The sequence below is a fragment of the Lithobates pipiens genome, unplaced genomic scaffold (assembly GCF_037356315.1).
Source record: "Lithobates pipiens isolate NorthernLeopardFrog02 unplaced genomic scaffold, aLitPip1_a1.2 Scaffold_3, whole genome shotgun sequence".
Classification (NCBI taxonomy): domain Eukaryota; kingdom Metazoa; phylum Chordata; class Amphibia; order Anura; family Ranidae; genus Lithobates; species Lithobates pipiens.
Window position 1 is genome coordinate 189,279,983 of NW_027507790.1, and position 576,716 is coordinate 189,856,698.

General features: G+C 42.0%; 1 protein-coding gene across 1 annotated transcript; it reads right to left on the reverse strand.

Annotated features, from left to right (window-relative positions):
* Window positions 1–17,643: 17,643 nt before the first annotated feature.
* Window positions 17,644–458,770, reverse strand: ADAMTS6 (ADAM metallopeptidase with thrombospondin type 1 motif 6). Its single transcript, XM_077462633.1, has 25 exons — window positions 458,424–458,770; window positions 393,961–394,406; window positions 392,847–393,211; window positions 356,685–356,853; window positions 354,147–354,361; window positions 334,668–334,751; window positions 331,738–331,883; window positions 248,822–248,865; window positions 237,257–237,362; window positions 193,862–194,008; window positions 183,464–183,605; window positions 164,424–164,531; window positions 137,824–137,969; window positions 127,232–127,295; window positions 113,344–113,446; window positions 102,799–102,932; window positions 98,799–98,922; window positions 94,323–94,403; window positions 91,936–92,099; window positions 89,120–89,258; window positions 75,285–75,414; window positions 67,442–67,646; window positions 42,751–42,927; window positions 40,063–40,219; window positions 17,644–26,283 (listed from the first exon to the last, which is right to left on the reverse strand). The coding sequence occupies exons 2-25, from the start codon at window positions 394,055–394,057 to the stop codon at window positions 26,174–26,176; spliced, it is 3,357 nt and encodes a 1,118-aa protein (XP_077318759.1). The 5' UTR covers window positions 394,058–394,406; window positions 458,424–458,770; the 3' UTR covers window positions 17,644–26,173.
* Between the last annotated feature and the right edge of the window lie 117,946 nt (window positions 458,771–576,716).

The window sequence follows — 576,716 nt, forward strand, 5'->3', positions numbered from 1 at the left end:
AATTAAATTTACAACATTTTCTAACAGAAACTAAGAAAAAAATATTTTTTTTCTGAATTTTCAGGCTTTTTTAATTTGTTTAGCAAAAAAATAAAAATCCTAGTGGTGATTAACAACTTCAGCCCTGGAAGATTTGGCTGCTCAATGACCGGGCCATTTTTTGCAATACGGCACTGCCTCGCTTTAACTGACAATTGTGCGACGTTGTACCCACACAAAATTGATGTTCTTTTTATCCCACAAATAGAGCTTTCTTTTGATGCTGTTTGATCATCTCTGCAGTTTTTATTTTTTTGCGCTATAAACAACAAAAGAGCAATCATTTTGAAAAAAACGCAGTGGGGGGTTATTTACTAAAGGAAAATCCACTTTGCACTGAAAGTGCACTTGAAAGTAAAGTCGCTGTAGATCCGAGGGGGACATGCAAGGAAAATAAAAAAACTGTATTTTAGCTTGCACATGATTGGATGATAAAATCAGCAGAGCTTCCCCTCATTTCAGATCTACCCCTCAGATTTAGAGTGACTGAACTTCCAAGTGCACGTGCAGTGCAAAGTGGATTTGTCTTTTTCGTAAATAACCCCCAATGACCTATTAAAAATTAGAATGCCTTTTAAAACATATGTATAATGTTTGTTACTAAAGCACGTCAACATATTACTACATACACACATACGTGTCAGCCCTAAGGCCTAGAACCTGCCAAATGCTATTCCCCTCTTCCAAAATCTGGCCATCAGCTACAAGGTGAAACTATTTTTGGAAATGCACATGAGGGTTTTTTGGCTAACAAAGGCAAACAATAGCATCTTGTTTTTGTGTGGTGTCTTAAAGCAGAACGCAACTGTATCTGAGCACCACAAACTAAAACGCTATTAAGCTCATGTTTAATATTTAACTGTTTCCCGACCACCTCACGCAGATATACTGCGGCAGAAGGGCACGTACAGACAGAATCACATACGTGTATGTTGCCCTTTAAGAGACGGGTTGCGGGCGCACGCTCCCGTGAGCTTCGTTTCACGGGTCCCGCAGACTCGATGTCCGTGGGGATACCTGCGATCGTCTCACAGTGAAGAAGAACAGGGAAATGCTGATGTACACGAGCATCTCCCTGTTCTGCCTAGTGACCCTGTCACTGATCAAAGCTCCCTGTAATCGGGAGCGGTGATCAGTGATGTGTCACACATAGCCCCCCCCCACAGTTAGAATCACTCCCTAGGACACACTTAACCCCTACAGTGCCACTTTAGTTAGAATCACTCCCTAGGACACACTTAACCCCTACAGCGCCACCTTAGTTAGAATCACTCCCTAGGACACACTTAACCCCTACAGCGCCACCTTAGTTAGACACACTTAACCCCTACAGCGCCACCTAGTGGTTAAGCCCTTCACTGCCAGTCACATTTACATAGTAATCAATGCAATTTTAATGGCACTGATCACTGTATAAATGTGAATGGTCCCAAAATCACGCCAAATGTGTCCGATCTGTCCACCATAATGTCTCAGTCATGATAAAAATCACTGATCGCCGCCATTACTAATTAAAAAAAATACATTAATAAAAATGCCATAAAACTATCCCCTATTTTGTCAATGCTATAATTTTTGCGCAAACCAATCAATAAACGCCTATTGCGTTTTTCTTTTTACCAAAAATATGTAGAAGAATACGTTCTGCCCTAAACTGAGGAAAAAAAGGAAAAAAAAGTTTTTATATACTTTTTTGGGGGGATATTTATTATTGCAAAAAGTAAAAAATAATGTGTTTTTTTCAAAATTGTCTCTATTTTTTTGTTTATAACATAAAAAATAAAAACAGCAGAGGTGATCAAATACCATCAAAAGAAAGCTTTATTCGTGGGAAAAAAAGGACGTCAATCTTGTTTGGGAGCCACGTTGCACGACTGTGCAATTGTCACTTAAAGCGACGCAGTGCCAAAACGCAAAAAGTTCTCTGGTCCAGGGCTTAAGTGGTTAAAGCAAATTCACTCGACCATCCATATCGCTCCATGCTTTATTTGTTGAGAAATCACTTTGAAAAACATTGCTAGCATTTCTAGTTGTGGCCATTTTAAGTAAGGGCAGATGATTCGTGTAATATTTACTTCCTGGAATCCATCTGCCCTTAACTCAGGCATGCAGGCAGGAGGGTGTGCTTAGCTGAGAAAATCCCTCCTCCCCATCAAGACTCTGGTAATTTAGGACATTATTTTGGCCTAGGCCAGAAAGCAGGAAGCAACTGAAGAAATGTAAAAAAAAATCACTAATGCTAGCAGCATAAAAATTCAAAATAATTAATGTTACATAGTTTGTAAGACTGAAAAAAGACAATAGTCCAGTGTTTCTCAACATTTTTACAGTTGGGGAACCCCTGGCAAAAAAAACGGAGATCTCGGGGAACCCCTTAAATAATGTTCAGATCTATAGCTAACGGAACATTGGTGTGATCACCGAGCTGTGATATAACAACAATTATTTTAATAAATAGTATTAAATAATAGAAAAAAGTATTACAACTTACCTATTTTAAGTGAAACTTGTACTGTTTTTTGTTTTTTTTCTGCACAGATGCTCAATTTTAGGTTTAACTGGAGATAAGCAGTGTACAGGGGGCAGCAGGGCAGAGCACAGGAGGTCAGGAGGACACAATACAGGGGGGACAGCAGGGCACATTATGGGACACATTACATGGGGGCAGCAGGGCACATTATGGGACACACATTAGAACATGGGGCACATCAAGTGGCACACAGCAGAACATATGGCGCATCATGAGGCATACAACAGAACATGGGGCACAAGGGGCATACAGCAGTGTACAGGGAACATTATAGGACTCACAGCAGAGCAGTGGGCACACCAAGGGGCACATAGCAGAACATGGGACACATAATAAGGGCACACAGCAGAACATGGGGTACACAGCAGAAAATGGGGAACATCATAGGGCACACAGCAGAAAATGGAGCACATCCATGGCGTACACAGCATAACATGGGTCACACAGCAGAACATGGGGCACATCAGGGGACACACAGCTGGACACATTACAGGGCTCATAGCAGGGCATGGGTAACATTAAAGGGCACATGGCACATTACAGGGCTCACAGCAGGGTATGGGGAACATTAAGGGACACACAGCAGGGTATGGGGCATACAGCAGAATGCATCAAGGGACACACAGCAGAACATGGGGCACATCAAAGGGCACTCAACAGGACATGGGGCACATCATGGGGCATACGGAATAACATGGAGCACAAGGGCCATACAGCAGGGCACACAGCAGAACATGGGGCACACAGTAGAATATTGGGCACATCAAAGGGCACACAGCAGGACATGGGGCACATCATGGGGCATTCAGCAGGACACGTGCCACATTACAGAGCCGACAGCAGGGCATTGGACACATTAGAGGGGAACACAGCAGGACCCAGGGCACATGATGGGACTCACAGCTGTACATGAGGCACACAACAGAACACGGGGCACATAACAGAAAATGGGACACATCATGGGGTATACTGCAGAAAATGGGGCACATCATGGAGCACACAGCAGAACATGGGGCACAAGCAGAAAATGGGGAACATCATGGGCCAAACAGCAGAAAATGGGGCGCATTGTGGGGCACACTCCAGAAAATGGGGCATATTATGGAGCACACAGCAGAACATGGGGCACACACAACAGGACACAGGGCACATTACGGGGCTCACAGCAGGACACAGGCCACTTTACAGGGCTCACAGCAAGGCACAGGGCATATTATGGGGCTCAAAGCAGGACACAGGGCACATCATGGGGCACACAGCAGGGCACATGACACATTACGGGCACACAGCAGGACACGGAGCACATTAACGGGACTCATAGCAGGAGATGGGGCACATTACAGGGCTCATAGCAGGACATGGGGCACATAATGGGGCTTTTAGCAGGGCATGGGGCACACCACACGCACACGGCAGAGCACATCACAGGCACATGGCAGGGCATAGGGCACATCACATGGCACATGACAGAGCATGAAGCACATCGCAGGGCACATCAAAGGGAATGGGGAGCAGGGCATGGGGCACATCACAGGGCATGGGGCGCATGACAAGGCATGGGGCTAATCACAGGGCACATGGCAGGGAATGGGGCACATCACAGGGCACATGACAGGGCATGGGGCACATCACAGGGCACATGGCAGGGAATGGGGCACATCACAGGGCACATGACAGGGCATGGGACACATCACAGGGTAGGGCATGGGGCACATGGCAGGGCACATGGCAGGGTATGGGGCACATCACAGGGCATGCGACAAATCGCAGGGCACATCACAGGGAATGGGGCGCAGGGCATGGGGCACATCACAGGACATGGGGCAGATGACAGGGCATGGGGATAATCACAGGGCACAGGGAAGGGCATGGGGCACATCACAGGGCACATGGCAGGGAATGGGGCACATCGCAGGGCACATGACAGGGCATGGAGCACATCACCCCGGTTGAAAAATACTGCACCAGTCCATCCAGTTCAACCTGTGTGGGTGTGTGTGTGAATGTGTTTATTTCCATAGTAAAACGTATATCCATGTATGTTGTAATCATTAAGATGCCCATCTAATAGCTTTTTTGAAACTATCAATGCTCCATGCTGATACCACTGCTTATGGAAAAGAATTCCACATCCTTACTGCTCTAACAGTAAAGAACCCCCTACGGTGATTATGGGTAAAGCGCTTTTCTTCCAATGTTGATCGGAAGAGTTTAATTCTGCTTTATTTCCAAACATTTACAAACAGTTGACAGGTTCACTTTAGAAAGCTATGTGTGGTCACTTTATGGATCTTACAGAGGCAGGAATGTATTTTTTATTTCATTTTTAGCTATAGTTTTATATCGCCCCAGTGTATTTATAGGTATTCTACATCCCTTGCAGCATAGCCAATAAATAGGTGCCTGTAAAAACAAAGAAACAACTTTAATAGGCACATTTAGGTGCTTTTTCCCTTTAAGGCGTGTCAGAGAAGAGATTTTATCCTCTGGTTGACAAGTCTACAGTAGAATGAGTTATGCTTTATCCAGCACTACATAACAACAAACCAGACCAAGACTATACAAAAAACCCACAAGCACCTCATTAAACTTTCTGCAGAGAAACATGTTTATGCCATAATACAAAGCATGATCCAAATTTTGCCATTTCTATATCAAATTACTTATTTAAGGCATTCTTCTCCTCCAGCGTTGATCACAGTGTTATAGAATAGGTGGTCAAGTAATGAAGCAGAATGTGCTGAGCTGTTACTGCCATCAATAAACCAAACCAGGGCTGACACTATTTTATCTTAGTGTGCTGCATATGAAAACAACACGTAACTAGCTAAAAACTATTATTCAGATCCAGTAAATCAAAGAATGAACCAGACAAGAACAGAGAGTCAGATAAAGCAGCTCACTCTATCAAGTTTGCATTTGCGTGGTTACACAAGTCAGCTATTTTGCTGTCTTTGATCATGTTCAGTCATATGCCGCCTTAAAGGCATTGTACACTTCTAAATGTTTTTGTTGTTTTATTTAGGTATTTGTAGGGCTTTTCTCTCTCGAAGAATAGGAGCAGGTATTCCCCCTTCTGAGTCACCCCTTGTCTCTGCCCTCTACCCACCTCTGAGCAGTGTCCCTTGGTTCCACCCTCTCCGAGTACTGCCCCTTTTAGAGAATACAAAACCAAGTATAATTTTGTGGTACTAAGCAGGGACGGCCGCTCCATTAGGGGAGCAGGGGTGCCGCCCCCCTAATCCATGCCTACATGCAGGGCGCCGGACACATGGAGTTTAATGAGTTTTTTTTTAAAGCACATGATTAGAGCCTGATGCTCTAATTGGCTTTAAAAAGGATGGGCTCAGGGCTCAGAGCACTGCGCCCAGAGCCCACCCAGATGTGTGAAGATAGTGAATTAATATTCGCTGTCTTCCTTCTTCACCTCCTGGCCAATCAGGAAGCGGGTCTTAAGACCCGATTGGCCGAGAGGAGAAGCGACTATATTGGGCACCAAGGAGGAGACGCAGGGGGAAGCCACCAAGGAGGAGATGCAGGGAGAAGCCGCTGAAGCTACCCGCGACCTAGATGGGGTAAGTGCTGAGCTGGTGGGTGGAGAAGCGAGCAAGGGGGTGGAGGTGTTGGGTGGTTTGCTTATCGGCCGAGCGACGGGGGGGTTTGACTGATGGACTGACCGACCAAATGGGGGGGTCGGTGGGGGATTTTGACTGACTGACAGGCCATCCGACTGAAAAGGGGGGTGGGTGGTGTGTGGTTTGTTTGCTACAAACCACAAACAATTTGAGCATCAGCCGCCACTGGTGCTCAACAATTTGTACATCATTTGTTATTGATAACAAAAAAAGCAGTAAAATAGATCCCTTGCAGCCAGCAACACTAGACCACCCAACAACAATAGATCCCCCAGAAACAACAGACCCCCACAACAAAATACTCATCCAGCAACAATAGGCCCCTGCCAGCAGATCACCCAGCAACCATCATCAATAAACCGTCCAGCAGCTATCAAGAAAAGACCCCTCCCTCAACAGTAGATCTCCCCAGCAACATAAGATCCACAGCAACAATAGACCTCCAGCAGCAACACAAGATCTTGAACAGCGAGCATCAATAGACCCTCCAGAACACCCCAGAACCTTTTGCTATTACACACATTCAGTGCTGGAGGTGCTAGAATTCTCAGGAAGCCCCATGTAGCACAGTTTCTCACAATTGAAAAAATTTGGAGGTAGACTTTGAAGGGTTTGATAAGAAAATGTGGCCAACTGGCCACCAGGCACGGTGGGGCATGGTCAATAAAGTGGACTTCAAATAAAATAGCTTAAAGCATCAAACGTTTCCCCTTTATGCTTTGCTGATTTTGGGGATAAAACTGAAGAGAATGTATCAGTGGTTGTAAAAGAAGTCTACTACCTCCACTGTAAGTGATGCTCGTCCACAGCAGCATTGCAACTGGAGGGGAAGTCAAAAAGATCATGGTTCCTCTATGGTTTTCTGGGTCACTGGGGAACCTGATTAGATGCTGCCACCCCTGTGACTCTGACAGCCATCTAGGGTCAAGCAGAGACTATTTAAGGCCCTGGCTCCCAGGCTTGGCGTGCATTTTGCGTGTGGGTAGTTTAGGACCAAGTCACCAGTCTGACAGGGACAGTGACTAGTGGCAGGGTTAGTAGGGAAAGGACAGGGACATACCATTTTTCCTGGACACCTGCTCATTTGGGTACAGACCAGCCAGGCTGCATTCTTCCCCTCAAGACAGAAGCTGTCGGTATGATGAGACCTGTTTTGCAACACCATGCTACTGCATTCTGTGAGTTTCCAGGTGGGCGCCTTCCTGCTGGGCTTGTTGTAAACTTTTGAAACTTTACATTAAGTTAAGTTCTGTTCTCTGCAACTAGACTCTGGGTGTTTACTGCTGCCACAACTCACTGCACCTTGGTATACTTGGCAGCAGTCGGCACGATATGTCCCTTCTTGCAGTGGGTGCAGAAGGAGTAGCAGAAAACAAGAAGGAGAGACTTGAAAGTGCTGTTCGCCTGTAACAGGTTCCCGCCCAGCTGATCACGGAGCTGGTTAATAACTCCTTGGAGGATGACACCTGCTGAGCGGGACCGGGCCACCTTGGAACAAATCATGAAATGCCTAGAGGGCCTGTTTGGAGAGAATGTAGCAGTCCCAGAGTTGAGGTGCAGATTCTTTGTTTGAAAGCAACAGTTGGATGAGAGCCTCACTTACTTTGCAGTAGCACTCCAGAACCTCTGGAAATGCCCAGAGAAGAGGGATGCACATGGCTGTGCCGATATGACCAACTTGGATCTCCTATTGAGGGACCAGTTTATGGTAGGATTGAAAGCTGGTCCAGTCAGGAGGGCCCTAAAGGAGCGAATCAGAACGCAACCCACCATCTTTTTTCATGATGTGGTGGTGAACGCAGTTGCATGGGAGCAGGAAGACGTGGAAGCAACTGTACCAGAAACAAAAAGATAAGATCTACCGCACATGAAAGAGGAGGCTCTAGCCCCCTCACCGCTGTCAGCTTTAAATACAGCATTATGTATATGGCTTTTCTGAAGCAAGAACTGTCCTCTCTCAAATAAATGATATTTCGGCCCCTTCACCTAAGGGTGAGAATCCATTATGAGGGACCCAGCGATGGACCAGAAGTAGTGGCAGTGTGGCTGCTTTGGATATGTGAGCAAGAACTGTGGCCAACCGGAATTCAAAAGCTCACACAGGCCACTGTTAAACTAGTGTCTCCTGGGGAAGAGGGACAACCTCCAGTACAGTCAACATGAGGTCCCAGCAAACCGAAATCTATGGTCGCACCAAGTCCAGTGGTGGCCGCCCTCATTAATGGACAATTGGTCTTGTGCCTGATTGACACAGGTTAAGAGGTCACTGTCAAGGAGTAGTTGTAGTACTGAGCTTAAGCATGAAGGTGGTTAAAGCCCAACTAAAGCCAAAAGATTTGTTTCTAGTTTGGGTGAGTTATTCACCACTTGACCTCAGTCAACATTTTTTTCACACATATAGAGCTTTCTTTTGGTGTTATTTGATCACCACTTTGTTTTTTATTTGTTATTATATAAATGAAAAAAAGACTGACAATTTTGAAAAAAAAAACAAAAAACAATATTTTCTACTTTGTTATAAAACATATCCAATAACATCTAATTTCTTCATGAATTTAGGCCAAAATGTTTTCTCCAAATAAGTGTATATTAATTAGTTTGTGTGATAGTTATAGCGTCTACAAACTATGGTATATGTATTTGAAAATTGATCAACCCTGATGTACTGATGGCTCATTTCCCTAGGCCCTTAAAATGCTAGGATAGTACAAATACCGCCCAAATTACCCCTTTTTGGAAAGTAGACAGTTCAAGGTATGGCATGTATACTGGGATTTACGCAGCTATAAACCCTATACTAGTAATGGCAGTGATCAGCGACTTATGTGGCTGGGATACTGTGGCAGGCAATCCAGTGCTAACAGACACTGACTGTGAGGAACACTAACTGACACAAACATCGCTAGTGACACTAATATAGTACAGTGGGAGGCTGGGAGGGGTTAACATCAAGGGGCAATCAAAGGAGTTAATTGTGTGCCTAACAAATTTAATGAGTGCTACTTTTATTCATAGATCTGGCTGCTTTTTCTCCCTGAACTCAGAGTTTATTTCAGGGAGAAAAAGCAGCCAGATCGCTGTCTGTGTACAGATTTCTGTATGTTTGTAAACAGCCAATCAGCAGGTATAGAGCCAAAACCATTGGCTGAAACCTAGTGAAAAACTCGTGCTGTGCCCATTTACAACACAGGTCAGCAGGGGACACACACATGCATGTCTGAGAACCTGGAAATAGGCAGAAACTTACAGGTACATTGCCTAGCTTGTAGCTGCTGCCCATCCTAAGTCAATGTACTGTGGGTGGGTGGCAAGTGGTTAATGCCCTCTGTGGCTCCACACGATTTTCTCCTCATATTGTGAGAGATCAGGGGTCACTGGGGCAGGAAGGTACAGGCGACAAAACCTTTCAGAGCTCATTTACTCCACTTGCTCTGTTCCTAGACAAACATATGGCTGGTCTGCAAGCTAGAAAGTCTGTCTTCCCCCCTCTTTGCAGCTGCCTTCTCTAGGCTGCATGTCACTGCAGTGCTTTCTCATGAGTGGCTGATACATAGATAGTGAAAGAATTTAAGGATTCAAATTTCTGATCTGTAAAAAAAATGAAAAAATGAAGATTGAACTGGTCACTGCATTTGAGGAAGCAAATACCTTCCTCAAACTTCACTCTTGTCAATAAATGCAAGATGGAACATCCTGTACCACACGAACATAACATTTAATGAACTGAAGAGATTTTTCATATATATATATATATATATATATATATATATATATATATATATATATAGTATATACTATATTACCAAAAGGGATGTCTGCCTTTACACACACACATGAACTTTAATGGCATCCCAGTGTTCATCCATACTCAATAATTAAGTTTGCATCTATAACAGCTTCAACTCTTCTGGGAAGGCTGTCCACAAGGATTAGGAGTGTGTCTATGGGAATATTTGACCATTCTTCCATAAGTGCATTTGTGAGGTCGGGCACTGATGTGGACGAGAAGAATGGTCAAACATTTCCATAGACACTCTCTTAAACCTTGTGGACAGCCTTTGCAGAAGAGTTGCAGCTGTTATAGATGCAAAGAGTGGGCCAACTAAATATTGAACCCTACGGACAAAGACGCCATTAAAGTTCATGTGCGTGTAAAGGCAGACGGCCAAATATTTTTGGTCATATAGTGTGTGTGTGTGTATATATATATAAGAAGGCCAGTATGGTGGCCTGAATTTATAGGAGGAGTCCGGGGGGGTATTTAAGTAATCCACTCATCTGTGGTCTTTGTCGGTTCCTGTGCGTGATTCGATACGTCACTAGGCCGACTCTTTCAACTCATTCGGTGTTCGTGAGTTGCGTGTCTGAACTTCCAGATTGAGTCTTGGTCAACTGTTGCAGGAAGGATTTGTATATCATTTCTTCATTTTATGCATTGTTGTTTGCCAGGTACCATGTATCACAAAAACCCAGCTATGGAACTTACGACTCATTCGTTAAGTCTCCATATGCAGCCTTATTTAGCCTTGTGCAAAACCACAAACCCGTGGCTGAGTTTGTGAGCACAAACACTGAGCCGTTTTTCATCGTTTGCATTCGTACATTCTCAACGAACAGGCCATAGACCAGCTGTTACAGGCCAGACTTCACCGAGGCATCATTATCAGCCCCTGCGCTCAGCCCCCTTTCAACATCTGGAGAGTTAACCCTATTGGGCTTGTCAAGGGCAAGTTTTCGAATAAAATTTGCTCGTGTATGACCTGTCTGCGCTCATTCTTCCCACTTCCTGAGTTTGAAGGGATCGTGGAGCAGCAGCTTATACAGATTGTACAGCTGACAGATTATTCCTAGTGCTGAGACATGACACCATAATTTGCGAGCGACAATTTTTACGTTTTTTAAATTGATTTTAATAAACGCTATTGTACTATGTCCGTTTTGTGATTGCTTCTCTTCTATGATCTGGACCTCATGAGAGGAACCCCATGTCATCGGGTGGATACACATTCATGTAAGCCTTGCTGACCCACCTCGGCATAACCCCATGGGGTTCATGTCTGTGGGTAAGTACGCACTTTGGTAGGAGTCTGCACTTTGGTCTTGCAGTGATTTTGTACAAGTATAGAGCATTTTTAGTTTTGATACTTGATGAACTCCTTATGCACCGTTTCTAATGAACTTATTTACCACTTTCATTGGCTACTTACTTAATTTTGCATTTATGGACTGGATTTCGTTTTTTATTTATATATACTGATGCATTTTGCATATGTTATATGAACTGATGCACATGTTGATATATGCACAATTGTTTAACTACGGCACATCAGCACTTCACTGTATACAATAGATATTTATTAGGAAGCACAGCAAACACCAGAAGAGTTTGACACCGGGGTAAATTTTACCATTAATGCTGCAGCATCCTAGCAGTGGGTAATTATTTCTGTTTTTTCCTTTCACCCACACACATATTTTGTTTTTGTTTGACACTTTGCGCGAGTGACACTTTTATCACATTTTTTAAACTATGCTTGTTCACCACCTGCTATGCCCTTTTCCCCATCCTTTTTCTGATATTGCATGTCGACTGTGTATGATTCTCTAGCTGTATTTCTGGTCAGCTGTCAACTGCATAGGTGTGTGTGAGGGCAGCACTATGGTATACCCACTGGTAAGTCATTCCTTGCAAGGTGCTCTTTGAAAGATCTGATGTATGTGCATGGACTTGGACATTTTAAGGCTTCACACTCTCTCCAACTTTTTTTAAATGTTTGCATAGGGGCTAGGTGGTGTCTAGGCATTGGACTTCCTTTTTATAAAGGCAGAACCCAGTTTGCATTACCATTCCTGTCCATGCTTGCTTGACCAAGGCAGTCATAGCCTTACAAGGAAAAAAAAAATAATAATAATAAAAAAAATACAAAATAAAATAAAAAAGAGGATATGACATATATATTTTGTTTTTAAATTAAATCTGTACATACTGTTAAAAAATTAATAAAATTAAAAATAAATACAAATAAAAAGGAACCTCTGTTTGCAGAACATATGCCTTTCAGGACTGCCTGTCCCTTTTTAATACATGTATAGCACCCTTGTCTTAAACAGGGATACTAGTAATTTTACCTATGCTAGGTAGTAACTAGCCTGGCTGATTTGTAGTTTTTGTGATCATTTTGGGTTTCTCCTAAGCCTGGTTTAGCTATGGTTCCTCCCTTCTGTCAATAGGTGGCACTGTTGCCTTTGACATAGTATAATGAGCTGCAGTAAAGCTGAGTTATGAATATGCACATTGCTCTCAGCCAATCAGTAGGAGTTTCATGACCACTGAGCATGATGGGAAAGTGTATATTTTTGGGGTCACGTGATCTAGGTCCTCCCACCCAGACCTTGGACTGGTGTAGATGTGTGAGGAACAGCTGTGTTGGAGCCTGAGGCCTGGCCATGTGCTCAAGGCTCTGCCAGAGAGAGCCTGTTTGTTGTCTGGAGGCATGAAGAAAGAAATGGAGTTGTGAGATAAAGTACCAGAGGTTACTCAGTGGCAGACACATTGGTGTAGTGGTTAGAACATTCACCTAGCAGCAATAGGGTAGCTGGATCAAAACCTGACCCGACGCTACCTGCCTTAATTTTGCATGTTCTCTCTGTGCCTGTGGGTTTCCTCCCACACTCCAAAGACATGCTGGTAGGTTAATTATATCCTGTCTAAAAAACTGGCCCTAGTATGTGTTTGTAAGTGTGTCGTGACCCTATGGGGTAAAGGGCCGTGCTATACCGCAGATCACACTGGTGATGCCCTGAGGTGATTTTGCATAGGTAGCACTATACATAAAATGAATGAGTGACTTGTATTCATTCATAAAATGAATGAGTGACTTGTATTCATTCCTTCATTTGCTCTTTCATAAGCCGGGCACTGTCGAGAGGCTGGGGAAGCATCAAGAGGGACTCATTCAAGGAAACCCTGCACAGTGCTGTGAGCTTTTGGTTGCTATTGGAGACAGCTGTTGCTATGTAAATGCAGAACCCCGGGTGCAGGCCTAAGGCCCTTGTTCTTTGTTGCTGTCTACCTGGCTGTTTTTTTTTGTATTTGGAGTCTGTGGGTCTGTTTGTCTACTGTCCTAGAGTGTTCTGTGCCCTTACCTTCTCACCCCTCATTTGTTGTTGTGAGCTATAAACTCACGTTTATTTATCCTAAAAGTGACTGGCGCCAGTTTTCCTGCAACTTTCCACACCCGCCATGTTTAGGAACCAGCACCCTGAGGTGAAACATCAGCCCTGCCTGATGCTGGGGATCAAGGGGCCACTACACATGTAATGCCAATAGGTGGAATAAATAAGAAATACTTTAGTGCCCACAAATTTACTGCACAAATATGCATTGATGTGCTACAAATAAGGGGTGGCTTTGCCCGCCTCAGCACTAAATACACTGCCAAAGCCATGAAAAGAATAAAAGGCTTTGGTAAAATAAAATATATTCCACAAAATGGAAAGCCTAATTTGAGAGGTGGTGGGTAGCCTTTGTACACTTACACCGCCCCAGATCACATCTTCAAAATGGAGCATGTTTGGCTCCCCCTTGTATGGTGGTAGGGGTACAACATCCTATTTGGAGTCTCCCATGAATTTCCTCATCACCAGAGCCCCCACAACATATCTCCTGCCAGCACCCCAACCCTCTGCTCACCCTCTCCTCACATAACCAGCACCCCAAGCCTTGTTTACCTTTACTCTTCCATGTAAACTAACATTGGCTGGCATATGGCCTTTTAAGCAAAGTACAAAGCCATGAAAAGAATAAAAGGCTTTGGTAAAATAAAATATATTCCACAAAATGGAAAGCCTAATTTGAGAGGCGGTGGGTAGCCTTTGTACACTTATTTTTTGGTGTTGCGTGTCCATGTGTTATGGAAGGTTGGGCAGCTTACCACCAAAATCCCCCCCATCCCAGCTATGTCTCTAGTGCAGGGGATCTTTACACCATCAAGAATTGTGGAAAAAAAGAGACCACCCCAGATCACATCTTCAAAATGGGGCATGTTTAGCTCCCCCTTGGATGGTGGTAAGGGTACAACATCCTATTTGGAGTCTCCCATAAATTGCCTCCTCCTCATCACCAGAGTCCCCACAACATCTCTCCTGCCAGCACCCCAACCCTCTCCTCACATAACCAGCACCCCAAGCCTTTCCCGTTCACCTTTACTATTCCATGTAAACTAACAGTGGCTGACATATGGCCTTTTAAGCAAAGTACAGGTTCAATACCTCACACTGTGGCGTAGCACAGCTTACAAAAAAAGTGGTAAAAGGAGTGTTTGTTAAAGCTGGCATGAAGATGCTGGCATGGAGGTGATTTGGAGAAATGTTTTCTTCTGCTTCAGCAGCAGCACCACAGAGATCTGAGAACTGGCCCTGGAGATAGCATGCAAAAAATGTTTGCTAATTCTTCATAGCGAATTGGAAGGACTATGTCTAGATTCGCTAAAGCATATGAGCACCACTGTCAAAGAAAAACTTCAAGGTCCCTCTTGAGCATTAATTGATTTGTTGAGATTCACTGCTTGTAACATGGCCTGTGACTAGGGGCGAGAAACCTGTTATTGGTCAGAATCTCCCCATTCACAGATCATGCAGTGTAATTAATGAAAGAACCTCTCTCAATAGAGTGGGAGGAATGAGGGCATGTGTCCCCATTGAACCATCTTTGTGCTGTTCTGCCAGAAGACCTGAAGCTGTTAACCACTGCAGTGCTGGATGTTCAGAAACAGGAAGAGGACAGGCATCCCTGCACAAAGGATATCTCAAGGAGGATGTAGCTGCTTGTACATCATGTTTTTTTTTGTTTTTTAGCTTATATTCTGCTTTAGGAGGAAAATCACAAAAAGGAAGTCAAAGTTAAAAAAAAAAAGGAATGTTTTAAAACCAAACCAAAGATATGCCAGTTTTTAGGAGATACAGAAGGAGAAAATGGGCACTATAGCAGGCCCAAAAATGCCCAATGAGATCATTGACAAGATTCTCTCCCATGTAAATCTGGGCTGATTCCTCATCGTTCTCATGATCATTGAAACTCCACAAGGTGAGATCTTTCATGGAGCCCCAGATCGAGGGAGAGTGACAGTTATTTTGTGTTTCTTCCATTTGTCAATAATCGCACCAACTGTTGTCACCCTCTCATAAAGCTGCTTGGCGATGGTCTTGTAGCCCATTCCAGCCTTGTGTAGGTCTACATTCCTGTCCCTGACATCCTTGTGGACTTTTCCATGGTGGAGAGATTGGAATCTGATTAATTTCTTCTGTGGACAGGTGTCTTTTATACAGGTAACAAGCTGTGATTAGGAGCACTCCCTTTAAGAGAGTGCTCCTAATCTGTGCTCGTTACCTGTATAGAAGAAAATGAAAAAGGTGGCTTATCAGCATTCTAAAAAAAAGGGGGCTGCTTTCAGATCTGTTGTGGCTGCTACTTCCACAGCTCAATTCAAATTAGGTGTCACTGCCAAAGCTTAAAAAAATTTTTTTTTCTTTTGCATTTAGATGCTAATGCAGTAACGTAACAGTAAAGAAAATCAGTTACACATGCAAAATATGCGATGCCAGAATACAGTGTCACTGAGACTGGCTGTAACAGTCATACAGTTTTGTAAAACCATATACAGCATAAGGCAACGCCAAAGCATATAATAAAGACTTGTGTTTTCCTATGTTGTCCATTAAGTTGCATTTAAAAAAGAGGACCCTTTCCCCACTGCATGGTCTTTTTACTTTTTTTTGGGCATTTGTAAATGTCCCTCTGTGGTAATGCCCAGCTTCCCCTGCTCTTGTGGGACAATGCCTTGCAGATTAGCCTTGAAAATGACCAGAGTTTATTTTTAGGATTCACCTCAATAAATATAATCTTTAAAATATAACTAAGTGTAAGTATCTGGAATGTACTTGACATCAACCTCTTGCAATTCCCTGTACAGCAGCACCCAGACTGGAAAACATCAGGTGTGCTGCATGCAAAGGAATATAGTGATAGGAGAGAAAGCAATTTGAGCAGAGAGAGAACTTTATCAGCCTACTGCTGTTTCGTTTACTGTGCATCAACAGGCTGGGGGTGGAAAGAGGGAACCACTGTATTCCTTCTACAGCCTGTGACAGAGAAAAATGCATCACCCAATAGGCTCTGCTGTGTGGCAGGGCTGTGTAAAATTCAGGACTGGATTTACAAAAATTCTAATTATTTGGAAGGTAAGGCAGCTTGTTATATATAGCACGTATTTCATTTGTATATTTAGCTTTTGTGTGGTGTTCGCCTTGAAAGTGATAGCTTAGGACCCACCTAACTATGAACATGCATAATATGACAGTTTAGAGCAGGGGTCTCAACCTGGTGGCCCTCCAGCTGTTGCGGAACTACAAGTCCCATTGTGGCTCTGCCTGAGGGAGTCATGCTTGTAACTGTCCGTCTTGCAATGCCTCATGGGACTTGTAGTTTTTCAATAGCTGGAGGGCCACCAGTTTGAGACTCCTGGTTTAGAGGAAGCCTGTAATGATAGAGGAACATATTGTAGGCTGACACCGCTGACCCTCTTGCCTTTATCCCAATCCTTTGATGTAAATTCCTTCTGAGTCACTGACCCAAAACAAGTATGCAAATCAAGCCTGACTCCACCTTGACTACACAATTTGATGTGCTTAATGATTTTTCAAGGTCACTGGCACTGACACAGATCATTTTGATCACCCTTCCCCACCCCTGCACATTTTGGCAGGATCAGACTGGTAACCCTTAAAGTGTAACTAAAAACAAAACTTTTTGGATAGAGTGGAGAGGGATTAAAAGACTTGTCATGTTTTATTGCCCCCGCCCCGGTTAGGGAGATTCGCCCTCTATATTTGTCCTGTTTACCCTTCATTCACATTGAAGGTGAAAGTAAAAGAAAATCCCAAATTCTGGGTTGACATGAGAAGTAACAGAGTGGAAATCTTCCAATAGGGACACTAGTACCAGTGACCCTGGCAAAACCTCAGGAATCTCTCACTTTGGAAGGATTTCCTCTTACTTCCTGTGTTAGCTATGGAACAGGAAGTGAAAGAAAATCTCTCCTATGGGACACAGATGTAAAAAAAAAACTGACAGGGGTTATAACCCCATCTAAAATGAAAATACAAAAAATGTTTTGCATGTAGTTGTACTTGAAAGCAATCTGCAAGATCAAGGGTCCATTCACACCTACAGTCAGTTGTCGTGAGCTTCATTGAAAAAAATAAAATAAAATGTTCTGTTGTGGTGCATTGGCAGCCCATTCAAATGAGAAAGAGTGAGCTGCCATTTTGAAACACACCTCAATAGACTTGATACATGTGAATGGACCCTCAATCATCCACCTGAACACAAAACATACTCTCATATTGGCTAAGCATATGGATAGTTTGGCCATACAACAATTCTCAAAAGTTCCTGCCTTTATTTTACAAATATATCTAGTTTTCTTTTCCTTCTTTAAAGGTGTTGGCTGCAGAGTGTAACTGAGTAACAGCTATAATTAAACACAACAAATGGAGAACAGGTGTTAGGAAACAAGGTAATAAATTAGAATATAATTTACAAAAAAGCCAAACATTTTAGTAACAGTGTACCAAAGTAATACTGAATACAACATAAAAAGCAACTACTCACACTAATACATGGGTATTTCCATTCTGCAAAGGTAATAGGTATACGACTTTCACTCGATTAATAAAGATGATAATGAAATCGACCATTTTTTTTTAACGATGTATGCACCAGTAAGAGTTCAACATTTGCCAAACATGGAAGTCTTAGCACCAAAATATGTTTTTGTTCTCTGCATAATACTTCCATTTTCTAAAACTATTTGGCCCATTAAACCCAACAAAATTTGTAACGTAATTTGAATCTGTTTGGAAGTATGATGAAAAACTATAGCTTTTGTACCATTATAATATTCTGTAGCAGCAGCATTATTTTATTATGTATTACAATACAATGTTGGATAACATCTAATCTATTCATTTATGAAAGTTGATTTTGTTGACATATTATTTTAAAGCTGAACTCCAGGCAAATATAAAAGATGCAAATAATGCAGCTATGTATTCAAAATGCATTATTAAATGTATTTTTAAGTCCAAGTAGTGTAAGTAACTTAATTTGACTTGGTATCAGTTCTGTGCAGTCCCTTGTACAGCAATCAGTTGTGTTGCTCAGTAAGAAGCATGATTTTGGGGGATGAGATCAGAGTTATAGAGAGATGAGCTCATCAATGTGCCGCTTCTCCTTTCACTGTCCATTCACAGGCTGGGGGGAGGGACAGACCTGTGTTAGTAAACTGCAGAGGAGAAAAATCAGGTCTCTTGCCGTGCCAGACAGGTCTGGGTGGTGTGTCAGAGCTGTGTAAGTCACAGAACTGGGTAGACAGAAATAAAATCCTGGACAAATAAAACAGCTCTCGTATATGTATTTCATCTGTGTATTTAGCTGCTTGCTTGGAGTTCAGCTTTAATTAGTAATCTTTTTTTATCTTATTTTTTTTATTTGTATTTCCAAAAACATCTCTAAATGTCTAAATTTGGTGCAGCTTTATTGGATTATAAACATATTGATCTATTACGTAGCACCAAGGAAATAGCAAAATATAATGGTATAAACAATTCATATCCCTTTCATTTGAGGTAAAAATATTTTTCCAACTTTAAACATGTTATTACCTAAAAAAAAAAAAAAATACAATAATTATATTATTAAACTCCAATAAATGCAAGCATTCCCTCATGTCACAAATGATATTCCTTTACATCAAGGCTGGATACATCTACAGCATCAAACCATGAAATACTGTAAGCAACCTTATTAAACCTATTTGAGACATTGTGCCAAGAGGTAGCATTGTAGAATTTCAGATTGTCACAAATTGTGTATGTGCATGGAACTACTGTAATTTATTTGCTATATCCTCTCTGCTAATTCACATTAGTTAATACATATAGTGAACATAAAACATTTAGTAGCTCATTTTAATAGTTACAAACAAAAATCTGTAAGATGTGTTTCTGGTGGCTGGTATGGTTAGTGCAGACTCTGTAATACTGTAGTGCCATAAAATAACTTAATTTTCAGAACAGAATGATCTTCTTAGTGTCAAATATAGGATTCCACAACGTGCATACAGTGGATTAGGCTGGAAAACCTGAACTTTAAAGGGTGTGTCCATCCAAGACCACAATTTCAGATGCTAAAGACTTGAATCACCTAAAAAATGTTTATATCTATGTAGGTCTAAAGCGATATCTCTGAAGTTGTATAGGCAGGCCCATATGGCCATTACAAGAGGATTTCCCTCTTCTGCTAAGATTTGAAACTCAAAATCATATTAATCCCTAGGGTTTTTTGATAAAATTAATTTCCCTGTGGTGAAAATTTACAGATAATGAATCTCTGAATTTCACTCATTGAGATGCATAGGCACAATTATCTTGGATTTTAAATTTTTTTTTGGAGGGGGGTTGGGATAAATTAAGGCTTGCCTAATTTAATTTAGTGTTATAGGGTGGGCTGTTTATTGGCACAGGGGTGGGTTCCGCAAAAGTTGAAAAACGCTTTTGCCTTACCATGCCCAGTTTTGTATTGTCTGTGTGGAGGCATTCATCTTGGCCGAGGCAAGACTTTGTTTTCCTATGTCAGAGCCTCCAGGGAGGAGAACAGTGAGCAGCACTGTTGTGATATCACTAAATATCACTGCATATCGCCTGAAATTGGTAGTCACACTACAGATATACAGCTATAGACTGTGGGCACAGAAGTGCCTTGGCATCTTCAGGGTCGGTTCACACTGGGACGACTTGTCAGGCGACTTAGCCACCTGACAAGTAGCGTCCCGTTCTGTACAATGGAACCTTTCTAATCGGAGAGACACAAGTCACTCCGACTTAGTAAAAGGTTCCTGTATGACTTTGGGGGCGACTTGAGGTGAGTTGCATTGACTTCTATACAGAAGTCGTTTTGCAAGTCGCCGCAGCGGTCGCGTCCAAGTCCCCTGAGGCAGTCGCACTGTAAGTCGTGCTGCCTCAGTGTGAACCGGACCTCACATAACCGGAAGCCCTCTGCTAATTTTCAGGAGTCATACCAGACAAAAAGTAAATTTTCTAAGTACTGCAACAAATATTTCTAGATGTTTCCTGGAAAATAGCAGATCTTCAGTTTTTGAGTTCAGTTCCACTTTAAAGCCCCTCAAACGCTTACATTTTTTATTTAAATTTTGCCTCGATCATTCACTGCAATGCATTTTGCAGAAATATCACCAAAATCACCTAATTTTCATGTATTTTTGGGGAAAATTAACACTCCCAATGTCACCCATCCCTAATCACCACAATTGGGGGCTCGAAGAGATGTCATTGACCCAATGCTAAATTATAAACTTTGGGTGGACTGACCCTTTAAGTAATCTAAGGCTGTAGGTACTGCTTTATTTTCCACCGCAGTTTTAAGTATCAAATTTTTAGGAAACTGGCCATGATGGGTACTGCTGATATTCTGTGAAATGTCTCATTTCATATTAGCATTTGTTTCGATCTAGCATTTTATGTTTATTTTGTTCTGTCCACCCTGCTTAATTTTGAATAACACTAATATCCCATATGACTACCTCATAGCACTGCCATGGCATTAAACATAAATAGGATTGCTCTTAAAAGTAGGCAGGGCTTAACATCACACTTTCAAAACACATAGGAATCAGCAGCAGTGCCAACTATCCCCAACCTCCTCTGTTGCAGCATGATGGCTTTAAACAAAAGAGAGAGATCTGCCATTTGTAAAAAAAAAAGTTAGCCCATCATATATATGTGCCTAAGTGTATAGTGTAAAATAAAAAATAAATAAACTAAGGTGTCCATTTTCAAAGATCAATGAAATAATTATTATTTTATTGGGCCTCAATTTACCCTACTCTTTAGCGAAATGCTAAACTCTAAACTGTGAAATCAACAATGAATTAAAAATATCAAAAAGAAAAAAAAATGCATTAACAAAAGTCTCTCTAGCTTTCCTTCAATTAAAAATAATGGATCTGATATAATTTACTGGCGACTATATAGGCAAAGGACATTTCAGGATATTGCTCAATATGTGCAACAAAGAATTAGCGAGATAATTTCTACATTAATTAAAACAGGTAAAAAGTCAATGCATTTCCCTAATCAAAAGGCAAAATGTGTTGAAAGCACTGAGGATGAAAAGAGTTTAGTTGCCAGAGTGAATGGTCACCTAAAGCGATGTTAACCACTTCCTAATCCATATTCCCTTCCTGACCAGAGCACTTTTTACAATTTGGCACTGCGCTGATTCAACTGGTAATTGCGTGGTCATGTAATGTTGTACCCAAACTAAATTTGTGTATTTTTTTACCAAAATTAGAGCTTTCTTTTGGTGCTATTTGATTACCTCTGTGGTTTTTTAATTTTTTGGGCTATAAACAAAAAAAAGCATAAATTTTGAAAAAAAACAAACAACATTTTTTACATTTTGCTATAATAAATATCCCCAAAAAATGTTTTTAAAAATGTCTTCACCGGTTTAGACCAATATATATTCTTCGACGTATTTTTGGTAAAATAAATCTCAATAAGCGTATATTGATTGGTTTGTGCAAAAGTTATAGCATCTACAAACTATGGGAAAGATTTATGGCATTTTTCTGTCATTTTTTTTTTGTTACTAGTAATAGCGGTGATCTGTGATTTTTAGCGGTACTGCGACATTGCAACGGACAGATCGGATACTTTTGACACATTTTTGGGATCACTGACATTTATATAGCAATTAGTGCTATAAATATGCGCTGATTACTGTGTAAATGTCACTGGTAGGGAAGGGGTTAACACTAGGGGGCAATCGAGGGGTCAAATGTGTGTTCCCTCAGTGTGTTCTAACTGTATGAGTATAGGACTGACTAGGGGAGGAAACATATCGTTGTTCCTACTTACTAGGAACAAACGATATGTCTCCTCACCCCTGGCAGGACAGGGATTTGTGTGTATACACACACAAATCCCCGTGCTGGCTCTCGGGCAGCACGCACACCAGGCCCCCCCCCCCCATGCAGCGGGTGTGCGCGCCTCTGGTGGTTCTTAAAGGGAACCCTGTAGTATATATATATATCTATATATCTATATATATATATATAGGGAGTTTCGTGCAAGGGTGCCATTCTGCCTCTGTAAAAAGATGTGAGCCGGTGGGGAACCGGTTAAAGTCTTGCTTTAAAAAAAATAAAAAACATGTCATACTTACCTGCTCTGTGCAGTGGTTTTCTACAGAGCAGAATGGATCTCCCTCTGCTCGGGTCCCACGCCAGCACTCCTGGCCCCTCCCTCCTGTCGAGTGCCCCCACAGCAAGCAGCTTGTACCCCCTCTGTCTCCTGATTGGCTCACTAGCTGTGATTGGCAGCAGTGGGAGCCAATGGCTCTTGCTGTTGGCAATAGCCAATCAGGAGTGCGAGTCCTCGGAGAGCCAAGACTCTCGTGGACATTGCTGGATTGAGGGGGATCTCAGGAAAGTATTGGGGGGGGCAGGGGGGGGGGGGGCTGCTGCACACAGAAGTTTTTTTACCTTCATGCACAGAATGCAAGAAGGTAAAAAACTTTGTGAATTTACAGCTACTTTAATGTTCAGCCAGTGGGCTAAAAGAAAAAAAAAAGATGGATTTCTCTATTCACACAAGCGAGGTGGATAGAGGAATCCTCCCTGCTGGGACATTGTATTCTGACAGCTGGACTCTCCACTGTTTAAATTAAATGATCATTATTGAAATTTGATAATTGACTTACTTCTAGCAGGCATGGCCACACGTGGATTGAAATTTGGCTGGTCCCTGCTGAACAGGCCGAATATTGATCTATCTATGGCCAGCTTAAGTAATCATTCACTCTTTAAAGTGAATACACACTAAGCTAAGTAAACAGTCTCCATCCTTTTAGTAAATCAACCATACTATGATTTAAAAAAATAATAATAATAAAAAGTTAATTTAGTCCTTTACAAGGAGGCCCCTAGCACTCTCTATGCTCTCTCCAATCATTCCTGTGTGACTTCTTATGTAAAATAACTGGGATAGACTAACAATGTGGAAGATAAAATACAGATTTGTCTCCTTGAAATAATTATCTCTTCCTTAATACAGTACATAATATATATATATATATATATTTTTTTTTTTAAGGGAATCAATTACTGACATTTCACATGGTACCCTTTAGTGAAAAAACAACTTTAAGAAAGACATTTCACTTTATAATTTTAAAGTTTAAAAGAAACAATGTATTTTTTTTTTTAAATATATTTTCTACTTGTCAAAAGTAGCCTCTGCAATGGTGCCTTAGTGTCTTGCTGCATGCAGCACGAATGAGAATGTAAAATTTGTGTGTAAGACGTATGCAACATGTGCCATTCTAAAACATCTTATATGGGATAGAGACTGCAGTACAGAAATCTAAGAACATTTTATATACATTTTAACATTAACTACATAACTAAATATTGTGCAAGACAGGTGCAAAAATCAGATTGCAACAGGTGCACCAGGAAAAAAAAAACTATAACTACCTCAAACTGATCCACACGGAGCGCAAATGAAATAAAGTGCGTTAAGACAAACATACATTTTCCTTGCAGCAAGTTTGCTATCATAACGTACTATGGTGTATTCTAGTAAATATCTTCTCCAATATTTCGAAGACAAGTAAAGATTTTGTTCTATTGAATATGGTCTTCTACAACCTGTTTTAGAAATAGGACTGAACAGTATATATGTTGTAGAAAGTGAGGTGTTGGCGTGTCATATTTTGATATAGTTTGTGCACTATAGCGGAATCTCGGAAACGTTCTAGTGGAAAGGGTTAGCTGAACATCCTCCTAAAAGTTTATACCTAGGTTCTGTACTAAATGCATGAAAATAATAGGCTGATGTATTTCACATTTTGCATTTCTAAAAAGCCTAATTGAACTTTTACCTTAATAAAGTGTTACTAAACCCACAACCAACTTAGGTTCCACAGTGAGTATAACAAGTATACTTTACTGCATATACAGACAGGTATATGCAGTAAAGTATACTTGTTATACTCACTGTGGAACCTAAGTTGGTAATCCTGTGCATTGTGTAAAAAGGCTGTTTGATCCTGTCTTCTCTGATTCTCCACTTATTTTACTGTTCCCAATCCATCGCCTAATAGTACAGAGTCCTAGGAGTCAGGCTGCACATGCTCAGTTTGGTGTGTATTGCTAGAGACTTTTTTTGGGGGGGGGGTGCATGTGACAGTACAGGGCCAATTAGCACTGTTCATCCAGACAGAGGATCAGGGGACCTGCAGCCTCATAGGACAGGAATGAAAACTCCTCCTACAAGCTTTAACCAGTGCTCAAACAGATAGCAGCCACAATACTGCTATAAACTGCTGATGAGAAAAGGTATTTAGCAGTTTATATTTACGAACATTATTGCATTTCCATGTTCTGTGTACTGTGGGAGACCAGATATAGTGAATGGAGGGTACTGGGTTTAGTAACACTGTAAATCAGATAAACACATTCCAGGTGCTCTCTGTGTTGAATTCGTGGTCTCTCCGCAGAGGTCCAAGGCACCTGCTGTGTCAGAGCTCCTCAATCAACAGGAAATATAAGCACCTCTGACTGGAGAGCACCAGCTCTGTTAGTAGGAGGCGTGTCGGATCTCTGCAGAGAGACAGCTGTTCTCATATGCACAGATTTTCCTTCTCTACAGCATGCTGGTTAAGGGACAGGCTTTTCTATAAAGGCTGTGGCTGCTTTCTAAAGAAAATGAATTGTAAGACCTTGCCTTGCCATCTTTTATTTTGATGCACATGGAATGTATTTAGCTGGTGTAAACTGAAAGTTCAGGTGGGCTGTAAAGATTTTTGTAAACGTGAGAATAGTTTTCTAAATGAATGATTCAGCATCTGGCAGAGGACATTGGAAGGGCCAACATAAAAACTGTATCGAAAAAAAAACTGTTAAACAATCTCATTAAACTATGTAGTGGACAGACGTTAAAAGGACACAAAAATATACAACATCTTGTAATCTTTAAAACCTGTTTTAAATATATTTATATTAACTAATAAGAAAAATAGCACCAATGACAACTGCTCTTTTTTTTCACATTAGTAAAATGGCGGATTGCAGGCGATCTGTTTTTCCTTTTTTTTTGTCATGATATTGGAAGTTGTGTTGATACTAACTTTGACTGAAGAAGTAGACCTGTATGCATGTGTCACTGACGCAGCTCTGAATACTGACAACTGTATACCTTTTATATATGTTATTTGCTTCACAGCAGTATTACAGGAAAAAAAAATGCTGAAGAATTTAGGCAGAATAACAAAATACACTTACTTTAGTTTTGATTTATAATTGCTTTTTAAATAACATTTCAAAGCCCATTTTTATAAGTTAAACTTCTGGTGCTGTAAAACTGAGATAAAATATTTATAATTTTTTTAGGTATGAAGAATTTCTCTATTTTTTTTTTTTAAAACCAAGTCATATCAGCATTTGAAAAAAAAAAAAAAAAAAGTTTTAAATACAAATCGATTCAGTGTCATTTTGCAAGTCCATAACAAAAATCGAACAAGGAGGTAAGATTGGTGATTGCTGTAGTCGTGACAGCACAGCCGTTCTAAAGTCTGCTGCGCTTTAGTAGTGTGCTGCGAGCGTTCCACAATCCGCCTCTCCTCCTTGCTGGTGTGTCCAGTACTTTGGATAATAAATTCACTTCACAGAAGTTAAATAAAATGGGGATCCTGTCAGTTTGGGCTGACGAAGTGGTTATGTTTTACACAGGATTCAAGGATGCTTCAAGAACATGTCCCTCCTCTCTCTGTCTGTCTGGGTAGTGGGCCATCCACAGATAAAACACTGCCATGCTGTGGGGTGGGTCAGTGTCCTTGGCACGTTTTACAACACATCTGTCTGAAGTACGCTCGGCTACAGAATTTGAACTTGAGCACCAACGGGCAGTAAGCCACTTTGTTCACATCTTTGCACTCTGGTCAGGGAAGAAAACAAAAGCCATATTAAATACACATAATAATGAATACAGCGTGTACATTCAAATGGAATTTTTTTATACGGAAACGCTCTATATTAATAATATTGTTAAAATTGTACAAAAAAATGTATTGTACACACATTTAAAAGTTTGGAGCTCGCTTTTTAAGGATTCATCCACACTGGACATTTTTACAGCTGCTGTTTTTGGCTTTGGGCATTTTTCCCCCAGCATGTTATCCCATGTGTCCATGCACAAATAGGCTTTTATCAGCATTTTTTGGCAGGGCCATTTTCTGTCTGGAAACCCCGGAACCCCCCCCCCCCCCCCCAAATTAGTGGGTTTGAAGAGGAGTCTTTCAGCTGTAAAAGAGTTCTAACTCTTAAAAAGGCTGAAAATGTGGCTTTCCAGCGTTCATGAGTGTTTTGAGCCATAAGCTTTTGAGGGAGTATAGTTTTGCTAAAAAAAAAAGCTAAAAATTGCAAACGCTAAAACGCAAATAAAAATGCTGCAAAACTCATTCTACAGCTACAGCTTTCTACAGTTAACGCTACTGGCATTTTTATAACGTCCAACGTGCATGAAGCCTAAAAGCTTAGAAGAGTAATTATCTTATACAGGCATACCCCACTTTTAAGTACACAATGGGGTTTATTTACTAAAGCTGGAAAATGCAAAATCAGGCTCACTTCTTCATAGACACCAATGAGCTTCTAACCTCAGCTTGTTCAATTAAGCTTTGGTAATAAAACTTGGAAGCTCATTGGTTTCTATGCAGAAGTGAGCCTGATTTTGCACTTTCCAGCTTTAGTAATTAAACCCCATTGTGTACTTAAAAGTGGGGTATGCCTGTAGTTAAGAAACCCCTTGTAAGGTCACAATCTGGCACAGTGACTTTGGGTAAAATAAGCTGTATAGAAAGGAGAAGAAAATCTAGTTAAACTTTTTATCAGGTGTTTACATGGAGGGGTTCTAATCCTTTCCTGCTCTATGCAAAATGGGAAAAAATAGCTTTGGCCTGGGCTACGCTTTATGTTTTAATATGTGTACTTCATGCTGCAACTGTTTTCTTTTGTGCATCAATGACACACCTAATTTCATCCAAGAAAAGATAAAATCCAGGAAGCAAGTGAAATTAACACGTGAACTTCTAATGCTATTTGGGAAACACCGAAAGTGTACTGAAATCAGATAGTCACTTAATTCAACTTAATTTGAGTTCTCTGCAATTTACTACAGACGGATTTCATACAGCTTCTCACATGTTCAGTTGAAGCTTGTGCGGTGTAACCTACTGTATCATCATTCAGATTCAGACTTTCAAATTTATAGACAGGCCTGGAGTAGAAATGCGCACTATAGCAATGTTTGGATGAAAAAACAAGCCCTTAGCAGGTAAGCTGAGCTACCTAGATTTATTTTTAAGATGTTATCTTCGATTTTGAGTGTACCTTAAGGCTGTGTTCCCACTATATGTGGAGCGGCTCGCAGCAGGGGTCCTGTGCTTCCCTGTTCACCATTTCAGGACCGAATCAGGTCTGCATTTTTGCCTGAATTTGGACCTGAAACAGAGCCAAAGATGCACAGGACCCTTCTGCGGTGCACACCGTGGCTGCCCCAGGGATGTGTGAACCACTTCTATTGAGAGCTGGTCACACCTTCCTGTCATGCGAATTGAATGCAGAGAAACCCACATCCAATTTGCATAAGTGTGAACCCAGCCTCAAGCAAATATCAGGGATGCTTTAAGAATTTGACATTTTAGTAAAAATAGATTGTATTTTTGGGAAACAGAGTGTAGAATTGAGCATGCAAACTACGCATATGTTGTATGTTATTTTAAAAGAATCTGGAACCAGGCATTGGGCATTTAATCATTTATAATTGCTAATCTCTGTAGCTGCAGGCACTGAGGAGCAATCAGTCTTCTAATTTCACAGCAGAAGCACTAACTTTGTTTTCTCAGCAGCTCAGCTCCTCAGGGATTCAGCAGTCAAAAGTTTTCTAATCTCTAATGTAAACACATAACAGGGACTCTAAGAGAAGGAGCAGCATAAACGGAGCTGCTAAGACAATGGGGTTGATTTACTAAGACTGTGCAGAAGACAGTCAGCTTCCAAGTTTTTTTGTCCAGCTTAATTGAACAAGCTGAAGTTAGAAGCTGATTGTCTACCATGTACAGCTGCACCATATTTTGCACTTTTCAGTTTTAGGAAATCAACCCCAATGACTTTATTTGTCAGTAATTATTTCAGTGCTTCTGCATGTAAATTGTGAGGATGAATTGCTTCACAGTGTCTGCAGCTGCAAAGATTAGAGAGGTCTTGTTTGAAAATGTATTTATTTCTATTTAAGAGTTGTAACTACCGGTACCTTCTTGACAAGCAACAAATTCACTTTATGACAATTTACCAAGTAAGACTTTTATTAAAAGAGTTTATTTTTTATTATGGCCTATATTTTGTGTATTTATTAAAATGTGCTGTGTTTTCTTTCTTTGGACAATAGCATCTACATAAAGGGTATCTTTGAACCATGACTAGTCTGTGCTTCACTGAAAATATTTATATATAACATATATATAAATATATATAATATATATTTATAATTTTTGCAACAAGCGGTAGTGCAGTTTGGAAATAGTCTATATCTAATCATGCCATATGGTTTTCACATATAAATAAAAAGTCTAATTCACCCCTGACTATCGCCAAATGTATGATCTATAGCTCCATAACAAGTTACAATTTGGTAGGGTTGGGTTAATTTGCCCATATCTATGAGACAAGACACAGCGTTAGATTTACTAAAACGGGTGCACTCAGAATCTGGTGCAGTTGTGCATGGTAGCCAATCAGCTTATAACCTCAGCTTGTCCAGTTAAGCTTTGGCAATAAAACCTGGAAGCTGACTGGTTTCAATGCAGAAGTGAGCCGGATTTTGCACTCTCCAGCTTTGGTAAATAAACCCCATAATCAGCAGAACTGTAAATTTTTATGTGAATTAACCCCCCTAGCGGTAATCCTGAGTCTGGCTCGGGTTAGGAATTCACTGATAAAAGCGGTAATCCCGAGCCAGACTCGGGATCGCATCGCTGGATGCAGGGGAGGACACAGGGAGACTTACTTACCTTGTCCCCTGGATCCAGCGATGTCCACCGCGCTGTGTGAGCGAGCTGTCCTCCGCTCGATTCACAGTGCCGAATGCCGCCGAGCTCCGTTCCCTGTGACGTTACGCCGCACGGTAGCGGAGAACGGCGGCAAATTCAAAAAAGTAAAAACACACAAAACACACACAGCACTGCAATCTTACAGATTACAGTGCTGTATTAAAAAATACACAACCCCTTTGTCCCTAGTGGTCTGTGCAATGCCCTGCATGCACTTTTATATTATAAATACAGTTTTTTCTGCCTGGAATTTGGAGATTGTCCATAGCAACCAAAACGTGTCCCTTTTTCAGTGTTTTAGGATTTGATTACATTATTGAATAATTTTTATTATTCTTTATTATATTATAAACTTTATCATACCCGGGATGTCTGCTAGACTCTGGTTTGAAGAGATTTAAGAGCGTTATTCCTAAGAATTACAGGACTACAAAATAAAACGCCAGATTTCCATGCAAAATAATTGTACCGCTTTCAGCACCTAATTCCAGACTGAATCATACCGCCAGGGAGGTTAAGATGCTAATTTTGCAATACATGACACATGTAGTTGCTGTTTTATTATTCTGCATGTACCACCAAATCAAGACTCGGCTGTGCAAGTACAGTGAGAGATCACTAATGGAATCCAAGGATGAAAAAAATAAAGTGTCATATAACATGGGTAACAGTATAAACCACTTACATACTGTCCTCCCAATATATAATAATAATGCGATGGATGATAACTATATTACTATAACTCTATCCTTAAATAACCCATCATGCCTCTACAGCAACTGAGGACTCAACACTCTGGATTCAAACATTTGTTTGACTTTAAATTGATTGGAACAAAGGGAGTTATTCCATTTGCACCAACATTTCTAGATGTCAGTTTCTCTGGAAAGGCTTAAAATTTGTAGATTTATAGTGAGTAAAATGATCTAAATAACTCTGCAAGATCCATTGCCATTGGACAACATTGTGCCATAAAAATGTCATCTGGAGAAGATGTGAAGGACAGAGATATGCTTTTGCAATTGCCAAGCACAATAGCATCTGCTACATTCGGGGTGTTACAACTGGCTAAAAATTACAGCTGTAACAAAGCTGCTTATCACGCCATATAGATTGCTGATTTTCCTATCCTTGGGAGCAAGTCAATATCCTGCATTTTATAGAGCGTTGAATGTGACAAAGGAATCATGAATGCAGCATAACAAAGCTACAATACAATGACCCTGCCAGGGAAGGAAATATCAACTCTCCACATTTGTGCTCTTTTCATCTCAATCTAGACATTTTCAGGTCTTATGAGGCTTTTTATAGCAAGCCTGTTTGATAGCATCCAAGATATTTCCAATGAAACAGTTATAGGAGGACGGAAGTGGTTGAAATTCTAAGATAAGAATAGAAATAAAAGGGCTTAAAATGCAAAGAATCATAGAAACAGCTTAGATTGCTACTTAAAAAAAAAAAAGAAAAAAAAAATGAATGAACAGAAAGTGATGAAGTGAAATGTGGACCTATATTCTGATAATGATGGTAATGTACAAGCAACATTGCCTTCACTTCCAAAATTCATAAGCGAATAACTTTTTTCTCAGAGCAATATTTCCCCAATAAACAACTGCAAATGCAAAACTCTGAAATAATAGAATTGCTGTGAGGATGCACATATACAGAAGGTTGCTAGGTTTCCTTGAACAGTGGAAGACTGATTTGCTACCAGACACTGCCTTCATAGGTCCAACACCAGTACTTGGCAGATCCAGCCAGTGAAGCCTCTCTTCTGCTTTCTCTAGTGCATAATCAATGACAGCAACGTTTAACTGTCTGTAAGAGCCCCAACTGACCACAAATTTAATAAGGATCTTTCCTATTGACCCCTAATGTAATGAGGCACCTCTCCCACAGACCATCAATGTAAGGTAGCCACACATTAACATTATGGGTCATTCGTATTATTCATTTTAGAATTATGACTGAAAACTGTTTTGTCAAATAAAATAGGAGGATGTTAAAAAATAAATTTAAAAAAATTAAGTAAGCAGCATTCCTTATGCTTTTATTTTATCTTCAATTAACTGATAATGATAATATACCATTAGATGTAGAAGTTTTTAGCAGCAGTTCCAGAAGACCTGACAATTATTTTGAGGATTCCTTCCTGGTAGAAGGGTTAAAAAAGAGTGGTATAAAGTGCCTTGTTCCCTAGCTACACTTTAACATCAGAGTTTGTAATCAGAACAGCATAAAGCACATTTATGCTTCTCAGTCTGCATCTTAAATTAAAGGTATAAGGTAATTGATGCCCAGTAGGTATAATTTTAGTAAGGTCAAGAAATAATTTCCTTGACATGTAAGGGAAACATCACAAGTACTACTAGCACATGCCAATTATTATTCTCAGGGAAATAAATGATTGTCTTGTTATAGTTTCTCAGCCCATAGCTATCCCCAAACAAAAGGCCAGCATCTGATTCCTCTCCTTCATTCCAGGTCTCTGACGCATTTTTAGCTAGAAGGAAACCCGTGCATGTGCCATCGGAATTGAAACATTTATGTATTCTTAAGAAGGAGTACATGAGCTTAAAAACTAGCTCTCACTGACCTCTGTAGCTGCAGGTACTATAGACTAATTTATCCCCAGTTCACAAGAGAAACATTGAAATCATGCATGTTGGGCCTTGGCAATCTGCTCTCTCCCCTCTTCATGTGACCTGCTCTGTGGTGTATTAGGGAACAGAATGTTGAAATGCTTCTAAGTTACTGCTTGGGAGGAGGGTAGGAGAGAGGATGATCTAAACTGAGATGCTGGAAGTAAAACTGCAAGTGCTTCTGCTGTAAAAATGTTTTAACCGGTAAACGTTTATTGAATAATGCACAGGTTAAGTTCTGCTATAAAATGTAAGGATACATTACTTCACAGGGCCTGTAGCTACAGAGGTCAGTAAAGACTCATTTTTAAAATTCATCAACAGCTTGTTAAGAATATGTAACTATTTGACTGTGCATAGGCCAGCCACGGGTTCACTTTAAGGATAGATTCCCATGCATGTTAAAGTGAATATAATTTGAAGAAACTATTGTTTAGTGGTCCAAATGACCAGTGGTGTATCAATAGTCATAGCAACTATTGGGGAAGGAAGTTATGACAGATATGGTGGAATCCATGCAGATAATTCCACAAGAATTGGATCAATGACACCTAAATGAGGAGTGTAAGGGCTTGATGGAGATTTGCTAATCTGTAGGGTGATACAGGAAATTTGGCCCCCACAGGAGTAGGTAGGGAATGAAACTCTAGTTTGTAGCAAGTCAATGCAAATTGTCTAAGCACCCCACCCCAGAAAGTAGAGACACATGTGCATACTGAGGAATGCTTGGCCGAGGATTTGTGGACATTAATATGGGTCTCTGTCACAATTGCACTAATATGGCTACAATCACATCAAGTATGGACATTAATAGAGAGACTTTTCAGGCAGACGGGGAACCAGGTCAGGAGGGTCTTGAGAGGATTTTGAAAAAACAAAACAAAAGTATGTTTCCAGCCAGAGAGAGGGAAAATAGTAGTTTATTCCTTAGACATCTTCTGCTAGGAAAGATGGATACCCTTGCAATGGTAAGGATTTCTAGATAAATGGTATCTAGAATTGATCTGAAGAGACCCGTAACTACCATATAGAAAAAACACTGCTACAAGCTACAAAAAATCTGCAGTACAGCACCTTACCCGAGTGGCCCATGCATGAGTACTGACAAAAGAACCATGCAATGGCAGCACAGCTGAAATAAAAAATGAACAGCTTTTTTTTCCAGGTTCTATAAGCAAGGGACTAACCACAGTAGTGGAGAGATCTATTTAATAGGCATTTAACCAACTAGTCATGGTTTGACAAGGCACGATCACAAGCAGGAGCCATCAATTCCACTAATCCAATGGTAGAGCTTACTACGGTAACTACGGTAAGGAAAAAACTACGGTAAGGAAAAAACTACGGTAAGGAAAAAAAAATTCTCAAATTTGGGCAGAATAAATGCCAAAATAGGTCTGAAAGATTCTTCCTTCAGGTAGGGTATAGAGTCCAAAGCTAAAAATGGATCTACAGAGGGATCTCGACTAAACCAGAGAAGTCAAATGGGGTCCCCAGCAAAGAGCTGAACCAGACCATAAGGAACCAGCTTCACACAAAGTGGTTCCCAGCAGACAGCTGACCCTGAGGCCACTTCACACAAGCGCTAGGTGGAACTAACTTCTGTTGTCCAAAAATAAAAGAGAAGGCCAAACAAACAAATCTAAAGCAAAAAGGAGTCATAGAGTACAATCTGACTGTGATCTGTTACTCAGCATAAGCCTTCATTGACACAGAACATGTATGTTTGTAGAGAAAGTATCATGTCTACACTAATTTAGGATCCTGCCCACTTCCAGCGTAATCCCACACTGAGAACTAGGTGTAAAACAAATGTACTGCTTAGACTTTTTCTTAGACTTTTTCACTGCTAACCCCATCATTTGCTCAGCCTGTTAAAATTAACTCTTTCCTGTGCTCCTACATGTTCTCATGCAAACCCCCTGCTGAATTATTGGTGATAGCAAGAGGGTGGGAAAATGAAAAACTGAAATAGCTGCCTCTGTACAGCCCAAAGAAAAACAAAGGGGAGAGCTCCCCCATGTGGCCAACTTGCAAGAAAGTATGCAAGAAATGAGATGTTTAACTCCCCACATACTTGCCAGTCATCTACAGTTGCTTCTGTACCAAATACCTCAGCCTCAATACCAGAAGAAATCAATCAAGCATAAAGCCACTAGGCACTCACAATAGTGAGCACAAAAGAACAAGTGAGGGTGCACAATTTATATAGAGACACAATTGTTTTGGAGTTTAAAGGTGATACACTCACAAACAATGCAGAGCATGAAGCCCATCCCAAGTTTCCAACAGAGTAGCATAGCAGATAGCACTCCTTCTGTCAGACCAAGCAAATGTCCCAGAATTCTGCAGATGCTTACGCATTTTGAGGGTGTTCTCTCTTCTTTAGAGCAATGCATTGCACAGCTCAATTTACATTTTAAAGAAGATGAGCACTGGCAGGTAAGTTTGTTTTAATGAAGAATAGACATAGCATGTTTCTTCTGCAAAAAAGGGCTTCCCTGCTCACAATTTTTCTGCTTTAACATTTACAGCATGAATCTACCAGCAGCTGTTGACAGTAGAAACAGAGTACAGCAGAACTGAAGTAAACATGTCCACTCTCCACACTAGCAAAGGCCTGAGGCATGATGGTTATGGGTGGGGTTATCCTCTGTTGGCCAATGTATTTATTTTTTTGTGCCAATGTCCATTCCTCCTGTAGGTGGCAGTATAACCTGACAGTCTAAGAATTCCTGTGTCCCTCAATGGACAAGAAGAAATGGCATTTTAATAATAGAAGAAAACACAATAACTGCTTCATAAATATACAATTTTTATCAGGAGTGGAGGTAGACTTCAACAACAAAAGAAAGCTGAAAAGTTGACTTATAATCTGGGCACACATTACTCACTATGCAGCTCTCAAGAGGCAGCACAAAGATTGTGGTTGTAGTGGTTATGTGTATTCCACTAATGTTTATGAGTAGCATAAAACTCCTGTGGTAGTCGCTGTCTGCACTCTACACTCAACAGAAAAATGTAATGTAATCTTTGCGCGTGAAAGTGTTGGATTATGGTCTTCATGTTACTACCACCAGAATGTTTTGTGTGCCTTTTTATTCTCCAAAAGGTAACATATTGCTAAACATATGTAATTATGATTCTCTGCTTACTTCTGCTCTTGGAACCCTTTGTTTGCCAGAGAAATTTTTACACTTCTGCTGTGAGCCTGTTTGTTCAGACATAACTTTGTTAAGATAGCAAAGTTGATTTACTAAAGACAAAAGATTGTGCACTTTGCAAAGTACAGTTGCTCCAGAGCTTAGTAAATGAGCATTGGTTATTCTTTTCAAAGTAAAGCTTTACCTCATTTACTAAGCTCTGGAGTAACTACACTTGCGGATTGCACAGTCTATTTGCTTTTAGTAAATCAACCCCATTGTTTTTTCTGGGTGGGAGACAAACTAGGCTTTTAGTAATATTGTCTTGCAATTATTATATTTTCTACGAAATCTCAAAACAAAAAAGTCAAGAAAGAAAAAAAAAATTTGGCAATTGTTATTAATCAAATTAAATTATCAGTTGTTGTGACTCTTTAGAATTTCGTCAGGCCTCCACACTGAAATTGTTGGTTCTTGCACCAGATTTGTGAATCTGCCATGGGCTGACATTGAGGTCAGAGTGTCTATACTGGACACTACTTTCTAAGTGCGCTCACTCCTTGGCCATTGCATCAGTTACACAGGCAGGCACATGGCCCAGGAGTTTTTTAGTGGAGTGGGTAGAGCTTGATAGGAAACTAAGAGACTAGTTTCATTAAAAGGGTTGTAAACCCTCAAGGTTTTTTGCCCTAATGCATTCTATGCAGCTGCCCCCCCCCCACCCCCCGAGTGCCCCTTTTTCTTACCTGAGCAGCTCCAGCCACTGTCTCTGGTCCTCATTGGATAGACTGATAGCAGCAGAAGCCATTGGCACGGGAGCCGGGGCGGGGCCAAGTTCTGCTGTCTGTGTCAATGGATGCAGCCGCAGGACCCGGGAGCAGGCCCGCATGAGTGCCCCCATGGAAAGCGGCTCTCTGTGGGGGCACTTGAGAAGAGGAGGTGTCAGACGCACTGCTGGGGGACCCCAGAAGTGGAGGATCGGGCCCCTCTGTGCAAAACCCTTGCACAAAGGAGGTAAGTATGACATATTTGTTACTTAAAAAAAACACTTTTACAACCCCTTTTAATGTCTGCCTTGCTTTTGATTGACAGTGCACAAGAGAGTTCCATATTCGCTATTCACTCCAATAGCAGCTTTTGAATCTGTCCACTGCTTTCTGCTTTCAATCAAAAGCAAGGTGGACCTGCCAGGGGAACTAGTCTCTCATTTCTCCATCAGGCTCCTTCCACCCAAAAGCCATTGTGGCTGCATAGACTCATCATTTCCCAAATATGGATATTACCATATTTGGGTAATGACATCATCAGTAGCCCCAGCCTCTTTGTTAACATTCAAATTTCAACTGGGGAAGCTCCCAGTCAACTGCTAAATGGGGCTGGGGATAGAACCCTGTGTGTGACTATCACATTCATGACAGCTACCCAGCAAAGACATGTCCCACTCTGAGCACTGCCTTACTTCTGAGTCCCAGCTCAGAGTTGGTTTTAATTCCCACCAGTCTCCTAATCTTTGAACTGGTAGTAAGTCTTTACGAATCTGTTGCTGCCACATCAATGGGTTCCTTTAGCGGTGGAAGTAAGAACTACCTGAGTTTTTTTGCATGTGTCGGTACTTGTACCAAAGTACAGGAAGTTTTAAAAAGGACCTACTACCAGAAAACTGTTGTGAATGCTTTACTGAATTCCCTAGACTATGTTTTTCTATGAGGGTGGATCTTGGCAGGCTGTCAGACCTCTAATGTAAACAATCAGCAGGTGTTTCAAGCTGTTAAAATGGACTAAAACCCAACTTTGGAGTATTTGCTGTGATCTATAACGATCATGGAGAATGAATGACTTCACATTGAAATCAGCTAGGTAGGAGATTACGAGCTTACTTTGAAGTTCTTTTACTGCTTGTTAATAATAGTGTGGGGCACCAACTAAAAAGATTGTGGATGGTGTATGCCACCTAGGTTTTAAATCTACACATAGTGAGCAGCTCCAGGATATGTGACTGTAATAGAGAAAAATGTTTCTGAATAAGTTCTGGTTTCAGTCCTGAAGCCCACAGGCTTTGTATAGCTTTGGGTTGTATAAAACCCCCAGTCCTACTTCTATGTTTTACCTGTTAGTCAGACCTCACTCATTGTTCGGCTGTCCACATGCCCTTTTATATTTGAGATAACTCATACTACTAGAGATTCTCTCTCTGCTATGATAAGATGCTGCTGGGTGAAATTGCTGACTGTTGACAGAAAACTAAAATGTTACCCGTGTTGTTTGTTTTAGGGAACCCATAAAGGGGTACTCTGTAATTCGGGAGCTAGCATACATTTAGTTAGTGGTGAACAGATGTTTTGTTTTATGCTATGGACTTGCTGCGCAAAGCCATACTTTGTTTCTTTATTGTCTTGCTGAATAAAAGTGCAGGACAAACCTGCTTGGACTGTTCCTGGGTATCCCTGTCTCCTGTATGAATTACAGGCTGCTATTACCACTTGAGTCTGTTTGTCCCCACTTGCAACCTGTAAGTAATTGAATGTCGATATTCTGGGTCAATGTGCTCTCTAGGTTGTTTTATTTTTTTTTCAATTCAGGTCTAATAACCTTTTTTTAAGCCAATTTTAAGTCAGTTCAAAAGCATTATGCTGGAAATAGCCCCTCTTTGTTTAATGATCAACAGCCAGGGTACAGACCTTAAACTACTAAGGGTTGAAAAACATATATTAACAACATAAAACAGAAACACCATTTCATAAATGTGCAGTCTCTATAGTGTAAAAATACATTTACAGATAAATAACTCTTCCTTTTCTAAATTGGTTCATATAATTATGAATACTGTGGTTTTCATTGTATTATACATGCAGCAAGTTTAGAAGTTAAATGATAACATTAATGTCTAGCTTACAATAACGGTGCATAGGCACTTTCAATTCATTTAGCCCTTATTTATTATAATGTGCACAGATGTTTAGTAACAAAGTGGAATCTAATAAGACAAGATGTTTCTTTCACTGCTGTTAATAGCTGTGTATACTGCTAGTTTCCCAATTTGGAAGCAGTCGAGCTTTAATCCCTCCAATCCACCCTTGCACTACCACTGCAGGTAGTGTTCCCAGTAAGTATGTTTTAAAAATAAATAAATGCAACAACAGACTCCCCATTAGTGGCACCTTTTACCTTTTAAGGTCCAAATACCTGACATTACAGCCAAATTCTCACAAGAGCACTGTGTTCAAAAAGAACTAGTACGGTGCTCTGGTTGATGCACCATTTCACATTACTGCCTCCCTATCAGATCACTAAGGGGAGCTGGATGTGTTTCAGTAGTGATCCTTGCCTGGTCCAACACACTACAAGTAGGACACCGACAGTGGTGCATCCCTCTGCAATTCCACAGTTCTACCCCAAGATTATAAAGCTCCACTTTGGAAGTACAGTCATACTTAAGCCAAAAACCATGCCATGTAAGAAAACAGCAGAACTCCTCTGCCTTTACCCATTTGCAGAATGTAAAAACTCAGTTACAAAGCCCCTGCATCTGTTGGTGTATGCAGCCCCTCAACTATTTTTATTCATTCCCAAAAAGTTAGATATTTTGGCAGCTCTACTGAGCAAAAAGCATTGTAAATTATTTGCAAAGTTGATTATATGTATGTCCTTCTGAGTTGTGTTGGCAGCCCAGTCATTACGTCAATGGGAGTGATAGACAACTGCAAAGGCATATAATTCATCATAGCTGTATGCATAACCCCTCTTCCAGCTTTCCTGGAATGCTTCTGATTCTTGGAGCCTATTTGCTGAGCTAAATATGTGCATCATTGCTTTTCAAAACATTGGCATGTTTGGGCAAAAGTGGATGTAAATCGGGTAGATCAGGGTAAGGCCTAAAGTACTCTCATTAAAATCGGAACGTGCTAAGATACAATTTTTGTATTTATTTATGTAAAATTGTCCTTTTAAAATATATGGTTTTACTTTGTACTGTAAAATGCCTCTACCCTACCCAATACATTGTTCTTATAAATCTCTGGCTTGTGGCTACAGTAGTATTTGAACTATTTGATGAAGAATTGCTCTAGCCATAAAATAGTTTAGTCTACACCAGGCCCCTCTTGACTCACCATTTTGAAGGAAATGAAAACCAGTAATATATGTGTTTGTGTGTGTTATTCATTGTCTCATGTCTGCTTTGTTAGGCAAATGACTTCTACCTGCCCTGGCGTAACATTTGAGTGTTTTTTTTTTTACTAAAAGGAACACGCCAGTCAATCAGAAACATATGCCTTTTGGACCAAGACTACAACTTTAATCCCGGTTTTCATCTTCTGCATCTGGATGCATTACAAGGCAGACTCCAATGGATTCCAAGATCCTCATCTACAGAATAAGGATATGAATGTGAGTCAATGGGCTTGATTTACTAAAGGCACATAGACTGTGCACTTTGCAAGGGAAATTGCTTCAGAGCGTAGTAAATGAGGGAATCTCTGCTGACTTCCATCATCCAATCTTGTGCAAGCGAAAAATGCTGTGTTTTTGTTTTTTTTCCTTGCATGTGATAAGGTGTTCTTTGCAAAGTCAAGTTTCACCTTATTTACTAAGCTAAGGAACAAATGCCCTCGCAGAGTTCCAGAGCCTGCCTTTAGTAGATCAACGTCAAAGTGTTCCATGGCTTTAGCACCAAGCTCTTGGGTTTTAAACAGCTCACATTGGACTATGTTTCCTGTATAGCATCAGCAATTCACTGTTAGTTTTACTTATTGTTTGGTTTGTAAGTATTTTGCATGACAATTCTGGCATGGATGCCAGCTCATGAGCACAGCCACATACTCACCCTCTGTGTTGGAAATAGGGCTACTGTCACATTTGCTTTCACACTGTTGCATTGAAGGTGGGCGAAGAGTTTCTGGACAATCGTTTGATGCCTGCCCCGTGTATGATAGACACTGCACTGTTCTCATCTGCTGTCCCAGACCGCAGTGTGCTGAGCACTAATGAACACAGTAAAGAGGAGGATATTCTGTTATGTACAATTAACATTGACTTACTCTGAAGTCTACGGCCTTTGAATCTACAAACAAATTAATCTGCTTAACAAGAAACAGGAGCTCAGTTCTAGGACTGTGCAGTAAAAAAAAAAAAGAAAAGATAACCACATAGATTTTAAGGCTTTTCATTTTGAGTGAATGCAGGCATGCTAAACTCTTTATACTTGTTAACCCAATGTGATGCTTTACATACAATTAAAAATAGCTAAACAGTAATCCCTTTATTCTGTTAAAATGTATAGCTGAGCTGACATTTAATTTTAAGAGTCACTGTTTCTTTTCCCATTCAGGGCAAAGCGAGTGTCTGTGCAAAAAGACATTTCCTGATCCACTCATACTCATTTCTCCAGTAATTCCCCTCTGCTTCCTCCTCTATCACAGCCAATGTCAAATACTCAGTGTCAGCTGTGTCTGAGCCTAAAGGGAGTGGTGACATCACTTCTTCCATTATGTGAGATTTTTGGGCATTGCGATTGATCACCAGGTCTGAGCATTGGATCATGGGAGAATGCCAAATGCTCCCCAATAGTCAAAACACTGGGGACGTTTTTGTAGCAGTTGTGGAGAAGGAAGTAGCGGAGGAGAACAGCTGAAGATATATGAAATGACAGTGTCTCTTTAAACAGAGCTTGTGCTCAAATATTAACTTAAAGCAATGTTAACAGTCGTGCAGAGATGTAAAGAATAATACCTGAGCTGAAATTGTCTAAGGCAGGAGTCCCAAACTGGCGGTCCTCCAGCTGTTGCAAAACTACAGGTCCCATCATGCCTGTGGGAGTCATGCTTGTAACTGTCAGCCTTGCAATGTCTCATGGGACTTGTAGTTTTGCAACAGCTGGAGGGCCACCAGTTTGAGACCGCTGATCAAAGGGGTCTATTTATTAATGTTCTCACACTTGGCTCACACAACCTTTACCCAAGAGTAATGCATTTTTCCTATTGAATCCAATTGAAAGAAAATGTGTAATTCTTATGCGTGCACATGATCGTAGTTTTCGTTGGATGGTATTTCCGACGGAATTTCGCTCAAGCTTGACTTGCATACACACCGTCACCCAAACGTTCTCTGAACTTTCGACCGCCAAGAACGCGGTGTCATACAACGCTATGACGAGCCGAGAAAATTAAGTTCAATGCTTCCGAGCAAGCATCGAATTGTTTCCGAGCATGCATAGGAATTTTGTGCTTCGGAATTGCTACAGATGATTGGAATTTCCATTCCAAACATTTTCCATCAGAAAAATAGAGAACCTGCTCTCAATCTTTTGCAGCAAAAGTCCGATAGAGCATACACATGGTCAGAATTTCCAACCAAAATCTCTCATGGGACTTTTGCTGGCGGGATTTCCGATCGTGTGTATGGGGCTTTAGATGAAAGTTGTGTGAACCTAGGGTGAAATTTCTGATAAAAAAAGTCCCCTAACAGTCTTACATTTATGTACATTTAAAATATACCTGTATATAAGGTGAGCCTATAATCAAATGTTAACTTAAAGTGTATTTCCACTTCTGCAGTCAAGTTTGAGAAAACCGCACTATATGTTTGTTTTGCGTTCGCATTCACAAAACATATCTAAAAAATTTACTAAAAACTTCTTACCTACTAAATGTTTAACATAAGGTGTTATGGCAGACTTCCAGCATTTGTGAACAAGTTCAGAGGGTGTCTGTCCCAATAGAAAGAACTAGGACAGACTGGGTTTCCCCTCATTAACACACATTGGGGAAGCCCATGTTCTAAAGCTTTAACCCTTTGTTAGGACAGTGTTCAAATTTAAATTACAATTGATAATGCAATCTGCCAGCATAGTATAGACAGGGGTATTTTTGGAAAACTCCCCAGTCCCCTCATAAAGAAAGATAATGACATTGAATTTTCCAGTGCTGGAGTTTTCAGAAAAGAGCATCTAAAATACAAAGAAATATTGGTAGGTAAATTGGTTCCTATCCAAATTAGGCCTAGTATGGGTATGTATGAAGGTGAGATAGGAACCTTAGAGTGTAAGCTCCTTAAGGGCAGGGACTGATGTAAATGCACAATATATATATTAAGCACTGTGTAAATAGTCACGCTATAAAAAATACCTGTAATAAATAAATAAAATGGTAAGCAGCAATATTTGTATTTATTTTTATAAGTTATACTATTTGAATGAGAACATGTAACAAATATAATGTTGGTATCATCCCAATTTGGCTGCAAACATGGAAATACATTTGAAAGCAACACTATCAGACTTTTTCAGGGATGTACACTCACATTTACAAATGGCTAAGCATTTGATCTCTGCTGCAGAGGTGGATTAGCCTCAATTATGACCCTACATCAGATCATAGCACCAAATGCCAAGGCTATATGGAACAGCATTGTAAGGAACCTAAAGCAGCACTTAGGTATTTCAGTCCCTTTGTTTTTCAGAAAGTCTTTAGTAACAAAAATTCACAATATATTTAAGATAACATTTGTCACCCACCTGTCCCCACTCTCCGCTAACCCATTTGGGAGGTGGACAGCGTCCCAGACTGCAACGTATGCGGACTGGTGGCTTGCTCTCTTCTGGGCAATTTGTAGAGGGAAAAGTCTTTGAAAGGTCACTGCTTTTACACTGGACAATTCGATGCTTGAAGCCAGGGCCACATTTGGGAGTACACTAGAAATAGAAATAAATCACATTGGAGATATTAAACATTTGATTTCATATGCTTTATGTTAATATATGGTATTTAAAGATATATATATATATATATATATATATATATATATATATATATATATATATATATATATATATATATATATATATACACATACATACAACTCAATTCTTAACTCTATGTTTTAATGGAACATCCTTAATTTGCAGATTCCATACATTTAAGGTTTACAGAGTGTGTAAGTAGTGGAAGGTTGAGGTTCAGTCAGTCTTAAGTTGAGATGTAAAAATGCCCAAAAGTAATTATCAGATACCAGAATTAATAGGTATTCAGGAGAAAGTCATTGAGCAAAATAGAGATTGCATGAGTGGAAGTATTTAGAGCACAATGATACATATACGTGGATATCTGAGTATTTGAAAAAAAATAAAAAATCTTTAATGTGAATGGAGTCATTATCAGACATGGTGGTTACCCTTTAATGTGGGGTATGGCATTGTATATTTTTACTTAGGGTTGATATTACAGACTACACCACCATAAGTCAGCAGTTTCTAGGACTAACCGAACATGTAAAAATTAAAAACTGCTGCTAACATACAACTCTTAAAAGGTTTCCACTATACTGTTGGTTCACATCCCTGCTTCTAAGGCTTCCCCCCAACTTCTCAGTTGCTTTCAAGAATGAAATCCACCTATATACATAAGATGATCTGCACTTGTTGCAGATGGTTTTAGCAATTCTCATGACTGAGTGACAGCAGATAATCCCAACCAATCGTTTCTTGAAGAACTAAGGATAGGATTGGCTTTACAGTGAGTGCCAGGCACTGCACCTGACACTATAAAATCATAATAGAGAAAAAAAAATGCTTTGTGGTCGACTGATATCTTTGGCAAACATAAATTCACCCTAGTGGTGCTTGTAACTAAACCTGGTGAAATAAAATAAAAAAATAAAAAACATTCAAAGGGAACCACTCCATGTGCTGACATAGGGGACCTCAGGAAAATATGTCAACAAGATGTGAGGGAGTAATCCATGGCTCAAGATGAAATGTTCCAACCTTGGTGGAATGCTGAAGAAGCCCTTTGGCCACTTGACTACCCTGAGCACCAATACATATAAGGAACTCACTGCACTTTCACCACACTCCATTTTAATAAACCAAATCCATAGGTCGGTAACGTATTTGATCTTCTAGAAAAAGCTTTTTGACTTTCTGAATTAGCCAATTTATAATGCTCAGAGATTGTACTTTGCTGCATGCTACCTGTCCAAAATGACACTGCAACATAGGTCTCCTTTGCCCCTTGACTACCCTGAGCACCATTATATTTGAAAAAACCCTCTGTACTTTTGCTACACTCGCTACAAAGGCCCAAATCTATAGTCTGGCCATGTGTTTGGTCTTCCAGAGAAGATTTTTGAAATTCTGAATTACCCAATTATAATGCTCAGAATCTGTATTGGGCTACCTGCTCCCTGTGCAAAATGACACTGCAGTAAAAAGACTACTTTATAATGCAATGTATGGAGATCTATTTTATCAGTGATTTCACATATAACATCAATATTTCTGTAAAATAAGTGGATTTTAGGACCCCTTTAGCCCCCTTCACACAAGCTGCCTGTTTCGTGGCTTCACCTTTAAAAAATAGATGAGACATCATTCCTTTGCCAGTTACATTAGTCATTCTACAAATGGATTACTGTGTTTCATGCTTGTTAAAATTAAAAGCTGAGATGTGTTTTATGAGGAAGATTACTCTGCACGACATGACCAGTAATGGAAGACAGACTAACGGGACTAATTTTCCTTGGCTGCACCCAGGAGTCAGGGGGAGGAGTCTCTTATCGTAATCCCACAGGAAAACCAACATAGCAGCAACAGCCAAATGATTAAAGTGCCTTGCTCTTTGATAATTACTTACAGATAATGGCAAGATTCTATCTCATTATTGTAACAAACAAATAATGTTTTGCTTTTATTTTTCAATATCAATAAGAAATAATCATTATAAAAGATTCTAAAAACTGAATGAGAATGCAAAATGTGCATCAGGATTCCATAATTTCTTCTCATTATTAAACACATCTACAATGTCTCACACCATACAAAAACTGTGAGCATGAAGGCTTCTAATAGCTAATAATTGTGTTGATGCTTCCACAGATAAATTGAGGAAAGGGGGAAAAAAATTCTTGAGGGAGTGCTTGGTTTGCTTGGTGATTTCATTATGCATAAAAGTTGAACCAAAATCTTTCATTTTTGGTCCATTTGTGACATATTACCAATAAAGTACTTGATTAAACACCTACTGAGGGGTCACATAAAAATTAAGAAATAAATGTTGATAGGCATTAACATCTCCTTGCTGGAGAGCAAGCTGCGCCTGAAGACCTGCAGTGCAAAGGTCTCCCTGCTTCTGCTTAATTTATTCTGCAGATCTGTGCTTTCTCCTCCTTTCCTGCTGATTCTCAATCTTTACATATTCATGTGCAGAACAGAAAAAATAGTTTAGTTTAGTTTTTTTCGGATAGATTTGTTATTTTACTAATTTTGTTTTGTTATGGAATTAATTTAGTTTGGTTTTGTTTAGCTTCTTTTAGTTTTCATTAAAATTTGTATCATTTATACATTTTCTAACGATTTTCAACTTTTCAGAATGTTTAGAATTCAGATCAGTCGAAAAACGATCGACTGATTCAAATTCTGTGTGAAGAAATAGATGGTTGTGAAGCAGCAGGCTTGAAAGCCGGCCGCCCATGTCCTTAACATGCATGAGTTATCAGCATGCTTCCCCACTGACAGATAAATATAAAGATAAAGAATGATGGCAATTACCGGCAATAGAAAAATGTTTAAAAAAATGGTGTAGGGTCCCTTCCAATCCATACCAGGTCCTTTGGGTCTGGTATGAATTTTAATGGGAACCCCAGGCCATAATCAGAAAAAAACGGCGTGGGGACACCCCCAAAATCCATACCAGACACTTATCCGAGAATGGAGCCTGGCAAGTCAGTAAAGGGGGGGGGGGGGGGGGGCGAGCAAGCGCCCCCCCCTCCTGAACATACCAGACCACGTGCCCTTAACATGGGGGGGGTGGTTGCTTTGCTCTGCACACCCCACCCCAAGGCACCTTGTCCCCATGTTGATGGGGACAAAGGCCTCTTCCTGAAAACCCTGTCCTTTGGTTGTCAGGGTTTGTGGGTGGGGGTATTGTCGGAATCTGTAAGCCAAACCAGATCCTCACACCCCCCCAAAAAAAAGTGTCAACAAGTAAGAAACACAGGAAACAGTTTTTGAGAAAAATTTACATAAAAAAAAAAAAAAAATCCTTTGATGGTGAAAGGGTGAAAGGGGCGGTGCCAGTGGGTGGCGTAACTGGGTGGCCCTGCCCCTTGCCTATATAAGAACTGTCAAAGCCGAGGAGAGGGCAGGCAGGGGGTAGTCTCTTAGAAGGCGAAGCATTTTTGGCCATTTTTCTAATTTTTGGATCGGCAGGCATCATGATGGACATCGAGGGACACTACAGTATCCCCTCACATTTTTGTAAATATTTTATTATATCTTTTCATGTGACAACACTGAAGAAATTACACTTTGCTACAATGTAATGTAGCGAGTGTACAGCTTACACTCAAGTGAAAATTTTGGCACAATTAGCCATTTTCCCTCCACAGGGTCATGTGACTCCTTAGTGTTACAAGGTCGCAGGTGTGAATTGGGAGCAAGTGTGTTAAATTTGGTGTTATCATTCTCACTCTCTCATGCTGGTCACTGGAAGCTCAACATGACACCTCATGGCAAAGAACTCTCTGAGGAGCTAAAAAACATAGTTGCTCTGCATAAAGATGGCCTAGACCATCAGAAGATTGCCAAGACCCTGAAACTGAGCTGCAGCATGGTGGCCAAGACCATACAGCAGATTAATAGGCAGGTTTCCTTTAGAAAAGGCCTCGCCATGGTCAACCAAAGAAGTTGAGTGCATGTACTTAGCATATCTTAGCATATCTTAGCATATCCAGAGGTTGTCTTTGGGAAATAGACGTATGAGTGCTGCCAGCATTGCTGCAGAGGTTGAAGGGTTGGGGAGGGTCAGCCAGTCAGTGCTCAGACCATACGCCGCACACTGCATCAAATTGGTTTGCATGACTGTCATCCCAGAAGGAAGCCTCTTCTAAAGATGATGCACAAGAAAGCCCACAAACAGTTTGATGAAGACAAGCAGACTAAGGACATGGATTACTGGAACCATGTCCTGTGGTCTGATGAGACCAAGATACACTTATTTGGTTCAGATGGTGTCAAGTGTATGTGGCGGCAACCAGGTGAGGAGTACAAAGACAAGTGTGTCTTGCCTACAGTCAAACATGGTGGTGGGAGTCTCATGGTCTGGGGGAGGGAACCATGAATGCCAACATGTACGGTGACATACTGAAGCAGAGCATGAGCCCCTCCCTTCGGAGACTGGGCCACAGGGCAGTATTCTAACATGATAACTGAGAAGTCCAGTGGCAACCTGTGTATCTCTGGTGAATTAAATGCCCAAGAGGTATGCCCAAGAGGGTTTAGGCAGTCAAAATATTGACACTTTGGGCCCAATGTGGACATTTTCCTTAGGGGTGTACTCACTTTTGTTGCCAGGGGTTTAGACATTAATGGCTGTTTGTTGAGTTATTTTGAGGTGACAGCACATTGGTCCTAGCACAGAGCCCTGGGGGACCCCACTACCCACCCCGACCATTCCGAGTACTCCCCAGTTATCCCCACCCTCGGAACTCACCCTCGTAGCCAGTTTTCAATCCATGTACTCAACCTATGGTCCATGCCAATGGACCTTATTTTGTACAGTAAACGTTTATGGGGAACTGTTTTGCAAAATCCAGATACACCACGTCTACAGGCCTTCCTTTATCTAGCTGGCAACTCACCTCCTCATAGAAGGGTAGTAGATTGGTTTGGCAGGAACGATTCTTTATGAATCCATGCTGATTACTGCTAATGATACCGTTCTCAGAGTTTACATAGTATTGATGTTAGGCTAACTGGTCTGTAATTCCCAGGGATGTATTTTGGGCCCTTTTTAAATATTGGTGCTACATTGGCTTTTCTCCAATCAGCTGGTACCATTCCAATCAGTAGACTGTCAGTAAAAATTAGGAACAATGGTCTGGCAATTACTTGACTGAGTTCCCAAAGTACCCTTGGGTGCAAGCCATCTGGTCCCAGTGATTTATTAATGTTAAGTTTCCCAAGTCTAATTTTAATTCTGTCCTCTGTTAGCCATGGAGGTGCTTCCTGTGATGTGTCTTGAGGATAAACACTGCAGTTTTGATTACTGTAGCCTCCCGATTCCCTTGTGAAGACTGAGAAGAAGAATAAATTCAATACCTTTGCCATCTCCCCATCCTTTGTAGCCAGATGTCCTTCCTCATTCTTTATGGGGCCAATATGGTCTGTCCTCCCTTTTTTACTAATATGGTCTGTCCTCCTTTTTTACTATTTACACACTTAAAGAATTTCTTGGGATTTTTTTGCTCTCTTCCGCTATGTGTCTTTGATGTTCTATCTTAGCCATCCTTTGTGCACCCTTACATTACTTGTTGCATTCTTTATAAAGTCTGAATGCTGATGATGATCCCTCAACCTTGTATTTTTTTAAGGCCTTCTCCTTTGCTTTTATATGCATTTTTACATTGGAGATAAGCCATCCAGGACTTTTGTTGGCTCTTTTAAATGTATTACCCAATGGGATGCATTGGCTAATTCCCTTATTTAATATGCTCTTAAAGCAAATCCATCTCTCCTCCACGTTCTTAGTTCCTAAGATTTTATCCCAATTTATGCCTTCTAGTAAGGTTCGTAGTTTAGGGAAGTTGGCTCTTTTGAAATTCTGCCTTTGTATTCCCCTTATGTTTCCTATTTGTGTGATTTATACAGAAGCCAATTGACCTGTGGTCGTTGTTTCCTAAATTGCCCTGTATTTCCACATCCATGATCAGGTCTGTATTGTTGGTAATCAGTAGATCCAGTAACGCTTTATTTCTAGTTGGTGCATCTACCATCTGACCCATAAAATTGTCTTGCAAGACATTTAGGAACTCTCGAGCCTTAGATGAATGCATGGTTCCCTCCTCCCAGTCTATGTCTGGATGATTAAAATCCCTCATTATGATAACACTTCCCATCCTTGCTACTAATTTTGATAGCAGATCAGTCTCCCCTTCCTCCCTCAGGTTAGGGGGCCTATAGCATACTCACAGTATTATTTTACCCAAGCTCTACCCATAAGGATTCCACCTCCACCCTAGCTCCCTTATTGATGTCATCTCTCACCATCACTCGTACATTATTCTTGATATATAGGCATACTCCTCCCCTTTTTGTCCCTCTCTATCCTTGCGATAAAGGACATGGTAACATGGTAAGTTGGTAATAGGAAAAGGATCAACTGCAGTGTTGCCTACTGGCAAGTGGCAACACTTTGGCATCTGCCTGCCTTTCCTGGGCACAGTTTCAACAGAATAGGTCATCTTTATCAGACAGGCTGCATAATTCAACATTTCTGAAAAAATTATCAGTCATACTAAAGGATGAATCCTTTCAATAAGAATGTAATAAAACATGAAAAAATTAAAGTGAATAAAAAAAAAATCATGTCAGTTTTGGGTGCATACAGATTGTGATTTAGAAGAAATCAATGCAAGATCTGCCTGTTTAAGTATGGGGTAGAAAAAAAACTATGCATGGCAAAGCCTAATAAAACAGCATTTTTAAAAAAAAAGATTGTCCATGTAAACGAAATACATTTAGCAATCGTACAGGGAATACCGAAGCAATTGATGTAAAATGTTGAAATTGATGACCCATACACACCAGATGCAGTGTGGTTGAGTTGGCAGCTATTTCCAGTACAGCAGCAATGCATAGACAAGGCAAATAGCCTTTTCTCCAGTCGTGTCAGTTCAAACCACTGCTGTTCTGTGTTATGGAAAAAAAAATTACATTGCCAACATGGTGAATGGAAATTCTATTTAAATGACAAAAACTGCACACAAGCAGACCGACATTCAGTGCGACTTTCTGGTGTAAACAGGTTATGTGGGAGAATCTGCCTTACCATAATCACATGATTAGTGTCCCCAGAATTCCTTTAGATCTATACTGTGAACATACAGCACTTTGTGAAGGTATCTTACCAAAGATGACTCTCTTACTGCTGTAAACCTGAGAACATTGCCAAAGATGCCAAATTGAATGCAACAGACAGTGAGCAAACTAAAACAAACAATTATTTTACTGCAATATCAATGCATAGAAAAGAAAGGGGGCACTCTTTATGTCTGGAGAAAAAGAGATTTAACCCTCATTTACTGAAAGACCTCTTCACAGTAAGAGCTGTAAACATGTGGAACTGACACCTTTAAGACCTAGTTTTTGCCAGCCAAATGGACTGTTTTAAAAAGAGCTGGATGCATTCCTAAATGCACAAAATATAACTGCATACTAACATTTACAGGTAATAACACCAGATTATCCAGGGAAGCCAATTTCCTCCTGGGGGATAGGGAAGGATTTTTTTTCCCCTGCTGGACAAACTGGATTATGCTTTATTGGGGTTTTTTGCCTTCCTCCAGAACAACTGTGGGTATACGATTGTATAGGATTCTATTTGTTTGTTCTTTTTATTTATTTTTATTGGTTGAACTACATGGACTTGTGTCTTTTTTAAACCTGACTAACTATGGGGGTTATTTACTAAAAATGGAGAGTGCAAAATCGTGTGCAGCGCTGCATAGAAACTAATCAGCTTCCACATTTTATTGCCAAAGCTTAACAGGTTGTAAAGGTAGGAGTTTTTTTTTTATCTAAATGCATCCTATGCATTAAGAAAAAAAGCCTTCTGTGTGCAGCAGCCCCACTCAGCACACCTAATACTTACCTGAGGTCCCTCTCTGTCCAGCAATGTCAACGGGTGTCTCAGTCATCCAAGATTTTCCTTAGTGATTGACTAAGACACAGCAGTGGGAGCCAATCTAAGTAAGCTAGCCAATAAGGGGAGAGAGGGGGTGGGGCCCGGCCAGGGGTCTGTGTCTAAATGGACACAGGGAGCTGTTACTCGGATGCCCCCCATAGCAAGCTGCTTGCTGTGTGGGCACTAAAGAGGAGGGAGAGGCCTGGAGCACAGAAGCAGGACCAGAGAAGAGGAGGATTCGGGCTGCTTTGTGCAAATCCACTGCAACAGAGAAGGTAAGTATAACATTATTTTTATAGGGAAAAAATATTGATACTTTACAATCACTTTAACTGAACAAGCTGAAGTTAGAAGCTGATTGGATACCAAGCACATCTGCATCAGATCCTGAGTGCACAAGTTTTAGTAAATTCCCCCTTAACTAACTAACTGTTACTAAGTCAAGTTCAATTATACAATCATGGCTCCCCATGAAAATTTGAAAGTCGTTTTTAACAGATTGATATCACCCAGCTTGTATAACAAATATACTGCACTACTATATCCAGTATCCCTTTAACCACTTCCCGACCGGCGCACAACGATGTACATCGGCAGAATGGCACGGGCAGGCAAATTGGCATACAGGCACGTCCATTTAAAATTGCCGCCGTGCCATTGCGTGTGCGCTGCTGGCGGCACATGCGCATGTTGGTTGGGACCCCCGTGAGTCCAGTCACGGGTCCCGCAGACTCGATCGCCATGGGAATACCTGCGATCGTCTCGCAGGGAGGCTGAACGGGGAGATGCGGAAGTAAACAGCATCTCCCCGTTCTGCCTAGCAACAAGTGACACTGATCTCTGCTCCCTGTGATTGGAGCAGAGATCAGTGTTCACTAACACACATCCACGCCCCCCACAGTTAGTAACACGCCCCTAGGACACACTTAATCCCTACACTGCCACCCCCTGGTTTACCCCATTCACTGCCAGTGTCATTTACACAGGAATCAGTGCAGTTTTATAGCACTGATTGCTGTATAAATGACAATGGTCCCAAAAATGTGTCAAAAATGTCCGATGTGTCCGGCATAATGTCGCAATAAAAATTGCTGATCGCTGCCATTACTAGTAAAAAAAAAATATTAATAAAAATGCCATAAAACTATCCCCTATTTTGTAAACGCTATAAATTTTGCGCAAACCAATCAATAATTGCTTATTGCGGCCTAAACTGAGGAAAAAAAATGTTTTTATATATTTTTGGGGGATATTTACTATAGCAAAAAGTAAAAAATAATGCTTTTTTTTTCAAAATTTACGCTCTTTTTTTGTTTATTCAGCAAAAAATAAAAACCGCAGGGGTGATCAAATACCACCAAAAGAAAGCTCTATTTGTGGGAAAAAAAGTACGTCAATTTTGTTTGAGAGCCATGTCGCACGACCGCGCAATTGTCAGTTAACCTCCCTGGCGGTACGATTATTTCGGATTTTAGGTGCTAAAAGCGGTACCATTATTTTGCATGAAAATTTGGCGTTTTATATTGTAGTCCTGCAATTCTTAGGAATAACTCTCTTAAATCTGTCCAAACCAGAGTCTAGCAGACATCCCGGGTATGATAAAGTTTGAAAAATTAAATCATAAATTATAATATAATAAATAATTATAAATAATTGTACCAAATAATAATATAACAATAATAAAAATTATTCAATAATGTAATCAAATCAAAAACACTGAAATTTGCTCAGTTGCAGAATTGTCACTGTCATTACTTTTCAGTATTTGATGACGGATCTCCCCACAAATCGCTATCGCTCAATTCTGCGAGTGATTCTAATTTATTATCGCTGTTTTCTAGCTGGTCTAAAATCATTTTTGATGTAAAATTACAGTTTTGGTTGCTATGGGCAATCTCCAGTTTCCAGGCATAAAGAACAGTTTTTATTATATAAAACTGCATGCAGGACACTGGGCAGACCACTAGGGACAACGGGGATGTGAAATATTTACATACAGCAATGTAATCTGTAAGATTACATTATACTGTATGTTTACTGTGTTTTTCACTTTTTGAATTTGCCGCCGATCTCCGTGCCCGTGCGTCGCAACGCTCGCAGGGCACGGAGATCGGCGATGTAATGCATCGAGCGAGACACGGCTCGCTCGTACAGCGGGGAGACAACGCTGGATCCGAGGGAGAAGGTAAGTAATCCTCCTCCTGGATCCAGCGATGCAGTCCCGAGTCTGACTCGGGGATACCGCTCTTGGTATAAAAAATCCACCCCGAGTCAGACTCGGGAATACCGTCAGGGGGGTTAAAGCGACGCAGTGGCGAATCGCAAAAAGTGGTCTGGTCTTAAGCCAGCAAAATGGCCCGGTCTGAAAGTGGTTAAGAGTTTCCAAATATACAGAAATCTGCAGACATAATTCTCAGCAGAGGGTAATTTCTGACTACAGAAAGGAAGTCCACATTCTGCGCCTTACATTCTGCAAATGTGATGTCTCCAGCGCTCACCACTCTGCACCTTTAAGCAAGTAACCCTATGACACCGTGTCCCAGTCATACAAATGTTCCAGACTAGAAAAACCTTATATATTTATCTAACGATGAAAAACAAATGTGATCCCCCCAGTTCTGGTATGCATGGATGTTTTTACTGTGCTGTGCCAATACGCTGGCATTCTCAAAACTGCTTTCATGTGGCACCCACTTACCACATTTTTTAGATAACAATGTTTTATTTAAATTCTTTTTTACAGTTCAATCACTCTCCATCGTGTTTTGGTAACCCAAGCATAGTGAAAAGACCAACAAAAAAAAAAAAAAAAAGAAAAAGAGCAAGAACTTGAACTGAAACGTCTTTTATGTGTGCTCGGAATAGTGTTGTATTATTGTAAGAGTGTATACTGTAATAGAATGAATTACTTATTATGAAATGACAGCTATGTTTCACAGTGCGCACGCTGAAAAGAAACACTTCAATCTGCTCTTTCTCACAGGCGTGGATCTTAGCAATACTTGCAGTTATCTTCACTGAACGCGGCTGTCAAATTGTTACATTAAGAGCAATCTTTGTTTTCTAAGAAATATAAACCTATCAACGTTTCTAGGAAATGCGCTCGTGGCTCTCCTACTGTTTTCCTCGAGCCCCAATGCAAAGCTAGTCTGAGAACCTGCAGGCAATGCCAAAATTTATTTGGGGATTTGAACCAAGCTGTAGAATTATGTTAAGAGCACCATGGTGTGCGCAATAAACCATGGCTGGTGGTGGAATAAGGATTAATGGCATGACTGTTTTGTTTTCTGAAATCACTATTAATTCCATGGATGAAGTTCCGACCTTCCAAGTGAACTGACAGGATGAGTGCTGGTTATCTGTCTCCTGTGCGTAGGAGACAAGTTCATTTCAGCCATGAGCACTGTAATTTATGATTTGTTCACTAATTGTATTAGTAAAAATAAATATTTTTAAATGCCAAAAGGCATTTGGCTCAAAGCTCTTGATTCGTCCACTCTGTTCCACAGTTGAGTATTACTATAAACATCGATCATCCGCACATGGTCGTGGCAGTCACTTTTGCCCTTGTGTATAAAAGCGGAGCGCCGTTCAACCCAGACATTTACTATGGAGAGTGTCTGCTGGCACACAACCAGGGTGGAGTGTAAAGCTTCATACATGATTAGAGTTTATTTTGAAAAAAGTTATTCAATTTTCTAATAGTTAAGGGGGTACAATTTAACAATCCTTTTCTTGTTCAGTTCTCTTTATTCGTTTAAACAAGAATAATAACAAGCACTGTGCAGGGGCCAAGACATCTGAAACAATGTGCACGTTTACAGGATAGGAACTAGAAAATACAGTAAACATTTTCAGCCTCCCAGGCCAGTAACCCTCTCAAAGTTGCATTAAAAAAAATACAACTGTCTAAATCAGGTGAGCCAATTCGAGAGGTGGTCAACTCAAATAGGGAGATTGGGGTGTGGGGAAAGGGAAAACCAGGAGAAAGAACCAGGTAGGGGGAGAGGAGGGACAGAGTGTGTATTCCCCACAGACTAGGGCCAAGGGTCAAAAATCAAGGAGTATTTGAGCCACTTCTGATATTTTGAGGAATTTAGGTTGAGTCATTAAATATTTTGAGGAATTTAGGTCATTAAGAATTCTAAACAATTTTTCATTGATTAACATTAGATTCATACGGTCCTTGAAAACTTGAAAAGGAACAGTGGATTTCTTCCAGGCTTTGAATGCGAAAAAAGGCCTAGGACTGATTAGTCACATCCCTGGGGATTAAGAGGTGAAAGAGGGTCTGGAGAAGTCCAAATATTCTAGACCAAAATATAATCAGTTTTAGGCAAGACCATCAAGTGTGGAGAGCATCACCACATCGATCACAACCCCTGAAACACCTATCACTGTTGTTTGAATTCAAGGATCCTCTTTAATCATAGAGGTTGATTTACTAAAACCAGAGAGTGCAAAATCTGGTGCAGCTCTGCATGGTAGCCAATCAGCTTGTAACTTCAGCTTGTTTAAAATCTTCAATTAAGATTTGACAAAAAAAAAACTGGAAGGTTTCTATGCAGAGCTGCACCAGATTTTGCACTCAAAAAAATTTTGAAAAATTGAAGGCCAACAATGGACAATTTTCCTCATTTCTCAGTGAAGGAACTATATTCTAGCTGTGAATGTGGTTTTCATTCAGAAAATATTGTTCTTATTGCATGTGCATGTGCTAAGTATAGTTAGATCCAGGAGTAGAATTGTTGTTGTCTGTCAGGAACATTTGTTCGTTTTACATATGGTATGTGGTAGGGTCACAAGCATAATCATGACATCACTACAATGCATCCCAAAATCGAACATGAAAATTCGAACCATTGGCATGAAAATTGAGCTACATTTTTAAGGGTTTTCTAGCTAAACTCGTTGAGTCATTGATGGTATATTCACATGCTCTGGCCAATGATTTTTCAGAATTTCCCTAGGAACATTTAAACAAAATCCTATCCTTTTACGGCTAGCCTTAAGAACAAACTTCAATACTGTCAGTGCCTCTGCTTTTTCTGACAGCTGCTATAGAAGAACACTAAAGTGTACACGTGGCATCAAGCCTGACATTTCATACTTGTGCCAGTTATAAAGCTGAAGTATACTATAGCTTTAGAATGAAAGGTTGCTGGCAGACAAACAGGCTTGGCAGGCTTGTCAGCAATGTTTCTTTTGAATGTACGCAGAGCTGCGTATTCTATTGGGAGACAGGTATATTTGCTCATTACATGGGCATCAAAACAAGACAAAAGGATGGGTTTACTAGAAGGTTGTCCACTATAATGTAATAAGGACTCATAGATCCCTCACCACGTCAGGCGTTGTTACCATAACCAAAACATATAATGCAGGGAAAAAAACCATATAGAGCACCAGGGAAACAAGGGGTTATTAAATAAGGTGTTACATAGGCACTCTGCAGTGATAAACTATCATTTTTGATGGCTCCTTCTTGCAATGCATTTCTAGGAGTTGCAGATTTATTAAAAACAACATAGTCCTTATATGCTTGGTATTTTAATATCTTCAGGCTGGTTTATCTGATATCTTCAACAACCGCTAAATAAAAAGGTTTATTATCTTCACAAATTGTGTGAATATTTACTTCAATTATCCAATGAAATGAATAAACAGGAATTTGCTTTTCACATGATTGGACAATTGACATGAATATACAAACACATGTATTGTGTGGAGAGTCTTGATTTCTTTAGTAAATCAGCCCAGTATTTCCAACAGCTGTTGTAGAACAAAATCACCAAAATCAGGCAAAATAATTTTTTCTAGTTTTGAACAAAGAGGGGAAAGGTTAGAAGCTCTCTCAGGTGTTTATTACTGTGGTATGTGTCATGTAGATTATTGTCACTGGGACAGAAAATAAGGAGAAATTCGAAATTTGCAACCTGTCACCATAGAGGAGACATTATTAACCTCCCTGGCGGTACTCCAGAGTCTGGCTCGGGCTGGGATTTCAGCACCACAAGCGGTAACCCCGATCCAGACTCGGGATCGCATCGCTGGATACAGGGAGGACACAGGAAGAGATTACTTACCTTGTCCCCTGGATCCAGCGATGTCCTCCGCGCTGTGTGATCGAGCTGTCCTCCGCTCGATTCACACAGTGCCCGAATGCCGCCGAGCTCCGTTCCCCGCAACGTTACGGCGCACGGGAGCGGAGATCGGCACCAAGTTCAAAAAAGTAAAAACACACAAAACACACACAGTACTGTAATCTTACAGATTACAGTACTGTATAAAAACATTACACACCCCCTTTGTCCCTAGTGGTCTGTCCAGTGCCCTGCATGCACTTTTATATTATAAATACTGTTTTTTCTGCCTGGAATTTGGAGATTGTCCATAGCAACCAAAAAGTGTCCCTTTATGTCAAAAGTGATTTTAGACCAACTAGAAAACAGCGATAATAAATTATAATCACTTGCAGAATTGAGCGATAGCGATTTGTGGGGAAATTCATCATCAAACACTAAATCTAATAACAGCGACAATTCTGCAAATGAGCACATTTCAGTGTTTTTGGATTTGATTACATTATTGAATAATTTTTATTATTATTTATTATATTATAAACTTTATCAAATATGGTATCTATTCTCACATTTGTAAAATTTGCACTCACTTTCTGCCTTGTCTCTGTCTCAGGAAGTAAAAGCTCTGGTTCTGAGGTGCTTCCCCTGCTTCCAGGGAGAATGTTTTGCAAGAGGGGCAGGGCCTGGAACTGGCTGTGTGGCAGGCAGCTCATGTGGGTGCCCTGACCAATCCTCAGCTCCTATATAGGCTGAAGTAACATGCCACTGGGGAGAGATGTCGGCTGAGTGAAGTGAAGGATGAAATACTAGGCAGCACCCGGAGGGCACCCCATTTGTGGGGGGGGGGGGTGCCGATATCACAGGAGGAGGCCCAGGGAGAGCTGTGAAGGAACTTTGCCCCTACACAGTCATTGGAATTGTCTTTATCATCACACCGTGGCTTATAAAGAACTCCTGGAGTAGAGGGGCAGGTGAAGCTGTCGGAATGTATGGTTCGGTCAGGTTCTTTATCAAGGACTCAGGGCAGTAAAAGGTTGGTGATGTACCACAGTGGAGGGCTGGATGTGCCAGGAAGTCTGTGAGGTAACTTTCCTTCTACACGGTCATTAGCAAAGTCTTCATCATTTACACGGTGAATGATGGGGAGTCCTGGATCAGAGGAAGAGACTGCGGGGATTTGTGTCAAATCGATGTGGCCTGAGGGCACAGGATTTGCAAGCTGGGCTGGTTGGGAACAGTAGTCCACCATTCAAAGAAATGCTTCTAAACTACTAGGCCTCCGAGGAGAGGTGCTTCAGGCCTCAGGCTTAATAGCAGAGAAGCAAATAGAGCCTGCTTGGGGACTTATTCAGAGTGGGTCCCTCTTGCACAATATAAGAGGATGTGACATGAATTCAGTCCAGGATAAGTTTGTGCAGGAAGGGAACTACAGGAGAAGCTTTATGCAGGAGGAAAGAAGTTTCTGGGAACATCTTTTCTACACGGCCAGGAGTGAGGTCCTCATTCTCTACACGATATTGAATGAGGAATTCTTGGAAGAAAATGGTCTGTGGGAGTTGAGCATTGAAGGAGCAACAGTCTGCATGAAGATGCAGGAGGAGAAACATAACAGTTACAGATGCACTTCATATCTTCTGGCTCTGAATATATGCTAGTGTGTATAATCTCTAAAATATGATGCCAATTGAAACATCCTATGGGCATCCCATATACCCTTTTCCCCAATCAAGTTTCACCCCCTAATAAAACACAAACAAAACCAGCAAAAGACTGTTCATTGTCTCTGCAAGTGATGTATGGAGTCTGGCAGCGGGGTGAATGGGTGGATTGTCTGTTACTAGTGGCAACTACACGGCTACACTAATATGTCCACATTCTATCCAAATCTAAAAAAATAATTGGGCAGAGTTCTAAATGAAGAGGTGGAGAGAGCTCCCTCTAGTCACATCACATCAAACTAAAAGTATACACTGAAAAGATTACTAAAAATATGTTCACTAAAAATACACTATACTTTCTCTTTAAATATCCCATTGCTTAGTAAAACACACTTAAGGGTCTATTTATAAAAAAAAATAAAAAATCGCTGAATGAATGCCACAAGAATTTGCCTACCATTACAAATTTTAACTGTATTTTGCTTAAAGTGGTTGATAAGCCACTCTAACCTGTTTGCACCATCAGCACTGCCTCCTATTATAGTATCCCCCTCTGTGTATGATTTATAAAAATAAATGCTGCAAATACCTAATTTCAGAGCCGAGATCGCGATCACATGACCGGCCTGATCTGTCCTTTCCTCCTCAGAGGTCCAGAGGGCGGGGCCGAGATTCCCCCGCTGATGTCAGTTCAGAAGGGAGGCGGACTGAAGGAGCAGAGGGGAGGAGGAGAGATCCGGCTGGTCATGTGATTGCAATCTCCACTCTGAATTGAGGTATTTACAGTATTTACTTTTATAAGTCACACACAGAGGGGTACACTACAATAGGAGGCAGCATGGATGGTGCATACAGGTTAGTGTTATTCAAGCAGCAGGAGTGGGAGGCGGCACTGTCACAAGCTGACAGGAAGGGAGGGAGGAGGGAGAGAGCACAGAGGAGAGCAGAGAGCAGGCTGCGGGTGACAGAGGCCCTAAACTGACCACGGTGTCAGGGCTCAGCAGCCATGATACACTGTGTTTAGTTTACACAGGGGAGGGTAGAACCAGGCAGTATCAGCCAGGTTTTTTAGGTGTTACAGGGGGCCAAATGACACAGCACTTGTTCATATAACATGCTTTAAAGGAGCAGGATGAATTCTTTTATTTTTTTGGGGATAACAAATGCTTTAATAGGTTTATTTCCAATGACTGCCAGCTCCATCTAGTGGCTGTAATATGGAATTTTTCCTGAACAATCAGAAAAATGCTACATCTTGGCCACTATATGAAGATGATGTTCATAGGAAAACAATGTAGAATACAAGCAGAATACAGTCAGAATTTGCAGATGGGTGAGTGCTTGTGATATTTCTCCAACAATTTTTTTATAAACAGACCCCTTGGTTTAAGGTAGAAAAAGAAGGCCTATGTATGGCAGAACTGAGCATTATATTATATTTTGGGTTGCACTGGAGACACTGCAGACTGATAGCGTTTAGATTGCTAGCCACAAGCCACTTAGACAAAGTAAACATGCCTATTATTTATTACCTTGTCTAAACGAATTGATGATTTTAAATCGGTCTATGATTTGTCCTGTAAAAAGTCAGACACAGGGGGGCCCAATCTTCCTATAATTTCCATAGCAGTTAAAGCCCCGGCCACAGACATAAATATTTAGTCAGACAGACATTGTACATATAACAGCCTTACCTCTACTTCCTCGTATACCCATTGCACAAAAATTGTCCAAAAATGACTGTACACTCCAATAGGTAGCAGAGATTGACCACACTGCCCAGAGCACGCTAATCTACCTGGTTGAACACAACTCTTCTTTTTCTTCAAAGTATAAATGTATGTAAGGACACTTGTGATGGAGTGTGGTTTTTACTAATCTATGCTAGAATAGGGTATTGGACAGTGGCGGCCTAGATGGGGTAAGTGTGGGTGACCAGATTGACTGATGGGGGGTGGGGGGATTGGGGTTGGGGTTGGGTAGGGTGCCACTGGCTTACCGGTAGGGAGGGGTGGTTGCTGCCCCTCTGCCCAAAAAAAAAAAACACCAGTCACCACTGGTACTGAAGTCTGATTTTTAGAAAGAGGTCAGCAATGGCAGCCTCCATATTTCTCTTAATTAACCATGCAAAGCAAGGCAACTGCTTTGCTTTAACCCTTCTCCTCATCATCCTCAACATCGTGTACCTATTCTTTCCTCATCTCCGCTTCATTAAGTAACAGGAGCCCAAGGAAATACCTGGTACTTTTGGGTATGGAAGAACATGGTACATAGTTACATAGTTACAAAAAACACAGTCAGTTGCAGTGCTAATAGTCAATTACCCCTGAAATGTTAGTATACAGTTATACTTTGTACATTCAAGAATGCATCCAGCTCTTTTTCAAAACATTATACTGAATTTGCCAGAGCTAATTCTTGAGGGAGTCTATTCCACATTTTCATAACTCTTACTGTGTATAAGCCTTTCTGTATTTGGAAGTTCAATCTTTTTTCTTCCAGACTTAAAGCGTGCCCCCTTGTCCTCTGTAATGACTGAAAGTAAATAACTCAACACCAAGTTCACTATATGGACCACTTATATATTTATACATGGTGATCATTTCCCCCCTTAATCTCCTCTTCTCAAGAGAGAATAAATTAAGTTCCTCTAACCTTTCTTCATAGCTGAGCTCCTCCATGCCTCTTATCAGTTTGGTTGCCCTTTTCTCCAGTTCTACGATATCATTTTTGTGAACTGGTGCCCAAAGCTGTCTTAAGTCTTAAAAATGATTTTTACAGGGCAAAATTATGTCTCTCTCCCTGGAGTCTAAAACTCTTTTACAGCAGTAGTAAACTCATCTTTGTGATTTTTACCTACAGGTAAGCTTATAATAAAGCTTACCTGCAGGAAAAATGTATATCTATTCACTTGTTTGGCAGCCGGTGACGCATGCTCTGAATAAACGGTATGCCCGTGCCCATCATCGTGGCTTGGCCATTCAAGCAGCCGCAGCCCGTGAACCTGGAAGGAAGATCGGGTGAAGATGGAAGCCTCTGCAGCTGCGACAGTGAGCCGCTGGAGGGCTTTGTTTCTAGGTAAGTCTTTCATAATGTGTTAGTATGTGATGCATACTAGCACATTATGACATTACCTTGCAGGAAGAAATTGGCATTGCATGCTATTATTAAGTCTATGATCTACCAGAATACCCAGATCCTTCCCCACCAGATGAAATAGTATGTATCATGCATGTATGTTTTAAGCCCCCAATGGCCACATAGTTGCCCAATTAAATAGTCCATTGAGATCGGCTTGTAAATTGGAGACATCCTGTAAAAATATTATTCCATTGTATAGCTTGATGTCATCTACAAATGCATAGATGGTACTTTTAATCCCAGACCCTAAATAATTTATAAATATATTAAAAAGTAAGGGTCGTTTTTATTATATATACTGTTCTTTCTGTCTGGAAACTTGAGGTTGTCCATGACAACCAAAAAGTGTCCCTTTCTGTCTAAAGCGGTTTTAGACCATCTAGAAAACAGTGATAGTAAATTAGAACACTTGCAGAATTGAGCAATAGTGAATCGTGGGGAAATTCATTTTATTATTATTATATTATTTTTTTTTAATACTTATTTACAGTTATTTATTATATTATAATTGATGATTTTGTGTTTCAAACTTTATCATAACCAGGATGTCTACTAGACTTTTGCTTGGACAGATTTAAGTGTGTTATTAAGAATTATAGGCCTACGATATAAAACGCCAAATTTCTATGCAAAACAATGTACCGCTTCGAGACACAGAAATCTGACATAATCATACCGCCAGGGAGGGTACTAAGCTTAGACCATTCAGAGTATGAATCATCAACTACTACTCCCTTAATATGGTCTTTTAGCCAGTTTTCTATATATTTCCAAGCCTGTAGACTTTACCTTACACATTAGCTGTGCGTGGGGAGCTGTGTCAAATGCTTTTGAAAAATACAAGTATACCACGCTCACAGCCACTCCTTTATCTAAGGTTTTCCTTACCTCCTTCCTTATAAAAAGAAATCAGATTTGTTTGACGCTAGTCTTTCACAAATCCATGCTTAATATTTCTTAAGATATTGCTTTCTAGCAAAAACTCTTCTGTTTATTCTTTCATTAGACTATAAAATATCTTTTGACTAAAGGAAGATAGGAAGGTAAGCTAACAGGTCTGTAGTTACTTGGTAAAGACTTATGCCAATCATGTGGTACTATTCCAGTAATTATAAAGTCTCATAAAATTAGAAACAATGGCTTTGAAATAACACAGCTCAATTCTTTGAGGACACACGGGTGACCATCTGATCCAGGAGCCTCACTTTTATTTTTATTTTGCCTAAATGTTCATGGACATAAATTTTGAGGATTATTTGGGCCTAGGCCAGTATCAACCCCATTATAGACATGAGCTCCCCCATGCTCCTTTGTATGCACAGAGCCCGAAGATGGTATTTAATAAATTTGCCTACTCTTTTTCCCCAATTACCCACTCTATTTATTATTTTGTAAACAGTCTACATTCTCACAACTGACCTTTTTACTATTACTATATTTGAAGAATTTTGGGGGGTTTGTCCTACTTTCTTTTGCAAGCGCTAGTTAATTTTGAGTTTCTGCAGTCTTGATTTCCTTTTTACATATTCTGTTATATATTGTGTAACTTGTATATGATGACAGTGTTCCTTTATATTTATGTGACTCACTCCATTTCACAGCACCGGCCCAATAAGCACTATTGCAGGAAAGTTCCTAATCCTTGGTAAGTTATGGTGACGGCGGAGTGGGGGAGGAAGCCTTAAGAAAGCTAAAAATGATTCCCTTGGATTTGGACTGCCAACACACTGCAAGTGTTAACCGCATGTTTAGTCTAGGGCATGGATGTCCAACCTGTGACCCTCCAGCTGTTGCGGAACTACAGGACCCATGAGGCATTGCAAGGAAAAGCCCATAAGGCATTGCAAGGCTGACAAGTGCAAGCATGACTCCCAAAGGCAGAGGTATGATGGAACTTGTAATTCTGCAACAGCTCGAGGGCCGCATGTTGGACATCCATGGTCTAGGGGGATGGGAAAAGCACTTTTACTGATCTGATCCTCCAGTCCCCCAACAAACAGCGCTCTCTTCCACTTCAGTGGTGGACTCTCCATCAAAGTACTCTTCTCTTGTCCAGTGCAGATTGATGGGCCCTGTATTGGTCTTGATGATATCAGAGGACCTTAGACAGCTGGAACGCATAGGAAAAGAAGCTTCAGGAACCAGTCTAGCAGCAGGAAGTACCCTGCAGAAGCTGAGGATCAGGTATGTAAAACTTCTTTACTCTGTCCCCTAGGCATGAACGAGGAAGCTATTTTCATTCTCTGGAGTTCAGCTTTAAGTTCCTAACTCTACAGCTTATAAAGATGAATATTAAACATACGCTACAGCTATTTTGCTGCTTAAAGGCAAACATTCATAAGACACCTGATCCTCTCATTTTACACAAGGGTCAATATCAGACTTTCATTACACCACAGACTGAGAACTGAGCTCACATTGTTATTTCAGCTCCAAAGCATAGCTGTCAGCAGGGCTGAAAAAATTAAGGAAAAGGGCTGAAGTTGTTTTCTGCTTGTACATTACCCTTCAGGAAACAAATACTGAAAGGAGGGTGGAAAAACATGTAAAAGTTTCAGATAGGATGCATAAAAACGGATGGTAACTTGTTTCACCTCTGTCATAAAGCTTTCCTAGCCTGGGGCATCCTAAGATGTCATTTTCAGGAATGTGTGTTTATCTGTAAGTTAAGTACATTTCAGAATCCATAAAGACAAGAGCACATAGGTTTATTGCTTAGTGTGTGTTTTAAAGCAGACCTCCCTGTAAATAAAAAATGGAACCTATATATTCCTATTTTATTAAGATACCCAAGTGAAATTGCATAGCATAATAAAGCAATATTTTTAAAATTACATTTGTACTGTTTTACTCTGACTTATTTAAAAAAATCTTACTTTATTCCATACTCCAGCTATTTTTTTTCTTAGCTGGCCCCTGCATCACAGTGCCATGCACCATGGTTGGTTTGACACTTTAGGGCCTCATCGACATGGTCTTACCTATCCATACACCCGTACAAAGGGCCATCTTTGCCTGCACAGAAGTTCCATGCATCTACATGCAGGCAGTCCCATTCATGTCAATTGGGATGTAGCGGATGCATGAACACAGCCACCGGTCCCAATTTGACAGCTGTAATTGTGCGTTTTCCTGAATGCAGACAGTGTGTGTTTGGGAACAAGAACCCACACTTGCACAGCTGTCAAATTGGGACTAGTGGCTGTTTTTTGTGCAGTTGCTACATCCCAATTGACATGAATGGGTTTGCCTAACCATTGATGCAACAGACACAGCCCTTCCCACAGGTCTATGGATAGGTATGCCTGTATCAATTAGGACTTAAGGCCTGTGTAGATGGCAGCAGTTTGAGATACTTCAGAAATCATGTAGAATTAATTTGACCTCCTTCTGACCTGCTTAAAGTGGGTTGTATAGACTTGTAAGGGAGTGAAAAACTCACTTGAAGTAGACAAAAGCCCGCAATAACAGACCCTAAGGCTTGGTTTCCACTATTGTGATCTCAAAGTCGCGTGATTTACAGAGCGACTTTGCAATGCAATTTTTGATGCTATGTCATGCGACTGGTTAGAACAAGTTGCACCAAAGTTGAAACAAAGTAGTTCAAAAACCTTTTTTGGAGTCGCTGCGACTCGAGTCGCACCAATTAGAACAGGGACCATTGAAATACATGAATTTTTACATGTGTCAAGTCGCACAACAACTCAAAGTAGTGGAAACAGAGCCTAACTCTCACAAGAGAAGCGGGTAAAGCTGGCCATACACCTATAGATTATCTGCAGATTTTCTATGGTTAGATGGAAAAAGTGCAACAGATTTCTCCATGTACGCTAAACTGTGTGGATGGAGGAATCTCCCACTGGGCCAAGCTTCATTATCTTGCTAGTCGTCCCCGCTGGCTCTCAACCTAAACAATGCCTGCACCCAATCAGAATTTTCAGGTATTGTGAGAGCCAGCGGGGCCGACTAGGAAGATATGGAAGCTTGGGCCAGTGGGAGATTCTTCCATCCACACAGTTCAGCGTAGATGGAGGAATCTGTTCCACTTTATCCATCTGACCATAGAAAATCTGCAGATAATCTATAGGTGTATGGCCAGTCTAAGCCCTTGTACACACGGTCAGAGATTCTGACGGAATGTGTCCAATCAGAGCGTTTTGTCGGATATTCCGACTGTGTGTGGTCTGCATCGGACTGTTTCCGTCGGAATATCCGTCGGACCAAATTTTACAACTTGCCGGAAATATTTTCCGACAAAATGCTCCGATCGGACATACTCCAATCATGTGTAGAGAATTCTGATCGGATAAAGTGCCACGCATGCTCAGATCAAATTCCCACATCAAAGCTATTGGCTACTAGCCTGAACATACTCCTGTTGTAACGAAATAACGTCATCACGTTCTGAACGATCGGATTTTCCGACAATTTCGTGTGTATGCAACAGTTTCAGACAAGATCCGTCAGACAAAATCCGACGGACAGAATCCGACGGATTTGGTTGTCGGAATCTCCGACCGTGTATACAAGGGCTAAGACTGCAGGTGTCACTGCTGCTATAACAAACTGATTAGCCATTCAACAACAAATAACAAAACAACCTATCAAATGTATTTTATAGGCTTATATCATAGAGTAATTCTAGTTTCGCACTGCGACACTAGAGTAGCTCCAGTTTTGCATTTTCTTTTTTCATGTTACTATTACTCATCATTTTTTCAAAATGTGAATGTTTTCTTTTCAATGAATGAAAAATTAGGAAGTGCTTAAAAAAATATGTGGAAATAACATGTCAGTACATTCATATGTTTGGGAGTTGGTGTTTGTTTTAGCAACTCAAACAAAAAGTAGAATTCACTTGGACAGCGTGTACATTGAAATCAATGCTCATTATTACTAGTAACAAACTGGAAAGTCTTAACAAATTTAGACTTTGGCTAAAGGCCACTGACAAGCATTGTAACAAAATAAAGTATAGTGTTATATCATTGCACAGGAGTGGTGATATATGAGCAGATTACTATTATTCTAATCAATTATAGTGCCTGTAGAGCTTTTAATAAAATGCATTTATTGGCATTTGGGGAAGGACATTTCAGGCCTTGATAAACATTTGAACAATGGTCCATAGCAATACACTAGTGCTAACCTCACACTATGCTAGTATGAGGTTGGCATTAGTGTATTGCAATGCTGGGGTCCTAGGTATACTTCCCATCGTGGACACTAAAGCTGGCTGTAGATGAGTTCAGCAGTGACCACCTGAAATTGTATCCATGTGTGGCCGTGCCTGGTCAACAGAAGTCAATGTTAGATCGACCTTGCTTGTGTAGATACAGGTATCCAGGTATACAGGTATCCATTGTTTTTTTTTTGTTCAGTCCATTGGCTGAACGAAAAAAAAAAAAGAAAATCACTTTGGGCCAACTTAACTGAATGATGTTGATATCTTCGTCCTGTGCTTGCATGGGTTATCTCTAAATACTCTGTTTTCTTGTTTGAACTCTGACTACTTGTGTGTATATCTTTACCTGTATAAGTGCAGATGATATGTTCTTTTCTGATTGGAATACCTCTACATACTAACTCATGTTATAAAGTACTGCACAATGTCAATGAAACATGGAAATTACATAAAGTCTCACCTCTGACCAATCTAAAGCAATCCACTGAGGAGGACAAGACTGATTATTGCAAGCTTCTTTTTCAATTGGCCGGTGTGTCAAACAGCTGATGTCATCCAGAGTCTCTTCTTCTGAAGGTCCTATCCTCCGAATACAAAGCACTGTGCGTGTGCGCATTCCCCCATCACAGGTCTTACTGCATTCGGACCAGTCACCTATGAACCACCTGTTGACATAAGAACATACAGCAGGATACATCAGACTAGCTAGATAAGCAGTGCAAGTCTCTAAAAACGGGACACTTGGATAGTTTCTCCTCGCAAGTTTGGGGGAAGAACTCATCAGCCTTTTCCCAGCCAATGATTGTTTTCAGCCATGGCTGGGGCCTGCCATGTTCTCTCTTCCCTCCTTATAAACAGAAGCATTCAAGTTTGCATAATTGTTTCACACCACACTGGTTCTAAAGAACAATTGTGTGTCAATCTGGCTGGCCACTTTCTTTATGCCATAATGTATTTAGAAGAAAGATCAGATTAAATACCAGTCTTCTAATTGGAAGATACAAAAGGTTTTAGAGTAAGTCTCTACATAGTAAGGGGACTTCCTCTCTTAGGCACTGGTCACAGGAAGAGGTGTACCCAATGGAAGATTCCCCTCAACTTTTGTTCTGGTGAAACTTGTAAACTTTTGGATTTCCCATTCTTTCTGTCTCAGTGATAATAGGCACCATGAAAATAAGAGAGGATACGCAGCAGGGACACAGCTAACAAAAAAAGTTAACAGGATTTTTTATTCTTTCCATTTTCTATCCTAAAACTAAAAAACATGGTTATTTATATACTTTACGCATTCAATTATAAGGTAGAAAAATGACAGCTGGAATCTTATGTAACAGGCAGTCAATCTGTTTTATGTCTTAAAGAAAGTCTTTGTGATATTTTTTTACATCTGTAATAACTGAAGCTGGATTCAAGGGTATAGTGCTCCTCTGTTATACTTTTATAACAAAACAATTTCACAAGAGACTCCATTATTTAGACTGCACAAGCTTTCCAGTGCATTTCAAGAAACAGAAGTATCAACCCGAGGGCATACATTTTCCTAGAAATTGGATATATGTTTCCAATACTCAATATATATAACTCACAAATAAAACATTATCACTGTCAAATCTACGTATCGGCCTATGTAAAAAGCTGACTGTTTTATTTGACAGCATTGGCTGTGACAGGTTTAATAAAATAAGCATATGTAGTATGAAATACATATAAAGCTTGAACTCCAGGCAAACAGCTAAATATACAGAATATATACACAAGCAAAAGTGTGCCTGTTCCAGAATGGTAAAGGCTGGTGATATTACAAATAATGGGTGATGATGAACTGTTTTAGTGGGTAAAATGTACAGAAGAGAGAAGGGGAGGAGAGGAGGGAGTATGACAGCATTTGCAGTAGAGAAGTGTCGGGGGTATGGCAGTGGGTAGTAGTGCAGGAAAGAAGTATAGAGAATATTACAGTGGTCAGTGTGTGCAGAAAAGGAGTACAGAGGTTATAACAGCATGGCATATGTGCAGGAGCAAAGTGCAGAGGGTATGACAGCACGCAGAATGTAAAAGAGGAGAGTGTAGAGGGTATGACAGTAGGCAGTATGTAGGAAAGGAGTGCGGAGGGTATGATAGTGGGCAGTACATGCAGGAGAGGAAGGCGGAAAATATGACTGGGAAGGGGGAGGTCGCAAAATGTGCAAGAGAGGAATGCAAAGGTTATGACAGTGGGTAGTATGTGCAGGAGAGGAGTGCAGAAGGTATGATGAGAAAGAGAAGGTGCAAAATGTGCACAAGAAGAGTGCAGAGGGTATGACAGTTGGCAGGAGAGGAGTGCAGAAAGTATGATGGGGAAGGAGGGAGGTGCAAAATGTGCAAGAGATGAGTGCAGAGAGTATGGTAGTGGGCAGTATGTGCAGGAAAGGAGTGCGGAAGGTTTGACAGGGAAGGGAGAGGTCGCAAAATGTGCATGAGAGGAGTGCAGAGGGTATGACAATGGGCAGGAGAAGATTGCGGAAGGTATGATGGGGGGGGGGGACAAAATGTGCAAGAGAAGAGTGCAGAGGGCTTGACAGTGGACATTATATGCATGAGAGGGGTGTGGAAGGTATGTTGGGGAAAGGGGGGGGTGCAAAATGTGAAAGAGAGGAGTGTGGAAGCTAGGACATCAGGCAGTGCACAATTTGTCAGCAGGGAGGGATGTCTGTGGGGTGAGGAGAGTTGCAAATACACACCTCCACTTCAAAGCTCCCACCCCCCAACAATAATCATTTTGCTTAAAGGAGATCAGCCCCGGCATGTATACACCATTTTTCTGGCACAAAGAGCTTGCCGAAAAAATAGGACCAACAGAGCATGCGCCGATGATGTCATTACAAACAAAATGAAGGATTACACAAAAAGCAAGCAGGTAGGAAGCTATGCACACACAGTACACAGTACACAATAGCTTGCAATGATTAATTTAATGGCCTTCCTCAGGCTATGATGGCTTGAGGAAGGAGCAAGCATTCTCCGAACGCAAAGCCACCTCCTCTCGCCCTGCACCCAGTGGTGGCATCATCTCTGATTGCCCCAGTGTTCCCTGCTCTTCTCATAGGCTGCGAATGCTGGAATCCACCTGCAGTGGATTCCAGTGCACTTCAGAGACACGGACGTTTAGGAGAAAAACCACCTCCGGATTTTGCTGCAGGATTACTATCATGCTTGAGTTTATCCTCCCTTTGTGAGTATTTTTACTTTTGACTTATTAAATGGTTTACCAATACTGCACTTAGAGGCGCTGTGTTTCTTTTCCTTTGTTGCATGGCAGAGACTGCTTCTAGCTCTTCACACTGGCTGCCCTTAGTGCTGGTACATGGATTCCTCTCCCTCTTTATCTTAGAGACTGTTGCTATGGACTTCGTCCCCCCTATTGAGTGACTTTATTAATCACATTTATTTGATCTGTGTACACCTCCAGGGTCTCTCCTCAAACGAGTGCTGAGTTTATTTTTTCAGTTTTAGCGTTATTGTTCTTTCCAGGGGCGTACCTACAGGGGTTGCCATTGCAAGCCAGCCCCATGCTGCAGGAGGCCCGTGTGGGCCCCCTGTATGCCTGGATACAGGGAACAGTTGGGGAGGGTGTATATAGAGCACTAGTATCCAAACTACGGCCTGGGGCCTGGATGTGGTCCTTTTCTTGTCATTATCTGGCCCTTGGGGCATTTTTCCTTCCACAAACACAAGACACTACCCTTCAAACTGACATCACTGATAGGGCACTATTCCTCTCACTGACACCATTAATGGGACACTATACCTTCCACTGACACCAATGAATGGGCACTATTCCTCTCCTCAATACCAAAGATGCATTGTTTGCTCCTACCAATAGCAGGGCAATTTCTACTCCTAATGGCCTCAGTCTGGCCCCCCTAAATATCTAGAGGACAGTAAACTTTTTTGTTTAGAAAGTTTGGAGTCCCTGCTCTGACCAAACAAGAAGTTATTTTAGATTTTTCCATTGTTGGAACCCCCAACCCACTTTTACCTTTCGAGCAAACCCTTACTGCTTCTTTCTTCATTGTAGCCACCACCAAACTACCTGCTGTCAGCATACACTGAAGCCCGGAGAGAGCAGTGACATTATTTCCATCTTGGGACTGTGCATGGACCTAGCGATTGTCAGCTAGCCCCAAGCACAGCATCATGTGAGAAAGTCTAATCCCCCTATACCTGAGGGATTTGGCTCTTTATGGCAGTTGCGATGTAGGAATATTTGGCTAGAGAGGTATGTGTTTGTGTCGGGGGACAGCTATACACAGACTTGACCAGGCAAAGCTGACAGTGTCTCTTTAACAAAACATTTTCTATTTTAATTGGCGAGAAGCAAAGTACACCATTCTGCTGCGCAAGACATATGACAAAGTCCCATTAATTGTTACTCAGAACATTCATGCTTGAGGAGACGGAGTTTAGTGTAGGGATAGAGCCCAGCACACTCAGACATCCTTGGGGTCCAAGAGGAGAATGTGTTTTGTAGTAAGAAGGAATTGACTTAAGTCTCAGAGAAGGTTTTGTTGTTAATTTAAGGATTTATTGTGGTCTCTGCTGGAGTGCTTGTGTCTGAAGCTGAAGGCTGTTTACCATTTGTACAGCTGAGGATTTTGACAGTCCGTGAACATGATAAATCTATCCAACTAAACAGTATTTCTCCTTGTGCATATGTGAAGGATGAAGTGGCTCAACAAACATTTGGAATTAGTTTATTGGAAGCAGCCTCTCTTGAACCCTAGTGGGGCAAGGGATCTCTAGCTAAGGCTGAGCAGACTGAAATCTCTCCCTCGGGACTTGCGTTCCCAAACAATAGTATAATCTCTTAAGGCAAGTATTGACTGGGCCTCGATTGCTCTGCTTGGTGCCGTCTACATCTTATCGCTACACACAACTTTTGACATAGCTCATTCTGTAAATGGTTATCTTGCTGGAATAATCCCTGAAAAACTTTACTTTATGTATGAAAGTCAACAGATGGTTATGATAACACTCCCAATAAACGGTACCAGAATTCTACACATGTATCATTTCCTCTGCTGCTGTGCATATAAGATACTGCTGCTTCTGTTTTCTGGGAATCGGGATAGTGCAAACTGAGAAAAAGATAAAATGGCAACTGTAATTTCTGCCACAGATGCCTTTCATACGAAATGATGTTGGCAAAAAGCTCCAACAAAAAATGTCAAGAGACAGAGGCGAACTAGAACCTTCAGCGCCTCTGTGACAGAAACCATGAAGGGCCCCCCTGCCAGGGCCATTACCTCCGAGCCTAGTAGTGGAACACCAAGGACCAGTTGCAAGTGTGACCCTGGTAGTTTCACCACTGGTTTCAGTTGTTGTTTTTTTTTATTTACCATTTTTTTATTTTTTTATTTTACAATATTATGGTTTTATTATTTCTTAAATATTTTTAGTAGCCCCATTGGGGGGCTTTGGTGAGATATAAGGGATCTAAACAAATCTCTGATGTCTCTCCCTTTTGAGAGAAAAGAGTTTGAGGACACAGCCCCTCAATCTCCCTCTCTGCAGCCTCAGCGCTATAGAATGAATGGACAGGAATAGCTCTGTACACAGCTTCCAGTTGATTCACAAATTGAAGCAAAGTAAACAACATTTTCTATGTTACAGTTATGAATGTACAGGGTCTGTGCACGATACAGATCACTGACTCTCCATTCAGAAAAGGAAGGAGCCGGTAAATTACACATTTACTGGCCCCTATCCTGCTCTCAGTCCTGACAGATCACTGGCAGCAGCCGCTGTGGGGAATGAGAGGGAACAGGGGAGCTAACAAGAGGCTGGGAAGCAGCACTGGGGGGCTGGAGAGAATATGGGAGACAGCAGAAAGAAGCTGGATGGGAGGAGTGGCGGGGGGCAGCTGCATATAGAGGTACCTATCTCTCCATTTTCCTCCTGTAGGTGCTGAATGCCCAGTCCCCCTCCTCTGCCTCCCACTAGCATTCAGCAGGTGCAGGAGGAAAATGGAGAGCTTTGTTCCTCTATATTAGGGGTACTGAATTAAAATTCACGGAGATTCGATCAGTAGAATTTTCTTCTAACCGAGGTCCAAACTGCATATTTGCGTGATAACTGAGATCCTTCACATCACAGCCCCATCCTCTTAAATCACAATCCCATTCTTTCATCAGATCCTCTGTGCAACCCCCCATGGCATATTAGAATTCCCAATTCCCCCTTCATGTCACAGTTTCCCCCCACAGCGGTGTCCTCTGTCCACCCTTCTCACTACTGCCACAACAGCAATGTCCTCTGTCCCCCCTTAACATTTTCCCCCACAGCGGTGCCCTCTGTCTCCCCTTCTCACTACTGCCACAACAGCAATGTCCTCTGTCCCCCCTTAACATTTCCCCCTCACAGCAATGTCCTCTGCCCCCCTTCACATTAACCCCCAACAGCAGTATCCTCTTCCCCTCTTCACGTTACAGCCCCCCCCAGTGTTGCCCTCTGTCCCCTCTTCACATTAGCCCCCCCCCCCCCCCCCCCACAATGATGTCCTCTGTCCCCTCTTTCCCATTACCCCCAACAGCAATGTCCTCTGTCCTTCCTTCACATTGTGCAAAAATACTTGTACAAAGCTTGTAAACCATCATTAGAAATATGCTCCGCTTACGCTCTGCTCAGGTGTGAATGCAGGCTAGGAGAGGAAAAGGGAGACTGGCAAGCAGGCTGGTTTAGTGGCTGAAGATTTGTAGATGTAGCAGTCTGTGCAGTGAATGTCTGATCTGAATTTTTGGATGAGCCGTGCAGTTTTCACTTTGATATACTGTATATGTCCATATCATTTCCCACCACAGTCCATGAGCTATGAAGGGAGTTAATGAGATTTTCTAATAGGAACTGTTCCAGACACGTCTCACTGGGAGGATTCTCTAGGCCAGGGGTTCTCAACCAAGCTTCTGTGGAACCTTAGGGATCCTCCAGAGGTTGCTAGGTGTTCCTTTCGCAATGAGCCATTTCTGCCTTTCAGATAATTTCACAATAACAACAATCAGCTATCTGTAGGGGCGTAATTCTTCCCAATGACCACAAATGTAAGGAGCATTTCTCCTACTAACCATCACAATATTATATCATGAGTTGTGGATATAGTCTTTTTAGCAGGGATTCCCTGGGACTGGAAATTTATTTTCCAGGTTTTCTCTGTTTTGAAAAGAATGGAAAAGACTACTCTAGGCAGACCCAGAAAATGCTAATAGGATATGTTATTGATACGAAGAGCATTGTAAAACTAGCCAATCAGGGAGAGAGTTTCAAGCCATGTATGGCACTGTCAGCATCCTTTTGCCTGATATCCTTTGATCTGAAATTTAAAGGAGACGGGTAGAAAAGTACTGGCCAAACAGCAGCTGCATTCAATCAGCAGTCAGAATACAATAGCTGACAGCAGAGATCCATCCATCCACACTGTTTAGTGGTTTCTTTTTATTAACCAGTGGGAGGGAAATTGTAGAGTAAACACTCTCTGCTGCCTTTATGTACCTCTTCTATCAAAACATAACAGCCAGTATCAGTAAATGTATGTTTAACTGCAATTAGTACCCAAATCTGACTTTATATCAGCCTTTTTAAATCCCCTGTGCAGCAGAAAACTGGAAGAGGGAGGAGCAACATTGTGAGCCACAAGATCTGAATGCACCTCTACTGACAAGGAGCACACTGACAGGAGGAGAAAGCAGAGAGATGACTTCATCAGTTTGCTGCTGCTCTTTCACTGTCCAGGGGGCAGATTGGTGTCAGCACTGCAGTATAACTCTTAGTTGTAACAGAAAGTGGTGTCATCCCCAGGCAGTGCTATAGGAGAGGGCTGTGTAAACCTTACAACTGGGCAAACTGGAATAGAAATCCTCAGGCAGGTAAAATAGTTTCAATACAGGCATACCCCACTTTTAAGTACACAATGGGGTTTATTTACTAAAGCTGAGGAGTGCAAAATCAGGCTCACTTCTGCATAGAAACCAATGAGTTTTCAGGTTGTATTACCAAAGCTTAATTGAACAAGCTGGGGTTAGAAGCTCATTGGATTCTATGCAGAAGGGAGCCTGATTTTGCACTTTCCACCTTTAGTAAATAAACCCCATTGTATACTTAAAAGTGGGGTATGCCTGTATATGTATTTCATCTGTGTGTTTAAGATGCTTGCCTGGAGTTCAGCTTTAAAAAAAAATAAAAAATGAAACCAATACATTTCCCAGGACTGCAGGACTCAGCTTGAGTTTTTCAGTACCAATTTTCTTGATATAAAAAGCTGTAGTAACACTTACTCAGGTGGACAAAGCTCTGTATTACAGTCCCTCTGGTTTTCCGGCGGCTTGCTGTCCAAATCACAGTAATTATTCTGCACAACCGAGTTATCATCCAGTCTTTTGCAGAGCACCTCCTGCCTCTGTATACCTGGAAAACAAGGTACTCAATGAGGATAAAAACTCCATACAAAACTGTGATTTTAAGAAACACAAAGGGGTTCATTTACTACAGCTAGAGAGTGCAAAAACTAGTATAGCTGTTCATGGTAGCCAATGGTTTCTTGGTTTTAGCAAATCAACCCCAAAATGTCATAATTTTTCCTAAATGTTTTTGCTTACAAATTAACTAGGTACAATGATATTTTCAGTTGATTTACAAACACTGCAACAAAGTGAAGCTGATGGCCAAACCAACTCATACTCATTCTGTTACAAGAAAAAAATAAAGATCTTATTTGTTAGACTTTAGCTTTTCTTTTGCACCAGATGTGCAATCCTGCTTCAAACAAACTGGCTAACCACTGATTTATGTATATGTACACCCAATCACTAAAATCTCATATAGCCTTAGCATGTTACTGAAGCGTTATGCCGTGTACACAGACATGACGGTAGAAAAGGTCTGACGGAGTAATTTCATCGGATATTCCGATCGTGGGTGGGCTTCATCTGACTTTTTTATTCAAAAAGTCTGACGGACCTAGAAATAGAACATGTTTTAAATCTTTCATACGCAATCAATTCCTATCAGGAAAACCGTTCGTCTGTATACTGGTCCGACGGACCAAATACGACGCAGGGGCAGCTATTGGCTACTGGATATTGAAAAACCTTTTCTAGTCCTGTTGTACGTCATCGCATTCTAAACGAACGGACTTTGTAGGCAAGTCCATTTCAGCGGAACTCCATTGAAACTCAGTCGGAAAGACTGTCAGAGTTCATTCTGATGGAAAGTCCGGTCATGTGTACCTGGCATAAGAAGTAATTTTTAGTATTTTTGTAAATCTGCAGCTTTCCTTAAAACAATGTCCGGTGATCCTGCCATGAAGATCCTTGTTCAGGCCCTTCCTGGTACAGGGCAACAAGACCGGCAACACTATTATACATCAATTGGCAATCGAGATCTGCATATATGTCTGTGTTTAAGATATTCATCAAGGAGGTTTTAACACAGTCCATATTGGAATTGTAGCAACCAAACCACAGCATATGTACATATGTACAACAATACGACTGTGTGCATGAACATAAGGCCTCGATCACACGGGTATGTCTAAGAGTACATCTATGTCAGGGGCTGTGTTTGCCTGCACTGGATGTACAGGTGTTCCATGCATCCATGTGCAGACAGTGTCAGTTATAACTACTGGGATGCAGTGGCTGCATGGACACAACTGCTGGTCCCAATTTGACAGCCGTGCAGGTGCGGACGCATGTCCCTGAACTCACATTGTCTGCATTCAGGGACAAGCACCTACATCTGCATGACTGTCAAATTGAGACCAGCGGCTTTGTCCATGCATCTTCTGCATCCCAATAGACAAGAATGGGCCTGCCTGCACAAGGGATGAACAGAAGAGCTTTGCATCCCATGTGGTCAAACACGGCCCTTTGCACAGAGCCATGCTTAGATACACTCATGTGGCCTGTAAGTGTCACTTGTTTTGGAGAGTTTTTTTCTGCATGCAAACATGAAGAAAAAAAAAACACGTAACATTGCAAAGAACTGAATATATTGAATACTCTCATGCCAAGTATTAACCACTTACAGTTATCAAAATACAATATTTTTTCCCAACAGTGTTCCTTTACTAATGCTGAATTCTAATATGATCCCACAAAGCCATCTGAAATACCGCAGTTTTTCTTTTTATGATCTTTTAGCTACGGGCAAGTGTACATCCTACTAATTACATGCTTGTAATCAAATTAAGGAAAAGATGGCTGCCATTTGAATGAAATATGATCATTTACTGTGGGAAAGTGCCACCTCACACAGAAACACAAAGGCTCCTCTTTCAGTTTCAGTGCTCTCTGATTATAAAGCTCTGTCACTTTTCATTTCGCACCTCCAGCTCAAGGTTATTCTTCTGAATAGGCTTCAAGCAGCCCCCCATCCATATTAGGCTGATAGATCACAAGAGAGCGTGCATCACCCCACCACACAGTAAAAAGCGCTTCACAGGGGCCTCTGTGTGATATTGTCATAGACTGCAAGGGTTTTACCATTCAATAGGAGACTCCTTTCCAGCCTTTCATAATAACATCATTCTGAACATCTCATTAATTAACATCCTTATTGAAGTATGTAGCAACTGAGGACACTTTGCAAAAATAAAATGTTACTCTGAAGCTCTATACAGGCAACAGTTAGCTATTGACAGAGTTGCTAATGTATATGCTGGGTTACAGTGCTTGTGCTCCAGTTGCTCCGTCCTGTCTACATTGGTATGTTGCCCAATGGTGATAATGAAAAAACACAACTTAAAGGAAATGTATAGCCCTTTCATTTCCTTTGAAATAAATATATAAAAAGACATCTGATCAGTAAGCATTAAAGAGGACCTTCCAGGAAAATGGTCCACTTAGATGACAGACCTGCACCACCTGTATTAAAAAAAGTGCATAAACAGTGATAAAAAAAAATACAGAGTTGTGAGAACTAAATACTAAAGCCAGTCATACACAGATTTCTTACTGGCACCCACGGGTCCCTGCCGAGAGAAGACAGTGATTATTGCCAGGGCCGGGACAAGGGGTGGGCAGGAGGGATGGCTGCCCCTGGCGCAATGGTTTATTGCAAGGGTAGGGGGCACCCTGACTCCAACCTTAAGGGAAAGGGGGCAGCTTGGCATCTTTGCTCTGGGGGCTGGATGACCTTGTGCCAGCACTGATTATTGCTAGTGGCTATCCCAGCCGTTAGCGTTAATCACATGTACAATCCGGCAGGCTGGTTGTACCATGTTGACCGATCAATCAACTGGGTACATTCAGTCTGCCTGTACATGGCTGATCGGGATTCAAACCATCTATGGCCAGCCTTACTTGGGAATTTGGTTTACTGAAACCCTACGAAGCCAAAGCTGAGGCGATTGTGAGGCCGAGGCGATGGTGACATTAATGTGCTTCACTGTTACATGCTAGGAAAGCTGGGTGCCTGGAATTCACCAAGAATGCACTACAACACATTGCAGGAACATATCCTTGCTGGATTTTAAGAGTCCAGCTCTCCTGACATAAACTGGCAATAAATAATGTCATCACCTGCAATTTCCAAAAGTGTTGGAAGCTTGGCTTTCATATTTTCTCAGTATTTCCTAAACACGAATCCCAGGTTTGGATATTTTATACATAGTTACATTAGTTCAGCTTGGATCAATGTAACTATGTACATATCATACCTGGCAAACCCCTCTGGAAGCTGATAATCACTGTAGTAGACATTGCTGCTCCAGTGATCTCCACTAGCTTTTGGGTCCTTTGCTACGTGGCTGACCCCCTATATGCCGAACCCAGAAAGTATTTTCTTAATGAATGCAAAGTGTTCTCTGATTGGACGAGGTGGAGATATTAGTGGGGTCTACTTTAGTGATTTACAGCTTTCATGAGCATTAGTCAGGTATGGCATATGCATAGTTACATTGGTCCAAGCTGGACCAATGTAACTATATATAAAAAATCCATACCTGAAATTCCTCTTTAAAAGCTATATCTAGTAGTAGTCACATTCAACTAGACTTGTTCTGTAAATGCTTATAAATTCTTAAAATGCTGTGTTTTTTTACCACTATTTACGTGCCTATTACTAATAAAGATGGTGTGGGGCTGTCATCTAAGCATTTTCGTGGAAGTTATATCTTACCATTTCAAAAACCCTGTAATTATGTCATATGAAATTAATTATGTCTAGAGAGGAAGCCATATCTCTTCATTACCTATAAAGCTTCTGCCTCCTGCCTGGCAGGATTTAACGATTGTGCTTTTTTGTTTCTTCTTACTATGCAAGGCTTTAAAGGTTAAGTTGACTTCTTGGGTAAAAATGCACATATTGCTGCAGAAAAAAAGTGCATTTTTTTTTCTGTCATGTTATGTCAGGCTCCTTCAGACTCTTAGTATAGCCATCTTCCCCTTCCATGCGGGCAGACAGTTACTAAAGTGTAGGAAGATCAATGAACTATGGAAGCGCTCACCAGCACCCTTGAAGATCATGGAGAACCACATGCCTTATGCTGCGGAGGAAGATGATACTTGTAGTTTATTCATTGGGAGATGGCTGTGAATGAATGATGCGGCTGTGTGGGCAGAGTTATCTTTAAATTATGACAGTGGGTGTGTAACACAGGAGGAGGATTGAGAGGGTGGGGCGGTGGGGCGGTGTGGCGGTGTATGTTGCTGGAGCATGTTACACATTATCAGTAAGTAAGGGGTGTAACATGTAACATGGTCCCAAAGGTGAACTTATCCTTTAAGTCAACTAACTCTAGATTATATATTTAATACTTGACATCCAGTTATTATTGGGTGCAGGAATCCTGTTGAATACTTAATAGTAAGCTAACCAGTGAGTATCTTAACTTAGATATTTTAATGATATTCATCCCCCTTAGGGAAAAAATAAAAATATCCCAATAAAAGCAAGTGATTCTGCTTATTTAGAACCATGCTTGCAGTTAATATTCTGGTCTCTTCCTCATAAAACTGTTATTCTCCAGCTCACAGTCTAAGCACCCTATGTAATGGGGCACTGACAACCAGGAGCACTGTAAGTGTTTCACACTATTTCAGATTGCAGAGTCTATTGTTTTTGTCAGATATGTTCTTTTTTGGAAGGCTTTGAGTAAGATAATGGATCAGGAAGGCTGTCTTCAACAATCTTCAACAATCTTTCAGCCTTATGTAAAGATGCTTTTTATGGCCCCCTAAAGAAAGCACCGCTCAGTGCCCTGAATATAACTGAGTTTGGTGTGCAGTGGAACTCTTAAACAAGATCATGCGATTATAACCTTAATTATAAGATCACAATACAGCAGACGCTCAAAAAATGTATAATACATACTAAAACAATATTAAAATCACTCAAAGCAACTGAGTTCCTTATAACATTGCAGCAGCGCTCTTGTCATATAATCAAAGTTGGCAAGCTTCAATATAATGTTCATATATGGAAATTTATGATGTGATTCAGTGATGTCATATGTAGTGATTAATCGTGAAGAAGCACCTTCCACCAGAAAAAATCCACCACGTCAGATGATCTCCCCTTTGGGAATGCACTCACCACATATGCAGAGATAATGTGCCTGAAATCTTAAACTGAATCTCCACCATTCTGAAAGAACTCCCACCGTATTTACAGACGTATCATGCTGGGATCTTTTTTTTTTTTGGGGCAATTCTGCTGTCCAAAGGTGCCCCCTGTGCTCCTTCATCCACAGTAGGGGCACTCTAATACAGGAGGTGCATTACTGGCTGGATTACTGAACTCTTTCACAATGCCGGCTCTGTGTCACTGTCTGGCCCTCCTGACTGACTCTTTCAGTCTTATTTAGAAAAGTGACGGTTCAAAATGTAGCACTACATCCGCAGGAACCACTTGGTAGATTAGGTTGTCTGTTCTTCTGCCTTGACTCTGAGAACAACCTCAACCCCACTGACATACCAGGTTAAGCAAACAGATACTGCACTGTTACCGGACGCACACAAATAGATAACATGCACACAACTAAGGCTGAATATCAAAAAGGAAACATCAGAATCGTTAGAGGTAGTGCTAGGCTATAGCACCATAACATGGAGTTCTGTGCAGCTAATTTAGAATAAACCTGATAATTCACAAAATCAACAATAATTAAAGGCATTGGACAACAGTAACATTGATGGTAATCAATACTGCAATAACTCCTCTGTAAACAGAAGACTATATCCAATTTAGAATGCACTGTTTTTGAATGGAAGCAATGAAAATTACTATGCACAATATGTAAAGTTCTTGTGAAGCAGCAATCTGAGTGAGCAGTCATTAGCCATATTTGTTCAGCTGCCTAGTATTGGGGCCCAATCTTTACAGTGGTGCACATGAATACAGTCCCAATAAAGTCTGCATAATGCTGAGTCTCTGCTAGCAGCAACAAGTTAATGGCAGTAGTGTCTAGTGTCTTCTCACCAGCCCCAGCTATACAGCAAGAGGGGTCCCGCTGTTTAGATGTCAGCTCACTTCTGGAACTGTGGTCCTTAGCACATGGCCGCGGGCTTGTAGGAGGTTGGTGTGCACACAGGAGCTGCAATGTGCACACCCCTGTCTCCTCACAACAAAAAGGAAATCCCCCGTATTCAGCCTGTAAAAATACAGCTCTCTCCCAGCTCGCTCGCATTGGGAATTGTAGTCCAATTGTCCATTAACTGCCATAGTAAAGTTTCTTTCCCGAACTTCATCTCCCATGATTCAATGTTGCCAATCATCAAGTCTCTTGAGTTCCTTCTGCTGGTCCCCCTGGTGGATGGAGGCGAGGTAGTGTTAACCTGTTCAGCTGAAGTCTATTGGTTGCACAGCAAGCACTGCAGCAAAGCGTCTTAAATCACTCTTTGTCTTTAGCCAAGCACCTGGCTACAAAAAGTAACAAATGTTTGCCACATTGTTACTGGACAGGTATGTCAAAAGATAGCATAGGCAGAATCTTCACCACCCATAGTACATACATAACTCATCAGAAGAGCTCAAAATTTAAGATCAGTGATGTAAATAAATATATATATTCTACTGTGCATCACAATGGTTCAGTAGAAAGCATTTTGGTTTGTTTTGATCTAACCCATTATAACTTATTGGGTTATACCTTATGCACTGCACCAATAATGGCTAACATGTTTGAAACAGCCATATGAAGTCTGTAACACATTTATCTATAATATTATGCTGTATCTGTGCTATAAACCAGTTGTTCTGGATGTACAGTTGGTCAAGGACAGAAAGGAATGATTATCATGGCTACTGTCTCTTATAAAAGGGTTCTACTGTGTCCTGAACTGGTTTAGTGGAGGGCTAATATGGTTCCTTTTGGCTCACCTAACTATAAACTGTTGTGTCTTGGTCTTAAGCTAGCCATACTCAGCTTGAAGTTTGAGCTGTGAGTGGCCCTGTAGGCACTATCTGGCTCAACAAAAGTCAATCTAGTCCACTGGATGGAAAAATGTCAGCTGAAAAGTGACTGCATCCTATCAAATGCAATCACTGTCCTGGGTATTCAGGCTGTCACTCTAGGTCCCTCTATCCATTCGGTGTAGCATGTGTGGAGGACTCCATTGATTTTTTTTCATTCAGCCTGTGAGCTGAACCAAAGAAACCTATGGATGGATGGCTAGCCCTACTTAAGATATTGAATCTGTATAGAAAGGCTTCAGTCCAATGTCAACCTTTCAGCTGGTACTTTTTTGGATATGTCAATCAAAAGTAAAAAATCCTCATTGCCAATAATCTTTGCATTGTCTAAGTATGGAAATCAGCAGGAAATGATTAGAGCCCATCACACGGAAATTATTGCTTGGGTACAGATCCTCTTGTCTGAAATGGTAGCAGGCATGAAATCACTGGCAGGAAGCGCTCTCGTCAGACATCACCCATATTATGGAAAATACCCGTAGATAAATTGATTCAAAGTGTCAGGGGAATAATTGCAAGCAGCTCCATGGAAAAAAAACAGCTTTTCAATCCGTAAGATTTATGGCTAACAATAAAAGAGCATGCTTGTGAAAACAAAAACGTAACTGATTAAGTGTCAAACCCCCTTGTGGATTTGCAGATGTTCCTCAGAATCCAGTTTTAGCTTCTATGACTCTCTGTGCCCTGAAGCTCTAAAATACTGGACACCTTAAATGGCAAATGTGTTCATGGTATATTTGCTTTAAAGGACAACCGCAAAAATAAATGTCGGTGTAAGCTTACAGTTCTCTATAATAAGAGTGCCAAAACCGGGTGAATGGTGCATCAATAAAAGTGTAACAAGCTGGTTAACCCAGACATTCCTTCTGACATCCTCATCAAATCATTGGATGTTCTTCCTTTTGCCAATACCTTTGTCTTCTGAGTGGAAAAAGAAGCTTTATATTCACATATTCTTTTTCAAGATACTAAATTATAAACACAATTTTCACTAAATGAGCATTTACAAGAACCATTATGTCTGCACTTTCTGGATGCCATTTTTTCCCCCTTTCCAACGTGGTTGTCATCAGGAATGGAAAATGGTAATGATTTCAAAGGCTGCACAAAAATGGCAATTTAACAACTTAGAAAAAGTGTATAGTAAGATGTGCAAGTAAGTGTTTCTAAATCGAAAGGTGATCACCTTTTAAAAAAAAAATTGGAGTAGCAATGAAGCATGTGAAAAAAACTGTTCCAATCAGTCTTACTTACATTGTAATTTAGGGACCAGCATTAGTTTGCACACAGGTGTTGGGAGCTCCCTTGTCACCCTTGTACACTGCACATTGGCAAAGGTGACACTGGATGGCTAGAAGGTGAAGCATTTGTGCTAAAGCTTATCTTCAACCCTTACAAAGCAGTTTTTTTTAAAAGAACAATAATCTTCTCAATAAATTGCATGAATATTCTCTTCAATTATCCAACCATGTGAAAAGCACATTTTCTCTTTACTCATTTCATCTGTACATAACTGGGTATCAAAAGTTATCAGGAATTCGCTTTTCACATGATTGGAATGACGAGAATTTTCACACAATTTATTCTGTTATGTTTCTCAACTCCCTTAGAAATTCATCTCAATATCATCTTGTGATGTCATCGATGACAGCAAATTGAAAAATAATTCCCGTCACTGTCCCACTACAATGTCCGCAGTCAAGGCACCATAATTGTAGCTCCTGGCTTAAGCCTAGTACACACAGGCCAAATGTAAGGTGGCAAAAGAAACCGTTATTGCAGTCGGTCCAACAGAAGCCGGCCGTCAATGGCTGAGAGCACTGAATGGAGTGTTCTGGCTGGGGGTCATCCCCCTGTCAGAACACAATAGCAAAGCAGGGGAGATCACTGTACTAACATTGCATAGTTAGTACGGTGGCTCCTCCAGAGCTGTCAGTTTTTTGTTTTGTTTTCGTTCAGCCCTACTGGGTTGAACTACAAAAAATAGTAATATGTACTAAGCTTAATACTAAGTAACATGGCCTATTTATAGCAGAGAGTGGATATCCCTTTATGCTGGACACTAGAGTGTTTCCTCCACACTCTGGTCTGCATTTTAGATGCCATTCATAAAATGCAAGTTGCAATGTTGCACTTTCATCTGCTGATCCTGCCAGTAACAAACTTTCTGTGACAATGCTTACTTACTGTATTCTATGAAGGAGCAGCATCCTCAGTCTAATTTACCTAATCCAGACAATGAGAATCCAGGAAACTCATGTCATATCACTCTTCTCTTTTGTTTTAAAAGTAAGCAAAGACTAAAAACAAGTAAAACCATCCATACTATCATGAAAGGTAGATCCAAGTGCCTTGAGAAAGCGTGCTCTTTGCATGAGAAATTGGACTACTTTTGATATAATAAAAAAGAATGATATGCCACAAGTGTACTGGATTATTTTTGTCTGTACTGAGTAAATTAAGTTATTTATTGCCTAGGAACACCAAGATCTGCTGTTGTGGTTTCAAAGAGGAAAATAGTGTGGGATCTCTAAGGGCAACCATTTCTATATGTACAGGTTTGTGGCTCCTCCAGAGACACAAACAGTGAATGCCACACATCTCTGCGATGTTGTCATCCTAGGTTGGGCTTGTTCCTGATTTGGACTACAAAACATCTGCCCACCCTCCAATATGTTCTGTAGTTTACAGAGGTGAACTTGACAGGGCTAATCATACTGTTTGATATTTCAGTGCAACAGTTGTATTTTTTCACGTATGAACAGAAAAAACGTTTAAATTTGTATAGTTAAACTACAATGGAGCAAATAAGAGAAGTATATTGTATGATCTACATATGCCTAAAGTTTCTGCAACATATTAGTAGAGGATAACTTCAATACCTTCACAGCTTAGCATGTATAATAAAGCAATTAAACACCCACTGTATCTGCAATTAACATATCATTATCTTTTTTGTATTATACGCAGTGGTTATTTTATTGCACTCTTTAACAGCGTATGAGTTGACAAGCCCTGCTCTGCGGGCTCCAAATACAAGAGCTTCACATCTGCTGCAGAGATGACGAGACAACATGCTTATGTATGCAATTGTATGTAAATTGGATAAATGGACTGGTTTGGCTTTAATTTAACATGATGAAAGCAGATCACACTGGGGCTGTTAAAGGAGAGTGCTATCAGATGGGGTGGATACGCTATACACACACTTATTGCCTGCAGACGCACTCCAGCTGGAAGGCCTGAAGGACATTACAACACATGAAGGACAAGCAGAGGGTAACTGAAAAACAAGGCAATATCGCTGATGTCACTGGTGGGAATTCTACAGTTTGATAAATTCATTATACTTAGCAGAAAATGTATATTATGACTCACGTGGCTGAAAAGGTAGAATAGAAGAAAAGTAGAATAGCCCAAATAAACTTTTACTCCTTACAGAGAAGTAATTAAAGCCACAGGACCAGGGTGAAAATAGGGGCTCTTCATATGTATTACACATATGAAGTACAGTATATTATTACAAGGCACATAAGGCCAATCTTACTAAGCATAAAAGTGTTATGTGCAAAACTATCATTATTGTTGGCAATACAATTACTATTTTCTACTCTAATTGGCTGCCTTTGCTGAAATAGGAGGTATTATGACAACTACCAATCATTGTTTGCTTTGTAAAATGAGAATCTTTGTTTAAAAAAAAAACAAAAAAAAACCCACAAGGCTCAAAGGCTGATGTTCCCTTTTAGCCTGATGTTCTTGATAGTGTTCAAATGAAGTAAAAAAAAAAAGTTATTTTTAGTTATTTTTTTAGGCTAAGTACATTTCCTGCAACTAAAAATGCTCGTTATCCTGTGCATGAAATTGCGATTTTAAACAGAGTAAACAACCTTTTCAATTCACTTCTGTAGACTACAGAATACACCACTGTAGGTATTGTGTAGTCCTAAAACACTTCCTGTCCTAGGGTGACAACGCTGAGCTTCATCATAAAAATACAGTGCCTGAGCACCTAGTGCAGGAAGTATGTTACAAGCAGGATCACCAGTACTGGTAAGCTACAATATGTTCATTGTTTCTTAGCCTTTGTACACACGGTCGGAAATTCTGACGGAAAATGTACGATCGGACCGTGTTGTCGGATAATCCGACCATGTGTGGGCTCCATCTGACTTTTTCCATCGGAATGTCCAACCAATAAAGTTTGATTTTGTTGTCGGAATGTCCAACCGTGTGTACAAGGGCTAAGAGATAGATATGTTTTAAGAACTTATTCCAACCTGTGATTTGTGTATAACGAAGGTACACATATTGGGGGGAATTTAATAAAGCCACTGCACCACTTTTCTGGCATTAATCCCTCTTGTTAAGATATTGTGACAAATTCAAGAATACATGACACTTTTTGCCCCTCAAAGTGTCTCGTGCACCAAATTCCTAAATGCGACACTTTTACATTGTGTCGCCAAAATCAATTGCGTTGCATTCAATGTGGCAACTTCAAAATAAAGTTCTGACAGTTTGTATTTTCCAAAAGTGTGACTAATTAAGACCAACACTCTTTTGGTGTACAGAGATAAACTGGGGCAGACAGAATTTGCCAATGTGTCTTGTGTGTATTCTTAAAGTGGCGCGGCATAAGCCTAAATTAAAGTGGCCACTAACTGATCATTATATCATCCCCATTTTAACAGTGTCTTCCAGTGATCACATGACTCCAGGCTCTCCCCGTCTGATATCTCCAGCGGGCGGGGGCCAAGGTTCAACTGCTGACATCTGCCAGGGAGGCGGGTAGGAAAGGAGCAGAGAGCTTGTACTCATGTGATCGCTAAAAAAGCACAGGCACTAGGACTCAGCTTTTTATGTGACAGAGGGAATGATATAATGATCAGTTAGTTTTGAAGCAGCAGGGAGAGGAGCAGAGCGGTGCTAGTGAGAGCTGACAGGCAGGGAGGGGATCACAGTTTCAGGGCTTAGCAGTCCTGATATATCGTGGTCAGTGTATAGAGGGGAGAGTAGAAACTTGCAGGATTAGCCAGGTATTTCATGTTATACAGGGGGTCAAAATACACAGCACAAGCACTGTGCTGTTATTCATGCTTTAAGACAGGGATATGCAATTAGTGAAAAGGATCCATTTTTTTTTTTTGTTGGGTCATGCGTTAATGTTAGTTGCATTAAGGCAGCCTGCTTGTTTTAATGGGCTGTCTAATGCACCAAACTGCACATAAAAATATGTGGCATGTTTAACAATACATTACTGCAATGCAACAATTGCCTAAAAAATTGGTCCCAAAAACAGCCTGGCTAGAGAGAGAAGTTGAAGAAGGCTTGTCGCTACTTCTGTTCTATGGCTCCCCAGCTGTCATGTAGTAGGTGTGAGGGGTACCAACACTTTATTCAAACATGAAGACAATTTTGACAGTGATAGGAGATAGCAGAAAGGGCCTAAATCTGTTGGACACTCTAATGGATCACAGCCAAAACATGTGGAAAGGTTACTGCATTCTGTGCCCATATTTGGGTGATTCCCCTTCACTTTCTACTACAGTGCCACCAGGATAGGAAGTGTGGGTAAATCTCTATTTTACAGCTTTCTCTGAAACTGGAGTTAAAAAAAGATAGACAAGGATTAGGTGGAGTATCACTTTAAAGGAGAAGAATGGCCAAAGCTTTTTTGACCATACTTCTATGAATCACAGGAGTACAGATTGTTCTGCATTCCTTTGGCCCATTTTCAGTCGACAGCAGGCAAAAAGCGCCTGTCAGCCGGTCCAGGCTTGAAAAAGATCCCGACTTTACAGTAGGGATCCACCCAGATCCCTGGACCGGCAGCTGGCTCAGCCACTGGGAGACTGAACCAGCAGCTCCCTCCCCTCCCGAACCCAGCATTCCAGTGAGCATTGAAGGGGCAGAGCAGAGAGCAGTGACTGACAGCAGAGTGGAGGGGAGAGCTGAGCAATCAGCAATGATTGATATTTCTGTTCTAAATGCAGAGACAACAGGGGGACAGATGCAGCATCGGATTGATGATGCATCCACCTTGGTGAGTATAAAGTTTGTTTTTTCATAGACTTCTCTTTTCTTGTAAGCATAATTTTTTATTGATTTTCAACCTCATACTTCTCTTTTAAGTTAATCATATGTTAATCAATATTGGCACACTCCTTTTGGTTACACTAATGCCGCGTACACACGAGCGGACTTTTCAACATCCAAAGTCCGAAGGACTGAGTCCGTCAGACTATCCGATCGTGTGTGGGCTGCAACGGACTTTTGACTCGCCAAAGTCCGAAGGACTTTAGAATATGGAACATGCTTCAAATTTTTCCGAAGGAACTCCGCCGGACCCGGTCCCCTTCGAAAAATCCACTCGTGTGTATGCTACTCCGACGGACTAAAACCGACGCTAGGGCAGCTATTGGCTACTGGCTATGAACTTCCTTATTCGAGCCGAGTCGTACGTCATCACGTTCGAATCCGTCGGAGTTTAGTGTGATCGTGTGTGGCCAAGTCCGCTCGGCCGAAAAGTCTGTCAGAACTCCGTCGGAATTCCAGCAGAACTCCGACGGAACTCCTTCGGAAGTCTGTCGGACATAAGTCCTCTCGTGTGTACGGGGCTTTATTCTATCTTTCATTAAAGGATGGAGCTGCAGCAAACTCTGACTGTGTCTTCAAGGAAGCTAGTAAACCTTACCTCCGGCACATGTAGCTGAACATTCTGACCATGGAAGATGATGCCAAGAAAACCCCACTTCATTATCGCCGCTCCCTGTACGGGTGATGGGGACATTAAATTTATACCGGATTCCTATGTTCTGTTCCTGTAGAAGAATCTGACAACAAGAACGGTTATAGAATCATGAAACCATGTCACAAACACAAATCTTTTTACTTTCCACCAAAGTCTGGAAAGGGGTAGGCACAGGCAAGCAGACACGCCACTTTCTCTCCAAAGCACATATTTGTAATAAAATCTACACACATTTTTTTACAATCGTGCTTTTTTTTTTTTTTTTTTAACTGTTATCATTGTGTGTGTGTATTGCTTCTCTTCAGCAAATTAAATTACCAAGTTAAGCAATTCTTTGTAAAGCCAAAAGAATATCTGCAACATACGGTTCAGTGAAATTCCCTGCTCCGCTGTAGGAGTAAGTGTAACAATTACTGACCATATAAGGCCAGTTGTACAACTGTGAACATTAGGAGAAAGTATTTGTAATGTTCACTAAGGCAACGGGACAATTTCAGGGCATAGAAGAGCCTAGATGTTATTGCAATGCTGTCTTACCTGAAGCAACTCGTATCAGCTCAGCAGCTGTATCAGTATTATGAAAAATCTATATGTGGTCGTATTGAAGTACAGTCTTCACATAACATAACAAAAATATAATATTTGGCTTTTTAACAAATAACTGTAGAGTCCTATATACCGAAGATGATGTATTCTTAGAGGATAACTAAACCCAAAAACTAAAATGTAATATATTGCAGCTACCAGTCTTTAAATATGGTGGATGCATTTGTTTTCTTTTTTACCAGCTAAGAACATTTTAACCAAAAACCTGTTGATCTTTCCAAGAATGCAGTGCCCTTGTCACATAACAGAAAACATCCTTATCTTTTTCTGTACACAACTAATTCCAACAGTCTTAACAGTGTAGACATAAACAAACAGCAGACATGGTTGTAGTCCAGCCTGGGTGGCAAATATGGCTCCCTTCATAAATGCAGTTGAGTAGGGAATGTAGCTATACATGGAAGAAAGTGTGTTATTCACAGGATTTCCAATAGAAAATAAAGGGGAAAAACTTAAAAATAAAATAAAACTAATTCCCCACCCTATTAGATTGTAAGCTCTTCTGAGCAGGGCCCCCTTAATCCTCTTGTATTTTATTGTATTGTAACTGTATTGTCTCCTTTTTATATTGTAAAGCACTGTGTAAATTGCTGGCGCTATATAAATCCTGAATAATAATAATAATAATAATGCAGCCAACACATATAAGGACCAGTAGGTTTTAATATACTAAAATTATTTTTGGGGTTTAGATGATCTAAATGATCTATTTTCGTTGTGTTATTTCATGCACTACAAACATTGTGACTGAACCAGTTACCATTCACAAGCCCAATTATAGTGACTTCGGGCTCATGAATGAAGTATAAAGTTGGGCTTTAAAATAGAATAGAAAAAAATTCAGAACATAAAAATCACCACACATTGTCAAGACAACATCACACAATTGACATAGCTTGACTTACCAGTATATGCAAACAACAACCAGAAAAAAAGAGGGTTTATATATAAATTATGGGGTTCATTTACTAAAACTGGAGAATGCAAAGTCTGGTGGAGCTCTGCATGGTAGCCAATCAGCATCTAATTTCAACTTGGAAGCTGATTGGTTACTCTGCAGAGCTACACCAGATTCTGCACTCTCAAGTTTTAGTAAATCAAGCCCTAAGTGTACCAAATCGTATTTGTCATTATGTGTGACAAATACACGTATCAGACATTTTTCTATTACAAAGTTCTTCCCCATAAATACTAAAACTCAGGTCAAAAATTTTCAAAAATGTTAAATCGTGTGATGAGGTCATGAATTATTACAATAAGATCCCTTTCACACTGAATGCAAAAATAGCGCCTGTAAAGCGCCTGTAAAGCTTTACCACCAACGCTGCGTGGCCCCAGTGTGAAATGGGTCTAAATAGTCCATTCATGCAATGTGTATAACTAAATCCAAATGCAATGTGGCTGCAGATGCCTATCAACAACTGTTTTCCAGCATGTCCCTTTGACAGAAGTCGATTAAATAATCATCTTCTGTGAGCAGGTATGGCCACGCACTGATCGAAATCGGCACAGTCAGTTCATGGCCAGCTTTACAGGAGTTTTTACAGTTCCCTACATCATCCAAAATTAATAAAAATGTCGCTTTATATACATTTGACCTTAAAAGGAACTGCAGTCTGCTCACATAATTTGTAATAAAATCATCTTTGCCATTCTGAAGCTTCCCTCCAACCACTTTTCATAATATTTTATTTATACTGTGATTCTGTACTTGCCAAATAAGCTGCAGAAATCTCTCTCCACTGAGTCTGGCTGCAGCCATTTTAACTGTGGGCAGCTGAAGCTGCTGCATGTTCCTCTTCCTGGATTTACACAGACACACACCTCCAGCTCTGCACCTCTCATTGGCCCTCTTATGACTCACCCCCCTCCCTTCCTGGCAAACTCTTGCGAGAGTGAGATATCTGTGCATGATGTCATAAGCCTAGGCTAATGACCAGACAAGAAACAGGAAATAAGCTGTATAAGGTATTTACTGACAAAAAAAAAGTTTTACTATCCAAAGTTAAAACAATGGGGCAAAAGATTTAATAGAAAGAAAGTTAAAAAAAAATGACCAAAGGTCAACTTTAAGCAATGTAATGGCGGATGGGACCCATGTATATGCTGGCAGCACATGTCCTACATTTTCTGTTTCTGAAAAGATTATTTACCATGACTATAAGGCTTTCAGTTGTTGGTCCTAAGGCTTCCAGGGATTCAGGTTCGTCAGTTGGTCGTTTGTAATGAAATGCTGTTCCAGCGACATCAAATTTTCTTGGCCAGTCTATTGTCCAGGCACCATTTATAAAATAGTCATCTGATTCAGATTTCAGAGCTAGGGTGCAATATAAAAATGAAATAGATTTTTTTTTAAATGTTTTTGTTACCAACAGGTAATGCAATTTCTAGTCCGAGATTTTTGTTTTATCTTAGTGAAATGAATCATGTGAAACTTCTTTTCAAGGTCACAAAAATGAAACCATTCTCTATCTTTCCACTTTTGCCTCCTCAAATACCTGGACATTCAGTTGAACACTACATGGGATCTCTAGGGGTTAGAGTATAAGGAATACCAGATAAAGCGACAGGTGCTTTCTAGATTTTAGATACAAGCAGTAAAAAAAAAAAATTGATCATGGCACTCATGTACATGAAGCAGCACCAAATAATTTGATCCTGCCAGTAAAATAAGGGGGATTTGGTAGGTTTCATAATAAGGCTCCTTTTCAACATAAAAAATAAATAAATTAGAGAAAAATTATATGGTGCTTAGTGGGCAACAACCAGCTCAAAAAACAATACTCTGGCTCTAATAATGAGAAACAAAATAATTCAGGCTACAGTCTTAAATATGCACGTGTTATTACATTTTCTTTCTCTTTGAAGCATACTCTCATAGAATTGCAAAAATCTAGTTAAATAGAAAAGCTACCAGGCATGAACACAGAAAAGTATCCTTCTTTACACATGCCTCTCCATCCCCCTCAGTACCATTAGTTCATCCCCATAAATCAACTCATGACAACTGACACTTTTAAATTTAAAGGATATGAGAAATATAATTGTATCTTATTGAGAGACCAAGCAATTTACAGTGAGAAATTACCAAAAAGCCCTAAACCAGTTCACTAGATGGGGTAGTGGCCAATTTATTAGTCTCAACTACCGTATTTTCCGGCGTATAAGACGACTTTTTAACCCATTAAAATCTTCTCAAAAGTCGGGGGTCGTCTTATACGCCGGGGGTCGTCTTATAGGAAACTTCTGCGATCGCCGTGGAGGGAGCTCCAAAATACTGCAGCCGCCGTGACATCCGCCCTGTATGCAAGCTACAAGCTGCAGGCGTCTGGGATGCCGAAAAAAAAAAAAAAGACATACAGCGGCAAAACACGCCTCTTTCACCCGTCTGGCCCGCCCTTCTATCCTATTACCATACCTCTTCTCTGACGAGCTTTCGCTCCTGAGGACTGGAGCGAAGAGGAGCAGGCGCGCATGTGCTAGTTCTGAGAGGCAGATGTACGGTAATAGGATACAAGGGCGGGCCAGACAAGTGAAAGGGGCGTGTTTTGCATTAGTCTTGGAGACAGGGAGGGCTGGGCAGGCAGGGAGAGCTTACCGGACTATGATTTGTTTAAAGCAACCAGCAAATCGCTGGTAAGGTGGCTGTTATACCACATACAGTACCAGTAAAATATCTACCGGTATACCAGTACAGCAGTATCTACAGTACAGTACCAGAGGGGTAGTCTTATACGGAGAGTATATCCCAAACACTACATTTTAACTGGAAATGTTGGGGGTCGTCTTATACGCCCAGTCGTCTTATACGCCGGCAAATACGGTAGTGAACTCAAACCTGCTACTACTTTGATTTCTCCACCTCTTCTCAGTGTACCTTCAGTGTGACCTGGTGTTTTTGAGTCAAAGCTTTACAAGCTTATTGGCAAGTCCTGAACGGTCATGTTTTTTTAATTATATAAATACTAGACAGTATACATTGAATATACAATGCTGGGGAACCCATGCACCACTCTTATGCCGCGTACACACGGTTACACTTTCCAACGGGAAATGTTCGATGTGAGCTTGTTGTCAGAAAGTCCAACTGTGTGTATGCTCCATCGAACAATTCCTGCCACAAATGTTTGAGAGCAGGTTCTCAGATTTTCCACCAACTTCACTTTGTTGTGGGAAAGTCCAATCGTGTGTACACGAGTCCGTTGCACAAAAGCTCACGCATGCTCGGAATCAAGCAGAAGGAGCCGCACTGGCTATTGAATTTCCTTCTTCTCGGCTCATCGTACGTCTTGTACGTCACCTTGTTCTCGCATTCGGAATTTTAGGCCAACATTTGTGTGACTGTGTGTATGCAAGACAAGTTTGAGCCAACATCCTTCGGAAAAAAATCCATGGTTTTGTTATCGGAAAGTCCGATCGTGTGTATGCGGCATAAGATGTTTTCTAGTTAATTTCAATTCAGTCTATCCATTCACCTATCTATCTATCTATCTATCTATCTATCTATCTATCTATCTATCTATCTATAGTAAACACTTACCAATGTAGTTCTTAGACATAGCAACTTCTTTAATTTCAATGTGAACTGAACCTCGTGGAATTTGAACAACTTCCATGTAGCCTGAAAGGCAAAGGTCAACCTGTTATTATTGGCATCTGGATCCTCCTCAGGAAGATACAATGCGATTATACAATAAATTATTTACCACCTTACATTATAAATTCTTCAGATTCCTAAGAAATCACCTGAATCACTGCCCTCTACTAGGTAATGTAGGTAACTGGAATCCAGAATGGACATCTACACTCAAAACACTTTGCATTCACTATACATACAATTTAATCATGTTAAATTAGTAGAAGAGTTATTCATACCTATCACTGAATCCACATTAACTCTGCTTGAGTCGAATATGTTTATATCTTTATATTTTTAAGGATTTTAAGCCAATTACATCACAAGTTGTCAAAGAGATCACAAAATTATAAGAGTGCTTGAAATGCAATAGTAAATGCATAGAAAATATAGAATTTGTATCATATTACTAGCTCTAAGAATGCATGCATACATTAAAGGTCAGTCCACACAAATCTGATTTTTAGTTATGGGTGGATGCTGGGGAGGTTGAAACCACCAGTCTGCTTCTTCTGTGAGATGTCCAGTGGTGGTATATCTGTTTCATAAGTGCAAGTGCATGTTTATTGTCAGAAATTGAAAGGGTTTGTTAACCCATCCATATAAGACTATGACAGCCCCTCTATCAGAGGCTGGCATAGCACACTATGTCAGTAGTTTTAAAAAACAAGCCGTGTAAATACCTAATTTGATCTGTATTCAGGCCGGTCACATCACTCATGGCCACTTTACAGCTCTGATGGATTGCTTCTGCAGAAGGGGCCATGATCTCCCTCTGACGTCAGATGGGGAGATAACATGGCCGCTCGTCTCCCCTGCAGAAGCCGTGTATCGTAGCTGTAAAGCGTCCGCGGGTCATGTGACCGGCCTGCAGACAGTTCAAATTAGATATTTACATGGCTCGTTTGTTTTTTAAAACTACTGACATAGTGTGCTATGCCAGCCTCTAATAGAGTGGCTGGCAGTAAAAAAAAAGTAATTTTAATTTACAAGAATAGCAGCGGGGGGCAGGGTCGGATGGAGACAGACACAGAGGGGAAAGACCGGCAAGAAGGAAGGGGGACAGAGGAGAGCAGAGAAGGGCAGCCTATGACAGAGGGAGGCAATTTGACCACAGTGATCAGGGCGGAGCAGCCCTAATTTTCGTGGTCTGTTTAGAGAGGCCATACAGAAAGTGGCAAGTTCAGGGGGTGGGGTTTACAGTTTAGACAGGGGCAGATTACACAGCACAAGAGCACACTTACAGTACAATAAGTACCTCACCACACTTACCAAAAAAAAAAGCCCAAAAGATTTTAACACTAAAGAGTTTCAGAGAGTGGTTATACCTGGGAATATATCTGTGGATATTTCAAGGCCAGATTAAAAACAGCAGAGATAAGACAGCTGTATGTTAAACAAACTGGTACTGGGTGGACTGACCCTTTCAAGGAAGACTACAACGTGGTACTTACATCTATCTGAAATCTAAATGGCCATTTCACTAGTTTAGACTAAGTTTCAGCCCTATCCTGCAAAAAATGCCAACATTGTCATTCTCTCACAGTTGGGGTGCCTATCTATCAATCTATTAATTTTCATTTAAATAAATCCATCAAAGGAGAGTGACACCATCACTGCGTTTTGTATTGCCCGTGGTAGTTAGGTGGTTCTCAGAATTACAGTGGCAATATCAAGTTTTGGCAGCAGGTGATTCAACTGGCTACCAACTGAAATAATCTCATTGAATGGAGCCAACTATTTAGACACCTGCACTGATAAGCAACAATGATCTGCTGCACTCTGTTTCTGCATTTTACAACTTTCTACAAAGAAGTCTTTCCTGAAAGAAGATACCAGGACTACAGTAACATCCTCCTCCACAGACTCATTTTCTCTGTGTGCTGTAAAATACCCTATATTTATCTTCAGAATTATTACACACATGCTTACTGAAGCTCATAATAATGTACAGGGTAATGCGGATAAATCTGTTGGATTAATGACCTCTTTTGGGAATCCAGCTTTTAACATATTTATCTATTTTAAATATCACTTAAACTTAAAGACTAAAGGAACATTTTAAATTTGACACTAATGAGAAACGGAGAACAAATAACAGCAAAGAACCAATATGTTATGGTGTGCTCCCTAATAAATGTCAACTTGTTATGAAGATATGTTGGTGACTCAATACTATATTCCTCTAGGGCCTGTTAATAATACCATGACGAGTTACACATGTCTGAGAGCCTCCAACAGTTACCCTGTCCTACTGGTGCATGTGCATGAGTTCAATGGAAAGGGCACCATAATATTAATGGCTACAGGCCATAAACTGCATTATGCTTATGTTTCACATTTACATATATGCTAATGAAGAGAGAGAGTATACATATTCCAGATGTTAACCCAGCTACTCATAGAATTAAAGGCAATATGTTGCATAAAAAAACAGCCTTGTATCTTCAAAAAGCTTAGTCCACTATGCACTCTGGTGCAGTGGGCTGTCTACTACTGAGGAGGGCATATGACAATATGCCACTTTTTCATTGAGTAGGTCACAATCTTTCCATGTGCTTCTTAAAGGCATGAAGACAAAATACACTGCACTCAATTACACAGCTTACTGGGAATGTTCTCTTTAGTGATGCTTAGGTTCAACCGTGCAAAATCCCAACTAATACAGTACCTAGAAAAAGTATTTATACCCCTTGAAATTTTCCACATTTCGTCATGGTACATTCAAAAATGTAAATGTATTTTATTGGGATTTTATGTGATAGACCAAAGTGGTACATAATTGTGAAGTGGAAGGAAAATGAAAATGATAAATGGTAAATGGTTTTCAACATGCATCCAGCCCCCCCTGAGTAAATACTTTGTAAAACCACCTTTTGCTGCAATTACAAAGTCTTTTTGGGGATGTATGTACCAGCTTTGTACATTTAGAGAGTGACATTTTTGCCCATTCCTCTTTGCAAAATAGCTCAAGCTCTGTCAGATTGGATGGAAAGTGTCTGTGAACAGCAATTTTCAAGTCTTGCCACAGATTCTCAATTGAATTTAGGTTTGGACATTGACTGGGCCATTCTAACACATGGATATGCTTTGATCTAAACCACTCCATTGTAGCTCTGGCTGTATGTTTAGGGCTGTTTTCCTGCTGGAAGGTGAACTTCCGCCCCAGTCTCAAGTCTTTCGCAGACTCTAACATGTTTTCTTCTAAGATTTTCCTGTATTGGCTCCATCCATCTTCCCATCAACTCTAACCAGCTTCCCTGTACCTGCTGAAGAAAAGCATCCCCACAACATGACACCACCATGTTTCACGGTGGGGATGGTGTGTTCAGGGTAATGTGCAGTGTCAGTTTTCCACCACACATAGCGTTTTGCTTTTAGGCCAAAAAGTTCAATTTCGGTCTCATCTGACCAGAGCACCTTCTTCCACATGTTTGCTGTGTCCCCCACATGGCTTCTCACAAACTGCAAACAGGACTTATTATAGCTTGTTTTCAACAATGGCTTTCTTCTTGCCACTCTTCCATAAAAGGCCCATTTTTGGAATGCACGACTATTAGTTGTGCTGTGAACAGATTCTCCCACCTGAGCTGGTCTTAGTATTATCTTTGGAGGTGTTAAAGTAAAGACTCTTTACTTTCCAGTTGTGCAGCTCTGTTAAATATTTTTTTTCCTAGCAGAGAACAACAGACTACACGTTTCTTATTATGAGTGCTCTCTTAGAAAACCCTAAGGAAATTTCAAATTCATCCAGATCTCCCATGTATATAGAAGAACAAAATATTATCCAATACATGCTTGGGAAACCAACTTTACACAGATATCTTCTAGAACGTTGTGAGCCTCAAATAATTATGACAGAAAAAGCTACTTTAAGTACTCACCCAAACATTGCTGATAACATTTGCATCAGAATTTCCAATTCAGGAGTCAATGAAAATATGAAATACCCAGTTTAAATTAAAATAACTTTGATATAGAAATTACATTGGAGACATAGATTGGTGATAGTCTTTGATATTCTGTAGTAGATTAATAGGCTCAAAAGCAGCCCAGTACATAAAAGTGTAGCTGTTACTGAATAGCATTTTTGAGAAATCGACCGCTTAACCTGTCTCTACTCCTCCAATCCCACCGACAAGAGTTCACCTGTAGTACCCCAAGAAAACTGTCAAGAGACTGTCATCTAAACAACATCTCTGCTTTTCAAAAGTAATGTATTAGTGGCAATACAAAGAAAGAGTATACCTTTAGTATTACAATTCCAAAGGATCTACTATTCTTTTTTGATAAAAGGTTGTACATTTAAAAACACTTTAAGCCTGAGATGTGCTGTTTGTGAACCGTTCCATCCCTTTGAGCCACACATGTTTAACTTACCTCCTCTGGGTAGTGAATCATTGAAGAATCCCTCTATAGCTTCACAAGTGCTTCCATCTCCACCACATACTCGGCACCTGTCTTCTTTGGCATCTGAGCCCAAAATGTTATCACAGCCTACATGCTAACCAGAAGAGATTAACAAAAGTTAATTGTTGTTGTAGGAAACCTAGCAAGACAATTGTCCTCAAATATTATTACATTACAAAAGTTCAAAGCCTTTAACACACATTCCACAATCCTTGCAAATCGTCCATTTTTTACACAACAGAGTCATATTAAAATATACACTTTCACATGAAGTAAATCTCTGTTTTCGACTTCTCTTGAGCTAAAGTAATTCAGCCATTCAGTGGGGACTGCAGATAGGCACCTCTCATTGTGGGGTGCACCCATAAAGTCTTACTTATTCAAATTCGATCAACTCTTTTGTTAGTTATGTTTTGAAGGGTCAGAACACTCAAATGTGATTAATTAGTGTGGGGGGACTTTGATGAGTTTTATCACCAGTGTGTTTGTTACAAGTCTTTGCAGTCTCAGCAGTCAGATCTCTCCAACAACATCTTGGCCTTACTCACAGTAACCATGACAGATGATGCTCAATTTTATGCCAAGCATTGTATCACCCAAGCCCTGCCAGATTCTCTGTAGAAATACAGCCCATGTCAGATCAACGAGTCTATCACCAGCAACTGTCTGCCAAAAGCAGAATCCCTGGGAATGAACATACATCATACTATGGAGATGGTGTCTTACTGCCTGGACCGGCAATATATCCCTTGCTCCTTCTCTCTGCTCCTTTGCTAGGGACTGAGTTTTAGCAGTGTTTTTAAAAGCAGCAGAGACCATGCTCCTAGTGGTAATAGAAGTTGAATTTAAGTGATTTTGCCAATGTCACCATTGATAGAATTGCCTTTGAGTCATGACCTTTTATGGAGAATCAGGTACTTGATCAAGACCCGCTACTGGTCAAGCTAGTTCTGTCAAAACCATAGCAGTCATCAGGCACAGGACTGCAGTGGTAATCAAACCCAGTAAAACCCATAAAGAACTTATATTAGACATGACCATAAAATGCATTGCCTGCAAATACCACCTTTGATGAAATGATCTCAGAGTAACTACAGCGATCAACCAAAAAAAACAAAAAAAGAAAGAAACTTGATATTTCCCATTCATTAAAACTTTATTTGATGATATTGACCAAAAATCATTCTAAGTCTACCTTAAAGTGATTAGAGTGTCTATTTTTTTTCCCTATAAAAATAACAAATATGTTATACTTACCTGCCCTCTTGCAGTGGATTTACGCAGAGCACCCTGGATCTTCCTCTTCTCGGGTCCCACTTCTGTGCTCCTGGCCCCTGCCTCCTGTTCAGTGTCCCCACAGCAAGCAGCTTGCTATGGGGGCACCCTAACTGAGTCACATTCAGACACGGAGCACCCCAACCCGGCCCTGCCCTTTTTCTTCCCTGATTAGCGAGCTGACTTTGATTGACAGTAGCGGAAGCCAATGATGCCGCTTCTTTGTCTCAGGAAGGAGAATAAGCCGGCTAAAACACTCGTGGACATCGCACAACTGAGAGGGACCTCAGGTAAGTGTTAAGGGGCTAAGAGGGGCTGCTGCACTGTTTTTTATCTTAATGCATTAAGATAAAAGACCTTCTGCATTTACAACCCCTTTAAAGGATAAGATTAATCCATAAACAAAACATGTAATACATTGCAGCTTACCAGTCCTGTGTTGCCTGCATTAGTTCCCTTTTTTTAAGGCTATGTACATTTTCTGCAAGTACAGAAAATAATTGTAGATCTTCCTAGAAGTCCAGTATCCTTGGAACTTCCTGTATACTGAAACGAAATCTCAAACAATGTTATCAGCTTTCTCCGCTATCTTCTGAAGACTACAGAACCCCTACCCCAAATGTAATGGAGATGAGTAAACAGAGAGGTGTTTGTAGTCAATCAGAAAAGCAGTTTAAGTTGACAACACTGATCCTTCATAGGTACAGTACAGCAAGTGGGTGTTGTCACTCTAGGACAGGAAGAGTGTCACTGGCAGGATCACTAGATAACAAAATACAGAAAAAACTAATGCAGCTATAAAACTGAATAATCTACGTTAGGTAATCTTTTTGGTAATACTTGCTGTTGAAGACGTTGCTCTCGTAGGTTGTGGAATAACACTGCAAATGCATAACCCTAATAAAGGGGAGGAAGTACAACATTTCGTTGTACTAGTACAGTTGTTACCCCTTATTGCTACAGGTCCTCAATTTTCTTGGGACAATTATAGATTTGCCTGCAGCACCGGATACAACAAATATGAATTACTGTAAACAACGATAAGAAAATAATGGTTTTGATATTGTTCTAATCACATGTAGGATTTAAAAGGTTTGGAAATCCATTTAATCCATTTTTATTTTGGATTGTGTGAGAAAAGGGGAGCTCTGCCATCTTTTTCCTGCTGCCTGTGTCTCTGTTGGGGAGATTTTCCTTCCCATCCTTTCCCAATAACACAACAGAAAGTAAGCAGATCTCACCAATAGGAACAAACATCCACAACAAATGCTTGCCATGAATTCTAACCTCTCCCCACTTTTCTAGTAAAAGTGCTTTTAGTGTTGTCTGAGAACGTCTCTATCTGACTTTGTGACACACAGAAAGTAGAGTGAATTCTCTCCAGACATACATAAATAAAATCCTCAAATAAGATTTAACGTGATCTAAAGTCAAAATTGTTTGCTTTGTTTTTCATAGAGTGGTGATAGGTTAGAGCTCATCAGGACCTAATGTTGTCCCACTATGTGGATTCTCTATTTATGACCATTGTTACCAGGACTGAAAATAATGAGATATTCTACATTTTTCATCAGAACAGATACAGAGGGAGAATCTTCCAATGGGGACACTAGTTCCAGAGTCAGCTGTCTAAGCTCTTGTACACACGGTCAGACATTCCGACAACAAAATTCGTCCGATTTTGCCCGACGGATTTTGTCCAAAACTGTCGGAAAATCCGATCGTACGTAATGTGATGACGTTATCTTGTTACGACGGGACTATGTTCAGGCTAGTAGCCAATAGCTTTAGTCTAGGAAATTGATCTGAGCATGCGTGGCACTTTGTCCAATCAGAATTCTCTACAAACGATCGGATAAAGTCCAATCGGATCATGTTGTCGGAAAATTTTATAGCCCAGCTCTAAAACTTTGTCGGTCGGATATTCTGACGGAAACAGTCCAATGGAGCCCACACATGGTTGGATTATCTGACAACATGGTCCGATCGGACATTTTCTGTCGGAATGTCTGACCGTGTGTACAAGGGCTAAGAGGGAATTTCCCTCATTTTGGAGATTTTTTCTTTTACTTTCCGTTGTGTGTACAGGACCATTCCTTACTGAAAATTAGGGAAAAAGTTTGGCTTCATATATTATTTAAGTGTACCCTGTCTATCCAAACTAGAAAATAAATTTTCTCTGGTGTTCCACTATAGCTAAAAAACTGCATAATCGTATATCTCACACTCTTCAGCCCCATTCACGCAGGCGTACTTGATCGTATGCCTATACAAGAGCTGTATTTGCCCACACAGGCATGCACAGGTGTTCTGCGTATCCCTGCGCCTGCAGTCCCATTCACGAGACACAGTGGCTGCATAGACAAAGCCTCTGCTGCCAGCATGACAGTTGTGTGCACCTGCATTTGGATATTGAATTGGGAGCAACAGCTGCATCCAAATTGACATGAATAGGACTGCATGCACATGGATGCACAGAACACCTGTGCATCCCCATGTGGGCAAAAATGGCCCTCGCACGGGCGTATGTTTAAGTACATCAGTAAGAACGAGACTTTCATTGCAGAATGTTTCTGTTGAAAGTGTGATCCAAATTGTTTCAATGTCTTTAGAGAAACAAAAAAAAAGGGAAGAGAACTGTTATCTGACAAATGTTTAGATGTCCAGGTGTTTGTTAAAATGTAAAGCCATTAACCTTGCATTCTCCGTTGATGCAGATATCCAGGGAATCGGAATTGCAGCGCGTTCCATCTATAACAGCAGGGGCCCGCTCAGTGTAAAAGTTATAGCCTTCAGCCAAACAGTTTAATGCACACGATTTAACACCACCTGTGATTGCAGAATGGACAGAGATATTAACGTTTTATATGTAGCCTGTAACATTTCAAACTGCAGAACAGCCATCGCAGAAAAAAACATGCTGCAGTTAATATACTTAAGCCAAAGATATAATAATTTTTCTTCAACTTAAACAGTTGCAAAGTCAAGTTTAAATATGACGAGCAATACAGTCTGCTTTTACGCACACATTTAAACAAATTGCTGTCGATAAAATATAACTCAGCAATTTCCTTAATGCTTCCGTGCAGAGAGCTGGAGTCACAAGTACTAACTCATAGGCGTAATCCTATGAATTAGAAAAAGCAAAACATTGCCAAAGTCAAGCTCTGGGCTTATTTATAGGCAGTCAGTCATAGGGGAATAATAGAGGCTGCCCTTGCTGAATACTTCTTATGAGAATGCTAGTTTCCTGGCTGTTCATGCTGATACTTTGTCTTTAATTAAAACCCAAGTGCTCACTTGAAACAAGTAAAAAAAAAAAAAAATTCTGACACAACGTTGGCACTCGTTTACAATATGCTTGTTCTTGGGCTGTGATTTTAATGTACTTAAATCAGACACAGCCAGGCAACTAGCATTTTCAGGTTGCCATCAACGGCAACACCTTAACTCCTAGAAGAAACACTTGAAGAATAAAACAAATAACAGTGGTGTAACGTGTACAGAAACCAGCAATTGTTTAGAAATTTTATTTAATTTCACGGTATGGCCTAAGGCGCTGAAAGCTGAATTCTGACTGGTTGCAGCTGTCTACACTACTGGTCCCTGTCCTTTAATTAAAGAGGTTAAATGTGAAAGCAATACATACACCACTTAAAAAAAAGAGGCCAATTACAGTTTAAGATGCTAAGCCAGAAAATGAAAATTCCATGGTGCAAGTCTCAGGACCATCTGACTCTATTTATGAATGCCACAAACCTTGAAAAAAAAATGAATTCCCCACCCCTGATCAACCCCCGCTTGAATGGAAGAAGGAAGAGATTTCATCAAATTATCCCTGGAAAAAAGCTGAAGTGCCACCATATGAAAGCCATGTTCAATTTGGAACCTGCAAACTGTCGTAAAACTCAAATTAAAAAATATGAGGTCGATTTTCTGGCTTTAGCAAAGCTGTGGAGCTTCCTGGTCAGGTTTTCACAGGAACAGAAAGTAAAAAGAAAGGAAAGAAATCCTTGAATCAATTTCTTCTAAAACCATTTAATTGGGGGTCATTGGGAAAATAAGCAATATAACACGCAGAATTGGTAGGTAGTTAGCGAGTCAGTGCTCACTGGCAGCTTCAAGGTGGACCATAAGGGCTCAATAATGGGGGGGGTAAACAAGACATACTCAAAACAAATTAGGTAGAATTATCCATATGGTCCATAGTGGTAAGGAATATCAAAGAGAAGTCCACAGGTGGATGGGGATAGCACAGTCACCGGCAGCTCCTCAGCATTAAATGGGAATTCTCTCAGACATAAACAAAACAGCAGAAAGAGAGTACCTGGGTCAGGCAAAAATTTTGTGCCTGAAAAAGGAGGCAGTGCCATGGAAACGTGTTGCAGCCCGCCGCCATCCTGATATGGTCTCTTGCTAGCTCTGTGACAAAGGGTGTGAGACCTGGAGAGCTGGAGACACCACCGGTTATATGTCTCCATATGACGGGTCCAAGTTTATCCCCATAGCGGTCTTCTCATCCCTTGTGACAGCTGGCTGCTTGCTTGGTGATCCACATCACCCTTTGTGCAGCTTAGAAGATACTTTTATGTAAGTGAATCAGAAAAAAAGTGTTATTTGTTTTTACTATCACACTGACCCAGGCGCCCTCTTTCTGCTGTTTTTGTTTGTGTCATTGGGAAAATAGCTGCTTACATTAGTGGCCCGTGAGAAGACTGACCCCTTACAGTGGTCGTAAGAAGCCCCACTACAGATACCTAAAAAGATCATTGATTTTATACAGTTGGCTGTGCCAAACTGCATTAATCACAGAACTATGCAGACATAATCAAATGGGAGGTCAATCAGCCAAAGCTCAAGGAACCCCTAAGAACCTCTGGAGGAACCACAAAACCCTGGTTTAGGATGGTCAATACATCTGTTCCAGGGACAACTGTCTTAGCCCTTGTACACACGGTCGGAAATTCCGACAACCAAATCCGTCTGAGTAATTCCGACGGATTAATTCCGGAAGAGGTCCGGAAGCGATGTTGCATACACACGGTCGGACTAAGTTGTCGGAAAATCCGATTGTACATAACGTTATGACGTTATTTCGTTACAACGGGACTGCGTTCAGGCTAGTAGCCAATAGCTTTGGCCTAGGAATTTGATCTGAGCATGCGTGGCACTTTGTCCATCGGAATAGGCTACAGTATGTCCGAGCATTTTGTCGGAAAATTTTACCGGCAAGTTGGAAAAGTTGGTCCGTCGGATATTCTGACGGAAACAGTCCGATGCAGACCACACACAGTCGGAATATCCAACAAAATGGTCCGATAGGAAACATTCGGACGGAATCTCCAACCGTGTGTACAAGGGCTAAGAGAGGCTTTCTCCTCACTTTAGAGAGATTTAGGCCGCGTACACACGCGCGGACTGTACGCCCAACTTTGTCCGTCCAACAGTTTCGGCAAACAGTCCGCTCAAACTTAGCATGGACGGACATGGCCACACACGACGGACGAACAGTTTTCTGAAACCGTGCGCGATGACGTTTCGGCACGCACGACGGATCGAAAATTTCGACGTCCAATACACTGCAATGCAACCTTCCGACGTGGAAATCCTTTCTGAGCATGCGCGAGACTTAGTTGGCCGAACAAGCCTACACACGAGCGAACAGTCCGCTGAAACCTTGTTTCAGCGGACAGTTTTTCGGAATTTCCGTAAGACCTTGTTCGGCCAACTGTCCGTTGAAACTGTCCGCTGAAGCCCCACACACGAGCGGACTGTCCGCCCAAACACTGTTCAGCGGACAAGGTTGGGCGAACAGTCCGCCCGTGTGTACGCGGCCTTACTCTTGCTTTTAGGTGTGTATTTGGGGAATGAAGTGAAGTGAAACGGCTCTAGATCCCCAGATAGCAGAAAAAAAAAGGAAAAAAGACACAGAGGTCTTAACCATTACCTACTCTATCCAAAACAAAAAAATAACTGTTTGGGTTTTACATACTCTTTAAAAAAAAATGGGATCATGTTCAGATTCAAAAACTACCTGACCCCTGTCTCCATAAAATAACTACTAATTGTATGTCACTGCTTAATAGTTCTTCCTTATTTACAAACGTCTGACCCACTTGTGACCTGATCTGTCCTTTTTTGGCCATCTGCTTCACCTCATGTCACCTCTATGTACATTAGAGCAGACACTGGAAGTCAGTCAGTGTGTTTTGTAAAGAGAAGACGCATGACCTCAACCCACTAGACAAAGAATGTCACTTATGTAAACGTTATGGCTATAGAATTAATGCTGAAAAATTCCAGCCATCTACTCCGAGGTGCAGCCGTGACAGAAGCCGGCAAAGTATTAGGAATGTACTTTCCTCTTCTGAAGCTCGTATTGCAAATCCTATTTCACCTGTTCAACAGGAGCAGATTTACAGCTTTCGGGTGAAGGAAAAAAAAAGATTGTTAGGATGGGATACAACTAATGCCGCGTACACACGAGCGGACTTTTCAACATCAAAGGTCCGACGGAACAATTCCGGCAGACTATTCAATCGTGTGTGGGCTGCAGCAGACTTTTGATTTGCAAAAGTCTGACAGACTTTAGAAATGGAACATGTTTCAAATTTTTCCGACAGAAATCCGCTCGTGTGTGTGCTAGTCTGACGGACTAAAACCGACGCTAGGGCAGCTATTGGCTACTGGCTATGAACTTCCTTATTCTAGTCCAGTCATACGTCATCACGTTCGAATCCGTCGGACTTTGGTGTGATTGTGTGTGGCCAAGTCCGTTCATTCGGAAAGTCCGTCAGAACTCTGTCAGAACTCCGTCAGAACTCCGTCGAAAGTCTGCCGGACTTAAGTCCTGTCGTGTGTACGCGGCATTAGTCTTCAAATAAACCTAACTTCAATTCTTTCAAATCTGTCAACTATAAAGTATATCGATTGGCAATTTTTATTTTATTTTTTAGATAGAAAAGGAAATACGTGAAACCCTGTCACTTTCTTGTCATCTATGACCCATTAGGGAGATTTCCTTACAAGTCCTGCCCTGAAACACGAAAGGGAAATAAGAGGAAATCTTTCAAAGTGAGGGAAAACTACTCTTAAGCTGGTCATAAACCTGTAGAATGTTTGTATGAAAATTCAGAAGAGCATTCCCTCCTGTCATCATTTAGTCAACCCATTTTGTTCGAAAGCCCTTAAAATTTCATCCAGATCTTCTACTTAATTGAAACCCCACACTTATTAAACTTTTATGTTTTGTGGCTTGTATGATTATTTCCCAAATAAAACCACCTTCACATTTAGAATTAAATGCATTCAAGAAACATTTTTTAACAAAATTCTACTGGTGTATAGCCTGCTCGAGAAAGTTGTCACTGGAACAAGAATCCCCATTAGGAGATACAGATCCTCATTAATCCTGTTTAAGTGACAATTTAATACTTTGTATTTTCCCTCAATTCCATAACTGATGACTACGGTCATCAGGATAAATAGAGGATGAAACTCTCCACTGGGGACAGTTGCAGCAATATAAACCTGACATGGGCTCCTACCCTTCCCTACTTTATATAAAACATATATTTTGGCTTTTGATAGACTTTTATGTAAGATGGGTAGCAGCTAAAATGGTTCTATAATGGTTTAAATGGTTTGTTACCCAGATAAATAAATTCTACACTGCAGTAAATAAGAAAACCGTAGTGCAATTTTCTTCTATATTACAATATATTAATTTGTATTGCACAGTTATGAAATATATTAGGGTTAAGATGTTCTTTGTGCGTGTAATCATTCAGCTTGTTACAGGCATCCCTTGTAAACTCACGGATTGGTAACAGATAGCTTTTTTTTTTCTGAACTTAATAATTACTTCAAAATACTGGTCAAAACTGTTGCTCAACATCTTAAAATAATTAAAAAACATATACAGTAGGTAGTAAAGCATTTTTTTTTATTCAAAGATGAAGATTCTCTTTAAGCAATCAACAAAATCTAAAAGGCTTATTATATGGCCTAGCATTTACAAAATAAGCCTACAGAAATGTTCACCTAAAAAAATACTACCCTTTGCCATAGTGCACATATTATCTGCTAACATAACTAGGGTACATTGTATATCAGATAATGATCAGAATCTTGCAGGAGCCCCTTCACCAGGCATACACTTGCTGGATGATCTCTCTGCTGATAGTACACCATGGCACAAGGTTATCTATACAGTCTCAGCAAAGTGCAATGGGGAATTAGTATAAAAAAAATAAAAAATAAAAAAAATTCTGTTTTTCTGTTTGCAGTGCATATCCCAGAAAAAAGTAAAAAGGTGAGACATTAGATCAAAATAATTAAAATCACAAGATAATCTTCTGCTGTGTATATCTAGCCTCCTACGTCCAAATCAGAATGTTGAGGTAGTGCAATCAGCTACATAGTTTAAACAACTGATGCAGTTGACTGCAGTTCAATACAGATGTAGACGGAAGGACTTGTTAGGCATAACTGTGACAACACAAATCGGGAATTGTTCATGCGGATCAATCATTTCTCTAATTGTAGGAAAATTGTAACATTTGGCCATCTTCCAGAAAACGACATAAAATCCCACAAAATTAAGTGAATTGGTTTTCACTCTCAGACCCAGCACATCGCCACTTTACTAAATTCAGAAGTTCCACTCAACACACCTTCGTAAATCTGTGGAACGCTGAACCAGTAACGGGGCACAAAGGCACTTCTCTGTGCCTGCACCCATGCTCATTTCCAGAGTAGTCCATGATCTCAAAAACCTTGTTGTATGACGCCAACAGGGAGCAAAGCTGCTTCTGAGCATGCTGTAGCCCATATTTTATGATCCTGTTGTCTCTTCATTCACCCTTTAGGTCACCCATCCAACTTCATGCTAACAGGGAGGAAAGGGGAGCAGGCAGCCTGCTCAACATCTCTGTTCACTTTCAAAGAGACTCCGATTTTAAAGGGTCTTAAAAGGTCTTGACACACAATGGAGATTACAGAGGTGGCTAAGTCTATGACCATGTTTCTGGTTCGGTAGGGGACACCTTGTCGCATGATTCTTACTACTCAAGCTTTCTGCTTGAAACCTGGGAAAAGCTGTGCCAGATTTTCCAGGTTCAGATTTTGGATCTGAATGCAGAAGCAGCAACATAGGATTTTAGCAGTTATATTAACAAAGTTAAAATTAAGGGCAGTATGAACATTAGAGAAAGTTAGTAGGTGATCTGTATACCTCGAATGATCTGAGATGCAACATTATCATGTTTAACAAGAGTGTTTCTTTACTCAGTAAATGCTTGTTTCAGTGGCCTGGCCAATCATAAAAATGACTTAGTGGTTGTAATGACATGTTGAACCCTCAAGCAACAGACAACAATTAAACTAAAATTAAAATCCTCTTTAATAGCAGTTTCTTGATGGTGCATATTTGAAAATAAGTCACATATTCTAAATGATTTCCTGTTGTGTTCCATTTTAGCATTATATGTGCTTCCAATTCATGGTAAACTAAAAAAAAAAGAAAAAAAAAACCTCCTTTAAATGATTAAGTCAATGGAAAAGCACATTAAAAGTATGATCTAATTTCCCTTACTAGTAAGGCTCTGGGATGCTGCACAGTGAAATGTTACAAAATTCAGATCAGTAACAGTTTACAGGTTTTTCGTTTCTCGAGCAGACAGCACTGTGTCTGTACAATAGCAGGAGGAAGGATTATGGGTGGAATCTTAAATCATTATCTGCTGCTTGTATGGCAGGCATGTGGTTTAGGAGTCTGCTCTTAGTTCATCATGTAACATGAGAAAGAGCTTATCCCTAGCACAAATCAGCAGGTCTTCTCCAGTCCAATGCAATACAGTAAGTCATGGAATTTGGCTAGCATTGCAGCTTTATAACAGGGCAATTGAGCTTTTTCTAACAACATAGTCAACTATGTATAACACAAAGTTCAATGTGGTCTATCTTTGGTGTTTACTACCACATCATTACTTGCAATTCTCCTTTCAGAAAAAAAAATCAACATTTATAACTGAAGGGAGCCTGTTATAAGGTATTTCCAGCTAGGTGGAACCTCAAACTAGAGTTGGCAGGATTCCAAGTGCATAGCTCAGAGCTGGCTTTTAGGTGCTTGGAGCTGGAGTGTTGTTCACGAAGTTGAGGGTTTATGTAGGCTCTGGAGCATGCCTAGAGTGGACACTTAATTGCTGGAGCCATTGCAGACCTGGAGCTGGCAAACATGGAACATTACCAACCCTGCCTCAATTTTTTTTTAGCAGTCACAGTTTGCCACCAGTGTGTAAGGTGAAAAGCCCTCAAATTAGCTTACTTTCCCCCTACACCAGCCAGGTCTGTGATTGCTGTGGAACACTAGTGGAGTAACCCCCACTTGTAACCTATTGTAACAGCTAGAGCCCTGCTGTGAGCTAACCGTTCTGGTTGCCTTCTCTGGAGTGCATTTTCCATTTCTAACTTCAGAGAATTCACTAGGAGGTGGCACTAACAGTCACTACCTTCTAACTAATTCTTCATAGGATTATAAAGAAAATGAACTAAACAAATAGATGTGGCAATTCATCTTTCAGCACTGCCTGCATACAAGAAAAGACAAAGGGTGCAAGTTAAAAGGGGATCAAGAGTTTAACCGCATTAAAAAAGATTTAAACAGCATAAAAAAAAATACCAGCGCATTATAAAAGACTTACCTGAAAACGAAGCCACCCAGTAGTGCGCTGTCACCATTGAAGGCACTTTCATCTTCACCCAGTCTTCTTTCCGGGTTCGTGGGTTTCGGTGATATGAATGGCAGAGCCAGCGATGACGTCACTCCCGCACATGTACGCAGAAGTCACTTTTTATGGCACCGCTCTGAAGGAATGGCACTGATATGACGTTCCTTCAGAGTGCATGTGCCGGTGACGTCACCGACAGCAAGTAAATATTTCCTAATTGGTGCACGTTTAGGAGATATTACTGTGCCTATAGGGAAGCCTTATTATAGGCTTCCCTATAGGTAAGAATAATACAAGGGAGTTTACTACCACTTTAAGGCTAATCTGTAATAACTACTGTAAAGTTATAGCTAAAGCAGTATTAAATCCGAAAGAAAATATTTATTATATTGCAGCCTCCCAATTCTTAGATGTGATGGCTGCATTGGTCTTCTTTTTTAGGCTTTCTTTCCTTTATTTTTTATCTGGTGCCCAGTAAGTCTGTTGTTTTCAACAAAATCTGCTGGTACACCTAATGCTGCGTACACATGACCGGACTTTCTATCAGAATAAACTCTGATGGTTTTTCCAACTGAGTTCCACTGAAACGGACTTGCCTACATACGATCACACCAAAGTCCGTTCGCTTAGAACGTGATGACATATGACGGGACTAGAAAAAGGAAGTTCAATAGCCAGTAGCCAATAGCTGCCCATGCGTTGTTTTTGGTCCGTCGGAATAGCATACAGATGAACGGTTTTCCTGATAGGAATTGATTCCGTCTGAAAGATTTAAAACATGTTCTATTTCTAAGTCCGTCAGAATTTTTGAAAAAAAAAAGTCTGATGAAGCCCACCCACAAAATGAATATCCAATGAAATGTTTCCGTCTGACCTTTTCTGCCGGAAAGTCCGGTCGTGTATACGCGGCATAACACCCCCCAGACTGACAATGCTGCTTTCCAAATGTGCCCCTGTGCTCCTTCATCCAGAGTAGAGGCACGCTAATAAAGGAGGTGTGTTACTGGCCGGATCACCAGGAGAAAAGAGGGAAGAGGGCCTAAAAAAAAAGAGATGTCTGATGAAACCACCACATCTAGTGATTGATAATCTACATTTATTAAATTTTTTTGTTTTGGGTTTAATGTCGCTTTAAATTGCTGATGCTCTAATATTTTAATTGTAATGTATTTATTGCCTCTAAATTTTAGGGTTTGTACTAGAAATCACTTTTTACACTATTGACAGATTACGCTGAACAGCAGGAGAATGTCTATGACCCCTGTGTTCAGAAGCCCCTGTAAATTACAGGAATGAAGCGAGTAACCTTTCCCCAAACTATTATCCAGAGCAACATTTTATTTACAGGTGGTGGGCAAAGCATTTTGCTGAACCCCTCCCACATACCAGGGGAGTTTGCAACCAAACAGCTTGGCAGGCGGCAATGTTTGAACAGCAAATTGTGTCAGTACAAAATTAGAATAAGGACAACATTGGAAAGAAAACCCTAGGCCTGCTGTGTAACATTCCATTCTCTAGGTAACTACAGATTTGCTTTTGCTGATTTGATCCAATCTCCTGCTCACTTTTATCACCTTCTCCCATGCTCACTTATAGGAATTCTCAAAAGCTTCTTCCATCCTCTGGAACTCCGTACCCCAATTTGTCTGGCAATCTTCTACTCTGTCTGCCTTCAGGTGATCCCTGCAAACTACTCTTCAGGGAAGCCTATGCTGTCTCCAATTTTACTTTCTCCATCAACTCAACCCTTATAGTTATTAACTTCTGTATCACTTGCTCTTACACACTGGATCCTCTTCAGCCTCTTGTCTTAATCTGTTTTGTAACTGTACTGGTAGTGCTAAATAAACCCTGTATAATAAATAATAACAGTCATTTATGAAATTAGATAACTTAAAATTAGCTGTTCTGATATAATGCTATGTGAACTGCAGTTACAGTATTAGTGCAAGCACCTATAGGTACCTGCACATACCCACTTACTCATACCTATAAGCCAGTGATATTACTCATCACTGTGATCAGCCAATAGGAATGAGGTGGAGTTAAAGAGGAAGTAAACTTCCTCTGCTGACATGTACCCATAGGTACACGCCTATAATAAGGCTTACCAATAGGTAGTAAAAATAGGAGGTTTTTACATTGCATGCAGCCAGTGACATCACTGGTGCATGAGCTCCTGAAGGAATGGCCCATGTGTGGCATTCCTTTTGAGTCCTGTGTTGTGAACGGCGGCTCCCGCGTGCATGCGTGGGAGTGGCGTTATTGTGGATCCAGCCAATCACAGTGCCGGAGCCCACAAACCCAGAAGAGACTCCGGGGAAAATGTCAGCCATCTCAGTGGCATGCGGGGACCGCTTCAACAGCTTCATTCTAATGTAAGTATTTCATAATGAGCTAGTATGCAATGCCTTTGTATGGCAGGGTTTTTTGTTTTTGTTTTTCTGAGGTTTACAACCTTTTTAGGCAGCAAACTCAAACTCAATAAATATAAAATAATTGCACGTTACCTCCAGTGTAAGGTTTCCAGTTGTAGTATTTTCCTCTAAACGGCATGCTATCAAAGTCTGCACACTGCTTTTCTCTGAAGTCTCGAGACCCCGATGGACAAGGCTAAAAGAATAAATCACAAAAAAAACTAAAGTTTATATAAATAATATTTCGCCATTATGGACATGTCAAGTCATGTTGGAACAGGAAGGGGCCATCCCCAAACTGTTTCCACAAATTTGAGAGCATGAAATTGTCCAAAATGTCTTGGTATGCTGACGCCTTAAGAGTTCCCCTCACTGTAACTAAGGGGCCAAGCCCAACCCCTGAAAATCAACCCCACGCCATAATTCCCCCTCCACCAAATGATTTGGACCAGCGCACAAAGCAAAGTCCATAAAGACATGGATAAGCAAGTTTGGGGTAGAGGAACATAACTGCCTTGCACAGAGTCCTGAGCTCAACCTAATAGAACACCTTTGGGATGAATTAGAGCAGAGACTGCGAGCCAGACCTCTTGTCCAACATCAATGTCTGACTTCACAAATGCACTTATGAAAAAATGGTCAAACATTCCCATAGACACCCTCCTAAACCTTGTGACAGCCTTCCCAGAAGAGTTGAAGCTGTTATAGCTGTAAAGAGTGGACCAACTCAATATTGAACCCTATGGACTAAGATTGGGATGCCATTAAAGTTCATGTGAATGTAAAGGCAGGCATCCCAATACTTTTGGTAAAATAGTGTAAATGCAGTGGCAACAGAGTGGACTTTAATGCCCACATGCTGCACATATGTGCCACTGTTTATGTGTTGAAAGTGGACTCACTGCATGCTATCACTAAAAAGACAGAGTTGTCAAAGACAGCTGTCTGTCCAGGGTAAAGATTGGTAGTAGCAGGACCAACATCCAATCATGTCACCATTGTGACAGTGGTGAGATGACCGCCGTTCCCTCCTGACTAACCTAACCATGTTTTGCGTGTTAAGGTAGCATGCTGTTTACCATGCATTAGTGCCATATTGCAATGCAAAGCAACAGTGTGAATGGGACTTTAAAATCACAGATTATGAACCCATTGGTGCCTATGCTTAATCCCAAAAAGCAAAGAAGAATTGAATGAGTCAATGTATTCTCATGAATCTGACTTAGCTTATAAAACAGTGGTTATCAATTACTAGTAAACTGGAAGTCTCTTTGGGAAAATGACTCAGGGAAAAGATCAACTTTCATAACATTTTATTTGTTGTATAAATGAAGGCATAGGACGCCTTTGGTTGGCTCTATTTGCTGGAGCAACAACTATTAAACCTTACAACAGAAAGAAGACTGTACAACTGGCATGCAGACTAAATGGTATCTTTTGTAACATTGGGCAAGCATAATATAATTGAGGTTATATAAACAGTTTTAAGTGTTACACCAGTTCCTTAACAGTTTTTATCTCCAATGCATGTCAAGGCTCCCTTAGCAATTAATCCATCAGGTATCCATCAGGTATCTCCTTATAAACACACATAGAAAAGCAGATGAAGAATCTCAAAGTTAAACAGAGTTTTGGAAAAGCAGTTATAGTTCGGCAGGGCCCAGCTGTTTCTGAGCCTGTGCTGAGATGTGCCATCAGCCTCCTGCTAAGGGAATTATCAAATTGCTGTGCTATGTAATGAAGCCCATCAACTACCAGTATAAATAATTTTATGAGGAATGCAGGAGAAAAGAAAGAGTTTCGTGTTCAACATATGCCCTAGCCCACTAAAACTCTGTCCAGACCTGAAATGTAAAGCAGCTGTCATTGATGAGGAGTGAAGTCTATGGTTTCCTTACAGGAAACTGCTGTAGTTTTTGATGCCCTTTATAGTGAGGATAAATAGATCAATACAGTCGTCTTCATAATGGTAGCTGCAAGGGGTGGATTTCTGATGTGGCTATCTCTACACTGGAGCTACCAAGAAATGGAAGACGCCACATAGTGATGTAAAGTGGATTTTCACAAAAATTGCCCTAAACTCTATGTGGTTGATTTACTAAAACCTGTAGAGTGCAAAATCTGGTGCAGCTGTGCATGGTAGCCAATCAGCTTCTAACTTCACATTGTTCATTTTAAAGTGAACCTTTTGTGTGAAAATGAATCCCTGTTAGATCACTTCAGGCTGGTCCATTCTGCAGGTAAAGTTATGTAAAACATTAAAAATAATTGCCTATACTGTTTAAAATCCAGTAACACACTGTCCCACCCTGCTCTGCACATGCTCAGTTGCATTCTATTTTTTGGCATCGTACCAAATTTTTGGGCACTGTGCCAAGCTACTGACAGCCTAAATATTTACTGCTGTTTAGGGGCTCTGGGCTTCAGAAAAATGGCAGCCTCCAGTATGAAGAAATAGAAACAATGTTGGAGGCAATTTACAGCACACACTAATGCAGCGTACACACGATAGAACTGTCTGGCGGAATTGGTCCGGCAAACAATCCGGCGGACTTTATAACGAACGGACTTGGCCACACACGGACGCTCCGAAAGTCCGACGATTTCTAATGCGATGACGTACAGCACGTACAATGGGACTAGAAAAAGCAAGTTCAATAGCCAGTAGCCAATAGCTTCCTTCTCGTACTTGCTTCAGAGCATGCGTTATTCTTAGTCCATCATTCTTAGTCCACTCGGCAGCACACTGACAAACGGATTGTCCGCTGAAAGCCAAGTCCGGCGGACAAATTTTGAGTCAAAACTATTTTCTAAGTCCGCCGGACTTTACGATGAAAAAGTCTGCTGGAGCCCACACATGATTTAATTGTCCGGCGCACTGTGGTCCGCAGGACAATTCGATCATGTGTACACGGCATATAGCGCCTGCAAAGCGCCCTGAAAGAGCCACTCAATTCACTCCAATGTGAAAGCCTGAGGGCTTTCACACTGGAGCAGTGCACTTGCAGGACGGTCAAAAAAGTCCTGAAAGCCGCAGTGCTATAGAAGTGGTGTATTCACCGCTCCTAAAGGGCCCCTTCACATTGAAAACAATGGGGCAGCACCGCAAACCCGAGACTGCAGCTGCCTTTTTTGGGTGGCTTTAACCCTTTTTCAGCCAGCTTAAAACCACCCCACTAGCGGCCGAATAGCGCTGATTTACCATCATTTTAGCAGCGCTATTTGGTCGCTAGTGAGGCGGTTTTAATATAGTGCCGCTTTACCACTGGTGCCCGCCTGCCCCAGTGTGAAAGTAGCCTCATTTTGGTAGCATAATTATTAATGTGGAATGTATGTTCCTTGTTAAAGAACATTATTATAATGTTCCACTTTAAGCTTTGACAAAAAAAAAACAAAAAAAACAAAAAAAAAACTGGAAGCTGATTGGTTTTTGTGCAGAGCAGAGTCAGCCCCCATGTATTAGCCTCCACATCCCCAAATGTAAAGTTAACAAAAAGAAAAACTCAAATCCTAGCTTCTGGACCATTCTCCTAGGTAATTACAATGTCTTCCACAGCCTCCTAGAAAACATGAGGATCTCATATCTCACAAAAATACACTCCAGGAGCCTGAGCCTGCATCTGACATAACCAAATGTTATTTCTAAAAAAATTAAAAAATTATTATATATATATATATATATTATATAGATATATATATATCATTTTTAGATAGTGGTTTTACATGGGTGGGGAATAATAAATAAGGGTTAAGCCAGGTTCACATTTGCATGGTATTATGCCTTGCATCAAAGTGTATTGTGTTAGGGCAGCCCATTTATTTTACATAACACATTTAATCTAAAAAAAAAAATGTGCACCTGACCACTTGTCACGATTGCAACACACTACTACAGAACCCAGCTTTTTTTTTTTTTTTTAAATACCTGTTTATTGAAACATTTGCCAACTAGACAATAAGCAAAACAACATAACACAAAGGTGAGGACCTACGCAGGGGCTTCAAGAAATATAGCAAAGTACAATCGTTAAGAGCAGGGCTCTCCAAACTTTCTAAACAAAGTGCCAGTTGTTGGTTTAGTGCCTCGTTGTTGGTTTAGGTGGGAAGAATAATGCTATGTATTGATGGGAGTAATAGTGCCCAAAGGGCCAGATAAGGGCAAGCAAAGGCCCACATCTGGCCTGCAGTTTGGAGACAAAGGGCCTCACCAAAAACAACTGAGGACTTGGGGCACTTTTAGTGGAAGATTTTTTTAATACAGCTGGCATCCGACTATGAATGAAAAACTTAAGTGTGGAACTAAAGTGCCAAAAGAGCAGAAGCACAGAATTTTGTGCATTGACATGTGTTGCATTAAGGCAGTAGATTCATTTAGATTGGGCTGCTAACACACAGAAACACACCAGAAATAGGAACTTGTAACAACAAATGCATTACCACCTACTGTACTTGTGCATTGGAAGGCCATTCATAATCTTTATCACACATTACTGAAACACATAGGTGTGGAGTTAGCACAATGCTGCCATATATGGGAAGGATGCAGGACAGGGTGCAGTATTGTTGGAGCTTGTTCCGCCACCCTGCCTCCAAAATGCTACTAGTGGTGATTCTGACACACCTCTCTCCTCCACCCCCTCCTCTTCTTCTTCCTCCATGGCCTCTTCCGCTATAGATTTGTCCTCCGAACCAGCGGTGCTACGTAGGGGTTCAAGGGGCTATGCAAGCACTCAGGCAAAAAGATGCCATGCAGTGCTTGAGCTGGTGTGCTTAGGGGACAGGAGCCACACTGGGGCAGAGATTCTGTCAGCTCTTAAGGGGCAGGCTCAGAGGTGGTTGACGCCACGCCAGCTTCAGGCAGAATGGTGGTTTGAGACAATGGCAGCAACCTCCTCTCCACCCTCCGACATGGACACTTCACCCATGTTCCCTGTTTGGCTCACGTCCTTAATTTGGTGGTGTAGCGGTTCTTGTGCAGGTACCCGGGCTTACAGGATCGCCTGAGGCAGGCCAGGAAAGTCTGTGTGCATTTCCACCAGTTATATAATGCCAGTGCTTGGCTGGCTGACCTCCAAAAGGAATACAACCTGCCCAAGAACCACCTAATATGTGACATGCCCACCAGATGGAACTCAACGTTGGCCATGCTGCAGCGGCTGCACACGCAGAACAGGGCCATCAATGAGTACCTGTACGACTATGGCACCAGGACAGGGTCAGAGGAGCTTGCCTTTTTTCCCAATACCAGTGGCTCATGATCAAGGATGCATGCACTGTCCTGTCACCATTTGAGGAGGCCACGAGAATGGTGAGCAGTGACAGTGCATGCATCAGTAATACTGTCCATATATGTATAGATTTCCCCTTTTCAGCTCCTGGGCTGAACTGGATACATCTAATACTATTCCTCCATACACAAGAAACAGCTGTCTGCATAACAGTGACTGCATCTGATAGCCGACAATTTTCCACTTGGCTCCTTCAGGGTAGGGGCCACCTACCGATAAAATATGGACAAATTCTGCAGGAATCTCGAGTTATGTGCCACTAACTTTACTATAAGCACAGAATGAGTGAAGAAAGTTACAGCCCAACAAGAAAAGACAGTCTGGGTAATCAGTATCTATAGTATAACTTATATTCACAGTCCTCAACAGCCAGTGGGAGGTTCTACAATGCGGTGCAGGGGAGCAGGCTTCTAATTTCCCCAGAACTATGTTGGATGCAAAAAAGATTCTGCTTCAACGCACGGAAGAATTGATAGGGCAAGTCATATTCTTCTTTTTTATTTTTTTTTATTTTAGCTTAGTAAGTGTGATGCCGTTGGCTGTCTGGATTGCAGGTGCAAGGCAAATATACTCACACAAAAACAGTGACAAACACTTTGCTAGAAAGCTTGATTTCCAATAAACAGGTTGGTTTGTAATTCCCATCCAGCCCTGACATACATAATACTACTATGGACGGTTACAGGAGTTTAGAGGCTGAAAAAAACCTCCATCATCTGTGCATTCAAGAGATGAGCGTTTTGTCAGAAAAGAATGCCTGATACGCCTAAATGAGGGTAAACGTGTCTAAACACACGTTAATGCTAGGCGCTTTTAGCGCTTGAGCCTTTTTTCCTTTCAATGGCCAGAATAAATGAATATTCTGGCTAATAAAATAAATAAACGCCGAAGCGCCTGTCGCATCTAAACGCGTTTCAAAAAACGTGGCTTAGGAACGTTTTTGCAGCTGCTTTTCTACTGTCAGGAGAAAAGCATTTAGAAGAGCCCCAGTGTGAAGGCTTACAATGCAGTGTCACATTTGTTTATTGAAGCAAATACTAGTTACAAAGTATTGCGTGCATCCTTACATCTGCCTGCTAGTGGCTACATTGTAATGATAGCTTATTGTATCACTATTGCAACACATTACAAATACAATAACCCAACAAATGCCTTGGTAATTACAGCTTATTTTTATTCGGCTTCCTACCGCAGCTTGTCAAGGCTGTAGAATTTGGAAGGTGAAACGATTGCACATTTTAAAAATATGTATAACTACTAAAATGCCAAGTGCAGTCTGAATATTTGTGAATTACACCACACCACCAATAAAAACATTGTGTTCCCTGCGCAGTATGATGCTGCTTTTGGTACGTATGACCTTGCTTCACAGCAAAGGAAACAACAAGATGTAATGACTCCTTTTGGGCAAAACCGTTAAAAAGTAAGCCAGCCTAGACATTAACACATAAGTTCATAGATTTATTGTTTATACCACTAATGCTTGTTTTTAACATTTTAATGACAGTGTAGACATTTGCCTATGCAAAGCAAAGGTTGTCACTTTTAAAACTGAGCCAAAATTGTGGCACCAATGATATCACTATTACGACTGCTGTACACAGACATATGAGATCAGTTAAGGTCAGTCTAAGATCAGTTTGTGCTTTGCTTATACTCCCCCGTGTATGTCAATGCAAAGGCACAGTAAATGCAAGGCGAACACAAACTGTCACAAATGCCCATATACACTATCCCACAAAGCAATCTTCTACTAAGTCCTTTCAAAATAGCAGATTGCTTGGTAGCTTACCCCCTCTGCTACTGATGCTTTCCTTTCCAAAACTCTATGTTTGCCCATTACATGACCATGAGCCTTGGACATGCTGCAGGTTGGTCAAGGACAAAACTACCCATGGGGTAGCAATGTTCCCTCGACCTGGCGACTGGCTGCAGATGTGCAGGGTACAGTATTTTAGGAGGAAGGGGGGCCTTGCTTCCTATGTACCTGGGACCTGAGCATCTTGGGTGCTTCAATAGGCAAACAGGCCAAACATGGGCAAATTAAAGTGGTTGTAAAGGTAGAAGGTTTTTTGCCTTAGTGCATTTTCTGCATTAAGGTAAAAAAAATAATGAATTCTGTGTGCAGCTCCCCCTAAAAGTGACCTGGTGCATTGTCCTTGAACCACTACTTTAGAAAAGGAATGGATGTGTAGAGTACAGACTTGAATGACTTTAAATTGAATGAAGATTATACAGCAATAGGATCCAGGCGCAACAAGCATTTTTAGGTAGAGGCTGTATAGCACCATACAGGCCACACAGTAAAGATCTCATTGAAGTGAGAACAGGTGTGCCTTGTCAAGAATGTTAAGATGGGGGGGGGGGGGGGCATCAGCACACAAAAAGGGCAATGCACTAAATGCTCCTCTACTATTTAAGCTCTGTAATGCCCCATGGTATGACATAGTAATCCCAAAATCAATTAAAGGATGTAAAACTAGTCTAGATGCTTTCCATCCAAAGTCATAATAAAAAAGAAAAGTATGTGAATGTTTTAAATCAGGGGAATAATACAACTGCCATTTATGTGCTCCGGAAGGAATTTGCCTTTCTTTGAACCTACACTGCTGGTGTGTGAAAGGTTGAAGTTGACAGACAGGTTCCTGTTTTCAACCTAGTTAGTTAGTTATGCAACTATGAGTAAGATATGTGATCAGCAGGAATATACTGGAGGCTTTCGAATACTCCCACAGGCCACCAAAGTTCACAGAGTGGCATGGAACATAATTTCCCTTCTACCGAACAGCTGCTAGTACCATTTTTCATGTTCTATTTTTCACAGTCTGCATTACAAGTCTTCTAAATGAATTAACATTGCCCAAAAAGAATGCACAGCCTTCCAGGATACCGTAACAGGTGATCTGGAGGAGTAAAGCCATTTTCATGTATGAAAAGCAGTTAGGGAAGAATGGAAATTAATTTGTTTATCCTAGACGGATGGGAGATAAATGAGCACAATCAGCAGACTTCTGTCATTTAAAGTGATTGTAGGCATAATAGATGCTGACACTGTGCACAAATGGTTTGAGAAAAACAGCAGTTCAGAGTAATCCATCCATCATGTACTGCATAACTCTCAAATTTAACTCCCAAATTTCTGAGATGATAAAGAGGGACATGTTCTAGTACAATGTACTTAGCAAATGGACAAACCTCTGCTACGCTATCAGTTATGCAGACCAATAAGCGTGTGTATGACAAAAATAATTGGTTATATCCGGAATTGTTTTTTTATTACCATAACTTTTCCTTTATACCGGCTTTTCAAAATTGCAAACAAGATAATTAAGAGATATGATGAAGGTTTAGTTCAGAATAACACCTTTTTTTTTAAATCAGAAAAAAGCTTTTATAGTTTCATAGTTAGAAAAGGTTGAATAAAGACACCAGTCCATCCAGTTCAACCTGAGTGCATGTCTAAGATTGTCCCTATCCCTGTACATTGCACACTCACATCAGTCCCTACCCCCAAGGAGCCCACAATCCAAGGTCCCCATTCATATGCTAGGGCCAATTTTGGAGAGAATCCAATTAACCTACCTGCATGTCTTTGGAGTGTGGGAGGAAACCAGAGTACCCAGAGGAAACCCACGCAGGCACAGGGAGAACATGTAAACTCTAGGCAGGTAGTGTCATGGTTGGGATTTGAACCAGTGACCCTTCTTACTGCTAGGTGAGAGTGCTAACCACTACACCACTGGGCCGTTGTTTTATTGTGTCACAAAGTCAGATGTACAATAAGGATAGCACATGAGAAAATATTGTCAGCGTATACATTAAAAACAGAATATTATACATGAAATGGTTCAGGGTACATAAAGCTAAGATTTGTCATTTCCAGTCATAGCAGAAAATACTTATGACAGACGAACCCCGTCCCAGATTTTATCACTGTACACTCTAACGATGAGCAGACAACAGATTAGAGGACACAATCATAGTCAAATCATAGTCAAATAAGCAAGATACTGTAGAAGAACTAACTACCTTCAAATGGGAAGGTAAACTACCGTAACTGGAAATTCTATCATAACAAAGACCCAAGGCATTATAGCGGTTATCTCTGTTAGCCAGCCAGTGAGAGAGGGGATTCTTAGATTGAACTTTAATTGCTTGATCAAACCCAAAGTCTATAAATTGTTGTACTATGGTGAGAGTAATTAGTAATGGTTTTCAAGGAGCTAAGAGGTTACATTTGAGATCGACTGAGGACTAGTTCGGAGGGCGCTAGGCCTGGGGCGTCTAGCCAAGGTTGCCATTATCTATAAAATTTATTAGCAGTGTTTCTATGTTGATACATTAGCTTTTCTTTAATAAGAATGGTATTTACCTGCTCAATCCACTGTTTTGTTGTTGGACTATGCGGTGATAGCCATAAACGAGCGATCTGCTTGAGGACAATATACAGTAATCTTAATACTGCCACATTGATTGGAGGGGTAAAAAATTCCTCATCAACCACGCCTAGTAAACAAGTAACTGGATGTAACGCTAGAAGATTGGCAAACGGTGTTGGACCTCCGGCCGATGGCCTGCAAGGGTGAGCCGCTGTAAATCTATCTAACTGAAAACTTAGGTAGATATTGAAGTCTCCCACAATGAGGGCAGGAACATTAGGATGGTGGAGAATAATACTTTTATAGTTGAATACTACATTTTATAGATATTTGTACATCAGACTAAAAAGAGGGATAATTGAGGAGGATAGAGGGACAGAGGGTATTTGGTTCCTAAAGAAGGACAGTTAGGAGGTATGTGTCAAGAGTCTCAGAAAACCTTTGAAAACCTCCCCAGCTACAGGGACTGCCCATGCGTAATATACAAAGCTGTGCAAAAAGGGCAACAACTCAGCACCGGTAGTAAGAGCTATCATCCAGGCTGGAAAAAAGTTGTCTACATCTTCAGCAGATAATTATTTTGTCTCTAAATATCTATATATACATATCCCCAAAGAGTGTCAAGAACTACAGTGTTACACCACCCATTATTTGTTCTGCTAATCCCTCTATTACAGATAAATTGAAGACCAAAGGTTAGCAATAGGGTTGCACAAATACCCATATCGGTACCAATACTAAGCATTTGAACAAGTACTCATGCAAATGCTACAATACCTGAAACGGATACCTTTGTGGTGCAATTTGTGCCCATAGTTGTAATCCACATGACATTATGCACATACAATTTCATTGCTAACTGGGGTTGCACTGATACCATTTTTTTATTGGCGAGTATGAGCACAGATACTTGTGCTCAAGTACTCGCTGTTACCGATTACGATACCTTTGGTGCAATTTGAGACCATACAAAATGAATGAGCTCAAATCATGCTGCAAAGAATTGCATGTGATTTGAACAGGATCTGTCTAAATCACATGCAGTTTACCGAGCCGCTCCTTTGTGAACCCAGGCTTGTCATAGTGACTTCAGCCTGGTGTCACACAGGAGCAGTGCAGAAAAGTGCATGCAATTCGGACAGGATTTGCACCGCATTCCTGTTCAAATTGCATGAGATTCTTTGCAGTGTGATTTGACAAATTGCATGAGATTCTTTGCAGTGTGATTTGACAAATTGCATGAGATTCTTTGCAGTGTGATTTGACAAATCACACTTCAAAAGTATCAGTAATGGCGAGTTCTTGGGCAAAAATATCAGTACTCGTACTAGCCAATAAAAAAAATGGTATCGGTGCAACCCTAGTTAGCAATGCTAATTGATGTGCATAATGACAACATACAAACATGATGTCAACATACAAACATGATGTCAACATACAAATCGCATTACATTTCTTGGTTCAACAGTCATGTGGATTACAACTATGCAGCTCATGGCTGAGCTGTTATTTAAGAAATACAGTACAGGCTAATACAGGCCACTCTGCATCCCATATCACACCATAACACTTCCATCATCCTGTAAAGGCTAAAAGTTAGAGGCTAAAGGGGTATATCTATAAAGCAGTAAATGTTACATTCAGCAAACATTCCTATGTTCCTGGAGCATGTGTTGTAGACAACAGTGAGTAATTCACCTGCAGGGAAGGCTTGGCAAATGTCACAGTCACTGCTTAATATAGTAAAAAAGCCTCTTTAAGAGCCTATTTAATACTCAATAGAAGTTGAGGTTACTGTGTTATGAATCTTGTTATACAACGCTAATTAATTATGGAACCTGAGAGCAATCTCTGACAGTTTAGTGCTACAGGCTTGCAGCCTATGACAGTGTTAGCTGTGAGCAATTTCTGATGGGCTTTGGATAAAAGTGAACTATCTCTTCCAGTTTCTTGCAATATGTGAACAGTAATGCCCTGTACACACGGTCGGACTTTCCAACGGAAAATGTGCGATCGGATCTTGTTGTCGCAAAATCCGACCGTGTGTGGGCTCCATCTGACTTTTTCCATCTGAATTTCCGACACACAAAGTTTGAGAGCAGGATCTAAAATTTTCAACAAAATCCATTTGTTTAAATTCCGATCGTGTGTAGACAATTCCGACAGACAAAGTGCCATGCATGCTCAGAATAAATTACGAGACGGAAACTATTGGCTACTGCCCTCTTTATAGTCCCATCGAACGTGTTCTACGTCACCGCGTTCTGAACGATTGGATTTTCTGACAATTTTGTGCGACCGTGTATATGCAAGACAGGTTTGGGTCAAAATCCGTCTGAAAAAATCTGACGGATTTTGGAGTCGGAATCTCTGACTGTGTGTATAACAGTGGACTAAGGATAGGGTCAAGTATCTTGACAATGGAAAACCTCTGCTGAAAAAGCACATTTTTTTCAAACTGATCCTCTTCTTTTCTATGCTGGCTATGAATTAGCCATTGCTGTTTAACCATACCTCCATAACAATGCCAAATGACACCAAACCACACTAATTTTATGCTAGTGCATACTGTGCTACTGCTTAAAGGTGACCCATCCCTATCTTTTCCTCTGGTGGGCCTTAGGAGTCCCAGTCAAATACTGCCAGAGGAAGACATAAGGATCAGTGTGGGGAAGAAACCTGCCTACCCCCAGCTACCCACTCACATCAACCATGTTTCCAATTGGCTTCCTTTCTATCCCACCACTAAAACACTACGGAGCCCGGAGCCCAGAGTACATTATTCTGTATAGAAGGGGTCTACCACATCTTTAAACAGGGGGCCAGTTTACTGTCCTTCAGATTAGGGGGGTCGGACTGTGGCCAGTGGGAGTATAAAATGTACTCAGTGGGAATAAACAATGCCACTAATTTAGTGGATGGATTAATGCTCCACCACTACTGTATAACATGATTCATTTTTTCTTCCATAATTAAGGTGCCCACCAGTGCCATGTCCTGTATAAGCCAAAGTAAAAAGGCCAAAGTTTGCATAGCCCTAGAGCCCTAGAATGCTGCTCGGGTACCTGCTTCAGTTATTAACTGTGGTCCCTGGTAATATGCCAGATATTCCCTAAGTGGTGACAGCTTCCCCTCTACCTCTAACCACTGACAGGTTCTCTGGCCAACAGAACCATCACTTTTGGTTGGACTGCAAGCCACAATACCAACCCTGCGCTGCTCTCTTGCTTCTGGATAGGCCCCTCAAACAGCCTAGCAGCTAGATGTGCCTGGGACAGGCCCGATCTCAGGCCTAGAAGCCCAGGCAATACAGGACACACATCCACCCAGACAGCCATCCAGGTGGCACAGAACACAGATCACCTGTTTCCCCCAGAATATAGGCTCTCCCAGCAGGCCAAGGGATTCAAGAAAACCCCTGCCCATTGGTTGAGATACCCCATATACCCATAACCTGACCTTGGGTTGCCTTTCTCATATCTAGTACCACCAAGTACCTGGCCACCTAGTGGTAGAAGAGAAAAGTGCAATAAGGCCACATTTAAGTAAAAATCAATGGATCTCTAGCAATCAACCAGGATAACTACTCCTGGCAAGTAAATTTGTGAGGAGCAACCCTGCCTAAACTCCAGGGTGCTACACACAGAAGACCAACATTTTAGGAGCAGAGCTTATGGGGGGGGGGGGGGGATAAATTGTGATAAAAGTTCAGAAAGATAATAGGGTGTCAAGCATCGAAGAGCCTTAAGGGTGAGCAAGAGGATCTTAAAGTTTATGCAAAACCAGACGGGTAGCCCGTACAAGGACTCCAGGATAGGTTTAATATGATCACTTGTACCAAACCGAGTCAGGATTCTGGCTGCAGAATTTTGAACATATTACAGTCGATTAATAGCAGATTTAGGTACACCAGCGAGTAGAGCATCGCAGTAGTCAAGTCGGGAAGACACAAATGTATGGATCAGCTTTTCAGCTATAGTGTATGATAGCAAAAGATGCAGCCCAGCAATGTTTCTCAAGTGGAAAAAAGACATTCTGGAAACATGTTGTACATGTGGATCAAAGGTTAAGCTAGCATCAAATATCACCCCTAGATTTTTCAATTTAAACTGAAGATCAAGTACAGTGCCATCTATGGATAAGCTATCAGGACTGGCCTTACACACATGATAGGCGGTGCCAATAAGCGAGACTTCAATCTACAGCTGCTCTGGTTCAGACAGAAGTTAAATACCACAAACGCTGAGGCCCACTGTGTGTGCCCAGGCATACAATGTGTGACTTAAATATCTGGGCAATGTCATATGTACTTACATCAGTGTTACAGGAGCGGTAGCGTTTCCTCTCTCCCAGGCAGTACTTTCCTCCTCCCGATGGTCTGTAAAAAGGAACTATGATTTACATTTGTGTGATTTGTAATTTAACAAAATCATCAGCCAGCTGCAGATATTCACATATCAAAACATGGAAGCAAATCAAGCTTAATTTCTAGGGATGTCCAAGTACCTGACGTAACAGTAGTTAAAACATGCAGTGACCTTTCCCTGTTAACTATTTGCAGTCCCTCTGAGCCTAGGAGTGTCTGGAAAAGAAATACAATCTCACTGGGGATACCGGCATAGACACAATACATCTCCTTATGTTTCAGTGATCTCACTGTCTTTGGTATTATAATTTAATAACATCAAACTTGGCGTGTAGTGCCCAGAGTGATATTGGACAATCATGTCTGTCTAGTGGGAATAACAAGTACAACATGGAAATGGAAATGAACTAACATTTCTATGACTATATAGATTATAGGATGTACCTAAGTGAAGAGCAGTGCATTCTCCTCCTAGCAGACAGCTATTTCTCCATCGTTACTAGGGCTGCATACAACAAGTAAGGGAGACATTAAATGATTGCTAGAAGGGAAACACAGACTTTTCTTCTGTCAGATGCTTACACGAGGCCTTGTGTGACTTGAATTGTTTTTAAAAGAAAGAATGGAAGCAATTCCTTTCCCTTCGTGCAAGGCAAGGGACAGCTAAATGACCAACTGCACAGGAAACATTAGATAATAGGGCCCATTTACATTTGTGCACTGTACTATGCTGCACATCACATTAGGGCAGCCTATTCATTTTGAATAGGCTGCTAAACACCACACAGTGTCCTCAATTGGACATGACCCTTCTTTTATAACAAAATGCATGACTGTGGGTTGCCAAGCATGGTGGTATGCTTACACAGCTGCACTAGGGATGGTGCATCAGGATGCCAATCAGAATGAATGGCACTGCATCGCACCATAATACATAATCACCTGTAAAACTATTTTACATGAGCATTAACCACTTGACCTCCAGAAGATTTACCCTCCTTCATGACCAGGCCATTTTTCGCTATAGGACACTGCATTACTTTAACTTACAATTGTGCAGTTATGCAGTGATTTTTGTGAATTAAATTCATGTTGGTTTTTTTTTTCTCACAAACTGACACTTTTGACATTTGAGGGAACCAGTGATACTAATATAGTGATCAGTGCTAAAAATATGCACTGTCACTGTACTAATGACACTGGCTGGGCACAGGTTGGGAACGCCCTGCTTTCACTAAGGGATGTGATGGATTTTATTCCTTGTGTAGCACTGACTCCCAAAGGAGCAGCTGGTTATTTTTGGGCTTACCGTTACCTTCTTCACCTTGACTGTGTCTAGGGGTTTCCCGAGGTAGATGGCCCAACGAACTACAGAGACTGACACTGGATCCACTTTAGGGATTTTTATTTGCAAAGCATTGAACAGAACACAGTCTCTCAGTAGGGAATAGAGGGTATGGGTAGAAAAGCTCACGTACTCTTGGAACTGCTGACACTCGAATGTCTCTCTCTATGCAATCCAGGGAATAGCCATTCGCAACTGGATATTATAACTATCGGAAAAATCCCCTTTTGGTGAATTTAGCAACGGACAGGTGATTCAGATAAAGCAAAGTCTCTGCCACAGACCTGGTTGTAGAACTTTAAAATGAAAAGTCTCTGCCACAGACTTGGTTGACACTGAAGGATGAAATTAGAGAACGGTACCAGTATCTTGCAGCCAGTCCGGCGATACCGTGTGAGTGTGGATTCACCTGGTGTCCTTTTCAGCTTAGCTTCCAGGCTCTTGCTGAGCAGCCAGCCTTGCGTGGGGCCCTCTTCTGAAGAGTCCTCCCCTGGTCGCGTTTTCAGTTGCTGGGCCTCTCCAAAACCGAGATGGCACTGAACCACTTTGGAACCCTCTTTCCAGTTACTGTGCCTAGGGCTAGCCAGCCCAGAGACTCAGAAATGGAGGAATCTGCAACCCAGGCCATGAGGGCCTCTGGGGGCTGGTCAGGGGTACCAGGACCAGGCAGTCAGAAAGAATCCTCTGGACTGGAACCCCTGAATCACAAAACCTAGGTACCTTAAGTAACATTTCCCAGAATACACAGCAAGACAATGCACCCACTGATTGGTTCCCCAAAAAGATTGTCACCCAATGTGTCCAACCGAACTGCGTTCCAATGCCTGCCAAAGGTGACACCCACACCTATGGCCAAGCAGAACACAATACAGTCCAGCCAAACAGATACTGAGACCATAATTTACTACAATTAACCCTAAAACCCAACTATGGTCTTAGGAAAATTTAAATTGACAAAAACTCTTCAGGAGCCCGGCGCTACACTTGTTTTGCAGGGAAACAAAATCCAGCACATCCCCCGCTGACACGACAGAGCTCTGTGTTGTTTACATAGGCAGAGCTCACCCCAGTCTGTCTCCTCTCTGATTAGCGGGTGCCAGTGGGCATCCATTGGCAGACAACTGTTGATCAGCTTCTGCTGTGACTAATCACGTTCAGTTCTGCTGTGACTAAACCCGTTCAGTTCTCTCAGTACACAAAAGGTTATGTGGGGAGGTGAGGGAAGGAGGAGCAGGGTCAGCACAGACAGTACATAGACACTCCCAGAATAGTAGGCTTATGGCAGGAAGGAGGAGAACTGTGGCTCTGCTTGATAACTGACACTTCCTGGAGTCGTCAATTTCACTAGAAAATTTCATCATGCTGCACGTGAATAAAAAATTATTTAAGGAAAGGAAAGGAAAAACAAATTAAGTAAGCATTTAAAATACTTGTTTTTCCATGCTTTTAACGTGCATTTTTTTTAAGTTGGTGACAGGGTCCCTTTAACCCCTTCCTGTCGATGTAACACATGTATGTGGCCCCACTGCACTGGTTTTTTTTTTCCGTGGGGCCACATATATGCGTATCTCCCTTTGTGCTGGGAGCACAGAGACTACCTCCGGGCCCTGTACTAAAGATAAGGACCCGGAACTACCGATCCTGGGTCACCTGATCACTGTGATAGCCTCTAATTGGCTACCGCAGTGATCAGTCACTGTGAAGCCCGCCCCTGTGTTTCTCTCTCTGTGAATGGAGAGGAAAGATGCATTGGGGTTTATTTACTAAAGGCAAATCCACTTTGCACTACAAAAGCAAACTACAAGTGCACAGTTCAGTTGAAATTGCACTGAAAGTGCACTTGGAAGTGCAGTCGCTGTAGATCCGAGGGGGACATGCAAGGAAAATAAAAAACAGCATTTCAGATCTACCCCTAAGATTTACAACGACTGCACTTCCAAGTGCATTTTCAGTGCAATTTCAAGTGAACTATGCACTTGTAGTTTGCACTTGTAGTGCAAAGTGGATTTGCCTTTCGTAAAGAACCCCCTTTGTATCTTTCTTTTTCCCTGCAGAGAGGGAAACAAGTGTGTGTAAAATAGATAAATAAATAATGAAAAATAAAATAAAGACAAAATACCTAGATCAAAGTTATTTTGGGCAGGATTTTTCTTTTTTAAATTAGCGTCAGTGTTAGTTAGTGCCAGTGTGTTTTACATAGGACAAAAAAAATGTGCATTATTGCTTCTGTAATGGGCTGTACTACAGGTACCAACAACAAATAACATATGTGGTATTGCTATGAATGTCAGGAGCAGGAACATTTTGGGTTGTTCTTTGGCAGTGGGTTATGGTAGTAACAAGAAATATACAGCTACATTTAAAATAATAATAATAATAATAATAATAAATATATATATATATATATATATATATATAAACAACAGCAGGTATACTTTAAAACGGCCTATCATATACCTCTCTGCGCCAAACTAAGACCTTCATACACCTCCCAAAATTATATATATATATATACTCACGTATATGAGCCCCCTTAAACAGTGAACGCACACACGTAATTAAAAGAGTATATATATATATATATACATATATATATACATACACATATACACTTCCTTTCAAGCGGATACCTGCATATGTAATAAATGCTAGAACCACACTATACTTGATAGTAACTGCTGAGTATATTAAAACCCAGCAGAGCGGACAATAGTAGCAGCCATTAAAAATTTTATAATAAAAATATATAAAAAAAGTTATACGAACAATTCATCAATATATACGAGAATATCAGTATAAAAACAGCGCTTATTTTTATAGAAAAAAGTCCTTTGTAGAAGTCATAATAAACAAAAAAATCACTAGACAGTTCCAAAATGTGCAGATAAAGTGCCTATAGTGATCTAATCAACGTTGTAAGGTGATCAAAGGTGCTGCCAAACTTTCTTCCACCATAAACCGGGAGTGCTTCACCACATGCGATGCGTACCCCCCTCGGGGGTTAAACTCACCAGACACTGCTGATAAGATAAGCCTTAAGGAGTGATCACTTCAATGGATATAGTAATATTCATATATATCCCCCTTTAGCGTTGCAGTCACAAGTGGTCCTCCAAGTATATCATAGAAATGAAACAGAATGTATACATAGCATAATACTGTTTTATTTTTTAAAAAGTTTGACACATATCAGCAAAGTCACCCACTTCAATATATGCGTACATTAACAAAGAGTAACATCAGCGTTAAAATCGTGTACTTCACCGAATTATCGATTCCAGAACCATTCACCAGTGTTCCCCTGTATGCACTGGGTATCACTTCCTGGTCCGTGGTTAGCGGTGGAGCGCACACCTCACTTCCGGTAGCGTCGTGTAGGCCACGCCCTAAGGGGAACACTGGTGAATGGTTCTGGAATCGATAATTCGGTGAAGTACACGATTTTAACGCTGATGTTACTCTTTGTTAATGTACGCATATATTGAAGTGGGTGACTTTGCTGATATGTGTCAAACTTTTTAAAAAATAAAACAGTATTATGCTATGTATACATTCTGTTTCATTTCTATGATATACTTGGAGGACCACTTGTGACTGCAACGCTAAAGGGGGATATATATGAATATTACTATATCCATTGAAGTGATCACTCCTTAAGGCTTATCTTATCAGCAGTGTCTGGTGAGTTTAACCCCCGAGGGGGGTACGCATCGCATGTGGTGAAGCACTCCCGGTTTATGGTGGAAGAAAGTTTGGCAGCACCTTTGATCACCTTACAACGTTGATTAGATCACTATAGGCACTTTATCTGCACATTTTGGAACTGTCTAGTGATTTTTTTGTTTATTATGACTTCTACAAAGGACTTTTTTTTATAAAAATAAGCGCTGTTTTTATACTGATATTCTCGTATATATTGATGAATTGTTCGTATAACTTTTTTTTTATATATATATATATATATATATATATATATATATATATATATATAATTTATTTTTTTACTATTTTGGGTAAGTTCTCATTTGATAATAGAAGAAAAAAAATCAAAAGATATCCATAACCATTTACTACCAATAGAAAGCCCAATTTGTCCTGTAAAAAAAAAAAAAAGTTTTAATCCACCTGGATGCACAGAGTAGTTGTGATAATATATACAGTTTTACTAACATATAGCAAAATTGTCCTTAGGCATTAATATTTGCTTTACCCTTAGAGGTGAAGGGGTTAAGCTAAGCCAATGGCGTTAACAATGTTGAGATGCTTACCAGGAACAAGTGTACAGATCAAGTGTTGTAATTTCACTGGTTGCATACTTATTCTGGGTGAGTGACACAGAAAGTATTGAAGCCAGCGGTATCCAGGCAGCTAGTATTTGCAGAAGAAGGTCACCCCTGGCAGGCTATATATTTATCCCAGTACAAGTTTCCATTAAAAATGATAATTGTCAGTACTTTTCTACCGCACAGCAGGCCAAGAGTTGGAATACTTTGCTTTCCACTACACCATTTTCCCTGTGATTCCAACTAAGACTTTCCTAGTGACCCGCAAGCCTTTCTAAGTACTGTCAGCCTTCTCTGTATCAAATCTACAATATAACACATAAAATAGATCTCTCCTGATATAGAAAAAGGTGGTAAGTGCCAAATGGTTGTGAATAATGACCTCACTTTGTCATGTAATATATTAGGAGCTGGAGTTTACCAGAGACACGGCCAAACAGGCCCCGGGGAATGACAGAACTGTGAAACAGTTTAACTTCCAGGAAAGTGTAAAAATAACGAATAAAAAATGGCTGTTTGACGTTATTTATTATTTGCTGGTAATAAATCTATTTTTAGGTTTTCACTTCTGTGGTGGCTTTCCCTGTAAGTGAATACCCGTTCCTTCAAAATTTTAAGATTTCCAAAATCATTGAATGCTATATATTAAGACATACCTATTTTTTTTTAAGATTTAAAGATTTTAAACCAGTATTAAACCCAAAACAAAAAACGTAGTGAATAATAATAATAATGATAATAATAATAATGATAATAATAATAATAATAATAATAATAAGATGAAGAAGAAGAAGAAGAAGAATACAAATTACAGCTTAACGATTTTTATATGTGGTGGCTGCATTAGTTTTCTTTTCACCTGGTGAACTGGCCAATAATACACCTCCTGATTAGAGTGCCTCAGAACAGGGACACCTTTGGACAGCACCATTGTTAAAATGGGGGGGGGGGGGGAGGAAGTGTTAAATGTACTAGCAGACACTAAGAAATTGAAGTCAAACTCCAGCTAACACTTTTTACTGAGGGAGTATATTATGATATAGATTAATGTCTGTGTTAATTGTGTTTTATGTTTTGTGTATTATGTATGTGTATGTATATGCTGACAACTCATGGGGCCCCCGGGCAATAGGAGATTATAGAGCCCCCAGGCAATCAGAGATTATGGGGCCACACAGTATACACAAACACAGTATACAATCACACAGTATACGCAGACATGTTTCTATTGGCTTAAAAGGTACTGGAGAGGTGGGGCAGCTATGATCTCGGGATTTTTAGACCAAAGGGATGTCGGTAAGGGACATTTCAGAGACAGATGTAAAAAAAACACAGATTTTTTACATACTGTCCCTGCTTTTACTGAGGCTGGCAACTCTTATGGGGCCCCGTAGTGGCCGGGGCCCTCGGGCAGTGTCCGAGTGGCCAAATGGTCAGTCCGCCCCGTATATGCCTATATATATTTTTATATGGTTGTGAAATTAATATTTTTGTTTTTATGTGTATAAAAATTCAATAAAAATAATTGAAACAAAAAACTATTTTTTTCATAAATTTAAGTGAATATGTATTCTGCTACAAAAATCACAATAAGTGTATGTTGATTGGTTTGCGCAAAAATTATAGTCCACAAACTATGAGATTTTTACTAGTTAAGGCGGTGATCAGCAACTTATAGCAAGACTGCAATATTGCGGCAGACATTCTGACGCTAACTCACACTTTTATCACTGTTTGCGGACCAGTAACACTAATACAGTGATCAGTGATAAAAACATGCACTGTCACTGCACTAATGACACTGGCTGGGAAGGGGTTAACATCAGAGATGATCAAAGGGTTGTAGGCACATGTGTGTGTCTAGCCAGTGTTTTACTAAACTTTCTGAGCTGCTTTTACTAGGGGAAGAGATGGAATTTATTCCCTGCTTTGCAGAGACACAAATTCCATTTATTCCCTCCTGTCAAAACGGCAATCTGCCTTGTTTACATAGGCAGATCACCATTTTGTCTCTCTGCCTAACAATCTGTGGGTGCCAGAGGAGCCACCGTTGGCGTGCATGTCGGATCACGTATATATAGTTGATCTGACACACAGGTGCCGCCCTTTAGCAGTAAAATTGCTATAGGGCAGACCTGAAGTGGTTAAGAAGTTACGGCAAACCATTTTGTTCCTTTAGAGATAAAGGTTTTACAGAAATAAATAAAACCTGACCATTGTAAGCACCTTTGTCAGTGTTACCGGTAATTGGTTTGCCCCAACTGCTAAAGTATATCTGCAGAACAGCTTAATCTGTTAAAAAAAACAACAAACTTATTGGCAGATCACAGGTAAAAATAAAGGAAAGAAAACCAAAAAACAAAACAAAAAAAACAAACAAATGCAACCACCACATTTAAGAAATGGTAAGCTGCAAAAAAAACTTGTTTGCTTTTGGGTTTATTACTGCTTTAAATCAATTGCTGTCAACTGACATTTTATCAATACATAAAGATAATATACTTGGAGGTTTTCACCATCAGTTAAAAAGCAGGCCCCTGCACCATATCCATCAGTGTAGTCACATACAGTGCCTTGAAAAAGTATTCATACCCATTGACATTTTCCACATTTTTTCATGTTACAACCAAAACGTAAATGTATTTTTTTGGGGCTTTTATCAGATAGACCGACACAAAGCGACAACGCAATGACGAAACTAGTCAGGGCCTGACCATGCCGCAACCTACATCGTCGGCTTTCCTGCTTGCCTTACCCGGGAACACCTCTGGAGCAGTGAGAGGTAGTCAGGAATATTGACTTGTGATACATTGTTGTTAAATGCTCTTTTATTTTGAATCAGATTGTAAGTGTGCAATCTTAAGGAAACCTATAATAAATACCTTTTAGTATTAGATTACGCTATGTGTATCTTTGTTCTCTGCTTGTGATGAGCATACTTCTAGATGGATTACATGTAGAGAGCTGACATCACCCATTGCAAGCCAAGTGTATAACCCAGGATCATCTAACGGAGTGTATGCAGTGAGCAGATATCATCTATTAACAGATAAGCGTATAACCCAGTATCATCTGGTAAGTGCATTTCCTAGGGGTATTGTGACACATGCAGTATGGAGGAGGCGATTGTTTTGAATTACTGTCTGCAAAATTTTTTCTGTGATGGGCAATCCTACATTTGCATCTGCTTCATTTTATATATAAAGTGGACTTCATACTTATTTAACAATTTTTGTGAACTTTTAACAAATCCTAAAACGTTTGGATTATTTTAGCGCTGCTAATGTTATGGTATTTGTTGCTGTGACATATTTCTGCTTTAGTGTTTTATTATTATAGTAGCTGCTCTTGTTATTTTAAAGTAACACACTTCCCATGAGCGCTGATGGAGAGATACCAACTGAGTGTTGAATTATTTCTAATTTTCTGTGTGTAATTTAATCTCAGTATAAATACAGCTGTTCTGTGAAGCCCTCAGAGGTTTGGTAGAGAACCTTAGTGAACAAACAGCATCATGTAGGCCAAGGAACACACCAGACAGGTCAAGGATAAAGTTGTGGGGAAGTTTAAAGCAGGGTTAGGTTATAAAAAAAATATCAAAAGCTTTGAACATCTCACGGAGCACTGTTCAATCCATCATCCGAAAATGGAAAGAGTATGGCACAACTGCAGACCTACCAAGACATGTCCGTCCACCTAAACTGACAGGCTGGGCAAGGAGAGCATTAATCAGAGAAGCAGCCAAGAGGCCCATGGTAACTCTGGAATAGGGATCAGCCAAATCACCCCCCCCCCCCCCTTGTTCGCAGCAGAACATATGAACAGGCAAAAAATGTGTGCGAACATGCAAACACCGTTAAAGTCTATAGGACACAAAAATCAAGTGCTAATTTTAAAGACTTATATGCAAGTTATTTCCATAAAAAGTGTTTGGGGACCCGGGTCCACTTTAATGGTGGTAGAGAAAAAAATCAGGTCTTCAGGCTGGCTGTGCTGTCTGGTAGGGTTTTGTAAATCCTAGGACAGGATGGACATAAATACAAATCCATTAGCTTGTAAAACAGCTATCACATATGTATTTCATCCATGCATTTAGCGCTTTAAAGAATGGCTCTCTGATTCCTCCTATATTGAATTGTACTGTCTGCTCTCATGTGGTAAAGCGCTGCGCAAAATGTTGGCACTATTTAAATCCTGCATAATAAAAATACCGGTAATAATAATAACAATAATAATAATAAAGCTCAATGCATATTTGCTATTACAGTTGATCCAGTGCTCCTCATGCCTGTCTGAACCAGTGTCACATGCTTGAATTATTGCAGGAAATTGAAACCAAATATATAGCTAAAGATATAATTTAAGGAGCTAAAGCAAGCTGCAATGATGTAATATAGGTATCCTCAGTGTGCCGTTAGTTAATACTCCTTTCTTATTATTGCATATTACTTGTGAGTTAGTCTAACCATCAGAAAAAAATTCAAAGACATGCTGGAGAAACGTTCATTGATGTGACTCTAAATACAGAGAGTTATTATGTACAGATGACTTGGCACTGAAAGTATCCTGGACTAGAACTGCAGATTATAATAATTTATCTCTGAATAGACAGCAAGATACAAACATTTTCATGACGTCCAAACGAAGAAATGCCTATGTGTACCCCAGCAATGCATACACGTCAGTGTACATTCAAACAACATGCAGACGCATTTATTCTTAATTATGGCAAAATGATCTTTAATTGGAGTACTACATTAATATAATATAATAATAATATCTCAATGGCCTGTTTAGGCATTCATAGACAAGCCAGGCACAAATGATGACATCTACATAAAAAGAATACTTTAAAACTTAACATGATCCAAATGGTTCCTTAGGTTGGCTCAGGCTTACTTTAGCTACTTACGCTGGACTGTCACAGTGTCTTATAGATGAGGAGACTCCTCCACCGCAGGTCCTGGTGCACTCTCCCCAAACGGACCACGGCCCCCAGTCTCCATCAATGCTTTTTGGCCAGGTCCCAAAATTGACACATTCTCCCTGATAACACCACTGAAAAGAAATTCAGAGATACATCAAGATCAGCCTTAGCGGAATCTATAAAGTTATGCAAGTAAAAACAGTTTGCCAAATTGAAAAAATGTACTGACAGGTAAAAAAGATCTCATACAATATATATATAGATATATATATATATATATATATATATATATATATATATATATATATATATACACACACACACACACTATATTACCAAAGTATTAGGACCCCTGCCTTTACACGTACATTAACTTTAATATTGAGTTGGCTCACCCTTTGCAGCTATAACAGCTTCAACTCTTCTGGGAAGGCTGTCCACAAGGTTTAGGAGTGTGTTTACCATGTTTCCAGAAGTGCATTTGTGAGGTCAGGCACTGATGTGGACAAGAAGGGCTGGCTCGCAGTCTCCACTCTAATTCATCCCACAGGTGTTCTATCGGGTTGAGGTCAGGACTCTGTGCAGGCCAGTCAGGATCCTCCACCCCAAACTCACTTACCCATGTCTTTATGGACCTTGTATTGTGCAATGCTACGCAGTCATGTTGGAACATGAAGGAGCCATCCCCAAACTGTTCCCATAAAGTTTGGAACATGAAATTGTCCAAAATGTCTTAGCCCCTGTACACACGGTCGGTTTCCGACGGAAAATGTCCAATCGGACTGTGTTGTCGGATAATCTGACCGTGTGTGGACTCCATCGGACTTTTTCCGTCGGAATGTCTGACCAAAAAAGTTTGAGAGCTGGATATAAAATTTTCCGACAACATGATCCGATCGGACTTTGTCCAATCGTTTGTAGAGAATTCTGATCGGACAAAGTGCCACGCATGCTCAGATCAAATTCCTAGACCAAAGCTATTGGCTACTAGCCTGAAGTAGTCCCGTTGTAACAAACGAATGTCATCACGTTCTGAACGATCGGATTTTCCGACAACTTTGTCCGACCGTGTGTATGCAACACCAGTTTTGGACAAAATCCGTCTGAAAAAATCAGACGGATTTTGTGGTCGGAATGTCCGACCGTGTGTACAAGGGCTCAGTATGCTGACACCCTAAGAATTTCCTTCACAACCCTACACCATAATCCCCCCTCCACCAAATGATTTGGACCAGTGCACACAGAAAGGTCCATAAAGACATGGATGAGTGAGGACCTTGACTGGCCAGCACAGAGTCCTGAACGTAACCTGATAGTTCACCTTTGGAATAAATTAGAGCAGAGACTGAGAGCCAGGCCTTCTCATCCAACATCAGTGCCCTAACCTCACATATGCACTTCTGGAAGAATGGTCAAACACTCCTAAACCTTGTGGACAGCCTTCCCAGAAGAGTTGAAGATGTTATAGCTGCAAAGGGTAAGCCAACTCAATATTGAAACCCACAGACTAGGGATGCCATTAAAGTTCATGCGTGTGTGAAGGCAGGTGTCCCAATACTTAAGGTAATACAGTGTATACATAAAGAGAGAGAGAGAGAGAGAATGGGTGAGAGAGAGAGAGAGAGAGAGAGAGAGAGAGAGAGAGAGAGAGAGAGAGAGAGATAGAGATAGAATGGGAGACGGAGAGTGAATAAGACTTACATTTCTATCTATGGACACAACTCTGCCTACAGACTTTCAATGAAAAGCAAAAATGTTCTGGTTGGCCTTCCCTACCCCTACCCTTCTCACTGCAGTTGTTCAGAAACAATGCTAGCTGCACTGCCTGACAGCCAGACAACCACAAGAAGGGATATACACAAGTTCATATTTTTCTGACAGAAACAAAATGGCATCACAAAAACGTTGATCACTAGAGAAGATCCATAGTCAAATGTCTAACCAGTGTAAAAAGATTTGATTTTGCATAGGACTATATGTTAATGTCACCCTGTAATAAACAAGTTTCAGTTGCTGACATGTTTGTGGACATGCTCTAGGACTGTCATCCTGATTTTGATTTTGCTACTTATCTTGCTGGCTTAGGGGCCAAACATACAGCCTGAAAATCCTACTTGTTCCAAGTCTATGACTCCCTAAGTAGTGAGGCCTGTACCCTGGGAAACAAGTCAGCAATGGCAACTTCTATGCTTTTCATGTGATTCAACATTCTCATGTACATATTTGCAAATTTACGAATAATTTTAAAGACTGTCTTGAATGATAAGAATTGGTATTTTGTGCTCTCCGTGGTCCTGATCCTGTTTTTTTTTTTTGGCCTGGGAGGGTTACATTTTACTTTATTTTTATCTCTACAAAGATACCCTCCTTCCTCTACTAATGAGGTATGTAGACTAGTATCCCCAGGACAAACAGTAGCCACCTGCCATACTAATAGTAGCCCACAGAACTTTAAGCACTGGGCCTACAAAAAATAGACACTGCTCCTAAAGCATTGGGGTCAGTGCTGCAATGTCCCACAGGTGATAATGTTTGCCATTGGGAGATAATGTGCAGCACACCTTAACTCCATGATTGTCAATTGGACAAGTAGGGTTAGAAACCCAGAGGGTGAAAGTTGCTAAAACTGGAGCACTCAGAATCTGGTGCAGCTGTGCATGGTGGCCAATCAGCTTCTAGCTTCAACTTGTTCAATTAAGCTTTGGCAATAAAACCTGGAAGCTGATTGGTTTCTGTGTATCCCTTCAGTCCATTCTTCCTAGCTTCTGGCTTTAAAATGAAGGCATCTCAACCGGGAAATGGTTTTAGTAGTGTAATGTACTCTGGAAAAAAGTAACTATCCTAGCTTTGTATGTAAAGTACCAAATTAGAAACTAGTTAAAAGAGATTGTGATGAGAAGTGCATATTGGGTTCACTTGGAGAAGTGGCGAAGCACAGACTTCCCAGTGTGAATAGTGCCGCGTACACACGAGCAGACTGTATGGCGTACTTAGTCCGTCGAAACACATTTCAGCGGACAATCCGCTCGTGTGTGGGCTTCAGCGGACTTTTTCAGCGTGCAGTCCGGCGTACTAAGTATTTCGGTTTTTTCGAAATTCTGTCCGTCGTACTTTGGTTTCAGCGGACAGTACGGTCGTCAGTATGCTAGTTCGACGGACTAAGAATGGCGCATGCCCAGAAAGGTTTTACACGGCGGAAGGGTGCTTTGCTGTGTCTTGGACTTCCTATTTCTAGTCCCGTCGTACGTGCTGTACACGTCATCGCGCAAGCTTTCGACGGACTGTTTGTGCATCCGTGTGTGGTCAAGTCCGTTCAGTGGAAAGTACGACGGACTGTCCGTCGGATTGTATGACGAACTAAGTATGCCATACAGTCCGCTCGTGTGTACGCGGCATTAGACAATGTACCACAACCCCGGACAGGGCTTGCTTAGTGAAGGCAGTTATGGTGGAGGCCTTTAATTTTGTAGGACTGTTCTAAATAGTTGCGGTAAAATCCTATGTCACTTCCAGTGAATGGGGCAAAAACATTTTAGGACTACAGCGAAGAACATACTTAGAAGAGTGCTAATCAGATCTGATTATCAAGATACACTATATTGTAAAAAGTTGGGACACCTGCCTTTACACGCACACAAACTTTAATGGCATCCCAGTCTTAGTCTGTAGGGTTCAGTATTGCGTTGACCCACCCCTTGCAGCTATAACAGCTTCAACTGTTCTGTCCTATGGGAATGTTTTACCAGTCTTCCAGAAGTGCATTTGTAAGGTCAGGCGCTGATGTTGGACAAGAAGGCCTGGCTCTCAGTCTCCACTTTAATTCATCCCAAGGTTGTTTGATTGGGTTGAGGTCAGGACTCTCTGCAGGCCAGTTATGTTCCTCCACCTCAAACTTTCTCATCCATGTCTTTATGGACCTTGCTTTGTGCACTGGTCCAAATCATTTGGTGGAGTGGAGAGTATGGTGTGGGGTTGTTTTTCAGGGGTTGGGCTTAGCCCCTTAGTTCCAGTGAAGGGAACTCTTAAGGCGTCAGCATACTAAGATATTTTGGACAATTTCATGCTCCCAACTTGTGGGAACAGTTTGGGGATGACCCCTTCCCTTTCCAACTCACCAGTTCACAAAGCAATGTGATGAGCTAATTTAGGGTGGAGGAATTTGACTGGCCTGCTCAGAGTCCTGACCTCAACCCGATAGAACACCTGTGGGATGAATTAGAGCAGAAACTGCAAGCCAGGCCTTCTCGTCCAACATCTGACCTCACAAATGCATTTATGGAAGAATGGTCAAACATTCCCATAGACACAAGCATAAACCTTGTGGACAGCCATCCCAGAATATTTGAAGCTGTTTATAGCTGCAAAGGGTGGGCCAACTAAAATATTGAACCCTAAGGACTAAGACTAGGATGTCATTAAATTTCATAAAGGCAGGTTTCACAATACTTTTGACAATATCGTGTACCTAGGAGAGGGCCAATCACATCTGATTACCAACATATGTATGCAGTTTTAAGTTGCATTGCTTTTCTACCTGGGGCAGCAATAAACAGCCCTTCTTGATGAGATTCCAGTGTGTGATGTTTAGACGGGGCATCCAAATTTACGTAAGCTCAGATTCATACATCTGATGCCATCTATACTGTTACACAAGCAGACAGTTCTAACAGAACTATAAGCAATATACAACTCTGACCATCGAAGAGACCAAGATTACATCAACAACACCAATGAATAAGTTCTGCGTTAAGGATGGGCTATTTTGTGCTTTATGAAGTCCCAACATTTCATGTGGTGCCAAACCGCACTCACTTGTTTTCAAACAAACCGATTGCTTTGACAGCCTCATGCGGATGTGTCTCTTTACACCTTTCCTCCTCTTCGTCATTTTTCAAACTGACCCCGCAGTGTTGACACTCTCTAATTGGAACTGTTACAATCAGTCAGAGTTCTGTTTATACAAAACTCCCATTTAGAAAGAATAACAGCGCTGGCCAAGTGTTATGCCAACTAAGCACACAGGCATTACAAGCAGGGTCAGGTGCTGTAACACGCTGTTCTGCTTCATCAGCAATTTACATGCTGGTACAACCAAAACCTCCAACCTACAATGATGTCATGGCATCTGCTAAACGATCAGCTGAAATCAATCAGTGGCTGTAGCATACAGTAATGCAGCACTTGCATCACAGCCCCCAAACATGCCAACCTTTAACTTACAAGGACACATTTATACAATAATAAGGCTAAACCAAACCGTTCATTTTTATAGTCGCGGGTGTAGCAGACAAATGCTACAATATATACATGAAAATGGTTGATTAGTATACAGATAAACAAAAACTGAAAAAAGGCGCGGCGCTACTATGACTCAAATTAAATAAGTCCAAATAAAGTGAAAAACCATAATCAAAAAACAAAAACATCAAAAAATATATGAAAACGTCCTTTCAAAAAAAAAAACTCAAACCACCATGTCTTAACGTGCTTAGTGACTCCTTATCCTGTATGCGTGCGCCACCACAGTGTGAGTAAAACATGCACACTCACCAACCATAAACCTTTATAATGCCCCAAATATTTAATGTTGTATATTCAGATGGAATTCCTTAGATCACTCTAGAGATGGTGATCCCACAGTGGCGGCCCACTCATTAGGAGCGCCACCCCCCTAATCCATGCGCCCGGCCCCTAATTTCCTTACAGGGCACCGGATGCAAAGATTTCAAATAATTTTTTTTTAAGCACATGATTAGAGCCTGAGACTCTAACTGGCTTTAAAAAAGAGCGTGCTCGGCAGTCCATGCCCAGCCCTTTGAGCGACATTAGCAAATTAATATTCAGAGCGTAGAAGATGACTATAACATTTACTATGATATAGATATGGTAAAATCCTCTGTAACCTGAAGATGGAAAATCTAGATGATTTAGGAAATGCTACATGATCAGACAAGTGGTCAGGCAAAAAGAGTAGATGGGTTTTATCAGTGTGGTGAATGATGTATCGTACTCAACCAAGAAAACATGGCAAACAATTAGCAAGCCAGCTTTGTGCTGTTCCCCAAAAAACAAAACAAAAAAAATATAGTATTTCTAAACTACTCTAAAATTAATCATAAAGTAATCTGATTGCCAGTAATGAAACGTATTCCTAAATAGAATTGGACTTCTTTAATTAATTAGGGTTTTGGAGATGAAAAATTGACTTAAATTGATCAGCTTTTTGCTACCATAAAAATGGAGGGTTCATCAGGATTTGAGTGAACTTTCACACATCTGCTAATGTAGACCATGGCCCTCCAAACTGCGGTCGGATGTGGCCCTTTGTTGCCTTTTTCTAGCCCATATCTTATTGATACAAGACATTATTCCTCCTACTGACACCAATGGTGGGGCAGAATTCCTCCCACTAACACTAACATTTGGGCCCAATTCCTCCCACTGACACCAACAGTGGGGCAATATATATCCCACCAACACCAATGATGGGGCACTATTCTTTCCACTGACACAATGATGGGGCATTATTTCTCCCACTGACACCAGGAATGGGGCACTTCCACTGAACGCAATGATGGAGACCTATTTTTTCCACTGAAACCAAAGATGGGGCACAATCCCTCCCTCTTACACCAATGATGGGGCACTATTCCTCCCACTGATACCAATGATGGGGCATTATTCCTCCCACTGACACCTATGATGTGCCATTATTTTTCCCACTGACACCAATGATGGGACACTATTCCCCCCACTAAAACCAATGATGGGGCATTATTCCTCCCACTGACTCCAATGATGGGGCACTATTCCTCCTCCTTCTGACCACAGGTTCTAGGTAATTTATTTACTTCCACTGACTACCAAGCCGGATGTGTTTTTTTTACTCCTACTGGTCATAGTCTGGCCCTCCTAAAATCTGAAGGACAGTGAAATGGCCCTTCGTTTAGGAAGTTTGGAGACCCCTGTTGTGTTGAGTGTACAATTGACCTGCCCTAGAATGTTTCTTTTCTTTTGTAGAGGATTTACCAATCAGGTTATGTTAGACACTAGTGCTATTGCTATACAGCTGTTGCAGACTCCAAAGTTCCAATGTTTGGCAGAAGCATTCATTAGACATTTCTCTCTTATTTATCTCTTATTAAAGCGGTAATAAAGAAGAACTTCACTCTCTTTATCAACATTGAGTATTTTTAATCCTTATGCTGCTAGTATTAGTAAATAGTTAGGAAATTATATCATATTCACCTTTTACATTTCCTCACTTATTTCCTGGTTTTAAGGCCTAGGTAAATGACCATGACCTCATACAACCCAGGAGTTTTCAAGAGAGTAAGAGGGGGTTTCTCAGCCACGCACACCCTCCTGCCTGCATGCCTGAGTTAAAGTATAGGTCACCCCACTGCTGAAAAAATTAAAAACCAGCAGCTACACATACTGTAGCTTTTGGCTTTTAATAATAGGACACTTACCTGTCCTGGAGTCCAGCATGTAAGGGAACCGGCAGTGTAGCCTTATGGCTTCATGTCAGGAACCCCACTTCGCATGCGTGAGGCTCCGCTCCTCTCCCCTACTGGCCCCGCGACAGGGGGAAGAGGAGGGAGCCTCATGGTGAAGTCAACATGCGTGGCAGTGGCTCCCGAAAGTGGGAACAGGATACTTGTTGAAGACAGGTATCCTGTCCCCCCCCCCCCCCCTTGCCAACAAAGGTGCCAATTGTGGCACCGGAGGGGGGAGGAAACAAATGAGCGGAAGTTCCACTTTTGGGTATATGGATTTCAGGAAGTAAATGCTACATGAATCATTTGCCCTTACTCAAGATGGCCCAAAATGCTGGGGAAAAAAGAGGGGGGGGGGTTAAATAACTTCTCAGCAAAATAGAGCCAGGAGACATGAATGGGGTTTTGCTGTGAATAATAAAAATGAACGAAAGAGCTTTTTTTTGGATTTTTTCCTTTTATTTTAATCTGGTTATCTGACCAGTAACCAGCTTTATGCCTTAAGGCTTAAGGGGTCTCTTCTCCACTAAAAGAGCAACAGAGACACCATTGGACAGCAACATAATCAATATGGGTAGAGGGTAGTCCTAGATGCATTAGCAGGTTTAGATGGACTTGGCTATAATAAATTAAAGCCAAACTCCATCTAACACTTTTTAATCAAGTTTAAAAACTTAGTCAACATCACTAAAACATAAGACACACAAACTGTCCCTTGCCTAGCCCTGCATGTGATCACATTACAGATGGTCAGTAAAAACATATTATATTTTGATGTCTGTCGCTTTTATTTAAATGTAGTAATTAAATCAAAAGTGTGATTCCATATTTCTGACAAAAAACAGGTTTAGAAACAAAACTGGAATATGAATAAATCACAAAATATACGTATTTATTAGAACGGTTCTGATCAGCTCAGTGATAAATTTCCACCAGCCAAATTGCAACTTTAAAAAGTGTTAATCTCCTATTTAGAAACGATCGCTCAGCAAAATTCCCTGGATGTGTCTCCTCCCCCTGCCCGTGCCAGACAGCTGAGTCATCACTGAAGGAAATAGATACATGTGGTTTGTGACACTGACTGACAAGCTCAGAGTGAGATTTCAGTCTGAGATTTTTTTTGGCAGTTCATGAAAAAGTGTATTAGTATTATACCCGAAACAGATTCCAGAAGGAATCTGTAATAACGTTTACTACAATTCTTGCAATGTACATATATAGTAGAATTGTTTTCCAGTGCTGGAGTTTTAGTTATTGGAAAGCTATATAGACCCAAAAAATCCATATAAGCGCATTACCATACACAAGACAAGTCATTGGACCAGAGGAGTATGTCCATGCGGTCAGCATAAACTAACAGCTGGTTAGTTTGTTGATGTTGAGGCCGAGATACATTTTCACCTTTCTAGACATACACCATCTCACAAAAGTGAATACACCCCTCACGTTTTTGTAAATATTTTATGATATCTTTTCATGTGACAACACTGAAGAAATGACACTTTGCTACAATGTAAAGTAGTGAGTGTACAGCTTGTATAACAGTGTAAATTTGCTGTCTCCTCAAAATAACTCAACACACAACCATTAATGTATAAAACACTGGCAACAAAAGGGAGTATACCCTTAAGTGAAAATGTTCAAATTGGGCCCAAAGTGTCAATATTTTGTGTGGCCACCATTATTTTCCAGCACTGCCTTAACCCTCTTGGGCATGGAGTTCACCAGAGCTTCATAGGTTGCCACTGGAGTCCTCTTCCACTCCTCCATGACGGCATCACGGAGCAGGTGGATGTTAGAGACCTTGAGCTCCTCCACCTTCCCTTTGAGGATGACTCACAGATGCTTAGTAGGGTTTAGGTCTAGAGACAAGCTTGGCCAGTCCATCACCTTAACCCTCAGCTTCTTTAGCAAGGCAGTGGTTGTCTTGGAGGTGTGTTTGGGGTCGTTATGTTCGAATACTGCCCTGCGGCCCAGTCTCCAAAGGGAAGGGATTATGCTCTGCTTCAGTATGTCACAGTACATGTTGGCATTCATGGTGCCCTCAATGAACTGTAGCTCCCCAGTGCCAGCAGCACTCATGCAGCCCCAGACCATGATACTCCCACCACCATGCTTGACTGTAGGCAAGACACACTTGTTTTTGTACTCCTCACCTGGTTGCTGCCATCAGACCACAGGACATGGTTCGAGTAATCATGTCCTTAGTCTGCTTTTCTTCAGCATAATGTTTGTGGGCTTTCTTGTGCATCATCTTTAGAAGAGGCTCCATTCTGGGAAGACAGTCATGCAGACCAATTTGATGCAGTGTGCTGCATATTGTCTGAGCACTGACAGGCTGACCCCCCACATATTCAACCTCTGCAGCAATGCTGGCAACACCCATAAGTCTATTTCCCAAAGACAACCTCTGCATATGACGCTGAGCATGTGCACTAAACTTCTTTGATTGACCATGTTCTGGGTGGAACCTGTCCTGTTAAACAGCTGTATAGTCTCGGCCACCATGCTACAGCTCAATTTCAGGGCCTTGGCAATCTTCTTATAGACTAGGCCATCTTTATGTAGACAACAATTCTTTTTTTCAGATCCTCAGAGAGTTCTTTGCCATGAGTTTCCATGTTGAACTTCCAGTGAACAGTATGAGAGAGTGAGAGAGATAACACCAAATTTAACACACCTGCTCCTCATTCACACCTGAGACCTTGTAACACTAATGAGTCACATGACACCGGGGAGGGAAAATGGCTAATTGGGCCCAATTTAAACATTTTCACTTAGGGGTGTACTCACTTTTGTTGCCAGCGGTTTAAACATTAATGGCTGTGTTGAGTTATTTTGAGGGGACAGTAAATTTACACTGTTTTACAAGCTTTACATTCAGTACTTTACATTGTAGCAAAGTTTAATTTCTTCAGTGTTGTCACATGAAAAGATATAATAAACTATTTACAAAAATGTGAGGAGTGCACTCACTTTTGCGAGATACTGTATTTACCATAACTGAAAATGTTTACAAGAATACCATACAATGTTTTAGGGGGGAAAAAAAGTCCTACGAAATTTGACAATGTTTATAAGTCAACCACATACGAAGAATCCCACCGCTTGCTAAAATACTCTGAGACAAGATAGAGATGTAGTTAAACATTCAGTCCCACAGTCTTGGATTCATCTTGTTCACTGCTGGTTGCATGAAAGACTCTTTGTCATTCAGCTCACTGCCAAACGAATAACAGCCGCTTGGGTGTTCTAAGAGTTTTTTTGTGGTTGCATAATGAATGATAAAATGAGAGAGAGCACTTTTCATGTCTTCCCAACAATTGAACCCATAGGGTAACCCCAATCCACAATAAAAAATAAAAAAAACGCCTCTAGCAGTCTAATGGCATCTGATTGCTACAGAGAATCTGTATGGTTTCTCCAGGTCAAATACAGTAGCTCAACCCTCATGCAATTGGCTATGTATATGCGAATAGAATTACGTCAGCCTGTGAAGAAATGCTGAGAAGACAAGAGGAGACAGAGGGTGAGAGCCGGTCAGTGGGACTATGGCCAGATTCCCAGATGAGGCAGCTATGGGATTTCAGAAAGAGAAAAGCCACCATTCATAAAAATGAGAACAAAGTAAGTATAGCTGTAAAACAAATGGCACAGATTCACCAAATAGAGAAAGACCTGGAGACATTTCAACTAACTGCAAATGAATTCTACTTTTTTCTCCCCATTTCTAAGTCCCAAAAGAGTCATCTTCTTTTGAATCCGGTGTCACTCACACTTATCTCACGCATGCTGTACTTTAATAAAAGTCTCCTGGTCTTCATATAATTACCTGTATTAGGTTCCTGCCAGATATAAAAATCCTTGCAAATCCAGGAAATGGAGACTGAAGTCTCTGTATATGAAGTTATAATGAAGGTGAATGGATAGATGATAAGACAATACGCATACTCACTATACTGTAAGATTTGGGACAAACATGGGGTTGATTTACTAAAGGTAAATCCACTTTGCACTACAAGTGTAACTGGAAGTGAAGTCGCGTTAGATCTGAGAGGAAGATCTGAAACGAGGGGAAACTCTGCTGATTTTTTTATCCAATCATTTACAAGCTAAAATGCTGTTTTTTATTTTCATTGCAAGTCCCCCTCAGATCTACAGAGACTACACTTCCAAGTGCACTTGTAGTGCAAATTGGATTTGCCTTAGGAGGTTATTTACGAAAGACAAATCCACTTTGCACTGCAAGTGCACTTGGAAGTAAAGTCGCTGTAGATCCGAGGGGGACATGCAAGGAAAAAAAATACAGCATTTTATCTTGCACATGATTGGATGATAAAATCAGCAGAGCTTCCACTTATTTCAGATCTACCCCTTAGATTTAGAGCCACTGCCCTTCCAAGTGCGCTTGCAGTGCAAAGTGGATTTGCCTTTCATAAATAACCCCCATAGTGTCAATCAATTAAGAATTTTTATTCTCAAACAAGCAGAATGAATCCGGTACTGGTTAAACTTTGGAAGAGTGACTTCTAATAGGTTTACTGCACTTTATTAAACAGGGCCATCTATTATTTACTTTATTAGTGACTATAAATATTAATTTATGGTCTCAAGCTATGCTCTTTATAGTAAATCTAAAGTCCAATCAAATCTTTTTTTGTTGTTGTTGGATAAAGTAGGAAATTGATAAACCCCTGTCACAGTTGTTTTTATAATTTTCCCCTTCACTTCCTAGAAGAGGAATGAGAGAAATACCCTGTAGATAGTAGTTACCAGAAAACGTGGTAAATTTCATCCTTATTCCTGTTCAGTGACAACTCAAAATGTTTGATTTTCCTTTACTTCCAGTCCCAGAATGGGATCATCAACATGGTAAAGTAGGCTTTAGCCTAGGGCCCAGTGGATGTCCAGGGGGCACAGCTACCAATCCTATGCCCCCGTGGCAAACCAGGGAGATGGTGAAATTTGATGAGCACTTGCCTGCCCCTTCACTTGTAGGCAGTTAAGCTGGCTATACACTAGTAGAATTTTTTTCAAATGTAATTTTTGTTTTTGTTTTAAGAACATTCATTCAATTTTCTTAGTGGAGTCAAATTGATGTTTGTTTTCAACCTCTTTGATGAAAAATTCAAAGGTGCAGAATTGAAAATGAGTTTCTAACAGTGCATGTAGTTTTCGATCAGGAAAAAATGTTTTCATTCATCAAATATTAAACGCGTACAAAATTTTGAAGTACTTTTTAACGATATTCATCCAGTCATCAAGTTTACAAAGAATTTTCATACACATGTTTCTAGGAATATTTGTACAAAAATTTGTTCAAAAATATACTAGTGTATAAGCGGCTTCAGTGTCTGAGAGGGTAAGGCCATGCCAGTATAGATATATATCAGTACAGGCATATCAATGTCAATGAAAGGAATAGTGGGGGCAAAGTTGCTATCCCGACTAAATCCTCTGCTGGTATCAATGGTCAAATAGAGGCTCTAACCCTACCCCACTCTAGGGTTACCTCACTCTATCCAAATCTACTGACTTTAAATATACTTTAATTTTGTCCCAGTCCTCGGAAATAGTAGATGTCCATGCAGCTGGGTCAGTATGCATTACTAGATTTTATAATCAGTACTATTGAGTACCATAACACAGTTTCCCACCCAACGTGGCTAGAAAGATGCACCCAGCCTTCATACAGTGACTTTTGTACACTGCATCGTGTGTACAGTGGAGGAAGCAGCCATGGTCTGGTCAACAACTGAGGACATAGAAGAGGGTAGATAGGATAGGACAAAGGGTAAATGTCAAGGCAGAAAAACTTAATGTGGCCAGTAATGTTGGGAGGATTGGAAGGATTTCTGTGTAGTGGTGCACACGTACCATGTGAGTCTTTTACTATAAAAAGTAAAGTGAGCTAAGAAATCAGCTCATGGATGATACAGCACTGCCCCAGACCTCCACATGCCACAATGTTATATTTTGAAACAAATATGATTTCAGATGATATGTAGAGTAAGGGCCTATTCGAACCGTAGTACAAGCGCAATTGTGAGAATAGCACATGTGTGCTGGTGTGTTTACTATATATCTGTGCTATACATTGTTAAGAAGAATCTCGGTGCGTTGGTTTGAACTGAAGCAATAGGACATTAGGCACATATCTTTGCTCTTGTACTGGGCAGCGCAGTTGCTCGAGTGAATGAGACCTAGGAGTGGTAGGGGGTTTACACATTAAATGTTTGCCCTGTGATAACCATTTTTAAAAAAAATGGCATTGATACCTTGTAAACAAAATACTGTAGACTATATGGGTTAGGTCAAAATTACAATATTACATTTTGATTCAGTTTTTGATAGATGACAATATAAAATGAAAGGTGAATAAGATAAATTATATCTTGATACAGTAATAGCCAACAGTGCTACAAGTGGATTGCACTCTTTTGGGACAAAGAAGGAAGCATTGCTTATTTGACCATGAAGTAACCAAGTTGTTTAGTTAAGCTTAGATTTCTTCTAGTATTACTAGGGAGTGGCCATATTTAGGTCAGTATTTTCTCTCAAGGAGCATTTGTGATTATCTATTTTAGATAAACATATTTCAAGGGGGGAAATGGCCATTTATTGAGTGTGGGCTGCATGGCTAGTCAGTAAGAAAAACCATTCCAGTGGGGAATCTGTCTGCTAACAAGGAATACAGACCTTGTGATCATGATGTAGCGCCCTGTCCTAATCTAGGACTAAATTTAAGGCTAAATTTAGTTTTGGAGCAGCAATCTATTATTTATGTTTGGCCAGGTTTACCTAATCTTGGGGGAGGATTGCTCCTGTCTGTCCTGCTTGCCTCTGCAAGAAGCTTCCAGAGGCAAGCAGGTTACTGAAAAATGTTTCTGTTGGGCCTCAGTATGTGCTTGGTTGAGGGCCTGAAAGAAAGTTGTCTAAAAGATATTTGCTGGAGGGTATTGCCTATGGAGGTTGGTCTGGAGGAGGATTTTTTCTCCCTCACTGAAGAGTGTTCCATGGAGGCTGGGTGGCAGACAGCTGTCCTTGGATATTGTGAGTAGGATCTTAATCTGGGATCCCAGGTGTGCTTGTGCTTTGAGGGATTAAATGCTACATGGACTATGACTGCCCGTACAAAGTTTCAGATTAGTTGGCTGTCCCCCTACCCTGGGTGAGTACTGCTGCTACAGGATATGCAATTGGAAGTCTGTCCTTCTGTTTATTTATTTTTTGGTGACATTCTTGGAGTATCCTGCACCCTTATCCTTTAGACTGTGTTATTGGTAGGGATGAGCCGAACACCCCCCCCCCCCCCCCGGTTCAGTTCGCACCAGAACCTTCGAACGGACCGAAAATTCGTAAGAACTTTAGAGCCCTAATAAAGTCTATGGGACTCGAAAGTTCAAAATCAAAAGTGATAATTTTAAAGGCTAATATGCAAGATATGCAACAGACAAGACCAGCAATAAGGGATATCTTCAGGTGTATACTGTGCTGGAGGCACACAACACCCACTTTAACTCCTGCAGATGTCTGTATTAGAGAACACCAGCAATAAATGGTAGATACAGGTGTATACTGTGCTGTGCTGGAGGCACACAACACCCACTAACTCCTGCAGAGGCATGTATTAGAGAACACCAGCATAAAAGGGTAGATACAGGTGTATACTGTGCTTGAGGCACACAACACCCACTAACTCCTGCAGATGCCTGTATTAGAGAACACCAGCAAAAAAGGGTAGCTACAGGTGTATACTGTGCTGGAGGCACACAACACCCACTTTAACTCCTGCAGATGCCTGAGAAAAGAACACACTGTCCCTGCCCATCTTGCTCTTTCCCTGCACGCCGGAACACACTACACAAGGCCGCCACGCTGGCGGCCTTATATAGTGTGCAGCGTGTACTAAACCCCCCTGAGCTATCCTGCCTGTGGCCAGCATCCTGCCTGTGGCCAGTTATGGCTCTCCTCGCTGCCAGAGCTGTGATTGGCCAAGCATGCGGGTCACAGTGCATGATTGGCCAATCATGAGCCAGCAATGCACTGCGATGGCGTAGTGCATTGTGGGCCGTGGTGCGAATGGTCCACAAAGTTCAGAATTAGACGAACAGACGAACGGCCGATGTTCGAGTCGAACATCCAAGTTCATCCCTAGTTATTGGTGTGCTTAGAGCTTCTGTCTGGAACTAGCAGCCTCTGAACTGGTAAGGTAGACCTGAGTCATATTCTGTGACCACTTTAGGGGTAAGTGCTACAATTACATTACAATTTATAGGATATCATGTAACACATTCAAATTCTTGGTTCTCCTATATATCTTCAAACTACTAAACATTCAGGTTGGTAAAGATTAGCTGATGCAAGGAAATCTGGAGAAACATATAAATGGACCTGAACTTAAGCAGTGAAGATATGCGTTATCCATTGAACCTCATAGCTATGTCTGCATGCAGTAAGACATCATTAAAGGAACTATGACTGTGACTGTTAGTCTAACGTGATCTCGAGTGAGGTTGGAGGATGTTATTCCAGTGTTGCTTACTGTTCACCTTTCTGGAGAGAAAACTGTACCTGAGGACAAGCAGTGCAAGTATTTCTTTGCTTCTACTCCATTCATTATGTGGAACCATACTTTACGCATCTTTACCAGTGTTTCTTGATTATTACCCCACCATCAGATCAACCGTCATAAGGGGGCAGCTGACATGAAGAAGTAAAGCCCTGCTTCTATGAAAATGGTGGCCGCTACATAGATACACAGTGCAGAGCAAGGCATGGTAATTTAGTAAAAGGGGAAAGGTTTAGCTGCAGAGAGTCTTTAGGCAATACTCGTGACTAGTCTTTTGCCTGTTACTTTCCTTCCACAGCACAGATTGTCTTTAAAGTGGAGTTCCGCTGACATATTTTTTCCTACTTTTCCGCATCCCTTCAGCTTGTATGCAATAATATATTTCAATCTCCTTCCCAATACATTATTTTTTATAATTTACTTACCTTCCTGAATGATTCCATCTTGATTGTGGGCATGTGAAGCCCACTAGGATTCTCTTCAGGGATAAGGTGCATGCTGGCTACTCCCGAATTCGTGCATGTGCATTGTAAGCTGGGCATAGCCCTGACAGTGTGTAGATCCGCCTTTGATCGTACCATTTCCTGTTTTGAAAGAACGCAATGCTATCCTTCGGCACTGCCCACTGACTCCTGGGAAAATGATGACACACATCTTCCAGGAGCATAGGCACCATGGGTTATGACGCAAATCACCACAGCCCGGAAGTGGCAGATTAGAGGGGACCCCATGGCAACAATGCAGACAAAGTAAAAAAAAATAAACAAATAGGCCCAAATGTTGTTTATGCAGAAAGCTGCTGATTGATGTAAACATTATATTATGGGTGGAACTCTGCTTTAAGTAACTGCCCATTTACCCATTGCATGAAAAATGAAAATGAGAGGGTAGCTATGGGCAATGACTCCACCTTTCTACGGATTACTACTTCCTGCTCTCATCTATAAAATAAACATAGCATGAGCACTTAACTGAAACAGATAGCAGTAAAGGAAATTATTCACCAGCACTGGCTACAAATCCCTGTACAAACATATAAGTAAGTAGGTTTTACATACTTCTTAAAGAGCTTTTGTTACATGCGGTAGAGAGAAGTTTTCAAACTATACTTCTTATTTTTAGGCATATGAACTTAAATACATTTCATCACCCAATTCAGCACATAAGCTGCCAATGACAAACACAAACCCGGATTAAACTGCTCCCAATTTGCCAGCGCCACTCAGTGAAACTAAACTATACATGACCCGTAGTCACCAACTGAAAGCAAAGCCTGTTCCAGAGTTGTGTTTCATCTCCTTCTGATTTATAGAATGTTTGCTGGGGAATAAAGCAGAATTCTTTGTCATGGTCTACATTATGTTTATACTTCTGTGTAATTTATGGGTGAAAAAATAACCTTTTACAAATCCCCGTAAAATACAACAAGCTCTGTAAAAGACACATTATAGGATTACTACACCTAAAATAGATCAAACCAAAAAATACCTAATGCAAGTACGAATTCATATTTCATATTTTATGCAGAGTAATGAAACACCTTTGCGGTATCATGATATTTTATGTGTTTTACTGGGGTTTATGCATTATTAAAAGGATCCCGATAATATAGTGGTAAATATAATGCTTTGAAGGAAGATGAGAAGGAGGTTAGACACTGTTCCTTGTTCTTGTCCAAATGCAGGGCTGTTCTGTTAAAGCAAAGCCTCAGCACTTTCTGGTACTGTCAAAATCTGCCTGTCCCCTTCTGCCTCCCATACATTCCTATTGGGCAGTATTCAACTCATCATAGGAAAGGGCCAATGGGAATATGTGGGAAATTAAGGGAATGGGCAAATTACAAGGAAGTGTTGAAAAGTAGGGACACTGACACTAGAAGTGCCTGCTCTTTAAAACTTTCAGCCCTTTTTTACATTTTTTAATTATGCATTCCTCTTTTCGTCCTGTTTGTATGTACTAGGAATCAGCTAGCAGGTATGACTATGCTGCAGACACAACCCTCTGTGCGTCTTGTCAACTGGGTTAGCAATTTCTTCTTCTTGAATTATCTATGAAGCCTGTTCTCTCTGTGCTGTCTAAATAAACCTAAATGAGGTTAATTAATTAAACTTCTATCAGGAAAAATTTGATTCAATCACAAAGGTCGCAAGTGGGTGAACATCTAAATGTAAGCGCCCAGACTCGGCACTGGAGGCCCTGCATGAGAAACCAGTCAGTGATTCAATCTGCATGTACCCAAAACTAAAACACCAGCACTGAGCAGACTTACAAATGATAGCTGCATGTAACATATGTAATGGTCAGCAATTAAGAACATAAAAGCAAACACAGGACTTATTTACAGTAAGGGGTTTGTAACCAGGATCCAACCATGATGGTGCAGGTTTTTGGTGAGTGGATGTTCCCTGCATATTGGCCCGTAAATAAGGTTCTAAATTTGTGTTAGGACAGTGACATCACGGGGCTAGGACATCTCATTTACATCAATTAATAAAAGTGGGACACACATTGGACCCTGTTCACCTACTCCAATACAGGAACCTTGCTTTTCAGTCTTCTACATGACCATAGTTTACATAGTTTACACTGGGCCTCGTATATTATCATCATCATCATCGGAATTGTGAATAATTAGCCTAGGCTTTCACTCTCTTTACCCCTAAGGAGCTGGGCACAGCACAGAGGGCTTCTAGGAAAACTACTTATGTCTGGGGCTTTAAAAGAGAAGTATGGGTATTTTTTTATTGTGCAATCATACTTATCAAGGTGCTGCATCTGCATTCCCTCCCGCCTCGGCGGCGCGGCTGGGAACCAAGCAGTCTAACACCGCCGCTTGCTCGGTTCTCAGGGCTCCGTGAGCAGAGAGCTGGTGACTGTCAGTCACTGCTCTCTGCTCTGCCCTCCCCCAGCCCCCCTCGCTTAAGCTCACTGTCTGCTGAAACCCGGTTACAGTAGTGCAGAACGAACCTTTGGCTGTACTTCTACTTTAAAATCTCACTATTTTACAGCCCCTTCTCTATATTATATTGCAGAGGGGAAGTGAGAGTAGATGAAAAACACGAAAATCATTTCTTTTCTCAGAGGAAAACATTAATGATAATTACCAGCAATGGTCTTCTAACCCAGTGGTCACCAACCTTTTGGATCTCACAGACCAATAAAATCACAAATTTGAATCGCATAGACCACTAACATGAATTTTACATGTCTTATACACACAATGCCCCCCTTTCCAACTCTGTTGGAAGAACAAGTACAATGTGGCTGGAGAGTAAACCAGCTATACCCAGTTATCACATATTAAAGAGACAATATGGCAGACCATTATTTCAACAAAAATCTTCTCATAAGATTTTATGTACATTAAATGTATTTTATCCATGTAATTTACCCATGAAAGCCTCCCTTGTGAAGACATCCAGAAGACCTAAGACTACTATTGGGAACCGCCATCTTGGCAGAGCCATCTTGGTGATGTCAGCAGCCCCAGAAGACTCAATTATCACTCAAATAACAATCTTTTTTTTTACTTTGCTCCTCCCCCAGCAGAGACATAAAAGTTTATATAGGGGTTGGGTGCAGGAACTGGGCCAGTACAAACAGTACTTAGACACTCACAAAAGAGGAGAGTGCTATGACATGCAATTAGGAATTGGGGAATTGACTCTTCTGAAGTAGTCAGATTTGCTAGAAGGTCAATTGCAGAAGGATAAAAATAATTGATGTACTGTATAGAAAGACACTACTGGTAAGTATTTAACAATTATGCAGACAAGGACTTCTGTTTTTACTTTGCGTTTCATTATCTGAACACTAGTTTTGGATCAGCAATTCTGACAGTAGTAAGGCGTTGGGTCAGCATAACAGCCAAACAACTGCCATTTTTAAAAGTAGGAAATGCCAGCCCCCACATTTCTCTTAGGAAAGGTTGACTTTAAGATCTTTACATTTTGAAACACAACTTTTATATTCCAATAGATATATTTTTAGTTGAAGGCAACTATATTATTACTCAAAAACAAAATGATGTATTTTTTCCAATTTTGTTAATCATGTCCCTTTAATGACCAATCAATTCAGTATGTTATGCTAACAAACAGTATCTCAAGTCGGCATGGAAAAGCCACTCTAAGTGACAGCAGGTCAGAGTTTCTGAATGAAGCCGTCAGCAAGGATTAATAAAGTGTGACAGCTGCCTAAAAGCTTTCATTCTCTTTATTTGAACATCAGCTTGCAAGTCAAAGTGCAGTATAATCTTTGTTGAAAATAGCCTGACTAATATAGCAGGAGTCAATGCTAAGACCAGATGACAGTGGCCATTGTCTGACACAAATCCAGTCTGCAGCTCTATTTCATGGGTCACTTTTACAGCACTAGCATCCATTCGTAAAATACACTCCGCTACCAACTATTTGTTTTTTTACAATCTCATTACATTACAAATGTCTTACCAACTATCAAAGAAAATTTATAACACTGAAATGTAGTATCCCAAAGTAAAAAAGAACCTTACTTTAATTAAAGATTTAAAGTAGTATTAACTCCCCTCTCCATAAAAGAAAAACAAAATCATGCAGTTTACCAACTCTTAAATGTGGTGGCTGCATTAATTTACATTTTTAGGCTTTTTACATTTTTCTGGGCTTCTTTATTTTCATCTGGTGATCTGATTAATAACAAACTTCCTGTCTTAAAGGAGAAGAACAACCAAAGCTTGTTTGGCTGTACTTCACCTATGGATCACAGGAGCGTGGTTTTATTCTGCACTCTTGTGACCCATTTTCAGCAGACAGCGGGTTGAAGCTTGATGTCGACTGACCTCAAAGAGTTGGTCCAGGCTGGAAAAGATTATGACCAAATGGTCAGTATCCACTCAGATGCCTGGATTGGCACTTGGCTCAGACTCTCAGCAGGCCTCTCCTGCCCCCTTCACGACCCAGCGCTCAAGTAAGCACATGGGGGGAGGGGGTCAGAGCAGAGAGCAGGTGAAATACAGTCACTAGCTCTCTGAACATGGAGCACTGAGAACTGAGCGATTGGACCATTTTTGCCTCCACCTAGATAAGTATGATTCCAAAGAAAACTCAAATTTTCTTTTAAGGTGTCTCTACTCTGGATGGAGAAGCAACAGAGACACTTTTGGTTCTGCTCTCCCATAACCTCTGTTCAGCCAACAATAGGCTAAAGCCCACTGTCAGCTGACATTACAGAGCCAGTCCAGGCTGGGGAAAAATGTGACCATATGGTTGGAATCCACCCAGGAGCCTTGAATGGCACCTGGCTCAGGCTCTCACTGAGAGCCTGAGCCAGATGCTTCTGCCCCTCCACAGCCCAGAGCTCCAGGAAGCACTGATAACTGAGCGATCAGCGGTGTTTGATCCCTCAGGTCTTAGAGCCGGCTGGGGACAAATGCAGCATCAGAGTGATGCTGCATCCACCTAGGTAAGTATAATTCTTTAAAAAAAATCTCACACTTCACCTTTAAAGGTTGAAAGATAACCAACTTGCTGGCGGGATCACAAGGTGAAAATAAAATCAGAAAAGGAATACAGCCAAAGCATGTATGAATTGGTAAACTGCAATTTAATATATTTTTGTTTTAGGGTTTATTACCACCATAACTGAAGATGCATTACTGTAATTAAATACATCTTACTAACTACAATTACCACCTTTACCCCTGTTAAAAACTGAATAGAGATTAAGAGCTGTTGCAGCTTGAGTAAAAGTGGGTGATGCTTATCTTGAAGCTGAACCAAAGCCATCAATTCAACTGTTTCCCAAAATTTACATTCAAGGCATGCCGTGAATGATAATTGTTTTTATTGACATTGCAATAAAAGAATCAGTTATAACTCTTCTAAACTTCTCGCCTCATCTCATTATACAAAGGATCATTTTATTCTGCACTTTATCCTGTTGTTAACTATGTTTAATTGATAGAGAATGGCTAAATACATTGCAAAGATGTTTATAAAAAAACAACCTGACAATACATAAAAAAATCAAAAATATAAAAAAAAATATAAATAATCATTACAGCACAACATGATGTATTTATGAATGAAGCCTTCCAAATCCATATATGCAGGTGCAGGCTCATTTACATAACCAGCATGACCAGCAATAAAACAGAGCAGAGCATAGGAAACAGCAAAGGCCATTGTCTGGTTTGGTGTGTAGAGTGCCCAAAAAGGCACAATCAATGCACAGCAATAAAAGAAGAAAACAGCAAATATAAAATCTGGACTGTCCAATACAAAGCCAAGTGGCAAATAACACGATGTCAAGATGCTAAAAACTCTGGAAAAACACATGACTGTCATCACAATTAAATCATCATAAGAGTTGTGTTTTTTTTCCCTGGTTCAGACCTATCAGCCAAAAGAAAAGGCCTAAGGCCGCGTACACACGCGGGGACTGTTCGCTGAAACTTTGTTCGTCAAACAGTTGCCGCAACAGTCCGCTCAAAATTTGCATGAGCGGACTTGCCCACACACGGCACTTTTTGAGCGGACTGTTTCAGCGAACTGTTTGCCAAACAGTTCGCTCAACTTTTGAAATGAACGGACTCGCCCACGTAAGGCGGAGGCAAGTCCGCCCATTTCGAGCGCGTGTACAGGTAGGCGGGGCCCGCGAAGGAGACGTCGCGGGCACCGCCGCCTGGAATGGACTTAAAGGGACACTCAACGCCGAAAAAAAATCGGCGTGGGGGTTCCCCCAAAGTCCACAACAGACCCTTGTCCGAGCACGCTACCCGGCCGGCCAGGAAAGGGGGGGCGAGCGAGCGCGCCCCCCCCTGAGCCGTACCAGGCCGCGTGCCCTCAACATGGGGGGTGCCTTGGGGAAGGGGGGGCCGCGCGCCCCCCCCACCCCAAAGCACCTTGTCCCCATGTTGATGAGGACAAGGGCCTCTTCCCGACAACCCTGGCCGTTGGTTGTCGGGGTCTGCGGGCGGGGGCTTATCGGAATCCGGGAGCCCCCTTTAATAAGTGGGCCCCCGGATACCGGCCCCCCACCCTATGTGAATGGGTATGGGGTACAATGTACCCCTACCCATTCACCTGTGAAAAAAAGTACAAAAAAAAAAAAACACAACACAGGGTTAAAATATTTTATTGCACAGCTCCGGGGGTCTTCCGTCTTCGGGGGTCTTCTCCGGACTCCTCCGCTATCTTCTTGTAGCTCTTTTGCTAGCGGAGGAGTCCGGCTTTCTTCCTCCCCGCCGCCGGCCTCTTCTCCCGACTTCGGGGGTCTTGTCCCCCTCTTCGCCTTCTTGTAGCTCTTTTGCAGGCGGTGGCCCGGTCTTCTGTCGCCGCTGTCGCCGTCGCCGCCTTCCGTTCTTCTTCTTCTTCTTGTTCTTCTTCTTCTTCTCCAGGAGATGTTGACACGTCGCTCTCTCCGGCCGGAATGCCAGAGCCGCGCTGTGCTGCCACTTATATAGTGCCAATGGGGCGGTGTCACATGGTATATGTCACATGGGTTGGTCACATGGGTTGATGTCACATGGGGACTATGACATCGTAAGGGGACGGGGTCACCATGTGACATCAACCCATGTGACCAACCCATGTGACATATACCATGTGACACCGCCCCATTGTCACTATATAAGTGGCAGCGCAGGGCGGCTCTGGCATTCCGGCCGGAGAGAGCGTCGTGTCAACATCTCCTGGAGAAGAACAAGAAGAACAAGAAGAAGAAGAAGAACGGAAGGCGGCGACGGCGACAGCGGCGACAGAAGACCGGGCCACCGCCTGCAAAAGAGCTACAAGAAGGCGCGGTGGCCCGGCAGAAGAACCGAAGAGGGGGACAAGACCCCCGAAGTCGGGAGAAGAGGCCGGCGGCGGGGAGGAAGAAAGCCGGACTCCTCCGCTAGCAAAAGAGCTACACGAAGATAGCGGAGGAGTCCGGCGAGAAGACCCCCGAAGACGGAAGACCCCCGGAGCTGTGCAATAAAATATTTTTTCTCGTGTGTTGTGTTTTTTTTTGGGTACTTTTATTTTACAGGTGAATGGGTAGGGGTACATTGTACCCCATACTCATTCACATAGGGTGGGGGGCCGGTATCCAGGGGCCCCCTTATTAAAGGGGGCTCCCGGATTCCGATAAGCCCCCCGCCCGCAGACCCCGACAACCAACGGCCAGGGTTGTCGGGAAGAGGCCCTTGTCCTCATCAACATGGGGACAAGGTGCTTTGGGGTGGGGGGGCCGCGCGGCCCCCCCTTCCCCAAGGCACCCCCCATGTTGAGGGCACGCGGCCTGGTACGGCTCAGGAGGGGGGGCGGGCTCGCTCGCCCCCCTTTCCTGGCCGGCCGGGTAGCGTGCTCGGACAAGGGTCTGTTGTGGACTTTGGGGGGACCCCCATGCCGATTTTTTTCGGCGTTGGGGTTCCCCTTTAAGTCCATTCCAGGCGGCGGAGCCTGCGACGTCTCCGTCACGGGCCCCGCCTACCTTCACACGTGCTCGAAATGAGCAGACTTTCCTCCGAGCGGGAACAGTTTGCTCATTTGGAAAGTAGCCTACACACGGGCGGACTGTTCGCTCAAACAAAGTTTCAGCGGACAGTTTTTCGGAATTTCCGAAAGACTTTGTCCGTCAAACTGTCCGCTGAAACTGTCCGCTGAAAGCCCACACACGGGCGGACTGTCCGCTGAAACACTGTTCAGCGGACAAAGTTGAGCGAACAGTCCGCCCGTGTGTACGCGGCCTAACACCCACACACACAAATGTTAACTTCTCCATACCCTTTTAAGCAGCAGAGATATGCACATTTCTTAGTACATTTCTTTTTTACAAATTGATACTGAGGTTATGTACTTTTGTTGGGAAGGAGGACTCCCACCTTGCCAACATCCAAATATTAGAAAAAAGGATTGAGAAAGTAAACTAGACCTTCGCAAAACATAGTGGGCTTTGTGGGCACAATATGAGGCACTTCATGTAAAAACAAAATAATCTTTATTACAATAATTATTAAAAAACCACACACTATAAAATGACTACACCCGCTACTCAACAACAGTTCAACAGATACCCAATTACAAACATGGAGGCATGGATCCAATCATATAGGCATTAAAGGTTCATCAACATACAAGAAAATAAGTGTAGATATCAAAAAAGTCAGCTCCATAACTCCTTTGTGCATGCTTGTCAACGTGTTTCGCAAAAGATTTGCTTTCTCAGGACAGATTGGGTAGGTGCTTTTGATTGACCTCTAAAAGACAAACAACAGGCAGGAATAAATCCAGGGAAAGGGCAAATTGGCCTCCAAGTGGGGACTCTGAAATGCCAGATGATAAACAGCCTCCAAATTCCAACGTTGGGCCGGCGGGAAAACACCTACCAGGGTGGCCAAAAAATATTTTATTATCTGGCCACTCTATTAGGGCACAGACATCTATGTGGATTCAAAGGGGGGCCAGAAAGTGTATAGAAGGGTGAACCAAGTTAAATGTCTGGAGATATGGAGGAGCCCAGAATAGGTAGATATAAAAGGTAGCAGCACTACAATCTTTAAGGCACATCGACTCAAAATTTGAGATTTATTATAACACGGCCACAACATAAAAGAGAGAGCTCCTCCAAAGGTGATAGTCTACTAGAAACAGTAACAAGTGAGGCTTGTAAGAAAATACCTTATTAAGATGAAATCCACCCCAAAAGAGGAGATGTCCCCCACTTAGGAGTTCAAGAGCAGAGCTTGGCCAAACACCCAGTAGGATGGGGGAACCTCTCTTGGGAAATCTGCACCTCTATGGTGTCCCCGCCGGCCCAATGGAGTAATTTTTTTGTTTTTAGACATAAAACGGTAACTGGATCGAAAAAGATCAGACAAATGAATAACGTCACAATTGTTCCACAGTGTCATATAAACGCAGGTTCACACTGTATACGAGTTTAAATATTCTGCAGATTCCCTAAGCACCAACCAACAGACTCCCCACTGCAGAATTCATCCATCTGGTGTCTATAGAGAATGGTGGGTACCTACAGAAGTCACTATCATCACACAACTGTTCTGAAATTGTCAAGAGATTAACTAATATCTTCATGTGTCTTTAGGGTAAATAGTTTACAGTTGATCTGCATCTAATTAGTACAAATTAAAACAAACCCTAATTTCTTCCATCATGACTTTACTTAAAATAACTTCAAGGGGCATTTTGGGTCCATCAAAATTTCTCGTCTTATGGAGCATTCCATATTCCACCATTGGATAGGCTAATCATAGACATTATTTGGGCTGAGGGTTGGAAAGGATATAAAACTGACTATAAGCCAATGCCAACATTGATTGTTGGATAGATGGATGCATAGATAGATAGAGAGATGAATGATTCAATAGACAGACGGAAAGAAAGATCAAAAATATACAAAGAAAGTTAAACTTTTGAAAATATTTATATAAAATCTGAAAGTAGCATATGCTAATACTTTATTCATAGTAATCCTTGTGTTTTGACTTTTTTTTAATCCAGTAAAGAGGAAATGAAAGAACATGGACTTGCCCCTTTCTCTATGGTTCCAGTCTGGCAGAGGGTTCCTTCGGCAGCAGGAATGCTGTTTGTAACACATCTGTTACTTTTGCTCAGACACCAGAGCTCTCTACACACTTCCTAGGAAAGAAGGCAGAAGCAAGTTGGTCAGAATTATAGATACAGCCTGTTTAACATAAATCACTACATTCACTTTATATGATCACTGCAAATGTCAGCATTACCAAATCACGTTTTCCTATTGAATGAAAAAAGTACCTGTTGCTTTTCATGCATATAAAAAGCACTGTTCCCAAGCTGCTTTGACCTAAAGCCTAGGCAAAAGAACAAAGGCCCATAACTACTAGGAGCATTGTGGGCCTTTCACATAATTTGAGACTGTAGAGAATCTTTTGGGGTTGTTTTACTAAAACTAGAGAGGGCAAAATCTGGTGCAGCTCGGCATAGAAACTAATCAGCTTCTAGGTTTTATTGTCAAAGCTTAATTGAACAATCTGACGTTAGAAGCTGATTGGCTACCATGCGCAGCTACATCAGATTTTGCACTCTCCAGTTTTAGTAAATCAACCCCATCTGATAGACTTAGGGGTCATGTTGATGAACATTTTTCCAAAATGTACGACCCCCTTAAATGTATTTCAACTGCCTACTTAGCTTTTGTCTAGACTCAGCTCTAATATTCTATGTTCCTAGTGATACTGCCAGAGATCATCTCCAGAATCTGGCAGACTAATACTCATTGTGATTTTTATTACTGTGATTACATGGAGACTTGGAGCGCCGCTCAAAGCTGGAGGATACCAGTGTTCAGAAAGTGGGAGCAGACATCAGGCACTAATTCAGAAGCGTGGACCTATGTGGGGTAAGACATCACTCAAAACTGACCCAGTGCTTCAGATATGGATATGGCTGTGTATGGCCCCCCAGCCATGCTCCGGGCATGTCCCCTGACATGTTTTACCCCTCCTACCGAGGCTTGGTCACTGAGATCTTCACTGAGTCGGTTTGAGCAACTCCTTACCTCAAATGTGATTTTTATTACAATGAACTACTTTATAAAGGCAAGTACTATACATTGTAAATAGAAAAAATTGCAAATCAAAGCAACAATAACTTTATAAGCATCACAGAAAATCAACAAAATACAGTTGTGCTCAAAAGTTTGCACAACCTCGCAGAAATCATTACATTTTGGCATTGGTATTAAAAATATGACTAATCATGCCAAAAAAACTCATTTATTTAAGGATAGTGATCATATAAAGCCATTTATATATCATATTATTTCGCTTTACTTCTCCTGTGGATTACAGGAGTACAGTTTGTTCTGTATGCCTCTGACCCATTTTCAGCAGACAGTGGGCTGAAACCAGCTGTCAGCTGACGTCACAGAGTCGGTCTAGGCTGGGACAATATGGTTGGGATCCACCCACAACCCTGGACCAGCACCAGACTCAGCCTCTCAGCAAGCCACTAAAAGTCTGATCCAGCCGCTCCCATCCCCTCCACAGCCCAGTGATCCAGTGAACGAGGGGTAAGGGGCAGAGCAGAGAGCCGGTGACTGAATCACCGGCTCTCTGCTCACAGAGCTCTGAGTACCAAGCAATCAGCGGTTTTTGATAGCACGGTTCTCAGTTTTAGGGGACAGATGCAACAGTGGATTTTATTGGTAGGTTTATTTTAACAGTGAGAGACAGAATAACAACAAAAATATCCAGAAAAATGCATTTCAAAAAAGTTATAAATTGATTTGCATTTTAATGAGTGAAATAAGTATTTGACCCCTTCGCAAAACATGACTTAGTACTTGGTGGCAAAACCCTTGCTGGCAATCACAGAGGTCAAACATTTCTTGTAGTTGGCCACCATGTTTGCACACATCTGTGGAGGGATTTTGCCCCACTGCTCTTTGCAGATCCTCTCCAAGTCATTAAGGTTTCGAGGCTGATGTTTGGTAACTCAAACTTTCAACTACTTTCACATATTTTCTATGGGATTAAGGTCTGGAGACTGGCTAGGCCACTTCATGACCTTCATGTGCTTCTTCTTGTGCCACCCCATTGTTGCCTTGGCCGTGTGTTTTGGGTCATTGTCATGCTGGAATACCCATCCATGATCCATTTCCATTTCCAATGCCCTGGCTGAGGGAGGGATGTTCTCATCCAAGATTTGGCGTGCACGACTCCATCCATCATCCCTTTAATGCGGTGAAGTTGTCCCGTCACCTTACCAGAAAAACACCCCTAAAGCATAATGTCTCCACCTCCATGTTTGATGGTGGGAATGGTGTTCCTCCTCCTCCAAACACGGCGAGTTGAGTTGATGTCTAAGAGCTCGATTTTGGTCTCATCTGACCACAACACTTTCACCCAGTTCTTCTCTGAATTATTCAGATGTTCATTAGCAAACTTCAGGCAGGCCTGTACATGTGCTTTCTTGAGCAGGGGGAATTTGGGGGCACTGCACGATTTTAGTCTTTAGTGTGCTACCAATTTTTTTCTTGGTGACTATGGTCCCAGCTGCCTTGAGATCATTGACAAGATTCTTCCATGTAATTCTGGGCTGATTCTCATGATCATTGAAACTCCACAAGGTGAGATACTGCATGGAGCCCCAAAATAAGGGAGATTGACAATTATTTTGTGTTTCTTCTATTTGTGAATAATTGCTGTTGTCATCCTCTCACCAAGCTGTTTGGCGATGGTCTTGTAGCTCATTCCAGCCTTGTGTAGGTCTACAATCTTGTCCCCGACATCCTTGGACAGCTCTTTGGTCTTGGCTATGGTAGAGAGATTGGAATCTGATTGTTTGCTTCTGTGGACAGGTGTCTTTTATACAGGTAACAAGCTGAGATTAGGAGCACTCCCTTAATCTCAGCTCATTACCTGTATGATTTCAGAGAGCCAAAAATCATGCTGATTGATAGGGGATCAAATTCTTATTTCATTAATTAAAATGCAAATAAATGTATAACTTTTTTGAAATGCATTTTTATGGATATTTTTGTTGTTATATTGTATCTCACTGTTAAAATAAGCCTACCATTAAAATTATAGACAGGTAATTTCTTTGTCAGTGGGCAAATGTACAAAATCAGTAGGGGATCAAATACTTTTTCCCCCCACTGTATATGATCTGCCAATGTAGCAATTTTCCATAAATTGGGATATGATCCATGCCATGCTTTAGACCCTTCTAACCAGCCACAGTACAGCAACAGTTGATTGTTGATGGTAGAAAACCTAAACTGATCTTTATTGTCACAGCAACATCTCCCAGTGTCACTCATACCCTTCTCTTTTCTGTTCGTCAACAGGAAAATTCAGCCAATCTGAATATTGCCATTGGTAATAGTAGCACACGAAGGGAGTGCCTGAAGGTGCACATCTTGTCTTCTGTGAAAGTCTATGGTCAACCTATGGCTCTAAGATAAATGAACCCAATGATGCTTACTCACGCTGGCTAATTCAAGACTGCTGATAAGAACAGTGAAAGACAACACTTTCTGACAAAGTTGTGCATGCCATCAAAAATTACACCATGGTGTAGTTTATTCAGTTGAGATGCACAACATAATAGTAACCATGCTTACAATTTGCAGCCATGCTCAGACTTACAGCACTCTGATTACGGTCCAGTGCAACTTTAATCATAGGATTTCCAGACAAGATGTGGTGAAAATCTGGGATACAATAAAAAGTGATGGGGGTGATGGGGATTCTATCCTTCCACATCTCTACTACTGTTTTTATTATGCCCCTGTTGGAGATTTGCTGACAGTTTTTATTCTGGTAACAATTATAAAAAATTTCCAAAATGTCACCCTTGACATCAGTAAAAACCTAGCAGAGGTTCACACCCTTCAAATTCTATACAAAAGTAAACAAAACCTTTTTAATTTTAGACACATTTAAACTTCTATTTACGTATTGAGTTCTTATTTATTACTTTTTATGCATTGCAAATTTTGTTTCTGGCTTAACACAATGGTGTGCAAAATGTCAGTAAATATTTTTCAAGCATGCAATAAATGTAATGATCGTTGTCTAATGAGAGCAGGCAACCCAGGCTTACTACAATAGGACATAAAAAGTTTCCGGAATGCCATATTATAACACACATAGTTAAACACAGCATTTTTATTGCACCCTCTACCAGTAAGTCATGTTGTCAGCCATACTGTATACGGACACTAGTAATTAAAAATAAGCGAATTGGCTAAGCATGCACATAAACATAGATCTCAATCAGGAAAAAGCATATATATTTTAAAAATTATTGACAATGTTCATTGTATTATTATGTACAGTTGCATTGGCATAAATTACTTAGGGAAACTAGTGATTATGGTGAAATTGTGATATTATGGAAAACATAATTTTTTGGGGGCTAGGTCATTCAAACCACTTTATACACTGTTATTTTCTTAACATTAATGCTAAACCAAAACTTTTGGGAAGGGTTACATCCCCACTTTGCAGTATGTGTCTAAATGGGGAGATTGCCCTTCACTTCCTGTCTCAGAGATGAACAGGAAATAATAGAAAATCTCTACAAGGTGAGGAGAGAGAGCTTAATATATATCTATAAAAACCCCACCAGGTTAATTTATTGGACATCAAAAGTACAAAAAACAGTACAAACCCATTGACCAAGTAAGTCAGCTACCCAAAGAGGGGGAACCCCAGCCCCCAAACACCCCCTGACCCCTCCATCCCTCCCAAGCAACTCTCCCACCCACAGAACTTCCCCCCACTCCAGTGTCCCAAAAGGGGACCCTATTATCTAATCTCTCCTCAAAACTGGAACGGTTGGCAAATGTATCCTCTTTGCCCTCATGCCTTCCGATCATCACAGATGACGTGAGGTCTTCACGTCAAAACCAGGAGGAGGGATCTAAGAGTCCTTCCCCATACACAGGGTGCTGGATAACAAGGCTAACACTAATTGGCAGTGAGGGCCCAGGGCAGGGTTATCAATGGTGGTAGTGGTGATAGTGCTGATAACCCTCCTCCTCAGCATCTATGATGATGCAGCCCACCCCGAGTAAAAGGTACTCACTAGTAAGGTCATTAAATATGTAAAACTGTAATATAAATACTGCAAAATGATTTTATATATAAATATATTTGCACAAAAAAATACAGTTTTTTTAGGGTTTGGTAGGGTGAACAAGAAGAAACACTATATAATACTGCAAAGTATAACACTGTCTTCAGAAAACTCTTATCTCAGTTCAGCCAGACAGCAAAGGTGAAGTTAGAGAGGAATTCCCTCATATGCACTATATTGTCAAACATTTGTGGACAGTTGACCATCACACCTATATAACCTTGTTTGGATATCTCATTCCAAAACTATGGCCATTACTGTGAAGTTAGCCCATCATCTGAGGCATTGGTAACCCTCAACTCTTTTAGAAAGGCCTAGCACAAGATTTGAGATGGTGTGTGTGGTAACTTGTGCCCAATTATCCAGGTACTGATGTTGAGCAAAAAGGCTTGCAATTGGCATCATAGCTAATCCCAAAGGTGTTCAATAGTTGATCTTAAGGCTTCGTATGGGCCATTTGAGTTCCTCCACACCCAACTCATCAAACCATATATCTTTATATTCCAGGCTTTTCTACATAGGGGCATAGTCATGTTGGAACAGAAAAGGACCTTCCCCAAACTGTTGCCACTGAAATGGAGGCACAAGATTGTCTATAGCAGCAGTCTCCAAACTGTGGCCCAAGTGCCGGATGCGGCCCCTTGCTTGTCTTTATATGGCCCGAGGGACACTATTCCATCCATTGACACCAACAATGGGACATAAATCCTTCCACTGACACCAATGAAAGGGCACAATTCCTCCCACAATTCCTCCCATAGTCAATAATGGGGCATAATTCCTTCCATTGGCACCAACGATGGGGCACTATTCCTCCCACTGACACCAAACATAGGGCATTGCTTACTCGAACAGGACATCAGGTCATTTTCTACTCCTACTGGCCCTAGTCCGGCACTCCTAAAGTCTGAAAGGACAGTAAACTAGCCCTTTGTTTTAAAAGATTGGAAAACACTGGTCTAGAGTGTCCTTATAAGCTTCAGCATTAACAGTTTTTTTCACTGGAAACAACTGAACTCAATAATTTGGCCATATAGTATAAAGTCCATTGGTGGCTTGTATTCAAACTAACAATACCCTCAACCCCTCTCCCCCGTGCATGAGAGACAGATGGCGGCAATCTCCTCCACCCCTGTCTTAAGACTCCCTGGCCAATCGGGGGTTCCTGATTGGCTGGGAGGAGAATCAGGAAGACAATAGCAAATATGTAATTGCTATTAAAAATGATATAAATAAATGCAGCGCTACCTAAAAGTGCATATAAAAATGATAATAACTAGATAAATATAGTGTGGTTCAAATAAATGTAGTGCAACTCAAGTGCTATCCTATTAAATAATAAATGCAGCATATAAAAACACAAAAAAATAAATCTGCATAAATTTTCCAAATACATAAAATTCAAAATAGATTGTGAAAAAATATATATATAAATAATTAATAAATAAATATTTTTAAGTATCAATCCAGTGATTCTGTGTAAATTAATCAATATTTCAAGTGATTGTCCACAAAAAACCCTTTGAAAAAGTTACGTGGTGTAACGCAACGCGTCAGGGAAGGAATTGGGTGTCGCACATACCACTTCCGGTTACGGCCGAAACCGGAAGTCCGCGTCAGCTGTACGTTCCACTGTGTGGATTTGTTCTTTGTAATAAAGCGATACATAGTTACTACACATGAAAGCCCTTCTGTTTTCTTCCATTGCATACTTATTGGATACTCTGGAGAAATTGGGAGAATATGTACTATGTATATGAGTCACAGTGAAATACTAACAGCGATAGAACAGTGAAACTGGATGAATAAGGAGCCAGCAGCTTATCTGTTTATACACACCGCCTATTGTGCCAGCTATTGGAGGTGAGAGGCTGGGGGAAATAGGTGGTGCACTGAATAGGCACTGAAGTTTGCAGTGGAGTGGCACTATTGGAAATCACTTTTTGCATGGACTTTTGTCTTTTGTTTTTTGAAAAAAGTTTTTTCAGCTTTATGTGCATGTTTTTTGTGGACAATCACTTGAAATATTGATTAATTTACACAGAATCACTGGATTGATACTTAAAAATATTTATTTATTAATTATTTATATATATATTTTTTCACAATCTATTTTGAATTTTATGTATTTGGAAAATTTATGCAGATTTATTATTTTTTTGTGTTTTTATATGCTGCATTTATTATTTAATAGGATAGCACTTGAGTTGCACTACATTTATTTGAACCACACTATATTTATCTAGTTATTATCATTTTTATATGCACTTTTAGGTAGCGCTGCATTTATTTATATCATTTTTACGGATTTATTTGGTGTTGAGATCACCGATTCTTTGCTGGCTGCTTCCTATGCAAATTTTTACTTATTTATATTTAGTTTTACTCATTTAGTCGTTCTATAAAACCATTAGGGAGCGCACTAGTATTTCGTATATACATGTAATTGCTATTGACACACAAGTGTGTGGGCTCACTCCTTTCTGAAGCCAATTAGAGCCTCTAGCTCTAATCATGTGCTTAAAAAAAAACAAAAAAACAAAAAAACAAAAATCCATGCGACCGGTGCCCCTGCGCCCTGCATTACGGGCCGCCACTGATAAAGACATCTACAAATAGTAATTTTTTTTCACAATAGCAAGGACTATGCAGATTTCAGTCCACTAGAATGGTATTTGCATTCAACAAACCTGCCTGTTATAATCTCTGAAGAAAAGGTGCGAACGTATAGCAACGTTTATTTCACTCTACTTGTTGCTGCATTGCAGCTTAATAAAACACAGGAATAATAACAGGCAGCAGACATAAAATATATTATTGTGCTGTATAAATCAAATTGCTTCCTGAAATTGACGTGATGACTCTTTCAACATCCAGGCAGGAGGCTGAAATAACTTTGAACAAAAAAATGTCTGCCAGGTGTTTAAAAAATTCCTTGACAAGACTGACAGCAATTATACAGGGCTAACAAAAGGCATATCATACAAACTATTCTGCCTAATTATACTTAGACATAAAAATATAGTTACAAAAAAAAAAGGAACAGAGAAACACAAAATAACATAAGTGGCAGTAATAATTAAGAAGCACGTAGCAAAGTGCCCGTAACATTGTCCAATTACAAACAAATAAAAAAAAAAAAAAGAAAGTCTCAGACAACTTAATTATAATGCCTAGAGTATATATGTCCTGGAGGAAATACTCAGCTAACTGTAGTCTTTGTTTTATCAGAAAAGTGTTCAACAACTGGCTGTATTCTCATTATCCTATCAGTGGCATCTTTTAACAGCTGTTATCAATAAAACAGCCTGAAGCCACTGTGGAAAGTCTACCCGCTGAGGTCAACTGTGCAGCCCATTTTTAAGGCATAAAATTAACTAGTAGCATTACAACAGCAGCCACTGAAGATTTTCCAAGAAGCAGCATAAAGCCATAAAGGCTGGGGCATTACTATCCTCATTATGGGCTTGAGCCCCACCATTATCCTTTATATACCCACAGCTAAAGAAGGCATTTAGATTTGCCTCCTCTTTGTCCCCCTTTACCTGCATGCTTAGACCTGGCCCAATTGCTATAATTTTTTTTAATTTTTACAATCTAGATTTTAATTTCTTTATATTCTTTGTAATTTTCCAAAGTATTCATGTATTTATATTTTTAATTCCCATTTATTATATCTGTTCATGGACCATATCAATTTTGAGTTGTAATGGTTCATTTGAAGCTGTGGCAATACTATCCCCATTATGGTATTGTCATTTTCGTGGTTAAAAAAATAATAATAAACAAATCATATTGTAATTGAATATTATTAAAAATGACCTTTCCTTTTCAATCTGTAACACTGTCTTTTTTTCAGTAAGATGTGATGCAATATGGCTACCTGGAGGCGTTCTGTACACAGATGGTGAACAGAATCCCCCCCCCCCCTCAGATATGTATTTTCCTGCTTGTGTGATTGGCTGATTTTCCCAGAAATCTGCACTAAGATACAAGTCAGATCTCAGGCATCCCCTGCAGCAAAATATAATTTTTGGTGAGATACTCTCAGAGGGAAATCTTGCCTAAGGTCTCTTTCACACGTGGCGGATCAGTGATGATCCAGCCCGTGGATATCCGCTTGCTCAGTGGGGATCGCTCCGTCGATCCATGCTGAGCAGGAAGATGACAGGTCCGTCTCTGCGCACTGTGCAGGGATGGATGGGCCTGTCAGAGCGCCGCTCTCCCCTATGGGAGATCGGATGATGACGGACCGCAGTGTCCGTCGTCACCTGATCCAATGACGGATGGAAATGTAGGTTTTTCCTCCGTCACACTTTTTTTTCGGATCGGAGCGGGTCAGATGTCAGTGGACATGTCAGCGCTGACATCCGACGCTCCATAGAGGTCCATGGAGCATCCTGAACGGATTGGCCGTGTGAAAGAGGCCATAGGGAGGCAGACCACTTTCCTTATTAGAGCCATGCAGGTGCAACAGCTGATTGATAATTATAAAATCTCTCCCACACAGACTCACTTTGCCCATGGACACAGACAAACAAGCAGCTAATTCTTCAGAATAACAAAAGGTGGCAATCAGTGACAAAGTTTGTTAAAATCCTTGTAATGTGCATAGATCATCCAGAGGGAAATTATTTTTTCTCAACAAAAGTTGACTTACTCTTTGAGCATCACCATTTTCTTTTGTATACATGGAGCTGAAGAAGTTATTTAGATTGCCTTGTCCACAGTCACCAACTCTAAGCGGTTTCGTAAGGGGCTTACATGATCAGACCTAACCATTTTACTATAACTATATCTATATATTTTGGGGGTTTTATCGTACTCTCTTTCATAACCTGTAATTTTTTTTTTTCATTTTTATGACTTTCTTTTTATTTTTTTGTATTCTTTGTCAATCTGAGACAGGGTCACTGCAGTCACCTCTGGCTTTGGTCTACTTCTCCCAGGGGCTAGCCTCCCTCCAGGGAATACTTGGCCTGGCCTAAAAGGCCTTTTGGAACCCGCTCTAGGCTCCAACCACTATTATTATTATTATATAGCATTTATTCAACGCTAACAATTTGCACAGCGCCTTGCAACATTAGGGCAGGCAGTACAGTTACAATCTAATACTATAAGGCCGCGTACACACGCGCGGACTGTTCGCCCAACTTTGTCCGTCCAACAGTTTCGGCAAACAGTCCGCTCAAACTTAGCATGGATGGACATGGCCACACACGACGGACGAACAGTTTGCTGAAACCGTGCGCGATGACGTGAACGGCACGTACGACGGGACGAAAAATACGACGTCCTATACACTGCATTATAGCTTTCGGCGTGAAAATCCTTTCTGAGCATGCGCGCAACTTTGTTTGACGAACAAGCCTACACACGAGCGGGCTGTTCGCTGAAACAAGGTTTCAGCGGACAGTTTTTCGGAAATTCCGAAAAACCTTGTCCGTCCAACTGTCCGCTGAAACTGTCCGCTGAAAGCCCACACACGAGCGGACTGTCCGCCCAAACACTGTTCAGCGGACAAAGTTGGGCGAACAGTCCGCCCGTGTGTACGCGGCCTATGTCAGGATGTCTACAGCCAGCTCTTTTGGGTGCATTTCTACCTCTCTCTGCCTTCCGGCCCTGTCCAGGCCCTTCACTAACTGACTACATCTGCCTGAGATTGAGGTCTCTGTCTTCCATGCCCCAACTGCCCTATTGCTCCTCCCAACCTGGATTATATGTGGGACTCATTACATCACTACAAGAGGACTCTAACTAAAAGGGACCTAACACCTGAAGACACTATTCTCTGTAATAAGACACTATTCTGGAACAGAGCCACCTAGTGGCAGACTAGCTAACTGCACCTGCTTACAGACACCACCACTTTTTTGCTTTAACCTGTCTCTCTGAAAGAGTGCATAACCAGGGATATTAACAGCACAACCATGTAAAGAATGAAGCCAAGATTCAGCAATACTAATTCAATCATTCTCTTTGTACACCAGGCCTTCCAACATCCCTATTTTGCTTAGCATTGGTAAGCAAACAGTTGAATACTGTCCGTGATACTTTTTTTATTTGCACTAACATACAATTTTTCAGGATAAGATTTTGGGGTATGTCCCCTTCTTCAAGGTCCCAGCAGTACTCCAAAATTACTCAAGATCCCAGAGTACTATCACGGACAGTACTCAATTGTTTGTGGCACTAATACGGCTACAATCACCTTAAGCAAACACTTGAATCCATTGTTACACTTTGCCCTTGGTGTTTACCATATCTTTTTGTAATGCAAATAGTACCGTTATCCTCAATGTTTATTTGTAACAAACATTGACTATTATAGTACTATTCATACTACAAAAAAAAATACTGTACATGTGTAAAATGCAACAACTGATAAGAATGAACTAAGAATGTCTTAAACTGGCTCTATGCTGAATTGAGGGCTGTATGAGGATTAATCAAAGCACAATTCTTAGAAAGCTCACAGTAGCAGTCACCGGTAAAGAGTGACAACAAAGGAATAGCTGGCAATTATATTTCTGTTCCAGAGCAGAAGTCTTGGAAGCTGACAGCAGGGTAAGCAAGCAGGATGTAAAAGGCTTTTAAATATTACATTATCACTATAGAATCTCTAATTACAACATGAGGAAATGATTCATGGGTTTAAGATTGACTGGCATAGACTTGCAAACAAATTCCACATTGCTGTAAAAAAAATAAAAGAGAGGTTATATACTGAGACTCAGCAAGCCTATATAAATAATAAAAGTGATGATGAAACGTACTGTTTACTATATACCTTTATTGGCATTTCCATACACTAACCTTATCTGTAACTGTTTAAAAACCCACAATTCATAACCAATATTTCAAAATTCAACCAACCAACTTCATCATCATATAATGATGATTAGGAAAAGCTGGGATGAGCACTGGAAGTACTTGTTATAACTCAAAAATGTTTTCAAACCTGTCTGAAGATCGCTGCAAATGATAAGCATTCCCTTTTCTCCATAGAGAAGTCGTGGTGTCGCTACTTTTCCCAGGTATTTAACTGGTGGGCTTTGGTTAGGTTTGGGATAAAGCTTTGGCATTGTTACGACTAGTAGCGATGAGGGAGTGCACGCAAGGTTAGTTTAAGGGGGTCAGGGTGTTTTTTAAAGTTTTGCATTGAGTGAGGGTGGGTTCAATTTCCTGTCAAAATGTACTGTCGTTTGTGTCCTGATTGGCGTGATTTCCCCCTACTTCCTCTACTGGTAACAGGAGGCCACAAAGACATGAAGTGGTGGGAAATCTCTTCAATGGATACAGAGAGAGCAGCAAAACTCTTTATGTTCCTGTTTGAATCCTTCCCCATAACAACCTAAACCAAGAAGAAAAGTTAATTCTGGAGTCGGGCTTTAAAGCAGAACTTTACCCATAACAAATTGCTAAAAAATAATGTTTTTTAGCAACAGTATTCCTCATTAATAATTATGCTACCAAAATGAGAGTGTGCTGTAAATTGCCTCCAGCGTTGGTTTTGTTTCCTCTTGCCGGAGGCTGCCATTTTGTTGAAGCCCAGAGCCCATGAGCATAAGTAAATCATAAAGCAGAACTAAACCCATCGATTTAACAGTTTCAAAAAAGTTTCATTCCTAGAATGCTAGAATTTCTAACTGTCACATTTTCTTGTTTCCTCACCAAACTGAAAACCATCAAATGGCTGGTGTGGTGTTGATCACGTGTAGCACAATGTCAGTTGCAAATCAAACAGAAGCAGCATCCTTGGCTGTGAAGGATAGTAAAATTATGCTTTTAAGGCTGTCAGCAGATTGGCCTCTATAAATTCATCACTGCCTAAAGCAGGGATCTCAAACTGGTGGCCCTCCAGCTGTTGCAAAACTACAAGTCCCATCATGCCTCTGCCTGTGGGAGTCATGCTTGTAACTGTCAGCCTTGCAATGCATCATGGGACTTGTAGTTTTGCAACACCTGGAGGGCCACCAGTTTGAGACCCCTGGCCTAAAGCCTAGTACACACAATACGACTGTTGTCAGAGGATTGTCTGTTGACAGACTGTTGTCCTGAAATCTTACCGTTAGTACGCTCCTTTTGACAACTGTTCTCCAACGTTCGGCCAACAAGTGTTGGATGACAGGCTAGTAAATTTTCGGTTTGATGTCAGATTTTCATATGGTCAGTACACAAATCCGTCACACAAAAGTCGAAAGTACCAACACGAATGCTCGGAATCAGTGCTCACCAAACAGAAGATTAACAGAAGGGGCACAAAGGGTGGTGCTGAAGAGTATGCAAGTGCAAGGCAAGATCCTGGCACATGCCCTTTTGACATAAATCAGACGCCCAGTTGGCCACTAATCATACCGTGTGTACAGGGCTTAAAAGTGCCTAAAAATGGAGAGCAACTGAGCATGTGCAGAGCAGGGGGAGACAGTGTAATATTGGATTTTAAACAGTATAGGCATTCATTTTTAATATTTTACAGAGCTATACCTGCAGAAGGGGCCAGCCTGAAGTTATCTAGCAGGACTGAATTTTCTGACTAAAGTTCCCATAAATGGACATGGACTTGGATACAAACAATAAAAGGAACCCTTTCCACCATGTCAGGAAAGCTCACCGATTTTACAGGAAACAATTAAAAGAAGTCTTCTCACTTGACTGTGAAAGCATTTGTTATGAAAACCTGATCCTAAGCCTTTATTATTCCAAATCATATTACCAATTAAAAAAGAAACCTTATCTTAATGTAATTGGAACATCTGGAAGCTATAAAAAAGGTGGGAGAGGATGAAGCCATGTACGCAGGCAAGAAATACACACCTAAAAAGTTCATCTTTTTGTCCTGTTCTCAGCCACTAATTACTAATGACAATGCCTATTTTCCGAGTATTGTAGCTTTAAAGGAAATGAATTTTGTGTGAAGATAATGAAAATTCATGAATATTTAAACTTCAGTGACACGGAAAATTAATTTTGTTTGAAACACAGCCAGCAAATGTCAACATCAATTATAGATCTGAATGTGGAGTTGAGCAGTGGGTGCTTAAGAGAGGTTGTGGTGCTTATATGGAACGAGCTCCAATTATGATCTTAATAAAAAAAATCTCACACATCTGTCTACAATGAATTTTCACTAACTTCCCTTTTGCAGGCCTCAATTTAATGAAATACTCATTGTGAAATCTTGATTGGGGAAGGGGGTGCATGGGACTCTTTCTAGAAAAAAAATTGGTACAACTGAAAATAGAATTAAACTGAATCAAAGGTGCAGTCAATTTAAATAATATCTTGTATTGTTTTATTATGTTTAGAATTTATGGATGTCCTGCACTGAATTGTCTAGGACTGAATTGTTTGTGCTCAAAATTCTGACTGGCTTGCTTTAAACTCATGGATAAGCAGTGGTGGCCCATGCATTTTGGGCGCACAGGTGCCGCCCCCCCATCCCTACCGCCGCCCCCCCCCCATCCACGTGCCCAGCCCCTTTAAGGATGTCGGGCGCATGAATTACTTAGACGGGTTTTTTTAAGCACCTGATTAGAGGCAGAGGCTCTAATAGGCTTTAAAATAGGGTGAGCTTGGGGCGCAGAGAGTGCGCCCCGAGCCCACCCAATTGTGTGACTAAAACAAATACATTTTTGCTATTTTCACACAAACGATCCTCCCCACCAATCATGAGTTAGATCGTCATACCTGGTTCTTGATTGGCCAAAGCGACAGGCGATCCTATTGGATGTCTGGCACTTAGGAAGAGGAGGCACAAACAGAGGAGGCATGTGCTGGACTCGAGGAAGCACACCCCTGCTGCCTATGCTTCTCTGGAGGAGACACAGTCAGGAGGACTTGGAGAGGACATCACAGCCTGGCAGTAAGTTCCAGACTTCCTGTGGGGGAGGGGGTGCTGTCAGTGCCGCGACCCCCCCGCAGGGGGGGTGCTGTTAGTGCCAATCTGTGAGGCTGAGCTGTGTTCCCTGATCTGTGATGCTATATACCCTAATTGGTGATGCTATATACCCTGATCTGTGATTCTATATACCTGATCTGTGAGGCTGAGCTGTATTCCCTGATCTGTGATGCTATATACCCTATTATGTTATACTATATACCCTGATCTGTGAAGCTATATACCCTAATCTGTGAGGCTGAGCTGTATACCATGATCTGTAATGCTATATACGCTGATCTGTATGGCTGAGCTGTATACCCTGATCTGTACTGCTATATACCCTGATCTGTGTCATGCTGAGCTATATACCCTGATCTATATATCATGATCTGTGAGGCTGAGCTATATACTCTGTTCTGTGATGCTGAGCTGTATACTCCTGACACTATGTGTGGAAGCAAGTGGAATACAGGGTACGGAGTGGGTGGATTCTATAAGGAGTGGGGCTTATGAGACGTGGGAGGGGCCAATAAGGAAGGGCAAGGTCTGGTGTCCTAAAAGCTAAAACTTCACCAGCCACCACTGTGGATAAGCCAAGAGTAATTGAAGAGGTGAGATACTGATCCTGGAAAATATGATGCTCCAGTGTTATTTACATGACCAAAAGCTTACAGCAACAGTGTAAATTAATAAAATAAAATACAAAATTCTCTAAACATTATCATTAACCACTTGCCAACCGCCCTTTACCAGTTTTACTGCTACGGGGCGGCCGTGCTGTGCATATATATATATATATATATATATATATATATATATGTGTGTGATCCTGCACTTTTGGCTCCTGTGCGCGAATGCACGCCATCGGCAGCTCGCTCCCACCATCATTCTACACACAGTGGGAGCTGATCAGCAGACCTGCTGTCCACCGTCACCCACTGATCATTCAGTACAAGTAAACAAGGCAGATAGCCATTCTGTCAGTAAGGAAGGCATGCATCCTGTGTTCCTGCAAAGAAGGGACATGGATCTATGCCTTCCTCTAGTAAAAGCACCTCCCACACTACACTACAGTAAAACACCAGCTAGGCTCACAGTTAACCCTTTAATTGCCCCTGATGTTAACCCTTTCCCAGCCAGTGTCATTAGTACAGTGACAGTGAATTGATTTAGCACTGATCACTGTAATAATTTTACTGGTCCCCAAAAAAGTGTCAAACGTGTCAGTTAGTGCCCAATTTGTCTGCCGCAATATCACAGTCCCACCATAAGTTGCTGATCGCCCCCATTACTAGTAAAGAAAAAGAAAAATTGCATAAATATACCCCATAGTTTGTAGACGCTATAACCTTTGCGAAATTCAATCAATGTATGCTTATTTCGATTTTTTTTACCAAAAATATGTAGCAGAATAAATATTGGCCTAAACTGATGAAGAAAAGATTTTTTACATTTTTTTTTATTGGATATGTTTTAGAGCAGAAAGAAAAAAATATTGCAATTGTCAGTAATTTTTTGTTTATAGCACAAAAATAAAAGATGCAGAAGTGAACAAATACCACCAAAAGAAATTTTAATTTGGGTACATTGTCAGTTAAAGTAACCCAGCGCTGTATCACAAATAGCCTGGTCAGGAAGGGGGTGGGGTAAATCTTCCGGAGCTGAAGTGGTTAAAAGCCCCTGTTAAGCTCCAGGCCACTGACTTTGATTAGCCTGCAAATATTTCAGTCTGCTGCAGGCAAAAAAAGAGCATTTCCTCAATCTCCTCTTGAATCTCCACCCATCTACACTGTACAATGTTTTAGCGGTCTCCTCAGACTGCAAAATTGTAACGTAATAGGTCACAAGGTGGGAGGTTGCAGAAGGGGCTCATCTGCGTCAGACATTTTTGAACACAGCAAACAACTGCACAGACATTTAAATTTTCATTACTGTGCCATCTCTAAGCCACAATGTCAGTTCAGTAGGTAGATGCCAAAACTGGATGATGCTTAAACAAAAACTGTTTTTCTGTATTGCAAAGAGGTTGCAGGCATCCTCAAAGAAAGTACTGTGACCTCTGTAAGGTAATAAATATCTGTACGTATTACACTGACACCTTACTTTGCATGCACGTAAATGGAAAAAGAAAATTGCATGGCTCACTCATAACTGGTTCAGAGAACACAACTGATCTACTGAATGTCTCTTACTTGCATTATGATGTCCATATTTTATACCTAGTTGATTTGCTAAAGGCAAATATGATGTTCACTGTGCAAAGAATTTTGCAAGGGAATTTTCCCCAAAGCTCATGGGAATGAAAATGAAGTGAAGCTCTGCTGACTTCTATCACCCACTCATTGCAAACAATATTGCTGTTTTTTTTTTGTTTTGTTTTATATTCCTCACATGTGATTTGCTATTCTTTGCACAGTGAAACTTCACTATATTCACTATGCTCTTGGGAAAATTCCCTTGCAAAACGAACGTTCTATTTGTCTAGTAATTCTATCCTCGTATGTCTATATTCTATGCAGACAAGACACAACACTTCCTACACATCTGCTTCCTTGTTGTAGGTATAAACGCTTTGCTGCTCTCTCAGGACTAGGGGAGGTCCCAATGATAAAACGAGACAGACAGGACTCCATTGGCTCTGAAGAACAGGGTATAACCCTCAAAATGCATAAGCCTGTGGGATCTAGGAGATGTCCTCCCAATCATAGGAGGGCACGGAGCGATCAGAACCGCTCTGATACCTTAATGAGCTAGTCATGTCTGTTTTATTGTTTGTAAGCAGATACATGCTTATTTTTACAACAAATAATGTGGTCATCTCCAGTGGAGGTCTAGCAGCCAGTCAGTGAGGAGCAGAGCTGACCATACAGAGGAGGCCCTAGGGCAAGGCTACCTTGGTGGATCTGCCCTAATTATATTAGGAAGAAGCCGGGACACTGCATGGGAAATTGAGGCTACACATGCTCAGGGATATATAGAGCTAATGCTTTTTCCTTGGACAATTCCATCATTACACTTTGTACTATGTGGAGAGGAAGTTGCTACCCCCAATAAACCCCAGATATCAATATATAGTAACCCTTTTCTGTGTAACCCCATTTCTACTTGTAATCATATGGGGGTGTCATGACTGCCACTAGCTCTGTTCCTCGCTCTTTTGCAGTCCACCTTTTTTTTGCTTGGTTTAACCCTTTACTCTCCAGAAGAAGCGTTATTTGTCAATGAGAAACATGTTGAGAACAGCACTGTCCAACTGGTGTGAGGCGACGCACCCCTCCACAGAGATAGCCCCACGTTATATTATTTGTCCTTGGTGATTGTATTTGTTTCATTATGTATGTGGCAGTGCCAATACTTTGGAGGCTCCCTACATGTATACAGGGGGTGTGTATGCTCATACACTAGTTTGGGTTAATGATATCTAATGGTTGTAATTTGGTTTTAATCCATTTTCGAATAAAAGACAATATTTTCATATACAGGGGGTCCCCGACTTACGAACTCCCGACTTATGAACCACTCCTACTTACGAACAGGGCCCTGTGGGGACCCTCTGCTGTTCTGTGTGGACCATCTGCCGTTCTGCGCATGTGCGACCAGACGGAGCCTTGGAAAATGTCGTAAATGAACGGCATTTGGCGGAACATGGGAAATGTCCGTAATTGTTGTTCTACACATGCGCGGCCGACTTATGAACATTTCCAGATTACAAACAGGAGGAAAGTCCCTAATGGGTTCGTAACCCGGGAACCCCCTTACATACAATTCTGTGTGTTCGATACAGTGCCTAAAAAGTCCCATTTTATGTGGTCTCTATTTTAATTATTGTGCTAGGCCTGTCTTTCTTTTGTTTTCTCCAGTCTTTATTTAATACCTGGCTGCCTTTCAAACTAAATTCGTATTGCTGGTGGCATCCTTACATTCCAAACTTCCATGGTAATACTAAATATCTACTAAAGAAAGAATATTGCATTTTCACACTTTTATATTGTTATTGTTTATTAACTGAACATTTCAAAAATAAAGTTTTATTAACATAAAGACGACAACTTCTTACCCCATATTTACATTGGCGTGATGTTGCTCCATACTGAAAACGGCACTGTTCATCTGCGTCATACACCTGACCGGGAGCCACCGCCGGGTAGACAAAGTCACGCTTTGGAGGTTCATTATCGAGGCATGTTCCACGGCCTGAGCTGGTTAACATAGAGCAACATTAAGACACATAGTCTGCAAATAAACTCCCTATAGCACTAATAATTACTGTCAACCCATATAAAGCCATGTTCCAGATTTCAGGATATATAAAACACACAAGCACTACAACACAGTTATAGAAACAGGATAATTGTATAAATGTTACAATTAAATTGATGGTTGGAAGGTAGGCTTCCTTGGATTTGGCTGACGTGTGATATATCAGTGCTGGTTATTACCTAACAAACTACTCATCTCATTTTCAGGAAGCCTAGACACACTAATGATGAAATCATCACCTACAGGAAGCAAACAAAGCAAACATATAAAAGGACAGGATCAACCCGAAAAGAAAACACTGCAGTGACTGGTTCAGATTTAAACTTGTCCTGGTGAGTGTAGACTAATTAGCAATTAGACAGTAAGTTGGTGAGTTGTGTCTTATATTTACAAATGGCCACATTTTACTTTTACTTATTTCTAATTATTAACATACAATATAATTTATGAGAAGATGTAACAATGTAGCCTGCAGCTTTGAAGGTTCATAATGTATGAATATCAAGACAATAGACAGTATGTAATCCATATAAAAAAAGCTGTTGAAATTAGTGAAATGTCTAAAGACTCTTATTATGCAAGCACAGGTATGTACTAAAAGTATTCACTCTAATCGCGAGCGTTGATGGAGTATACACAAGCATATGTGTATTTCTAGATAAATCTTCAACATGTGTATTAGTACTGTCGGCAATATGCCAAAGCAAACAATTAACCAAATTATGGAAGGAGGAAGGAAGAGGGGAAGGGAGAAAAGAAAAAAAAAAGAGGGGGAAGAGGCAAACCAACCTCCTCTCTCCATGGCGCATCTGACTCTCAGCTAGTTTAAAGTAGGTATAAAGGGGTTGATTTACTAAAGTGCAGTTGCACTTTACAAGAGCATTTGCTCCAGAGCTTAGTAAATGAGCAGAAGCTCTGCTGATTTCCATCATCCAATCATGTGCAAGCAAAAATGCATTTCTTTTTTTCAATTTTTCCTTTACTTAACCACTTCAGGACCGCCGTATTGCCAATGTACATCAACACAATGGCACAGGCAGGCACAATCACGTAGATCTACGTGATTGCCTTCCAGCGGGTGGGGGGTAAGATCGGACCCCCTCCCGCAGGTTACGGCGGTCCGGTTCGCTCCAGGAGCGCTCCGTGATGAGGGGATGGCCGTTGGTTTTCGGCCACCCCCTCTGGATCGCTCCTGGCCAATGGGAAGCTTCCTCCCACTGTGTATTGTTTACACAGGAAGGAGGAAGTGATGTCATTCTCCTCGGCGCGGTCTTTTTGACCGGACTACGAGGAGAAGACTAATAGTAAGTGTGCACCAACACTACACTGACATGTAGGTACACACAGGCACACAAACCCCCCCCCCGATCCCCCCCCCCCGATCCCCCCCCGATCCCCCCCGCCCCCCCTCCCCCCCCCCAGTCACAGTGTCACTGATTGCATTGATCATTTCTTTACTGATCAATGCATTCAGTGTCAGTTGTGACAGTAAAAACGGTCAGGACAGTTAGTGTTAGGTCCAGGGTAGCCCCCTATCACCCCCCAATAAAGATTTAACCCCCTGATTGTCCCTAGAGTTAACCCTTTCACCCCCTTTTGCCAGTGTCACTAAGCGATCATTTTTCTGATCGCTGCATGTGTCGCTAGGTAGCTAGTTATTTTTTTAGGTTCACCGCCAGGTTTTTATATCGCTAGGTACCCCGATATACTACCCAATAATGGTTTTAACCCCCTGATTGCCGCTAGTTAACCCTTTCACCCCCTTTTGCCAGTGTCACTAAGCGATCGTTTTTCTGATCGCTGCATTAGTGTCGCTACAGTCGCTAGGTAGCTAGTTATTTTTTTAGGTTCACCGCCAGGTTTTTATAGCGCTAGGTACCCCGATATACTACCCAATAATGGTTTTAACCCCCTGATTGCCGCTAGTTAACCCTTTCACCCCCTTTTGCCAGTGTCACTAAGCGATCATTTTTCTGATCGCTGCATGTGTCGCTAGGTAGCTAGTTATTTTTTTAGGTTCACCGCCAGGTTTTTATATCGCTAGGTACCCCGATATACTACCCAATAATGGTTTTAACCCCCTGATTGCCGCTAGTTAACCCTTTCACCCCCTTTTGCCAGTGTCACTAAGCGATCGTTTTTCTGATCGCTGCATTAGTGTCGCTACAGTCGCTAGGTAGCTAGTTATTTTTTTAGGTTCACCGCCAGGTTTTTATAGCGCTAGGTACCCCGATATACTACCCAATAATGGTTTTAACCCCCTGATTTCCGCTAGTTAACCCTTTCACCCCCTTTTGCCAGTGTCACTAAGCGATCATTTTTCTGAACGCTGCATCAGTGTCGCTAGTGTCGCTAGGTAGCTAGTTATTTTTTTAGGTTCACCGCCAGGTTTTTATAGCGCTAGGTACCCCGATATACTACCCAATACTGGTTTTAACCCCCTGATTGCTGCTAGTTAACCCTTTCACCCCCTTTCACCAGCGATCACAGTATAAGTGTCACTGGTGACGCTGGTTAGCCAGTTAGTTATTTAGGTTCCCCGTCAGGTTTTTATATAGCGCCAGGGACCCCCATATACTACCTAATAAAAATTTGAACCCCCTGATTGCCCCTAGTTAACCCTTTCACCACTGATCACCGTATAAGTGTTAGGGGTGACTCTGGTTAGTTTGTTTTTTATAGCATCAGGGCACCCACCATTTATTACCCAATAAAGGTTTAACCCCCTGATCACCCGGCGGGTGATCTCAATTAGGTTTTAGGGTCAGGGTCTGCGTCGCCCCAGGCAGCGCTAGGTTAGTGCCAGTACCGCTAACACCCACACGCAAAGCATACACCTCCCGTAGTGGTATAGAATCTGAACAGATCAATATCTGATCTGATCAGATCTATACTAGCGACCCCAGCAGTTTAGGGTTCCAAAAAAACGCATTGTTAGCGGGATCAGCCCAAATACCTGCTAGCACCTGCGTTTTGCCCCTCTGCCCAGCCCACCCAAGTGCAGTATCGATCGATCACTGTCACTTACAAAACACTAAACACATAACTGCAGCGATCAGGCCTGATCCCTGCCATCGCTAACAGGTTTTTTGGTAGCATTTTATATTCAAATCCGGAAGGCAGTGCTTGGTTTTCGGGGTCCCGTACGTGGCTAGGCTCCCAAAAAGTCCCCCACATGTGGTATCCCCGTACTCGGGAGAAGCAGCAGAATTTATTTTGGGGTGTAATTTGACTTCTGCCCATAGCATGTGTGAGCAATATATCATTTAGTGACAACTTTGTGCAAAAAAAAAAAAAAAGTTTGTAATATTCCCGCAACTTTTGGCAAAATATAAAATATTCCATGGACTCAACATGCCTCTCAGTAAATAGCTTGGGGTGTCTACTTTCCAAAATGGGGTCATTTGGGGGGGTTTTGTGCTATTTTGGCATTTTATGGCCTTCGAAACTGTGATAGGTAGTGAGGAGTTAAATCAAAAATTTGCACCCTTAGAAATCCTGAAGGTGGTGATTGGTTTTCGGGGTGCCGTGCGTGACTAGACTCCCAAAAAGTCCCACACATGTGGTATCCCCGTACTCAGGAGAAGCAGCAGAATGTATTTTGGGGTGTCATTTCACATATGCCCATAGCATGTGTGAGCAATATATCATTTAGTGACAACTTGGTGCAAAAAAAAAAAGTTTGTAATATTCCCGCAACTTGTGGCAAAATATAAAATATTCCATGGACTCAACATGCCTCTCAGTAAATAGCTTGGGGTGTCTACTTTCCAAAATGGGGTCATTTTGGGGGGTTTTGTGCTATTTTGGCATTTTATGGCCTTCGAAACTGTGATAGGTAGTGAGGAGTTAAATCAAAAATTTGCACCCTTAGAAATCCTGAAGGTGGTGATTGGTTTTCGGGGTGCCGTGCGCGACTAGACTCCCAAAAAGTCCCACACATGTGGTATCCCCATACTCGGGAGAAGTAGCGGAATATATTTTGGGGTGCAATTCCACATATAACCATGGCATGTGTGAGCAATATATCATTTAGTGACAACTTTTTGTAAAAAAATTTTTTTTTTTTTTTTGTCATTATTCAATCCCTTAGGACAAAAAAAAAAAATATTCAATGGGCTCAACATACCCATCAGCAATTTCCTTGGGGTGTCTACTTTCCAAAATGGGGTCATTTGGGGGGGATTTGTACTGCCCTGCCATTTTAGCACCTCAAGAAATGAGATCGGCAGTCATAAATTAAAAGCTGTGTAAATTCCAGAAAATGTACTCTAGTTTGTAGACGCTATAACTTTTGCGCAAACCAAAAAATATACGCTTATTGACATTTTTTTTACTAAAGACCTGTGGCTGAATAAATTTTGCCCTCAATGTATGACTAAAATTTAGTTTATTCGATTTTTCTTATAACAAAAAGAAGAAAATATCTTTTTTTTTCAAAATTTTCGCTCTTTTTCCATTTATATCGCAAAAAAAAATAAATCGCAGAGGCAATCAAATACCATCAAAAGAAAGCTCTATTTGTGGGAAGAAAAGGACGCAAATTTCGTTTGGGTGCAATATTGCATGACCGCGCAATTACCAGTTAAAGCAGCGCAGTGCGAAATTGCAAAAAGACCTCTGGTCCTTAAGGTGTTTATTGGTCCGGAGCTGAAGTGGTTAATTTACTAAGCTCGAGAGCAACTGCACTTGCAGAGTACAATTGCACTTTGCAAAGTGCACAGACTATTTGCATATAGTAAATCAACCCCAAAGTGTCAGTGGCAATATACATCGAAGACTAGTACCAGAAAAAAGATTAAAAGGATGTAATCTCATCTGTAATTTCTACACTACCTTTAAATACATGTGAACTGTCTCGAGTAAAAATGTGTGATTCTGACACTCTTGCTAAACAGCACAAGCCCAGACCCCTGATTAAACAATGAAGGAGCATCACCAGGATGAGGATATCCTGCACCTCACTGCTTCTGTCAGCAACTTGGCACCTAGTTGAGTGTTAAATAGTCTATGTTTTTAGCACTACATATCGGCATCCTACATACATATGGGGTTAATTTACTAAAACTGGAGAGTGTAAAGAGAAACCAATCAGATTTCAGTTTTTTTTTTGTCAAAGCTTTATTGGACAACCTGAAGTTAGAGGCCGATTGGCTACCATGCACAGCTGCACCAGATTTTGTACTCTCGAGTTTAAATAAATCAACCCCTACGTGACAAATCTCTGATACTGTAATGCACAGAATCTCAACCACTGGTTTTGGTAACCCAGGTTGTACCACGAGTGAACTCTAAGCCCTTGTACACACGGTCGGAGAATCCGTCGGAATGTGTCCTATCGGACCGTGTTGTCGGATAATCCGACTGTGTGTGGTATGCATCAGACTGATTCCGTCGGAATATCCGTCAGACCCAATTTTCCAACATGTTGGAAATATTTCCCGACCAACTGGTTCGATCGGACATACTCCGATCATGTGTAGGGAATTTTGATCGGACCAAGTGCCACGCATGTTCAGATCAAATTCCTACATCAAAGCTATTGGCTACTAGCCTGAACGTAGTCCCATCGTAACGAAATTACGTCATCAAGTTTCGGACAAGATCCGACGGACAAAATCCGACGGATTTGGTTGTCGAAATCTCCGACCGTGTGTACAGGGGCTTAGGGCTACTTATGCTTGCTAAAGTAAAGCCATGATGTTATAGAGTTTGACAATTGAATATGCCAGATAGAAAAAGGTAAATATTTTAATAAAGTTGAACAAAGCACTGTGGCAATGTGTAAAGTTGGTAATTAAATTATTATGAGCACAACCATGAATCTGCCTCTGGTCAGTTCTTCTTACAACATTAGATATTTTAAATTAAACTTTTTTTAATCTGAATTTTCTTTGAACGATTAAGGTGGTTGTAACTTTATATTAAAAGGTGCAGCACAAAACATTCTTGCTAGGAATTGCATATAAAGGAAGGAATTAAGAAACTAGGCTGTGAAGAGAAAGTTCAGCCCCAATATTTAGCAATCAGTGCTTTTCACTTTTTTAAACCCTTGCATAGAGAAACCCTCTAAACCCAGGAGACAATGAAGGGAAACATCCTCACTGCACCCTTCAATGCAACTTGGAAATGTTGTGAGATGTTCCTTCCCCAACCTACTTCTTATGCCGTGTACACACGATCGGAATTCCGGGCAGAAAAAGACCGATGAGAGTTTTTCATCGGAAAATGCGACCGTGTGTAGGCTCCATCCGAATTTAGCTGTCCGAATTTCTGCCAGCCAAAAATTGATATAAGGTTCTCAATTTTCCAGACGGAAAAACTTTCTATTGGAAATTCCAATCGTGTGTATGCAATTCCGACATGGCAAAAATCACGCATGCTCACATTCAACTACGAGGCAGAAGCTATTGGCTACTGGCTATTTAACTTCCTTTTTCTAGTCCCGTCCTATGTGCTGTACGTCACCACGTGCTAAACAATCGTGTGTATGCGGCATAAAGGTCAGAAGTGATGTATGGAACTGTTATTCCATAAAGTTAACATGATTTAACCAAACAGAAAGCAATTTTCTACGTGCTTGTTTAGCTAGTTTTCCATTTGAAGACTTCAAAATAAAATCCAATAATACACCTACGCTGGCATGAGCTAAAAGCCAAGTCAGAAACATTGTTGAGTAGATTCCAAAATTAGTTGTAGGTTTTCCTGTGGCTTGTCACTCAGTCATAGCCAAAAAAAGTGCAAAGAAGATACACTTCTGTCTAGACCAGGAAAATGTAGTCTCAACATCTACAGCTAAGTCATATTTTGGAACAAGACATGAATACTCACTGCCTGAGTATCCATTTAAAATAATAATTACAACAAAAATTCCCAAAACAAGTCACAAAATTTCAAAATTCAGTGAATCACAAATGCTTAGTTCACTGTGTTTAAAAAGAAATGGTCTCCAAAAATGTTTCCACATAAACTCGCATTTTCCTCCTGATACTACTACTTTTGCCAAAATAAATCTTACAGAACAAGCTACTTTCTACATTTTAGGACCATCAGCCAGAAAATTAATCAGGCTTTGCCCTTCAGTCAACTATATTTTTGGCATAATAATTTTTTGCAAAGAAAGAAAGATTCCCCCAGAACCACATAAGCTGGTTTCTTTATGTAGTGAATGAAACAAGATTTTTAAGAATCCTCAATACACTCCAGAATATTTTTCATTCATAGGGCTGGGAATTAGGATGGCCAGATAATATTCACACTATTTATTATTCTTTTGTATATTCCATCTGTGAAAAGTGAGCACATGGTATCCAAATATATTTGTTCAATGTAAAATGTATTTAAGTAGGCTAATTTGGCAAATGAAGAATTACTGTCAAATTAACCAAGACATATTAACACTGCTAAATTTTATCTGGGCACCAATGAAAGTGTTAAAGATTTTCTGGCAGTGAAGCAGATAATTCCATATTATACTGGATTCTTGTGGGCAAAAGATAGCAATTCAAAATATTACTAATGGCAGCCAAAATACGCGGAACTGATTAATTTAATTTCATCTTAAAATTTGGTAATTTAATTGGTATACATTAACAACATCCTAAGCTTTGCCTAAAAATCTGAGAACCCAAATCGCAAAACAAAATATGCATGGATTATTAAAGAAAGAATAGGTGAGGTATGGTCAATCAACAGATGTTTTAACGAGCCTTCATAAAGTCCTCCTTGTCATGAAACAGCTGCTGAGTCCTCACACTGCCCTACCTTCTTCCTTCCCAGCAGATTGTGAGTAACGTAACTTCTGTTATACTGAAGAACATTTGGCAAATTCCATATATACATTAGAGCAGGAATGTCCAATCTGTGGCCCAAGGGTGGCTATGAATGTGGGCCCAAGACAAATCGCAAATTTACTTAATGCATTTACACTTAGCAAACACATGTGGCCAATGAAAAATTTGACAGTGTATCTTTAGTAGACTTGAATACGTTTTATCTTCTGAAAGAAAAATATTCCATTCTTCATAATCACGCTTCATTCATGCACTTATATTTGTGAGTAATTATTTTCAAGGATGATGCACACAAAGGGAAAAATTAGAACCAAAATATCTGATGAGCACCAGAGTTGCTACTGCATCCATCGGACCAGATATTGATGTGTTCGTTTATCAAAGCAGTGTCAAATATTGCACTAGTTTATGTTGCCCTCTTTTATTTTTATAATAAAGTAAATTACAAAAAAAATTTGCACGTTAACTTGTCATCTTCCTGACCTTTTCTGCTCATCAGCTATCCTTATTGCTAATGTATACTATGTATGGCCCAAGACAATTTTTTTTCTTCCAATGTGGCCCTTGAAGATGAAAAGGTTGGACACCCCAGTATTCTAATAAGGTTTTTTAGTAGTATCATATAGTAACCTGTGGTGACTATTAAGGTGCACAGTAATAGAATGATCCTATTACAGAGAACCATTTGTAACACCATGCTGCTACACATTTTTTGATCCAATCTGTTGGGGCATCAGAGATGGCCATACATTTGATAACATTTCGGTTCATATAATGTAGATGGGGAAGGAAATTTGAAAACTAAGCATGCAAAGCGTACCTCAATTTTAGTATTTTATTACCATTCTGGACCTTGGTAAAAACTTAGAACACATGGGCCGAATATCGGGTGGCATTCGGGCTGTGTGTACGGCAGCCAGTCCGACTGAAGCCAGCTGTTCGACCAGCTTCTGTCACAGGGGCATGACCAAAAAAGGACTGCCGGTCGACCCCCCCCCCCCCTCTAGCACACAGAAGGCGATTGACTGCCTCAGCTGTGCATGTTTCCCTATGAGACTGTGTTTCTGTTCCCTCCACTCAGGTCTCAGATTACACTCCTTGCTGTGTGCTGTGCAGTGTGTAAGGGCTGATTCCCACACCCTGCCTTTTGGAGCTGAGAAAGATCCTTTGATCTTGTGTTTTAGAAGGCTGTATAGAAGAGAGGGCTGCAGATAAGCAGGTACAACTTATGTAGGAGGATTTGTTTCATTCATGTGTTGCCTGAGGCATGTGACTGTATGGGTATATGTAAGATATAGGTGTATGCAGCCTATTGCATTAGGGTGTGCACCCCAAAGCTCAAACACACAAGCGTAATAGAGCAGTGGATGATGTCAGTAGGGATGTGATTGGTGTCAGTAGTTTTTGTTTTTAATTATTTATTTTGTTATTACTCTTTTTTTTATAATACTTTTTTTATTAATATTTTTTTTTACAGGTTGTTAGGAGCCCCATTGAGGGGCTTTGGTAAAATAACAGAGAAAGGTACTGGGGACAGAAATACCCCAGTCTCTTTCTCTGTAGTTTCATCAGCCACAGCGGTAGGGGCATTCAGCAGGGGGAATCTGTGTCGCACAGGGTGATAAGGGTGTGCCCTGGCACACCGGGTACACCCTGTGCGCACGCCTATGATGTAAGAGCTTAAAACCACTTTAACTGCAGCAGAAAACAATCAGGTCTCTGACCCTACCAAACGGAGCTGTGCAAATCTCAGAGCTGGATCAACAGAAATACTAATTCTTTGGCAATAAAACAGCTCCAATATATATATATGTGCTAATCACACGCGATGTCTGACATTGTGCTGGTATGAACTGGCCCTAAATGAAGAATGTCAGCAAGTATGTGACTGGCAGATAATGGTATTTGGGGAGCAAAATGGTGGAGTCACCAGAATGTGTCCGTATATATTTATTTATTACAAGTACTTGGTTAGCTCCATCAAATTCTGCAGCACTTTACTTATATATTGCACATTCACATCAGTCCCTGTCCTCAAGGAGCTTACAATCTAACATCCCTAACTCACATTCATACATACACATACTAAGGCCAATTTAGACAGAAGCTAATTAACCTACCAGCATGTCTTTGGAGTGTTGGAGGAAACTGGAGTAGCCAAAGGAAACCCACACAGGCACAGGGAAAACATGCAGACTCCATGCAGGTAGTGCTGTAGGACTGTTCTTATAAAATATACAGAGTAGCTGAGCTAATGTAAGAAATATAAGTATGTAATATACTTACTGGGTATCAATTTTATTCCCCGCTGCAACATTTAGTAGTATAAAAAAGGTATTATGAATGGGTTAAAGGCAGCTATACAGTCAAAGAAAATAATATAGAAATCAGACGGTACTCACTCTAGAAAGCTGGTGATATATTCCCTGCTGCAGGCCGACCAGGAGAAAGGGTTTGTGTTAGACGTAATGTGAGCTGCCATTAACTTGGCAGCTTCGTGACCTTTGGTCCCACAGGAGTTTCCAATTCCATCATGGTTCATACCAAAACTGGAACATACAAGAAGGGAAGAGAACATGAGTGGCCACTAAGATCTGTAAAACACTTTACAGTACTTCTGACTCTCTTCTGCAAATAGATTTATTTTATTTTGCATCTGAATAAAAATTACACCAGGATGTATAATACATATAGAAAAACAAAGAGGCAATCTGAAATGTAACCTATGGTTAAAGTTTCAATGACAGCTGACCTCGGAACTCTCTGTACATGTTGATTATTGCTACAGTTTGGACAACTGCTGTGAAGTCGTTTTGAAGTGCTAGTCAACCCTTAAGATCAGTATGAGAAGAATCTGGATCACACTTAAGATTTTTTTTTTCTTCCCCCTGGTGTAGTTTCCATTGAAATCAATAAAAAGGCATCAAAATACATGTGTTAAGTGTTGACACACGTTCATTTGCATTCACATTACATGTTTTCGATGTACGTTGCAATGCACATCAGGATGAACATTAACACACATCGTCGTAGATCATGATGCGTTTATGTGCAGCATGATGTGTCTTAACGCATGTGTTAAGATCCAAATAGATGCATTTTAATTAATTTCAATGGAAATCCAATCAAGCAAAAACACGGGGTGAATCCAGTCTTAAGCCTCGTACACACGATCGGATTTTTCGCACACAAAACCTCAGACTTTTGTCCAAAGGGCGTTGGCCATGAACTTGTCTTTCATACAACCAAGGAATTGTCGGCCAACAAATACTAACGTAGAGACATACGCATGAATGTTTTTACTTTGGACTTTTGTCTAACGGACTTGTGTACACACGATTGGAAAATCTGACAACAGACATTTGTCTGCGAAAAATTTATAAGCCTGCCATCCAACATTTGTCTGCAGAAAATCCAACAACAATTGTCCAATGGAGCGTAAAAATTGTTTGTTATCACACAATTCCTGTCAGAGAATCCGATCGTGTGTACGAGGCTTTAAAATGACCTGAACTCAAAAAGCAACAATGTGCTATCTCATAGGAAATGTTCTTCATACATTTTGTGGTTCTGTTGCTTCTTGAACATTACCCGACCAGACATCACATCAGCAGTCATCAGAGGATCAGCTCTGACATGAGAAAGAATAGCTCTGCTCCTCTACCAAGATGGCCGCCTCCACACAGAGACAGTGCAGAACACAGTATGCAGCCCCTCTCTCTCTCACTGTGGCTGACTGTATGTACCCTCCCCTCCTGACAGCAAACCAATCAGACTGCAGAAGCCTGAGGACTGGGGTAAAGAAAGGTCTTTCGCTGAACTAGGACCAGAGCTGGATAGACCTGTTCCTACACCAGTGAGAGACTGACTCTTGTGAGGACCTGATTGTGAGGACTGAGACTTCTGGGCAGTTCATCGTAAGGTACTGGATCTGATCCATTGTATACCAAGAGTGGTGGGCAGAACTACCGAATTGAACCCCCTGCTGCCCACAGTTAATGCCAACTGATACTGACCCTTACATAGCATCCCATCAGTTATCGCTTGTGTATAGTCTTAAAGAAACAGCTACAGGTGCACGATCTAAAGAAGGGCCCCAACGAAATCCGGCCAAAACTAACTATTAGGTGCCAAGTACTTGTAATCAACTTCAGTGGTACCCCTTTGTTAAGAATGCTTACACCAAACTACTATTAGGGTTGTTTGCGAAGAATGCACATGGGGACACCTTGTGTTATTCATGCTTTTACAGCTGATGCTGTTCTCACCAGTGCTGTGTGTACTAGTGTAATCGGGCTTAGCCTTATAGCGGTGTAAGTCAGTGGCTGTAGGTGAGGCTTATATTCCCGTCAGTTAACCTAATGTATTCTTTGACCTGTTCTTTGATATGTGTATTGTGTTTACTCTACTTTGCTTTAATATACTTACTTTATGTATCATCAATTGCCTGTGGCCTATTTCCTGTGTGTTATTACAGTTGTGGTGTTATACTCATGTTTAAGATAACCAAGGTCCTTGCAGCATACTAAGATAAATCCAGGTGAGTTAGTGGGGACCAAGTGGGTTAAAGAGTTGTGACAGAGAACAGAGGATCCATCATTACTAGCAGCTCCTTCAGGGTTAGTGCTATACCCTTAATTTGCATTGTATTATATTGAGGTTTCAACCCTTCCAGCCCTCGAGGATGAATGGAATGATAAAGGTATGAGGCCTTTAGTGCAGAGAAGACTTTGTATGTTTCTTCTGCAACAAGTTTTAACTTCAGGGTTATGTTTGGCTTTAAGGTCAATTCAGATGTATTATTTATTTAATGTTTTCACGGTTTTACATAACGATACATTTACCATTAAAATGTTTAATTAATAACAGTAATACCATAAAAACATTTTTACCCAATGAAACAGAGATGAAATGGGAATATTTTTTCTTAATTTTCTTTCCAGACTGGCAACCATAAAAAAAAAAAGAAATTTACCCAATGGGAACAAAGCATTAAACACTCGATAGATGTGCTAACCATTCAACATTTCATCCAAAACTAAAGTAACATGTTTCAGTTGGAACTGGGCTTTAAAGTTTACTGGCCATGAGTGTATTAAATCTTTATTATATATATGTATTTCTTCAGAAGGGCATTTACTACCAACACTGTAATGCCTCAATGGCTTTTATTCCTAATGTGCTCTCTGTTACCCGCCGGCATCCGATCTGATCCATTAAAAAAAGACGTATTGCCATCCGTCCGGCGGATCGGATGACAATTGGATGGAAACAGACAAGCAGTCGGACTCCGACTTGTCAATCACCTGCTCAGCGGGGATTAGTGGAGAGATCCCCCACTGAGCAGGCAGATCCAATTGGATGCATTAGCCTTAAAGTGAATGTCATTTTTGATGTTCGCATAACGGAGAGAAGCATGGTACACAAAGATAAGATGAAATTAAGCCCCTGACCAGGGCTAAGTGTACATGGCATGATACTCCCACTTTGCGCTGTAAACCCAAGATTAGGACTTTATGTTGTAGATTTTCCCTGAATGCTTCACATTTCTCAGCTAACCCTGAAAGTATATATTATAAAGTGCGTGCATGTCTTTAATGTTTGGATGTTTATATCAATGTCTGCTGCTTTGAAGATAACAGACAAAAGAATATTTGCAGTCAATTCTCATTTTTCAAGGATCAACATAACCTTGAGTAAAAGGTAAATAAGGACAAGGAATTTTTTAAGCCCTTTGAAGACTTTTCCCTAATGAAATATATAGCTTATAAATTTAATAAATGTATTTCAGTAAAAGACATATGGTATGGATTGATATACTGTAAATATGTTAATGTTTGTTTAGTTCTATAAATGAGTTTGACCTCTATAAAGTCTTATTTGAAGAATCCACCCAAAAATGATATTTTAATCATGGTAGGTGCAGAAGGGAAGAATCACAAACTGACTTCTAATATTTTCAGAGCCAGATTTATACCTTCTGCTGCCATATGCCAACCGTATACTCCACCTCCTATACTTGGCTGTTCTGGGCTCGATCCCAAACAACTTTTTTTTAAAGAAAAGCTGTAGAAGTGTCTTGTCAATGAATTGACTAATATTTGGCTGAATTTTGGCACATGCTTAGTGAGGTTAGGTCTTATGACTACCATTTTTCTTTATATCTATGTCTAGCCTTGGTATCATATCATGCTAACAGATCTAAAATACATAAATATATAGAGTTCACATAAAGAGTCAACAGATTCATATTCAGGGCTACATTGCATTACGATTACTAACACAACCAGAATAAAAACCATGCTTATGTTGAAACAGCCAGAAAATGCCCATAGAAATAAAAATTTTGTAGGTGAATTCATTTAAGTTTTGTACTTGTAACTACACAAAGCACAATTTCAACAACAAAACTGCATAGGCAATGCAAGTGCAGTGTACATCACAGCCAGATCACATTGGTGGGGAGGGTAGCAAGCTGAAACCTTTAACTTTAACCAACTCTAACTTAAACCACCTCGGTACCACTATATTGTAAAACACGATGCTTCAGAAAACACACCCAGGCTGTGATCTTGTATCAGCCACTGGAAACAGTCATGAGTGACTCTTGACTTTGTGATCACAGTGAACCAATCACAGCAATCACAATTAAACAATAGTAGTCCTTACAAACGTTAAGCCCATAGACAATGGAAGAAGCTTGCATTCTTCTTTTGTGAATGGGCAGAATGTTTGTAATAAACACAGCAGGAAAGAGGTTTGGCAAATTAAAGGCCGAAGGATGGGGGATTTCAAGTTCCACCAATGATATTGAGATAATTTTATTTTTACATTGTGACATTATGTTATTATTATTATTGTTATTGTTACATTTTTCACTGAACACAAATGACCATGGGATTGTTTTCATTTCGGGAGGAGTGGGTTAAATCTTTGGTTTAATTGACAAACAATGATTGTGTTATTATTATTTAACCTCTTGAAGATTATGTGATTCAAATATGTGGCTGCCCCCGCATGCCCCCAGCAAAGTGGCTGAACTGTCATAAACAGCTCTCAGTCTCTAGTCATGATTGGGAGCCAAGGAGAAGGGGCTCCTAATTATCTGACCACTGTAACAGCAAATCACAGTGGTTACATGATCTGGAAGTCTGTCCCACCCCCAGATGAAAAGACCCCTTTTAAAAGTGATGGTGGGACTGGCTAGGGTGAGGTTAAGGTAGATAGGGGATAAAGTGCCACAGACCAGAAATTATTTTGTGATTGATTGTGTGGGGTTTTAAGATGTCACGGACCATTGGTGATTGTGGGATTTTTTTTAAAGGTGTCACTTGTGACATCATTTTTTAACAGTAGAGAAATGAAAGGTAGATTTGAGCAAACTCAAATTCTTGGTCTTTTTTACCTTTATAGAGTAAAAAATAAAAAACCCAGTGGTTAATAAATACCACCAAAAGAAAGCTCAGGGGGAGATAGCAGGAGTGAGCTTCTTCAGATACATTGAATATTAGGTCTTGTAGAGCAGTGGTTCTCAACCCTGTCCTCGGGTACCCCCAACAGGCCATGTTTTAGGAATTTCTCTTAGATAAAATAGCTGTCCAAAATACCAAGCCATTGACTCTGATTTAAAGCACCTGTGCAAGATAAAGGAAAACCTCCAAACATGGCCTGTTTGGGGTACTTGAGGACAGGGTTGAGAACCACTGTTGTAGAGCACAGAAGAATACTTTCTGCGTACTCATTCCTCCACAGGAGCCAGGATGGTCAGTTAGTGATGATGTAAAGAGTGTGCTGTGGACAAGTGGTATAGAGGTGAACTGCAGAAGAAGAGTACAGAGACAAACTGTGGACGATGGGAGCAGACACAATTGTTGGATAAGAGGGAGCTGTGAATAAGGGATACTAAGGGGAGCTGAGCCTACAGTGGGGGGGGGGGGGGGTAGAGAGCTGTGAAGGAGGGGTGCCACACGCACATACTTTTGTCCACATGCATAGTGTCAGGCGGCAGCACAAGTACCTAATTTTTCTTCTTGGTCTCTTTAAGGTGCCCTTCCAAATTATTTTCTCATGTTGCCAACTACAGTGGTGTGAAAAAGTGTTTGCCCCCTTCCTCATTTCCTGTTCCTTTGCATGTTTGTCACACTTAAGTGTTTCGGAACATCAAACCAATTTAAACAATAGTCAAGGACAACACAAGTAAACACAAAATGCAATTTGTAAATGAAGGTGTTTATTATTAAAGGTGAAAAAAAATCCAAACCATCATGGCCCTTTGTGAAAAAGTGATTGCCCCCTAAACCTAATAACTGGTTGGGCCACCCTTAGCAGCAACAACTGCAACCAAGCGTTTGCGATAACGTGCAATGAGGCTTTTACAGCGTCCTGGAGGAATTTTGGCCCACTCATCTTTGCAGAATTGTCCTAATTCAGTTACATTAGAGGGTTTTCGAGCATAAACTGCCTTTTTAAGGTCATACCACAACATCTCAATAGGATTCAGGTCAGGACTTTGGCTAGGCCACTCCAAAGTCTTCATTTTGTTTTTCTTCAGCCATTCGGTGGTGGACTTGCTGGTGTGTTTAGGATCATTGTCCTGCTGCAGAACCCAAGTTCGTTTCAGCTTGAGTACACGAACAGATGGTCGGACATTCTCCTTCAGGATCTCTTGGTAGACAGCAGAATTCATAGTTCCTTTTATCACGGCAAGTCTTCCAGGTCCTGAAGCAGCAAAACAGCCCCAGACCATCACACTACCACCACCATATTTTACTGTTGGTATAATGTTCTTTTTATGAAATGCAGTGTTCCTTCTACGCCAGATATACTTGGACACACACCTTCCAAAGAGTTCCACTTTTGTCTCATCGGTCCACAGAATGTTGTCCCAAAAGTCTTGGGGATCATCAAGATGTGTTGTGGAGAAATTGAGACGAGCTTTGATGTTCTTTTTGCTCAGCAGTGGTTTTCTCCTTGGAACTCTGCCATGCAGGCCATTTTTGCCCAGTCTTTTCCTGATGGTGGAGGCATGAACGCTGACCTTAACTGAGGCAAGTGAGGCCTGCAGTTCCTTGGACGTTGCTGTGGGGTCTTTTGTGACCTCTTGGATGAGTCGTCGCTGCGCTCTTGGGGTAATTTTGGGTGGCCGGCTACTCCTGGGAAGGTTCACCACTGTTCCATGTCTTCGCCATTTGTGGATAATGGCTCTCACTGTGGTTCGCTGGATTCCCAAAGCTTTGGAAATGGCTTTATAACCCTTTCCAGACTGATAGATCTCAATTACTTTCTTTCTCAATTGTTCCTGAATTTCTTTGGGTCTCGGCATGATGTGTAGCTTTTAAGGATCTTCTGGTGGACCTTACTGTGTCAAGCAGCTCCTATTTAAGTGATGCCTTGATTGTGAACAGGTGTGGCAATAATCAGGCCTGGGTGTGGCTAGAGAAATTGAACTCAGGTGTGGACAACCACAGTTATAGTATGTTTTAACAAGGGGGGTAATCACTTTTTCACACAGGGCCATGATGGTTTGGATTTTTTTTCACCTTTAATAATAAACACCTTCATTTACAAATTGCATTTTGTGTTTACTTGTGTTGTCCTTGACTATTGTTTAAATTGGTTTGATGTTCCGAAACACTTAAGTGTGACAAACATGCAAAGGAACAGGAAATGAGGAAGGGGGCAAACACTTTTTCACACCACTGTATGCTTGTGTAAACCCAAAAGAACAAGGACTGCTGCTGGACGCTGTCACTTTGAATGTAATGTTAGCAGCCACAGCAGACCTAAAGCTCTATAATATTCCTCTTCACTCCTTTCCTGGTAGCTACTAAAAAGTTTTTGTATAGAGGTGAGGGGGGGGGGAGTGAATGAGCTGGGCCAGAAAATAATTAGACAGGTCAATAAGAGGAGATGGTATGATGTGATAGGAGACAGTGGGATGTGCTAAGGAATCAACTCTCCCGAAGCAGTCACATTTTCAAGTAAGTTCACACACATGGCAAGTAAATAGAAACTCATTAATGGAAAGGAAAAACCCTGCAAGTTCGTGTTTAAAATACTTGATTTTTCTGTGCTTTTACCCGCCATTGTATACGCTGGTGACAGGGTATCTTTACTCTCAAAGAAACATCATTTCCTGGGCTCCAAGATTTCAGTGATGCTCATGGCAAGACCTTATCATAGAGCAGTTTATGTAACATTTTGTGTTTTCTGGCTTAAGGACATATTTCGTTTTGCTTTGAAGCAGCAAGAAAAAACTAACTATGGTGCCAGGCAGTGGACAGAACATTTTCTCCTGTGATGAAACATTAAAACTTGATTATTTGACTTTTCCAGACGAAACAGCCTTACTTCAGTCATAACATCCTGTCACTTTGCTGGACCAACTAGACAGGCAGCTAAAAGATGTTTCAGACGCAGCGTAGATTATATCTGGATGCCCACATCAGTCATTTCTGCAGTAAACATATCATTATCAAGAGGTATACCACATCCGCTTGTAAGGCCCAGACTGGCGTGTCATGATGGACTGTGGATGCCACAGAATTGGGATTGTGTTTATCTATCTGAGCAGTGTACAGCGTACACCCAGCTAATGCCCATCCCAGGTGATGGTCACAAATCCAACACATTTTCAAAGATCTACAGTTCAGAATATAATAAAAATGCCTTACGAAGATGAACATATAATTATTAAATGCCATGAAAACATTCAAGCTTACTCAATAAAATACTTCAAAGAGAAAAGTGTGAAATGCAAATTGCAATATGCACATTAATCTTGTGCTGAGCTAGCTTCTGTAACATGAATTCTGATTGGCTGCCATAAAGCTACTAGGCTGCCCACTGTTTGGGTGCTTTTCATTTTTGCATGTTATGATGCAGTGCATTGTATGTACATTACAGGTTTTACACGTATTCTCAATAAACTCTACGTAACGTGCTTCACTAGAAGAGGCATCAAAGGTACAGAAAAAGAGCTTTTGCTAAGAAATGGCATCCACAACACAGCTAAAGTGTGCAGATGTGAAGAAGGCTTTAAAGAGACCTTTTCACCAACTTAAAAATTGCAAGTAGAAGCACAGTAAATATTTTAAAGGCAGCATATATTTTCCTTTCCATAAACATTTTTTATTCACTTGAAATGTGCCTTTGAACTTGCCAAATAAATTTACTACTCCAGTGAAGTAAATTCCCTATTACAGCAGCCTCCATCCTTGCATGTCATAGCCCTCTCCACTTCTGGGAATGCCTAATAATTGTCTGTGCTTGCAAGGTCCTCTTCACCCCCCACCCATTTCACCTCCCTACATTAGCTTTTATGTAGCTGGTGGTGAGGAGAGAAGGAGACTACTACCTCCAGCTGTTGCAAAACTACAAGTCCCATCATGCCTCTGGGTGTCATGCTTGTAGCTGTCAGAGTCTTGCTATGGGACTTGTAGTTCTGCAACAGCTGGAGGTCCACTAATTGCATATCCCTGTTATAGAGTGCTACTTGAGTGACAGTTCTGGTCTGCTGGGGCCACCGACATCACATCCAAGATGGTGACATCTTGGAGGCTTTTACAGGTATATAACATGCATTAAATAGATGAACCCTTTTGCTGACATGGACATAGTACTTAAGTCTGCACCAGAGGGAGGCTTTATGCACACTCCCGACTTTTGTAGATGTGTGCACACCTCAAAAGTCAACTGTTGGCTTTGAAAGTGTTGAAAAGTGATGAAGTGAAAGTGAAGTGAAGTGTTGAAAAGTGATGAAAGTGTTTAACCAGCAAATTGCTTCCATGAACCCGCCAGGTTATGAACAGGTAATGCTCCTCCATGTTTCATGAGCTCCATTGTCTGACCTATGGGCTCTGGATTGTCATAGCTGGAGTCGCTGAAAAGAGTGAAGTAGCTAGAAAGAACTAGGAAGTGATGCATATTATGTCTTTTTCAGTTTCAGGTGTCACTTTCCTGGGTCATTGTGGACACGGAAGAAGAAAATGGAGCATTATCTGTGCTCCATTAGCTTCATTGGAGCATAAGGGTCTCTTAGACCCCTGATGTCTAAGCAAAGAGAACCATTCAGTGCAAAACGCTATCACATTCCACCCCCTATGCGATATTATGTGAAAACATGTAAAAAAAATAAAAGACCCAAAAATTTAAAAGTCCTCCATATGTAAGGCTTTTCTAAGGTGTATGCAAACCTTATTAATTACTTTTTGGTCTGTTAAATATAACATTGAAAGTGTTTTACTATATCAGATTGATAAGTGCAAAAAAGTGTTGATCCGGTCAGAAATCTATAGTGAGCTAAAAAAAAGTGCTGTGTTTGTGCTGCAGTTTTATGAATTTCACTGTTTCCAAGATTCTATTCAGCCTACAACAACCCCCCCCCCCCCGCCCAATTATAGAGAGAGGGGATGTTCTGCGGCCTGTCCTAGGGTGACAACACGAGTTACTGGCAGGTTAACAATAAGTAAATAAAATAAATGCAGCCACCACATCTAAGGATTAGTAAGATTCATTATATTACTTTTTTGATGTTAGCTTTAGGCATGCTTTCATTTATATATAATTAGGATCATGCTCTGTAAGCAAACAGACTGCTAAAGTGGAAATGATCAGCGTTTACAAAAAAGCAAAATTCAGCTGTCCATTTTCTTATGCAGGTTGGAGAAATGGAAATTGGATTGGCTGTTGTCAACACATCAGGCCACTGCCATTTTCTCCAACTTTAGTAATTTAAATTCCATAATCAGTAACACATCAAAGTTTACATCTCAGAAGGATGACTCTATAAATCCCAATAACATAGAACAGTTTCTGAAAGAAGAGGTTTCAAATCATAAGGCAAGAGCGGAATATTTGAGAAGGCCAATATAGAAACATAGTCCAATATGTTTGTAGGAAGTGACATCAAAGCATGTGTTTGTTTTTCCAAACAAATGGCAGCCAACGCCAATTAACAGCGTGTGTCATTACAAATTCTTTCTTCCCAGAAATAGCAGCAGTGAATAGCCTCCAGTCTCTAATAAGTAATAGTCTCTGATCCCTATGGTGACAGATCCTCCTAATCCCTTAAAAAGTTGTGAGAATGCCACTCCATCTACTCACCAGAGTGTAGCACAGAGGATTGAGCTTTTGGTGTCCTAGGAATTGTTTAGCAGAGTAATGCATAGAGTTTCAAATGGTATTTTTGCTTCCCTCTATAGTTACACTCTGTATAGTGCTGCAAAACATGTTGTTGTCATATAAATTCTGGACATTACTAAAAAAGTAGAAAGATGCCCTAAGTACATGCATACAGCCAGTGGTTGGTTTAAACTATAATATATACAATATAAATATATATATATATATATATATATATTGTAAGGGATCTTCCCGGGGTAGGGTGTGTTTGGACACAGTTCACAGCAGACTTGGAATTTGATAAAGCAGATCTTGGCGTTTATTCGTGGTACAAACAGTCCAGCAAACAAAATATACAGCAACACCGTGCTTTCTAAGTACAACAAAAATAAAAGTCCTAGCCCGGCTGGGCGCTTACTAACAGGTTCTGCTCACCTATCTGACACTTACAAACACAGCGTCTTTCGCCTGGATATCGCAGGGTGAGTTTTAGCTCCAGCAGTGGCTGTGCTTGCAGCTTCCTTCAACACACAGATTGTTCATTCCCTGGCTGAGAAGCAATCACCTGCAGACCCTACAGAGCCTTTAGCTTCCCAGGCTAATTAGGATCCAAGCTCACCTGATCCCAAACCCAGAACTGGATCGGGGGATGTGGAATGACAGGTCCCTCTACCAAACCTACCTGCCATTCCATATAAACCCAGGCCCGGCAAAATTAAATAACAACTCAGCAGCATATCGCTGCTGAGAAACTGATCCATCCTGGATTTACCATCTCACACTGTGTAGCAACCTAGGTGAGATGTACACCCCCTCGATCACTTCTCCAGTGACATGTCTACATATCCCCCCCCTCTTTTTCAGACCGGAGGGCTGAGCCTTTTGTCCCCACAGACAACTTACCCTTGACAATGCGTCAGCATTTGCCTGTAATTTCCCTGGCCTGTGTTCCACAGTGAAATTAAAGTTTTGTAGGGAGAGAAACCATCTAGTCACTCTTGCATTTCTCTCCTTGTTTAACTTCATCCATGTTAGGGGGGCATGGTCTGTCACCAACTTGAATTTCCTGCCTAGCAAGTAATACTTTAAAGATTCTAGGGCCCACTTCACTGCCAAACATTCTCGCTCCACAATGGCATAATTTTTCTCGGCCGGGGTTAGTTTTCTACTCAAGTACGTCACCGGATGCTCCTCACCATTCACTACTTGTGAGAGTACTGCACCTAAGCCTGTGCTAGAGGCATCTGTCTGGACCAGAAATTCTCGCCTGAAATCGGGGGTGACTAACACAGGTGGTTGGCACAAGGCAGACTTAAGGCTTTGGAAAGCCTCCTCGGCCTCTGGGGTCCACGTGACCATTGCTGTCTTTCCGCCCTTTGTCAAGTCAGTTAGCGGAGCAGCAACTGAGGCAAAGTTCGGCACAAATCTACGGTAATAACCCGTAATACCCAGGAAAGCTCTAACCTGTTTCCTTGTCAGGGGTCTAGGCCAATTCTGTATTGCCTCAATTTTATTTAGCTGTGGCCTAACCAATCCTCTTCCAACAATGTAGCCCAGATATTTGGCCTCTTCTAGGGCTAGAGCACACTTCTCGGCATTTATGGTCAACCCTGCATCACTTATGGCATCCAACACGGCCTGTACCTTACAGAGGTGACTTTCCCAATCAGGGCTAAAAATGACCACATCATCGAGGTAGGCGGCTGAGTAATCACGATGTGGTCGCAGAATCAAGTCCATCAACCTCTGGAAAGTTGCAGGCGCTCCATGTAACCCGAACGGCATCACTACATACTGGAATAGCCCATCAGGGGTGGAGAAAGCAGTTTTCTCTTTAGCCTCGTCAGAAAGTGGAATCTGCCAATAGCCCTTTGTGAGATCGAGGGTGGTTATGTACCTGGCGTTACCCAACTTCTCAATCAACTCATCTACCCTGGGCATAGGATACGCATCGAACTTGGAGATCTCATTCAACTTTCTGAAATCGTTACAGAACCTCCAAGTTCCATTGGGCTTTGGGATTAGCACAATTGGGCTGGACCATTCACTCTGTGACACCTCAATTACCCCCAGAGCAAGCATACGTTTTACCTCGGCAGATACGGCTTCCCTACGTGCCTCGGGTATCCTATAGGGCTTAAGGTTTACTCTGCTTCTAGGCTCAGTTTCAATGTGATGATGGATGAGGTGTGTACGCCCTGGGAGGTCAGAGAACTTGTTTTTGTTTTTCTGTAAAAATTCCTGAGCCTCCTGTTTCTGTGACACTGATAGAGTATCACCTACCTTGACTGGAGGGATTGGTTGTGACAAATTATTAACAGTATTTGTCGCCCCCAAGGATTCCCTGTCTTTCCAGGGCTTGATCAAGTTTATGTGATAAACTTGGAAAGGCTTCCTTCTACCTGGTTGGTGCACCTTGTAGTTCACCTCACTGATCTTTTCAACAATTTCATAAGGACCTTGCCACTTCGCTAAGAATTTACTCTCAACAGTGGGGACTAGTATAAGGACCCTATCGCCTGGGTTGAATGTCCTGATTCTTGCGGACCGGTTGTAAATTCTACTTTGGGCCTCTTGAGCTCTCTGGAGGTGTTCCCTTACCAGGGGCATTACAGTGGCTATACGGTCCTGCATTTGTGCTACATGCTCAATAACACTCTTGTATGGGGTGGACTCATTCTCCCATGTCTCTTTTGCAATGTCTAGTAGACCCCTAGGGTGATGACCATAGACCAACTCGAATGGTGAGAACCCTGTGGACGCTTGGGGCACCTCCCTAATAGCAAACATGAGGTAGGGTAATAAATGATCCCAGTCACGACCATCTTTTGCCACCACTTTCTTCAACATATGTTTCAAAGTTTTATTAAATCTCTCCACCAATCCGTCCGTCTGGGGGTGGTACACAGAGGTACGGATGTGTGAGATTTTAAATAGTCTGCATAATTCCTTCATTACTTTCGACATAAATGGCGTACCTTGGTCAGTTAGGATTTCTTTGGGGATCCCAGTCCTAGAGAACATATAAAACAACTCACGTGCAATTGTTTTAGATGCAGTGTTTCTTAAGGGTACAGCCTCAGGATAGCGGGTCGCATAATCCAGGACTACCAAAATATACTGGTGTCCTCTAGCTGACTTTACAATGGGACCCACTAAATCCATGGCAATACGCTCAAAAGGCACCTCTATAATAGGGAGCGAAACCAAAGGACTGCGAAAATGTGACACTGGGGCACTAACCTGACATGTGGGGCACGACTCACAGTATTTTTTAATGTCATCATATATGGCCGGCCAAAAAAACCTCTGGAGAACCCTCTCTCGCGTTTTGTCAGTCCCCAAGTGTCCCCCAAGAACATGGTTATGTGCCATGTCAAGCACCTGACGCCGGTACGGCTTAGGTACCAGAAGCTGTTCCACAATCTCATCTTTAACCTTATTGACTCTATAGAAAAGATCATTAGTCACCGAAAAATGTGGAAATCTTTTTTCAGCATCTGGTTCCTGAGGTACCCCGTTCATAACAGCAACCTGCTCTCTCGCATTTTTGAGAGTGGGGTCCTGTAATTGTGCAGTCCCAAAATTATCGCTAGACACCTCTAAGTCTAGTATATTTTGCTCAGTGGGAGGAGCCTCCTCCTCCCCAGCCAGGACCTGCAAAGGAAAACAATCATTTTCATCCTGCACATTTTTATCATTCACAGTGGACAAGGCAACCCCCTTAGAGGTATCCTCACTCCTTTTGGGGATTTTTCTTTTTTCCCAAAGAGCCCAGAATAATGGAAAATCGCGCCCCAATATTACATTATGCATGAGGTTTTTAACCACACCCACTTCATATTGTACGGTGCCTTGTTCAGTCCCGACTTTAGCCAGCACTATAGGGTACACTTTTGTATCACCATGTATGCACACAACACTCATATGCTTTTTAGACTCTAAGTCCCCAGTCACCAGGCTAGCATGCACCAAGGTTACAAGGCTTCCTGAGTCCATTAACGCTTTAACAGGAAAGTCATTGATTGTGATGTTGCAGATTTGCGGTTCAGTCTCTAGTCCAGGAACTGCAGCACAAGATGGTTCCGCAAATAGCGACTGACGCCTGCTAGCGTCACATTCCATGGGTTCAGAGGTAAGAGGGCAATGGGTCGACACGTGTCCCGCCTCATGGCATCTCCAACACTGGATAGGGCCTGGTCTCTTTGGCAAGGAGTCCTTTTCAGAGCCCCTTAGCCACCCGGGACCATCACCAGTCTTTTGTCCCTGAGACACCACTTGAGCCCTTTTCCCCCCATCAGCACCCCTCCACACTCCCCCAATAGATGGAAGTCTCTTACCAGCTGACGGCACAGATCTGGCGCTCCGGGGAGGTGAAGATGCTGCAGGAACATCACGGAGGTAGTCCTCAGTCGCCTGGAACCTCTCCACAAGGTTGACAAGTTCGTTTGCATTCTTAGGATCACCTTGTCCCACCCAGCGTTGCAAGTCAGTAGGAAGGGCTCGGAGGTAGCGATCCATCACGACCTTCTCTAGGATTTGTGCAGGAGTAGAAGTGTCTGGCTCCAACCACTTTCTTGCCAAATGGATTAGGTCATACATCTGGGACCTCGCTGATTTGTCCAGACTGTAGCTCCAGTTGCGTACCCTCCGGGCACGGACTGCAGTAGTAACTCCTAGTCGGGCAAGCATCTCCTCTTTTAGCCGAGTATAGTCCTTAACCTCTTGCTCACTGAGGTCATAGTAGGCCTTTTGAGGTTCACCTGTTAAATAGGGCGCAATTACCTCTGCCCACTCAGCGGCTGGTAACTTCTCTCGCTCAGCCACGCGCTCAAATACTGTTAGATAGGCCTCAACATCGTCCTCAGCAGTCATCTTTTGCAGCGCTTTCTGCACAGTCCTTCTCCCAGAAAAAATCTCTGGAGCGGCTCCCTCCATTGTGGGTGGATTAGCAACCACAGGCGCCTCTCGATTTACTATCAGGTGCTCGATAAGTTGTTGTTGTGCAGCCATCATCTGCTGTTGTGCAGCCATGGACTGTTCATGTCGTCTATTGGCCTCTGTCTGCGCCTGCTGTTGTGCAGCCATCATCTGCTGTTGTTCAGCCATGGACTGTTCATGTCGTCTATTGGCCTCTGTCTGAGCCTGCTGTTGTTGCAAACTCACTTGCATAAACTGCTTCAGCATCTCCTCCATGTTGCTGGACTGTTTTTGGAGTGTAGTTGCAGCTTTCACCCAGGACATCAGCAGCTGTAGCCAAGTCTGTCCACACCGTTGCCCCTAGCAACCGCGTTGCCCGCTACCTCCACCAATTGTAAGGGATCTTCCCGGGGTAGGGTGTGTTTGGACACAGTTCACAGCAGACTTGGAATTTGATAAAGCAGATCTTGGCGTTTATTCGTGGTACAAACAGTCCAGCAAACAAAATATACAGCAACACCGTGCTTTCTAAGTACAACAAAAATAAAAGTCCTAGCCCGGCTGGGCGCTTACTAACAGGTTCTGCTCACCTATCTGACACTTACAAACACAGCGTCTTTCGCCTGGATATCGCAGGGTGAGTTTTAGCTCCAGCAGTGGCTGTGCTTGCAGCTTCCTTCAACACACAGATTGTTCATTCCCTGGCTGAGAAGCAATCACCTGCAGACCCTACAGAGCCTTTAGCTTCCCAGGCTAATTAGGATCCAAGCTCACCTGATCCCAAACCCAGAACTGGATCGGGGGATGTGGAATGACAGGTCCCTCTACCAAACCTACCTGCCATTCCATATAAACCCAGGCCCGGCAAAATTAAATAACAACTCAGCAGCATATCGCTGCTGAGAAACTGATCCATCCTGGATTTACCATCTCACACTGTGTAGCAACCTAGGTGAGATGTACACCCCCTCGATCACTTCTCCAGTGACATGTCTACAATATATATATATATATATATATATATATATATATATATATATATAGATATATATATATGCAGCTGTGCTCATAGGTTTACATACCCTAGTAGAATTTATGATTTCTTGGCCATTTTTCAGAGAATATGAATGATAACACAAAAACTTTTCTTTCACTCATGGTTAGTGTTTGACTGAAGTCATGTATTATCAATCAACTGTGTTTATTCTTTTTAAACTATAATGGCAACAGAAACTACCCAAATGACCCTGATCAAAAGTTTACATACCCTAGTTCTTAAAACCGTGCATTGCCCCTTTTAACATCAATGACAGCTTGAAGTCTTTTGTGTTATTCTTGGATGAGGCTCTTTATCTTCTCAGATATTAAAGTTGCCCATTCCTTCTGGCAAAAAGCCTCCAGTTCCTATAAATTCTTGGGCTGTCTTGAATGAATTGCACGTTTGAGATCTCGCCAAAGTGGCTCAATGATATTGAGGCCAGGAGACTGAGATGACCACTCCATAACCTTCACTTTATTCTGCTTTAACCAATGACAGGCCGACTTGGCCTTGTATTTTGGACCATTGTCATGTTGGAATGTCCCATGCGCAGCTTCCTGGCTTATGAATGCAAATATTCCTCCAGTATTTTTGATAACATACTGCATTCTTCTTGCCATCAATTTTATTTCAATTATTTTTATTAAATTATTATAGACATACAAAATCTTCCACATCATTCCAAACATATAAATACAAAACATTCAGAATAAATACAGAAACAAGTACAAAGAAAAAGATGGATCTGTCCTTTAACATCATCTCTCAAAAGGCCATATTTCTTAAATAAATGACTCAGAATCCAGAAACGTTAGCGTAGCACTGGATGAAAGATGCAAGGGTCTGTCAGGAGTCCAGAAACTCAAGTAAACTTTTGATCAGGGTAATTTGGGTAGTTTCTGTTGCCATTATGATTTAAATAGTGTAAACACAGTTGACTGATAATAAATGGCTTCAACCAAACACTAACCATGAGTGAAAGAAATGTGTTTGTGTTATCATTCATATTCTCTGAAAAATGGCCAAGAAATCATAAATTCTCCCGGGGTATGTAAACTTATGAGCACAACTACAGTGCCTTTAAAAAGTATTCATACCAATTGAAATTTTTCAAATTTTGTTATGTTACAACCAAAAAGGTAAATGTATTTTTTTGGGATTTTATGTGATAGACCAAGACAAAGTGACTGATAATTGTGAAGTGGAAGGAAAATGATAAATGGTTTTCAAGATTTTTTATACTTTATATACATATTATAGATATAGATATATATATATATATATATATATATATATATATATATATATATAGATATATATAGATATATATATACAGAGAGAGAGCGAGAGAGAGAGATACACACATATATACATTGCATATATATATCTATATCTATCTATATATATATATATATATATATATATATATATATATATATATATATACAGTGGTGTGAAAAAGTGTTTGCCCCCTTCCTCATTTCCTGTTCCTTTGCATGTTTGTCACACTTAAGTGTTTCGGAACATCAAACCAATTTAAACAATAGTCAAGGACAACACAAGTAAACACAAAATGCAATTTGTAAATGAAGGTGTTTATTATTAAAGGTGAAAAAAAATCCAAACCATCATGGCCCTGTGTGAAAAAATGATTGCCCCCCTTGTTAAAACATACTATAACTGTGGTTGTCCACACCTGAGTTCAATTTCTCTAGCCACACCCAGGCCTGATTATTGCCACACCTGTTCACAATCAAGGCATCACTTAAATAGGAGCTGCTTGACACAGTAAGGTCCACCAGAAGATCCTTAAAAGCTACACATCATGCCGAGACCCAAAGAAATTCAGGAACAATTGAGAAAGAAAGTAATTGAGATCTATCAGTCTGGAAAGGGTTATAAAGCCATTTCCAAAGCTTTGGGAATCCAGCGAACCACAGTGAGAGCCATTATCCACAAATGGCGAAGACATGGAACAGTGGTGAACCTTCCCAGGAGTGGCCGGCTGCCCAAAATTACCCCAAGAGCGCAGCGACGACTCATCCAAGAGGTCACAAAAGACCCCACAACAACGTCCAAGGAACTGCAGGCCTCACTTGCCTCAGTTAAGGTCAGCGTTCATGCCTCCACCATCAGGAAAAGACTGGGCAAAAATGGCCTGCATGGCAGAGTTCCAAGGAGAAAACCACTGCTGAGCAAAAAGAACATCAATTTCTCCACAACACATCTTGATGATCCCCAAGACTTTTGGGACAACATTCTGTGGACCGATGAGACAAAAGTGGAACTCTTTGGAAGGTGTGTGTCCAAGTATATCTGGTGGTGGTAGTGTGATGGTCTGGGGCTGTTTTGCTGCTTCAGGACCTGGAAGACTTGCCGTGATAAAAGGAACTATGAATTCTGCTGTCTACCAAGAGATCCTGAAGGAGAATGTCCGACCATCTGTTTGTGTACTCAAGCTGAAACGAACTTGGGTTCTGCAGCAGGACAATGATCCTAAACACACCAGCAAGTCCACCACCGAATGGCTGAAGAAAAACAAAATGAAGACTTTGGAGTGGCCTAGCCAAAGTCCTGACCTGAATCCTATTGAGATGTTGTGGTATGACCTTAAAAAGGCCGTTCATGCTCGAAAACCCTCTAATGTAACTGAATTAGGACAATTCTGCAAAGATGAGTGGGCCAAAATTCCTCCAGGACGCTGTAAAAGCCTCATTGCACGTTATCGCAAACGCTTGGTTGCAGTTGTTGCTGCTAAGGGTGGCCCAACCAGTTATTAGGTTTAGGGGGCAATCACTTTTTCACACAGGGCCATGATGGTTTGGATTTTTTTTCACCTTTAATAATAAACACCTTCATTTACAAATTACATTTTGTGTTCACTTGTGTTGTCCTTGACTATTGTTTAAATTGGTTTGATGTTCCGAAACACTTAAGTGTGACAAACATGCAAAGGAACAAGAAATGAGGAAGGGGGCAAACACTTTTTTCACACCACTGTATATATATGTATATATATATATATACAATCAATTAAGTGCAATTTATGTACAACTATTTTTTTTTATGAACACAAAAAAGGAGCACTTATGGTTAGCTAAAAAGAGCACTTTATACATTTAATTTATTATATTTGCTCTTATCCACTGTCACACAACATAGCATTAGATTCCATCAGATGCTCATCCATGTAAAACAATACATTTTTTTGCTATCCTGTCACTATAACATGGGGTAGCCAAAGCAAGCATCTGATTGTGGCAAAAAGTCATACATTTAATGGCGATATAACAACCACCACTAAATATGGCAGCTTCCTGCTCCAGGCTTAGCATGGACATTTTAGATGTTTTTTTTTTTTTTTTAACCTGACGGGATTGCTTTAAGGATCTGCATTACAAAAAACGGACTAATGAGGTTTTTCAGTAGTTAAGACTCCATGAATATTGACCTAAGAAAAAATATATGTCTCAACATCCTTCATCTTGATTTAACCCCTGACTTCCTAATTCAGTCCTACCTCTGACCTTCTGTTAACCAAACTTTAACAAGCGCTCTCTACTCAATTTCCCTTCACCAGCCTAACTAAACTTTGACCTCATGTAGCTCCATAAAACAAACATTTATTTTTAAATCTTGTCATGTAGTAAGAAAAAAAATCCATTCGCTGTCAGACAACATAAGGGCTTGAGTCTAACAAGGTTATTTGAGATTCTGCTAAAGACCAGAACATGGAGGCCTGAACTGCACTTAAGGAACGTGTCAGTCCTTTAGGAATTTGGAAGGCATTTTATTGCATCAGGAGTCTTTAAAGCAATATTTCATCTTAGCCAAAATAATTTAGTCTAAGATTAACACTGACGAATTTGTGTATGTGTGTGTTTTTTCTCTGCTTGCTTTTCCAGACAAGGCATGCTCTCCACCAGAACACTCAAATGACATCTAACAAATGAATTTCAACTCGCAAAGTACACTGCATCTTACCAGATCTTTCCTAACAATTAACCACTTGCTTACTGGCACTTAAACCCCCCTCCTGTCCAGACCAATTTTCAGCTTTCAGCGCTGTCGCACTTTGAATGACAATTGTGCGGTCATACAACAATGTACCCAAATTACATTTTTATCATTATTTTTCCCACAAATAGAGCTTTCTTTTGCTGTATTTGATCACCTCTGCAATTTTTATTTTTTTTATATTTTGTTATAAATTTTAAAACAGGTAATTTTTCTCCTTCTTCCTCATTGATGTACGCTGATGAGCACAGATAGGTGGCAGTGATGGTCACTGATGGGTGGCAATGATGGGCACTGATGGGTGGCAATAAACTGATAGGCAGCACTGCTAGGTGGCACTGATTGGCACCATTGGTGGGCACTGATAGGTGGCATTTGTGGGCATTGATAGGTGGCACTCATGGGCATTGATAGCTGGCACTGGTGGGCATTGTGGGCACTGGCAGGTGGCATTGGTGGGCACTTAGAAGTGGCACTGATAGGTGGAGCTGATAGGTGGCAGTGATGGGCACTGATGGGTGGCAGTGATGGGCACTGATCGGCACTGGTAGGTTACACTGAAAGGCAGCACTGCTAGGTGGCACTGATGAGGCACTGATTGGCACCACTGGTGGGCACTGATAGGTGGCACTTGTGGGCATTGATAGGTGGTACTCATGGGCATTGATAGGTGGCATTGGTGGGCACTGTGGGCACTGGCAGGTGGCAATGGCAGGTGGCACTGGCAGGGGTTACTGATTGGCACAGAGGAGGCAGAGGAGGAGGCAGATGTGCCTCCTTCCTCTTCAGGACCGATGTCCCTTGAACATAAGCCGGTGATTGGCTTTTATTTCTCCTCACGCTGTCAGCGTGAAGAGAGAAAAAAAGATTACTGAGCTTTTGTTCACTGGCTGACAGCTGATCACGTGGTAAGGGGCCAAGATCAGCCCCTTACTCGGATCGTTGATCACCCGAGTCTTGTTGATTCAGTGAACACAGCATGCGGCTCGCACGCACTGCAGGGTGTGCGTGGGGAGAACGCAAAGGGGAGGACGTCGTATGACGGCCTCCCAGAAATTCAGGTCCGTGCTGTGGCCATCATTCGTCTATAGCGCAGACGTCAAGTGGTTAAGGCTTATGTGTAAAAGTAAAAGACTGTGGGTTAGATATGTGCCGCAGACAAAAAAACAGCAAAAGTTAAGGTTCTTACATTTTAATAAATTGCAACATCATTTAAAATAATATCTTTAAATCTAAAGTCAAAACTTTAGTTGTATCTGTGGATAGAGTATGGAATAGATACAAGCCCTGTCAGTTTTTTTCTTTTTTTTAATCCTATTGTGAAAATTTTCTTTGAATTCCTGTCCTAGCGACGCAGATGGAAAGTGATAGAAAATCTTTCCAGAGTGTGAGAAATTATCACTTCCTCAGTGCCTCAACTGAAAGGTAAAGGTTTTTCATTTCACTTTCCTTTAAGTCCCAGTGACAACTTTGGCATGATAAATAGGGCGGCTCTCCCCAGCAGGCACACAGGGAGCACTAATATCTTTCAGGGTTCTAAGCCTACAACAATCCAATAACAATTAAAAAAAAATGCTTTGGATACACTTGAAAGGATATGTATTAAAACAAAGTGCACTGATACTTTTAGCAAAATCACTGAACAGCACTAATAATCAATGTCTGTGTCATATAGGTACATGTCAGTCAAAACTAAAAACGAAACCTTGAAATGTTGTAGTGCAGCAGGGCATTATGATGATATTCCCATGATTCCAGAACAGGTGACACAGGAAAGGAATTCCCTTTGCTGTATTTTCATTGGCGTCTCATGCTACTGTATGTAAAAAGCCTTATATAATAAAGAAACAATGTCAGTGCTAAAATGCTTCTAAAGGCACCAATCAGATTCAAACTGGTTTTGAACGTGTGAATGCGACTGATGATACAGAAAGCAGACAAAAAGTTGCACATCTGTCGTGTGCTTTCTAGATTGATCCCCCATCCTTTACTTAAAGCGGAACGTCAGACATTTTTTTCATCTTTCCATCTATTAAATCTTCTGCCCTTGTTGTTTTAACTTTGGATAGTAAAACTTTTTTTTCTGCCAGTAAATACCTTATACAGCCCACTTCCTGTTTCTTGTCTGGAAACAAGCCTAGGCTGGTGACATCATGCACATCTCTCTCCCTAATTCTCAGGAAGGGAGGGGGGATGAGTCATAAGAGGGCAGATGACAGCTTCAGAGCTGGAGGTGCGCCTCTGTGTGTCTGGGTAAATCCAGGAAGTGATCAGGCAGCAGCTTCAGCTGCCCACAGTTAAAATAGTTGCAGCCAGACTCAGTGGAGGGAGATTTTTGCAGCATATTTGGCAAGTACAGAATCACAGTATATATAAAATAATATGCAAAGTGGTTGGAGAGAAGATTCAGAATAGCAAAGATGTTTTTATTACAAATTATGTGAGCAGACTGCAGTTCCTCTTTAAAAACTAAGAAAAATTTAAAAGATACTTACATCCTGGGAAAGTTAAAAATTCCAAATCCCATAAGAATATGCTCCTGCACTGAGTTGAAGCGTGTTCTAAAAAAAATAGGGATCCTCCTCATTCCCAGGATCTCTAACATCGCCAGTTTATACAGGAAGTGGATAGAAACTTTTTTTCTTTTTTAATACCTTTTACTTAAAATGTTTGATCCAAGTGTCTTTGCCAGCCTCAGGTTAGTTGATCTTACATCTCCATACAAGGTCAGCTTTAAGATAAATGTAATTTTTGACTCCACATCTATAATTCTTAATGAATACTGGTAAACAACAGATTGCACTGGCTTCCTGGAACTGCACTTTGATTACATTAAGTCCATCACATTCAAACAAATCTCTAAAAATGTAAAACACAGCAGAACCATGAGGCCGCGTACACACACGGGGACTGTTCGCCCAACTTTGTCCGTCAAACAGTTTCGGCAAACAGTCCGCTCAAAATTAGCATGGACGGACATGGCCACACACGACGGACGAACAGTTTGCTGAAACCGTGCGCGATGACGTGAACGGCACGTACGACGGGACGAAAAATACGACGTCCTATACACTGCATTATAACTTTCGGCGTGTAAATCCTTTCTGAGCATGCGCGGAACTTAGTTTGACGAACAAGCCTACACACGAGGGGACTGTTCGCTGAAACAAAGTTTCAGCGGACAGTTTTTCGGAATTTCCGAAAAACCTTGTTCAGCGGACTGTTCGCTGAAACTGTCCGCTGAAAGCCCACACACGAGCGGACTGTTTGCCGAAACACTGTTCAGCGGACAAAGTTGGGCGAACAGTCCCCGCGTGTGTACGCGGCCTGAGACATGCAGATACATCTGTAATCCCTTGTACACACGGTCGGACATTCCGACAACAAAATCCGTCGGATTTTGTCCAATGGATTTTGTCCGAAACTGGTGTTGCATACAAAGTTGTCGGAATATCCGATAGTTCGTAATGTGATGACGTTATTTCGTTACGACGGGACTACGTTCAGGCTAGTAGCCAATAGCTTTGGTCTCGTAATTTGATCTGAGCATGCGTGGCACTTTGTCCGATCGGAATTCTCTACAAACGATCGGACAAAGTCCGATTGGATCATGTTGTCGGAAAATTGTATAGCCCAGCTCTAAAACTTAGTCGGTCGGATATTCCGACGGAAACAGTCTGATGGAGCCCACACACGGATTATCCGACAACACGGTCCGATCGGACATTTTCCGTCGGAATGTCCGACCGTGTGTACAAGGGCTTAGAAGGCTCTACTGGTTTAATCAAATATTTTCTGATTTCTTTTTAGCCCACCTCACCATAACCTGTCTGGCTTGTAAAAAATGCTAAACGCTATACATCGCCTGCAAGAAGCTTTAGCTGGATGTGGGAAGGCATAACAACTATCACCTGTAAATGGTGAATAGTATCTGATATTACCATGCAATGACGGTAATGCATGTATTTCCATGGAAAGGGAAAATCCATCACTGGCAAAAACTACCATCAAAAATCACACTGGTAAGATAAGTATCTCACTAGATTGGCCTACTGAGTACAACTATGGTAGAAGAGACTAACATAAGTCATCCTAAGACTGAAACATATATCTCAGTGTTTCAGTCAACAGTACAAGCAGCAAGGTGCCCATTTAGGAACTTTAAGGCACCAGAAAATAGGGCTGCAGAAGGAAATATAATTTCACAAGCAACCAGTTTGGTCAAAGTAGTTTGAACATTCTGGCAAATAATGAGCCTAATTTAGAACCAACTTGACAAAGTCACGATAGAAATGAAAAAAAGACTATATTACCTGCAAAAAAAGACAAAATGTATGCAAAATGTATTCTTATTATCTTTGTAAGATAAACTAGGCATTCAGACATAATATAAATAGAACTGAGAACAGGGTAGCCATGCTTCATACTTCAAAGGAACCTGGAGAGAAGACACATTCTTAAAGTGTATTTAAAGCCAAAACTTTAAATACACTTTTTTTTTTTCTTTCTGATAGAGCAGGAAGTGATTATAATCCCTGTCAAGCTTTCATTCTGTATCCTCTCTGGATAGATTTACCCTCTCTAATTTACCAAAAATGTCATCAGAAGAAGAGGTGAGGAGAACCCAATAAGAATGCCTGTTTTGGTAAAAACTGTCTAAAAATATAATTCCCCTTACTTTGAATAGATTTCCTCTCACTTTTTGTTGTATGTCCATGACAGGAAGTGGAGAAAAATCTCCCAATGGGAAAAAGACAGCAAGAAACAAACTTCCAGGTATTAATCCTTCCCTACTCTATCGAAAACAAAAAAGTGGCTACTCATATAATTTAAACAAATTTCATATAAAATTATGACCTACCTAGAACTTCCTAGGGAACTACCTAGTACTTCAGGAGCATATGATTCATGACACAGCTTGGCCAATTAGTACAGTCACACAGGGAGTCTATAGCCCTGTGTGAGCTACAAATCCAGTGTTGCATTGCTTTAACAGGGCTATGTTTTCACTCTTGGTGTCTGAACAGAAAGGTGGTGGTAGAAAGTAAAGGTAAGAATGAACTTTTGGGGAAGTATGCATAAAAATGAACCTGTTGCTTTGGCCTGTATAAGCAAAGCACAGATTCAGCTTAAGCAGCAAGTGTGAAAGCCCCTTGCATTTAGAGGTAGTAAGGACTGGAGACTTGGGTTTTGGTAGATCTTGCTAAGGAGTTTCCAAGGAACATAAGCATCCAGTATGTGATTTAACAAGCGGATTTTGTTAAATGGATCCTCTCTAAAAATTTGGGCATAGTAAAAAAAAAAAAAGACCATGCCCATGTTAAGAAAATTACTCCAAAACCCAATTTGGCAAGCACACACAATGGTATACAGTTTATAGGGAAAAATAACTTCAAATATTTACATTTTGGACTCTAAGAAAAGCTACTGTCGATGAGCTGTGGTACAACATTAATATACATATGGATTCAATATACAGAAACAGGAAGACTAGAATTACAGAGTGATGTTGGACTCTCTATTGACCTATCTCCCCAAGATAGAAGCCTTCAGTATACACAAGTATTAATAGAATGTTTGGGTGTATGAAGTATTCATTTAGTGTTCAGAAAATTCTACCTTGAGAAGTATATTTTCCATGCAATGCTAAGACATGATTCCCATTTAATACAAACTCAACCACATCACAGAAACCAAAACTGTTTTTCTAAGCTTCACATTTATGACATTTCAGCCTACTTAGGCAATAAATCATAATGGCTAAAACCCCAAAGAAGTATTCTGTTCACATCTACAGAGCTAGAATGTTTTTATAACAGAAACAGACACGAGACATAATAATCAAATTCACCACGTAAGTAGATAGACAGGCAAGCGGTAATTATTCATACAAGCAAGAAAATGAATGGCTGGCTCTCTGTAGGGTGAAAACAGGCTACAAGCTGTACATGCGCGACGAAAGTCGGATGTGGTAACTGTATATTCTTCGAGAGAAAAAAACAACTAGTAAAAATACCAGTAAGGACTTTCTAAGAAATACAGTAGCTTTCTTTTCTTCACTTAATGATAAAATAACAATGACAGCTAAACATATATATATAAAAAAAAAACATAATAGTATAAATCAACTGTAGTACAACTGTACAATATTTCCTAGCATTTGTGAATCAAAATGGGGGAGGGGCAAAATATGCCATTAGCCTGATCCACTCAAAGGCCTAGACTATGGAACCATTTTATAACAGAGTAGACACCACTGTCCACAGGATATACTAGTGTTACTCCACACTGCACTTGCATTTTAAGTTTCATTTATAAAATGCAGGTTGCGGTGTATTGGTATAGTTGAGCCCTGTAATGTGACCTGTCAAAGTCATGTGACAGATTTCCTCCTCCACCTTTCGTATTTAAAACGAAGGGCACTTCAGAGTCCCAAAGCAAGCAAAGTGGAAATCATGTCTGTAAAGCATAAAGCTGTGCTTTATAAAAGGATTTTTTTTAAAAGAAGCAGTATAACCACAGTTAGGAAATGCCACTGCTTTATAAATTGATTTCTGTGTCTTGTAGCAAGGAGAACTGAAAGCACTCATCTGACAATAACTGCCGGAGAGTTCACCGCTATCTGCAAGTATTTGAGACCACTCTTTTTTCCCCAACAATGACTTTGTTTACGTCTGTGTTGATACAGTACATATAATTTGTATGTTCTGAAGATAGGAATCCGAAACAGTGGACAGGATGCTATGTCTAAGGACTGAACAGGAGACACAAAGAGGTTCCAGTTTGCTAGTAGAATAGCAAAGTTCTGTGTTTCTGTCCAGTCAATAAATAGCCAGTGCTACCATAATTATTATTATTATACAGGTTTTATATAGGGCCGCCAGTGTGTGCAGCACTTTACACAATGAAGGAGGATGGAACAGTTACAATATAGTTCAATACAAGTGGGGCCTGAAGGATTCTGCTGAGAATTTACAATCTAAAAGGGAAGGGCAAATTTTTAACAAAAGCTAATAACTGTGAAGGACGAATAGATGGAAAAAGCAATGTTCTAGTTGTTAGGTAGAGATGGAATAGGTTTCTCTGAAGTGCTGAGTTTTTTCCGGGATCACCCAATAGCAGACAGAGCATGGGAGTAGTTGATGAGGGATCTAGAGAGAAGAAGTTTTGGGAGGAGCAAGGAGGAGGGTTAGATTATATTTTGAGATGAGGTTGGAGTTGTAGCTTGGGACAGACTTGTGCTTTGCTTTGTATGTCGTTATTAGTATTTTGAATTTTATTTGTTGGAGGAGGGGAAATCAGTGGAAGGAATGGCAGAGAGGGATGGAGGACACTGTGTGGTTGGTAAGATGCAGGAGTCTGGCCATTGCATTTATGATAGACGGAAGAGGTCGGCTAGAGAAGGCAGTTGCAATAATCAAGGAGAGAGATAACAAGTGAGTGGATTAGTAGCTTGTAGCTTGGTGGTATCATTGGTTAAGAAGGGGAGCATTTTGGAAATGTTATGTTATGACTTGAATAGTGATTCGGTATTGTATGGGGCTGAACCTGCATTGTGTACCATTATCATTAAAGCCTATCTAAACCTAAAAACAAAAATATATATATAATAATATATTGCATCTTACAAGGCTTTTTTTCCATTATTTTCACCCAGGTCATCCTGCCAGTAAAACACTTCCTGTCCCAATTGAAACGACTCAGTCACCCATCTCTAAGGAAGAGTGTTGTCACCCTAGGCCAGTGATAGCGAACCTTGGCACCCCAGATGTTTTGGAACTACATTTCCCATGATGCTCAGCTACACTGCAGAGTGCATGAGCATCATGGGAAATGTAGTTCCAAAACATCTGGGGTGCCAAGGTTGCCATCACTGCCCAAGGCTACTCAATTGAATTGGTCTAAAAATACCCCTTATTCTGTTTAACTCCATTACATAAAGTGTAGTGGTTATGTAGTTCATAGAAAATATCTGGGAAAGCTGATAAAATTGTTTGAGATTTCCAGTAAACAGGAATTTACATGGATACTGATTTCTCTCAGGATCAACAGGGATTTTCTGTACTTGCAGCAAATATATTTAGCCTAAATACAAAAAAAATGAATGCAGCCCCCACAACTAAACTACAATACATTTAAATTCTGCTTCTGTACTTACCTATACATTACTTATGTTTCATTTCAATTTTTTACCGATTTTATACACAAAAATGACAGTGTGTGAACTCTGTCCACCTCTCTTCAGGAAAGCCTATCCTGACTCCACCTACCGACTGAACTTTTACTTCTACCATCAGCTCATACCTCACAGTTATTACATTTTGTACCACTTTCCCCACCCCATTAAATTGTGCGCTCTTATGAGCAGGGTCCTCCTAGCCCTCTTGTATTGAATTGTAATGCCCCGTACACACAAGCTGAATTTCCATCGGAAAAATCTTGGGTGGTTTTTCCGAAGGAATTCCACTCAAGCTTGGCTTGCATACACGCGGTCTGAACTTTTCACCGTCAAGAACGTGGTGACGTACAGCACTACGAGCCGAGAAAATTAAGTTCAATGCTCCTGAGCATGCATCGAATTGTTTCCGAGCATACGTAGGAATTTTGTGCTTTGGAATTGGTACAGACGATCGGAATAGGCAATCTGAACTTTTTCCGTCCGAAAAATAGAGAACATGCTCTCAATCCTTTGCTGGCTGGAATTCCTCCAGCAAAAGTCTGATGGAGCATACACACGGTTGCAGTTTCCGACCAAATCTCTCATCGGACTTTTGCTGGCGGAATTTCGTGTGTACGGGGCATAACTGTGTAAAGCTCTGCACAAACTGTTGGCGCTATATAAATACTGTATATTAGTAATAATAATAATACAATTGTGAACAAGGGAAAAGACAAATAAACAAAACAAATCTGTTAGAAAACAATGTAACATTTTGAATTTATCAAAAAAGAACCAGGCAGGTAAGACTTCCAAAAAGTATCAAAATACAACTTTTATATCTTTATGTAAAAGAATATAATGCTATGATGATTATTTATGCTATGTTTTTTTCAATTCCTCCTTTAAAAATTATTCCTCATGAGGGGTATCTAATATATACAAAGAGTGCTTATCACTCTGTATAACAAATAGAACTTTTAGCTGCCAAGGATATAATCACACCCACCATGTGTGTGTGTTATGCTCCAGTTTTCACTGGACACCCAGTGGACCCTCAAACATTAACACCTCCCACCTCTAAGCTAACTACTTTCTAATTCCTGTGTGCTGTCTCTTTCTTTGCCATCTGATCTCATTTAGTGATTCCTTGACAGCTTCCTGTGTGGTAGCCTTTTCAGTGTCAGACGTTTTGCTAAGAGCAACCTCATTTGAAAATGTACCTATAACACAACGTCTGTTGCCCCTTAGAGCTTTTTCTTCAATGCAGCCTTGACAACATAACTTCAGTGGTGTCAGACAGTTTTCTTGAGAACAATACTGTAAACCCTTTAATGTGAATGTAAAAGAACCCACATGTCACAGCCTGCTCTGCCCCCAGGAATTTTCTTACTCTCCAGGCATACGTTTCAACTGTGCATTAATCAATCTAATGTACTGTAGCAGTATAAAGAGCAGGCTAAATAATGTCCACAGTATCTGAATAAAACATAATTGCACCAGGGGCTTCCAGTTTACAAAGACACATGATAAAAAATATATAGGGTTTGTTCTACTGCAGTCAAAAAATGTTTTTTTTTTCTAAACGTAACACATTAATATGCTTCCGAGTCCAAGTTAGTTTTTTTCAATATGACATTAAAAGTGGATATCTGCTTTTTATGTCATAGAGCGACAAGTAAAGAATTATGCTTCAACCAGAGCAAATGGTTTAGATCAAGTTTCCTTCTCTGTAGGCATCTACAGTACTACACCTGAATCCCTATCTACATGGCGTTTGCTTCCTGTCCCCATGTCTGACTGGGTTTCTTCCAAAAGCTTTAGTTTGCTCCCACAAACCAATAAATGTTTTTAGTTTTTTTCTTTCAAAACTGGCTTTGTTGTGAGTGTGATATGATATCCTAGAGGGGACCAGAACCAAATGGATCTACACTATATTACCAAAAGTATTAGGATGCCTGCCTTTACACGCACATGAACTTTAATTGCATTCCAGTTGGTAGCGTTCAATATTGAGTTGGCCCACCCTTTGCAGCTATAACAGCTTCAACTCTTCGGGGAAGGCTGTCCACAAGGCTTAGCAATGTGTCTATGGGAATGTTTGACCATTGTTCCAGAAGTGCAGTTGTGGGGTCAGGCACTGGTGTGAACGAGAAAGCCTGCCTCACAGTCTCTGCTCCAATTCATCCCAAAGGTGTTCTATCGGGTTTAGGTCAGGACTTGTGCAGGCCAATTTTGTTACTCCGCCCCAAACTCTCTCATCCATGTTTTATGGACCTTGCTTTGTGCACTGGTGGAAGAAGAAGGGGCCATTCCCAAACTGTTCCCAGAAAGTTCGGAGCTTGAGATTGGAGATGGTTGAGCTAAATTCAGGTTTTGTATTCTTGAGTTACACATATATGATTTTTGCCGTAAGCTCCCACTTCTATCCTTTTTCTCTCCTCATCCATTTGATGAGGATACACAAATCTTTCATGTTTATTCTTGTTTATATTAGTATATATACTTTGAGGGTTCTTTCTTTTTCGAGTGTTGGAGCTTGAGATTGTCCAAAATGTCTTGGTATGCTGACGCCTTAAGAGTTCCCTTCACTGGAACAAAGGGGCCGAGCCCAACCCCTGAAAAACAACCCCACACCATAATCCCCCCTTCCACCAAATCATTTGGACCAGTGCACAAAACAAGCTCTATAAAGACATGAATGAGCGTGTTTGGGGTTGAGGAACTTGACCGGCCCTGCACAGAGTCCTGACCTCAACCGAGTCAGGCCTTCTCGTCCAACATCAGTACCTGACATTACAAATGCACTTCTGGAAGAATGGTCAAACATTCCCATAGACATGCTCTTAAACCTTGTGGAGTTGAAGCGGGTATAGTTGCAAAGGGTGGGCCAACTCAATATTTGACCCTACAGATTAAGACTGGGATGCCATTAAAGTTAATGTGCACCCACCAACTCCTGCTAATTCTAAATCCACACACACTAAAAATCTCCAAGACCCTGGGGCATGTCCTTTCATATAAATCCCACTCCCAAACCCTGGGCCTCCATCATCAAACTGTACCCCTTAAACCTATCACCCTGCACCCTCTGGCAGAAGCCGCAATAAACACAATTTAGTTCCCATTTCTATTCTTCCCAAGACCAGTCTCCCTTTCTCTTGTGCCCTTTGGAACTCCCGCTCTGTCTGCAACAAACTCACCTCTCTCCATGACATCTTTATCGCCAACTCATTTAACCTACTTGCCATTACCGAAACCTGGCTCCACGAATCTGACACTGCGTCTTCTGCTGCCCTATCCCATGGTGGTCTTCTCTGGACTCACTCCCCCAGATCCAATGGACATAAGGGAGGAGGTGTCGGAAGCCTTCTAGGTCCACATAGCACCTTTCTGGTACTTCAGCCACCTCCCTAAGGATAGCCTTGATCTACAGGCCCCCTGGACCAGTATATAGTTACATACTATGTATACATACAGTATATAGTTACATAGTTATTAAGGTTGAATAAAGACACCAGTCCATCCAATTCAACCTGAGTGAGTGTCTACAATTGTCCTTATCCCTGTACATTATACATCGCACACTCACATTGGTCCCTACCCTCAAGCAGCCCACAATCCAAGGTCCCCAATCACATACTAGGGCCAATTTTGGACAGAAGCCAATTAACCTACCTGCATGTCTTTGGAGTGTGGGAGGAAACCGGAGTACCCAGAGGAAACCCACACAGGCACAGGGAGAACATGCAAACTCCAGGCAGGTAGTGTCGTGGTTGGGATTTGAACCAGCGACCCTTTTTACTGCTAGGCGAGAGTGCTAACCACTGCACCACTGTCCCGTCCATTCAACATTTCTTGATGACTTCTCTGCCTGGCTACCCTACTTTCTTTTTCTGAAATCTCCAATATCATTCTCATGGACTTCAAGATCCCTATTAATACTAACACTCCTGCCCCTTCCAAACTTCTCAGCCTAACCTCCTCCTTTGACCTGAAGCAGTGGATAAATGCTCCTACTCACTCCGAAGGCAATATCCTTGACCTTGTTTTCTCTCAGCTTTGCACTCCATGCAACCTCTCTAACTATCCATTCCCTCTCTCTGATCACCACCTTATTAGTTTCACTCTCTCCCTCTCCTTCGCCTCCTCTCCCTCCAACCACCTTAAAGGTACCTGCAGAAACCTACGTCATCTCAACCCTTCTCTTTTCTACTCTGCTATCGACAACCTCTACGACATAATCTCACCCCTATCCTGCACCAACCTAGCCACTTCTGTCTACAACGCTTCACTTCTAGCCTCACTCGACTCAATGGCCCCCCTCGCCAACACAGAATCAAGCCCCGACCCCTTCAACCTTGGCGAACAGATGTTACTAGAAGTCTGAAAAAACATAGTCGTGCTCATGAGTGCCTGTGGCTTAAGACCAAGTCTCAAAGAGATTTCAACCAATGTAAATCTGACCTTCAAAAATACAATTCCAGCCTCCTCTCTGCCAAGCAGACCTATTTTATCACTCTCATTAGCAACTTATCATCCCGTTCCCATCAACTCTTCTCTACCTTCAACTCTCTACTTCGTCCTCCACCCGCCAACTCACTCACTGCCCAGGAGATTGCCAATCACTTCAAACAGAAGATTGATACAATTCGTGAGGAGATCTCTACTGTTCTGATACCCTCCACGCTTTACACTTCATGCCCACAGGCACAATCATTACTTCCCTCTTTCAAACCCCACTACTATAGACAAAGTTGCTAAACTACTTGGTAATGTCCACCTTAACACCTGCCCTCTGGATCCTGTTCCCTCATAAATGCTACGTTCACCCTCTGGCTCTATGCTACACATCTTCAATCTCTCCTCTTCTGGCATCTTCCCCAACTCTCTAAAACATGCACTTGTCAGACCCATACTTAAAAAGCCCTCATTGGACCAATCCAATCCTAAGAACCTATGCCCCATCTCCTTGCTCCCCTTCTTATCCAAACTCCTAGAATATCTGGTCTACAACCGACTGAGCGTCCACCTCGCTAATAATAGTCTTCTTGATCCCCTTCAGTCTGGATTTCGTCCTCAACACTCCACAGAAACTGCTCTCCTAAAACTAACAAACGATCTACTAACGGCCAAAACCAATCGACATTATTCTGTACTCCTCCTCCTGGACCTCTCTGCTGCCTTTGTTATGGTTTACCACCCCCTCCTCCTCAAAAAACTCCACACCTTTGGTCTCCGTGACTGTACTCTTCGCTGGTTCTCTTCCTAGTTATCCAACCGCACCTTTAGCACTTCTTACAACTCTACTTCCTCCTCTCCTCTTCCTTTCTCTGTTGGGGTCCCCCAAGGTTCTGTTCTTGGACCGCTCCTATTTTCAATATACCTCCTCCCTGGGTCAACTGATAGGCTCCCATCGCTTCCAATACCATCTCTACGCTGACGACACCCAAATCGATTTCTCTACCCCTCAGCTCACTCCCTCTGTCTCCTCATGTATCACTAATTTACTATCAGATATATCAGTCTGGATGTCACACCACTTCCTCAAACTCAATCTATTCAAAACCGAACTTATAATTTTTCCTCCCCCATATGCCCCTTCCCCTGATCTCACTGTCAAAATCGATGACACAACCATAAGCTCATCTCCACATGCCAAGGTTCTAAGTGTAGTCCTGGACTCTGAACTCTCCTTCAAGCAAAACATCCAATCACTGTCCAAATCCTGCCGCCTCAACCTCCGCAACATCTCCAAAATATGCCTCTTTCTAACTAATGACACAACAAAGCTCTTAATTCACTCGCTGGTCATCTCTCGCCTCGACTACTGCAACTCCCTTCTCATTGGCTTACCTTTACCTAGTCTATCACCTATTCAATCCATCATGAATGCTGCTGCCAGACTCATCCACCTTACCAATCGCTCTGTGTCTGCTACTCCTCTCTGTCAATCCCTCCACTGGCTTCCGCTCGGCCAAAGAATTAAATTAAAAAAACAACTACGTACAAGACCATCCACAACGTCGCCCCCAGCTACATCAATAGCTTAGTCTCTAAATGCCAACCCACTCATTCTCTTCGTTCCTCTCAAGACGTCCTGCTCTCTAGCTCCCTCATCGCCATGCTCGCCTCCAGGACTTTTCCAAAGCCTCTCCTATCCTATGGAATGCCCTACCCCAATCTGTACGCCTATCTCCTACTTTATTAGCTTTTAGACAATCCCTGAAAACCCTTCTCTTCAGAAAAGCCTACCCCACCTACATCTAACAACTGTATTTTCATTTTCTCCATCAGCTCACCCCCCTTAGTTATTACCTTTTGTTTCAACTTGACCCTCCCTTCTAGATTGTAAGCTCTAACGAGTAGGGCCCTCTAGTCCTGTATTGATTTGCATTGTAAGTGTACTGTCTGCCCTCATGTTGTAAAGTGCTGCGCAAACTGTTGGCGCTATATAAATCCTGTATAATAATAATAATAATGTGAGTGTAAAGGCAGGCAGCCCAATACTTTTGGTAATATAGTGTATATACTCTGTAGAGTACAAAGTAATATTTTGGTACTGTATAAATAAAAAAAATAAATACATATAAATCTAGACACATTTTGAGTGTCAATCCAGAACATAGGACTGTACCTCCTGTCATCTGCCCTTTATTGCAGAATTTAATAGACGACTCTTTGACATTGGGGTCTTCTGACCTTTGCAGTTTACTGCGGTGCATTACCAAACACATTAATATGATGTATTTTGTGTGTTAACATAGCTTGCATCAAAGCAGCCAATTCATTTAGAATGGGCTTCCAATACACTGCGATGGAGGAAAACCCAAATCTGCACTTATTTTAGTGTAATAGTATATAACATTTTATAACGAAATATAGCCAAAAAATAGGGATATATCAAATTTTAGACTTGAAATACAAAGTCTAATACTTTTTTGCATCTTATACAGTTCCATTGAGATTAACTACCTACAATTGCTGTTTTATGCTGTCATAGATCATACACACGGTATGTTATCTCAGATGGAAACAATTACAAAAAAAAAAAGACAGCAGAAAGCTAAGATACTGATACTGTTAAACCTACAAAATAACCATTATAAGAGTCACAAAACTTTTGAAGATTATGCCAGCAAAGTCTTTGTAAAGTAATGATAGGTATTTTTCATAGTGGCATTTCTAGAACATACATGTCATGAGATATGGATCGTCCTTGCATGTCTGTGGTTCCTTGATCTCATATTAGAATACAAATAAATAAAACTCAGAGAATAGTGGAAAAATGTCATAGAATTTACAATAGTAAAAAAAATGTCCAAAAAAACAAAAATATAAATGGATATATTAAAGCTGCGTCTCTTACACAAGCTCTGAAACCATGTATTCTGCCATGACTTGGGAGGTCTAATTAACCACTTCAGCCCTGGATGGATTTGCCCCCTTAATGATCAGGCCATTTTTTGCGATATGGCACTGCGTCGCTTTAACTGACAATTGCGCAATCGTGCGACGCTGTACCCAAACCAAATTTACGTGTTTTTTTCCCACAAATAGAGCTTTCTTTTGGTGGTATTTGATCACCTCTGTGGTTTTTATTTTTTGCACTATAAACTAACAAAGATTGACAATTTTGAAAAAAAGTTTATTTTTTAAACTTTCTGCTTTAATACATATAAAAAAAAATGTATTCATCAGTTTAGGCCAATATATATTCTTCTACATATTTTTGGTATATTAATTGCTTTGTGCAAAAGTTATTGCGTACAAATTATGGGATAGATTTAGGGACTTTTTTTATTGTTTTTATTGTTAATGGCGGCCGTCTGCAATTTTTAGCGGGACTGCGACATTGCAGCGGACAAATCTGACAGGGCCTGCTTGATTGCATACAAATTGAAACTCCTAAGGTTTGACCTCATATTATATGGTTTTGGTCAATCTGAATGAAAAACTCAGCAGAAAAACCGATAGTGTGTATTGGGCTTTAGCGATTCTTTTGTCACGATCATAGAGATATCAGACTAAGACCAGGACAAGGTCCATACATTACACTTTCTTCAGGGATCAGCTGCTTTGGAGGCTCTAAAGGAAGATGCACTTCATAGTAAATCCATCAGAACCAATTCTCATTTCTATTGGTCCAGTGCTATCACATATCACACATATCAGTCTATTTATTTTCTTTGTCTCTATGATTAGGCCACAGTAGAAGGTGAAATGCATCAGCAAAGAAGAACTGATTTGAGCGTCTCTGACAGAGGCGGACTGACAACTCATGGGGCCCCAAGGCAATCAGAGATAATGGGGCCACACAGTACACAGTATACAATCACACAGTATACACAGACATGTTTCTATTGGCTAAGAAGGTACTGGAGAGGTGGGGCAGCTATAATCTCTGGATTTTACTGTCCCTGGTTTTACTGAGGCTGGCAACCCTGATGGGGCCCCCTAGTGGCCTGGGGCCCTCAGGCAGTCCGCCCCTGGTTAGTCCGCCCCTGGTCTCTGATACTTGTTGAATAAAGTTATTTGACCAAAGATGGAAGCTCTATGAAGTTTTATGTTTTTGTGGTTGCAGTAAAAGAAGAGAAGTGTTTAAAAAAAAAAGAGAGCATTAGTGGTTGACCTATTGTTTGCAGTGCATGATAGATTTATGATCCATTAAATGGGGGTGTAAAGGGGTGAGCAGTTTTCCCACTTAGACTAGACTAATGGTTGCCCCCTTTCCAAATTCAGAAAGATAGAAGATCTGCTAGCTGAACGCCAATAAATGCCACACAAGTTCCAGATACAACGTAGATGAAGGTACTTTTTAATATCTGTTGAGAACATGAAAGAGTAAGTAAAACCGCGCTCAGATATCCTAAAAGATTCATTTCAATGTCAGCTTGACTCTACTTTTTTTTTTTTTCAGGAAACCGCAAGCAAATGTGAGAGCACTATTACCGAACATTAACAATTGTTTTTAATTACCGTATCTGGTAAAATGTATGTTGTACAACTATATCTTAATCAACCACTACTTTTTTTTTTTTCTATTTCAGAATTGGCATAAAGGAAAGGCTGTATCCTTGAGCATGGTATGTTGTGGTAAAGACAGAGTAAAAAAAAAATGTGACAGACACCTTCAGGGTAAACTACAGAAAGGGAAGCATTTTCCAGGCTAAAATAAATTCTTGTACAAGAGGTCATGAACTGAAAGCAACAGGGGATGGAGTGGGAAGAAAGAGCAAAGCAACCCAGGACACATAGGTAGTGCTAGAGCTGAAATATTCAGGAGATCAAACCTAAATACAGCACCAACAAAGAAGGTGCGTGCTTACTGGACAACAGCAAAATAAATATATATAACTACAATTTTGAACCTTCATTAACCACTTTTGACCGGACCATTTTGCAGGCCAATGACCAGACCACTTTTTGCGATTCGGCACTGCGTCGCTTTAACTGACAATTGCGCGGTCGTGCGACGTGGCTCCCAACTCATGCCAATTATCAGTTTTTAATTTCTGAAAAATAGTTTTATGTATATGTTTTTCTAATTTTACTTCACAAATTTCGACTATTGTGTTCTGATACATCACATATAATTCAGATTTAAAAAAAAACATTGAACTTAAATCTGTAATGTAACAAAATAGGTAAAAAACCAAGGGGGTGAATACTTTCGCAAGGCACTGTAAAAGTTTTGTCTTCTATCTGAAATTATTATTAGTTATTTTGCATGTTCTTCCTGTGCTTGGGTGGGTCTTCTCTCGGTACTCCTCTCACGCGCCAATGACATTCTGGTAGGTTAATTGGCTGCTGTCTAAATGTGTATGTGAGATAGGGACCTTATATTGTATGCTACTTGAGGGCAGGGACTGATGTGAATGTACAGTATAAGTGCTGCGTAAATTGATGGCACTATATAAATATTTTTAATAAATAAATACCAGCTCCTGAGGTTTTATGTGACTATACGGTTCACAATTGTGACTGGGAAAGACAGAAGACCTCTTGAAAGAATATTGCCCAGGTCTGTAAGGAGTTTGGCTGCCAATATTATCAGTAATTAAACTTCTGAAGCCAGACATCATACTATCAATGTAAGGGCACCCAAACTATGTAACAGTACATTTAAAACATTTGCATACAACCTTGAATAATTGTATTTGAGTTGTAACCCATCAGTAGTTTCCATTTTGAAAATATGGTAATAGAAGGTTAACAATGAACACAAAAATAAAAAAGTCTCTCAGAGCTCTCAGTTAGAATCCTGAGTAGTCATGGATGAAGTGATGGTAAAAGGGACAATAAAACATAAGTAAATCACTTAAAAGAGAAGTATGGCTTTTTTTTTTTTCTTACCTAGGACTGAAGCTGTACTTGTCCCCCACTGGCTCTAACACAAAGAACCAAGCGATCAAACACTGACAATCGCTCGGTTCTCAGGCCTCCCTGAGCAGAGAGCTGGTGACCTTCAGTCACCGCTCTCTGCTCTGCCCCCTCCTCGCTCACTGGAGCGCTGGGTTCTGGAAGGGCAGGAGCGGCCTGCTCAGGTTTTCAACTTGCTGAGAGCCTGAGCCAGGTGCCAGGTCAGGCTTCATTGTCGCGATCTTGCCCAAGTCCAGACTGGCTCTGAGATGTCAGTCAACAGCAAGCTTCAGTACAAACTGCACTCCTGTGATCAATAGGAGACGTACAGCCAAACAAGCTTCAGCTGTACTTCTCCTTTAAGTATAATGGTGTGGCTCCAGGGTTGGAGATGAGGTGGATTCTTGGTTCAGATTGATGGAATTAGATGGTCAGCAGCCTTGGAACCTGTCAGTGCAGAGTAAGATTTAGAGATGGATGGATGAGGGGATCAATGGATGGATGGAGGCTCAAGGAGTTCTGCAGCTAGGCACAACAGATAAGGAAAGGATCCTTGACAACATGTAGAAGACAACAATGTGGCCAGAGCGCTCTGGTCACTTTGTTGTCTTAAAAAAATGAACATACCAGAATCAATGGATTGTTGTATTGATAACCAAGCACATATATATTTCTAAGGTGTCTCAGAACAATTATAAACTTTAAGCCATGGGGCATGAGCTTAAAGTGAGCAACAAGATACCTCATAATACAGCCCTGCCCAGCAGCAAATACTTACCTCCCTTTGCTTCTCTGCCACTCTATTTAGGTACCAAGAAAAAAGGTAAGTCCTGTGTAAGCTTAGAGTTACTGAAGTTGTATCATACACAGGGCTATGGACTTCCAGTGTACCAGCTTTTTTTGGCCCAGTGCCATTACAAGAAGGAAGTCAGATGCTACTCCATACCTGGAAGTACCTAATATATCCTTTGGCTACCAAGATTGACCCCCCATGAACAGGTAGGCTGAGCCAGTAATGACAATCTCTCTTCTTCTTCTTCTCCTTTTCTTCCTTTCTTTTCCCAATGCTAAGAGTCCTCAGGGATCCCTTAGATTGCTAGAGTAAGTTAACTTGCACTGTTAATAACTAATGTGAAGTAAAAATAATGTACAGATAGTTCTATGACACTTTACATTTCTGTATTGCTATGCAATAGTTTTTGTCATGGAATGTGTGGAAAAACATAAATAAAATAAAAATTGATATTTGGAAAAAAAAGATTGAATGTACCACATGTAAAACACATGTAGAGCACATATATAATGCATCCCATCATAACACAATGTACCATAATTTAACCTTATTGTCTTTTCTTAGACATACCTAAGCCCTTAAGTCCTTACAGTACGTCTTACATTAAATGTCCTTACATCCCAGATCTTGACACATCGCATCAGTGTCACGTGATTCAGGTGTGCTTGAGGGGACAGGTGACACTAATGAGATCAAATCCTAAGAATGGAAAACAAATCTGCACAGCTGTAACAACACTGAAATAAAAGGAATACTATTTTATTAAAAGGACCAGCTTGTCACTAATAATTAAGACTGAAGGGAGGAAATTTCAAGCAACAGTTTGCCTTTCATAGACAGGTAGCACCAGTCCAGCACTAGATAGGCAAAGGAAATACTTTAGACATTTGTAATCCAGACACTACATTTAAAAAGCTAAAATAATAATTAGACGGCTCATGATTGATGCCATTAATGTAATCACCGCAGTTTAAAGAATCCTCTGGATTACATGTGTGAAGTCTCACTGATTAAAAATGGAAGTTGAAAAAGACACCTTAAATTTTCACAGAAATGAAGAATTTGATGCAAGAGAATAACAAGTAAGTCACACTAGTCTGTCTGGTTCCTAGGTTCAACTGAAGGTTCATTTAATGCTTGAAGCAAGGATGTCTGACCCAGTGTTGCTCGATTTAAAACAACTGGCTAATATGTTGTAGACAGTGCAGACATTGTGGTTTGAACCACAGTGATGAGAAAGAAGCCTTGCAATGGGGAGAAATCTAAGTTGGCCATCATGTTCTATGTGTACCACCGTCCACCAAAAAAACCTTTGGACAGCTACAGCATCATTTTACTGATTATCCATCGTCCTTTTCCCATCCCCCAAAACTAAGAACATTTCTGGGTGGAGGTCATCTTTAATGTGAATCTACAATTTCACTTACACTTCTATATTTTTACCACTTAAAAAGTCAAGACAAAAAAAAAAAAAAAAAAACACCAACATCTACTAAGCAAACCCCACAATAATTACTGTATGACCTTAGTTTTCTTACACACCTATCCCTTCGCACTTCTTTTTCTACTTCCCCTTAAAAGGTCAGTCCACCCAAAACTAGTATTCAAGTTTTGATATTTGCTGGAAGGTTAAATCATATAACAATCTCTTATATTTCTCATTGATTTAAGCACTGAGATAATCTGAACTTGAGTTCATAAAGTGTTACTAAACCCAGGACCCTGCAATCACTATATCTGGTTCTCTCACAATACACACAACATGGAAATGCAATTATGTTAGTAATTATAAACTGCTAAACACCTTTTCTCATCAACAGTCTTGTGACTTCTATCAGTGTCCAGCCAAGCATTGGTTAAAGCTTGTAGGAGGAGTTTTCTTTCTCCTCTGATTGTCCTATGGCTGCAAGACCCCTAATTCCTGGGCTGGACAGTGCTGATTGGACTTGTGCTAATTCCCTGCACCCGCCCAAAAAAAACAAAAAACCTCTAGCAATACACATCAAACTGAGCATGTGCAGAGTGTCCCTAAGGCTCTGTACTATCAGCAGATGGATTGGGGACTGTAGAAGAAGGGAGGGGAGGGGGGCAGAGAAGACAGGATCAAACAGCCTTTTTACACAATGCGCAGAATTAACCATTTAGTGGGTATAACAAGCATGCTTTACTGCATATTAAGACTCATTTTACTGTTGTGTGTTTAGTAAAACTTTAACTATGCATACATACTGTAGCCATTATGAGAGGTGCAACTTTTACTATCAAAATGTGTATTCATTTCATGACATGGCTAATGATACAGGAGTCTGGGAAGTCCCTGCTCATTTGTATTACACTCTCGTTCTATGTGTGAAAGGCCACAAAATGGAACAGTGGACTGCCTTATTATTCAGTCAATCCAGACAGGCAACACAGACAAATATGAGACTTCCATGGCAGCACTTATACACAGGAGATCGGACACCAAAGAAGAAGCCGAACACTAATGGGGCAATCTCTCTTCTCTCTCCACTCTCTCTTGCATGCAGCCGAGCCAGAATGGCTTTTAGTGCTGACCATTGCATTCTTCTACTGTGCAGAGACTTAAAGTATGATGATATAACTTTAAAGTGTATTTCTACTTGTGCAGTCAAATTTGAGAAAACCCCACTATATGTTTGTTATGTGTTCCCATTCACACGATATGCCTATTTTTTTCATATTTCTTATCTTTTAAATGTTTCTCAGGAGGAGGTGTCATGGCTGACTGCAAGTTTTTTTTGAACAATGTTTGAGTGAGCCTGTCCCATGTCTGTCCTCATCAACATACATAGCAAAAAACCCAGCCTCTATACCTTTACTCATTTATTAGGATAGACAGTGTTCAAATCTAGTTATAATTAATAATGAAGATCTGCCTGCACAATACAGACAGGGTTAATTATGACAAACACATACAACTATGTAGTATTTTTCTATGCTGGGGGGTCCAGAATACAGCATCAAAAAAGGCAAGTTGTGATTTTTTTTTATCATTTTTTATCTTCTGATATGTGAATGGGGACAATTAATAAATATAAAGTAGGAGTTATACTACTTTGGCTGCAAAATTGGAAATACACATTAAAAAATATATTATGTTAATTAATGTTTTCATATCTGACTGAAGTCCAACGTTACTGAAACTTCCTTTTTAAGAAGAAAAAATTAAGGGGAAAAAAAATTACAATTATCTAGAAATGCCAGAAAAGACTGTAGCGGCTGCTAGATAGATACTGAAGAAAACCAAGCTAAGGACGCTGACAGTGAAATGCATAGCAATGAATAAGCTGGAAATGGAAGTAATTCTCTGGAACAATGTAAAACAGATTGCATAATAACATATTTTGATTTTTTTTCCAACTCACTTGTGACCAATCTCATGTGCAATGGTAAATGCAGAACCCAAGCCAATGTCTTCATTAATGCTGCAACTTCGCTCCGGCTCACACATTCCAGCCACCGAGGCCAAGCCTAAATAAACAGAAGGAGACACAAAGGGTCAGGCCAAGGTGTTTCAGGCTTATAAATGCCTGGATTCTTTTTAATAACCTCCACATATAGAAGGAGCAGTTGGCAAAAGGTTAACTTTCGAGCCATTTACAAAATCACTGGGGGGAATTTCACTTTGCAGGCTAGACATTAATATTTTTTGAACTGCAGTCAGTGCTGGAAAATGTCTAGACTAGGGGTTAGATTTATAAATTTTACTTCTGGTAACTTGGGACCACCTAGTAACTTGAGCCAGAAGAGGGAATTCAACAAAGTATTTCTAGTTTAACATTCTTGAGGCAGCAAAAATCTGAAAAAAAAGGAAAAAGGGAAGTATCCACATTATTTTCTAAGCAGATCTGTTTGAGTTTAGTGTGTTCAGATTTTTTTTTTTTCTGTAGGAAACTACAGAAGAAGAAAAATAAAATACTGGGCCCCTGGATAATACAATCTATGGAGTGTGCAGGATGTATACATCTTATTTATTTTTGGCACACGCATCTTTCAGTAAGCAATAACCAAACGTTTACGCCCTTGTACACACGGTCGGACATTCCGACGGAAAATGTCCGATTGGACCGTGTTGTCGGATAATCCGACCGTGTGGGGGCTCCATCGGACTGTTTCCATCAGAATAACCGACCGACAACGTTTTAGAGCTGGGCTATAAAATTTTCCGACAACATGATCCGATCGGACTTTGTCCAATCGTTTGTAGAGAATTCCGATTGGACAAAGTGCCACGCATGCTCAGATCAAATTACAAGACCAAAGCTATTAGCTACTAGCCTGAATGTAGTCCCGTCATAACAAAATAACGTCATCACGTTATGAGCGATCAGATTTTCTGACAACTTTGTCCTACCGTGTGTATGCAACACCAGTTTCGGACAAAATCCGTCGGACAAAATCCGATGGATTTTGTTGTCGGAATGTCCGACTGTGTGTACAAGGGCTAACAGATATAGCTATCTAGTCAATTTGGGTAAATCCTGATATCTCAGAATTGATTGAAGTAAATCTGAACCCTAAAGCACTGTTTAGGTTTTTTTTCTCTTTTTTGTTTTTGACATAAAATACTACTTTTTTCATCCTTTTTTGCATCTCAGTGCCACTAATCCCGCAGGCTCTTTCGGAAACGTGTGTCCCACTGCACTACTTGCTCTAGTGTTGGCTGCATATCATTACTCTTGACCAGTTTCCCGATAGTGACAAGGGTGGACCATGCCTGCATAATGCAAGGCTTGGGGTGCATGTGACTATCCAGACCTACCTACTATCACATCTCTACAAGTTATAATCAATGATGTAGAAATAAGAGCATAATTTCAAAATGAATTAAGTATATAAAAAATATAGTATCCTGATAAATTCTGGAAAATTATTTGTTTATTTCATTTTTTTTATCCATTTTAAGGGATGAAACAGAAAAAAAAACACTGTTGTTGAAAAACCAACTTCAGCCACAATCCTTTATTTTGTTTTGGATCGAGCTGGTAAGGATTAGGCTTCTGTCAGGATTTTATTGCCATCTGTGTCCCTCCTGGGGAGATTTTCTCTCACTTCCTCTTTTGCTTCATTCCTGTAAGGGTGACAACTGACAACCACAAAATGTAGGATTTTCTTTCACTGTCAATGAAAAGGATAAATAGAACAAATGGAAAGGGTGAATCTCCCTAATGGAGAAAAAACAGCAATAAAAACCTGACAGGTGTTCTAATCCATCTCCACTCTATCCAAACCTTTACTTTCGGTACTTACAGTGCTGTGAAAAAGTATTTGCCCCTTCCTGATTTTTATTTTTTTTATTTTTGCATATTTCTCACACTTAAATTATTCAGATCATCAAACAAATTTTAGATATTACACAAAGATAACCATATCATAAATAAACTGTGATTAAGCACAATTTTTTGGAAAGCTGAGTTAAATTTCACTTGTTACACCCAGGCCTGATTACTGCCAGACATGTTGAATCAAGAAATCACATAAATAGAAGCTGTCTGACAAAGTGAAGAACACTAATGCCGCGTACACACGACCAGACTTTTCGAGGGACTAAGTCTGACAGACTTTCGACGGAGTTCTGACGGAGTTCTGACAGAGTTCTGACGGACTTTCCGAATGAACGGACTTGGCCACACACAATCACACCAAAGTCCGACGGATTCGAACGTGATGATGTACGACTGGACTAGAATAAGGAAGTTCATAGCCAGTAGCCAATAGCTGCCCTAGCGTCGGTTTTAGTCCGTCAGACTAGCACACACACGAGCGGATTTCTCAGTAGGAACTGGGTCCGGCAGAGTTCTGTCGGAAAAATTTGAAACATGTTCCATTTCTAAAGTCTGTCAGACTTTTGCAAATAAAAAGTCTGCTGCAGCCCACACATGTTCGAATAGTCTGCCGGAATCATTCCGTCAGACTTTTGATGTTGAAAAGTCAGGTCGTGTGTACGGGGCATTACAGATCAAAAAAAGCCACACATCATGCCACAATCTACAAAAATCCAATAATAGATTAGAAACAAAGTAATATACACGTCTAGGAAGGGTTTTAAAGCCATTTCTAAGACTTTGGAACTCCAGTGAACCATGGAGAGAGCCATTATCCACAAATGGAGATAACTTGGAACAGTGGTGAACCTTCCCAGGAGTGGCCGGCCTACAAAAATTACTCCAAGAGCACGACGAAGACTCATCCAGGAGGTCATAAAAGAACCCAGAACAATATCTAAAGAACTGCAGGCCTCCCTAGCCTCAGGTAAGATCAGTGTTCATGATTCAACAATAAGAAAGAGACTGGGCAAAAATGGCGTCCATGGGAGAGTTCCAAGGCCAAAGCCACTGCTGACCAAAAAGAAGACAAAGGCTCATCTCACAGTTACCCAAAAAATCTTGATTATCCCCAAGAATTTTAGGCAAATATTCTGTGGACTGATAAGACAAAAATTTTACTTTTTGGAAGGTGTGCCTTCCGATACATCTGGCATAAAACTAATACAGCATTTCATAACAAGAACATCATGCCAACAGTCAGACATAGTGATGGTAGCGTGATGGTCTGCGGCTGCTTTGCAGCTTCAGGACCTGAACGACTTACCAAAATTGATGGAACCATGAATTCTGAGCTCAACCAAAAAATCCGAAAGGAGAATGTCCGGCCATCAGTTCCTGACCTCAAGCTCAAGTGCACATGGGTTATGCAGCAGGACAATGATCCAAAACACAACAGTAAGTCCACCTCCAAATGGTTCAAACAAACCAAGATGTAGGTTTGGGAGTGGCCTAGTCAATGCCTGGAATAAATTCCAATTGAGATGCTGTATAATGACCTTACACAGGCCATTCATGCTGAAAAACCCTTAAATGTGGCTGAATTAAAACAATTCTGCAAAGAAGAGTGGGCCAAAATTGCTCTACAGCAATTTGAAAGACTTATTGCCAGTTATTGCAAAAGCTTGATTGCAGTTGTTGGCGGGTGGCACAACCATTTATTAGGTTACGGGGGAATTACTTTTTCAAATAAAGCCAGGCCGGTTCGGAAAGCTTTTTTGCCTTAATAAATTAAATCATCATTTAAAAACTGCATTTTGTATTTTCTCGTGTTATCTTATGCCGCGTACACACGATCAAATTGTCCGGCGTACTTAGTACGGCAAACAATCCGGGGGATAGTCTTTCTACCGAATGGACTTGGCCACACACAGACACACAGACACACAGAAAGTCTGGCGTTTGCTAGCGCGATGGCGTACAGCACGTACGACGGGACTAGAAAAAGGAAGTTCAATAGCCAGTAGCCAATAGCTTCCTTTTCGTACTTGCTTCTGAGCATGCGTCATTCTTAGTCCGCCAGACTAGCATACTGACAAACGTATTGTCCGCTGAAACCCAAGTCCGGCGGAAAGATTGGACTGCAAAAATACTTTCTAAGTCGCCGGACTTTACGATGAGAAAGTCCGCTGAAGCCCACACACGATCGAATTGTCCGGTGAAATGCGTTTTGGCGGACTAAGTACGCCAGACAGTTTGATCATGTGTACGCAGCATTAGTGTAACAACAAAACTTGTTTGATGATCTGAGTCATTTAAGTGTGACAAATATGCAAAAAAAGAAAAAAAAATCAGAAAGGGGGCAAATACTTTTTCACAGCATTGTATGTTGCAAATTTTGAGGTTGAATTGCTTCTCAGTGCCTGCAGCTACAGAGGTCAGTGTGGGCTTTTTAAGGATATGTAAATATTTGACTGTCCTTAGCCTGGCCACAAATTCAGTTTAAGAATATGAAATATTAATTGAATATGGCTGACTGAATTTAAAAAATATTATGTATTTGTTATTAATTACCTTCTTAGTTCTTTCTCCAAAGCTACGGTGACAAAGGCCATTTTTCTTTTACAACTACTAGAATATCTCTTGAATCTGTCTTCTCCCTTTCATTTGCATGGACTGACACTGGCATTAGAGAGGGGCCTGCCAGCAAAGAAGAGGGAAGAGACAGATAAAAAGGCAAATTACTAAATGTATTTTATTTTGTTCAGGTCCTTAATATGAGATGAGATGGTAGTGTTTTGTAAATTTGTTTAATTTATTAAAATTAATGAGTCTAGAGCAGTCTTGATGATGATTATGGCTCCTCCAGAAGAGGAGGCTTTTCACATAAGGCTTATTGCACATGGGCCCCTGAGCCCATGCAACATACAGTAAATTCTGACACCCAGGTGCTGTGTCCTTCCACCAATTTACATGTATGGCTGTGCATGCGTGTTTTCAGGTATACGCAGGTAATTGCATGAACATGAGTATAGTGTACAGGCACTATGACTAAGCACCGTGTTCGGTGTGAAACATGTCAGCGGCTGTGCAGTTAGTCTGTTTGCCAGCCTAGATGCTATGATTTTAATTACATTTTTGAAATAAAGTTGAATAATTTGGAGTGCGGCTATCCAGCTACATCTTTTCTACTATAGTGTACAGGCGTATGCAAAATATAGAGCATTTTCTATTTTACGCAAAAATGTTAAATGTTTACACAAGCACAGCCATTCATGTCAATGGGCAGCTGTATGCAAGAGCTGGGCTTACCGGATGTGAAAAAAATGCCAGAGTTTACAACATTGGATGGTCTCAGATGCCGAAGTTGTAATCTACTGTCTGAAATCGTGTCCAATTCTTTGTGGGCTAAACCCATGTTTAAAATGACTTTACCGAAATCAGAGACAATAGTGATAGCATAGGGTAGTAAACACTATCCACTAAATGCAAACCATGTCAATGAGAGGATCGCTTGAGACAATTGGGTCACATGGGGTTTAACTCACAAGTGAACTGTACAATGTTGGTAATGCTTCAGTGAGTTAAACTTTGGAGTGCTAGGAAGGGAAATCATGCATACCATGTCATACGTGTTGATGATGGCTGTCAGAAATCTCCAAATTCTGTCAATGGGCATTTTACCAGGGGCCCCATTATTAAAGATCTATATTTTTTCCAAATGTCTTCCCAAATTGTGTTTTCCTCCTAAAAATGTGGTGGTGAATTAGAATATGTAGCTGCAGCTAATGGCAGACACCATTCACATCTCTCACAGCTCTAGGAACCTTTTCCAAACAGCTTAGCTAGTTTGGTGACCTCACTTTTCTTTGTTGAAGTTAAACAAAGCAGCTTTGTCACCAGCCAATTTCCAGCCTGATGACTGCCGCAATGAAGGAGTATGGTGTCGATCAGTTATATAGGTTGTAAGAATTTTAGCTTGGCTTTATTGCACAGTGCTACTGCCTAACATTCGTATTAAACCCCACTGGTAAATTTCTGTCACTTCCTACTTCCTGCAGCCACTTCCAGGATGTTGACCTTGAGATCTTCTTACAATGGCCACATGTTTAGTCCCATTTAGGAGTGTCTCGGGGTCCACGATAAATATGGCCACCTCAGGTAGTGGTAGCATTATCTGTGCATATGTGAGCTCTTGTAAACACACACAGGCAGTCACCTCATTGACGCTAAGCCTGCTAAAAATGCGGGCTCAGCCTTTTTTGGTAAAATCCTTTGCGTTGCTGGCATCACTGTGTTAAGTGACGCTGAGCCCACACTTTTAAAAGACTCGGTGTCAGTGGGGAGCCTCAGTCACAGCAACACAAACAAAGCTACTAGTAAGCCTTTCATTTGACTTCACATTCAACTTTGGACAGAATTCTTTAGCTCAAAAGCTTATAACAAGAGTATTTCCATAGACCTTCCATGACACCAACACAAATAAAATAAAAAATATGCAGCTTTGGTGGTCCGAAGCTCAAAAACAACTGAACTAATCTGATTTACACACTAATTTTAATCAAGGAAAAAATGGGACGGCTGTATTTTACAGCAGAAGCAAATGTCAGGGCCATATATTCACATTTAGTGTGTCTTGCTTCTTGGAAAAATACAAACTTGGAAGAGAACACTCCCAAGGGGCAAGTGAACTCCTCCATCACTGAATACCAGAATGGCCGTAGGACACAGTGAGCCAATGCCATGATTGTTCAGCACTTGGAATAAGAAATAAGAGCATGATCTGATTGGCATGTACTACCCTTCCTATGAAAGGAATCTGTAAATTTTTTTTTTCATAGGCTGGCATATCAAGAATACAGAGGCCCTATAAAATCAACAATTTGTAATGTATACTCCCCTGAATATAGTTTCACCTGTTGAACCTAGAGAAGTGAAGACTGTGCCTGATGTAAATTAGTCCTTTGTCTCTGTGTGCCCAGACAATGGACAGTGCCGGGATAAGGTCACATACAGCCCAGGGCAAACATGCCAAATTGTGCCCCCCAAGATGTATGAGCATCATGTGTCAGAACCCCCCCCCCAAAAAAGAATTTGGGCAGTAATCTGCATGATTGCCCCCAAGCAAAAATCGACCCCTCCCCCCAGTACAAATTTGCCCCTTGCTGAAATTCCCCCTTCCACCACAAATCTCAGCCCTTTCCATCCCCCAAATCCCCCTAGCCCAAATGCCCCACCCCCAAAAAAATCATCCCTAATAGCACAAATCTTCCACTCCTCAAATTTCCCAGTCATTCTCTCCCCTCAATTCCAATTCCCCCTCCTAGCACAAATATCCCTCCCCATCCCCGTTCCTAGCACAAACACCCTTTAATCATCCCTACTAACACAAACCTCCTCCCGCAAAAAAACGAAAACTTCTCCTCCTAACACAAATCCCCTCCCTTTGCCTTATCGCCTCTTCTTCCACAACCCCCCCCCCCCTCAAATCAGCCCTCCTAGCAGAAATACTCCGCTCCCATCCCCCTCCCAACACAAAGTCCTCTGAATCCCCACTCCTAGCACAGGACCCCAAATTTTCCCTCCTAAAACAACTCTTGCTGCCTACTGTCCCCCAAAGTTCTCCTCCCAACACAGATTCTCTTCCCGTCTATTTCCTCGTAGTGTCCCCCCCACCTGCCATGATACCACTCTTGCCCACCCCTTGTCCTGGCCCTGACAATGAACTCTAACTATTTACATTTTCTTAAAGAGGACCTGCAGTCTGCTCTCATAATTTGTAATAAAATAATCTTTGCAATTCTTCCCTCCAACCATTTTGCATATTATTTTAAATATACTGTGATTCTGTACTTGCCAAATATGCTGCAAAAATCTCCCTCCACTGAGTCTGGTTGCAGCCATTTTAACTATGGGCAGCTGAAGCTGCTGTCTGTTCACTTCTTGGATTTAAACAGACACATAGAGGTACAACTCCAGCTTTGCAGCCCTGCAGCTTTCATTGACCCGTGTATGACGCATGCCCCCTCCCACCCTGGCAAACTCTCATGAGAGTGAGAGAAAGAGCTGTGCATGATGTCATAAGCCTAGGCTAATGACCAGACAAGAAACAAGAAGTGGGCTGTATAAGGTATTTACTGGCAGAAAAAAAAAGGTTTACTATCCAAAGTTAAAACAACAAGATTTAATAGATGGGAAGTTAAAAAAATGACTAAAGGTCCGCTTTAAGAAGCAGTAAGGATTCCTTTATACCACATGTGTTGGTGCTACGTTGGTAGTGGCAGTACTTTACTTCAGCGCAGTGGGCTATGATGCGAACCACCACAATGCAATGGCACTTCAGTGGTTAGAACTGTATTAAAATGTCAGTCCTAACATTTAAATAAAGTTGTGGTTAAAAAAGCACACAGTGTGAGCACTGAGGTTCCCTGTATCTCCCAGCACAGGCCAGCAGCTGTGCAATCAGTGAATCTTGCTGGTGTGAGAAAGCCCCAAAAGAGCTTTAAACCAGGTCATCCCTGAACATTCTAGCTGCTTGCACTGTGAGTACTGTGTGTAATTTCATTCTCAAAGATCCTCAAGGACCACAAAACAGACTCCAGAATTGTTTTTTTAGTTGGTCTCTTAGAAGCCTCTTGTGTGTATTTACATTAGAGGGCTTGAAGTTTGCCAAGCTTTTGCGTTAAAATAAAATAGCTGATATCTCAGTGTATCTGTTGTAAAATTTGGAAGGAATTGCCTCACATAGCCTATAGCTACAGAGATGAATGATGGCTTGTTTTAAAGTGATTTTATTGTTTGTTTACAATATGCAAATACTTTAGTACGTATAGTCTAATGCCGCGTATCTGAGTTTTCGTCTGAAAAATCTTGGATTGTTTTCCGACAGAATTCCCCTCAAGCTTGGCTTGCATATACACGGTCACAACAAAAGTTCTCTAAACTTTAGACCTTCAAGAATGCGGTGACATACAACACTATGACGAACCGAGAAAATTAAGTTCAATGCTCCCAAGCATACGTCAATTTTTTTTCGAGCATACGTGGGAATTTTGAAAGTCGGAATTGGTTCAGACAATTGGAATTTCCGATCGATACTTTTCCGTCTGAAAAATAGAGAACCTGCTCTCAATCCTTTGCTGGTGGAATTTCTGCCAGCAAAGGATTGAGAGCAGGTTCTCTATTTTTCAGACGGAAAAGCATACACACAGTCGCAATTTCCAACCAAAACCTCACATCGGACTTTTGCTGCAGGAATTTCCGATCGTGTGTATGGGGCATACACGGTGTGAATTTCTTTCCTGTAACCAGGAAAGAAATTCACATGATTCCCCCATCAACACAGACCGTGTTGACAGGGGAATCCCTCCTGCTGAGCCATTGTCTGCTTGGCAAGGGCGAACGGGAAAAGCTGTCCTCGCTGGAAGAGGACAGTGATTATTTCCAGCCACTCCCGATAATCATTAGAGAATCTGGCAGGCCGGTTTATTGATCGATCAACTTGGTACATTCAGCCTGCCCATTAATGGTTCAAATCTCGGTTGGTTCCCGCTGAACTGGCCAAGAATCAAACCATGTATGGCTAGCCTTAGAAAATAATAATTTTGATTCTTTTTAATCCAAACTCTTCAAATTCATATAGGCAAAACTCAAAACCAAGAACTAATAAACAAACCCTTTACACTTTAGGTTTAGCAATGTCAAATCTTTTTCAAATATTTTTTAATCAGCTCATCTAACTCAATTTCTGCAAACTTTATACCAAAAATGTTTTACTTCTATGGACCCACTCCCTATAGATATATTAATGTGGATCAAACCTAATCACAAATGTGCCATACTCAGTCCCTCTCTATCCCACTATTTGGCATTGCAGGATAGACTAAATTCCCCATCAACTTCTATATTCATAAATCCCAACTTCACCCTAGGAACATATTCAGATGGATTTAAATGGTGGACAAAAAGGTCTAATAAGACTTGCTAATGTCTTTACACTACTCGTACTGTGTCAATGGAGGCCTTACAAAAAATGTATAATATCACAAAAGAATAAAAACACACTTGTGAACAAATCCTACATTTCATTAATGTGATATTTTCCAACTTTGAAAATTTAAGCAAGTGGTTTGATGAATAGTCAGGGATTATATCTTCTCCTACTAGACCCCTGAAGGTATACTGTGGTATCTTGCACTAAGCCGTTAGTAACAGATCCTTTAAGTCCTGCAACTTGAGAAGTAGCGTCGCCATGAATCGGATGTACACATCCCACAGACGCTCAAGTAGATTGAGATCTGGAGAATTTGGATGAAACTTCAACACCTCAAACCTCATTGTTGTGTTCCTCAAAGAATTTTTGAAAATATTTTGCAGAATGGCAGAGCACATTATCCAGCTGGAAGAGGCTACTGCCATTGGGCAATACTATTTCCATGTAGGGGCATAATAAGCAACAATATTTAGGTAGCATCACACTATCTCTGCTGGCCTGCTTTCTTCCCATACTGTATCCTGGTGCCATTTCTTCCCCAGGTAAGTGATGCACACGCACCCGTTCATCCACATGATGTAAAGGGAAACATGATTCATCAGATCAGACCACCTTTTTCCATTGCTCTGTGGACTACTGATGCTCACGTGCCCATTGTAGTCACTTTTGGCAGTGGACACAGAGAAGCATGGGCACCCTGACTGGTCTTCAGCTATGCAGCCCCATACTGCAATGTCCATTTTGTATGCTTTTAACACATCAACTTCAGAGAATCACTTAAAGGAGAAGTACAGCCAAAGCTTGTTTAGCTGTAATTCTGTGGATCACAAGGGTGCAGTTCGTTCTGCTCTCCTGTGACTCATTTCCAGTAGACAGTGGGCAGAAGCCCAGTATCGACTTGTATCACAGAGCCAGTCCAGTCTCGGGCAAAATTGCAACAATAAAGTCGCTATCCCCCTGAATTGGGTGCTCCCACCCCCTCCACAGCCCAGTGCTCAAGTGATCTCAGGGGGGCAGAGCAGAGAGCGATGACTAAAGCCCCCATACACACTATCAGATTTTCTGCTGAGTTTTTCCTTCAGATTTACCAAAACCATGTAGTGCAAGGGCCTGCCTGATTGCATACACATTGAAACTCCTAAAGTTTGACCTCATATTATATGGTTTTGGTAAATCTGAAGGAAAAACTCAGCAGAAAATCTGATAGTGTGTATGGGGCTTGACAGTCACCAGCTCTCTACTTGGGGAGCTCTGACAACTGAGCGTTTGATCGCTCGGTTCTCAGTGTTAGAGCTGGTAGGGGACAGAAGCAGCATCGGACGGTATGATTCTTAAAAAAAAAAAAGTACTTCTCTTTTAACCTGTCAATGGTGGTAAAGTTATGGCTGATCAGTGTATTTTACAGTTGCAACGCAACATAGCAGTTAGTTTAATTCCCAGCATTTTAAGGAAATCTACTTTTTTTATTTCATGCTACAGTCAGTTAATAGGGCCCCTCAAAGGCAAAGATGCCGTTAGTCCTTCACATGCATGAAAGCATTGGTTCCTGGTAGTAGTACATGTAGAAATATAGGAGCATATTGAATCATATGCATGACTAAAAATTCATCAAGATAATTTCAACAACCCAAGCATTTATCATTGTGGTGTTTTGAAGTACCCAGGACACTTACCTAGAGTACCACAAGGCTTGTTTTTGTACGTACAGATGTCATACCTGTTAAAACATAAGTGATTAGACAATTATTAAACTGTAGTTGAAATATTAAAACTTAATTATAAAGCTACCACAGGAACAGCATGGACACATATCTAGCAAGTGAACTAAACATCTGGCTCTGTTAACACCTACTGTTCATGGCCTAGACACGGCACAGACTCTCACAAGAGGGAGCTGTTCTCTAATGAAGCACTTACATTCCATAATAAGGAAGGAACTTTTATAATCTATACAGTCAGGACTTGTGGGAATCCACATATCATATGTGGCACATGTATGTGAATTTATGGATTATATGGTAGATGACAATGGTATTGTAGAGCTTTTGTCTTTGATTTACTTATGTGTTCATATGCATCACTTTACACAGTTTTTCCTGTAAGCATAACACAAAGTCGCAGTGAGAGCTATAGTGTGCATCTAAAAACAGACATTCTTGGTACATATGCATAATAATGCAAGATGACAGTACAGTAACATAACACTAACAACAATTTTCTCTCATTTGCTCCCTTTTGGCCTGTTAAATGTACAATTGGAAGAGTTTTCTTGTATCTGATAAGCACAAAAAAAGTTGATCTTGTCAGAAGTTCAGAGTTTTCCCATATCCTATACACCAGTGTTTTTTAACCTTTTTTTTAAGTCAAGGCACTCTTTAGAATTCTGTACATTCTGCACAATCTCAAGGCTCCCTATTCTAAAATGTAAAATATGAAATGAATAGTGTTACGTAACGTAGCAACATCCACACACGTAAGACACCCAACATTAGAGATTATTTATTTTTCCAAAGCAAATACACCTTTGCACACGGGCACTGACTAGTATTCCGATGTTTCTCTTCTCACTCCGTTTCTCTCCTTCACTCTCCTAACATTACCCAAATGCTGACAGAGAGGTGCAGGGGAGAGGCAGACAAGGATGCTGTGCAAACGTCCAACGTCCTCCTTATCAACTGATGACGCCATTGGTTGGTAGCATGCCAGTGGATAGAAGGTTGTAATGGTGCACAATAAAAACCTGTGGCTTTGGGTAACTATAATGCGGCGTACACACAACCGGACTTTCCGGCAGAAAAGGTCAGATGGTCTTCCTGACGGACTTTCGACGGAGTTACAATGGACTTCCAAACAAACGGACTTGCCCACACATGACTAAAGTCCGTTCAAAAGTCTGTTTCGTTTTGAACGTGATGACGTACGACGTGAATAAAAAAAGAAGTTCAATAGCCAGTAGCCAATAGCTGCCCTTGCGTTGTATTTGGTCCGTCGGACCAGCATACAGACGAACGGTTTTCCCAATAGGAATTGAGTCCGTTGGACAGATTTGAAACATGATCCATTTCTAGGTCCATCGGATTTTTTTAAAGAAAAACTATCAGACTATCCCACACATGATCAGACTATCTGACAGACTGATTCTGTCAGACCTAGTGTGCCGGAAAGACTGGTCATGTGTACGCAGCTTTAGACAGGCTTGATCCACCCATTGGATTGTACAGAATTGTTGGGCAATTATTAGGCATTTTGCCAAGGCAACCCTGAAGGTGCCAGGGCACCCTGGTTGAAAAAGGCTGCTCTACACACTTCCTCTGATATTTTAAAGTGTCTAATTATCTTTTCCAGTACTTATATGGGCTATTGATCAATCAGTCATTACATTGTAAAGATGAGGACAGTAGGAGGAATTAAAAAATGCAGGATCAGACAACTGAACAGGGCTGATACCAATCAGCCAACAAAAATGCTGTATACTGTCAGCCCACAACAGGAAATTAGGAGCTAAGTGCATTTCTGGCAGATCAATAGACATTATTCTGTACTTTCATCTCTAAAGTGATAAACACGGGAAGATGTGAATAAATTGCATCTTTTTGTATTTTTATTTTGCCCTGAAATACACTTTCATTTTACTGTACTGGAATATCCAAAGTATTAAAAAAATCAGATAATAGAACTTGACAGTAAAGCGTCTTAGTGGCTAGTATTTCTGCCTTGCACCACCGGGGTCTCTAATCAGGCCCTCCAGCTGTGGTTAAACTACAAATCCCATCATGCCTCTGCCTCTAGGAGTCATGCCTGTGATTGTCAGGGTCTTGCAATGTCTCATGGGACTTGTAGTTTTAAAACAGCTGAAGGGCTGAGGTTGCCTACCCCTGAGCTAGTGTGTGGCCGCGTACACACGGGCGGACTGTTCGCCCAACCTTGTCCGCTGAACAGTGTTTGGGCGGACAGTCCGCTCGTGTGTGGGCTTTCAGCGGACAGTTTCAGCGGACAGTTGGACGGACAAAGTCTTTCGGAAATTCCGAAAAACTGTCCGCTGAAACTGTGTTTGAGCGAACAGTCCGCCCGTGTGTGGGCCTGTCCGCTGTACTTTCGAAATGAGCGGACTGTTCCCGCTCGGAAAGTCCGCCCATTTCGAGCGCGTGTACAGGTAGGCGGGGCCCGCGAAGGAGACGTCGCGGGCTCCGCCGCGTGGAATGGGCTTAAAGGGGAACCCCAACGCCGAAAAAAATCGGCGTGGGGGTTCCCCCAAAGTCCACACCAGACCCTTGTCCGAGCACGCTACCCGGCCGGCCAGGAAAGGGGGGCGAGCGAGCGCGCCCCCCCTCCTGAGCCGTACCAGGCCGCGTGCCCTCAACATGGGGGGGTGTCTTGGGGAAGGGGGGGCCGCGCGGCCCCCCCACCCCAAAGCACCTTGTCCCCATGTTGATGAGGACAAGGGCCTCTTCCCGACAACCCTGGCCGTTGGTTGTCGGGGTCTGCGGGCGGGGGGCTTATCGGAATCCGGGAGCCCCCTTTAAGAAGGGGGCCCCCGGATACCGGCCCCCCACCCTATGTGAATGAGTATGGGGTACAATGTACCCCTACCCATTCACCTCTGAAATAAAGTACAAAAAAAAACACAACACAGGGGAAAAAATATTTTATTGCACAGCTCCGGGGGTCTTCCGTCTTCGGGGGTCTTCTCGCCGGACTCCTCCGCTATGTGTGTGTAGCTCTTTTACTAGCGGAGGAGTCCGGCTTTCTTCCTCCCCGCCGCCGGCCTCTTCTCCCGACTTCGGGGGTCTTGTCCCCCTCTTCGGTTCTTCTGCCGGGCCACCGCGCCTTCTTGTAGCTCTTTTACAGGCGGTGGCCCGGTCTTCTGTCGCCGCTGTCGCCGCTGTCGTCGCCGCCGCCGCCGCCTTCCGTTCTTGTTCTTCTTCTTGTTCTTCTGCTTCTTCTCCTGGAGATGTTGACTCGACGAGCTCTCCGGCCGGAATGCCAGAGCCGCGCTGTGCGGTCACTTATATAGTGACAATGGGGCGGTGTCACATGGTATATGTCACATGGGTTGGTCACATGGTGACCCCGCCCCCTTACGATGTCATAGTCCCCATGTGACATCAACCCATGTGACCAACCCATGTGACATATACCATGTGACACCGCCCCATTGTCACTATATAAGTGACCGCACAGCGCGGCTCTGGCATTCCGGCCGGAGAGCTCGTCGAGTCAACATCTCCAGGAGAAGAAGCAGAAGAACAAGAAGAAGAACAAGAACGGAAGGCGACGGCGGCGGCGACGACAGCGGCGACAGAAGACCGGGCCACCGCCTGTAAAAGAGCTACAAGAAGGCGCGGTGGCCCGGCAGAAGAACCGAAGGCGGCGACAGAAGAACGGAAGGCAGCGGCGACAGAAGACCGGGCCACCGCCTGTAAAAGAGCTACAAGAAGGCGCGGTGGCCCGGCAGAAGAACCGAAGAGGGGGACAAGACCCCCGAAGTCGGGAGAAGAGGCCGGCGGCGGGGAGGAAGAAAGCCGGACTCCTCCGCTAGTAAAAGAGCTACACACACATAGCGGAGGAGTCCGGCGAGAAGACCCCCGAAGACGGAAGACCCCCGGAGCTGTGCAATAAAATATTTTTTCCCCTGTGTTGTGTTTTTTTTTGTACTTTATTTCACAGGTGAATGGGTAGGGGTACATTGTACCCCATACTCATTCACATAGGGTGGGGGGCCGGTATCCGGGGGCCCCCTTCTTAAAGGGGGCTCCCGGATTCCGATAAGCCCCCCGCCCGCAGACCCCGACAACCAACGGCCAGGGTTGTCGGGAAGAGGCCCTTGTCCTCATCAACATGGGGACAAGGTGCTTTGGGGTGGGGGGCCGCGCGGCCCCCCCTTCCCCAAGGCACCCCCCCATGTTGAGGGCACGCGGCCTGGTACGGCTCAGGAGGGGGGGCGCGCTCGCTCGCCCCCTTTCCTGGCCGGCCGGGTAGCGTGCTCGGACAAGGGTCTGGTGTGGACTTTGGGGGAACCCCCACGCCTATTTTTTTCGGCGTTGGGGTTCCCCTTTAAGCCCATTCCACGCGGCGGAGCCCGCGACGTCTCCTTCGCGGGCCCCGCCTACCTGTACACGCGCTCGAAATGGGCGGATTTGCCTCCGCCTTACGTGGGCGAGTCCGTTCATTTCAAAAGTTGAGCGGACTGTTTGGCAAACAGTTCGTTGAAACAGTCCGCTCGTGTGTGGGCAAGTCCGCTCATGCAAATTTTGAGCGGACTGTTTGCCGAAACTGTTTGACGAACAAGGTTGGGCAAACAGTCCGCGCGTGTGTACGCGGCCTGTGTGTGTGTGTGTGTGTGTGTGTGTGTAATCTAGGGACCTTAGATTGTAAACTCCTTGGGGACAGAGAGTGATGTGAATTTACAGTATGTAATGTGCTGCATAAATTGTCAATACTATATAAATACCTATTATAAAAAAAAAAATATGGAGTAGATAAGCCCTTCATTAGCTTCTGCCAAAAACTGACACCTTTCAACATGAAATATTTAGGCAAAGAACACCCCCCCGCCAAACCCCTGGTTATGCAAAATAGGAAGCAATAAATTGCAAAAAACTGGTTGGTTGAAACCACAAGAGTACCAGATGACATCATTTAGAGGTTGGCAGAAAGGTTTAATGAAGTATAAATTTCTTCATAGAGAATTAGATCAAAAGAGGGACAATGGAGGAGGGAAAAGGGGCAGAAGGATTTGTTTCTAAAAATGAAACGGTACTTCCAAATGTGGAACAGTTGGGATTTGGGGAGTTGGGGGTTTATATATACAGACTACATTGTCAAAAGTATTGAGACACCTTCCTTACACGCACATGAACTTTAATGGCATCCCAGTCTTATGCTGGCCATACACTATAGGAAAAATCGGCCGAAATTCGGTCATTTACACAGTTTGTTTGTTTTTCGGCCAGTTAATGGGCACATAAATCGATAATCGTTGGGATGTTTTTGAGCCGAAAAAACAAAGGACAAGTTTGGAAATTTTCTGCCGAATGAACGATAAATTGAAAGGTTAATGTGTTTCCCCATCTGAACTGTTTGCACTAGGTATATATATATAAAAAAATAATTTAAATTCCTTTATGTCCACTGAATGACTTATCAGTCATTACATGATGGCACTATCGTTTGCTCCCACTGCTGAATGTTCGTTTTTCAAAAATGGGTTCGGCCGATTTTCCGTATAGTGTATGGCCAGTATTAGTCCGTAGGGTTCAATACTGAGTTGGCCCACCCTTTGCAGCTATAACAGCTTAAACTCTTCTGGGAAGATTGTCCCCAAGGTTTAGGAGTGTGTCAATGGGAATGTTTGACCATTCTTCCAGAAGAGCATTTGTGAGGTCAGGCACTGATGTTGGATGAGAAAGCTTGGCTTGCTGTCTCTGCTCTAATCCATCCCAAAGGTGTTCTATCGGGTTGAGGTCAGGACTCAAATAAGGTCCATAAAGACATGGATGAGCAAGTTTGGGGTGGAGGAATTTGAGTGGCCTGCACAGAGTCCTGACGTCAACCCGATAGAACACCTTTAGGATAAATTAGACTGTGAGCCAGGCCTTCTCGTCCAATATCAATGCCTGACCTCACAAATGTGCTTCTGTAAGAATGGTCAAAAGTTCCCATAGACACATTGCTAAACCTTGTGGACAGCCTTACCAGAAAAATTAAAGCTGATATAGGGCTCCAAAGGGTGGGCCAACTATACATTGAGCCCTATAGACTAAAGCTGGATACACACTATACAATTTTCTGTAGATTTTTTCCTTCAGATTTACCAAAACCATATAATGTGAGGTCAAACCTTAAGAGTTTCAATTTGAATGCAATCAGGCAGGCTCCTGCACTACATGGTTTTGGTAAATCTAAAGGAAATCAAAAGTTGTATAGTGTGAATGGGGTCTAAAGTTTCGTACACACAATCAGTTTTTCGGACGACCATTCGTCCGTTTTTTGTTGCATGCTAGTCTCATGTTGAAAGTGAAGAGGCTACTCACCATACAAAAATTCTCGTACGACAGAATTCAACTTCAGAAGTGACATAATATGTTAAATAGTTTTGTATGTATTAATTAAAACTGTAATAATTAAATGAAAATCGAACGTAGAGTTCACGTATGAGAAAAGTTTTATAGTCTTCACCTCCAGCTTTTGTCAGACGAAAAAAATTGAATCGGCTGTTGAAAGCACCATACTAACAATCCGAAAATCGGAAGATTGTTTGTCAGACAAAATGTTACTTCCGATTGTCGTATTGTGTGTACGGGCCTTAAAGTGGAAGTTCTGCCGTTTTTTGTTTTTAAAAGTCAGCAGCTACAAATACTGCAGCTGCTGACTTTTAAAATAAGGACGCTTACCCGCCCAGCGCGCCCACGATGTTGGCACCCGAAGCCGATCTCTCGATTGGCTCTCAGGTGCTGCCACCGCCATCTTCGGTATGGGAATCAGGAAGTGAAGCCTTTGCGGCCTCACTTCCCAGTTCCCTACTGCGCATGCACAATAAGGATGGTCCCTGCTGTCTCTGGGATCCGTGTGTTTCCCAGCAGACAGCGGGGGCCCCCGCAGGAAGTGGCGTAAATACCCACAGAATCTGCGGCTATCTATGCCCGGAAGTGGGTCCAGATACCTGTATTATACAGGTATCTGCACCCCCTCCCCCCTGAAAGGTGCCAATTGTGGCACCGGAGGGGGGGGAGGGTTCCAATGAGCGGAAGTTCCACTTTAGGGTGGAGCTCCGCTTTAAGACTGTGATTCCATTAAAGTTCATGTGTATAGGCAGGTGTCCTAATACTTTTGGCAATATAGTGTATATTTTATACGTAAATCCACAATATTTTATACGCAAAGCCACAAACTCCACACAGATATGTATATGAATAATAATCTCTATGGATCAAAACCTACCACCACTCAAACTAGGAAACTCTAATATATCCTTCGCTCTGTAACATTCTAATACTGTCTTGTGTGAATAAAACTCAAAAATTAGACAAGCAGACTAATGTAATTTCAAGTCAAGTCCACTTACTGCCAAAGTAAACCAAGTCAGCGTAAATCTATGTGTTGAGTACGTCAATGTGTATATGTGAGTACAGGTGAGCGAGACTGGGTGTAGGTTTCACTATACCTAGCCAGCTTTACTGAAAACTCGCTATTCAGTATAATTAACCTTAAGCTATAAAACAGACTGGAGAGAGCTAAACAATTGGAGCATGGCAGTGACTCCTGTAATTCCAGAAAAAAAAAAATGCAGTTTGAGGGCATGGACCTCACTGCTCAAGAATTAGAAGAAAGGTTTTCCAAACTGCCCCGTACATTGGTGCTCTATAAAACACTTGGAAGGAATTTGCATTATTTTGTTAGTGTGTAGCATATTTGGTCACAGTTGTGTACTGCAGTTCCAATGGTCAAACCACAAATCAGTTTAATTATGTGCCAGCAACTGGAGTGTCGGCGTTTTCAGAAAGCCGGTGTAAACCGCAGGCTACAAAATGCTTACAGAATGTGGACAAAAGCCAAATGGACATAGGCCAGCATAAAAAAAAAAAAAAAAAAATAAGCTAGGCTAGATCTTTATAATGGCCTGGCGCTTAAAAAAAAAAGCTTTTCTTTTGGTTTTAACCATTTTATACTCAGCTACCCATTGACCACAACAATAAACTTTTGGAGAGCGCTTTTATTTCTGACAGGCACGCTATGCTGAAGGCGTTATTTAAATCACCAGGGACCATATTCACCAACTCTAGACAGAAAGAAAAAAATCTCACAGGTGAGCTGACAAAATGTCGGGAAATGACCACTTGGCATTTCTTTGTGCAAAGCACCTGCACTGAAGTCTGAAACACAATCCCTGCACCTGCTTTATTCCCAGCTTTTGTGTCTGATTGTATGTGGATGTGTTCAGTAGGAATCACCTCATACAGTCTGCAGACAGTAAATATGGCGGACAATACTTTGAGATTGTACTGGGCCAAAATCACATGTATTCAAAACAAAAAAATAAAAAATACATAGACCCAAAAACAAAACAAAAAAATATATTACAGCTTACCAGACCTTGATGTGGTGGTTGCATTTGTTTTCTTTTATTAGATATTTTCTTTATTTTCACATAAATCTAACATAACCAAGCTATGGCCTTTTGAAAGTTGTGGAATGCTCAACAATCCCACACCTTTAGGCTGGATTCGCACCTATGCATTTTTAGTGCTTTTTGCATTTTGCAGATTTGCTCTACAGAGCGTGTTCCATAGGAAACCATTATAAATGGGCTTTAGTACAAATCTTCAAAATGCAAAAAGCACTAAAAATGCATAGGTGTGAATACAGCCTTAGGGCTGTTTTGCGTTTTTTTCTTTTTTTCTTTTTTTTTTTTTACACTGTGGTTGCTTAGCAACCAGATATATACAGTGAAAAAAATGAAAAAAAAATAAAATAACGCTAAACGCATATCGCGGCAAAATCACGGCAAAAACGCGGTAAAACGCGGTACTTGCGTTTTTGATGCAGGTCCATTGACTTCTATTACATGCAAAACGCTGCATTTTGCATGAAAAAAAGTCCCCGACCCTTTCCAAAAACGCAGAGGCACAAAAATGCATTGATGTGAACATGTTCCATAGGAACCCATGTTAAAAACTTTCCTTGCATTTCTGCAAAATGCAAAATGCATCAAAAAATGCGCTAGTGTGAATCGAGCCTAATACCTAAATGATCAGACCAACATTGATTTGTATGAAAATTGGACACAGTGGCCATTTAGTAACAAATAACCAATGTAAAACATTCCTTTAAACAGAACCATAAGGATAAACAATAATCATTGAGGTTGACGATCTTTGAAGGCACAGAAGTAAGGATGAGCTCAGGCATGTTTGCAACTCCACGTGCCTACGCCCGCCAGGAAGCTGACACTCCGCAGAGCTAATCACAGGTAGTGAGACATTTACCGATCTGTGCAGCCAAAATGTGCAGGGAAATGTTTCACTATCTGTGATTACCGCTGCGGAGTGTCAGCTTCCTGGCGGGCATGGGCACGTGGAGTTGCAAACACGCCTGAGCTCATCCATACACAGAAGGGCCAACCATTGTTTCTGTATCCAAGGAACACTGAAAAGTCCCCAGCTGCAAGACACTGGCTCAGAGACAACCCACTCTCCTTAGATACCTCCATGTCACAACTTCCCAATTAACCCACCATTAACTGGACATTCTCCATAGGGCACCATACCATAGATTTGTCACTAGGTGATATCACTATTAATCATAACTGTCTCCAAAGATCCCCATATGCCTATTTTATTTTTTTATTTGCATCGGGCCTATCTGGAAGAGCAAGCTGTAATAGCTTAAAACTGATCACCACTATAATTCGTCACCTCCTCAGCACCGCCAAGTATTGAATCCCTCTTACTTGGAAATACCCACAGCTACCGACAATTGGTCTCTGGCTTAACAGGGTGGAAGAAATAAACTGGAGAATCCTGTGCTTATGGCACAGCATAAGCCCGAACAGCATTCCAAAACCTGTGCAATGCAGAACATGTTTATCTACTATGAAGAGGGGAAAGCTCTCTTTGACATATAGATGACTGAATAAAGCATGTTCCATGGCACCCCCTTTGTCTGGTTAAATTAAATATTTGAAAAAAACAAAAACATTCATAGGAAGCTTTGTATTTTTATCAGAGAATGCAAGCCTTTATCTGATTAGCTGAGGTGGATATCATGATGTCATCCGTTCTCCTCTTTAAATTTAAGTAAAGGAAATTGTTTGTTTGAGCCGGCTTGGCCCAAACTAACTATTTAAAGTAGATGTAAAGCTGGAGTTAGGCTTTAAAAGGTAAAAGGGGATTAAAATGATATGGGGAGTGAGGTGAGTCAAGTCCCTCTTTAAAGGATTCAACAAAGTTGCTTGAAGCTTGTAGAAAGCTTTACCCATGCAATGTAAAATCTTGTTGTACACACTGCTTTTATAAAAACTGAAGCCTGTATGTCCAAGGCCCAAGTGCCAGCCAGAAGAGCAGTAGTATATTTGTAGGGGACCGCCTCTATTAAGTGCACATTTGGTGGTTACAAATGGTGAGTGGACTTGATACTTATTCTCTAAGCTTCAATTTTTTTATAAATATCCAGAAGCTGGTACTCTCATAGAGAAGTGTGGGACCATGATAATGTTCTGTGGCTTTTATTTTTGTTTTAGTGAAAGATTTGAAATTTAGCATCCTTTGCTAGCAGTCACTGTAGTCATTATGGGCTCTTAGCTATGTCTTGGATTTGAAATACATAGACAAGAATGTTATGTCTAGAAATAAATGCTTCCCCTTGGAGCACACTTTTATCTCAATATCTTTTGCGCTAATAGTTTTCAGAAAGAACATAATCGCTTGTAGACATTAGCATCTGAAACACTGACGTTCTCCGATGAGGTGATCGTCTAGTGTTCATAACATAACAATGTGGCAACCAATACCAATGCTTACACACCTGAACGTGATTCATGTGCCACTATTTGATGCAGTGACATAATCAACCACAAAACTTCTCACTCACGGCAACTAACAATCATAGTGCCTTCTGAAACAAGCATAACACTACAATGCATCACCTAAGACTGATTCTCTAGATAAGGATTTTAATCAACTCCCTCGCACATTAAAATAACAAAAAAAAAAGTAGTACAATACCGTAAAAAGCAACATTTTGATGTTTCTTTCCTGGACTTTGTATCACAGTGATAAAGTCATGTAAAGAATACCTCCCTGGTCTAAAATGCACCTAGCACTCAAGAACACCATAAGAAATTACTGATAATATCCCTTTTATACACTGTTTTTGATGACTGTTCTGTTGTCATTTCACAAACTAAAAATCTAAGGAATCTATTGCAAGTTGTGTGGCAATAGAACAAGGTGTTAACATTTGAAAAGAATAGTTTGCCAATACACCAAAAGTCCCAAAAAAATCTGTATCTGAATGCAGTAAAGTGCTTTGTGGCACAATGCATTGCAAATGTGTTGGAGTGCTATTGAAAATGAATGGCAGCTTACTGCATTAATGCGTGTACTGTGCGTTATTGCAACATAAAGACTTAAATGGTCAGCACATCCCGCTGTATATAGTTTTCTTAAAGTGGAGTTCCACCCATATCCGCTTATCTGACTCCTCCTCCCCTTCGGGACCAAATTTAGCACCTTTGGGGGTGAGCAGGTACCTGTTTTTGACAGGTACCTGTCCCCACTTCTGGGAGATTGTGCCACGGCTCAGGGTCATTCAGAAAGAGCAGTGCGATTCGTGCATCTGCAGTAGGGAACCGTATGTGAAGCCGCAAAGGCTTTACTGCCTGTTTCCCTTGCAGACAATGCCAGTGGCAGCACCCAAGAGCTGATGGAAACATCAGCTGGGGTGCCGACATCGCTGGATTCCAGGACAGGTAAGTGTCCTAATATTAAAAGTCAAAACTGTTACAAGGGGGTTTCTTACCTGGAAATCCTGCCAGGCACAGCACTTCCTGTTGAAGGCGGACAGCACTAGGGCCAGCCATACATGGTTCCATACTGGTTGATCAATCTGCTATTCTGCTATAGCGACTATCAATAACCACTGGCTTCTCCCGCCTGACTGTGTTGATGGGGGAATCTAGCAAATTTCTTTCCTTCAACCTGTGGTTGGCCTAAGTCACTGCCTCACAATTATTATCAGCATTGTCAGCCTACCGTGTGTTCTCCTTTAATTGACCTTTAGGTTGTTTTTCTGATAGACTTGATAGGCAGCCCAACCCCAAGGCAGTGGCTTGCCCTGCAACGGGAAAGGGTTGATTTACTAAAACTGGAGAGTGCAAATACTGGTGCAGCTGTGCATGGTAGCCAATCAGCTTCTAACTTGAGCTCATTCAATTAAACTTCACCTAAAAAACTTGGAAGTTGATTGATTTCTATGCAGAGCTGCACCACATTTTGCACGCTTCAATTTTAGTAAATCAACCTAGAACATGCAGATCTCCAAATAAAAAACTTTGCAACAGATTCACCAAAAAAAAAAAAAAAAAAACTTATTTGCTAGAACACTCTATACAATAAGGCATGGTGCCAAACATACTGAAAATTGAATTAGGGTTTGCGTACAAACATATAACATGATCAATGGAAAAGTGGCAGTCAGGCAAGCCATAACCCCAAATTTTAATAACTTTGTTTTACATGGAACACAGACCTGCTTAATAATAAAGAAAACAACCTCTTTTTATGATTTAGTTGCCTAAAATGCACTTTCTACTTGATAGGACAGAAAGTGTTACACCACAACAGTGCTCCTACACCCAGAATAAAACAGACCTGTTTTATTCACCCGTCTCAAAAACGAAATTCCAAACCAAAAACAACTGAATGCAGCCAAAGGGAGGAAATGTATAATATAATATATGGTATAACAAAAATAACTTTTTCTATTATTAGTTATGTTTGAATTTAAAGATTGCCACAAATATCTAAATGTCTGGCTTATGAATACGATTCTGTAGCAGCAGTCTTCCTGTCTGTGGTTCTAGAATAAGGACAAGGATGGTATTGAGCATGACTATTGGTGAAATAATATTTTAGTAGATGGAAGGGGATCAACACTAACATTTAATTGAAACAATGGTTACTGTACAGTAGTGTAGAGCTTTACTCCTAAGGAGTCACTGGGTGCCCTGTTCCTGTGCCTACGACTGAAAACAAAACCACACATTCTGACACACCCGAATGGGTTGGGAATATTCATTGCAGATATATATGCAGTAACCTGGTGGCAAAAGAGATATGACACAAGAGCAATGATACAACTAACAGTTAAACTATAGTAAGGAATATATTGGAAATAGGTGAACAGTAGGCAGAAATAAACTGTAAAAACAAGCAATGGGTGAAGAGAGCCACGTCTCCTAAACCCTCTGTCAGTTATTCCACTCTATTAGTTCAGCAGTATGTAACATATTCTCTTCTGCTGACTAGCTCGTTGGGGCCCTGCTGTTATGTCGGAGTGCTCAGGATAATGTTCCTTTAAGCACTGATGATGACACCAACTCTGGTCCCTTTAAACTCTGATAAAGTCACCATCTCTCACAGGCAACACTGTCCTTTTGTAATGTGGATTTGACCACAAGCCTCTCCCCAACTTCTTGAGTTAGCAAGTGGTCTCCCTCTGTATTCTGAGTGAAACAGAGCCAGTCTGCGTCTGCAGTGTCCTTCCCCCTTGATCAGGCAGCAAGCTCTACCAGAATCCATGGTGCTCTCTGATGTCCCAGAATGCCTGTTGCTGTGCCTCTCATGTGCAGGATGAGCCCTCTGCTAGCAGCCTGATGTGCAATCGGTCCTCTCTGAACAGCCTCCAGACTTCTTCTCCCCAGGCCAGGAAAACAACAGAGAAGCATCTCTCCCCTTTGTCCCACTGTTTTTTGGGATTTGCTGTTTACTCCTTCCAGCTCACCAAGTTAGCTCAGTCTGTCAGAACTACACCTCCCACAATCCTTGCATTGCACATCCTGTGTGCCTTCCTAATGGATAAAGAGCAGGCTCAACACTGAGTGTACACAGCTCTACAATAACAGTCCCTTGCTGTTGCTGTGCCTCTATAAAACCCTTCTCAGACTATTTGCAATATATCCTAGTGATATTTATGTCTGTTCACATTCACAATACTTTTGATCCCCTGTCCTGTGTATGGTAGCTTAATGCCAAGCCTTGTGGTTGTTGCCTTGCTGCCATATTTATGTTTAAGTACCTCTGGAGTTTTGCCCTCCCCATTCTTTACAATGCTACTCTTTCTGTGGTAGGCAGTCTACTAATGTTGTTTCTGAGCTGCCATAGCATACAGTCCTTTAGGAGTTAAAGTGTTACTAAACCCAGGACCCTGCATTCGCATTAACTTCACATCTGTATATGCTGTTGTGTGTAAAACTTGATGTGGATTGGCTTGGTGTTATCTCTTATTTAAATGTGTGATATTTGTAAGGACTTGACCCCTTCCAGGGGGTGGGTCTGACACTCCCACATTTGACAATTAATCATATTGCAATACATATACAAGAGGGACGCAGACAACAGTCATGTTGGCTCTGAGGAAGAGGCTGGTCCTTGAAACGCATTAGCCTTCTGGATTTTTACTTTCTCTTATCACATGACATTATGCAGTAAGGATTGGATGACGTTGCACTATGTAATTGGTTGTAAACATTTGATATCTTGTAAGTATTCTACTTACCATTTTTAGTAATAAAGCAATGGTTTTTGGACAATGGACTAGGTCTGTGCCCCCTCTCTTTCTTTTTGTGGTTCAAGTTGTCCAGACTACCCCAGTCTTAAGAGGGCAGCACGATGAGGTGTTTCCTTACCAGCCAGGATGGAAGTATAGCCTACTTACATTGTGTGGACCCACTTCTATGTGCAAGAGGTTTTTGTGTTTGTGTCAACTTGTATTCACTATATCTGGTCTCCCACAGTACAAAGAGCATGGGAATTCAATTATTTTAGTAAATACAAACTGCTAAATACCTTTTCTCATCAGCAGTATATAGCAGTCTTATGAGTGTCTGGTTAAAGCTTGAAAGAGGAGTTTTCATTCTACACTGACTCTCCTATGAGGTTGCAGGACCTCTGACCCTCTGTCTGGACTATGTTGATTGGCCCTGTACTGATCAAATGCACCCCCCCCCCTTTCTCACACTTCTCTAGCAATACACACCAAACTGAGAATGTGCAGAGTCTCCAAGGCTCTGTGCTGTCAGGAGATGGATTGGGGACAGTAGAAGAAGGGGAGGACCAGAAAAGACAGGATCAAACAGCCTTTTTACACAATGCAGAGGATTAACAGCGTGTATTAACAGTGATTAACAGGTCCACGGTGAGTATAACAAGCATGCTTTACTGCATATACAGACTGATTTTACTGTTGTGGGTTTAGTAACACTTTAAGCCCTGTCACTTTCAATTAAGCACCATGATTTTGGCTAAGTTTTACCCCTTGTCAGATGTGTTTTTTATTCATTTGAATTCATCCCTCTTTTATTCAAAACGAAAAAAAAAAGGTTTTGGTTATAAACATCTGACATTTATACAAAATTAATGTTTAATGTAAAAATTATTTGTGATTCAGTGTATTCTGTGCTCTCAGATTAAACAAAGTACTATATCCAGTCATCCACGAGGGAACAGACTATGTACTCAAGAATCCATATGGTTTTCTGCTGGTACTTCTAATTTCAGCTATCGGCAAAGCCAAGCCAGTGCTCTGACATTCAAAAATAAACATACATGTGGGCTGGAAAGGTTTTAAAAAATGCAAAGCGAAAATGCCACAGTAGGCCAGAAAAGAAAAACGCACATATTTGGACAGTGCTTCCATTTTTCTAATAATCATCTCCTGATTCCTCCCCTCCAACAGGCCAACATTTATTTTATGGAATATAGTACCACCTAATAAAGATCTGTTTGGTTCTGGCAACCCACAATAATGTTTTAATTGTACGCGTTGTGTTTGAGCATCCAAGAAAATGAAGGCAATGACCTAATTCTACAGGAATTACTATAATGTATAGTAGCAGAACTTTGGCGCATGGTGGACGCAGACAAAGAGCTTCTGTCTGAGACCCATTCAGTTCTGTTATTCGGCTCCAGTAACAATTAATGTCATGCTGTTATGGAAAAGCCAATATGCAGAAAATTATATGAGTCACGTTACCATAATAAACCCATCTGACGATGAAACCCAACAGAAAAGTGTGCTGATATGAAGTTTAACAGGTCTGTATTAACTGCTTTTTATAAACACTTGAAAAAGGCCAGTCTATTGTTTTCTTGCACACTCATTAAAAAAGCAAAAACTGTAAAATAAAAAGAGAATGGTACATTTTATGACCTCTTTTCAAAGGAATCTTGCCTGACCTTTCTGTTCTTCTAAATGTCTTGCTCCACCACTGAGCGAGAAGGGCACACAAATGAACTCACACAGGAAAGAGGTAGGAGTAGGCCAGACGTGTTAACACATCTCCATTCTCACTACGTTGGCAGTGTGGTCTACCAGCTCAGCAGGGATCCATGACGCTTCTCCAAGAAATTAGTCATATGTGACACATCCTGTGCATCTCCGATCATAGGTCACTATTCCCAAGAAATACGATATATGATCTGCTTGACCTTGTCACTGATATGTTGGAGAACTTAATCTTGTAAGGCAATTACTATAGCACATGGTTAGAGCATCTATGGAGAGTACAGCTAAATCCAAACAGGATGGGTGTAAAGTAAATTAAACATAATGGAAATAGTTCTTAACGTTATGGCTCTACTTCCTCTATCCACAGGTAGTCACTGGGGGATTTCAGGTGTTTGGCATCCACCCTTCTAAACCAAAAATACTTGTCAATCCATAAAGTAAAAGTGTTCTACTGACATTACTAGAAGCCTACAAGTACTCACACCGTTCTGAATGATTTTCCAGAGCTGGACGTAATTGCTGTGCATGCTTTATTTAGCAGCTGTAGAAAATCTATATGCTTAGAATATTGCGGAGACAGGAAAACTGGAATGCCATCTATGAAACTAATGGACTTATCTGAAATGTTATTTACTGCAGAAAGTGGACCACAACACTACATGTCTTCTGAATCTGTTCTAAGAATGACAGCAGAACAATCTGTTTACAGTAAGTCTGCTATTTACATAGAGTTCTGCTCCAGGAGCTAGTACGTAAGTGCGATTTGTTTGTAAGTCCCACAACAATCAGCTCTTGCAGACAATGGCTGTGAGCGCTGATCATTGTGTTCTGGTGTGGGAGTCCCCCAGTCAGAGCACAATAGCACATTGCTTGTGTTGGTACGGCGATCTGTCAGTTTTTTCATTCAGCCTGCTGGGTTGAACGAAAAACAACTGCGTTTGTGTACCCAGCTCTTTCACGACTGGATATGCAAACACATGTTTGCATCATTCATATTCATATGTGATATGTAGGGGACTTACTGTATGTCTATTACAATATCTATGGCTGGCCATACACTTTTTCTTATAAGTAACTTTTTATTATTTCCACAATATACATTGACAGGTACATTGTATCATAAAACATAGAACAGTACAAGTGCATCCCATCAGGCATAACAATGTGAACTTAAAGCCATAGTATGGTTCATAATCGCATACTGTATGATGATATGGAAAGTTAAGTAACATGCGTGTTTTTAGTATAGCTTACATCAATATAAAAGCAATATCATATACTTATGATCAAAAATACTCCAAGTTCATTATCATACTATGTCTCATACTATGAACAATACGTGGATATGCTCCATTCTAAGTAATACAGACAAAAAGCAGCTTCAACCCTCTAAGGCCGAAGAGAAGCTCTATGGGCATGCGGGGCTGGCCCTACACTTAATGACTTCTGTCCAGCAATAAGAGCAATATCATGTTGCCAATAAAATATTGAATGAGTTAATTCATGGGTTAGAAGTTCAGCTTGGCTGTATTTAAAGTCCTTGCTTGTAAAATCTGCTTGAAGAAAAATTGTATGATTCATTCATTAAAATCTTGCTAGGCAGGAAAATGATTGCAGCTTGAACCTAAGGTAACCACAGTCATAGAGTGAGTGGGAAATGTTTCTGAATCTGCAGATATCTGGCTTATTTTTTTGTTGTTCACCTAGAGAAAGAAAATCACAAGTTGACTCACGTTAGTAAGACAGCTAAAGAATTGGTTAGACCATTTGGTCTAGCCAGCTATCTATCCTCTTGGTTTAAAATATTAAAATGCTTCCAAATTTAATTTGGCAGGATGTCTCATGCAACATCTTTAAACAGAAATCCAGGCAAGCATTTAAATACACAAATTAAATAAATATGGGCGAACTGTTTTACCTACCATAGCATGATTCATAATTTTACTCAGCTACTCTCGAGATTTCCTCTTAATGTAAGCAGTTACCTGATCAAATTTTTTTCACTGTCACAAAAAAAATAAAAAAAAGCTGCTAGCAAGTATGGACTGTAGGTACCTACAGCAAATTTTGTTTTTTATCCTATGCTGTGCTTTTATGCTCATGCCTGTATATATGCATGTATAGTATGTAGCTGAAACTTCCACTGACATCACAGGTCCCAGAGTCACAGACATTCAAGCTTTAAAATGCTGGGCTGAGGCATGTGAACAGCAATCTAACTACCGGTCTACAGGCATGCAATGCTTTGGCACTGGAGTCCTGTACCTCCCAAGTAAGAAACACAGACACAAAATGATTATACTAGGATGGATCTTCTTCTGTCCTTAGCATGTTGTTTTTTTTCCAAAAAAACGCCTTCCAAAAATTGCTGCGCAAATATCGTGTGAGATAAAAAGTTGCAACGACAGTCATTGTATTCTCTAGGGTCTTTGCTTAAAAAAAAACATATATAATGTTTTGGGGTTCTATGTAATTTTCTAACAAAGAAATGATGATTTTTACATGTAGGAGAGAAATGTTAGAATTGTCCTGGGTGCTCCAGAATGCCTGCAGATGCTCCCTGCATGTTGGGCCTCTGTATGTGGACACGCTGTGTAAAAGTCTCACACATGTGGTATCACCATACTCGGGAGTAATAGCAGAAAGGGTTTTGGGGTGTAATGTGTGGTATGCATATGCTGTGTGTGAGAAATAACCTGCTAATATGACAATTTTGTTAAAAAAAAAAAAGAAAAAAATCTTGATTTTGCAAAGAATTGTGGGAAAAAATTACAATTTCAAAAAACTCACCATGCCTCTTACTAAATACCTTGGAATGTCTTTCCAAAAAGGGGTCATTTGGGGGGTATTTGTACTTTTCTGGCATGTTAGGGTCTCAAGAAATGAGATAGGCCATCAGTACTTCAGGTGTGATCAATTTTTAGATATTGGCACTATAGCTCGTGGACTCGTATAACTTTCACAAAGTCCAAATAATATACACCAATTTGTACTTATTTTTACCAAAGATATGTAATAGTATAAATTTTGACCAAAATGTATGAATAAAAATGACTAATTTGCTAAATTTTATAACAGAAACAAAGAAAAATTATTTTTTTTACAGAATTTTTGGTCTTTTTTCTTTTATAGCGCAAAACATAAAAAATCCAGCGGTGATTAAATACCACCAAAAGAAAGCTCTCTTTGTGTGAAAAAAAGGACAAACATGTCATGTAGGTGCAGTGTTGCATGACTGAGTAATTGTTATTCAAAATTACATTTTTAAGTGTAAGTTTGGCTAGCTTTTCAAACATTTGTGATAGATGGCAAGTTTTGGAGAATAACTGCATTGAACATATGATATTGACAGTTATGGAAGAAATTAATTGCGGGATTTCAGATTTGAAATTGTCCAAGACACATACAGCGATATACAACAAACAATATATAAAAGGATAGGAAGACCTTTGCAAATGACCAGAATGTTATCATAAAATGATTTTGTAAAATACAGGAGGGAGATTAATAAAAAAAGGTAAACATGGAACATTTATTTAAAAAGCAAATTTGAACAGCCAGTGGAAAAGTCTAGTGAACTGCAAATGCTATTCAGGCAGATTGGTTGCAGCTCTGTATCCTAGGTTTTAATATTACCAATTATAGAACCTGTACCTGTTTGTATGTTTACATGGGTTAGCTCAGAGTGCTCGAGTTTCCTCCTGAAAACATGCCGGTGGGATAACTGGTATCCTCGCAAGCTGGCCTGAGTGTGGTTGGGATACAGAGTGAGCTCCTTCCAGTGACAATGACTGATGTAAATGGTTCTATTTACATCAACACTATATGAAAAGTATAATATACAGCTATGTTATAGTTGTAAAGTAAACTCAGTTATCTTTAATTTAATTCAATCCATTGCAACCAGATTTAAAAAAAAAATGGTTTACATGTGCCTGTAGGCAAGACTGCAGCTTGATTGCGCCTTCAGTGTTGCATAACTTTTGCTTTTCTCTATGTCAGACAACAAGAATCCTGCATAAAGGGGCTAGGGAGGAAAGTCTATGAAAAACTAGTCATTCTGTTGCTGATGGCCATCACTCACCTGTTCTATAGTTGGCTGAACCAGAAAGGCTTCACTTTTACATGGGCCTGCCCAGTAAGGGACTACTCATCACTGGTCAAATTACTACTGTGGGGAATCAACATCTCATTTGTCCAGCCAGTAATGCTTTGGAAACAGGTGAATGATATCCTCTGTATTGATCCTTTTACTGATGAGTTGCCACCAATGGCTGGGTCAATCATAGTGTTATAAGTCTAACCAGCCTGCATGCTCACACAGCTTAGCATTTGGCATTCCTACAGACTAATATTATAGTTTTGGGCAGAACCTTTTTGGAGGTGAATGCTTGGCGGGATTAATAAATCCCTATGGCAATCAAGATGTCATTTCTCCCTATTGGAGGTACTACCTTAACAACAAATCAAACCTACTGTGGCCATTATAAAACCAAGCAAGGATGTCTCAAGCCTCCTGATGTACTCAAAAATTCAGTGATGAATGTGAAACACCTTCTTAATGGCTTACAGCAGCCATGAAAAGGAAAGCTATATCCATATCTTGCTGCAAACATCCACCCAAAACACAAACCCTCAGTTAGGGAAGACTTGCCTTGCAGGCATGAAATTTGTGTAAAAGTTTATATTTGACAATAAAGACACATGGATAGCGTACAACCATTATACACTTCATTCAGGAGCAGTTGGTTAAAATAAGTGTCAAAATAAGCATTCGTAATATAATCCGGTGTGTTTAGCTTAAGCAGAAACACCTTCTCAGTTACATAATTATGCTGTTTAACATCTACACATTCCTATAACTACTTGACTGTTTCCATTGATTACATTTAGAATGTCCCTTTATTCAAATAATAGAAACACTAAAACTACATGTTAAACTGTTAACATTCAGTTGATTTCCCAACAAAGTACAAAATGTTGTAATCTAAAGGAAAAAAATCCACCAGGGCAACCTGCCAAATGCGCTAGTGACTTAGTAGCTTCTTGGCAAGACAGAGCACACGTTCGGTTCTTAAAACATTTACATCTGCCAAACATGAATGAATAAACAAATTTAAGCATGCTGGCAAGAGGGGCAAAAAAGCAAATGATATTTCGAGACACAGACTTGAATTCAAAAATATTCCAAACCTTCATACCCGGTTTTCCTTATTTAACAGTTAATTAACAACTTATTATTGCTGGTTGTGGGGCAGAGCAGCAATTCAAATGAATAGAATGACATAATCAAAGTACTCCAGCATGCCAGCCAGTAGATGTATTATAGTAAGGATCACAAATACTTTTGGTATCCTTCTTAAGAGAAAAAATAAGCGCACTACAGCTTTTAAGCAGACCCATCGCAACTATTTTTAAATAGAGATCCTAAGCCTCGGTGGGGTTGATTTACAAAAACTGGAGAGTGCAAAATCTGGTGCAGCTCTGCATAGAAACCAATCAGCTTCCAGTTTTTTTTTTTTTGTCAAAGCTTAATTGAACAAGCTGAAGTTAGAAGGCGATTGGCTACCATGCACAGTTGCACCAGATTTTGAACTCTCCAGTTTTAGTAAGTCAACCCCAGTGTGTCATTGTACTGGACCCTAAAAGAAAGGCTCGTACTACAAAAAAAGGAGAATACTCCATGTAAAAATATTGGGGAGGCTCCAATAAAGTACGTGACAGACAGTAAGCCTATTATCCACAATGAGTTAGAACCCTTGTGGCAGCATGGACTTGTTTTCAAGCAACGCAGCCTATATCTTTTCTACAAGCTATCAACATTATTAACGTATATGGCAAAAGGTGTCATACAAGGTACAGAAGATTTAAAAAATAATTAGATCAACAGATTGGTAAGGCACAAAATTAATGCACCCATGGAAAAAATGTAAACAAATTTGTTAAACTACCATATTAAGCTTCAGTATTTAAGAATAATTGTAAAGCAAGCTTATCAGTAAATAAAAATAAGGCCCAAAAGTTGTGCCCATGCCCTCTGAACACCAATCCATTTAAGGCAACAAAAAAAAACAACACCTCCAGTAGTGTTTTTCTTGGTACCCACAGAACATAGTGGCTCTCCCCACCAATGTTTATGCTTCCAAAACAAGACTGAGTAGCAGGCATTTAAAGTGGTAAGTATTCACTTCTTTTACTGGTATACCTCATGGGGCATATATTTATTTAACAAACTACACATATATTAAAGTGGATGTAAACCCAATGTCACCCTTTGTAAACTACTGCCATAGGGGTTATCTATAAGGATATACATGCCTCCTGCATGTATCTTTACCTTTCAAATGTCTCCCCTCTGTCTGTTATTAGACCTGAAAAACTGCATATTCTGTGGGTGGGTCTGTTGTCTGGAGCTCGGTGGGTGGAGTCGTGATGTCAATTCACTCCCCGCCCACCTCTACACTCCTCTTCTCAATATGCATTTTCTCTTGTGTATTTCTTACGCTTAACTTCTGCTGATACAGTCGATTTTTGAAGGCATACATCTGATTCCAGTTAGACAATATTCTTTCACAGTTTGCATAATAAGGTGTCATTACTGCTAATGTTACTTGAGATCTGTAGGTAGTGAGCACATGTGAAGAACTTGTTAACTTCATCTGTCCACTGTCTACTTTTGTTCCTGAAAGACCCCAAAACTCCATTATCAAAGCTATGTAAATGGGATAAGGTGGGGACCAGAGTTTTAAAAGCAATATGTTTTGAAGGTTCCTGGGATAGCTTCTGGCAGTGGATTCCAAAGTCACTGGTACTTATTGACACCTGGAGGTGACTAGTCTTTATGTGAATGGTTAGTTTTGAGGATTATAGGTAATGACAGGTTTACTTTACCTTCTACCTAACATGTAAACTTTGAGTCACCAAACAACACTAACAATGTATGTCAGAGGAAATACCCAGCAACAGATAAAGAACTACAGCACTTACAATTTGCTTCCCGCTTTGGTAAAAAGATAATGATAACAATTTTATTATAGCGACACATTTTTTTTCTCACTCTTAGGAGATCCACCAATGAAAGTATATGCAAGCATGAAGGTACATATATTCATATTCCACTCTGAAAATTTCTCGTTCAATAGACCCTTACTCTTGATGGTTCATTTCTTTGTGTCACCAGTATACTACAAAAGCAACAAAACCTCTCACATCTTTTAAGTAATGAATAATCAAATCCCTGAATACTCTGATATACTGTCATCGGCCTGTTAAACTCTTCCTCTTTTAGTCAACATTTTTTTTTTGTACAGTCAATGACTTTGTTGAAGGATGTTTTGAAAGCCTGGGTTTCTAAGATATTCAGGACCCATTCCCTTGTCAAGCATTGAAATTAGAAAAGTTAAATTGGGGCTTTAGATTCTAAAGGACGTTCCAGAAAACATTACTCTTTGTAGAATGGCACAAAGTTTAAGAGGCAGCGTTGATTTTATGTAATCTAGGATATGTATCTTTAAATAAATCAGAAAGTATACAGTAATAATTAGCGCAGAATTACTTCACATTAGCAATATTATTATTACTGTTGTTATTACTGATTTATATTGTATTAGTATCATCCACAGTCCTGGTAACATTGCATGGTAGATATTCACCAGCACACCAAGTTTGTTTACAGCTAAAAAAATAAAAACCTCAGAGGTGATCAAATAGAAAGAAAGCTCTATTTGTGGGAAAAAAAGGACGCAAATTTTGTTTGGGTGCAGCATTGCATGACCGCGCAATTGTCAGTTAACCACTTTCAGACCGGACCAATTTGCTGGTCAAAGACCAGACCACTTTTTGCGATTCGGCACTGCGTCGCTTTAACTGACAATTGCGCGGTCGTGCGACATGGCTCCCAAACAAAATTTACGTCCTTTTTTTCCCACAAATAGAGCTTTCTTTTAGTGGTATTTGATCACCCCTGCAAATTTTATTTTTTGCGCTATAAACAAAAATAGAGCGACAATTTTGAAAAAAACGCATTATTTTTTACTTTTTGTTATAATAAATATCCCCCAAAAATATATAAAAAAACATTTTTTTCCCTCAGTTTAGGCCGATACGTATTCTTCTACATATTTTTGGTAAAAAAAATCACAATAAGCGATTATTGATTGGTTTGCGCAAAAGTTATAGCGTTTACAAAATAGGGATAGTTTTATAGCATTTTTATTAATAATTTTTTATTATTTTTTTTTACTAGTAATGGCGGCGATCAGCGATTTTTATTGTGACTGCGACATTGTGGGGGACCCATCGGACATTTTTGACACATTTTTGGGACCATTGTCATTTATACAGTAATCACTGCTATATAAATGCAGTGATTCCTGTGTAAATGACACTGGCAGTGAAGGGGTTAACCAGTGGGTGGCAGTGTAGGGGTTAAGTGTTCCTAGGGGCGTGTTACTAACTGTGGGGGGGTTGGGCTTTCATTTAGTGAACACTGATCTCTGCTCCAATCACATGGAGCAGAGATCAGCGTCACTAGTTGCTAGGCAGAATGGAGAAATGTTGTTTACAACGGCACTTCTCCATTCGGCCGCTCCGTGAGACGATCGCGGGGACGCCCGTGGCGATGGATTCCGCGGGTCCCGCGACCGGACTCACGGGGGTCCCGACCAGCGCGGGAGCGCGCTGCCAGCGGTGCGCTCCCGATGGCAGGGCGGCAAATTTAAAGGGACGTACATGTACGCCCATTTGCCTGCCCGTGCCATTCTGTCGACGTACATCGTTGTGCGCTGGTCGGCAAGTGGTTAAAGTGACACCATGCCAAATTGTAAAAAGTGCTCTGATCAGGAAGGGGGTAAAATTTTCCGGGGCTAAAGTGGTTAAACTATGAGATTAAATTGGATCAGATTGTTGAATCACTGTAAGTGACACAATGAAAGTGAGTCTGAAAGGGCTTTAATATATTTCTAAGGTAGCAATAGTGTTGAAGTGTGGGAACATTGGGGAGTCCATTAGTACCTGTGTTAGTTTTCAAACTGATCCCTGTGGAACCACTTATGCCACGTACAAACGACTGGACTTTTCGACGGACTTGGTCTGACAGTCTGCAGGACGGACGTTTGGCGGAGTTCTGGTGGATTTTCTGAATGAATGGACTTGGACACACACAATCACACCAAAGTTCGATGGATTCAAATGTGATGACGTACGAACAAACTAGAATAAGGAAGTTTATAGCCAGTAGCCAATAGCTGCCCTAGCGTTGTTTTTTGTCTGTCGAGATTAGCCTACACACGAATGTATTTCTGGATCCGGCGGAGTTCCGGCTGGAAAATTTAAAACATGTTCTATTTCTAAAGTCCGCCGGATTTTTGGCAAGCAAAGGTCCGGTGGAGCTTACACACGATGGAATTGTCCAACGGACCCATTCCGCCGGACCTTTGCTGTCAAAAAGTCCGGTCGTGTGTACGCGGCATTGGAGAAAGAGAATTAATGAGCTTTTCTGTGACAGCTGTCAGCTAACGATTTACATAAAGGAGCAACAACGTTATGTATACTTGACATACCAAACACCAAGATTATCTCTGTAGAAAAGGGGACCACATGCAGAAAAGGGAGGGGAACTCCAAATCAGAGGAAGGAATCAGAGGACATCCATAGGGGGACAACAAAGAAAATATCTTTGTTGTCCTCCTATGGATGTCCTCTGATTTTTCTTTTCTCTCCCCCCTTCCCTCCCCCCCCCCCTTTTTTATGTTGGTCCTCCTTGGTTAATATGGTTCACAATATGTATTAATGTATATGTATATATATATATATTTTTCTTTCTGTACTTAATTTATGTGTTTCTTTGAGCTCTGTTAAGATTTTCTTTATCCATTCAGTTGCCATCTTCAGGCGCGAATCCTGAGGAAGCTAATACGGCAAAACGAATTGATTCCATGTGCTTGTATCATCTACAACCGTCTGCTTAATCATATCACCTGTTTCCTATTATGTGTTTTAACTAGATGGCACTACATTTTAATGTGATATAAGACATGTTTTTATGAAGTAAGGTTTTTTTTGGCATTTGCTTTTGGTTTTTATCTAATCGGTTGACACATTCAAAGTCCCTTTCCCCATGTGGATTTGGAGTTCCCGTCCCTTTTCCAGATGTGCCCCCTTCTCTACAGGGATAATCTTGGGGTTCAATATTTGTAGCAGTGAGATGGTGCCACAATAATAATATATATATTGTATGTTTCTGCCTGGCTCACACCCCTTTTTTCATTTATCACACATGACATAGCCCCCCGAACCAGGAAACACTTAAAAGTCTGTCAATTTTCTTCTAAGGTTCTGTGTATTTTACTGATAATGGTGCATTTGTTGTGGGATATTGTACTTAAACATAGATGTAGGGCAACTTCAACAGCTAATTCTACTAGCGACTAAATTGGGGCCTTAGTTAACAAACATTCCTCAATTTATTTTCACATTTACCCAATACTCCTATTTTAAACTCCTAAAAACTCTGCAGGTCTAAAATATCTACTAAACTTGCAACTCTCCTGTATTGATTTGTATTGTAAGTGTACTGTCTGCCTTCATGTTGTAAAGCGCTGCGCAAACTGTTGGTGCTATATAAATCATGTATAATAATAATAATAATAATAATGTTCAAATAATGATAAAATGGTTACAAATTGTAAAAGGGCGCTGGATTTGTAAAGGAAATGCAATACTAAAAAAAATACCCGTTTATGACCTGGTAGAAAGACCTGGCACTGTGTCCCCCCTCCTGCTCCTTTCTTTTGGTTTTGGAGGTAGTGCCAAACTAATAAGACACCCACATCTCTAGAAATTTCCTGGCATAATGATGCACGATTTCAACAATCTGTCTCCTCCCCTGCCCAGATCTGTGTAGATTTAGGAGTCTCTGATCGGTCAGGAGAACTTTTGTTATAAGGAGAGCAGAACGAAACCAGGAACGGTTTTGATGCAGTCTGAACATAATCTACTATAGCAGGTCCAGAGGACCAATTTATACAGCAAATGCAGACCATATGTAGATCAGACAATGGCTCTAGCACTGTAACCATATTAGAATAAAATAGGGTATTATTTACAGGGTTTTTTTTTTTTTTTAACAAAGAGATTATTTACAGTGTTTTTGTGTTCATAATGGAGGGTCTTAAAATGTTTTCTAAATAATTGAATACATTTTGTTGCGCTTGATCAGCTTATATGCATATGATAAGACCCAAATTTATTTTAGTTATTTATTTCTAAAATCCCCCTCCCTTTACAAATCACCTACTGTCACTAGGTGTAAAATGTACCTGGAAAAAAGGAATTAAACGTAACTTAGCCCTGGCAGTCTGCATTACTAGTTGTGATGTAACCGTCTTTCTGAGATGATTTCTAGAGAATGCAGAGCATGCTAAATCTCCTTAGAAGACACTCCAGTACATTGCAAGAGTGCCTTCTCATGAGATTTCAGGTACTGTCTATTCCCCTAGATCTAGCCAAGGGAGCATGATGTTACCCTCTAGGCACCACAGGCAGAAGACCAAGGGTTAGGCAAGTATACACGCTAACTTTTTTCTTTACAGGTACATTTTAAAGCGGGGTTCCACCCAAAAGTGTAACTTCTGCTTTAAGCACTCCTTAACCCATGACATGCCACATTTAGTATATCATTTTTTTGGGTGGGAGCGGGTACCTAGTTTTGACAGATACCCATATCCCACTTCTGGCTAGGCAACTCCTCCTCCCCCCTCCAATCTTCTGGGACACGTCACAGGTCCCAGAATATTGCTCTGCCATTAAGGACACGCAGCGCGACTTGCTCATGCACAGTGTGCACACAGCTGAAGCTGCAAGCTGTCACAGCCGGGTGACACACTTTCAATGCTGGCGCCGTGGAGAGGGAGAGAAGCGAGACCGTGGGACAGGTGAGTGTGTATTTATTAAAAGTCAGTGGCTAAACTTTTTGTAGCAGCTGACTTTTAACCGATTCCCGAACGCCTCACGCAGATATACTGCAGCAGAAGGGCACGTATAGGCAGATTAATGTACCTGTACGTTGTCCTTTAAGAGGCAGCTTGCAGGCGCACGCCCGCCGGGAGCCCCATGACCGCGATCGCTGATCCTGCGGACCCGATGTCCGCGGGCATACCCTCGTCTCATGGTAAGGAAGAACAGGGAGATGCTAATGTAAAAAAGCATCTCCCCATTCTGCCTAGTGACACTGTCACTGAGCAGCTCTCCCTGTAATCAGGAGCGGTGATCAGTGACATTTCACACACAGCCCCTCCCCCCACAGTTAGAATCACTCCCTAGGACACACTTAACCCCTATAGCGCCACCTAGTGGTTAACCCCTTCACTGCCCATGACATTTTTACAGTAATCAATGCAATTTTTTAGCATTGATCGCTGTATTAATGCCAATAGTCCCAAAAATGTGTCAAAATTGTCCAATGTGTCCGCCATAATGTCACAGTCATGCTAAAAATCACTGATTGCCGCCATTACTAGTAAAAAAAAAAATTGCAATAAAAATGCCATAAAACTATCCCTATTTTGTAGACGCTATAACTTTTGCACAAACCAATCAACAAATGCAACAAAAGTTGGTAAAGGGGTAAATTCTTCCGGGGCTGAAGTGGTTAATAAACTCAAAAACTAGTGGGACTCCACTTTAAGCCTACTAATAGTGAGTGATTTGTGAAGAGGGAGGGGGACAGTGTAAACAGATCTTGCATTTTACTACACGTCCACTTTAAGCAGTATCACAATCAATCTTTTCTAGATAGCATGAAGTAATTGCCTACACAGTGCTGCCAGTTTAACACAGAGAGTTTACTGATAGAAGAAGAAAGCACAAGGGTGACCCAAGCATGCTGCTGTTCTTTCATTATCCAATCACATGCTGAGTCAAATCTTTGACCATGTTGCATTGCTTTAAAGTGTTACTAAACCCAGGACCCTGGATTCACTATATCTGGTCTCCCACAGTACACAGAACATGGAACTGCAAAAGTTTTAGTAAATGTAAACTGCTAAGTACTTTTTCTCATCGGAATTTAGAGCAGTCTTGTGACTTCTAACAGTGTCTGGTTAAAGCTTGTAGGAAGAGTTTTCATTTACCCCTGACTGCCCTGAAGCTGCAGGACCCCCAACCCTTTGTCTGGACAGTGCTGATTGGCCCTGTGCTGATCACATGCAATCTCCAAAGAAAAGGAAAAACTCTCTAGCAATACACACCAAACTGAGCATGTGCAGAGTGCCCCCAAGGCTCCGTACTATCAGCAGATGGATTGGGGACAGTGGAAGAAGGGGATGATCAGAGAAGTCAGGATCAAACAGACTTTTTACAAAAAGCAAAGGATTAATCCCTTAGGTCCACAGTGAGTATAGCAAGCATGCTTCACTGCATATACGGACAGAATTTACTCTTGTAAGTTTTGGAAATGAGTGTGGTCAGGCAGATCGCTATGCCGTGTGGCAGGGATAAGTAAATCTTAACAGCGGCTAAACATGATTACACATCTTTTGGCCGGTAAAATTTTAACACATTTATATTTTATCTACATGCTTGTCTATAGTTCTGCTGTAACATACATTAGTTGGTGGCTTTATGTACAGTGTGCTGTAACAAAATCCTCCTTCAGCTCACCAACCAGACATACTCTGATCCTCCCTACTCGTTATCTTTCACTTATTTTGCATACACCACAGCCTGATCTCTAGACAGTTCTCATCTTTGCAGTTTGGAATGCTGTTTTTTTTTTCTTTTTTTTTAAAGACATAATTTGAATTCCACAGAAATATCCAAATGTACGGGGTCAATGTTCTGTCCGAAGACAACCCTGGCCTAGTATGTAACTTACTTAATCATAAAACAGCTGCTGTAGATCCCTGGCTTCAGATGGTTTTGACTCACACTCCACATGTTAAACAGGACTGAATCATGTAGCTTCACAAAAAGATACTGCTTTGCAGGAAAATAAAAAAACAGAATGTTGCTGTTGTCTCGGGTAAAATCAGCTTCTCGTCCTTTTGGCTAAGATGTGTAGTATCTGTTCTTATCAGTTGCCAGAGGAGGCGCTATGCTACTCCTACAGAGAGGAGGGATATGCAAATCCAAGATGTAATTGTGCCTGGAAGGGCGGTTTCAGCATGTCGACCTGCCCAACAGATACTGGGGGCCGACCGATGGTTGCGTCTGAAGCCGCCTGGAAGGGTGCTCCTGGTGAGGATGGGTGCTGCATTGAGTCTGACCTGAGGGTCCTGTCCCTGGCCTTATGGCCTAGATTAGGGTAGTTCTAGCTCCAGTCAGTTTTTCTAGAAAGAACGCTTGCTCCCCTATAGCACCGGGGGACAGCGGTACTTCCCGAATGTAATTAGGTAGGAGGGATGGGAGTGAGGGTTGAGCCTTTGAGGTAGGGGGTCTCCCCAAGCTGCCAGAACTTCAGGCCTTCCTGGCTGGGGTGGAGGCTGCTCTGGCCTGGGCTGTTGGTCAAGGTTGGGACGAAAAAGTCTCTGGTGAATGTGCCCCTGAAGTGGCAGTTCAGAGGGTGTCATTTAATCACTGTCAGTGAGGGTCACTTTGATTTATGGCACCATGGTCACTTCACCATCACACTTTTTCACACCTGCCTCTAGGGCTGAGCCTTTTGGCTAGGACCAGGAGAAATTTTTATTCCTGGCCGAAAGGCCTGGCCATTGTATTGCACAATAGTCACTCTTTCAACTCTCCCACTTTCTTCTCCCCACTTCCCTATTTATTTGTGATTTACTGTGTGATTAGTAGGGTGTGAGTCCTTGGGCCTACCCTGAACGCCTTGGGATGGGGGTGGACCTCTCTAATGCGGTCTCCCTTCGGGGGAGTCTCATCAAGTACTTGGCTGGGTCTGTTTTGCAGACCTTCTAGAGAAAGGGTTTCCATCTGGTTTCGGGCAGATGGACTCAAGTGAAGTACCTCAGTCCCCGTCTGGAGCCTAACACCCCCGGGGGATCAGGGTAAGGTCCTTCCTTGGGAGGACCAGTGTCATACCCATTGAATGTTGTGTGTCACTCTTTGTGTGTGTGTGCACTTTTTTTGGCACAAGGTACAGTTTTTGAGTGTGTTTCACACGCCACAGGCTTTTCAAAAAAAAAAGAAAACATTCAGCCTTTCCATAGCTGGATCGAATCTTGGCCGGTCTCTGCTGAACAGGCTGTGCAAGCCTAATGCTTGTCAGTTTCCACATATGCAGTTTTACAGCTTTCACCATCCTTGTATCTCTCACAAAAATGACTTGTCCGTTCCCCAGGCTCAAGAGCACTGACTTTGTAATCCAGGTGAGTCTAAAATGCCATAATGGACAGGCGCAACACTCAAACTGGACATAGAATCAGAGGTCTCTAAAAGGCTACCTTTGAGACACTCTGAAACGACATATACTCTAATGCTAGGTCCACCTCATCTGGAACACACCTTGCTGGGATGACAAAAGTTGAATGAAACAAACACACCTATCTTATTTAAAAGCAAACCAGGACTCTAAAAATTGAGAACGTTAATAATCCCAAAGAAACAGAAAGTTAATCAAGGCATACCAATTCCTTTAAAGGAAGTTTCTATATCAAGATTTGCCATTGTGATTTATTTTTTTCATCAGTGTAACTGATGAGTTCTAAGTAACTGAACACTAAATACATTTTGGCAACCATTTCAATTATCAAGCACCATTTATTATTTTCACTGTACTGTGTAATGATGATGAATGATGAAATGATGTAATCACTGTTGCTTAATCTGTTATCAACATACAGAATGTACAGCAGATGTCATACCCAAAAATGTACATATACTCACATGCAATGTCATGATTTGATTTCCCATAATAGCTTATATGTATAGCATAAATATCCAAGACACAAGTTGCCTCTGATAGGGTTGTACTACTAAAATGACATGTGCAATATGATTGACTTCTATGGACAGTTTTTTTTTAACATATCGTATCTCACAAAAGTGAGTACACCCTTCACATTTTTGTAAATATTTTATATCTTTTCATGTGACAACACTAGATAAATTACACTTTGCTACAATGTAAAGTAGTGAATGTAGGCAGACTAGGTCCGACGGTCTTCCGGACGGACTTTTGGCAGAGTTCTGAGGGACTTTCCAAACGAAAGGACTTGGCCACACACGAATGGACTAAGTCTGTTCATTTTGAACGTGATGGCGTAAACAGGACTAAACAAGGAAGTTCAATAACCAGTAGCCAATAGCTTCCCTTACATCGTATTTGGTCCGTCAGACCAGCACACAGACGAACAGTTTTCCTGATTTTAGTCCATTGGCATTGAGTCCGTCAGATAGATTTGAAACATGTTCTATTTCTAGGTCTGTCAAATTTTATTTCTAAAAACGATTGGACTTCACAGTGCTTCACTAAGGTTCTCTGAAAAAAAACTCTGAGGGCTTCAAAGAACAGGTGTATTTATACTGAGATTAAATTACACGCAGGTGATAACGACACCACCCTCCCCCATGACACAGGTGTGTTCCCAATGGGGTGTCTAGGGGAGGCAAACATGTACATGTACAACATTAAGTATATCAGTTGATTAACATTATAGTGCAACATAGTATAGTTATATTGTTTCCTGTAATAAATATGTGACTATTGGATAAGAGGATATTCTATAAATGTCATTGTTTGATAACATGTACATCGCTAGGCAATGTTCACATTGTATTTCCTTTGTTTCTTTGTAAATCAATAAAAATTGAATGATCAAAAAATTACACACAGGTGGACTCTATTTACTAATTAAGTACTTCTGAAGGCAATTGGTTCCAATAGATTTTAGTTAGGGGTATCAGAGTAAAGGGGGCTGAATACAAATGCACGCCACACTTTTCACTTATTTATTTGTAAAACAAATTGGAAAATCATTTATCATTTTCCTTCCACTTCATAACTATGTGCTACTTTGTGTTAGTCTATCACATAAAATCCCAATAAAATACATTTACGTTTTTTGGTTGTAGAATGACAAAATGTGTAAAATCTCAAGGGGTATGAATTATTTTTCAAGGCACTGTAAATCGCTAAGGTATAGCCATAATTGGGTTTGGTTGCTGTATTATTTCTAATAAAATACTATAGACTAAACAGGTAAAAAATTGCTAGTATGAATGCTTAGGTTAGATTATGACTATTTTACTACAACCCTATGCATGATATACAATAAACTAAACTGAAACTCTCTTTTGCAAACCAACAGATGACTTTTGTTCATATAGAGACAGCCAATGAATTGTTTTGCCTAAAAAGTGCCCTCCTTTTTAACAGATAACATGTAAGCCCCTGTACACACGGTCAGACATTCTGACAACCAAATCCGTTGGATTTTGTCCGACGGATTTTGTCCTACGGATTTAGTCCGAAACTGTTGCATACACACGGTCGGACCAAGTTGTCGGAAAATCAGATCTTTCAGAACGTGATGACGTAATTTTGTTACAAAGGGACTACGTTTAGGCTAGTAGCCAATAGCTTTGATGTAGGAATTTGATCTGAGCATGCGTGGCACTTTGTCCGATCGGAATTCTCTACACATGATCGGAGTATGTCCAATCGGAGCAGTTTGTCAGAAAATATTTCCAGCAAGTTGGAAAATTTGGTCCGACGGATATTCCGACAGAAACAGTACGATGCATACCACACACAGTCGGAATATCCGACAAACTGCTCCGATCGGACACATTCCAACGGAATCTCCGACCGTGTGTACAAGGGCTAAGAAGGAGCATGCTTCAGGGTGGTAGAGAAAACATACAAAAAACAATCAAGGCAAACAAATGATGTTATATACTGATGGGGAATTTCCAGAGTGATTGCATATATACCATGCAAGGGTTGAATAAAACTTTATATATTGTGAAGCTTTCATCCAACATATCCCCCATACATTCTCTTTGTTAAGTTATCATGGGAACTAGTAAAAATGTTTGTGCATACGTTAGGCTAGGCAGAGGAAAAAAATGAAATACAATTATTGCATTTTTTGTTGGTGTCCCTTTAAGCTTCGGAACAAACTACTAAAACAATACACATCAAAGGGAATGGAAGGTCATTGTGACCTATTGTAGGCTCACAAAGGCTTTTATCAACATTACAGTATACAGAAATTATAATCTAAATGAGTGATCCCATTCAGCTTATATATCTCCGATGAATAAATACACAGCACAAAACATATTCAACATGGTAGTTGACACAGGAGGTTTTGTGGTTCCTGTATATATTCATCCAGCAACATACTTTATTCTATGATTGTTTGCTGCTTTTAACATGCACATTATGCTCTCAAAAGTTCACTACAGACACCAAACCGTGTTCTTTCTAACAGCAGAAGAGCTCAAGAATTACTAAGATCATTTATTTTTTAAAACTAAACGATACTGAATTATAAAATGATAAATAAATCTACATGTAGAACTTAATTCATTCAACACAACTAAAAATATAAAATATGCATAACTGTAACTAATCAACTTGCGCTAAAAAAAACTCTATTATCACACGTTTTGTTTAACAATGTGGCCTCTCGAAGTATTTTTTAACTTTGGGGTTTTAGATCCCTACAGTGTGTAGCAAATTTGGGTATTTACCTGTGTTACACCCTAGCTGGGTATACGCATATACAGGTATACTCTATGTCAGCATGTTATGTTTAAATGTTTTTATTACTTATTTTGTATAGACTACTTTTTACTACAGAAATGTAGACTTTACAGAAACATAGACTCTGATGCCTTCTAAGTAGATACTATCAAAGGCAATGAGTTCCTGACCTTCTGCTCACACTGCACCCCATTCTGACCATGGACTAAACTAAAAGGTCTACCCTTTAATTCACTATAGAAAGAAGGTATTGAACAGGAATTCACCAAGTTCACTGTGAACCCAAAGTTGTAGTAACTTTCAAATAGGAAAGGACTTGGAACCTTTGGCCTGGTTGAAAACACAATCAGATAGTCCTTTCATGACATGGACACATTTCTGTGGGCTAAATAATGTGTAACATACAAATTATGCCATTAATTGGTGGACATGGTGAAAGGTCATCGTTCCAAAAGAACATGTTTTTCACATCGTCCGGCATCAGCTTGCTTTGTGCCTCTCGGCATTCGGTCACATGACATCTCTGGACCAAAAAAGAAAGTCAATGCTGGAAGACTTCCCTCCATTAGATGCTATAATTGCAGGTCTGAATGAGCTAAAAATACCCAGCATGAGCCACTGACTGTGGGTTCCACTCTAACTGCTGTTTGAATGGTGAAGTATCTGCACTTAAATTAGATGTAAAACTTAGTCATGAAATATTAACAAAACATTTCCCTCTCTAGTGTTAACTTGTCTCAATCCAGAGCACTGAGTGTAATTTCTGTCTGTTGCTTTGTCTCTCTACTATCAGTATGTGTCACTTCTGACACACTTTCCTGACACCAAGAGATACAAATGTAACAGTGGAGGGAGCTCAAGCACACAGCCTGTGATTGACCGTCTCAGCTCTGGTCTTGTATGTTGTGTGAAGAGGGGAGGGGGGAACCTCCCCTCCGATCTGTGCCCAGACAAGCTATATAAGTGATTGACTTTAAATAGATGTAGAGGAGAGGTAGCGGTAGATAAACAGGGACAACTTATGTAGGATGTATGTCTGTTTCTGTGTATCACCTGAGGCTAGTCATTTCACGGGTTATATGTAACGATTTACAATCACGTTAAGGACACCAGTCATATACCTTACAAGTACTGGCATGGGCCCCCAGCCCTACCCTAAATTTAAGGCTTTGGTCAGAAAATATTCAGGTAAAGGGTACTGAAGAGCAGGTATCTAACTACATCACCTTCACTTTCCCCTCCAGCAGTTCGTACAGTAATCAAGCCTGTTTGGCTCTGGCCACCTCTTCAGCCCAACATTTATGCAGCGTAGATGTGATGGGCAGAGAGTCCACAACCATAGATGCTTGGTCATTGTATAACAAACCTCCCTTAGATATGGCTGTTAGGACACTGTGTAGAAGCCATCAGCATTGCACCTAAAATCTATGCTATTCTTTGTGTGTACAGTAACTTACAATATCAACATTAGAGTATACAGTATACAGAAATTATAATCTAAACGAGTAATCCTTTTTCAGCCTTTATATATCTTCAATGAAAAATATGCAGAAAACATATTCAACATGGTAGGTGACACAGGGGGTTTTGCTGTTCCTGTATATATTCATCCAGCAACATACTGTATTCTATGGGGTTTTTCACTTCTGAGAGATAGTTCTGTACTTGCAGTGCTCATAGTTGACTTAGATTGCTTTTTAACATGCACATTATGGTCTCAATAGTTAACTAGAGACCCCAAACCGTGTCTTCTCTAAAAGCAGAAGACCTTAAGAATTACTATGATAATTTTTTTTTAATATGAAACTATCCCTCCCTTCTAGATTGTAAGCTCTAACGGGCAGGGCCCTCTGATTCCCCTTGTCTTGAATTGTATTGTAATGTCTACCCCAATGTTGTAAAGCGCTGCGTAAACTGTATGCGATATATAAATCCTGTATTATAATAATAATAATAATAATACTGAATTATAAAATGATAAATAAATCTGCATGTAGAACTTACTCAAACAGTAATCAAGCCTGTCTGGCTCTGGCCACCCCTTCAGCCCAACATTTATGCAGGGTAGATGGGATGGGAAGAGAGCCCACAACCATAGAAGTGTGGTTGTTGTATAAAACAAACCTCCCTTAGATATGGGATGTCAGGACACTGTGTATTGTATTGTATGTACAGTAACTTACATTCTAATTATTTTATGCCCACGGGTATGCTGTAAGCAAAGTAGAAATTATTTTCATACCATGTAAATCATTGGAGCAAATGCCCCAATGTGAGTCTATTTGTTTGCTGTTTTGTTATAGTGGACTGGTCCTCTCTTGTTTTAAGTACTTCCCAGTGAACCTCATAAGCCATATCCTGTGGTTAATGACCTGTTAAGGTTTTAGAGCTTCTGTAGGTCTACTGTAAATCCCAGATCACTTCTGAAGCATTGAAAAGCCCCAATGAAAATGTTACCCGGATGATGGAACATGAAACCTTACACCTTACCTTTCCAGGCTAATAAACTGGATACAGTGCTCACACTGAAAACAGATGTCGGAGATTTTCATCAGCTCCAAGCTCAAAATAAAGCAATGATATCCTACGTGAGAGGCTGTAAAAAAACATGCTTGATTAAAGGAGCGCTTGGAGGCCTAAGAGGTGGAATCTGAAGACTTTCAGTCCACTGACGCGAACGAAGTATGATATCTAAAGGTGATAGGGGTTGTTGAGGGTTCAATCTCCCCCAGACATCTTACATCAAACACACAACTGTGTTTACTGCACTTCATACAAGTGGCTGACAAGAGTGTTGGGTACCCCACCCACTATAATACACCTCATAAATGAATATACATTTACAATCTAACTGCGAGAAGTCTAGGCAAAACACACATTTCAAGAATCAAATCAAGTTAAAAGCTGCTTGTGTGTGCCAGAATTTGGTATGCATGATGGTAGAAATAATTATGTTTCAAAACTTCTCAAACAGTTGGAAAGGAAGTCTGTATGTGACACATTTGGGCTTACTAAATACAAGGAGAAAAGTGATAGGTACAAAAACCCATAACAATCAATCAGAATTAATATACTGAAGATGGGATAATGCAAGCTAGATCCAGTTGGATCTAACCACTAAGCATGTCTCTCTCTGCTCCTCTCCGGCACAATTTGCCATCAAAGCCACCACACACCAAAGCTAGTATATCAACTTTATTAAAAGATGAACAGGTAACACTCTGCCTGATTCTATCACTCTACTTTGCTCCAACTGGCTTTTTGTAGCAGCTACAAAATATTACGTTTCAATGTTTTTGATATAAAATATACTATAAAGTGAAATTGACAGAAGGGCAATGCCAAAGCAATCAGGCCTTTCTGCCTTGCAGCACTTGGGTCCTAGGTTCAAATCTTGACCAGAGCACATGAAGTTTGTATGTTCACTCTGTAATTGCATGGATTTCCTCCAGGTACTCCAGTTTTATTCTACCCACCAAAGACATGCAAGTAGTTTAATTGGCTTCTGTCTACATTGTCTCTTATATGTGTGTGCTGCATGTGAGATAGGGATCTTGTAGGCCTTTAGCCCTTGTACACACGGTCGGAGAATCCGTCGGAATGTGTCCTATCGGACCGTGTTGTCGGATAATCCGACTGTGTGTTTTATGCATTGGACTGATTCAGTCGGAATATCCGTCGGACCCAATTTTCCAACATGTTGGAAATATTTCCCGACCAACTGGGCCGATCGGACATACTCCGATCATGTGTAGAGAATTTTGATCGGACCAAGTGCCACGCATGCTCAGATCAAATTCCTACATCAAAGCTATTGGCTATTAGCCTGAATGTAGTCCCATCGTAACGAAATTACGTCATCACGCTTTGAAAGATCGGATTTTTCGACAACTTTGTCCGACTGTGTGTATGCAACAGTTTCGGACAAGATCCGACGGACAAAATCCGACGGATTTGGTTGTCGAAATCTCCAACCGTGTGTACAGGGGCTAAGACAGCAAGGGGACTGATGTGAATGTACAATTTGTAATACGCTGTGTAAATTGTTGGTGCTATATAAATACATATAATAACAATAAAGTTTTAGCAGAATTTCAAGTAGTCTACAAAAAACAGCAGCCACAGTGTCTTATTTCCAGTGCAGTTGCTTAGTCTTATGTAATGCAGGGGATATGTGTCTGCAAAGACATGCACAGCAGTTGGTACATGCTGCCAAAGGAATTAAAGATTTAGGTTTGTAGTCCCGAATCATTTGCTCAAAATTGTGTGACATAAGCCACAGGATCACCAAAATTTCAATGTATAAACAAGGGAAGGAGGTTCAGGTATGGTAAGCCATGGGGCCATAGCTTAACGTGAACCAGAGACCAGACCATGGCGAATATTCAAGTTTTTAATATTCATCAATATATTGAAGTGAGCGCTTGGACTTAGTGACATCACCCAACAGTTGGAACTTCTTTGGTGTGATTTGGTGACAATGCTACAGGGGTTGGACAATAATATGGAAACACTGCATGATTTGCAGGTGTGAAAGTGATGACGTTTCACATTGAAAGCGGAAGTGATGTAACATTCTTTTTTCAACAATTCGATTTTATTAAAGAAATAGCCAGTTACAATACAAATATAGCAATACATAACAAGCGCAAATACAATTGCCTGTGTGTACCATAGGGTAGCAATAGCGTTACAGACTCAAACTCATACTTTTAGTCCTCTTGTTTGCATATAAACAGATTGACAGAAGATCCCTATTAGACCAATAAGCCCCTCCAAAAAAATAAAAAAAATAAAAATAAAAAAAAAAAAAAAATGGAAAGGCCCATTAGTAAAAGGATAGGTACCCTACCATTCCCAAAGCGTCAATAGGATCTAAACATATATATCAATGGGTTGTAAAAGCCTGTCCCGGCGTATCTGCCTTATAACTTTATACCACTCTAAATACACCCTATTGCCTATCATACAAAGGCCAGATGTGACTAATAGATATAAAAACAAAAACAAAACAAAAAAAAAAAAAAAAAAAAAAAAAAAAAAACAATGTAACATTCTTTTGCTTCCACTGTGTGATGAGACACATAGCTAACAGGTGGGAAGCCTCATTTTCCTCATTCACTGCGTGCATTGCTAGTAATATGGCATCATGTCAGAGTCTACTGAGTTTCAAAGAGGACAAATTGTTGTTGCCCGCTTAGCTGGTGCCTCCGTGACTGAAGTTACTAATTTATTTGCGATGTTGCAAGGTACAGTATCAAAGGTTATGATGGCATATACAGTTTCTGGGAAACCATCATGTAATAAGCATAAGTGTGATCAACATGGATAACTAACCAAAACAGATAAAAGGACATGGATTGTGACCTGGAATAAGGAAACAACTGCTGCAAAAGTGGCTGCAGAGCTCAATCTCAGTCTTCCAAAGCCACAAAAACTGTGCAAAGGAAACTCCATAAGCAAATCATTCATTGGTGAACTGCAACTGCCAAACCACTAGTGACCGATATTAATGCTCAGAAGAGGAGAGAGTGGTGCAACACCAATATATTGTGGATTATCGATCAATGGAAGACTGTAAAATGGACCAATGAATCAAGCTTCACACTGTTCCCAACCACCTTATGTTTAGGTGTGCTGAACTCCGCCCCAAGCTTATGACCAGAACTGTCTTGTGCCAACAGTAAATCATACTGGCAGCGCAATTATGGTTTGGGCAGCCATATCTTGGTATTCTACATGCCCCATTATCAACTTGAAAGGTAGAGTTACTGCCAGCGACTATGAATTTTTGTGAGTAGGGTTTTGTCATTTATTAATTCGTTACCATTTTTGTTTGGTAATACAATAGGCCTTTGTGCCCTCCTGTCTATTTTTACAGTTTTCTGGTAAGATTCTCCAGTGTGAGGTGGACAGCATTGGAGGAATGTGTGCATTTGAAGTCACACCTGAAGAGTAGTTTAATACTTTCAATCGCATGACAAGTGGCACCGGTGAATACAGTCCTTCCTTTGTGATGTCTGTGCTTTTAGTGGGCTGGGTAGCTTTACTGGCAGCTGGCTCAGCATCTCAGTGCGCCCCCCAAGAGCCTGAGCCAGCTGCTCCCACCCTGTCCACAGCCCAGTAGCCCAGTGAGCACTGGAGGAGCAGAGAACAGAGTGGTGCTAAAATTTCCCAAATTCTAAGTTTAGTAATAATATACCAAAAAAAGTACAAGGGACATTACTTACTAGGGATGAGCCGAACACCCCCCGGTTCGGTTCTCACCAGAACTTTCGAACGGACCCCAAATTCGTACGAACGTTAGAACCCCATTGAAGTCTATGGGACTTGAAAGTTCGAAATTAAAAGTGTTAATTTTAACGGCTAATATGCAAGATACTGTCCTAAAAAGGGTTTGGGGACCTGGCTCCTGCCCCAGGGGACATGGGTCACTGCAAAAAAAACGTTTAAAAACGGCCGTTTCGGCGGGAGCACTGATTTTAATGACGATTAAAATGAAAAAAAAAAGTGAAATATTCCTTTAAATATGGTGCCTGGGGGGTGTCTGTAGTATGCCTGTGAAGTGCCACGTGTTTCCCGTGTTTAGAACAGTCCCTGCACAAAATGACATTTAACGGAAATAACGTCATTTAAAGCTGCTTGCGGTTTTAATGTTATATCTGGTTCCTGCAATATGGTTGAAAATCATTGAGAAAAATGGCATGGGTAGCCCTCCCTGCCCATTACCAGCCCCTTTTGGTCTTGTACACATATTAAGGGGAACCCCGTACCCATATTAAAAAAAGGAAATACGTGTGGCCCCCAGGCCCTATATACTCAGAACAGCAGTATACAGGCGGTGCAAACAAGACAGGGACTGTGTAGGTTTGTTGTGTTAAGTTGAATCGGTTTGTAATTTTAAACTGGTACATTTTTAAAGTGTAGCTCCAGTCAAAAAAACTATTTTTAAGCTTTTTGGAAAACATAGGGAAGGGTTATCACCCCTGTATAATTTGTTTTGCCGTCCGTCTTTTTCAGAGCACGCAGACAGCACGCACAATCTCCTAACACTGACTGAGAGCTCTATTTAAAACGAGCAAGATATTTAGCTAGATAGGTGGATATAGCGGTGTATACTGCGTTCAGAGCACGCAGACAGCATGCACAATCTCCTAACACTGACTGAGAGCTCTATTTAAAATGAGCAAGATATTTAGCTAGATAGGTGGATATAGCGGTGTATACTGCGTTCAGAGCACACAGACAGCATGCACAATCTCCTAACACTGACTGAGAGCTCTATTTAAAACGAGCAAGATGTTTAGCTAGATAGGTGGATATAGCGGTGTATACTGCGTTCAGAGCACGCAGACAGCATGCACAATCTCCTAACACTGACTGAGAGCTCTATTTAAAACTAGCAAGATATTTAGCTAGATAGGTGGATATATCGGTGTATACTGCATTCAGAGCACGCAGACAGCATGCACAATCTCCAAACACTGACTGAGAGCTCTATTTAAAACGAGCAAGATATTTAGCTAGATAGGTGGATATAGCGGTGTATACTGCGTTCAGAGCACGCAGAAAGCACGCACAATCTCCTAACACTGACTGACAGCTCTATTATAAAAGATAGATATATCGCTAGATATATAGGTGAATATAGCGGTGTATACTGCGGTCAGGGCACGCAAACAACCACTACAGAAGAGCAAGAACGAAAAATCGGCCGATAACGATCGGTGTATACTGTGTTGAAGGTACACAGAACACCCATTAACTGCTACAGATGCCAACACACTACACAAGGCCGCCGCGCTGGCGGCCTTATATAGTGTGGGGCGTGTACTACACAGCCTGAGCTATGATTGGCCACAGGCATCCTACCTGTGGCCAATCATGGCTCTCCTCGCTGCCGGCGCTGTGATTGGCCAAGCATGTGGGGTCACAGTGCATGCTTGGCCAATCAAGAGCCAGCAATGCACTGCGCCATCGCAGTGCATTTTGGGCCGTGAACCCCACACGAATTTGGTGTGAACGGCCCTTAACGTTCGGAATTCGCCGAACGGGCGAACAGCCGATGTTCGAGTTGAACGTATGTTCGACTCGAACACGAAGCTCATCCCTATTACTTACTATAAGTGTGATGTTTTCCTTGTTGTGATAGGCACAACTATGGCCACCCTTATTGCCTCCTCTTCCATTCATAGAAGCCGTACCATAATTTAAATGAATGAAATGTGATCTATGAGTGAAGGAGGTGGACCTATCATTTATTTGTCCATCCTCTAGTCTTGGATAGCTTTTCATTCATAGAAGTTTAACATCAGGTCTGAGAACTAAGGTAATTAACATTCTTAAGGCAGGGAGCATTTGTTCTGTGGATATATTGCAGTGACAAGGGGGTTAAAGGGTAAAAACAGAAACTTATATTTAATATTAACAAACCTCTACAAGATTTATAGACAAGGCTGATGTTTTTCATTATCTGTGTTTTGCAAACTTAGGGAAATGAAGTAATGGAACAGCATGATCTTAACAAAAAAATGGTGCCGTCCCTGTTAATAAGGGACATTTGACAGTCTCACTGACACAAGGCTGTTTCTGTGTGTTCCAGTGTTCCAGACACAAGTTAAACATCGAACAATGCATTACCATCCAGCAGTGATTCATCTTGTCCATAAAATACTATAATTAGTTATTGGCTTTTAGCTCCTGGGAACTTATTTCTCAGCCTTCACTGCAGGTAATGCTGCAAATTAAAAAGAAAACAATACCGGGTTCGCATACCCCAACATGATAAAATATGTAAAATTATAGGAGTTCTCCTTTATCATGTTAAACCTACCAACAGTAGGTATGCAGCAGCAGATCCCGCCACATCCAGCAATCATGTTTTCTACCCTAGTGAATGTGATTAAAAGGTGTTCTTTAAAACATTTTGTTTGTTTCTTTTAATAGGTGCCTTATATGCCCATGCCTTATATATTCACCATCACCACACTCCAGTGTGGCCCCATGCATTTTTAGTGGTCCAGCACCACTCTTCTGCATGGTTGAATGATGGACTTACAGAAGAATGTTGTAGCATTCAGGGCCCACCCACTGCCCGGGGAAAGAGAGAAGAAAGAGGAAGGCCTGAAGATTAAAAGGTCTGCCCCATCCATTCAAACTTCACATTTCATTCATAGAAGCTGTTGTATGTTTTTTATCAATGATTACTACTGAACTACAAGACAGAAGCACAAGGGACATATCACATTAAAGGCAAGTAATGTCTGTTTTTGCTTATTTTGTAATTTATTTATTTTTTTGTAACCACAGGCTGTAGGTCTAGTGGGTAGACCAAAAGGCTGTAATACTTACCTTATTACAGGCTTTTCTCTAACCCCTAGACCAGGGATATGCAATTAGCGGACCTTCAGCTGTTACAAAACTACAATTCCCATCATGCCTCTGCCTCTGGGTGTCATGCTTGTGGCTCTCAGAGTCTTGCTATGCCTCATGGGACTTGTAGTTTTGCAACAGCTGGAGGTCCGCTAATTGCATATCCCTGCCCTAGAATCTAGGTGCTCTTCTCTCCAATGATCAGTGTTGTGGGAGGGCCATAGCGCCCTTATGTACATTGCAAAACTATTGGTCCTGCATTATATGTGAAGACCACAGGCTGAAGCATCTTAGAGAAAAGGTTGTGGGGCTCTGGTTGCACAGTTGAGGAAGGCTCCAGGAGCAAGGAATAAGTTAAGCATTAGGCATCATGTACACTGGGTATTTTTTTTGTCTCTAAACATCCTTGCATGTTAGCCTATGTGTCTACCCTTGCATAGGAGTTTAGAGGCAGGGGAGTTTGGAAGCAGAAAAAAAAAAGCACTGCCATTGCATCCAGGAGCAGCATTTTAGCAGAAAAAAAAACCTCTTTATGCATGTAAACACATTTAAGCGCTTCTAAACATTTATCTGATGCTGATGGTGAGGTACAATTTCTGTAGGAGGACTTGTTTCATGTGTATCATCCAGAGCTAGTCACTTCACTGGCTATATGTAATGCCACGTACACACGATCGGAATTCCGGCCAGAAAAAGACCGATGAGAGCTTTTCATTGGAAAATGCGACCGTGTGAATGCTCTATCGGAATTTAGCTGTCCGGATTTCCGCCAGCAAAAAATTGATAGCATGTTCTCAATTTTCTATCGGAAATTCCGATCGTGTGTATGCAAATCCGACACCCAAAAATCACGCATGCTCAGATTCAACTACGAGACAAAAGCTATTGGCTACTGGCTATTGAACTTCCTTTTTCTAGTCCTGTCGTACGTGTTGTACGTCACTGCATTATAAACGATCGGAATTTAGTGTAACTGTGTGTAGGCAAGACAGCCTGAGCCGAATTCCGTCGGAATTCCGTCGGGAAAGCCATCAGAGCTTTTTCCGATGAGAATTCCGATCGTGTGTACACACCATAAGGGAGAACAACTTTAAAGGCTATGTTCACCTATAAAAAAAGAAAAAGAAATACACATATTTTTGCAGGTAAAAACATGTGCATGCATTTTTTTCTTTCTAAAGCCTGAAAAGCATGCAGGTGCAATTTTAGTTACGTAGTTACATAGTAGGTGAGGTTGAAAAAAGACACAAGTCTTTAAGGTTAAACCTCTTTTCTTTTAATTTTAATGAGTGGCCACGTGTCTTGTTAAACACCCTTCCGCAAAAAAGTTTTATCCCTATTGTGGGGTCACCAGTACGGTATCTGTAAATTGAATGCATATCACCTCTCAAGCGTCTCTTCTCCAGAGAGAATAAGTTCAGTGCTCGCAACCTTTCTTCATAACTAATATCCTCCAGACCCTTTATTTGCTTTGTTGCCCTTCTTTGTACTCACTCCATTTCCAGTACATCCTTCCTGAGGACTGGTGCCCAGAACTAGACAGCATACTATAGGTGCGGCCGGACCAGAGTCCTGTAGAGCGGGAGAATTGTCGTTTTATCTCTGGAGATGATCCCCTTTTTAATGCATGCCAATATTCTGTTTGCTTTGCTAGCAGCAGCTTGGCATTGCATGCCATTGCTGAGCCTGTCATCTACTAATACCCCCAGGTCCTTTCCATCCTAGATTACACCAGAGGTTCTCCCCTCAGTGAATAGATTGCATTCATATTTTTGCCACCCAAATGCATTATTTTAAATTTTTCTACATTAAACCTCATTTGCCACGTAGTTGCTCACCCCATTAATTTGTTGAGATCTTCTTCCAAGGTTTCCACATCATGCGGAGAAGTTATTGCCCTGCTTAGCTTAGTATCATCATTTGCAAATACAGAGATTGAACTGTTTACCCCATCCTCCAGGATGTTTATGAACAAATTAAATAGGATTGGTCCCAACACAGAACCCTAGGGGACCCCACTACCCACCCCTGACCATTCTGAGTACTCCCCATTTACCACCACCCTCTGAACTCGCCCCTGTAACCAGTTTTCAATCCATGTACTCACCCTATGATCCATGCCAACAGACCTTATTTTCTACAGTAAAAGTTTAAGGGAAACTGTGTCAAATGCTTTTGCAAAATCCAGATACACCACGTCTATGGGCCTTCCTTTATCTAGATCAGTGGTTCTCAACCCGGAGGTCCCCAGGGGTTCAGCGGCAATCTGACTGTCAGTTGCAGGCAGCTGACAGAAGGATCGCAGACACAGGCAGAGATAGGCAGGGAAGTGGCTGGCACCCTATTGGCTGTATCGCTCTTTTCCCCCTTGGCCCCTCCTCCTTTTCCCCTCCTGTCTTTCCCGAGTGCTTGTAACTGCCACCATCTGGGGTGGACAGGATAGGAGGAGGAGGGGCCGAGGGGGAACAGCGAGCCACTGGAGAAGATATGAAGCCAGCAGAAGAAAGCAAATAATGAAGTGTCCCCCCCACAATGTGCCCAACAGTCTGTCCCCTACCCCATGTAATGTGCCATGTCCCCTGTCCCATGTAATGTCTTGTCGTGTGCCCTGTCCCATGTCATGTCCCATGTCATGTGCTGTCATGTCCCCTGTCCCATGTCATGTGCTCTGCCCCATGTCATGTGCCCTGTCCCATGTAATGTCCCCCGTAATGTGCCCTGTCCCATGTAATGTGCTCTGCCCCATGTAATGTCCCCTGTCATGTGCTCTGCCCCATGTAATGTCCCCTGTCATGTGCTCTGTCCCATGTAATGTCCCCTGTCATGTGCTCTGCCCCATGTAATGTCCCCTGTCATGTGCTCTACCCCATGTATTGTGCTCTGCCCCATGTAATGTCCCCTGTCATGTGCTCTGCCCCATGTAATGTCCCCTGCCATGTGCTCTGCCCCATATAATGTCTCCTGTCATGTGCTCTGCCCCATGTAATTTCCCCTGTCCCATGTAATATCCCCTGTCATGTCCCCTGTAATGTGCTCTGCCCCATGCAATGTCCCCTGTCCCATGTCATGTCCCCTGTAATGTGCTCTGCCCCATGCAATGTCCCTTGTCATGTGCCCTGCCCCAAGTAATGTCCCCTGTCAGGTGCTCTACCCCATGTATTGTGCTCTGCCCCATGTAATGTCCCCTGTCATGTGCTCTGCCCCATGTAATGTGCCCTGTCATGTGCTCTGCCCCATGTAATGTCCCCTGTCCCATGTAATGTCCCCTGTCATGTCCCCTGTAATGTGCTCTGCCCCATGCAATGTCCCCTGTCCCATGTCATGTCCCCTGTAATGTGCTCTGACCCATGTAATGTCCCCTGTCCCATGTAATGTCCCTTGTCCCATGCTCTGCCCCATGTAAGGTCATCTGAATGGATCAGCTCTGCATGAAAAGAAAGCACAAGTTTAACATTAAATAGGTACATTTTAATATTTATTCTTTTATTTAATGCTATTTCTACAAATAATTTTTGTTATCAACAGCTTGCTGATCATACTAATGTTCTGTGAGCTGTAGATGTGAACATTTCATGGGTTCCTCGAGCTCTCTCTTTTTGCCAGGGATTCCTCCAAGCTAAAAAGGTTGAGAAACACTGATCTAGATGGCAACTCACCTCCTCATAGAAGGTTAATAGATTGGTTTGGCAAAAACGATTCTTCATGAATCCATGCTGATTACTGCTAATGATACCGTTCTTATTACTAAAATCTTGTATATTGTCCCTTATCATCCCCTCCAAGAGCTTGCCTACTATTGATGTTAGGCTAACTGGTCTGTAATTCCCAGGGATGTATTTTGGGCCCTTTTTAAATATTGGTGCTACATTGGCTTTTCTCCAATAAGTTTGTACCATTCCAGTCAGTGCAATCCATCTGGTCCCAGTGATTTATTAATGTTAAGTTTCCCAAGTCTAATTTTCATTTTATCCTTTGTTAACCATGGAGGTGCTTTCTGTGATGTGTCATGTGGATAAACACTCCAGTTTTGGTTACTGAAGCCCCTAGATTCCCTTGTGAAGACTGAGGAGAAGAATACATTTAATACCTTTGCCATCTTCTCATCCTTTGTAACCAGATGTCTTTCCTTGTTCTTTACGGGGCTAATATGGTCTGTCCTCCCTTTTTTACTGTTTACATACTACAGACTTTTGTGTCTTTCGTGTTGTTATCTTAGCCGCCCTAGATGCTCCAGCCCTGGATTGGCCTCCCTGGCACTTCCCCATCTACCCTTCCTGACTGTCACCCATCTACTCTTTTCTAGTGCCTGCACCTCTTGGTCTCCACAATACACAGGTACTCAACAAGACAATACACAGGAACTCGCAGACCCACGTTCACTCACAGACCAACTCTGCACTCGCAGACCCACGTGCACTCGCAGACCCACGTGCACTCGCAGACCCACGTGCACACAGTATACACAATACACAAACACTACTCAAACAACACTCAGGTACACACAATACACATGTACTTTGACCCCTGTTATAACCTCCTGTTTTCAACTCTGGTTTTTAACTCACCACTTAGTCCAGTTCCACTTTGTCTAAGTTCCAGCAAACTCAAAGATGAGCAGGCTCAAAATGAGTTCTATAGAAAGTTATATAGGCCTCAAGCACCTGTGAGCAATTAACCACTCCCCATAATTAGTAGGCTGAAGGAAGGAAAGAAAAACAAAAGGCTGTTAAAAAAAAGTGCCAGAAAAAGGTGCTAAAAAGCTGCAAGGAAAAGCCCCAAAACAACCTAAAAATGCAACACAGCAATCACCAGCAGTCAAAAGCAAAACTTGTTCACACTCTCCACTCAAGGTCCCCTTTGTTTAGCTTCCAACCAGCAGTCTGGCCAGTCTTCTTCAGAATCTCAGTATAGCTGTCTGCAAGTACCTCCCATATGGGCAGACAGTTTTTGGATAGCAGGATCAATCAACTATGAGAGCGCTCACCAGTGTCCTTGCAGTCCATTGAAAACTACAAGCCGTCTGCCGTGGTGGAAGACGGTAGTTTTAGTTCATTCATTCCGTGGTCACAGCAGGAAATTGGAGGGGTGCAGGCGGCTGCTCTTTGGTTACATGTTACACCTTAAATACAGTTGTATCATATAACATGTTACCAAAGGTGAACTTATCCTTTAGGTGTTTTAAACACAAAAAGAAAACATAAATTGCTTTGCACTTATTAAAACATAAAAGCAGCTTTTGCTGCAATGCTCATCTTCAATCCTTCATAGAAAGTCCTCTTTGCCAATAGGTGGCACTATTCTTCTTCTGGGTTGAATGACAGTCAATTGATTTCCCGTAAATGCAGGCATCACATGGAGGGGTGAATTATCATGCCAACCTCGACTTAGAGTACTGGCGTACACAGAGTTGCTTATACATACAAGACGTTCTGTGCTGTGATAAGGACCACCAACAATGGACTACAAGGACCTGTGACATCACCAGATCAGCCAAAAGGCTGCTGGATAAAAGGTAGGTTTAAAAGTATATATGTATATATATATATATATATATATATATATATATATATATAAAATAAAATAAACAATTGGTGCAAATGGATGCTTTATTGATGTAGTATCTGGGCGAGAAAGATTGTGCACAAACACGCACAGTGTATTTGAGAGGAAGACAGCTAAAGGGCTCCATGAAGGGATTCCTTGACACAACAGAGCTTAGAAATACAACTGTTACAAACCCATTGCATTAAAAGTTCTTTTCTTCAGAACCCCCAAGGCTGGCAGTGGTAACAGCAATTACATCAGTATAAAATTACTCAGTCATATGACTAGAGCCAGACTAAGAAAGTTTTATTTTTTGAGAAAATATTTGCAGATGACATTTAAAACTACTGCGTGCTCCAGAGTCTGCCATTTAACAAAACATTTTGGATGCTCTAAATATACAGTGAACACCTGCCAAAAAGACATAGCAAGTCATTTATAATGTACTGAACCACAATAATATTAACGTGGATTGTAATAACAACCAAAATCCTATATGAAAACATTAAAGGATAAATGCACTTTCACAAAAAATGCTTTCCCCAAAACTAAAGTAACAGAAGCTTGCCTGCCCTAGATGTATCGCACAACCTGTATTGCACAACTACGGCCCACCACAATCTTTACAATCTGCCACAAATACGTTGTTTACACTAAGTGTGCGTGCACATTCAATCCAAATAGACCGGGGTTCTTAAAATTTTTATTCCAAGGACTTGAATGGGAAAATTGTTGCTGGGACCCATAAAGAAGTTTTTACTAAGTTGTTAGTCAAAGTCAAATAACAATGGCCATATAACATAATGTGGACACCCTCCACCATTTCTGCAAGCTTTAGTAAAACCACAAGAAATACTTCATTATATTTTTTTGATGTTTTCAACTAGTGCTGGAAACTCTTGCCTGTGCAATTCCTTCTGCTCCTGCCTCACATGCACCCTAGTCCCCCATATGTGTCGCTAATGTCAATCATATTTCATACGTTTTGAGAAAAGTGGTAACGTTGTGGAAAGTAACATGTATTATGTTTAATGCCAGAAAAAGAAGGGAGAATGGCAAGTGTAGCGCTTGTTGTATGCCACATCCAAATTTCACAATGGAAAGGAGTGGACTTTACAGACAACACACAATTTAAATGGAGTAATATCAAAGTGATATAGGAAAACAGTTATTTATTGAAATTTGAACATAATAAAAAAAATGAAACATTGATTTACTGAACGCAGTCAGTTAATATCACCATGGACCTCTTCTCTTTTCACCCCTGAAGAAGGAATTTCCCGAAACACGTTGGCTGTAGGGAGGATTCATTATACCAATGTCTGTCATGGTGATATTAACTGACTGCGTCCAGTAAATCAATGTTTCATTTTTTTATTATGTTCAAATCTCAAAAAATAACTGTTTTACTATATCACTTTGATATTACTCCATTTAAATTGTGTGTTGCCTATAAAGTCCACTCAGGGGAACCCTCTTCCTTTCCTATGTTTCAATGCCATGAAAACAAAACACTCTCTGGGATACATTATTCTCATTGTTTATAGGCTACGTCTCAGATCACGGAAGTATACAATTTTTAACAGAAATAAAGTGTGTATATCGCTCAGCACATGCTCTATAAAACAAGTTTGAAAGCCCAATTAGGGTCCAGACCCATAGTTTAGGAAACACTGAAGAGGTTCATGAGACAAGCCCATAGAAGTTGTAAGGAACGGCATGTCAATAGAGGAGATGGCTTTTCTGGACAAACTTCTGTACACAGGCTAATACATGTAGATTTCACATGGATTATTCCAACCCTGTAACTATCACTATGCCTAGACAGCTTGGCCTGTTGAAGTGAGGAAAATAATGGGTTCACTGGCAGAATCCACAGGTACAAAAACTATGTTAAAAGACTCAGAAAAAATAAAAGTATTGTGTTAATGTTATTGATGGACAGCATTATATATGTAATTTTTTTATTTTACTCATAGTCCCACTTCACTGAACATGTTACCAAAACTGTTTCCTTCTTCCATCAACACCTATTGATGTACACCACTTTGCTACTAAACTTTAAATTATTATCTTTCTTTAACATAGTTGACCAGTATGTGCTAATTTTGCTTCCATGGGGTGAGTTTATTTGTTCTGTATTGTTGCACTGCCTTTGTTTTCAGTTTGCAATAAACCAAGTGATAAAACCTCAATGGAGCTTGAGAGGAATTTCAGAGATGCTGGTTGTAGCTAACTAAGGAATTGCAAAAGATGGTTTCAGTTTTACGGCTGGTCAGTAAATAACTGCTATTCAGCAGGACTATCCTCAGTCGTAAAGTTGGAGTCACCAGAGTAAGCCAGCAAATGGAAAAAGGAGGAGTTTTTGAAGAATTTATGTTCATGAGCTGCAGTAATTAAAAGTTATGAGTCTTGTTATATCCTCCACGGGACCAAGCTACAGAGTGATAACTGTGTTGTAGCTTGGCAATAATTCACTTCCAGTTAATAGTATCCTTTTCACTCAGTTAAGTGTGTTGTTGTTAGGTGATCATGCATGAGGTAGCAGTCAAAAAAACTCTGGAGCCTCCCATAGCTATAAACTATGCACCACTGAGCCACATCTCACCTAAACGAAACCTCTAAAATAGAGCTGAGGGGAAAAAAGCACCTTAAATAAAAAGACAATTCAAAACGAAAAATGTGATTATGACTGCAGATATTGGATTATTAAACATAAATGACCACTTTTCTTATAAACAAACAACATAGGGTTGATATATATATATATACATTGGATATAAAACGTCCATAGACCACATTTTATGATTATGCATATATGAAGGCAAAACCAAAATTATGTCAGAGCTCCTTCTTTAATATGTTCTTAGAATAAATTATATTTATTTGAAAATAAAAATATATCTGTTCATGAAATAACAAATCAATTGATTGTTTTACCCTCGTCCCATTATTGTGAACACACTAAAAAGATAAGTCCATCGGAGACTAATAGTTCAGTTATGAGTGTAGAGTGACCATCTAAACCGTTTTATAGCATTCATGGACTTCAAGTTCACCTCTCCCAGGACAGCCATATTTTGGTGTCTTACTCCTCATGCCATAGTGTTCATGATGATAATTACGTAGCCTTAACCAAGAATATTTCAAGTTTTAGTTAAAGGATTTCAGAAAGAAGAATCCAAGTGAAAAATCAGTAGTAGAAGACTGCCAGATTTACATTTAAAGAAGTAAGCAAAGTGGAACTGAAACAACCCTCTCTAATCTAGATCTATAGTGTACCTAAACCCATAAACAAAATTTTAATATATTGCAAATTACCACTCCTTAGATGTGGTGGTTGCATTCATTTACTTATTCCAGGCTAATATTACAGAAAATGTGTATATGTAAAGTACTTGTGCACTGATATGTGTATAATGATGTAAATTAGTGTTAATATTTGAACTAGGAAAATAAGAAAAAGAAACAGCTGCAACCACTGAATAGCGATCTCACACCAACAATTGTAATATAAACTTAAATAATGGTGTGCTAAATCAACTTGTGAAAAATTAACATATGTGGAAAAATTAATGCCTCACTACTATATAGCATCAATCACTAATTGTGTAATATAGTGTAAATCACACATTAATAAACAAAAAATATACAGTGATAAAAAAAGTTCAAGTGAAAAAGTCTCAAACAAATTGTAACAAATGAGGCAAGAATCCACTTCGTGGAGAAAACTGGCTCCATTATGTGCCATGCAGCAAATATCCAGTGATATGTTTACCACCACCACCTCTAGGTGAATTGTCTGCTCATCTCAAGAGGAGACTCCATTACAGGAGGTCTGTAATGGTCATGAAAAAACATGCGGTGTATCCAGGACTCCCTGCAGTCCTCATAGCATACAGTGGAAAATGTTCCTTAGAGATTGATGGTTCCTGGTTTCAGACTGGAGGAAGCTATATCTTCACAGAATCACCCATGCTAGGTGCTGGATGGTCGGTCTATCTATCTATCTATCTATCTATCTATCTATCTATCTATCTATCTATCTATCTATCACAACAACAATTAAAGCAGAACTAAAGACAGGAGTATGTTATTCACAGCAGTACCGGGTGAAACTAAAGGTAAAAAAATCTGAAAAAAGGAAAAGCATTCGGCCACCACATCCAAGGACAGTAAGATGCAATATATAAAATATTTTCTTTTTGGCTTTAGATACTGTATACTGCAACATCAGGAACATAAGTAAAGCACATGGAATAATAGACAACGTGATTCATATTTGCCAACTATACAAGTATGCTCAAGCTCTGCAACCTGGAATACCCTTTAGTAAAGTCCTTCATACCTTGCAGGGTGCTCTGCTGAAGATCTGGTGGTATGCACAGCGCCTTGACCCTTTTTAGGGTTCACACCCCCTCCAATGTGCACATAGCACAGAAGGTTCACTATCTGTTATTGCCTGAGACAGTACCGCTGGCTATCTATTATTTTATCATGCAGAACAATAGAAAGGTAAATCTTAAATAAAAATGCAAGGTCTGCTTATCTTGCAGAACCACCTAAAATAAAGAACGCTAACTGAAAACTGAAAGTCGTTGCAGATATTCACTAACTTCCTATATAAACTATGAGTTGGTGAAACCATTGTCACCATTGCAATTAGGGAGGGGACATCTCTCTAACAAAGCTCCAGATAGCAGTTAAAAAACAGCAGGGGTTGTAATCCTTCCCCACTCATTCCAAAACGAAAAAACGTTTTTACCAGACATACCCTTTAATATCCTTAAATAATGCATTTCAACTGAACAACTACTTAAAATGCAAGTAAAGAATTTTCGATTCATTCTTCACAATGGACTGCATTGTGATGCATAACCTGGTGGGATTTTTGCAGACTTCTATTCACTGGCATGTTCCATACAACAGCAGTAAGAAGAGTCTTCTTTTTAAAAGAAATAGTTACATCAGTGCTTAATTAAAACCAGAGCAGAAAGAAGGTTTTTGTCTGTCTCTTTTCCCGAGTTACATTGCCAATGACAGCAAGTCGACAAGGAGCACCAGCCCTCTACAAATGTGAATGATAAGAGAAAGCCTTTTTAGTGACCTAATTCCAAACGTACAAGGTTTGTGCAGCAGGTGCAAAAACATTAGCAGTAAAAACAAAAGTCGTGGACTTCAAGTGTCTGGACAGGAAATAAATTAAAAAAGCAGCAGGTTTACATTATTACAGTTTAAACTTTCGAAATAATTGCCTACTTGCTAGACAGCAATAAAACGAACAATAAGGTGCTTACACTTACCACCTCTATGGACAGGTTCTTTTAGATGGGCTAACAAGAGAAATGGTATGGGTGACTTTAGGCCCCATCACACCTTTTCGTTTTGGTGCACTGAGTTAACACGTGTGCGATACATTGGGGTTTATTTACTAAAGGCAAATCCACTGTGAAGTACAAGTGCACTTGGAAGTGCAGTCACTGTAGATCTGAGGGGGACATGCAAAGAAAAAAAAACAGCATTTTTGCTTGCACATGATTGGATGATAGAAATCAGCAGCGCATCCCCTCATTTTGATCTTCCCCTCAGATTTACAGCGACTACACTCTCAAGTGCACTTGCAGTGCATTTGTAGTGCACAGTGGATTTGCCTTTAGTAAATCAACCCCATTGTGCATTCATGTGTTTTGTGTTAAGACAGACTATTAATTGAATGAGTTTCCAAAGCACCAGAATGGCTGAAAAACACACCTGAAATGCCTCAGTGCATGGTTATGCATTGCACTGCACTACAATACAGGTGCATATTTGTGATACTATATCACACTAATGCGTGTAAAGTGTGTTACGGTAACATGCAGGTTACTGTTAAAAGTGTGAAGAGGCCAGCTGCTGACCTTTCAAGGAAATGCAAGGTATGCTGAATAGAAAACACAAAATGTCCAAAGCGCTGAGCCCTGTGGAGACACACACTGTCCACTGCCCAAGGGCCAATCCGATGCAGCCGTCAGAAATTATACACACAGTAACAATAACACAAGCAATTAAGTTGACGGCGCTATCTGGATAGGTGTGAATGACCATACATCCTCAAAGTATATAGTGAGATATGGAATGCAAGCCGGTTGTGGAAGCTAAAAGAATTGGTAATTTATTGTTCACAGTATATAGTTAAAAACCATAATAGGTTGTACGATACCATGCTGGTGGTTGTAGATATAGGTGGGCTAATGTCCACGGGGTCCGGTGGGCAGGGGAACAGAAGGGGTGCCTCGTGGCGTGATGTATAGTGTGGCTGAAAGAAAACCCCAAACATGCTGCAGTCAAGCCGGAGTATGTCGGCGGGCGCTCCCGGGTGATGTCACCGTGACCATAATGCGTAAGTCCGGGACTGGAGATGGTTGCCAAGCAAACCAGCGTGGAGCACAAATGGAGTCTGTTGTCGTGATATGCTTTATCAAGTCCTTGAGGATCTATGGTCATTAACACCTATCCAGATAGCGCTGTCAACTTTGTTGCTTAAGGTATGCTGAATGCCTAGCATCTTCTACTAAAAATATCAATAATCATTTATCAAAATATCAAAACAATTTAAATATTAAGCATTTTATGGAAACAAAGAAAGAATACCTCCCATACACAGCCTTCCAGCACATTTGTACAGGCTGTGTTGGCATCACCTATGCTTCTCATGAGATTCTGGAAAAGCTGAGGATCCCAAATCTTTTGAGAAAATGCTCCAGCACTGTGGAGGATCCTGTTGAGATCTGGGATCTTCAGCTTTCCCAGACACCCATAGTAAAGCCGTGTCAGATCTAGGAGCAAGGCAAGGCATTTTTTCTCCTAATGTGTTTTAAACCTTTTTAAATAGTTTTTTGTTTGAAGGAGTGAAGGGGCTAGGCAATAAGCAGACTTTTGCATTTTCTTGCAAGGTCTGCTTTAATGAACTGTGTTTTTTTAATGTTTTAATGTTGATTTTTTATCCACATCTCAAGACGATTTGGATAAAAGAGTACCAAGACAAACTAATATACCATATACTACATACTTGAAAAGGCAGACACTTACTAAGTCAACATGACATAATGATCATACAACTAGAGAAACCTAGGGTTGGCTGATGGGCACATCAATATGCTCAGAACTAAAATAAAGCAAGTTTTAATGACAGGTTTGTAATAGAGGCCTCAAGGCAAACAAATATCCTAAAAAAAAGTTACATGAAGTTAAAGCGGGGTTCCACCGCCGTTTTTTTTTTTTTTTCTGGGGGGAAATGACAAGGAGTATGATTTTGAATAGTTCCACTTACTTGTGCCATGCTAAAACTCCCATGCTGCCGTTTTTCCGAATTTTTCCAAGTTTATAAAATCGTCTCTCTGACGGTTTCCATTTTGCCTGTGGGCATGTGAAGCCCACAGGACACTGTGCTGCTGATATCCCAGCATGCACAGATCAAACAAATCCGAGCGCTGACAATAACTGGGCGCCGCACAGACTCCTGGGAACTTTTAAAAAGATCCCAGGAGATAGTGCGGCCAAAAGGAAGTGCAGACCTGCCACTGAAACCCCGTCCCTATCCGCAGCCGCACCGCCCATATATCCGGAGACTACAGGAGACCCGGAAATTGAAAAAAAAAACAAAGACAAGACAGTAGCAGCAAGGTAATGGGGATATAATTAAATTACATCCTATTACAATATTAGGGGCATAGCGGTTTAAATTCGGGTGGAGCTCCGCTTTAACAATTGCAAATCAATAGAGGTATACAGTATTGCATCTTAAATATAATGGATGTGACAAAGAAAAATGTCTCCTTTACATCTGCACTACCTATGTTTGTCTTTGCAGGCATTTTCTTAAACTTTAGATGAAGCCGACCCCATTAATAAGGTATCACTCTAAAATAACTATACAGTATTATCTCTCTTCCTGTGTCAGTGATAGGGATATGAAAGAAGACTCTATCAGTCCCACTCATTATAAAACCTTGCAAGGAAGCTGAAATTAAAGTATTGAGATACCCAGCCATATCAAACCCCTAGAATACAAAACGGAAATGCTAAGTAATGTGGAAAAGATAACGACTGAATGAATCTTTCTTTTCTCTAGTTAATGACATGTCATGCTGGGTGACCTACAGGTCTTGGGCAAACAAAGAAACCTGACCCCCAACATCTTTTCTCTGTGCATCACTTTTGTATTCTGTTTCACATTACAAAATACTTAATGTGATTGTAGCCGTATAGCCGTACTGCTTAGACCTTGAAGAAGGGGACATACCCCGAAAGCTTGTCCTGAAAAATTGTATGTTAGTGCAAATAAAAAAAGTATCACGGACAGTACTCAATTTTCTACATTACAAAATCAAACAGAAGCAGAGCTGGTGTTTTATGTGGTTAACAGAGTGTGATTCTGAAGGACTTGTCCATGTTACCAAGAAAAGAAAGAATGCTTAAAATATTTGAGAAGCACTACAAGTTAAAATTCAACTAAGGTTTATAGACTGACCAAGACCTCTATCCAAGACATGCAATCAATTGTTTAGTGATAGCCAGTGTTCAGATCATAAAACCTCTGCCAATATAGTAGAGATTTGAAAGACAACACAGCTGTATCAAACCTACACTATAGTCACACAAATATCCTAAAATGTCAGGTTATGGGCACTTATTATTATTTTACATTTAAAGTTAAAAATTTGTTCCCAGCTGGTAAAGAGATGTTACATAAAAGGGTAATATTTGATAAAATTTAATTGTTAAAAAAATGAGGTTGTGAACACAATACACAAAATGCAGGATGTTGACACTGACAGGTATTCAGATCGTGCTCTATTTATAGACCACAACATTTCAAACTGTAATAAAATGCTAGGTCAAGTGACCATAATTTTTAACTGGGGCTTCTGTAGGAACAGACATATGGCTAAACTTTTCTACCACACTTAATTTATGTAAGTTCCATTTTACAGCTTTCTCCAATTCAATCACCGACTGCTGTGCTAAAGCTACAACCCTAGCACAAAATGATAAGAAGGGTGTACCAGCCTTGTGCATTACCTTAAGCACCAATTATTAGTTGAAGAATAAAATAATACTCACGTATTCAAGTTTCATGTTGTTGCAAGCTTATAAAATCATCAAAAAAACATTTCTTGAACCTAGATATTCAATAACAGGACCTGGATAACACTCAACAGCACAAATGCAAGAGCTGAGTTTTGAGGGGTATATCCTCTTCTTCATAACTCTGAAGATTAGGGTATACCCCTCAAACCCCATTTATAAGCTTGCAACTGCATGACTTTATTCTTCAGCCAATAAATGGTGTTTATGGTATTGCACAAGGTTAATGGGCCCTTGTGGTTTTGTCTTTTAGTACAAAGGATTTCCCCAATTTGAGGATGGCAAGAAAGCCTACCTGGGCAGTGTACCGAAGCCTGTAGCCAGCAAGTCCTTCTGTTCCATGTATTTTATATCAGTTTGTTGTTCATGTTGTTACCTGAGGCAATAGTTCAGGGGCCCCCATAAAGTGACACTAAATCTGCTTTAAAGATTTGTACCAATAAACCAACACTGTAGAGCTGATGTGTTTTTTTTATTTGTTTTGTATATTATCGCAGCACAAATTAAATGCTGGGGCACCTTTTATGCCAAAGACCTGCTGGCACAAAGCATGTCCCCTTCCCGCTAAACTTGCCATTTGCCCTACTGTGTTGAGGGTAAATAAGAGGACAGAATGTCAATTTATTTACAATGAGGATTTATTTTGTTACAAATCAATTTTTATTGTATACAAAAGATGGGATACATAAAGAGAACAGGCCATATGATATATAAACTTCAATACAATGTATTAGTACAAGATATCTGAATTAACACCAGCGAGTATACAATATATATGAACAGGGTGTAGCAAAAACATTTGAACATTATGGGCAACTATGCCCAAAGGAACTGGGGTAGTAACATGGACTGCTTGGGTACTGTATTTAAACAGTGGGCTATATAGTGTTCCAATGGATATACCTCGGGGAGCCTACTAGTTAGCCTACTAGTTAGCCTACTAGTTAGAGCAAATTTGACCCACTCAGCCTTGTGTATAACATCCGTGCTATTGGTTTAGGCGAAGGGTATAGGTCATGTAGGATGCTGGGGTTAGGAGTAGTTTTGTGCAGGCTCTCTATGTGGGATGTTGTCATGCGCTGATTGTCTTATGTTATTTATTGGTCACACAATGTTTTAAGTGGTTAGCAGCCTAGTATCTCCAGATCTGTTATTTCCATGTAGGGTTGCAGTCACCGTTCCACTAGCAACCCCCACGGAAAAAGGCAGTTCTAGCAGGCTTAGTTAGCAGTTAACTTGTATAAGTAAGATGGTGGACAAATTTTGTTATGTGAATGGGGAAATAGAGGAGGTAACAGAAGGAGAAACTCCTTGTGGGGGAGGCATAAGATAATGGAAGTAATTAGAAGGCAAAAGAGTGTGCCATTCCTCCTCCTCCGACCTGGCCACATAATAACCTCTGATATCACTGAGAAAGTAATTGGGAATATTCGGCAGTCGTTTGGAAGTGATGCCAGCAAGACCAAATAATTTGGTGGGTGTGTCTTTGGCTTAATGTACCAGATCTTCCATGTCTGCAATTTTATTTATGGTTATGGTTGGGGATTTGGCCAATTTCCATTGGACTGGAATGCACATTCTTACAACATCAAGAAGTGTAAAGCTAGGGAGCGGTGATAGTGGTTCTTGGGGATGGAGGAATAGTGTATAAGCATTTGGGCAGGGGAGAAGTTTATCGGATGGTGGTAATTTGAGTAGTGAGGTGGTGGGCGTCTTTCCAAATGCTTTGGAGTAAGGGACATGACCAATATAAATGCAGGAATGATCCATCTTCATCCATCAGAGTATTTCCAACAGTTGGGGGGTGTGGTGGGAGAAATTTTGTGTAATCGAAGGGGGGTCATGTACCATCTAGAAAAGACCTTAAAGCTTTTTTCCTGCCAATTTAGGCCATTTTAAACATGGACAGGCTTTGGAGTATCACAAAAAAATAACACACCTAAAGAAAAACCTACACATAGAGGAATACACTGAGGCCAATGGTCAGTAGGCAGATGCTACTTAGATAATTCACTTGAGAATCGTGCCACCTCATGTCTGTGAAGGTTGCTATTCACGTAGGTCATGTTAGAGCTTGTAGCAAGCAGATCATCACATTCAACTGAGTTTCAGTAATATTAAGGATGCTTCACTACTCATCCCAATGGTTTCCTTAGATCATATGAATGTTGGTAACATTAGATTAATACTAGGGAATGTTCCCAACATGCATCTAAACTCAGAAGCGAGTAAGTGCTGAATGGTCTACAGCATTACACAAAAAGTCCAATTAAATGTGACTACTACTAAATTTAGTGTCATTAAAAAAGTCCTAAGCCAAAGGTAAATCAGACTTTCTAAAGCAAAGAAAGGGACGTTCTCTAAAAAAAAAACAAATAATATATACAGATTTGGAAAACAAGTTAGCTGAATGCTTCCTTGCTTTTCAAAGGGCAAACCAGCACCTTGCCATGTCAAAATGTTTCCTGAGGCAACAGTTCTGGGACCCCCTTAAAGTGACACTAAAGCCATTTTGAAGATTTGAAACAATATACTGTACAATACTCCCCTATTGGTGACCCCATGTTGGGATACTTATCCAGGGCCTCCCTCTGACGGGTCAGACTGATGCATGGCTGGTTATATGACCCTGTCTCTTTTGAGGCTGGGGCAGTATCAATGTAGATCATTTATATATTTTTTGTTCTTTTTCTTTTCTTTTTTTTTATGACTGAGGAGATTGGTCTATTTGTCATACCTCTCTGACCTATATTACTGTAATGGAATTTGGACTCTATTAGTTCTGTTTTTTATTTCCACTATATTGTGTATGATCACTTATCATATAATTTGGAAATTGCCTTTTTCTTTTAAAATAAAAAATTTGGTGGGAGTACAAATAATTACCAGCCATCAGTGGTCAGTAGAAGAAAAAATGTCCTTGTGTCGGTGGTAAAAAAAAAAAAGTAAAAAAATTCCTTGGCAACAGCAATCAGTGGGAATAGAAAATCAGCCTACGACATTGGTCATGGAAATAAAAAAAAAGGGGCCTTTGAGTTCGTGAAGAGTGGGAGTTATAAATACCCTGTTGGTCGGGGGAGCAAATAAGCCCCATTGTTAATGTCAGTGGGATGAATAGTGCCCCAATTATTGGTGTCAATGGGAGGAACAGATTTCTATATATGGATTGAAAACACAATCATAAGTTCTATACTATGGGTCTTCAAACTATGGCCCTCCAGTTGTTCAGGAACTACAATTCCCATCATGCCTAGTCATGTCTGTGAATGTCAGAGTTTTACAATGCCTCATGGGATGTGTAGTTCCACAACAGCTGGAGGGTCGTAGTTTGAGGATCCTTGTTCTATACCATCTATATGCCACTGCCATCAAACTGCTATCAGCCTAGATAAGAGATCCACAATTACAAGGCTTGCCTAAAAAAATAACAGCGTAGAAAGGGGTGAGTTATATGCTGACACCTTTTACTGCATATAGCTGACAATTTTCAGATTCTATTGTATATGGAACATACTGTGGTCTCTCCATTAGTTCAGATAAGTTTTGTATCCTCACTTTATATCACGAGCTGCTTTTAAATTAAAAGAATAAAAAAAGCTTGGCTTAAATGCAAATAAATTTTTTAATGCGTAAGCCTCTTGAAAATGTTATTGCTACCAATGTTTTGAGTAAGGCCGCGTACACACGCGGGGACTGTTCGCCCAACTTTGTCCGTCAAACAGTTTCAGCAAACAGTCCGCTCAAAATTAGCATGGACGGACATGGCCACACACGACGAACGAACAGTTTGCTGAAACCGTGCGCGATGACTTGAACGGCACGAACGACGGGACGAAAAATAGGACGTCCTATACACTGCATTATAACTTTCGGCGTGTAAATCCTTTCTGAGCATGCGCGGAACTTAGTTTGACGAACAAGCCTACACACGAGGGGACTGTTCGCTGAAACAAAGTTTCAGCGGACAGTTTTTCGGAATTTCCGAAAAACCTTGTTCAGCGGACTGTTCGCTGAAACTGTCCGCTGAAAGCCCACACACGAGCGGACTGTCCGCCGAAACACTGTTCAGCGGACAAAGTTGGGCGAACAGTCCCCGCGTGTGTACGCGGCCTAATTCTTCAATATACAGTATCTCACATTTTTGTAAATATTTTATTCTATCTTTTCATGTGACAATACTGAAGAAATTACACTTTGCTACAATGTAAAGTGGTGAGTGTACAGCTTGTATAAAAGTGTATATTTGCTGTCCTCTCAAAATAACTCAACACACAGCCATTAATGTCTAAACCACTGGCAACAAAAGTGAGTACACCCCTAAGTCAAAATGTCCAAAATGTCCAAAATGGGCCCAATTAGCTGTTTTCCCTCCCCAGTGTCAAGTGACTCATTTGTGTTAGAAGGTTTCAGGTGTGAATGGGGAGCAGGTGTGTTAAATTTGGTGTTATCGCTCTCACTCTCTCATACTGGTCACTGGAATGCCGTGTACACACGACCGGACTTTCCAATGGACTTGGTCCGGCGGACTGGAATCCGTCGGACAATTTCGATCGTGTGTGGGTTCCAGCAGACTTTTTCTTCCCAAAAGTCCAGCGGACCTATAAATAAAACTTGCTTCAAATGTTCCGGTCGTCTGTGTGCTAGTCTGATGGACTAAAACCGACGCTAGGGCAGCTATTGGCTACTGGCTATGAACTTCCTTAATTTACGTCATCACGTTCGAATCACTTTTGGAGTGATTGTGTGTGGCCAAGTCCTTTCATTTGAAAGTCCAACGGACCTCAGCTGCAAAGTCCTTTCGGATTGTCCACCGGACCAAGTCCGTCGAAAAGTCTGGTCGTGTGTACGCGGCAGAAGTTCAACATGGCACCTCATGGCAAAGAACTCTCTGGGGATCTGAAAAAAAGAATTGTTGCTCTACATAAAGATGGCCTAGGCTATAAGAAGATTACCATGTCCCTGAAAAGGTTTAACAGGACAGGTTCCACTCAGAACAGACCTCGCCGCTGACCGCATGGTGTGAACTATAGCCATTGGAATACATGGAAAACACTGTGCATGCATTTTGTGCAGAAAAAAAGCGCACAGAACTACATGGAACTGCATCTGGTGTGAACTGGCCCTGAATGTATTTTGCAAAAATAAAACAACTTTCCATTTATTCTACACATGCTCACCTAACTGACTTTATGGCTGTTTCAAAACACTGCTCGATTACTTCTGCTTTACTTCCTGGACAGACTTTAGGTCATCACGCAGGAAGGAGTTGTTCAGACACTTCATGCTATAGGTTGACAAATGTCTCCGAATAATACACATTGACAACTGTCTGCCCCTAGCTGAGACTACAAGCATTCATGCAAACACATATTATTCAGGCACAGTGCATTGATGTCACTTTGGGGTTGATTTACTAAAGGCAAATACAGTAGGCTGTGCACTCTGCAAGTGCAGTTGTTCCAGAACTTAGTAAATGAGCAGAAGCTCTGCTGGTATCCATCATCTAATCATGTGCAACCAAAAATGCTGTTCTATTAAATTTCCTTGCATGGTGAGTGGGTACTCTTTGCAAAGTGAAGCCTTAAGCTCTGGAGCAACTGCACATGGAGAGTGCAACTCCACTTTGCAAAGTGTAAAGCCTATTTGCCTTTAGTAAATCAAACCCTATGGATCAAAGTGTATGCACTGCAGAGATGTACTGCATATTATGTTATTGGCTAGACATACATTTTAACAGGAGTCATATATGTAATATGCTGACAACATTTACGCAGTATATGAAGTCTACAGGGGCTTGAAATGTAACACCGGTTGGCAAGATTTAAAAAAAAAACATAAAGCATGTGTAGCAATATCCTATGTCTTTGTGCTCTTCAATGCTTTTAAAAACACAGTTTTGAGTGAAAGAATATTGTATCAAAAAATAAATAAATAATTCGATGCAAACACCACTATTCACATAGCATATTTATTACCAAATGTTGTGTTCCATCCTGAGCTTTCATTTACCAGCTGCAAAAATAATGGCACATTTTCCACAGCATTTTGGGTTTCTAATTTTGCTCTGTACACTTGTGCTGGCTCAAGCTAACAATGGTGTGGATTTGACATGTTTTTTGCTCATCAGTGCTTGTTTTAAACAACTCATTCACTTTTTCCACCGTACATGTGCTTGTGCCATTAGAGCTGGAGCGTTCTTTGATGGAAATGAAGGTGGGTTTAGGTATTGGTGACGATAGAGAGAATAACACAGATCCTTGTGTGTGTTATTGTCATCAGCTTAGGGATATGATCACTTGTGTACAAAGCTGTAATTGCAGGAACCGCTTATTTACAGCTGCTGATGGAAAGAAAATGGATTGTACACATCATACAGGATGTAGGTTACCAGTGATCCACATACACCAGAAAATGTTATCTCAGAGCCATTTATTGTGAAATGTCTTCATAAACTATCTGTAAGCACAGCAGTATCATGTATCTCATTATTATTTATTTTAATAATGGGAAATGGTAGTCTTTTAGTCTTTGTAGGATTCATTAATGCAGAATAAGGGGTTTTGACTATTTTTCTAAGATACAGGCATACCCCACTTCTAAGTACGCAATGGGGTTTATTTACTAAAGATGGAAAGTGCAAAATCAGGCTCCCTTCTGCATAGAAACCAATGAGTTCCAGGTTGTATTACCAAAGCTAAAATGAACAAGCTGGTGTTAGAAGCTCATTGGTTTCTATGCAGAAGTGAGCCTGATTTTGCACTTTCCAGCTTTAGTAAATAAACCCCATTGTGCACTTAAAAGTGGGGTATGCCTGTAATAAACAATAGATGACATAAATGTTAGGAAATAAACTTTGTTTCTGTACATACAGAAGCTCTGCAAGTCAATAGGTTGGATCTGACTTTCTATAAGGCCAGGCCAACTGAGATTATCTAACAGCTATTAAAGCAAACCTCCCTATGTTGCATTCTCTTACATTTACTACACTTCATCATCCCAAAATCCCATCATTTCAGGCAAACACCAACTTTCTGAAAGTTGGTACTCACTTACATTTTAGCACCCCTCCTTTCCTGTGTGTTTTTTCTATGTAGGCCTTGTGTTTGGAGCCTATTTTTCTCTGTAGGCTTTCTATGCAGAAAGGAGTTTTAGGCGAGTGCCTTCTTTGGATGCCTACTACAGAGCTGGAGAGGTGGTTTGTTAAACCTAGAGTAAGTACAGGTTAGCTTTAAAGTGGATCGATCAGTAACTTTACAAGTGCCCATGAATATAAACCGGCAGTATATTTACAAAAAAAAAAAAAAACATTAAATAGCAGTTCTTGAGCTCAAGCCAAGTGACTTTGCCTAGGCTGAGATGATATACATGCATACCCCACTTTTAAGTACACAATGGGGTTTATTTACTAAAGCTGGAAAGTGCAAAATCAGGTTCACTTCTGCATAGAACGCAATGAGCTTCTAACCCCAGCTTGTTCGGTTAAGCTTTGGTAATAAAACCTGGAATCTCATTGGTTTCTATGCAGAAGTGAGCCTGATTTTGCACTTTTCAGCTTTAGTAAATAAACCCCATTGTGTACTTAAAAGTGGGGTATGCCTGTAATTACTCTGCTGCAAGCTGGAGGAAGCATTTCCCAATTCTCCTCTCCCCTAATAATGAGACTGCTGCATTGTTACTTTGTAGCACATAACAAGGTGAGATGCTGCAGCAGAGGTTGATCTGTGCCCAATATTTGTGAACACAGGCAAGGACTACACAACATTAATCTTTACATGATTGTGTAATTTTTAAGCCAGCATCTCAGTCCAGGAAGTAGATGCCTAAACAAATATGGCTGCATACTTCTAAAGAGAAAAGTAGCCATCTTTGTCTAGAGTAGTTCTTTTAGCGCATACTGTATATCTAACACTAGGTCTGAGTAAATGCAGGAAAGGAATCATATTCTCTAACATACAAGTGACCACTAGAGGGAGCACATACAAATACAAATATTAAAATCGATTGCCAAAAATGGACTGGAAAATAGGGAAAAGGTGAAAGCCATGCACATAAGTTACTTTTTGGCTTCATGCATACTGTTCACCTGTAAACACCTTTTCTCCTTACAGGAGAAAAATAGCTTAAAAATGCAGTAAAAGCCAAGTTTTTCACAAGTGTTTATGTCTGCTCATGCATGTTCCCACATTTGGCATTAATGCATTCTATTGGCCAGAATATTATTTTATTCTAGCCATTAGAATGCATTAATGCACATAAATGTGTGCATTTACGCACATTTGTGCATTTTTTTTTGTTTAGCCCAATTGCTCCTTTCTGAACACGTAAGTGATGGGTTTTTTTCTGTGTCTAAACGCTCCTTCATGTAAAAGCCTATGTGTTTATGGATACATAGGCTAACATGGAAGGGTGTTTAGACGAAAAAGTGACAACCCTGTAAAACTGAATTTTTTTTAGGTGCAGTATAGGTTCCATCTACAAACAATGGGTATGCAATTGATAATTATAATGGTCTCATGATTAAGCACATAATAAACTTTGTGTTCTTTCTCAAACCCAGCTTCCAGCATAAATCCGATTTTTTCCTTGTTGGTGAAAAACAGGCCTACAGGTGTATAGAGTAGTTTATATTTTGCAGAGATGTGCACAGATCTCTTCAACATTACCCACTGAGAAACTGGAGAGCCATCTACATTTAATTTTGATATTTGCTCATCAGACAACTTTAACATTGACCAATGGGTTTCCAAAAAAAAAAAAAAAAAAAAAAACCTACAGCTTTCTTTCTAAACATGCCATCATTAACCGCTTCCCGACCGTCTCACGCAGATCTACTGCGGCAGAAGGGCATGTACAGGCAGATTAACGTACCTGTATATTGCCCTTTAAGAGGCAGCTTGCTGACGCCGCTTGTGCGCGCCCACCGGGATCGAGTCCACAGGGAGATGCTAATGTAAACAAGCATCTCTCTGTTCTGCCTAATGACACACTCACTGATCAGCTCTCCCTGTAATTGGGAGCAGCGATCAGTGATATGTCACACACAGCCCCTCCCCCCCACAGTTAGAATCACTCCCTAGGACACACTTAACCCCTACAGTGACACCTAGTGGTTAAACCCTTCACTGCCAGTGACATTTTTACAGTAATCAATGCAATTTTTTATCATCGATCGCTGTATTAATGCCAATGGTCCGAAATATGTGTCAAAATTGTCCGATGTGTCTGCCATAATGTCACAGTCACAATAAAAATCGATGATCGCCACCATTACTAATAAAACAAATATTAATAAAAATTCCATAAAAATATCCCCTATTTTGTAGACGCTATAACTTTTGCGCAAACCAATCAATAAATGCTTATTGCGATTTTTGTTTACCAAATATGTAGAAGAATACATATCGGCCTAAACTGAGGAAAAAAATGTTTTTTTTTATATATTCTTTTGGGGATATTTATAATAGCAAAAAGTAAAAAATAATGCATTTTTTTCAAAATTGTAGTTTTTTTTTTGTTTATAGCGCAAAAAATAAAAAACGCAGAGGTGATCAAATACCACCAAAAGAAAGCTCTATTTGTGGGAAAAAAAGGACGTCAATTTTGTTTGGGAGCCACGTCGCACGACTGCACAATTGTCAGTCAAACTACGCAGTGCCGAATCGCAAAAAGTGCTCTGGTCTTTTTACCAGCAAAATGGTCTGTGGTTTAAGTGGTTAATTGCACAAATACATTTTCAATGTCCTTCCAATAACAAAGGCTTAAAATGTATTTCCAATTTACAATAACATTTGAGAAAAGCCCTCTTTATTTGTTATGTGTTCCCATCCACACAACATATCTCATTTATATATATATATATATATATATATATATATATATATATATATATATATATATATTTCTTACCTTTAAGCTATTTCTCAGAAGGGAGTGTCATGGCTGATGGTGAGGTTTTTTTATATCAATGTTATAGTTAGCTTGTCCCAAGTCTGTCCTCATTGACATAAAATGCAAGAAGCCCAGCCTTTACACTTTTAACCCTTTGTTAGGACACACAGTCAAATCTAGTCAATTGATAATGAATATCTGCCTGCATAGTACAGACAGGTTTAATTATCATAAAAAACAGCTGCCCAGGCTGTCCTAGGATTTTTCTCTGCTGCTAAGATCCAAAATACAGGGATCAAAAGGGTAAGCTGCAGGTTACGCTACTCGAATGGGGCCGTGTAGCAAATATAAAGTAGGTGTCATCCCAATTTGGCTGGAAATACACTTTGAAGCAAGAGATTTTGTTTTCTTTTTTTACATGGTGTTCTATGAATGGCCACGAGAAGGGGAGGGGCAGGGGCAGACTGACCATTCGGGCACTTGGGCATCAGGGTTGCCAGCCTTAATAAAACCAAGGACAGTATGTAAAAATCTGTGTTTTTTAAAAAAATCCCAAGATTATAGCTGCCCCACCTCTCCAGTACCTTTGTGTGTATCTGTATTTTGTGTGTGTATATTGTGTGTCTGTGTGTGTGTGTGTATACTGTATGTGTGTGTGTGTATGTGGGTATACTGTGTGGCCCCATAATCTATTGCCTGGGGGCCCCATAAACTCCTATTGCCTGGGAGCCCCATAATCTCCTATTGCCCGGGCCCCCATAATCTCCTATTGCCCTGGGGCCCCATAATCTCCTATTGCCCGGGGGCCCCATGAGTTGTCAGTCCGCCCCTGGGGAGGGGGCATACAAATGGCATTATTCCTTCTGTGTAAGAGAGCTGCAGCTCTCATATATGCATCAGTACATATCAGTACACAAGTACAGCAAGACCTGTACTATGCAGCGTAAATTAGAATAAGGATTATAAAGGACAGAGCAGTGACCAGCTATATGATATACAGTATGTCAAAGGTAACTATTGTTTTCAAACACAAAATAAAAATATATGCCTGTAGTCCTTCTTTCAAAAAATATTAGGCAGCAATTCTAGGCACATTAGGACCCATGGGGCACATTAATGTTTGGGTAAGGATTTCAAATAATGGAGCCTAAAGGGAAAAAGTGCTCAACTTTTCTGTATTACAGAACATTTTCTTTTAACTGACCACAACATGGTTTGGAATATTGTAACAATATGTAAATAACCTCATAATGAAAAAGCTGCCTCTTTATCACAGCTGCCTCTAGGCACAGGTCTAATGTTGCTGAAGGTAAATCTGTCCCTCATTGTGCTGTAACTACCGCAGATACATTTTTGACATTTGTTTTCAAAATTGCTAAATTCAAATAAAAAAAAAATCAATGGCACCAACAATAATGCCTGAAAATGGACCCCATATAAACTTCCTCACAATCAGGGGCGGACTGACCATTGGGCCCTGTGAGTTGTCAGTCCGCCCCTGCTCACAATAGCATATCATATTTATGCCAACTCTATATAGAAAAATTTAATCACAGCCTTATTTGAATAAGGGAAATAAAGTACTGATAGAACTAGAGTATCTTCTTTATAGATGGCTCACACAAGATTCAAACAACTGTCGCATACAAAATGTTATAAATTGGATTAAATTGGAAAAGGCGCAAATAATGGATGAAAGTAGTATGAGTCTTGTGCAAAAACATAAAAAGAAAAAAAAAAAGACCTTTTAGCAACCCCACCAGCTCTTTGCCCGTTTAATTAAAAAAAGTAAAAGAAAAAAAACGGTGTTTATGCTCCTAAAGCTTCAGCGCTGCCCTCTGCATGTACCTTAGCGCTTCCTTTGTGCATTTCCAACCACTTCCCGTGAAACCAGGCCATCAATGACATCATGAAGAATGAGGAATGCTGGAGACAATGGTGTTCTCTAGGGATGATCCTTGGTTTGGTTTGATCCTAGAAAGCAAGCTGTCTCTTCCGTCAAAGCAACATCCTAATATATAGCCCTATGAAGTCAATAATGTCATGAACATCCTCACCCCTTTGTTATGTGCAGCTGTGGAGTGGGGAATGCTTCTGGGTTCAGTGTCCAGGTTGAACAAGAAGAACCCCATTCTTCGTGTTACTGACTGTTGGACACTGGGTTTTAAAGTATGTATCCAATGTTTTTAAAATTAAATAAAGGAAACGTTTCTAGGAGGAAAGAGGACTGGGAGAAGATACCAAAGATGGAATCGGCTTTGAGTTTAAGTGACTGTCACCTGCATGAAAAAAACTTTATTCTCTTGCAGACCTAAGACCACAGCTACTAGCCAGCGCACCTAGGTGTGCCAGATTGTGTGTCACCTGCTTCACACTGTACTTCTTCCCAGTGGCTGCTACGTCAATACTGTATCTGATAGTGTAGAAGGCCAGTGGGTGGATCAACAACGCTATCCGACACACATAATGATTTATATATTTAGAAGTAAGTGAACATTTCACTTTCTGCCTACTAGAAAGGTAAGTATAAACCTGCTGGTTCTTTTGCCTATATATTTTTTATGCAAACAACAGGGTCACTTGTTGTCATGTGTTCTATATATTTATTCTTCTATATATTTAATGTCCCTGAATAAAAGGTTGCAGTGAAATTTGTCTTTTTTTTTCTTACATTTTTCCTTGGATCAGCATAAATATGGGCTTACCAACATATATTTAAAATGACTATGAATAATTTTATATATATATATATATATATATATATATATATATATATATATATTATATTTGACTGGCCTGACCTCAACCCAATAGAACACCTTTGGTATGAATTCAGATGGAGACTGTGAGCTAGGCCTTCTCGTCCACATCAGTGAATGACCTGTGGTCAAACATTCCTATAGACACACGCCTGAACCTTGTGGACAGCCTATTATAGCTGCAATTGGTGGGCCAACTCAATATTGAACCTTACGGACTAAGGCAGTTCATTTGCGTGTAAAGGCAATCCCAATACTTTTGGTAACATAGTGTAAAAATATATATATACATATCGATCTAAATATATATATATATATATATATATATATATATATATATATATATATATATATATATATATATATATATATATATATATATATTTATGTAACAAATATCATTTACTTGGAAAAAACTGAGCGCAATTGGTGAGTATTCAGGAGCAGCCAATATTGTGTGCAGTTGGTACGATTTCTTTTAATGCAAGCTGCTTCATGAATAGGCCCCTTCACCATATATTTCTTTAGCACATACTATGTTTTCATGAATTTATTGGGAAATTGATATTTTACTGTTAATAAAAATAATATACAAAATAATACTTGGTACAAATTTATTTATTTTTAGCCTTTCTTCTCTGACACTTAACCTCCTGGAAAGATGACTGTCAGCCCACCTAGACCTAAATCCTTTCCAGAAAGTATTTTCAACGCTAAAACATATAAAAAAATTATAGGGGCCGACCCTCAATTTTTATTCTCTTTTATATATTTGCTTGGAATTATAGCAGAAGGACTCACGATTAAGTATTAATCCAGCTTTCTATTTCACCTGAAAATTATTCAACTTACTCATGTTCTACTCCTATAAAATTTTTCAATAAAAAATAGCAAGCATTTTTCAAATGCAAAAATGCAGACTACTCAACTGGCTGCTGTCCATGGTTTGGGAAATAAATTAGTGAATGTTATACCAGACATCCTATATTGGTGCCACAAAACACATTTCCTCAGCGAAAGCTTTGAATGTTATGATTTTTATGACTCATAGTGAGATAGAGTTTGTAGGAAGATGAGTGACACAAGTTCTACAGACATATTATTCATTCATATTCTCTCCACATAAGTCATCAAACTGTCTCTCAATGAAAATATGGCAAAATCATTCTGCAGCACTGAATAGGGAGGACAAAAATGAACACTTTCACCTGCACTTTGAATCCTCGTGCGATTAATAAATTTGCAAATATTCTTTTTTTCAATTGTGCCTCGAGGACTTTTCCTTTGCTGCACCTACATCCCATCATGCATTCAACAAGCCTCTAAGGCAGCCTTTTTCAATCATTTTTAACACAGAGAATCCTTAAAAGTAACTTGCAGGTCCCACAGGCCTGGACTGGGACAAAAATTAGGCCCAGGCATTTTGGACTGAGCAGCATGTTAAACGGCCCCTTCCCCACTCTCCACCCTGACGGATCCCCCAGGAGAGGGGAGAGGGGAACCCGGCACAGGTGCGTGGGGCTAGGAAAGAGCATGTGGAGGGGCAGGGAGCAGAGGGAGGAACCTTGAGAACACGAGATGGGGCGAGATCACAGGGGAGGCCAAAAAGCACTGTGGGGGGAGACGAAGAGCATGGGGGGCAGAGAGCACAGGGGAGGGGCCTCTGAAAGACTGCAAGAGGGGGAGGGGGAGAATAGGCTGCAGGAGGAAATGGAGAGAATGATTATTCTATATGCAGCAGCCCCCAACGCTCCTTCTATCTAGCTTATGGGGGGACACACTCACGTTCTCTCTGATCCGGCTCTATGGTGTCTGCAGCAGGTGTCTCCTCTAACCCCTCCCTCTTCATGGTAATGCCCCCCCCGGTACCGACTGCTGAACTATAGTGACGGTTGTGTGGCCACGGAGACTCCTCCAGCTCCTCCCCTTCATGTTTTTGTGCCCCCGGCGCCGATGGCTGAGCTAAACTGGCAGCCGCATGGCCGCGGAGAGGCCGGGTGATCCGCGCGGGCACAATGAACAGCCCAGCTGCCTTGGGCCCCGCAAGGACTTGGGTCCCAGGAATTATGCCTTCACTTAATAGTGCAATTAGTGTGAACAATAAGTTGTAGGTAAATAAATAAATAAATAAATAAATAAATAAAAGAATATGTTTTTGGCCCTTAGGGTTGCTCTATATGACAACATTATTTTCAGTAATAATCACAGTAATAATAAAATTAAATAAGTAATGTTAAAAATCATGAAGATAAACCCAGACAGTGAGAATTGTAGTGCTCCCTTACATTGGTATTCAGTAGGAAGTGCCCGCCCCCTTACATTGTAGGTCAGTGGACAAGGGAAAGTCCTTAGAAGGAATCCTAGGTATGACAGAACTAGGGATGGGGCGAACGGTTCAGCCCGAGCATAAGTTCGGGTTGAACTTTCACTGTTCGAACGTTTGACAAACAGCCAAACAAACGGGTCGTTCGACCGTTTGTTCAGCCCCTGAAGACCTCGTAAACTTGTGAAAATGTACACCAACGACAAGTGGTCCCCTTCCAAACTTGCACAACGGACGCATGATGACAGAAGGCCCATAAAGCACTAAGCGCCCGAGAAGAATGCGCCATAACAGGGAAGGAGGCACCCGATCCCAGACAGAATAGCCCTCCATCCAGAGAAGGGTCATAGAAAAAAAAAAACAGACAGCCCCTTTCTTGGCCCATCCGCAAAAACCCATTCAGGGCCAATAAGACAAATTTCTTGGAAAGTGCTGACCAGGAACACAAGAAAGGCAACACAATGTCCTTATTCAAATGGAATCAAAGGACGGAACTCTGTAAAAAGGGGCAAAGCACCACCTTAACCTGGGTAAGGTGAATGACAAGATAACACCACCTTTTTTGACACCCTGTGAGTGGAGGTGATAGCCACCAAGAGGCCACCTTCTGAGACAGAGTAAGTAGTGGAATCTCCCAAATATACTGAGAGAGAGATAGCGAGGCTTTTGGAGAACCAAAATCACCAAGATCAGATCCCACGGCTGTAGAAGAAACCGCTCTGGTGGAAACAGACGTCTAACCCCTGGAATAAAAGATATGCACCAAGAAGTGAGAGATTAGGAGACACTGAAGAAGACTACCCAGACTGACACCCGGAAATTATGGTACTCGAGGCCCCTTCCTTCTCATTCCCCCATCAGCAGAATTGGAAACTGCAGCACCTGGCCCATCACAACCAGGCCGTTAATAACCAACGACTCTAAAGCAGGATGGAAGAATGGCCCTTGGGACAGTAGGTCCTTCCTGAGAGACCCGATTGGCGTACCAGACCACCGGGACTCATCCGGAGCCAAAAGAATGACCGGAATCCTCGCAGCTGCGATCCTGCCAAAAAGCCACAGCAGAGGCTGGAGAGAAGGAAAGGCACAGAGCAAAAGATACCGTGAACTTGCCAAAAACCTCAGTACCGTCCTGTTGAGCTAGGACACAAAACAGATTTACCTCAGGCGTGTCCCCAGCAGAGCCAAATACGATGAAATATGGCCCAGTGAAAGGCCCACCTCGTGGTCCAACCCTAACCAACTGAGGTATCCATTTTACAGTATTCTACTCCTGGAAAGCGTATGCCAGAAAGGGCCGGAACGAGACTCTCTGCCCACCCAAGGATACTGACAACAGCCAGGGCCGCCAACAGTCTATTTTGGCCCGCCCTAGTGAAGGATATTAGCCACCGCCATTGCCTTGTCCGACTGTATCCGTATCGGGAGCCCCAGTAGTCAATCCGTCCATGATCCAGAACTAGTCTGTTCGCATGAAGTTCCAGGATCTTACTCGGTAGTTTGGGTTCCACTAAAGTCAAACGACCCTGAGCAGAGCTCAGTCCCAGGACCCTGTTTAATACAAGGGGAGAAAGCAATTGTCCAGAGACCAATTTTGCCAGGATTTCCCTGAAGGAAGCTTGTATGGAACTGTGCAAACGGAATCGACTCAAAAAAATTGATGCAGTCTGCAACTTCTGGAGTATTGTCCGAGAGAAGAAACACCCTGACCAGAGCTGAAGCCTGGGTCAGGCTCAGATAATCCAACGATCTGGCAGGGCCAAGCAGACGTCTGATAGTATAGACTCCACTGAAATCAGTCAAGGTTTGTATAAGAATTACGTTGCTCCTCGGAGTAGTCGATGAGACGGAGAAGAAAATGATCCAGGCAGCCCAGGATCGCAAACTTCCACCAACCTAACCACGCCAGATCCGGGGCCAACACCTCGTGAAAACACCCGAGGAGCGGTGGCTAGACCCAAAGGGGCAACACCACAAGCTCATAATGCTCCGAACCCACAGCAAAAAATTGAGTAAATGCTGGAGTGGGGCACATGACAGAATGCATAAGTAGCATTCGTGATGTCGATAGAAGTCAGCAAGTCCCCATGATGAAGGAGTGCCACTGCTGTGCAGTCAGACTCCATCCTGAACTACTGTACCCCCACATGGCAGGCCAAGGCCTTGAGGTCCAGAATTAGATGTACCAAGACCTTCATCCTGTAGACTATAAACAGGTTTGAATAAAACCCCTGAAACCGATCATCACACTCTACAACAATGGGGCTTGCACAGCCCCCCGTGGAGAACAGCCTGCAGTCTGACGACAAACACCCATGGAAGCAAAAAAACTCTTCGGAGGAACACAGCCGGAAAAACGGACACGATCAAGACGGGACATGATACTATTCAGGGTCGCTCTCCAAAATACATGTCTCAGCACCACTGAGGAAACAGAGAACTCAGCAACCAGGGTAACTGTGGTCAAGTGACATAGCGGACAACTGCAGCACCTGGACCAACAGGCCCGCCAATGCAGCAAAGACAGGGGAATTCTGCTCCCCCTCCAGATATGTCAGCTGGACCTTTAGAAGCCAGAGATTCCTCTATTGGAGTCATGGTTGCCTTGAGCAGCCTAGAGACAGGGGGGTCTACTACTGGTGGAACAATCCACTACTGAAGGAGGGACTCCCCAAAGGGGTAGCTCACAGCAAGTGTTCTTGGAAACACAAAAAACACATCGGACACTCCCAGTCTTCATGGACAATTTTGGCAGAATAAGAGGGAACGCCTTCGCCGCGCAAAACCATATCCAAAGGGATACCAGCCCTCTGCTGCAGCCACTGCTGCATCACTCATCTTGAAAAAAGATTCCCGCACAGATGCAATAAGTGCGAAAACCAATGACTCTCGACCAAGGCCCTGCACAGGGAGCACAGACTGAAGCCCCTCCACAGACCCGGGGCCCCTCACAGGGTACTACAGACCCAGAGTCCCTCACAGGAGGCACAGACCAAGGCCCTTCACAGTAGGCGGCCACCAGGCTCAGCAGGTGCAGAACCCATGGTCCAGCAGGCTGCAAGAGCCGTGGCCTAGTAGACTGCAAAAACGTGACCTAAATTTTTACCTATCTGCCATGAGCGGGGGGAACCGGACCGATCCATCTGCCACAAGCCACGGCCTAAATTACGGGAGCAGTGTGGCCTCCACAGCCGGCCCCGGGGCCCCCCACGTGGTACCCTGTCTGGTAGGCCGCAAAGCCGTGGCCTAAATTTTCAGCTGTCTGCAGCGTGTGGGGGGACCAGACTGATCCATCTGTAGACTGCAATGCCGCGGCAAAAATGATAGAAGTGGTGGCCTCCGTAGCCGGCCCTGGAGCCTACCACCAGGTACCCAGCCAGTAGGCCCGCAAAGCCGCAGCCTAAATTATTAGCTGCATGCTGCAAGTGCGTGACCCCCGGACCCAAAACGAACAATGGCAGCCACCCCCCCCCCCCAGCGCCCAGTCACCCAAACGCGGACGTCCGTTCACTCACCTCCTGGGCCCCAAAATGCAGCAGGTGGGCTCATGGGATACCCCCCAGTAGCAAACCCAAGGGTGGAAGGGGGGAGACAGTGTGTCCACAAAGCCCCTAGGTCAGAAGCCTGGACCTCACCTGGGAAGGAAAGGAGGGGGGAGGGATGGAGGAGAACCCCGGAGGGACCGACCACCCCAGGGAGTACCCGCGCCCCGACCCCTCCAAGGAAGGAGAGGTGGGGGTCCCCCTACTTACCGCTGCAGCAAACTGCATGGGTAACGCTCCCAGACAGATCCTCCTCACCACTGAAGTGTCGGCCATGAGGAATGCTGTGACACAGGCTGAGACCCGGTCGTATGTGTCCTCGTGAGACGTTTAACACGCAGGGCCAGCCCCTGTCCAGTGGGGCTATGTCGCTGCTGACCTAGTGCTTAGCTGAAATCTGCACACGCTCGCTGGCCAGACTGGGGTGACCCTCTGGATCTAACTATCCAGTCCGTCGCCCAGCCCAGCTTGTTGATTATAGATCTCACCGGAAAAAGAGAGAAAAATAAAAAATAAAATTCCCAGGACTAGAGATCCCAGCAGGGAACCAGGTCCTTACTCCTGGCTAGGCAGAAAAAAAACTGAATGCCTAGAGCAGGGAGGGGGTTATATACTGTCTGAGGATGGCCCATGGGCGTGGCTAAGTGTTTTTTTTTTCTGCCTAGTCCTAGTCCTAATAGAGGCGCTATAACCCTATGGTTCTGAATAAGAAGGTTGTGTCTGTCAATGAACGAATAAGAAATATAGATTGATGACCTGACTTTTGCAGCTAGGTTACCTGCCTGCTCCCAGATATTGACTGGCCCTTCTGCTCACTCTGCTCTCTCCTTCTATACAGTTATTCCTTATCAGCATCTATTCATGAAGCATTCCTGATTGAACCCTATTGCAACTCTCCCTCTCCAAGTCTGCATTTTACTGTACAGGGCATTAGAGCAGGCTTTTACCACTTGCACAAGTTGCATCTAAAAATAAATTTAGTTTTTCAGAATAAATTTGTATAACAATTGGTGTTTTGTTTATCTCTACCTAGATTTTGGCATCAAAGGAGAAATTTGGGGGGGGGGGGGGGGGTTTCAGTTTTTTTATTTTTTATTATTTTTACCTAGGTGGATGCAACATCTGTCCCCCGCTGGCTCTAAGACTGAGGACTGAAAGATCAAAGACCCCAGATCATTCAGTTCTCAGTGCTCCGTGAGCAGAGAGCTGGTGACTGTCAGTCTTCGGCATTCTGCTCTGCCCCCAACCCCATGCTTACTGGAGCGCTTGGTTAGTGGAGGGGGTGGAGGTGGCTGGCTCAGGCTCTCAGTGGTACGCTGAGAGGCTGAGCTGAATGCTGGTCCAGTCATCTGGGTGGATCATTACCATATGGTCACGACCCTTCTCTAGCCTGGACAGGCTTTCTGCTGAAACTGGGACACAGGAGTTCAGAACGAACACATGAGAGATCACAGGAGAGGTACAGCCAAACTAGCTATGACTGTACTTCTCCTTTAAGGATCCCTAAGAGGGGCCAATATTTTCTTCTTCTGGGATACTGAAATAACATTACCAGCCAAGTCAAGCAAATAAGCTACAGAAGGTTGAGATGAGCTGAGATCACAAGAAGAGGCAGATGTCTTGCTGACATAAGATATGTAGACATGTCTACAACTAACTAAAGTTTAAGTGGCTTACTCCCAACCCATTCAATATTTCGAAGCAACGTCATGGTGAAGGCATTAGGAGTCTCGTTGCTAGGAGGCAATAATGAGCACTTCCAATGTCAGAAGCACTCATTGTCCAGCAAAGTGAGTGAGGGAGCTTACTGTAAAAGCACTCATTATCTCTCACACAGACTTTGGAACTTGTACAGTGCTTTAGTCTGTTGAATGCATCACACAAGAATCAGCAGTGGGTCCTACCACTACAGATGACAGACAAGCAAATGGTTTAAAACCATTGACTTACTGCAATAAACTTTACACAGCAATGCCACTGCCAAAATCAGCACTAATAAACAGTGCTAATATATGTATGCACTACCACAAATAAGCAACAATAATGCCTGTTATATCCTACAGATGTAAATGTTCATTATAAACAGGAAAATACTTCACCTCGGAAAAGACTTTGGGGGTTATTTACGAAAGGCAAATCCACTTTGCACTGCAAGTTCGCTTGAAAGTGCAGTTGCTGTAAATCTAAGGGGTATATCTGAAATGAGTGGAAGCTCTGCTGATTTTATCATCCAATCATGTGCAAGCTAAAATGCTGTTTTTTATTTTCCTTGCATGTCCCCCTTGGATCTACAGCGACTTTACTTCCAAGTGCACTTAAAAGGCACTTTCAAGTGCAATTGCAGTGCAAAGCGTATTTTCCTTCAGTAAATAACCCCCTTTGAGTGTTCAATGTTTACTTATAGGTCTCAGGAAACATTTCATAGAACCACGCAACTGACAACAAAGAAGTAGAAAAAGTTTACTTGCAGGGAACTAAAACGCTGTAGGATTTTACTATTTTTCCCAGGTGGAAGCAATATTCATTTTAGAAGTGTGGTCATTTATTTTTCAGAAAACACTGCCTTTAGCTAGACATGGTTAGACATGATTAAACTGGGCTGTCCAACTGGATTTGACTTTTAACTTGGGCTGACAATTTTTTTTTAACAGAGCCGGCCACACACTAGAATGGGCAAATGTGAATGGTTCAATGACTCTGTATCAGTCATGCAATAAAAATAAAAAAATTAGCATGGTGATTTTCCATCCTCTACATTTCTTATATAAATAGATAACCACAGTAAAAATGGTCAGGCAGAAAACAGTTCTGGAGTATAGTAAGGGTGGGCCAAATTAATGTAGAATTTAGGAGCCAGAAAGTACTTTTCAGGGGCCAAGAAATGTGTGCTTCCACTAATATGCATATAAAAGTTCAACACAGTAATGCACCAGCTGAAGGTTTTAAAGCAACCCTATGATTAATTGTAAACCTGCTAAAACAATCACCCTGCAAAAGAACCGTGTAAATACTTACTTTTTCTGCTGTCTGCACTGCCAAACATTGCTCAGTTTCAGAAAGAAGCAATAAGAGATATGGGGACCAAGAAGATCAACACTTCCTGAAGTGTTGGTTTCTCAGTGGACCATTCTTCTAGAATGCACCAGGGTTTGGCTGCACAGGCTGCAGGAAATGGAATTGGCAGGTTGGTTACAATAAGGCTGATTGGCTACTTGACTGCTTGTCTTGGTTTGACCAAGGTTAGTTGCCTTATTTAAAAAGGGTAAATGTATGCAGCTTCACAAGTGGTTGGACCATTCTGAAAAATTATTTGGTAAACCAAATTCACTGAATGGTTAAGTAATGTACGTTTGGCCTCCTGGACAATTTGAAATAACTAGCCTCTAACAACAAACACATTAATATGGAAACATATGACTATTTTTTTCAAAGCATAACTTTTTTTAGCTATGGAAAGTGTAGAGAATGGTTATAACCATCATATTTTAAACACTTGCAAAAAGTGAATGAAATGACCAATTTTCAGTTTGCTCTCTGTCAGCCAGGGTGTTGCTGCAAACCCTGGATCAGTCACCACACAACAAGTCCAATAAGGTTTATTTCTCACAGCAAAAGTTTCGAAAATAAAGCCAACACATTTCAGAAGGCTCACACTTTCCACTTTATCAGTGCACTCTAGTTTTTATTGCCCACAACAGTACTCCGCAGAAACCATAGCTCCCACCACTGCACTCATCATGGGCAAAAAACTGAAACAGCTGTTTGCAGTTTGGAATCCATAACTTTATGTAATTAGGCTATATTTACACTATACACCAGTGGTTCTTGATGCAGCATGGTTTAGGATGTTACAGATTCGTTATATATCCAGAGGACCAAGGTCACCAAAATGGCATGGTCATTTAACCACTGACGCTAAATCTTCTCAATTTTGAGAGAGCTATCTAAATGTGGAAAAAAAAAATCACATTTCCTATCCAAAGAAGTGTGGTAGGAGTTTGGGAGTTAGCCAGTGTTGTGCAACAGTTTTCCTGGCAAGGTATAATGTTCTGGTTAAATGATAAGTTCACCTTTTGGACCATGTTACCTGTATTTAGGGTGGAACATGTGATATGTTTCAGTAGCTGCAGCCTCTCTCTCCCCCCCCCCCCCCCCCCCACGTGACAGGAAATTCTCCTGGCACCTGCTGTCACTATTTCAAAATAACGTTCACACAGCCACGTCATTCATTCACAGTTTCTTATGAATGACTTGAACTACAAGTACCGTCAGCCTTTGCTGCTGACAGCTTGTACTTCTGAATGGACTGCAAGGTCACTAAGGAGTGGCCTGAAGCTTGTAACTGGACAACCCATAAGCAGGTATGAGCTGAATGCTGCATGGCTTGTTTGCAGGAGTCTGCCATTGCACCCCTGATCCATTGATCATGGGTGCATTCTTTCCAGGCTCCTTAGGTAAAAAATAATAAATGCACATTTTCTTTCCTGCAACAATATGTGCATTTATTATTTTTTCCCAAAAGATGAAATCATCCTTTAATGCTATCTGATTATGAGGGCCATAAACAGGAAGTTCTAAAAGTCCCAGGATGCCCATCTTTGGCTCATGAAAACAATGAAGTTGAAGTGCACAACCAATTGTATCAAGCATATCTTGCCAGTATGGAAGCAGTTTTGAACATCTCCACTTTTTCCTATTTTTATAGAGAGCGGGGAATCTACTATCCGATGCTCCATTATAGAGATTAAACTTCACTTCCTGTCCTGTTCACACAATTTTGCCAGCCAGGAAGTGAGAAGAACTCTCCAACAGCAACACATATGGGAATATTTTTTTTTTCAGTAGAATAGGGGAAGGGTAGAACCCCAGTTGTATTTTTATGTTAGCATGCCCCTGCGGCATATTTTTCTGTACTTCCTGCCTGGTAAAATCTTAATCAACAGGAGAAGACGTGAGGGTAAATTCTGGATAGCAATACAAACCCAACAGGAATTCATCAAAACAAAAAAAAAGTTTTTCGATTGACATACACTTTAGATTACCACTTGTGTGCCACGATACATCATCACTTTACATCTCGTCATGAGAAATCTACCCATATGAGGCCAAGACCAGGGCGCATAACGATGGATCAGGTTTCCTCAGTTGGTTGGCTAATATGACAATACTGTTTGTCTTAGATTCAGGTTTGTAACATGAGAATGCCCATTTGGGGAAGAGGCTGTGCCGGTAGATCATTGTCACACAACAGGCAGAGGTAACCCCACACAGTTCACAGATAATCCATTTTCCCCTTGTAAGGGAGAAACACTGAGGAAATATCACATAGTAGACAAATAAACAAAGAAACACTTCCTACCTGGTGATGAGCACAGCGTTGTCGTGGTGAGCAATACCATTTTCCGGAATAGTGTTGCCATCACTCTGGTGTGAGAGAATAGATTTCTGCCATTTACAGAAGCTGTCGAGGGACTTGTCCGCATGGTGGTTTATCTCCAAGTTTGGCTGCAATACAACACACATACCAGGAATGTTCCAAGCAAATTACTAAGGTCAGTTGTTAAGCCTTTTGAAGACTAAAATGGGACTATAATTAGAAGCAGTGGTTTCTAGGAATAATCTCTCCTTGCCAATATTTATCTCTATAAAATCTGACCCGGAGTTCAGCCAGCGTATTACTGAACAGGCAGATTGTGTGTTCCAAATGTAATAGTGATTATGTCAATATGGCAATTTCACATTATCAGCTAAGAGGCATTTAACACGTCAGTAGGTCCACAGCACCACTGCTGAGATCGTAACAGCTAGACAAGTAGTAAAAATAAGCAGTGACATTCGAAGTGCAACATTTTCAACTGTATTCGAATGTGATGCCACAATTCAGACAAGAATGAATGTATAATTTAAGGCTACAGTCACACTTGGCATGGATTTTTAACATTTGTTAAGCGCATTTTCAACAACCGATTCTGAAAAAGAGTACAGAACCTGAAAATACGAGTACCAAATATTCTTCTACTTTCAGCACCTTTGTAAACGTAACCTAAAGAAGGTTTATATTGTCATAAATTGGGATTCCCTAATGTACAAACACCAAATATAAAACCAAAGTTGAGGGCTGACTTGTCTCTTTCTAAGCCTAACTATTGGTTACAGAGCCTGCTGAAAATAACAGCCAGATGCTAAATAAGGAGAGCCCTCGGCTTCACTCTATAAAGTCTGTATTTGCATAATATAATGCTTTAGATTGATGGGCTCCTAAAATGCTTAAGATGAGCTAGAAAACCACATACAGATGCCTTAGCATGTCTGCTCTTCATAAATATTTCTGTTTTACATATTTCTTTTTAAAGCGGAGTTCCGCTGGAAAAAAAAAATTAAAAGTCAGCATCTACAAAAAGTTTAGCTGCTGACTTTTAATAATTGGGCGCTCACCTGTCCCACGGTCCAGCGATGCAGGCGTATGAAGCCCCACTCCTCTCCCCCTCCTCTCCATGGCGGCGGCATTCTTACTGTGGGCACCCAGCTGTGGCTTCACAGCCAGGCACGCACTGTGCATGTGCGAGCTGCGATGCTCGCTGTGAATGGTCGGGCAGACTTCTGGGACCTGTGAAGTGTCATAGAAGATTGCAGGAAGGGAGGGGGGAGGAGAAGTCATCCAGGCAGTGTGACCAGAACTGGGAGCTGGGTATCTGTCAAAACTAGGTACCCGTCCCCCCCCAGAAAAATGAGGGAGAGGTGATCTTCTTTCTGGAGCCACAGGGCTCGGGAGGAAGTGGGAGCTGGATACCTCTAAAAAGAGGGTATCCACTCCCCCCCCCAAAAAAAAATGACATGCCAAATGTGGCATTTCAGGGGGTTACCTGTACTTAAAGCGGAAGTTCCATTTTTGGGTGCAAAGATTAGGCAAAGATTAGTTTAACAGATTTCTAAACCCAAAAACAAAAATGTAATATATCACAGTGCAGCATAGCAATTACTACATTTAGTGGCTACATTTGCTATAATTTCTTTCAGGCTAATAACATTTTCTGCAAGTATATAAATAACTCTTTATCTTGCTAGAATTATATCAGTTTTACCAGTTGCCTTATGTGAACTACAAAAGGACGTCTCCCTATGTAATGGAAGAGGGTTTAGTAGTCCAAATCAGGTGATCAGCCCTGTGATAAATATGGCGTCCTCTACAGATACAGTGGAAGAGTGAGTATAGCCTTTCTAAAATAGGAAGTGTGTTATTCACAGAATCACAAGGTGAAAATAAAGGAAAAAGAATACTGTTAAAAAAAACGAATGCAGCCTCCACATATATACAAACTAATATGTTGCAATTTATTATATTTTTATTTTTGAGTTTAGATATGCTTTGCTTCTTTCTAAAATAACTGTATTTTGAGAATGTGTGCATGATTGTGAAGGGATATCAGATTCTAATATCTTTCGAGGCCCAATGTTATACTGTATGTTGTTTAAAAGCATTTTGTAAAAAGTATCATTGCTATAACTTGATTTCCAGCAGGAAATAATAATTAAAACATAATAGTCGTCATATGACACTTCTGAGGAGACAGAACTTTATCCATCTTCACACAACATGACCAATACACTGTTAACAGGAATGGCAATTTTTCTAAATTGACTGATTATTGCATAAATTGCTCAGCTCCTTTTACTATGGTTTGGTTTGATGATTTTACAAAACCTCAGTCAAACTTAGATTTTTGAATCAACACATATACCGCAAGTAGAAGTTCGAAAGAAGAGCTAGTCTGAAAACTTAAATATTTTGTTTTATTTTATTTTTTTCTATATCTTTGCACTATATGCTAATCTGGACATGTAAGACACAGAAGGGGCCTGAGTGGGAGACAATGGTGACAACAATTAGGTGGGTAGGGAAGGAAAGAACAAACACCTACACAAATCACTAGTTGTAGTTTTAAAGACAATCTCTCTTTATCAGGACATGGGAGCACAATGGAAAAAATTATGTTGAATTTAGAATCCAAGCATAAACATATGGTTCCATTAACATAAAAAGGCTCCAGCTGTAATTTTATTTAGGTACATTGGCTAGCTACTCCTGGGATTTGTCCAGCCCTGAGTGATTTCTATGGAATCCAATGCTAAACTGATGCTGCATTCATCATCCTAGCTTGTAAAATACACTCTGACATTCATTTAAGAGCGTTTTGCATACAAAACTATTAAGTGTCATGACATTTAGAAACTCTGATCTAACGGCATCAATACAGCATTAATGAGAAGGAAAGAAATATAGGACCTTACCTGATCTTCTGTGAGGACTATCAGTCTGGTCACTATGATATTCACAACGTTTCCTAGGCTGGAATCACGATAAAGTTTGGCAACCTGACCTCCAGAAAAGAAGAAAAGACACAAAGTCAGACAATGACACCATAAGCCATGGAATATGCACTATAAAAGAAACCAAATAAGCTTTTAAATAAGAACATGTCTTCCATGGTTCTTGTGCTTTCACTCACAGCATATTTCATTAAAAAAATAAAGATAAAGCTATTATGTTCCAGTATTCCATGAAATTATTGGTGGATTATGGGAAGTTTACATATAGCCAAGAATGATTCAAAAGGGCTACTTATAAGCCTGAGCGATAAAGTTATTCCATTTATTGTGATGACATCATAGTGTTACCTTTGTAATGGTGCAAGTGGGTGTAAAGTTATAATTGTGTTTAAAACTAGGATTCAAAAGTAATGATTTTTGAATGGTGACTAACTGTATCTACACTGATGTGAACAGACAATGTCCACCAAATGCAGAGGCTAATACTATTGGTAAAGGGCAGGCAAGTAACAAGCAAAGTGTTTGCTTTGTGTCTCAGGAGGACTCTCTGTTCTTGGTCTAGATTGTATGAATGGCCTCATCTTCTCTCCAAATCTGCCCTTCCTAATAAACTTTAACTCAAATTTCCAGTGCCAGACCCTCCATGGTCATTACAGATTATGGCTCGTCACAAAAGCTTAACCTTGACTTTGAAAGATGTTGGGATCCTGTATCTACCCTGGGTCTTCAGGATCCTATCCAGGCATAAAGAAATTGATTTGACAACCAGTGCAGGTACTTGCATGTACCAGCAGTTGCCTTAAAAGTACAAGTGATGTTAATTAATACATTTCCGTGAATTTGACTGCTTCACTTTTTTTTAAAGATATATTTATTGAACTTTTAGCAGAAGAACAAAAAACCCCAACAAAACACCATACAATTGTATAAAGAAATCCAATGTACAAGCAGACGCCTTCACTTTAATGTTCAACTACTAAATATCTCTGCTTTAGACAAGGATTACACCTGCCCCAGGTGCTAGGTAGTCATTGCACCTAAAATCTTATATATTGTACACGCCCTGACTTCTGCAACCTAAATTAATTGCATAGGGTGTATAGAAGCCCTACTCAATCCTGGAGACAAAAGAAAGTTCAACTGAAAAATTGCCAGTCAAGTTCTCAGCTGCTAAACAAGGGCTCCAATATTACATGTAATATTAAAGGAGTTAAAGTGGATGTAAACCCACCTTTCACCTAGTATAAACTAAGGGCACAGTATTAATATATATATTTAAATGCAAGCCTCCTGCATGTATCTCTACCTTGCAAATGTCACCCCCCTCAGCAGTAGGAGCCCTGCAAATTTCTGAATTGGTGGGTCTCTTTGCCAGAGCTTGGAGGTGGAGTCATGATGTTACAAGGCTCTCCGCTCCCTCCTCTACACTCTCCTACTCTTTCTGCTGGGAGCTGACTGCACCATGAATATCCTCAGTCACACTGATCACGCCCCATGATGAGTAACATCCAGTCAAAACTCAAGAAAGGCACCACATGACTTCAGCATGCCCAATCATGCTGAGGTGTGGAGCAGCCAATCCTGGGGGAGCTAGAGAAGAAAGGAGGAGGGATGTGAAGCTGGAATCATAACACACTCTCTCTCTCTCTCATGCCATGCATGAGATAAGGAAATCAGATGTCAGTCACAGCAGTGGGGAATGTGGGGACACAAACTTATCTGTGTGTTATTTTTTACTGAAAAAAGACAAGAGGATTGCTCAGAGCTGGATTAATTCTTCGTGGCAAGACTGGGCACAGGTGAATTTGACATCCTCTACTGTACCGGGAAGAAGTCTTCATTAAAAAAAAAAAAAAAATCAGATTTGCATCCACTTTAACTAAGTTAGCTGTTTTTCATTTGTATTTTATTTTGACACAGATAATCTTACAGCTTATAACCAACTATTATTTCAGATCGGAATGATGAATTTATAAATACTACACAGATGTGGATGTCCAAATCTCCTCCTCTTTTGGCTATTCCATGTTCTGACATTTGGCTACAACTGATTAGCAGCAGTCACTGTTCAGCCAACAAATTTCCGCACGGCCCCTCTTGAGATTGAAGTTTGCTGAGCTGGGTGGTACCATCAGGGCCACCCACCATTTGAATTTTGGCTGATTAATCAGGAAACTGAAACAAAACTCAACCCATGTATGGCCAACTTTATTTAGCAAGGCAAAAGCAATTTGTAAACAGCAGTTATTCAAAGTAACCAGTTAAACTGTTTGTTAAACTGTTTGTTACCCCAGAATTTCACATTCCCGATATGTGCCTGTTGTACCATGTACTTGTATGAATAATGATCTTGTTCTCTTTGTATTGCCTCCTATGTGTGAAATCCCTGGTGTTCTTATCAGTCCCTCCATTTTCCTATCAAAAACTAATCACACTGAGCTAGAGAGCACAGCATGGTCAGTTCTCTAGCTAAGCTGGAAAGTCCGCCTGCTCTCCTCCAATAATCAGACTTGTCCTGACACGCCTCCCCTGCAGAGCATTCATTGGGAAGCTCAGTGAGCTGTTGTTTCTCCTCCTCCCAGCTCTCATGCAGCTGAGAACAGAGGGAACAGAGTTTATGTGATCACTTATAAAAAAGGGAAAGGAAAAAAGGTATTTATAATGTTTTTTATACAAAGTATCTTTACAGAAATGGTTTGCCTTTCATTTATAATTTTAAACTGAGTGGGTTGTTTTACAAGGTAGTCTTTATAATCGTTTTAACATACATCTGGTAATTTGATTACACTTAATTGAAATGTGATTGGTTTCTCCTAACTACATATTGCCATTACTGTATTTATTAGCTTAAAAAATAATTCTGTTTGTCCCTGTGTTTGATCTCAACACAAAACTCACCTGGTACTGTACACAAGATTCATTCATATGGTGGCTGCATTAATACAGACATACAGAAATCATGAGCCTTGTAACCTCCTGTGCACTGAACTGAAATAATAAACACGGTTATCAGATCTCACTAGTCCTCTTCTACAAAACACCTTTCCTCTATGTTAAAGAGGTAATGAATGAATGAAATGAATGAATGAATGAATGAAATACTTATATAGCGCACAATGCGAACTGAATCGCCTCTAGGCGCTGTGGCGAGCTTTGATCATCTGCTAAAAGAGGAAGGTCTTGAGTTTTTTCCTAAAAGCCAGGTGATTTTCTTCCAGGCGGATGTTGATTGGTAGAGCATTCCATAGCCGAGGCCCTTGGACAGCGAATCTCCGATCACCCTTGGATTTATACCGGGCTTTGGGCACGAGGAGGAGGTTTTTGTTGGCTGATCGAAGACTGCGGTTTGGTGTGTAATGATTTATTTTCTCCATTAGGTATTGCGGAGCTTCTCTATGCACGCATTTGTGGGTGAGGCAAAGGGTCTTGAACGTGATCCGATTTTTTACGGTTAGCCAATGTAAGCTCCTCAGTGAAGGAGAAATGGATTCCCAGGGTTTTTTTCCTGTTATCAGCCTTGCCGCCGTGTTTTGGATCAGTTGTAATCGCGCAAGTTGATATTGTGGTAATCCTATGTAAAGCGAGTTTGCGTAGTCCAGTCGTGAATTAATGATTGTTCCAACTACCACTGCTTTGTCATTCTTTGGGATAAAAGGGATGAGTCTGTGAAGCATTCGCAGCAGATGGTGAGATCGACTGACTACAGATCCTATTTGCGCATCCATTGACATTTGTGCGTCTAAAATAACCCCGAGACTCTTCGCTTTGGTCTTTGGGGAGATAGTCTGCCCAAAGACGGTTGGTGGAGACCAGGAGGTTTTAGTTGCGGGCTTATGATTTGGGTGTAAGATAAGAAGCTCTGTCTTTGATTGGTTCAGCTGGAGGGAGTTGGTGGTCATCCAGTCCTCTATTGATTTGAGGCAGTTTTCAAGTTGTTGTTGGTGATCTTTTTTTCCATTGATCCGGAAATAAAGTTGCGTGTCATCAGCGTAAGAGTGGAAGCAGAGATCTGAGCATCTGATGATTTGAAGGAGTGGGCGAATGTAAATGTTGAAGAGAACGGGTGACAACGGAGAGCCTTGAGGGACTCCGCAGGTGACTGCCCGAGTTTTGGAGAGGAATTTTCCTAGTTTCACTGTCTGTGACCGATTTCCTAGGAAGGACGCGAACCATTGGAGATCTATGTCTTGGACTCCGGCTACTTCTGTGAGGCGGACGAGTAGAGTATTGTGATCTACTGTATCAAACGCTGCACTTAGGTCTAGCAGTACGAGGAGACACGGCTCTCCGTCATCTACTGCTTCGAGGGCGTCATCCCAAATCTTGAGGAGAGCTGTTTCTGTTCCATGACCCGGGCGGAAGCCTGATTGCAGCGGGTCCAGGAGTTTGTGAGTATCCAGATGAAGTTGTAGCTGATGTACTACAGCTTTCTCCATGATCTTAGAAATGGTGTTGAGGCTTGTAATCGGCCTACGGTTGTTTGGATCCTGAGGGTCCAGGTTTGGTTTCTTGAGTAGAGGTTTGACGATGCCTTGTTTGAGGATGCTGGGAACAATCCCTTCGTGGAATGATCGGTTTATGGTAATGGCAGGGTGAAGTATTTGTAGTCTAAACCAGGAGAGCTGCCTAGGCCAGTGATTCTCAACCAGGGTTCCTCCAGAGGTTGCTAGGGTTTCCTTCAGCATTGGGCAATTTCTGCCTCTCAAATAAGTTCCCACTGACACCAGTGATCTTTCTAGCTATCTGTAAGGAGGTATTTCTTCCCAGTGACCACAAGTGTAAGGACCATTCTTCCCACTGACCATAACACTATTGTATCACGAGTTGCAGATGTTTATTTTTTTAGCAGGGGTTCCCCGAGACCGGAGAACTATTTCAAGGGTTCCTCTGTGTTGAAAAGGTTGGGAAAGGCTGGTCTAGGCTGACAAAACTGTTCCTCCAAAGATACAGTGTAAGGAATAAGTGTTGTCACCCTAGAACAGGAAGTGTGATATTGGTAGGATCACTAGTTGAAAATAATTTAATAATAGCCTTAAAAAATTGCAACCACCACATCTAAGGACTGAAAACCTACATTACATTTTTGTTCTTGGGTTTAGATTCATTTAAGAGTTTCTGTTGGTTCCTAAATTAAATACGTCTTTCGAACTATAAAATAGTTTGCCCACCCTAATTTTTGAAAACACATTACACAATAAAGAAAACATTAAATTAAAATATACAAAGATCACTGTACATAAAAATATCTGTCTAAAGTATCTTAGGAGAAAAAAAACACAGTTCCTACATCTAGGAAGGAACCCAGAAGGAACTAATTTCTTCATGATCTAATTTCCCTTCATCATCTGACAGATCACACGTAGTCGGCGTAGACTGCTGGTTGCTGGCTCTGATTGCACAGTAATAAATGTACACCTACATGAGGTAGCATGTGGAGGTAATTCTAGTCAGCACTATAAATTACAGGATGACATCAGTGTCTCTCCAGCCACTACAGCAGCACAATGAATAAAGCATTCACAATGATAAAAGAAAAGCAACAGGTAATTGACACTTGTAAATGTGAACAGAGGAGTCAGTGTGCTTTGCACAACTAGCTCTTGCTGAGCGGATCCAGTAGACACTTGATGTTACAAGCCACAAAGTGCGCTCATAGATAATGTCAGCTACTTAACTGGAAAAGCTCCAAGACCTCTTTTGAATTACATCAAAAAGGAACAATTATAATAATTACTGTGCATTTACAGAGGTGTATGTTTTCACTTTATTTCAGCTCCTTATTCAATTGACAATATATGATATTCAGAGTCACTGTACACAAGCGCTTCTGTTTAAAGTTTCCATGACATCTGAGTTGAGGAGTGAATATTTCAGGGGACCATTAACAGCAAAATTCATCACCCCAGTGGCAAAGACTCTGTATGCACCAGGGATCTTGGGAGGGGTTTAAAATGCAACCGTGGCCATACTACATCCAATCAAATATTTACACATTCTTAAAGAGCAGCAATCAAGTTTAAAAATAAGATGTCAATGATCTATGTAGCTGCAGCCACTGTGGAGCAATTTATACTCAACTTTACAGCAGAAACACTGCAGTCCTTCTTGAAGCTGCCTCCGCTCATTTTGCTGCACCTCCCAGAATTAATGGTCAGCCCTCAAGCCTTCTAATCCTCATGTTGCACCCTTGTCCTAAACAGGGCTGCTAGCAAATTTAGTTGTGCTAGGTGGTAACTAGCCTGGCTAACTTGTAGTCTCGATCAACTGGTTTTCCCCCTAAGCTTGAGTTTAAAGTTGTATCTCTCTCTTCTGTCAATAGGTGGTACTGTTGCCTTTGGCATTAGGATGACAAATTGCAGTGAATTCAGTTTATGAGTAAATATGTTGTCTCAGCCAATTAGCAGGAGTTTTCTTTGGTCGCTTTGCATGTTGGGATAAGCTATTTATTTTGAAGAAGTCAGGTGATCGGGGTTCATTCCACCCGGGCTGCGGCCTGGGTGGATGTGTGAGGAGCAGCAGCCAAGGTATAGGCATGAAGCCTGGTGGCTAATCATGTGTGTAGAGGCTCAGCCCGAGGGGAGCTTGATCGTTGTGAGGGACAACCACTCTTGTTGCCGCTGGCAGATGTCAAAGGGATGGAGTTCTGAAGGAGTACCAGAGCAGACATTTCACTAGCTGGGGATGGTGAAGTAAGTGGAAAAGCTTCAGTAGAGACTCATCCAAGAATACAGCAGGTAGCTGTGAATAAAGCTTGATGGAGTACAAAGTAAGTAGAGCTTGAAGATAAGTACAGTGGGCAGCTGTGAGTCAAGCCTAAGGGATTCAGCGGGTAGCTGAGAGTCCAAGGAACCCAGCGGGTAGTGTGGGTGAAGCTTGAAGAATACAGTGGATAGCTGTGAGTGAAGCTTGAGAAGTCCAGCAGGTAGCTGGAAGCTAAGCTTGAGGATCTACAGTGGAATACTGTGAGTTGGGCTTGAAGATCTACAGTGGGATACTGTGGGAGAAGTTGTTGCCATAGGAGACAACAGTTGCTACAAGATACAGATCACTGCATTCAGCTTTTTCTGTATTGCTGTCTGCCTAGTTCTATTTTTGTCTGCGGAGTCTGCCAAGTTTCTATTGCATTTGCCTAAGGGTGTCCTGTGTCCTAACCCTCTCTCCCACATTTCCTGTTATAAGAAATAAAAACCTCTTTATTCATTTTTAAAAGTGACTGGCACCCATCTTTCCATCTTGCACTACACCCACCATGCCTAGTAACCTGCACCTGAGGAGGAATGTCAGCTCTCCCTGACTCTGGGCATCACCCAAGTCCTTAGAGGTGGAGGCTTCCTGACCATATGCAAGTACTATCATAAAGTCTGCATAAATTATTTTGGGGGATACCTCAGAGAAAATATCTTGCTGCAGAAGCACCCATTCGTGTTAATGCCACACCCAAGTAAATTCTTCTGTTCAGGGGAGCACTGAGATTTTAGATCGCTCAAAAAATGGATAATGTTTGGGTATTCAGAGCACATTTTCAGAGTCTCTTGAAAGCCCATCCTATCCAACCCACTTAGGCCGCGTACACACGGGCGGACTGTTCGCCCAACCTTGTCCGCTGAACAGTGTTTGGGCGGACAGTCCGCCCGTGTGTGGGCTTTCAGCGGACAGTTTCAGCGGACAGTTGGACAGACAAAGTCTTTCGGAAATTCCGAAAAACTGTCCGCTGAAACTGTGTTTGAGCGAACAGTCCGCCCGTGTGTAGGCTACTTTCGAAATGAGCAAACTGTTCCCGCTCGGAAAGTCCGCCCATTTCGAGCGTGTGTACAGGTAGGCGGGGCCCGCGAAGGAGACGTCGCGGGCTCCGCCGCCTGGAATGGGCTTAAAGGGGAACCCCAACGCCGAAAAAAATCGGCGTGGGGGTTCCCCCAAAGTCCACACCAGACCCTTGTCCGAGCACGCTACCCGGCCGGCCAGGAAAGGGGGGCGAGCGAGCGCGCCCCCCCTCCTGAGCCGTACCAGGCCGCGTGCCCTCAACATGGGGGGTGCCTTGGGGAAGGGGGGGCCGCGCGGCCCCCCCACCCCAAAGCACCTTGTCCCCATGTTGATGAGGACAAGGGCCTCTTCCCGACAACCCTGGCCGTTGGTTGTCGGGGTCTGCGGGCGGGGGGCTTATCGGAATCCGGGAGCCCCCTTTAAGAAGGGGGCCCCCGGATACCGGCCCCCCACCCTATGTGAATGAGTATGGGGTACAATGTACCCCTACCCATTCACCTGTGAAATAAAGTACAAAAAAAAACACAACACAGGGAAAAAATATTTTATTGCACAGCTCCGGGGGTCTTCCGTCTTCGGGGGTCTTCTCGCCGGACTCCTCCGCTATCTGTGTGTAGCTCTTTTACTAGCGGAGGAGTCCGGCTTTCTTCCTCCCCGCCGCCGGCCTCTTCTCCCGACTTCGGGGGTCTTGTCCCCCTCTTCGGTTCTTCTGCCGGGCCACCGCGCCTTCTTGTAGCTCTTTTACAGGCGGTGGCCCGGTCTTCTGTCGCCGCTGCCTTCCGTTCTTCTGTCGCCGCCTTCGGTTCTTCTGCCGGGCCACCGCGCCTTCTTGTAGCTCTTTTACAGGCGGTGGCCCGGTCTTCTGTCGCCGCTGTCGTCGCCGCCGCCGCCTTCCGTTCTTGTTCTTCTTCTTCTTCTTCTTCTTCTCCTGGAGATGTTGACTCGACGAGCTCTCCGGCCGGAATGCCAGGGACACGCTCCGCTGCCACTTATATAGTGACAATGGGGCGGTGTCACATGGTATATGTCACATGGGTTGGTCACATGGTGACCCCGCCCCTTACGATGTCATAGTCCCCATGTGACATCAACCCATGTGACCAACCCATGTGACATATACCATGTGACACCGCCCCATTGTCACTATATAAGTGACCGCACAGCACGGCTCTGGCATTCCGGCCGGAGAGAGCGACGTGTCAACATCTCCTGGAGAAGAACAAGAAGAACAAGAAGAAGAACAAGAACGGAAGGCGGCGGCGGCGACGACAGCGGCGACAGAAGACCGGGCCACCGCCTGTAAAAGAGCTACAAGAAGGCGCGGTGGCCCGGCAGAAGAACCGAAGGCGGCGACAGAAGAACGGAAGGCAGCGGCGACAGAAGACCGGGCCACCGCCTGTAAAAGAGCTACAAGAAGGCGCGGTGGCCCGGCAGAAGAACCGAAGAGGGGGACAAGACCCCCCGAAGTCGGGAGAAGAGGCCGGCGGCGGGGAGGAAGAAAGCCGGACTCCTCCGCTAGTAAAAGAGCTACACACAGATAGCGGAGGAGTCCGGCGAGAAGACCCCCGAAGACGGAAGACCCCCGGAGCTGTGCAATAAAATATTTTTTCCCTGTGTTGTGTTTTTTTTTGTACTTTATTTCACAGGTGAATGGGTAGGGGTACATTGTACCCCATACTCATTCACATAGGGTGGGGGGCCGGTATCCGGGGGCCCCCTTCTTAAAGGGGGCTCCCGGATTCCGATAAGCCCCCTGCCCGCAGACCCCGACAACCAACGGCCAGGGTTGTCGGGAAGAGGCCCTTGTCCTTATCAACATGGGGACAAGGTGCTTTGGGGTGGGGGGGCCGCGCGGCCCCCCCTTCCCCAAGGCACCCCCCATGTTGAGGGCACGCGGCCTGGTACGGCTCAGGAGGCGGGGCGCGCTCGCTCGCCCCCCTTTCCTGGCCGGCCGGGTAGCGTGTTCGGACAAGGGTCTGGTGTGGACTTTGGGGGAACCCCCACGCCAATTTTTTTCGGCGTAGGGGTTCCCCTTTAAGCCCATTCCAGGCGGCGGAGCCCGCGACGTCTCCTTCGCGGGCCCCGCCTACCTGTACACGCGCTCGAAATGGGCGGATTTGCCTCCGCCTTACGTGGGCGAGTCCATTCATTTCAAAAGTTGAGCGGACTGTTTGGCAAACAGTTCGCTGAAACAGTCCGCTCGTGTGTGGGCAAGTCCGCTCATGCAAATTTTGAGCGGACTGTTTGCCGAAACTGTTTGACGAACAAGGTTGGGCAAACAGTCCGCGCGTGTGTACGCGGCCTTATACTCATCTTCACCACCACTACATTGTTCCATTAAAGCCCTGGTTAAATAACGGGTGCTGTCATGACCACTCGGGCACTCCGGTCGTATCCAATAGACTCACCCGTAGAGATCCGTCGTGGAGATCTCGTCGTTTCCCGTTGACGCGCGCTAAAGCCAGCGAACGCGTTCGCGTCAACACGAACGCACGCGCACACGCACGCAGGTCACGAACGGGTGCACGTCTACGCGCGAGGGCGCGCTGACCCGTCGTACGTCCGTTTGGCGCCCTAAGGCCTTCTTAAGTCACAGGCTCCCTTCCATCCGTGCTGTCCGGTCTACAGCGTGTCCGTGATCCGTGCTATTTGTATCTGAACCTGTTATCTGATTCCTGACATCCGGCTTGTCCCTTGACTCTGATCGATTGCTGCCTGCCTACGACCTTTGCTTGTTTGACCACGTTTCTGCCTCTTCCCTTTGTACCGTGCTGATCGTCTCCTGCTGACCCGGCCTGTATCTGACTACCGCTGTTCCTGCTACCCATCTGAGTTCCTGTGTTACGGGTCATCTGCTCACCAGCCAGTTTCCGCACTTGTGCCTACCGGCTACAGTCAAGTTCCATCCGCTGTTCCAGCCTGTTGTCTGTGCCCAGCTGATCATCTGGACCAATACCACCTGCCAGGCACTTGTGCCCTCTGAACTGTTGAATACCTGTTCCCACCTCCAGGGGTTCAATAGCCAGGGGATACGAGGGGCCGCTCCCTGCATTCCAGGCTCAACCACCAGGTACGTGACAGTACCGGACAGCCATGTCCGAGCCTGCGCAGGGAGCCTCCCCCATGGACGAGCTCTGCCATCATCTGGCCGGCCTTACTCAAGCAGTCAAGAGTTTGCAGGAGGGCTACGGAAGACTGGAAGAACAAGTCCAGGCACTATCTGCTTCAGCACCAGCCGCCCCAGGGGCCCATGCTTCGCCCTCAGTAGTTATGTTGCCACCGGAACCCAGGGTGCCAACCCCGGAACGATTCACGGGAGTCCGAAGCAAGTTTAGGGCCTTCCGCAATTTCTGCGAGCTGTATTTTGCCTTGCAACCCCGGACCTTCTCCCTTGAAGCAACGAAGGTGGGATTCATCATCTCCTTGTTGACAGATGAACCTCAGACCTGGGCACACCGTCTGTTAGAGCGTAAAGACCTTGCTCTAGACTCTGTGGATACCTTCTTTCAGGCAATGTCCAAGCTCTATGAGGATCCCCAACTGGCTGCTACCGCAGAAGCAGCCCTACGTGCCCTGCAGCAGGGTCGTAGACCAGTGGAGGACTATGTCTCTGAATTCCGGCGTTGGAGTGCGGACACGGAATGGAACAACGCGGCTCTGCGTTTTCAGTTCCGCCTGGGCCTTTCCGAGGCCTTGAAAGACGAGTTGGCCCGTGTAGGCATCCCCGGGACATTAGAAGCTCTAATAGACACCTCCATCCAGATCGACAGGCGCTTGAGAGAACGCCGCCAGGAACGCTCTTCCACGGCTACCCGTCCAATCTGGATGCTACCACGGGTGCCTAGTCACCCTACTCCCCCTGCTCCACCTGCATCCACGTCGGACACCTCAGAGCCTATGCAGCTGGGGCTCCTGCGCCCGTCTCTGACACCAGAAGAACGTCAACGTCGCCGGGCCAATAACCTTTGCCTGTATTGCGGAGAGCCAGGACATTTTGTTCGTGCCTGCCCAGCCAAGTTACGTAAGTGCCTTCTTGTTCCTCCTGTTCCTTCCTCTGTGCTGCCTGATAACACTTCTCATCTGGCCATTCCCGTCCTTTTGCAGCTCCCAGGAAGGACTATCCAAACCCACGGGGTTATTGATTCCGGGGCTTGCAGTGGCTTTGTCGACTCATCCTTCGCCCAAAGAAATAGGATTCCCCTCAGACCAAGGGAGAAGGGGCTCTCTGTATACCTGGCTGACGGATCTACCCTGGGCTCAGGACCGGTGACTTTGGAGACTAGTCCTTTACCTGCTGTCATTGCCGGGACTCATCAAGAACTTCTGTGCCTGGATGTTATTCAGTCCCCGCTGTTTCCAATCATCCTTGGCATGCCCTGGTTGAGGGCACACAACCCACGGATTGATTGGACCACCGGAACCATCGAATTCCCCTCGGACTACTGCCACCGGCATTGCTGCCAGAATCCTGACGGGGACTCCTCGGTTCTTCTCTGTTCTGAATCTGATGATGATACCCGACTAGCGGTACCCAAGGAATACCACGCCTTCTTAGATGTTTTCAGCAAAAAGGGTGCAGAGACCCTTCCTCCTCATAGGCCATATGACTGCCCAATAGAACTACTCCCGGGGGCAGAAATCCCCTTCGGTAGAATTTTCCCTCTTTCTGAGTCTGAGCTGAGTGCCCTGAAATCATACCTAGATGACAGTTTGGAGAAGGGGTTTATTCGGCCTTCCACCTCCCCGGCAGGCGCTGGCATCTTCTTTGTTGAAAAGAAAGATCACTCACTACGCCCTTGTGTGGACTATCGGGCCCTGAATAAGATTACCATCAAAAATCGCTATCCCCTGCCATTGGTACCTGAACTCTTCCAAAGACTAGGATCTGCTAGGTTCTTCTCAAAGTTAGATCTTCGGGGTGCCTATAACCTTGTACGCATCAGGAAGGGTGACGAATGGAAGACTGCCTTCCGTACCCGCTTTGGGCATTACGAATATTTGGTGATGCCTTTTGGACTATGCAATGCCCCGGCCACCTTCCAACATTTTGTTAATGATATTTTTAGGGACTATCTAGATTTGTTTGTAATAACTTACTTGGATGATATTTTAATTTTCTCCTCCACTCTAGCCATTCATCGGGAACACGTGAAGAAGGTACTGACCCGTCTCCGCTTCCACGGTTTGTATGCCAAACCAGACAAATGTACCTTTGAACAGCAGAGCATTCAGTTCCTCGGCTTGGTCATCTCGGTAAGAGGAGTAGAGATGGACCCACAGAAGATCTCAGCCATCCAAGATTGGCCTGCTCCTTCAGATAGAAAGGGAGTCCAGCGATTCGTGGGCTTTGCTAATTTTTACCGCAAATTCATAAAAGGTTTTTCTGCTATCATCGCTCCCATCACTGAGCTGACCAGACAGAACCGAAGGTTCCAGTGGACTCCCGAAGCACAAAAGGCCTTCCAGTCTCTGAAGGACTTATTCGTCTCCGCATCGATCTTGAAGCATCCCGATCCTGCTCTACCGTATACCCTTGAGGTGGACGCCTCGGAAATAGCAGTAGGAGCAATACTTTCCCAAAGGCAGGGACCCAAGTCCTTACTCCATCCAGTCGCCTACTTCTCCCGCAAGTTATCAGAGGCTGAAAGAAACTACGACGTTGGAGACCGTGAGCTTTTAGCCATCAAGTCCGCCCTTGAAGAGTGGCGTTATTTACTAGAAGGGGCTACTCATCCAATCTTGATCTATACAGATCATAAAAACCTGGAGTACCTGAAGTCAGCCAAGAGACTTAAGCCTCGTCAGGCCAGGTGGGCACTCTTCTTTTCCCGATTTGTATTCCACATAACGTACCGTCCTGGATCCAAGAACACCAAGCCGGACGCTTTGTCTCGTATGTTCAGTCAGCCGGAGAACTTACCATCTTCCGACACCATTCTCTCGGCTGGGAACTTCCTTCTTCTCCAGGGAGACGTGATCTCTCAGCTTAAGCAGGCGTCCATAGGCGCCATCCCTCCATCTGGCATTCCGTTATCCTCCAGTGATGGCCTTCTTTGGCATGAGAGCAGGATTTTCGTCCCCCAGGCAGCCCGAACTCCGGTTCTGGCCTCCTGTCATGACCATCCCTTGGCTGGCCACTTTGGATCATTCAAGACCCTGGAACTACTCAGACGCACCTTCTGGTGGCCACGGATGAAAGATGACTGTAAAAATTACGTACAAGCCTGCACCACTTGCATCCGAAGTAAGGGCGACAAATTAAAAGCCTGGGGTCTTCTGAAACCACTACCCGTCCCCGACAGACCATGGAGAATGATCTCCATGGACTTCATCGTTGAACTCCCCCCTTCAGAAAACCATTCCACGATCTTCGTTGTGGTTGACCGACTCACCAAGATGGCGCACTTCTTGCCCATGAAGGGCACCCCTTCAGCCGCGGAGACAGCTAACACTTTTATAAAAGAAATTGTGAGGCTTCACGGCATTCCTGCCAACATCACGTCCGACAGGGGGGTGCAGTTCACCTCAAGATTTTGGAGGGCGCTCTGCGAAGCATTGAAAATTGACCTTCGCCTATCCTCAGCCTACCACCCGCAGACCAACGGCCAGACCGAAAGAACAAACCAAACATTGGAACAATATCTTCGCTGCTTTTCGTCCTTCTCCCAAGACGACTGGGCTTCTCTGTTACCAATGGCGGAGTTTGCATACAATAATACTGTTCATTCGGCCACCAAGCAATCCCCGTTCTACGCAAACTTTGGTTTTCACCCGTTGTTCCTGTCTGGCGACCTTCCTGAGTGTTCTGTGCCAGCGGTTCAGAGGAACCTGAATTTCTTTGAAGAGAATAACAAGCTCCTACAGGAAACCCTGGCCAGGTCACAGGAGCATAATAAAGACGTATTTGACCGTAAGAGAAGAGGGGAGCTGGACCTTAAGGTTGGGGATCGGGTCTGGCTGTCTACCCTGAACCTTAAACTCTCCTGCCCTTCTAAGAAGCTGGGCCCAAAATTCATAGGTCCTTTTCCAATTAAGAGGAAACTTAACGATGTGGCGTTTGAACTCAAACTCCCGGAATCCTTCCGAATCCACCCAGTTTTTCATGTCTCACTCCTCAAACCCACCGTCACGGACCTCTTCACCGACAGAATCTCCAACCCTCCGGAAACCGTACTGATCAATGGGGAAATGGAGTTCGAGGTAGAGGCTATTCTGGACTGTAGGAAGAGGCAGAACCAGACTCAATTCTTAGTCAAATGGAAAGGGTATGGACCTGAGGAGAACTCCTGGGAGCCGGAGACCAATATCCACGCCAAAAGACTCATCCGCGCCTTCAAGAAATCCTATCCGAATAAGTTGGCTCGATTAGGCATCCGGAGGCTGCCCCTTGGGGGGGGGCAATGTCATGACCACTCGGGCACTCCGGTCGTATCCAAGAGACTCACCCGTAGAGATCCGTCGTGGAGATCTCGTCGTTTCCCGTTGACGCGCGCTAAAGCCAGCGAACGCGTTCGCGTCAACACGAACGCACGCGCACACGCACGCAGGTCACGAACGGGTGCACGTCTACGCGCGAGGGCGCGCTGACCCGTCGTACGTCCGTTTGGCGCCCTAAGGCCTTCTTAAGTCACAGGCTCCCTTCCATCCGTGCTGTCCGGTCTACAGCGTGTCCGTGATCCGTGCTATTTGTATCTGAACCTGTTATCTGATTCCTGACATCCGGCTTGTCCCTTGACTCTGATCGATTGCTGCCTGCCTACGACCTTTGCTTGTTTGACCACGTTTCTGCCTCTTCCCTTTGTACCGTGCTGATCGTCTCCTGCTGACCCGGCCTGTATCTGACTACCGCTGTTCCTGCTACCCATCTGAGTTCCTGTGTTACGGGTCATCTGCTCACCAGCCAGTTTCCGCACTTGTGCCTACCGGCTACAGTCAAGTTCCATCCGCTGTTCCAGCCTGTTGTCTGTGCCCAGCTGATCATCTGGACCAATACCACCTGCCAGGCACTTGTGCCCTCTGAACTGTTGAATACCTGTTCCCACCTCCAGGGGTTCAATAGCCAGGGGATACGAGGGGCCGCTCCCTGCATTCCAGGCTCAAGCACCAGGTACGTGACAGGTGCTTTTGGGTATGTGGTAGCATGGACCTCTTCCTCTGTCCAATTGCCTTGTCTGAACACTGTTATGCGATGGAAGGGGGTGATGCCATTAACTCTTTTAGGTTCTGACCCCATCTGACATAAAACTTAAACAGAGTTTGACTCCCAACCAGGGCCGTCTTTAAGGCAGGGCAAAAGGGGCAGCTGCCCTAGGCCCTGTCATTGTTGTGGGGCCCAAAGCAGCTGCCTCATACTTGCCAACTATCCTAGTTTAAATTCCCTTGTTCCTTGAAATTTTAGTTCTGTGCTGTGTCCCAATATCTCAGTGTGAAGTGCTGGTACTAATGCTGCCCAGCTCTGCCCTATTGTTGTGTACACATGTAAATAACCAGCATTCATATGTAAATAGCGGCGGCATTACTAAGTAAATAGCTGCAGCCAGTGGCATTGATATGTAAATAAAGGGGACATTCATATGTATATCATGCCCCCCTGCAGTGAGGAAATTATGTGCTGTAACCTCTAGCAACCAAACAGTGAGCAGTATTACTGTACAGTAATCTCTAGCAACCAATTAACAAGCAGAAATCATTTGCTGTAACCTCTAGCAACTAATCAGTGAGCTGTAATGTGTACTGTAACCTCTAACAACCAGTCAGTAAGCAGTAGTGATATGCTGTAACTGCTGGCAACCAATCGTAATTGTTGCCTGATCTGATACAGTAAACTGACTTTAATTCTAGCTGCTATTTATTGTATGTCTTAGGGCAGGTGGAGAGTGAAACTGTATGGGGGGGGGCAAGAAAATTTTTGCCCAGGGTCCAATCAATATTAAAGACGGCCCTGCTCCCGACTCTACTAGATGTATAGGAAAGATGAGCTTAGAAGAGACTCTACCACTCTGCTCTGAATGGGAAATTGACAGTGTTTCCTAAAATACAATTGCACTGTGCCCCAGGAGCCCCCTAAATTTTTATGCAATTGCCAAATTTTCAGAAAGTCAGCTTTTAGGCACAACACTGAAGAAGACTGGGTTTGGGGAGCCCATTGGGAACACTTTGGAGGTCTTTCAATACACTAGAAAAACATTTAAAGTGATTGTAAAATCTTATTTAAAAAAAAATGTAATAAATAACAAACATTTCATATTTATCTGTTCTGTGCAGTTGGTTTTGCACAGAGCGGCCCGGATCCTCCTCTTATAGGGTCCCTCTTTGCTTCTCCTGGCCCCTCCCTCCTATTGAGTGCCCCCACAGTCAACAGCTTCCTATGGTGGCACTGGAGCTGAGTCAAAGCTCCGTGTGTCCATTCAGACACGGAGCCTGACCCGGGCCCCACCCCCTCTCTCCCTGATTGGCTGACTGAATTTGATTGTAGTCTATGGCACTGCTGCTGTGTCTCAGCCAATTAGAAGGAGTGTCCCGGACATCTCTTGAGAGAGATGGGGCTCAGGCAAATAATTAGAGGGGTGCTGGGGTGGCTGTTACACACAAAAGGTTTTTTATCTTAATGCTTAAAATGCATTAAAGGGTTTTTAAAACCTCTTTTTTTTTAAAAATAGCTAACATATTATACTTACCTGCACTGTGCAGTTCGTTTTGCACAGGGTGGCCCCAAACCCTCGTCTTATGGGGTCTCCCCAGCGTCCCGCGCAGCTCCTCCTGGCATCTGGAAACCCCCTAGGAGAAGCGCTCTCCCAGGGAGTTACCGTGCGGGCGCGCTCCGGAGCCCAGCATTTGCGTCCATAGACACAGAATACCGGATTCGGCCCTGCCCCCGGTGCCCGCATCCTGGGATTTGATTGACAGCAGTGGGAGCTAATGGCTGCGCTGCTATCAATCTATCCAATCAAGAGCCGAGAACCACGGCCTGAGTGGAAGAGCGCATCTCACATGGTTGAACTCACATTGGATTCAAACAGAAAATAGTGCAGGGATTTGTTTTTCCCCACATTAGAATCCAATCGCATGAGTGTCCTCATCGGGTTCACAGTTCGCACTGTAAATAAGATAAAAAAAAGTCTGCCTTTACAACTCCTTTAGATCCCTTTCACACTGAGGCACTTTTCAGGCACTTTCACGCTAAAAAAAGCACCTGAAAAGCTCATGAAAACCTATTTACATTAAAATCAATGAATGCTTTCACACTGGGGCAGTACACTGACAGGGCACTGCCCCAAAAATGCCCCTCTCTATTAAAATTAATGGAAAGCTCTTCAAAAGCAACCAGAAGCTCATCAAAAGTGCTCAGTGTTTTACTGGCAGTTTAGAAGCGCCTCAGTGTGAAAGGGCCCTTAAAGTGGTGTTTCACAGAAAAAAAAATTTCATTAAAATTCCTAAAAAAAAAATTGGATTTTTTTTTAACTCACCTCTAAATGTTGCTAGGGGGTCCCTCGTAGTCTGCCTCCTTCAGTGCCTGGGCTGGTGACATCACTTCCCCTCGGCGCAGGAAGGGCTCAGCTCTGCTCCCTCCCTCCTGTCAGGCATCTGGGACACGTGACAGTCCCAGATGACTGCGTGGCCAATCACGGCGCGTGGTGCCGCTCACGCATGTGCGGTGGGTGCCCACAGTTAGAATGTCGGTGCCGCCGAGCGGAGGGGGGACCCAGCAGGCTTCGTTCCCCCACATCCCTGGACCCTGGGACAGGTAAGTGTCCAATTATTAAAAGTCAGCAGCTGCAGTATTTGTAGCTGCTGACTTTAAATTTTATTAAATTTTTTTAAGGGGAACTCCTCTTTAAGTTACATTGTGGTGCTTACTTTCAGTCACTTTAGGTTTCGGCTGAGACAAGCTTGAACAAATTACTCCTAATTGGCTGAAAGACATTTTGCACACCGTCATTGCTTTCTGCACCTCGTTTATAATTAAGCCTCAACATGGGATACATAACTGTTAAACAAGTGTTCTCAACTTGATTAAACAATGTTTCTCTTTATAAGAGCTAGTATAATCGCTGGCAGATGTCAACTCATCTAAACTAGTATTTTCCAACTTTTTATTTTAACTTTTAAATTATGTATGCTGTTATAAAAGCAAATGAACAAGATGTACCTACTTACATTTATCGCTATATTTCAAGTACCCCTTATGCCTGAAGGGTACCCATTCTTTAAATGTGATTAAAGGGGTGTGCCGGTCACGTTTTTTATTTTTTTTAAGTCAGCAGCTACAAACACTGTAGCTGCTGACTTCTAATAAGGAAACTTACCTGTCCAGCGAGCCTGCAATGTCGCCCACCCCGCATATGGGGGAGATTTACTAAAACTAGACCACTCAGAATTTGGTGCACCTGTGCATGGTAGCCAATCAGCTTCTAATTTCAGCTTGTTCAATTAAGCTTTGAAAATAAAATCTGGAAACCGATTGGATTCTATGCACATCTTTGCTAGATTTTGCACTCACCACTTTTCATGAATCAATCTCGGTTCCCATACATGTGTCACGATTAGCATCATTCAGCCATGTAACACTTTCCAGACAAATTTTCTATTCAGTACTGATAGCTCAGGCTATCACAAATATGGCAGTACAGACTTGGGCGCTAGCAATGGACCAGTGATGGATAAAGGGGTCAAACTTACAATATTCATTACGCTCAATATGTAGTGTTCAATATCCTTTCGTCCATGGTATCCCACCATCATTTTGTCAGCCACCACAAGTGTCTCCACGAACCGTTCGACACTAACCGATCTCCTCTGCCGGCGAGGACCATTTTCTGTGTCATTATCCGATGGCACCGTAGGGGTAGTAAATGTATGATTTAACCACCAGGGTTTATGGTTTCCAGTGACATCTAAGGGAAAATCAAATATTAAATGACATAAACTAAATATGGTCTCCCATGCAAAGGTGTCCATGTGCCTACCACTTTGCTTTTGAAGTCAAATTAAAGTCAAATGGAACCCTAACTGGATACTATTTTATTTGCTAAAGCATATATCATAGGCAATCACCATGTTTTTTTTGTTTTGTTTTTCATTTTGAGCCTGAGTTCACACTAGCCGATCACATGCAATCTCTGAGCAATGTGAGTTCAGCCATACAGTTGTATGGCTTAACTTGCATTGGATTCGCACAGAAAATAGTGCAGGGACTTGTTTTTCCCCCGCACTAGAATCGGATCACATGGGTGTTCTCACCTATGCGACCCGATTCTTGTGCGAGTTCACAGTTCACACTGCAATCTCTGAACTAAACTTTATTAATGACACCAGCAGCGGTTCACATAAGGCAGTGTGAACTGCTTGTGGGGGAGGAGCACTGCGGGAACCGGCGCTGGAGTTGTGGCGGTTCGCGCATGCACAGGAATTTTTTGCGCATCGGAATTTGTAAAGACGATCAAAATTTCAAATCTGAACTTTTTACGACCGAAAAATAGAGAACCTGCTTTCAATCTTTTGCTAGCTGGAATTCTGCCAGCAAAAGTCCAATGGAGCATACATATGGTCGTAATTTCTGACCAAAAGTTCATACCTGACTTTTGCTGGCAGAATTTCTGATTGTCTGTATGGGGCTTAAGGCTTCGTACATACTGGGGCTTTTAGAAATGCTTTTCTCCCAGCAGGAGAAAAGCAGCTTCAAAAACTCACCTAAGCCACTTTTTTGCAACTGTGTTTATGCACGTTTAGGGGCATTTTTCTTTATTTCATTGGCAAGAATATTCATTTATTCTGGCCATTAAAATGAAAAAACATTCAAGCACTAAACATATCTAGCACTTAGGTGCCGTTAGATGTGTTTGTCTGCATTTAGGAGCGTTTTGTCATCTTTTGCTGTCTAAACTGTCCTTTCTTTAATACACAAGTGACTGATCATTTTTCAGCCTCTGAACTCCTGTAAATGCCTATGTGTGCACAGACCAATAGGCTAACATGGAGGGGCGTTAAGAGGCAGAAAAAAAAAATATCAAACACCCGTAAAACAGGAATTTTTTAGCTCAAGTGTGCAAGAGGCTTTACTGATGGCAACAAAAGTAGACCATGCCTGTGCAATTTGCCCCTTGTAGTGTTCATTGGGAAAGCATGCAACAGTGTGACAACACAGAAGATCAATTGGGAGGAAAATCCAGAACGCTGTCCTCCTATAACAGACAGTACCTTAACAACAGCCTTCACAGCAGGATTACTATGTATGATACCAATTAAAGCTGCAGATTTCTGTAGATTAAAATAACTTTCTTCCTGGAAACAATCTGCCCATAGCTTCTTTCAACCCTTCAACATTTTTCTCTCTTTCTCATCTTCTTTCATGCTGCTCCATTACACCACTTTTGCCTCTATCCTTTCCTAGCTTTGCCTTCAGACAGCCCTTTCTGGCTGAGTACAGTCTCCCAGAACTCCTGGATTTTTTGGCACTCCCTTCTAGGGGGTGCGCCAAACTGCTGGGCACCTGTTGGATGACCCTTACATGCTTATATCCCCATGACACTATTCCTCGGTGTATTCCTCTCCTTACCTACACGTGATTTATGTATGAATTGTTACCTTACTTAAATATACCTTATTGGGAATTGTTCTCTCATGCTAAATACTAATTGTTTCTTGAGCCTGCATGGGTATCCCCATGCTCCATTCGTAATGTACTTACCTAGTTGGCAATTGGTGCTAGCTGTACTTGCACCTGTATACTTGTGCTTTTTACTCATACGTTTTCTCAATAAAATATTTGAACAAGAAAACCAGAGAGTAACTGAAGAAATGTGAAAAAAAAAGTTTGAAACAAGTATGATATACTTTCCTATTTACTAATGCTAGCAAGATTAAAAACAGTCAATGTTGATTGAGAGATTGAAGTTTCACTTTAAGAGGAGCTTCTGTAACCCTCAGGAACCATTTAAGGCCTACTCTACCCATAACCACCACCCATTTTAATTTGACCTTCCCCACTGACTCAAATGGTACAATTTTGTCTAGATTTCACAAAAATTGAAATCATATTCAAACTCTTCATTTTACTCATCCCTAATCTTTGCTATTTTTATCAGCAAGACTCACCTTTCATAGGGATAAATAGTAACGCATATAAAATGGACCACACTGCATCTTCACCAAATGAAAAATGTAAAGCCTTATACTTTATTAGTAAAGAAGATGTTTGCTCCATTACACTTCTCTTACCTTTCACACCGCAGTGTCCTTTGCTACTTGAATGTCTCTGATGGATGGCAGACTTTCTGTAAATGACATGAGGGTGGCCCCTTTCCAAGCTAAAGTGATTGGAGTTTTCTGTTATGTTGTCTAAAGGTTCAATAAAATATTCTTCATCTTCAGTAGCGATTACGCCATGCTTGGATGGAAAAGAATAGGAAAGGGATTTAGACAAGCTGGGGAGACTTGAGCTATTTGCATTAATCCTGATGACATCTGGGAAACGTAACTTAAATGTGAATATTTCCATTTTTTTTTTTTTTTTAAATATACATCTTTGCAGAAGAAATGCAATAATCAACCTGCAGTGCTTGAAGTAAGCAGTCTGCTCTGAAATGAACATTACATCCACCTTCCCAGCGATTGCACAGATAATGTACAGATTCACATTTCATTGCAGAGCTCAGCAGCTGGACTCAACAGCCAGGAACATGAGGAAGGCCTCCAAGAGCTTCTACAAAGTCGGTCTCATCTTTACACACTGGAAAGCATCATTTATGCTCTGTGAAGTCATTGCGGAATGAGGCACTAGTCCCAAAATGTAAAGAAAGACCCATGTCTCAATAGTGATTTTGGGCAATTTTAGTGCGAAAGGACGAGATACACAGTAAAACATTATTATCAAAATGCTTTGCCAGCAGGAGCTGGATATCGATGCTGAAGTATTTAAATTTATGTGTAACCTGTAATGCTGCGTACACACAATCGGTTTTCCCATCAGAATAAACTCTGAAGGTTTTTCCAACGGAGTTCCACTGATACTGTCAGGGCGTACACACGATCACACCAAAGTCCGACCATCAAGAATGTGGTGACATACAACACGTATGACGGGACTAGAAAAAGGAAGTTCAATAGCCAGTAGTAGCCAATAGCTTCCGTCTCGTACTTTCTTCAGAGCATGCATCGTTTTTGGTCCATGTTCTATTTCTAGGTCCATCACAATTGTCGAAAAAAGGCATACACCTGATCGAAATATACGATGAAAAGATTCCGTCTGACTTTTTCTGTTGGACATTCCGCTCGTGTGTACGCGGCATAAAGGGCAAGATGGAGGTAACTAAAGAGGCAGATATGGGAAATATATACAAGACTTCATCCAGTTGATCTTAAACCCGGAATAATGCCCAAATTCCTGAATGAGGTATAAACCAGCAGGGACACTGTACAAAAGGGCCACAATATTTACCATGTCATCTGCATAATGATAGCCATTCAGAATCCTTTTAATTAAAGTGGAAGTAAACTTCCCTATCGTTTTCAGCCAAGAAAGCTGCCATCTTTGCCTCTGTTTAATCTTCAACTGCTATGGTGCTGCACATGTGATTCGTTATGACACCAGCTATTGGATGGTTTAATAGTTTAGCTGAGAGCACAGCCAATGTGCAGTTAGCATTCCCGGCATGCCTTTTTTTTTTTAACTGTTTAAATCGATGGGTTTACTTCCACTTTAAGGGGGAAACTCAGAGAAGCTCTGCTAAAGGTTAGATCGTGAGTGCAAACAGTAGGGATCACAGTGGGCGCCTCGGCCTTGTGCCCCTCTAAATAGAAAAGGAATCAGATATGCAGCCATTGACCCATATACGTGCTTGAGGAAGTATATATAGGATTTTTATCCAGGAAAAAAAGGTATTACCAAAACCAAATTTCTTTAGCACCTGAAAAAGGTAGGGCCATTCAATAGAGTTGATTTCTCTATGGGTATCTAGGTCCATAAGCACTCTAGGAGTATCTGAACTACTGGGAACCTACTAATTGGTAAACAGCTTCTGTAAATTTTTATAGGTGGACCAGCCAGGGATGAAACCAGTCAAGATACCAGAGTTTCATCAAGTGGCACGTATTTTGGAGAGGACTTTAAGATGTAAATCAGGGAGATAGGATGTTAGGACTCACAATAGTGAAGATCCTTATTAGGTTTGGGAATTAAGACAATGATAGCTTCTCACATAAACTCAGGAAGTGTGTGCTCCTCCAGATTATATTTATAATGAGAAAGTAAATGGGGCAGTACATATTCTTTATGAGCTAAATACCACTCACATGTCTCAATAGTGACCCTGGTACTGCCAATTCCTCACCAGTGACAGTATCACTATACAGGGCTATGCAGGGTAGATAAATGCTCACCTGCTTGTCAATCCTGTGCTGGATGTGAGCAAGATATCATTCTGTTGCTGGTGACTTAGGCCTCGTGCACACGGGTGCCTGGAACTCAATACAAGACAGTATGTGGGTATACATCAGTACTTGCTTAAACATGCAAAAGCATATGAACATACAACTCTGGATGCAGAATGTCCATATGCATGCGTATTCTTGCGTAAGTACTAACATATACCCACTTACAGCCACTGGTTTTTAATGCGGAGTTCCACCCAATTTTGAGAGGTGGTCCGTAATGAAAGACCACCTCTCCACTCCTCATTTTTGGATATTTAAAATATTTTTTTTGGAAGTACTAAAAGTACTTCCGATCCAGCTGGGCCACGGCCAAGGACGTCACATCCTCTCCTGTGGCCAGCCCCCCATTGTATTCTGGGACCTGTGTGTGTCCCAGAAGGCAAGCTGGGGATTCACAAAGCACTGTGCGACTCGCGCATGCAGCTCCACTGTCGGTTTCCCTTAGTTGGAATGGCGGCACCTGCACCCGATCCAATGGGCTACCTGGACAGGTAAGAGTTCTTATTAAAAGTCAGCAGCTACAGTGTTTGAAGCTGCTGAATTTGAAAAAAAAATGTTGCGGCTGTAATAACGCTTTAAGAGCGGCTGTATGAGAAAACACAGATAACTACAAATACAAGTACAGGGTTTCTGTCAGTAAGTGGGTAAAACTTCACCCACACAGCCAGTAAGAGAGCCTTCCATGGTGAGTATTTTCTCTGCAGTATTTCAAAGTCCTCTTACTAGCAAGTTGTCAGTAACAGGATCACATGTATGACTTTACTGCTGCTGTTTCTCCTCCCCTAGACCTCTCAGCCCCTTATGCCATGGAAAACAGAGGATATATGATCACTTTAAATAAAAGGGGGGGGGGGGGGTGGTATTTAAAATATTTTTTTATATCTATGCACAAAATTTTCCTTTCATTTAAATTTTAAACTGAATGGGTTGTTTTACTTTAACTGGCTTCTGGAGTGATCATATTACCTCTAAGGTTCACTAGGATGTTATCAGTCTAGCACATGCTTCTTCATTCAACTGTATCAAATCCTGTTCAGATGATTGCAAAAGGAGCAAACAGTGTGGCAAGACAGAGGGAAAAGCAAATAGAATTGTAGGGTGCATCACTAGAGAGGTCAACAGCAGAAGAAAAGAGGTCCTGATTGATTCCCCTATAAAGATCTTTAGGTATACCTAATTTAGAACACCGTCCAGTTCTAGAGACCTAACTTACAAAGAGATTGAAAAGATAGAACGAGTATAGACATGAGCAACGAAAATGGTCTGAGGGTTACAACATATCAGGGGAGACTTTTGGAACTTAATATGTACAGTCTGTAAGAAAGAAGGGAAAGAGGAGATGTGATTGAAACCTTTAAATTCATCAAGGGGGGGAATAAGGTTCAAGAGGGCAGTATTTTAAATATGAAGCCAAGATCAAAAACACGGGTACATGACTTCAAACTAGCAGGGGGAACGTTCGAAGTGATTCCTGGAAAATATTATGTTACCAAAGGAGTAGCTGATGCTTGGAATAGACTCCCAGCAGAGGTAGTGAGTTGATCAACAGTAAGTGGATTCAAACATGCTTGAGACAAACATGGATCTATTAGTCAGATAAAAAAAGTTGCCAAAAAATATTTAGAAATAAAAAAAAAGAAAAATGGAGCAGAATAGACGGACCACTTGGACTTTTTTCTGCCATCACTCTTACATGTTTCTGTTGAAGGGGGACCCTTTGAATCCCCGAAACATGTTGGCCTTTTATGAAACAAGAGTCTGAATAAAATTAAATCTGGACTTTATTTGAAGGTGCTCTCCTTCTTGCACACGGAAACCTTATTTGAGAAAAGAGTTGAACTTCAGCCACCACCATTCGGAGAGCTGTCAACAATTAATAATTTCCTCCACACTGATTTGGACCAGGCTAAAAACACCTCCTGACAGGAGGCGCATGGGCAGAGCCTGACTGAGTAGATATGCCAGCTTAGAGCTCTGCTCCTAAAGGGATGTTTCTGCCAGTTTCACCCGGTAAATATTGTTACGTAGTCTGCAAATAACCCCCGCCAATTAATGTAATGGTTGTTGGGAGTTCTCGCCTGAAAATTAAGCCAAAAAACAATCAAGAAGTGCTGCCTGAGGCTTCAGTCAGAATGGCACTAGCTGCATCCCCTCCTCCTGGTACTTCACACTCAGAAAAATCTTCTCAGCACTCTAAAGTATCTGTGGCAACATCTTTTACAGACCCTGCTTCTTCTTCTGTTCTGGGGCAATTTGAAAAAATGCTTCTCAATAAGCCCTTAAACTGACCTCAGATCATATAACAAACAAATCTGACTAGGGAAATTAGAGAACTGGGCCAACAAACTGAAAATCTTGAACTGTGGGTTGATGAACTTCAAAATAACACCCAGGCTTATGCAGTTGAATTTTAAAACCTCAATGAGGAAAAAATAGTCCTCCAATCTCGTTTAGAAGATTACAAAAATAGGGCCCGGTGTACCCAATATCCATATACGTGGAATACCTGAATCTGTCACTGATTTGCATGCCACTTTGCTATCCTTATTTTAAGAACTACAGCCTTCCATACCAGTCGAACGAACCAAATCACGCAAAGCTGATGGACCAATATAAACCATATTAACCACTTCCCGACCGGCGCACACACATTTACGTTTGCAGAATGGCACGGACAGGCAAATGGGCCTACAGGTACGTCCCTTTAAATTTGCCGCCGTGCCATTGCGATCGCCGGTCCCGTGGACTCGATCGCCGCGGTGATACCCACGATTGTCTCACAGGGAGGAACAACAGGGAGATGCTAATGTAAACAAGCATCTCCCTGTTCTGCCTAGCAACAGTGACACTGATCTCTGCTCCCTGTGATTGGAACAGAGATCAGTGATGTGTACGACACAGCCAATCCCCCCACAGTTAGCAACATGCCCCTAGGACACACTTAACACCTACACTGCCACCTAGTGGTTAACCCCGTCACTGCCAGTGTAATTTACACAGGAATCAGTGCATTTGTAAAGCAGTGATTGCTGTATAAATGACAATGATCCCAAAAATGTGTAAAAAAATGTCCAATGTGTCCGCCATAATGTCGCAGTCACAATAAAAATCGCTGATCGCCGCCATTACTAGTAAAAAAAAAAAATTATTAATAAAAATGCCATAAAACTATCCCCTATTTTGTAAATGCTATAACTTTTGCACAAACCAATCAATAATCGCTTATTGCGATTTTTTTTTACCAAAAATATGTAGAAGAATACATATCGCCCGAAACTGAGGAAAAAAAATGTTTTTTTTTTATACATTTTTGGGGAATATTTATTATATATATTATTAAAATGTAAAAAATAATGCGTTTTTTTTTCAAAATTGACACTCTTTTTTTGTTTATAGCGCAAAAAATAAAGAACGCAGGGGTGATCAAATACCACCAAAAGAAAGCTCTATTTGTGGGGAAAAAAAGGACGTCAATTTTGTTTGGGAGCCACGTTGCACGACTGCGCAATTGTCAGTTAAAGCGACGCAGTGGCGAATCGCAAAAAGTGGTCCGGTCTGAAAGTGGTTAAAGATCCTAAAGGCCGCTACCTCACTCTTATTGGGCACATTTCTGATGTTGCTGTAAGCATTGTGTCATATTATGCTCCTAATAAACAGCCATTATCATTTCTTTCCCATCTTTTTCATGTAATTGGTTCACACACGTTAGGTACAGTGATATTATGTGGAGACTCAAACCAAGTTCTTTTTCTTTCTTGGATAAATCTCCTCCTCTGATCGTGTGTACGCGGCATAACTCACCTGTCCCATTGTTTAGATATTAAACATGCTCTCAATGACTATCTCATTAATAACACTTCTGCAAATTCCTCTCACTCTTTGGGAAGCCCATAAACCCTTAATTCGAGGTACGCTTATCCGGCAAACATCATATCTCAAACGTGAGCGTAAGCGTCACCAAAAATTTGAAAATGACTTCAATCTGTGTCACAATGCATTCCAAAATTCTCCCTCCCCTTCTACAAAAGCTAAACTTAGAATATGGCCTGTTTCTCATTGACTCTGCAGATAAATCTGTAAATCAAAACACCTTTATTACCTCAAAGCAAAGAACCAGATGACCTATTAGCACGAACACTCACTGCAAAAAACTAGGACATCTATGCGACTCAAACTAAACCATGATTTATTCACAAGTAACCCTGTCAAAATTGTACACACATTCCGCTCAAATCTTGCTAAATTATATTCGCCCAACCATAATTTTAACCATGTTGCTGGTGATTGCCCACAAATTACTCTTCCAACACTCTCACAATCCCACTGAGAATGACTCGAGTGTCCCATCTCTGCAACAGAAGTCATTGCGACTATTAAGGTGACTATTAAGGCTCTAAAACTTAATAAACGTCCAGGCCCAGATGGATTTTCTGCTTCCTACTAAAAGAAATCTTCTGATATATTATTTCCTATCCTAACTGAGGCCTTCAATACATTGTTGAGGGCACATGCTTTTCGTTCAGAATCCTTAATGGCCATCATTTCCATGCTTCGTAAATCTAAATCTAATACAACCTCTTAGCCCCTGTACACATGGTCCGAGATTTCCACAACCAAATCCGTTGGATTTTGCCCGTTGGATTTTGTCCATCGGATCTTGTCCGAAACTGTTGCATACACACGGTCGGACAAAGTTGGTGAAAAAATCAGAGAACGTGATGACGTAATTTCGTTACGATGGGACTACATTCAGGCTAGTAGCCAATAGCTTTGATGTAGGAATTTGATCTGAGCATGTGTGGCACTTGGTCCGATCAAAATTCTCTACACATGATCGGAGTATGTCCGATCGGCCCAGTTGGTCGGGAAATATTTCCAACATGTTGAAAAATTGGGTCCGACGGATATTCAGACGGAATCAGTCCGATGCATACCACACACAGTCGGATTATCCAACGACACGGTCCGATAGGACACATTCCGACGGATTCTCCAACCATGTGTACAAGGGCTTAGACAAATTGCTGTCCTAGTTCGCTTCTTGACCCTTTCATGCCTAAGTCTATTTCAATGATCATGATCATGATCATGATATATATATATATATATATATATATATATATATATATATATATTTTTTTTTAGCAGAGACCATAGAGAATAAAATGGTGATTGTTGCAATATTTTATGTCGCACAATATTTGCACAGCAGTCTTTAGCCAAATTTTTTTCTATAATGTGAAAGATGATGTTACACCGAGTAAATAGATACTTAACATGTCATGCTTTGAAATTGCACACACTCGTCGAATGCTATGGTGCTTAAAAATTTCCATAGGTGACGCTTTAAACATTTCTACAGGTTTCCAGTTTAGAGATACAGAGAAGGTCCTGTGCTAGAATGCTTGCTCTCACTCTAATGATCACGGCAATACCTTACATATGTGGTTTGAACACTGTTTACATTTGCGGGCGCGACTTACGTATGTGTTCGCTTCTGCGCATGAGCACGAAGAGACGGGGCTCTTTCAATTTTTATTTATTTTTATTTTTTATTGTATTTTGTTTTTTTATTTTCACACTGTTGTAAAAAAAAAAAATGTTTTGACCATTTATATTGGTGTCACAAGGAATGTAAACATCCCTTGTGACAGTGATAGTCAATGACAGGTACTCTTTAGGAGGGATCTGGGGTCTATAAGACCCCAAATCCCTCCTTTGCACTTAAAAGTATTCACTCTTTTTTTTTTAATTGCCGCCATCGGCACCCGAGTAAAACCGGAAGTGATGTCATGACATTGCTTCTGGGCTACTAGATAGGAGACCCGATCTAAGCCAATTCTGGCTTCATTCGGGTCTTCGGCCAGCTCACAGACATGTTGGCTGGTCGCTCAGGTCTCCCGGTGGGACGGAAGGCGCCAGGGATGTCCCCTCCCCCTCTTTTAGTCACATTGGCTGTTATCACTAGGAAGCCAACCGCTGGTTCTAAAAAATGGAACTGGGGTGATGCCTGCAGCTGCATATTTGCATATGGTCAGCGTGAAGGGGTTAATATTGACATTAAACTTTTAGCTAAAATACTTGTGACTCGCTTGAATCAAGTAATAGGCAAACTTTCTGATCGACCTCAAGTTGGGTTTATCCCCTGCACCAAGCAAGTGATAATATTCGTAGAGCTTCTTCACTCACCCATGTTCCTAAATCCAGGCGTCTAACTGCGTGTTTTTTATCGCTCAATATAAGAAAAGCATTTGCCACTGTCTCATGGCCATACTTACAATATATTCTTCAAAAGTTTAAAACAGAACCTTTCCCTAATGGAAGAGGCACACATCAAGGATGTCCTGTCTCCTGTTTGCACTCCTTATTGAACCCTTGGCCAATTGATCCAAAAAAGGTATTGAATTATCTGGATGCCATCATAAAGTATCTCTTTTTGCAGATGACATGTTACTCTTCATGTCATCTCCCCATATCACAGCACCTAATCTCCTCTCTGTCCTAAACCGTTTTGCACACATTTTGGGCTTAACAGTTACGGTAACTATAAAAAATCTACTGCACTCAACATTTCCTTGCTTCCTTCAAACCTTAAGCTTGCTAAAGATTCACTTCCCTTCTCTTGAATACATCACTTCCATACCTAGGAATACAACTCACTCCTAAGATAACTGACTTGTACTAAGCTAACTTCCCTCCATTACTAAAACAGGTTCCTGAATTATCACAATGGTCCTCTACCCCTCTATCCTTGATAGGCAAAATGAATGTAATTAAAGATGGCTATATTGCCCAAGTTTTTATATCTTTTTAGAGTCTTGCCCATCCCAGTTCCATCTAATTTTTTACAGCTTATACAGCACAGCACATAATTATCTTCTTTATCTGGGGTAAAACAAAACCAAACCTCAAACCTCTAAATCCACTCTCTCCGTCTCCCACTATGCTGGGGAGGTTTAGGTCTCCCAAATATTTCTGCTTACAATCATGCTGCACACCTTACACATTTACCAAAATATCATGCAATCAAAGAAATTCCTTTATGGGTAACAAATTAGTCTATTGGCTGTGACCCTATTTCAGTATCTAACGTGTTATAGTTACAGTAAGACAATCTGATGTGGTACTTCTATTCGCAATCCTATCACAAAACATTCTTTATCCATCTGGAACAATTTCAAAACTTCTCTTGGCCTTCAAACTCCTCATTTACCTCTCCTTTCTTTTGTTAAAAATCCCACTTTTTATCCTGCCTGGATGTCTCCTAATTCTTTCAAAGCATGGACTACGGCTAATTTATCCCATTTATATAATTTGGTGTCTGCCTCCTTCATATGTCCTTTTCATACTTTGTGTGATAAATTTGGACTTTCTCAGTCGGAACTGTTCCAATATTTGCAAATCAAAAAAAAATTCCAACCTTATCTCAATTCCAACTCCCAACAATCCCAGATGTCGCGTTTTGAACACATATGTATTTATGGCCCTCATGCTACAGGACTTGTTTTCTTTTCTCTATAAGCAAATTTTAGCTAGTATTAACACTGGTCCCCCTTCATATGTCTCTGAATAGTAGACATGTGCGCCGTCAATACATTTTTTTTGTTTCATTTCGTTCCATTTCATATTAGCCGTTAATTCGTATTTCGTAATTCGTGTCTGAAATTCAATTTGGATTCGTAGGAAATACAAAAGTTCATAAACTTTCCATAACAATTACGAACATTCCTTATGATGAATTTAAAAAAGCAAAAAACACCTTTCTCAATATGGCAGTTGTCGACTCATGATGCTCATTTTGAGGGGCTCCCACCATCGCTGTGCTGACTTCCTCCTGGGGCTGTACCCCTGCTGTGCTCATTAAGAGGATCTCCCACCGTCCCTGTGCTGTGCTGACTTCCTCCTGGGGCTGTACCCCTGCTGTGCTAATTAAGGGGATCTCCCACCGTCCCTGTGCTGTGCTGACTTCCTCCTGGGGCTGTACCCCTGCTGTGTAAATTATGAGGGGCTCCCACCATACCTGTGCTGTGCTGACTTCCTTGGTTTTTAATTAATCATAACAAATAATCGGAATTATTATGACAATAATAAAACAATATTAACGAACATTCTTCTTTTGTCTGATTCTGAATCTCCCATCCACTACCAGTACCAGTCTCCCACTCCCATATTAAAAAAGGTAATTTTCCCAACCCTCACTCAGCAGCAGAAGAAAACCTCTGATTGGTCAACAAAACACCAGTCACGTTTCCGTAATGGAATTTGGATCCAAAATTCGTCAACAACATTTCGTATTTCGTATACAATTCGGAAGCATAGAAATTTGTATTTGGGATGCTTCAGAATGTGCGAATTTTCGGAAATTCGTACAAATTTTTCGATTCGTACAAAACGAACCGCACATGTCTACTGAATGGGAATTTGTCTAGCATGTGGTCCGCCACTAAGTCTGCTTCTTCTAATGTTGTTGCTGTAGAAACAAACTTTAAAGTGCTAACCTGTTGGTATTTTTTCTAGAATATTGAAATTTGCTTCTGATTACCCTGGAGCTTGTTTTCACGGCAGTCCGGAGTCTGGCACTCAACTTCATTTATGGTGGGATTGCCCAATTGCCCAAAAATTCTGGAAGGCAGTTTTTGACTTAGCCTCCAAAACCTTTGATACACCTATACAGTCCAATCCTGCTACAGTCCTATTAAACCTGAAACCTGATGACACACTATTATTGCCTTGGTAATTTTCTTCTATTTGCCTTGACTATCATTTCTATTGATTTGGGATCGCATCACCTTGTAGCCCCCCCCCCCCCCATTCCCTCTCCCCTTTCTTTCTACCCACGTCTCTCTATCTCTTCCTATTTTTTGTTTTCTACCTTTCTTTTAATATTGTGTGGTACTTACAGTGGTGTGAAAAAGTGTTTGCCCCCTTCCTCATTTCCTGTTCCTTTGCATGTTTGTCACACTTAAGTGTTTCGGAACATCAAACCAATTTAAACAATAGTCAAGGACAACACAAGTAAACACAAAATGCAATTTGTAAATGAAGGTGTTTATTATTAAAGGTGAAAAAAATCCAAACCATCATGGCCCTGTGTGAAAAAGTGATTGCCCCCCTTGTTAAAACATACTATAACTGTGGTTGTCCACACCTGAGTTCAATTTCTCTAGCCACACCCAGGCCTGATTATTGCCACACCTGTTCACAATCAAGGCATCACTTAAATAGGAGCTGCTTGACACAGTAAGGTCCACCAGAAGATCCTTAAAAGCTACACATCATGCCGAGACCCAAAGAAATTCAGGAACAATTCAGAAAGAAAGTAATTGAGATCTATCAGTCTGGAAAGGGTTATAAAGCCATTTCCAAAGCTTTGGGAATCCAGCGAACCACAGTGAGAGCCATTATCCACAAATGGCGAAGACATGGAACAGTGGTGAACCTTCCCAGGAGTGGCCGGCCGCCCAAAATTACCCCAAGAGCGCAGCGACGACTCATCCAAGAGGTCACAAAAGACCCCACAACAACGTCCAAGGAACTGCAGGCCTCACTTGCCTCAGTTAAGGTCAGCGTTCATGCCTCCACCATCAGGAAAAGACTAGGCAAAAATGGCCTGCATGGCAGAGTTCCAAGGAGAAAACCACTGCTGAGCAAAAAGAACATCAAAGCTCGTCTCAATTTCTCCACAACACATCTTGATGATCCCCAAGACTTTTGGGACAACATTCTGTGGACCGATGAGACAAAAGTGGAACTCTTTGGAAGGTGTGTGTCCAAGTATATCTGGCGTAGAAGGAACACGGCATTTCATAAAAAGAACATTATACCAACAGTAAAATATGGTGGTGGTAGTGTGATGGTCTGGGGCTGTTTTGCTGCTTCAGGACCTGGAAGACTTGCCGTGATAAAAGGAACTATGAATTCTGCTGTCTACCAAGAGATCCTGAAGGAGAATGTCCGACCATCTGTTTGTGTACTCAAGCTGAAACGAACTTGGGTTCTGCAGCAGGACAATGATCCTAAACACACCAGCAAGTCCACCACCGAATGGCTGAAGAAAAACAAAATGAAGACTTTGGAGTGGCCTAGCCAAAGTCCTGACCTGAATCCTATTGAGATGTTGTGGTATGACCTTAAAAAGGCCATTCATGCTCGAAAACCCTCTAATGTAACTGAATTAGGACAATTCTGCAAAGATGAGTGGACCAAAATTCCTCCAGGACGCTGTAAAAGCCTCATTGCACGTTATCGCAAACGCTTGGTTGCAGTTGTTGCTGCTAAGGGTGGCCCAACCAGTTATTAGGTTTAGGGGGCAATCACTTTTTCACACAGGGCCATGATGGTTTGGATTTTTTTTCACCTTTAATAATAAACACCTTCATTTACAAATTGCATTTTGTGTTTACTTGTGTTGTCCTTGACTATTGTTTAAATTGGTTTGATGTTCCGAAACACTTAAGTGTGACAAACATGCAAAGGAACAGGAAATGAGGAAGGGGGCAAACACTTTTTCACACCACTGTATATACACATTATCTCTTCTGTTTCTAATATATACCTATTCGATTGATCTCCTTATTACTGCTCTTGCAATATGAACCAATAGTTACTAGCTTACTTTTTCCCTGTGATGGAATTTTCTAACGCTTTTGATGTAATACTTTATTGGTTTGTTCGCTGCTCTACTCATTACATTTTTACATTGTTATGCACTCATCCTGTTCATAAATCAATATGTTTATTGCTATTTGAATATTGTACCACCATCTTTATATGTACTCAGTTTGTCGATCGTTGTTATATTTAAAAAATAATAAACACATTTGACGGGAAAAACACCTACTGCTTTAAGGATCCGGTACCAAACATTTTCTTTTTCTGAATCCATATCACAGCACTTCCTGTTGTAGGCTGACAACACAAAACCACTGCCTTGAATTTATTAGCAGTGTGCGCACTCCTTCAGTTGCCTTTTGGACTGCCTATCAGGTCTCTCAGATGGGCAGCCCAGTGGCTGACAATGCTGCTTCTAATTAAAAAGGAGTGGCTTTGCGATCTCAACCTGCAACAGGAAGTGCTGCTACTGGCAGTAACTCTAGGTAAGAAATGTAACCATAAAATCAGGACAATGATTTTCATTTTATACATCTGCCTTGAGTTCAGCTTTAAATAACTGTATCTAAATGTATCAAGTGAGTAAGCATAGAAAATGTTAATGTGGCAATTGTTCTGGTCAATGGCAGGAATTCTAATAACGTTGGGTAAAAACGCTTAAACCCAGGAAGGTTGGACATGAGGGGACATCTCCCTAATGAAGATTCAGACAGAAAACTGTATACCGTGTGGTCTGATTGCAAAGCAGACAAGAGTAAAAGATCCCAATTGCCAGCCTCCAAATAGACCTGACGGTCAGCATAGCTCTGTCCTGGCCACACCACCTGCCCCTGGGGCTTAGTTATGGACCTCTATGACTAAGGCCTGAGGTGGGGTGAAACACATTGGAGGAATGGCCAGGATGGAGCTAGACTAAAGCCCCATACACACTATCAGATTTTCTGCTGATTTTTGTCTTCAGATTTACCAAAACCATGTAGTGCAAGGGCATGACTGATTGCATACAAATTGAAACTTCTACGGTTTGACCTCATATTATATGTGTTTTGTAAATCTGAGGACAAAAATCAGCTAAAAATCTGATAGTGTGTATGGGGCTTGAGGCTGCTTTAACTTGCATGACCATCAGATCTGTTTGTTGTCTCCCGATCAGGATCTTTTCCTTTTGTCTGATCACATATAGCTGGGACAAACTCTTTAGACTGGCACTCACAGTTACGAGTCCACTGATTTTAGGACACAGGAACCCAAGTTTTTTTATTTTTTTCAGGTTCAATGATTGCAAAAGAGAACTATACAGAAACAAATACAAATTCTTTGGCAGGTAAAACCGCTCTCATATTTGTAGTTCATCCTTGCATTTTTCTGCTTGCCTGGATTTCAACTTTAAAGCTAACTCTAAAGTTTTCTTTTAAGCTCATAGATGGAAAAATATTTTGTAACCTCTTCAATAAGGATAAGCCGAACACCCCCCGGTTCAGTTCGCACCAGAACATGCGAACAGGCAAAAAATTCAGACAAACGTGCAAACATCATTAAAGTCTATGGGACACGAACATGAAAAATCTAAAGTGCTCATTTTAAAGGCTTATATGTAAGTTATTGTCATAAAAAGTGTTTAGGGACCCGGGTCCTGCTCCAGGGGACATGTATCAATGCAAAAAAAAAAAGTTTTAATAAGGTTGTTTTTTCGAGAGCAGTGATTTTAATAATGCTTAAAGTGAAACAATAAAAATAAAATATTCCTTTAATTATCATGCCGGGGGGGGGGGGGGGGGGTGTCAATAGTATGCCTGTAAAGTGGTGCAGTTTCCCCGTGTTTAGAACATTACCACAGCAAAATTACATTTCTAAAGGAAAAAAGTCATTTGAAACTGATCGCGGCTGTAATGAACGACAAAATGGCCGCCAGCCATAGGATGTTCTCAGGCACTAGTGAAGAGGACGTCGGCTACGACAAAATGGCCACCAGCCATGCTACATGAGTAGAGAACCCTGTAGCCTCCTAGGATGAGAGAGAGATAGGATCTGGGCACCGGACCCAGTGCCTCCCCCCCGGTAAGCCCAACACCTAGACGGTGCACACCCCCAGCCCACCAGTATTCAACCCCCTCCCCCAGGACCCACCACAGGCACACTACCTCATATGGAGGGGGGAGGGGAAGAGGGGAGTTACCAAGGGACCTCCAGGGCTAGGAAAACAGGGATAGAGGGGACCCGGAGGACAGACTATACTGGGGAGGGGCCCGCGTCCGCCACAAAATTCACCCTAAGGGGAAAGCGGGACCTTTACTCAACATACCAGGACCAAGCGGGCATCACTCCAGACAGAATCTCCTCGCCACCAAAGTGGGGGGAGGGGGCTGTCGGCCATGAGGGACGCTGCATCTCGAGCCGAGGCCCAGTCATATGCGACCTTGCAAGACTCACAGGGCCAGCCCCCGTCCAGTGGGGCTATGTAGCGGCTGACCTAGCTCGTAGCTACGGTCTGCACGCGCTCACTGGCCAGACTGGGGAGACCACTGGATCGAATGTCCAGCCCGTCGCTAAGCCCAAGACAAGAGATCCCAACAGGGAACTAGGTCCTTACTCCTGACTAGGCAGAAAAAAACTGAAGGCCTGTAGCAGAGAGGTGGTGTACACCTAGGACTGCCCGTGAGTGTAGCCAAGTCTTTGGTCTGCCTAGTGTCCTACTCCTGTAGGGGGCAACATAACCCTATGGTTCTGAATAAAGAAGGCTGTGTCTGTCAATGAGCGAAAGAGAAAATGTATTTTATTGGGATTTTATGTGATAGACTAACACAAAGTGGCACATAATTGTGAAGTGGAAGGAAAATAATAAATGGTTTTCATTATTTTATTTTTTCAAATAAATATGTGAAAAGTGTGACATGCATTAGTATTTAGCCCCCCTGAGTCAATAATTTGTAGAACCACCTTTTGCTGCAATTACAGCTGCAAGTCTTTTTTGGGCATGTTTCTACCAACTTTGAACATCTAGAAAGTGACATTTTTGCCCATTTTTCTTTGTAAAATACCTCAAGCTCTGTCAGATTGGATGGAGAGAGTCTGTGAACAGCAATTTTCAATTGGATTTAAGTCTGGACTTTGACTGAGCCATTCTAACACATGAATATGCTTTGATCTAAACCATTCCATTGTAGCTCTGGCTGTATGTGTAGGGTCTTTGTCCTGCTGGAAGGTGAACCCCCCCTCCCCCCCCCTCCAGTCTCAAGCCTTTTGCATCCCCAGAACATGATGCTGCTGCCACCCGTGTTTCACAGTGGGGATGGTGTGTTCAGGGTGATGTGCAGTGTCAGTTTTCCACCACCCATAGCATTTTGCTTTTAGGCCAAAAAGTTCAATTTCGGTCTCATCTGACCAGAGCACCTTCTTCCACATGTTTGTTGTGACCCCCACATGGCTTCTCGCAAACTGCAAATGGGAATTCTTATGGCTTTCTTCCAACAATGGCTTTCTTGATGCCACTCTTCCATACAGGCCAGATTTGTGGAGTGCACAATTAATAGTTGTCCTGTGGACAGATTCTCCCACCTGAGCTGTGGATCTCTACAGCTTCTCCAGAGTTAACAGGGCCCCTTGGTGGCTTCTTTTATTAATGCCCTACTTGCCCAGCCTGCCGGTTTAGGTGAACGGCCATGTCTTGGTAGGTTTGCAGTTATGCCATACTCTTTCCATTTTCGGATGCTGGATTGAAGAGTGCCTGTCTGAAAGGATTATGGTACACAGTGTGCCGTCAACAACCTCAGAAACCCTCATAGAGAGTTAAGGTCTTCTCCATCTAGTAAGCACCAGTTTCTTGTCCAACATCCTGTCCTACAAGCAGTACTATAGACAGAGAAAACTGCCATGTAAAATCTACACACTACAAACAGCAGCCCTGCATGGACAATAATTAGTAGAAGCTATAATTAACCCCTTCACATCTAATGGTAAAATAATCCTAATGCCTAAGCACAATTTTACAACAATAACACATGTTGTTAAACCGTGCATATCATCACAACTAGGTGAATTATACCTCGTTTTTCTCAGGACAAATTTGGCTTTCATTTGGTAGTAAATGGTTATGGCTAGCTCCTGATTTTTTTTAACCACTTGGGACCCGCGCTATAGCCGAATGACGGCTACAGTGCGGATCTCCTTTTCCGGGACTTCGTCTATTGACGTAGTCCCGTGCGCGAGCGGCGCGCTCTGTGATCGGCGAGTCTATGAGACTCGCCTGATCACCGATCAGAGAAAGGGGTCGATCCCGACCCCTTATCACGTGATCAGCTGTCAGCCAATGACAGCTGATCATGTGATATAACGGAGCCAGTAATCGGCTATTATTCCTCCTCGCGCTGACAGCGCGAGGAGAAAAAAAAAGCCGATCACCGGCGGCCGTGATCGGGACATCAGTCCCGATCACGGCCAGCCCTGCCAGTGCCCACCTGCCCCCTGCCAGTGCCCACCTGCCCCCTCATCAATAAAGATGATAAAAAAATAAGTGCCCCCCGTCAGTGCCACCCAGCAGTGCCCACAGTGCCACCCAGAAGTGCCCACAGTGCCACCCAGCAGTGCCCACAATCTGCCTCAAAGGTGCTGCACCCCAGTGCCACATATACGTGCCCATCAGTGTCATCTACCAGTGCCCATCAGTGCCCAGCAGTGCCGCCCATCAGTGCCCAGCAGTGCCACCTATCAGAGCCACCTATCAGTGCCACCTATCAGTGCCCATCAGTCCCATCTATCAGTGGTACCTATCAGTGCCCCTTAGTGCCACCCATCCGTGCCACCCATCCGTGCCATCTTATCTGTGCCCATCTTTGCCCATCAGTGCCGCCTTATCTGTGCCCATCTGTGCCGCCTTATCTGTGCCTATTAGTGCCGCCTTAACTATGCCTATCAGTGCCCACCAGTGCAGCCTATCAGTGCCCACCAATGCAGCCTATCAGTGCCCACCAATGCAGCCTATCAGTGCCCACCAGTGCAGCCTATCAGTGCCGCCTCATCAGCGCACTTCAATGAAGGAGAAAAATTACCTGTTTGCAAAACTATTAAACATGATTTATTTATTTTTTGCATCTTTTTTTGTTTGTTTAGCAAAAAATAAAACTCCCAGCTGTAATTAAATACCACCAAAAGAAAGCTCTATTTGTGGGGAAAAAAAATGATAAAAATTTTATTTGGGTACAGTGTTGTATGCCCGCGCAATTGTCATTCAAAGTGCATCAGCACTGAAAGCTGAAAATTGGTCTGGGACTGAGGGGGGTTTAAGTGCCCAGTAAGCAAGTGGTTAAAGGAAAACTGCCCCAAAATAGTAAAACAAAAAAAAACATTTTTTAAATGTAGCTGTATATTTCTTGTTACTACCATAACCTACCAAAGAACAGCCCAAAATAAATTCTCCTGCTTCTGACGATCGCAGCGATACCACATATGTTATTTGTTGTTTGTACCTGTAGTACAGCCCAGAAGCAATAGTGCACATTTTGTTTCTTTTTTGTTCTACCTAAAACACACTGATGCTATTGCTAATATAACCACTTGCCGACCGACGTTGGCATATATACATTGGCAAAATGGCATGGCTGGGCAAAGTAATGTACCCGTACGTTACTTTGAAATTCCCGCTTGCTGCGAGCTCTGTGATCGTGCCCGTGGGACCCGTGGACTCGATCACCCCGGGGATACAGTAAACAGCATCTCCACGTTCTGCCTAATGACAGGACACTGATCGTCTGCTCCCTGTCATCAGGAGCAGCGATCAGTGTCCACGTCACACAAGCCCATCCCCCATCCAGTTAGAAACTCTCCCCTAGGACACACTCAACCCCTCCCCGCTCGCTAGTGGTTAACCCCATCACTGCCAATGACATTTTTACAGTAATCAATGCAATTTTAAAGCATCGATCGCTGTATTAATGCCAATGGTCCCAAAAATTAGTTAAAATTGTGCAATGTGTCTGTCATAATGTCGCTGTCACGATAAAAAACGCTGATCGCCGCCATTATAGTAAAAAAATAATTATTAATAAAAATTTCATAAAACTATCCCCTATTTTGTAAACGCTATAACTTTTGCGCAAACCAATAAATAAACACTTATTGTGATTGTTTTTACCAAAAATATGTAAAAGAATGCGTATCAGCCTAAACTGAGGAAAGAAATTTTTTTTTTATATGTTTTTGGGGATATTTATTCTAGCAAAAAGTAAAAATAATGTGCTTTTTTCAAAATTGTCGCTATGTTTTTGTTTATAGCACAAAAAATAAAAACCACAGGGGTGTTCAAATACTACCAAAATAACTCTCTATTTGTGGGGAAAAAAAGGACGCTGATTTTGTTTGGGAACCATGTCGCGCGACCGCGTAATTCTCAGTTAAAGCGAAAAAGTGCTCTGGTCAGGAAGGGGGTAAATCCTTCCGGGGCTGAAGTGGTTAAATAAGAAAAAAAAATCCTGTCCAAAATATACTGATCCTGATCTTGACCTTTGACCCTTACGTGACCCAAACACTAACCCTGGCACTAACCTGGATCAAACCTTGATCTAGGTGTTTTTTCTTTATTTTTTTATTATTTCTTTTTTACACAAACGTTTCTCCATTTCTGCTCTCCTCTCCATTCACTGAGAGAGAAAACCAGGGGCAGGCTTAACAGTGGCTGATCACTGTGGTAGCCAATCAAATGCTACCATAGCGATCAGATGACCTGGAATCTGGAGTTCCCGTACTAACGATCAGGACCTGGGGCTCTTGGCTAAACCCCGGTCTTTGTTTTGGGAGCCTGTGCAGTGCACTCCCAGTGCAAAGGGAGATAAGAAGAAAAGGCTGCACATCCAGAGGTTCCAATTGCCTTTATTGAATCGCTGTAATAACACCAGGGACACCAGCAAACAGACACCTAGGTGTGTTCCACACATACATCTTGTGCTTAATCATGTAATGATTACTATTCCACTGCTGCTGCTCCTCCCCCCTTTTTTTTAACATGTGATTGGCACAGCGCCAATCAAGAGCACAGATTCCTCTTCTCATGACATATCTTACATACGTCAGAAGGGAATCTCAGACACTCTCATACCACACGACCGCAGAACAGCACTGTGCAAAAAAGGTACTTAGCCATGTCATTTAAAAAAAAGTCACACTGCACTTAAAGCGGAGTTCCACCCAAAAGTGCAACTTAAGGAATCCTGACCTAGTTTTGATAGGTATCCAGCTCCCACTTCTGCTAGGGCTGCCCAGGCGGCCCCTCCCTCCAATCTTCTGGGACCATTGGACAGGTGGACCGTTGGACTAGACTGTTGGACAGGTGAGTGTTAAAAGTCAGCAGCTACACTTTTTGCAGCTGCTGACTTTTACTAAACACAGAAATGGCTGGAACTTTACTTTAATGTGGACAGAAAATATAGAGGATATTTGGATTTCAAAGATGTCACTTTAAAAACAATTTAATTCCTCTTTTTCCAGCTAGATAGCAAGGGTAGTTGTTAATTGTCCATTCAAAGAGAAGTATGGCCAAGGATTTTTTGGCCATACTTCTCTTGAGGGCCAAAGCAATGCACTTACTTGTGCTCTCTTGTGTCCCAGAGTCAGCTGACAATGGGCTAAAGTCCTCTGTTGGCTGACATCATGGAGCCACTCCAGGCTCTGGACAGATCCCAATAGTAATCACAGGATTCTCCCAGATGCCTGACTGTTAGCTGGCTCAGTCCCTTAGCACACTGCTGAGAGCCTGTGCCAGCCACTTCCCCCCTCCACAGCCTGGCACTCCAATGAGAGCTGAAGGGGCAGAGCAGAAAGCAGTGACTGACAGTAACCACTCTGAGCAGACCAGGAACTGAGCAATCAGCGGCCATGTGATCACTTAGATTAGAGATGGCGCCCAGGCTGACATGATGCTGCACCATCAGAGAGTGCGTCCTTGACACCCTGGAGTAACGGGAGGAGAGTTGGATGTCCACTGGGAAGAAAGTATGCAGAAACCAGAAATAATTTTCATCTGTGTCACACCTCCTACCCAAATGAGCATTTAACCCTTGCTATGGTATGCTACAAATGTATGGCTCATCAGGGAATAAATGTAAGTACACCAAAGTAAATGCTTGTATGAGAAAAACAAATATGTTGATCTTAACACAAACTACATTATTTTAGATGCACTGGTCCTTTAATGCTTTAAAATAATTCTCATGGCAAACAAGTCAATTAAAACTATTTAAAATATTATGGTATACATGTACCTTTGGGCTTAAATGTTTATAAAAGGGACCAGAACTACCTATTTTTATACACTTTCTACATCTATTTTCCAGACGTTAATTGCAGCAGTATTTTTATGTAAGTTCCTTAATGATGAGGAAGACCTGGGTGCCATAATTATGGCGCCTGAATAATGGATATAGTGGATTTAGACATATATGGTAGGTAATGGCAGGAGCAAGACATTTTAATGTAGGTTACTGCTGTATGATACAGTATATAATAACTACGGTTATTTCTTTAAGAAATCTTGCCATTAGCCTGAGATAGGGCAGGGTTTGGTTGTGTTAGGGGTCCATCACTTTGTCCCAGTGTCTGCCCCAGGAGGATGCCTCGCTTCTGGCTGCCCTTGTTGTGCACTTGAGATGCATGTTTAATTTTACTTGTTGGTATGTGTTATACCTAAAAATGTTGTTGGAATAATTGATTCACTCAGAGTCTCTAGTAAACCGTATAAGGAAAGGTATGAAGGGAAAAACACAAAGTGACCTGGGTGTGCCATAGTCACGTGGTCAGTATGCCTAAAACAGCCATACCCAAGTATAAGTAAAAGAGAAATGGAAAGAAAAAGGGAAAGGGATGATGGGACACGAAAGAAATGTCGACAGGAAATGGAGGCTAGAGGGCGGGTTTAAATACAGCCCGACTCCTCCTACAAAATCAGGCTGACCTGCGGTCAGCCTTCCACTTGTACTCTGAGTCTTTAGTAGACCGTATAAGGAAAGGTATGAAGGGAAAAACAGGAAGTGACCTGGGGTGTGCCATAGTCACGTGGTCAGTATGCCTAAAAGAGGCAAAAATAAAGACAGCAGGATGAGCCAACAAAACAGAAGTCCCGTATGCAACATAAATCAGCCAAATGCATGAAATGCCCATGACATCTCCACATGTGGAACCCAGGATATATGGGGAAGCATGCTGAATTCTACCTACCCAACTTCTTAATTACGTGAACTGAGACCCCTTGGTGAGAAACTGCGGAAACCTCCCCTACCCTGAAAGAATGGCCGGAATAAGCTTTGGGGACCTACCTAGGTTTGACACCAGGACGTGGCAATGTCTCATGAACTGTGCCATGGAGAAGGGAGTACTAAGGAAAGGTAAAAGTGCACTATTCCTGAGTTTGTCCTCAGTAATTCACCATGAGCATCGCTGGTCTCTAAAACTCTAACATTCTGTCTGCTGCGTCTTGCAAGTGTCCAGATGCAACCAGGAATGATCAGTGTACCTAACTGGTAGATCAAGAGTATGTGGAATCTCGTCCAGTACATATAAACCTACCTGGCCTGAGGAAACCATGGAAAGCCAGATACATGGCCACCTAGAGGACCAATCTGGGCAGCAGCCTGAAAAAGGGGCCCTGGAGAGTAAAATGGACATGCCCCGGAAAATATGCCCTGTAATGGGGAGTCTGCTGACCGTGGTAGGGGGGCTACACTTCTGAATCTCCTTAAAAATTGCCTGGATGGGATGTGCTGCATAAATTGAAGGCTCAATATGGTCCTGCAAGGCAACAATGCTGAACACCTACTAGATATGTCTTTTTAGTACTGTGGATAGCTTGAGCTATGAGTGACAGAAAGCAATGAACGCAAGTAGATATGGAAGTTGTGGCAAACACACCTGGAATACCCGGACTAGAGAGCCTGGAAGGTATTCCAGGCCGTGTCACAAGCCCACCTGACATCACTGAAAATGACTGGTTGATAAAATTACTGTTCTGGCCCAGTTGGAATCTAGTCCACTGTTAGCAGCGAGAAAAGTGGGGACACAGGTGTCTGAGTCTGGGACCTGTCGGAAAATAGAGAGTAGTCCAAACTAGACAGAGCATCCACTGCTGTATGCTCTACACCATGTGGAACCTACAGTAAATGTGGAAATGGAAACTGAAGGGACAGCCAAATCAGCCTACGTACGAAAGACATAATATGTAAAGACCTGGATCTGCTTTGTAAAACAATTCTGAGGTAGCCTAATTATCCGTGGAGAAAAATCACTGTCTCATCTATCAAAAAGCGACCCCCAAGCCTGCGCTGTCGACACTGTAATATATGTACTATACTATACATCTCAGATAAAACTGATACCTGGAACATCCTAGATCTCATCTGGCCATGGCCCAGCTGCAAGTGAGTGCGAAGAAATAGCCTTTAGTGGCTGCTGCATCACTCAAAACCTAAGGAGAAAAACCGACTCTGCAAGGATGAACATGGCAAACCCATTCCAGTGTTGAAGGAACTCATCCCACATACGCAAGTCAGAAAGAGGCGCAGAATTTAACTTGACCCGAGAGTCTGAGTCAGGGCCAGATACACTCAGGTATGGAAAGCTTACAGTTGGGCCTGTGGCCCCTGAACTTTACAACCACAGAATGTCAGTGCAACCGTACGACTTGTCAGCTACATCGTAGTGGCAATTAAGTGGGATGCCAAATTAACGTCTTCCCCGTCTGAAATATTATTTATTTACTATAAAAAAAAAATATTTATATTCCCAGGAATGAAGAGAGCCGGGGAAAGGAAGGAGAACTTGTGCTTCTACCTAAGCTAAAGGCCCGAGGCTTGGAACCAAGGGGGTCCTGGAACCTGCTGATGATAACTGAAAAGCAGATTTGACCTATCACACACACACACACTCCAACCAGCTCCTGAGGGTAAAAAGAAAATGCGATATTCCAGAAAAAAGGCAAAAGTCAGCCCTGACCCACATCGCATCGTAAAAAATGGTAAAGTACCCGAGACTGGGGATACTATGGGTACTTACTGAGTTTACTGATAAACTGAAACACAGACCGACTAATCGCACATCCTCCAACCATTTCCTAGGGGTAATGAGAAAACAATGTGAAATGCGACATTGTAAGCAAAACCGTAAGGCATTCGAGATTGGGGAATACTTCAATCACTGGAAAAAAATTAAGCAAGGATTTGACTGATCACATATACACACCCACCAACCAGCTCCTAGGGGGTAAAGAGAAAAAGAGTGAAAAGTGATATCTGTAAATTATGGTAAGGTACACGACTGGGAACACGTGCTGAACAGAATCTATCAGCTAGTTTAACAGAGGGATGCGCAGCAGATAAAATGACTCAATTCACACAAGTGTTCCAACAACCTGCACTCACCCCTCTTTTTTTTCTTTTTTTTTTTTTTTTACATCAGTAATGACACTCCACTCCTCCCCCTTTTCCTCATCCCCTTACCACGAGAACAAAGGTCCATACATCCCTCCCCTCCCTCCCAGACAAGCAGGCCCTCCCTCCCCTCAAAATGACCAAGGGGTAACCAACAGGTTTGTAGAGAGGTTTCTCTTGATTTCCCTAGTGGTATGGAGAATGGACACGAGCAATCCCCCCCAAACCGGACCTGCAGTTTCAAACCCAGTAAATGAGCAGGTGGCCCCCAATTGATACCTGAGATTGAACTAAACAGGGAGAAGAGAAAACTTTTCAACAGCCGCACGTCCCCACAGAAACTGGAAGAGATGTCGGCAGTTGCTCCGGAAATGATGCGAATGGGTGTCACAGCAAAATGGAAATGCCTCTAACAGAAAGGAACGCCCCTACATGAAAGAAACATCAACAGGAAATGGAGGCTAGAGGGGGGCTTAAATACAGCTGACTCCTACAAAATCAGGCTGGCCTGCAGTCAACCTTCCACTTGTTTTACCATTAACAACTTTCTTGCCTGGCCTATAGTAAATGACAGCCGGGTGGGAGCTCTGTTGTTCTAAGAGGACATCATGTGATGCCCTCCTGAGAATAAGCCTCTTGTGCAGCTGTGGGGCCACGCAGCGGCCCGATCTGTCACCCATGACAGATAACTGCACAGGCCTGCTACCAGTGTCATGTGATCACTGTGGCCAATCACAGCAGATCACAAGACAATTGCAAACACTGAATGGCTTTGATTCATGCCATACATTTATTGTGTACAATTGTGTTGCTAGCTGTGATTGGTCACAGTGATCACATGGTACAGACAGGGTCAATCACAGCCAATCTGAACAATGCGATTAGCTGTGGCCAATCTCATTCAATTACCGAGTAACCAGTTGTGGTTGGAGGTAGTGGGGAAGCTGTCGCCACTAAGGGACCATCCACCTTGTTACCAGAGACCATTGTGAGTAAGCTGAATCCAGTACCAGAGCAGTCTTCTCACAAACCGGGGATGGTGAAGAAATGGGAAAACTTCAACAAGTGCCAAGCCAGGCACCCAGCGGGACAGCAGAGGTGACGCATGAGAAGCATCAGTAAATGCCAAGCCAGGGACCTAGTGGATCAGCAGGGGTGATGCTTGAGGAGTATCTGTGAGTGTCAAGCCAGGGACCCAGCAGGGAAGTGGGGGGTGACACTTGAGGAAGATACTGAGTAATGGAAGTGGAAGAGCTCAAGGGATCCAGTGGCGATTGGGTCTGAGAGTCTAATGAGAGACTGGGAGCTCAGTAAGTGAAGATCTACAGTGAAAGACTGTAGTGTGCAAGGAGAACTATTCCGTGTTACCAATAGTTAGGTACCATTATCATTAGTGACTCTTACAAGATTTGTTGCCATAGGAGACAACAGTCCTACCTATACAGAAGTGGTGTCCGGCTAGAGGCCTTCCACTGTATAGCTGTGTACCTATAGAAGTCTCAGAGTCTGCCAATTATCATTGCATGTAATTAAGGGTGTACTGGCCCTAACCCTCTCTCCCACAGTTCTTGTTAAAGAGACAATAAATCTCTTTGCATTCAAAAAGTGTCTGGCGCCCATGACTTCAGCTTGTATTACACCCACCATGCCTTGTAACCCACTCTATCAGGAGGGATGTCAGCTCTCCCTAACTGTGGAGGTCAGGTCCCCATTAGGCCTCTAGAGGACCAGGACCTCGCTACAAATGTATGCTCTATGTACTAAATTTGGATTGTACATTATATTTAAATATCAGTCATAAGGAGATGATGGCACTGATAAGGGTTCATGAAGCTTTAGGATCTTTTTGATCCATTAATTTGTTTTAATGATTTAATAAAAATGTGTATATTTTTAAAAATTCAAGCTTTATCTCTTTTGTACCATTAAAGTCCGTACATGTTGCAACTATATAATATTTTGGATGTGATAAAGAGGTGGTAGTTTTTCTTATGATGATCTAAAAGATTAGAATATTATCAAGTAATCAAATTTAGCAACAGCTGTATGAAAACCCCCTAGCTATTACAGCCCTGTTTAAAGTATAACTGAAGGCAAAACCTTTTAGTTTTGGATAGAGTGGAGAGGGATTAGCACACCTATCAGGTTTTTATTGATTAGACAGATTGACCCTCTATATTTGTCATTTCACTAAAAGTGATCATGAAAGAAAAACCCAAATTTTGGATTGTCCCCAGAACAGTAATAGAGAGGAAATCATCCAATATGGATATTAGTTCTTGAGACCCTGGTGACAACCTCACTTAGGAAGTTATTCCTTTCCCTTCTTGATAGGGCTAAGGGACAGAAAGTAAAGGGAAATCTCCCCAATGGGATGGCAAAAAACTGACAGGGGATTTAACCCTCCCTGATCTATCCAAAATGAAAAAAAAAAAAAGAAGCTTTGTCTTTAGTTCTACTTTAATGATTACTGAATCCTTATCTCCTTAGTAGTTTAGGTCCAAACACACCAATACACTAGTACTAGATACAGAAATTTTAGAAGATGAACTCGGGAATAGCAGCTGATCCATAATTGTAATTATTTTAAAGCAGAAATTCCAACTTCTATAAGAATGAACATTTATGTTGTATATTTGCTAAAAGAAGGATTTTAAGTTCAAAGCACTGCAATTATCTAACTGAACCCTTAGTATTTACAATTACCTCACATAATTGTGTACTTTCCCTGCTTGTAAACCTTGAGGAAAACTAAAACCAAATTGCTGGAACATGAAAGAATGAGATTAGCATAACTCAACCAGCAAATTGTAAAAGAGAACATAATTATCTGTTATTTTCTTAGCTGATATCTCTAGGGGAGTTGGTAGACCATGACAGTGAGAGAAGGTGTCCCAAGTCCTCTACTGAGTACACTGTATCTCCTTTACAGTAAATGTAAGAACAATCCTCTAGACCAGAATTTCAAAGCTAAGCTGTTGTGACAGCCTGGGGTGCCACAAACATGGAACGCAGTTTGCCCTGGACCAGTGTTATGGTGCATGTTGGCCACTGGCACCGTAACAACCAATGAACTTTTAAAGCCTGGACACATGGTATCCCACCAACACCATGGAAAGGCATGGTGCTGATCCAGGGCAGGTAGCATGTAGGGCTGTCCCCAGCATTTAAGAAATTACATGCACCTCCATACAGACCTTCTCTGTCTGCTGCCCTCTGCCATGCTGGTGACGCAAAGTAGGGCTCTGTTGGAATGAGGGGACTCTGACAGGAAGTTGTCCTGTCTTCTCCAGTTGTAGATATACCCTCACTTCCTGTGAAGACTGGAATTGGCATAGCTTTACCATGCCACAAGGTCTAGCCATTGTGTATGCACTGACATCTTCTTTTATTATTCATTATTTGTTTATTCTCTTCACATGTGTGTCACCTGCACTTCCTTAGTGTGTTTTCTTTCACTCAGAGAATGGTAGAGTGTGGGTCTTCGGGGTCTCGTTTTGGAAAAGGCCCTTACATAGAATTTATTGGTCATCTTCAGCTGATCATGAGAAGAGGGGTCTGCCCAGCTTTTGGGTAGGTGGACCTTAGCATGCTTTGCTCCCATCAGGAGTCTTGTGTTCCGGGAGGTCAGGGAAGGGTCATTCCTCTTTGGGAAGGAACCATATGACACACTCTTGTGCACCTTTTTGTGTGTTCACATGCATGTTTTTTGTTCACTTCGGTATTTTGAGTTTGTGCACTGCATCGCAGAAATAAAAACATAATAATAATCTTTAACCAAGACTTTCACCAATATTTTTCTATGTCTAAACCCTTTCTGAACATCATGTAATTCATCTAGCTTTATATTAATTAATAAACACAAATTAATAAATTACAGTTGTGCTGTTTATGACTAATAATCAGTCATATCTAACCCACAGGGGAATTTTGATCTACCTGAGAAAAAGATTGTCAAGTATCCTATTACTTGTGTACTGCTTAATTAGAAATGCATAGTATAAGGTATGATGGGCAAAACTATACTTGTACTTCTAGAAGTCACATTCCTGGCTCAGGAGTTACTGCAGTTAGTCTTTTTATTTGGTGATATACTAACCATACATTAAATCGGACCTTCAAAAGCCCTCCTTTTTTAATCTATTTCTTACTTATCTTCTTTTCTTTTTTTCCCCTACCTCCCCAGCCTGATCCCTACCCATTCTCCCATAGGCACATCATATATTCCACGAGGCATTAGCTTTCACAAAGTAGCTGGAGGCGGAAGGGCATGATGCTGAAGGAGGGTAGGTTGGTGGCGTATCATCAGCAGACTTCCTGCCTGAACCAGGAAGAGACAGCTGGCTCCAGATGATGTCAAAGAGGAAGATGTGCACCCAGCATGTGGCCTCAGATCACAGCATATCAATGGTAGCTTTGCTAATGTGAGTATGCTTGTTGAGTTTACCCCAGCGAAAAAGGTAAGAGGTAGATTTACAATAAAGAACAAAAGGGCTAAAATTACATTTTAAATGGCCCCTTTGCACTGTTGTGTTGCTGAAATGCGTGAGTTCAACTTCCTGATCATTAAAATAGAGTCTGTTCCTGTCACCTTGCAACCTTGCAGTATGTTTAAAAAAAAAGAGAGACATGTCTGTTTTTTGCATTTAATGCCTAAGGAGACCCATAAAAGTCAACGATGGCACATCAAAATGCATATAACATGTGACAGGTAATGGCACATGGCCATGGCTGCTAACCCTATCTACTCCAAATTCTAAACGGAAACAAAATGCATTGGAAACACGCATCTACACATGTCAAAATATATATCAACACACAAAGAACAGTTTGCCAAATGTCTTGCAAAATATATATATAGCACTTGACCTTGAGGGGATTACAAGCTGACTCAGATCTGCTGTACAGCAACCTAAAATTCAGGGTTCCAAGTGCTAACCAAGATTTTTGGCTTATGGGGCTGGCTGTGCACCTTGCAGAGGGATGCAGCTTGTTATTAGCCCTATCTGTGATAGGTGCTCTTACTAACCAACAGTAAGGTGCATCCAGAGATAGAGGAGGGACCAGCACCACTATTCAGGAAGCTTGGCTTTATTTCCAGTACAAGATGGCCCCATAGTATGGGATTTCTTTGAGGGCTATACAGTTGATCCAACGTAATGTGCAGAGAATAGCCTGATAGCTGCAGGAAGTAGTCTTCTTTATGCTTCCCACCATAGGTGTGCTATAAAACTCAACTTTACTGTAAACTGGCATTTCACTTTAATGCAGTTGCTGGGAGGTGTAAATCACATGTCTGCTAAATGTATCTCCCAGAGACTCTTGGATGCATGCTCTGAAATTCCCAGTTTCTAACAATACTGCCGACACTGTAAAGCCAAATTGTGGTGTTACACTCCCAGGAAACACAACTAAGAAGTTCACATGTTAAGCAGGCCATTGATGATACTATGGTTGGAAGGAAAGAAAATCGTTTGGGTGAATGCCTCCTGTTGCACTATTGTATAATGCCAGCGGGGGCTGTAAGGAGCACTCCCGGCTGGCAGAATAGAATGGTTAATATAGTCGCTGGCAGTAACCATATGTAGAAAAACCTGACAGGCTGGTTATCTATTGATTGACTTGGGTACAATCAGCCTGCCCATACATGGATCAAAATTTGTCGAGTTCCTGCTGAAACACACAAATTTCGATCCATGTATGGCCAGCTTTAGACTACAAACTGACCCAATGGAAGAGTGAAAAAATCAAGAAACAAAATGTACCAGAAGGAAAATCATTCCACTGAAGTCTACATGCAATGCAACACAGTGATAAGCACTTCTGCCTTGCAGCACTGGGGTTTTCACTTCAAGTCTTGTCAGGGTACTACCTGGAGGAGTTTGCATGTCCTACCTATGTTTGTGTGGGTTTCCTATGGGTACCCTGGTTTCCTCCTACACTTCAAAGACATGCTGGTAGGTTGACTCCTGTCTAAAATTGGCCCTAGCATAATATTCTACTGAGCACGTCCAAGATGGGTGCTTCACCACCTGACCCAGTAAAGCACTTGGAGATCCCAGGAAGAAAAGCACAAACAAAATGAATAAGTTAAATTTAAAAAATAATACGACAAGTTAGTAGGTGATTCAACCCACCAAGGACACCCAAAACGGAAATATCAAAGGTGAGTGGAGTTGGCTTTGGCCCAATACAAGATATTTTGCTACCCCCTTCAAAACTACAACTAAAACTTGAAGACAGAAAGTTGATTCCTTCTGTGCTATCATACATGTGCACATACAGTATTTCGGGATTACCAAATGCTCAAAAGAAATATATAAATTCAGAAATTCCCCAGATTTCAACATCAGCAAGTTTTCTAAACATCCCATAAAAACAGAAGATAATGTACATGACTAAAAGCTCATCACCATGTATGCAACATAGTGCTGATGTATCAGGAACAATCCACAGCACTTACTAAAAGCCACAACTTTCTGATACATGATCTCTGAGAAAGGCATGCTCTGGCAGCAGAAAAAGGGCAGAGTGTTCCTATTCATCATTGCAAGCGATTTTTTTACAGAATGAATGAATCAGTCGAAACTCAAAACAATAAAAATACAGGAAGCACTTGAGAATATAACTGCAGCACTCAAAAGCATGTTGCTGGTGTTTCCTCAGATTAGGCGACCCGTCAGAATGTGTAACGGAACTGCCGTTTCGTCACCGCCATATTGCTACACCCTGCACTCCTTAATAGTAAGGATACACTGAGAAGGTGGAAAGCGGACAAATTGTTACACCCACTGGAGTTTTGCATTTTACACTTATTTGTAACAGTAAACTGAGGTTATACAGTGAAATAGAGTACTTGAAACTCCATCTGACTGGTTAAATGTTGAACTTTAAAAGCAGCGGCAAGCCTGCTGATCTCATAGGTTTGCTAATCTGACAGAAGTGCGCTGCTTTTAAAATTCAACATCTAAACATTCATACGGAGTTCTAAGTACTGTATTTCACTATAGAACCTCAGTTTACTGTTAAAAATAAGTGTAAAATGCAAAACTCCGGTGGGTGTAACAAGATTTCCCCTTTCCCCTTCTCAGTGTATATTTACCATGGAGGAATGCGAGGTGTAGCAAGATGGCGGCGATGGAACATCACTTCCATTACACATTCTGATGGGTCGCCTCATCTGACGAAACACTGGTGTTCTCTCTTTCTCCACAGAACATTTTACATATAACAGCTTAAAGAACACCATCTCAGAAAAGATCAAATTATGTTCCACACTGACAATTAAAGTCTTAAGCAGTCCATACATGGAGCAAATTTCTTTCCTGCAAGCACAGACATTGTTGATAGGGGAATCCATCCCGCCAAAACCATTGTGTTCTTCCAGTGGAGAGGAGGGGCGGGGGAAGCCGCCCCCAGTGGGAGAAGACAGTAGTTATTGCTAGCAGCCATATAAGTACTATGCAATATCCAGCAGACTTGTTGTACCCAAGTTGTTCGATAGATCAACTTGGTACATTCAGTCTGACCAAAATGGTTTGAATCTTGGCCGATTCAGCAGGAAGTGGCCGAGATTTGAACCATCTATGGCCCCAAGCTGGCCTTGCACTAGTAAAATTGAATTCAAAATGTTTTTGTTTTAAGAACATTAGTTACATTTTTTTAATCATTAGTCGGGTCAAACTGACAATACTTTTAGACCACAGTGATGAGAAAATTCGCAGGAGCAGGATGGGACAAATTCATTGCCAGTAGTATATGTAGTTTCAGTTCAGGAAAGTCAGTTTGCTCCAAAATCTAATAGGATTAAAACCCCTGCCACTTCAATTTTTGATGTCCCAAGGAAGTAACTGGAAAGTAGGGGGGGACCTCTGAAAGTGTGGGGAATTCACATCTTAGACAGTTTGTCCATGGAACAGTTGTCCCCACTGGAAGATTTCTCCTCACCTCTTGTTCTGGGGACAATGTTAAAATTTCAACATTTCTATCATTTTATTTCTTGGTGACAATGGTCACCAGTAAAAAAACAAGGGGTGAATCTTCCCAAGTGGGACACAGTAACCAAGAAAGACTTAACAGAGGGTCCAACTCTTCCCCATGCTATCCAAAACTAAAAAACTTTGCGTATACTTTATAATAACTCTTTCTTTCCCAGGAAAACAGATAGTGAATATTTACTGCTTCTGCTGCCAAACAGCGCTTCACTAAAAAAGAAATATCCTTTCTTAATATCCTTTCTAAATATACTCAGCGAACAAAACATCCAGAAGTGTCTACCTCCTGTCCCCCTGAGCTTAGTGGTTGCTTCCACTAAACCAAGAGTTCAGGTCAATTTAAAAAGGCAAAAGTTTAAAGTAAAACGTTTTTCTATATGTCCTGTTATCAATTACTGTGTTCACATGCAATTCCTTTCCATAGAATGACAACACTTGCACAAGTCAGCTGCAGTGCTGACACTCTTTCCTGCCTTCTTCTGAGTTGGACTACAAGCAGCCAATTCAATGTCAATATGCTGGCACGCTGTGCTGTAGTCACCATTAACATTATGCTGGCACATTCTGCTGTAGTCACCAATAACAATATGCTGGCACATTCTCCTGTAGTAACCAAATGAAAACTATGATCAACAGTATCAGCTGGCAAGTGGACATATCCACATGAAGTTCCTATAAAGCGTCTAGAGAGGAGAGGAGAGAAGAGCAGAGATGATACCAAGGGACAACGTTAATAGTGTGAAGTGAAATGAAAACCAGCAGCCAATTATTTTTAACCTTCGGTTCTTAATTTGCACTATAGAGCTCAATTAATTTTTTTCCTTTATGCAAAACAGGCATTACTAATAAATGGGGCCTCTTCCACTAATTTTAGAGGAGATTTCCAATAAATAAGATAATTTTCTATCTGCCTGGGCCCTTTCCTCTCACAGCCTTTGGGCTAGTTCATACATTCAGCAGTCCTTGCTGCCCCTCTGAAAGCAATTTGTGGTGGACCACTTCATAAAGGCATGTGAAAGGCATCATGCTGTAACTATGTGCATTACACATGGTTTCAGAGAGCTTGTGCCATAGCCCCATACACTTAAATAGGTCGCTATTTGGTGCAGTATCACCCACCAAATGTGACATATTGTTTCATTTTTGCTGCGCCCATGAAGTGAAGCCTCATGGTTGTAGTACGCGTACAGCCTTGAGCGGCTACATGCCTCTATTTAACAGGGTGGTCAGAGATGGTAAAACCATGACCCAACCACTTGCCCCTTGTGTGAATCATAGTCTGCATTTTATCCTACGTATCAAATTCTAATCAATGAAATTAATATGTTACACCTGAGAACTATGTATCATAAGGTGAAGTTACAATACCAGATTTCATCAGCAGGTTTAAACTCTGTAAATGGAATGTTCTACCTCATAAAACCCTGCTGCCAATTGAGTGCTACATGGAGGAAATTTTAATTATTTATGTTCAGGATCCAACCTTCCCATCCTTCATTCTCACTTAAGAGAGAATGATGTTCTCCATGCTTGGTGCTTCCGGGGATTTACACATTACATATTCCAGGGAGCATCGGCATCCATACAGCAGATGTAGGAGAAGGGCGGGGGCCTGGCAGTGCATCATCAGGGGCTGGTTGCCTGAACCCAGAAGGAACAGCTGGCTACCAATGACGTCAGGGAAGAATATCATGGAGAGGGACCTGGTATGTGGCAGTGCAATGCGGTTCGCACCAGAACAATGCTTGATTGGATGGGTCGTGAGTATGTGAATTGAGGACAACCGGGCATTAAGAAAGAGGGGATAAAAAAATTGAAAGGGAAGGGAAGTTTTTGTTTTAACAATTCCAATGAACAGCACTGTAAATGTACCATAACTAAGACCTTCGAATAGAATCTATACAGCCAAAAAAAAAAAACATCCAAATAGATGCACTGCTGGAATATCATACAACAGTTTTATTAAAAAGACACATTCACTTTGTCAATTCAGAGAAAGTGACAGTGTCTATGTAAAGGGGTCCCCTCCACCCACTGATACTCACCTTGCCATGTCCTCTCACTGCCCCTTCTGCTGCTCCAGCCAGTGGAAATAAATAGTGCTTCTGGGTATAGGGGAGTATTTGACCTCTGATGTGTCAGTGCTTGGGTCACATAACCAAGTAAATAATGTCAGCATCCCCATTAGCATCTGACACCAGCCTACATTGGGAATTCTGGTGTTGACCGTGACAGATGAAGGAGTGGTGGGGGAGCGCTGGCAAGGTGAATACTAGCGGGGCGGGGTGAAAAGGGGCCATTACACAGACACTGTTTCCTTGTCCTGAATGGGCCCCTGACAGTGTTTTGATTATAAAAAATATCTAACCCATAAAAACAATGAAATACGTACTCAGAAGCATCTGCCCAATAAGCATAAGAAATGTCATCTTACCCCCAACAGAGAACAAATGTCAAAATAGAGCTAAAGCCATTGTTATACTGTTAAACAGTTACATTCAAGTCACAGTTGCTTGTGCTCTCAACTGAACTGTCAAGTCATCAAATTGCTGGTGTCCTAATGGATTACATGTGCAGCACCATAGCAACTACAGAACAAACGGAGGCTTTTAAGATGGCAGCTTACTTGACTGTAAATATAGGAGAGCTTTGTTAAACTTTAACTAGTATAGAGAAGACCAAGGTCTTAGATCAGCCAAAAATGTAATAAAACAAAGCAGTCCAAAAAAGAGAACAAAAGACAATTCATGTGAATAATAAAGTTAAAAGCTCAATATCGTTGTGAAAACATGTAAAAGACATAGTAAATGTCTAAAGCCAAAGCTAAGGATTTGGAGATCTATCCAGGACCAACTCACAATTTAGAATTTGTCCATGTTGCATAAAAAGGAACCCTTTTGACAACAATTTGAACTTGATTAAATAGGGGAGGCACTAAAACTACAGGTTACAGTGTAGTAACTGCAATAAATCAGGTGTGACCACAATTTCACACCAAATGTGTTGTGTAAACATAAAGTTAATGGCGCCTGCCACACAACATCCTCCCCTGTAAATGCAACCTGTCTCAGCTTCTAAAGTTTGCTCTGGAGCAGAGGTCTCCAAACTTTGAAAACAAAGGACCAGTTTACTGTCCTTTAGACTTTAGGGGGGGCGGATAGTGGCCTGTGGGGATAGAAAATTACCCATGTTCCATAGGAGTAAACAATGCATCGGGCATGGTGACCAGTAGAGGTAAATAAATTACATAGCACCTGTAGTATTATGGGGAGAAATAGTGCCTCATCGTTGGTTTTAGTAGGAGGAATAGTGCCCCGTTTTTGGTATCAGAGCGAGGAATAGTGCCCAGTCACTAGTATTAGTGAGAGAACTAGTACCCCTTAATTGGTACAGGTGGGAGGAATAGTGCCTCATATTTGCGAAAAGAATAGTGCACCATGGGCCAGATATCTAAGAGATCTAAGACCTGAAATACAGGGAAGCAGCACTGAGAGGGTAGGAGCCAGTAGAACTGAAAGTTCCAAATTGCAAGTGCTTGGGTAAGTAAATAGTTTACTGGAGAATTTTTAAAGCTAAAAAGCTCTTTAAGCTTGAAACCAAGCACCACTATCTATGTTGATAATATAACCGTCTACCCATCAGCTTTTAAATGCAATTTTTCATTTTTTTCATTTTTCATTTAAAGAAACTATAGTTAGAACAATACATAATTTTACATATCTTTGATCACATGGGGGCTGATTCACTAAAACTGAAGAAATTAAAATAGAACAAATATTTTAGCCCATCACAAAACCAATCTTTTGTTCTAGTTTTTCCTTACATTTTAATGAATCAGGTTCACATTTAAAAAAAAATAAAGTAAGTTACAAAACTATACAGCAACACAAAACAATATAAACTGTAACATATGACTTTGAAGCTGATGAGATACTCACCAAGCCATTGCAGTTGCTCAGAGCCACTTTAGTTGTGGTATTTTGGTCCTGTAAATATCCCGTGTAATGACAGTTCTCTATGAAATCGTGTTTAAACTCAGGCCCATTCTTCCCCCAATATTCTACTGTAAAGTGTTTGGAAACCAAATCCGTATTTAGAGTCAGGTTTAAGTGAAAGTGCTTGCCATAGGCAGAAATTTTAAAAAATAATTTAGAAGCTTCCTGCTCTTGATCTTTAGAGTCCATACTCCTCTTCCTCCGTGAGTGTTTGTCATTCTTCACAGTAAAACTGACAAAATCCCCATTGTGGTTAACCCTTATAGGAACCGTCAGCTGGTAGTGTTCAAGGTAAGACAGGAACTCCCCTTTGTACACGTAAGTCAGGCCAATCCATGAAGGGACCATGCAAAGGAAAAGGAAAGTAATAGGGAGTAGTACAAACTAGATCAATACAACAGCCATTATTCTAAGCAAGGTTCTATTGGCATCCTTATAGGCTAGCATATCTTGGTAGATTATCTCAGCAATGTCCTACAGAAAATAGTGTAAAACATAGTTAAATAAAAGTGCATTACAGATAGCAACTGAAACTGGGTGCCTTTCACACACACAAAGAAAGGCCCAGACTGGCAAACTAGACTCCCTAGATTGGCTGGTACATTGAAGCATTTGTGGGCTGGTGTGAGCTTCTGCAGGCCATTTAGTTAAAACCAGGCCCTTTTGATAAAGTAGAAAACCTTTAGCCTTAGGCTGCACAATTTTCTGTGGGGCTTGGAAAGTAAGTCACATCTCGTGTCTAGTGGGATGTGTATGAAAATACTACTCTATACTCACAATGTGGCTCTTACCATACGGAGGAGCTTACAGTGAACCTGTACAATTTTGCTGACATGTGAAGGTGGCATTATTATCAATAAAAAGTTTTGACAGATGGGTCTTAAACATGTCCAGAACTTTGCTGTTGACATGCTGGGTGATATAAAATAACTAACACAATATACATTTTAATCAGCGATAAGTGATAAACTGGTGGATTCTTGAATTAAAAAAAAAAAAACTAATGTGGAATACGGAAATGAAGATTCACTGGTTACATCTAATAGAAAAACCCTACCTTGAGATCGATAGGTGAGTCTTTGGTCCCTGTGAGATTCCGATGAAACCATGACAAGGCCCAATATCCAGGTCAACGTCTTCCACAAAAGTTCCATAATTTGGAAAACAAGAAAACGGACACGTCTTTCTTTTTTGAATCGTTTTCTGTTTGAGGCTACCTCTCTCCTACAATATTAGTTCGATCCCAGAACGGAACCATAACAAGTCCATGTACTTTTCTTCCTTCTGTGCCACCACCTTGATTAGTGGCTTTTCAAAGGAAGATTTACTTCTTAACGGAAGGCCATCTCCTAAATTTTCTTTCTTCTTTGTCCATTTTGTCTTAGTCCAGTTAAAATGCTCACAAAAAAGTTGAAACTGACAGAAGAGCAAAGAAAATAAATCCTTCACGCAGCTTCTCAAGTATCATATAGGAAAATTAATGAGAGTGGGCCATTTCTGTACCTGTAGGAAATTAAAAATAAGAAAATGTAAATCAAACCAATTTTTGCCTATGCAAAACGAAGGAAGGTAAACCCCCATAGCCATATGACAGAATGATTAAAACTTGGTGGTTATAACTAATGTTACAAAATATGGAGTAATTAAATTAAGCCAGTGTTGTTCATCATAGCCTAAATAAACATTTAAAAGACTAAACATAATTGGCTAACCTAAATAATGTGTCAAGGCCAGACTGTTCATTTTTCATTAACGGCATAAGGAAAAATTATATAGTTTACTCTTCCCTCCCTTTTTTTTTGGAAAGTAAAGGTATCTGATTTCACAGCATGATAAAATCTTTAATTGAAGAATCTAAGGAAAGAGAAAGAGGAAGGTTTATGGAATTGAAACTTTCATATTATACTTCATGTAAATTCCTGTCATGCTACTCTCATTCTGGTGGGACTGTGAAAGAGAATATTGTCAGTCACACTAAATATGAACTTTTTTGTACTGCGTCAGTAAATAACTTGCATACACACGAGTTCAATACAGTATTAATGAGGTCAAGCTAAAGGGACAATAAAAAAAAAATCAAACTCCCAGATAGATAAAACAGCTCACTTAACTTATGTATATGCCTGAACAGATACATATGACATGTTGAACAAATCTATAGTTCCTTTCATTCTCATCTTTTCTGTGTGTCTATAAATATTCAATCATCTAAAGAGCTAGAGAAGATTAATACCCACAAAAAAATTAACCAAAAACAGTTTGGAAGACTTTAACAAATAAATTGAAATAGACATATAGTACTCCAAAATTAAAACTTCACATCACAATCTTCCCATAACATGCACTTGATGAAAAACCTCTAAAATAGTCTTAAATGTCCCCCATAAAACTAACACTATCCAAAGCCCTCGTATGTATTAGATCTCCTAAGGTGTAACAATATAGTTTATGGAGCTTCCCACAAAATTCAGGTTCCTAATAATATAAATCCAAAAATCTCTCAGTATATGTTAAATACTCCATGTAGTAGTACCCCATTATCCAGTGTAGTTACATGTACCACCCACTCACTGGAGATCATGTAATGATTGTTGGTCCAGATGAATTAAGTGAGTATCAGTTATTCACATACATACACGAGTGGAATGTCCGACAGAAAAAGTCAGACGGGAGCTTTTCATCGTATATTCCGATCATGTGTATGCCCCATCTGACTTTTTACGTCCAAAATTCTGACGGACCTAGAAATAGAACATGTTCTAAATATTTCTGAAGGAACCAATTCCTATCAGGAAAACCGCTCGTCTGTATGCTGTTCCGACGGACCAAAAACGACGCATGCTCTGAAGCAAGTACGAGATGGAAGCTATTGGCTACTGGCTATTGAACTTCCTTTTTCTAGTCCCGTCGTACGTGTTGTATGTCACCCCGTTCTTGACAGTTGGACTTTGTGTGATCGTGTGTATGCCAGTTTCAGCAGAATTCCTTCGGAACTCCATCCGAAAAACCTTCAGAATTTATTCCGATGGGAAAACCGGTCGTTTGTACAGGGCATCAAGGTATGAAAACCACAACATGGCTCCAGTAGTCATATAAGCCGAACAGCCACAATTTCATGGCCACTAACAGGTTAAATGAATAACATTTAATATCATTACAATGACATGTGAAAGTAGGTGGGATATATTAAACAGCAAATAAAAATATTGTCCCTAAAGCTGATGTGTTGAAAGCAGAAAAAAAGGTCATTGCAATTTGTTGTGTATGGGGCAGCGTAGCTGCAGACCAATCAGGGTGCCTATGCTGACCTGTGTTAACAGTCAAGCCAAGCACCTGCAATGGGCATGTGAGCATCAAAACTGGACCATGATGCAATGGAAGAAGGTGGCTTGGTCTAATGAATCATGTTTTCTTTTACATAATTTGAATGGCCTGGTGCATGTGCATCGCTTACCTGGGGAAAAGGGGTCACCAGGATGCACAAAGATGTCACCAGGAGGTCACCAGGATATGGAAAAAGGGCAAGCTGGCAGAGGCAGTGTGATGCTTTTTGCAATGTTCTGCTGGCAGTCCTTGGGTCCTGACATTCATATTAATGCTACTTGACATATACATCCTACCTAAACATAGTTGCTGACCATTACACCCCTTTATGGAAGCGTTATTCCATGATAACATTAGCCTGTTTTAGCAGCAAAAGGGAGACTTACTCAATATTAGGTGGGTCGTCATAAAGTGTGTCTACGTCAAAATTTGCAATCAGTTTATTATACATAAAGCTAAAGTGACCCCTTGATGGATCAAGAGCTATGTGAATTCAGACAAATTACATGTTCCACAAATGTTGCATTCGTAATATAATTGTGAATTATAGTCCCTGGATGGCTGACCATGTATATGATTCAGAAGTAAACCAAGTACATCTGTGAAATGACAAATTAAATGTAAACGCCTTATTTTGCTACATATAGATCAACATTGTATTTAATAATTACAGTATATGTCCAGTAAAATGAACCCAATAAATCAAACAAAATTTAATTTGATGGGAGAGATCCTCCTTAAATCATCATTCTCTTAGGACATTTCTGTGTTCACAAGAGGTTTAATTACTTCTTTTGGGTCTAATGTTATTTATACATTTTATTGTATTTGTGGATAACAGCTGTAGTAACTTTAAAAGATATTGTCAATATGTTTCTGAACAATGCAATGAATCCATTATGGTCCAATAAAAGAATGGTTATATTTTATATATCATTGGGGTTCCTATCAATGTTGTCACCCCAAGTAAGATTTTACATTACAACAAACGTTGGTTAGATATTATGTATCATTGGGGTTCCTATCAATGTTGTCACCCTAAGTGAGATTTTTACATTTGCATATTGTATAGTTCTTTTGAATATTGTATAAGGGTTATTACCCATTTGGATCTACATGTAGTTGTAATTAAGGGTACGTTGTAGCTAAAGACTGACTTTTGCAGTGATACTTTTAAAGGAATTTCATTCAAAAGTTTCTACAGCACTAAAAATCTTCATATGGTATCACAGCAACACATTTAACCACACAATATATAGTATTATAGCATCACCTGTGATTATATTTTTTGTTTGGCCCCAGGGCACATTGGGCATTTAGCCTTTGCGCATGACATCCTGGTATTTTTGCGTAGGCAGACGCCACAAGCACACTGTCCAGCCCTGCTGCCAGCAGCCTGTAAAACTCTATGAAGTCTGTGTTCTGGGCATTTGCCCCTGGGCGCATACTGCCCTAAATGTTAGTACCACTTGGTGCACCTTCCAGCCACAGCATCTGTTAGCCTCTCAGTGAGTTTTATAGGCTGCTAGTAGAGGGCTGAACAATGTGCCTGTTCCTTCCACCTGCTCAATAATGCTGGGATTTAAATTACCATTTTATCTGAGCAAGATTTTGCATCCACAACAGTGCATATAATTGTAATCCTTATTATTATAACCAGCTCATAAAACAAACTTCAAGAAATTACATTTTTGCATTCACAAAAAACAGATATAATTGCAATCCTTATGATTTCATTTTAATTTAATTTTGGAATTGTATATTGTTAAGAATGCTATTTTATTCTGTCTGTTGGAGTCTTCAAATCAGTTTTGGTTGCTTTTTTCAGAACAATACACAAAAAATACTGGCTCATCTCTTGGACTAAAATTGCTTACTCTTATTTGACTGCACAATTTGAGATGAAGTCAGAAAGAGTCCACCTCGTTTAATGACTGGAGAACATCCAGCATTATCTAACACTTTCCTACCTAGCCTTACTGTCCTTTTATTTTATTGGATTTGAGTTCTTTCAATTATGGAGGCTTAGCATCACATATGGTCATTACCTAAAGCAATTTGCATCCTTAAGCCGGCCAAATCTCAGCACAGTTCATTAGGGACAGGCCAATATTCGATCCATCTATGGGCAGATGGATTGTACCCAAATCGTCATCGACAGAATTGGGTACAACAAGCATGTCAGATTTTCAGCATGCAATTATTGGCAGTGGCTATAGCCACCAGCAATTATCATTTTGTTCTCCTGGCAAGGATGGCTCCCCTAGCCGTCCCCCCCCCCCTTGCCACTAGGAGGACATAATAGTTCCATGTGAGGCATTCCCCCATCAACACAGTCAGTGTCAAGCGATTTTCTTTCCTGCAGCCCATGGTTTCAGGATAGAAAATCACATCATCTATGGCCTGCCTTAATTGCCCTCTACACCCCACATATTTAGAAAGGAATTACAAATAATATTTAATAAATATCTAGTAAGGAGAGAAGGGTGTGACCCCTGGCCATTGGCTGAGCAGCACAGGTCACAGAAAGTCAATGGAATCACTGGTCATGTAAATAACATGCAGCTCTGCAGTACTAAATGCTCTTCATGTTTCCATTGTTCCTGCATAAAAATATATGTATATTTGTGTTCAGTGTCCTCTTGCTTGAGCTGAGATATCATAATAATCTTAGTGAAGCTACAGCCATTAAAAAACAATTAAGGAAAATCAAATTGACTTGAAATGAATCGTTTGTCAGAATTTCAACTCTCATCCATAAGATGATTTTCATTTCAAATATAGTGTAAAACAAAGTGCCTTTTGCAAACAAAGAGTACAAACTTTGGGAGATTCCAAACTGAGATACTTAAATACTGGAGTCATTTGAATGATGAACAAGAAGGAATGTTCACCAAATGGGGTCATCAATCCTATTTGTAGTCATTACTACATTTATGAGATGTGGTTTTGTGAAACATCATTCAAAAATGTGTGTATCTGTTTTAGATTGTATTGTATCATTTGCACTTCTGATCCTGCATATCAATATACCTCCACTTCATTATTCTTTAGGAACATCAAGAAATAATCATAAGACATACTACTCTTCCTTTTTAACTTCCAATTTTACGACCAGGCAATATATAAAAATATAACCACATTATATTTCCAACTCACACTTAATGGCTTCAACCAGGAAACCTTGACATTTGCACAGATTATTTTCCTGTCAAGAAGTTTACCAAGTACTACGGCTTCCCAATACTAATTCATAATTATTTTTGAAATACTCTTAACACCTCCATAAATATGTTTACTGCTTATGAGGGCCACATGCCTATAACTGCCATTGATACATGTCAGGATATACTACTGTAAGTCTATATAGATCAATGTCAATTACTTCTACTCAACATGCCATAGCTCAAGAGGTCTGAACAAACAGAGAAGCAAAGTTTCTGTGATGCAATGGGTCAGTACCCATTTGTACACTGTGCAGCCATTTGGATAATAAAGTTAAAGTAGACCTAAACCCTGGACGACCTTTAGTTTGCTAAACCATATCATAAAATAATGTTTCACTTCATCCTTTATTTTTATAACTCGGTGCTTCTGATCTCCTCCAGTGTCTTTCAGCCATTTCCTGTCTAGATCTTGCTGGTCCATATCTGAGCAATACATATTGGCATGACCGGCAGGGGTGCATTTGACAAGATGACAGGTGGGAAATAAAACATGTCATGTGATGACCACTTCCATGCATGCATATGTTCAACGTGCAACTGGATATCCCAATCAATTAATATCTCAGAAAATAGAAATGGCTCAAAACAAATTAAGCACCAAAGTTCTCAGCCTATGTAACTGTCGTTTTATACCTGATCTTCTTTCCGGTGGTCCTAGTGAAAGGTAATTAGGACAGAAAGCTGAGGAGAGTAGCCCAGGCTTCATAATGCCTAGCTATGATCCCAAGCACTTCCAAATGAAGTTAGGACATTCCCAGGCCAGATACTCTACCTGCTAGTACAAGCTCCTGAAGAGAGTGATGTTCGCTTTGAAACATGCTGAGTTTTTTAATGTTAAATTAAAGTTTAAATCAAATTGCTTTGAACTGGATTGAGTTGCTCCATTACCGTCATCTGCTCTGAAACCAAGTTTATAAAGTGCTGCTGCCGTGGCTTATTCACCTGGCATTTTGGCCAGGTGAGCCTTTTCACTTTTCCATCTGAGTCACTGTTTTCATTGTTATAATCATTCCACTGTGTGCTCTATTCACACAGCCACCCAATGCTTATTTATTGAAGATCCTTTGGGGGATATCCAACAATGATCTTCACCTTTATCATGTAAAAGAAAATTATTCTTGCTTGCCTGATACACAGAACTGTGGTTTCCTGGTCAATTCAAGAAGTGAGCACCTTCCATTATTGTGATATCAATACCCAACCCATTACTGATACTCTAAGCCCTTGTACACACGGTTGGACATTCCGATGGAGAATGTCCGATCGGACAGTGTTGTCGGATAATCCGACCGTGTGTGGGCTCCATCTGACTGTTTCCGTCGGAATATCCGACCAACAAAGTTTTACAGCTGGGCTATAAAATTTTCCAACAACATGATCCGATCGGACTTTGTCCGACCGTTTTTAGAGAATTCCGATCGGAAAAAGTGCCCCGCATGCTCAGATCAAATTCCTAGACCAAACATAGTCCTGTCGTAACGAAATAACGTCATCACGTTACGAATGATTGGATTTTCCGTCAACTTTGTCCGACTGTGTTTATGCAACACCAGTTTCCGGCAAAATCCGAAAATCTGACGGATTTTGTTGTCGGAATGTCCGACCGTGTGTACAAGGGCTTTGTGCTACCCCATCTTTTTTGTGTTTTTGCAACATTTAAAGCGGAAGTTAACTGCTCCTAAATTAGCCCCCCACAGACACACACACGTGTTATGTGCCACATGCGCCATTGGTCTCTTCCAGGCATTTTTGAGCTAGAAGAGATTGGCAGTGTATCTGTGCACAAATGCTGTTAGATTTCTAAAGTTCCCAGCGCCATTTGTGCTCATGTGAAGAAATGCGGCACAAACATGCGGTTTAGTAACACACTGCCTCCTAACATAGCTGTGACATAGCAATCCCAGGAAGCAATGGGGCCTGGCCTAGACTGCCTTGAAGCACAAAAAGAAACAAAATGGTAAAGAAAAAAAAATGTATCATCTGTATAAGAGGGGGGGGGGGGGGGGGGCAAAGTAAGAAATTGGGTTTCGATTTTAAATGAATTGACATGCTCACATTTGAGTGCTGAGTCCCACTAGTCAACACTACTCATAAAGTGAAACTATATATATATGCTATGGGCATTTAAATATTTACAGGGGAGAGCAAGGTAAGCTAGAGAACAAATTGAATAACACTTTTACTACTGCTGTGAATTGTGAGGATTAATTGCTCCACAGTGCCTGCAGCTACATAGGTCAGTAATTTTCTTGTTTAAAGCTTACTAAGAATATATAAATATTTGAATGTCCATACCATGACCACATATTGATTTTAAAGTGCAGCTAGCCTCAGATATATTTTCCATGTGAATTACATGCATGTTAATATGTAGACTATGAAGACTGTTTTAGTTGATGATTGGTTGGAGCCATCTTTGTTCAGGGTTGAATCTACTTCCTGGTTAATGACACCGGCCCAGGGATGACATGGTCATGTAAACACTAATGCCCAAGCACACACATCAACCCTCCTAATGATGACTGTGATCTAGTGAGATAAAAACTACAACAGTTAGTGTTCAGTAGGAAGTAGTAGAATGAGGAAATGCTTCCTGCCTGCAGCAGACTAATGGCATTATTTGCCAAAGATGCTCATTTCAAGCCTAACCACAATTATTTGACTAGAGTTTAAGGACACGCAGACTTCAAAAATTACTGATAGACAGGGCTGTTTTTAAGGCAGGGCAAAAGGGGCAGCTGCCCTAGGCCCTACCATTTTTGTGGTGCCCAAAGCAGCTGCCTCATACTTATCAACTATCCTTATCAACGTCCCTTGAGGCTGTGTCCCAATATCTCAGTATGAAGCGCTGCTACTAATGCTGCCCAGCTCTGCCCTATTGTTGTGTACAGATGACTCACCTGCAGACCCTGTTTTTACATGTAAATTGCCAGCATTCATATGTAAATATCAATTGCATTCGTATGTAAATAAAGGTGGCATTTATACACAAATAGCGGCGGCCAGCGGCATTGACATGTATATCATGCCCCCCGAGGTCATATCCACAGTAATCTCTAGCAACCAGTCAACAAGCAGAAATCATGTGCTGTAACCTCTAGCGACTAATCAGTGAGCCGTAATGTGTGCTGTAACCTCTAGCAAGCAGTTCGTGAGTGGTAATGATACACTGCAACCTCTGGCAACTAATCGTAATAGCTGCCTGATCTGATTTAGTAAACTGATTTTGAGTTTAGCTGCTATTTATTGTATGTCTCAGAGCAGGTGGAGAGCGAAACTGCATGGGGGGGGCAAGAAAAGTTTTGCCGAGGGTCCAATCAATATTAAAGACGGTCATGCTGATAGGTCCACAAAAAAAAGTTCATGTTGGGATGTTTCTTCACTGCAGAATTAAATTCAGAAAAGAGAAAAAACTAATGAGAGGATGTCATTGTGTGGCAAATATAAGCTTCTTCCCAAGCACACTCGGCTCTATTACCTGTGATGCTTCATTTACATGAACAAAGGTGTTTTATAAGAATTAAAGCTATTGCACAAGAAAGCAGATAATTAACAATGAATATCTTTTGACATGGCTGGCTTCACAGTCATGCACATTCGGGTAGATTTATAGGGGTGATTTTGTAACTCTGGAATAAACTAGGGCATACACTTTTATCCATTCCAAAATAAAATGACATTCATGATAAATATTCTATGCAATGTGTAATGCCATTTGAAAAGTCGATGAATCAAATATTGTGGCTTGGCTTTATCTATTTATCTCTTTTTTTTTCATCCCGACGCCTTGGAGTCCTATGAAATGAATTGCAAATACATTACATTAAAAAGGAAGCTGTGATATGTTAAAGTTGCCAGCATGTTACATTATCCTGAAAGCTGGCACATGCAACCCTGATGCCATAGCTCCCAACTGTCCCTGATTTAGAGGGACTGTCCCCTCTTTCTTGCTCATTTGTTCCCATTTTGGTCTGAGGTATACGCCTCTATAAACAAATGTATTATTTAGTTACTAGAAGTATTTTACAGCAGTAAACGCTAGTGCCGTGTACAGACAATCGGAATTTCCGAAAACAAATGTTTGATGTGAGCTTGTTGACGGAAATTCCGACCTTGTGTATGCTCCATTGGACATTTGCTGTCAGAATTTCCAACAGCAACATTTTTGACAGCTGGTTCTCAAATTATCGGAAGTTCCAAGCGTGTATACACAATTCTGACGCACAAAATTCCACGCATGCTCAGAATCAAGCAGAAGAGCCGCACTGGCTATTGAACTTCATTTTTCTCGGTTCGACGTACATGTTGTTACTTTACCACGTTCTTGACATTCGGAATTTCCGACAACATTTTTTTGACCGGGTGTAGTCAAGAAAAGTTTGAGCCAACATCCGTTGGAAAAAAATCCACGGTTTTGGTGTCGGAATGTCCAATCGTCTGTACGCGGCATTAGGCTGCTTTCACACTGGGGCAGGCGGGTGTTAACGTTAAAACACTACTAGTTTTAGCGGTGCTTTACCGCAGTTTTAGCGGCGCTATTCAGCCACTAGCGGGGTGCTTTTAACCCCCCGCTAGTGGCCGAATAGAGGGTTAAAAACACCCGCAAAGCACTGCTACCGTTGCTTCTACAGGAGTTTTGTGTTCTGCCTGTAGAAGCAGTTCAATGTTATCCTATGTGTCTATGCACATTAGGATGTTCACAGGCGTATTTTGAGTTCAACTTTTAGAGGCAGGAAAAAAAACCTTCTGGTTCGCGTTTCTGATTGGAGCATACTGGCAGAAAAAAACGTAAAACTCTCCAAACGCATCTAAACTTTATACAAAAAATGCTCAATTTGAGCGTTTTTTACTCTCAAGAGAACAAATGTTTTTTTTAAAGCCCAGTGTGCATGGAGCCTAAATGTAACCATAGAGTTTCTGCGGTTGTTCACATGAGATGCCAGTATAGAGAAAAAGTAGTGGTGAAAAAATAAATCACTTGTGAGTTAACCAATCAATTTTTGCTTACTGATTCTTCATTGCCTACATACCTTGGTCCATTGCAAGGGTATGTCCTTTGCTTGTTTACTTTATACTAAAAAGTGCCCTTTCTCAGAAAGTTAGGAGGTATGTAATACCTAAATGTACTTCCTTAGTATTGTTAAAGAAGGACCCGACGATGCACAAAGCATAATCCCATCTTTATCTTACCTTGTATGCTGTAATATAATAAAAGTCCTAACTAATATAATATTATAATAATGCTTACAGGATCATGAAACAAAAAAATTATTTTCTAGGGTTGGGGGAGAACAGTCACTCTACTCAGGACATCTTATCAAGAAAAACTGTTAAAGCATAAGTAATCACTTATGGAAACTAGGAATATAGTGGAACTTTTCACTTAGCTACCAGATCCATTGCTAGGGAAATATGGCTGGATAACATAAAGTTAGTGACAGATCCTCTTCAGTCTTGCGGCTCTGCACCACAGCTCCAACTCTTGCATACTCCCTATACTACCAGTGAACATCTCCAGAGTATTGATGTCAAGCTTCTCTTCTCTTTAGAGAATAGGGACTGTTTTTTTTCCATGTTCACACTTGCCAGCATCACATGCTCATCTTTCCTTTGCTCCCCCCAATCTGGGGTGGGGGGGGGCAATTCACCCCCTGGGAGCAAGACAATAAGTAGGTATGTAAAATATTTCACATTATGCTCCAAGCAAGATCAGGCTTAACACCCCCCCCCCCCCCCCAATCACATCTCAGGCTCATCGTCAAGAGGAGGAAGGCGCGTGATCAACCGCTAGGATCAAGCCAATACAATTTATTCAAGTACAACGTATACAAATGCATATATAATACCATAAAAAAGTTCCTACATTTTCATAAAAGCTGGGTTACAAAATATACACATTAAAAGTTTAAAAATTAGACATGCCCATGCAAGGGCAAATACTTAAAGTGGGCTGACCCACTTTGAGTATTTTCCCTTGCATGGGCATGTCTAATTTCCTCCTCTTTTTTCTTTTTTTCCACTCAACCTTCTTCAGACCACCCCAGGTCAGTTTAGGGAGCGGGACACGCACGATCAACTTCCACATTTATTTCAAATTTTTCTTTACCCCTCCCCCCTTTTTTTTACTTCCAAAAAAGGCCTACCATGGTATATCAATAACGCCTTCAGGAGCACGGGAGAAATTCTTTCTTTGTTTACTTTATTATTTGTTTACTAATGCAAGATTGTCAAAGTAGCGTGCATAGGACCGCTCAAACCGTTCCAGTATTTGCAAAATGTGTGGCCTCAGCAAGCACTGCTCTTTCACCCTGCTCATCAGAGCTTGGTCACAGAAGTGGGGGCATGGCCAGAGCAGTGCTGGTTGAGGCCACACATTTTGCAAGCACCAGATCGGTTGGAGCGGCGTCTTCTGCAAGCAGTGATCAGTGATCTCTGATCACTGTGATCATTAGGGATAAGCTTCGTGTTCGAGTCGAACGTACGTTCAACTCGAACATTGGCTGTTCGTCCGTTCGGCGAAATCCGAACTCTTGGTCCGTTCGCGTCAAAATTCGTGTGGCGCTCACGGCCCACAATACACTGCGATGGCGCAGTGCATTGCTGGCTCATGATTGGCCAAGCATGCACTGTGACCCCGCATGCTTGGCCAATCGCAGTGCCAGCAGCGAGGAGAGCCATGATTGGCCACAGGCAGGATGCCTGTGGCCAATCATAGCTCAGGCTGTGTAGTGCACGCCCCACACTATATAAGGCCGCCATTGAGACGGCCTCGTGTAGTGTGTTGGCATCTGAAGCAGTGGGTGTTCTGTGTACCTTCAACACAGTACACACCGATCGTTTTTGGCTGATTTCCTATCTTGCTCTTGTGTAGTGGTTATTGTCTGTGCCCTGACCGCAGTATACACCACTATATTCACCTCACCTATATAGCTAGTGATCTATCTTTAATAATAGAGCTTGCAGTCAGTAGTGTTAGGAGATAGTGCGTGCTCTGTACCCAGTACATAGCGCTATAATCCACCTACATAGCTCTTCTCTATTTGAGCCCACTTGCCATCTGCAGGAGTTATTGGAAGTTGTGTGTGCCTCCAGCACAGCACAGTATACATCTGTATATACCCCTTTATCTCTGCTGTTTTCTGGTTATTGTCTGCGTGCCCTGACCGCAGTATACACCGCGATATTCACCTCACCTATATAGCTAGTGATCTATCTTTAATAATAGAGCTTGCAGTCAGTAGTGTTAGGAGATAGTGCGTGCTGTCTGCGTGCTCTGTACCCAGTACATACCGCTATAATCCACCTACATAGCTGTTCTCTATTTGAGCCCAATTGCCATCTGCAGGAGTTATTGGAAGTTGTGTGTGCCTCCAGCACAGCACAGTATACATCTGTATATACCCCTTTATCTCTGCTGTTTTCTGGTTATTGTCTGCGTGCCCTGACCGCAGTATACACCGCAATATTCACCTCAGCCTAAGGCCCAATTTTTCTTCCCCTGTTTAACAGGGGCGTTTAAGTACAATTTTTGATGCAACGCTTTGCAGCAGGGCTAATTCCAGCAAAAAAACTAGAGTATATGGAAGAGGTTGCAGTGTGGTGGCACCAGCAGCAGTGCCTAAGGCCAAATTTTTCTGCCCCTGTTTAACAGGGACATGTAATTACAATTCTTGATATAATATTTCACAGGAAGGCCCCTTCCTGTGCCCACCCAGAGTAACGGTGAGGACTTATAGTGTTGTGGCACCAGCACCACAACCACCAAAGGTCAATTTTTCTACCACTGTTCAACAATGGCATGTAATTAAAATTCTTGATATAATCGTTCACAGCAGGGCGCTCCACCAAGAGTCACTTTCAGGGCTTACAATGTTGTGGCAAAACCAACACCTTGTTCCGCCATTTCTGCAGAGCATATAGGGCAGGCCCCTACTTTCAAACATCCAACTTACAAACATCTCCTACTTGCAAACGCAAGGAGACAGCAGCAAGTGAGATGAAAAAAGATGGACGACAAAACAAATTATACAGGGGTGATAACCCTTCCCTATGTTTTCCAAAAAGCTTAAAAATAGTTTTTTTGACTGGAGCTACACTTTAAAAATGTACCAGTTGAAAATTACAAACAGATTCAACTTAACACAACAAACCTACACAGTCCCTGTCTTGTTTGCACCGCCTGTATACTGCTGTTCTGAGTATATAGGGCCTGGGGGCCACACGCATTTCCTTTTTTTAATATGGGTACAGGGTTCCCCTTAATATGCGTACAAGACCCAAATAGGCTGGTAATGGGCAGGGAGGGCTACCCATGCCATTTTTCTCAATGATTTTCAACCATATTGCAGGAACCAGATATAACATTAAAACCGCAAGCAGTTTTAAATGGTGTTATTTCCGTTTAATGTAATTTTGTGCAGGGACTGTTCTAAACACGGGAAACACGTGGCACTTCACAGGCATACTACAGACACCCCCCAGGCACCATATTTAAAGGAATATTTCACTTTTTTTTTCACTTTAATTGTCAGTAAAATCAGTGCTCCCGCCAAAACGGCCATTTTTAAAAACATTTTAGGCATTGACCCATGTCCCCTGGGGCAGGAGGCAGGTCCCCAAACTCTTTTTAGGACAGTATCTTGCATATTAGCCGTTAAAATTAGCACTTTCCATTTCGAACGTTCGAGTCCCATAGACTTCAATGGGGTTCTAACGTTCGTAACGAACGTGGGGTCCGTTCGAAAGTTCTGGTACGAACCGAACCGGGGGGGTGTTCGGCTCATCCCTAGTGATCATGTAAAAGCTTGTAGCGCCGCTCAAAGTCAGGGCTTAAGTGTCCCCCCGCTGGTACTCAGAAAATGTGAGCAGGCATTTTATTCACTAATACAGGAGTGTCAAAGTGTCATGCATAAGACGCCGCTCAAACCGACCCAGTGCTTGCAAAATGCATGGCCTCAACCAGCACTGCTCTGACCACGCCCCCTGACGCGTTTCACCCGCCCATCAGGGCTTGGTCACAGAGGTCTGGGGCCACACATTTTGCAAGCACTGGATCGGTTTGAGCGGTGTTTCATGCATGATATTTCAAACTGACAGCCCATATGCACGTTGCACCCATGATTCACTGCTTTCCAGGATCCTGTAGGAAAAAATAATAAATGCACTTTTTTCTGCAAAAATATGTGCATTTATTTTTTCTTAAAAATAAAGTTAATTTAGCCTTTAAAGTGCTACTAAAGCCTCTGTTTTTTTTCTTGAAAAATACCAAACATGTTATACTTACCTGCTCTGTACAGTTGGTTTTACATAGAGCAGCCCAGATCCTCCTCTTCTTGGGTCTCTGGTGCTCCTGGCCCCTCCCTTCTGCCAAGTCCCAGCAATGCAAATAGCTTGCTGTGGGGGCACCCAAGCCAAGCCGCTGCTCTGTGTGTCCATTCAGTTTGGCCCTGCCCCCTCTCTCACCTCATCAGTGCACTGATTTTGATTGACAGCAGCGGGAGCCAATAGCACCGCTCTGCCATCTTAGCTATTGAGGAGGGAGAGTCCCAGGCAGCCAAGACACTCCTGCAACATTGCTGGATCGAGATGTGCTCGGGTAAGTATTGGCGGGGCTGCAGCGGACTGCTGCATACTGAGGTTTTTGCAACATTGCTGGATCGAGATGTGCTCAGGTAAGTATTGGGGGGCTGCAGTGGACTGCTGCATACTGAGGTTTTTGTTTTTTTTATCTTAATGCATAGAATGCATTGAGATAAAAAAAAACCTTCTGACTTTACAACCACTTTAAAATAGCCAGCAGGAACGGGTTCTATTCTGACATGTTTTGTAGTAGGCAGAGCGCGTTTGCAAAAATTTTTCATAGTTACACTTTACGTTTATACCAACCTATGTACTTCCTCCTCCTCCTGTCCATCAGTTTAGCAATCCCTTGCCTCCACTTGTGGCAAGTCAAAATAAAGGCAGATTTACCTTAATTATTAAGTATCTTTGATTTCATGAGTTTTAAAGGCTTACATATATATGAGAAGGAAAAGTTATTTTCTAGATTTCCCTGGGGTTGTCCTTTAAATATGTGCTGTCTGTAAAGCTGTGACCATCCTGCAGTATTGTGTGGTCTGACAGAGTCATAACGTAGTTATGCTGTAAACATTCCTTTTGGTGTTCTCTAAGAAAAAGTTCTAAATAAATAAATAATAAATGTATACTACTGGTATAGTATTCCAGCTGTGTCATGAAACTGGAGCAGAATGTCTGGAAAAGCTCAATTTATCATCATAAATTGCTGGGGGTCTCTCAGGCACACATAAGGGAATCGTTCCTCGCCCATGTTGAAATGAAAGCAGCACTGATGTCACTTTAAACCTGCCTCAACAAGAGAATACTAAAGTCTCCATTTACCTCTGTAACCATGTGCAAGATTCCAGCACAGGACAGATCTTAATCATCAAGTAAACTCTTTTCTTTCCTGTGGAGATCTTAGATACCGTGTCAATCACATGAAAGCTTAGGATTACCTTTTACAAGTGTACTTTGTTTAAACAGTAGGAACCCTGGTGCTTAAAGGAAAACTCCACATTTATTAAGGGGAAAAAAAACATTGCTGCTCAAACCAAATGTAGTTTAGGGTGACTAAAAACTCTACAGTCTGCATCCAGCTATAATTTTAAAGGTGAACACCGTACACCCTCCTTAACCCCCCTCCCCCCAGTCCCTGCTGTACTTACCTTCGACAATCCTCGGCTATCAGGGCTCCCGCAGCTGATTCAGAGATCTGGGGATTTGAAATCCCTGCTCTTTCCTCTCTTCTCTATGCAGCACTTCCAGGACAGACCAGATCAGGTCACTGTTACAGCACTGACCAATTGCAATTCATCTGGTCTGCCCTGAAAGCACACAGAAGAGCTGGGATTTCAAAGCCCCAGACTGCTGGAATGGCTAAAGGAGCCCGGATAGCTCAGGATTGCCAGAGGTAAGTATAGCAGGGATTAGAGGGTTTTGAAGGGGGTATATAGTGTTAGTTTACCTTTCATGCAATGTCTTTTCTGCATAAAATAAACCTACCTGCCTGCTTGCAGCTTCTTTGGAATGTAAACTGAACTGCTCAAGCGCAGATCAATTTAAATTCTGGCACAGCACCTGTGCCGGTGTTCTGCCTAATAGAGTCCGGCCATCCATATGTGTCCGCTCCGTACTGCGCATGCGCAGTACGGAGCAGACGAAGCTTCGGAAAATCTCCGAAGCTGAACGGCGCCTGCGCCGTGAGTGGAGGAGGTAGCCCCACTATCCAAGGGGACATAGGGTTTAGAATTTTAGAGGGCCCCTCGCGGGCGAGCTTCGCTCGCCACGCTTCGGGCTCGGCCTCGCTGCGCTCGGCTCTTTTTTATTCTAACTCTATGTCCACTTGGATAGTGGGGATAGAACCTGGACTCACGGCGCAGGCGCCGTTCGTCCTCGGCAATTTTCGGAATCTGTGCTCCTGTGTACTGCGCATGCGCAGTACGCAGAGGACAGCATCTGATGGAGGACCCTATTTGACAAGACACCGGGATGACTGCACTCCTTCTCATGCATAGGAGTGATGTCATCCTACACTACCCAATGAAAATGGCTGACTGTGACCCACGATAGATTGGTGTGCTGCTCAGGCTCGCTTTTCCATCTGGTGGGTGATTCCTGTGTCCATTGCTATTGGAGTGCCGGCAAAGGAAGGGAGCTCATCCCAGCTTCTGTGGTCACTAGAGGAAAGGAGGAGAAAATCCCCGGTGCCACACATCCACGGGGGTTGTGTGATGATGAGAAAAACAACCTTAGCCTGGGCAGTGGGCAGAATGAAAAAAACCTAAGGCTTTGCTCTAATGAGAATACTTAAGCGTATGCTTGTGCAAGGGCTGTGTTTTCCTACACCTGAGTACATGGGTGTCCCGTGTATCCCCATTCAGGCAGTTCCATTGTTGTATATTGGGATGCAGTGGCTGCACAGACACACTCATCCATCACATGGGTGTACACTGTAGTACACTTGTGTGAACAAGACCTAACAGTGCATGATCAGCCCTTAGGTGAACTTGTTCCCTCAGATGAGATGCTAATGTATCATGAGATGTAGATATCATCCTTTTTAAAAGGGGTTCCCCAGGAATCTGAAAATGAAGGGTTCTCTGGGGTAAAAGTTTGAGAAAAGCTGCTGTAAAACGTCTATTATGGCTTAGATTTCTAAAAAAAAAGGAGCAAAGATGTTATGTATGCAAAAATCTCTGCACTTTATATACCCATATAGCAAGCAATTGAGCTGCAATTTTGAAAAAGACTTGCTAAGCTATTGCAAGACTTGCCAGACTTCGCAAGTTTGTTAATAATGCATAATGCATAATAATTTGTCAATAATGCTGCATAATTGCAGCAAGTCTGCATTGCATGACTCCAGATCAACTTTCTTTGCAAGTCTGCTGCAAATAGTAAATAGATGGTGTTGCGCTCCACATAAAATAAATTAAGTCTAATAACACAATTAATAAATAATCTCATAAAATCTTGAAAACGCACTCATGTGATTAAAATTAAAATCACTAAATAATCGCATAAAATCTTGAAAATGTGCTCATGCGATTAAAAATTCCATTAATTCTAGAATAAATACCAAGTGAATAATACAGTGCTTGAAGCTATTTCCTACTAATATTCATAAAATGAAGAAGCTAAAATAATCTATATACTCGTGATAAAGTGACAAGAAAAAAAATCGCAAGTCTTAAAATTATCAACAAAATCGTGACATCAAACAAATCTGTGTCAGTCCATGAAAGTGCATACAAGTGCCAGCAATATGTGCAAAAAGAGTATATATAAAAATATACAATAAAAATATAAAAAACGGTGTATGAAAAAATTATTATCACAAAATGCAAAAGATAGTAGTCCAGCAAACGTGATAAAAAAATGTCTCTAAATAAGTGTACAAAGGCTAAATCATAAAGTTCATGCAGAAGATGAAATAAATCCACGCTGTGCTATGTGAGGAAATGAATCCTATGAACAACCCCGGGATGATTCCACCAGTGATTTTTCAGCTCCTTAAACGTGGGTGCTCACACACTGAGTGCAGTGGGTACCTTACCTCACTGCTGTCAGTAAGACAGCAAAATACTCCAGTGCAGCAGTTGTGTCCTCAAATGGGGTGTATATCCTCAGTAGGTATAGGGGAACTTCAACACTTTGCGGTGTATATCCTAAATGTAGTATGGGCGCCCCCAAAACCTTTTCCTCCAGATATTCCGCAAGGGATCGCAAATCAGACCCAAGAAAGAAAGAGGGGTGCTCCAATAGTGAAGTACGTTCACACAAATACTTTATTATAAAAAGGAACTAAGTCCTGGGTACTCACACAGTGTGAGTACCCAGGACTTAGTTCCTTTTTATAATAAAGTATTTGTGTGAACGTACTTCACTATTGGAGCACCCCTCTTTCTTTCTTGGGTCTGATTTGCGATCCCTTGCGGAATATCTGGAGGAAAAGGTTTTGGGGGCGCCCATACTACATTTAGGATATACACCGCAAAGTGTTGAAGTTCCCCTATACCTACTGAGGATATACACCCCATTTGAGGACACAACTGCTGCACTGGAGTATTTTGCTGTCTTACTGACAGCAGTGAGGTAAGGTACCCACTGCACTCAGTGTGTGAGCACCCACGTTTAAGGAGCTGAAAAATCACTGGTGGAATCATCCCGGGGTTGTTCATAGGATTCATTTCCTCACATAGCACAGCGTGGATTTATTTCATCTTCTGCATGAACTTTATGATTTAGCCTTTGTACACTTATTTAGAGACATTTTTTTATCACGTTTGCTGGACTACTATCTTTTGCATTTTGTGATAATAATTTTTTCATACACCGTTTTTTATATTTTTATTGTATATTTTTATATATACTCTTTTTTGCACATATTGCTGGCACTTGTATGCACTTTCATGGACTGACACAGATTTGTTTGATGTCACGATTTTGTTGATAATTTTAAGACTTGCGATTTTTTTTTCTTGTCACTTTATCACGAGTATATAGATTATTTTAGCTTCTTCATTTTATGAATATTAGTAGGAAATAGCTTCAAGCACTGTATTATTCACTTGGTATTTATTCTAGAATTAATGGAATTTTTAATCGCATGAGCACATTTTCAAGATTTTATGCGATTATTTAGTGATTTTAATTTTAATCACATGAGTGCGTTTTCAAGATTTTATGAGATTATTTATTAATTGTGTTATTAGACTTAATTTATTTTATGTGGAGCGCAACACCATCTATTTACTATTTACTGTCACTTTGAGGGGAGGGTTTGCACCTCTGTCGGTGTTTTCTGCTGCAACCACACCAACCTGCTCTAACTTTACCACTATAGCGCGAGGATAACCTACCATTACTAAGTCTGCTGCAAGTTCTGGTTCAGTTATGTTGTGCAGTAGTCATCCCACCATAGGGGGGCACTGTGACTTGCAGAGCTCTTGCTGTAGACTCACCACTCCAACGTTCTGCTAGAGACTTTCTATGCAAATTTGCTACAAATTGAAAAAGTGCCAACTAGAACTTGTGCTTCAAGTGATCTGCAAGTGTACACCTTGCCAGTGAAAAAGTGCAGCAAATTTAACAAGACTTACAATTCAACACTGCCACACATTTGTGTCAAGCTATCCTTGCTATCTGAGTAATTGACCCACAAAGGGTTGCTTTTCAAATGTAGAGTTCTAATCACTATGCTATGACATCAGCCTGTGAACCCTATTTGACAAGTCAGGAATGCAGCATTTAAACTGGATTTTATAGAAAAATGTACACTTGCTTTTGCCATTTGCTTGTATCATTCCACAGAATACATTATGAATGCACCCTAAACACAAATCAATTTGACCTTAGCCTAATGTGAAATTGACCTCAGCCTTTTTTCAGATGCAAGCCAATTTTGTGCGCTTCAGCCCCCTCTAAATCTGAAGGTTGTGTATACTTAGGCCGCGTACACACGGGCGGACTGTCTGACGGACTTGGTCCGCTGAAACATGTTTCAGCGGACAGTCCGCTCGTGTGTGGGCTTCAGCGGACTTTTTCAGCGGACAGTCTGGCGGACTAAGTCTTTCGGAATTTCCGTAATATTGTCTGTCCAACTTTGGTTTCAGCGGACAGTCCGCTCGTGAGTAGGCTAGTTGGATGGACTAAGTATGGCGCATGCTCAGAAAGGATTTACACGGCCGAAGGTTGCATTGTAGTGTATTGGACGTCGTATTTCTAGTCCCGTCGTACGTGCTGTACACGTCATCGCGCAAGCTTTCAGCGGACTGTCTGTTCATCGTGTGTGGTCAAGTCCGTTCATTCAAAAGTAGGACGGACTGTCTGTCGGATTGTCTGACGGACTTAGTTGGCCAGACAGTCCGCCCGTGTGTACGCGGCCTTACACTACAGGAATTTAGAACTCAAAGCAGCATGGCTTTACTAAGGGCAGATCGTGTCAGATGAATCTGATTGATTTTTTTTTTTACTATATTACCAATGTTTTGGACCAGGGTGGTGCTGTGCTGTGGGCAAAAAAAAAACTAAAAAAACTTGCAGAGGTGATCAAATACCACCAAAAAAAAGCTCCATTTGTGGGGAAAAAAAGGACATCAATTTTGTTTGGGTACAACATCGCACTTTTCAGTTAAATTGTCAGTTAAATCAAATCCTCATCAAATACAAATTGCTGACCTGGCCTATCCATAATTCTGTCTTTATTTTAAACCACTTTTGCCTGCCGTAGCTGATCCTGGTTTGTTTTCCAACCCTGTGTCCATTGGAGATCCACACTATCATGATACCACAGTCTGCTTTAAGATAAGATCTTTCTCAATTTCCAATGTCATCACCATCACATAGTTGGCACATGGCCACATTCTCTTTACTCCAAACCAGGGGTGTTTGTATTAGTGTAGTAAGAGGCCATCCTTGTTATCTCAGGCTCTGCATCCAGGTATATGCCAACTTCTAAGGAGCAAGCCCAGAAGAATCATGGCTTAAATCTAAGTCAGAACGCATTGGGGATGATTTACTAAAGGAAAATAGACTGTGCACTTTGAAAATTGCAGTTGCTCCAGAGCTTAGTAAATAAGCAGAAGCTCTGCTGACTTCCATCATCCAATCATGTGCAAGCAAAAATGCTGTTTTTTTTTTTTTTTTTGCACATGATCGTGTACTCATTGCAAAATGAAGCCTTACCTCATTTACTAAGCTCTGGAGCAACTGCACTTGCAAAGTGCACAGTCTATTTGCCTTTAGTAAATCAACACCATTGTCTCTATACTTTCTTGCGGGTCAAAGCCCCACTAAGACAGCCAGTCATTTAGTATATTCAATATCCTTTTAACTCATGCTGGCCATTGTGTTTGTCTGTAAATTCAGCAGAACAATCTTTGTGCTTTAACTACTACTCAGAGTAGGCTTCTTTCTGAAAGGATGAATGAATGCACGATAATGCAGCAAGGGCTTGCCATTTGACTGAATTCTATCATCAGGAGTTGTCCTTCTTTCCTATCTAAAAAACCTGGGTGTTATCCTGGGAACAGAATGAAGTCACTGCAAGCTGCAGATGAAAGTTGGACATGTTGGCACATAAACAAGCTACAGTCATTGACTGCATTTATAAAATTGTCGAACTCCTTTAATAGGTTACAGAGTTAGTCAGCCAATGGGAGAAAAGGGAGGCCAGGTCAGCTGTGAAAGGCCCGAGTGTCCCTTTCAATATTTGGCTATACAAAGGCTCTAGTCTAGCAGAATGAGTGTGAAATGATTACTATGGCTTTTTGGGATCTTGCCTAGTGTACAGACTGAACAATGCAGTTATGCTATTCACTGCTTTGACTGTGATACAATAGACCCATGCTGGTGTGTGAGTCAGGCTGTTAAACCTCTTAACTATACCCACACAAATTATCATATATACTGTATTGTATTCAGGACGGGGGATGACTTAGTGAAAACTTACAGTAGCAACAAAAAAGGCATACATTGCAAAAGAATCAGTGGGGTAGATTAAATAAGGGACTCTTAAACACAAGTTCCATATTTCCCTATTTTTAAAGAATAATTTCAAATACCCTGATGTTCTATTAAAATTCCATACTGCAAATGTCATTAGCTACAGAATCAAAATTGTTAAGCGCAGTATGTGGCTTGAACTTTGGGGCAGCCTAGGTATGAATCCAGCACTTGATCAACAAAAGGTGGAAGGCTACATCCTTCAGAAGGATTAGCAGAACCCAGTGATAAGATATCTCTCCTCTACCAACTTTGCTGGTACATCTACCCAAAATCCATAAGACAGCTTATTGGTGGGCTTGGTAGCCTTGGAGAGTGATTCTACCCCATTGTCTCTCTCTGATTAACCTTCTCTGTAACCTCAAACCTGGCCAAACACATGGCTGTTTAATTGAGTGATTCTTTCAGTTTTATTTTTGGAATAAATTGCAAAGCAATTGAAAATATTAAATTTTGGTTTCTATCAACTGCAAGGAGATTCCAATCAAGCATGTAGAAAAAGAAATTTCAACAAAATTCCCACAGTTTTTAATATTTCCGTTCCTTTGCAGTTTGATTGTGATTTTCCTCCAACCTTTCTTTCAAAAAAATGTATTGAATAATTCTAAGCCCTTGTACACACGGTCGGAGATTCTGTCGGAATGTGTCCTATCGGACCGTTTTGTCGGATATTCCGACATAGTCCGATCATGTGTAGAGAATTCTGATCGGACAAAGTGCCACGCATGCTCAAATCAAATTCTTACATCAAAGCTATTGGCTACTAGCCTGAACGTAGTCCCATCGTAACGAAATTACGTCATCACGTTCTGAAAGATCGGGTTTTCCGACAACTTTGTCCCACCGTGTGTATGCAACAGTTTCGGACAAGATTTGGTTGTTGGAATCTCCGACCGTGTGTACAAGGGCTTACTGTATAAATTCTAATTAAAAATCAAATTAAAGTTGTGTGAATTGAAAGGTGCAATCAATCAATACAAGCCATTTTCAGTGAATTATGCTGGTCAGACAGATTTGCGGGTGGTAGATTAGCAAGTTTCTAGAAATTATTTGCAATTATCTGTGATTCTCAGTGGCGGAAAGTTGTTGATATTGACTGCAAATTGCCACATCTATGGCGAGGTTAACACCAACTCTCTTCCCCTTGTTTGCATGCTCATCTCTCCTATGCCGGGATCCTCCGCCACACTGAAGACTAATCTTCCTGGTCATGGCACAACAACTTCCTGCTTTGACCCAAAACTAACATTCAGGTTAAAAATAGACTTTGTTGGCTTATTACATCACTTAGTAACTCTGACAAAAGATTTTTCCATTGCCATTCTCTGTCTACCAACAAGAAATTATACTTCCACTATGACAGTTGTTGTTAAAAGGAGTAGATGTGGGAATGCAATTACATAGATCTTTCCACCAGAATCCTCAAGACACATAAGAAGTTAGTGTTATTTGACTCTCTGGCACTAATCCAAATTTGAAAGAAAAGATTTGCTTAGACTGACACTTTACAACGAAATGCACACTCCACTACCTTGACCACCCCCAAAAGGACTTGTCTACAGCCCTTTGATTGTTAAAGGTGCACAAAGCAATGCAGAACAAAGCAGCAGAAAAGCACTCATTAATTCCAGCTTTGGCATGCATTGGTCAAACTTTTAAGATCTATATTAACAATACTTGTTCAAACGGAACTCAAAGTTTGATCAAAACACCCTAAAGCTAGGAACAATTTGTTTGTATACTATTGTGCTGGTTTATCATTCAAACCCAACATGCACTCATAGCAGACACTATTAAAAATGTACTTTCCCTACAGAAATTGCCGCACTAGGATCCAGCAGCAGTCAGTTATGTGAACAAAATACCTTGGCATTTGCTCCTGCAATCACATCTGGAGTATTAGGCAACTTTAACTTCAGCAGGGGGGATGTGACTACCACCTAAGCATTAAGCCACATGACTAGCAGCCATTTATTACCAGCAGTTTCGGCAAAAATAACAAATATCGATTGATTTTTTTTACCCTTTTATCACCATAATGGAGTGGGGTAGGCTCAGTATTTGGAAGGGCAGTGGGTTCTTATTTGACTATAATTCTGTTTTAAGCTTGTATTTTAAGTTTACTGGTTATTTAAAGGCTAAATTCACCTTTTTTTTTCTAAATTCCAGTCCCCCTATGTACAAATATAGCATTAAAGTGGAAGTAAACCCATCGATTTAAACAGTTAAAAAAAAAAAAGGCATGCCGGGAATGCTAACTGCACATTGACTGTGCTCTCAGCCAAACTATCAAACCATCCAATGGCTGGTGTCATAACGAATCACATGTGCAGCACCATAGCAGTTGAAGATTAAACAGAGGCAAAGATGGCAGCTTCCTTGGCTGAAAACGATAGGGGAGTTTACTTCCACTTTAATGTACTTATTTTGCAAAAATAAAACAGCTTTCCATTAATTCTACACCAGATTACCTCACTCTCTTCATAGCTGTTTCGACACACTGCTCAATTACTTCTTCCTTACTTCCTGATCAGACTTTAGGTCATGACACAGGAAGGAGTTGACCAGCTGAGAGTGGATGATGCACTATAATGTGATAATGATATGTGATAATGAGGTTAGCTGGTCAATTCCTTCCTGTGTCATGACGTAAAGTCTGTCCAGGAAGTAAGGCAGAAGTAATCGAGCCGTGTGTTTAAACAGCTACGAAGAGCGCGAGGTAAGCCTGTGTAGAATTAATGAAAAGCCGTTTTATTTTTGCAAAATAAGTACATTATTAATGCTATATTAGTACATAGGGGAGCTGTAATAAAAAAAGAAAAAAGGTGAACAAAGGTAAACCTAGCCTTTAAAATCGGTACTCTGCAATAAAGACTATACATTTACAAACACTATGAATAGAACTAGATTTTAAAGCTTGTGCCGTCAACATTCAATGTGTATTACAGTTCATTAAAAAATTTCTCCATTTTGACGCTGCCTTAAGAATAGACAGAAAATAGTCCAAATCTGTGTTCAAATTTTATTTTATAATGCAATTTATGGCTGAACTCTTGCCAAATGTTCTAAAGCTACAGTCTTTTTATCAGTGTGGAAGGAAAGTCTACGATGAAAAAGCAGTGTCAGATTGCATTTTCTGTGATGTGCCTAACTAAAGTAATTAGTGGTCTACCAAGAGAGACGAGAAGCATGAAATTTAATTTGTCAGGGGTGCTCACAGAAATTTCTTTTGTTTGTAAAGTGAACGGCTAATTTAAGATTCAGAGACATCTGTGCCACAAGCTACTTACACTTGAACAACAACAGCAAAAAACCTACATATTGGTTATGTTCTTGCTTCATATTTGTTCAATTTTCTAACAACCTGGGTAACAAATAAAAAATAAAAAACTCTACTTCAATTTATTCTCTAATCTTTGTGCAAAAATAACACATTTAATTAGATGAGTAACAAGAAAGAGATGGTTCTAATCTATGAAAATAGAGGGAAAGCCATCAGTGCAAAGTCTAAAAGTTATGTGCAAGTTTTTTTCTTTTTGTTTATGGATCTGGGTTACTTTAAAGTGAACACGTGGCCAGGCTATGAACATTCAAATATTTACATATTCTTAACAAGTTTAAAACTAGCTTTTTAACAAGCCATCACTAATATCTGTAGCTGCAGGCACTGTACATTAATTCATCCTCAAATGTTACAGCAGAAACACTGAAATGGTTCTCTCAGTGGTTCAGCTCTCCCTACTTCCTGTCCCTGGGCACCTGCACTGTGTGTTTATGCTACAGATTAGATCAGCCTTTTTCAACAAGGGTGCCCAGGCTTGGAGTACCTAGGGCAGTGATGGCGAACCTTGGCACCCCAAATGTTTTGGAATTACATTTCCCATGATGCTCAACTACATGGCGGAGTGCATGAGCATCATTGGAAATGTAGTTCCAAAACATCGGGGGTGCCAAGGTTCGCCATCACTGACCTAAGGTTTTCTTCCGGGGGCCTTGACAAAATGCCTAAGAATCGATTAAAAATTGTATACAAGCCAGCAGGTGGATCAAGCCTGCCTTTTAGTAGCACAAAGCCATGGGTTTTAAAGTGATTGTAAGGGTTTTTTTTTTTTTTTTTAAATAACAAACATATCATACCTACCTACACTGTGCAGCTTGTTTTGCACAGAGTGGCCCCCGAACCTCATCTTCTGGGGACCCCCGGCGGCTCTCGCGGCTCCTCCCCACATCAGATAACCCCCTATGAGAAGTGCTGCTAGGGGGTTACCTTGCGGGCTCACTCCCGAGTCCAGCATTCAGCGTCCATAGCCCCAAATGTATGACTCGGCCCTCGGGAGCCAATTGCCGTGCTGCTATCAATCTATCCAATCAAGAGCCAAGAACCCCAGGCAGAGAGACAGCGCCGCTAGGTCCAGTTCCAGAGTAAAACAGGGGGGGGGGGGGCTGGGGGGCCTGTCTCTGCCAGGTATTTTTTCACCTTAATGCATAGGATGCATTAAGGTGAAAAAACACGAAGGTTTACTACCCCTTTAATTATGCTCCATTACAACTTTGTAGACACTGGCATCCTAACAACCAATGACATCATCAGTTAATAAGGACCATGTCTGTTGCCTCCACAGCATCCTTGTTTGGCCCTCCTTTGCCTCTCTCCCTCAGCACTGGGGTGACATTAGCTGACTGATAGAAAGAAATCGAGGAGGAAGAGAAACATTGGACTACTATTCAGTACCAGTGTGCAAAAGTGTATTTTCTTTGTAAGACTAAATTACCTCTAACTTTGGGTGACCTACGTGTGGATATTGCTGCATTGTGTAAAGCTATTAGAATAGTTTTTTTACATTTTAGAATAGGGTGCCTCGAGCCTTCATAATTTTAAAGGGTGCCTTGAGATTGTCTATAATTTTAAAGGGTGTCTCAGCTGAAAAAAGGTTGAGAAACACTGGATTAGAAGACTGGAAGAGTGCTAAGTCACTGCCAGGAGAGATCATTTGAATGCCTCCTCTGTTAATAAATATAAAATCAAGCTTTCACTGACCTCTGTACCTGCAGATACTTAGTGGTTACTCACCTTCTGATTTCTATTGGCAATAGCAAAAGCCCCTAAAGCTTGAAAGCACATGAGAAATGCATAAAAAGGATTGTGAAAATAAAACACAACAATTTGACAGGTACAGTATGCACAGGTTGCAGAAAAAAATAAAAAATGAAAGGCTAACTTTTTTACTACTGCATGTGTTCCCATTTGGGGAGATTTACAATAATTTCCAGTCACAGAGTGTCTCTGAGACAGGAATAGAGCAAAATTCCACCAAAAATGTATACAAGGTGTAAATATTCTCATTCTCCCCCACTGTGATAATGCTGGTGTCTGAGAGGTCAATTGCCATTGCCAAGCACAAGTATTGTCACTTTAGATGGAAAGAGGGTGAATCACATGATTCACTATAACTGGAAGTACAAGGTATTTCTCTTAGCTCTCAGTGGGAAAGAAAGTATCTGCTGAAGGGGGGTTGGCACCAGGGGCGGACTGACCATTGGGCCACTCGGGCACTGCCCGAGGGCCCTGAGCCACAAGGGGGCCCCATCAGGGTTGCCAGCCTCAGTAAAACCAGGGACAGTATGTAAAAAACTGTGTTTTTTTTACATCTGTCTCTGAAATGTCCCTTACCGACATCCTTTTGGTCTCAAATTTTTTAGATTATAGCTGCCCCACCTCTCCAGTACCTTCTCAGCCAATAGAAACATGTCTGTGTATACTGTGTGTACATGTATGTGTATACTGTGTGATTGTATACTGTGTGGCCCCATAATCTCGGATTGCCTGGGGGCCCCATAATCTCCTATTGCCCAGGGGCCCCATGAGTTGTCAGTCCACCCCTGGTTGACACTAAAGTTATACATAATGTGGCAGCAGGCAGGTATAATCACCTGGTTGTATCCAGGATGGAAAATATGTATGCCCTAGATTCAGGCTTTATGCGGACTTGTACAACTAGAGGGGAGTGCTGGGAGTCCTATAGGGGAAGAGTTAATGAGCCCAGCTGAAGTAAGTGGGCTCATTAAGACCTCTACAAAAAACCCCAGCATGCTTAGGAAGATGCTCCATCCTGGAACTAGTTTTGTGTTTGTATAGACTGGGGAGTGTGACACCTGTTCTGTGCGGTGAGTTAACGCCTGTGTGGCAAACCTCTACAACAGAGACAGAGACAGGGACTGGTGCAGCACAAGGCTGCACTCAGTTGTTAGGCCGCGTACACACGGGCGGACTGTTCGCCCAACCTTGTCCGCTGAACAGTGTTTGGGCGGACAGTCCGCCCGTGTGTGGGCTTTCAGTGGACAGTTTCAGCGGACAGTTGGACGGACAAAGTCTTTCGGAAATTCCGAAAAACTGTCCGCTGAAACTGTGTTTGAGCGAACAGTCCGCCCGTGTGTAGGCTACTTTCGAAATGAGCAAACTGTTCCCGCTCGGAAAGTCCGCCCATTTCGAGCGCGTGTACAGGTAGGCGGGGCCCGCGAAGGAGACGTCGCGGGCTCCGCCGCCTGGAATGGACTTAAAGGGGAACCCAACGCCGAAAAAAATCGGCGTGGGGGTTCCCACAAAGTCCACACCAGGCCCTTGTCCGAGCACGCTACCCGGCCGGCCAGGAAAGGGGGGCGAGCGAGCGCGCCCCCCCTCCTGAGCCGTACCAGGCCGCGTGCCCTCAACATGGGGGGTGCCTTGGGGAAGGGGGGGCCGCGCGGCCCCCCCACCCCAAAGCACCTTGTCCCCATGTTGATGAGGACAAGGGCCTCTTCCCGACAACCCTGGCCGTTGGTTGTCGGGGTCTGCGGGCGGGGGGCTTATCAGAATCCGGGAGCCCCCTTTAAGAAGGGGGCCCCCGGATACCGGCCCCCCACCCTATGTGAATGAGTATGGGGTACAATGTACCCCTACCCATTCACCTGTGAAATAAAGTACAAAAAAAAACACAACACAGGGAAAAAATATTTTATTGCACAGCTCCGGGGGTCTTCCGTCTTCGGGGGTCTTCTCGCCGGACTCCTCCGCTATCTGTGTGTAGCTCTTTTGCTAGCGGAGGAGTCCGGCTTTCTTCCTCCCCGCCGCCGGCCTCTTCTCCCGACTTCGGGGGTCTTGTCCCCCTCTTCGGTTCTTCTGCCGGGCCACCGCGCCTTCTTGTAGCTCTTTTACAGGCGGTGGCCCGGTCTTCTGTCGCCGCTGTCGTCGCCGCCGCCGCCGCCTTCCGTTCTTGTTCTTCTTCTTGTTCTTCTTCTCCTGGAGATGTTGACTCGACGAGCTCTCCGGCCGGAATGCCAGAGCCGCGCTGTGCGGTCACTTATATAGTGACAATGGGGCGGTGTCACATGGTATATGTCACATGGGTTGGTCACATGGGTTGATGTCACATGGGGACTATGACATCGTAAGGGGGCGGGGTCACCATGTGACCAACCCATGTGACATATACCATGTGACACCGCCCCATTGTCACTATATAAGTGGCAGCGGAGCGTGTCCCTGGCATTCCGGCCGGAGAGCTCGTCGAGTCAACATCTCCAGGAGAAGAAAAACAAGAAGAAGAACAAGAACGGAAGGCGGCGGCGACGACAGCGGCGACAGAAGACCGGGCCACCGCCTGTAAAAGAGCTACAAGAAGGCGCGGTGGCCCGGCAGAAGAACCGAAGGCGGCGACAGAAGAACGGAAGGCAGCGGCGACAGAAGACCGGGCCACCGCCTGCAAAAGAGCTACAAGAAGGCGCGGTGGCCCGGCAGAAGAACCGAAGAGGGGGACAAGACCCCCGAAGTCGGGAGAAGAGGCCGGCGGCGGGGAGGAAGAAAGCCGGACTCCTCCGCTAGCAAAAGAGCTACACACAGATAGCGGAGGAGTCCGGCGAGAAGACCCCCGAAGACGGAAGACCCCCGGAGCTGTGCAATAAAATATTTTTTCCCTGTGTTGTGTTTTTTTTTGTACTTTATTTCACAGGTGAATGGGTAGGGGTACATTGTACCCCATACTCATTCACATAGGGTGGGGGGCCGGTATCCGGGGGCCCCCTTCTTAAAGGGGGCTCCCGGATTCCGATAAGCCCCCCGCCCGCAGACCCCGACAACCAACGGCCAGGGTTGTCGGGAAGAGGCCCTTGTCCTCATCAACATGGGGACAAGGTGCTTTGGGGTGGGGGGGCCGCGCGGCCCCCCCTTCCCCAAGGCACCCCCCATGTTGAGGGCACGCGGCCTGGTACGGCTCAGGAGGGGGGCGCGCTCGCTTGCCCCCCTTTCCTGGCCGGCCGGGTAGCGTGCTCGGACAAGGGTCTGGTGTGGACTTTGGGGGAACCCCCACGCCGATTTTTTTCGGCATTGGGGTTCCCCTTTAAGCCCATTCCAGGCGGCGGAGCCCGCAACGTCTCCTTCGCGGGCCCCGCCTACCTGTACACGCGCTCGAAATGGGCGGATTTGCCTCCTCCTTATGTGGGCGAGTCCGTTCATTTCAAAAGTTGAGCGAACTGTTTGGCAAACAGTTCGCTGAAACAGTCCGCTCGTGTGTGGGCAAGTCCGCTCATTCAAATTTTGAGCGGACTGTTTGCCGAAACTGTTTGACGAACAAGGTTGGGCAAACAGTCCGCGCGTGTGTACGCGGCCTTAGACAGGGAATCTATGTGTGTAATTAGAGGTCAAGCTGACCAGGATTTATTTTCATGTTTTATTTTTGTTTGGCTGTTATATTTTTCACTGCATGTAGCATAAATAAACCGCACCTTTTGTTTTTTCCACCTACAACGCTGTCTGCTGTGCCTGATTTTGTGTTGTGAACCCATCCAGGGGGGTCACACACACCCGCTGCCGAGCTAACCCCTCACAATAACCAAAATGCATTTTTTTCATAGTTTTGGATAGCGTAGGGATGAATAAAAACCTCTGTCATGTTTTTATTGCTGTCTGTACTCCTGCTAGATGGATTCAGCCTCTCTCTCTCTCTGTACTTGGTCACTGAAACAGAAAGTAATTGGAAATGCACAATTGTAGAGTTGTCACCAAAATAAGACGTGAGCGGAAATCTTACAATGGTCACATCCGTTCCAGTGACAACGGCAGGCATGTACTGGCCATCGGGACTACCGGGAGTTTCCCGGTGGGCCGATGGCTCAGTGGGCCACTCTAATGTAAGGGGACTGGTGATGGGACACTCTGATGTAAGGGGGCTGGTGATGGGACACTCTTATGTAAGGTGGCTGATGATGGGACACTCTGATGTAAGGGGGCTGGTGATGGGACACTCTGATGTAAGGGGGCTGGTGATGGGACACTCTGATGTAAGGGGGCTTGTAATGGGACACTCTGATGTAAGGGGGCTTGTGATGGGACACTCTGATGTAAGGGGGCTGCTGATGGGACACTCTGATGTAAGGGGGCTGCTGATGGGACACTCTGATGTAAGGGGGCTGGTGATGGGACACTCTGATGTAAGGGGGCTGGTGATGGGACACTCTGATGTAAGGGGGCTGGTGATGGGACACTCTGATGTATGGGGGCTGGTGATGGGACACTCTGATGTAAGAGGGCTGCTGATGGGACACTCTGATGTAAGGGGGTGCTCATGGGACACTCTGATGTAAGGGGCTGCTCATGGGACACTCTGATGTAAGGGGGTGCTGATGGGACACTGATGTAAGGGGGCTGGTAATGGGAGACTCTCATGTAAGGTGGTGCTGATGGGACACTCTGTTGTAAGTGGCTGGTGATGGGACACTCAAAATGTAAGTGGGCCGGTCTGGATGAAGTACAGGGCCAAATTTCTGTCCCAGTCCAGCCCTGGACAACGGTCTAGAATTGGAACTCCCCTTAAATATTTAAAGCATTCCTTTAACTGCCTTAAGGCCAGGTGTCTCCAATCAGCTGCAGCTGCTCAGTCTGTACAAATCAATGACAGGCTGACAGGCGCTGCAACTGTCCACATGTAGCCACATAGTAAGCATTTACCCATGGTTGGGAAGAGATGAGCAGCCCTGGCTGCAAACAGCCTATGTACAGAGTCGCTTACCTGTCCGTAGCCACATGTAGTAGATTCTTGATCAATTAAAGGGGTTGTAAATGCAGAAGGTTTTTTTATCCTAGAGCATTCTATGCATTAACATACCTTCTGTGTGCAGCAGAACCCCTCGCCCCCCCCCCCCCAATACTTACCTGAGTCCCATCTCTGTCCAGCAAGTGTCTTGGCCATCCAGGACTCTCCCTCCTGATTGGCTGAGATACAGCAGCAGTGCCATTTGCTCCCGCTGCTGTCAATCAAATTCAGTTAGCCAATCAGGAGAGAGAGGGGGCAGGGCCGAACCACAGCTCTATGTCAGAATCGACATACAGAGCTGCAGCTTGACTTGGGTGCTCCCATAGCAAGCTGCTTGCCGTGGGGGCACTGAACAGGAAGGAGGGGCCAGAAGCACTGGTGAGGGACCCAAGAAGAGAAGGATCCAATGGTTTTGCACAGAGCAGGTAAGTATAACATGATTGTTATTTTTATAGAAAAAAAAAACGAGACTTTACAATCACTTTAAATGTGGACAGTGTCAGCCTGGCATTAATTTGTACAGGCCGAGCGGCCACAGTTAATTGGAAACACACAGCCCTACTTACTGTGGAGATACTCTTGGAGGCAGATGCATGCTCTGGCATTTCCTCCAAACTAATCTCTTCAGGTTGATAGGAGTCCAATGGGGAGGAAATGCCCTATAACTTGGGCTCCAGATGGCCATCTTGGGGAGGACGGTGATCCTGTTGGATGCTGAAGTCCTGTAAGTTTTGGGTGGCCATCTTGAAGTAGGACCCTAAAAATATAGGGGACCTACATCATTTGGTGTAGGAAAAGAGCTCAGCTGGGTAGGGAAAGAACAGATGCAGTAGTAGGGAGATGATCTGGATGAGTAGAAATGTGAAGGTTTCCTTTTTAGGGTGTCCACCACTCGTCGACAGATTGCCTCTGGCAGTCATATACCGCAGCGACCTGGCAGAATCCAGTAAAGTTAACCTTACCACCACCCCTCCAATGGCGCACTCCTCTGGCATGGAAAACGTATTAGTAGAACTTGTATCACTGTGGAGTAACGTATGCTTCCTTAAAAGTATTCTACAAACAAGGAAACGGTGCCTTTGTGGAACCAAGAATTTGTGCGACCATTGTGCCTTGTTGGTTGAATACTGAATTTCGTTGAAATCTATATCATAAAAACAGTGCCAAGCCACCCTGTCTCATAGTTCTTCATAAGCTCAAAACACCACTTAGGACCCGAATACATGCTGATGTGTATGGACAGGATTGGCCATGTGAAAGAGCCTATACAAAGAAGCCTTCATCAACCGTGCAAAAGCCTGCCGCAAACTGGCACATCAGAAAGCATATTTTTTCCAGTTCACACAACATCTGCTTGCTGTATACAGACAACAAGCCCAGTATAAGAATCCTATATAAAGGGGTCAGTGCTGGCACAGCCACAATGGGTTTTACTGGGGTTCTGCAAGTTCCATCTTGCATTGTCAGCAATGACAAATGACAGTCTGAAAGGCAAGAAATAAGTTCAGGTCTCACGCTCAAAGTGCGAATGGGTTAATGAGCATCAAAGATTTACTGCCAAGACATTCTCGCCAGGTATTTATCTCTGTTGACAACCAAGTGGAATACACGAAGGGTGAATGAGGGTCATGTTTGAATCTCCCAAAAAAAAGGATTACCTTTGAAAAAAGAATGTAAGAAAGACACCACCTGTTCTCATAAAGGTTGCTGTCCACATCTGTATGCATTTAGTATTCTGCCTCCAAGGTAAATATGGCTTAATATGCCCCAGTGTACAGATATTGTAAGCCATTCTTTGCTGATTCCAGTACTATTTTTTTTTTTTTTTTAGTAGACCGAGTATCCTCCCAGTGTTCTCTTCATACTCTAGACATACGTCTGCTGTAAATGCTTCTGTTTTACTTAAAAAAAAAAGAAAATCTGAACACACATTTTTTCTCTTCTCTCTTGCATAGTAAATATTGGAAACAGATTCTTGACCAAGCTCCCCCTTCTTTAACTACTGCCAAAAGGAAGTCTGGGGAAGCACTCAACTAGAATGGATATTTAGGAGAAGAACACTATTCTGGAAAAGAGCAGAAGCAAACAAGACCAGGCAAAAAAAAAAAATGCATATCTTGCTGGACAAATAAGAGTTTTATTGTTAATGCAATTTTCAAACATTATTCAAGAAGTCTTAGGGCCAGGCTTATATAGGAAATATTATCTGCAATAACTAATACGGTTAAATGTCATAAACGCAATGCCAATAGAACAGTGCCAACTAGTGGTCAGTTCTTTATTAAACGGTCTAAAGCAGTGCTTTCCTTGAACTTTTTCACCAAGGGCTCAAGTCAAAAATAAGTCAGAAATAACATTCATGTCACCTACTCTATACATCACCAGTCAAAACTAAACTTAAATGTAACAGGTGACACTGTGTTTAAACCTAAACTGCAGGAAAACTGCTAAATACAATGATATAATAGATTTACAGGAGCTGTTACACCTGCCATATGATTTATATTTCTGATCATCCAGTCCTGAGATTTACACAGCTCTGTTACACAACAGTCCTGCCTGGCAGGTTAGGGGTCTTAATCTTTGTCTGCTGCAATTTAACTTTCACTAACAGGTTTTATCCCTCCCCCTGTGACTTGACAGTGAAAAGAAGCAGCACACTGATGAGCTTATCTCTTTGTCACTCTGCTTTCCCCTGCAATCAGCATGCTTCTTGCAGTGCGGGACACCTAATTGGCTCTCGTGCTGCTTCTCTCTACTCCTTTTTTAGATTGCTTTCACACTGAGGCATTTTACAGGCACTATAGCGCTAAAAATAATGCCTGCCCAGTGCCTGTAAAGAGCCTCTTCTGTCTCTCCAATGTGAAAGCCCGAGTGCTTTCACACTGGAGAGGTGCGCTTGCAGGACGGTAAAAAAAGTCATGCAAGCAGCATCTTTGCAACGCTGTAGGAGCGGTGTATACACCGCTCCTAAAGTGCCTCTGCCCATTAAAATCAATGGGGCAGCGCTGCCAACGCCTCAGTTTGAAAGTACCCTTAAGCCCCATACACACTATCAGATTTTCTGCTGACTTTTGTCTTTGTTTTACCAAAACCATGTAGCACCTGCCTGATTGCATACAAATTGAAACTCTTAAGGTTTGACCTCATATTATATGGTTTTAGTAAATCCGAAGGAAAAAAAAATCAGCAGAAAATCTGTCATCCGCACCTTTAGCTTGTGTTTCGGCTTCACAGAAGCTTTCACATCTTTTTGTTGCTGTACAAGACATATAGAAAACCATTTCAATTGCATAGGTGGGGAAGTAGAGATCCTCCTTTATGCCCAAAATGCAAACAGGATCATGGGGATATCCTCCACATGATATGGAGATGCCCCAAGCTCTTTCACTATTGGGCAGAGGTTACAAATATTATCTCACAGGTATATAACTTTCAGCTTGCTAGTTGCCCTATTGTTTGTCTCTTGGGGCCTCTGAAAATAGATACGCTAACTCCAAATGCCCATGTGACGGTATTGCGTTTACTATATATTGCTCACAAACTAATCATCCGTTATTGGATTTCCCCTCATGTACCAACTAGAAAGCAATGGGTGGAGCAGGTGAACACTATGCTTATTCGTGAAAAACTAACATACCAACATAGAAATATACCCCAAAAATGTTATTCTTTGTGGCAATCCTGGTTGGATGTGACAGGTCTCGCACTGCATCATTTGGTACTAAATAGATTATTGGTTTATTAACCAAACACACAAACCTGTTTTATGTATTCTGTGATATCTAAAATAGCCTTCTCAACGTTTTTTGAACATCTTTAAACAGTCAGAGGACCCCTGTCAATATTTACTATAGCCACAGCTCTTGGTACATTATTGTGATGGTCAGTAAGAAGAATGCTCCTTATGATGGGTGGTCAGTAAAAGGAATGCTCCTTACATTGGTAGTCAGTAAGAAGAATACTTATCTAGAGGGTCTGTGTGAAGAATGTTCCTTACATTGGTGGTCAGTGAAAAGAATTGTCCTTACATTGATTTTCAGTGAGAAGAATGCCCCTTACATCAGTGGTCAGTAAGAAGAATGCTTCTTATAATAATGGTCAGTGTGAAGAATGCTCCTTACATTTGTGGTTAGTGAGAAGAATGCTCCTTAAATTGGTGGTCAATGGGAAGAATTCTCTCTGTAGTGATAATCAGTGCAAAGAATGTTCCTTACATTCACGGTCACTGTGAAGAATGCTCCTTAAATTGATGGTCATTGTGAAGAATGCTCCTTACATTGATGGTCATTGTGAAGAATGCTCCTTACCAGGGGCGGACTGACCATTGGGCCACTCGGGCACTGCCCGAGGGCCCTGAGCCACAAGGGGGCCCCATCAGGGTTGCCAGCCTCAGTAAAACCAGGGACAGTATGTAAAAATCTGTGTTTTTTTTTACATCTGTCTCTGAAATGTCCCTTACCGACATCCTTTTGGTCTAAAAAATTTGACATTATAGCTGCCCCACCTCTCCAGTACCTTCTCAGCCAATAGAAACATGTCTGTGTATACTGTGTGTACATGTATGTGTATACTGTGTGATTGTATACTGTGTGGCCCCATAATCTCGGATTGCCTGGGGGCCCCATAATCTCCTATTGCCCAGGGGCCCCATGAGTTGTCAGTCCACCCCTGCTCCTTACATTGATAGTCATTATGAAGAATGCTCCTTACATTGATGGTGTAATAGTGAGAGTCCCTGTCCCTATGAAAATGGAGCAAATAAGGGCAGAGTTCGCATGTCAGGTGACTGCAAGGCTACAGAGCAGTTATTTTGATAGGAGAAATCTACTCTGGCAGCTTTCTCCGGGTTTTGCTAGTTCCAGATGGGACTCTGTAGTTTGGAGATCCCTAAGAGTTTTGGGTGGGATGTGTCGTAGATAAACTCACTATACTCTTGCGCTATTAAGCACCCATCCAGCCTTTTGGTATAATTCATCCTTAAGTAACCCATGTCTCCCCTTTCCCCAGTAAACAGACATTACCACATTCTTACGTCTTCATCTCAGCACGACTCCCTTACCGAGCAGTTCACTGGTTCTTTTATTCACACACAAACAGGAAGCCCTGCCTCCAACAGCCAATCGCCTCCTACACAGGATGTGACCTCACAGGATGTGAAGGCAAACACAGGAGAAATTAATTTATACAACAACCAATACAACAATGACTAGGGGAGTCTTATGGGCGTGTCTAGATGGGGGCAGAGTGTACAATCTCCAGCCCCCTGTCTCTGTATCACAGGAAGCCTGAGATCATGAACACTTCTCCCGACCACAACGATTCAAAGAATCTCGTTCTTATCTTTGTTTGTGAATCTTTATTCTGCGTTGTTCAGAGAACAAAGCATACCCGGACTATACTACTGTCTTTGTGGATGAGAGATTATCTGCAGGTGTATGCCAATGGCACCACAAATATGTTGATTAGGCACACAGGGGTGACACAAGCGCATATCCGCTAAACCAATAATGTCTTTGCAGAGCGAACACATCCCCCCAGATGATCGTTCTGTGCATCGCACAGGGGCCCTTTGCTGGTGGACATGTCCCCACTCTGCAAACACTTTTCTACATCCCCAAGGAGCTTTCCACTACCAAAACGGATCTCAACTAGCGCCAGTCTGCCCCAGTCAGCTCTTTAGATCGGGTTGCGGGAGTACTAACCCTGGGAGACACTTATGACAATACATATTAAAATACATCTTCATAAAATTTCCACAACAGATGGGATCTCCAACCCTGTGTCCGGGTCTTGTGGATAGCCAGCAGGTTGTGTGCCCAGGTGCACACAGCCCATATAACAAGGGACTGGTGAGAGCAATGGGGAAGGAAGGTGGAGTGTGAGCAGCTTGCTACTGCTGATTTTGTGTGAAGACAGACCTGTGTCTGGAACATGGTCTGCCCTGTGGAAGACTGCAGCCCGTGTAAGGGGGATTCTTTGCCCAGGGACTGGGAAAGGCTGGTCAGGAAGTCAGGACAGTCAGGAAGACTATGGAAGCCAGTGAGTCCTGGGAGCTGGAAAGAATCAACTCTGTTGAAAGCAAGCAGAGGAACTGCCAACAAGAGAGCCAGGTGGCTCGGTATGTTTTCCTTATTCTGAGTGCTAAATGATGTTAAACTCCTGCGTGGGAATCCTGAATGGACCTTTTTGCTTTTGTTTTTCACTTAATAAACGCGGGCTACCAGGCCCTTAACCATAATGCCTGTCTGACATGGACTCCTGCACAGAAAAACGCATCTATCAATTGAGCTAAACACCCCAATTTCACAATGGTCATTGTGAAGAATGCTCCTTACATTACTGTGCATTGTGAAGAATGCTCCTTACATTAATGTTCATTGTGAAGAATGCTCCTTACATTGGTGGTCAGTGTGAAGAATGGTCCTTATATTGCTAGCCAGGGGGAAAATGCTCCTCATATTGATGATCAGTGGGAATAATACTCCTTCCAGTGAGAAAATGCTCCTCATAGTGATGGTCAGTGGGAATAATACTCCTACCAGTGAGAAAATGCTCCTCATATTGATGGTCAGTGGGAATAATACTCCTTCCATTGGTGGTCAGTGGAAATAATGCCCATTACAAGGGGTTATCAGTGGGAAAAGTTCTCTTTACATTGCTGGTCAGTGGAAAGAATGCCCCTTACATTGGTGTTAAAAAGATCATTGGTGTCAGTAATTACATTTATGAGAGGCAGAACTTATTGTTCCATGAACTCCCTTCAACCTCTGAAGGAACCCTAGATATTCACAGAATCCTGGTCAAGAGGCTGTCTAAACTGTCAAACTTACAATAAAAAACATAACCCACCTTAAACCTCCCAGAATTACCCACTAGGGTAAATGTACCATGGCTGAGAACTTGTAGTGTAAATACCTGAGGACTACATAGCACCAAGATGTTAAATTCACCCACAGGTTAAAAAAAATTGTATTTCTTTTTTGATGGGAAGTTAAATAATAAAAAGGTGGCATATGCCTTTAATCTAGGCTTATATACATGAAAAGCATGCAAGATAAGCAGTACATATGCTCTGTAATGCAGAACTAAACTTGACTTTCACAGAGACAAAATATGAATTAACTGTGATAAATGCATCAAGTCATAACTGTAGGAATAAAACTATCTATTGTGTTGCCATTACTAATCTTGTGCAAACAGGATACAGTTTATGCTCCTTGAGTATAACAACTGAAGAAAGGGAAAGTGAAGATGGAGCCTATAAGCTCCAGGTTTTCCTTCAACAAGTTAACAAATAAAGGCAGGCAGCTGATTATTGTTATGACTATCATCTCCATATATGTTATTAGGCATGGGGTCTTGTTAGAATTAAAGTTTAAAAACAATAGTGTTATGGGACCTGTCTGCTGCTACAAGTAAACCCAAATGTCTAGTAAAAGACTTGGGATTAAAGATTTTATCTCTACCATAAAATGTTGTATGAAAAGAAACACAATTTTATAGCATCTCATAACCTAGTTGCACAATGTGCAGATGTATGAGGCCCCATTCAGATGGATGAATGAGGGTGGACAGGCTGCTGTGTTCAGACACAGCTAAACGCCACCTCAGGACGCAGCAACCAATTGTGCTACGGCCACTTACAAACTGAATGATTACCTGTAACCAGAAACACCATCCCTGGAGGCAGACTGCGTGCACCCATGACCAGTCCCTAATCACCTGTAACTGCATTGATGAACAGGGACATGCAAATAGTGGTGGCACTGGCCAGTGATTTGTATACTGTGCGTGTGCATTTGGTTTCTCACTGGTGGCTTCTTGCACACTCCTATGTGAATAAAGCCTAAAAGTGACAGTGTACCAAGTTCATTTACAGGGAATGGTTTAAACCAGGGGTCTCCAAACTGCGTCCCAGGGGCCGGATGTGACCCTCTGCTTGCCTTTATCTGGCCCTTGGGGCATTATTCCTTTTATTGACACCAATGATGGGACATGATTCCTTCTACTGACACCAAAGATGGGGTACAATTCCTCCCACTGACACCAGAGATGAGGAACTAATTCTCCAAATAACAACAATGATAGGGCACGATTCCTCTCACTGACACCACTGATGTCAGAACATTTTCTACTTCCACGACCACAGTCTGGCCCCCCAAGTTTGAAGGGCAGTAAACTGGCCCTTTGTTTTGAATGTTTGGAGACCCCTGGTTTAAACCCTTATTTTTGTTATTTTGTACTCTGTGTGCCATTGGATAGATTTCCCTTTTCCCCGTAGACACAACAGGATGCTAAAGGAAATCTCTGTAAAGTAAGGTAAATTCCCTCTTAGCTGTAAATAAAGCAAGTCTCCCCATTGGAAGATTCTACTCTATTTATTTATGGTCACAATTCTGGGTGAAATTTTAGATTTTAGATTTCAACGGCTGGTGGTTAACAGGACAAATGTAGAGAAAATCTCCTTAATGGAGATACAGACATCTATAAATACTTCCAGAACAACATACTAAAAGAAGCCCTGGGAACTACTTGTGTTTGTAGTCGGATGAAGGAAAACTTCAAACAAGCTCAATAGCTCTGTCAGAGAAGCTCCCAAACAGCGGAACTTCCATCAATTCCCTTAGCACCTATCAATAGCTCAAACTAAAATACAGAAAGAAGTAAAAGACCAAATCAAAATAAAGGAGTCTAATATAATTTTAATTGTTGGTAAAAACAAAAATGAATATAAAAACAACAAACATGTTTCAGGGGCAACACCATTCCCCATTCATCAGGGCACAACACAAACTTGAATGGACTCAGAGAAAACAGAGACTCCACAGATCTGTATTAGAACCAGTATTGAACTCTTCACATGGAGTGACAACTTAAAATGGCTGTAAAGGCTCAAGGTTTTTTTATCTTCATGCATTCTATGCATGAAGGTAAAAAACCTTCTGTGTGCAGCAGTCCCCCTAGTCCTCCTAATACTTACCTGAACCCCATCGCAATGAGCACAAGAGCAGCGGCTCTCTTGGGTCTCTCCCTCCTTATTGGCTGGGACACAGCAGTGGGAGCAGCGGGTCAATCACAGCCAGTGAGCCAATGAGAAGAGAGCAGGGGTGGGGCCAAGCCGCGCTCCATGCAGCTTGCTATGGAGGCACTCAGCAGGACAGAGGGGCCAAGAGTGGCGGCAGGGGGACCCAAGAAGTGGAGATTCGGGGCTTTTCTGTCTAAAACCAGCGCACAGAGCAGGTAAGTATAATGCCGCGTACACAATGTTTCCCAATGTTTTGCAATTAGTGTAAAACTCTACATGACATCCACATGAAACAAGAATAGGAACTGTTGTATTTTTATCCTACCCCTATAAAGAACCATTGCAAAATGTATACCAGTGGTTCCCACCACCAGCTTACCAGCTGGTAGAAATATTTTGTAGGCAGCATATTTTCTTTTGACTTTTAATAATAATGGTGATCAATTTACCAGCCTCTTGTATTATATCACATATGCAATGCAATAACTCCCTTCTAGATTATAAGCCCTAACGAGCAGGGCCCTCTGATCCCTCCTGTATTGATTTTTACTGAAAGTGTACTGTCGGCCCTCATGTTGTAAAGCGCTGTGCAAACTGTTGGTGCTATATAAATCCTGTATAACAGGGATATGCAATTAGTGGACCTCCAGCTGTTGCAAAACTACAAGTCCCATCATGCCTCTGCCTCTGGGAGTCATGCTTGTGGCTGTCAGAGTCTTGCTATGCATGATGGGAAGTTGTAGTTCTGCAACAGCTGGAGGTCCGCTAATTGCATATCACTGCTGTATAATAACATAACAATAATAATGAGGAAATAGATTTTTTTTTACTTTTGGAAATTAGCAAATCTCTCGCTTCCAGCTATTGTATTCTGACATACGAAATCCACGGCTGTCAGAATACCTGAACAGGGCCTGAAAAATGTTGCGTTGGAGGTTGTCAACAGGACCATCCAGGGCTAAAATTTAGGCTGGTTCATCAAAGCCAGCAGAAATTCACTCCATGCATAGCCAGCTTTACAGATTGTATTTAACTTTTTGGCTGCAATACAGTCTTACCCAAACACGACTAATGCCGCGTACACGTGACCGGTTTTCCCATCGGAAAAAACTCTGAAGGTTTTTCCAACGGAATTCCGCTAAAGCTGTCTTGCGTACACACGATCACACCAAAGTCCGATCGTCAAGAACGCAGTGACGTACAACACATACGTTGAGACTAGAAAAAGGAAGTTCAATAGCCAGTAGCCAATAGCCTCCGTCTCGTACTTGCTTCAGAGCATGCGTCGTGTTTGGTCCGTCGGAACAGCATACAGACAAGCGGTTTTCCCGATAGGAATTGGTTCCGTCAGAAATATTTAAAACATGTTCTATTTCTGGGTCCATCAGAATTTTCAAAAAAAAAAAATCCGATGAGGCATACACACGATCAGAATATACGATGAAAAGCTTCCGTCTGACTTTTTCTGTTGGAGATTACGCCCGTGTAGGTCCCAAACCAGGGGTACTGGTACTTCAGGTTAGAAAGTTCCAAATTAAAAAAAACACATAATGACAGCAATGAGCAACATTTCATTGAGATCACACCAGGGGCGGATCCAGAGTCTAGTCTCCGGAGGGGCACTTCCAGAAAATACGGTTCTCGCTGGCAATTTGTCAGGGCAATGGCTGGTTTTGGTGCTTCAATCATCCCGGCACCATGGTTGTTATGGTGTCAGGATGATTGAAGAGCATTATTTCTATTATTACATTGTAATATAAAATGAAATAGTTCAACTCACCATAATGCAGAATCAGTGGGAGCCCTGAGTGTGTCACTTGCCACCATCACCTGCCACCAGATGCAGATTATAACTAGCCGCGTCACCTGCCGCCAGATGCAGATTCTCACTTGCCACGTCACCTGGCACCAAATGCAGTTTGTCACTTGGCACTATTGCCTGACAGCAGATGCCGCTTGTCATTTGCCACGTCGCCTGCCACCATATGCGGCCCAGATGCAGCTTGTCACTTGCCACGTTAATTGCCATGTTACTTGCCACCGGATGCGGACTGTCACTTGCCACATTGCCGGCCACCAGATGCAGTTTGTCACATTAATTGCCACCAGATGCAGCTTGTCACTATCCTACAACAACAGTGACAGTAGAGAAACAGGGTTCTCATCACAGTTTTTCAGCACATGTGAGAGCGGGCAGTGAGAGATGATGTCATCTCTCTGCTCCCTCATCTGCCTGCTCAATCTACTTCCTTCAAGTTCACAGAGCGGCCCACTTAATGCCTGCTCTGCTCACCCGCTAGCCCGTTTACTGGCCTGCTCGCCAGCTCCGTTCACTTGCTGGCCACCTACTGACCTGTTCGACCGCACCGATCACTTGCTGGCTGCCTAGTGACCTGCTTACCCGCTCCGCTCACTTGCCGGCCCCCTTCTGACCTGTTCGCCCGCTCCGCTCAACCGCTTGCCACCCGGCCCGCTCACTATTTCTCAGCGGTGAAACAATTGCCCCATTGCCCCCCCCCCCCGGATCCACCCCTGGATCACACAATGTCTTCCCTGTTGCCTAGCAGAGGTTTGTACTAACACCTGCACTATTCATGGCATGGTAGCTTAAGAGGATCCCACAAAGAAAAGACACATAGTAGGCAAAGATCAAACTTTGCTTACTGTGTGTAAAAAGGAGAGAAACAAAAGGCTGCTAGGCACAGCTAAACTCATGTGGTAGAGAGGATAACGTCACCCACACAAAAAAATCGAAAGGAGCAGAGAGGACAGAAGAGGCCCACAGTGCAACAAAAAGCCACCGTGGAGAGGCCAGACCTGCTAGACAGAATCCACACTGATCCACGTATAATATTAAATTAATACCGAGAAACCGAGAAACACAATATGAACTTGCAGATTTCTAGGGGAAACATAAAACTCATCTATGATTGTTTTTCATTATGGAACTCCAATCATTTATTTAAAGGCACACTCGCAGTCACAAACATATGCTAGAAATTACACATACCATCCGAGCTTAAGTTAAATGTCTTTAAATGATCATGTTTAGCATTTCAAAGAAAACAGAGCCCGGCTTCTTTATGAGGTTATTTTACATGTCTGACCCAAGGTGTCCTTCTAGACTCACCTCATAAATTCATTCCATAACCCTGACTTTAATGAAGTGTATACATTACTTGCACAGAGGACAGCCATATTGTGAGCTGAAATAATACTGAACCAATAGATTCACGGGAAAGTTCATTTCATGAGTGACAACGACAGCAAGAAATGGCCTGAAAGTCCAACTCCATCTAAATGTGAATAGTTTGGGTGGACGGATAATTAGGTGCTGATAAATTGGTGAATTATACATATTGAAACTTTGATTTTCTAGGTGACTTTTTATGGTGTTATAGTATTTTTTGCTACTGATATCTATTGCTGAAATAACATTGATTGCTGAGATAAAGCTAGTGTTATGCCCCGTACACACGACCGGTTTTCTCATCGGAATAAACTCTGAAGGTTTTTCCGACGGAGTTCTGCTGAAACTGTCTTGCCTACACACAATCACGTCAAAGTCTGAACATCAAGAACGCGATGACGTACAACTCGTACGATGGGACTAGAAAAAGGAAGTCAATAGCCAGTAGCCAATAGCTACCGTCTTGTACTTGCTTCAGAGCATGCGCCGTTTTTGGTCCGTCGGAACAGCATACAGACAAGCGGTTTTCCCGATAGGAATTGGTTCCGTCAGAAATATTTAAAACAGGTTCTATTTCTAGGGCAGTCAGAATTTTCGAAAAAAAAAAAAAAAGTCAGATGAGGTATACACACGATCGGAATATACAATGAAAATATTCTGTCTGACTTTTTCTGTCGGACATTCCGCAGTGTACGCAGAATCAGGGTCAGGTTAAAGTGATTGTAAAGTCTAGTTTTTTCCCTATAAATATAACAAACATGTTATACTTACCTGTTCTGTTGCAGTAGATCACACTTCTCGGGTCCCTCTTCTTTTATCCTGGCCCCTCCCTCTGGTTCAGTGCCCTCACAGCAAGCAGCTTGTTATGGGGGCACCAGAGCTGAGTCACAGCTCCTTGTGTCCATTCAGTCACTGAGCCCTGACCTAACCCCACCCCCTATCTCCCCTTATTGGCTAGCTGACTTTGATTGAAAGCAACGGGAGACAATGGCACCACTGCTGTGTCTCAGCCAATCAGGAAGGAGAATCTTGGCTGGCTGAGACACTCCTGGACATCGCTGGACAGAGAGGGACCTCAGGTAAGTGTTAGGGGGGCTGAGGGGGGCTGCTGAACACAGAAGGTTTTTTATCTTAATGCATAGAATGCATTAAGATAAAAAAAAACCTTCTGCCTTTACAACCCATTTAAGCATTAGGTATAAAGATCAGGTTCAGATTAAGGGGCAAAGGTAAAATGTAAAAATTGGACATTTAAAATAGAAAGCAATATATACTTAACCACTTACAGACCGGAAGGTTTGGCTGCTTAATAACCAGACCATTTTTTGCAATACAGCGATGTGCTGCTTTAACTGACAATTGTGCGTCATGCGGCGCTGTACCCAAACAAAAAAAAATTTCCCCACACATAAATCTTTCTTTTGGTGGTATTTAATCACCTCTGCGATTTAATTTTTTGCACTATAAACAAAAAAAGCGTGACAGTTTAAAAAAAACAACAATATTTTTTACTTTAATAAATATCCCCAAAAATGTTTTATGGAGGGGGGTCTGTATTGATTGAGGGGGATCTGTACTGAGGGAGGGGGTCTGTACTTAGTGGGAGGTCTATACTGAGAGAGGAGAGTCAATACTGATGGAGGGGGGTCTATACTGAGGAAGGGGGGTCTATACTGCAGGACAGAGGTCTGTACTTAGTAGTTGTACTTGTACTTGTAGAGGAGGGAGAGGAGGGGGGTCAATACTGAGGAAGGGGGGTCTGTACTGAGTGGGGACTATAGTTGGTGCGGGGGGGGTGACACCAATTTTTTCCGCAATAGGTGAAACCTATCCTAGTGATGCCACTGACTTTAACCACTTCAGATCCGCGCTATTGCCAAATGACGGCATTAGCGCGGACCTACATTTTCAGGACTACGTCTATTGACGTCGTCCTGGTTACGAGCGGCCTGCGCGCCCCCTGAGGGGCGCGCGCGGCGCGCTCTGTGATCGGCGAGTCCGTGAGACTCGCCTGATCACCGATCCGTGTAAGGGGTCGATCCCGACCCCTTATCACGTGATCAGCTGTCAGCCAATGACAGCTGATCATGTGATAGAACGGAGCCGGTAATCGGCTATTATTCCTCCTCGCGCTGACAGCGCGAGGAGAGAAAAAAAAAGCCGATCACCGGCGGCCGTGATCGGGACATCAGTCCCGATCACGGCCATCAATACAAGGGACCACCTGCCACCTGCCTGTGCCCACCTGCCTCCCGCAGTGCCATCCTGAAGTAAAATAAAAGAAAAAGTAAGTGCCCCCCGTCAGTGCCCCCTGTCAGTGCCCATAGTGCCCACAGTGCCACCCACAGTGCCACCCACAGTGCCACCCACAGTGCCATCCACAGTGCCACCCCACAGTGCCACCCACAGTGCCACCCAATCTGACTCAAAGGTGCTGCACCCCAGTGCCGCCCATCAGTGCCCAGCAGTGCCGCCCATCAGTGCCCAGCAGTGCCGCCCATCAGTGCCCAGCAGTGCCACCTATCAGAGCCACCTATCAGTGCCACCTATCAGTGCCCATCAGTCCCATCTATCTGTGGTACCTATCAGTGCCCATCCGTGCCACCCATCCGTGCCACTTATCCGTGCCACCCATCCGTGCCATCTTATCTGTGCCCATCTTTGCCCATCAGTGCCGCCTTATCTGTGCCCATCGGTGCCGCCTTATCTGTGCCTATTAGTGCCGCCTTAACTATGCCTATCAGTGCCCACCAGTGCAGCCCATCAGTGCCCACCAATGCAGCCCATCAGTGCCCACCAATGCAGCCCATCAGTGCCCACCAATGCAGCCTATCAGTGCCGCCTAATCAGCGCACTTCAATGAAGGAGAAAAATGACCCGTTTGCAAAATTTTATAACAAACTATTAAAACATGATTTATTTTTTATTTTTTTTTGCATCTTTTTTTGTTTGTTTAGCAAAAAATAAAACTCCGAGCTGTAACTAAATACCACCAAAAGAAAGCTCTATTTGTGGGAAAAAAATGATAAAAATTTCATTTGGGTACAGTGTTGTATGCCCGCGCAATTGTCACTCAAAGTGCATCAGCGCTGAAAGCTGAAAATTGGTCTGGGACTGAGGGGGGTTTAAGTGCCCAGTAAGCAAGTGGTTAAGGAACATGTCTTATCCATTTGGATATGGGTAATCAAACTTGGTTCATGTTAGGCCCTCCAGCATTATGGTGACAACTCTAGAAGATGACTTTTGATGTACAGTGTTGTCACTGTTTCCTCACTGCACCACTGCACTACAGCTTTGCATTATAATACATGAAAACTTCACATCATACTTTTATCACTTATGGCTGAACTCAGACCAGATATTAAACAGAACACCTGTGTTCATGTGTCCCAATGGAATTATTATTAAATGTATTATAGAGGTCCCCAGGAGTTTCGAGGCTTGGACAATCCAATATGCAATGAAATGCCTCCTTAGCCCCTCTAGTGATCATTTTGGTGTAGGCCAAGTGCTCACTTCCTTGTTAAAGTTGAAATTTGCATAATAGATTCCACCAGAACTCTGGGCTCTTGGAGCACTAACTTTCTGATGGCACCTTACTATTATACATGTGAGCAGGAGTACTTTTAAATGAATATGTACTTTGACCATGCACGGCATTTTTCCTTTGCACCTACGGACTCCAATTCCTTTCAACCTGGAATACACTTATGACAACCTACACCTGAAGTTCTGTATGGCTGCAGAAGGAGGGTGACAACATGTATTACTTTTGCAGTCCATAGACTCCACTCTATCTTCTGACTAATACACAAGTGAACACCCCCACTACTGGAGTGCCCAATCTGTGTTCTTTTCTGCACTCCATCCCATCTAAGTACACCCCACTCGCATTCATTAATCTGCACAGCAGCACTCTCACCTTCCTTCCATAGTAGCCCCAAACACCCAAGAGATGGGGGGAAGGAAGGTTAATGCTCATTTTTATTTAAATACTGGGACTGGGATGGATAATATCCTTACACCAGCACGTTATATACTATACATAGTAACATTTCTAGACCTTAGCCATGTCTTTAAAGACATTACTTACTGGGAACAGAAATGTTAAAGTCATTCTGTCATTCTTTTTACAGCTATATAGCCTAGAGGTCCAAACACTTTTTTCCATGTTGCTGTGACTTTAAAAGAGATTACAAGCCCCTTTATCTTTCTAACACATGCATTTCTGTGGGCTACAGGTTACCATAAAAACGTAAAATGCTCGCAGCTAATGTGTCAATGACCTAGGAGAAGGCAGATAGCTCTTCACGCACAGCTGTTTTACAAAACATTTTTTAACTGGTCTGCACAGTTCAAGCAGCTAAGTACTAATTATCTGCCAACACCACTTTCTCACTTCACCTAAAGGTGGTCAAAGATGATGGCTGAACATGCTGGTACAATTCGTCCCTCCTTAGGCTTCTGTTCCAGTCACTGTGCTCCAAAACCTAAAAGTTGACCATTGGTTCATGTTTGGTCTATGGAACAGAACAGGAGAGTAGTGTGTAGCCACATCGCTATTCCCATTGATATACCTCACCATCTGTGGCTAGGCATTAAACCAGTAGTCTCCAAACTGTGGTGCTTTGCTTGCCTTTATGCGGCCCTTTGGGGACTATTCTTCACACTTATATGGGGAACTATTCCTCCCACTGACACCATCGATCGGACAGAATTCCTCCCATTGACATCAATGATGAGAGACCATTTCATCCAGTCTTCCACTGACACCAACTATGGGGGGCACTATTCCTCCCATTAATACCAATAATGAGATACTATTTCTGTCTCCATACTGACCTCAGGCACTATGTAATTGTTTTACTCGCACTTACCACCAAGCCTGCAGAATTGTTTATTCCCACTGACACTGAACCCCCCCCCCCCCCCCCCCAAGGTCAAACTGGCCCTTCCTTTGGGAAGGTTAGAGACCCCTGCATTAGACATCATTTGATTTGCCTAAATACCAATGTGGTAGCTGAGAGCTGAATACATTTAAATGAAAAATGCAGTAAACCATCTGTTGACCATCCACAAACCAAAAAGACAACATAGAAGTAGAGACATTCCTCGGCACATCTTCCTTTTTAAGCTGCCCATAGACAGACATTTCTCCAGTCTGGCAGCAAATCACCTCTTTTGTTTAATAAGGTAAACCTTATTTTATCTGGCAAACAAAAAAAGAGCAAACAACATTTTGGGAGAACACTTCCTTCTTTGTCAAGAAATAAGGAAGTCTTCCTCCAAAAGCCCATTAATCTTGCATCTGTCTGGCTAAAAAAAGAAGGTTTACCTCTTTAAATTGAAGGCATGTTCCACTGACATTCCTTGCTACTAGGTGGGGAGACTGTCATCTAATGTCTGTAAATCTTGGACCGCAAAATGAATGGTGGGCAATTAGACACTTATTTGTAGTGATGTTTCGTGTTGCAGTGGTGCACATTTGCAATCCACGTGCAATGAGTATTTCCCATGTTGGATACATACACTTATTTCCCCTAGTGTAGCCTAACACTATCTTTGCGAAAGTATCACACTAAGCTGTCAAAATCAGGGGAAGAATCAGGTTACTTACAACCACCTCAAGATTGGCTGTGGGCTCCACATGGTAGTGTGCCAACAAGATCTGACCTTTCTAAGCCCCTGTACACACGGTCGGAGATTTCCACAACCAAATCCGTCGGATTCTACCCGTCGGATTTTGTCCATCGGATCTTGTCCAAAACTGTTGCATACACACGGTCGGACAAAGTTGGCGAAAAATCCGATTTTTTTTAGAACGTGATAACATAATTTCGTTACGATGGGACTAAATTCAGGCTAGTAGCCAATAGCTTTGATGTAGGAATTTGATCTGAGCATGCGTGGCACTTAGTCCGATCAAAATGCTCTACACATGATCGGAGTATGTCCGATCCAACCAGTTGGTCGGAAAATATTTCCAACAAGTTGGAAAATTGGGTCCAACGGAGATTCGGATGGAATCAGTCCGATGCATACCACACACAGTCGGATTATCCGACGACACGGTCCAATAGGACACATTCCGACGGATTCTCCAACCGTGTGTACAAGGCTTAAGGCCTTTATCCCAGGATCATGGGGACTTCCTCCATTTCAGTCCTGTGAAACAGACAAGGAAGATGGAAGAAAATGCATAGATCATGGGGAACTGATCCCACAAAGCCACCAAAGCATACACTGCTTCCACTAGAGCAGGGATATGCAATTAGCGGACCTCCAGCTGTTGCTAAACTACAAGTACCATCATGCTTCTGCCTGTCATGCTTGTGGCTCTAAGAGTCTTGCTATGCCTCATGGGAATTGTAGTTCTGCAACAGCTGGAGGTCCGCTAATTGCATATCCCTGCACTAGAGGATCCCTTCACCCCAGATCCATGCACTTTTAGCTGTAAAAGTCTGTCTGGCAATGTTCTTCGCCTGGGATATACACAAAATTTGAAGTTCTGCCCAGGACAGGACCATTCAACCTGCCTTGCAACAACACAAATTGTTGCCCTCAAAGGGCGGGTTATATCTGTGTAGTAGATGATGGAAGTCTGAAAAGGAGGGAGGCACACCACTGGCATCATCCACAAGAAACTTTTTTGGAGACTGCTCAGACAGAACATTGTTCTGTCATGGTGTTCTGAGCAGTCTTCAATAAAGTTTTTTGTGAAATCTGTGAAAGAGACCCTCCTTTTCAATTGGCATAGAATTGTATTATTCATATAATAATTATAAGCAGGTTGGGGCAGAGATGAGAGGGGTGTAGAAGCTGCAGGAGAGGTGTGAGGGCCCCATGAAATGGCCTGCAAGGCCAAAATTGGCCCGAGGGCCTTGTGTTTGACACATGTGATCTAGACAATCAAAGCCAAATTGTCCAAAAGAAGCCATGCCAACTATGCCCTCAACAGGAGGTGGTCTAACTATTCCACAGTGGGAGAGAAGAAGGATGGGCATAACTTTTACAAATATAAGTATACTAAACTAAGCTGAATAACTTGTGGTTGTACTGGGAGATCTTATTATGAATGCTGTAAACATTGAAAACATAGGTCAGTCTAGGTCACACAGTACAAATCTATTTTGACAAAAAGCACAAAACATCCCACTTTTAAGATCTGTGATAATGCCTGTGTACATTCCCGCAAGTTCACCCATGCGCACTCTCAATATATTAGAGCTGCGTCATCTAGTGCTGTTAGGTAAAGGGAGGGGGCGGTAAAAAAAAAGAAAATGTAAACATTTCCCTAGTGTCCATACCTGAAAATAAATAGAGGGGTCCCCTTGTAGTGAACTTGCGAAAGGCATAAGGTATAATACAACTCCCCACACAAAATGTTCATCAGCTACAGTTGCGTCTGTTGCAAATGCCACATATGTAGTGTCAATACCAAACAAATAGAACATCAACTCAGTATAACCTTGATAGGTAACCTAACCAATGAGCTGGCAAGTTGCAGACACAGGGACAGGAAAACTTCCCCAGCTCTGGACTGATAACCCCATAAGGAATCCCCAGATCTACTGGCCTGACCTAAAAAGTAGAGTGTTGTTTGAACTGGAACACAGGCAGGTAGTCACCGCCAACTGTAGGACTGCTGCAGAGATAACACGAGTGGGGATAATGAACTGAGGTCCTATGCTGCTTGGTTAACAAGAGAACTGTTCAGAATTTCCACATACGGCACGATCTAACGGTAGCTGTAGACAATCGAAGAAGAAAAAATGGGGCTGTCCCAGAAATAACACCAGTAAAAATAGGAAAATCTGCATTTGTGGGTTGACTGTGCAGACTTCCATGATATAACATATCCGGCATGAATCTACCAGCAGTCGTTTATGGTACAAAAACTTCCAAACAAAAACAGCGAGAAACGTCCACTCATTTAAGGACACAAGAAACATTGGCATGGTGATTGTGCCAGCAGTTTTTTGTCACCAGTGTCCATTTCTTCTGTAGGTGACAGTATAACCTGACAGTCTAAAAATTCCTGTGTCCTTGTGAGAGTAAAAAAAGTTTTGGCTGTAGTTTGGTATTAAACCCAAAACAAACATGTATTATTGCATTCTTTTTAAGGCTTTCTTTCCTTTATTTTGATCTGGCTGGTAAGTCTGTTGTTTTCCAACAGAACAAGCTGCAGATGTAGCATTTACAGGGTTGAGACAAACCATTTAACACTGACGGGGGTGATTACACGATCAGGTTTTATTTATTTATGTAAAACCTTTATACCAAAAGGATAACACATTACTGTATTGCTATAAGTCTAGGTTCACAATATGCTGGATACCCAAAGACCACATTTGAGCAGGCACAGCAGCCTATTCATTTGAATGGGCTGCTGTACCTATGGAGCCCAGTGGAAAGGTCACTGCACCTCTTTCAAAAATGCAGCCTCAGGAAAACTGCATAGTGCTGTGCGGTTCCCATCACACAAAATTGTACTGCGGTTTTTCAGTGTATGAGGGTGCCATAAGATTAATGGCACCCCCACGCATCTGCTAAACAGCAGCCTGTTGTTGCTGTGGGTGTCGGAAGGTATGCGATTTACACACATTCTCACCCCTCCCCCCCCCCCCTCAGATGAAATCCTAGCATAACTGCTTATAAAATGTTAGCAGGAGTTCAGTTTCACTTTGTTAGTGTATCTAAATCTGCTACTGCGTCTAGCACTCCCCTCCCCCAGATTACCAATGCTGCTGTCCAAAGGTGTCCCCGTGCTCTTTCATACAAAGTGGAGGCACTCAAATACAGAAGGTGTGTTACTGGCCAGATCATTCACCAAATGAAAAGAGAGAGAGAGAAAAAGCCTAGCAAAAAAAAAAATACAGCCACCACATCGAATGATTGGTATGCTGAAATATTTTACTTTTTGGCCTTTCATACCGCTTTAAAGGCTAGACTCCAGGCAAACAGCTAAATTTGCAGTTAAAATACAATCTGTATATGAGAAATGTTTAACCTGCCATTGTTTTTCTAATTATGTGCAGGCAGTTTTATGGTCCAGACACCCCAGCCAAACAACACAGTCATATATTTAACCTCCACTGCAACAGCAGTACAAATCGATCGGTCAGCTTGGAAAACTGGTCAAGAACACTCATCCTGCCTGCTGACTGCATAAAACAGGAGCAGCAGCACACTGGAGATGTCATCACTCTGCTCAACCGACTCTTTCCTCCTGTCGGTACGTTCACTGTCAGCACATTTTGTACTGTAACTGAGCCCCATTTTACTAAATACGTCAATTATTTATTAAAAAGCAGTCTGAAGTTCAGCTATAACCTACACCTAAACCTATAAAAATAAATAAGATGATTAATAAGTAATTCACACTACCGGAAGATTATTATCTGCTATTCATATCTTATGAAGAGTCTCACTGTTATTGTGAAGAATAGATTTTTTTTCAAAACACCTGTCTGAATTGCTGTTTTTTTGTTCTTTTTTTTGTTCTGATTTTTTGTTTTACAAATTTCACACAATAAAAGCAATTTTTTAGTGTCAACGCTGGGAGTCTGCCTTTTCGTTTCCAAGTGTGACCGCTCATCCTACTTACCAGGAAAAAACTTTTAATGTTTGGCACGATGGAAAGGATATACAGGTTGGTATATAGCAAGGGTGTCGGGTTCTGATGTTGATTCATATGCAGATCAAACAAAGAATGTTTTAATGTATATAAAGTTTTACTTATAGAAAAACTATAACGGGGTTAGGTCAATGTTGTTTTTTATTTTATATTTTGTTTAATCTTATCTGTTTGTTTATTATGAATATGACATTGGTATATATTTATTCCATTTCGTCAGTGAAAGAGTATATTTGCACTACTGGTTTCATTTAGGCTATATTAAGCTAAAGCTACCTCTGTACATTTCAGCCCCTGTTCACCCTGGAGCGACTTGTCATGTGATTTGACAGGTAAAATTGCATGAGAAGTAGCACCCTATTGTCAGCAATGGCGGTGTTCAAATCAGTGCGACTCTGACTTTGCAGTGCCGCATCGAATTGAAAAAGTAGTTCCTGTGCTACTTTTGGTGATTTCAAGTGCAACTTGCATAGACATCTGTGCATGAAGCCACACAGATGTCTTTTAAGTCGCACCCGAAGTCACACTGACATGCAGCTTTGAAATTGTGCGATTTCAGATGCAGTTGCACAATTTCAAAACAGCATTCAATGTGAACGAGGACTTAGATTGCTCTAGTTGAGCACAGATTCGTTCTTAAACCTTGGGGAAACCATAGTGTGTTGCTCTGCAGAGAGGGAATGTGTGATGGCAGCCTTGTAAGTACAAGCTTTTTAACCTGTGAAATGGGACAAGGTGTATTTACCTGATAGAGAGAGATTGTCTATTGGTGGGGCCAGCTACTGTTAGGCTGATGCCAGATAGCTAGTGTGACGGAACCGATCCCACACTCCGATTGAGTGCCTCCGTCAGTATACCGCTTCCCAAGTCTGAATATAGAGATCAGATATTCCAACCGCTCACAAGCATAAAACAAGACGAGACTTGCTTAGTGCTAACATGGACTCATTTATTAGAACCAAAATGCCAAGTATTTATAATACAGAAGAAGACTAAAACCTAACCTAATTAGCATGAGCTAATTATCTAAATCAACACTCAGACTAGTTGACTGAGGGATAAGACTTTTCAGCTCCTAGCTCACTAACAATTCAATTGCAGGTTAATTAGCACAAACAACAAAACAACAATGGGTGAAATACTCGATACTAGAAGCGGTGTCAAGCCAGACTAGACTCATTTACATTATACAAGATACAGACAGGTGGCTGGAGGTGATGATATTAGCATCTAAGAGTTTGTGTCCTAATAGTGTGATTCAGTCTATTGCTAACATGGCATTTACATATCCAGAGTCTGTGTGTCTTGGGGGGCACGGACCTGAATCCAAGTAACACCACCTCAGGGGTCCCCAGGCATACAGCTCACAAAGAGCACCGTTCCCCCAAATGCGAGGGCCCATAATCGCAAGGCAAGAGGCTCGCATTCAGTCCCCTCCAAAGAGCCTCGGTCCCAGCTAGGTCTGTCACAGCTAGCTCTGGCGCTAGCATGCAGGATTGCTTAGAGGTTGTCTGTTTATCCCTTTAGAACCACTCCTTGTGTAGCTGAGGAAGGGAAATGTCACTCCTAACACTAGCGAACAAGATTCAGGCCAGTGAAAAAGCAACATCTCGCTGCAACGGAGCAATTCCATAGAATCATCATTTTGAATTCAGCCTTATTCATTAAACAATGGGGTTGATTTATTGGGTGCTGAGTGCAAAATCTGGTGCTGTTCTGCATAGAAATCAATCAGCTTCCATAATGCATCTGGAACGTGGCAACACATATGCCCTCAATTGAACAATGCCTAACTATATAAAACATCAACAATACTCCCTATACCAAGATATAATGTTATTTTGTCTTAGGCTTTAGACCCCTTTCACACTGAGTGGTTTTCAGGCATTTTAGCGCTAGAAGTTGCATCTGTAAAGCGCCTGAAAAATGTATCCTATTCATTTGACTTTTCACACTGGGGCGGTGCACGTGCGGGGTGGTTTGGGAGCTTTGTATTTAGCGTCCCAAGCGCCCTACACATTGAAATCAATGGGTACGCTTCCAAAGCACCTGAAAAGGGATTAGAAAGCGCAGCAACATGGGCGCTTTTAACCCCTTCTTTGGAGTTAAAAGCGTGCCTCTAGCGTCCAAAAGGCAACGCAAAACAAGCATCGCTTTAGTGTTAACGCAACCACGGCCCCAGTGTGAAAGGGGTCTCAGGATATGTGGGATCTTGGGACAAGAGTTTTTTTTATGCAGGGAAGGTAAGCAAAGGATCTTTATTTACTCATAACAATAATCTGATTTGGTTGACATGTGTCCTGCACATGTAGTATACATTTTAATGAGAGGTCCTCTTTATTGTGTAAAGCATGCAACAGTAAATGTAATGTTACCTGCTCGTCACTAAATATTAGATAGCATTGAACAGCCTACACAAGAGGTTTACAGAGCTAAATAGCTGAAGGTCAAATTACAAATGCAGCTGAATAAGTGAGGAGAGTGACATTCCGTGGTCAGTCACTGGCTCTCTGCTCACTAAAGACCAAGAACTGAGCAGTCATCGGTCTTTGATTGCTCAGTTCTGGGTCTTAGAGGTGGCGGGAGACAGGTGCAGCATCGGATTGATCTAAGTAAGTATGACTGTTTGTTTTTTAAATTCCCAAACTTCTCTTTTAATGATTTTGTGTACTTTTAGAGCTCATTCACCCTTGTCACCTTTTTTCCAGTAGTGTTTTCCATTATAATCAACGTGCTTATAATCAACGTGCTTATAATCAACGTGCTTATGAGCATGGGTGGCACAGTGGTGTAGTGGGTAACACTCTTGCCTAGCAGTAAAAAGGGTCGCTGGTTCGAATCCCAACCACAACACTACCTGCCTGGAGTTTGCATGTTCTCCCTGTGCCTGCATGGGTTTCCTCCGGGAACTCTGGTTTCCTCCCACACTCCAAAGACATGCAGGTAGGTTAATTGGCTTCTGTCCAAAATTGGCCCCAGTATATGAATGGGGACTTGGATTGTGGGCTCCTTGAAGGTAGGGACCAATGTGGGGTGTGCAATGTACAGGGATAGGGGCAATTGTAGACACAGACTCAGGTTGGACTGGTGTCTTTATTCAACCTTACTAACTAACTATGAATGTGAATATACACATCAATGTGCATTGACATACATTTTGATTTTGTTACTATTTATTTTAATAGAAAACACATCAGAAAAAAAAAGACATGTGAATTAGCAAGACAAGCAACCAGCATATTCAGGAGCCTCTATTCCCTACAGCACAGGTCTCCTTTAAACATTTTGCTCATTAAATATAAATATATATGATAGGAGTTTACTAAAACTGCAGCACACAGAATCTGTGGCAGCTGTGCATAGTAACCAATCAGCTTCTAGCTTCAGCTTGTTCAGTTAAGCTTTAAAAATTAAAGCTAAAAGCTGATTGGCTGTCATGCATAGCTGGTCCAGATTCTGGCTGCTTGCATCTTAGTAAATTCCCCTCATTGTAGTTGTTATCCAACTATCTATATTACCAGTCTACTATTATTTTTGGGACACTGCCTTCCTTGTTGTATGTTGGTCTTGTAAACTTTACAAACAATAAAATACTTTAATGTTCGTAATAAAATACTTTATCATTTATAATAAAAATATTTTTTAATAAAAGGGGCACAGTTAGCAGTAATTGGGCTGGGTCTAGTAGAAATGGGGCAGGATCTAGAGAAAATGAGAAAAAGGGGCAGGCTCTATGAGAGAGGAGGCTGGGACTAGTAAAAAGGAGCAGAACCTAGAAAAAATTGGCATGGTGTAGTAGAGAAGGGGCAGGATCTAGTGGAAAAAGAACAGGATCTAGTAAAAAGGAGCTTGGCCTAGTAGAAAAGGGGCAGGGCCTAGTAGAAAAGGGGCAGGGTCTAGTAGGAAAGGGGCAGGGTCTAGTAAAAAGCAGCAGGGTCTAGTAGGAAAGGGGCAGGGTCTAGTAAAAAGGAGCAGGGTCTAGTAGGAAAGGGGCAGGGTCTAGTAGGAAAGGGGCAGGGTCTAGTAGGAAAGGGGCAGGGTCTAGTAAAAAAGGGCAGGGTCTAGTAGAAAACGGGCAGGGTTTAATTGGAAATCAAAAGGACTTATCTGAAAGGGAAGCAGGACTTGGTAGGAAAGGCGTAAGGCTAAACAAAAAGGGCAGGCCCAGCTAAAAAGGAGTAAGGTTTAGCAACAAAATACTTTATAATAAAAGGGGCAGGGTTTAGCAGTAAAGGGGCTGGGTCTAGTAGAAAAAAGGACAGCATCTAGTGAAAAGGAGCAGGGTCTAGTACGGTGATCTCCAAACTGTGGCCCTTTGCCTGTTTTTATCCAGCCCTTTGGGTATTATTTCATCCACTGATACCAACTATGGTAACCCCCCCCCCCCCCACCTATGAAGGGGCACAATTCCTCCCAATGACACCAATGATGGGGCACAACTCCTCCCAATGACCTCCTCTGTAAGGCTGGTTTCACATGAATGAGAATTAGATGCGGGTTTCTCCGCATCCAATTTGCATGACAGGAGAGTGTGAATGGCTTTCCATGGAGCTGGTTCACACACCTTTGCAGAAGGGTCCTGTGCGTCTTCTGGTCAATTTCAGGGGTGAATTACGCCAAAAATTTGGACCTGATTCGCACTTGAAACAATGAACATACACGCACCAGCCCCCTGCTGTGAGCTGCGGCTGCAGCTAGTAGGAACCTGCCCTAAATCTAAAGTGGTAACCCATGGAGGCTTTTAAAGCGACACCTATGGATAGATGTATGTTGTTTGTCGCTGTTGCACGGGTGTGAACACAGGGCCGCTGATAAGGTAGTACAGCCAGTCCTTTAGTTCTGGGCCTGTAGGAGGGCCCAGGAGCCTTTAGGCCTGATTCACACCTATGCAGGTTGCATATTCTAGGTGCATTTCTCAATGCACATTTTTGATCCACTAAAGTCTTTGGAACCAAAAACCAGAAAAAAGTCCCTGGCCCTTTCCAAAAAATGTACAGATGTGATTAGAGCCAGAGGCTCAAATAGTCTTCAAAATAGGGTGGACTCATGGCACAGAGCATTCCGCTCAGAGCACACCCAGGTGTGTTAGAAAAGCAAATGAATATTTGCTTTTCTTACACTGAATTGCCTTTCCACCAATCAGGAAGCGCGAGTCTGATACCTGTTTCCCGATTGGCTGAAAAGACAGGCGATCCTATTGGACAACTAGGAGGAGGGAGATGAAGCCGCTGTGATCCACAGGAGGAGGAAGAAAGAAAGCTGCTGTTTGCCGGACATGCTGCCCGCCCACCCGCTCCCTAAATAGGGTAAGTGTGGGGCTTTGATGTCCCAACTGCCCCCTGGGGGGGGGGGGGTGGCAGTTTGCCGCCCCCCCTCCAAAAGAAAAAAACACCAGCCACCACTGAACATGACCCATAGGAAACCATGTTAAATGGCCTGTAATGTGTTTCTGCAAAACCGAGAATGCACTTAAAAATGCAAAGGTGTAAACCAGGCCTTACAGTTCATTTGCAAAATAAAAACAGCACTTTCTAAAGCCCTCTAGGAGCAGCAATCTCAGTCTGATCAGATGCTCTGGAGGCTAGAGGAGAGATCTGGGGTCTAATAGAACCCAGATCTCTCCATAAAGAGGACCTGTCTTCAGTAGCGTTGCTAGGTGGGGGCGGGGGGAGTGGGCCGCACCCGGGTGACACCCGCCAGAGAGCGCTGCCCTGATGATCTGCGCCTTGCTGTCAGTGGACTGTGGGGCAGACTAAAGCCGCCGGCGCCTCCTCCTCTCTGTTTACATCCAGTGAGGAGGAGGAGCTTGAGGGACACACACCGCTGTGTGTATACATCCATGGCCACGCTGTTCTGAGGTCTGTACTGTACACTTTATTATAAGTAGATGGACATGTGTGGGGGGCACTATGAGAGGGAAGAGGGGTGCCTATGCTGATGGAGGGGTCTGCACTAAGGAGGATGTCTATACTGTGGGGGTCTGCACTAAATGGGGGGTGTCTATACTGCGGGGGTCTGCACTAAGGGGGTGTCTTGTCTATATTGTGGGGGTCTGCACTAAATGGGGGGTGTCTTGTCTATACTGCGGGGGTCTGCACTAAATGGGGGTGTCTATACCGTGGGGGTTTGCACTAAGGGGGTGTCTATACTAATGGGTGGGTCTGTATTAAGTTGGGGTGTTTATACTGATGGCTCTGCACTAAGGGGGATTTTATACTGATGGGGGGTCTGCAATAAGGGGGGGGATTCTATACTGATGGGGGGGTCTATACTAAATGGGGGTGTCTATACTGCGGGAGTTTGCACTAAGGGGGCGTCTATACTGATGGGTGGGTCTGGTTTAAGGGGGGGTGTTTATACTGATGGGTCTGCACTAGGGGGGATTTTATACTGTTGGGGGGTCTGCACTAAAGGGGGATTCTATACTGATGGGGGGTCTGTATTAAGAAGGGTGTCTATACTCATGGGGGTCTGCACTAAGGGGGTGTCTATACTGTGGGGGTCTGCACTAAGGGGGATTCTATACTGATGGGGGTCTGTACTAAGGGGGGGATTCTATACTGATGGGGGTCTGCACTAAAAGGGGGGTGTCTGCACTAAGAGGGGGGATTCTACGCTGATGGGGGTGTCTGTACTGAGGGAGGGGGTCAGCACATTAACGGAGGGTGGTCTGTACTGAAGGAGGGGGTCTATACTGACAGAGGGTGGTCTGTACTAAGAGAGGGGGGGTCTGTACTTAGTGGTGGGGATCTATACTGTGGGAGGGGGGTCTGTACTGAGGGGGGACTATAGTTGGTCCAGGGGGGGTGACACCAATGTTTTCGGCACCAGGTGACACCAACCCTAGTGACGCCACTGCCTGTCATAGCTCATGCTATTACGTGTTCGAAGCTTGGGCAGGGAAGGGGCTGGGGTGGGCTCAAGGGTGGCTCAAAGGGGACACCGAAGGGTAGGATGTACAGGGCCCCATGATTTCTAACAGCAGCCCTGCATGCACAAGTATAAAATGGCTGGGGTGGGACAAATTTAGATGGGGGGTGCCCATTTTTAGTCTTGCCTAGAGCAGCCCTGGAGCAGACAGTTATGAAAACTTTGCCTTAATGAGTTATACATGAAGTGAGAGTTTTAATAAATGTCCATTTCCTAATGTCCATAGCACACCTTGTTTTCATGGAGTGGAGGAGGTAGATGTCTAGCCTGCCTCCAGCTGATATTCCCTTTACCATCCATCAGCAAAGTTAAATCTATTTGGATAAAGGCGTGTGACCCAGACATCTGGCACCAATGTGCCTTACACACCGGCACTCAGATAATAACAATCCCTCTCTATGCTCCCCTATGGACTCCCTCTACACTGCACGACTGGAAGAAATTAGCGCAGCCAAAATATCAGATTTAGAAGAAAAAAAAAAGAAAGAAAAAGCATTACACACACAGGTATGTGATCCTCTGTTTGGACTATATCTTCATTCCCACTAAGGCAAAGGAATCTCCAGTTGCTGTTGTACTACTACTGCCAACATCCCCTGCAAGCCAGTTCAACAACAGCTGGAGGTGTCACCTAAGACTGCATTCATCAGCTGGCAGACAAATGGGGGGGGGGGCAAGCAGGTTACGTCAATACATTGGCAGCATGGCACCTCCAAATTTCTATTTAAACCTCCAGCTGCCAAAAGTAGAAATAAGAACCGCTAATAACCCAATAAATTATTCTTTACAGTCACAGCACTGACTAGTTGGGTTTGGGGTCCTGCAGATCTCTGGCACCCACAAAGCATGTTTAGTTAAGCTCAACACGACTGGAGGAAAAGAGGGGGGTGGGGGGTTCAACCTCACATAACCCCTCAATATAGAGTTCCCTATACAGCCAAAACCTACTCTTCCTATGATCGCTGAACTCCTTCAGCTCATATAGACAAATCTAAGATCCCAAGTGGCCAGAAGGAAACCAAAACCGCACTCTAACATCTCTTTGATTAGTCTATTAAGAGCTTAACATATCCTAAAAGAGCATCAGACGGAGCGAACACGTTCATGCTGCCCCTCGGAGTCCAGACACAAGCTATGCACTTGTCTGACTTCTCAAGCAGACTTCTCTCTCTCTCTCTCTCTCTCTCTTTTTTTTTTTTTTTTTTTTTTACACGAAGCATACATGTTGGCTTCAATTCCACTTCTGAAGCACTGGACTTTTTTTTTTTTTCCTTTTTATCTACTACTGCTGAGCAGCAAATGGATTGCAAGCTCTTTTAACATTATTCAGCATTTAATCAACTCAGCTCATAGACAAAATAAGAAGTGAATCAGTGCAGAATTCCTAAATACATTGCTGGTTACCTTCAATAATACTAATAATCACTGACATGGCAATGACTGCAAAACAGAACAGGAAAAAAAAAAACACTTTTAAATGCACTATCAGGACTGGAATCCTAGAATATGTAAAAATAGAAATATTCACCCATCCTCATCACACAGAAGGCAGCAAAGGCATAAGATAATTCATAAGGAATACATAAAATCAAGAGCTTGTCAGTGCTGGTTACATCAATAGATAATAACGATCAGTTATCAACGATTGGCAACACTGAAAACAGTGCTGTGGATACATCGTATCGATAAAGATTAACAATGGCTGCATTGCATCAATACATGATTGCTGCAATTACATTGAAAAAAATGATTAAAAAATCATTGACCACATATTGCCAACACTCAAAGCAATGATGGGGTGTCATTGCATCAAGAAAGTGTTTAAAAAAAAATCATTATTTAGAGATTGACAATGCTGTGGTTACATTGCATTAATATATCATTTAAAAAATCTAAAATCAAATCAGAGATTGCCAATGCTGTGGTGACATTGTTTCAATATATAATAAAAATCAATAATCTGAGATTGCCATTGCTGTGGTGACATTCTATCAATATATATTTTTTAAATCAATAATCAGAGATTGGCAGTGCAGTGGTGACATTATATATATATATATATATATATATATATATATATATATATATATATATATATTCAGAGATGGGCAATGCTGTGGTGACATTGTATCAAAATATATAAAAAAATCAATAATCAGAGATTGGCAGTACTGTGGTGACATTCTATTTAAAAAAAATAATAATCAGATATGGGCAATGCTGTGGTGACATTGTATCAATATGCATAAAAAAATCAATAATCAGAGATTGGCAATACTGAAAGCAATGCAGTGGTTATGCTGTGCCAATAAATTATAATGGTTACACTGTGCCAATAAATATTAAAAATCAATAATCAGAGCTTTCAGTAATGTGGATAAATTGCATCAAGAAAGAATAAAAAAAAAACAATAATCAGAGATTGGCAATGTTATGGTCATACTGTGCCAATAAGTCATTGAAATAAAATCAATAATCAGAGATTGGCAATGCTGTGGTCATACTGTACCAATAAATAATCTAAAACATCAATAATGAGAGATTGGCAATGCTGTGGATACATTGCAGCAACAAGTAATAATGGTTACATTGTGTAAATAAATAATAACAAGTCAGTGATCAGAGATTGGCAACACTGAAAGCAGTGCTGTGGTTACATTGTATCAATAAATAATCATAATGGTTACATTGCATCCATAAATAATACTAATTGTTACACTGCAGCACTACAGGACACCAATCACTGGACAAGACAAGGCTCTGCAAAACAGAAAAGTAAATCTAAGAAAGACTGAAAAGAAAATGACTTTTCACAGTTAATGTAAGTGCTTGCAGTGCAGAAATGCTGCTAGTAGATGTCATAGAAGTCAATGATCAGCCATGAGCCTGGCAGTGGAGAAGGCAGTGCTGGGCTCCTAGAAGGTGATCAGTAATGATCTAATAATAATAATAACGATGAGAAGAAAAGTGACAGTTGTGAGGAGCAGTGAGTCATGTGACCAGTGCCCCCCTGAGGGTCAGTGGCAGTTGAGTGGAGTGAGAAGAATGCTTCTTACCGTTCGCATGGTGAGGAGACAATGAGCACAGCCTGCTGCCCATTCACTCAGTACAGACAGCACACATCTCCTGTAGCAGCAGTAAGAGTAAGAGCATCATCCAGCAGGTCTGTCCTGGTGCCACCACCATCCTTCTAGCAGTGCACAGGGATGGCACTAGGACTGGGCACAGTGCTGTGTATGGGCTGTGCTCTCTCTCCCTGTCTCTCAGCCTTGCCTGGTAATGAGTGACAGTACATGTGTGTGCGGAGAGCGGAGTGCACAGAGCCCCGTGTTGGAGCTGGAGCGGACACTCATAGCTCTGACCGGCCCGCAGCCAACTTTACTTCACACAGTATTTTGGCAGCTCAGCAAACGAAGGGGAGAATGACGTCACAAGTGCGCATGCGCGGCCCCGGCTCGGAGGGGTGGGGGGGGATGGGGACGGAGGGGTGCGATCAGGGGAGTCCGGTGCACCGTGCCGAGCCGGGGATGAGCTCCTGATAGGCGGATGGACTGCTCCTGGATGCCGGGCTGTGCTCCGCTCCTCTCCGCCTCTACACACTGGCCTGCACTCCAGGATTCCCACTGTCCCTGGAAACGTCCCAGCTGTCCGGGCTGGACGGAGGGGTTAAAGGCATAGGTCACCTTTAGCAAGATGGCAATACATGCACCAAAACATGTGTGCTGGTTGAATGTTTGCATTGGAGGCTGCAGAGCTTTGCAACTGTGATCCGAGCGTCGGTGGGGCAATGCAGGGCTTCCTTCCAGCTCCATACCGGGGTACAGGCTGAACTTAGGCCAAAACCAGTGTCACATCATTGCATCCCCATCAGCAGTGTCCCTGAACTGACCTAATATAGGTCAATGACATCATAAGTAGGTAAATTACTTCATAAGTAGGTCAATGACATAATATAGTCAGTGACATCATAAGTAGGTTAATGGTATCAGAATATAAGTTAATTGCATCATAAGTAGGTCGATGACATCATAATATAGGTCAGCGTCATCATAAGTAGGTAGATTACCTCATTATATAGGTCATTGATACCATAAGTAGGTAGATGACATCATAAGTAGGTCGATGTCATCATAAGTAGGTCGATGACATCATAAGTAGGTCAATTACATCATAATATAGGTCAGTGATATCATAAGTAGGGCATTGACATCATAATATAGGTCAATGACATCATAAGTAGGTTGATGACATCATAATATAGGTCAATGACATCATAAGTAGGTCAGTGACATTATAATATAGGTCAGTGATATCATAAGTAGGTTGATGACATCATACATAGGTCAATGACATCATAAGTAGGTCCTTGACATCATAATACAGGTCAGTGACATAAATAGTAGGTCGATAACATCATAATATAGGTCTGCAACATCATAAGTAGGTTGATTACATCATACATGGAATAATGGCATCATAATATAGGTCAGTGAGATCATAAGTAGATCGATGACATCATTATATAGGTGAATGACATCATAGGTAGGTCGATGACATCATAACATAGGTCAGCGTCATCATAAGTAGGTAGATTACCTCATTATATAGGTCATTGATATCATAAGTAGGTAGATGACATCATAAGTAGGTCAATGACATCATAATATAGGTCAGTGATATCAAAAGTAGGTCGATGACATCATAAGTAGGTCAATGACATCATAATATAGGTCAGTGGCATTATAACATAGGTCAGTGACATCATAAGTAGGTCAATGACATCATAAGTAGGTCGATGACATCATAATATATGTCAGTGACATCATAAAAAAGTCAATGACGTCATAATATAGGTCAGTGACATCATAAGTAGGTTAATGTCATCATGATATAGGTCAATGACATTATAAGTAGCTCAATGACATGAGGTCAGTGATATGATAAGTAGGTCAATAACATCATAATATAGGTCAGTGACGTCATAATATAGGTCACTGATATAAGTAAGTTGATGACATCATACATATGTCAATGGCATCATAATATAGGTCAGTGACATCATAAGTAGGTCGATGTCATCATAATATAGGTCAGTGACATCATAAGTAGGTCGACGACATCATAAGTAGGTCAATTACATCATAATATAGGTCAGTGATATCATAAGTAGGGCATTGACATCATAATATAGGTCAGTGATATCATAAGTAGGGCATTGACATCATAATATAGGTCAATGACATCATAAGTAGGTCAATGACATCATAATATAGGTCAGTGACATTATAATATAGGTCAGTGATATCATAAGTAGGTTGATGACATCATACATAGGTCAATGACATCATAATACAGGTCAATGACATCAATAGTAGGTCGATGACATCATAATATAGGTCTGCGACATCATAAGTAGGTTGATTACATCATACATAGATTAATGACATCATAATATAGGTCAGTGACATCATAAGTAGATCGATGACATCATTATATAGGTGAATGACATCATAAGGAGGTCGATGACATCATAATATAGGTCAGCGTCATCATAAGTAGGTAGATTACCTCATTATATAGGTCATTGATACCATAAGTAGGTAGATGACATCATAAGTAGGTCGATGTCATCATAAGTAGGTCGATGACACCATAAGTAGGTCAATTACATCATAATATAGGTCAGTGATATCATAAGTAGGGCAATGACATCATAATATAGGTCAATAACATCATAATATAGGTAATTGACATCATAAGTAGGTCAGTGACATCGTAATATAGGTCAGTGACATCATAAGTAGGTTGACCTATATTATGATGTTATTAACCTACTAATGATGTCATCGACCTACTTATGATGCCATTGACCTATATTATGATGTTATCGACCTACTTATGATGTCACTGACCTATATTATGATGTCATTGTCTTATTGTGATGTCATCGACCTACTTATGATATCACTGACCTATATTATCATGGAACTTGAATGCAGTGCTCACTTGGACACAGTGCACACTTCCACCAGCAATTCCATTGAAAGTCTGTACCTTGGTACAAAGAGCTGCAAAAGCCTGACATTGTGCACACATTCCACTGATTGTAGTAGCAGGCTCATTTGGGAAAAAAATAAATCAATACACATTTTTTTGCAGTAGCAGCAGATATACATTACTGTGCAAAAGTTTTAGGCAAATATGAAACATGCTGTAAAATAAGAATAGAAATGTTAATAATAGTTTATTTTTGGCAATTAACAAAACAGAAAGTAACTGAACAGAAGAGAAATCTAAATCCAATCAATATTTGGTGTGACCACCCTTTGCCTTCAAATCAGCATCAGTTCTTCAAGCTACACTTGCATACAGTTTTTGAAGGAACTCAGCAGGTAGGTTGTTCCAAACATCTTGGGGAACTAACTACAGATATTCTGTGGATGTAGGCTGCCTCAAATCCTTCTGTCTCTTCACATAAATCCCAGACAGACTCAATGATGTTGAGATCAGGGCTCTGTGGGGCCAAACTATCACTTCCAGGACTCCTTGTTCTTCTTTACACTGAAGATAGTTCCTAATGACATTGGCTGTATGTTGGAGGCTGTTGTAAATTTGGGGCCGATCACACACCTCCCTGATGGTATAGCATGATGGATAAGTATCTGCCTGTATTTCTCAGCACTGAGGACACCATTGATCCAATAATCATAATGGTTACATTGCATCCATAAATAATACTAATTGTTACATTGCAGCACTAAATAACACCAATCACTGGGCAAGACAAGGCTCTGCAAAACAGAAAAGGAAATCTAAGAAAGACTGAAAAGAAAATGACATTTCAAAGCTAATGTAAGTGCTTGCAGTGCAGAAATGTTGCTAGTAGATGTCATAAAAGTCAATGATCAGCCATGAGCCTGGCAGTGGAGAAGGCAGTGGGCTCCTGGAAGGTGACCAGTAATTATATAATAACGATGAGAAGAAAAGTGACAGTTGTGAGGAGCAGTGAGTCATGTGACCAGTGCCCCCCTGAGGGTCAGTGGCAGTTGTGAGTAGTATCCATAGAAGAATGCTTCTTACCATTCGCCTGTTGTAAGAGTGTGGTGAGGAGACAATGAGCACAGCCTGCTGCCCATTAATCTCCTGAAGCAGCAGTAAGAGTAAGAGCATCATCTAGCAGGTCTGTCCTGGTGCCACCAGGCTGTGAATTAGGAACTAGGCTGAAGATAGTTCCTAATGACATTGGCTGTACGTTTTGAGGTTGTTATACATTTGGGGGCGATCACACACCTCCCTGATGGTACAGCATGATAGATAAGTATCTGGCTGTATTTCTCAGGACACCATTGACCCTGACCAAATCTCCAACTCCATTTGCAGAAATGCAGCCCCAAACTTGCAAGGAACCTCCACCATGCTTCAGTGTTGCTTGCAGACACTCATTGTACCGCTCTCCAGCCCTTCAGCGAACAAACTGCCTCCTGCTACAGCCACATTTTTCACATTTTGACTCATCATTCCAGAGCACCTGCTGCCATTGGTCTGCACCCCAGTTCCTATTTTTTCATGCATAGCTGAATCGCTTAGTCTTGTTTCCACATCCAATGAATGAATTTCTTGAATTCTTCCATAAAGACCACTTCTGGACAGATTTTTCCAGACAGTAGATGGGTGTACCTGGGTTCTGCTGCTTCTAGTTCTGTGCTGATGGAACTGCTGGACATCTTCCAACATCGAAGGGAAGTAAGCATGGTATGTTATTCATCTGCTGGATTAAGTTTCTTTGGCGGACCAATGCATCTACAATCCTCATCGTTGCCCGTTTCTTTCTGCTTCTTCAAAACAGCTTGAACAGCACATCTCGAAACCTCAGTCTGCTTTGAAATCTTTGCCTGGGAAAAACCTTGCTGATGCAGTAGACCTACCTTGTGTCTTGTTGCTGTGTTCAGTCTTGCCATGGTGTATGTTCTGTGACATGAAACTGTCTTTCACAACTTCACCTTAGTAGCAGAGTTTGGCTGTTCCTCACCCAGTTTTAAGCCTACTACACAGCTGTTTCTGTTTCAATTAATGGCTGTGTTTCAACCTACATATGAAATTAAGAAAGATTTCGTAAAGAGTGGGGCAGCAGGAATTTTCTTGGTATCGTTGAAAGACATTACAAGGTTTGTTAAAATCAATACATTTTTATTTAACATACAGTTACATTAAAACTTCCAATTGAGACACAAGGTTCAACAATTCCCTCTTGATAGTTACTACACCCGCACTACAGGAGTCATCTACAAGGAAATACCTCCAGAGGAGTTTAAGGTGTAGGCTATCAGGCTCTCAACATGTTTCGCAGTTGCCGCTTCCTCAGGAAAATACAGAGGGAGAGAAAATACTGAAATACAAATAAGAAGTAAAAGCACACAAGGTCATCGTAGCAAGTACATATCATGCATCTTTTTAGACCATATTCAAGATCAGAGTATTGGGACAACACTCACCCTAAGATCCAACCTAGCCTACAAACAGCCACAAGAGGGGGCATCAAGGAAAGGGACCAAGGGTGAGCATGGGAGCAGGCATACCAAGGCCACCCTCCCCCTCTCTCCCTGTTTTTTGCATAAGCAACCAGGGATGGAGGCGCAATATTCCCTATTGTGTCTCATTCAAAGTCCCACATATCCCCTTTTTTCTTTGATACCAAGGCCATTGGAACTTGTCTGTGCTTGTTATACAGTATATGTAAGTCCATTAATCATGAAAATATACACAAATAAAGCCTGTGAAATTTACAGAGAATATTAAATAATAAGGGCTAAGAGATCGGTTCTACATATCATCACAGTAGAGCTAGAAAATATGGTTTGTCCCAATTCTAACAACAATGAAGTAGAAGTGCTGAACCTCAATTAGATAGGAACAATCCCTTTCCAAGGTGTATAGCATATGGGGTGGATAGGAATATTTTTACAGCATTTTTTCACACCTGCCTAAAACCTTTGCACAGTACTATATGTTTCTAAATGTAAATCTCAGCGCTGGTCTGAATTGGTGAAACAGCTGCTACTCAAGACCAGTAAAGAATCAAATAAATACTAATAATATCAATGGTGCTCTGTTCCCTGTGTTAAAGTATGTACCGCAGTATATAGAATGAACAGTGGCTGATGTGTACATAATAATATGTCTTAATGAATTTAGACTGATACTAGATTGGTGCATAAGTGACACTCTGAGATGCTCAAAACAGTACATATAAATAAACAATCTATGTATGGAAAAATTGTGCCTTATGTGATAAACAATTATATCGCACAGAGTTCATATTCATGAGCAAAGATGCAGCAGTGGAATCTTTTCAGACAGATTCCTGCATTAATCTCCTATGCTGAAAAGCGCTGACATTTTGCAAGATTCCACATGTAAGTAATCTCCAATGACTTGAAATATGATGTTTCATAAAGTAAAGTTGGCCTCTTACCAGATATGGTGGATCCCTATTACAGAGATCAAACTTGCTATGGGATATGACCGCCTGTGTGGATATCACTCTCCTAGGGGTTTTCACAACCAAACACCTCCAAAGATTGAACTCAGGTGATTCAAAGAACAAGGAACTGACTCACTTCCATAGGCGTTTAGCTCATCTACATCACAGCAATTAGCCAGTTTAAATTTCTCAGGTGAAATGATATGTAACCTTGTGCAACCATTTAAATGAAGATGGAACTCCAAGATTAAGGAAGTAATATACAGTATAAGGAAAGAAAAAGCCCCACAGTGTAAAACCACATACATTTATTAAAATGCTTGTAAAGGTTGCAATTACAGCATAGCAGAAAATTCAGGCATGGCAAAAATTGTCTGGTGACGATGTCATTCATCCAACCAGTTGAGTGGCGCTACAAGGACTCTCCAATCCGACGCATTTCCACAAAACTGTTGTCTACTGGGAATGGAGGTATCCCCCCATTCCCAGTAGACAACAGTTTTGTGGAAACGCATCAGTTGCTGCTTGCAGGGTTTTTTTAACGTCCCGCAATCACACCGATCCAGTGTGAAAGCACTCGGGCTTTTCACACTGGAGTGACAGGAGACGTGCTTTACAGGCACTTTGCAGGCTCTATTTTTAGCGCTAAAATGCCTGTGAAAGTAGCCTAAGTCTTCCTGTCACAGTGTAACGTATCGGAGGTACAGCCAGACAGATACACTGTCAGTCTGCAGGACCAAGGCATTACACCCACGACCTACTGATTGTCCATTACAAAAAATAATAAAAATAATAATAAATGCATATTGTTTTACCTGCAAAAAGTGCATTTATTTATTTTTATAAATAAACTTATCCTCTAAGTAAAGTTTCACTTTAACATAGTGTGACTGTAGTAAGTTCAGTGACTTCTTGAGCACCATTGTGCACTGATATAGCTCAGTACACATTGCAATGTGCTTTAAGATGGCAAGCAAATATATTCTGCTAAGCAAACTGAAGGCTTTGGTGTACACTGGGGTTGCTCAATATACTTTGCACAGGGCTTTCCCATATGTACTAGTCTATTGGACCTGTTCACTAGGGATGAGCCAAACACCTCCCAGTTCGGTTCGCAGCAGAACATGTGAACAGGCAAAAAATTTGTGCAAACACCGTTTAAGTATATAGGACGTAAACATGAACAATCAAAAGTGCTAATTTTAAGGGCTTATATGCAAGTTATTGGCATAAAAAGTGTTTGGGGACATGTATTGATGCAAAAAAAGTTGTAAAAATTGAAGTTTTTTCGGGAGCAGTGAATTTAATAATGCTGAAAGTGAAACAATAAAAATGAAATATTTATTTAAATATTGTGCCTGGGGGGTCTCCTTAGTCTGCCTGGAAAGTAGCACATCTTTCCCATGTTTATAACAGTACCACAGAAAAATGACATTTCTAAAGGAAAAAAATGTCATTTAAAACTGCTTGTGGCGAGGGCATGGCCTGGACCAGCATGGCGTGAGGAGCACTAGATAGGAGCTCCGCTTTCCGTATATCAGTACTCTAATATCCTGGGGCTACTACCGCTGATAAAGATTCCCACACCCGGGTGGCACATTGCCCTGCATGATCGGAGAGCATGTCACCCCCGAAAACAAAGCCGGATGCCGCTGCAAAGCTGGCCAGATATCGCCATGTGGAGAAGGAGGCCACGGAGGAAGATGGCGCCGGCTCCTCTCCTGCTTCTGCTACAGACCCAGATGCCAAAGTCTTGGAAGCTATATCCGACTGCAAAAGTGCTCTCATGGGAAAGATAGAGGAGGTTAAGGTGGATGTCTCCCTGCTCCGTCAGGACATGCAGAGACTCAGAGAGTGGGTCACGGAGGCGGAGACCTGCATCAGCCGCGTGGAGAATGAAATGCCGCCATTACAAGTTACCACAGAGCGCCTGCAACACCAGCTCACCGTGGTCATGGCAAAGCAGGATGACATGGAAAACCGCCTCCGCAGGTGTAACCTGAGATTTGTCGGCCTGCCTGAAGGTGAGGAAGGCTCTGATCCCCCCTCTTTCCTGGAGACTTTACTCATCACCACATTTGGCTGGGCGGAGTTCTCCACACCCTTTGTGGTGGAAAGAGCACAGAGGCTAGCTGCTTTACCCCCTCCACTGGACGCACCACTATGAACATTTATTTCTAAAATGCTAAATTTTCACGACCGGGACGCAGTCCTCCGCCTAACGAGATTAAAGGGCAACATCCCCTACAAGAACGTGGAGATTAGGGTGTTTCTGGACTTCTCCGCGGATGTCCAGAAAAAAAGAGCACTCTTTAATGAGGCCAAGCGCCAGTTGAGGATCCGGCACTACTCATACGCCATGCTCTTCCCAGCCAGGCTTCGGGTGGCTGGTGAAGATAGGGCGCACTTCTTCGACACACCGGAGGTGGTGTTTGCATGGTTGGAGAATGGCACAGCACCTGCAAGAGATCCTGCCTAAAACAGCTCTACTGAATTGGAGACCTGCGATGAGGACTTACCGGGATCGGACTCCTTGAGGGGCTTTAATCGCTCCCTCCCCAGGTACTTTGTTTATTCTCCTTCCGAGACTTCCCCTTTACACTATGGACCCCTCCATTATCCCATTGCCCGGGATGTCCCCCTGCCTCTATAACCCTGGAAGTTCCTATATGGTTGCCTGTGGTGTGCCTCCTTGTAGCAAACCTACGAACTGTAACCCCACAAAATTGTTTGAAGCTGCAAGCTGTAAACCCGCTATGTCAAACGGGATGAGAGCCCATCCCCTTCTATCCTGCCTTACCCCCCAAACTGACTATCCTAGGTGCCTAACCCCGGGAGGCACTTTCCTCACAGAGTTGTTCGCTCTACAGCGAATAATCGCCCCTCTAGTTTTATGGGCCTTCATAGGCTTGGTTGACCTCAATAAGGACTATAGCAATTACTCTAAGTTACAAAGAAGGCTTCCCTGTTCTGTCCGACCCTGGCACGCTGTAGCAGTGTTGGTTTTGCTACACCATGAGGCCGGCCAGACCAGTGTATTAGTACAGTTGCTGGTTATGTTGGATGTTTGGTTTATTATTTTAAAGTGTTGGTGTTTTATGCAGCAGGGCAATAACAGCGAATGGCGGACAAAGGTACACTGTAATATGCAGAGTATTTGTATGTTAAAGAGCAGTGGTGAGCCACCTGATATGGAGAGAGTTGTGTGTTCCTTGGTCCCTGTGCACCCCGCGGGCGGTGCTGCGGGCCTCCCCCTTTGTTGGGGTGGCCTCTGGTGGCCGCGTGTGGGGTGCGGGGTCTGGGGGAACTGATATGCATGCCCACCGATATGTTCAATTTGAAATGCATCGTGTGGCACAGTTCTCTCCTATTTAAAAGCACAAAAGGCTGACATCATAGTACTGGTGGAGACTCACCTGACAGGACAACTCATGATAACACTCAAGAGACCTTGGGTAGGGTGGGTATACCAGGCCCCGCACACTAACAACTCTAGGGGAGTGGCCATAATGGTGGCCAAGACGGCAAGGTTTACCCCACTGCTGATCAAATCTGACTCTCAGGGCAGGTACTTATTCCTACATGTGAAGGTAAATGGACTGGAACTCTTAATCCTGGCCATTTATATACCCCCGCCTTTTCAATTTGCGGTCCTAACTGATGGGCTGGCATTTATGTCTCAGTTCCCCACAGTCCCTGCGATGTGGCTTGGGGACTTCAATAATGTAGTTAATAAAGACCTGGACCGACTGGTGACATCTCCCCCGACTCCCCCCAGCTATTCACATACCAGATTTGGCAAACTCTTATTGGACCTTGACCTAGTGGACATGTGGCGACATCGCAACCCCCTAGGTAGACAATATTCATGCTTTTCAACAACACACAATACTATGTCCCGTATTGATTACATATTAGTGTCCTGCACCCTTCTTCCCAGACTGGGCGAGGTTGGATTCAATCCCCTTGTCATTTCCGACCATGCCTCTTACTGGGTCGAGATCCGGCTTGACTCACCCCCCCACGTCCTACAATTGGAAGTTAAACCCCTTTTGGTTGAAGGTGGTCCAGAGTTTGGAGGGAGCAGGTGAGGAATTCTACTTTCGAAACAACAGAAATACTGCACCATTTGAGATAGTGTGAGATTCATTGAAGTCCCATGCCCGCCTATATCTGTCCCAGCATATCTCCAGATATCGGAAAACATTGTCGCGAGTAGTTGAGCAGGCGGAACAGTCCCTAGTAGAAGCGGAACAAGAGTTTACTAACAATCCCTCCCCCTCTACGGCCAAACGCTTAAAACTACAATCCAGAGTGGTGAATAACCTACATTTTGAGAGGGCTGAGAGGAAAATATTCTATGTCAAGCAGAGGTCTTATGAGTGCGGAAAGCGATCGGGACACCTGCTGGCATACTTGGCCCACCTGGACCATAAACCTCCAGTGGTGGTATCCCTTCGTGTTACAAGCGGGGTTCCACTTACTGACCCGGATAAAGTGGCTGGTGAGTACTGGTCGTTCTTTGCCTCTCTGTATTCTTCTGCTGTTGATAGTCCTGTGGGGGAAATAGCCATGCTCCTGAATGATATAAACTTACCTGTCCTCAGTCAATCCCAAATCAAGTCACTAGAAGCTCCCATTACCTCAGATGAGATCTTGATATTTGAGTCCGAAACATTGCCCCCCTCAATGAGTGAAACTTACATTGTGCTCATCTCCAAACCAGATAAAAACCCTGAGCTCCCTGAGTCATACCGTCCGATATCATTGCTTCAGCTGGATATCAAGATCCTGGCCAAGGTCCTGTCACTACGCCTAAACACAGCGATCCCCACATTAATTCACCCAGATCAGACTGGGTTCATGGCGGCTAAAAATACAGCCTATAACCTGAGGAGAATTCACATGAACCTCCTGGCGCGATATGAACAAATGGATTAGAGAGACAATAGAGTGGTGGTGTCTCTTGACACCGCCAAAGCATTTGATCCAGTCGAGTGGGGGTACCTGTGGGAATGCTTGGCAAGATTCGGTTTCGGACCCTACTTTATCAAGTGGATCCGCCTCCTCTATCAGAACCCTTGCGCCAGGATCTTGGTCAATGGGAGGATTTCGGAACCCTTTCCCATTACTAGAGGTATGTGTCAGGGATGCCCACTGTCCCCACTACTATACACCCTAGCCGTAGAACCCCTCGCGTCTGCCCTTAGAGCCCACCTGGGAATACAGGGTCTGCGGTGTGGAGATCTGGAGGAGAGGGTCAGCCTGTATGTAGATGATATGCTGTTATACCTGGCTGACACAGGTCTATCTCTACAGGCTGCCCTCAAAACCATACAGACCTTTGGCAACCATTCTGGACTGAGAATCAATTGGGAAAAATCCCAGATGCTTCCCATAGATGTAGGGGCTTCAACAAAAATACAGGCTTCCTCCCCACTCCTCAGAGTTAGCTCTATGAAGTACCTCGGTATCACAATTACCCGCTCGCCGGAGGACTTTGTTAAAGCGAACATAGAACCGCTGATAGCAAAGATGAAAACAAAAACTCAGACGTGGTCCAAACTACCGTTGGGGGTGATGGGGCGGATCAATCTAATTAAAATGATCCTTCTCCTGGCTCCTTATATGTTCTTTGGCATGCCCCTATCTATTTGCCCCTCAGACTTTTCAAATCCATTGAAGCCCTTCTAAATTCCTTTGCCTGGGGTACTAATCATCAGGGGCGTAACTATAGGGGGTGCAGCAGTCGTGACCGCAACTGGGCCCATGCAGCCCCCTCTAGATATGGCCGGCAGCAGCATAGGCAGCTAGGGGTACCAGTGCACCATGCACACAGGTGGCTGGAGGTGAAAGGTGACTAGCAGAGCTCCATGCTCGACTATCGCACTGGCTGCCTTTTAGTTGTGCATTCCCCGCATGACCTGTGTCCTTGGCCGGCTCCCCAGAGTACCCCTCTCCTGCTCCATGCATTGCCGCTCAGTCCGATGTCTGTTCTCCCCAGCCAGAGTCCCGCCCTCCCTGAGTCCGGCCCACACTGCACTGCAGCCCTATGAGAGCCGACTCCCCAGAGGACACTGCAGGCTTGTCTGCCAGCCCCCTTCCTCCCCCGTCATACACAGATGATGAAAGGTCTTTCTGGGAGATATGCTGATCGCCCATCCAGCACACTGGATGGAGCCCAGGCCAACATGGATGAGTGCGCGGCCTGCAGCTTGGTCATGGTGAGTGAGAGGACCCCATCCCCCACACACCATTACATACCCCCTCCATCTCCCCCTGGGGACAGGGACCCCTTCTCACGTGGGGACAGGGACCCCCACCTCCCCTGGGAACAGGGACCCCCTCTCACCTGGGGGCAGTAACTTCATCTGCCCTGGAGAAAAGGACCTCATCTCTTCTGGGGACGGGGACCCCATCCTGCCTAGGGACAGTCCCCCAATGGGGCATCTAAAAATAAAAAAAATAAATAAAAAAAAAACTACTGATACCAGTGGTAGAACTACAGAGCTCACAAAGGTCATACCTGTGACCACGCCCTGGAGTTCCACCGCCAGACTCGGAGGGAAGGACCCTGGCTGGGGTTCAGGGGAGCCCTTCATGGTTTCTTGCGTCGGGGCCCTGAAGGTTCTAGTTACGCCACTGCTAATCGTCATAAATTATCATGGCAATCATTGAAAAACCCAACTGAGCTTGGAGGTGCGGCCTTACCCGACTTCAATCTTTATTATTTAGCGGCACAACTTTCACACCTCTTCCACTTGGACAAACATGACAAAGACCGATACTTGGCGTTAATATGCTCCCAACACTCCTGTGGAATCAGCCACCCCTTCCAGATTATCTTTAGGGATCATGCTGATAGGGAGGTGTTGGGGGATAGGAAGGGGCTATTGTACCATCACTGCAGGGTTTGGGAGGTGGTGAGATGCAGACTTAAACTCCTGCCCACACTTCCATACACCCCTATGGAATAACTCAGGTCTGAGGGAGCTGCAAAATTTACCAGCCCATGTTTTGTGGCTTGCCCGGGGAGTGAGGTACCTATCCGATGTATACCAGGGGGATGTATTAAAATAATTCCAACAGCTCAAGGAGGGCTTTTACCTCCCTAACTCTATGCATTTTCAATACCTACAGCTCCACCACGCTCTGCGGACACAATTTCACGAGACCCCCCCCCCCCCAGTATAGAATGCTTAGACCTTATCACTATTCTCACGGGTCAGGAGCACCAAAAGCTAATATCATTGATATATAACTCACTTCTTAGACCTCAGGCGGTGACTCTGGCATACAAACTAAAAGAGCGATGGTCGGGGGATGTGGGGGAGCTGGAAGATGATGAGTGGGAGGATGCGCTAGGTACTTGCAAAAAGGTCTCAACTAAATTGTTCGACCGTCTTACGCAATTATATATCCTACACAGAAAATACCTGACACTGAACCGGATAGCGAAATATAAGCCAAGCTACAGCCCCCTCTGTCCTTGGTGCAACAGTCCAAACAGTACCTTCTTTCACTTGATATGGGTATGTTCAGAAATACAGGCCTACTGGACTGAGGTCGTAAAGTTCATTCATGACGAGATGGGTTCACCTCTGACATTATGCCCTAAACAATGCCTGTTAGGAATATTTCCTGACCCTGACTCCCCCCCCCCCCCCCCAGTGTCCATTACCCGGTCCTTTGGGTCTGGTATGAATATTAAGGCGAACCCTGCTCCAAAAAGACCAAAATAAAAAATGGCATGGACGCCCCCCCCCCCGAATTCATACCAGGCTGTTCAGGTCTGGTATGGATATTAAGGGGAACCCTGCACCAATGTATGTAAGCCTATCCTGTCTGTGGACAGACACACTCTTTGATCCATTACAAATCCTCCAGCAGCACTGAATGTGCGTTCAGAAAGCATGCTGGATGCAGGACAGCTCAGTATCTCAATTGCATATTAAGAAAGTTCTGGCCAATGGTCCATCCTCAAGGCCCATTAACCCAGTGGATGCTCTGTTGGAAAGGTCTGCTCTTTCCCCTAGATATTCCTGCACCATATAATGCAGACTCTGGCGATGGTTGCTTGAACTGATCAGACCTTGGCGTTGAGGACTGAAAAATCATTTAAAGGCATCATTCAGCCCACCACCTTCTCCACAGCTCTTCCTTCGACCAAACGAAGCCTCAGCAACATGTTGTCCAGCACCAGGAAATGGTAACTTCCCCGGGTCTGGAAATGGGTTACACAAACCTTTCTTCAAGGCCTCCTGAAGATGTTTCATCCTCTGATCCCTCTGCGAAGGCAAGATGAGTTTTGCAACTTTACCCTAACGTGGATCAAGATGGGTTGTCAGCCAGCAATGATCCCTCTCCTCTATACCACAAAACCTAGGGTCCTTTCACAGGCTTTGCAGAATCAGAGAGGCCATGCAGCGCAAGTTTGCAGAGGCATTCGATTCTAAGTCCTCTGGGTCACTAAGGACCACATTACCTCCTCCCACCCACGCACAACTCCTTGGGTTTCTGAGGACGGAAAACCATCCCTTGAAGACTGCTGCTGAGTGTTATCCTCAACATCCCTATTGACACAATCCTCCTCCTCCTCTTCTTCCTGTGTGTTTGGCGGGCCCGCAGGAATGCTATCTGGGGGGCCTTGAGAGGAAAGGAATTCCTCCTCTTCCTCCCGCTGTTCTGGCTCAAGTGACCTGTCCACGATTCCACTAAGCATGTGCTCTAGCAGGAAGACTAGAGGGACAGTGTCACTGATGAATGCATTGTCGCCTCCTCAAATAGTGACAGGACAGTGCATGCATCCTTGATTAGTAGCCACTGGTGTGGGCAAAAAGAAGCCAAGCTCCCCTGACCCTGTCCTGGTGCCATACTTGCACAGGTACCCATTGATGGCCCTCTGCTGCGTGTGCAGCCGCTGCACATTGCCAACGTTGAGTACCACCTGGTGGGCATGTCACAAATGAGGCGGTTGGGCAGGTTGCATTCCCTTTGAATGTTAGCCAGCCGAGCACTGGTATTGCATGACCAGCGGAAATGACCATAGACTTTTCTGGCCTGCCTCAGGAGATCTTGTAAGCCTGGGTACCTGGTCAAGAACTGCTGCACCACCAAAATCAGGACATGTGCCAAACATGGAACAAGTGTCCTTGTCGGAGGGTGGAGATAAGGTTGGTGCCATTGTCGCATACAACCATTCCTGGCTGAATCTGGCGTGGCATCAACCACCTCTGAGCCTGCCCCTTCAGAGCTCACAAAATCGTTTCCCCAGTGTTGCTCTTGTCCTCTAGGCAGACCAACTCAAGCATTGCATGGCATCTTTTAGCCTGACTGCTTGTGTAGCCCCATGAACACTTACAGAGCACTGCTGGTTCAGAGGAAAGATCTGCAGAAGAGGCCATAGAGGAAGAAGAAGAGGAAGGGATGGAGGAGAGAATTACCACTAGCATTTTGGAGGCATGGTGGCGGAACAAGCACCCTGCCTTTGGCCAATTATGGTTCTCTCAGCAGAGCGCTCTATGATTGGCCAAAGCATGCAGGTCAGGTGGGTCAGTTGGGTTGATTATCATGTTGGAATACTGCCCTGCGGCCCAGTCTCCAAAGAAAGGGGCTCATTCTCGGCTTTAGTATGTCACAATACATGTTGGCATTTGTGGTTCCCTCAATGAACTGTAGCTCCCCAGTGCCGGCAGCACTCATGCAGCCCCAGACCATGACACTCCCACCACCATGCTTGACTGTAGGCAAGACATACTTGACTTTGTACTCCTCACCTGGTTGCCGCCACACACACTTCTTCTTTTAAAATGCATATTAAAAGCCCAAACTTTGTCACGTGTCACAAAACTTGTCTTGTAATTCACCTGGTGTGTTTCACCCAGCTGGGAATATGGTACCAAGAATGAACTGAAAGATTGCTTGAGTTAGATTAAGCCGGCAGGTTATTCAGTTAGTGGCAGTGTATTTGATATATATATATATATATATATATATATATATATATATATATATATATATATATATATATATAAAACAAAAGATAAAACAGGGTGTATTTAAAAGGCCTATAATGCACCTCTCAGCGCCAAATTCAGCAAACCCAGAATCCAAAAAACGTTTATATCATATAAATGTAACCCTTCCAGTTAGTAAAAATTACCAAAAAGGTCTATAGGATAGCAGCAGTTTTAAACAATAAAGCAATTATGTAACAGGTAGTACAAAAAAATAAATAAATCAGTCCAATTCCTGAAGATTTCAGTACTAAAACAGCGCTGTAAGCAAAGTCCAAGATAACACCATCAAGAAAAAGTCCTTAATTGTGCAGGAAAGATGACAATAGTGGTTTAATCAGCGTTGCAAGGTGATATTGGTGTTTATTTCAAGTGCTGTTAATATGCCATCCACCAGATTTTCACATGTATTCACCACGTGTAGCACGTCTCCCCCTAGGGGGTTAAACTCACCAGACAAAGCTGAAAAAAAACGCCTTTAGGCCGGGTTCACACCGCTGCGATGCGGGAACGCAGCGTTTTCCCGCATCGCATTACTCCCGCCGGCAGTTCACACTGCCCTATGCGGACGGCTGGGAGTGTCAATGATATGTTAATGACACCCCCAGATCCGTCCGCATATCGCAGTGCGATCTGCCGACTCGCACAGGAATCGGATCGCATGGTGTGAACCCCCATGCGATCCGATTCTGTTGCGGACCAAAAAAAGGGTCCCGTGCGAGTTTGCTGCGGGAGCGATGCGAATTCAGCCATACTATCTGTATGGCTGTACTCGCATCGCTACGGAGATCGGATGTGATTTGCGGTGCGAATCACATCCGGATCTCCCCCCGCAGCAGTGTGAACCCAGCCTTAAGGAGGTATTCCCTCTCTAGATTTTACCACAATTTCATTGCCACCTAATAGGGTCAAGCTGCCAAAAGTGCTCCAAACACCAATAGTGTATGTTCAACAAGGAAAATACTTCCTACATGGAGATCACTTAAACTTTCTCCATGTAGGAAGTCTTTTCCTTGTTGAACATACACTATTGGTGTTTGGAGCACTTTTGGCAGCTGGACCCTATTGGGTAGCAATGAAATTGTGGTAAAATCTAGAGAGGGAATACCTCCTTAAAGGCGTTTTTTTTTCAGCTTTGTCTGGTGAGTTTAACCCCCTAGGGGGAGACGTGCTACACGTGGTGAATACATGTGAAAATCTGGTGGATGGCATATTAACAGCACTTGAAATAAACTGGCTACAAGGGTGAGTTCAGAGGGCGGTGATAAATAGGGAATACTTACAATGGTCGGGGGGGGGGGTAGTGGGGTCCCCCAGGGTTCTGTGCTGGGACCAATCCTATTTAATTTGTTCATAAACGACCTGGAGGATGGGGTTCAATCTCTGTATTTGCACATGATACTAAGCTAAGCAGGGCAATAAATTCTCCGGCGGATGTGGAAACCTTGCAAGAAGATCTGAACAAATGAATGGGGTGAACAACTACATGGCAAATTAGGTTTAATGTAGAAAAATGTAAAATAATGCATTTGGGTGGCAAAAATTTGAATGCAATCTATACAGTAGGGGAGAACCTCTGGGGAAATCAAGGATGGAAAAAGACCTGGGGGTCCTAATAGATGACGGGCTCAGCAATGGAATGCAATGCCAAGCTGCTGCTAACAAATCAAACAGAATATTAGCATGCATTAAAAAAGGGATTAACTGCAGGGATAAACCTATAATACTCCCACTCTACAAGACTCTGGTCCGACCGCACCTAGAATATGCTGTCCAGTTCTGGACACCAGTCCTCAGGAATGGTGTACTGGAAATGTTGCGAGTAAAAAGAAGGGCATCAAAGCTAATAACGGGTCTGGAGGATATTAGTTATGAAGAAAGGTTGCGAGTACTGAACTTATTCTCTCTGGAGAAGAGACTTTTGACAGGGGATATGATTTCAATTTACAAATACCATACTGGTGATGCCACAATAGGGATAAATCTTTTTTAGGGAAGGGAGTTTAACAAGACACGTGGCCACTCATTAAAATCAGAAGAAAAGAGGTTTAACCTTAAACTATGAACAACCACAACAGACAGGGTTATACAATGCCCGTGGATGACGTAACTCTATTAGGAAATGCGTAGGGTGGAGCGACGCGCTGACGTCACCTCTTGTCTACAGCTGGAGATCCAGGAAGGACGGGTTTGCTCTTGTGCGTCCGGCCGGCGCACTCGGCTTAGGGCTCATGCTTTCTACGTTTCTGCAAGTGCAATTGCTTTTATAATTTTCAATAAATCATGGGTTTTATACTATTGGAGCCTCTTATTTTATGGAAAAATATCAACGGCTTGAGTCTATTGGAGGTGGATTGAGGAGTGTGGGATCATCAGACCCTGGAGATTGCCCATTGGGAGACACCTACAGGAAGGTCTGAGGTCTAGAAGTGACACATTTTCAGCAAAGCTTTCTGTGGCATCCTGTAAGGGGATGCCATGGACTTCTGGTAATAAGTAACTACTTACTCTGGTGGTGGAATATCACAAACAGTCAGTCTTTTGAAGATTGCTTTGGTTGCTTTGGCTGCTGACGGATGTTTAATTTTTAATTTTTAGTTCTCACGGGTGGATAAGAACTCCTTTTTTTGCCTAATTTTTAACCCTTAGTTTTCACGGGTGATCAAGGATTTTTTTATGATGACATATTCAGAGACAATTCATTTTTAATTATTTTAATAATTTTTATTGATTTCACTTAATATTTTTTGGGGTATTTAGAGGCGATATAGCGTCTCTTACTTCATTGTTATTATTCACTGCATACGTTTGTTATACGTACGGAGTAAGATTTTCATGGTTTATGCACATGTGGTTTTATGTTAGATGGCGTTATATTCATTTAGGTCACTACTGTAATGATTTAATGTTTTTATAGGGATTGTATCAAGCACAATTCTTGGGTTCATTACACATTAATAATATATTTTCATATATATTATATTAGGTTAGCGCAATTCTTTTATTTTCCATTTATTTTTCACTGTAAGTATGTTTTGCAGTAGAGTTGCAGCTTTCAATAGGTCCTCTTAGAAGACCTATACCCTTTGTTATTTGGACACCGTGTACCTACCGTGTACCTACCGTAGCCTACAGTAGCGCAGTTTCTTTCTCTTTTTCTTTTATACAATGTAATACTGACATATAATAACACACATAGGTTGGACTTGATGTACTTGTGTCTTTTTTCAACCTCACCTACTATGTAACTGGCCAAGCATGTCTCCAGACCCCACTATTGAGCATCTGTGGGGCATCCTCAAATAGAAGGTGGAGGAGCGCAAGGTCTCTAACATCCACCAACTCTGTGATGTCGTCATGGAGGAGTAGAATAGGACTGTGAAGCTCTGGTTAACTCCATGCCCAATAGGGTTTAGGCAGTACTGGAAAATAATGGAAAATAATGTCAGCCACACAAAATATTGACACTTTGGGCCCAATTTGGACATTTTCACTTAGGAGCGTACTCACTTCCTCACTTCTGTTGCCAGTGGTTTAGACATTAATGACTGTGTGTTGCCACATGAAAAGATATAATATAATATTATAATAATAATATAATAAAATATTCACAAAAATGTGAGAGGTGTACTCACTTTTTGTGTGATACTGTATATACTGTATATATATATATATATATATATATATATATATATATATATATAGTATAGTATATAAATATATACATTAGAATGATAGTAAATCAGAGGTCCCTTTTGAATGTCCCACTTATATTTATTCTTAAGGGATATAATTGAGTATAGCTCTGTGATTGATGCTTTGTAAAGCCTGCTCTGACTCATTCACGTTTGTAAGTTTCAGCCTGAGCTATTGAACTCTATAACTAGGCTTTTTTGATAGCAAAGCAGGTGGGTATAGCTCAGAAAAAGAAAGCAGAGTTCACCTGCTGGATAAAAATGAGAACATGGAATATCACATTAGCTACCTTTTTAAAATAAACACTTTTCTTTAACCACTTGCCAACTGCCTAACTGGGAATGTATGTCATGTTTATGATGTTAACCACTTCAATACAGGGCACTTATACACCTTCCTGCCCAGACCAATTTTCAGCTTTTAGCGATGTTGTATATTGAATGACAATTGTGCGGTCATGCTACATTGTACCCAAACAAGATTTTTATCAGTTTGTTCCCACAAATAGAGCTTTCTTTTGGTGGTATTTATTCCCCACTGGGATTTTTATTTTCTGCTAAACAAATAAAAAAAAGACCGCAAAAAAAAATATATTTTGTTTGTTTGTTTCTGTTACAAAACGTTGTGAATAAGTAAGTTTTCTCCTTCACTGGCATTGATAAAGCGGCACTAACGGGTACTGATAAGGCGGCACTGATGGGCATCGATAAGGTGGCACAATGAGGTCGCACTGATGATGGGCACTTTTCCTGTTTACACTGTGATCAGCCGTAATTGGACAGGGCTGATCACATGGTAAAAAATCTCCATCAGAGACTCTTTACCTAGATCGGAGTTGTGGTGTGTCAGACTGACATGCCGTACCACCGATTGCCGCGCCTGGCTAGTTATCCTGATCACATCATATGACGTCCAATCAGGATAACGGTACCACTTTGCCTCCGTCATTTTGCTATATGGCGGGTAGCAAGTGGTTAAATACCAGAGTTATGGATGCAGCTAGCTGTCATAACCCAGGTATCATTTTTCCCCTTAGGCGGCCGGCTTTCCAATAATAATAAGTGATCCCAGTGGTGGATCTGCCACAAGATCACCTTGCCATCGGTAATACACGGAAGCGATCCAACGTGGCTGTTTGCTGGGCAGAAAGTTCAGCTCTATGCCCTTGGAGGACTTGAGTGACCTTTAACGTCACTTTTGGTTCTCGGGCATAAACAGTTTCTTTTTTAAGTCAAAATGTCAAACTTTTTTTTCTTTTGCTTTTAAAGGTAAATGAGAGATCTGGGTTCATTTTGTAATAGAAATAAAAGTGATCAAAAAAAAAAAATGAAAGCGACAGTGTGAAAAAAAGTTAAATAAATAAGTAAAAATTTTTTAAAGCACCTCATCCCTCGGTGCTCACCCGCAGAAGCGAACGCATATGTAAGTCACGCCTGTATATGTAATCGCTGTTCAAATCACACATGTGAAGTATCACTGCGACCATTAGAGCGAGAGCAATAATTCTAGCTTAAGACCTCCTCTTTAACTCCAAACTGGTAACCTGTAAAAAAAAATGTAAACATTGCATATTGGGATTTTTAATTACTGTAGTTTGTTGCCATTCCACTTGTGTACGCAATTTTAAAGAATGATATGTTACGTATCTATTTACTCAGCATAACATCATCTTTCACATTTGCGGGGAGGGTGAACCTTAGCAGCTACATGTCACACATATGTATCCATGGAGGATGAGGTTTCTGTGCTTAGAACACCTATACCATTCCTTAAAAGGACCTTTGTGGACCTAATAGTAATAGCTAGCTAGTGATTAAACTGACTGTCCCTGCTGCACACAGCGCCCTGTCCCTACACTGACAAAAGCCAGGCTGCTGCAATCACCAGCACAGCAGTGCACTGAACCCTATATACTGTACTACACCTATACCAGTCCTTAAAAGGACTTTTGTGGACCTAATAGCTAGCGATTTGTGTCACTACAGTCTCTCCCTGCTCCACACAGCGTCCTGTCCCTAAACTGACATAAGACAGAATGTAAAATGGCCGGCAGATCAGGTCTATTTATAAGGTAAGGGGAATGTCCAATTGTCCATGTGCTGAAATGTCTCAATTGGCTGTCCTGTACCCCATGATGGATGTGTCATCATGGGTCAAAGTTCTTTCACACTGTAAACACATATGTCCGCCGGGCGAACAGCGGCAATAGTCCGCCGATCGGGCGAATCGCGAACACGCCAAATTCGCCGCGAACCGAGCGCCGGGCGAACAGTTCAGCCATCCCTAGTAACCAGTTTAATATAAACTAGAAGGCTTGGATACAGGACATCTGAAGATTCCCCTATTGACATTTCAGTAATGCTTGTCAACAGCAGTTCATTGTGAACCCAATAAATATGATAATGGATAAATGGATATTTAAAAAAACTGCAGTACGCTTTACTATCTGTTAAAAAGTTAGTAATTACCTGTAAGCCTTCCTTGTATGAAGATCTCGCCATTTCCTTGGTAATAAATTACATTTCAAAATAATGAACCTGTAATGACTGAGACATGGGTGCAGGAGAAACATCATTTGACTTGCAATCATATGTAGCACCCTCTAGTTAGGTAGATGCTAGTGTGAGTATTTTTTGTAGGCAGACTAGGTACATATTGGCAGGCCTAGCTGGTTGCTAGGTGTTTTTGTTTTTTTTCATTCTGGGCTGGGAATGGCTCAGGGTAGCAGCTGCTGACTCATGGGCTACATCACTTCGCTGTCACCTTCCTCCACAGGGAGGTCCCCAGTCTGGGGGGGGGGGTGACACTGGGCTGGGGCTTGGGTGCATCCAGGAGGAGTGATGAGATCCTGAAAGGAGAGGCACATGAGAGAGTAAGTACAGCAGGAGAGAACACTTCTAAGAGTCTACAGGGTGGACTACTGGTCGCAGCCAGGAGGGCCAGTGAGGGTACACAGTCGGGAGGACTGGGGAGGCACGCCTGAGAGAACTGAGAGATTGCAGTTCAAGATGGGTGCAGAAGCAGGAGTGAGGACTGTGGGAAGGGCAGTGGAAAGAGGTCATTGCAGCCAGGCTGGCTGGCAGGACCTGAAGAGAGCTATCTGGGAGCGGTAGTTGAATCGAGGATAGCTAGCACCTGAACTATTTCTACACCACAGGGGCCCAAGGTCCCTGCCCGCAAAAGGCAGTTCATTGAGGCCTGGCTGAAGCAGTGTCAATCCTACCATGCAGTGGTAGCTAGTCTGGAGGAGTAACAGTCTGCAGCAAGGGAAGTGCTGGTGTAGTAACAGTCTGCAGCAAGTTCTGGAGGAGGAACAGTGTGCAGCAAGTGTTAGTGCTAGAGAGAAGGTAGATGTGTATATAGAAGTCCCAAGCAAGTTTGCACTGAATATTCTGGGGCATCCCATAATTCCCCATTCCCATCCAAGTTTAATACCCTCAAATAAAAAAAATAAACAAAGCTTATGGACTGTTCTATGTCTCTGAGTGACTGAGAGATGGATGTCTGGCTGGTAGGGGACAGGTGAACCACTACATTCAGCAACCCCTACGGGGGCATGGCTACACACATACATGGAACCAGATTTAGACATAGGCTTTATTTTTTGGTTTGGAGAATTGGTTCGCACTTTGGATAAAAGCAGCTGTATTGCATGAAGGTTTTGACAGGATCAGAAAGCAGTTCACAGAACAGATTAACTGCTTGAAATAGCTGTCTGTATTTTGACAGGAATTTCTCTTCAAGGCTATTTGAGCTGAAACCAGGAAAAGGAGCCTCAACAGGGTTTAAGTACACTTCACTTCTGCTTATGTATGTATTTGTCCATATACTTAAATCCAGTCTTGAGAGTAGCTATGGAGTGGTCTGAGCCATATTGTCATGCTTCCTACAACTGAGAAAGCTGCCTGGACTAAAGTTGGTCTACAATTATCCATAGATATTTAAGCAGGGTCAGGCAACAACAAGAATAACTACAGGTTCTTTCAAATCTCAGCAGAAGGGCTTAATTTTAATTATTTCCTCTAGGCTGCTTTTATTAAGCTACACTTCTGACCACGTCATTATGTGTGCAGTTTTTCTTTTTTTTTATGGAAGCTTTTCATATGTTTTATGCCTATTGTAAAATATTTCCTGTTATTTTTCTCTGAAGACTTACAAAAGACAGGAACGTGCTAAAATAAAGACAAAATGGACCATCTGCTGACCTGTAGCATTTTGCATCCCTAGAACCAATGCTGCTCTGTTGGCTAACACTGAAGAAAATATAATAAAGCTTTTTATAAATGTTTAGGCAAACTGCAAAAAAGTCAATCTGCAGCTAAAGTAATGAAAACAGCTTGGAACAGTAACATTGCGATAAAAATCGTTAGGAAACTGAATCAGTCCAGAACTGTAATTTTCTTGTTAATAAAAAATGGATGGAATTGAAATTTTGGATCCAAAATGCAACATGGTATAACACTTGGTGTTACTTTAATAAATGGCATGTAGAAAATCTCTGAAAATAAGAACATCAGTCATGCAACTGCATTACAATCAATGCCATAGTTTGTTTCCCCATAAACATGAGAGAGGTAGTTGCAAAGAAAGGTGGTAGATGTGGACTAGATTCTTTATAATTATGGGTTATATTATTATGTACATACCATGGACAGTGAAAAATAAGAGATTTTGGATCATGTTAAAGCCAGAAACATCACTGGAAGCTAAGATTACCAAACTGATTCATTATGGTCATGCCAAACTCAATAAAAAAAAACAGTTTTGTGAAGAATGGTGGGAGGAACCAGAAAATAAGGCTATCAGTGAGTATATGTGATGGATACTATCAAACAAAACTTGGAAGAATTATACAGATTTTGTGTAGTGCCCATAACCTGTTGCACGGCGGCCTTGACTTAACGGGCTTACCGGTTACCTTTTCTCGGCCTGCTCCTCTACTTCTAGGGGTTCCCAGGGTTGATACCCAATGACTTGTGCACTGACACAGATGAAGTCCTTTCAAAAAGGTTTTATTCTGCAGTAGAACTTTCAATTTACACAGTCTCTTAGGGAACAGAGGGCACGGGTGAAGAACTCAGGCACCTTGAACTGCAGGTCTAGCAAAGTCTATTTCCACCCAGAGAGTAGCCACTCACAGCTGGGTACTTCAAGGCTGAACAGATCTCTAGCCAGAGATCATGGCAGTCAGCACTTTCACTCAAACTTGAACAAACAACTAAGGGAAAACAGGAACCTTTTTCCTCTGTACCTGTAACGTTTCCCGTCTCCTTTATGGTACTGGAAAAGTGTGAATTCGTCAATGTCCTTCTCAACTCAGTAACCAGGCACTTCTCAGGATGTCACTTGCCGGCCCTCCTCCGAAGAGTCTTCCCCCCGGTCACTTCCATGAGCTGCGGTGTCCCTCCAAGCCGAGGGCACACCCGGACACATTGAATCCTCCCTCAGTTACAGCTCCTCGGACCAGCAGGTTCCGAGACTCGGGAACGGACGGATCCCTACCCCAGAACAGGCAGGTCTATCAGGGGCCACTGACAGGAACATGTTGCAGGGTGTCGAACACCCCGTGACCCTTCAAGGGGCTACCCCAGTCCTGGAACCAGACCAGACCACACGGGTCTCTCAAACAACTCCGGAACCCCAAACACGTGACCCACACCTCTTTAAGTACCCCTTTCCAGACTCCTCAGAGGGCGTTGGCACTCCCACTGATTGGCTCCGAGAAGGCCGATACCCAAACATCCAACCAGACTTGATTCTAGCCTGTTATGTGCACCTCACCATCCTCATGACCAGGCAGAAGTTCCAAACACAGCCTGGCCAGACTGGTGTTAAGGCCTACCTACACAATTAACCCTCAGAACCTTTAGTGTTCTGAGGCAAAAACTAAATTTACAGGCATGTGACATTTGATCCCAAATGTCATCCGCTACATTTGTAAAACTCTAAAAAAGATGGAAAGAGAGCCTGTCATTCTGTAAAAGTCAGATATAACAAAAAAATAAAAATAAACTAATGTGATCTTTCCACAATTCCAGACCTCCTGAGCAGAAATCTCTGACCAGTATATCTCATGGGAATGTCTTTTGTACAGGTTGGATTTCTCTTGGCAGGTGAATGTAGGCCATTTAGAGGAAGCATCTGTAGTTTCTGCTAACCACACTAATGTAAATGATCATTAAAAGCTTGCAACCAAGTGTGTACAAACCCTTGGGGCAAAGCAGAGCTTGAGCAATGCAGAGACTCATTTGGCCTTACTGTGGAACTAAATCCGTTGATTTAACTGTTTCTCCCAACAGTTACATTCAAGGCCCACCATGAATGATAACTGTCACAGGTGCTTGTGCTCTCAGAAGAACTGTCAGGCCATTAAATGGCTAGCGTCTAAGCTAATCAAATGTGCAGCACTATGGCAACTCTGGATTAAACAGAGGCTAAATGGTAGCTTCCATGGCTGTAAAGGTAAGGACAAGCTCCCTTGTCTCCTCCTCCCATGCGTGTCTCCAAGACTTCTCCAAAGCCTCTCCCATCCTTTGGAACTCTCTACCTCAATCTGTGGCTATCTCCTACTCTGGCTGCCTTCACGTGATCCCTAATAACTCACCTCTTCAGGGATGCCTATCACGCCTCCATTTAATCTCTTATCCCTTCCATCAGCTCATTTCCCAGAGTTAAAAACCTTTCGTACCACTTACCCCACCCTATTAGAGTGTAAGCTCTACTGAGCAGGGCCCTCTTAACCCTATTGTATTTTTTTATTATTGTATTGTAACTGTATTGCCTCCCTTTTATGTTGTAAAGCACTGCATAAACTGTTGATGCTATATAAATCCTGTCTAATAATAATAATAATAGTTCTGCTTTAAAGTTGTACTTCAGGAAATACACAGTTGCACTATACACAAATGGAAACTGTTTTGCCTGCCAAAGGACTTGTACTTCTGTCCATACAGTCCTGATATTTACACAGCTTTGATAGACACCATAGCCAGTTGAGCCACTCCAAATGTTCTCTGTTGAGACTATGTAGCAAAGGTAGGTTGCCTCCCTGCCCCCAGCCTATGATTAAACAGAGGAGCATTAACAGACTAATATGGTCAATTTTTGGAATTTTGCCTGCCAAAATTAATTCAATATTCAGTATTTATACTAGTTTTTTTAAAATACATTACATGTTTACATGATCGTTTCCCCATTACTGACTTACCATGCCTTGTTCTACACTGATGACTGGTGGGCTTATGATTAAGAATAAGTAGGAGAGGTGGAGAAAGCACTGACCCATTTAACGACTGAAGCAGGGAGATTCTTGCCCTGGAGGTGCTCAGGTATAGATTTCTCTCCAGCAAGCAGAACAGCAATTTCATCACCAAATCTCACTCCAAATCCCATGTCTATTGGGACGTAGTGCCTGGCGCTGCATGAATATAGTTGTTGCTCTCAATCTGAAATCCATGAGGGTGCATGTCCCCAAACTCATATTGTCTACACCTGCACCCACATGTCAAACTGGGAGCAGCCACTGTTTCCATGTAGCTGCTGCGTCCCAATAGACATCAATAGGACTGCCTACATGGGGATGCATGGAACACCTGTGTATCCCCGGGCCGAGAAAGATGGTCCTCACATAGGGTATGCACTGATACTCTGCAAATTAAGCTTTATGGTGAAATTGAGACTGGCGTTGAGGTGATCGGGATGTTGTGACTGGCTGTAGTATGGTATAAATAAAGTGATTTATTAAATATAAAGTGATAAAACAACAATAAAAATACACATCCAGTATACCAAATCCCCATGTACCAAAATCATTGGATCTAATGAGTGCCAATGATAACAACTACCTAGGACAACCAAATAACTATGTACAGGCAGGAGTATATGGCTGAGAAGTGTAGTCAGTATCAGAGCCAGGGAAAATCAGGTAGAAGGAGCAGTTAGCAAGCCAGGACAGGAAGAGGGTACACAGGAGGAAGAACAGGCAAGTGGATGAGGAATCAGGAATGGGAACAGGAGCAGGGTGCAGGATACGCAGCTCAGAGGCATATGGGCAAAACACCAAGGAACACCAAGGCACAATGGAGTAGCAAAGAGAGGGGCTAATATGCTCCTAGCAATCAGCATCAGGTGATAACTATTTGCTAGGAACTGCTAGCTGCAGAGAGACAACCTCTAGTGGACACTGGAACTACAACCTATAGGTCTGGGAGCCACAGTACTTGAAGCAGGTGAACCCATTCCTGACACATATGGGCATTTCTACTGTCATGTCCAGGACCTCCAAACATTTGACAGGTAGTCAGGAAATTAGATGCCTAATTTATGCCCCTAGAAAGCCAAGGTGTTCCTTGGATTTCCGGGCCCCTCTACATAACTGTAGTAGTAAGCCTATGCTATGTGAGAGAAATAACTTGTTTAATAATGACTTTGTGAAAAAAAAAAAAAAACATTTTATTTATAAGAAATGTGGCAACAAATTACAACTTCAAAAAAGTCACCATGCCTAAATACCTTGGACTGTCTACTTTTCATAAAAGGGGTCATTTTGTGGGTGTTTCTCCTCTCCTGGCATTTTAGGGCCTCAAGAAATGTGAGAGGTAGTCAGAAAATTAGATGCCTAATTTATGCTCCTTGAAGGTCTGAAGGTGCTCCTTGGATTTTGGGCCCCATTATTCTGCAAGGCTGGGAACAAGAGAAATATCTTATTAATTGACAAATTTGTGCAAAAAATACATTTTCATTTTCTTTCTGCATTTTCCAAAAACTTGTGGCAAAGTGATCTTAAAAAAACTTTGGAGGGTCTGCTTTAAAACATTTTATATTTTTTTTGGGGTGGTACTTCTGTCCTGGCCCTTCGGGATCTCAAGAAATGTGATAGGTAGTTAAGCAATTAAACATGTAATTCATGCCCCTTGAAAGTCGAAAGGTGCTCCTTGGACTTTGGTCCTCTCAGGAGGAGTGGAGGAATGTTATTTTGGGTGCAATTGTAACTATACCCATGCTGTGTATGAGAAATAACAAAAAATAACAGCTTTGTGAAAAAAAAACACATTTTATTTGCTTTTTATCATGTTCCAAAAAATTGGGGCAAAACAAATACAATTTAAAAAAACTCATTATGACTCTTACTAAGTACCTTGGACTGTCTGCTTTCCAAAAAGTGGTAATTTTGGGGGTATTTGTACTGTCCTAGTATTTTGGGCCTCAAGAAATTATATATACACTGCACACCTTTTGGCTTCACAGCCGGTTCCCTACTGCTCATGCACTATTTGGTCCAGCGGCGGAGGAAGGAGTAGGGGGCTAAACATTCGAGAGACAGGGCCGTGGCCCCGTACCCTGAAAGTGGGGAATGGTACCTGTCAAAAACAGGTACCCATTCCCCCACCCCCCTGAAAGGAGACAAATGTGGCACCGGAGGGGGGGGGGGGGGGGAGACAGATACGTGGAAAACAGGTTTTTATTCAAAATGTTGTGTCTTTTTTTTTTTTTTTACTTTAATAAGCAAATGAAAACAGTGGCAATTAAATACCACCAAAAGAAAGTTCTATCTGTCTAAAATAAATTATATAATTATTAATAATGAATTAATTAATATTATTAAAATAAATTAATTTGGGTGCAGTGTTGCATGACTGAGTAACTGTCATTCAAAGTTTGACAGCGCCGAAAGTCTGAAAAATGGCCAGGGCACAAAGGGGATCTTCAATTAGTTAAGTATCTCAAAAAATATTGCTCATAGCAAGAGATGAGCAGAGAGATTTTAGAAAAATTACTGCTTTGATTGAATTTGGCACAAGAACACGTACAGCATAGTCGAAAGGAGATGTAACCCCAAAGAGCCAATGATTCATGGCCAGGACCTGCTAATCAGCTGTGTACATTCACAGCTGAGAGCTCTGTGTTGACATTCAACACAGAGCTCTATACACAAGGAGCAACCTGTCAATTTCTCATCCCTGCAAAGCAGAGATGAGGAACTGAGATCATTAGAAGAAAGCAGCACACTTTACACACATTACACATAGTTGGGAACATATTTAACTCCTTGATCCCCTATATGTTAACCCCTTCCCAGCCAATGTCATTATTACAGTGACAGTGCATATTTTTAGCACTGGTCACTGTATTAATGGCACTGGTGATGTCAGTGGCAGTTAGTCAGTTCCCTCTAGTGTCAGTGTCAGATTGTCTGCCGCAATATCGCTGTCCCATTATAAGCCTTTGGTCTTCACCATTAGTAGCATAAAAAAAAAAATTCCAGTATATATACCATAGTTTGTAGGCCCTATAACTTTCATGCAAACCAATCAATATACATTTATTGGGATTTTTTTTTATCATAAACATGTCGCATACATTTTGGCCAAAAAATGGCCATTTCTTTGAAATGTTTTCACTGGTTATGTTTATAGAAGAAAGTATACATACATATATATATATATATATATATATATATATATATATATATATATATATATATATATATATATATATATATATATACAGTGGTGTGAAAAAGTGTTTGCCCCCTTCCTCATTTCCTGTTCCTTTGCATGTTTGTCACACTTAAGTGTTTCGGAACATCAAACCAATTTAAACAATAGTCAAGGACAACACAAGTAAACACAAAATGCAATTTGTAAATGAAGGTGTTTATTATTAAAGGTGAAAAAAAATCCAAACCATCATGGCCATGTGTGAAAAAGTGATTGCCCCCTAAACCTAATAACTGGTTGGGCCACCCTTAGCAGCAACAACTGCAACCAAGCGTTTGCGATAACGTGCAATGAGGCTTTTACAGCGTCCTGGAGGAATTTTGGCCCACTCATCTTTGCAGAATTGTCCTAATTCAGTTACATTAGAGGGTTTTCGAGCATGAACGGCCTTTTTAAGGTCATACCACAACATCTCAATAGGATTCAGGTCAGGACTTTGGCTAGGCCACTCCAAAGTCTTCATTTTGTTTTTCTTCAGCCTTTCGGTGGTGGACTTGCTGGTGTGTTTAGGATCATTGTCCTGCTGCAGAACCCAAGTTCGTTTCAGCTTGAGTACACGAACAGATGGTCGGACATTCTCCTTCAGGATCTCTTGGTAGACAGCAGAATTCATAGTTCCTTTTATCACAACAAGTCTTCCAGGTCCTGAAGCAGCAAAACAGCCCCAGACCATCACACTACCACCACCATATTTTACTGTTGGTATAATGTTCTTTTTATGAAATGCAGTGTTCCTTCTACGCCAGATATACTTGGACACACACCTTCCAAAGAGTTCCACTTTTGTCTCATCGGTCCACAGAATGTTGTCCCAAAAGTCTTGGGGATCATCAAGATGTGTTGTGGAGAAATTGAGACGAGCTTTGATGTTCTTTTTGCTCAGCAGTGGTTTTCTCCTTGGAACTCTGCCATGCAGGCCATTTTTGCCCAGTCTTTTCCTGATGGTGGAGGCATGAATGCTGACCTTAACTGAGGCAAGTGAGGCCTGCAGTTCCTTGGACATTGTTGTGGGGTCTTTTGTGACCTCTTGGATGAGTCGTCGCTGCGCTCTTGGGGTAATTTTGGGCGGCCAGCCACTCCTGGGAAGGTTCACCACTGTTCCATGTCTTCGCCATTTGTGGATAATGGCTCTCACTGTGGTTCGCTGGATTCCCAAAGCTTTGGAAATGGCTTTATAACCCTTTCCAGACTGATAGATCTCAATTACTTTCTTTCTCAATTGTTCCTGAATTTCTTTGGGTCTCGGCATGATGTGTAGCTTTTAAGGATCTTCTGGTGGACCTTACTGTGTCAAGCAGCTCCTATTTAAGTGATGCCTTGATTGTGAACAGGTGTGGCAATAATCAGGCCTGGGTGTGGCTAGAGAAATTGAACTCAGGTGTGGACAACCACAGTTATAGTATGTTTTAATAAGGGGGGCAATCACTTTTTCACACAGGGCCATGATGGTTTGGATTTTTTTTCACCTTTAATAATAAACACCTTCATTTACAAATTGCATTTTGTGTTTACTTGTGTTGTCCTTGACTATTGTTTAAATTGGTTTGATGTTCCGAAACACTTAAGTGTGACAAACATGCAAAGGAACAGGAAATGAGGAAGGGGGCAAACACTTTTTCACACCACTGTATATATATATATATATATATATATATATACATATACATATATATATATATATATATATATATATATATATATATATATATATATATACATATATATATATATATATATATATATATATATATATATATATATATATATATACATATATATATATATACATATATATATATATATATATATATATATATACATATATATATATATATATACACATATATATATATATATATATATATATATATATATATATTAAAAATTTCAACTCTAACATAGTTTGGTTTTGGTGCTATTGTCTCCTATGGTTGACTGATTTGTCTGTCAATCAATGTGTTGTCAGTAACAGGCGTGCTCAGCATCCCTGAGGTCATGCACGTAGAAGAAGGGTCATCTTTTACAGCCAGCTTGTTTGCAGTAGTGAATTATTCACTAGTTGCCAGGTGTCACTAATTCTTTGCAATTTTGTTCTTGGCGCCAGTTCAGGAAGGGTTAAATTGTGATTGAATTCCTTTTGAATGCTGGCATGAAAGTTGACCCTTTTTAATTGCAGGCCACCCTGCCAGAGTGGTGGTTGTAACACTGGTACACTGTCATCCTGTCCTATCTAGTTTTTGTTTTTCTGTATTTGCTCTGGATAAACAGAGGTTTTGCTAGAATAGTTGAGGAATCTGAAGAAGAGCCCCTATTCCTTATTGTTCAGACAGGGGAATGGGATGGGGGAGGTCAGACTTAGCTGTCCTGTGCTTCTTCTCATTCCAGGAGAGAGTTGAGATGTTAGATATGCAGCTTTTGTTTCAAAATAAATAAATAAATAAAGGCTTAAAATATCTCCTGACTGCCAGCAACCTAAACTGGAAGAAGATTGATACAGGCGTGTGTGCTCAACAAGGCTAACTCTACTCGCCTACTGTCAGTAGATTGAAAATGAACCACAAATTTACCATGCAAAAAATTATGTTTCTCATACATAAATGTAATTTACTTACCTCTCAAGGTTTTAGGGTAAATTATGTAGATGTGAGAATTACTATTAAATGTTCTATGATTCAGTCTAATTTGGTCAAAGGCCTCAATGATGACATTTTTTTTAATTGTTTGCTACAATCTTTCTGATCGGGTGTAGCTAAATAAAAAAATAAAGTGTATTTCATTCAATAACATTAACAGCAAATAATTATATTTTATCCAAATAAAATAAGTTATCAACAGTGCTAGAAACTCGCAGATTTATTTTACAACAGTCTGCAACCTTGAATAGCCAAACCTTTTTTTATTATTAGGGAAGGGTGAAAACCCATCAGATATTTTTTTTTTTGTGTACCCCTTGGGGGGATTTCCCTTTACTTCTTGTCCTAGGGCAGTGATGGCGAACCTTGGCAACCCAGATGTTTTGGAACTACATTTCCCATGATGCTCATGCACTCTGCGGTGTAGTTGAGCATCATGGGAAATGTAGTTCCAAAACATCTGGGGTGCCGAGGTTCGCCATCACTGTCCTAGGGAATACCACTAATGGATCCTAGTCATCATACATGGGCTCTACCTTTTTGTAAGTATGCCAGGTCAACACATAGCCTGAGTTAGGGACGTAGGAAGAAATAATGTGTTTTCATATGTTAGACTCTGTAATATGTTGCACTTTTTCAAGTAAAGCTTTTGAAACTTTGTTCCGACCTGGTCTGAAGTTGCTAAATTGGTGTAATGCAAGTAACTGGCACAGTTCAGACCACTAAGTTACTTTGGGGTGGTATGAAGACATCAGTACAAGAGTAATATGGTGTGAAGACACAAAGGTTACCTAGGGTAACAGAATGTCACTAAGCAGCCTGTCGTTAAGCGTGTGCCTTAGATAGGTGGGATAGCCTTTTGCAGGAGGGAGTTGTTGTCAGCATTCTCTCAGTGAGCAGGTCTGTCTCCCATAGCAACAGGAGCAGAAACACACTTCAGAGGCTCCTAGCCAGTGCCCAGGTATGGATGAGTTAGCTGAAGTGAAGTGTACGCATGGATTCCGCACTAGGGGCACGGCCGGACCCCACACCATTACTGGCCAGTAGACCCTCCATCTAGGGTTGTCAATTTTTCTTCAAGCCAAACTCGAACACTTTAGCAGCGACCAGCACATTTTGTTTTCTTTAATATACACTACAGGATTGCAACAGACCTCAGACATCTTTGGACACTCCAAATAGAATAGTAATGTGGCACACATAGTCCCGTCGGGCCCTGTTTCGAGTCAAATTCCTGTCTGAATATTATGTCCTGGACCCTGGTTACAAGTGGACTGATACCTGGACACGTGATTCAAAACTCAGACTGGGTGAATACCAGACAGGTGGCAATCCTACCTCCATCACACCCCAGCACCCCTCCTTGCCATTACATATATTCAGTGCTGAAGTTTCCGGAACTGCGTTCCCCTGAAAAAAAGCCATGTGTATTGCTAAATACTAAAAGTATCTGAATTTTAAGGGCTGGCAGTTTACCTTATTGAATTGGTTCAACCCTGAGTGCAGCGAATTCCTTACATGCATGCAGTTTTCCACTTTAAAGCTCTGTGCCTGATTAGGTGATCATAATGAAGTCAGATCCTCCCACTTAGCAGTCAATTTTAGAAAGTACTGACAAAGCTTATATCAATTATCAGAAGCATATACTGTATAAGTCCTTAATAATGTCTATTAAAATCTTTTATAGTAAGTTTACAGAGAGGCGATTGTTTGCTATTTGTTTCAACAAAATTGGAGTTTTACTTTAAATTTCATATTTTAGATATCCATAGATATGCCATTCATCAGTGAGTTAGACCCCTACAAATATTCTTTTCACCTAAACTCAGTTTCTGGACCAGTGCTGATGGTAAATACCTGAAATAATGAACCATTCATCCATTTCTACTAGTGCCTAGTAAGACATGTATCTCAGTGAATAAAGTATACTATGAGAGTACAAAACTGCATCCTATGAGACCAGTATGAGTGAAGTGCCTTAGAGTCCCATGCAGGCTCAGACTGGGACAAAAATTAGCATGCCATTTTAGAATGGGTGCCAACTGCCTCCTGGCCCTTTAAGAGTTCTAAAATAGGCTTGTGCAATTCGTTTTGTAACGAATCGAAATTTGGCTGAATTTTGCATCTTTAGAACATTCGGATGCATCCGAATGTCCGAATAAAAAAATTACGAATAACAACGAATACGAATGAATTCGAATGAATTCGACATGATTCGGTAATTCTTTAAAGATCTAATGAAACAAAAGGTCAGCTCAAATTAAATCTTATAGTCCAATCAGCTAATTAATTTTGTGCCGGAGGATGGATTACTGGCAAAGTGCATTCCTGAAAACTGAGTTAGAAGGGTGTTGTATTGTATTTGAGCCGAGGAGAAGAGACGTTGTCATTGTGTGTGTTAAAAGATTCAATAAACAAACGACTTTCCAAACTACGAATCATTATCACGAATGTCTATACATACATAAATAGCGAATTTCAACAAATACGAACGAATGAATTCGACACTCTACGAATAATAACGAATTATCCGAAAACGTATTAAGGTAACATAATGAATATAACAGAACGAAATGATGTATTTTACGAATGACAATGAACCGAAATTAAACAAAATTTTCCGTTGTGCACAAGTCTATTCTAAAAGCCGGGAGGAGGAGGCTGGCATTTGGGTCATGTGACCACTGTGATTGTCAGTGGTCACATGATCAGAAAGCTCCCGATCGCAAGTATACAACGGGAGCTTACCGATCCTCTCCCACCACCATGCTGGGAGCGTGCAGGGAGCACACTCTCAGCGCAGTAAGTAGTTTACACCCACCGAGAGGCCGCATATGTGTTTACTGTCAATGCCAAGAAGTTAATCAAGCAGTGAGGTCCAGCTTATGATCTTGCACATAGGCCCAATTATTTCATAAAACTCTTCTGTTGTTACCACCGTTATTATTTGGACCAGTGAAGACTGAAACTTTCCACATTTTTATAATACTCTCACAGACCAGCTCTTCAAGAAAATGTCAGCCTTGTCAAGACTGATAGTCCAGACCTTAGTGACATCATCTGTAATGTAATGTGATTACTTCTTCCTTACCAACTGTACAAATCAGATATCCAGATGTCCAATTCTGTCAAAGACCTACTTATCTGATAGAACATGAAGGAGCTGGGTTTGCTGCTATATGGCCAGCCCTAAGGGAACCAAAGACTAAAGAAAATCATTCTTGTGCCATGTACCCATGACCGATCTTCCCGATGGACTTTCGGCGGACTTCCGACGGACTTTCTGAATGAACGGACTTGGCCACACACAATCACACCAAAGTCTGACGGATTCGACCATGATGACGTACGACCGGACTAGAATAAGGAAGTTCATAGCCAGTAGCCAGTAGCTGCCCTTTTCGTCGGTTTTCGTCCGTCGAACTAGCATACAGACAAATGGATTTCTCGACCAGACTCCAGTCCGTCGGAAAGATTTGAAACATGTTCTAAATCTAAAGTCCATCTGATTTTTCGACAGCAAAGGTCCGATGAAGCCCACACACGATTGAATTGTCAGACGGATTCATTCCGTCGGACCTTTGCTGTTGAAAAGTCCGGCCGTGTGTACATGGCATTAGATGCACAGAAGTTTGTATCTCGGATAAAACAACATTTTATTTTTTATTTTATTTTAATTTTTCTCATTGTCTCATCCAATGAGACCATATAGTGGCAATCGCTATGAGAACTGCAATGTTGACCAGACACCAACCTCTCCCCCTTTTGCCCCTCTCCCATAACTCAGTAAGTTGCTAGAAAGTAATAAACTTAAAGCCCCAAACACATGTGACATACTGGGTCCTGAGTCTTGTGTTTTCTTCACTGCAGAGGAGCAGGGTCCATCTTTAGGTGTCCATGTTACTGCCTGGGTGATGTGGATACTTCCTAAAGGCTGTCCTTTAGCTGGGTTCTCTCATGGTGCAGAAGACTACACAATGTGATGTTATGAAAAAGAGGCTGTGTATGCCTGAAGATGGTCTCTAATGTTTCATTTAGATTTATGCATTACCCTAGTGAATATACGCTATGTCATACGCTAGCACGCGCTGCATTAAATTAGTCAATTGAAATCAAAATGTTCAAAAAATTTAACATGTCACAAATTTTTGCTGCAACAGAACACAACACACTATGGTGCGCTGTCATGCATTGCAGCGCCCTTTTGCTACAATGCACCTCAATGCACTGTGGTACATAGCTATGCATTGCAGTGCTTCAAAATAAATGACACTGCAATGTTCCAACCCATATATTGTGCATTGCTGTTGTGCTCATAAAACACATGCATTCTCACAATGCATAAATATAAATTGGCCGTAAAAAAATTATCTGCAGTGTTATAAAGCAGTTTAGAGAGGGGAACACAAATTAAAATAAAAAAACGATGGAGGTTTAGGTTCCAACTTTTCCCCCTCTTCTGCATCTTAAGAATCCTTTAGGGCCCATTTAGACCCCTTTCTCATGGGCATTGTCAGTGCAGCAAAACCACATATTTAGGCATGTTTTTAGCATGCCTCAGATGCCTGTCATAGTCCGGCTGCCAGATGGCCCAAAAAGCATTGTGATGACTGCGAGGCTTTTCCACACTGCAAAAATATAGGGCATGTCACAGATGGCAAGTGATATACCACCTGCCAACATACCCCATAGAAGTGAATGGGACAATGGTGAAGAGGGAGTTCATAGTAAGATCCCTCTTTAAACAGTCATGAGCAGGGGCGGACTGACAACTCATGGGGCCCCCGGGCAATAGGAGAAGATTATGGGGCCCCTGGGCAATAGGAAATTTTGGGACCCCCGGCAATAGATTATGGGGCCACATAGTATACACACACACATACAGTATACACACACAGACACACAATATACACAAACGGTATACACACAAAGAATACACATACACACACTGAAAAGGTACTGGAGACGTGGGGCAGCTATATTCTTGGGATTTAAAAAAAAACACAGATACTGTCCCTGGTTTTATTGAGGTCGGCAACCCTGATGGGGCCCCTTAGTGGCATGGGTCAGTCCTCCCCTGGTCATGAGGGAGGTGGCATATCACCTCCTGATTGTCTGCTAAGTGCAGGCCAGCTGCTGCTTCCAAAGCAATCGTCAGAATCATTGCCCATGTGAAAGGGGTCTAAGACCTATGTGTGTTCGCAGTTGTGGGCTTTTATTCTAGCATTAGGTAAGGACTATCCAACACAGTAAGATGCAGAAAAAAATACTTTTATATACAGACTGCACTGAAGATCTGAAATGGTAACAGACACTACATTTTAATGCATCAGAATGTAACCCCCTTGTCCTAAATACTCTATTATGTAAATTTAATTTTTGTAAGGACTGTAGTTAGCTCAGACTGATTGTCTATTTTTTCACCTGGTTTTTCCCTAAGCTTAAATTGGCTTGTGATTTCTTACTGTTGACAGTAGATGTCCCTGGTTTCACTGGTATAAGATTTCACAAACAAAACTAAGTGATGAATATTTATTTTTCTTTTGGCCAATCCAGTAGGGGTTTATGCAACTGGTGCATTCTGGTGGTGGATTTAAATATTTGGGACAGGCCAAGTGCACTCTCTCCTCCCTTGGACCGAGTCCTAGGGAAGTAGTACTGAGTAGCCCTGCTGCCTGTTTTGGAGCCTAACATGTGCTGATGTGGTCCAAAAGCTGTCCTGCCATGTCTGGAGGAAGCTGTGCCAAAGGGAAGACCCAGGGGAGTTCCCTTGCTGGAGATTGCCAGGAAGGAGGCCAGCCTCTCAGTGTCAGGTCACCTAGAGGCCAGGTGACAGATGCACACCGTAGGGATCAGGAGTGCACCGCAAGGTTGTGGACCCTACGCTGACTGCTGCGGACGGGAGTCAAGGTGATAAGGAAGGCAGGGCCGCCAGAACACCAAGACGGATCCCACCGGGGTTAGAGAGTAGGATTCCCTGGGGCACGGAGTCTAAGAGCCAACAGGTATTCACCAGAGCCTCTAGTGGTGAGGATGGACTGGGCTGCAGCTAGCACCAGGTCACGACCCCGAGGAGGCCCCCAGCTCACACCCACAGTAGGCAACAGGAGGATAGGGATAGTGAGGGATAAAGCCAAGGTCGGGGCCACAAGCAGACGAGGACAGCAGAGTTCACGCCAAAGGTTCAGGATCATAGGCAAACAAGGATAGTCAGGGACACGCCAAAAGGTCAGGATCACGGGCAAACAGGGATAGTCAGGGACACACCAAAGTCAGTAACAGAACAACAGAAGAGCACACGGCAGGTAACAGGAAGCCAAACACACAAAGGTTGATCAGCAGGGTAGGCCTTCAGTGCACAGGTTAATATAGAGTTCTCTGATAGGAGCTAGGGTGGAGCCATGCCAGAGGAGGGATTACAAAAGCAGTCAAGTGAGAGTCGGCTGGTCTCTAGAGATGAACACATGGAGACAGGTAAGCAGACAAACTCTATTGCATAACCATGACAATCAGAAGGGCCTGGTGACTCATTTTGAGGACACACTGAAACTTGGGAAACGCGTTTACAGTGTTGCTGGGTTTACTTAACGTTTCTGACACTGTGAAGCTGGAAATTGATCTGGAGAGTTTGTAAGTGATCTGCTATAGCAGTGGTCATCAACCCTGTCCTCAGGGCCAACTAACAGGCCAGGTTTTATATATTACCCTGGAGACATGCAAACTAGAATACTGCAATCATTGAGCAGCAAATGATATCATATGTGATGTATTTCAGTTATCTTTCAAACCTGGCCTGTTGATGGGCCCTGAGGACAGGGTTGATGACCACTGTGCTATAGTATCTGGGACCCCAAACTTTCACCTCCTTAACCGTTTTGTAATAAAACCCGAAAAAGACAAAAGTGACTGGTGCACAATATCCTTTCTCAGTCCTCCTATTACAGCCTTGGACTCAGTCCTGGTGTAAAATGCTAGCCCACCCCTGCCTCTGGAGGTGCTATGCTGCTTTTGGGGTGTCAGAGGGGTACTACGCAACAGTTTTAAATGGGCCCTAAATGTGTGCTCTCACCTGTTATAACAGAAAAGAAGGAAAGGAAGGCAAAGAAAAATGTCCCCATACAGAGCAAAGAATGCAATAAAATTCTGGCAGAGGTTTTACCTTTCCCTGCTGTAATAAGAAAAGAAAAGGTTGTGTATAGGATAGAGTTCTACTTTAAATTGGTTCAGACTGTGCAGCCAAATTGTACTTTAACCACTTCCCGACCAGCGCACGACGGTGTACGTCGACAGAATGGCACGGGCAGGCATATTGGCATACAGGTACGTCCAATATTCAATGCCGCCCTGCCATCGATCGCGCTGGTCGGGACCCCCATGAGTCCGGTCGCGGGACCTGCGGACTCGATCGCCGCGGGCATCCCCGTGATCGTCTCACGGAGCGGCCGAATGGAGGAAATGCCGAGTAAACAGTATTTCTCCATTCTGCCTAGCAACCAGTGACGCTGATCTCTGCTCCATGTGTTCGGAGCAGAGATCAGTGTTCACTAAATGAAAGCCCAACCCCCCCACAGTTAGTAACACACCCCTAGGAACACTTAACCCCTACACTGCCACCCACTGGTTAACCTCTTCACTGCCAGTGTCATTTACACAGGAATCACTGCATTTATATAGCAGTGATTACTGTATAAATGACAATGGTCCCAAAAATGTGTCAAAAATGTCCGATGGGTCCCCCACAATGTCGCAGTCACAATAAAAATCGCTGATCGCCGCAATTACTAGTAAAAAAAAAATAATAAAAAATTATTAATAAAAATGCTATAAAACTATCCCTATTTTGTAAACGCTATAACTTTTGCGCAAACCAATCAATAATCGCTTATTGCGATTTTTTTTACCAAAAATATGTAGAAGAATACGTATCGGCCTAAACTGAGGGGAAAAAATGTTTTTTTATATATTTTTGGGGGATATTTATTATAACAAAAAGTAAAAAATAATGCGTTTTTTTCAAAATTGTCGCTCTATTTTTGTTTATAGCGCAAAAAATAAAAACCGCAGGGGTGATCAAATACCACCAAAAGAAAGCTCTATTTGTGGGAAAAAAAGGACGTCAATTTTGTTTGGGAGCCACGTCGCACGACCGCGCAATTGTCAGTTAAAGCGACGCAGTGCCGAATCGCAAAAAGTGGTCTGGTCTTTGACCAGCAAAATGGTCCGGTCTGCAAGTGGTTAAATTGCCTATTCAATTACTTAAATGGTAAAATGTAAGACGTATTCCTGTGTGTCTTTAAATCTCTGTCAAGTAGTTACTAAGAGCTTTCGTATCTTTGGGACTTTGTTGTTTATTGGATTGAAAGCAGAATATTAGTAACCGCTCAGCTTATTTACTTCTTGTAGCAGTTTGCTTTACATTGTACAATAAACAAAGCACGAACATCTTCTGTTGGAAAGATTATTGCTGCAAGCTGTATGCTAGGGGTCCATTAAACTCAGGGTAATTATTGCCTAGACTTCTCATGGACAGCTTGGCTTTCTGACATCATAGACTCAAAGGGTTCCAAATGTTTTTTTTTTTTTTAATCATCTTTCCTTCTTTCTTAGAGTTCAGCCTTTCTGCTGGATCAACATTCATGGGTGATGATGAAAGACTGTGCCTGTAATAGTCCATATAGTCATCTCAAGACCAGCTCAGCACGTCATGTACCTTGCTGTGGCTGGTCTGACATAGTATAAACACATTTAGTCTGGTGCTGGGTTTATTTCCTTGAACTTAAGCCATTTTTTGCCATCATTGTCTGAAATGGATTCCTTTTTAGCTTTTCTATTTAACACTTTCACATACTGGTTGGATGTGCTAGCTTCAGCCAATGCCTAACCTGGCGGGTTGCTATTTTGAACAACAGCAGATTATTTTCCTTTAAAAATGGAGGTGCCTGATGATACATACTAACTGTAAATTCTAGAATACGGTGCACAGACACGGGGGCAGAAAAACATTGGCTTTGCAGGCAGTTTATTGTTATTTCAAATTATGTGACAACAATCTCCGAGCTGCATATTTTAAAAGCTAAGTTCACCTTTTTCATATTTTTGCAGGAAAAATGTACATTTTTATTTTTTCAGATTTTTGCAGGAAAATTTCTAATTTTGTTAGGCTCTTACAGACACGTCCTGCAGCTTTGTACCCATACCTCCATACAGGCTGTCAGTTTGAAAGCTGGAGTAAGTGTCAATCAGCACAGTGGTGTAGTGGTTAGCACTCTTTCTTAGCAGTAGGAAGGGTCGCTGGTTCAAATCCCAACCACAACACTACCTGCCTGGAGTTTTCATGTTCTCCCTGTGCCTGCGTGGGTTTCCTCTGGGTACTCTGGTTTCCTCCCACACTCCAAAGACATGCAGGTAGGTTAATTGGATTCTGTCCAAAATTGGCCCTAGTATCTGAATGGGGATTGTGGGCTCCTTGTAGAGACTGATGTGAGTGTGCAATGTACAGGGATAGGGTCAATTGTAGACACTCACTCAGCATGGACTGGTGTCTTTATTCAACCTTACTAACTATGTAACTATGAAAAGTGCTGTCAGTGCACTCACTGTTCATTGAGAACTGCAAGCTGTCTGCTGTAGTGGCAGGCAGAACTTGTAGTTTAATTTAATAAGTGGTACCGTATGTTATGTAACCTTAGCACCACATCCCTATGTAGCACTAACCCCCGAAGGAGCTGCTGGTTTGATTGGGCTTACCGTTACCTTCTTCACCTCGATTTGTGTCTAGGGGTTCCCATGGTAGATGGCCCAGAAACTTTAGAGACTGATGACAGATCCGCTTAAAGGGACTTAGTTAACGAACAGTCTCTTAGTATAGGATCAGAGGATTAGGAGGAAAGTTCAGGTACTCTTAGTGTCAAAGTCAATAATAAAGAACTTACTTCAACTAAATCCAGAGAATAGCCATTCACAGCTGGATGTCCACTCAAGTTGGATAGTCCCTCTCTCACAAGGCCTAGCAGCCAACAAAGTGCTTGAATCAGGAATAAGTCTCTGCCACAGACTTTGTTGTAGAACACGTAGAAATAAGTCTCTACCACAGACGTTATTGTAGAAAATGAAAGAAACTAGGACTTGTAGAACACTCGTGTGATATCTGGATCTTTCAGCCAGTTTGGCAATACCCACGAGATTGGATTCACATAGGTACTTCAGCCCTACCAGGCTCTTGTTAAGAAGCCAACCCGTGCGTGGCCTTCTTCTGAAGAGTGCTCCCCTGGATAGCTACGAAGTCGCTGGGCCTCTCCACGACTGGAGACAGCACCGGACCACCTCGGAATCCTTTCTTTCGTTTCCTTGCCTCGGGCTAGCCAGCCCCGAGACATAAAGTCGGGTGGATGCGCACCCAGGGCCATAGCCTTCCTGGGGGCTGGTCAGGAGGACCAGGACCATTGAGTCAGAACATACTTCTGGACCGGAACCCCGAACCGCACGACGTCCACATCTTAAGTACCCTCTCCCAGAAAGCACAGCAAGAGTGACACTCCCACTGGGCGGGCTCCGAGAGAAAGTAACATTAAAGCACCCAACCAGACTATGGTTCCATGCTTGCCAGAAGAGACAGTGCCCCCGGTGGCCAGGCTGAATACCTTATAGTCCAGTCAGACTGATGCTGAGGTCAAATTTGGAATACTTATATCCAAACCAAACTGCAGTTCAGGTGTACCCTTAAATTTCGAAAACATAGTGCATGCTCTTCAGGAGTCGGCGCTACACCTATAAAGGGTCAAATCTCCAAAAATAAAAAAAGATGTGACTTTAACGGTGCTAACGGTGCTCAGGAAAAAAAAATATACATACAAGTTTATCAACCACTTGACCTCCAGAAGATTGTCCCCCACAAATAAAGCTTTATTTTGGTTTGGTTTGTTTTTTGTTTTTATTTATTTAAATAAAAAAAAGCTGACAATTTTGAAAAAAAATTAAAATTAAAATATTTTATACTTTCTGCTTTAAAACATATCCAATAATAAAAAAAAAAAAAAAATCTAATTTCTTCATCAATTTAGGCCAATATGTATTCTGCTACATATTTTTGGTACACATATATATATATATATATATATATATATATATATATATATATATATATATATATAGATTGGTTTGCACTAAAGCTTTAGCATCTACAAACTATGGGGTATTTTTCTAATGGCGACAATCTAGGACTTATAGCAGGACGGTGATATTGCGACGGAGAAATCAGACACTAACTGACACTTTTGACACTTGTTTGGGGATCAGTGATCAGTGCTACAAAAATATGCACTGTCACTGTACCAATGACACTAGCTGGGAAGGATTAACAACAAGGGCAATCAAAGGCTTAACTGTGTGCCTAGTCTGTGCTTTCTCCCTGTGGGGGAGGTGCTTTTACTATGGGAAGGCATTGATCCATGTTCCTTGTTTATATGAGCAGATCGGCATTCTGTCTGTGTACTGAGTCCTCGGAACCCACTGATCAGATCACGCTCTGTGTGATCACAGTGGGAGTGGATCGCCGATGGCGCACACGCATGTCCCGGACTCGGAGGTGTAAGGGTTCTGGCACAGAGGGGTCGCCCTGCTGCAAATATGGGTGGTCATTTTGCTCACACAAATAGAGCTTTATTTTGGTGGTATTTATTCACAAATCAGTTTTTTATTTTTTTGCGATATACGTGGAAATTTAAAAAAAAACGATATTTTCTACTTTCTGTTTTAAAAGAAATTTAATAAAATCAAATTTCGTCATAAATGTAATCCAAAATGTATTCTGCTACTTGCCTTTGGTAAAAAAAAAAAATCCTGTTAAGTGTATAATAATTGGTTTGTGTGATCACGGACATATGTGCAGATGATCATGTACAGATGTACACAGATGATCACGGACATATGTGTGCAGATGATCATTGGGACATTTGATTTTACTGTTACATATGTGGGACAGGTGTTTTTACTGTGTGGGGACATGCATGTGGGGACAGTGTTTTGGGGAAACTATGTAGGGGACATTGTGTGTTTACACTGTGTGGGGACACTGGGCCGGTGATCAGTGTGTAAAAAGCTGTAAAAAACAGCTCATACACTGACAACTTCCGTGTGAGGAGAGGAGAGTAGATCGCCTAGCAACCAGCTCTCTGTTTACATCACATAACGGCTGTGATTGGACACAGTGGTCATGTGATCAGGAGGGCCAATCACAGATCCCTCCTGCCGATCGGAGATGCTCCATGTCTGGGTGACACAAGAGCATTGGGATCGCGCCACTGCACGTGCGATTCCCCTCCTAAGGGACATTTCTGACCCGGCCGTATATGTGCAGTGGCCGGGTGGGAGATGGTTAAGTAAATGTGATATGCATCTGCTTGCAGGCAGACCTATTTATGTTTATTGGGATGCAGGGGCTGTATGGACACAGACGCTGGTCCCAATTTAACAGCCGTGGGGGTGTGCACTGTCTGCTTTCAGGGATACACCGACATGGCTCTCAAAATGTGACCAGGATCTGAATTCACTCACCTGCTGAGCCCCAATAGATATGAATGGGACTGCCTGCAGGTGGATACATGGAAAAGCTGTGCATCCTGTGCAGGCAAAGACAACCCTTTGCACGGGTGTAACCATAAGTATGCTTGTGTGGGGGGCATGTCCAAGCTGGTGCAGGGAGTGGAAGTGTAGTTGTGCAGCTCTGCTGCCCGGTCTATGAATCCTGCAGTTGGATTGGTGCAGGACCAAGCTTTACTGCCTCTCGCTTCACACCAGGGGTCTGGCGGGTATGCGCAGGGGTCGTAGTGCTGGTCCGGTTTGCCCATACAAAGGCTACAAAGGCTCCAAGTGCTCCAAGAAGAAACTCTAAGTGAAGGGATCCTCTGCCATCACTACCCACAGCATGGCATTGCAGACGGAGGGAGATAGCTCTGCAGCAGAGGGTTCTGTGACTGACAGCTCTGTGGCCTACCAGGCTCTGATGCAGGAGATTAATGCCTGTCATGCCACAGTAACTGAAAAGATGGATCATGTTTATTTGGAGCTATATCCGCAGTGATATGGATACCTTCAGGGGCTGCCTGACGGAGGCTGAGCAGTGGATCTCGGTGACGGAAGATGTGATCACTCAGCAGACTTGCATACCCTAAAGGTCAGGGTGAAGCATTTGGAATCCCGTGCAGAAGATGCCGTGAATCGCGATCGGCATAACAATCTGCACATCATGGGCTTACCTGAAGGGTCAGAGGGTCCTAACCCTACAGCTTTCACGGAGAATCTACTGTGACAGCTCCTGCCTAATGCTCAATTTTCCTCCCAATTTGCGGTGGAGCGTGCTCATCGCATCCTGCCCAATAAGGGTCCCCCTGGAGCATCTCCTAGTACCTTTATTTTTAAATTGCTGAATTTTCGTGACCGTGCTTAGGGAGGCCAGGACCTGTGGAGACCTGAAATACGAGAATGCTAAACTCATGATATTCCCAGATTATTCTGTTGAGACCCAACGCCTTAGGAAGATCTTTGATAATGTTTGCTCCCGACTGAGAGAAAAGAACATAAAATATAGTATGCTGTTCCCGGCAAGACTCAGGGTCCAAGATGGTGGTCAAGTGCGATTCTTCCCCTCGCCAGAGGAAACAGCTAAATGGCTGGATACCCTTCGCAGATCCTGACCACTCCTGGTCATTCTCCTGGAAATCAGTATTCACCAACGCCGAGATGTCTTCTAACTGTCTCTCTGCCAGCTGAGGGATCTATTTTTGTCATGAGGTAATGCTTAATGCTCCTTTTGTGCCCAGAGGGGTGCTAATTGGGTCTTTTGATGGGGGTCCCACTATGGTTCCTGTACTTCTCACCTTTGGGTGCTTTCCCTTCTTATAAGACACCCCCCCCCCCCCTTCATATCTTGAAAGAATCCTGGGAGAACGGAGACACTCGGACACACTGTTACCTGCTTTGTTTGTAATGTTTACTGTTTCTACAAGCCTTGTACCCCCAGTATTGCTGGGTGACCTGCACCTTATTTGGTTTACCGGATGTGCCTTTCTGCAGTATACTGCCCTTTTTGTTCTGATTTATTTTTGGTTTTTCTGAGTTTGGCAACGGACCCTTTGCCTCTTGGACACACTGCCCCAAAGGGTGAAGTTTCACCATGAACAGTATGGGGATTTGGGCCTCCCTCAGTTTTAAGGGCGTTGGCGGGGAGGGGGGAGAGAGGAAATGTTTTTGAGGAGTGGGAATTTTGTATTATCTGTTCTTTCTGTTTTATTTGAAAATGCACATTTCAGAGGACTTGCTGATGTATAATGTATTACTAGGGTTCAGGGGCGGGCACTGCCGCTCCATCTGGGTATGTAAGTACACTGAGTTCCTAGGCAATAATCCTTTTCTCTTGCTGCTACAGCTCACTTTAATGCAGTATCATGGAACACACAAGGGCTCAATACTCCTGTTAAGCCATCCCTGGTATTCTGTTTCTTGAAGGATTATAATCCTCATATATGTATCCTTCAAGAAACCCATCTGCTGGATAGTAAAACACTTAGCCTTAAAAAAAAACCTTTATAGGGTTTCATTATTATTCCAGCTTCTCTAATTTTACCAGGGCTGTGAGTATCCTAGTTCAAAAGTCCTTACCCTTTCAATTGTTACAGTTGGATCTTAACCCAGATGGGCGGTATGTGTTGGTAAATGATTGATGGCCTGGAGTTGGTGCTGGTGGGCGTGTATTTTCCGCCTCCTGCCCCAACTTAACTGCTTCATAGGATAATTAAGATGATGACTAATATTCTGATAATGGGTGACCTTAACATGCCTCCGGATCCTGGAGTGGACACACTCTCTGCTGATAGTGGCCTCCCTACGGAATTGGCATGTTGGGCGGAGACCTATGGTCTGTGGGATGTCTGTAGGTGGAAACATCCGACCTCTAGAGAATATACATGCCGTTCTGCCACCTACAAAATATTTTCTCTCATAGACCTGGCCTATGCAGGGGGTTCTCTGCTCTCCAGGATTCAACAGGCCAAAATGTTGCCTAGAGGAATTTCCAATCATGCACCGGTTAGCTCCCAGGTTGCACTCAATGTTAGTGCATTCACTGGGGGAGAACCATTTGCCTCGGACTATGTCAGATTCAGTGGTCGTGGTAGTACCTAGACCAGGGAAAGACTTAGAACGGTGCGCCTCATATCTCATTATTGAATGTGGATGCTAAATTACTCACAAAAATTCTGGCCCGACGATTGAATATGGTCATCACCACCCTAGTATACGCTGATCAGTCCGGGTTTATGCCGGGAAAAGGGACTGATATAAATATTAGAGGATTATTCTCTCATATGGATATGGCGACAGAGGATTCCCTGGGGGTGGTCGTCTCGCTCTATGAAAAGCATTTGATTCTGTCGAATGGGAATACCTCTGGAAAGTATTGGAGTGTTTGGGTTTGGGACCAAGTTCATAGGTTGGATAAAACAGATGTACCGCAGTCCAGTGGCTAGAGTGAGGGTTAACGGGGTACTATCATCTCCCTTCCCTCTCTCTAGAGGGACGAGGCAGGGATACCCACTCTCCCCAGGGTTACTTGCTCTGGCCATTGAACCCTTGGCGATTCTTCTGCGGTGTGACCCTGGGGTGAAGGGTATACGGGTAGGCCCCTTGCATGAAAAACTATCATTATATACAGACAACGAGCTGCCCTGCATGTTATAGCTAGATGCGGTAGGTTCTAGGGGGTCCGTATCAATTGGGAAAAATTCGGCCTTTTTGCCTTTCACCCCTCGGTTTCGTTTGGCGATACTCATACGCCATTACAGTGGGTGAGGGAATTCAAGTATCTGGGGAAAAAGTGCTCAGTACGTTGGATACCTATCTGGAGAATAATTTAGTACCCCTGATCACCCAATTTGCATGTAAGTTTTATACCTGGTGTATACTGTCGTTGTCACCTGTGGGTAGAGTTAACTTTGTTAAAATGCTGTACCAAAATGTCTTTATTTCTTTAGGAACTCCTCCGGTCCCAGTGTCTAAGGCAACTTTTGTCCGACTGGATGTTATCATTACTTCATTTGTATGGGTGGCTAAGATCCCTCGATTAGCCAGAACAACTCTTAAATTGCCTCTCTCCCGGGGAGGTCTCCTGCAGATGTACCACTGGGCTGCGGTGCTAGTAACGGTTTGCTGGTGGTTCAGTCAATCCACCCAAAACCCCGCAACTACACTTGAGGCGGCACTGCTAGGATCCTACACTGTGTTGACTAATCTAGTTTATCCCAGGCCTAAGGCACACTGGACCTATATGCACTACGCTTCGTGTGTGGGTCCAAGCTAGAGTATATATATAGGACAGAGGGTACTTTTTCGCCTCATACCCCCCTATGGGGTAATCCCCAATTGAGACACCTTACTCATCCCGGAACCTCAATTATGGGTGACTAAGGGTAATGTTACTTTAAAGCATGTTATCAAAGAGGAGAGAATCTCCTCATTTTCTGCACTAGGGGATGGATTTGCTCTGCCTCTAAGTATGTCCTTCTGATATGTTCAGTTACGTCACGTACTTCGGGCTCAGTTTCAGGAACCTATCACTTTAGAGACTGATAGGATTGAGAGGCTGTTGATGTCAAGACTGATAGACAAACCCCTATCCTCTTTATATCTCAATTCGACAGACTCATATATACAAACCTCTAGTAAAACATTTGGCAGGTGGAAAATGGATATACCGGAGCTTACTACTGATGACTGGGAGGACTGTGTAGACTCTTACATAGGGACAATGATTTCAGCCAGGGACTGCTTTATACAGTTAAAGTTCCTCCTCAGGGTTTATTATACCCCTCAGAGGTTGACAGTTATTTACCCACAGCTTAGCTCTATCCTCTGCTGGAACCTTTTTTCACATGGTGTGGCAATGCCCAGCTATCTGCTTGTACTGGGAATCTGTGATTGCAGATCTGAACGAGCTCTGCGACTGATCTCTACAACTTGACCCCCACCTGGCGCTGCTGGGCATTATGGAATATATTGTAGGCTCTAGATATAAGAAACTATGGGGGTTATTTACGAAAGGCAAATCCACTTTGCACTACAAATGCAAACTACAAGTGCAAAGTGCACTTGAAATTGCACTGAAAGTGCACTTGGAAGTGCAGTCACTGTACTTCCGAGGGGGACATGCAAGGAAAATAAAAAACAGCATTTTAGCTTGCACATGATTGGATGATAAAATCAGCAGAGCTTCTCCTCATTTCAGATCTACCCCTCAGATTTAGAGCGGCTGCACTTCCAAGTGCACTTTCAGTGCAATTTCAAGTGCACTTTGCACTTGTAGTTTTCACTTTTAGTGCAAAGTGGATTTGCCTTTCGTAAATAACCCCCATGTCAATTTTTTACTCTCTACTATGCACGTAGAGAGATTCTCCTTAGGTGGAAGCAACCCAATCTGCCAACACTTACTAGTTGGGTGTCTGCTGTTAATGCAGTTTTACCGCTGTATAAATTGACCTATGGAAGCAGAAACTGTCTAAAAAAATTTGATGAGGTGTGGTCCACTTGGATTGATGCTCATGGTCCAGCTGAATCTCTGAATAAATAAACTATTTTTTTCCATTCTTGGAATCTAATTTGCTGTGGTGTGGTGGTGCTTTCCCCGTATTCCTCAGTCCTTTTTTCTGGATCCTTCTGCCTCCCCTTTCTCCGTCCGCCCCCACCCCTGTCCAGCTCTAAGCCCCCCTCTTCTTCTTTTTTTAGGAATTAGATGATACGCAAATACACTGCCTTTTTAATGCTATAGAGGACAAGCTGATCGAGTAGGAGACTCATGTATCTCCTTGAAGTGCCTTCTGGGCTTAGTTTATACGATGTATTGATTTCAGATTTCAGTCTTTTTCCAATGCTTTCTTTTAAAGTGGTTGTAAACCCTTACAAACCACTTTGACCTACAGGTAAGCCTAGATTAAGGCTTACCTGTAGGTCCAAGAAATATCTTCTAAACCTACACGGTTTAGGAGATATTTACTCAAAGACAGAGACAGCTGTCTATGGCACATGCGCCGTAGACAGCGGCACACAGGCGCACTATCGCCGTTAGCAGCATGCCACTGCTAACAGCGATATGCCGTTAGTGGCGGCTCCTGTGCGCATGCGCGGGAGTGACGTCATCGCTGCTCCGGCACTGTGAGTGGCCGGAGCAGCGATACCAGGAAGAAGATGGGCGCTCTGGACTACAGGGGACAGCGGTGACATCGCTGGCTCCTGTGTCAGGTAAGTGACACATAGTGGGCTACTATGCGATGCATAGTAGCCCATTATGCTTTACCTTTACAGGGAGATGAAGAGGAAGTAAACCCATCAGGGTTTACTTCCTCTTTAAGGGAGGTGGTTGCCAAGCATCACTATATGTGTCTGCTGTCCTTCGGACTCATGCTGTGATCTATTTCATGTACCCTTTGATCCTCTGTTATTCTGCTGGTTTGGTGGTGGATTCAACACGGTTTCCTGTTCATAGAGTTTGAAGATAACTTTTTCACATGTTTATGGACGTTTTTCACAGTGCACTGGTGTATATTGATTTATTCAAGATTTTTTTTGATTCTCAATTCAGTTCACTTTCTGCACTTTATGGACTGAGCATATATATTTTGCATTTCAGTGTAGCACTTACCCCCGAAGGAGCGGCTGAATTTTTCTGGGCTTACCGATTACCTCCACCAGCTCGTACTCGTCCTTTTCTAGGGGTTCCCAGGGTTGATAACCCAGTAACTGTAGAGACCGACACTTGAGTCCCTTGTTAGGATTTTTATTTTGCATAAAACAATCAAACAAACTCAGTCTCTAAGTTAGGAATAGAGGGTATCAGGATAAAGTTTAGCTCAGGTGCTCAGAACTGCTGACTTAAATAAAACTCTCTCTCTGTACATAATCCAGGGAATAGCCACTCGCAACTGGACTCTTTAATTGTTGGATAAATCCTTGAGCTTGGATTTAGCAGCCAACAAGTGATTCTAGCTTTGCAAAGTCTCTCACACAGACTTGGTTGAAAAACTTAGTTGTAACCAGAAGGATAGAAGTAGGAACTTTTCTTACTGTACTAGAATCTTTCAGCCGGTCCAGCGATACCGTAAGAAATGTGGATTCAATCAATGTCCATGGCAGCTCAGCTTCCAGGCTCTTACCGAGCAGCCAGCCTTGTGGGTGGCTCTCTTACTGAAGAGTCCTCCCCTTGTTGCATGTAGAGTTGCTGGGCCTCTCCAAACCTGAGACGGCACCGGAACACCTTAGAATCCTCCTTCCAGTTACTGCACCTCGGACTAGCTAGTTCCGAGGCTCAGAAATGGATGGATCTGCACCCGAGGCCATGAGGGCCCCTGGAGGCTGGTCAGGAGGACCAGGACCACGGAGTCAGCAACAACTTCTGGACTGGAACCCAGAACCACGTGACTTCAGCACCTTAAGTACCCTCTCCCGGAATACACAGCGAGACAAACTCCCACTGATTGGCTCCAAGAGAGAGACTGGTACCTAATGCGTCCAACCAGACTGCGTCTAAGGCCTCTCAAAGGTGCAAGCCCCACCTATGATCAGGCAGAACCTTAATACAGCCCAGCTAAACTGATGCCAAAGCACAATTTAGCACAATTAACCCCAAAACTCAACTATAGTTTTGGGCAAAAACTAAATTTACGAACATAGCGCATACTCATTAGGAGTACTGGCACTACATTAGTTTTCACCATTTTTTATGTTTATTTTTAGAATTCATGGACACAATGTTCTAGATTTTTTTTTTTTGTTCAATTGTTGATCTTGACTAATTTTTCACTTGCTGTTATGATATGCACAGTATTTCATCACATGATTTGAATGTTAATGTATGTCAATTTTTAATTTCATAGTCTTAGGATTATGTGGGTAACACGATTCTAATTTTTTTCCAATTTTTGTTTCTGTATTTATGTGATACGTGAGAATTGCGACTTCCAAATTAATGGTTGGGAATAAGTTCTCCAGCCATATATTTAGCATAATTTTCCTTAGCGCAGTTTCTTTCATCCTTTTCTACCTTTAAATGACACTCCAACACAAGTCAAATAGATATTATCTTTAGGTTTTACTGGAATAAAAGATATATTTACAAAAGGGGTATTGCTCAACTGAGTTCTGAATAACAGCCAAAACTCAGGTGAGGAGTTCCCAAGAAACTGCTTAACCACTTTCAGACCGGACCAATTTGCTGTTTAAAGACCAGACCACTTTTTGCGATTCTGCACTGCGTCGCTTTAACTGACAATTGCGCGGTCGTGCGACGTGGCTCCCAAACAAAATTGACGTCCTTTTTTTCCCACAAATAGAGCTTTCTTTTGGTGGTATTTGATCACCCCTGCGGTTTTTATTTTTTGCGCTATAAACAAAAATAGACAATTTTGAAAAAAACGCATTATTTTTTACTTTTTGTTATAATAAATATCCCCAAAAATATATAAAAAAACATTTTTTTCCCTCAGTTTAGGCCGATACGTATTCTTCTACATATTTTTGGTAAAAAAAATTGCAATAAGCGATTATTGATTGGTTTGCGCAAAAGTTATAGCGTTTACAAAATAGGGATAGTTTTATAGCATTTTTATTAATAATTTTTTTTTTTTTTCACTAGTAATGGTGGCGATCAGCGATTTTTATTGTGACTGCGACATTGTGGGGGATCCATCGGACATTTTTGACCATTGTCATTTATACAGTAATCACTGCTATATAAATACAGTGATTCCTGTGTAAATGACACTAGCAGTGAAGGGGTTAACCAGTTTGTGGCAGTGTAGGGGTTAAGCGTTCCTAGGGGTGTGTTACTAACTGTGGGGGGGGTTGGGCTTTCATTTAGTGAACACTGATCTCTGCTCCAATCACATGGAGCAGAGATCAGCGTCACTAGTTGCTAGGCAGAATGGAGAAATGCTGTTTACAATGGCATTTCTTCATTTGGCCGCTCCGTGAGACGATCGCGGGTATGCCAGCGGCGATCGAGTCCGCGGGTCCCGCGACCGGACTCACGGGGGTCCCGACCAGCTCGGGAGCGCGCCGGCGGTGGCGCGCTCCCGATGGCAGGGCGGCAAATTTAAAGGGACGTACATGTACGCCCATTTGCCTGCCCGTACCATTCTGTCGACGTACATCGTCGTGCGCTGGTCGGCAAGTGGTTAATTACAGTTCAACAGCACAAAGGCACAATATATATACATATATATATATACATACATATATATATATATATATATATATATACACACACACAGGGCTTTTTTCTCAGAGAATAGGTGCAGGAACTCCCCCTTTTGCTTTCACTCCCTACCCACGTCCCAGCACTGCCCCTTTTAGAGAATACAGAACCAAGTAATATTTGTAATATTAAGTCATTTGTATGGAATTTGTTATTGATAACAAGAAAAGCAGTAAAATAGACTCCCCACAGCCACGAACAATAGACACATAAGCAACAATAGACCCCCCCCCCGCAACAATGGAACACCTACAACAAAATACCCCCAGGAACACTAGACCCTCTAGCAGCCAGCTATAATAAACTGCTCCCTCAACAGTAGATCCCTCCCAGCAACAACTGACCTCCCAGCAACATTAGACCCACCCCAGCAACAATAGATCCCCCACCAGCAACAATGGACCTCCCCAGCAGCAAATAACCCTCCAGCAACAATAGATCCACCAGCAGCCAGCATCAATAGACACTGTAGCACACCCCAGCACTCCTTGCCATTACATACATTCAGTGCTGGAGGTGCCGGAACTGCGTTTCCCGCATTCCCGCATACACAGTATCTCACAAAAGTGAGTACACCTCTCACATTTTTGTAAATATTTTATTATAACTTTTCATGTGACAACACTGACGAAATGACACTTTGCTAGTAGTGAGCTTGTATAACCGTGTAAATTTGCTGTCCCCTCAAAATGACTCAACACACAGCCATTATTGTCTGAACCGCTAACAACAAAAGTGAGTACACCCCTAAGTGAAAATGTGCAAATTAGGCCTAAAGTGTCAATATTTTGTGTGGCCACCATTATTTTCCAGCACTGCCTTAACCCTCTTGGGCATGGAGTTCACCAGAGCTTCACAGGTTGCCACTGGCGTCCTCTTCCACTCCTTCATGACAACATCACAGAGCTGGTGATTCAGTCCATCACCTTTATCCTCAGATTCTTTAGTAAGGTAGTGGTCATCTTGGAGGTGTGTTTGGGGTCATTATCATGTTGGAATACTGCCCTGCCGCCCAGTCTCCGAAGGGAGGGGATCATGCGCTGCTTCAGTATGTCACAGTACATTTTGGCATTCATGGTTCCCTAAATAAACTGTAGCTCCCCAGTGCTGGTAGCAATGACACTCCAACCACCATGCTTGAGTGTAGGCAAGACACACTTGTCTTTGTACTCCTCACCTGGTTGCCGCCACACACGCTTGACACCATTTGAACCAAATAAGTTTATCTTGGTCTCATCAGACCACAAGACACGGTTCCAGTAATCCATATCCTTTGTCTAGTTGTCATTAGAAAACTGTTTGTGGGTTTTCTTGTACATCATCTTTAGAAGAGGCTTCCTTCTGGGAGCCTTCTGCTGGCAGCACTCATACGTCTATTTCCAAAAGACAACCTCTGAATATGACTCTGAGCATGTGCACTCAACTTCTTTGGTCGACCATGGCAAGGCCTGTTCTGAGTGGAACCTGTCCTGTTAAGCCGCTGTATGGTCTTGGTCACCATGCTGCAGCTCAGTTTCAGGGTCTTGGCAATCTTCTTATAGCGTAGGTCATCATCATGTAGAACAACAATTTTTTTTTTCAGATCCTCAGAGAGGCTCTTTGCCATGAGGTACCATGTTGAACTTACAGTGACCAGTATGAGAGAGTAAGAGCGAACTGTACTATTGTTATTCCAAATTAATAACTGAGAAGTTCCTTTATTCAAATTTGAAATGTAGTTCCAAAACATCTGGGGTGCCAAGGCTTGCCATCACTGCTATAGAGGAACCCCAGGCCGGCCTATTAAATCTTTACATCCTAATGAGAAACAGGATAGAATAGGAGCAGGATAATGGACCTTTAACCAATAACAACAGCAATGTCCAGAGTACAGACCTGCAATAGTCTTCACTGGCAGTTGGAGCTCATTGAATTATATCCAAAATATGGTACAGTTTCTCCTTTCGCTTGATATCTATAAAGCCTTCGATACCCTCTCATGGGACTATCTGCGTTACGTACTACAACGGCTGTTGGCTCTTTACTCAACCCCCTCTGCCTCAGTCTGCTATGCTGGCTGCCTCTCGCCCTCTTTTCCTATTTCCAGGGGAATGAGGCAAGGATGCCCTTTATCAAATACCACTAAAAGAAAGCTTTATTTGTGGGGAAAAAAGGGCGTACAATTTCTTTGGGTACACAACTGCACATTTGTGAGTTAAAGAAATGCAGTGCCGTATTGCAAGAAATGGCCTGGTCATGAAGGGGGTCAAATCTTCCAGAGGGCAAATAGTTAACAAAGACCTTAGAAAATGACAAATTATAGAATAACCAAATTAATTGTATTCTTCTTTGGAAAACACAGCTAGAGGTGATAACCTAAAATCAGTAAAAGGTGAAACTATAAAAAATGAAAGGGGAGAAGTCTCCCTTCATAATATTCTTTTGGCAATTATAAAATACAATGTCAGGCAGCTCATTAAAACTAACAACCCATAAGCACCCTAATTCCTGGAAAAGGAAATAAAACCCTCAAGAAAGCTAATATTTAACACACATTTAACCAAGGTATCACTTTTCCAAGTTCACTGGACTCTGTGGTTTTTGAGAACAACTTTCCTACCAAACCAGTGTTTTACAAAACGGATTTCTGAAAACAATGGATCAGAAGGTGCAGACCCCAAAAAGAGTTCTAAAGTACTACATTTAAAGCATTGTTGAAGTTTTGAAAGGATGGGAGCGCCACACCAGCTTGTACAGACTTTTTCCAATATTTTTATTTTGTAACAGCCAACACGTTTTGGGAGCTCAGCCCTCCGCCTTCATCAGGGTTAAAAACAGGATGATGCAGGCACTTAAAACACATTCACATAAGGGTAATAGCGATTGTAAAGCTTTGTTTATAAAACAAAAAACAAAAATACAAAAATGGCTTTCACCAACCTTGCAGCTCTCACAGACATGACTTATCTGTTCCCCAGGCTCAAGAGCACTGACTCTGAGTTCCAGGTGATCCTAAATTGCCAAAAATAAGAGATGCAAAACCCAAACTGAACAGAGGATCAGAGGTCTCTATGAGAGGGCACTGATCAGTATTGAGCTTTACCCAGAAAAAATTGAGCTAGGAAGCTGTGAATTGCAGGGTGTACTGGCCAATTGTGAGAAACCCAGTGGAAGACCTGTTTCTGTCTCTGTGCCTGCGAATGTGAAAGTCATTCATGACATGATCATGGAGCCAAAAGTAGTGCAATTGTCCACAATGATTTGGAAATGAGAACGCTTGCAGCAAAGTGGATCCCAAAACTTTTGATAACTGAACAAAAGAGGAAATGTGTGGAGACATCAGTGGCTGTTTTGGAACATTTTGCAAGAAATTAGTCAGATTTCCTGGACAAACTGGTAACTGGTGATGAAACATGGATCTTAGCCCTTGTACACACGGTCAGAGATTCCGTCGGAATGTTTCCTTTCGGACCCCTTTGTCGGATATTCCGACTGTGTGTGGTCTGCATCTGACTGTTTCCGTCGGAATATCCGACGGACCAATTTTTCCAACTTGCCGGTAAAATTTTCCGACAAAATGCTCCAATCATGTGTAACCTACTCCGACGGACAAAGTGCCACACATGCTCAGATCGAATTCTTAGACCAAAGCTATTGGCTACTAGCCTGAACATAGTCCCGTCGTAACGAAATAACGTCATCACATTATGTACAATCGGATTTTCCGACAACTTAGTCCGACCGTGTGTATGCAACATCACTTCCGGACCTCGTCCGGAATTAATCCGTCGGAATTACTCCGACGCATTTGGTTGTCGGAATCTCCGAACGTGTGTACAAGGGCTAAGACATGTGCACTGACAAAAAATGTGTTCATTTTGGGTTGCGTTTCATTATTTTTTTGCTTTTTTTCTGACATTTGAAAATTTAAAAATTCTGAATTTGAATTTTCAAATTTCCGATTTTTGAATTTTCAGATTTCCGAACTTTCAAATCTTCGTATTTTCGAATTTTGAATTCGAAGATTTGAAAATTTGGAAATCTGAAATTTTTGAATTTTGAATTTCCAAATTCTCAAACTTCCAAATTTCGAATTCCGAATTTTTGGAATTCAAAAATTTGAAAATTTGAATATCTGAAAAAAAGAAAGAAAACAAGTAAAAGTTTAAATAATAACTAACTAATAATAACTAACTATTAAATTATAGGTATTGGAATTTCCTTTCAAATTTAGCTGTTTGTGAACGTAACGAATACATATTTATCTGAAGTTACGAATTAGCCAAAATAACGAATTTCGCATATAAACAAATGGAATGGAACAAATTAATTAAATTATTGTTATTTATTATTATTAGATCGTTAAGTTCAATTTGTTTAGATACGGCATTATTTATTTCCAATAATTCGTAACTTCGGAAAAAATTTGTACGTGTTATGTTCACCAACAGCCAAATTTGAAAGGAAATTCCAACACCTATAATTCAATAGTTATTATTAGTTAGTTATTATTTCAAATTTTCAGGTTTTCAAATTTTCTGATTTTTATTCTTTTTAATTTTCATTCTTATTTTTTAATTTTCAAATTTCCACATTTTTTAATTTTCAAATTTCCACATTTTTTTAATTTTCAAAATTTTGACTTTACGAATTTCCAAATTCCGAAATTCTGAATTTCAGAAATTTCAAAAATTCGGAATTCAGAAATTCGAGATTCGGGAAAATTGAAAAATTTGGAAGTTTCAGAATTAACAAATTTGTCAAAATTTGTTAGAAAACGAATTTGGAACTAAACTAATTGCACATGTCTAATGGAGCTAATGTTATGATCTTGAGACAAAAGGAACAGTCTAATGCTGCGTACACACGATCGGAATTTTAGTCAGAAAAAGCTCTGATGGTTTTTCCAACAGAATTCCGATGGGATTTCGCTCAAGCTGTCTTGCATACACACGGTCACACCAAATTCCAGACCGTCAAGAACGCGGTGAAGTACAACACGTATGATGGGGCTAGAAAAAGGAAGCTCAATGCACCACCCTTTGGGCTGTTTCTGCTAATCTCGTGTTAGTAGTATAGTTTCTGATTTTCAGCTCACTCTTCACAGGCCTTGCTGTTCTTCAGAGCGTTTGGTTAGTTCATTCTGACTAGCCAACCGCTTTGAAGCCATGTTGTGGTTATGTACCCGTAGAGTTCGTGGTGTGCGGGGGCTCTGTGTTGGGGTTCTTACTTTGACCCAAGCCCAGTCCATGAACAGGGTTGGGAGGAGTTCATTGACCAAGAATTGGTTACTCCAGCGTGACCAATTCTCTCATATGCTTCTGCTGCATGAGATCCAGGAGAATGATTTCAGGAATTTTCTCTGGATGACGGACCCCATTTTTCACCATTTGTTGGCTTTGCTCACCCCTTATATTAGCAGGCAGGACACCTGCATGCGGCAAGCCATCACTCCCGAGCAGAGGCTAATCGCCACCTTGCGGTACTTGGCAACAGGAAGAAGTCTACAGGACCTCAAGTTCTCTACAGGCATTTCCCCCCCAAGCTCTGGGGATCATTATTCCAGAGACCTGTTCTGCTATTATTCAGGTCCTGCAGAAGGACTATATCAGGGTAAGTTTTATCCTTTAACATCACATTATATGTATTTAATGTTTGCTAAAGTTTTGTATTTATTTCCTCATTCCATAATTACCCTGAATTGTAATATGCTGTGAATGTCCTCTTTGTCCTCATGCATGCTTGAATCTTAACCTAATGTCAACATTTGCCATCTCCCATTATGGGGTATCAATGGACGTGTTTTGGGGGTGCAACCATTTCCTCTCACCTACTAGAGTTGGGAGGAAGCGGTTGCAATCACAAAATGCGTACATTGTAATCGCCTGATGGCAGATAGCACATACTGACAAATTTGGCTTTAAGTGCCAGTTCACACTTGCGAGAACCCTGCGAATCCATGGATCTGATTCTGGTCCTGTGCATGTTTGGACCGAAAGCGGTGAGATATCAGCCATACTATGTTATGGCTGATATTGCAGAGCACAGACATCTCATGTAATGTGAACAGCAGTGCACTGGTGAATGACATGCAATGTCTGGTACCGCACAAGTGTGAACTGGCACTTAAACTGTATTAAAACTTTGAATAAAATTTTTAGAAAAAAAAAACAGGAATCTTTTTAGGATTTAGATTCTCCCTAGTACATCAATCATGTTCTTCAGTCTTTGTTCAATCTCCTTGGTTTTCTCTTTGATAAGGTCCAAATCCCGACTACAAGACATGATTTCCTGGATAGGCCGCTGTGCACTTTCACTGGTGAAATGACTGGATTTTGGTACCACAACCTGAACATCACCTAAAATAAAAAGACACACCATGCATTCAAAATATACAGTAAAATCTGTGGTGTCTGACTCTAACCTGTTGTGGTGCTAAATTCCAGCACTTCTTCCACCTCTCCTTCCTCCACATCCTGAGGTACCACAATACTCTGCTCCCCTTCTTGAGGAGGCGGGGGGTTCATGTTGTCCTCCGACGGAGCAAGTCTTTTCTCCCCTATGAGAAAAGTTGAAGACATGATTAATTCCCTTAACCAAGCTGGAATACTTACCTTTTTTGGACATTTTCACAGTTTCACACATGGAGACACCCCAAGTATCCACTGGAGCACCTATGTGGGTCACCCTAAAAAAATGTGCTCTGGAGTCCTAGACTAGTGCTCCTAAGTCCAGATATGTAAACAGCTGCTGAGTGTCCTCTCCTTAGATTACACTGAATCAAGTTTGCAATTCATTCTAGTTTCAAAGACATCTAGACAACCATGTCCTAAACTTCTTTTAATACAAATTAGCATGACCAAATGTAGTTAACCCTGTATCAGCTAAAAACATTGTATTTAGTTGGCAAACGAACAATGTTTCCTACAAACAATTACTGTGCCCACAAACATGAAAGTAGCCATTTTAAACTCTACAACAGTAAAGAAAAGCACATGGAGCAGCACGCAAGTTAATAATCATAATAGTAACACACAACAAGTACTTACTTGTTTGAAGCACTTTATCCTTCTGTACCGATCCTACTCCCTTAATTTTAGGTCTGAGCAGCATTTCCTTAATTGTTCCTTGGATCGTCGAATCCCAAATTTCCACTGCAGACTCTTCACCACTTACGGTGTGATTTTGGCCTTTCGCAGATTGGGGTTTGGGTACGGTCCATTCTTGCCATCATAGTCGGCCCTCTTCAATATGTGGACCGTCTCCACCATCTCTTCAAAAGGACATATTGGAGGCCTTCAACCTCCTCCTGGATCGGGACGTTTTGGCCTCCGGGCTTTCCTCCTCGTTACTACTAGTAGTAGTGACTACCTGCTGTGTCTCCGCCATGTTCCTCTCCCACTGCAACGAAAGAGACGGGGCGGGGAATCTTTGATAAAGAATGTCAGGGGCGGGCAAAGCAGGCGGAGTTTCACACATGCGCAGTGTATATAAAGTTAAGAAGCGTACATACGTTTGGTGTGCTGAGGAAGGAGGACGAACGTTCTAACGAAGGCAAAATCTTAACTTGGGTACATCAGTGGCCTCTACTGATTCTAGATTGAGGCTTATATTGGGATAAGATTAGGAGAGTTTAGCCTGATACTTATTAGTGTTTTTGTCTTGTGTTTTGTCTTGCAGCAAATATTCAAAGACCCTGAATTCATGGGCAACTTCATAGACAAATACAGGGGTATGCGAAATCTGTGGGAGGTTAAAAATCCCTTATATCGAAATAAACCAGCTAGGAAGGCATCGCTGAAGAAACTGCTGGAATATGTGAAGATGCAGGTCCCCGATGCAGACATCGAGTTTGTGTAGAAGAAAATTGGTAGCTGGAGAAGCACATATAGGAAGGAGCTTAATAAGGTCCAGGCTTCCATGAGATCAGGAGCTGCAGCAGAGGATGTGTATCTACCCAGTCTGTGGTACTAGAGCAGGATGTGGTTTCTGAAAGACCAGATGGAAGCCAGGGAATCACATTCTACACTTCCATACACCCTTCCCTCAACCCCAGCTGAAGCTTCCGAGGACCAACCTGGGCCTTCCACCCTGGCAGAAGTTGAGGAGCCCAGCTGGAGCCAGGTATAGTATTTTTTAACATATTTATTGTCTGAAAAATGATTGTTGTTAACTAGATGTTATTCTTGCTAACAAATGAATGATTTAACAAAAAGTGTTTGGCATATCAATTGACAGTAGGGGCCAAAAATGAGTGTGACAAGAATGAAAAATGCTGGGGTCAGAATGATAGTCTTTTCTATTTATTAACATTCAATTTGCAACAGTCATGAGCTGAAATTTAGGTGTGATTGATGAACAAAAAACTAGAAGTATGTCCATTTTTCATACACAGAAAGACCTCAGCCAGGACGCGGCTCTGGAATGTAGCAGATAGGAGGAGGCAGAGGTAAGTGGCAGCCAGGAGGAGACGGGGTAAGTGTCAGTCAGGAGATGGCAGGGCCATGTAGCCTCACTGTAGCCAATCCCAGGTGCCTCCCCTCCGCCTTCCAAGAAAAAGGACCAGGAAGGGGAGTAACATGGAGGAGGAAGCACTGGGCCTCATTAAGGACACTAAAGCGGCCCTGAAAAGCCCCCCGACGCTGAGAAGGCCTATGACTGCTATGTAGCTGCTAAATTGCAGCAAATGGAGGAAGGCCACAGGTGTGAGAAATTTGTTTTTGAGGCCATTCAGAAGGGTTGAGTGGCCAAATAAGTGATAACATGCACTTATGTATGCTCGCCTATCCTCCTCCTCCTGCCACAAGTCCACCTCCAGAGCCAAAGCCTCCAACGAAGCCTGCAAGGAAGACAAGAAAGTGATGGCCTGGGTCGTATTTTTTCCAATGGATTTTGTCCCGAACTCATCTTGCATACACACAGTCGCACAAAGTTGTCAGAAAATCCGATCGTTCAGAACGAGGTGACGTAAACCACATACGACAGGATTATAAAGAGGCCAGTGGTCAATAGCTTTCGTCTCCTAATTTATTCTGAGCATGCATGGCACTTTGTGCGTCGGAATTGTATACGCAGGATTGGAATTGAAACGATCGGAATTTCCGACAACACAGTCCGATCGTACATTTTCCGTCAGAAAGTCCAACCATGTGTACAGGGCATTAGTGTAAAAGGGGGAATAGTCACGTTAATTAGAAAAATATCAAATTCCCTAAAACAAAATCACAGATTAATACATATGCGCAAAATCCAATCCAAAAAAAAATATATATATATATATATGCCCTATATACCTGTTAAATAAATATGAATAATATTACCCTATATATTAGACAACAATATAGTTGAAGAAAGTGTCCATATAGATTCATATAGTGCAAATTGATAAGGTGATTAAACTAAAATAATCATTAAGTGCAAAGTCCACATAAAGTGTATGAGATGTTTAAACTAAATAGATCATTAAATGCAAAGTCCACATATGGTGTATGTTAAATCCAATTCCCCAATATGAAGAGGGATGAATAGGAATTCAAAAAACAAGTTGAAAGATGCTTCCACCACCACCAAGTGGGTAAAGAGTGGATCTATCCTTGGGGTGCACACCACAAGAAAGTATGTTAGGGACCCTTACCAGATAAGGTGGACCTCCTATTTGTAGCGAGGTCATCAGCGCATGCATAAATAACCCTCTGCGGGGTCTTTACATCAACCCCGGGATGTCCGGACCTCCAGATACCTCCTCACCCACAATGCCAAACTTCCATCGCTGCAAAGAGGGAACCCGCTTGCTAATAAAGGAAGCCAAGACACTCACCCAGCACAGAAACAGGCCACATGGGAGGACAGAAAAAATTGAGGAAATTCCAATAGTGTGTTATCCTTAACCACTGTTAAAAAAAAAATATAGCGATCACCCATGCTTCCGGGGTCACGTATAGCTTAGTGACATCAGTGCGCAGCTTAACCTTGACATGTTTCGTCACACGTGACATTTTCAAAGGGCACGGACGACGCACTAAACGTCACCTTGAATACTCACTGGGAAGCAACCAGGCCTCTTTCCCATCTAGCGGCCATATTAGTGAAAACTGAACCAACCCTCATTTTCAATTATTACTAATGGGGAAGATAATTAGGCAACCCAAACCCCTCCCCGTCACCCTGCCTCCTTCCATATCCAGCCAATAATGTCAGACCCCTTTCTAAAAAAACAACCAAAACGGGGAGGAAGCCTGGGCATTACAAACTGTATTTGTTTAATATTTCATACAAAAAAAGACCATATAATCACGTACACAAATAATATCTCCCACAGGTACAATGACGAGAGAAAGATGATGGTACCGTAAATAATGTTAATACAAATGAGCTCGAAATTAGGACCTGTACATCTCTGCAGAGATAGACCAATAATATTAAAATTAAAAAAGGAGAAAGAATTATATTTATATAACATTAATAGTAAATTTAAAAAAATGCAAGTCATGTAAGATTAGATACATAAATCGTATAAAGAAAAGAAGATAGCTTACAAATATGATAGTTGTATAACTACGTGTGTGCACCCTCATCCCGGTAATTTGAGTCAAGGGGGTATGTGAATATCTCCTATCTCCCAATGGAGACATCAACAAGGGAAAGTGAGCATGGGGACTGTTACGGGGCACATAGAATGTTTTTATTCATAAAGATTTGATATCAAAATAATAAATCATATTTAAAAGAAGGGATTTATTTGAAAAAGACATATAAAAATAAATACATAAAATATCACAAAATACAGTTGGTAGAGACGAATGAGGTAATTATTCAACTAGTTTCGCTGTCATAGCTTCATCAGGATATTACCTGAATCTGAAAATATACAAATATTAATGTAGCAATTCATTAATGTCAAAAGTTACAATATAAGCATGACAAATGAATAAAATCATTTAGACATGGGAGACATTGTCATTAAAATATTTCAAACTGGGAGCGGAGATCCTACCTCTCTCTCCAACCCTATTCCAGCTCATGGTCGGGTTCAATGATGTAGAAGGGGAAAGATCCTTTCCTCCCCTTCTACATCATTGAACCCGACCATGAGCTGGAATAGGGTTGGAGAGAGAGGTAGGAACTCCGCTCCCAGTTTGAAATATTGTAATGACAATGTCTCCCATGTCTAAATGATTTTATTCATTTGTCATGCTTATATTGTAACTTTTGACATTAATGAATTGCTACATTAATATTTGTATATTTTCAGATTCAGGTAATATCCTGATGAAGCTATGACAGCGAAACTAGTTGAATAATTACCTCATTCGTCTCTACCAACTGTATTTTGTGATATTTTATGTATTTATTTTTATATGTCTTTTTCAAATAAATCCCTTCTTTTAAATATGATTTATTGTTTTGATATCAAATCTTTATGAATAAATCGTATAAAGATGAATCCCAACAGATGTAACTAAAAAATGCACTCTAACGTGCAATCAGAGATACGGAACATATTGGTACAAAATAAATATTAGACCAACATGCTTCATATCTTTCAGGCTAAGAGTTATCGATAAAAGCATTAATTTCAATATTGACATTCAACCCCAAAGGTTTAAGACATTTAACCCGGTAGATCCAGCTAATTTCAAGTTTAGATATGGCTCTTCACTTGAGACCGCCTCTCCAATGGGGCTTGAGCCTATCTATAGCCAAAAAAGAGGTGCCACTAGGGTCCTTGTTATATCTGCTGCTGTTCATGATCTCTGTGACTCCTAGACTGGATTGTGCTCCCCATTATATGGACTTCTCAAGCTACCAATTTTATTTTCCAAATAGTTGATGTGTGCCCTGGGGTAGAAAGGCTTCGCAAATTCCAGCAGTTTCTCCAGCATTGCCTTCTTTATTTTGTTATCAGCCAGAATAAATGGAGATTTTTTTTTTTTTTTAAATACTTGCCTATGTGTTTTTACTCAAATAGGACAGTTTGTTTGTGAGTAGACAGGTACATTTCAAAAATACAATGTCAAATTAACAAGGGACACCAACCAACCTCCTTGAGCTGTAAAAAGACAAGATAATAATGTTGTTGTGTAAATTTGACACACCAAAAAAAAAAAAAACGATGGAGATGACTAGAAAATAATTTCAAAATATTCCAAAAAAAAAGTTCTAGATTAAAAAAAAAAAAATAACAATAAAAAAAAATATTATTATGGAGATCTGGCTTTAAAAATAAAAAAGATTACTCATGAGATCAGTTGAAATAATAAAGAAAGAAGTTTGTGAGAACTCTGTGTGAATATGAGCAGCAAAACAACTTAATTCTTCTAGCATTGTAAAGAAGAAGAGAATGCTCTGCATTAAACTATTAAAACAAATTCAGCGTGACAAATGTGTTATGTCCATTACCAACAGTAGTTACATTCAAAGGGAAATTTGGGACTTTAGCTGAAGCAGTTGAAATGCGGAGGTAACGGTAAAAAGGTATTTTATTCTTAGCAAATATAGTAGAAAAGTAATTTCATATATATACATACACATATAGTACAAAGTATAGGCATGATGAATAGACATGTATATATAAATGAACGCATAGACCTAATGAATACAATCGGAGAGTAATGAGTAAACCAATATTATGGCCTGCAAGTGCCAAAGGCAGCATGCCCAGCAACTGTATCCATATCCGCATGGTACAACAGTATAGTAAATAATGTTGATAAAATCATCAGGGCATATTTAGTATAACTGTAGCATCAATTCTATCTTGACACGTTTCAGGGATATTTCTCCACTCATCAGGAGCAAATGCGACAGTTTCCTGTAAAATATACAAATATAGTAAACCACACTCTTTGTAGAGGGGAATAAAAAAAGTAAAATTATATATGTAGTACTTAAAAAAGGTTGGCCAGACACACTTACCAATCCCGGCGTTGAGTGTGACATGTGGTAAACAGCACAGAATGAGCCAGAGGCGCAAACCCCAACCCAGGAGCTGAGGCAGCGTGGTAACACTTGCAGCATCGGGTGGTGGTGGAAAGTGCCTGGGTATGAGAATAGTCTCCATATGACTAACAGTGATGGTGTATGACAGATCAGAAGGGGTATCTGAGAAAAAAGATTCAGTATATATGTAATTAGAAATGGTGATAGAGTGATGTGTGGATAATAAACACAGTGTGGCAATATATAAAGTGAGGGTGGGAAATTATGTTGTAATGAGAAAGTGTGTAATATAGGCCAGTGATGGCGAACCTTGGCATCCCAGATGTTTTGGAACTACATTTCCCATGATGCTCAAGCACTTTGCAGTGTACCAAAACATCTGGGGTGCCAAGGTTTGCCATCACTGATATAGGCTAACCTATATGTAGAATGTGATGAACATTGGCCTGAATGTGTGCAAACATAAAACTAGTGAATGGTGATGAAATAAATAAAACTAAATGAAAGGATCATGAAAGGTGCAATGTAATAAAGCAAAGACAAGAACGTGACAACCAAAGAGGACGTGAACCCAGAGACACTCACCCAACGGCTGCATGCCATGCAACACCAGCAAAGAAACAGCTAGTGTGCAAAAAAAAAACCCAGATGGAGTCCAGCCAAGTAGACAACCCGTTCCGACTGAGAGGTGTATAAATACACGCCACCAACGCCACATGCGTGAGCCTGTAGGGGGAGGGTGTCCGCACCTAAGCTGATTGATCGCTCAGTGGTAGGCACCAAAACCTCCCCTCCCCCAGAGACCACGCAGTTGAAGCTCTAAGCATCAGCGCAGTGACGTCAGAACCGACGTCATGCGCATGACGTAAAGATTGTGGCACCGATGCGCGTAGGGGCATCCCGAGTCTGCCGAACACAGGGAGTGTAAGGGGAGGAGGGGGAGGACCCACAAAGCGCATTGCAGCTCCCGCAATGAAGGAAACGGTCGTTTTACCAGACCGATCGCTTCCGTCTCGTAGTTGAATCTGAGCATGCGTGAGTTTTTGCGCATTGGAATTGCATACACACAAATGGATTTTCGGATAGGAACATTTTCCGACCGAAAAAATTGAGAACCTGCTCTCAATCTTTTGCTGGCCAAAATTCCACCAGCAAAAGTCTGATGAAGCATTTACATGATCGCATTTGACCAAATGCTCTCATCGGTCTTTTGCTGGCCGAATTTCCAATCGTGTGTACGGGGCATAAGGAATGGGGACATAGTGGTTCCCCCAGGCCAAAGAAGTTCCGTGTGCAAAGGTCAGTGCAGAAGTAAATAGCAACAGTTCTTTGGGATAAGAAGGGAGTTCTGCTAGTGGACTACCTCCAAAAGGGTTCAACCATCAATGTAACATATTACTGTGCTTTATTGACCAAGTTGAGGCAAAATATCAAGGAAAAACAGAGGAAAGCTCTCCAAAGGTGTTACATGTTGCATGGCAACACCTCATCACACACTGCAGGTGAAACAATGGCAAAACGGACCTCCTGAGGCTTTCAAGTGATGCCCCATCCACCCTATTTGCCCTACCTAGCTCCTTCTGACTATCATCTGTTCCCCAATCTCAAAAAACACCTAAAGGGACAACGATTTGAGAGTGTTCCAGAGGCAACTAATGCTGCAAATGAGTGGTTACACCAGCAGTCGGAAGAATTTTATTTGCAGGGACTTAAAAAGCTGCAGGACAGATGTTGCAAGTGCATTGACTTACTGGGGGAATATGTCGAATAGTATGGGGAGTTATAGATTCCTAGCTCAATTTTTTCTGGGTAAGACTCAATACTTATCAGCACCCCCTCATAAAAGTGTATGAGAGGAGCCTGGGAGACTTTTCCAGGCCCCCTTTGTGACGCTCTGTAACAATAGTATAACGGTACTATCCCTAGTGGTGCTGCCCATACTGGAATATAGGTACTCCATGCAACAAAGTCCATGCGTATGAATGCCCTAAGAAGTGGGTCCCATTGGAGGGGAATTTGGTCAGAAAAGCAGATCACATGCACAGGTCTTCACCAGCCCACACACCAGACCCTCCCCACAAGGCCAGTTCCCCTGTATATATGCCCTTGAAAAATGGGAATTTAAACTATAATCTATCAAAAACATAGAGTAATTTAAATTATCAGCAAAAGCACATTATAAACTAGGCTCCTGCCTACAAACATAACTCCATTGCTCCTTCCTTAATATTACCTACAGTAGAAGGGGAATACTAGGCAGGGTTTTTAAGTAAAAATATAAGCAGAAATTTTGAAATATTTATTTAAGTTATGCTATGTGAATAGGAGCATATAAAATATAAAAAACAAAACAAAAACACAAATATAAATTGGGGTTTACTTCTGATGGGTTTACTTCTTCTTTGTCTCCCTGCAAAGGTATGCATCGCATAGTAGCCCACTATGTGTCACTTACCTGACACAGGAGCCAGCGATGTCACCGCTGTCCCCTGTAGTACGGAGCGTCCGTCTTCTTCCGGGTATCGCTGCTCCGGCCACTCACAGCACGGAAGTAGCGATGACGTTACTCCCACGCATGCGCATGGGAGCCGCCACTAACGGCATATCGCCGTTAGCGGCGGCATGCTGCTAATGGCGATAGTACGCCTGCACGCCGTAGACAGTGGTGCCTGTCTTTTAGTAAATATCTCCTAAACCGCGTAGATTTAGGAGATATATTTTGGATCTACAGGTAAGTCTTAATCTAGGCTTACCTGTAGGGCAAAGTGGTTTGTAAGGGTTTACAACCACTTTAACCTGATATGGCTGCATACTGCAAGTAGAAATACATTTTTAAATCACGTGGCCTGACTCTACTCCAAGGGACAACAGCAAAAAAAAGTACCGTATATACTCGAGTATAGGCCGACCCGAATATAAGCCGAGGTCCCCAATTTACCCCCAAAAAACTGGAAAAAATTATTGACTCGTGTATAAGCCGAGGGTGAGACATGCCTGTCCATCCCTGTGTGTCGTCCATCCCTGTGTGTGTCCATGCATCCGTGTGTGTGTGTGTCCATGCATCCGTGTGTGTGTGTGTGTGTCCATGCATCCGTGTGTGTGTGTGTGTGTCCATGCATCCGTGTGTGTGTGTGTCCATCCATCCCTGTGTGTGTGCATGCATCCGTGTGTGTGTGTGTGTGTGTGTGTGTCCATGCATCCGTGTGTGTCCATCCATCCCTGTGTGTGCATGCATCCGTGTGTGTGTGTGTGTGTGTGTGTGTGTGTGTGTGTGTGTGTGTGTGTGTGTGTGTCCGTGCAGCCTACCTGTGTCCAGCCTGCCTGTGTCCGTCCAGCCTGTGTCCGTCCCGGCCTGCGTCCCGTCCCGGCCTGCGTCCCGTCCCGGCCTGCGTCCCGTCCCGGCCTGCGTCCCGGCCTGCGTCCCGTCCCGGCCTGCGTCCCGGCCCGGCCTGCGTCCCGGCCCGTCCCGCAGCTCTTCGTCGGTGGCCATTCTAGGATTCAAAAGCCGCGCCTCCGTCGGTGATAGGCGGAACACTCAATTTCCCACTGACTGCTGGGAAATTGAGTGTTCCGCCTATCGGATGTCCGTGATAGGCGGAACACTCAATTTCCCAGCAGTCAGTGGTCCGCCTATCATGGACGTCCGCTCATCCTCATACTACGGACGAGGATGAGAGGACGTCCGTGATAGGCGGAACACAGACTGCTGGGAAATTCAGTGTTCCGCCTATCACAGGCGAAGGCGGAGACGGAGGCGCGGCCTTTGAATCCTAGAATGGCCGCTGTCTGTCTGCTCGACACGCTGATCGGGCAGACAGACAGCGATGACTCGAGTATAAGCCGAGGGGGGCACTTTCAGCCTCAAAAAAGAGGCTGAAAATCTCGGCTTATACTCGAGTATATACGGTATAAGGTTTTACTTCCCTAGTCTATAAAAACAATGCTCAACTCCACTTTATTTTCCATATGGCTAGTGTAAAGTAAGTTTATGATGGCTGATCAGAATAATATTCATTTTTCTACCTTTGTAGTTCAAAGTGTTCATTGTGTTCTGATATGTTTGTCTTGTGGCTTGGATGCTCAACATTGTTAAAAAGCATGAGTGATGGACACCAATTGAAATCATAGTAGAGGCTTCAAAACTCATGTGACATCTGTAGTAATTATGAAAACATTCCTAAATGCCTAGGGCTATGTGTAAACCTGTAAAGGGGGATGTTAACAGTTTTTTAAAAAGTGTCTTTTGTGTGCTGCTTTTTATACTGCTATCATTTAACTACTTAATTTTTTTATGCTTGGGTAGCTGCTGTGATGAGCACTGCATGACAGCCCTTGGCACTTTCTTGTTCCTCCACATGACTTTTCTCAGTGGCTGCTGAGATGAGAGTTTGTCAAACGCGTGGACAGCCAGTCAGATGTGAGGTGCATGCTGTGCCGTGAGGTCAGTCTCGGGCAAGTCCTGCCAAAACTTTGTCATACCTTTTTTAAAGAGGAACTTCAAGCACCATTTAATGTAGTGGTGCATTCCTAAAACAATATGTAGCACTAACCCCCAAAGGAGCTGCTGGTTATTTTTGGGCTTACCGTTACCTTTCGCTCTCCTTGTGAAACGTCTAGGGGATGTCCCATGGTAGATGGCCCAGTAACTTGAGACTGACAATAGATCCAGTTGAATGGATTTTATTTGAAAACGTCAACCATTGAACAGTCTTTTAACTTGGGATCACTCTCAATGTCAGTCTATAAACGTTTCTTTTATCTGCATCCAGAGAATATCCACTTACAGCTGGATGAGCACTCAGTTTGGACAGTCCCTCTCTCACAAGGCCTAGCAGCCAACAAGGTGCTTACTTGGGAACAAAGTCTTTATCACCGACATTGTTGCAGAACACGTGCGGAAAATTAAGCGGTAGAACACTTGTAGGATACCTGGATCCTTCAGCCCACTTGGCGATATCCCCAATACCAGATTCTCTTGGTTACTTCCAGGCTCTTGTTAAGAAAACCAACCTCATGCGTGGTGTTCTTCTAAAGAGTCCTCCCCTGGAATGCTCGAAGTACACTGGGCCTCTCCTGGACCGGAGACGGCACCCATCCACCTCGGAATCCTTCCTTAGTTCCCTTGCCTTGGGCTAGCCAGTCCTGAGGCATCAAAGTTGGGTGGAACCGCACCCCAGGCCATAGCCTTGCCGGGGCTGGTCAGGAAGACCAGGACCATATACTCAGCACAGCATACTGGACCGGAACCCAGAACCACGTGACATCCGTGTCTTAAATACCCTCTCCTAGAGGGCACAGCAGGAGGGCCACTCCCCCTGACCTGACTCTGAGAGGGAATAATTCAAGCGCCTAACCAGACCATAGTTCCACACCTGCCACCAGAGACAGTGCCCCCTGTGGCCAGGATGAACATCTCACAGTCCAGTCAGACTGACACAGAAGCCAAATTTAGTCAAATAGGCCCAAACCAAACTGTAGTTTGGGTAAAGCTTTTAACTTTGAAAAACATAGCGCATGCTCTTCAGGAGCCCGCCACTACAAATACATGTATGTGTAGCACCCTTGATCTAAACAGGGCTGCCAATAAATTTAGCTGTGCTAGGTGGTAGCTAACCTGGCTAATTTGTAGTCTTAGGCCTCTTTCACACTAACGTCCCGTTCAGGCCCGCCTGTCAGTTTTTCAGGCGGACCTGAACGGGTGCTCCATAGAGCTCTATGGAGCGTCGGATGTCAGCGGTGACATGTCCGCTGACATCCGACCCGCTCCGATCCGAAAAAGTGTAACGGAGGAAAAAGCTATTTTTCCATCCGTCTGCGGATCGGATCGGGTGACGACGGGCACTGCGGTCCGTCGTCATCCGATCTCCCATAGGGGAGAGCGGCGCTGTGACAGGTCCGTCCCTGCGCAGTGTGCAGAGACGGACCGGTCATCTCCCTGCTCAGCGGGGATCGGCGGAGTGATCCCCGCTGAGCAAACGGACATCCACGGGGCGGATCAGAACTGATCCGCCCCGTGTGAAAGGACCCTTAGAGATCAAATGGGTTTCCTCCTAAGCCTGTTCAGCTGTAGTTTCTCCCTTTTGTCAATAGATGGCACTGTTACCCTTGGCATTAGTGTGATGAATCACAGTGGGTCTATGTTAAGGATATGTATACTTTTCTCAGCCAATAAAACTAGTCGCTGAGCATGCTGGGAAAAGGTTATTTATTTGGATGAGGTCAGGTGATCTGGGTCTTTTCCCTCCAGACTGCGGTATAGGTGGTTGTGTGAGGACCAGCTGCTGTGGTGTAGGCCTGAAGCCTTGTGTTCAGAGACTCTGCCGGAGAGAGAGCCTGGTCAATGCCTAGAGGCATGGGGGAAGAAGTTGCCAGAGAGTCAACACCTCTTGTTGCCCATGGCATGTTGAGAGGGATGGAGTGCTGAGGAAATACCAGAGGAGATGCTTCATGAGCCTGGGAGAGCTTCAGGAGAGAACTCATCCAAGGAAACTACGTGCAATGCTGTGAGTTGAGTTTTGTTGCTATAGGAGACAGCGGATGCTACAAAGTACAGATTGCTAGTTTCAACTTAAAGGCCCTTTTTCTTTACTGCTCTCTGCCTTTTTCTACATTTTTGTCTAAGGAGTCTGCTGGTCTGCTGGCCTGTTATTGTATTTGACTAATGCCGCATACACACGATCGGAATTCTCGTCGGAAGAAGCTCTGATGGTTTTCCCGACGAAATCGCAACGGAATTCCGCTCAAGCTGTCTTGCCTACACACGGTAATACCAAATTCCGGTTTAGAACACGGTGACGTACAACACATACGACGTGACTAGAAAAAGGAAGTTCAATAGCCAGTAGCCAATAGCTTCTGTCTTGTAGTTGAATCTGAGCATGCGTGATTTTTTTGGAGTGTCGGAATTGCATACACACGATCGGAATTACCAATAGAAAGTTTTTCCGTCGGGAAAATTGAGAACATGCTATCAATTTTTGGCTGGCGGAAATTCGGACAGCTAAATTCCGATGGAGCATACACATGGTCGCATTTTCCGATGAAAAGCTCTCATCTGTCTTTTTCTGGCCGGAATTCCGACCGTGTGTATGCGGCATTAGGGTGTCCTGTGCCATACCACTCTCTCCCACATTTTCCTGTTAAGAAAAATAAACCTCTTTGTTCATTCCTAAAAGTGACTGGCGCCCATTTTTCTACCTTGCACACCACCCAAAATGCCTAGTAACCTACACCCTGAGTAGGAATGTTGGCCCTTCCTGTCTCTGGGGGTCACCACCAGGCCTATGGAGGTCGGGGATGGGGCTACATATGTTTAACCACTTGCCGCCCGCCCTATAGGCAATTGACGGCTGCAAAGTGGTTTCATAATCCTGACCGGACGTCATATGACGTGATCAGGATTATGAGCCGCTGCGCGCCCCCGGGGGCGCGCATCGCGGCGATCGTTGTTGCAGGGTGTCAGTCTGACACCCGGCAACTACGATCTCGGTAAAGAGTCTCCGACGGAGACTCTTTACCATGTGATCAGCCGTGTCCAATCACGGCTGATCACAGTGTAAATGGGAAGAGCCGGTGATCGGCTTTCCCTCACTCGCGTCTGTCAGACGCGAGTAGAGGAGAGCCGATCGGCTGCTCCTCTGACAGGGGGGGTCTGTGCTGATCGATTATCAGCACAGCCCCCCCAGGATGCCCACACTGGACCACCAGGGACGCCACCAGACCACCAAGGAAAAGGTAATAAAGGTCATAATCCTCCCTAGACCACCAGGGATGCCACTCAGCACAATGGGTGCCAATCAGTGCCCATAATGGATGCCAATCAGTGCCCACAATGGGCATCACTGATTGGCATGCATTATTGTTTGGCACTGATTGGCATCCATTACTATAGTATAACACCGATGCCGCCTATGAGTGCCCACCTGTGCCGCCTATGAGTGCCCACCTGTGCCGCCTATGAGTGCCCACCTGTGCCGCCTATCCATGCCCACCTGTGCCACCTATCCGTGCCCATCCGTGCCAGCTATCAGTGCCAATTTGTGCCACCTATCAGTGTCCGTCCGTGTCGCCCATCCGTGTCGCCCATCAGTGCCGCCTATCAGTGCCACTTCATTGGTGCCACATTGGTGCCCATCAGTGCCGCCTTATCAGTGCCCATCAGTGTAGCCCCATCAGTGCCCATCAGTGAAGGAGAAAACGTACTTATTTACAAAGTTTTGAAACTGAAACAAAAAAAAACATTTTTTTTTTCAAAATTTTCGGTATTTTTTTATTTGTAGCGCAAAAAATAAAAACCGTAGAGGTGATCAAATACCACCAAAAGAAAGCTCTATTTGTGGGAAAAAAATGATAAAAATTTCATTTGGGTACAGTGTAGCATGACCGCGCAATTGTCATTCAAAGTGCGACAGCGCTGAAAGCTCAAAATTGGTCTGGGCAGGAAGGTGTTTAAGTGCCCTGTATTGAAGTGGTTAAATACAACTTGCGTAAGTACCTTAAAGCAGAAATAAACCTTCCTATCATTTTCAGTCAATGAAGCTGCCATCTTGGCCTCTGTTTGTTCCTCAACTGCCATGGTGCTGCACATGTGATCAGTTTGGTTAAGAGCACAACCAATGTGACATTAACATTCCCAGCACGTGCCAGTAATGTAACTGTTTTTTTAAACTGTTAAATCAATGGGTATGGTTCCTTTTTAAATGGAACTATGCTGCATCTGAGTGCCACAAACCAAAAACGCTATTTATTTGTTTTTAATATTCAAAGTAAACCTATGCCCCGTACACACGTTTGGAAATTCTGCCAGCAAAAGAGCTTTTGGTCGGAAAATGCGATCGTGTGTATGCTCCATCGGACTTTTGCTGGCAGAATTTCAGCCAGCAAAAGATTGAGCGCATGTTCTCAATTTGTCGTTTGGAAAAAGTTCCAATCGGAAATTCCAATTGTCTGTACTAATTCCGACCCGCAAAATTCCTATGCATGCTCGAAACAGTTCGACACATGCTCAGAAGCATTGAACTTAATTTTCTTGGCTTGCCGTAGTGTTGTAAGTCACCGCGTTCTTGACAATCGAAAGTTCAGAACTTTTGTGTGACCGTATGTATGCAAGCGAAGCTTGAGCGGATTTCCGTCGGAAAAACCATCCAAGATTTTTCAGACGGAAATTCCGCTCGTGTGTTTGGGGTATTACCCATTCGTCTATGTCCCCCTGCTTTATTTTGCTGAGAACTCACCTTAGCATTTCTGACCGTCGCCGTCTTGAGTATGGGCTGGCGGTTCATGTAGAAGTTACTTCCTAGAATCAAATGTATGTGGCCTTAGCTCAGGTGTGTGCAGGCAGGAAGGTGTGCTTACTTGAGAAAACCCCTCCCCCCCTCCTAAAGAATCCTGGGATATATGACATAATTTGCCTAGGCCTGGAAACAAGGAAGTAACTGAAGAAATGTAAAACAAATAATATACTTTGCTATCTATTTACTAATGCTAACACTAGAACCATAAGGATTACAAATACTCAATGCTGACTGAGAGAGTGAAGTTCTGCTTTAATCTGTATAGATAGACTTTGTCATTTCTTGTACAACAGCATTCAGAGAGGGGTAGGGGAAGTCTGCACTATTTGGCAATCTGGCTCTGCTGCATGCATACAGTGGGTAAAATAATTATTTGATCCCCTGCAGATTTTGTATGTTTGCCCACTTACAAAAGAAATGAAGGGTCTATCATCTTTTATCATAGGTGTATTTTAAATGATAGAGACAGAATATTAACCAAAAATCCAGGAAAAACATATCAATTGCAATGTGCCATTATGATATCTGTATACATATGAATTAAAGTGGGGTGCCCCTAAAAAAATAAAAAATAAAAGTCAGCAGCTACAAATACTGCAGCTGCTGACTTTTAATAATCGGACACTTACCTGTCCCAGGGTCCAGCGATGTGGGGGAATGAAGCCCCCCCTTTCCCCGCTCCGCTCGAGGCACCAGCATTTGTATTGTGGGCACCCGGCTGTGGCTTCGCAGCCGGGCACCCACTGCACATGTGCGAGCAGCGCAGGGCGCCGTGATACACCGCACAGTCATCTGGGACACGTGACAGGTCCCCGTGACAGGTTCCAAATGACTGTGCGGTGCGAGGGGAAGTGATGTCACCAGCCCAGGCAAAGAAGAAGGCAGACTACAAGGGACCCCCTAGCAAAAGGTATTTAGAGGTGAGTAAAAAAAATAAATAATAATAATTGGAATTTTTTTATTTTTTTAAAGAATTTTAAACACTTTTTTATTTTTTGGTGGCAACACCACTTTAATAAATGTGCCATCATGTATTGATTACCTACCAGTTGTGTGCCACATGCATTTAAAGTTCCAAACTCCTTCCTTTTTAATCTCATATACAGGGATGGAAGCGTATGACTACAGTATGTCATATGTTTCATTTAAAGTCCTAAAACCCCCTTTTACCAATCTTCTGCCTTCTTACCTGCTTAAAAACCTGTTGGACTGTACTTGGGCTGATGCTAATTATGGCCAGGATAAATGCAAATCTCATATCTACTGTACTGTCCGTCCCCTACAGACAACTAACTCATCATTGACATTTGGCTACTTACTAAAATTTACCAAAATGCATTATGGTTCAGCTATAAAGAGCGATCAGCCTGACTTCCAATTCAATAGATTAGCATAAATATAAAATGATTCCTGATTATTATGGACCATTGTATACTGTTTTATTTCAGTTCATTCAAAAAGTGGACTGATAAATTATTAACATGGCAAAGAGCAATTTTGTACAGTAATCCACAGATAACAATGCCAAACAAGCATTCCTTATTAAAGCAGAGGTCCAACCTAAAATAAAAAAATTACATTAATATTCTCCCAAAAATATATACCGTATTTATCGGCGTATAACACGCACCCCAAGTTAAGGAGGGAATTTTGAGGAAAAAAACTTTTAGGAGGGAAGTTTAAGGGGAAAAAAAAACTTACATTTAAATGCCCATCAATGCAGCCTTATCAGTGTCCATCTGCAGCCTTGTCAGTGTCATTTGCAGCCTTGTCGTGCAGCCTTGTCCATCATTGCACCCTTGTCAGTGTCATATGCAGCTTTGTCATGCAGCCTTGTCATGCAGCCTTGTCCATCGTTGTACCCTTGTCAGTGTCATTTTAAGCCTTGTCAGTTTTATTTGCAGCTATTATTTTTAATAAGTTCTTAGTTCTTGGCCGCCTTCGGCCGCTCTCGTCAGCTTTCGGCCACCTTCGGCCGCTCTCGTCAGCTCTCAGTGGTTTTTGGTCGCCGAGAAGGGCCGAAGGCGGCCAAAAGCCGCCGAGAAGGGCATAAGGCAGCTTGAAAGCCGTCCAGAGGCTCCAAAATGGTGGAGGATCGGCTTATAAAATTTTCCCCTGATTTTAAGGTTCAAAAAGTGCGTGTTATATGCCGATAAATACGGTAAAAAAAATTGAAAAAATATATAATTTTTTACTTACCAGAAACCCCTGTTGCTAGGCAGTCTTCCTAATCTGCCTCTTCCTATTCTGTGGCGCTGTTCCTTCACTTCCTTCTCTTCGGCGAGCTGCCCCGTTGTCTTCTGGGACATGTGTGTGTCCCAGAGATCAACAGGACCATTCACAAATCGCTGCATGACTCGCGCATGTGTAGTAGGAAACGGGTAGTGAAGCCGCAAGGCTCCACTTCCTGTTTCCCTCTGTTAAGATGGCAGCGCCAGCACCCGATCCGATGGACGGATTGACCTCGGGGGGCTGAAATCCTGGGCTCCCTGGACAGGTAAAGGTCCTTATTAAAAGTCTGCAGCTGCAGTGTTTGTAGCTGCTGACTTAAAAAAAAAATTGCAGCTGGAACACTGCTTTAACTAAAGGAGTGCTTTACTTTTACCAGTGGAAACCTTTAGGCCGATAAGCAAAGGTTTGCAAAATTATGTCTTTTTCCTTTACATGTTTTTCTTTTTTTCCTTTACAAAACCTATTCAAAGTAAAACTGGAAAGAAGGAAATTAAAGGAGTTATAAAGGCAGATGATTTTTTATCTTAATGCATTCTATGCATTAAGATAAAAAACTCTGTGTGTAGCAGCCCTCCCCCCCCCCAGCACCCCCCAATTACATACCTTAGCTCCTTCTCTCTCCAGTGATGTCCACGATCCCCTCAGCCATCCAGTACACTCCTCCTGATTGGCTGAGACAGATCAGCTGCGCTATTAGCTCCCATTGCTGTCAATCAAAGTCAGTCAGCCAATCAGGGGAGAAGGGGGTGTCTGAATGGATACACAGAGCTCTGACTCAGCTTGGGTGACCCCTGTAGCGAGCTGCTGGCTGAGGGGCACTCAAAGAAGGGAGGGACTAGGAGCAGCAAAGAAGGACCCGAGAAGAGGAGGATCCAGGCTGCTCTATGCAAAACCAACTGCACAGAGGAGGTAAGTATAACATGTTTTAGTCCTTTTTTTTAACCACTTAAGGACCAAGCCTCGTTTTGAGATTTGGTGTTTACAAGTTAAAAACAGTTTATTTTGTTAGAAAATTACTTAGAACATTATATATTTTTTCTAACTCCCTAGAGAATAAAATGGCAGTTGTTGCAATACTTTCTGTCACATTGTATTTGCGCAGCGGTCTTACAAGCGCACTTTTTATAGAAAACACTTTTTTAAATTAACAAATAAGACAACAGTAAAGTTAGCCCATTTTTTTTTTATATTGTTACACCAAGTAAATTGACCCAACAGGCGATATTAAATTTTTTTTACAGGTTGCATGTTTTGAGTTACAGAGAAAGTCTAGTGCTAGAATTAATGCTCTTGCCCTAACAATCGCGGTTATACCTCATATGTGTGGTTTGAACACTGTTTTCATATGCGAGAGCTACTCATGTATGCGTTCGCTTCTGCACACGAGCTCGGTGGAGCAGGGCGCGCTAAAAATATACTTTTTTCTTTTTTTAACTCTTTATTTTTGTACTTTTACACTGTTCTTAATTTTTTTTTTTTTTTTTTTTTTATGTCACTTTTATTCCTATTACAAGGAATGAAAGCATCCCTTGTAATAGAAAAAAAGCATGACAGGACATCTTAAATATGAGATCTGGGGTCAAAAAGACCTCTGATCTCATATTTACACTAAAATGCAGTAAAAAAATTAAATTAAAAAAATGGAGTTTGAAAAAATAATAAAAAAAAAGTTCCTTTAACCACTTTCAGACCGGACCATTTTGCTGGTAAATGACCAGAGGTCTTTTTACACTTTGGCACTGCGCTGCTTTAACTGGTAATTGCGCGGTCATGCAATGTTGTACCCAAACAAAATTTGCGTCCTTTTCTTCCCACAAATAGAGCTTTCTTTTGATGGTATTTGATTGCCTCTGCGATTTTTATTTTTTGCGATATAAACGTAAAAAGATTGCAAATTTTGAAAAAAAATGATATTTTCTACTTTTTGTTATTAGAAAAATCCAATAAACTCAATTTTAGTCATACATTTAGGCCAAAATGTATTCAGCCACATGTCTTTGGTAAAAAAAAAGTCAATAATTGTATATTTATTGGTTTGCGCAAAAGCTGTCACATCTACAAACTAAGGTACGTTTTCTGGAATTTACGCAGCTTTTAGTTTACGACTGCCTATCTCATTTCTTGAGGTGCTAAAATGGCAGGGCAGTACAAAACCCCCCCAAATGACCCCATTTTGGAAAGTAGACCCCCTAAGGAAATTGATAAGAGGCATGTTGAGCCCATTGAATATTTTATTTTTTTGCCTCAAGCGATTGAATAATGACAAAAAAAACATTTTTTTTTTTTTTTACACAAAGTTGTCACTAAATGATATATTGCTCACACATGCTATGGGCGTATGTGAAATGAAACCCCAAAATAAATTCTGCTGCTTCTCCTGAGTACGGGGATACCACATATGTGGGACTTTTTGGGAGCCTAGCCGCGTACGGGGCCCTGAAAACCAAGCACCGCCTTCAGGCTTTCTAAGGGCGTAAATTTTTGAGTTCACTTCTCACTACCTATTACAGTTTTGAAGGCCATAAAATGCCAAGATGGCACAAAACCCCCACAAATGACCCCATTTTAGAAAGTAGACACCCCAAGCTATTTGCTGAGAGGCATGTTGAGTTCATGGAATATTTTATATTTTGCCACAAGTTGCGGGAAAATTACAAACTTTTTTTTTTTTTTTTTTTCACAAAGTTGTCACTAAATGATATATTGCTCATGCATGCCATGGGCATATGTGAAATGACACCCCAAAATAAATTCTGCTGCTTCTCCTGAGTATGGGGATACCACATATGTGGGACTTTTTGGGAGCCTAGCCGCGTACGGGGCCCCGAAAACCAAGCACCGCCTTCAGGCTTTCTAAGGGCGTAAATTTTTGAGTTCACTTCTCACTACCTATTACAGTTTTGAAGGCCATAAAATGCCAAGATGGCACAAAACCCCCACAAATGACCCCATTTTAGAAAGTAGACACCCCAAGCTATTTGCTGAGAGGCATGTTGAGTCCATGGAATATTTTATATTTTGCCACAAGTTGCGGGAAAATTACAAACTTTTTTTTTTTTTTTTTTTCACAAAGTTGTCACTAAATGATATATTGCTCACGCATGCCATGGGCATATGTGAAATGACACCCCAAAATAAATTCTGCTGCTTCTCCTGAGTACGGGGATACCACATATGTGGGGCCCCGAAAACCAAGCACCGCCTTCAGGCTTTCTAAGGGCGTTACAGTTTTGAAGGCCATAAAATGCCAAGATGGCACAAACCCCCCCAAATGACCCCATTTTGGAAAGTAGACACCCCTAAATTTAGGGGTACACTAGTGAGACTAGGTAATAAATGGCGGGTGCCCTGAAACTATAAAAAAATAACTAACCAACCAGCGTCACCTGTAACAGTTATATGGTGATCACTGGTGAAAGGGTTAACTAGGGGCAATCAGGGGGCTTTATGCGGTAGTATATGGGGGTCCCTGGCGCTATAAAAAGCTGCGGCGAACCTAAATACCTACCTGCCTAACTAGCGTCACCTGTGACACTAATACAGCGATCAGAAAAACGATCGCTTATTAGGCTGGGTTCACACTGGAGCGATGCGGGAACGCCACGAATGCGCGGCGGGTTCCCGCATCGCATGCCTCCCGGCGGCAGTTCACACTGCCCTATGCGAACTGCTGGGAGTGTCAGTGAAATGTTAATGACACCCCCAGATCAGTTCGCATATCGCAGTGCGATCTGCAAACTTGGATCGCATGGTGTGAACACCCATGCGATCCGATTCTGCTGCGGACCAAAAAAAGGGTCCCGTGCGAGTTTGCGGCGGGTGCGGCGGGTGCGACACGAATTCAGCCATACTATCTGTATAGCTGAACTCGAATCGCACAGAGATCGGATGTGATTTGCACTGCAGTGCGGTGCGAATCACATCCGTTCTCATAAACCGCTGCAATGTGAACCCAGCCTTAGTGACACTGGCGACGGGGGGTGATCACGGGGTTAAACCTTTATTGGGGGGGTTAGGGGGGTACCTTAGAACTAAAGGGGGCTAACCCTAACTGCCCTAACAGTTATTAGTCACAAATGACACCCGCCGGGTGATCAGGGGGTTAAACCTTTATTAGGTAATAAATGGCGGGTGCCCTGAAACTATAAAAAAATAACTAACCAACCAGCGTCACCTGTAACAGTTATATGGTGATCACTGGTGAAAGGGTTAACTAGGGGGCAATCAGGGGGCTTTATGCGGTAGTATATGGGGGTCCCTGGCGCTATAAAAAGCTGCGGCGAACCTAAATACCTACCTGCCTAACTAGCGTCACCTGTGACACTAATACGGCGATCAGAAAAATGATCGCTTATTAGGCTGGGTTCACACTGGAGCGATGCGGAAACGCCACGAATCCGCGGCGGGTTCCCGCATCGCATGCCTCCCGGCGGCAGTTCACACTGCCCTATGCGAACTGCTGGGAGTGTCAGTGAAATGTTACTGACACCCCCAGATCAGTTCGCATATCGCAGTGCGATCTGCAAACTCGGATCGCATGGTGTGAACACCCATGCGATCCGATTCTGCTGCGGGCCAAAAAAAGGGTCCCGTGCGAATTTGCGGCGGGTGTGGCGGGTGCGGCGGGTGCGGCGAATGGCTGAACTCGAATCGCACAGAGATCGGATGTGATTTGCACTGCAGTGCGGTGCGAATCACATTCGTTCTCATAAACCGCTGCAATGTGAACCCAGCCTTAGTGACACTGGCGACGGGGGGTGATCACGGGGTTAAACCTTTATTGGGGGGGTACATTAGAACTAAAGGGGGCTAGCCCTAACATTTATTACAGTCACAAATGACACCAATGCAAAAAAAAATAAAAAAATAAAATGACATTGGTGTCACTGTGACTGGGGGGCAGGGGTAATTGGGGGGTGATCGGGGGGTAAAGGGGGGGTGTGAGTGTGCCTGGCATGTTCTACTGTGTGTGTAGAGTGTTGGTGCAACTCACCGATCCGCTCTCCTCCGTGTCGGAACGAAAAATACCGACACGGAGGAGAGAATACATCACTTCCTCTCCTGTGTTTACATTACAGGAGAGGAAGTGATGTCACGGGGGATTTCTATTCGTCGGGAGCGATCGCGAGGGGGTGGCCATGAATGAATGGCCGTCCCCTCGTCCGGGATCGCTCCCGAACGAATACCGACCGCCGCAGGCACCGGGCGGGGGCCCGATCGGGCCCCCGACCCGCGGGAGGCAAGGGACGTACATGTAAGCCCTTATGCCTGCCCGTGCCATTCTGCCGACGTACATCGGCGTGCGGCGGTCGGCAACTGGTTAAGAGCTAAGGGCGGAAGTGATGTTTTGATGTCACTTCCGCCCTGAAATGGTATGGAGCCGAATGGGGCCCATCTTCCCCTTAGTCAGCTCCATACCACAGACTGAGAAGGATCCCATCGCATCCGCTACTACCAACAGCTCCGGTAAGCTGCAGAGGGCATTGGAGCGTGGTGGGAGGGGGGCCCTCTCCTGCCACCGATAAAAGTGATCTTGCGAATCTGCCACAGAGACCACTTTTATCTGAAAGCCAACTGCCCGCTGAACTGAAGAAGAAGATACCATAGTTATGGTAGCTGCCTGCTGCCATAACAACAATTTTCCTCTTCAAATAGCCGACAGCCTTTACAATCACTTTAAGTAACCATAATTTATTACCTGGGTGTACAAGTTCAAGTTCCTGAACTGTTGCCTACCACCTACTATATCGGTGACATGGAACAGGCATTCAGCCAGTGAAGTCTTGTCCTTCATGCTTGTTCCAGGTCAGTGGCTCTGGGCATCATTCAGCTCAGAAGACTGAGGACATCTAGTGCTGGAAATGAGTCATATCGAGGGACAGCATCAGAAGGGCTGCAGAGCTGCTTTATCATTTTTAAACCTCCTGGGTGACTTAAAAATAGCCAGGAATTAAAGTGACAATAAAATCTGGCTTTAAAAAAATTCTATTCAAGTATGTATTCTTAACTCAGAAAATAATTATTGCTCTCAGCTTCCTTCAGATCTTCAAATTCCATTTTTTGCTGCTGCAATCTGTCTTCCTGAGGGTGGCTACGCTTATTCTCCATGGTCCCACTCTATGTAGGAAAGTAGCCACCCTCTGTTGCTCGCTCCCGAAATGGACTAGGGACTATGGAATTTGCAGTGTGCATAGAACAGTGCACATGATCACAACTAACAATCACTGCTTGTTCCAAAAAGAGGGTGAGAGGGAAAGGGAGAGATCTGGGAGCTCATGAAGGACATTATAAGGAGTGAGTGGGCACACTGGAGCGGAGCACAATTTGCACTTTATTTAAAGAGACATTATCCGGCACAGCCAAAGACTGCATGATCGATTGTCACAATTTGAATGAATGAAGAAATTCAAGGATATGGACTAATTTATGAATGTCACTGTTTTATTTTATCCAAAATGTTTATTGCATATTTACCTTATTTTTATGGTTGTATTTAGGTTGGTGCCTAAGTCAAGATTTGCTACTTAAGCATAAGAGGAGATATGTCTAACATACAGTAGAGCTCACGATTTCAACATTGCAAACACACTAAATGAAACAAAATATGAACCCTTATGAGAGTTTAAAAATGTAAAATTTTCGGTTTGCAGGGAAAAATGTCAACCTGTTTTTTTCCCCCTTAAGGGCTATTTAGTAGTTTGGATTTTGTGAACAGATTTATTTTTTTTCCTTACACATGCATTGCTGTTCAAGCTTACAAAGTCGATTCAGATTATCCTCACTCTGCATAGCACAATTCCCATGTTCCTGGAGTGCCACCTAGAGGTGAATCGGCCTGTCCCCAGGCTTTGTGGCTAATCCAAGTTGTTAAGTAAAGTAAAGAAGTCTATATATACACACAGTATCTCACAAAAGTGAGTACGCCCACCACATTTTTGTAAATATTTTATTATATATTTTCATGTGACAACACTGAAGAAATGACACTTTACTACAATGTAAAGTAGTGAGTGTACAGCTTGTATAAGGGTTGGTTCACACTACAACGACTTGGGATCTGACTTATCATCCCTCAAGTGGCCCCGAGTCGCTAGACATTGGGAATTGCATTATAGTCAATGAGCGCTGTCTACTGAAGTCGCTCCGACTTCAGAAAAGGTTCCTGTACTACTTCAATGTGACTTCTAGGCGACCTGTACCCATAGAATTCAATGGAAGTCACCTCCAAGTCGGATCTCCATCTATATTGAAGCAACTTTACAGGAAAATAAATTAGTTTACCCAGGCAAACCCTTCCCTCCCAGAGAGTTGATTATTCTCTGATTGGCCAAAGCCAAAGTCGCCTGTCCTGGGGACGACTCGATGTCATGTTGTAAGTCGATCAAAGTCGCGTTGAAATCACGTTGAAGTCACCTTGCAAAGTTGCACTGAAGTCATATTGCCCCTGTGTGAATCGGCACTTACAGTGTAGATTTTCTGTCCCCTCAAAATAACTCAACACACAGCCAGTAATGTATAAACCACTGGCAACAAAAGTGAGTACACTCCTAAGTGAAAATGTCCAAATTGGGCCCAAAGTATCAATATTTTGTATGTCCGCCATTATTTTCCAGCAGTGTCTTAACCCTCTTGGGCATGTAGTTCACCAGAGCTTCACAGGTTGCCACTGGAGTCCTCCTTCCACTCCTCCATGACAACATCATGGAGCTGGAACATCACGTTTGAGGATGCCCCACAGATGCTCAACAGGGTTTAGGTCTTTAAAAAAAGTTTTGTCTTTAGACATTCTTTAAATGTATACATTATAGGTCAGTATAATATAATTAAGAAGCTGTAGTATTCTGTCTTCTGTCAGTCTCAGCTTGCTCTGTTCTGAGAGCTGGCAGTGTAGAGCTTGTTAATCAAGGTTACAGATCACTTCTATGGCTACTTTGCTCTTTCATTAGCACGGGAAAGGAGCTTCTCTCTCCTGAATAAAGTAGTAGTACTTTTTCCAGTTTCAGTAAGAGCAGGAATTGGTTAGATCCAGGGGAGAGTAACCATTTATATTTGTCCTGGTGACCATTGTCACTGGGGCAGAAAATGATGGGAAGTCCAAAATGTTAGCGCTGTCACCAGAACAAGAGATGAGGGGACATTTTCCAGTTTGGACGAATGGGCCTGTGACAATTATCTAAGATGGGAATTTCTCACACTTTAGAGATTTTTTCTACTTTATTTTTGTGTCTCTGGTACAGGATGTGAATGAAAATCTCCCCCAGTGGGTCACACACAAAAAAATAACCTCATGAGGGTTTCAAACTTTCTCTTCTCTCTCCAAAACCTAAAAACAGGGTTTTGACTACAGGCGGTCCCCAGGTTACAAACAATATAGGGTCTGTAGGTTTGTTCTTAAGTTGAATCTGTAAGTCAGAACAGGTCTATTTTTTAAACAGCCAAAAAAAATATGTTTCAGCTTTTTGGATAGCATAGGGAAGGGTTAACACCCCTGTAATGTTTTCTTTCTGTCCCAATGACAATTGGATTTTGAAAATTTTGGGTTGTTGTGGAAACAAGCAATGGTGATAAAGCATCAGTGAAGGTACCTTTTTTTCCCCCATAATAACTTACAGGAGTCAATTTCCCTTACTAGGGGTAGATTTCCTCTCACCTCCTGTTGTCTCCCTCCGTTTGTAAGTAGGAGTCATTTGTAAGTCAGATGTTTGTAACTAGGGGACGGCCTGTATACCTAAACCTTGTGAAGGTTCTTACAGTATATGCAGATCATGCTAGCAGTAGTTAGTCATATTCAACTTTAAATTAATTTTAATGTGACTAACTCTACTAGCTATGCACTTTAACCCTTAGAACTATCTTTCAGTTCCCCTCAAGCTGAACCAGATCCATGTATTATAGCAGCAGAAAGGTTGAGCACACAGGGATTAAATGGTGCAAATTTACTTTATTGAAACTAAATATATAGTACAACTTTCTTAAATCACCAGGTATCTTAAAATACAGTGGTTTCTACCTATGCAAGAATGTCCCTTTTTTTCTTACTTGTAAGCTTGTTGAAAGTTATGCTCGTTAGATGCTTTCCTGGACAGGAGGGTAAGAGTTAGTACTTTCCTGGTTCTTTGGTTTTGGTGGGTTTTTCTTTAGGTCTGACCCACTGGTCCTGTGATGAATAAATAGGGACAGTGGTTCAGAACAGAGGTCCCGTGTGGGTAGAAAAGAGGACCCCCTGTACAGAGAGTTTCCCTAAAGACCTGGGGCCCAGTGCCCGTGAAGGAAAAGTCAGAGAACAGCACCCATGAAAAGCAAAAGAATGTTGCTTGCTACTGCTGTGACATAAAAGTCATCAGAACTTGGGGGTTGCCCTAAAGACACCAGCTGCTGGAGAATGACACTGATGGACTCTGTATTATACATTGACTGTACCTTTGCAGGTATGCTGAGGCAGCACATCACCTGAGATAGGGCAAGGGGACTTATGTAATGTTTTTGACACTTTTACTAGTAAAGCTTTTCAAAACCTTGTTCCCACCTGGTCTGAAGTTGCTTAAAGGGGTGTAATGTAAGTAACTGGCATTTTTCTACACTTCAGGTCATTAAGGTACTTTAGGGTATAAAGACATCAGTACAAGGAGTTAAGATGTGAGGACACAAGTGGTTACCTAGGATAACGGAAGGATAATATACAGCCTATCGTTAAGCATGTGCCTGAGATAGGTGCAATAGCCTCTTGCAGGAGGGCGTTGTTGTCCGCATTCTCTTAATTAGTGCACCATCTCCCATAGCAAGTGTCGTGGAAAAATTCCCTTGGGCTCCGTACGCAAATCCACACTGTGGCAAAATGTGCACTTCCAGCGTCTAAATGCACACAAAGCACAAAACAATTCCTTTGCGCTTAAAAGCGCATATGTATCAAGCTCTTTGGTACAAGGAAATCGAAGTACTCCATAGCACCAGGTAGAATCAGGAACAATGCTGCTTCAAGCTGGAATCTCAAGCGTCTTGTTTGTTGGCCTCAGACCCTTGGTCTTTTTATTCCTTGGACACAAAAGAATGACAAACAGAAAGTGATTGCCCACAACAGGCAAGCACTTCCTCAGTATATGAAATGACATCACAGGAAATTACATACATTAAAGGGGAGGGCACTCACAAGAGGAAGTGCGCACACCCCCTTTTAGTCAGCATGCAGCACAGCAGATACGGTTTAAAGTGAACAATATCTATTAAGCTCATTCTACTGGTTCTTACAGGCTTGAGACAGGGACATTGCTACTAGTGTTGTTAATATACGGTACGAGTATATCAACAAGGCAGATACCAATGTCCTCTTATTAAAGCAGATATGTATACAAAGGGGATAACGTAGCCACACAGGGATAAAATAATATGTTTATCTCGTTATGTGGACTTCACTTCTCTAATGCGCATAGTCATTTGAAGGCAAGAAGCATTGCGCTTGGTACCTACAAACTAACAAACATGCACAGACACAGAGAACACATCTCAAATCCCATGAGAAGGTTTTCATACTGACCGTTTGTACCACTGGTCTCGATTTCACCCAAGTGCACTCTGCTAGAGCGCTCCTCGATTAAACTAGACACAGGGAGACAGATGACAATCTATAAAACACACATCCTAAAATAAAAGGTTCACATAAATGTTATACAATCAGATTTCCACAACACAAGGTCTACAGCCTGTGCCCAGCTGTGGGAGGAGTTAAGTTTGATAAGGTACACACATGAAGTCTACGCTGTATGCACGACAGGACCCCGTAATGTTGCTGGGGGTGAGGTGGTGGTAATGCATTGGATTGGTGGATGTGGACAATGTCCCTTCTAAATGCAAGTTACGGAGAAGGTGTACTTTGTCACGGGGATGTCACGGGGAAGAGTTAACTGGAGAACCATTGTGGTGCAGGTGTGCAAGGTGTATGTTCATCTCTAAGAGCAGAGGATCACCTTAAGGTTGAATATTCCCCCACGGCAGCCTCAGCCTTGACCCAGGCATTGATGGAAATTGTCCAGAAGTAAAGGTTCCCCATGTGAAGTGGTCCTTTTACAAGTGCCTAGCGTAGACCAGAAGAACCCACCCTGGGGTAGGTCTTCCTTGTGAGTTCCACATCCACACATGGTGCCAAACAATGAGAGGAGCATGGAGAAGGTACCATACCCATCCATGACTATACGTTGAAACTGCATTTATTAGAAATGACAAAAGTTGATAAAAATCAAAACCTACCAGGAAGGAATCTCAAGAGGGTTGGTCATGGGTTGAGGCAGCTTGAGGAATATGGAAAAAATAAGTAGTCTTCTTGATTCCCCCTATAAAGCAAGCCTAAGGGCAAACTACAGGTTTACTTTAACCACTTTCATATCGGCCTATTCTGGCACTCCTCTCCTACATGTAAAAATCAGCGTTACAGAGGAAGTATTGGCCTAGAATTATTGCGATGATACCTCACATGTGTGGTTTGAACACCGTTTACATATGCAAGCATGACTTACATATGGGTTCGCTTCTGCACACGAGAACTGATGGATCATCCCTTGTAATAGAAAAAAAGCATGACAAGACCTCTTAAATATGGGATCTGGGGTCAAAAAAACATCAGATCGCATATTTACACTAAAATGCAATAAATGCAAAAAAAAAATTATAATAAAAAAATAAATAAATAAATAAAATGGCCCTTTAAGAGCTATGGACAGAAGTGACGTTGTGACGTAGCTTCCGCCCTGCAATGTCATAGAGACGAGTAGGGGCCATCTTCCGCTCACTCATCTCCATGCACAGCTAGGGAACGGACCCGATCGCCCGCACCCCTACCGATGGCTGCAGATAAAAGTGATCTCAAGGTGAATCCGCCGCAGAGACCACTTTTATCTTGTAGAGCAGGGGTCATCAACCCCCGGTCCGCGGCCCACTGCCGGGCCGTAGCCTGTATGCAGCCGGGCCGCGAAGGCTGCACTTTCTGACAAGCGGCGGAGCGAGCAGAGAGATGACATCATCTCTCACCGCCCGACTGCATCACCGCTGTTCCGTGCTCACAGCGGGGCCGCTATACTGAGGCAAGCGAGCAGAGAGATGATATCATCTCTCACCGCCTGCCTGCATCGCCGCTCTTCCACGCTCACAGCGGGGCTCTATAATGCTGGAGGTGAGGCAAAGGAGCAGAGAGATGAGATAATCTCTCACTACCAGCGCCCCCCACCCCCCCATTACCACTGTTCTCCCTTACTACCCACTACTCCAGGCTTGCCTCTGAACTAATGCACACACCTGTGCTGCCACCACTGGCAGGTGGCAGGCGACGTGGTAAATGACAAGCTGCATTTGATGGCAGGTGATGTGGCAAGTGACAATCCAAATCTGGTGGCAGGTGACGTGGCAAGGGACAAAATGCATCTAGTGGCAGGTGACGTGGCAAGTGACAAGCTGCTTCTGAAGGCAGGCAACGTGGCAAGTGACAATCCACATCTGGTGGCAGATGACGTGGCAAAGGACAAAATGCATCTGGTGACAAGCGACGTGACAAGCTGCATCTGAAGGAAGGCGACGTCGAAAGTGACAATCTGCATCTGGTGACAGGCAATGTGGAAAGTGACACTCTGACACATTCTGCATTATGGTGAGCTGAACTATTCCATTATATATTACAATGTAATAATAGAAATAATGCGCTTCAATCATCCTGACATCATATCAATGATGGTGCCGGGATGATTGAAGCGCCAACGCCAGCCATTGACCCGATAAATTGTCCGCGAAAAGCCGCATACACCCCCGGGCCTTGGCACAATTTTCTTCAACAGCGCCGGTCCCCGGTGCCAAAAAGGTTGGGGACCACTGTTGTAGAGGACCACCGGCCGAACGCGGAGATACCGGGGTTATGGCAGCTAGCTGCTGTCATAACAACGATATCCTCCTTCAAAATAGGGATGTACATCGGCGTACGGCGGTCCAGAAGTGGTTAAGAAAAATATTTTTTTATTACTTTTATTCCTATTCAAAGGAATGTAAATATGCCCTGTAATAGGAATGGTGTGTGACAGGTCCTCTTTATTGAAAGATGTGGGGTCTGTAAGACCCCACATCTCTCCTTCAGGCTGGGAAGAAAGAGATCTTTCACTTTTTTTATCTCAATCCGAGATTTGGGCTTTGTTTACTTCCGCAGCCAGGACATGACGTCATAACATCGTGCCGGACCTCTTACGCTCAGAGAGATGACTGGGGAGCTAGTTTTACCAGACTGAGCGCTTCCGTCTCATAATTTATTCTAAGTATGCATGGCACTTTGTGCGTCGGAATTGTGTACACACGATCAGAATTTATGCAAACAAATTTTGTTGTCGGAAAATTTGAGAACCAGATCAACGGAAATTCCAATGGAAACTGTCCGATGGAGCCTACACATGGTCAGAATTTCCGACAACAAGCTCCGACCGCACATTTGCCATTGGAAAGTCCGACTGCGTGTACGTGGCATTAGATATGATGGCTGCATTCATTTTCTTTTTTAGGTTTTCTTTTATTCTATTTTTATCTGGTGATCCAGAAAGTAAGTCTGCTGTTTTTCAAAAGGACAAGCTGTCCCACAGAATATATTAGTTACATAGATGAAACAAACCATTTAACACTAGCAGGGGTGCTTACAAAGATCAGCTTTTATTTATTTTTGTAAAACTTTTATTCCAAAAGAAAACAATAGTTTGCTGGGTATGGTATTTTGAGATGGCCTGGGAGTGTAGTGTAGTGTAGTGTAGTGGCTCAGTGTAGTGCTGGGGTGATTCACAGGTGGCATCACTGGAACCTCCTACTCCTTTCTAGAATGTTCCAGTGTTTTCTAGATAGATTGGTGGAGCCACCTAGGGTGTTCTAAGGAGTCCTGACCAATCCCCAACCTGGATTGGCAGGGGGCAGGCCTCCTTAAATACCCATGGTCAGCCCAGCTGGAGAGAAGTTGTTTGGTTGGAAGAGCTGGAGATAGGGTGCTAGGCTGTCAGGGCCTTTGAGCGAGCTCCCCAGTCTAGGAGGGCAACCTTTGGCCTGGGGCTTGAGTGCGGACGCGGCCACCCAAGAAATTGTGGAGGTGTCCTGGACAGGAGGCACAGGAGGAGCAAGAGAAGACAGCAGGGGAGAGCACTGCCAGGCAAGTCTACAGGGAGCTGAAGAACTGGTCGCAGCCAGGAGGGCTGGTGAGTGACATGCACAGGCCTAAGAGGACTGGGAAGGCATGCCTGAGAAGACTGGGAGCAGGCAGTCTAGGATGGGTACAGAACCAGAGGACTGGACTGTGGTGTCATGGGCAGTGGAGAAGGGTAGCTGCAGCCAGGAGGGCTAGCAGGGCTTAAAGATGGGTTACTGGGCTCAGTAGCCACATGTAGGACAGCTAGCACCAGGATCTCTTTTATTTTTGATACACTATAGGGGCCCACGGTCCCTGCCTGAAAAAGGCAATTGCTGAGGCCTGACTGAACCAGTGTCAGGCCTAAAGCCGCGTACACACAGGCGGATTGTATGGCCTACTTAGTCCTTCGAAACACATTTCAGCGGACAGTCCGCTTGTGTGTGGGCTTCAGCGGACTTTTTCAGCGTGCAGTCTGGCGTACTAAGTATTTCGGAATTTTCGTAATACTGTCCGTCATGCTTTGGTTTCAGCGGACAATCCACTCGTGAGTAGGCTAGTTCGACGGACTAAGAATGGCGCATGCTCAGAAAGGATTTACACGGCGGAAGGTTGCATTGCTGTGTATTGGACTTCCTATTTCTAGTCCCGTCGTACGTGCTGTACACGTCATCGCGCAAGCTTTCGACGGACTGTTTGTGCATCCGTGTGTGGTCAAGTCCGTTCATTCGAAAGTAGGACGGACTGTCCATCGGATTGTATGACGGACTAAGTAGGCCATACAATCCGCCCGTGTGTACGCGGCTTAACTGTTTTTTGTGCTAGCTGTGCCTAAAAGCTCAAGCAAGTGAAGTGCTGGAGTGGAGACTGGAGTGTATATACAAAAGTGTATATAGTTGCCCCAAGTAAGTTCTACTAATTCTACTGAGCATCCCATACTTTCCTTACCCCACCAAAGTTCAATCCATTCAATAAAAATACAAAAACAAAGTACATGGACTATTGTATGTCTTGGAGGGTCTGAGAGGTGAATGCTGGGCAGGGAGACATGTGGGCCACAATGCTCAGCAGCTCCTACGGAGGTACCGCTATACAGATAATTATAGTTCAGTTGAGGCATTGTGCATTAAATACTGAGTTCAGCTTACCATGAGTTTTGCTAATTCTTACTGTTTGTCTAAATTCCTGTAGTAAAGCCAAAGAAACAGCTCAGTACTATATGCCTTTACCAAACAAAAATGCATATACAAAATTATTTACAGTGCTACAAATATGCAAAATGAATACACTAAAAGTCACCTAGCTTACTTTATAATTGGTCATTGATTTCTGTAGGAAACAGGACTCCAAACATTTTATCTAAAAAGTTTTTTGTCCTTCCCGCAAAAAGTTTATGGCTCTTTCCATTTGCTAGTATTGTTGGAAGATGAGCAACACTGGTCTATATAAACCTTAAGTGCTATGCTAACAATTCATACAATTATGCAAATGTGTTATTAAATATACTGGGCAAAAAATATTAAATGAATATATAATAAAGTGCTAGTGCAATAAATTATATGGTCACTTGTCTCATTACATATACTGTAAAAAAAACTCAATATACTTCAAAGTGCTAATACACAAAATTATACAATAAACAATATTCATCTAAAAGTGCAAAAATATCATGCAAATATCAAAAGAAAAAAAACAAAACTCCAAAATGTTCATTTCCTACCTACATCTACAGTGCCTTAAAAAAGTATTCATACCCCTTGAAATCTTCCACATTTATTCACGTTACAACCAAAAACGTAAATATATTTTATTGGGAATTTATGTGATAGACCAACACAAAGTGGTAATGGTGAAGTAAAAGGAAAATGTTAAATGGTTTTCAACATTTTTTACAAATAAATAGGTGAAAAGTGTGGCGTGCACTTGTATTCATCCCCCCAGTCAATATTTTGTAGAACCACCTTTCGCTACAATTACAGCTGCAAGTCTTTTTGGGGATGTCCCTTTGCACATCTAGAGAGTGCAATTTTTGCCCATGAACAGCAATTTTCAGGTCTTGCCACAGATTCTCAATTTGTTTTAGGTCTGTACTTTGACTGGGCCATTCCAACACATGAATATGCTTTGATCTGAACCATTCCATTGTAGCTCTGGCTGTATGTTTAGGGTTCTTGTCCTGCTGGAAAGTGAACCTCCACCCCAGTCTCAAGTCTTTTGCAGACTCTAAAAGGTTTTCTTCTAAGACTGCCCTGTATTTAGCTCCATCCATCTTCCCATCAACTCAGACCAGCTTCCCTGTCCCTGCTGAAGAAAAGCATCCCCACAACATGATGTTACCACCACCATGTTTCATGGTGGGGATGGTGTGTTCAGGATGATGTGCAGTGTTAGTTTTTCGCCACACATAGCGTTTTGCATTTAGGCTAAAATGTAAAATTTTGGGCTCATCTGACCAGAGCACCTTCTTCCACATGTTTGCTGTGTCCCCCACATGGCTTCTCGCATACTGCAAATAGGACATCTTGTGACTTTCTTTCAACAATAGCTTTCTTCTGGCCACTCTTCCATAAAGGCCAGATTTGTGGAGTGCACGACTAATAGTTGCCCTGTGGACAGATTCTCCCACCTGAGTTGTGGATCTCTGCAGCTCCTCCAGAGTTACAATGGGCCTCTTGGCTGCTTCTCCTGCTCTCCTTGCCCAGCCTATCAGTTTAGGTGGACGGACATGTCTTGGTAGGTTTGCAGTTGTGCCATACTGTTTCCGTTTTCAGATGACGGATTGAACAGTGCTCCGTGAGATGTTCAAAGTTTGGGATATTTTTTTATAACTTAAACTTGCGTTAAACTTTTTCCACAACTTTATCCCTGACCTGTCTGGTGTATTCCTTGGTCTTCATGATGCTGTTTGTTCACTAAGATTCTAAAACAAACCTCTCAGGGCTTTACAGAACAGCTGTATTTATACTGAGATTAAATGACACACAGATGGACTCTATTTACTAATTAGGTGACTTCTGAAGGCAATTGGTTCTACTCGATTTTAGTTAGGGGTATCAGAGTAAAGGGGGCTGAATACAAATAGTATTGTAAATTGAAAACTATTAATCATTTTCCTTCAGCTTCACAATTATGTGTCACTTTGTGTTAGTCTATACCATAAAATCCCAATAAAATACATTTACGTTTTTGGTTGTAACATGACAAATTGTGGAAAATTTCAAAAGGTATGAATACTTTTTCAACGCAGTGTATTTCTGTAAGGGAAGTGTTTATGACTATAGACTCTAGATGGCAGTGTAGTAGACATAAGTGCTATATCTCAATTATATTAAAAAGTCAGGCTGTTGTTGAATGTTCTTGACACTATGCTAACAAGCCTGAGTCCAATGTTTAACAGGAGCTCTTTGGGTTTTGCATTGGTTTCCTAAAACAAAACACTATGCTCAAGAAATAGTGATTATGACTCCACTTTAGTGCTGCTATGCAAAACCTATGATTTGGAAATATAAAAGCAAGTATAGAGAGTATCCAGTTGACCACCAGATGCTTGTATACCATCCCACAGCACTGGGAACAAATTGCCATTTATGTAAAATAGAAAACATACCACTGCTAGGGTTTCACTCAGCATAAATGTATTATGTGATAATTTGACGATTGATTGCTGTAAATTGCAGCCATATTCTCCTAATAGTTTTTCGGGTTGTTTCTGTATGAGTGGGCCCTCCAGAATGTATCCCTTAGGTGTGCTTTGTAAATGGGAAAAGAAAGGGTGAATAATCGTAAAAGCTTCTAACAGAATTATTTCATTATAAAGAAAGACCACATTGCCATGTTGTTTCTGATTCTTCTAGAGGACAAGTGCATTGTTCTTAAGCTACATGGGGTGAAGGAAATGCTAAGCCTGTCAAACCAATGTACCTTAGCAATTCATGCCACATGGTAGTCTGCATGTTCTGTCTATGTGTGAGACTTTAAATCATATGGTCACAGTGCTCAGTGTTAGATGTAGGACATAACTCCTGCAGACCTCTCCTGCGTGGTTCATCAAAGACAGACATTAAATGTTTCAAGAAGTATCAGATGAAGGCAACCTTTTCCTCTGAGGTCAGCCTATATGGGAACAACGCGGTCATGAAACATAAATATTGGTATTATCTGTTCAACTGTATGCTGTGAGTTGTAGCACTAGATCACTGGTGGCCAACATTTTTGATACAGAGGGCCTCAATTGTAGCTTTTCAAATTACCAAAGGGCCACACATACTATTCAGTGAAGGTATTGCTACAGAAAGTTGACAGAAACTGAAGATATGCAATAGGAGATGGTCGGGGATAATAGATATGCTATAGGTTTACTAGAGTAGAGAGTGGGAAGGAGACCGGCAAATGCAGTCTCCGTTGTTCACATTGGTTTTACTGGTACCATATCCCCTCCACATACCAACCGGCCCATGGTAAAAATACATCATTACTATAACATTTAATACCGATGCTAAGGCAAGAGCTAGCTGCCATAACCTTGTTAGAATTTTTTACTATGGTCAGTTCTGCGTTTGAAGTGGTTGGACCAGTACTGTGCTTTTGGCCTAGGCCTAGGGCAGCGCTTTGTGGGGGAGCAGCAAAAAAGCTACCCCCTCACAAAAAAAGCACCTGCACCCTGTGAGGGGGGAAGCCGTCGACCCCTCCATCGGTAAAGCAGTGACTCAGCAGCGGCGCTGTGACTGGGAGAGCAGAGCTGTGAGCTGTCTGTATCTGCCTCCCCCGCTCCCCCCTCCTCTTTCTCCTGTCAGCCGAAAAGAGAAGAGAGAGAGTGGCTCTAATGCTGCCCGGCTTCCTGCCCACTCTGTTTCCTTCCCACTTTACCACAGCAGAGGGCCAATCAGAAGACTTGGGGGGCATCATGGGAAATGTAGTCCCTGAAGATTGGCAGATGGCCCCAGTGTGTCCACAGACAGCATGTTATAGCTCCCAGCATGCACTCTGCGGGAGTGCGAGAGACTGGAACCCGGCAGAGGAAGCAAAGAAATTGAGTGCTACAGGAGAAGAGGAAAAGAGAGTTCTGTGCTGGGGAAGCCAGAGAGAGAGCCACGCTGTACCAGCACCCCCAGAGAGAGAGAGCCATACTGTGCCCACTACACCAGAGAGAGAGCCAAGCTGTACCTGCACCACCAGAGAGAGAGAGCCATACTGTGCCCACTACACCAGAGAGAGAGCCAAGCTGTACCTGCACCACCAGAGAGAGAGCCACGCTGCATCCGCACCACCAGAGAGCCGCACTCTACACACACCACCAGAGAGGGAGCCACGCTCTACCCGCACCACCAGAGAGGGAGCCACGCTCTACCCACACTACCAGAGAGGGAGCCACGCTCTACCCACACCACCAGAGAGGGAGCCACTCTCTACCCACACCACCAGAGAGGGAGCCACGCACTACCCGCACCACCAGAGAGGAAGCCACGCACTACCCGCACCACCAGAGAGGGAGCCACTCTCTACCTGCACCACCAGAGAGAGAGTCAAGCTGTACCAACACCACCAAAAGGGGAGAAAGACGAAGCCACTGCCAGGGTACAGACATGCTACACTACTGACTAGAGTCGGCCTGGGAAACCCAGAGCTAGCGAACGTCCAGCCAGAGGGAACACTGTTGCAGTTTCGCTGGTTCTAGTAAGAGGGCCTGTTGGCCATTATCCATTACTGTTCCTAGGGCCTGAGCCATTAGGAAGTGCCCAACCTGCTATCCTCGAGGCTTTATTGACCACCACAACGTGCTCCAATGCTTGGCCATTGGCCCAAAAATAGGAAGGTGGGGGGTGACTCCATTTTTACTGCACCAGGTGACACCGAACCTAGTGACGCCACTGTCCTGGAGCCCAGTGCCACAACAAGTTCTGGCACTGAGCTCCAGTAACTAACCAAACGGGTGCGCTAGCGTGGGCACCCAGGACATCTGCTGTCTGGGGTCCCACAAACGGCGATCAGCTTTCCATTGCAGCTGACACCTCTTTCTACATTGACAGCCACAAACACTCCTCGGCTCCAATGTTCTAGTGTACACAGCCAGGAGGAGGAGCCACAGAGGAGGGAAACACCTTCAGTGCAAGAGCCGGCGCTGCTGATCTAAAGACTGTGTATAGTTTACAGTGGAGGGGGACACAGTAACTGGGAAGGGGAGGGCAGATAACAGATGCACACATGGAGTGATGGGAGGGGAGGGTAAAGGGATATGTGCTGGGTGCTTTGGGAGGGAAGAGGATATGTTCTGGGGGGGTCTGATCCTCCCCTCCACCACTAGCACATGTCCTCTCCTCCCAAAGCACCCAGCACATATCCCCCCCCCCACAAATTAAAAGATGCCATGTCCCTTTTTGTCCTCCTCCTGCTTCGTCCCTCCCTATCTTCTTCCCGAGGTGTCCCTCTCTGTCCTCCTCCCGCGGTGTCCCTCTTTGTTCTCCTCCTGTGCCATCCCTCTCTGTCCTCCTCCCATGAAGATGACAGGGCAGGTCTTTAAAAGAAAGGAGTGTAGCCTTGACATGAAGGGGTGGGTCATATTTAAATTAGGGGGTAAGAAAGTATAGTCAGGCCTAGGGCAGCACAAAACCTAAATACACCACTGAGTGGTCCCACAGGTGGATTCACCGCCGGATCACTTTTAGAAGCAGCAGAAGGGGTGCCCTCCCGCCGCTTCCCAAAGTTACCAGACCCATCTGTAAAGCCTGGGAACGATCCGATGCAGCTGTTAGGAAGCAGAGTGAGGCCAGGATGACTACGACTCATTTCTATGGCCTTGGAGGACTGGAGCGACGTCTGACGTCACTTCCGGTTCTCGGGCCAAAACGAATATTTTTATTTTTTTTAAAGAAAAAAAATGCAAAGAAATATTTTTTTTTTCTTTGCTTTTAAAGATAATGAGAGATCTGGGGTCTTTTTGATCCCAGATCTCTCACTAAAGAGGACCTATCATCCTTATTTCTATTACAGGGAAAAGTCTAAAAATAGAAAATTAAAAGTAAAATAAATAAGTTAATTGCGCACAGAAGCAACCGCATACGTAAGTCGCGCCCACGTAAACAGTGTTCAAACCACACATGTGAGATATTGCCACGATCGTTAGAGCAAGAGAAATAATTCTAGAGCAAGAACTCCTCTATAACTCTAAACAGGTAAACTGTAAAAAAAAAAATTAAAGCGTTGCTTCCACAAGCGTGTGCGTTTTTAAAGCATGGCATGTTAGGTATCTATTTGCTCAACGTAACACCATCTTTTACATTATGCAAAAAAAATGGGGTAACTATTTTTTTTATTTTTTTTTTAAGTTCATTAAAGTGTCTTTTTTCCAAACAAATCACATTTGAAAGTTCTGTAATTATGGGGGTAGTATGGGGAATGAGGGTCATATGTAGTGATTTGGATAGTATGGGGGAGGGAGTCCTGTGTAATGATGGGGGGGGCGAAATTCCATGGGGGGGCCCCAAGAAAATGTTTGCCCAGGGTCCAATCAATATTAAAGACGGCCCTGCAAGTGACAATCTGTAACTTGTGACAGGTGACGTGCCAAGTGACAATCCACAACTTGTGACAGGTGATGTGGCAAGTGACAATCCACAACTTGTGCCAGGTGACATGGCAAGTGACAATATGCAACTTGTGACAGGTGACGAGACAAGTGACAATCCGTAACTTTGTGACAGGTGACGTGGCAAGTGACAGACCGCATTTGGTGGCAGGTGACATGGCAAGTGACAATCCGCATCTGGTGGCAGGCGACGGTGGCAAGTGACAGTCCGCAACGTGTGGCAGGTGGCGTGGCAAGTGACAATCTGCATCTGGTGGCAGGCAACGGTGGCAAGTGACATGCTCAGAGCTCCCACTGATTCTGCATTATGGTGAGTTGAACTATTTCATTTTATATAACAATGTAATAATAGAAATAATGGGATTCAATCTGATACCATAACAACCATGTTGCTGGGATAATTGAAGCACCAACACCAGCCATTTCCCCGATAAATTGCCCGTCAAAAAAAAATTCTGGTAGTGCCCCTCCCGAGACTAGTCTCTGGCTGGCTGACACCATAGAGATAGGCTCTGAAAGGATATTGTTGGGATCCACCCAGCTGCCTGACGGCTGCACCCTCCTCCTTTCCAGCCCAAGGATCCAGTGAGTGCTGGAGGGGCAGAGAAGAGAGCGGTGACTGAAAGTCACTGCTCATTACTCTGAACAGACAGAGAACTGAATGGTCAGGGGTCACGTTTGCTCCTCTTCAGCAGGCATTTCACACAGTCTTGTGCGAACCGCTGTGGGTGTCAATAATAAAGTTAATTGACACCCCCGGTTTAGTTCAGAGATCGCAGTGCGAACTGTGAACTCACACAGGAATCGGATAGCATAGGTGAGAACATCCATGCGTTCCGATTCTAGTGCGGGGAAAAACAAGTCCCTGCACTATTTTCTGTGCGAATCCAATGCAAGTTCAGCCATACAACTGTATGGCTGAACTCACCTTGCTCAGAAATTGCATGTGAGAGCTACAATTACAATCGGGAAAAATGCAAATAAATCCATCAATAGCATACAAAAGTATGCATTAAAGGTGCTACAGTGAATGAGCACTATACAATGAATCACTGTGTAACCATATAAGATGTGCAACAAAACAAATACATTTTGTTTTAAAATAAAGTCCACTCCAGGGCTTAAAATTTAGTATCCAAGTGAATATTGTGACAGCCAGATATATGCCCTGTTCACAGGCTGCAGCTGCAAGCATAATTTTTGGCTATCAGCTTTGGCTATCAGCTTTAGCAATCAAAGCCTTCCGCCGCTCTTTCAGGCTCTCCCCTCCCACAGAGAGACCCAATCGACCAGTCTGCTCATCCACCAGCTGGCCAAGCAAAGCTGGAATCGGCTTTGATTGGCTGTTCATATTAGTAACTCGGATGCGGTGACATGACATCACTTCTGATTTTTCTCTGAAAAAATCATCAAATTAAAAGCATTCAAAAACACTGATCTTGGTGTTTTGAATGCTTTAACTGCAGAGGAGGGATTTGGGGTCTTATAGACCCCAGATCTCTTAACCAGTTCTGGACCAACCGTCACAGTTATACTGCAGCAGGTTGGCTTGGCTGGGCGAAGCGTCGGGGCTATACGTAAGTTGCAGCAACACTATACTAACACCAGTACACGTAGGTACACTTGTCACCCACTGATCACCCCCCGATTGCCCCTGCCCCCCAGTTAACCCCTTCACTCCCTGTCATGTTTCACCCAGTGCAGTGTTCATATTTTTCTTTGATCACTGTACTGGTGTCATTTGTGACAATGATCACTGTTAGGGTACTTAGTAGTAGCCCCAGATAGGTCTAGGGACCCCCCTAAACCCACCTAATAAAGGTTTAATCCATTGATCACCCCCAGTTAACCCTTCCATCCCCCGTCATCAGAGATCACCGTATTTGTGTTACGCGTGATGCTGGTTAGTTAGTTTGTTTTTTTATAATGTCAGGGCACCCGCCGTATATTACCTAATAAAGGTTTAACCTGATCACCTGTAAGGTGACATCAGTTAGGTTTATCGTCATTTAGGGTCCTCGTCACCCCAGGCAGCGTCAGATTAGTGGCAGTAGCGCTAACACCCACGCACGCACCATACACCTCCATTAGTGGTATAGTATCTGAACGGATCAATATCTTTGATCTGATCAGATCTATACTAGCATCCCCAGTAGTTTAGAGTTCCCAAAAAATGCAGCATTAGTGGGATCAGCCCAGATACCTGCTAGCACATGCATTTAGTCCCCCTGCCCAGTCCAGCCCATCCAAGTGCAGTATCAATCGATCACTGTCACAAAACAAAAAACACATAACTGCTGCATTCGCAGAGTCAGTCCTGATTCCTGCGAATGCTAGCAGTTTGTTTGGTAGCGTTTGAAGCAGTCGCTGACAGTCAGGTTCTCTTTTTTCCTGTGAGTCTCACTAGTTGCACCAGTAAATTTAGAGACCAAAATGTCCAATTGAAGTTACACTAGTGAAGAGGCTGTCAGAAACCATGAAACCGAGACAGAAGTAAAATTAAATCACACTTGTTTATTAAATAAAAATAAAAAGGTACCGTATATACTCGAGTATAGGCCGACCCGAATATAAGCCGAGGCCCCCAATTTACCCCCAAAAAAACTGGCAAACTTATTGACTCGTGTATAAGCCGAGGGTGAGACATGCCTGTCCATCCCTGTGTGTGTGTCCGTCCATCCCTGTGTGTCCGTCCATCCCTGTGTGTCCGTCCATCCCTGTGTGTCCGTCCATCCATCCCTGTGTGTGTGTGTGTCCATCCATCCATCCATCCCTGTGTGTGTGTGTCTCCATCCATCCATCCATCCATCCCTGTGTGTGTGTGTCTCCATCCATCCATCCATCCCTGTGTGTGTGTGTCTCCATCCATGTGTGTGTGTGTGTGTGTGTGTGTGTGTGTGTGTGTGTGTGTGTGTGTGTGTGTGTGTCCAGCCTACCTGTGTCCCGAGCCTTTGTCCCGAGCCTCCGTCCCGTGCCTTGCCTCCTTGCCTCCGTCCCGTGCCTTGCCTCCGTCCCGTGTCGTGCCTTGCCTTGCCTCCGTCCCGTCCCGTCCTGTCCCGTGCCGTGCCTTGCCTTGCCTCCGTCCCGTGCCCTCTTCGTCGGCGCCTCGGCGGCCATTGTAAAATTCAAAAGCCGCGCCTCCGCCTTCGCCTGTGATAGGCGGAACACTGAATTTCCCAGCAGCCTGTGTTCCGCCTATCACGGACATCGTATCATCCTCGTCCGTAGTACGAGGATGATACGATGTCCGTGATAGGCGGAACACAGGCTGCTGGGAAATTCAGTGTTCCGCCTATCACAGGCGAAGGCGGAGCCGGAGGCGCGGCCTTTGAATCCTAGAATGGCCGCTGTCTGTCTGCTCGACACGCTGATCGAGCGGGCAGACAGCGATGACTCGAGTATAAGCCGAGGGGGGCACTTTCAGCCTCAAAAAAGAGGCTGAAAATCTCGGCTTATACTCGAGTATATACGGTAAATAGAGAAAGCATAGTCAAAGCATAGCCAGAGTCAAGTAACCGGATAGAGTAGTCAACCAGGCCAGAGTTCAATAATCAGATCAGGTAATCAGCCAGGCCAGAAGTCAGGGATCCAAGTAAAGCAACAGCAAGCAGGATAAGGAGCCAGAAGGGATGTCAGCAAGCCAGTCTTTAAACAGAACCGCAGGAGATGGTTACTTGTGATGTGACCAAGGCGAAGGCAGAGGTGAAGTGAGCTGGACAGCATTAAGTAGGCAGGTCAGACGAGCATGATCAGGAACAGCTGGTAACTGTGGAGAGAGATGAGAGCTGGCAAATAGCCAACAGCTGAGCAGCCAGCCCAGAGAAGGAAGGGCTAAGCCAGCCCTGACAGAGGCCTACATGTTTCTGAGCATGACAGATAAGAGTGAAGAGGAAGTAATCCCATCTGCCAGATTCAGGCTCAGAATATGATCCATTAGACAGCAGGGGCACCCTGACAGATAGCTCTGACGACGCAGTAGTGGTCCCTGCCAAGGTCAGGCATACCCGACCCTGTTCTTCTGCTGTTGTTGAGGTGCAAGAACCACAGGGCTCTTTTATGGAGCAGAGAGCCAGTACTAGTGCCACTCATCCTTCTAGTGAACTGGCAAGCACCAGCAGCCTAGTACATCCTGGTTGTAAATCCAGCACTGCAGTAACACTTGTCGACGTGGCAAGACCCATAATTGCAGTTAAAGCTGGTGAGGTGGCTAGCACAAGTAGAGTCCTGCAGCCACCAAGAAAACAAGCACAGGCCTGTTGAGCCCATAGTGCCCTTTCCGCTGCATTTGCCTATCCTAATTGGCAGTCCAACACTTCTGCAGTGCCCATACTTCCCCCATTCACTGACCAGCCTGCAATTCAGGTGGAAACAGTTTATTTTACATCACTTGATTTTTTATTCACTGTTTTTCAAAGAAGATCTCTATATATCTGTTGCGGACCAAAGCAATTTGTATGCTGGTCAATTCACCGCTGCTAATCCTCAGTTGGCCCTTGCAAGAGATTGGAAACCTATTACGGTTTCCGAATTTTAGACCCTCCTGGGCCTATCCTTCCTCATGGGTATAGTTAAAAAAAGTGAGTTGCGGTCATATTGGTCCACTGACCCAATTCACCATATGCCCGTGTAATCTGCTTGCATGACCAGGACACGATATGAGCACATCTTGTGGTTCATGCATTTCAGTGACATTGAACTCTGTCGTCCTCAGGGTGACCCTGGATTTGATCAGCTGAACAAAATGGCCCCTCGTAAACCACTTCTACAGTTTGCAGTCTTGTTTACTCCCAATCAAGTTGTCTGTGTTGATGAGTCCCTGATTACATTTTCTGGCCGCTTGTCTATCAAACAGTATTTTCCCAGCAAGCGTGCCAGATAGGGGGTCAAGATATATAAGCTCTGTGACAGGGCAACAGGCTATACATATAGCTTTATGGTTTACAAGGGAAGAGATAGTCCCGTGGAGCCCGAGAACTGCCCAGAGTAAACAGGGAGCGCTGGTAAGATTGTGTGGGACTTGGTGTCACCGTTATTCGGAAAGGGGTACCACTTGTACGTGGACTGGTGTCACCCTTATTCGGAAAAGGGTACCACTTGAACATGGACAATTATTACACAAGCGTGCCACTTTTTAGTCACCTTTTTAATTGTGGAATTGGCTTCCCCCAAAGGCTTGTAGAGTCCTGACTTAGACGGGGGAGAGAGCCAGCTTGAAATGTAATAATTTGTTAGCAGTGAAGTGGAGGGATACATGGAATGTTTTCATTCTGTCCTCCCTTCACTCAGATATGACTGTCCAAATTCCTACGGTAACTGGTGTTGTGGAGAAACCCCTCTGTGTCAACGAATATAACCTTAACATGGGAGGGGTGGACCTCAATGATCAGTTTGTTGTACCTAATTGCCGTAAGGCCAGATGCTGGTACAAAAAAGTGTCTGTATATTTATTCCAATTGGCTCTGCTGAACGCTTATGTGCTATACAAAGCTGCAGGACAAACTGGATCCTTCTTTAAATTCCAGGAAGAGATTATTACAGCCCTTCTGTTTCCAGACAGTGCTATGCCCCACCTTCCCAATGCAAATGCAATGAGTCAGCTGCATGAGAGGCATATTCAGTATGTCCTCCCTGGAACCCCTGCCCACAGAACACCCCAAAGATGATGTTGTCTCTGCAGAAAACTTGGATTTAGGCATCACACACGCTTTTATTGTCCCTCCTGTCCTGACCAGCCTGGTCTTTGCATCGGTGAATGTTTCAAACGCTACCACACACTAGTGGAGTATTAGCATAGGGTACATCATTACACAGTCCTAGGGCACACTTACACAAGGTCTCGAAAGAAGAGATGGCCATCCCATTTTGAGAGACCCTAACCTGGAACTTTTACAGTTTATATAAAAGTGCAAAAAAAACACAAAAACCCACAAAAAATAAAAGGTATAAATAAAATGTATGGTATGTCTTACTGTTATACTGCATTTGCTCTCACTATACATAAATCAGCGACTCCAGCGCTGTAGGAGGTGAATTCACCACTACAGTTAAAAAAAATGGTGCATGTATGCCCATCATTAGAAGTGGGTGAATAAAGGGCGGTATTCTAATGGTGGGCAGAAGGATGCCTGCAGGTTTAGGTATCATCTTGGTATCATTCTTTTCAGCCAACAGTTGGCTTCCATGTAAAAGCAATCCTAGATTAGCCTCTTTTACAAGCAGTGGGAGGGAACCCCCCTCCCCCCCACCATCTTCAATATATATAAACAGCGCCATTGGCAAATTGGGAAAGCATTTTATCACACCGATCTTGGTGTGGTCAGATGCTTTGAGGGCAGAGGAGAGATCTAAGGTCTAATAGACCCTATTTTGTCAAATGTACCTGTCACTACCTATTGCTATCATAGTGGATATTTACATTCCCTGAGATAACAATAAAACTAATAAAAAAAAATGAAAGGAACAAAAAATAAAAAGAAAATAAAAAAAGAAAACAAAATAATAAAAAAATGCCTGTCCCCCCATGCTCGATTGCAAAGCGCCGGTCTGTTGTTGTATGTAAACAGCAATTGCACCATGCATGTGAGGTATTACTGCGAACGTCAGAACGAATGCAGTCATTTTAGCAGTAGAACTCTGTAAATCTAAAGTGGTAACCTGTAAAGGCTTTTAAAGGCTTTTAAAAATGTATGTAGTTTGTCACCGCTGCACGTTTGTGTACAATTTTAAAGCACGTCATGTTTGGTATCCATGTACTCGGCATAAGATCATCTTTTTTATTTCATCAAAGATTTGGGCAATATAGTGTGTTTTAGTGCATTCAAATTAAATTTCCAAAAAAATTGCGTTTGAAAAATCGCTGTGCAAATACTGTGTGAAAATAAAAATTGCCCACTATTTTAATCTGTAGGGCCTTTGCTTTAAAAAAGATATATAATGTTTGGGGGTTCAAAGTAATTTTCTAGTAAAAACAAAATATTTTTTCATGTAAACAAAAAGTCTCAGAAAGGGCTTTGTCTTGTGGTTAGAAGAGTGGGTGATGTGTGACATACGATTCCAATGTTGTGCATAAAATGCCAGGACAGTTCAAACCCCCCCCCCCCCCCCCCCTGGCAAATTACCCCTTTTTGGAAAGTAGATACCCCAAGCTATCTGCTGATAGGCACATTGAGTCCATGGAATATTTTATATTTTGGCACAAGTTTCGAGAAAATTACAAACTTTTTTTTTTTTTGCACAAAGTTGTCACTAAATGATATATTGCTCAAACATGCCATGGGCATATGTGAAATTACACCCCAAAAATTATTTTGCTGCTTCTCCTGAGTTTGGGGTCCTGTACGCGGTTAGACTGGCAAAAAGTCTCACACATGTGGTATCCCCGTACTCAGGAGAAGCAGCAAAAAGTATTTTGGGGTGTAATTACACATATAACCATGACATTTTTGAACAATACAGTGGTGTGAAAAAGTGTTTGCCCCCTTCCTCATTTCCTGTTCCTTTGCATGTTTGTCACACTTAAGTGTTTCGGAACAACAAACCAATTTAAACAATAGTCAAGGACAACACAAGTAAACACAAAATGCAATTTGTAAATGAAGGTGTTTATTATTAAAGCTGAAAAAAAATCCAAACCATCATGGCCCTGTGTGAAAAAGTGATTGCCCCCTAAACCTAATAACTGGTTGGGCCACCCTTAGCAGCAACAACTGCAACCAAGCGTTTGCGATAACGTGCAATGAGGCTTTTAAAGCGTCCTGGAGGAGTTTTGGCCCACTCATCTTTGCAGAATTGTCCTAATTCAGTTACATTAGAGGGTTTTCGAGCATGAACGGCCTTTTTAAGGTCATACCACAACATCTCAATAGGATTCAGGTCAGGACTTTGGCTAGGCCACTCCAAAGTCTTCATTTTGTTTTTCTTCAGCCATTCGGTGGTGGACTTGCTGGTGTGTTTAGGATCATTGTCCTGCTGCATAACCCAAGTTCGTTTCAGCTTGAGTACACGAACAGATGGTCGGACATTCTCCTTCAGGATCTCTTGGTAGACAGCAGAATTCATAGTTCCTTTTATCACGGCAAGTCTTCCAGGTCCTGAAGCAGCAAAACAGCCCCAGACCATCACACTACCACCACCATATTTTACTGTTGGTATAATGTTCTTTTTATGAAATGCAGTGTTCCTTCTACGCCAGATATACTTGGACACACAACTTCCAAAGAGTTCCACTTTTGTCTCATCGGTCCACAGAATGTTGTCCCAAAAGTCTTAGGGATCATCAAGATGTGTTGTGGAGAAATTGAGACGAGCTTTGATGTTCTTTTTGCTCAGCAGTGGTTTTCTCCTTGGAACTCTGCCATGCAGGCCATTTTTGCCCAGTCTTTTCCTGATGGTGGAGGCATGAACGCTGACCTTAACTGAGGCAAGTGAGGCCTGCAGTTCCTTGGACGTTGTTGTGGGGTCTTTTGTGACCTCTTGGATGAGTCGTCGCTGCGCTCTTGGGGTAATTTTGGGCGGCCGGCCACTCCTGGGAAGGTTCACCACTGTTCCATGTCTTCGCCATTTGTGGATAATGGCTCTCACTGTGGTTCGCTGGATTCCCAAAGCTTTGGAAATGGCTTTATAACCCTTTCCAGACTGATAGATCTCAATTACTTTCTTTCTCAATTGTTCCTGAATTTCTTTGGGTCTCGGCATGATGTGTAGCTTTTAAGGATCTTCTGGTGGACCTTACTGTGTCAAGCAGCTCCTATTTAAGTGATGCCTTGATTGTGAACAGGTGTGGCAATAATCAGGCCTGGGTGTGGCTAGAGAAATTGAACTCAGGTGTGGACAACCACAGTTATAGTATGTTTTAACAAGGGGGGCAATCACTTTTTCACACAGGGCCATGATGGTTTGGATTTTTTTTCACCTTTAATAATAAACACCTTCATTTACAAATTGCATTTTGTGTTTACTTGTGTTGTCCTTGACTATTGTTTAAATTGGTTTGATGTTCCGAAACACTTAAGTGTGACAAACATGCAAAGGAACAGGAAATGAGGAAGGGGGCAAACACTTTTTCACACCACTGTATATCATTTAGTGACAACTTTGAATAAAAAAAATAATAATAATAATAATAATAATTTTCCCGAAACCTGTGGCAAAATATAAAATATTCCATGGACTCAACATGTCTCTCAGCAAAAATCTTGAAGTGTCTTCTTTCCCAAATGGGGTCATTTGAGGGGGGGGGGGGGGTTGTTCTATCTTGACATTTCATGGCCTCCGAAACTGTGATAGGTAGGTAGTGAGGAAGTGAAATCTCCATTTTACACCCTTAGAAAGCCTGAAGGCTGTGCTTGGTTTTTGGGATCCTGTGCGTGGCTAGGCTCCCATGGCATGTTTGAGCAATATATAATTAAGTGACAACTTTGTGCAAAAAAAAAAAAGTTTATCATCTTCCTGCAACTTGTGGCAAAATATAAAGTGTTCCATGGACTAAACATGCCTCTCAGCAAATATCTCAAAGTGTCTTCTTTCCAAAATGGGGTCATGGGGGGGGGGTTATTCCATCTTGACATTTCATGGCCTCCAAAAATGTGATAGGTAGTGAGGAAGTGAAATCACCAATTTATGCCCTTAGAAATCCTGAAGGCGGTGCTTGGGTGGGCTTGGTTTTTGGGGTCCTGTATGCGGTTAGGCTCCCAAAAAGTCTCACACATGTGGTACTCAGGAGTTTAGTTTGGGCACAGCATTGCATGACCACACAATTACCAGTTAAAACAGTGCAGTGCCAAATTGTAAAAAGGGGCAATTTCTTCCCGGAGCTGAAGTGGTTAAAAAAAAGAGTCCCCGTCACTGCCTATGGCCACAAGCATGTTTGCATTCCTTGTGAGAGCAAACAAAGTGATAAAAAAAAGAAGAAAATTAAAGTAACAGTGTAAAAGAATAAAATAAAATAAATGTATAAACAATGGTGATTGAGCGCATTGGTCCTGCATGCACACAAACAGTGATAGCCCCACACATGTGAACTTCAGATCATGGGCAGTATTTCTAGCACCAGACCTCCTCTGTAAATCTAAAGTGGTAAGCTGTAGAGGCTTTTAAAGTGTCGCCTATGTATAGTTAAATTTGCATCCCTTCACAGGCATGCGCAATTTTTAGGCATGACATGTTTTTGTATTTATTTATTCGGCATAACATCATCTTTTATATTTTACAAAAAAAAATGGTTATGCATTGTGGTTTTTTTTTTGCATTAAAATTCAAAAAAAGTGTATTTAAAAAAGAAAATGCAGTTGAAAAACCGTTGTGCAAATACTGTCTGACATAAAAAAATTGCAGCACCCACCAATTTATTCTCTAGCGCCTCTGCTATTTAAAAAATATCATATTTATGGGGTTCTAAGTCATTTTCTAGCAAAAAAATACTGATTGCTAATTGTGAACAAAAAGTGCCAGAAAAGGCCCAGACTGGATGTAGTTAAAGTAACAGGCCTATTGGTTTCCATATTTAAAAGTGTCAGTTTTATGATTGTAAACAATATATATATATATATATATATATATATATATATATATATATATATATATATATATATATATATATATATAAGATCTGCTCTGCTCCTAAGCTTCTACTGCTAGCTGTCTACTTTCAGAATCAGGTACCAGGCCAAACAGGGCCATCCGTGCTACAAGTATAATGCTGTGAAACAAACAGCCCCACTCCAATGACATCACACTCATCTAACATTTGTTCCACAAACCCATAATAACAAGTTCCCACCTAGAGATCACCTACTCTAACTCATTTCATTCATTAGTCATGGTCTTGCTCAAACTCACTTCATTATTCTGGGGCATTGAGAATGCTAAACTGATAAGGCAGCTAAAGTTGGCCAAACACTAGTGGAATTTTGTTCTAAAAGTTTTGTTTCAATTTTCTAAGTAACTACTAGTAAAAACCTACCAGTGAATGTGGTTTTCACTTGGAAAAAAATGCTCTGTTTTGCTCAAATTTTCAGAATTTCTGTAAAAAAAAAAAAATTAACTAAATTCCCTACTGGTGAATGGCCAGCTTTTATTGTGTCCCCTCCTCCTTAGATAGGGGTGGCACAGATTTTGCTTATTGTCTTTCAAAACCTTGGAGAAAGGAGGGCAACTTGAAACTAGGATATAACAACTTCTATACAATAAACATAATTAAATATGGCATCTCCAGAATACAATTTACATCTCTTATGGATTTAAATTAGGTTTTAAATGTTTAATTGTTAAGAGATAGTGTTGTGTATGTGGGCATTTATGCAAGATTCTCCTTCATATGTCTACCCAAAGCTGATATTTTAGTTTTAAGTGGATACCAGAGAACTGAATCACCCATTTCTGTATTCTGAGGATTTCAAGTGCAGGATCACTTGACCTGAATTTCAGGGTTCACTATTTATAATAAGTATCTTTTCTCTGCTTTTTTATTGTATTCGTTTTTGTTTTTTTTTCATATCGCAGTGAATGCAACATGGAACAAGATCCTATGACTCGACTTTGTGAGAGCCAAAGCAGCTAAATTTTCTGGCAGAGAAACCAGAACTGACAATTACAATCACGTTAGAATGATTCCAGTGTCCATTTGTTCTGTACTGATATGAGCAGCCATGCTAATTGCTATACACAGCTAACTGCCTACATATTGGGTGTTAAATGGCACAATCTTAAACATATCAGGCCCTAATATGAAAAGTTTTGAAATGTATAGGATGAAAAGATTAATGGTTGCATTTGGTTATATATCTTGTGTTTACAAGTCTCTTAGCACAGTACCTCTTCATCTGGAGCTGTTCAATAGTTAATATATAGTAAGAGTTAATTCACTCCTGCTGAGATCCACAATTACGTCTGTGATGGAATTTCTGAAGTTTGTGGCGTAAGCCAAGGAGAAGAGGATCAGCAATGGAGAACTGAGTTGGATATTCCAGGCATCAGGCTTAAAATGAAGTGCACAGGTGGGATGAGTCATTTGAATAGGAGCCATGGGACCACACAATCTGTCAGTCCAAAATGAGTTTTCATTTTCTGTATTTGTTTTGATGTTTGTGGTCACCAAAAGCAGGATTTTTCCAACTGGAAGGAAAACATGCATAGACATTTATGCAGCATCTGTAATATATAATGAGGTCTTAAATAGTTCTGTGGTCAAGTTTGAAATCAGCTGTTTCCAAAGATGATGTCTCACCTGTGGTCCTTCATCTAGTCCAGGCAGGACTTTATGTATAGTCCGGACGCACACAAGTAGCAATGCCCTTTTTTTTACCAGCTATGTTGCACAAATATTGTGTAGCCAGGTACTCAGTTGGCTAGATGAAACCTGGAGGTGGACAGCTCAGACTTCTGTGTGTTTTGTACTACTGTGGGCTTCTCTCATCTGCTATTCCCTCTGCCAGGAGTTGTCTTCAGTGACATTGACTTGAGGATGCTACCGTATGGAACCCTAGGAAATGTAGTTTGCAAGGAGAGTTGTGCTATGGAGGTGAATGCAGCTGCGAAGAGCCAGAAAACCCTGCAAAAAGGAGGAGGAGGGGAGAGGAATGGGATAGAAACAGAATCAGCGAGAGTCTGAGGGGCAGGTGGCAGAGGTGATCCACAACATAAAGTTGGGGAAAAAGAACTGTATAGCCTCAGACTACATTGAGGCGTTATATGCTATGTTCATGAGAGTTGAGAAACTCCTGAACACAGCATATAAAACCTTATCATCTGATGCACAAGTTTGAAAATACACATCAGTACAAAGAGGAAAGAGTTTCTGACTACATAACCCCGGTGGGCAAGATTCTGCATCAGATCATCCAGAAAAAATGTATAGATCCATGAAATTCTGACAGGGTCCGGCTGGACCGCATTATACAGGGAGCCCAACTGAATCATCCCATTATCCTAAAATTTCTTCCAGACATGTTCCCTGGATTTGGTGAAAGGAAGTCAGGGAGGAAAATGCTTTGTTGGAGAAGAAAACTCAAGATTCAAACACCAGCACAAAGTAAACGCTTAAGAATGAGAAGGTCCACACATGTCCTACTCTAGTGGGAGAGTACTTCTTAGAGGATGACAACTATAAGACAATATCTACTTGTTCAGGTGATGCAGACTCATCTGTAGATGAATAAGACAGTTATACAAGTGGTTGAGACTCAGGAAAACAGGCAGAAACCACTCACTGATGTGAAACATGCAGTGGATGCTTTGACCTCATAGAAGAAGGCATCCAAGGGGGTCAAGTCAAGTACTGCGATGCCTGCTTCCAGGAAAAAATACTACAGCTGTAGGATAGCTGGACACATGAGGGCACAATCTCCAAGGAGAGAGAATTCACCTGTTTCAAAGAAGAAGTTTTGAAGGCACTTCAGAAGCTACTGCCCAGAAAGCCAGTGGGAGACTTCAGAGGACCTCCAGTGAAGAAGCCAACTGGGTGCACACCTACAACAGCTAGCTTCACATCTAACGATGTCATGAAACAACAATGGAGGTCCAAAGCCTCATAGAGGGCTCCCTGCTGTTTCTGAGTGACTGTCCAACTCACTCTCCTTGACCTCGGGTAGAGAGTCCAGGAAAGACAATGCACACCAACCTCCTCAACCGAGACATTAGCAAAATCAAAAGTCAAATAAGAAGAGGGTGTGACTACAGGACCTGTTGCCCTTGCTGCTCCAAGCAAAATCCCTGACAAGTTAGTGGGGCTTTCTCCTATCATCAGCCTTAGACTACTCTGTTGTTGAGCAATCAGACATTCCACACATTAGCCGTCATGTGCCCTCTTTCCCCCAGGGTGACAAGAGATCCCTGATAGTAGGGACAAATACTGATCTCGTCTGGAGACTTCTCACATCCTTTATCTTAAAGAGTGACATAGGAGCCAAGAGTGTACACCCCATGCTACAACAAGTGTATCAGAAAATGGTAAAAGAGCAGAAGGCACCAGAGAAAGGAGTGGCCAAGTTGTGGTGACTAGATGTGAGAAGAATCTACAGCCAGGAGTGGTGGCATGTCTACAAGTTTCAGTCAACTTCAGCTGGTATAAACCATGACCCTTTGTTGTTTTTGAAGCCAATTCTTTGGGAAAGGATACTGGGGTGGAGGTGATCACTGAAGTAGTCCACCAGGGTGTCAGGGATAGGTGCACCTGTTGGTGGCACTGTGACTCCCAGACCTATAGGTTGTAGTTCCAGTGTCCACCAGCAGGTGTCTCTCAGCGGCCAGCAGTTCTTAGCAATTAGTCATCACCAAAATTTATATGGTCCAGAAATATTTAGACAGAATAAAGGTGGATAAAGCACCTGGACCAGAGGGCATACACCCATGGATCCTAAAAGAATTGAGCTCTGTCATTTCAAAGCCATTGTTTCAATTTTATGGGGACTCTTTAATGCCTGGAATGATACCACTGGATTGCCATAAGGCCAAAGTGGTGCCTATATTTAAAAAGGGATCAAAGTAACTATAGGCCTGTTAGTTTAACTTCTATAGTTGGGAAGATACTGGAGAGTTTAATAAAAAAAAACACATAGTTGAGCTCTTGCTGTAAAAAAAATTTTTTAACCGCATGCCGACCAGCCGCAGCATAAACGGCCACTAGGGGGCGCTCGCTGTCTTGATTGCCACCAGGCTCCTGCGATCGCTCAGGCCACACGGAGAACCGGCAGCTGTGTGTGTAAACACACAGTTTCCGGTTCTCTGTGCAGGGAACTGACAGATTGTCTGTCCATACAGAGTATGGACAGCAATCTGTTAGTTTCCTTGCACAGTCCCCTCACCCCTTCAGTTAGAACACAAAATAGGATACATATTAACCCCTCCCCTGCCCCCTAGTGTTAACCCCTTCACTGTCCTTGCCAGTGACATTTTTACAGTAATCAATGCAATTTTAATCGCACTGATCGCTGTATTAATGCCAATGGTTCCAAAAATGTGTCAAAATTGTCCGACGTGTCCGCCATAATGTCGCAGTTATGATAAAAATCACTGATCGTCGCCATTACTAGTAAAAAAAATTATTAATAAAAATGACATAAATCTATCCCCTATTTTGTAGACGCTATCATTTTTGCACAAGCCAATCATTATACACTTATTGCATTTTTTTTTTCACCAAAAATATGTAGAAGAATACATATCGGCCTAAACTGAGGAAAAAAAATGCTTTTTTATATATTTATTATAGCAAAAAGTCAAAAATAATGTCAAAATTGGCGCTGTTTTTTCGTTTTATATCTCAAAAAATAAAAACCGCAGAGGTGATCAAATACCACCAAAAGAAAGCTCTATTTGTGTGAAAAAAGGACGCCAATTTTGTTTGGGAGCCACGTCGCACGACCACGCAATTGTCAGTTAAAGCGACGCAGTGCCGAATCTCAAAATGTGGTCTGGTCTTTGGCCAGCCAAATGGTCCGGGGCTTAAGTGGCAGGCAGCATGTATTCATGAAAGACAGAACTTAGACAAATTTGATTTATTTTTATGAGGAGGTAACTAAAACCTTAGACAAAAGAGTGGTTGTGGACATAGTATATTTGGATTTTGCAAAAGCATTTGACACAGTTCCCCACACACGGCTAATGTATAAGGTAATGTCTACAGGCTTGGAAAAATCTGCAAAGTAGCTAAAAGACCAAATTCAGAGAGTAGTGATTAATGAGTCTTACTCTGAATGGTCTAAGGTTATCAGTGGTATACCCTAAGGTTCAGTATTGGGACCCTCACTTTTAATATATTTATAAATGTTATAGGGTCAGGGATTAAAAGTACCATTTCTGTCTTTGCAGATGACACCAAGCTTTGCAGTAGAATAATAGAAAAAAGAGTCGGCAACACTGTAATCCTTGAAGTGTCCTTTATTGGTACATCAGAGTGACAATAAAACAATAATCTAACGCGTTTCGGCAATAGCCTTAGTCGTAGCTGGTTTGAAACAGATATGGCAAAAAAAAAAAATATATATATATATATATACTCACATACACATATGCAAACTCCATTGGCCCATCAGGTTAGTGTCACAGAAAATTAGCATATTTAATTGATACCACCAATTATTCAAGTGGTTAGTGACTACACCTGTTTTTAGTCAACATGAGACGGGGGAGAGAAAAAAAAGGCAATATAAAAAGTTATTTTGTTGAGCCAAGAAGAAGTGTGTAGAAAAAATGCTACATAAAATATTAAGATCTTATTGCTTCGAGGGAAAAATGTATTCCTTATTAGAAGATGAAAATGCAGACTTATGTTCAAGTAAAAATGTTTTTGTTTTTTTTTGTTTGTGGTAACAACACAAAGTAAAGTCAAGATAGAAAAAAAAAAAAAAAAAGGGGGGGGAATTCAATTTATGGCAGGATCAAAAAAGAGGGATTCAATTTATGGCAGGATCAAAAAAGAGGGATTCAATTTATGGCAGGATCAAGAAAAAAAAAGGGATTGGATTAATGGCAAAATCAAAAACGGGGATTTAATTAATGACATCAATGATCACAGAAAAGGGGATTCAATTTATGGCTGAATCAAAAAAAAAAAAAAACATTTAAAAAGAGGAATTAAGTTTATGGCAGGATAAAAAAGAGCAGGATTCAATTTATGGCAGGATCAAAAAAGAATTTTTTTATTTATGGCAGGATCAGAGAAGAGGGATGCAATTTATGGCAGGATCAATAAGAGAGGGATTCAATTCATGGCAGGATCAAAAAGAGCAATTAAGTTTATGGCAGGATCAAAAAGAGAGGGATTAAATTTATGGCAAAATCAAAAAGAGGAATTAAGTTTATGGCAGGATCAAAAAGAGAGGGATTTAATTTATGGCTGTGGGGGTGCGTGTCCCCAACAGGAAAATCCACTTGACTTCCTGTTCCAGAGAAGGAATCCATGTTACCATCATGTGTAAATTTGAAGTGTTTAGATACATTGTATAACTTTCTCCCATTACTATATGCTGCTCCATTATAATGTTCGCTAAGCCTTGTGCAAAGGGGCATAGTGGTGCATCCTACATATTGTAATTTACAAACATCACATTCTATCACGTAGACTACATATTGAGTACTACCATTTATAAAGTCCTTAATAGGAAATACCTTATTATTATGGTACGAGAGGATAGACTTGTGATTCTTATTATGTTTGTTACAATACCTACAAGTATTCAAACCACAGCTATACGAGCCATTAATACCGAGTCACGTTTTGGAAATAGTGGTGGATTGATGTAGACTGGACGATAAAGAGTTACCTAAAGTTGGAGCACGACGGCAAGATAAATTGCACCCTTTAGACAGCACATCTATTAGGTCCTTGTCACCATAAAGAATTGGAAGATGTTTATTAACAATCTGTTTGATCTCATTAAATTCTTTGGAAAAGTGGTGACAAAGGTAAGCAAACTTCTGTCCTTTAGAGAGCAAGGGGATGTCTCTCTATTGTGTAATAGATTGTTCCTGTCCTTCTCTGAGGCTATGGAAATGGCTCTATTGGTGTGCCACTTCTGATAGCCTCTATCCCTTAATCGTTTTGAGATGTTAGAACATTCTAGCTGAAAACTTTCTGGGGT

Coding starts and splice junctions, on each gene's coding strand:
- ADAMTS6 (XM_077462633.1), bottom strand. CDS start 394,057: ATGGAACTTTTGTGGAAGACGTTGACCTGGATATTGGGCCTTGTCATG. Junction 331,884..334,667: donor TAGTCCTCACAGAAGATCAG/GTAAGGTCCTAT, acceptor GTTGTATTGCAG/CCAAACTTGGAGATAAACCA. Junction 194,009..237,256: donor GCACATGAGATTGGTCACAA/GTGAGTTGGAAA, acceptor TGTATGTTCCAG/TTTTGGTATGAACCATGATG.